Here is a 574,974-nt window from a genome sequence, read left to right as displayed (position 1 = left end):
CTGTGACTCAGTGATCAAATTTCCCTAAAAACACCCTCAAAATATGATACTGTCCCTTACTTTTCATGTGGTCGCTCCTTTTCATAGGAGAAATGATCCACTATTTCATGATTATACATAACATTAAATGGAGATAAGACTTAAGCCCAGTACAAATGCAATATTGGTCTTTGTGGTCAGCATTCATAATTCCATTAGTACTTAACCCATAAAAGGGCTCAGGCTTTTCAGTGTCACTTTAGAGTCAGGTTACAATCTGACACAGGATGTGAAAGAAGCTCTAGTGACAGTCTGGCATATTTAAGCAGAACCAGACTTATCCTTTTTCTTATCCTCTCTCTCCCTTCATCAAAAGATGACACTACACTGCAAGGCTCAGACCGCAAGAGAACAGAGGGTCAGCTCTTCCCATAGCAGTGGTATTTCAACCTAAAAATTTAAATGGATAAATCCTTGCAATAGTCAGAATCAGCAAGTTCTGACAGCTTTTTTAAACATGTATGTTTAACTGGACATCGTGGAACCTGTTTGGCACAAACCTTGGCGAGGGCTCAAATTATATTAACAGCCTCTGTCTGGAGGGTCTTGCTGCACCAAATTAGAGCCTTCCCAGGAGCTACGTTGTCAGTCATTTGCCTTGCTCCACAACTAGATAGATGGAGCAGAGCAGATGAGAACAGGTATAGTGGTATTTCATCTTCCTGCAGCAACATATTTTCCTCAAGGACTCCCATTTCTTTTCCTTTGGCACTCAGTCTCTGTGCTAATTTTTCAGTTTTCCAGGCCAGCCCATCATCCTGGTTTGCCAGGCTTTACCAGAAACAGCAAGCACATATAAACAGTATCTGCCTCCTGGTTCTCTGAGCAGGCTGATATTGAGAATGGGCAGCAGTAAAGGATGTTCAGAGCTTTTTCATAAAGAAGGAGGTAAGAGATCAGTGTATAGAGAACAAAAATTGTTCACAAGGGAACTTTTATCACATGCTAATCATGCCTCTGAGATGCAACAAAGCAGGAAATGTAGCCAAGTCCCTTCAATATCTTCAAAATGTGATTCTGTGGGAAACACCATTACCTGAAAGTGCTTAAAATATTTTCTATTTCCCAAGATACCAGAGAAAGTAATAATAATACATTTGTACTAATAGGAAAAAAAAGTTGTCTGTGAAAATCAGAAAGATGTTCCCAGTCAGCAATGAACTAAACAGTTCTGAAAGCAAATCCTATATTGAATACAGCTGATGTATTGGCCTCACTCAGGGTGAATATTAATTACTGTCAAAGGTAAAGTGATTTTCATTTATGCACAGCAAGACCTTTTTCCCCAAAAGTGGACAGTAGGTGATACCTGACACAAGAATTTGAAAGATTTGCTCAGAATTATGATCTTTGTCTCTGCTAATTAGCTGGCTCTACCCACCAGTGCAGCTTGATAGTTCTGCTCCTAGGACAGGGTTTATGCCTTTTGTGCTGAGGATTTACATGCTCCTCTGCATGAAGTTAGTGTCTGTTTTCTCTGTTCTTCTGTTTCTAATATTCTTGTCGGATTTAGCACCAATGACCAATATAAAAAATATTACTATATTTCTCACTGAAAAAACCCAGTGATGTACAGTAACCACCATGAGCAAAATAAAATTTTAACTGTGAAAGAGAAAAGCAGAACATTGACTGGCCCAGCATTATCCCTCCTTACAATCACTAGCAAGTGACCCAGAATAAAATAATAGAAAATATCTGTTATCTGTTCTGAGGAGCAGATTGCACAAAGATCTTCCTTCAGATAGTCTGCCCTTCCAGTTATGTGAGAGATCAAGTGATGCCAGCCACTTTTGAGCTTTGTGGTTCCTCCACCCAACCTTTAGGACACTTGGTCTCCATGAAGAGAGAACCTGAAGTTCAAGCACAGCTTGAAAAGGAGCTCAGACATTTCCCTCCCACATCCCCAAACTTAATGCTACAGAAACCATGACCCCCAACTCATAAGTGGCAGACTCTAGGCATGGTTCGCATGTGCTCCTGATAACCATTCACCTTCACCTCTCACCAGAATAACACTCTGTGCCAATATCCACCTTTCAAATATATCATCTTCCTTCTGCATCTTTTTCCTCCTCAAAAGAAGCTAGCAGGTAAGCAAAGGCAAAGTTTATCTCACACAAATGAAGCCAGATGCACTCTGAACTCAGAGACAGCTGTAGTACCAGCCATCCAGCAGATGTAAGAAACTAATTTTTCTCCATCTTGTTGCCCAAGTGTTTGGAGCAAAACATAGCAGCAATCTCTTTTGCTAATCTCCTATTAAGGGTTCTCAATTATATTTGTAGGGGAAAAAAAGAGTGCTTTAAAATTGCTTACCCTACTATGATCCCAGCATGAGAAACTCGACTGCTAATAAGAGAAGATATTTCAAAAGACATATGAAAAGCTGTCCCAGTATGGTTCCTGCAGAAGTTTGCTCTTTTCATAAACCTTAAACTAAAAAAAAAAGTCTGATAGCAAACATTATCTTTAAAAGAAACCATTTGGAGACACCTTCTGAATAGAAAATAAACCTGTGAAGAAGGTTCTGAAACACCACACACATACACACTTTTTACCCTTCTTTGCTGTTTGAAGGCAACTTGCACACATTTTTAGACTCTGGGGAACCCCAAAAGAAAGAATAGAAACAGAAGAGCTGAGGCTACAGCCATAAATTGAGCAGTTGCTGAGAAGGTTTTGAGAAGGCTGCTCAGCAAAGTTACACCTCAGGTCTGTTCCAGTCCTGGCAGCACCTCCCCAGCCACCCCCACTGCTAAAGGAGGGTGCAGAGAGGTTTTGCTACAGAACCACAGCAGAAAGCTGTCTCTCAGTCAACAAAGGTACATCACTGCATTTCAGAAGACAAATTCCTACTGAGTCACAGTACACCAGCCTTCCCTGTTGCTGCTGCTAGCACAGCCATAAATTTTGCCAGTGGTGCTGTTAGTCTTGCTGCTACTAGCACAGAAATTAATTTTGCCAGTGGTGCTGTTAGTCTTGCACAACTTGAAGAGGTTTCTGATTTTATTGTTCATGGGGCAGGCAGTGACATTTTGAGGGCAGCAGTTCTTCTCTACTATCTCTTTTCTGGCCACCTAACTTTGAAGATTACTTCTATCAAAGAAGACCCTTCCTTGCCTGCTGCAAATTTCTTGACTGTAACAGCACGAACTAAAATTAAGCTGAGTGCAAGAGGTGCTTTGCATTTGTGGCTAGATGAGAATCTCTCAGAGAGAGGTGTTAAAAATAAAAGTGCTACCAAAATTCCCCCATCTCAATGAGAAAAGGAGTAGCTTTTACAGAGGTAATTAGTGGCAGATAAGGGACAGTTGGACATTTTTTTTCCTGAATGAGAAACACAATTTAGGGAAACTAGAAAATGCCTGACTGTGAGAATTATGGCTCAAGACTTAGGAAAAGTATGGGTGGGCCAAAAGGGCCTCACCTCAAAGTGTCTGAAGATACCATGACAAATGTCCCACATCTAAGATATTGCACACTTAAGGCTGACCATCCTGTCACCAGAGACTACTGAGAAAAAAACAGTCAGTACCAGGAGCAGGCCAGTGTAAGAAGGACCACCCAGTTTCTCTACTGGACAAGCACCATGACAAGAGAACGTCTCTGCTTCTAAATGCAGGGTACAGAGAGAATAGACAGCCCAAAGCTCTGCTCCAAATACCAGAATGAGATTGCCACTAATTTTTTTTCCCATTCTCCAAACAGATACTAGAAAATGAAAAAGCACTTGGCAAAGTAGCCAGAGTACACATCACAAAGAACTCAAACTACTTTCTGAAAATGGGATTTCTTGATAGTAATTTATTTTACTACAAAAACTTCGTTGTTCTCTCCTGCCAGTGGCACACACAAGGCTTGTTCAATAGAACAGGCTTCTAATGTCATACATCCAGCCTGGAAATTCTGGGCAAGATACAGCAACTTTGCCTATGCAAAGCGTGACAGGCAGCCCACCATGACACACGGCCCATTAGGACATGCAGGGTGGAACAGCACACTACAACTGGCAGATTTTACAGACTTTTTACTGCCTGCTATAATAGAAGCTTCTACAATGTGCAAGTAAAACTGTGTGCAATATGCCAGCAGATGGAGAAGGGGAGTTTAAGGGACTCCCTGCCCAAGTTGCTTGGTTATTACTGGCTTCAAAAAGAGAATTTGTTGATGGACTTTTCAAAGCTCATAGCTAGACAGGCACTGGAGGTCTAGCAGGCCCACCACAAAGACATAAACATACACACAAACCTGTGAGCCATGACCAACAAAACCCTTAGCTAAGTGCTTCTGCTGCATTAGCTAACTACAACTGGAGTTATTGAAGCACGCACAAAAAACCTGCAAGGCTTAAGTCGGGCTGATTTTTTTAACAAGTTCACAATTTTTAAAGGGCTTTATGACCGCTTTTGCCTAAGCAGCATAACTGCTTTTATGTGATGGTTACCATTATAAAACTTGCTTCAACCAGACAAAAAACAATTTCAAAAATACACAGCACTCAGCCAATGAGGAATCTGGCTCTCTCTGTGCTAGTTCAACTCCCTCTTTCACCCCTGGGCTTCTTTGCGTAATCACCACAACAGAAGAATTTGGTAAGAAACGCTGGAGAATCCATAAATGCAGCTCAGCAGTGGCTTCAGCTTTACTTCAGCACGATAGGGGACAAAGCTGATCTTTGCCAGCCTATCTGTTCATAAAATCAAAAAATCAGACTGTTGTTAAGAGAGGGCAAATTCGTGTTGATAATTTATCACAGTATTTCAAAAAGGCTGTAATGAGACAGCCAAAGCAGGAGTCCCTGATTTCAAGGAGGCAACATTATGAACTCCATTATGCTCCAGATACCAGCAGAATTTCTGTAGACAACTTACAGCTGCATCTTCAAAATACATCGATTCAGCCACAAACCAAACTCACCAGAAAAGTCTTCCTCATTCTCACTCACCTCTCTCTATCCTTCTCCAAGCTGGCAGCCCTACACAGAAATGGATTTCTCATGGAGAAAATAGTGAGAAGGAACATTGAGCTGATTAATTTTTTTTTTTTTTTTTTTAAACACAAATTATGAGGCCTTCTTACATGGGTTGGCACTTGATTCCAGATAATGGACAAAAGTAATGAAGGGGACTGCTGCACAAATCCACAATGACATAGTATCTTTAAACAGCAAAATCTACAGATCTCTTATCACCAACCACTCAGCAATGCTAAAAAAATTCACCAACCTGACCCTGCAAATAACCCACAGTAAAGTAAAGAGCAACTTAGGAGAGCCAAACCGGGCATTTACACTGAAGAGGAAAATGCACATAAATACTTCTGTTAGCAGCTGAGGAAAAATGTGACATATTCTATTTTTTCATATCTTTGACACATGTGAGAGAACCCTGTCCAAGTGCTGATTACATCAATAGTGTCCAGAATGGGACACTATACAGATGGCACTGAAACTTTTTTTTCTCCGTTACATGTTTGACAAATATTATTTGAAAATATGTTAGCAAGACTGTCATCTACAGTATCAACATGCCATCTTTGAGTCCACACACTCATTGTCATTTATGCTGGCTCAAAACCTGGCATTTGCAATGCTAAGGTTGGAAATTCTGTGCATTTGTAAGATTCCTTGACTTGCCATTACAACAGCTTGTTTTCTCTTTCCTTGTAGGGTTAGCCAATGTACACAATACTGAATATATTTATAACAAGTCTTACCTTTTACCTGGTTTGAATTACACACAAACTTCAGCCAAAACAATTAATCTTCACAGCAAAGAAAACATATGCGAATATTTTTCTGTGACTCTCAGTCAGAGCTTTGAGACCTGTCAATATAGTTTTCTCTACTTTGAGTCTCCCAAAATGATCCAAAGTCAAATTTTTATTAGAATAAAGTTGGGATACTTCACTTAAATAGAGAAAAAACTCAAAAATACTACAAAAAAATGGGATAGAAATGAGATGTATGCTGAATTCTCCTATTCATCACATCAGCACAGTACCATCAACTTCTTAATTTTTTTTCAAAACCTTAGAGATGACAATTGTGGAATTCAGTAGGCATACAGTAGGGCCAGATATTCTTTCTATTATCCTAATAAAAGACAATCCAAGTTGGCCCAACTTAGTTTTGAAGAACTATAAATGGAACACATTCAACAAAAGCCCCAAATTTACGTCTTTAAAATACTGCATAATCTCATTCTCATCAACTGTGCTCCATCTTTTCCTACACATAACCATGATATACACAGCTCAACAGAACTATGACATCTGTGCCAGCACTGAGCCTCATCTGAGAAAGTAGTGAAGTCCATAGTAACTTAGACCCAAGAGAACAGGAAAAGAAAGGCAATTGATTGTGCTTCCAGTGCTTCCAGGCTGAGAGATTGGCAGGGACTCAGACATAGGTATTCAGTTTGCAGAAACTACTCTCAAGCAGTTACAGTGCAGTGCTGCCACTACAATATCAGATGTTACACAGCCTGCATTGAACGCCACAGCTGGCAAAAGACTTTTGACCTTTTCTCTTTAGCTTCAGCTTTCCTAAGTTGCTGTCACTGCTTCATCTCACAGGCTTGTTGTGAAGATAAAGTCATCATTAGTGCTTGTGAAGCTCCCAGACACTGCAGTGGTGACTGCTGTTAAAAAGAGATTTAGATTTCCTTTTCAGAGCAGTTTCAATAGTGTGCCATAAATAAAGCATGGGACCACACACCGAACAATGGAGAAAACATAATACTGAATAGCTGTTCATTTAGTGAGTGCTATTCATCTTGCTCCCTGAATGAGGCAAGAGGAAAAAAAATAGTATATGATCCTGTAATCAAAGACTGTATCATGATGTATACACACAAGGGGTCTGAATCAGGGCTGCACTGACAACTGTAGGTTTAATTGCTTAATTTTGCAACCTTAATGATTTCTCTTTAATGTAGTTTAACATTACATTTGAGTTCTTTCTTTAAAAAACATATTAGGCAGCATTTGTCAAGTAAATGCAAATAACCCAATGCATTATGTATATTTGGTTCCCTCCAGGTCTTTCAGTATCATAAGAATGGATGCCAAATAACATGTTTAACAAGATTTTCCACAAGTTTTTTTCTGCAAGGTTTTCTCCTGTTTAAATTCTTACAGTGGATTTGTTGAAATTACTCCAACACAAAGCTATGAAGCAAAAGAACACCTCTATCATAATTATGCAATGAAATATATCTCAGAAGCCTTTCCTTGCCTCTCTATAGAAACAAGAAATTTTCCCTTCTGTCCTAGTAGGACTAATTTGATGAAATGGCAGTGAGAATTACTGGCAGCCCCTCAAGAGGACAGTGAAGCCACTATTAACAGAGGAAACAGAGAGCAGGTGTTAAGTCCCATCTCTTAAATATGAGTAAGTGAAAATACTTTCATTGGTAATGTGATTTGCTGAAACATTTGCTGTACCAGCATTCTTGTATTATCCTGTGGGCTAAAATTTGAGCAACAATGGCACCTAGTATGGCAGAGCTGTTCCACCTCTCAGTTGTACCATTTCTAAGGGACTTGAATACTGCTGTCAGGCAGATATAGTCATGGGAACGCAAACTCCTACATAATAATATTAAGACTTCAGCTTTGGTTTTGAAATCCTGTTCTATGGCACTTTCTTTTAGGCAGGAGACAGCATAATTTCCTAAAGGTAGAGCCCACACAGAACATCCCAAAGAGAAATGCACATTATGCTCTTCTATAAAGTGTTCCTTCTTCCTCTCTCTTGCCTTCTACCCTGCTCTCCACTCCTCTTTTCACTCCCCCATCCCCAGAATATGAGATTCTGGTATTTACAGCAAAACTATTTCGTCCCAATGAGTGCTCACATAAGGCACTTGGATGAACAAAGTGCACCACCTCTTTTTGTACACACCAACCCCTCAGGTCAGCTGCAAGCTGCCAGTAAGCCCTTCGACACATCCACTGGGTCTGTCCAAAGTTGTGAGAGGCATATGGAAGCTACAGTTCTCTGTCAGAACTGGTAACCACATTTGAAAACAAATTAAAACTCAGAGCATCTCAACACTACACTGAGGGGTGTCTGCATACAGTCTGTTTGTAGAACAGCCACACATAAGCATGACAACTCCTGGACTTTTCTTTTGAGGGCCAGGCACAAATTTCTGGCATCCCACCCCCTTTGCAGAAAGGCCCTCTTACATTTTAGCTGTTGTAGCACATCTCTGAGTTGATTTTTCTCCTGATTAGGTTAGAGCTTTTATCACAGAATTCACAGATACTTAAGAGAAAGGCAGTCATGTCCCTCCCCTTTTTTAAAATTTATTTTTTCTTTATTACAAGATCACAAGGAAAAGCCTTGATCTAGAGGTCTGCGTTCCAATGGAATCAGTAGGACAGCCTTCCAAAATATTTTAGTTGGCTAAGAAAGTGGTTTGCTTTACACCTTTGACCAAAAAAATCACTTCAGACGAAAACCTGGATGAAGGCTAGTCAGTAGGTATTTTATATGGGGCCACCCAGTAAGTGACATAAATAGGTTACTGACAGCACTAATGGAAGCACATATGTACAGACCATCCCCTTAAAAAAATCTATCTGCCCTGCCTTGTGGATTCTCTCAAATATTAATAAATATTTTTGTTTATTATGTAGCATATTGTACAAACAATATGCAAACAGTCACTATCTGATAGTCCCCAAAGACTGGATGATATTTAAGTTCAACTACATCCAGAGAAGGTTTTTCACCACAGATATGAAAAATACTAACACATTCTTGCAGCACAGAGTTGTAGGTGCCTCCTGTAGGTACAAATCTACTGGTGTAAAGCAGAAGCCATTTGAGTTCCAAACACAGACTAAGTCCTTCTCATCCTACATATTGTACAGACTGAGCACAAGGTTCCTAGCCAAGGCAGGTGACAGTCCTTGGGAAACTTGTTCAGTGTTGTTTTAGTTATAAACAAGGAGTAATAGCTTCCTACAGCTGATATGATGAATTAGAGACTTCAGCAAAGCAAGGGGAAGGAGAGTTACTTATAACCAGGCATGGATGCAGAACTTCATCCAAAATGTGAAGACACCACCATTGCAGAGGTGTTGAAGCATCACAACACACAGGTGCACTGGTCAGCGTTAAAGCTGTGAAGAGTTAATCAAATGCACACTGCTATTTAGATAGAAAAAGATGTTAAAGCATCTGGGCATCTTTGAAATATTAGCATCTTACAGGCTATAGAGCAAGAGAGAAGTGAGATCACCTGCCTCTTGTTAATGAGCAATGAGGGGTAAAAAATACTCTCCTCCTAACCCCAGCACATGAACTGCTCCCTCTGTGCAGACTGGCTGTGGGACAAGAGTGCTGTGTAGCAGCAGTGGAGATGGAGCAAGTGCAACATCCAGCTCCAGGGCTATGGCTGCTGCAGGCAGCTGGTTTTTGAGGGAACCTCTGCATGCCAGGGCAGAACAAGCACTTCAATTCCTGCTTTTCTTTATTTGTGGCTTGCATTGTCTGCTGTCATTCCAATCTGAATGGTCAACAATAAAACATTGCTTACAATTACTGCTTCCAGAATGACTGCATTGAATGCTTTCTTGACAAATTGTTAAAGAACTGTACGTTGCTATTATTATTATTATTTTCAAATCAATGCTTAAATGAATAATTTGTATGCATCAGTGAGCTTTGCTTGAAATTTAGTGACATGTCTAAAAATAAATGTTGTGCCAATGGGTAAATTCTGGCAAGTCGCTGAATCAAGAGGAGTGTGACAGAGGTGATTGGAAGATGGAAATAATTAAGCTGGGTTTTTTTTTCCCTTTTCTTTTTATCATGAAAAAGAAAAATTTTGCCTGACACACAATTTGAAGTGCTCTGCAGGAGACATCTTTTGTTTTCCTCAATAATATGTCAGTTCCAACACCCAAACCAACACCCTAAAAAATAAATGTATGACTTCTATGCCTTTTTTTTTTTTCACTTCCATTTTCTTTTCTTTAAATATAGTTTTCAAAGAGCCTGAAATGCAAAGGAGACTCTTGAAGTTCCCTGGGGAAATTTGCACTACAAATGGTAAGATATTGTAGTTTCAGAGGTTTGATTAGAAGAGTCTGTGATGTCTGCTGGGTTGAGCGCAGGCTGGAGAGCCAGGAGCTTTCAAATTGGAATTCCCAGTTTCCCGCTTGCTCCCTGCCTGTAGCAAGTGGTGTGGTATTCTCATTCTGCTTTACTGCAAAATGCAAACAGGGGTGGTTCTCACAGGATTGCTTAGAAGGATTAATCTCTGGTTTCCTTAGAAGATCTTAAATGCTAGCCACACACTGTAGATGAGACACTACTGTTACACCAAATCAAAATCTGCATTGCTCTACAACCCAAAATAGTATTTCTGAAAAAGTGCATTTCTAACACCTTCGCTCTAAGCAAATCATCCAGAAAATAAGTGGTAATCAACTTGAACAAAACATACTGAGACAAATTCAGTGTGAATTCAGTGAATCAGTGTCTCAGTGTGAATTTTTTCATGTGGCACTTATAAAAATGTGCTATTTTAAAGATTAATTTTATAAACTGAATTCTGAACAATATAATAAATAGCAAAAAAAAAAAAAATCAAAAAAAAAAGCAAACAAACCCTGCAAACAAAGCAAAGACATCATCAAAAAGAAGCATATAATGATGGGAAGGACTTTGTTCTATTAAAAGCTCATAAAATATCTTAAAAACATGTCCCCAGTCCTGAAGTCCTGATAGGCACTTGAAATACTTAATACTTAGAGTAAACATTTGATTTTGGAATACCTTCTCTCAATTTTTTTTACTCTTTTAAGTTTAGATGTGTAATCCACACATAACTATTTTTAAGCCAAAAGCTAAATAGCTTAATGAAAAAGAGAAATTCAAGGCTATACCTAAAAAGCTTTTGTACAATTGGTCCAGAAAGACCAGATGTAAAAACATCTTAATTCAGAAAAACTGAGGATTCCTTCAATAACCAAGAGTTAAATTACTTCCATTAAGAGGCACAGCTTCTGGAAATAAACTTTTGCACAGACCCAATTCTGCATACTATAAGAAGTTCTTAAGCTTTTTGCTTATGTATTTAAAACCTACAGAATAATTATCAGTTAAATATAATTCACCCCAACATTGGGATTTCTGTCTGTATTTGATCTCCAGAACCAAGTCTGTATGTTTGACCTCGGAGGTATTTCCTATTGCCCCGTGTCAGTGACACAGCAGAAAGAAGATGTATCACCAAAGGCTTGGATCTCTTCCCTTGGCCAACTCCTCTGCTTGCTCTGCTAATCCAAAGCACAAGCCAGCCTGCTTGACCCACAGGAAGAGCATGAGAGGATAAGCAGAACGTGAATCCTGGCAATTGCTGAGGACAAAGATGAACAACATCTCACTTGTTGGACTGGTCAGTCCATCAACTCATAAATAAGAGTTAAACATTGAGGAAAAGAGCATCAAAATAAGTTGCATAGAGGACATAGCAGTAAAATTCTACAGCCTGAAACCATTAAATACAACTAGTTAAAGCCTAGAAAATGTGTTTACAATAAGAAACCCTCCCCAAAAATCCATACGCTCACCACAAAGCTTCGACATTTGTTACAGGAATGAAGGGGAGAGGAGTACGTAGGAGGGAGAAAAAACACCCCACAAAATAAAAAAGTTCAACCACTTTTCACATAATGAAAGGTTCCTCCCACATCCATTCAGTAGTAGTTGGTTGCAGGTCTGTTATATTCCCTGGCTCATTATCTGCTACATCATTGCTGAGACATCCTACACATTCCTCCAACGCTTTGCAGCAAAGGCAGAGAGAAATAATGATGACCATCCACAATGCTTATCTGTCCATACTGTTCAGGGCTAGTGGTAGAAAGGATATTAGGCATATGAAATATTATTTATATAAGGAAATGGAGAAGTGTAAGGCTCAGATTTGTGTTAGCAAAGAGCATTTATGCATTCCTGCTTTAATAAAAATGAAACTAAAATGTTTGATGCAGAATATAAACAGTGCATTCTTACAGTAAAAAGAAAACAGATGGAACTACATTAATCATCTCAGAGGCTGAAATCTTTCCATTTATACATCCACAGATCATAGAATTCAAAGAACAGAACTTCCAGGTTTAGAGTGGAAAATGGGACTTCACATTTCAAGACTGTATAAACATAAAATCAGTCAAATTCCTGAGTGCTATAGTTGTGGTAATGGGCATGCAGTGCTGTATCCAAACCAACACATGAGGTCATGAAAGCAGTATAAGCAATTGTCAGAGCTGTCAAAAACATGAGTAAGAAACACCAAAACTCTCACATTCCCCCACAGGCTTGAAAACATTTTTGTATATTTAGCCCTGACATCACTGTGAGCCATTACTTGGAATCTAATTATTAAGAAATTAGGGGGACTTGGATGTACTGTAGACACAGACTAAAAGACCTTCAAGCAGCACTTTGTGAACATGGCTGCTTGTTGCCTGCCCTTAAAAACCCAGACATGGTGTGTTTCATTGAAAAATTGCTTGCTGTATTTTGAGTTATTTATGTTTCAAAATCATTTTACATTGGGGAATGAAAACACATGAAGGAACATGAAAAATCAACTTCCAATGCTGTATTTGTCGGATGTCTGAAAAAGTGCAATCTTGCCCTGAACCAGAAACTGAATTTAGATGCTGCTTTGACCTTATTTCTCTTATGTACAATTGCATGTAAACGATGCTATTATTTCCAAGTACCTTATCTTCCATTCTGGATCCATCTGTGTCCACAGAGAGGAGCTGCATTTTGATTTTAAATTTTGGAGCAAAAGGTCAGTCTGCATCTGCATCAACAAGAGAGAGAATTAGAGGAGAACTGAGACTGAATGGGAACCCATTTGTTTGGAAAGCAAATACATAGCTATACAAGAGCTGCCTTTTAATTTTTTTTCTGTAATGCAGTAACATGAAATGCAAATCTGTTTTCCCATAATAAAATAATTTCAGTGATGCATTTTCTCATGATTAGAATAATGCCTTGTACTTCTTTATTCCATCTTTAATATTAATTCAGGGAAATCAGAGGCACCTCTCTCATCAGCTGCCTGCAGTCATGTGTTTAACATTTGTTTCATATTACCCTGCTTAGTTAGGATTTACATCACCTTCATCCAGAAAGAATCATATTGTGCTTGCTTACAATCTTAAGAAGCAAATCAGTTAAATAACTACAGTTACTAAAATAAAAGTTCCTCTAGTGCAGAAAAATTCCTTCCCCTGTGAGTTTCAGGATTCCAGGAGCTATTTCAGGTATTCTCAACTGTGGCGTCACTAAGGCTGTTTCACTAATTTCACAGAAGGTAATTGTAAGCTTAGAAGGAACCAACAGTTTTCTTAACGGAGTTCAGAGGTGAAAAATTGCAAGTGTTCTGGATAAATCTGGGCACCCATTTATACTGCAGAAAAACAAAAGCAAAAAACCTTCATCAGAGCAGCCCTAGATATTGAAATTATTGAAAGGGATGTACTTCTTTAGTATTGTACAGCTACATTCACCGTTTTGGTCACTCAGGACAGTTCATCTATATCAATAATGTGCAATTCCCCTGCCTTTTCTAACAGCCTGTCCTGTTCATGTTTTCTTCAATTATCTGAGTAAAGAATTATATATCAATTAATTCTGTTCACACCCATACTGAATACCAAATGGTTACTTTTTTTTTTGATGATTGGAAAGCATTTTGTCTTTTCCACTGACAGCAATAAAGGCTTACAACTAGTTATCTTCAGCTGTGTCATTACTTTTAAGAGTGCCATTCTTTTTTTCTTTTTTTTTATAGATAGCCCTTCATATATGTTTAGTGATAAAAATATCTCAGTCAGTAAGTTTTCTGTTACAAAGCTAATGAAAAACATAAACCAGATATGCAGTCACTAGTGCAAGGATTTACTTGGGAAAGATAGCTCAGTGCCCTTCATACTCAGAGCTGCTTGGAATTCACTCAAGAAAATCTTTGGGTATTAATTCAGTATGTCTGTTTTGGGGCAAGTAACATGACTGCCCTACTGAGCAACTCCTCAAGAAGATGTTTATTGAATTCCATGATCACTTACTGGGCTAAGCTTTTCTCAGGACTCAAGAATTACTCAGAATCATTAAAATCTTTCTTACGGCAGGCCTCTGTTAGACAGTCCTTTAGGGTAAGTTAATATGGGTTTATCATTTCTCACAGACATTACTTTCACTAACAAAGTGGTTAAACTCTTCTTTCTCATTTACCCACCTCTTATTCTTGTTTGGCTCAAGGCCCTGACTGCAAGGCTTGGAGATGTACACCACAAATACTGGTTATTTTTAACAGTTCCGTCCCTTTCATTTCCAAGGATACACTGCTTCCTATTACTTGACAGACATTTCCTAGTATAATTTATGAGAGCAATTGAGAGGAAAACAGCATGTTTCTTGCCTAAACCAAAATAATAACAGTAATCTAGGCCACTTCTAGACAGTCTGATGTAACAGGAGGGTGGAGCATGTGAGTCTGTGGTACTGGAAATGAAGGATATTAGAGAAGTCTGAAAATGTCATATAAAAGCTAATGCAGATAATCTCAAAGCAAAAAATATCATGAGAGCCCTGGAATTTATGCTGAATTGATGAGAAAGGTCTGCGGGTTTTTCTGTCATACATCTTGAAAACTGGATGTAATATTATACTCTAAGCATTGGTTATTGGTAACCTACAGGACAGTCAGCAACACTTCCCCTGTGTTCTAATTACCAGGAATTAACTCTGGGGCAATTTACTGCATTTTCTCATGCTGCAAAAAAAGCAACAGAAATGTGCATCAAACTGTAGACATTAATTTGCTAATTCACTTTACATCTGCTTCAACTTGATGTCCCCTTGCTGCCTGGATTATCTTCCTAGATGCAACCTCTGTTCCTATACAAAAACATGCTTAAAGAGGTAACTTCACGTGACCTAAAGGTCTGTGCCTCGTACCTCTGGGTCTAGTTTTTTTTACCTAATTGCCCAGCTCCACACACATCTTCTTATATTCTTGAAAGACCTCTTTTGGGGTTTTTTGAAACCTGGATCCTGAAAGATAAAAATTCACTATCATAAACTTCACCACAAGAACATGGCATTGCACCTAGGTTTTGAACCCAGTTCAAAACAGCCTTGATACAGCAGAATTTAATCAGCTTCACTGCCAAGCACAGGTTTCAGAAATCAAACTGATTGAGCCTCTAAGGGATTGACTTAAAAGCAAAATATGCAGCCTTTTTTATTTTAAAATGGCCTCAGGACCATGGGCAGTAATTGTAGCAACATAATATCAGTATCAAAGGTTTCTAGACTCTTACAAACTAAATTTATGGTCACTGAGGAAGGTGTCAAGTTAGATTTAACTTTGAAAGAGACATTGAAGGGAAGATCATAAAAGCAGCTGGACATACTGCAGAACAAGACATTTCCAATGGTCTTACATCTATACAGAAAGAATATGGTAAAGAATATTTTTCTCCACTTGATTTCCTGTTTTATTCAAAAACAGAGAGAGTGAAAGAGAGAGATATGTAGTCCTTCTTTTTATGTCCTATCCCTTAGTTTCCCCTTTCTTAAGAGTCAAGTTCCCACAACTATTACATTAGTGAAACTGAGCTCTGTAAATGAGGGTTTGTTTGTTTGTTTGTTGTTTTTTGTTAGTGGCTGCTGAAATTCAGCTCGCTGATAACTCATTGTGGCTGGTGTCTTTTCCTGCTCTTCTAGAGACAAGGTAAGAGATTAATTCTAGCACAAAAAAAGCAAGACGGGGTGACTTCAGAAAGGCAGCACCAGGGCAACTGCAGTGATCTAATTATGCTGAAGTACTTCCCCCTTCCTAATACAGGCTGGATTTAGATCTTTTAATACTGAATTTTGACTAAAATCCAGGAAGAAGCCGTCTTTAAATGCAAACTCATCAGTTTTGAGTCTATGCAAAATGCCACTTGATACCTCCACTTGGAGCACATAGCACCTCCATATTGACTGTGTGTTAGTTATGTAAAGACACCTTATTTTAACCCACAAGTTTCAGAATTCTTCTTCAAAATAAAATTTACATTCCAAAATAAAAGCACAGAATGCTTCTCATCCAAAACAAAACAAACAACAAATCCCCCAAAACCAAACAAACAAAACAAAACAAACCCAAAAACCAAAATAGCAACACCACAAGCAAGGCATTAAGAAGACTCTACAGGCTCAGAGATGACTGACATTTGTCTTCATAAATATTTTGGCATCTCAAAGGTACAAGCTAAGAACCTTCTTTCCTCTGACAAGCCCTAACATCTAACATCTGAAATCCTACTTAGTTGTTTATTCTCTGCTATGCTTTGAAAACCAACTTATCACCTAAATTCCTAGTTTTAGGAGTTAGATAATTCCTAGGTTGTTTTTAAAATTTGGTCTAATAAGATGTTGTGATTTAAACCCAGTCAGAAACTCAATTCCAGAGAGCCCCTCACTCCCCTGCCCTCAGTGGAATTGGGAGGGGAAACAAAAAATATATACCCAATGGGTTAAGAACACTTCAACAATTGAAATAAAGTAAAATATAATGATAATGAAAAGGATACTGAGAGATAGAAATAAAACCCAAGTACAAGTGAAGCACAATACAGTTGCTCATCACCTGCTGGCTCATGCCCAGCCCAGTCCTGAGCAGGAATTGGTGGCCTCTGAACCACTTCCCCAGTTTATAAACTGGGAAGGCCTTCTGTGTGGCAAATCTTTTTGCCAATTTGGGTCAGCTGTCCTGGCCATGCTCTCTTCTGGCTCCCTGTGCACTTGCTCCCTGCAGAGCGTGAGACACTGAGAAGTCCTTGACTGAGTGAGCCCTACTGAGCAACAGCTAAAGCATCAGTGTGTTATCAACAATATTCTCACACTAAATTCAAAATATATCACAGTACCAGCTACTAAAAGTTAACTCTATCCCAGCTGAAACCAGGACTTAAAGCTAAATCAGAAGATAAAAATCTTCTGTGTGAAAGTAGCTTGTGGTATTAGTCATTAATATTCAGGTGGAGAGAAAGTTACATTTCTAGTATTTCTTAAATTATCACCTCCAACTTTTACACTCTTGTTGAGAATTTTCAAGTTGAGATCAACTCATACAGGCACTTTCCTAATTTCCTTGTCTTTGAGCTGAAGCTTTGATTGAGAATGACAACTCTTGCAAGGACAATTTAAAACTGACCCTTGGGCCAGCAATTGCCAATCACCCCTTCATATTCACTCGTCATGCATTCTGCAGAGCTGTAGGGTTTTGACTTAACCTTATTTCACTTCTGACAATCTTTACAAAGAAATTATTTGCAGTTGATACAATGTGTGATGGGTTTGAACTTAGGTCAGGGAGATTAAATTAAAGCAGAGGGCATCCTCATGATGAAATCATACCAACTTTTCCAAATAAAATTACTTATCCACACACACCAAAGAATTGAATAATGTAAGGTGTCCTTTTGTGATGGGGATTTTCTTCTCATGAGAACAGGTTATGCTCTACTGTCAAAAATATTTAAAGGTCAGGGGCATCACAATCTACAGCAATTCCTTTCAATCTGTGAAAAATGCTTTACATCTCCCCCCCACTAAACTAATTTGGCATCTTGAATTCAGCAGCTAGATTTCCAGCTCAGCTGCTCACCTCTCAGACTCTGTGTTTTGTAGTGCACCCCATGGTGTTGCATTACACAACCCCAGGGTCATTTCCATACTCTTGGGTTGTGAATACAAAGTTTAGGTGGCCACAAAGCCTTCCTTGCTCTTGAAAGGTTTGCATTTAACGTGCTGCTCCACTGCTACCCTGTACACACAGTGATGGATCATTAGCACTAGAGCAACACTGCTTCCTTATGAAGGGAACTGACTGTTGTAAAAAGAAACATCAAAGCAAACTACATCCTATCAGATAAATTAAGCATTACAGAGTTAGAAGAGTTCAATCTCAGTTCAATCTCAGTAGGAATGGGGGTGTCATGGTCCATAACTGGTGAAGGCAACAGACACAGCCCACAATGAGATACTGTCAGCATCCCTGACACCAAAAGTAAGGCACACTGCAAACCTCATCTAAGAGGGTGCATGGCAGCAGACCTATTCCCTGCTTTGAGCTGATGAACATACCTTAAAGAGCAGATCTAAACAGTGGAACTGCTGCATCTGAGATTGCTCCCACTGCCTCTCTGACCTGCCAAGGACTGCCCTGATACATAACCATACCTATGGTTGTGTGGAAGTCACAGGACTTCCCTCCAGAGGCGCTGGATGGGGCTTCTTTTCTGCCTCAGCACAGCCTGTGCTCTCCTTTTTCACTGCCTGTCCTTGACAAAAAGCACTAAACACGGTTCAGAGCCCTGTACAACCCTGCAGATCTGGTGTCACTCACTGCCACCCTGTCACAAATAGAGGCCACAAATGCTTGATCCTACAACACTTTAAACATACCATTTTCCCCCATTACACTTTTCTGTCTCGTAAGGGCAAGTCATAGGTGTTTGACACAGAGATGCCACCCTAACGTGAAGCCAAAGTTACAGAAGTAATCCAAGCTTTTTATTAAAGGCAAACAACTCCTTCAATCCAGCCACAAGTACTACAATTTTATAACAGGCAGTAAGAACAGCAAAATACTGACTTCAGAAACTTCACTTGCAATGTGCAGGGCAGCCTCTAAACAAACTAAACAACCATTATTGGATTTCTTCTTTAAAGCCACTTTATGTGTTGTTTCTTTTAAACTAACACGGATTCCAAGAGCAGCAGAAAAAAACCCAATCCTGGAATCCCAAGTAGAGCAGAAGTGACTCTAAAATGTAACCATGTGCCTTATTGGTACAAGCTGCTTGGTGTTACACCAAAACAAGTCATTCCTTAGCACTGTCACACACAAAGTGGGACAAGGATTCCAGCTGCTTATCCCATACAAAACAGGCTTAGTAAAAACATTTTGCCTTTAATTCCCAGCCTGAAAGAAGAATGTCACTGTCAATGTGACTGAAAAAAAAAAAACCAACAAAACCAAAAAACTCCACATGTGCTGCATTACTCAGATTTGCTCTCTTCATGTGTTCAAAGTTAAACAAACATTTCTGCTCTTCACTCCCGTTATCTCAAAGTCACAGGAGTGAAGTCTGGATTCTTCTCTGGCTCTTCCATGAGCAATAGATGCTCAGCTCTTTATTGCACTCTCCTAATAATGAGGAACTTTACTATTTCAAATAGTGTGCAAACAAGAGGAGCCCAGCACTCAGTTTATCTGCCTGCCAGTCTTTTTATTGTCCAAAATTAGTATATATTTATTTGCAACCAAGTTTTTATAAGACATCTACACAAAGCAAATATAGAAATATGAATTAATACACAGTTTTCACCTCATGCATATTGTGAATAAGTATTCCAAATTGTAAAGATCCCACTTAATCTAATTAAGTATTAAAGGGGATTGTTCCTCTTTAACTTATGGAAATTACTAACTCACATTTTCTGTTTAGTCTGCTTTCTTGTGAATAACAGAAATACCATCTTACACAGACCAGTTCCACCTCAACTTTAAAAGGCACAGTTTCTTCCTGGTATAAAAATAAATCTGACAAAGGAATACAATTTTTTAAATTGTCCTTATGCATGTCACCAAAGGATTTATCATTCTGCCTTTTTTTCCCCCACAGCTGGCATGGATTTCTGTCTCTCAAGGTTCACTTCTAGCATTCTGTGTAATTAAAGTCTGGGGATTGGTCTGTGGGTTGTTTGGATTTTTTAAACACCAAAGCAGTTTATTGCTTTGTGGTAATGTCAGCGTCGAGTGCAGAAATGCATAAAAATCAATAAAACCTCAAAAACTGCATTTTAATGGGAATCAAATTAGACTGGTCTCATCCTATGTGGCACTTGTCAACATTACATACAGAATGCCCACTGGATTTTTGCCCCACTGGCAATTTACCTTTTTTTCCTTCCTCTGCCCACAAGGAAAGGTCTTTCTAAATCCCCTAACAAAGCAGGCAGGCTCTGTCTGCCCAGGAAAAAATTTGTGGACAAGTTTTCAGCTCCTCTCATCGACAGCTGAAACACTGACAAGAGTTTTACCTGTCATTATGTAAAACTGTTAAAACATGTTTCTATGCTACTTATAAATGCAGATCTACATATACAGACTAAATTAACACAGCCTGTAATAACTTTCATTAATCCATCAACTAAGAGCAGACTGACATTTAAAACTGTCAAGGAAACATGATGTCTGAAAGGGATTCATCTGCAGAAGCCAAACCTTTTCGTTGCTCGGGATCAAAATAGAAGGCTATGAAATGGAAACAAAGACTTGGAAAACATTGTCTCAGCTGAAGTCAGTAACAGAACTACAAAACCCTCAGAGGAGCGATGAGTTCATTCCTGGTACTTAGGGCTGTGCCCAGAGCCAGTGTACATGAGACATTCACAATCCTCTGCTCTCTACCCTTCTCTCCTCTTTTGACTTTCCCATTTCACAACAGCCTAAGCCACATGCCTACACTTAGACATACTCACAATCTTACATCTTCCAGGGGCCATCCACCTGTTTAACTACAGCAGGCACATATGTATTTTGCACATTTGAGGGTTGCTGTCCCCTCAAACTCACATCTCACCATACATTCACACAATATCCCACTGAGACCATGAAAACGCTCACAAGGGCCAGTAATAAATGGCACACAAAAAGAACCACTCTGGTTTCCCTTCCCTGTAAAGTTCTTCAGTGCAAAGGACTGCCTTCAAACTGTGTGCATAATACCCTGAGACAGGCCTCTACATGATGCTACAATAGAAATAATTTTAAAATCTGTGCGAAGCTAATTACAGCTAAGTACAGTGCTCTTATTCCCAGCAAGTAGAGCTCATCTTGTGTGATCCAAGAACACCCTGACATCTCATATTTCTTTGCCATGTGGGGTTTCCCCACTGTCCTCCTACCTGCCCTCCCAACCTCTGTCACTTGATTTATTTCTGGAAAGCAGTTCTCTCCCTACATAGATCACATGCTAGAACTTAACTAGAGAAATTTCCTGTTAACCGTACACCACTGTGAGAAGCTTCCTCTATTGTTTTTTGAGTAAAATTAAGGTCTTTGGTACTACTATTCTGCCCATGGCCTTAGATTAATGTCTTTTCTACTTTTTCAATGATAAAGGAGTTGTCAAATAAACGTGCCCTTTAGCTACCTGTCAGGGAAAAATCAAGCCTCCTGTGGCATTCAGAAAAAATAGCACAGAGCAGAAAGCAGGATTTTGTACCCCAAAGTGGATAAATCTGTATAAGCTGAATGCTGACTTCCACTTGAAACAAAAAAAACCAAAAAAAACATTTCCCCACTGAAAACCTCAAATCTTTTGCAAATGCATTGTTATTCACAGAAGGTCCCCCTATCCAGCAGTACAAACCTTCACTTTTCTGCCCTCTCCAGATGCTCTACAATTCCTGTACCCTCTGCAAGACACAGCCCAGCCTCCAACAAAAAGCAGGAGATATTTTCATCCTGAGTACTACCACTGAAGAATGATGGGCTCCACGCTCCCTTCACTACTGAGCACGAAGCAGAGATGGCAGAGTGAGCAGCACCTGGGATGGTTTGGTTCCCCACCAGGTACAAGGAGCCCCAGGTGCACAGCCAAGGATATCCAAGAGGAACAAGCCACCAGTGATGACACCAAACTGAATTGTTCTGAATTTATGTTTCATACCAAAGAGAAGCAGCATAATTCATCTTTTGCTGCTCAATGAAGTTTAGGAGAAGCCACAGTGCAGAGTCTGCAAGCTCTGCAGGAGCTACCTAAGAATGATAACTTTTAGAAAAGAGAGTTAAGAGCCCAGGGGAGCATTTACCCCATGGATACCCTGTTCCTTGAGGCCCGGGCCCCAACCACTACACAGCCATTTCTTTGTAAAATTTCCATATCCTGACCTATCTATAGAACACTGCAATCTTCTCCCTCATTTTCCTTTGAAAGTGAGAGCAGCAGGGCAGCCAGGGAATTTGCTCCTGCAAATGCAGCATGGTCCAGCCACACTAGAGATTCCTAATACTGCAGAAACAGACTGTTCACCCAGCAAAGCAGAAATGCACAAGGAAAGGACAAATGAGTTACAAACCTCTGGGGGCTGCCATCAGAAAGTACACAGTCAGACATTTCACACTGGTTCTCACAATCAATAAAATTAGATGAATTTTTTACAACCGTGTCAATTGAAAACAATTTTGCTATCCAACTTGCCATCTACTACCATCTACTCCTAATTAAAAAACAATCCAGGTAATTGCAAATGAAGGAGCAACACTTTTTGTGGTGTGAATTCCCTAGCGAACATAAAAATTAACAGATGTTTTCACAGTACTTGTTATTTATCTGTAGCACTACTTCATTGCTGGGGGACATTCAGTAGCAATCTGGGCTTTTACCAGATGTCTGCAAAGTAGTAGCTACTCCTTGATCCACTTGACTTCTTCAATGCCCAAGGATACATTCAGCATACATTTGGTAAGAGGCATTTATATTAGTTCTATGGTTTATGCTGATCATCATCATGCTTGTTGTCATAAATAATAGGGTACTCCAAGAGAGATATGATTCTGGGTAACAGGACCAAGTAACTGGAAAAAATTCTCCCTAGAATAGGTTTTCAGATTTAAACAGAGATATTGGTTAGACTGTATGTATTTGCAAACCTGTTTCTTTAGGCAAAGATTAGAAAGGCAAGGAGAATCACAAAGTCAATTATAACTGTGAATATGCACTTAAAAAGCACATGAAATTGTATCTTTGTCTGTGGCTCATGCATTTCTCCTGTGCCCTCTAACAAGCTCAACAAGACTGAAATCTGGATGAATTATTTTAAAACTTAAAAGAAGATTTTAACAATTGGCAGTTTGAAGTTGTTCTCATATGCACTTGCACATTTGAGAGGGAGGGAAGGAGGGAGGGAGAGATGGGCTCAAAGAACTCTGCCTTTAACTTTGCATCTTGAGCTCTGAACAAAAATATATTCTAAACAGATAGCACAAATGTGACACTAAAGACTTCTTCACTGAACTCTGCTCATTTCCAATGCAAAACAAACCTTGAGAGCTTCAGCTGAAAGCATACTATGATAAAACCCGAGGAAAAATAAATGCAAATGGATTGAAATCTCCTAGGTTAACTAAATTGTCTGAGACAGAGACCAGTCAAGGGAGTTTTCTCTAACTGATTTAAAAAAAAAAAAACCACAAAAAGACTCACACACAAAAACCAACCAACCAAACAAACAAATAAGAAGCAACCAAAGAGAGAGATGCAGATTTGAATAGCACTGAAAAGTCTGGCCACTTCTTTTCAGACTCAGAAACTGAAAGCAACATCTGATGACAGCTGTGGAACTCTGCCCTGGCCAGCATCTGGCCTTGGGGCCCGGGCAGTGTGCCCAAGCCAGCAACCCTTGAGTACCAGGAGCTGAGGCATGGGCATCAAAGCAGTGGGGGTTCGAAAGTGATGAAGCATATATGGATTCATCAAGAGCTTCATTTCACTGAACACCCTGGAAGGCACTTGTCAGTTGTTTCTTACCTCTCCTGGAGAAAGGAGAGGGTAAAAGATCATCCCAAAACCCAGAGGAAAGAACCAAAATAGCTGATTGTGTGGGTAACTCATCTATCAGCCTTTATTTTTATTTTCCAGATGGGCAAGGAGGCTGGGGACAGAAGTGAGTATATATTGAAAGGCTGTCCCTTTGTGCAGCTGCATATTCGAATTGATGGGTCAGGCCTCAAAATGACAGATGGATGCCTGCAGCTATTTGATTTATTCACTGAATGAATAATAAATAATAAAAAGGCAATACAGTGGCCTTTAAAGGGCCTCAGACTCTACCATCTCCCAGACAAGCAGATTACCCAACTTCAGATAATGCTCAACAGAAAGTTTTACAATTCTCACAGCCTTGTTTTACTTCTGGGAGTGGACAAAAATTGATGAAGCAGAATTTTAGTTTCTGCTGCTGAGAAAAAGTTATTTACCACAGTTTTATCCTTACCAGAGCTCTCATGGGCTTTATAAGCCTACCAGGAATTGGTGCTGCTCTGGCTGTAATTAACCCTTGGCTTCACCCAAAAGCCTATTCCACTGTAATCAGGGGAAGAATTTGAATTAGATTCTTAATATATACAGGTATTTGTGGGATATGGGGTTATAATTGTTAAAGTTGCTAAGGCTTATGTCCACCAGAAGGCCCTGTGGGAAGGCACAACTGCAGGCTGGAAGATGGTTGGGGAACAAGAGATAGTTACAACTTGTGGACAGCAGAGTGCAGCTGAGGCAACCAATGTGTGCCCTTCTGTTAAGTTTTGGTTATCTCTGGTTGAGATTAAAAGTATAAAAGGGGGCTGATTTCTACAATAAAGTGATCTTCAGATGCATAAGGGGGTCCGTGTCTCTTTGTTCCCCACTGCTACAGGTATTCTTCCACATGGTGTAGAAGGATGAAGCAACAGCCAAAATACAGGTATTAAATTGGCTCCTTTCTATTACTAGAGGGACAAACATATCAGCAAGTTGGATCTATTCAATATACATCATACCAACTGTAATAGAGCCTGGTAAATCCTAGCCAAATACAAGGTCATTGTTCTCCTCCACTTTCCATTCCCTTAATATCAGAGCAAATATCTTCCCAAAGAAGCTGCAGCTGCACCACTCCTGAGGTGATTCAGAAAAACTCATAACAGCCTCCAAATGTAATCACAAATATGGCACTTAGTTTTGCTACTGATTTACTCCGATCCCCTTCCCAAGACATTTGCTGTGATGAGGATTGCTACTGTCTGATAGCAAAGTCACACTTTCAAAACACAAAGTCACAAAACAAAATACAGATGTGACTTGATAATTTAATTTAAAAAAGCCAAACCAACAAACCATATTGATACTTGATTTCTTTTTAAGCTATTCAAATGAAATGTTATTAATGAGGCCTTATTTAATCTACATTATTTTGATCCCTAAATTGCTGCTAGCTAAGCTTGAGGTAACAGCTGTGATACACCACCACATTCATATTGTTTCAGTAAAACAGTTTCAGTTAAATTATACTTTTATCAGAATTGTGTAGTACCTTGTAAACCAAGCTAATGTAGAGCCAGAACATAATCATTTGCAGGCATTGGACACTGCCTGGTCCCTACCTGCTCTTCATTCTGTGACAGAGGACAGGATATAGCAGCTGCTCCTTTAGCTTGTATTACTGTCCATTCCCTATGCTTTGCACATCAGAAGAAAGCTACTCCGAAGTACGTTCCACTGCTCTCTCTGGGGAAGGCCAGCACTGAGCCCTGCCACAAGAAACAGCAAGACTCACAGGTGACAGCTCTCCACACAGCCAGCAGGTATTTGTACCTCAGGGGTGTGGAAGCATCCACGAAGGAATCACAGGATCTCTATCACAGGAAACTGGCAGCCAAAGAGTGATTTACAGAAACCAAATCTGATTTCTCAGAAAAGTCAATTAAACAACTATTTTTGCTTTTCAAGGAAAGAATGGGTACAGCAGTCTACTCTGACTACACTGTCACAGTGAATAGATGGCATATTTTCAGTAAGGGGAAACATGTCATGTTTCCTTTACCAAAGCTGCTCCCAACAGGCATTTCCACCAACAAACAAAAACATATCTCTTCAAGAGTTTAAAGATCCCCTTATTTACTGCCAGAAATAGCTCACTTGCTTACCTGAAAAGTAAAAGGTTATTTAGGCTATAGAGCATTGTAACTCTGACAGGCCTCCTCCCAAACAAAGTAAACACAAGCCCATCCAGTTCGTGGACACTGCACAGGCAGCTGAAGCCAAAAGCAGATCTGTGTGTAGATATCACTCGCTGCACAGAATCACATACCTCAGCCTACCCTGCCCAGCACCACTTTTCATGCCAAAATGTTTGAGACATGAAGTCCATAATGTGCAGTTTGCAGTACACTCTTGTCCCCAGAAACTTCCATCCTGGAAGCCAAGACTTCTATAAGGTGTAAGGTAAGGTGTTACAAACCTTGTCTGAAAGAACCGTCCTCTTCAACCTATAGCCCCACATGACTCAATTTTTCTACAGGGAGAGAGGGGTTTGCCCATGGATTTCTGTCTTTAAGAGATATCATATGCAAATCACTTTGCATTTTGCATAAGTGTATCTGCAAATCCACTTCTTCTTTCTTGAGAAATTCCCAAAAGGTCAGACTAGCACTAGGAACTGGGAAGGCAGTTAGCTGGAAAGGACCTTATTGGGCCTTCTGCCACAAGTTCTTGTGGTCACAAATGGGATCAAGGGCTTCTGCCATTGCTTCCAGAACAAAAACCCTGACGAAACACCATTAAAAATTAAAAAGGAAATCAATCTCCCAACAGAAATTCTTAGGAAATTTCCAGCAATGAAGGAGAAGTCCAGGTGCCTCTCTGTGTCTTCTCTCTTAAGAAAACGCATCACCCTTCAGGTCTTACCAATTCTATATTTAACAGAAATAATTTCAATAACTCTTAAAGTAAATCTTTGGGGGTTTTAGGTTTTTCAGTCCAGGGTAACAGATCAGATGAAAGTGATGAACGTGCAGAAATCCCAAAGACTCAGGCATGCACACTTATCCCAGTTCTGGTGAAGGGCAGGCCAGGCCAGAAGCCTCTGTGGAACAGGGAACTGTGAAGCAGTGAAATGAAGCTAGAAGCCATCCCAGCTCTGACACAGCTCCTGGTGACAGCCCTGACTTGTCTGATCCTGGGACTGAGATCCCTGTTCTGGCCACACCCAGTAGCTGGATTCTGCCAACCGCTCCAAATTCACTGTCACGGGTGACATAAATAATCATATTTGCATACATACAAAATTGTACATATGATGCATGTTTTGCTAATTCAACAATTGTGTTTTACGAGCTTTCTGTGGTTTCTGTGGTTTGCTTCCTTAAGTACAAAATCTGACTCTAAAGAACTAAAGCCTCAAAAATGTACAGCAGCATCTTAGGAAGAACTGCAAAAAACTGATGGAAGTTTTTAAAGGTCACTATTCAATACCAAAAACTCTGCTTGGGTAGAGTGCTATTTGTTTCACTGCTAAATTAACAATCATCTCTTACCTTGTTTCAGGGGTACAACACCAAAAGACCCCCACCAGCTTTTCATTACTGGGAGGATATAATGGAGATCACAGAATGAACTAGGAAAAGAGCTTTAAGATCGTGGATAGCCCAATACACACCGGGATTCGCCCATCCAAGCCCTATATCCAGGACTGATGACAGCAAACCCCTTCTGGGAATATGGACTGGTGACAAAAAATCTCATTAGAGGGCCCTTAAGTCATTTTGCACCATGGTCTGACACATCCCAAAGCTGGTTCACCTCCAGGGCACAGCACAAAGCTCATCCATCTGCTCAGGCTGCTGGAGGAAGGTGAGGGGATGGCTGTATCTGTTTATAGGAGAATGTCAATTTGGCTGTGCTTAAGTTATTCTTTAAAGCACTGAATTAAATGTAGAATATTTTGTATCTAACAGTTGTTTTCAAAATATTAAAAAAGACAGTCATCTTGAATCCTTTAATAAGAACCTGGAGTCTAGAAATTTGAGCCTATAGACAAAAAATTCAATTTTATGTGTAGTATGAAATAAGTAATAAAGTTGTTTTTCCAGTTTATTTCAGTGGTGCACTTATTTCTATGGATCTAAATCCCCAAAAAGTTTCACAGATCCAGTCCTTTCATTCAAGCATTATAGCTGAAGATCTTTGACTCAAATATCAGATATAGAAGCAAAACTTTTATATTAAGTCACAGAAGTTTCCTGAAGTATACCAGTTTTAATTAAAATATTGAAAAAAATTCAAACCTTTTATACTTTTAATTACTCTACAATGTAATTTTTAAAATACAGAATAGAGCCTTCTGACATTTCAGGTGACTCCAGGATTTCAATGGATTGTACTGAATGGCTGCTGCTGTGTTTTCCACAGAGGAGTAATGCTTGTGATATTCAGTTTCCAGATATTTAGCCTTTATCCCCTTAGAGTGCAGTCATAATTGGTTACTGTATTATCCATGCCATAAAGTTTTATTACTTTACAACTAAGATTCTCAGTACTGTTGCCAAAAGTCACCAAACACACTTCACCATTTTCTCCTTCAAAGCAACCAGGATTAACAGTGTTTTCACACTGTGACCTATTGCCCAAACACCCCTTTGGCCACTGGAAAAATCACTCTGTGAGTCACGCAGGCAAGGGGCAGGGCTTCCTCTGCCAGTGAGCAGCGGGCTGATTAAAGGAGGCTTCCAGGGAGCGCAGCGGACAGGAGCGGGCAAACAGGGGCGTGGCCCGGCTCTGAGGGCGTGGCCCGGCTCTGAGGGCGTGGCCCGGCTCTGAGGGCGTGGCCCGGCTCTGAGGGCGTGGCCCGGCTCTGAGGGCGTGGCCCGGCTCTGAGGGCGTGGCCCGGCCCTGAGGGCGTGGCCCGGCCCTGAGGGCGTGGCCCGGCCCTGAGGGCGTGGCACATCAGTTTGTGCAGGCAGGACAAGCAGGCGGGGTTGCAGGTTTTTCCTGCTAGTAAGGTTAGTTTGTTGTTTGCTGTGTTTCTGTTGGTTGGTTTTTAGTGTTTTTGTTACTAATGGTTTCTACATGACCAAAAACTGAAGTTAGTACAAGTGTGTGTAACCAAATAGAACCCTCCAAAAAGGATGTGTCTGTCCAGACCCGTTCCTGTGTGGAGTGTTTGAGCCTATCAGTGGTTCCAGGGGCTGTTGCAGAAGAAGCCTGCCTGTGGTGTGAACAGCTGAATGATCTCCTTTCGCTGGTGCCTGAGCTTAGGGAGGAAGTTGAAAGACTAAGGAGCATTAGGGAGAGTGAAAGGGAAATAGATTGGTGGAGTTCTGCCCTTCCATCCTTGAGGGAGGCCCACCAGGAGCTGGAGGACTCCCATGACTCCCACTGTCAGGCAATAGGAGAACACCTGGTTGATGAAGGGGAGTGGAAATGAGTCCCTGCTCGGGGAGGTAATAAAAAAAAGACCCTGGATCTAGAGGGTCAGCCAGATGATTTAGAAGAAAATGATCTGCCCAGTGGCCTCCCAATTACACTTCATCTGTAGGACAGATCACCAATTCTAACATCAAAAAGAAAAGAAGGGTGGTTGTAGTGGGTGACTCCCTTCTGAGGGGAGCACAGGGCTCCAAATGTCAACCAGCCCCATCCCACAGGGAGGTCTGCTGCCTCCCTGGGGCCCGGGTACGGGATATCACTGAGAGACCCCCTGGGCTGATTCAGCCCTGTGATTATTACCCACTGCTGATGCTCCAGGCTGGCAGTGATGAGATTGAAAAGAGGAGTGTCAGGGCAATTAAAAGGGACTTTAGGGCACTGGATCAGGTGGTTGATCGGACAGAGGCACAGATAGTCTTTTCCTCAGTCCCTCTGGTGGCAGAGAAAAACGGTGAAAGGAATAAGAGAGCCCACATTATCAACAAGTGGCTCAAGGGTTGGTGTCATCGGCAGAATTTTGGGTTCTTTGACCATGGGGTAACTTTTATGACACTGGGCCTGTTGGAATTGGATGGGCTGCATCTCTCTGTTAAGGGCAGAAGAATTTTAGCTCATGAACTGGCAGAACTCATTGAGAGGGCTGTAAACTAGGTTTGAAGGGGGAAGGGGATGCAGCTGGGCTGTCTGGAAGCAGGCCCAAGGGTGGTTAGGCCTGAGTTAGGGATGAAATCAGCAGCCCAGCTGAAGTGTGTGTAAACCAATGCACACAGCATGGGTAACAAACAAGAGGAGCTGGAGGCCGTGGTGCAACAGCAGAGCTACAATGTGGTCACCATCATGGAAACGTGGTGGGACAACTCAAACAGCTGGAGCACTGCACTGGATGGCTACAAGCCCTTCAGAAGAGACAGGAAAGGAAGAAGAGGTAGAGGGGTGGCCCTTTGTATTAGGGAGGCTTTAATGCCATGGGTATTGAAACTAATGATGATGGAGTTAAATGTCTATAGGTAAGAATTAAGGGGAAGGCCAAGAAGGCTGACATCCTCCTGGGAGTCTGTTATTGTCCACCCAGCCAGGAAGAAGAGGTGGACAACTCATTCTATAAGCAGCTGGAGAATGTTTCAGGATCATCAGCCCTTGTTCTTGTAGGCAACTTCAACCTGCCAGACATCTGCTGGGAACTTAACACAGCAGAGAAAAGGCAGTCCAGGAAGTTTTTAGAGTGTGTGGAGGACAACTTTTTGTCACAGCTGGTGAGTGAGCCTACCAGGGGAGGGACTATGTTAGACCTGTTTGCAAATAGAGATGGGCAGGTGGGAGATGTGGTGGTTGGAGGTCGCTTGGGGCACAGTGATCATGAAATTATAGAATTCTTGCTATTTGGTGAAATCAGGAGGAACATCAGTAAGACGTGTACATTGGACTTCCAGAGGGCAGAATTTGGCCTATTTAGGAGACTTATTCAGAGAGTTCCTTAGGAAGCAGCCCTTAAAAACAAAGGAGTCCAAGAAAGGTGGATGTGCTTCAAAACAGAGATCTTGAGGGCACAGGAACAGACTGTCCCTGTGTGCCGAAAGATGAGTCAACAAGGCAAACATCCAGCCTGGATGGCAGTGAGGTTTTGAAGGAACTCAGAAATAAAAAGAGGATGTATCATCTTTGGAAGGGGGTCAGGTCTCTCAGGAAGTATTTAAGGGGGTTGCTAGGGCATGTAGGAAAAAAAAATAGGAAGGACAAAGCTCAATTTGAGCTTAAATTGTCAACTTTTGTGAAGGATAATAAAAAATGTATTTACAAATATATTAATGGCAAAAGGAAGGGTAGGACTAAACTTTGTTCCCTATTGGATGAACTTAGTAACTGCAGATGAGGAGAAGGTGGAAATGCTTAATGCCTTCTTTGCCTCAGTCTTTAGTGGGAAGACAGCTTGTCCTCAGGACAACTGTCCTCCGGGGTTGATAGGTGGTGTCAGGGAGCACAATGGTCCCCCTGTTATCCAGGAGGAAGCAGTCAGAGAACTGCTGAGACACTTGAATATTCATAAATCTGTGGGACCAGATGGGATCCATCCCAGGGTGATGAGGGAGCTGGCAGATGAGCTTGTGAAGCTGTTCTCTGTAATTTACCAACAATCTTGGCTCATTGGTGAGGTTCCAGATGACTGGAAGCTGGCCAGTGTGAATATGGCCCATTCACAAAAAGGGTGGAAGGAGGATCCTGGTAATTATAGGCCAGTCAGCCCGACCTCAGTACCTAGTAAGGTAAAGGAGCAGTTTATACTGAGTGCCATCATGCAGCACTTACAGGATGGCCAGGGTATCAGAACCAGACAGCATGGGTTTAGGAGAGGTAAACCTGATCTCCTTTTATGACCAGCTGACCCACCTGGTGGATGTGGGTAAGGCTGTGGATATTGTCCATTTGTACTTCAGCCTGAACAGGCCTTTGACACTGTATCCCACAGCACACTCCTGGAAAAGCTGGCAGCCCATGGCTTGGACAGGAGCCCTCTGTGCTGGGTTAGGAACCAGCTGGATGGCCAGAGAGTGGTGGTGAATGGTGCTGCATCCAGCTGGTGGCCAGTGACCAGTGGTGTCCCTCAGGGGTCTGTGCTGAATCCAGTTCTGTTCAATGTTTTTATTGATGACGTGTAAAAGTGTTCAGTTCTTTTCCGCAGGGTCGGGATTAATGAGAAGAGAGATGGCTTTCACTTTCACATTTAGGGTGTTTATTTTTCTTATCTATATTACATTTTTACAGACAGTAAGCACTTCTACACACTAATCTAACAAGCTACAAATGGTGACCTCAGGCTCTGTCCACAAGGCCTTTTAAGCATAAACTAACCAATTATCAAATGCCAACTAATTTATTTTTACTTTTAACCCAATAACCAAGCACTCATATTCTGCACTGTGTAGTTTTCTATCCAATCACACAGTATTACTAAAATCCATGAAGAAGAAAGTGAAAGAACAAGGCAGGTTAACACCCTAAAACCTCCGTCTTGTTACATACATATTACCATATTCTAAAACCTTAAAGTTTGAATTTTCTACCAAGTGATATAACACACTTCTACTTAAACTACACACACACAGTTTCAGTTCTACCTATTAATTTTGGAAGCCTTTTCCATGGCCTCAGGTCAAACACAGTGTTTTCTTGTGGGTTTGTGCCTGTCAGCACAGAAAGCATGAAATTCTCTGTATCCAGGGTTCCAACAGACATGGCTGAGGGTATTTAGTCTTTCATTAGTAAATTTGCAGATGACACTAAGCTGGGAGCATGTGCAGATCTATTGGAAGGTAGGAGGGCTCTGCAGAGAGACCTGGAATGGTTGGATGGATGGGGAGAGTCCAATGGAATTAAGTTTAATAGGTCCAAGTGCCGAGTCCTGCATTTTGGCCACAAAAACCCCCTCCAATGTTATAGGCTGGGGACAGAGTGGCTGGACAGTCCCCAGGCAGAAAGGGACCTGGGGGCACTGGTGACATCCATCTGAACATGAGCCAGCCCTGTGCCCTGGTGCCAAGAAGGTCATTGGCCCCTGGCCTGGATCAGGAATAGTGTGGCCAGCATGAGCAGGGAGAACATTCTTCCCCTGTACTTGGCACTGGTGAGGCCACACCTTGAGTGCTGTGTCCAGTTCTGGGTCCCTCAGTTTAGGAAGGATGTTGAGACACTTGAGCACATCCAGAGGAGGCAACAAGGCTGGTGAGGGGCTGGGAACACAAACCCTGTGAGGAGACAGCTGGGGTTGTTTAGTGTGGAGAAAAGGAGACTCAGAGGTGTCCTCATCACTCTCTACAACTCCCTGAAAGGAGGTTGCAGTCAGGTGGGGGTTGGTCTCTTTCACCAGGGCAGCAACTGACAGAACGAGAGGACTCAGTCTCGAGCTGTACCAAGGGAAATTTAGGTTGGATATTAGGAAAAAGTTTTTTACAGAAAGGGTGATAAAGTACTGGAATTGTCTGCCCAGGGAGAAGGTGGAGTCACCATCTCTGGATGTGTTTAAAGAAAAGACTGGATGTGGCACTTGGTGCCATAGTCTAGTTGTGGTGTTAGGGCATGGGTTGGACACAATGATCTTAGAGATCTTTTCCAACTGAGTCATTCTGTTGATAAAAAAAACAAGAGTCAGTCCTACCTCAGTCTGCTAAAGCTTTCAGGGAAGAATTACAGTCTTTCAGCAACACAGTAAATTTAGCATTGCTGGGTTTCAGTTTTGCTGGGTTTAACTCTTGGCTACAGTCAAAGCTTTGCAGGTCACAGTGACCAAAACACTGCATTTCATTTCCTTCTTCTTAAAAGAGCAGCAATAATTGTTTATGTTGCAGACTTTCTACAGTAAGATCATTAGTTTTCTAATTTGCTCTAATTACAATTGTCAAGATTCAGAGGAGGTTTAGGTTGGATATCAGGAAAAGATTCTTCTGCTAGAGGGTGGTCAGGAACTGGAACATGATCCCCGGGGCAGTTGTCCCAGCATCAAGCCTGGCAGAGCTCAAGGAGTGTTTGGACAAAGCTGTCAGGCACATGGTGGTGGGATTCTTGGGGTTGTCCTCTGCAGGGCCAAAAACTGGACTTCTATGATTCTTGTGCATCCCTTCTAATTCAGAATATTCCGTGATTTTATCATTATAAAAGTCCCAACACCAAAATTCAGCACTGAAGTTATTCAACCTCCTATATAAATTGAAAGGTGCAAATTCATTCTGGGACAAAAATGTCATCATAATATAAAAATACCTTATAGTTGTATTTTTGGTTGTGGGGTTTTGGGGTTTTTTTTTGTTTGGGTTTTTGGTTTGGTTTGGGTTTTCTTTGTTTGTATGGTTTTGGTTTTTTTTAATGCGTAGTAATATCATGTGAAAATTAAACATTTATAATTTTCACATCAGAACTGGTTACTCTAGCATAGCTCCACAGAATGCATGATTAAGCAGAGAAAGAGTGAGTTAAGTGAATATCAGTTACAGTCCAATGTACCAAGACTCAGATCCTACTTCAGCTGAAGCTGCTCTTAAGGAAATGTAGTTGGGTGGTTTGTTTTGAAGCCATTCCATAGTAGAATTGAAAAGAGAGCAGTTTCAGATCAAAACCAACTCCAAATTAAAAACTGAATGTCTTATCAGAAAATTTGCAGCATTTTTCACAATTTAAGATTCTGATGGAGGAAAAAATGTTTATTCTTGCAGAAATTATATTTTTAGCAGAGGTGGCATTTTTTTCATCAGAGTATCTTCAAGGAAGGGTCCCAGCCCATTGCTGCCTTCCTGACATCCAGTCAATGATGCTTCTGCAGCTGCAGTAAGTATTAAAACTGTGACTCTCGGGGACTAGCAAAGGTACTGCATCTTCTTGCTGTCATTACAAAATCAAAATAAAGAATAAGGAAAGGCGATTTAAAATTCATAGCCACTTTAAAGGTCACAGAATGTACTATACTATTACAAGATTGGCTAATTATATTATTTATGGAAAGCATTTTTTCTAGGAACACAGATTAGGCATAACTACAATTGGATGTGTCTGTGACAAACCTAGAAATTAAACAAAGCTCCCCTAAAGTCAAAGCCAAGTGAATTTTTTGTACCATAAAACCACTGTGTACATGCTGTCCCGGCAGAAACCCTCCTTTCCATTACTTATTACTCTATGAACTGCTACTGGTAATGCTAATAGTTCTCAGCATTGTGCCTATAGCTGAGCAACTGGTGGATGCTGAGATTTCAGTTGAGTCGATGCCCAGTCTCTGTCAGCAATGGAGAAAGTTTAGCAGCTCTTGAGACTCCACCCCAGAGAGCACTCAGCTCAGCCTGACATTGCCCTGAGCAGAGAAAAGCTGCCAGCTCTCATTCTGCAAGAGGAAGAAGGGCAGAACAGATGCTCCTCCCCTCCACACGCAGCAAGGCTTTAACCAAATTTAGCTCTCACAGTAAAGTTTAAGTTTAAAAATTACCCTGACAAAAGCTGGTCACCTTAAAATATTCCTATGTAACCTGGAAAATACCAGTATTTTCAATGAGTTAATGTCTGTAACCTTTGCTGTGGCCTGCTCCCTCTATGCCACTCTGGTGGTTCATTACCCAAAGGAGAAAATGTTTTCAGCTGGGAGACAGAAAAATGTTGACCTGTGGGTAAAAGATGGTGCTGGGACTAAGCAGGGCTTGCCTGGACTTGAGTGCAGAGCCAGGCACAGTGAATCCAGCATTCTAACACCCATGTTTCTTCCCAAGCTCCATCTCAATACCCATCATTGTATAGCACAAAATCTGGCATTTGGGGCCTGCTTGTAATACACCTTCTTTACATCAAGAGGACCTGCGTCACCTGCCTCCTCCTCCCGTACAATGCACACATTTCCTTTATAGTTTCCATTCTGAGCCAGAACAGTTGAAAGTCTAAGCATGTTGCTTAGCAATACAGGAATAGGATAAGCTATGCTTAAAGTCTTCTTCCTCTGCTAGATGTCCTGTAGTGGCCATTACTAGAGGAAAAATTGACTTTTTCATTATCTTTTTATTGTTTCCAGGGGAGTTTCTCCCCTGTTCCTATTGCATTTGATTTGGATTCCCCCTCCTTCCAATGTTCTCACATTAAATTTTTCTTAGACACAGCAACTACTCTCACCTCTCTCATATATTTGATGCATTTTTCAGCTGTAGGATCTTTGGTGGTAATTTTCCACCTCTTTTTTAGATAACTGAATTCATTACAGATTTAAGAAAACAAATATGGAATGTTACAGGACAATACCTGCAGGAAAAAATAACCTCTGAGTAAGTAAAATACTTAATTTCTCTCTTTTAGCCAATGTTTGCTTGACTTTGTTGTGAAAAAAATGCCAAACAAAAACAAAAATAAAAGGTGTCTGAATACCATTTTTGCAGTTCAGAATGCAAAAGAGCCTTCTTTATGAGCAAAATCCCTGGCACTTAATTTCAAAGATGTACAAAAATGAGTACAAAGAGTACAAAGCTGTATTGTACTCTCTCTCTATTTTGGTCCCTGATATTTAAATGAAGTTCACAACAAAATTAAGAGAGAACATAGCAGTCCCTTTAATCTTTCCCATGCAGCATCAGCTTCCTGAGACTCTCTGAGGAAGGGAGGGGGTGTCAATATTTCAGGTCCATTTCTTGAGGAAAGCTGTGCTATATCTGTTGAGATCTTGTATTGTACTTTCTCAGAGAGGCTACAAGAACTTGTATGATTGGTGTTGAGGTTTGGTACCAAGTGTAGATACAGAAACAAATCCGTACCTTAGCTGCAGGTAAATCACATAATCCTTTTGTGAACTAGTATTCGCTTCAACATCATAAAAGAGACTCAAGGTTTTATTTATGCATTCAGGCTTCAGGCCTTCCCCAACTTTCTGTTGTGGTGTTTATTAGATTTGCAGTGACAATAATCATGTTAGCACAAATGTTTAAGGGACAGTCTCCTCAAGAAAGATCACTGCTCAGGAGGGAATTATCCCTATCTAATTACAGAGCATGCTGCTGCTGGACATTCCACTTGCTCTTGCTGTCTGACTGCTGCCGTCTCATTTTAAAGGGCACTGACTCTGCTTCAGATATGGGATTCATTATTTGGAAATCAAAGCCCCATTGCAAAATGTGACAGCTCATGGTCAGTGAAAGGTGTGCTTCAGACCAACCCTGGAGACAACCAACTGTGAACACACCAAATTCTCTCAGGGAAAGTTGGGAGATGTAAGTGTTACCCAAGGGCTCTGTAATAGCCATCCTGTACCTTCCCTGTTGGAACAGGACTCATCCCAGCAGCACCTTTCCCTGTCCTGGCTCTTGGTCCTGCAATGAGCTGCAACCTGCTGGAAAACACAGCCTGCACAGAGCCTCCTTCCAAACAGGACAGTGCTGCATGGACACCAAGTGTGCAGCAGGGCTGGGCCAGGCATCCTTGCCATCCTGAGTGTACACAGGCACAGTGACCTCTGCACAACCAAGGAGTCCATGAGTGGCTAAAGACAGCTGGTGAGCACAGGGAGCAGCCCTGCAATGCAGCACAGCTACCCCAGTGTCCTGGTTTAGGGCAAATTTGAGAGAAAACCTCTGAATGTGGTCCCTCCAGAAAGCAAATTTAAGTGGCCCCTTCCCCAGCTGGTTCAGGAAAAACATTTCTTTGGAGAAAAGTGGGAAAAAAACGTTTATTTAATAAGCAAAGTATCCGCAAGCATAAAAAAAATGAATAATATTAAACAATAAAACCTCTTGCTGTTTGAAGAGATGGTAAATCTAGAAAGTCCTTGTTGAGGGGTGTAGTTTGGCTCACTCAGTTTCACATTAGTCTTCCTAGCACTGGAAAGTGCCAAGGCCCAGGCCCTGGTGGGCCACAGGTGTGAGTTCCTGGTGTTAGTCTGGGTTTTCAGTCTAGAGTAGATTTGAATAGATCTAAGGAAAAAGAAAAAACCAGGCCAGGGAACTTCTCTGTCTCAGCTAGCTAAAACAGCAGAGGAGGGCTCTGTCCTGCTGTGTGTCCATGCTGCAGACAGCACAGCCCAAAGCAGTGTGCCGGGCAGTGAGCGCTGTTTCAGAACACAAACTGCGCGCTGCTGCTTCCCCACTTCGCTCTCAGAACCAGTCTTAAAGGTGCAGAACTTAATATGTAACAAACAGAACGGACCACTGGGGATACAAGCATCATAAAGTCACCCCAGGACACCCAGCAGCACAGGGGTGAAATCTCACAGGGACCAGTAAAGAAATGCAGCTCCCAGAGGCTTTAGCCCTGTGAAGAACACAGCATGCAAGACCAAAATCCTTCTGTGCAGGCTCCTGCATCAGCTTTAATTGCAATTGCCTTAAATTTCTAAGTCGCCTGGAGACTTGAGGTCCCACTCATTAACATTTTGGCACCATCTCCCAGTCCTGGGCTACTTTCAAAACACTCCCATCTCTGGCACAATCAGGTTCTTCACCTGTCTCTAAACAAGAAAATAATTATATGTGACCTTTTTTAATACTCCAGACATGACACATCTGGACATTTTACTGGTTGCAATATATTTTCATAAATTCATCAATCATTCAAAGATTTTTGTCCAAGGAGTTTTCAGGAAATTAGAATGAGCATTAAAGATAACACTATTCAACAGATATAATTTCAATATTAAAGTATTATAAATCCTTGAATGAGTACTGCTGCCTAAATTGAAATCAAAGCACAGATAAAAAAATGTATTCACTTATTTATTTCAGAATACAATGTAGAGAGCTGCCTCCTTTTGAAACCACTGGTTATCTGAGAACAAACCTGTCTGGGCCTCAAGGTCCTGCATGACACAAAGCTACAGCACCTTGATGTACTCGTGCTCAACACACCTCAGCCATCTACCTAAGGAAACAGAATAGTACAGTGCTCCTCTGTAATCCCACCAGTTACACTGCCTGAGGGGCACTCTTATTTAGGTGAGAGTCTGATCTTTTCTTTTACTTATTTTGAAAACTTATTTTAAAAACATTTTAAAATGTCTTAAAATGCTTTTCTTTTCCCTCTCCCTGCAACTCTTCCTATCACTGCTGTTGCAAATTTTACTTGTGAAATCTTCATTGGTAATTTTCCTCCACCCATTAAATAGCTCCTATATCTCAAATTCAACATTAAAATTGCATGGTCAGTGTTTTTGAGCAGGAAAGATTCATCAACTGGGGACACGGCTTCACTATCCATAATAAATGTTCTGGCACCAATGCCATTTATGCATCTGCTTAATCAAGGAAGACAGCCTTCAACATGGAAGGTGGGGAAGGATAAAATATAACAGAAAGGTATTTTAATTAGGCTACAAAAAGCTTGCTGTCTGATCACTCTCTGAGAGGCCAGTCAGGTGTGGCTGAGGGACAGCAGTATTGGCTCTAATTCCAACTGCAAGCACTGGGAATGTCAGGAGCAGGTAATAGTTGCCCCAGGGAAAGTAATGCTACACTACATTTTGCCTTATTTTCAAAGGAGTCTTTTTTTTACAGCTACACTGGAGCATCACCATGATTCAATTGTAGGGGTAAATAGAGGGTCAGCAAACTCAGACTCCTAAAACCTGGAATTTACCTTAGATATTGGTTTCTCCTTTTTCTCAAAATTGTATTGGGCTTTATTTGCTTGCTTGTCTGTTTTCTTAAGGACAACAGAGGCCATTTGAAGGTGAACAGAAAAGATGATGCAGAATTCTATCTAACTGCAAGAAAAATTGAAGATTTAGATGCCTTCTCTATATGTAAAAAGAAACCACTGCTGAAACATTGCTAATATCGCTAGATCCAGAATAAAATGTTATGTATCCCTATGGTATTTCAGAGGAACGAAGGGATAAAATGAACAGTTTGCAAGCTAATTCTCCGTACGTAACAGAGTATTTGTCCAGATTTAGACTACAATCTTCAGGGAAGGCAGGGTGATGCCTTAAGTTTTAGCTTTAGTATTTTCCAGATTCTGTACTGCATTAGTATATAACTCTGAACTTCATATAAAGTGTTAGCAAGTTCTCTCCACAGTTTATTTAGACAAAATAAGCCTTTTCCAGCCCAAGAACCAAGGACACCATTGAGGCTTCAGGCCCATAAAGTACAAACAACAGCAAACTGAGGAGAGCAGTCTGGGGAGATGGGACTCAGAACATGAAGCTGTAACTGGACAATTAACCCTAATATGTAAATGAACCAGAACTTATAAAAGTGTGAAAACGTGTGATCCATTGTCCATCTTGGGTGTAGCCATGGCTAGGCTCTTGTACTGCCCAAGGTGTATCCTTTGAAAGCCTTTGTAATAAATACCAACTTTATTCCTTTAACACTGTTTAGTCTCTGTTCTAGGCAGCCTCTTAAGGCATTGAAGGGAGGGATGGGTTTCCAAATCCCATTGACAAGCAATAAAAATTCACCTTTTAAAAGGATTCAGATCAATATTTTCCTTCCACATTTCATCCTGTTAGACCCTACCTTCCATAAAATTAGTGAAATTATCTAAAAAGGTGTTTTAATCAAACAGCTAGAATGTCAATGGTGTGCTCAAAATAATTAAGTCGTCACAAGTAGCATCCATGTTAAAGGGAAGTATGAAAATAACCCCACAATCTGGACTTTCTGTGTGTAAAATGAAAGGACACTAAACTAGCTATTAACATGTTACAAATTGTAAAACAATAGTGACAGACACTGGAAATTAAAGGAATTAACTAAGGATGGGCAATAGATTAACTGCAGTACAACAGAATTTGAAAACATAGGAGGAAAAGAGACTTCTAGATGAGGGGAAAAATCCATTACTTGAATTAGATTATTTTTTTCCTCAATCAAAAGGTTGGGCAGATGTTTATTTTGTATTCTATGTATTCAAGTATTTAATTTCATATTTTATTATGTACTTTATGGATAAATTGTGAATGAAAAAATAATAATTTTCCTGTAGACACCAAGAGCCAGCCTAAGCTACAGCTCTTTCCAAATTAATCACCCCAAATACGGAGCAGAGAGCCAAAGACCTCTTTGAACCACTGAGGTTTAACTTCTCGCATGTCTCAAAGAGAAGGAAATTTTCAAAGGGAGGTAGGACCACCAGCTTAGTTTATGTATTTCAAAGGGCAAAGGCAATGCAGAAAAGGTAGCAGTAACTAGGCATCTTGCAGATGAACAGATGGTATAAACCTGATATGCACTGCCAGTTAACTACAGTTAAGTAAAATACATTTTAATATGTCACTTTATCATGTAATAAATTTGAAGACAAGTCATAGTGTTAATTCAAAAACAGAAGTACATGGAAAAGCTTGGGGACCATCACAGGTAATTGCCTCAAAATCATTTCCCAATAGTGTTCAGTGGCAGAAAAGACTAATACTATCCCTGAGTGATTAAAAAGAAGATAACTAAAGAAGAACAGAGTCAGTATCACCTCTAAACCCAGCTTAGGTGAAGCTCTTATTAGGCTGTTGCTCCCAGTCTAATTCAAGGAAGATGTGAAAAAGCAAAGAGTAATTTAAAGTAGAGCCACAGATGTGATTCACCAGCTGGGAAACAAGCCTTACAATGCAGGGGTTAAGGCATTAAATATACTTAGCTTTCAAGAAAAGCTTCAGCTGCAGCTTGATCACTGTACATACAGGTGAAAGACAGAGCTGTGGTGGCAGCTTTTCAACATTGTTGACAAAGAAAAACAAGAGCCAACAGATGGGAGCTGAAGTCATACAAATTCAGACTGGAATAAGAAATAATTTACCATCACAAAGGCTAATTAAACACTGGAACAGTGAAGGTGATCGACTTCTTTCAATGTAAGCTTTTAAAAGTTGATGAAACACTTTTTAAAAGATGTTCTTTAAACCATACATCATTTGAAGTGCTGCACAAGACTCACTGCCAATATCCTGGAGAAATTACATCACCCCTGCACTGACTTCAGTTTCTGCAGCTTTGCACGAGGGTGTCTCACCTATTTGAATATTATAAGGCTAATGCAGACCCTCTGTTAACTATAAGGATTATTTCTCTTCTTCCCCCTAACAGTCCTATAGGGAATCAGTCATATTCTGATTAACTTACTTTTCATTCCAAGTTCTGAAATTTCACACATCATCCAGAGCCAGAGCAAAGACTGTCTGTGAAGTTACTCAGTGCTCTAACATGGTGCACCAGTCTTTCTCTTTCAAGGTCAAAGGACCTTGAAAGTCTTGAAAGACTTCAGCAGTGCTGAAGTCAGAAATTTAGTCTCAGCAGAGACAAATTTTACCTCATTATTTTACCTCAGCACCTGCTTTGGGTTTGCTGGGGGCAGGGGGAGGAGTGGTTTTCCTATTCTGCAACTTTGGCTTCTAGAATAATGTAGACAAATTTTCCCCCAATCAAGTCCTTACCAGTGAACAGTTTGTGTTCTGGTGGCAACTCCCTCTAATTTCTTCTTTGGGTCCACAAGCAGAAAAATAAAATGCTCAAATTAACCAAGGCCCCAAGGTCAATCCAAGCATACTTTGGTGAAGCGTAAGGAAAGCATGACATGCAAAAGAGGAAAAAAAGGGAGGAAGGGGTAAAAAAATACTTTTCTGCTCTGAAACTACAAAATAAGGATGCCCATAGACAGTATTGAAGGATTATACACAGATGTAAAAATCCACCTTTACTAGTAACAGGGGGAAAACCCCAACATCTTTTGACTCAGCAGCACTGTGAGCCTTGCTAGGAATGCCATGAGAATGAGCATTCCATCAGCACCATCACTGAAATGCTCTAATGATGCATTTTCAGCAAATTACTCTGCTTTGACAAAATGTAAGTTGATGGCACCAAGGACATTTCTAGCACTCAAAACAGTTACTAAAATAATCTGTGTAACATAAATCACTAGGAATTACGCTCCATAAACTGAGTTCTCAAACAAGTTTAGGATGATCATTTACCCTCTCCTTTCACCAGATTAAAAAGGAAAGAGAAGGCACAGTGCAGTGGGTCACTGAGATGTGTGAACATTGACAACCTGGACCAAAATCTATTTTAGTTTGCATGGCTAAATGAGAGCAGTAATCCTTACCCCAAATCTCAGATGACTCCCCTGAAGCCACTGCAACCTTAAAGATTAACAACTGAGAATGTGTCTTCCTAAATCAAGCAGAACAAAAGGAGGGAAACGGAGAATGTCAGAGATGGGAACTGCATATGTTTTAAAACTACTCAGGGAATCCTATTAACAAAGCCCACTTCAGCTGCTATTCTCTGTGTTTAAATATTCTATGATGGGAGAAAGCCAATACCTTACCTTATTTATAATAGGTTATTACATTTTAAGTCATCCAACTGCTTTTATGGATTTCCAGGCAAATTGTGCTAAAAACCCATGTAAGCAAAAAATATTTTATTAGTGTTTATTACTAGAATTGATCGTCATGGAAGTAAGCATTTGATTTCTCCATTTTTAACACCCTTATTCCCTACTACCCTTGGTTTCTAGATGGTAGCTTTATTTCCAGATTTTCTTTTTTCCAACACCTTTCTTCCTTAATAATTATCCTAAACTACCTACAGTCACCATTAGAAACTGTGATTTTCCCCAACAAACACTCCTTCCATTGACAGGCAATACAACTCACTACAAATGAAAATCATGAAAAATAATGTGAGAGGAAAAATGGAGCAAGCCCAACCAAGTCAGAGGCATCAAATCGTCAGTTAACATAATAAAGGAAAAACACATGAAAAATTATAGTATCTAAGCTGAAGTGCACTGGAATCAACATAATCTCTTTCAACCTACATTGAGGTCAGATGTTGTCACACCAGTTCTAATCCCACTCTGGGGCTGAACAAAATTCCCAGTTCAAGCACACCTGTATTAGCATAATGGTAGCACAAGGTACCCACCTGTCAACACCACGCACCCATCTCATCTCTGCAGGCTGTGCTTCTGCACAGTTTGCTTACATGATAATAACCAAGGGCTGGAAACCCAAGCATACACCACAGGGCAGGAACCTTAACTCCCTAAATTTTCATAGGAAAGGGAAAGTAAATATACTTTTCTAGTAAGAACATAAATATTCATCCACAGCAAACTATAGGGAAAATCCCAGGACTAATGCTTTGATGGCTCCCAAGTACATCTCCAGGTAACTGTGCTGTAACCCTGTAATGTGTGTTTGAAAAACCCACAGAATTCATTTACAAGTATATAATACAACGAGTTCAGCTGTGTCTGCTGTGGACCTAAAAACTACAGTCTATTCCTGATGGATAGTATGTTTCTTCATGATGTGCTCTATTAGCATCACCTTTCTTTTTGAAATTCAGCGCTCTTCTTTCTCACTGCCAAAATTCCAAATATCTGTGTTTAGTGACCTGCCATACAATTGTTTTACTAAGCTTGAATAGTTGGTAGTTTGTTCAGTGCTATATAAATTCTAGGCAGTAATTTTAAGACTGTTGTGGAAACTGGAATTTGCTGGCTAATACCAAATTTCTGCAAGAGTTGCTACATATGCAAAAGAGCTTCTGCTCTCCAGTCCCAGATCTGTGGTTGTCACAGTGATTAAAACTCCATGTTTCCTAAACAATTAACTAACATAGTCTATTAAATCTCATTTTATTGCTTTGAATGGATTGAGATGGTACAATAATCCAGCTCTGAAGCAAGACAGAATTTGCATATCTCTTTCAGAAAATGGATGAGACATAAAATGAACGACATGGTGGATAAAGCCAAATCCTAGTGTGTTCTCAGTCTGCTTTGCATTTGATTTGCTCTGCTCTACCATAAACTAGTTTTAGCAGTGATAGACTAGAATATATAGAAATCAAAGACAGAGAAAGCTCTCAGAGGCTACAGAAACAATTCACCTAAAACAGAACAAGCACATCACTCAGTATATTTTGACAAATATGAATGTGAAATCAGCCAAAATGTTTGTTTTCTTTGACTAGTACTGCTGGAGACAGCACTGCACATTGTGTATCCCATGCTGCAACTTAAATTCAATTTTGTGATCAGGAAGTTTTTCTTTTAGTGCTTCAAATGGAATATATGACCTGCAATTCATTTATATTTCCTATGTAATTAGTAGCTAGCAAGTAAAACAAATTAGGTTCTTGATAAACACAGACAATTATATTTTCAAAGCAGTTGTATTTATGCTTGAAAGGAAGGACAGTTTTATGAATATGTAATCAAGGCTGTAAAATTGGAAAGAAAACAAAATAGAGTATAGTTAATTTTGTGGTAGTGACAAATTAACACTGAGCCAAGCCCCCTGCACATGCACTACCCTGATAAACTTGTCATTAGCAAAGGTTCACTAAGAGGAGCTTGGTAATCCTTCTGTGTTTGCTCTTCTTTATTAGCCCTTTGAGAAAATATTGTTTATAAAATAAAGATCTGCACTAGCAAAGATTAGAGTCCCTGTTTCCTGACTAACCTGTTTAATGACTAACAAGCTGGGAATATATAGCTCTTTCTCCTATTTCCTCCATATATTTGGCTACAGGTGTGTGCTGCACACCAGTGATTACCAAGCATTTAGGAGCAGCTGTGCCTCCAAATGAAAGATGAAACTGAACTTAAAGTTTGTTTGAAATGGAAGTAAAACCTGGCAGATGGCAGCATCCAGAAATAGCACCACTGAAAGAATTTTTTGTGCAGCTACTGCTCCAGAGCACTAGTGAGAACAGGGGGAGGACATCTCAGCAACAATCTACAAGGGGAAAAGGGGAAAGATAAAATAAAGACAGTTTTAGGGGGAAAGAAAAAAACAGAGGGGATGGGAAGAAAAGAAGAAAATTAGCTTTATGTGTCACCACCTAAAAAAAGACCAGAAACTTAAAGAAGAGTCTATTTAGCAAAATGAAAGAATTTTAAGTATCTATAAGCTGAATTTGATCTTATATATATTTGAGCTGTTCTTTGAGCAAAAGAAAAGCTAGTGGAAATACATGGAAAAAAAGAATAATTTAGAGAAAGAACATGAAAACTGACCAATGGTCAGAATCAAAGAAGAATTTAAATAATCATAAGCCTTTGATATAATGTGGAAAGCCATACTTTCTGCAAAAGATTGTGGAAAGTCATTATCCTGAAACAGATCTAGATCTAAGTGTTCAGGGAAATACGGAGTTAAAGGCATATGCCAAAAGGAATATTCAAGGGAGGGGGTTTTAGGTATTTTGCAAGAGAAAATTGACTTTGATTTTTTTATTAAGCAGACAGTGCAACTGCTCATGGCCAGCAGCTCCACAGTGCTCTCTGTGTTTTGGGGACTGCAGTGCCACTAAGAGAACCCTTCCTCCTTGAAGGCTGACTACAACTTTGTGTAATTATTTGAGCTGAAACTTCTCAAAAATGGCCTAAAACTGAATTTGAGAAGAAATGCAGCCTAAAGTGTTTCAGCCTTTGGCCATTCTCCATTGGACTGACACTACATCCTCCCTCCAGTGATGATGATACCTCTGAACATCAGGGTGGTCTGGTAAGAGAAATTCATCTTTATCAAGGATACAGGCTTTTGACTTTGACATATTTATGCATAACTCCACTCTTTATTTCCCAATAACCAGGTTTGAAAGTCTCTAAATCACTTTTCAAAATGGAATTTTGCCCAGGAAAGTCACAGAAATCTTCAGAAAAAGCCCTACATAACGAGTTCCAGTTTGATTGATTGGCATTAAATTAATCCTATTGCTGCTTTCTAAGTGAGGAGGCGAGAAGAAATGCATTCCTCTCTATTCACTGTGTACACACAGGTGGAATAATACAATGTGACAGAGTAATTAGAAACTGTAAATTAAGATCACTTTTGGATTTAGAAATAACCTAAAACTTGAACATTTCAATTTGAAAACATCTTTTTTATTTAATGTTATTGTTTGGCTGCAAGAAATGTCAGACCATGCAGTAGTCTGAAATCAGCAATATCATAGGCAGATCATCCTGATGACTTTAAGAGATCTCTAATTACACTGCCGCTCTATCTCTCGTTGTTTAGGGAAAGCTGACAACCTCGCCTCCCTGACAAAAACTGTTCCAGATGATTCAGATGAGTTGCTTGTGACAACCAGTTTGCAAAAATCTTCTAATATGAGTCATTTTATGATGATTCATTTACTTTTTCATTATTTTAAAACAAACTTTCCAGTGTGAAAAAAGTTTAAAGACCTCTTTGAAGAAACAATTTGTAATTGCAAAGCTCTATTTTTCACTAGAGACAAGAGTCATTGCTTTACCAAAACAAAGCTCTTCTGAGCAATTTTCATATATTTCTGGTCTTGAAAATCAAGCTCAGTCTGAGTGCAATGTTGAAAACAGTGACATCAGATATTCTGTACCATGGGTATGTTACTAGGCGACGCTGCAAAGTTCTGCAATGTTGTCCATAATCCCAAGCTTTCTCAGATCTACAGTCATTATATTATATTCACTCATCTAATAAATATCTGGAGCAATGACATAAAAAATTTCTTTTTTAATAAAAATATTTTCTTCAAAAGTTAATTTTGCAGGTCTTACAAAGCAACAGTGATTTTCTTTTGCAATGAATATTTGTTTTGCTAAAGAACTGTAGGGTAATCTCTGTACAAAATTGGGAGCTGTTGAGATCTTTTGATAAGGGAATTTTATACTGGATCTGAGGTCAAATCTTTTTTTCTAAACTGCCCCAGAAGACCATAACTATGACCAGTTCTTAACAGAGAGCTATACTGGGAGTGATATACACATAGACTTACAAAAAATATATTAACATATTTAACCAGTTGCAGTGGCTGTGTGGAAAAATTGGCAAACTTATAACCAAGGGAAAACCCTTAAGACTGGAGATGTCACATTCAAACTCCCTGAGAGCCACCATCTATGACTAATCAACCACAAGTTAGCAGAATTTTGCAGTGACCAAAACCAAAGAAAGTTGTCTTTATTGCTGCTCTACTGATGGCCTTTTTAGCCTCTGCTGAATACAGAGTAGATAAACAGACCAGGATTGAAGGGGGAAATTAAATTACAGGCAATTAAAGGAGTATAACAGGAACACAAAAACCAAAGTCAAAAATACGAACATTTGAAAATATGTTCTCATCAAATGCTGCTTTCCCAAAGGACAAATGATTGTAGAAGACTTTATATATCAGGCGGGTTTTGCTCTGCAGTTGTTTAGACTCTGGAGGGAGCTGAGGACACTTTTTAAGGAGACCAGATTTCATACATCACATTTGTAGGTTAGAACCACCATGCTCAGGAAGACGAGGCTGAGACTCTTGAAGACACTGAAAGAAGCTCCAGCTATACAAACATAATTCAGAAAGATAAGTCATTTGATGTTCTTGTTAAAAAAATTAAATAACCCAATGATGTGCAATGTGTGGATCAGTATGAATAGTCATTTCAAATGAATGATCTCATGTACTAAGCAGTGCAAAATCATGGGAGTCAGCCCTGCTGGGAAACAGGGCCAGAAAGACTTCACCCTTGAGGCCCCAGGTGTTAGTTTCAAGCCCTGGGAAACATCTGTTTAGGTTAGAGCCAACTTGAGAGACCAACACACAATCCCTCAGTGTTATTATGCTAAGTTACGTTAATTAGTCCAAGCTCTGCTCCCCTATTGGTTACTTGTCCCCCCAATATTGTTCTGCTTCCAGAACATTCCTCCCCAAGTGTATATTTTGTAACTTTCCCTTGACTTTGGGTCTTTTGGAGGTTGCTCTATACAATATGCAGTTTATGGGCATCATCCCTATTTTTATTTCTCATTGAAGTGTTTCTTTTTCGGGCACTCCATTGTACCCAGTCCTTTTATTTGTGCCTTGGTTGCCCTGACGTCAGAGAACCCTAAAGATTTAAAGGCTTGACGCAGCCACCCTCACTGCAACACAAAATCTCTGTCTTTCTTATATGTAAATTAGTGGTTTGCATTTATCCAGTAAAGCAAGACAAATAATGTATTACAATAATTAATTTGTTGTGAAGATGATCAGCTCCCCTTTTATATTTTTGCCTTTCTAGTAGTTTCACAGTATTTTCAGTGTGTCCTCATCTTCTCGGAATTTTGGATTTTAACTCTTTTGTGACATTTTATTAGGAAAGCACAGTTTTCTCCACATTCCCACAGGGGCTGAACTCTAAACTTAACTAAAATTCTACGTGTCTCTTCCTGCTAAGAACAAGGTTATATTTCCACATTGTACCTATCTACGTAAAACCTGGTGCTATTGAGTTCTGTAAAAAAAGAACATTAGCACATGGTTCTACAGATCTTTCTGGCAAAACTGTTCAGCTATTCCATAAAAGGCATGAAAGGCAAGTACTATTCTTTCTTATTTCAAAAATATTCTCAAGTAGGACTTTCTGCTTCTAGCAGCTTGTTTTCCCTCAAGCCTGTTGATACAGAGGGCTGTCTATGAATATGGTTTTTTTGCACCTGCAATACCCATGCTTACAGCCTGAAGCAAAAGGAAGAAAAGATGATGAAGGTGTTTCAAACATTCTCCACTTCAGATATTCTCCCTGATGGTCACAAAAGCTGAGCAATGGAGGCATTTAGCACTGCCTAATAAACGGGATAGGTAGACACACATGAACAGAAAGAGACACACTGGTGACTTTATCTGGCCCACAGATAGATGCTTCCATGAAATGCTAGAATTAATCAAAAGCAGGATTATATACCTCTTTATTCCTTATTTCACCTGTACCAAAAAGATAGGCATTCTTCTTGTTCATGCAATACCTCTCCAAAACTTTAACAAGCTCAGCCACAGTCAGCTTTCTGTCAAAACCAAAAATTTTTACCTCAAGTTGTTTAGACTTCTTCTTTTTCATATTCAAAACCCATCAGCTTCTGCCTTACAGATGTATCTGGTGCAATGACTGTAAGCTCCTGGGCTGTAGGGTAGCCATAAATTTAGGCATTGTACAAGAGCAGTAATATTCTCTTAACGTTAACAAAATCCTTTGCAAACACTCTTCTTGTCAGGACCAGTAATGACATACCAAAATAAACCCCAACACAGACAAGTCAAACATATTTCAGCTTTCTTATTGCTCAGACATACTTTATTGGCTAGATACTAAACGTTCCAGTCAGAGACTGCAATGGGAATTATCTCAGAGTGCGTTGATCTCTAATCTAAAAATACATGTGTTTTCACTCTGTTTAATAACTCTAAAAGACAATTTCAAAATAATGGATTTTATTACTATGAACCTCCATTCCACAGAATTTTATTCTGTGGGCATCTTCAGTCACATCTGGGTTGTTGAACCACACAATCCACATTTGTTAAGAATTTTGTCAACAGCAGAGGCTCACCCAGTGTAGGGTGCATGCTGAAATCAGCACATACAGATGAAATACACTGCTTGTGCATGACTGCAATCCATCATGCAAGCTGAGGCACCCTTAAACTCCTAAATTCACAAAGTTAACAGAATTTGCATTTTAGTCTGAGTATTAGTAAATCGGTATCTGTTACAGCATCTGCTGCACTGTCCCAATTACACACAGCTACTCCTCACCTGATGGGGCCATTCTTATCTCCTGCCAACACAACATTAATTCTACCTCTAGACAATTAACCCTCTGTCAGAGGCATATTTTCCAGACTGAAATTTCTAGGGATTCAAAATATTTTTTAAAGGCTTCACAGTCTAAATGCTAACAGTGCTAATTCTCTTCCCTGTTGAGTTCCCCCAGGGAGGAATGAAAGAGTCCATTTAGCTGACTAGCCTTTGTTTTCAGAAGCTGACGATATCAAAAAGGGCTGTAAGATAGAGGCCATAATCCTACAATATTAGATTTTTTGATGTTCAGCTCTAAGTGAAGTGGATGCTGAAGTTACTAGTATACATAATAACTGCCCCTTGAAATGAACTATGTAATTAATACAGAAATATGAACACATTAAGTTAAAAGTTAAGTAGCACCAGCATAAAGCTTGATATTAATGTTGCTTTCATTAAACATCAAGAGGAAGAAAAAACATACAGAGAACCTTTGATTCTCTTTACTATTATTCTCTCAGTGTCTCACAGATTATTACTAACATGTATGATCTGGTACACAATGGATTAGCTACCCTTGTGTTATACACTTTAATGTATTTCTATTAATATGATAAGAATCTGATTGGTTTCACAGTTTCTTTGTAAATATCAATATTGTTTGATAGATAAAAAGAAGATGTAGAAGAAATTGTCTCAAACTCTACGAATTAACTTGCAATATACAGACAAAGCCACACCCTATATGCAAATGTCTTGCAAATCCCATCTGAAAACACTCTGAAAATAGAAACTTATGTTTTATTACAAGGCTTTTGTAATGCAATAAGTTCCCTTGCCTAATTCATTAAAAAATGTCTTATCCAACATCTTGAAATTAGCCCCTTAGAGAATCTGTACAATTCACCAAGACCCAAAATTAAAATCTACTTGGACACCAAACTTTGCATATTCAGTGTTGTGAAGAGAAATAGATTCATGGGTGAAAGATCATTTCTCATTAAGAATGCCCTGAAAGAAGAATGAACCCCTTCTGTACGTCATTCATTATTCTCTACATGGGGTTGGCAGCACCAGGAGCCTAACTAGATTTACATCAGAACCTAAATTCATGGCATCTCTGCACAGAAAATAGGGAAAAGCCAATGGGACAGCAATCACAGTTCACTTTTGTGTATTAAATTTCAGGACACGGTACTTAAAAATACAAGAAAATAAAAGACAAGTCTGATGGCAATCTGCCTTACTCCAACCACCTGGTCAGTACAATGCAAAGGAGGCATCCACAAAACACAGTGGACTCATCCAGGCATCTTCAATCTTGGCATTTCCATCCCGAGGATGAAGGATGTCACTGAAGATGAGTCTGGCAGAGGCAGAGACTTTTAATTCCATCAGGATTGCCAAGAGTTTATGAGTTTATTTTTAGCAGAATCCTTGAAAATTCAGATAATAAAGGCAACAAATCTAAAAATCTATCAGATATATAAAATATTGGACTACACCTACACATAAATCTAAATACAATATATTAAATGTAATATGTAAGAAGCCACCCATTACAGCATGGTGGGTGAAAACTCCAGTCAGAGAGCTTTTGGAGGTGGGCAGGAGGACTGGAAGGTAATAAACAGGCAGACAGATTAATTTGGAAGAAGAATAGAGGAGGAAGGTTCTGACTCTAATACACCAATTTGATGAAATCACTACACTGAAGTTATTGTGCTGGCAGGCTCCACTCTGACAGTGGAGTAGCACTGGCTGTAACCCAGTCAGTTATGAGGAAGCCTCACTAACAAGAGTGATTGCATCTTCCATGGCTCTAGAGATGCCTGTCTATTAAGTTTCTTCCCAAATCTTATGCTAAAACAACTTAACAAAATTTAACATAGTAAATTTCAAAAATTGCAACTTTTTATTTATCTAAATGTCAAAAATAATGACTGAGTTTAAATGCACATATGTTTAATTAGACCTACCTTACATCTTTTAAGGCAGCATCTGCTAGTCTCCATTAGCTGACTTTGCTGAAGTCTACTTTAATTTTGTCTACTTCGGAGAATTCAGCAAAACCCATTTTCTTATTTTTACAGTAATAAGAAATATCTTTTCTCTGTATGTGTGAGTGCAAACATTGGGCATGCATATACTTTACCATGCATTCCCTTCTCTTGCAATTAGTCCTTTACTAGTAATTAGCAACTATCTTCCTCATTTATGGAGTATTTGCATACTAAAGGAAACCAGGGCTAGAACTCCATATTATATACTTTTACTGTCCAGAATAATTAAAATGTTAGACATAAAGTTTTGCTTAATTATTTACTAATTTATTTAATAATCTGCTCTATTATTTACTAATACTGTGAATGACAAAGAAAGGAGACAGCTCTTGCTTATTTCCACTGTGTGCAGGGTGTTGTCATCCTGAAGCACTGTAGTTAACACATTGCATAGCACATTGTCTCATGGGATGAAACAGTTTCCCAAAATTAAAAAGGGAGGGGTGATATTTTTTAATTAACCTGCTGCTACTAAAAATCTAGGGATATTAATTCCACATCTCTAAGTAGATGTAAGAAAGATAAAATTTTTCTTGTTAGTAGAAGAATTCCTCTTTAATTCCATTTTTAATATGTATTCTTTGCCCACAGGACAGTTATAATCCTTTAATATAAACAGACAGCTTTTCACAAAAATTCAGTCCCATAAATAAAATCAATGCAGCAAAATAAATAGAAACATTTCAGACTGTTGCTTTCTTTCAATTAAAATAGAACAAAAGCTGTAGTCACTGCAACAGCGAAAAGCAGGGGAAGAGAAAATACATTGTCCATCTTGATATGACCAGGTACCTGAGGGCAGTGGAAGAGTGAAAAATACATGACGCACTATGTTCATGTGCTGACTTCAGAGAATGGGCACAGAGCCAATTTCAAAGTGAAAAATAGCTCTATGAAATTATTTAATCTATTCATCCAGATCTCTAAAATATCAAAAAGTGATTCAGCACATTCTCAGAATGCTTTCTTAAAGAAAACTCCCAACCAATTTCAAACATTTATCATAGCAAAGTCATATCTTGAGAATGGTTAGGAAATTATTTTTAAAATGGTCTAAGATTTCAACTAAGCAGGTTTTTAGAAGTCAAATTCAGAAGGAGCTGGAAGCTTGCAAAGCTCCAGCCAATATCACACAGCTGTAACCAATACTATTAATCTTTCATTTTCAAAAACACCAATTTAAGAGAAAACTGCTTAGTAAAAGGGAATTTAAACAATATGCAACCCAGGATTTAAACAGTATACAACCCACTCACTTTTTAGCTTTCTACAAGACCTTTAACCCACTATTTATAATGGAAGATAACAGACATATGCTCTAACACGAGATAGAATCAATTATTTACAGCTATGTACCATAAGTAACTTCTAATTTTACTCATTCCTTACTTGCAGCTACTAGAGATGAATCCCAGCATGGTTGGGAACCTTGTCAGAACAAGATAGAAAGATTTGACACGTCAGAGCCAAGGGATGGAATCAGCCAATCCAGTGAAAATGTGCAGCTCCAAAGGATGTGTAAAACATGAGGCACTTCTTGCTGAAGGTGAAGGACCATGCAGAAGCAGAGTTGGATATCACATAGCCAGTTCTTGACTTTCTAACCTATTGTTTTTCCTGTCGTTCTTTGCCATCCTTCTTGAAGTGTATTATAATGAAGCATTTTTAACCTGTTTCTTCAAGAAATGAGGCATATGTGGCTGCATTGCCTGGCCATCTGTCAGTTTGCTATTTTCCCTCAAGCACATTTTGAACCTGTTGAACAATTCAGCCAATTTGACAGAAGACTAAAGGTCTCAGACAGAAATTTTGGCATATTTCATCAAAAATTAAAGCTAAAAGAAGAGAAAAAGACAGTGTATTGCTGTGTATGTGGCTGGCAAGGTGGGTGGCATAGCACACAACACTTGGGGGGTGACAGGGAGGCTGCAGAGCCCAGAGGGGAGATGGAGCTGAGCTGCACTCATGCAAATCCACTGGGAGTTCTGCTTCCTCAGCAGAGCTTTACATCAATATCACATTACTACAGTGGTGTCCACAGGTTTCAGCCAAAAATCAGGTAATGTTCCCAGAATAATATTTTGTTCTTTTGTGTTTGTTCACCTTTTTCCTCCAAACAGCTTTCAAGCCAAGGAAAAAAAAAACCCAGAGGAATGGGTACATTAGTGAGAAAAATGGCAAGAAGGCCAGAGGTGGTGTGATCATTCCATATGCATGTACTGGAAATGAACATATGTGACCAGGATGGTCAGAGTGTTGGAAATAATATAACTTTTAAATTTTTTTTTATTATTTCTCTAGTCAGGTTTGCTTTGCCTTTGCCTTAGGGAAAGGAGTTTTAAGGCTTTTTCAGGGGAATGTTGCACCACTCAACAGAGGTGAGTTTAACCTCTCAACAGATTGGGAGTAGCCCAAAAGATCCCAAAAAGATGACAACCATCATCATCGACAGCCATCAGCAAACATCAACAAACATCTACCCCAGATGCTGCTCCTGGCATGGTTAGAGACACTTGGTCCAGAAAAGACTGATAAGGAAATCAAGGGTGATTACCTAATTAACATCAGATCCAATAGGAAATCCAGATCCAATAGGAAATCAAATACTGAGAACTACACAACTTGGGACCAATGAACATTGAACCAACTGATTTCTATGGAGTTTGGATCATATAAAGTTTGGGGAAAATCTAGTAAAACTTACTTGCGTATGAAATATTTCCTGTGGCACATCCTGGCCAGAATAAAGTAGTGCTTGATACTCTATCACTTCAAGTATAGTGTTAGAGAGTTCTTCTTTTCTTCCCAGATTTCAATGACAACAGTCCCAGAATAACCAGACACAGGATTTTCCATCTAGCTTGCACAATCTCTGGGTTTGGTCCACAAACACTGGAGATTCTGAATTATTCAAAGGCACATAAAAATCTTATAACCATCTTTAGTCATTGCATACTAGTGTCTCCAGGCAAGGCCTGAACAAATGTTAGTTTGGTCTTAACTCTCTCCAGCTGTGACCAGGAAGGAAGGAGCATAGAACAAAAGGGGGTGACACTTCCATTGATGTCCATACTCATAGCTCCCAGGTATCAACAAATTATGTTTTCCTGGGGCAAATAGCATCTGTTTCCAAGCAATCACATTTAACTGTCATTGCTGTGTCTATTCTCCTGTTTACAGTTTTGTACTTAAAATCTTCCAGCAATAATGAATTATGCATCCAAGTATACACAAAAATCCCATCTTTTAATTTCTTTAAATCTGCTTAACATCTTAAGAAACTTCCATTTTTTATTTTTTTTTTATAATGGGAAACAACACATATTTGTTATGTATCTGCCAGCTCCACAATATTTGTGATTTTATAGATTTCCATCATATATTCCCTCAGTCATCTCCCTTTCTAGATGGATGAATCCCAGTCCATTTGGTATCTCTTCCCTGAGAAACCTTTTAGTGCTTTTGACCATACTTGACTATCCATCTTACCTTTTTCCATGCATTTCCAATGCTGGGTATATCCTCCCTGAGAGGGCAGAGCCAGAACTGCACATTCAGCATGAGGCCAAACAGGGAATAAGTGATGGTGAAACAAAGTCCATAGCTCTGTTCTCATTTCCTTTACTAATAATGCTTCAGATTCTGTTTTATTGCTAAGAAACAGATTAATTCTTTAGAGATGTCCATGATGACTAAGATCTCCTCCCTGAACAATAATAGAGGATTTAGAGTCCATTTTTTAAATCTGTTTATTTTTCCCTTGTGCATTAATTTTTGAAACACTAAATTTTATATCATTTTTCTTTCACCCTGTCAGTATTAGATTTCTGTTATTATTTCCCTCTTCCTTCCACTCCCCCATTTTTAACATCTCTATCTTACAAATCTTCTCTATATTTCAAATTCCAAAGTATATAACCTTATCTTTATGTCCTTGTGATTTGCATCTTCAAGTTTACCAGCAATATAAAGTAGATCTTAACAGTGAAACTTGTTTGACATTATCAAGGAAAATGTTAAATCAACTCTAATAAGATATGTTTAAATTCAAATTAATTTTGTAGATTTTCCTATTTAAACATTCAATAGCATTGTCAGTGATTTCATCCACATCCCTATACAGCTTCTGGTGAGGGTTTTGTTTTATCTCATAGATATTCATATATTTAGATATAGATGTATAGTGTCTACATCTTTAAATAATGGATATTTTTTAAGGATTTTCTGAAGTCTATGGCTCACTCTCAGCCATTCTCAGTAGAATTTTCAATATTATTTGCAATGTGATTAGGAAGTCCTAAATACTGTCTTGTGCAATGAAGATACACTATGACAATATTTGAGAGGATGCAGTGAGTCACCCAGAGTTTGATTTCATGAAAGCAGGACTGCATAACAAAGTGTGAGGCAGCATCTCATTGGCAGCACAGTCACACACTGCCTCTCATTGAAAATTCAGTCACGTGCCATTATGCTACTTTTTATACAATATGATATCCGCCTATTCTTAGCAAGCATTGCATTGAAGGCAAGTGGAATAAAGTACAGCATGACTGCCCCTTATGCTATTTTAAACAAATACAGAGTGAAAGCCAAAGTGTTTTCACAGACAATGGGCTTAGGCAGAAGGGTATTACATTAGGATTCGTAAGTACTCCACTCAACCCAGGTTGCACGGTTACCTAACAACTGCAATAACCAGAGGTGTTCTGTGATATGCATTTTTACCAACAAAATGGTAAAAAAACAAGATCTATTTTTCAGTTTTTCACTGCAGCATTTTTAGTGTCGGAGTTTTTGCTTCTGTGTTTTGCAAGAGAGCTGAAAATACTACTGTGGTTGAAAGAACTCTGCCAAATTGCAAGACATTATAGTAACTAATTTCATTAAAAGACAGGATATTTTAAAGGACTGGGAATGTACCATCATAACCAATAAGAAAAGTATTTCTTAAAAGCAAATACTGTCTACTATGATGGAGTTATGCCTGACAATATTTTTAGGATTCTGGGGAAAAGACCATTCTTTACTTCAATGCTAACAGTAATAAAAAGTTAGAATAGAACAGAATCTCTCTCTGTGCAGCACTTCAATAGAATACCCACTACCTTTATCTCTGAGGAGCTCCAATCTCCATCTGCAAGAAAAAAATAGATATGGATCTGATACTTTGTGAAGGCCAGAGAAGTTGCATCTGTTTACCCAGTTATCAATTTAAAAGAAATGATAGGGCTAGAAGGGATGCTTGGAGGTCATAAAGTCCATCTCCTTGCCTCAAAGAAGTTCAATCGCCTCTTATCCCTCCTGACAGATGGTTGTTTAGGATGTCCAGAGATGAATATGGCATTAATTCTTTAGTTAGTTCAGGGCTGGCACTAAAAATGGTTCTACAGGAATGTTTCTGAGTCAAAAAAATATCAAAGGAAGCTGGCAGAAATAGAACATACAGTTTAAGATAACAATTCTCCCTGGAGGAAAGTTAGAACAGCTCTGTATCCTCCAACAAAGCATAGGACAAATATCAACAAAATTCAAGTAGAAGCATAAAATAAAAGTTGTAACAAAGTCCTAAATTTGAGCCTAAAAATAAGCAATAAAAACAAATATATATACAGGCTGTTTACTAAAGAAAGTCCAGAATAAAACTTGACAACTAAATAAAATATGTCAATGAGGAACAGAATCACTATAAATTGCAACTCTAATCATTGGTAAGAAAATCAACTTTTATATGAAGTATATATTACTGATTTACCAGAAAGGTGACAATGACTGTTACGAGCATCTTTAAGGATAAAAGTGTTACAATAAGAGAAGACTTCAACAGCACTCACATACCTTGGGTCATACCCAGAGACAAAGTCTTTGCAAAACATAAACATTTGGGTTTTTTGGAAAAACCTGTTAGGTACCAAAAGAAAAATCTCAACCCTTGACTTTGCACCAAAGGTATCTGTGACCTAATTCAGGATATTTGCTTTCAAAGGCAAGTGTTTCTGCACACAACCAAATCATAAAATAGTGAGGAAATGAAAGTTTAGGAACAAACCTGTCATAATAAAAACGAGTGAACACAGCTCTCATACGGGTAAGTCACAGTGCCTGCAACTTGTTAGAATTATCTGTAGGGCAAGGACACGGCAGTTTATAGGCTGTGCTTGAATTTTCTAAAGGCTTTCAGGAAGATTTCTTAACCAAAAATTCATAAAATGCCATACGAATGTCTTCCTACAGATTAATAACAGATTACAAGGATAGGAAAGTGAAGTAGGAATAAATAGTAGGACTTCAAATGAAGTACCTGGCCTGAGGCTTATGCTATTTAGTATTTTTGCAAATGATCTGGCAGGGGTAGCAACATTTGCTACTGGTGACAAATTATTCAGGGTAGTAAAAAGGCAAGCAAACTGCAAAGACTTGCATAGGAATTTCATGATTCAGAAAGATTAGGCAATAAACGTACAGAAAAAACTCAGTATAAATAAATGTAAAGTAACACACGTGGAAAAGTAACTTTAACTGTAGATATTCAGTGACTGAGCCTAAAGTAGATATTATCTTTCAGGAAAGCTATCTCGGAGTTATAACAGATAGCACCATGAAAACATCATCTTGATACTCAGAAGCACTTAAAAAGGCAAATAAAACATTAGGAATTTTTAGAAAGGAAGAGAAAATGAGAGAGAACATTATTATGTCATTTTATATCTCCAAAGCGAGACTGCTGCTGCATGAAATCCAATTTCCCCATCTGGGAAAGCACCAAAGACCAGAGAAGGTACAGAGAACTGCGGCAAGAGTGATCCAAACTCTCCAGCACTCAGAGACAACAACAGAGGAAATTCTGACATTTCCAGATCCCCATAAAGTGGAAATCTTAGGGTAGAGAAGAAACTAATTTTTGAAATGTCAGCATATGTTGATTCTGAAACACAATATGCTTCTGGGGACTCTGACAGCTGTTACTGGAATTACAGCTAAACTGCTGAAATTTCAAGGCTCAAACACACTCAGGGCAGCCCTGTTACTCAGGAGATCTTAGTCCCTGAGAGCAATGATTACTGCAGTCCTTTGTTCATAGCCTGCACAGCAGCCCCAGCCTTGGCTACCCTAGATGGATGTGATTTGTTCTGCTGCAGAAGCCTGAACCTAAAAATCCCCACTGAAGACTTGAACCAAGGTTCAAGGAAGGGCTCTCCAACTTGTGTAGGGCTTCCAGAAATCCCACACTCTGGGACCTGGATAGGAGAAGTTATGGAAAACTCCTTTTAACTCAGACACTCATTTGTCAAACAATTGTCATAAAATAATTAAAATAATTAGATAAATTATATATTTATCTAATATTATAAATATTTATATATCTATCTAATATATAATATAATATAATGAAAATTATTATTTCCAGCAATATGCACAGTCTGAAAGATAAGACTACACAGAAAAACATAAGGTAGAAGTGCTCATGTAAGCATAGCTACATGACAGAAATTAAATTGAAGACCAGCTTCAAATCTTTTCCACCATCTGAGAAACATGTTAAAAGTAGGTAATTTTGCTACCTTTTTAAGGTTTGAAAAAATACCAGCAGTATTGCTGGCCAGTCTTCCTGAGTCAACAAATGTAGTGATAGACAACTTCCCAGCTACACATATTCTATTTCTCAAGTGTCTCTTCAAGGAAATTCAGAAGAAACTCTTAGTCACAAAGACTCAGAAAATTGAAACCATTCTGTTCTACAATAAAGTTTACAGTAATAATGTGACCTCAGTCCAGAAGGTAAAGACAGGATAGGTTCCAAAATCAGACCAGAAGCATTTTTCACAGTGAGATTAGATACACCTGGTAGCAGCTCACCAAGAAATATTTAATATCTTTATATCCCCATTTCCTAGAAGATATGTTCTACTGCAAACAGAAACTAATACTGTAACCTGTGGTACACCAGAGGTCAGGCCAGACAATCCCAGTCCTCTCTTCTGCTTTTATAATCTGTGAAACCACAAATGTCACAGAAAACATTTAATAAACATCAAAGGAGTTCATTAAAAATATATATTTATCTCCCAAATTCCCATGGCTAATACACCATAACTCTAGACACTTAATGTTTGCATAATTGTTTTTGTATTTTTTCAAATACATGAAATTCATGACTGTGATCAGTAACTTAACAAGCATGACCACACAGGTAGAGAAACTTATAACTTTAATTTTTAAAACTCTACAAGTAATATGTTGCACTTATGTATCCTCTCATCTTTCATAAATTTACTTCATTACCAATCGTTCAATAGAAATTAAAGATTAATATGTATTTCCTGCTTTTCTTAGAAGGAATGGAAGACATTCGTTCCTTATTTACTCACCATGCCCTGTTTCTTGCTTTCACATATGCCTGTATCATAGCTTCAATATTTCATGCATTTCCCAAAAAACGTCATTGCTGACCTTCTCACCATTCTTTTTGTTATAAAGAAAGCAAAACAATAATTTAGGAACTGTTATTGACAGCCAAAGTAGCAATAGCATAGGATTTACTGGATGGAAACGTCTCAGCTTGAAAGAATTCAAGAAAAATTTCATTCAGTATCAGTTGACAGCTTCCTTTCTAGCTTTAATCAGTCTTAGATTAGAAAAAGAAATTCAGCTGAAGCCATCAAGATCCTCCCATTTTGACCAAAGTTGTTATGTATCTCATGGCTTCCTGTTGGGAAGGATGAGAATTTAACAGAAAAGTCTTATGGCTATGAACACTTAGCAGAAGGTTCTCTAGAAATGAAAGCAAGTTTAATATATAAAAAGATGCTTTCAGGGCTAGTTGTTGCTGAAACAGCTGAGAGTACAAAGGTTTAATCAAGTTGGAAGGTTTAGAGCAAAGGTTTAGTCAGTTAGAAGGAAGTTTTATGGCTAAAGTCCAATAGGTTAAGTGGTCTTCAAATAAAGCATGTTTGCTACCAAATAAAAAGGCATAGGCAGACAGAAAGATGTTTTTCACCAAAGCAAAAAGAATTTTCCACTGCAAAACAAGTTTCAAAGTTTAACATGTAATTGCTAACTCAAATGATTAGTTAATCACTAATACAGTATGGTAATTCTAGCAGTTTTGATAGGATATATATAAATGTAAAGGAATTGTGTATGATGCTGATTGGTTGTTATGTAATAACATGCACAGCAAAAGAAAGAGATATAATGCATTGTAACCTGAACCAAAGGGGCTTCAGGACACATGGTTTGCCTATAGCCAGCAGTTGTAGGCTTACCTCCTGCTGTAACCTAGTGTATGGAATAAACAGCATTATAAAGAAGAGCCATCTCAAGTCCCCATCTCTCCATCGGCTCTTACAGCTTCTGACCAAAATCTCAAACAACCTTTTTGAGAAAAGCATTCTCAAAATTTATAAATCCATTCCTTTACTTCTACCCTGTTTTACTGAGATGAAATAAATCAGCCTCAAATTTAACAGAACTCATTAAATGCTCACACAGCTTTAGAACAATTAGTGGCAAATTTGAAGCCCAGACTAACACAGCACTTCTTTGGACTAAACCCTAATCATCAATGTGGTGTGGCACCAGTTTGAAAAACTAGTATCTATAGCTGGTAAATTACTTACTGCAGTTGAAACTTCAGCCTCTGAATGCTGGAATGCTGCCATGAGCTCAATTTGGGCTACAGTTGCATCATTTTTGGTGATATTGCACCAAAAGTTTCATATTTTTACAATTAAAAAAACATTTTTTATTATTTATGTGGGTTAAATCTCTGTGTATATGTATTAAAAACAACCTATCACAGTTTTGAAGTAAAAACTCAAAGGAATAACTTTATCGTGGGTACAGTAAATCATCCTTTTATATATAATTTGTAGCCACATTACTCTAAAGTTCAGAGCCCATCAATTAGTAATTATTTCAGTGTGTTACAGTCATTGGAGGAACAGAGAATGCCCAAAAGCAAAACTGTTCTTCCTCTCCCTTAATTTGATTCAGTCAGGGGCTTTCCAATGTATTTGCTGCAGCTGGTTCAGACTCTGTTCACTCAGCTATAGGTATATTTAATGTATTGGACAACAATTCCTACAGGCAAACAGGACATGAATAACCAGCCCCTTACTCACAGAAATGACAGCTCTTCCCTGAAGTGAGCTGGACACATGGAATAGACCTACTCACTGTCCTGATCATCTTTTGATTTACAGAAATAATCTAAAATTTCACAGATTAGTTTTTATAATCAGTCTTTAATATTGTGTTAAATGTAATAACTCAATCATTTTTGTTGCTGTTGATGGGCAAAATTTCAAAGTCCTCAGGTTAACATTTTGTATGGATACAAATTCAGAAAAAAAAATTGTATAGGTACAAAATTCAGACACATTTCTTGAAAGAAAATGTAAAGAGAATTGCAGAAGATTCTAGACGTTTGTCTAGAAATGCAAAGTAAACATGCCATGATTATAGGAGGCATGTGATAACTCAAGATATATCATGTATGTAAAAGCATTAAAACCACAATGAGTAATTTAAAGATGCATCATCAATGCTGATTTCTTGAGCAATCAACAAGGATGGGTGACCATGGGGGCTGACAGATTTCATTGAGCTCTTGACATGTCTCTTGCCTATCTGCAACTGCTGTATTTGAGTGAACTTTCTGCTGTGCCAACAGTAACTCAGGCATATAATTACAACATCTCTGAAAAAGCTCATCTGAGAAACAAATAAGCTTGCTTAAAAAAAAACAAAACAACAAACTTCATATTGCCCTGACTCATAAATCTATGATGCACTTAATTAAATTCAATAGGCAATTTTAGAGAGAGATAAACAAATTAAAGAACCTCTACTAAATAACAGAAAATTTCAAATAAACATAACCCATTTTGCATTTTAATTCCAGAGTTGTTTGTCCTTGTCAGGGCTGATACCTGCCTTATAAATACTTTTTCTTCTTGAAAATAGATCTATATATCTCACATAATGATATTAAAGAAACCTACCAAAAATACTTTTTTTAAAATCAGATAACCCACTCCATCCCCCACGGACAAGGAAAAGGCTGAAAAAAGACAATGGCAATTTTTTTATTATGCCAAGGAGCTCTTCTTTAAAGATTCTTCTCCTCCTAACTCCTCTAGAGAGCAGCAATTAACATGGTGTTAGTCCAGATTCATCAACAATGGTACGTATAAAGCTGCAAATATGCCATGGATGTGTTAGATTTATTATGGTACCCTCCAGCCTGACAGATTTATACATTGTGTTTTTCTGGTAAAAGGAAGAACTGCTGTATGAAATAAAGAATATAATTTGCAAACAGCAGTTGTCAGCTATGTGCAAGAACCCACCTGACTCTATCCAGATTCAAGTGTTACTCCCCAACATCTCGGAATCCCCATTTCCTTCACTAAGCCTCTCTCTCACCACCTCTAGAGACCATCCCTGGCTGTCATGTCTCACCATATGTGTGTGTCAGCTCCAGAATCCTGCTTTATGTACGATCAGGGAACAGAGAACAGTTTGGGCACGAGTTGTGAATTCTGCTCAGGAGAGCTCTTTTCCATCTAGGTGCAATGGAAAGTTTTCTCTGGGCAGACTGAACCATCCCTCAAGTCTCTCAAGCCTGACAATCAGCAGACAGTTCCTACCTCCCCTTCTGCCCACGTTCTTCTTCACAGATTGTTCTCCCAAGAACCAAAAAGCCAAGTTCTGCCACTCCCATCCCTATCCCACTGCTGAGCACAGCAGACAAATGTGTTCTGTGGGCAGGGGGCGATTTCTGTCAGGAACTGCTACCCCAGGCCATGCCCATTCACTGCGGCTGCTGGGGGAGGCCAGGGGTGGGCAGAGAGAGACAGCAACAAATGACAGAGAGCATTTGTTTTCAACAACTGAAAAAGTAAAGGCAAAAAAAAACCCAACATCTAGAGGAGCTGACAGGTGGTAAATCATGAAATGTTTCATATGGAATTTTCAAAAGATATAGGAAAGCACCATGTGGTGCTCCCACACACAGTTTTTAATATATGTGTGTCTATCGATGAAACAGGGAGCAGAGAACGTGTGCTCACTGCAGAAATGTTATATGAATGCTTCTCAGCTCCTTGTCACTGGGCTTCTTTCACTCCACCTACCCAACCTGGAATAGCATCCCAGCTTTTCTAAGTCTGGCATCTTCTCTCTTTTTCTCCTCCCTTTATTCAGCTCATAGTTAACCTCTCTCAATTTCTCAGCTCTTTGTTTTGCTCCTCTTCAGGGGCTCTCTCTCCTCAAGAGACCTGGGGTAGTTTAGGACCCAGTTAAACCCTATACTAAGTAATTTTTTTGCACCCTCTTTCACACTTTCTTTCATTACCTTCCTAGTTTGACTTACTTCTGCACAGATTAAGACTTTCTTGATGCCTGTGACATGAGGTAGCTGAAAAGAGAAAATTTATGGATATTTAGAAATAATAATTTTGTTGAATAAGGACAGGGCCTACAATGTTTAAGAGGAAAGTCCATTTCTTGTTTAAATTCCATATTTTCCAAGGTCTTTAAAACTCTTAAGTGTGGATTTATATTTTTCAGTCAATTAGACAGATCATTTCAAAGTGTCTGAATGTAAAACTGCAGCCTCTTGACATGCATGATGAACAGGAAGTTTTTAAGACTAGGCTGTGTTATTCAGTAGAGAAGATGTTGCACTTCAAACAACTGGAGCTCTCACATTATCATTTGAGCTACTGAAATTGCTCCTTCCCAAGAATATTGTGGTCATTTTTCAGATACTTTATGGTGAACCAGTGTTTCTTACACTTGGATTTCAGCACAGTTGTTTTTTTGTATAATAAGAGCTCAGGCTCTGCTGTTGCAAGGATCTTGGTGACTGTGAGATGCAAAGCTAAATGTCAGACATATAATATTTATCAGAAGAAGCAAAAGAAAAGGTTGCAGTCACCCTGTGTAAAATTCTGAACTGAATGGAAAGCACCATAGCTCCCAGTGGCTGAAGCGTCAACAGTTACATACTGTAAAATTATAAATAAAATCCTTTAAAACACAAGAAAGCCTCCATTTTCTTCAGCAAGAACCAGAGACTATGAAGGAGTTAAACAGATCCAAAGAGAATTAATAACTTCTGGCTGTTATTTGAGGGTCCAGACAAACAATGAAGAGTGAAGTGCAGCAAAACATCTGTATGAGCAGCACTGAGATGCTTCCTGCTTCCCAAACCAGGAATATCAGATCTATATCCTCTTTCATTGCATTCTGCACTAAAGGAAAATATGAAGGAGGGGAATCACAATTGTAAGCAAAAGTTAAGTGGCAATGTGGGGTATATTTAATATTCCTAAACAATCCATGTAACCCTCACAAGAGACCTACTGCAATAACACACCTGGATTATGGCAGTGCAAAATAACCCAACACTACACAGCTGTTACAAGTTCTCTACGAGCATTTTGAAACCTTGAATACACTTGTGAGAAAAGGTATTTTGTTCATTCCTAATGATGGTAAATCACTGTCTGAATTAATTTACAGAATTTTTATTATTTACACATTTTAATTTACAGATTTTTTAATTTAATTAATTTACAGAAATTTTGCAAATATTTTAGCACAAGGTATTCAGACCAGTAAAACTGATCCCTCCTTTTATTGTTTCCATTCAGAATCAAAACTGTTGTGGTGCCTGATTAAGATATTCATAAATCCAAATTTCACCTTGAAATGTCAAAGATGAAATAAATAAAATTTAAATCAAAGATCCTTATTGTTCAATGGAAAGCTATTTTGAATCTCTGCCTTCTGTTCTTTAGAATAACTTATTCTGTACAGTAATTGCTGCATGTGTGAAAAACAAATTTATATCCCAAATTCATGTGTTTCCAATGATCTCAAGAGTGATTCAGATTCAAATATTAAGCAGCAGTAATACTACAGTGATTGGGTAAAAATCCTATAGAATTTTGCTAAATGGAACAATAACTGAATGCAAACAATCTTTCCCATGTAAGGCATGCAGAAAGCTATTAGTAATGGAGAGAAATTTGCAGGGAATTTAGCTTAATTTAGGAAGCTTGCCAAAATAATTAGAAGAAATCCTACAAACTTTTCAACCCAGGTGGAATCCTTTCATTTGATGAGTTAAAGGAATGACAAATATCTTGATGTCTTGATGAATTGAATTTAAAGTATTGTCCAGTCCTTGCTCAAAGCCAGGACCCTCTTCTTGTGTGTGGTATCAAATTCCAAGTATCATACTGCCATCCCCACGGTAACCAATAGACCACCAAAATTTCAGGGAGCAAACAAACTACATACTCCTACTAACCTCATTATGCACTGACCAGGATAACTTTATTCCTACATGTTGGTGTTATTGAGACAAAGCTGATGTGGAACACGGCCATTGCCACGTCCAAATGTTAAATAAATGCAAGACAACCACTGAGATCAATCATCCCTCGTCACAAGCACTGCACTAGTTGGCAGTGGAGGTAGTGTGTCTGGAAACACTGAGCTAGGAGTCAAATACCTTCGAAGAGTATTTTTAGCTTATATATTTGGAGCCTTAAATCAAGAGTCCAGAACAATCAGGAGACAACACATGAAGCTATAGCCCAGGTTACTCACTGGAGCAGGGCCATTTGCCCAGATCCTTTCTTTCACCCTCCATAATTACAGGCAGCATCTTTCTAGAGGCAGAACAACATTCATGTCAGGACTGCAGCTGAGGAGGAAATGTGAGGTGAAATTACCCATATGTGTAATGCAGCAAAAGGTTTTTCCTCTAAAGAATGAACACTTATGCCAAAATTGCATAAAAGATAATGTAATGCTCATGAATGCTCTCAAGGCAGCTGCCACTTGTGGGTCTGTGCTGTCTCTCCATAGGGATGGATCAGAGCTTGAAATGAGTTCAATCCTGAGGACTTAGTAACAGATCAGGGTTCACTATACCAACAAGCATGGGCAGGTTTCTGGCTGACCACAGCTAAAAGGAACTATTCACCAGGTAAGCTACTTTGCCAAGATAGAGCTGTATCCCAGCCTGAAAACCAGCAGTGATGCCTGAGTATAGTAAATAGAGTAAAGCTCTTATCTACAGCTCTAAATCCATTTATATTCTCACTTTATATTCTCATTTATATTCTCACATGAATTATGTTGGTTTCAGTGGGTGGCAATTCTACTTCTCTGACAGCATTTTATAAGAGGAAATCTATCCAAAGTAAAAACGGAAATACATTTGGATTCCAACAGTGCACTCAGGATGGAAGCAGACTTTCAGCTGAAGACATACTTGTAGATGTATTCTATTAGTTTAATAGAGCTTCAACAGTAAAATATGTGGAATTTATCAATTATCTTACATGAGCATAAAACAAATATTCAGCACCTTATGACAGGCTGCAGTGGCTTCCTCACCTGCAGTGCTGTTGGATGCACTCTAGCAGCTCTACACTAGCTCTTTTCAAGCCATTTTCATTTTTGTGACTGTAAATAGTTTTATTTTTGCTTCTTATGCAAAAAGACTTTTAAGTGAGCAAAAGAAAAAACACGTCTGGATGTGTTTGCATTGTATCTCTATTTTTATGGCTTTTCCTTGTAATGCCAAAGTACTACACATTTATTTGCTTTGACCTAATTAAGGAATACATGAAAACCTACTTTGTTAAAGTTCACTAATGCCAGCCAGCCACTGCAGCAAATGACAAACACAAGGACTTACTGGGTTACTGCTGCACACTGAAATGAAATCAAAGGCTGAAATGCAAAAACATACCAAAAAATGCAACTGTCTTCAAAAAAGAATTTACTACTGGTGAGGATTTATTCTATATTCCTCTAAATACAAGCACAACATATTTACTTGAGAAATTGTAAAAGGTAATGAGCTAAGCTACACAAATAGTTATACAATGAGGTTACCATGCTAACATATAAGCCTTGGGAAAGGTATCTTGGAGTATTGACAGTAAAGTAGAAATTGGAAGAAGCAATGAAACTGCAACCAGGACCTAAACACAACACATCAATACCCAAATTCTGGTAGCAGCATCAAGGAATGTCTAAGGGCATCAGAGAGAAAACAGCTGCTTTGTGGCTAGAAATTCATTCTGGAAAAGCCACTTCCTTTCCCTATCCTTTGTCACCATCTCTTGCTAGAAGACTAGCAAATAGAAAACATATTAGTGGCACTTTAACATCTTTTTGTATAATTCACAGGTGCCATAAAGCTCATATCCAATAAATAGATGCACCTGCATTTATAAAACTAAAGCATGCATATGGTGAACTGCTCACTTCCACACAGGTTCTCTAAGCATCTTCTCTAAGTGTCCTGTGCTGTGTCAACCCATGCCAAGCTTCACATTCCTCTTTAGTTCTGTCCCTTTGCTGTATGCTCAAAGAACTGTGGTAGGAGTGACTCCGTCACCAGAGAAAATGCTAAACAGCACTGGAGAAGGAAAAAAAAGTTTTAGCTTGAAATAAACTACAAGACGGCCAATCCTAATAGACCCAAATGGTACTTTAGCCTTAGCTATGCTTGTGCTGAAGACAAGCACAAATATCCCTTATTAATGGAAACAGAAGACTTCCTGCTGTGTGAGCAGGGTGCTGGTGGTGGCAGGAGGGGATGTTGAGCTGCCCCTTGTACTTCATTTCTCTGCTTGGCCAGTATGAAGAATACAATGAAAAGACAAGGAGCATCCCAGAGCATGGAATACCAGAGCCAGCACCCAAGAAGTTGTGGTTTGCCACAAAGAACTGCAAATACCAATTAGTAGCTAGAGCTCTGGATGGGCTTTCACGTTTAAGCACAGTCTCACTGTTAGTCCCCCAGAGTTCCCCAGAGGGATGAGACTGAAACATTGCTCCATTGCAGTAGAAACACAGTATTAAGCAACACAGCCTTAAGTTTGTTGCTCCTTTCATTTCAAACACTTAAAAATAAACAATTTGAGTAAAACTTGGGCTATTATCTTCTGCTTCACTTGAAATTCTTTGTCAGAAGCATAAACCACACAAGATAAAACAACCACCATATCTAGAGGAGTAGCTCTTGGCTTTCCAGCTCCAGCCCAGAAAGTAATGGTAATATTGGCAGAGGCTACAAACTGGCTTTTGGGACTGTGACTACTTAAAGTGGGATTAGTGCCTCTCTGTTCTCATCTCCTTTGTGTACGTGTGGATTCATCACTTCTGAGGCCATTCCCACTATCCAGCTGCTCCTGCTGTCAATGACAGAGTGAAAGTCAGTGAAGAGGAATGTCTCAGAAGTCCTTCCAAATCGGTGGGGTCCTCCCAGGGGATATAACAGCATGATTGCTACAAAGCACCAGGGAAGCGCTCAGTGCTTTGCTTTCCCCAAAGGGCTTAGTCATACAGGATTGCAAGTAAGGAGGGCCCTGAGCCAGCTTCAGCTTGCTGAGTGTTCTGCTTTACTAACTGGGGTCCATGAGGATGAAATAGATGCTCTCTGTTGGTCAGCAGCAATGCTGTGGCCAACACACAGGAGCAGATATTGTGCATACAACCCTACATGTCACCTTTGCCTCCAAAGACCCCTCAGACATTCATGCTGGAAGCTGTTTCTTTCACTGCTCTGGTTTTTGCTGCTTTTCAAAGCAGCTCTAGGGATTGCTGAAATGAGTCACTGCCCTGCACAGCAGCAAGAGTAACTAAAAACCCTAGAAAATGCTCCCAGCAGAGTATCCATGCTGGGGTCCTGAGAAGGGATCCTGTCAAGATGCAGTCAGATTGTGCAGTCCATGCAAATGTGTGGCCGCAGAGGGGAGGCACTCAGGTAAAATGATGCATTGTTGGGCATACAGGAGAAAATTCTGGTTATTTGGATGTTTTTAGGTATTAGTGTCTAGGGAATTTTACTTCTGAGACAAGTGTGGTCGAGCTATGATTTTATAACTTTTCCTTGTAATGTCAAAGTTCCACAAATTTATTTGGCTTGACTTAATTAAGAAATACATGAAAACCTACTGACTGGGGTCACTCTAATTTTGAGCTCCTAAGGAATTAAAAAGAGAGAATCCTGCATTTCTGAAAACATTTAAATCTTATTTTGGATGTTGCCATCATAGCAAAATTAGAGTCTCTGAAAAGCATTATCCATTTTTACTCTATTTCTCTTTATACTGGCATTCACATAGTAAATGCACAATGACATTATACCCTTGTCTTCAGCTGAAAACAAACAATCCACTCCACAGATACACAGCTGTCATTTTGTTCTAAGATGCATGGCATATAGTGAAAAGGCATTACAGACTTTCAGAGTTTTGAGTTTGACATATGTAAATATTTGTAAAGGTTTGCTGACAAGGGAACTTCATTCTGTGGACTATACATCACTAAACTGATATCAGAGAACATGGTATTAACTTTCACTCATTTTGGCAGGCCATCTTCTAGTGATGCATCAAAGAACTTGGGTAAGCAACCAAGCAGCTTCCACTTTAATTTACAACAGGTCCTTTGACACCACACCAAACTGAGCACAACCCAGTTAAAAAGTAGTGCATAGAAGTTCATTTCCCAGTTGCTTTGGTGACTTACAAGAGTACTAAAGAGCCGTTTTCCCAGTTCTGCTCTGGAACACATGTATAGATAAATTTTGATAGAAACAATTTTGGGGAAGAAATTCAAAACCACATATCCATGATCTATTTTTAGATGTGTTAAAAATGTGAATCCTCACTTACTAACCTTTATATGACAGCACATCTTGCTATTCTTCTCTGGCATAATAATCTTGTCAGCTGTGCAAATTTGAGTAACTATCTTCAAGTGGCAGCTATATCAAAATTCACTAATTTCATAATTCAAAGTAAAAGTCAGTAACTTCAGTCAATCTTTGCATTGTTCAAAGTCACAATGACCAATTATATGGCAGGGCTTTGTCCAGCGCTGATTAGAACTTTGTGCCTTCATTATGCAAAGTGGATCACACAATAGTCATCAGTCACTTCCGTCCTGCTTCCCAACCCTCTCCTGAATGGTGTTAGGCAGTGACCCTCCTGTCATGCTTGCATTGTCTGACAGTGAAGCACAAGTTCCAGTAGGTAAAAATTATAAAAACATCATTGCCTGGACCAGATTTACAACTCTTTATAAATCCCCATGAAGAATAAATCACTGTTAGCCAGAAGTGGAGCTGCTGTTTCCAGCTCCCACAGCGCTGCAGGATAAAAGCACATACCCCTCCATGGCCAGGGTGGATCAGTAGGAAGAGACTTCCCCCTCTTCAGCACTATCAGCATCATGGCAATAACTTTAGAGACTGAAATCACAATGAAAACAGCTCAGTTTACACCAAGAGTTACACTCACCAAATCCAAAAGAAGCTTTATTATGTGCTATGTGAACTTTAAAATCACTGTTCGGGAAATCAAGCCCACTGCAAAATACAGTCTGAGCTTGAGAGATCTTTAGCAAAACATCAGTAATTTTGAGGTAGGACATAAGCCCATTAGTGGGCCAGTTTCACACACACACTTACATTTTTAGGCTGTAAATGTCATACAGCTCATGCAGTCATTAGTCACCCCTGTGCACAATACATACATACAGAGGCAGAATGAATGTGGTTGCTGACTTATTGCAAAGAGCTCCTATGAACACCTATCTTGAACATAAATATTGATAAGAGTATCATTAATAATATGGAATAGCACAATAAATTGGCTTCAGTATATAAAAGAACCTCTCAAACTTTTTCCTATAGCTGGAGTAGAACCTCTGCTGACATTTAAATAAATTCAACTCTTGTTGGCTTTTTTTTTTAATATCTTGGCTGTTTCTCTGGCATGTGTACCTAAAGATGCCCTCCAGATAAGCAGGGATTGGATGCTGAAATACTTAGAGAGAAGCAACTAACATAAGGTTTCTAGCCCAGGATGAAGAAGGAAAAGGGCTGAAGAAGCTGAGTAGGACACAGAGGTAATTTCATGCCCAAATGCATGAATGCAGTTCCACTGGGTGGAGTCCAGTCCTGCAACTGCTGATCCAAACTGAATCCAAGTCTATTGCAGAAAAGACCTGACAGTACCTTGTGATTGCTTTTATAAGCTCATAGCTAGAATGAGATAAAAAATCACACCAGAAACCTTCACATTCCAGTTTATCTCCACAGCCAAATCTGCAGTGGTCATTACTACCTCTGTCTGCCATATCATGTCCTCTCCCACAGTTCTTGCATATTTGCTCCACTTTAAATGACTTATCCACTTCTCCATCAGGAGAGAACATCTCCTTTGTATTCTTTTGAGAAGGGCTAATAAACTGCCTGAGTCATCACCATTTTTCACATAGTCTGGTCTCAACATTTCAATATTCCAATTTAGACAATATCCACTTGGAGGAGTTCTTTGCTCAGCAGCAAGAAAGAAAATAACTTGACTCCCTAATGAAAACCTCGAAAACATCCCGACCACTAAAGGGTAATGAGACATGGCCCTGATTGATTGCCTAATAACCTTTATCTAGATACTAATGAATGCAATAAATTGTGGGATTTATGGGCAGCCCCTGCTCAGAGACCATCTTTTAAAGCACCTACTTGAAGAATGCTAAATTCTGAGATGACTTCCAGCTTCAGCTTCACCAGGGAAAAAAAGGCCTGTGTAACGTGTAGATTTGAACTGACAATCAATCAGCTGAGATGCTAAAGTGAAACAGTCTAGGAGAATAAATAAGTATTAAGTAAAATTTGAATTTTACTATTGGAAAAAAACCCTGCAGTTATAAGTTCAGGCATACTTTGGAGGTCACAAGGGCCAACCTGAATAATAACATGATCTTATCATCATGGTTATTTATTACAATATTTAATAATTAATTAACATCTTGAAATCAAGTCTCAATCAGAAAATCTTTATAGCAGGTTAGATTGTAACATTTGCCAAAAAAAAATGCAAAGCAACTTGGGATATTAAATCCCAGCTCCAAAAGTTACAATTTCATATATCCATATTTCAAATACATTTACATATTTACCTCTCATACAAATCAATGTTCTGACTATAAGACCTTGACATCTAAAGGGTTTTCAAAAACACTCAGACTTCCCAGGATTTGGAAAGTAGGCCTCTCAGGCTCACTAATTTTATTTTTTTTTTTTGCCATTTAAACTCTTACACCTTATACTTCTGCTTAAAAGAGCAAAAATTAATAAGAGATGGGGATAAAAGCAGGGTAACACAGACTGGAGATTTCATTTGGATTGCCAGCTCTCATATTTGAGGGCAGAAAATGCCTTGTGATTTTTGGTGTTACTTGGCATCTCCAAGTCTGTTTTGCTCCTCCACATCTTTTGGGCATGAACCTGTTTCAAAGGGGTTTTTGTAGCTAGAGGAGTGCTGCTGGATCCAGGCATTTCTCCAGGGCAGGTAGTACAGGCAAACCTCAGTGTCAAACTGCAGCTGATCATCACACACGTGCCAGAAACGTACAAAGAGTTCCGGCCCTTTCCCCTCCAGCTCAAGGACGCTGGCCATGCCAGAGGAGCACCTGGCAGCTCCCTCAGGCAATGGGCTCTGCTCCAGTCTCATTAAGAAAAGCAGTGGGTAGGATGAATCCAGCAGGATAGAACCGGGTCTAAAATGCTTGGGGGTAGACTGATGGTAGCAGAGCATCTCTCTGTGAGACAGAGCACAGCCCATAGCTCCTGATGTGATGTGCCAAGCACTAGCCTGTGATTGCTGTGAATAGATCCTCTGCATTTGGGGATCAGTTTTAACATTAGCTACGTCCAAAGGAAATTGTATAACACTCAGGATGTTCATTGCAAAATCATTGCAAAATTTTTCCTCGCTTTTTGTAAACCTAAGGGCTCTCAGTAAACTGAAACATCTCATAAGAAGGGAAGAACAGCAACATCAATAAAGACTGTTTACAACAGCACTTATGAATCATCAGTGCTTCATGCTCATTTTGATAGTGAAAATATTAACAAGCTTTTACTTCTCTTTATGCTAGCATTGCTTGCTTCCCAAAATCAGTGTCAGTACAAATAACAGCATGAAAGAAAAAGTTCCAAAACTGTCTCCACTTAAAGATTCCAATGCCAACTTTCAGAAAGATTCAATATAAATTGGTAGCAACTCTGTGGCAATATTGATGCCCATGATTACAAATATTCATAGAAACAGTATGAGAAAGAGCTTTATTTTCTCAAATAAAACTGACTGTCCTGTAGAATTTACTGATCTATACTATAGACCATCTAGTTTTTTTTTCTTTGAGACATTCTTTGAGAACATTTAACTCTTAACAGACAACAGTCTGCATGACTACACATTCCCTGTGTTGGGAAGAGCAGTGTTTCAGATATTTTGTGCGGTGTTAACAAACAACATCTGCTCAAGACTGCAGGGTAAGCTGCAATCGCTTTGTAGCGATGATTTATGAGCAATGTGCAGCCACACAGCCTTGTCACAAAGCAGCTCTCAATGTGCAGCACTTGGACTCTTAGAAACACCTGTGTTTGCACCCTGGTTTTCCTGGTCCCTAAAGAACTTATAAGTACAACTACAGCTACTCCTTGACTCAGGTGCTGCAGATGCAGATGCACCTCCAGGACAGGGCTCACAAGTGAGGCAGAATGTGAGACCCCAAGGCGAGTGGGTGTCAGCAGTGTAACAAAGGAGACCTTGCTGAGGAAGGCAAAGCTCATTTATCACTTCTTTTAGCAAGCTGTCCCCAAAGGTTTAATTTTTTTTCAACTTCCTTTTTCTTTTGAAATCTTGAATAGCAAATAATTTGCAAGCCCTGCAAAGTATGAAAATGTTTCCAAGGAACCTCAATACCAGTCAAAGAAAAAATATTATTATTTTTTAAAATCCCACATTGACAACTATTTGCAGAACAGGAAACCTCAGGGTTTTAACAGGGTTTTTTTTCTGAAGGCATGTATAAAGTACAAATTAAACAAATATAGAACTTAGAAAAAAAACTTTATTTGCAAAAATAGAACTAATTGCTAAGACACAGACACTGCCCTCTCAATACTGTATCATTTCAAACTAAAAAACTGTATTGTAATTTTCTCACTATACAGAAGAGGAAGAAATAAGAAACCCATTTTGCATTTTATGACATCTAAACACATTCTCCTCCTTCTAAACACAAAGCATAAATGTACTACGATTTCACTTATGCACTATGATTTCAATTATATTGCAGTTCTGTCAAACAACACAACTACCAGAATGTGCTCTAAATCACCACATAATCCTATCATAAATACTATCTGCTTCATCTTCACTCACCTTGTTTGTTAAGTTTGGCCACCATACTTAAACCATATTCCACAATGTCATTTTCTAAGCTGAGGGCTTTGCCTTTCATTATTCTTTAAAAATTCACTGAACAGGAAATTAAAATTATAATAGAAAATAATAAAGATGTGTATTATTAACTAATTAGATATTAAATCAACTATTAGTAAGGGCACAGTAAATTTATTTTTATGTTGTTGCTAAATATCAGACAGAGCCAATAAAAATCTCTGCATTGCCATTAATTAGTGCTCTGGGAATGAGGAGAGATATAGGAAGTTATCCTGGTTTGTATGTTAAAGTTTGGTCTTTCTGCCTTCTAATATCTAAAATGATTGATATAACCTTAACAGCAACCACTAAGGATTAGGATTAGTGTTACCACAGCAAGGGAGATACGTGTTGGGTGCCACCAGGTCAGCAACAGTACATGCCTTGTATAAATAATAGGCTTTGAGCTAGATTCTTCAAATGGACTATAAGAAGATGCCTTGAAAGGGAGAGAGGGGAAAATCAATTTGATGAATCATATAAGTGGCAATCTAGATCTTGAGGGAACAGTTCTACGTACTATGAGTGTGTTACATGCAGAGTTTCATTGGGAAATGCTGGAGAAAAGAGCTTTGAGACAATGTCTTGGTGAGTGCAGCACCAGTGTGGTTTCAATTCAGGACTCATGAACACTTCTGAACCATGCTGGGCGGGGCACCACTGGGACTGAGACTTCCACAGTCTCCTCTGCAAGGCACCATCTCAGAGAAGGAAGTAAATAAATACAGGGCTTCAGATGCACTTTATAAGGGTTGTTATTTTGCCCCAAAGCTCCTGTTGATCCCAGGTTAAAATGCAGCAGACAGTCCTTTGTGTAATTTATGGGAACTCGTTGCAGCTTCTTTCCCACTCAAATCCATAGCACAGTTAAGCATTTTCATTTATGGACTAAAACTCACTGAATAATTTAGAGAATCAATGTCACAATATTCGTAAAAAATATGCTACCAGGCCAGTTAATACAGGTGCTGACTGGACACACGTTCACCCCTCTTTTTCCTCTTTCTTTCGAGGGCTCAAGAGGGTGGAAAAGAGCTGCAGTCTACCATCCATCCCATAGAACAATTCTTTCACTACCCAGACTGGCTACCAGAGCCCATCTTGCTCTTTTTCAGCAGGCCCAGGCTTCCTTCAAATACCAATGCAGGTGCACAGCAGGTGAGACTACATCCACTTGCCAGGTCCTACCTGAAATAAGGGAGCTAAAATTCACTCACAGATTCTTCCATTTAGGATTATCCCCACATTGAGAAAGTTATTTGGAAACTCAAGAGCCACTGAGAGACAGATGCAAAACCATCATATCACTGATTACATCATATGATCAGCAAACTACACAGAGCGAATCCCTGCTACAGATTGCAAAGTTGATTATTTATAAACAACTCACAGGATCAGTTGTAATTACATAGGCATTCACTGAATAATTTTAAATTAATGTACATGCTTAAAGCCCTTTCACAGATCATTTACACACAGAAAGGGCTTCAGAAGCCCCACAAGAACTTTTGGGAAATAGGCTTTCAATGTGAATGGTGTTTATAAGTTTAAATTTTCATTGATGATTTGTTAAATTGAGAGAAGGAAAGTTTCTCAGCTAGATTTAGGTTGCACATTATGCTGGATTATCAGAGGGTCTAAATGAAGCTTATGCTGTTGGATTCAATAGAAGAAAACCCTGTTAGATACATTTAGCATCTAGCTTACTAGTGTGAGCCATCCTCTTTAAGACTCTAGGGGGAAAAGGGTTTACAACCACCTCTCTTCACAAACCCCTGCTCAAGCAGCAGCCACTGTTTTAGAAAACTATGTTCCATTTTGCCCTAACACTGCAGCTGAAAAGGAGTTGGGACAAAACCAATTACCAGTGAAGCCTAAATAGCATTTTAGGAACAGCCCTTGGCCTTGCAGCCATCTTACATTATTTTCTGAGGTAGAAAATTAAATTCATTAGACATATCACAACCTTTTTCCACTACTGAGCCTTTTCTTTCTACTACCTGGCTGGAAGGCTCTGCCGTATGTTGTTAGATAAGCACTTAGTCAAAGAAATTTAATAATGTGTAGTTTCTGGAATTGATTATTGCCAAGTGTTACAAGTGTTCTTCTAAACAAGAAAAACTACAGCTGTAGCTGGTGCCAAGACAGGAAATAGAAGCTCTGTCACTTTTATACTTCCTTCTATCCTCCAGCTATCCACAGGAAACAACAATTTGAAGTCTTAAAAGAACCCAAACACTTTCAAAGCCCTCTCAGGTGTTTCCAGAGGCCGCTTCTCTTTCAAACTGTGAAGCAGAGTTAGGCAGGATTAGAAAGAATCTTCTAGGTAATTAATTTTCTGACAGCAAAGGAACAATAGAAGTGCACACACAGTCACAGATCACAAGGCTTCAGCAAGTGTTTTTTTCAAGAATCAGAAGTCAGGAAACAGGATGGCCAACATTTTTAATAACGTCTTCATATCCATCTCAGAAAATTTGCATGCAGTAAATTTTAAGGCTCTACCCAGTATTTAACTGCAGATAATTCACAGCAGCCTGCACAATGCACTGAAAGTTTGACAGATCAGAGATTTTCCATGGGTAAAATATTGGCTGCTGAAACCACAAGTGCAGCAGCGTTAAGTTTAAACCATACATTTTTTTCTCTTTAACCTGAACATCTCCTTTTAGTGCAAAATAAAAGAACGCTGTAATATAGCTGACCTATTTTTTATCAAACTTTAGTGGGATATCTATCCAGTCCACAATGATTTACATTGATTTGAACAATAAAAAAGTTCAATGTGGACTGCCAGGGTGGGGAATACACTGTCTTGCAATACAGCAAAATAGAAGACAAAACTATTTTTCAAAAAACATAGACGACAGTATTTAGGATACACAAGGGATATTTGGTGAATCTACTGCTGAGTAAAACCAACAAAACAAAGCTTAGCAAAATACAAATAAAAAATAAATACTTGTGTCATCATATCTTCAACTTTGTCACTAAAACTGATTAGCCAATACCTCTAAATTAATCACTTTGCCTTCTTAATTTTCAATATACTTTTCACATAATACATTGCCCCAGGTTTCATAGGAATCACAAGCTGATCCACTGCTATCCCAGGTGTCTATAGAGGCTGACACAGAATTCCTGATTCACTTTGGAGTATATTGCTAGATCAGGTCTAAGTTTACATCACAAAGAGATCCAGGAGAACTGTGGTGTGAATTAGTGATAGGAAAAATAAATGGCAAAATATATTAAATCTATCATCACTTTTAAAAATAATAATGAAAAACTGTCTCAGAAGACAGTGAGCATTTTAACTTCCTTTCCTCAGTTTTCCTTTTCAGCTGTGAATCCATCCCAGCCTAGATGATGATATGCAAACCCTACAAAAAACTTAAGAATGGAAGGTGACAGCACTATTCCAACTGGGGTAGAATTTCTTTCTGTGAGAGGCAAAGCAGAAGCAGCAGCACACCTGGCTGACCTGATTATGCAGATGTGGTGGCTGCTTCCTTCTGCCTGCCACATCACACGGAACAGGAACCTACCTAGGAACATTAACAAGGTGACAGAACATCACATCCATGTTTCCTTCAGAAATCTGCTTTGAGGCTCAGCAAAAATGTTTACAAGGAGTCATAGGACTTAACTCTTAGCAGTTTAGCTACATCCACAAATGCAGCCCCTGGCCTGCAGGCTGGAGAGCCAAGTCCCTTTAGAATTCAGTATCTTTGGATCCAAGCACTATGTAACATAGACTGCTGCCCAGCAGTAACCTTTCAATATCACAGAAACAACAGAGAGGAAACATGCAATCATCTTTTCCACTGAAAATTCTTCTACAAGGTGTAATTTTGATGGGGAAAATTACACATTTTTGGAAGATAGGAAGAAAGCAGAAGAAAATCTATTACATAGATCCTATGATAGCTACTCTCCAGTCATTTAGTAAACACAAGAACACTTGTCATTTTCTTCATTTTCATTTTACTGATCTTAGAGTATATAGTAAAAGACACACCTGCAAGAACAAATTCAAGTGTGATTGCAAATTCAGACAAAGTTATGTTTTCCATCCAGCAAAATCACTGATGAAAATTTACAGCAGGAGGTCAGGCAGTGACAGCCGCTGCTGTTGGATGGGCAGAGCCACTATTTCTGTAACACAGCAGAGACAGCTACACCTCTCAGACTAGAGCTGATCACATCCTACAAATTTACCATGTAATTTGCTAAATTTCATCTTCTTGACTTCTTATCCCCTGAAAAGGTGTCTTGAATCCCTCTTCACACATTTCTCTGTTCAAATTTACTGTGTACTCTCCATGCTCTTCAAATCACATCTTGGGGATGATTTGGCGGTGGTAAGAGAATAGCTTTATAACACATCTCATCTTTTGCATACAGATGGGCACATGGGTAGAGTGATCAACTGATGTCTCAGTCCACACCCCTAAGCAAGGCCTTGATATGTCAAGAAAGAAAATTGGGAAAAGAAAACTCAGTATCTTTACCTTCATATGGCACCACTTATCTCAGGAACTGAAAGCACTGAATCATACTAGCAAAATCCTACTCGAGAAATATAGAAACTAATCAAAGAACAAAAGTAATTTTGCTAAGCTCATATCCAGTTCTATCATGTCTCCCTGGATAAAATGGCAGTAACTGTGCGAAGTCTGAATTTAAATCCTAAGCTCTTTTTGTAGTAAGCAATGACAACTGGCAAAACTTGATATGTTTTAACAGGAAGACAAAGACAATAATTGAACAGCATCTAAATGTCCTTTAATCAAATCTGTACATATATATAATGTCTGTTCCTTCATCCTTTAATGTTTTACACCTATAAAGCAAGTCTTTCCAAGTCTCTTTTTGCTTTTCATTAGCTGAATTTAACTGTAAGTGCTGAGAAGTCTTAGTCTCTCATCTCATTACTGAAATGCAGCAAAAGAGTTAAGTAGACAACTGACATTTCATCATTTTTTATTCTTAAGCTTATTTTAATGAGAACGGATCCAGTTTTTTAGAAAATTCATAAATTCATAAATAACTTTCCTAATAATGAATTGACTCTCCATAAATTTTTCAGATGGATTTGAATTTGCCAGATGAAGGATGATTTCCTTCGTAATAACTAATGTATCAAAAGGGATCATTTATAATATCCGTGGTCAATCAGAAATGTTACACATCAGCACACTAAGGTATGACTAACAAGTACATGATGGAATCAAAACTGATAGACAGAAAAGTCATAAATCTTTAGTTGACATCCTGAAATTCACATTTTATCAAAATGTGGTTTGTGGACAAGCTACAAGCTCTAAGTCAATGTCAAATCTGGAACATGCAGCCAAGCCTCTCCTCTCTTCAAAGAGTGGCTGGAGAACTGAGCAGTGGCTCTGAGTATCCTTAGGCACCCATGTGGACAGAAAGACGCCAGGACCTAGTCCATTTCCATCAGCAGATTTTCTAAAATCTTACATGCCTCAAGGGTGCCTCTGCAAATGGAAATGTTGATTATAGAATATAGTAAAGAGATGGGTACTCTATAAATACATATGATTGAATAGCATTCTTCTCCTTATCCTGGACATCAACAGTCTGCATCTCCACTCTAAATATTGACTCCTCTCATCTTAGCTCCTCTGTCTAACCCAATTTGTTCCACCCCAGCAAATTTGTACCCAGTCCAAAACCACTCTCAAAATAAGGCTGCTTGAGCACTGGTCACTTATTCTTATGAAAGAAGTGTCTCTCTCAGTGTCTCCCAATCCTTCTATGAACGGTTATGAACAGATTGTGTTATCCCTTGGAAAAGAAACATTGCAGTGTTTACTCATTTTTTTTTTTACTTTAGTTCAAGGAAGTTTTGTCTAAACCTTTGGTCAGTGCTACAGACGATGTTGGCCTGAAAGACCACATCTGCCTTTATGACTATTCAAGATAAAGCACTGGGAGAAGCATAATAGTCATAAGAGGTGGGGTCACACCTAAGGAGAGGAAAAAAAGGGTGAAAAATATGGTCTCGTGTTGAAATCAAACCAAATAACTTTTTAAGCACCAATTTCTCATGTGAGTTAGGTCTGAGCAAGCTCTATTGCACTGATTTTGTTTCTATCATGACAGAAAAGGATTATATAAATGAATACAAGTATTGTAAAAATATCTCCACTATAATTCTTTACTGAATTTTCCTTCTCCACTATAATTCTTTACTGAATTTTCCTTCTAATATTTCTTTATCCCTGATCCAACCTGCCTACTCGTTCCTGGTTTTTTAGTCTTGGCAGATAAAATCTTATTTTTCACAGTCAATATTACTATTAATAAAAAGTATGACAGTTTGTGTCTTTCTGGCATAAAGGTTTCCTCCAAGAGCACATGGTGCTAGGCCTAACCTACAGCTCTAGAGGCAGGACAGAGATGCTCCAAGTTTTGCACACCATCTGGAATGAGCAGAAAATAACCAGGAAGCACACAAAGGGACTGGGAACAGTGCCAGTATTTAGAGAAAGCATTCCCTCGAGTTTGGGGCATGCAGCAGATGAAGGAGAAAAGCCTTCTGGGTCAAGGCTTACTGTACTATATAGCAAGGGCTCATTTTGGCTCTCCTTGCCTTAGAGGTAAAATCTTGATTATCAGCTGCCACTTTGTGTTTAAAAGGCAACTGTTTGAACTTGATTTCTACACAGGGATAGCTCACCCAACAAGAGGGTTAAAAAAGACCTGGGATACAAGAATTCCACTCTGTCAGTGTCAGGAGACTACCGCTAATACTATAGCAAGGATTTATTCCTAATGAGAGCAACTTGCGTACATGGCAACATGCTGTACTTACGAAGCTCTTTTACAAATATCCTCAATGATTCCAAGCTGGGAACACTCTAACAGAAATGTATTCTACAATCTACATGCTAAATCATTCTTCTGAAGGTCATGTTTTTCCACCTCATTGTGTTTGAGTCAGCGCCTGGTAGACAGCCATATTTCCTGAGATGCAATGCCATAGACAGCAAAATAGGGGGAACATTTAGGCCTTTATGCAGAATATTTTTGCTTTCAGGGATTTAAATGCTGTAATAGCTACTTGGAGTCTTGCATAGGGCAAGAAATAATGAGATTTGTAAGGAGCAGTTAAATAAAGAAAAATAAAACCAGTTATATTCATTGCATTACACTTCAGTAGAAGACTTTTTTTACCTAAAATTTTTGGTAATTTAATGAGTAGTTTGAGAAACACAACATTTTGAAGAGGCATATCTGTTTTTTTTATTTCCTCTTTATGAGCCTGCTGAGACACAAATAAGAAAGAATTTCAAATTCTTGCACTCAATACTCGTTTCAGGACACAATACTTGAATATTGTGTACTTCAACATCAAATGTATGTCATCTTGGGTTTAAGATACCAGATTTTCATTTACAATGTCTGTATTTTTCACTGTAGATCTTTATAATCTATTTACCACTGTCTCCAGAAGTATGTGATACTTTATGTGGGAGACCAAAAAGACACACCAAGTCATTTTGGGTTTGTTTTTATGTTGGGGTTTGTTTGTTTGGGCTTTTTTCCTCTTTTTTTTATTTTATTTTTCATGTCTAAATACAACAATGTTACATTAAAACCAATTCAAAACCTCTGGTAATCAGTAAGTACTCCCTATTTATAATTCAATCAAATATCACTATTCACAAATCACACTGAATTAACTGATCTGTTTCAATCTAAATCCAGACATCTATTTTTTAAAGTAAAAACATTATTTCTAGTAATTTCAAAAAGAAGCATTTCTTTTATTGTGTATCAAAATTAGGTGTTATTTAAGGTCCTTTCCAACCCAAACTATTTTATAATTCTACAAAATTAAGCCTACATTAAATTCTAGTGGTTTTTTCTATTAGCAATTTTTTTCTGTATTTTAATAATTTTGCAAGCCAAACTATGAGTTGCTCAAGCAGCTCAGGGTACATCTTATCCTAAACAAGCCCAAAAGATGTCATATTCTCCATGAGATAATGTCTCCTCCCAGAACCATAAATACACATGCATATGAATGTGTGATCACTAAATCTAACACAATCTGATTTAATCGATTCAGACAGTACCTAATATCACTCACTCTCACTCTGGTGAGCAATTATTCAAATTGTACATTAGAAAACATGTTGTCAAAACCATGGAAATTTTGATTTGGCATGGACCCCTGGAGGTCCACTCATCATGCCAGAAGTATCTGATAGACTGGCTCTCTTTAAATAAGATCTGAAAAATAATCAACTGCCTGTTGAAAAATTCTCAACTCCCACATTACATGTAAACTGGATCCTAAGTAATTGTACTAATGCTAAATTTAGTCAAACACTGCTTCAGCCTACAATGTACCTACTGTTCTATTTGTCAAACACATATCTCTGTGTATTTCTCTACATATTTTTTAAATCTCAGAAATTATTCCAGTCCTTGCAGTGCAACAAATAATTGTCACTGCATTAATTATCATACTACAGCTCCTTAACCCTGCACAAAAGAGGGTTATCTGAGAAATCCATTCACACAAGAGGGGCTAAGTGATCCGTCAGGCCCTCTCTATCTCTAGGTCTCATCCTTAACTTACCAGCAAACTGAGGATCTCCACTGAACAGCAGACTGCTCATTGCAGCAAGGTCAACCACAGAGCCCAGCTGAGCTTGGTCCAAAGCAGAGACAACAGTGAGGACAGTTAAGGAAGGTTGCTACAAAAGGCTGCTAGAGAAACATTGCCTGAGTGCAAACCTCAGGAGAAGCATTTGTGTCACAGCAGAACAATGTTCTTGAAGGCACTTACCTTCAGGACATATCTGTCCATTTTCCAGTTGTGAGTAAGGATGTCACTCAGCATCCAATGGATTTCAGTGCCAGAATCCTGACAGGTTTTGTGTCATTCATATCATGGTGCTCCCTGCTCTGGGGAACCCTCAGGTGTGCCCTTCATGCACCTGGACACACACACACACCTGCCACTGACAGGGTGAGGAAGTACAGCGGGGTTTCATAACCCAGTTCCTACAGATTTGTTAAATCCTCTCCCTCAGTCACAGCCCACAAAAAGCTGTGCAGGACTTCAGCCCTGCCCACCCCTCCAGCTGACCACAAGTGCTGCAAACCTACAGGAACCTACTAGGCCATGTTGTACATGAGACCGGACTAGGTGAACAGCTGACCTTCAAATCCAAAAATCTATTTCTTTACATATGTGATCACTTAATAATAAATTCCATTCCAGGGTTTTTGGTGCAGCTTCAAAGGATATTATCTCTTTTCCATCTATGATTAATTTTTCCACTTAATTCTATAACTTTTTTTTTTTAAATGCAACAAAAAGACCTGCAATCATGCACCACAGGCAAACTATATTTTGAGTAAAGATTACAACCTGTTATTGCTACTAAATGTCCTACCTTTTTAATTTCAAGAATTGTCATAAGCGTTTTAGAGAAATGTGCCTCCTAAAATCCATAAACAAATGATGAAATTTTGCACTTATCTCCAAAGTAATTTTACAGTTCTGTTGCTAAGCTTCTTAATTGTAATTGATTATGTCCAATTTTCCCTGAGAATTTAATTCTACATTCAGCTGTTACATTATTTTGACTGACCTTGATTACATGAGATGCAACACTTATTGTTGAAATTCAACAAAATTGGTTCCCTCTTTCGAATGTTTTGAAAGATTAAGGGTGAAATTATGGATTGAATATCAACCAGTGTAATACCAAGGTCATGCAAGTTAAATCAGTTGCATCTGAGCACTCAGGATGGAATTGCACATTAAAGGCTTTTACCGTGTTTTCCTTGAAGCACAAAGCACTTGACTTTTCTGAAGAAGAGGGAACAGCCCAGGGGTAGCAACACAAGCTGCATGAAGCTGTTAAGGTGACTCAATTACCACAAACCACCAAACACTCGTGCCATAGATTAAAAACTAGTTAAAGAAAGTTGACCCTTATGACCAAACTGCTGGCTCATATTTAAAAAAAAAAAAAAAAAGATCACTTAGTAACAGCCTAGGCAACAGCACCAGCCAAAACCTGCATTCCTGAGGCACACTTTCATATGCAGGTAACAGTTACAGTAGGGCACAGGGAAACGAAGGAATTTAAGGGATTAACACAGAGGAAACCATAACCTTCACTTTAACACAGACATACCCAAGCAGCCTGTAAATTGACTAGTTGTGCCAGAGCAGCAACCTGATCACTGCAGCACAGACCTGAGGGGAGGCTGCTGCTTCACTTTGGCTTTTCAAGCCCTAAAGTCAAAAGGATTCAGGACACGATGAGGATAGACAGTATACAGAGCCCTTACACTACTACACAGCTTTTCCTGGATTTGGTCCTCCTGCATGTCAGGCTTTTTCCTACTACAACTGGCATCATATTGATCTGTTTCTTTTTATGTTGAGTAAATCAAGGTTAAGACCACCTATGAATCCCTAACCAGTGCAGTGCACAGCCTAAATCCTGTCCCTGTTTGTCCAAGTAGCCCATGTCTTTCAAGCCTCACTGACAAAAGCACAGAGGTACAAAATAAAGAATTCTCCAAGGTGCCACCTTTTTCATCCACATTCCCTGAACATTAAATCCTCACTGCCTGCCTCCTTTGCAGGTTTCCTGCAGGCTGCTGGTGTGCTTTATTTTGGGGAACTTCTTGAGCAGGATCCTTGAGCAGTGGGGCCAGGAAGTATCCTGGTTGCCATGACAGCAAGTTTACAAGACACATCCTTAGTCAGGGGAGCAAATGCTGTCTTTGGAAAGAAATCTAACCCAGCTGCACCTTGCCTTTTCATTCCCCACAAAAAGAATTAGTTTCTAGTCCTACAGTGGGGTAAGGCTCCAAGGAAGGCAGGGCCACTGCTCCCATCCAGCCCTTGGTGGGGTGGTGGTGGCTCCGTGTCCCCCAAGCTTTCCCTCTGCCTCCAGTAAGGCTTAGCTGAATCACCCTGTCTCACTCTCCAAACTAATAAATTCAAAAAGCTAATCACTGGGACACTACAACACAGCACAACACAGAGATGTGCTTTGATAGCAAATAAAGCTTCTGCATTATCTGGATCAATAAAATCAATACCAAAACACGTAACTGATCTCTGCATCTCACTACTCTCAAGATTTATATTTTATATATTTTATCCAGTTCAAGAATTGCCTACTAGGTTTGTTCTTGTTTCTGACACTTTCTTCTTTCTCACATCAAAACTGTAATGTAAATCTCTTTGGTTACTAACCCTGATGCCAAAGAACATAAAGCTGGAAAACTCCTTGCTCTGAAATCAATAACATTTGGTACGGAATCATAATCCTTCTTAAAGGCAATACAAATAGAGTGCAGCACTCTGAAATTCTTCAGGTTTCTGCACTTATTTAATCTAAGTCGTCTTACATTTAATTTCCACTACAGAATTTCTTGTACCACACAGCTCTGTCAGTGTACATTCTGTCATTGGCAAACATAATTTCATTTTTGTAAATAGATTCTGTCTCATGTCCTTACAATTCTTCAACTGAAGCAATCCTATTCTGAAAATACAGCATAGGATGTACTCTCAAAACTCAAAGACTACCAATATCTGTAGATGACAAGGCAATACATGCCTGGATTTGCATATCATTCAGCTGATATCTTAATATAAAGGGCTGAAATTCCCAGCTGATGGACACTGTCACTGGCATTTACATGTGGTTTTCCACCAAAGTTCCTGAGTTGATCCCTATTTTTATATATCTGTCCTCACAGTTAGCAACGAACTCTGGATCCTTGGGCCCCTCTTTACATCAGTGCAACCTCACTGACTTAACTGAGCATCAACAGAAGAATTCAGCACAAAGTTTGGCATAACAAAATTCAACTGCACTTTCAGTGCCAGGTAACCCTCTAAAAGTAGAGCCAACAGTACCACTAAGATATATTAAATATATTAAGAGGGGGAAAAAAATCTTGTACATTTACTTTGTAGACCAAAATGAGTTCCTACAAATGACGCGTGCATACAGATGATGTGCAGGAAGCATTTGTTCAAGATATTTGTCTGAAAAACATGCTACTTTCTCTTGACCCTGATAAAATACCATCAGAAAGAGGATTATAAGCAACTCCTCCAAAAAAGGATTGTATATTACAAATAGATAATATCCAGAAAGTGGACCCAGCTTCGTCTTTTTATTAATAAAAAAGTATTAGTATGAAAAATATGGATTTCCAGGTAGATCGATTACTTAAAATACAAATAAAGGGTACTATTAAGAAGTGTTTATTATAGATCATCTATATTGACATTCAAAAAAGCTTTAAAAATTAGTATAAAATTTTGGCAATTTATATTTATTTATATATGCATACATAACAAGTTTTGCTAGTTGGGGTTTTTTGTATTTTTTTTTCATTAAAACTACATACAATATTTTTTAAAAGGAGTATTACTTCATTTTTATAAACTCCCAGTAATACTTTCTTTATTGGCATGTTCCTGTGTTAGGTTTTATGAATTACTAGCAATTTCATTCTTGATCTCTTTAATTTAGCGTGAGAAACATTCAATTTCCACTACAGAATTTCAAAGTAAAGACACTTTGGTTCAAATTTATGTGAAGTAGTTTCTGTTTATTGATTGGTGGTTTTTATTTCATATCATTTTGTACTCTAATTATATTTTTTCCCCTTCTGAATAGGGTTTATGAATTCATCACAAGGACCAAGTTCAGAAAACCACCTTAAGATATGGGTTAATTAATATACACAGGTTAATTACCATTATGGACAGGCGAACAAGTATCAGAAAATGTTCTACTTTCATCATGCTTGCTGAGAATTCAAATCTGACAGGTCACATGCTGGACTCTCCTGCCTAAACACTAGCGTTGAATTCTGGCAAAAATTTAAACCCCAGAAGGAAAAAAGGATTTTTCTTTTCTTGCTGTCTCACAGCAAAGAAACAAGAAACAGCAAAACTCCTGCTACAACTCACTGCCCTGTTTGTTCTACATCACTGAGGTGTTTTAAATAAGTGAACGTCAATTAAACAGTCTTAATATGAGTGTAACAGCTGAAATCAATGGTATTAATGTCTGATTCTTATCAGGTAGCAGCCAGAGGCAAATTAACTTTGTAGCTGAGAAGTGCACGTAAATCTGATTCCAAAACTTTTCACTTGATGGACTACCTTGGGGGGAAGTTTAGGTGGGTAAATGTACAGTGTTTCCATTGCAAATTCCCATTGACTTTAGCAGCACTGCACACAAAACATCTGCATAGAAATTAATCATGAATACTGATGTTGTAAATTAAATTCCCTCAGAGATCTTATTAGACAAACCAATGAATGATTTTCTAAGTATTCTTCAGTAAGGCTCTAATTAGGAGTATATATCCCAAAAGATTTTCAATGAAATGTCAGATAATGCTAAAATAGGAATACTAGTTTTTTGAAAACATGGTAAGTACAATTTCTTTTACAAAAAAAAAATCTTTTGCTAACTCTGAAAACTTTTTACCATCCAATATATTTGCAATCAATCATGTTGGTGTGGATGACTAAAGAGAACTAGAAAGTAAGAAGTCACTAAGATTAGTGAAAACTTCACCCTGTTTTATGGTCATTTGCTGAAAGAAACTACTGCAATTGTCCTTTCCTGGTTCTCATATTTATAGGTGACTATGGTACTTTTTCAGAGGAACCTTCCATAAAAGGAACTTCCTTTTATGACAGAATCAATAAAAAGGCCTTTTCATTCATATCTAGAAAAAAGGGTTTGGAGGATTTGGAATACAGCAATTTTCCCTGACTGCCATTTTGAAATGGAAAGCTCTTAGAAGGGCAGTTGTTGCATCCAAAATTGAAACAGGCACACCACAATGTCTTTTAGTCAAGTGTCTAAAACTGGACTGATGACTGTAATATGGTAGCACATGTTCATATTAATTCCCAAGCATAAGTAAAGGAAAAAGTCAGAAGGAAGACAAAAAAGTAACTGTATAATCTCTATTTCATATGGAGACAAAAATGAAAACTCATCATTTTGCTACCTGCAATTCTAATAAACATTACAGTTCCTTTGAAAGCTGTTTCAATGCTCCTTAGTACATTGCATTTTAATTTTTAACATTCCAGAAAAGAACTAGTTTTGGTTAAAATTATTCAAGTTGGTCTAGAAAATCTTGAAGGAAAATGTTCAGATTTATTCTCAGTTGTAAATAATTGTTACTAAGTTCCTTAAAAAATTAGATTTATCACGTCTTGGTATTGTTAAATCTGCACTGAACTCTTAGCTGAAAGAATTTTTCTTGTAAATAAGAAGCAAATATCAATCTATATTGATAGTTGAGAAAATCAAAAATTTTTACTCAACATTGCCCACATTTTACTTTTAAATTCATAAAAATATTGATTTTTTCTTTTAATTCAACTCAAAATTGTATTTTCATTATTTTGATGAATGTATCATCTCTACATAAGTGACCATCAGGAAAGTGACTTAAAACAGAGATCCAATTTTGCTACTTGTTGTCATTAGCTAAGAACATGAGTATATACTAAAATGCTTGGATGAATAAAATATATTCTTAAATTCTCTGCTAACTCAAAGCTTTAAAAGCAAAATTCTAACTGAGATAACAGAGATAACCTTTTTTCTCTTGTCAGTACTGGACAGCTGGACTACAGACATTGCTTCCTTGATATTTGACATTTTAAACAAGAACACATAGAGAATAATTTTACTATCATCTACCACAGGAAATAGTGGCAACTGGCTTTGCATTTCAACAAAAATATTCCTGTGTGAAAGAAAACATTTCAAGGATGTTTAAATTCTTTTTTTAACTAAGCAGGGGTTGCAGGGGTCACCCTGAGTGGCATAGGCAAACATTGCATTGGCATTCAGGGCATTTGTCACTGATGGTATCAGACCATGACACAAACAGAACCTGCCCACCAGAGTGGGCTGAGCTCATGCTGAACGCTGGAAAAATTGTAATTGGGAGTATAGATTTTCAGCAATACACTCTCTCACTGTGAGAAGCCAACTGCATGCTCCATCACACTGACCTTTAGGAAAGGAAAGGTTTGGAAGGCTTATGGGAATAGTCCTGGGTCTGGTGTTTAACTCCTCTAAACACACTCTTCTTAAGACATAATGTCTTCAGATAAATTCATGGTGAGACTCTCTGGTTTATTGTAGTGCTTATTCATTTCCTTTGCCTTGCTTTTATCTGCTACCATTCAGTGCTCTACTCATCTGATACTGATGTTTGGCTTTTCTGCTGCCTTCTCTGATTCTTTGCACTTTTCAAATGGTTTTCAGTAGCATAACCTTGAAGAGTCTCTTCATGTTAAAGTTAATTAAAAATATTTTTCACACCCAGTAAGCAAGATGTGACTCCATACTATGTGTACTTAATGGAAGAAATATGCTTTACATGCTTCATTAAGTTATTTGCGAAATTGCATTAGTGCCATTCCATTAGTGTACCTCTCTCAGCTATGTCTGTGGTCTGCTTTTGACAGACAAATTACCAGTTTCATAAGTCTATTTTGCGTTAGTAATGATCTTCGAATATGGTGAAAAATATCCATCTTAATAGTAATGGGAGAAGAAAATAATAATGTATTTTTCAATATAGCAGGAACAAAATTATCTGCTGTGGGGCAAAATAATTATCAGATTTCTTAAAACAAGCAATTACAGGTTATTTTGGATATTTCATTAAAATTACAACCTTACACAATACAGAAACATTAACCTTGAAATAAGATGTCATAATGAAGTCAATATTGATTAGAAAGTGTTTACTGCATCAAAATCTTTTAAGACACATACAGAATTTTAAAACAATCAAAATGATGTTACACTGACTATGCACTAAATTGTGAGAATATTTTGACAGGTTTTTAATCTGTGCAGTAAAAATTCTTTTAGGAGAAGTAATACACTACTGACCCTGGGTGTGGGCATCAGTTAGAAGCTGAGATTAAACACAAGAGTGATTATTTTTTACTTTTTATCCACTCTTTCATAATGAGATCCCATTTTAAATCATACAGAGCTAGGTGTCTAAGTCACAAGATGCTATTTTCCAACTTCTAAGATTAATAATAATGTACTGTTTGTTTTCAATTAGCTGTTCACTTAAGATCAAGGTCTCATTATGTTAAACATGATAAACACAAGAAGTTACAGCCCCTGGCCTGGAGAACTTATTTGGACAGCACCCATCTATGCTGTGCTCATCTGCTGTGCTGGTGCAGAAGTAACGATGCATAATACATCCTTCAAAATTGTTACTGAACAGGCCACATGTGGTCACAACCTGCCAGAGTGAATAGGGAAAAGAGGATGAGGACAGCTGGAAAACTCATTTAATATTCCTTTTGATAGCTCTTTATCAACAGATGATTGGGTGATGATGATTCTGATATAGTAACAGATATCTACATTAATCGTTGCTCCGTCTAACATATTGACTGTTCCTGTCTTTCCTCTTGGATGGTTGCTGACCTTCAAAATAAATTTGGGACCTTGTGTCAGGATTTAATTAAATTATATTATGTGTGCTAAAATAGTGAGTAGATAGTAGCTGTCTTACTATGCTAACAAAAAATAACCTGAAGGGGGGGAAAAGCACCTAAATTAATATTTATTAGAGTCATTCATAGCTGTATAATAAATCTGTATGCCAAGACCTGAGTTTAGGAGCAGAGGTATGCTCCTCAGTTTCCTGAGGGTCTTCTGATATTCAAGGAATATATACTGAGTGGAAAACTACAGGGAAAAGTATCAATGACTGAGAAAACATGAACAATTACAGCATCAGTTGAAGGCAGCTGTCTCTAAACATGTTGATTTCAGTCTAAAATGAAAGACTTGGCAGGATTCTGTCAATGACAAAAATAAAACAAGCTGGATTGCTGGTTTAGAGCACTAAATAGCAAAGTAGGGCAATTACGCACACCACAATTTAAATTGAATAGTAAATAGGTCAGGCTTGTTTCACAGCTTCTCTGGACACTTAAGCAGTGCCCTTCAATGTCTATATGTACATGAAGCTGAGAAGTCTTTTAAGTTGATCAACTCACAACTCTGTTCACTTACTAAATCTTCTTGTCCATCATGTCCACACAATATGTCTCACATGGAGGAAGGAATATAAATAGTCTTGTTAAAATGAGCCTCTATATTTAAAATAATCTCATTCATTTTATTTTCCCATATGACAACTATGACATCTGTATTTGGTATCACAGGGTTTCCAGACTCTGAAGCAAATCAGGCTGATCTACAATTTTGCACCCCCACCATAAGGAGTTTCGGCTTTTGAATGTCTTACTTTGAGACATGTGGTACATATACACATAATAAAAGCCAAGTAGTTTTTATGTGTCCCTGTAATACAAGACCTCCATGTGCTCTAAAATTCTTGCCATTATCTGACACCTCCTGTTCTTCAGTTTTTGCAAGAAGTGCTGTACCCCAAGTATTATGAGAGAAGACCCATTATAAAGGCAGGAGCTCAGAATTACTGCCATTCCCTAGCTTTAATCCTCGGACACTTTGTAACCTTTCAATAACTGACATACTCTGGACTTATGGTCACTTACTCATAAAATTAAAGACTGACACCTCAAACGGCATATATAAAATGCCTCACTTATTTAGAGGTGTGAACCACATTCGTGATACATTCATGCAGCTTGAGCAGCTTTAAAGGGCTTCAGGTAAGAGCAGTGCCACTGAGAATTTCCCCATGTAAAGCCATATGTCACGTTCATTAGTATATTTGCTTCTGCCATTTATGAGTACAACTGTAAATTGGACTTTCCTGCCCTCACAGATTTTAGAGAATATTGACACAGGAGAGTGTCTGGCCCAGTAACAGCTCACAAAAGTAAAAGCTACAAGACTCATAGACACCTGGGACAAATGAACCACAGGGAAAGAAAAGTGCCATTCAGGGAAGGCTGGAAATTACTATTAATAGCTACAGACTCATGGCACTAGAAGAGCAGCACACATGGGTAGACAACAGTGCCCTACATTCACGAAAAGGTTACAGAGAGCACCAGCAGGCAATGAATCACACTCACAAATAGAGGAGCTGCTTCACAAATAATCGGGTTTGGGTTTTGGCTTTTTTTTTTTATTTTATTTCTTTGTGATAAAAATGCTGCTACTCTCTTCAATTATTGAACCCAAGAGTACTGAATGTTGCATCAGTAACACAGAAGCATAGAAATGTATAAAACTCAGTATTTAAATAAGATACTGATTTACAGACAGCATATAAACTTTCATTCTCCTCTTGAATCTTACAGACACAACTCCTCCATGAAATATGTTCATTTTTGTAATACAAGGTAGACTTTTATGTTCTAAATGACAAACATGACTCATCACACTTGGGATGTGAACAAAAAGACACATGAAGGTGGGTGAAGAGGTGAGTCTGGGCAAGGCAGTGTGGGGGTGACACCTGAAAATAGATACCCTGCTCAGTGCCTCTGTCTTCTGCAAGTCTGAACTATTCCTGATGTCAACCCCACAAAAAGCCCTCTGAAAAGCCTCCTAAGGACAGTAGGATCTGAAATGTGATTATTTTTTTTGGTAGTACCTAAACCTTGAAGTAGAGTGGTTTTCACTTTTGTGGAAAGTTTCTTCCCTTCAAAGACTGAAGCAGATTTCAGTCAGAGGAGCAGGAATCACACCACTGTAAATGTACAACATATTTTAATGCTCTGGCTCCACTCAGGTACTAGAATAATTATGTGTATTTATAGAAGCACTTTTAAGAACCAGAGATTTGGATTCTGGCATGTGAGCAAAGTAATCCAATAAGAAGTGTTAAGGCCAGAATTTCTTGACCTTTATATTTGTCAAAGTTGTTGGTTCAATAAAGGTCAAGATGTGTGACAAAATCCAAGGCTGTCTAAGCCAATTAATGACAAGTAACCAGACCATTAAAAATCTCATTTATGCTGAGCAGTCAAGTGGGTTATGTGAGGGCAGTCCGTACCTTAGATAGCCTACACATTTGGTTACAGGCTTGCTATAGGATAATAAATGGCAGAAGGCAGCAGAATGAGAGAAGACTTAAAATTTTAAGACGAATAGGATAATCTATCCAGCTTGACCAGCAGAGAGAGAAACACAAATAAATAAATAAAATAGTAATACTTCCTTATTTAATTGCAAATATTGGTACTTCACAAGAAAATTATGAGAAAAAAAAGTTGAACATTAAGAATTTGTGGATGTACTGCATTGATAAATGCAGGGGAATAAAGTCTTCAACACAGCTATATGCAGTTCATAAGCATAAGTGGTATGCACAAAGATACTGAAGAAATAGTCTGAAAGCACGAAACTGCTCAGGGATCTCTTTCAAAGTGCCAGAGAACTGAACAAACAAAGCACAAGTTCTGGTTTTCTCTTGGATACAGATCACTTTCTTCTTAGTAGCTGGTATCATGCTGTGTTTTGGGTTTAGTATGAGAATAATGTTGATAACACACTGATGCTTTAGCTGTTGCTCAGTAGGGCTCACTCAGTCAAGGACTTCTCAGTGTCTCATGCTCTGCAGGGAGCAAGTGCACAGGGAGCCAGAAGAGGGCATGGCCAGGACAGCTGACCCAAACTGCCCAAAGGATATTTAAAACCAAAGGACAGAAGAACAAACACGTTTCTTGTTTTTTAGACACCCTGGATTTTTCCATAGCAGCAGAATGGTTTCACTGGTTTAGATATCAGTTTCTCCTGCTAGTAGCAGCAATTCCATTCGTAAAAACATAATATCTTGGATTACAATGTAAGACATAACTAAAAGTACCTATCCTATTACCATCTACATAAATTGTTAAAATAGGTGGGGCAGTGTTCTTTATCTTCTTCATGACTCAGCCCCTATAACCCCCTCAGGGGAAGCAGCTACCACCCTGAGGGGAGGTACCAAGTATTCCTACCTGTATGTAATCTGGGGTTTGGAACACCATGGGCAGCACTTACCACTGAATTCCCAGAGGACAAAACCTAAATAACCACCACTGAACCTCCAGATAAGGACCAGATCTTTCTACAGGATCACCCCTTTGACAGAAGCACATCCATCACTCCAGTGGGACTGCAGCCACCATTTAACTGGACTGGTACCACCATCCTGACTAACAGGTGTCAGGTTGTATTCTTACTCTGCCAGTTTAAACCAGGTTTCTTGTACCTTTTTTGTGCCTTTATTTTAATTTTCCTATTAAATTGTAGTTCTGACTTGGAATCTCCTGCTGGCTGCTTACAAACTAGTACACATAAGAAATCCTGCTTTACTAGATAAGGTGTGATGCTGGTGAAAGGAATATGTCCAAAAATAAAAGCCAGCTTGTACATATATTCTGTTAAATAGAGGCATATAAACTATGGCTTTTATTTCAACTCGCACATAACTCTGTTAAAACCAGCACTAAACATTGCAAAGTATCAGCTGTCTTTTTAGTAAGATTGTATTCCAAATGGGTACAATAAAAATTCCTTCTACCACCACCTTTGCAGGTAAACTGTGACTCTCTCTGAGAAGGAGAATCTGTGTTGTCACACTCACAATCAGATAAAGCTGCCTTGGCAAGGAGAGACTGACATTATATCCATACTGCCTGCACAGAAATCAAACATGGACTTGAACACAGGCAGGAGAGAGCATCTGCCAGGGGCTGAGCTGCAGATGGGGGAACAGCTAAGACATGCCACAGGGCTGTGGGAGACATTGAGATGGAGGGCAGAGGATGGCTGGAGCCTGAAGAAACTTTAGCACAAGAAGCTGCAGCCCCAGGTCAGCCCCTGCCCAAGCTCCACAATAAAGCAGCAGATAACCTCATGTTGCGATTAAGAATGTACCTGCCCACAGCAACAAAGCCCCCAGCAGCAAGGAAAGGCTCCAGAACAGAAAAGAGGCGTCAGTGTTCTCTCACCCTCAAACACCAAAAAAAGGACACATTAGCAGCATTAAAAAAAAAAAAAAAAAAAAAAAGCACATATTTGAAGCTTTTTTTCCTCAAAGTTGCTTAAATTATCTGACAGTGCCCTTTCTTTTAATGGCTCATCATAACTTCCCTGAAGGCATTTCATTAGCTCAGTAAATTTCAGTTTGCAGTGCATTATTTTTAAAGCAGACTGACAGACACCTTCACAGTAGGGTAAGTCACTTTCAAGTTTTATACAGCAAACAAGTTTTATGTTGGTAAATGAATACTCTGGATCACATCTGCAGCGCTTCTGTGATCACAGTGCCCCAGCCCCATGTAATTCATACATGGATTACAGGGTGTTGCACTGTCTTACGTTTCACATCCATTCATTTGCTACTTCTCAAACACAGAAACTTAAGTGCATATGACTGTGCCTAATAAGTAAACATAATGATATATAATTCAATATATTGATATGATATATCATATCAATAATATATAATATATTATATATATTCAATAATTCATATGAATTCAATTCAAATGTATAATGCTCACTGCACTGTATAAACACCTACTGATGTTGGGGCCTAGGATATGTCATAGCCTCCAGCTCAGCCACTTTCTGGAAAAGACTTGCAAACAAAACTTAAAGTCACCTCCACAGGAAGCAGATACTTACCTTAAACTTTCCTTCTTTCTTCTTGTCTCCACATGTCTCCACATAGGAGTTTTAGCACTGAATCAGTGACTCTTCTCCCTTCCCAGTGTGGTCCCTTCAATGTAAAATTTAGACCTGTTCTGTTATGGTGTGTGCTGCAACAAGATCCCAGAGTGCAACCAGCGTCTCTGAGCCCAGAGCACACCACAGAAAATGCTGGCAATTTAAGAAAAGGGGACGGGTTCTCAGCTGATAATCTGACAACTAGTTTATTGAGCACAGCCTCAAATAGGTCCAGGGACAAGAACAAAGGATCAGGCTAAGGGCACAGGGATAAATAAGGGGGGAAAGGGGTGGATCTGAGGGTCAAGGTGCAATAAGGACAAGGAAAAGTGGTGCAGGGGGGTGGATAAAGACTGGGAGAACCAAGGGGATAACAGGGGTGGAGTAATGTGGCAAAACAGAGCCAATGGGGGTTAAAGGAAGGAAGAACATTTTAGGAAGGTTACATGAATGGTAAATGGGGGCTGAACAAGGGTGACATCAATCCCCACACACTATCAGAACACCAGGACCCAAAAGGCACCAGCATGTGGCTGCAAAAGGCCCATGGGAGGGAGGCCTTTTCTTACTCTTATTCTAAAGGGGCGTCTCTCCCCTTTTGCCTCTGCCCCTCCAGGGCTGACGTATGACCGTTCTGGTGGCTGTGACCTGGGCCTCCACACTGTTCCTTACCCACATCCCCGCAGCCTCTCCTTAGCCCTGGACAGCTCTTTCTGGCCCTCTTCCATCCTGCTGCCTCCTCTTACTCCTCTCCCCTTTCTCCTCAGCTTTCTCTCATTAATAAAATAAGGAAGAATCTTCTTCATGTATTTTCCCCACTTTGCTATAGCTGAATCAGTGGGATTTTAGTCCTTGAAAAAATGGTCTCTCAATATTTATGAGATTTATAAACTAGTGCCACACTTGCTATTTTGTGATGGATACAATAGTATTTTATTCTGCATTCCATCTGTGACAGTAAAGCAATTCCTCACTAAGGAAAATACAGTCACCAAAACGTAGAAATTTGAAGTAAACACATGAAACTGTTCCTTTACAGCTGTTATTTTTTTGAGCGCTGCCAGATATGAGATACACCGAAACATTTCTTTTCATAGCCTTCTGCCACACTTTGACTTTCTTTCAAGACCCAGACAGGAGAGTATGTATAAATACCCCCAAGAATAAGTTGCAACTCTGGAGTTAACTATTTTTCTACTCAGCCTCTATCTAAAAAGCTGCGAGCAAATTATCAGCCTAAACTACTTACAGTGTTTCAGGGGTTTGGGAGGGTGGGAGGAAGGGAATTTGTTTTGCTGATTGGTTGATTGGAGGATGTGGTTTCTTGGTAATAACACATGGCAGCAATTACACTTGGACGATCTGAAAGTTTATTCTACAAAATTTCAAATCCACTTTCTACAAGGTAGGGTTACCCACATTCACGAACTTATTTAGGACAATTAAATACTATTGGAAGAGAACATTTCAGAGTTAAAGAAAAATTAAAGGTTCTGAACATATTCCAAACTCCTCACACAAACCAACAGCCTATTCACAAGATGCGAAATGTATTTCTAGGGATGAAACAGAAATAAACTTATAGTGTAGAAAAGCCCCTGACAATTTCAAGCTCTAGATAGCAGAGTTAAAATTCCATTTGGTTGGGGTCTTTTTCCAATCCAGAGAATCTTAGTGACAATACAGGTATGCAATTTTTATTTTTTTAATCCAGATGACACATAAAGTACTTGACAATCTGCAACATCCAAATCAGAAACTCTGCAGAACACCAGTCTATTCATAAAGACTTTATTTGCACATTCTCAGCACTTAGCTTCCTTTGAATGGTATGACTAAAGAAACAGAAAACTATCTATTAGTATTTCTGTAATGCAATTTAATACATGACTCCTCTCTGCTTTTACAGGGATTAGATAGCACAATCTCTTTTCACACTGCATGGAGCTGAAGCTCCAGCTTTGCAAATAGCTACAAGCCTGAGCATCCCAAAATGGAAGGTAATAATGTATTTGTATTTCTTTCCAAGCTTAATTCCTTTACTCATCTAACTTCAGAATGATTGAGGAACAAACAAGCTGCAGGTAAGCTGGCAGCTTTTCAATTTAGAATTGCATTGCACTTTTTGTATTCTTCCCCTTACCTGGCATTTTATTTTGCTGACAGTTTCCTTTAACAGAATGCTGCTTAATTATACTCAGCATTACCTGATCAGCAGGAGTTTGCTTCTTTAAAACTTTTTTTTGTCCACTAAATGTATGAATTAAATCTGGCCCATAACTACCTTTACAATCTGCAATGCTTATTTTAACAGCCCATATTAAATTATGTTCATACTCAAAAAGAAATGTAATCTCAAAATGATTCATAGATGCTCACAGTTGCCTACATAATGAGCACTCAGAAGACTAACAAAAATTGATCATGCCCTGGGAATCGGTGTACAACACATAAACTATCTGTACAGCCTGAGTCAGTCTGCAAACTCCATATTGATGGCACAGCTCACCCTTTTCCATTCCTTATTCTGAACCACTCTTCAAAAGGGTGACAGGACAAGATCAAAGATCAAAGGAACAGCTTTGGGTGTCTCTGTGTATCAGACACACACCTGGATCATCTCTTATCATAGGTGAATCTGTTTTCTGCTTAAAATTTAAGTTCTATGAGGGATGGCAACTAAAACAAAGACCACCTGGCCAAAGAATTCATGAGAAGGGACAAGAGTAAAAGAGAATGCCACAGGAACAAAGAAATAAAGCACTGCACATCAATCAGTCTCTTGGTACAAAGTTAAGCTGACTTGCAGCAAAATCAGTCAGGCAAGATTCCAGGTGCCTGAAGAAACACTTCACAAAAGAATGTTCCTGACCTTTCAGGGGACTTCGCTCTCAGACCGGATGCTCCTGAAGGGTGAGGAGATCAAGGCAGCTCAATACCCTTTATTGTCTCAAGCATTGCTGCTCTCTGTGTTCCCGAGAGCAGAAAGTAATTTGCTGTAGAATCTCTTTTTGACTAGCACTGCTTCAAAGCAGACAAGGGTTATTCCCAGAGCATGGATTTGACCAGACTGTCAAACAGAGGCTAGCATTCTACTAAAGCCATAGCCTGAGTGTGTAAGCTCTCCCAGAGTGGGAGTACAGGCTCACAAAAAGAGGTAGGAAGGGTCACAGAAGGAGGCAAGGAAATGCAGAGCCTCCCTGTGTCCTCTCCACAGGAGCACAGCACTCAGCTGGGACCTGGTGAATTGGTTTCAGTTCCATCTCCTGATGCCAAGTCAGACATGCCTGCCTGCTTTCCAGAAAACACTTTTAATTGGAAGATGGGACCTAAAGAAGTCCTAAACTGTGTAGTCAACCTTGTCATTTTAACCTTGATTTTATGCTTTGCATAATTTCCCCATCACCTTCATTTTCCAAGCCCACCTTCCCACTGTGTGCCTGTAGCACATGATGGTGACATTTGCTTTCTGTTCTTTCTCTCAAAGCTGCTCTACTTCGTAGAGCAGTTTTCAGAAAGAGAAGAGCATGTGGCACAGCTCTGCAGGCCTAGAGCACTAAGTACAGAGGGTTGTACTTTCCACACCCTACTACAAGGCCACTTAAAAGTATCATACACTAAATTATATTTACACAAAATAACATTTTTTAATACCTTAGGAAAAAGTCTCCATAATTGGCTGTAGAACTTTACCAAGCCCTCCAGGTCCTACCAGAGAATCAATTACAATAGTAATGCCAGTAGTGGCTTCACAACTTCCAGTTCAGCCAAGCAGCATACACTTCCAGCTTCCCAGCACTGTTCTGAGGATTCCACCTCCAGTGTGCATCTATTCAGTTCTAGGCAGGATTGTGGTAGCAATTCCAGACTCTCTCTAATAATTAAATCAAGACATGGTATTTTGCTCTTCTTGAGTATGTCAGACTTACTGGGAGTAGTTGCATCCAGACTGCATTAATGCTCTCAATTTCTTGCTAATCTGCCTCAAAGGACACATACACATATTAACAGTGACTTCAGCGTGCTCAACAGAGTTTAAGCATCTACTTATGTGGGAAGATTCTCTTAAATCAGGGCCATATCTTTTATTATAAACATAGATTGAAGTCATATTTCTGATAATGCTTAAGTGCTGTCCTAAGCATGGTGGATTTAACTGCACATTAGAGCACTGCTGTGCTCAGAGGGAACTTGTGTTCAGACATCATGTCCAGCAGTCCACACTCAGGAAGACAGCCACAGGTATATGAGAAATCAGCCATCCTTTCCACAAGCTGCCTGCCTGTACCATGTGCAGAAACTCAATACCACCACATCTGCCGCACTCTGAGTATAATTGCTACAAATTGAAAATAACAGCATTTCCTTTCTACATTGTTTCAGCCTCAATAGCTGCACAGACACCAGAGATTGAAATCAAGAGTTGTAGATGAGAAATTTAGATATAATTGAGCATGAAGCATCTCATTTCAGACAAATTGTTTTGCTTTAATGCATACAAGTGTACTAGTAAAAGATGCTTTGAATTGCAAAATCCAATCAATGAAAGAGTGAAAGAAATTAGCTACATTTTGCAAAACACATAGGAAAACTGTTTTCTATTGAAGTAAAAAGAACATTTCCTCTCTCATGAAACAGGAGGATTTTTTTAGTAACTACTTTGTGATACATAAATCATGTTCAGGCTAAAAGTACATGTATTACAAGAAAGAATTTCAGTAGCCAGTAGAGCCCAAGAAGTACTTACCTTTTCTGAATAACTAATTAGAGCACTCGTTTATCATTCAAAAAATCTCAGAAAAGGATAAAAAGGGAGGAAAACAAAAGAAATAATATATATGGTGGTGAGACAGCTGAATAAGCTATGTCCTCACTTGAATTTAGTAAGTCTCAAAATTTAATGCCAAGGGAAACAGAGTGAAAAGACCATCGCAGGGAGGTTCTGCAGTGTGGCTCAGGAGGTGCAGGCAGCCTCTTGGGAGCTCATAAGCAGCCACTGTGCAAAAAGGCAGTAATTTCACTGAGTTTTACCTCTGCCATATTGGGACTGGCAGGATTTTGTGATAAGCTGATTAAATTAATGGACTGTTTTACCTAGGGCTCATTTCTTCTTCGACAACTATCCACTTAAATGAAGAGCTCTATGACTGTAACAGTGGGGTTTTATAGAACTTACAGAAAGCTACATTCCTGTCCAATACTTTACTGAAAACTTAGAGAGTTGCTACCCTAAAGTACAACACCCAGCCCAGAAGTGTTTAATGGTTTGAATCATCAGAGCCTTCACCTTCTACTTTTTTTCTGTAAGAAACATTGCCCAGAGTATCTTTTGGGGGTTGTGCAAAATACTCCAGTTTTGATAGATAATAAAAATCAGTTCATAAAAACACATCTTTGAGATGCTCCAATCTCTCTGTAAAAGTCTATGTAGAAGAAAGGGATCAGAAGAAGCAGGAGGGAAGGAGTCAGCATAGGAAACATTGAAAAAATTTCAGAGTTCTGGAGAAAGTAAATAAATAGAAATGAGCTGAAAAGCTGAGAAACTCATGAGCAACTGCCCCATTCCCTCTTCTGATAAACTGTTCTGGTTGTGACACTGTTGGAGAGCACTGATCAAATCTGCAGGATTTGCAGGGCAGCCTGGCAAATTTTTCTCTGTAATGGAATCCATTATAAAAATATGTGTACCTAACCATAAAATTCTGGTTATAACCAGCAATCTTTTATAGAAAAAAGTAGCAATGAGAATTTATTAACTAAAATAAGTAGTATACACACCTGCAAGCTGCTACAGCTACATAATCTATTGCATTGTAACTGAAGACTGTACAAGTGCTTGTTATCTCAAGCCATGTAAGTACTAAAAATTCAAGACCTAAACCAGCCATTTATATGGCATCAACATATTAAACTCAGGGCTGTTTTTGGAAATCCTTATTATAGAAAGACTGATTTATCTAGTGTGTAAGCAACAACTCAAAATAATGGCAAGCATAAAGCTAACAATATATTTTGGAAGACTCACTGTGTATATGATGTGATATAGTTTTTAAACATGCTTACCACATTGTGGCTCTAATGTAAAATTGAGACAATGATAGTCAATTTTGTCAATGCATAAATCTTCTACACCCACCCAGTTTTTCCATTTCTTTTTCCTTTAAAAAGACTAGATAACTTGTTAACCAGTCACATCTCTAGGGAAAAAAGCTCTTGATTCATAAAACCTCTACCAATAATTTGACACCATTTAGCATTTTCTGCTTATTGAAGCTGAAATAATTCACAAAGTACGTGAATTACAACATTTGTTACTTGACCAGCAAACGTGCCCACACAATCATTATTGAGGTCAGTGAAGGGACACTTAGAGTGCCTAAAAGTTTGCACAGGAAAATTTCCACCTCAGTTTCTTTAAGCCTCTGAGTGTAAGTATCTGAAATATATGGAAATAAAAAACAAATGGAAAATAAAATTATCAAGGTACAGAGTCCTTAACTTTTCAAAAGTGAGGGGACAGGTAGTTTTGATTGAAAATATGATTATTTTAGGGTGGTATATGGATGCTGAATGCAAGAAAGCAGGCAGGGAGCACAGAGCCTGTGTGAAACTGTCACACAGGGTTCTCACTCTGGCCCGAGAAATCATAAGAAGGAATCCAAACAGTCCTTGGAGAAAGACAAGAATCTTTGCAGGTGTTGTCTAGATCCTTATTGTTTACTTGCAAGAAACAGTCAAGGGGTGTAGTACTCAATTGACCAATGATGGTAATGTGTTGGTTTAATGACCAATGAGAGTTTTACCTCTTGGACCTTTTCGGACCTGTCTATAAATAAAGATCGGGAATAATAAAACTTGCTCTCTTGGGCAACTCAGCTAAGAGAGTCTGTGTCGTACTTCGCTGTTCGTAATATAGTGCAACATGGTTAGTATTATTCAATATGGAAGTTTTATTACTTTTTAGATGCACAAATACCCATGACTGTCTTGGGTATGGACCAGGTGTTCAAGTGTCTCCCTCTAAACTATGAAGTTCTCTCGTCTCCTTCTATCTCCCCCTTAATAAATTTCCAATTCTGATTCACAATAGCCATGGAAATTTCATATTTTTGATGAAGGATGTTATCTTTCATATAACAATTGGATATGGCAGACAACAATAGCATCCCTTTAGTAAATGGCACTTGAGCGCAAATTCCTCTTTATTCGTGTACACTTCAAATTTTTTCTGTTAAAAACTTAGCACAAGTGGTTTAATACTGATTTTGATTACTTAATTCTTTGTTTAACTGTAAAATAAACTTATTTTGCACTTGTGTATGAGACTAACCTTCCCCACACATTGCAAAACTGCAAATCCTCTGTAGTTTGTTTTCTTATTTGAAGATAACTGTTACATCAATGAAAAATGGCATTGGGAATTGAAAAGACTTCTGTTACTCTATAATTCTGATGTCCATAATATGTTGTCTTTTCAGCTACAGATTAGCACCTATACACATCCATCCACATGCCAGGCTGAAAAGGTAATGAGGGAAGAACAATGGATATTTTGGATATTTGCGAACAATGGATATATTGCCATCTAAGAAAATGCCATGAGCAGAAGGCAGGAAGAGCAGGAAGCTCTCCTCCCAAGTGAGGGTTGAGGCAAGATCAAGCTGCTTATTGAAGTACTGAGGCCTTTCACACAAATGAAAAACAACATCAGCACACATCCCAGGAAAATTCCAGATAAAACCTCCCCACAGCATGGCAATGCTTAACACATACTCAGTTGAAACAACTGCTACATCATGTCCCCAAGGCAATAAGAAGTCAGCAAAGATAAAACAATTCTTTTGTACACTCTATAGTTTTGCCCTGGGCTTGAGGATCCATCTGCCTAGAAGGTGTGTGAAAAATGAAAGCTATTCTCTTATTTTTAATTGTTATGAATGTTTTTGATCAAACAGTTATTGAACAAACACAGCTATTGTCCTACAACACTAACACACTAACTATGCTCTATTTTTTTAAGGAAATTTAAAATAAATATTTAAACCAAATGAGATGCAAAATTTCTGTTTAGTGCAAGCCCCCAATTTCATATTGAAATGCATCAATTTTGGTGCACAAGGCACATACCCTTTTCTTTAATAGACTCAGCAGCAAAAACATGATAAACATGCTCAAGTCTGGAGTGTTATAACTCAACAGCAAGCAATGTGCCTTGGGCTGATACTGTCAGGGGAGGTCATGGACTAGGAAGAATATTTAAAAAAATCAATCCTCTAGGCAAGTTCAAGAGTGTAAGGGGAGTAATGTAAGAGCTTTAAAGTCTGCTAGATCTATAATGTTTGTGTAGTGAAGTGAAAGGGCAGGAAGGTAGATTATTAGACACAGAAGGGGAGTTTTATTTATATTCTTATATAATAAGAATTTCCAAAATACTCCGTTTGAAAACTATTGAGAATCTTAGCCAAGGAGCTAAGAAAAGCAAGGCAGCCATCACTTGATTTTTGAGAGAGTTTCTCAAACAACTCAAAACTGAAGGGCAAGCAAGTCACCAGGTAAAGACAAAGCACAGCCATAACAATAGGCATTAAATAAAGCTTCCAGTTGGATGGGGACTCAAAGGTGCTACAACCAGGCTCTCCCATTTTGGGCCCAACTACAAGGAGGTGTAGCAATACTGAGATTCTCCTGTCTCTTCAAAACCAGTTGTGCTGTCAGGCACCGAGGGCCAAGGGGCTGGTACTCAAACATTCCCTTCCCTCACTGGAGCTAACCTATGCTGCACTTCCTTTTGTTTTGCATCCCTTTGTGCCTGGTTGTTGGCGGATGAGGATTCCCTGGATCTGGAAAGATTCATCCACCATGTTAACACTAATAGAAACATCACTGATTTCAATTGTGTCCTGCACAGAGTATGATGCCTTAAGAGTTTAGCATCTATATTTTTCAAATCCTGTACTGTATTAGTGCATAACCCTAGGCTCCATATAAAGTGTTACTTAACTCTCTTCACATTTTGGTCTGACAAAACAATCCCTCTTGGGCTAAGATCCAAGGACACCCAAGAGCCTCAGGTGTCAAAAAGTATAAACAGAAGTGATTTAACCCCTGATATGCACATGGACCAAATTTATACCTGTCTGAAAAACTCCTGACCACCATCCATCTTGGGTGTAGCCTCTGAAGCTTCTGACTGCCCAAGATGTACCTTTTGAAGGCCTTTAATAAATACATACTTTTACTCTCTTTGTCTACTCAAATGTACTCCCAGTCCTTGTGTTAACATCTCCATTTGGGGTTATTTCTCCCTCTGTTTCAGACAGGTGGTGACAAAAAGGCTGTTTAGAGCTACTGCAAAGGCACAGGTGAGTATGAGGAGGTTAATATACATATAAAATATCAGATCAAAATCTTTGAGATTTGTGATAAAAAATTGTTAGGGAGCTTTTACTGATCTTGATACAATTCTTGCTACATTACTTGTTTTATTTATTTTAAAAAAATAACAACTAGAGGGCAAATGAGACAGTTTCCAGTCTTTAGAGGGGAAGGTTTCCCCCCCATCTTTAATTAATGGGTTTTTTTCAGTATTGACTGTAACTTGAATCAATGTACTCCATCGGGTTACCTGATGATCGTACTCTCTACAACATGCAGGTACAATGGAGTAAGTCAAAACCAAAGGACAGTCTCAATACACTCCCAACATTATTTCTCAGATTTATTTTTTTTACCACCTTCATCCTTTTAACACCAAACAGATGCTTCTAATGTGCACACTAAGTTCAAAAGCATGCAGCTCACCCTGACCACTTAATAAACCTCAGATAAACTCTATTGCTTTAGTGCTAAGAGATCCATAAAGACTGTAAAGCAGATTTTTCTGAGCTTGTTTAATGACAACAAACCCACAGTAATGAGTTGGCCACAACAGCTATTTTGCACTCCACCCTCTTCCTTTAAGTTATGCTTACCCTCAGTTTTGAATTTGGAAATCCCCACCACACTAGGGAAGGGTTGTGGGAAAGCAGAGTTCCACTTAAAATATTACAGGTAAATTGCCTTCAGTGCAGCACACCGCTACCAAGGTTTTAAGACCCAGACGTAGCCTCCTTTTAAGCAAAATGAGACCTTCAGCAAGAGCAGCAGGAGAGTATGATCCTCTTCATCTACATTTTGTGCCAGCCCTAAACATTATAAAACAAAGGTTGCTCGAGTATTTCACTCATTTTTTACCATTATCCTTTTCTCCCCTTTCAGGAAAGGCTTTCAGTGTGTTGATTATGTTTCTGTGCTGAGTTCCTGGAATATTTAATCTAAAATGACAATTTGACTAAATACAGTGGCTGCCATTTTATGTAGCCATAGGAAAGGTGAAAAAGTCAGCCTGCTGCTTCACTTTGTGAAATGGATAATATAACTCAGAGAATAGGCATATAACATTCTCTGTCCATCAGTCTATGCTTTCATTTTATGGCTTTATCTGCTATCTAAAAGCTAGCTGTTTACCAAGTCACCCTTATCTTTTTTCTTTGTGAAGCATCACTACAATAAATAAAATGCCTTGTGTTTGCTGTGCCTTCAGATCATTTTGATTTCAAACACACTCAAGATTTCATTTTGACTGCCCTTTCAAAAATTATATTTAATATTACGTCATAGCATCAAAATATTCCAATAGAGAATACTATTTCTGGGTTGGAGTTTTTTTCCTGTTTGTTTCCCAAACAAAATTAAATATGTCTATCTTACAAAATTTTCAGGGTATTTTCACTGAATTAAAATGAACCAGAATTAATGGAGCTGCAGAGAGTAGTTCCAAAAGTAAATAGAAAGATGAGCATAAACTAAGTTGACTACCAATAACTTTTTATAAGAGAAACTATTGTATTGATTAATCCACTACTGAGACATGTCTTGGAAAGACTATTTTCACTGTTCACATAACCTCATACAATATTTAGATGAGCTCAGAATTTCAGCTGACAAACACACTGATATCAATGAGAGAAGTTTTAGTCTGATACAATGATTCTCGAAATAAAAATTAAGAAGTTCCTCTATCATAGTGTTAGAAATTAGCTCCTTTGCACGAACCTAGGAATATAATTTAGCTTTTCCCATTCACATGCAAATATGCTATTCCTAGTGCACAAAAGATATCCCCGGGAAGAAATTAAAACATTATAGAATCTAATAGCAGGGTTATTACATGTCAACTAAGTTTTGTGCTATGCTTTGTTCCAGGTTCTGTGTGATATGACAGCTGCTTCTATTCAGATGTTATTTTAAAGGAAACATCTTCTGTAATTTCAGCTGACTCATTCAAACTAGCAATACTCAATTTTAAAATACCATTGAGAAAATGCAAAGCATTTCTTCACTGGAGACAGCATTCACTGTTCTAATCTAATGCAAATGTTAGTTAGAATCAACAAGCTTGCACAAATGCCAAATCGCTTGTCCCCCTTTGGATGATTTCACACCTAACACAGCAACAGACAATTTGCCAGAAAACACATTAAAAAGCATTTCAGAATGTATCACTGTGTATTATCTCTATGGCAAATAACACAGTAGGTCCAAAATGGCTGTTCTAAACAAAGAAAAAACACAAAACCAATCCTGAAACATAACAAGGCCTGTGATACAAATTCAGCTGGGACTAATATTGCAAAAACTAATAAAGACAGCACTCTGACATGAATAAAGGCTTCTTTCTAGTAAGTGACAGCCAACAGGTTGTCAAATATGTCTTCCAAAGAAAAAAAATTTATTTTAAGTAGTAAAACTACTTTTTCTAGCTACTCCTGGCTATGTCCCAGCCTATTTCACTACACAGAAGAAACATGTATGAACTGATAAAAAATATTTATGTAAAAATGAGCAATTCACAGATGTCTGAGGGAACAAACACAGTGCCAAGATCACTTTGCCTTGTCAGAAGTTGCTCCAGCCATATCCCTAGACAGGACCCAAACAGCACTGTGTCTGTGAGAAGAGAAAAGCAGAAAAGCTTGTGGGCTCAGCAGTGCCAGAACTGTGGATGAGGCACTGAGGAATGAGCCACATGTTGATAAGAAAGTGACAGCCATTTAGGTGGCCATAGAAGGATCATTTGTTTTGTGGGTAGTGATCAAAGCTAAAATGAAAAAAAGAAAGCAAGAACACTGGGGAAAGCACCTGGTGCTGCCAACTGGAACAGCTGATGCCATAAACCAGGCTGGTGATTATGCAGATAGAATCCTTTATAAATCTGTCCCAGCATATGGTGAACAGGAGAACAAAGCTGGCCAAAATACTAAAACATAGTTTCTATCAGCGCTCCTGGAGATAGCCAAGAGCTGTAAAGGAGGAGGACAAGACATTTCTAAGACTGGTGAATGTTCCTTCAAGGTGAGGATGATGAAGATCAAAACTGTCTATCAGTGGGGTACTGTTTATAAGACAGCAAACAAAAAAGGAAAAAAGAGAGGTGAAAAAAAAAAACTTACCAATACTAAACTAAGGATCTATATCCATGTTCAGAAGTGAGCCTGGGCACTGATGGGATTGTTTTCAGCGCTTCACAACCAGGAAGGCCCCTCTGGATGCACTGGGGTTTGCTACACACCAATTTGACCCAGCTGAGACACATAAGCCAGAACTGCACAACGCAAATACTCATACAACAGTCCTGGCACCCACTTTTACCTAAGCTTCAGTACACCTTTCATCTCAGCACCTCCTGAGCCTTTTATTTTTAACATGGCAACTATTCCTTGCCCTTTCATCCCTCCTGCCTACTCGCAGGAATGTGACCCCAGCTGCTAACCCTCAATCTAGCTTTGTGAACCCCCCACAGGCTCTCCTTCCACAAAACCACCTATACATTATTCATCTTGAGGCTCAGGACAGGTGCTACAGCAAGAATAGCAAACACTGATAGCCCAGTGGCAGGAAAGTGAGCCCCCAATATGCCTGGCATGTCCTGGCCAGTCCCTGTTGGGGTTCAAGCAAGGCTGGTACCCTGGCTGGAGCCAGCACAGGCGGCTATCCTCAGCCACGCGGTCCATATCCCACTGCATCAATGTGATGGATGGCGAAAACGGCGATTTATTGCAGGGAAACTTAGCGTTTTATAGCTTGGGTTCACTGTGTTACTCCCATCTACATACGTCACACCTGGGTGCTATTGGCTAATTACAAAAGGACTTACTATCCTAAAAAGAGGGGTGGGTTACTAGCTTTCCGTTCCATCCCAAATTCTTCCGCAGTGCCAGGCCCTAACTACAACAAGAACCAGTGTCAGCCCTTTCTCCATCTAGCAGCACAGATGATGAGTGTCACATTGTGAAATACTGATCACATTAACTAAACCAGAACTTCCCAGCACATCAGCTGGTTACCAACCAGCACTTAGATGGCACTGAGATGTAGACACTCCCTGGGAAATCTCACCTGAATGAAGTTTTGGCTTTGTTGGTTTCTACTTGTAACGTTTACCTTGTTTTATACTGTGCAGAATTGTGCTTCCTAAAAGCATCAGGTGTCTACTCTAGCCTTTCTAGAATAAACAAAAGCCAGTGTACTCAATGGGAACAAAAAAATTACTGTAAATTTGACTTGTATATGCCTGAACTTTCTGCATGGAGTAGATCATCAGTATGCACAGCAGATAATACTGCAGGACACAAAAACACACTCCCAAGGCTGTGTCAAATCCATCACTGGCTCTGCTAATTGATAAAAGAATGTTTGAGGCTGGAAGCCAGTTCAGGTTCACGTCACATACCCCTCCCAGACGGCACTGAAACATGATATTGGTGCTTGGATAAGCAACAACATGGTTCTCCTCAAAGACCTGTTGCCATCTGTTGCCAAACCACATCAGAAGGGGATGACAAGACTCTTTAGTCCATCACCTTCTCATGTGCTAAGCGGAGAGACAGAAAGCAGCAGAGACATTCACATGCTGTCAAAAATTTCAGGAACGGATTAATTGAAGCTGGCAGAAAGGGATGTGCTGGTACAGACTGACTGGAGCGAAATTACTCAATATTTGGCCAATTCAAGTATTTGCAATTTTCACAGAATGTTTTTGTAAAGACTTTTCATTGAGTTTTAATGATCCCAAAGAGGTGAGATGGGTGAGGAAACATGCAGAGAGGTAAAGCTACACACACAACACCAGTGTTGTGACTTGTGCAGACCCTAAAGCAGAACCCAGAACATGAGTTCTGTGCCCTTTGCCCCAGGCTGGGACACAGAGATTCTTCCTCCAGTGAGCTCAGCACTCTAACACATTTAACAAGGAAACACAAATCCATTAAGGGCTATCCTTGGAGAGGAGAATGTCACTATTATATTCCATACTCTCATTATAGTTGCTTCCACATCAGTTGATTTTTTTGTCATTTTTTGAGATCTTATTAGAGCATAAAAGTTACAACTTTTGCTTCCAGTTTGAATTTTTTACTACTCTCTTATAACTATTTATCAGGCAAAAAATACAAAGAAGTGAGAGTGAAAGGTAGTTTTAATTATAGGATAAATCATTATGTCAAAAAGCTTGCATAAGGAATTGATTAATTACTCCAGATATCTGTCCTTTCTGACAACAGAGTTACTTGACAGTCCTACATTTATAACATTTGTAACAAATTAAAGTGAGAAACACAAAAGCAGCTTCTGCAAGTGTTTCTAACTTCAGATCATGGCTGGCTAAAAGCAGACACATTCAATGGAGTTTCAGTCACATGACACTGAAAACTGATTACCAGAGCCATTACCACACCAAACGGCGCCTGATAGATTGAAAGCAAAAGCCAAAATGTAAAATCTTTATCCTATCTCATTAAATGGCTATTAAATAATAGAAATGCACCAGTATTTCAGAACAACATTCACAAACAATAAACCACAGAAGACAAAGCAGAAGATTTTTATCCCAAGTGTATTACTGTGACACAGAGATGGTTTTTAGGAAGCTGCTAAGGGGCAACAACAGGTCACTCCCAGAATTATGGCTTGCATTATTTTGTACAGCTCTTTCCATGGTTACTCTTCACACATGTTGTCACTCCAGACAAGAGTGACAGAGTGCCCAGACACAGATAACATCACACATTTACAGCCATAAAGCAAAAAGTCACTAACCAAATTGCTTCTGTCATTGCTAAAATGACCCCCACCATCTCTGTCCCAGTGCCCAGAGGCAGACTGGACATGTTGGAGGACACTGGTCTTCCCCAGAAAGCACAAAATCCAGAGCATACTTAAGCAACAAATAAGGAGGGACACTCTGGGTGATCTGTGCTGGGAAGACCATCCAACCACATCTCTGGCATCTTTTCCCACATGAAGCTATTTTGAAGCAGCCCAGTTCACACATCCCATCCAGAGCCAGCTGCCCATCCACCCGCAGGACCTCCCATGGGAGAGAAGAGGTGTACAAGCCACATTAGAAATGAGGGCCAGCTGGGAAACAAAAGAAGGCAGTAGATTGCAGAGGGGGCAAAGAGGCTTCTGCATCAAAACCAGCACAGGAGCAGTAACAATCAAGGCAGGAAAATCAATATCTTCAGCCATTAGTTTTCTTGCCAGCACCTGCGCTCTGGAAGCCACTCAACATTGCATGCCTGAGAAGCATCGAGCATTGTCCCCTATCCATTTATCCCAGGTGAATCAAACTTACTGAACATAGGGCAGATCTCTCAGCTGAGAGTCCGTGGAGCAATGAAACAGAAATGCAGAACACTTGGGCCATGCTGCTGTGGTGTTCCCTGCTGCCATAGATGAACATGCAGCAGTGCATTTCTGGGCTCTGCAGAGTGCCTGCCTGCCTCTGTTATCAGCTTGTAGTGAATGGCTCTTATCAAACGACGAGTTCTTTCCCTTTGTATTTATAGCAGAACTGATACAAAGGAATACAAGAAACAACACAACACCACCTAAGCGAGAGAGGAAGCAGGTATGCCACAAGCTGCCTGCCCACTTATTGTTTTCATTTACATGATGTTTTCAGATACAGTTGAAAGCACGAAGAACTTGAGTGTGTCCTTGCTTCGTAAGCTAAACCAAGGCCCTTCTTCCTTTGTGTAGTTTCTCTGGAATTGCTCCTTCACTTGCCACATCTCTAAAGACTGACTTTGCTGAGCAAGTAGTGTGAGGATTTTACTTGAGCATTCATACAAGATTGAACCACTTCTTGGTCCTTCTTGTCACACACACCATTTGCACTGTTTGACACAAGGACTATCTGCAGAGGCTGACATCTCTCCTTGCGTTCCCTTCCACTCAACTTAATCCAATGCCATAAAGCATTTCAGAATAGTAGGCTCATCACAGTCATCTTTCTGCAATAAGCCTGTTTTGGGGGTTGGGTTTCTTTCTTTTGTACTTATGGATTTTTTTCCCATAAGTTGCTTGGAAACTAACTATTGGGTACTTACGGGTACTTTAAGAAAAACAAAAGAGTGGCCAGAGTCAGGGGAGAAGGGATACCTGGAGATTTGGACAGGCAAAAAGACGGGGTTGGGGAGCTGCTGGGTCGCTCGTGTTGGGTTTCAGAGGAGAACAGGCTGGTTGATACTGCGAGGAGAATTCCCTGTCACCTCTGGAGCCCAGTCCTGTACTGTCTCGCCCCTCTGTGCCCTGTTGGGAGCCGAGCTGCCGCTGTCCGGTCCCCGTTGTTTCTCCGGCGCTGCTCCGAGCTTTCTCTGCGCTGTAGCCCCGCACCGCCTGCCTGCCGAGACGTCCCGCGCTTCCAGCCACAGCCCCGCAACTTCCGATACATCTTGCTACCACCCCGGTATTTTTACTCATTCCTGCCGGCCCAGCTTGCTGTTTCTCTAAGGCCTGCAGGGACCGGCTGCCCCACGGGCCTGTGAAGCAAAGCCTCTCCGCCATCCCTTCCCGTCAGGGCCGAGCCGCCATTCCCGCGTGCCCCCCGAGCCCGCGCCACAGCGCCCCCTGCAGGCGCGGGGGCAGCCCCGCCCCCGCCCCGCCCGCCGGGAGCAGCAGCGCCCCTGCCGGCCGTGCCCGGAACTGCAGCGAGGGGAGAGCGCCTGCGGCCGGAAGGGTCACTGTGTCCTGCTCCTGCTCGCTGCTCGTGCCAGAGGGGTTTGTTTGCCTTATTATACATACCAGTGAAAAACTGCTATTCCTATCCCCGTATCTTCACCTGAGAGCCTCTTAATTTCAAAATTATAATAATTCAGAGGGAGGGGGTTTACATTTTTCCATTCCAAGGGAGGCTCCTGCCTTCCCTAGCAGACCCCTGTCTTTCAAACCAAGACACCCTGGGCTAACCCAGACCTCTTGGGCTCAGACTCCACCTGGCCTCTGAGAAACAGCAGCATCTGACACTTGGCAGACACTAAACAGAAACACATGTACAGTGTCATGAGGTGTTGCTTCTCATTAATTACTTGCCAGATACTTGGCTGATCTGTTTTCTCTACTGCTATGCAACCTAGTTGCTTCATTTTTCTTATCAGCCCTGATTCAATAAGAGGCCAAAGCATGTTAGGACAGACAGGGCTGGAAGTCACATAAAAGCTCATGAAACTGTGCCTGATGGTTTAACCTCATCAACTCTGCCTTCGTTGTTAAGAGTGGTATGACAAGCTGGAAGCAACAGAGAGGGCTGCTGTTTGAACAATTTAGCAATTAAGAAACTAAAAGACACTCTGAAATGTGTTCTGTATATAGATGTTTTCCACAGACTGTTGTTGCTGTCTTGTCTTGGAACAAATGTGTCCCAAAATAAGCATTATTTCCTTTTTCACTGTGGTGTAGCCATGATTTGATATTTGTATCAGCAAGCAATGCAAATACTTCATAAAAGCTTTTAATAGCGTAATTCAGCTAAAAGTGGCAACAGCAATCATGAGCTTGCTTCAGACTCTGAGAAATCTGACAGATTTGATTGCATCTCAATATTTTGCTAAAAGCAGGGGTTGGTGTAAAGGGGTGGATTCAAAGAGCAGCATGATTGAACAGGTGTGTACAGGGGGCAATCACAATCCTATGAAGTATTCATAGTGTGCAAGAGAAAACAAATGGGAAAGAAAGTGAAGAAAAATTAGCATCTTCAAATGTTGTCTATATTAAATTAATATCAATTGTACCCACTTCAATTAATAAGTTCTGCCAGTAAGTAGATTTTATACGTGTATGCTTTGAGATGGTACTGAATAATCATCTCATTAACAAGAATAGCTCAAACATGACAGACTTAAATTCTGGTTTAGGTGCCACTAACTATACTTTACATGTTTAGAAAATCATATAAACACATACAGAAGGAATATTTTAAAAAAATAAAGTTAACAAAGTCAGGAGTAGCATTATTTATTCTTTCATAATTTTAAAGGTGACATGCCAAACTGAGCAGTAAGTTGTTTTTCACTTAGTTATACCTCCTCTGTATTTAGCAAGGCATAACCCTAAAATGTTTTCACAAAGTATCTCCTGTGCTTTCCTAACCTAAAGCTTCACCAGTTCTGTAACACCCCTTAACTGTAATTATACTTCCTCTGGAATTGCACCCTAAATAGAAATTGAACTATTCATGCTGCAAATTGAAACTCTTCAATGCGAAGCCATACAAATAACTTGCATTAGCATTAACCTCCTCCCAAAATTTGATAAGATCACTCCCGTTTCTCAGAAAGATCATACTAATTGCTGTTATTTTTATCAAGTCCAGGCAAACGCATTCAAACCAACAAGTAAATGCTTGAATGACCCAGAAAAACTTCCCTTTAGAGTGAGTGGATGACCTCATGTGAAGACCCAGCAAGCCACAGTCAGAGGTGCTGTCTGTATTTGGGAGCCAACAGAGTGAGAGCAGGCAGCATTTCACACATTACAATCACTTGTTTGCACTTACAGAACAAAACAAAACCACTCTGGGGATTGTACAGCAAACGAGGAAGGAACACACAAGAATAGTGTCCCAGGTTTTCTTTGGCCAAGGTACAAAGCATCCAGAGACCAGTGATGCTGAGTTGCAATCCTGCTGCCTGGCTCCAGCCCTCTCTGAACCCCTGACATGGGCTCACCCCTCACATAGGGCAGCTCACCAGGAAGGGCTCCACCACCACCTGCCCCAGCCTCTCTGACAGATTAGCCTTTATTAAAGTTCACAGTTACTGTTTCATCAACACTGTTTGTCGCTTACCTTCTAGTCTCCTGTACCCTCCCTTCCACTTTCCTGCTGGCCTGTGCCACTGTAACTCATTAAACAACCCCTTGGGTTAGGCTCAGATTTTCCTCATCATCACAGCTACAATAGACACCTGTAGTAGTAATAATAGGTAAAATACTAGATTCCCTTTTTCCCCTAGAAAATATGACTGTTGCGTGTTATTTTTTTTTTTTCCTAAATACTGGTATCAACAGCAGATTTTACTGGTCAGGTGCTCAACTTATCGCCATGGGTGTTCAGGCAGCAGGACATGGTCCTTCTGCATTTCCATGCCCATAAGAATTTCTGTGGGAAAGACATGCTCCCCTATCCCACCACATATCTAAGCCAGAGCGAGGAGAACTCACAATTCTTTGCTTGCCATGATTAACATTATTGCTGATTATCTACTAAGGAAATCATCACTCAATTAAACGAAAACCTCTGATTTAAGCAGTGTCAGATTCTAATGCATTGTGTGCAAAATACATAGAAAAACTCCTTTTCAGTACAAAAAAACGGCCTATATTTTTAGAAGAACCAATCCTGCAAGAGAAAGGAATGAGGTTGCAGGAATAAGCACATAGTTTTCACCTTTAACTTTTACAATTTCATTATGGAAAACCTTGGGATATTTACTTGGTGTAAATGTGTTATTTCTGTGAACCAGCAGGGCAAGAATTAAATTATTTCAACAGAAAAATTGTATTAACATTTGTTCTTGAAATGCACCATTATGATAACACACTTTACATTGGGAACATTTCTACAAACGTTTTTTTAAAAATAACAGTGCCAGTTCTCCTCCTGAACAGGCTGTTAATATCCTCAGGTAATTCATTACTACAAGAGTCCAACTAATTAATTGTTGCAGGCCTAGTTACACACTGTTCTATTTGTTAAAGGGACATGATCATGATAATTCACTAACCAAATTCACAGTATTCATCTATAGAAAGTGGGATATTTACAACAGAACCAGCTTTAGCCCAAAAAAGAAAATTCAAAGAGACAGCAATATGGCCTTACATCAGGGACACAATTTATTTCCCAAGCTAGAAGAGTTGTCATTATGAAATGGCTGGAAATGCCTTTCCTTGGCCAAGAAAGAAGCACAGTAACTCTATAAATCCCTCTGAATATTTCTCAACCCCCGAGTTTGATAATATGGGATTATTTACATGTAATTGTACATGTTCATGGTATACATCTTAACTCCAGCAACTCCTCTGTCACACATCCAGGTGTGGAGACAGGTCTTCCCTACTTTATAAGGGACTCATTTGTAGGGTCAGCAGGGCAAGGTGACTCCTGAAATCAGCCCCAGGCAGGCAAGTGAGGCAGATGCCAACTGTGCTGGCTGAAGAAAGACAATTCATTTTGTCCTTCTTTGTAAGGGTGGTTTTGTTGTTTGAAATAATAAACAGGACCCTGACAAAAAGCTTGAAAGTGATCTAAGCATGTTGTTTAATCCTTCCTGCCTGTTTCCCTAGCAGTCTATGCTAATCGTGCCCAGCCCCACCTGAAATCTCAAACACACAACTACCTGCCTGCCTTACTTATATTTATTAGCTAAAACAGCCATCTGCAAAAAAATAGATCTTACAGTACTGCACATAAGCCTAGGACAAAGAAGTATGCAGTACTCCTATGGACATTTTCAGGTTAGGTTCATGCTCTTTAATTAAGCAAAACACAAAGAAGGACAAGAACAAAAGGCTGTAGCAAGTGCCTGTGGAATCAGCTCACGCTACCTTTCCTATCAGTTGTACAGTTGAATTTTAATAGCTCACCCTGCTATTCTCTCTGCTCCCGTTTCAAAACCACATTACAGGCAAGCACAGTGTAAGGTTAGCATCTTCAAGAGTCCTTTGTAACTTGTTTTTCAGGAAACAGCATCGTGAATGTGATTGTTATCTGAATCCTTGTGTTACTCTACATCAGCTATGAAACTGCTTATGTTAACTGGGAATAACAGAACATTTCCCTGCAGATTTGTGAGCCTCAGCTCCACAGGCTGCCTATAGACACTTCACACCCAGTCTCCTTTGTGAGCTATTTCATATAAAGGCATGAAAGCAGCAAGAGTATCCTAAAAGAAATATGCATAAATTCCTATGCATCAACACTGGGAAACTGTTGAAGTGGACTACTAACACTATTTAGAAAGAGAAAAATATCTGAAGTATCCTTAACTGGGCTGAAGTATTCACATGCACAGAAATGGGAGGAATGAAAAGAATAATTTTTACTTATAATGATGTTACATGACTTAAGATCTGAATGCAAGCCATAGGGAGGTAACATCTCTTATATAAAAGAAACTTAGAGAGAGGGATCCCTTTCACATCTTGAGGTAATCCAATTGAGAAAAACAGAAAATTTCTATCACCATTTAGACCATTTTTTGTCCTTGCTCTGGCAGCAACCCTACATATCTGGGTTCACACATTTAGAAAACACCCAGATAACCACAGTTCTATGACTGGTGCTAAAAAACAGTGTTGGGAGGAAGATGAGAATTTTTGCAGAAACAACCTGGGTTAAAATCACCCCACAGTGAGTAGCAACTGGGATGAAACTTTAATGGGGGACAGATTGTTCCCACCTACTTATTAAGGACAGCTCCTGGTCTAAATGAAGTGGACAAGTGCAGGTTGTCCCAAGAGCAGTCCCAACCTCCTGGCTCCCTCCAGCAACCCAGGGAGCCTAAGCCAGCAACCCAGTTTTTCAGACCTGTCCCCTCCTGCTCCCTGCTCCACTTCTGCTTCCAACCGTCAGGCTAAGGCAGGAAAACATGGCTTTCCCCACTCTGCTGAGAAGCCTTGAACCAATCTGAGAAACCCTACAGAGTTTTTGCACCTTCAATTTCAACTTCTGGGCTACTTACTCAGTTTGCCAGTGTATGAGCAAAATGCCCAAGCAATACACACCCAAGGCTCCAGGACAGGGTAACTCAGTGGTTGGCTGGGCTGGGCATGGCCTGCACCAGCCTTTTGGGTTGCTAAACACACACTTGGGAAAACCAAGTCCTTAGCAAGAAAAACACTACTACTACCCAACTACTACCACAGCACAAAGTAATAAAATACTCAGCACAGAAACAACTGGTTGTGAGACGCAGTGGGTGCCCAGACTCCCCTGCCTGACCTGCATCTGGTCCTCACCTGTCCCCTGAATACATGGGACAGAAATCAGCCACAGAGGCTACAGAACAGACATCACTGGGGACAAATTGAAATCAGAACAGAGATCACTGGGGACTGGCTACCTCAATTCTCATAGCAATTTCTTTCATGAAAAATTGTGTTTCAGTACCAGAACAGCTTTCTGTAATATAATCCAAACACACATTTCAGCCCAAGTAATGATGTCTCAAGAACAAAAAGAACAATTATCATTGATCAGAAAAGTGGTGGTTTATAACTGGGCTTTAGCAGTTACTAGCCTCTTTTAATGGTGTATTATACCATATTTTTTATTATTATTAAAAGAAATAATTTCTTGTTTATAAAAGAATAAACAAGAATGGATTAGTCAACATTTTCAGAGAATCTCTACATTGATAACATAATGTTGTGAAGCAGCAGCTAAAAAAAACTAAAAAGTTGCAACTAGGTGAATTCAGTTGTTTATCTTTTTTTTCTTCCCAGGTGTCAAACAGACAATGTTTTTTTCTTCTCTTGGTGAATAATCATTGCAATCAACCCACTGAATAGGGGGGCAGTATACATTTTACTGAAAGTACCATTAGACTATTTTAATACATATACTCTATGACAAGTTATAATTTAAATTCACTTGAAGGCTTTTTTGTTTTTCACATAAGTTAATTCAGTTGTGACAACAAATATGTGAAAATGTTGCTGAACATTAACTACATGTCTCTGTCATTTTGTATTTTACCAGGCTGTCAAGGAACAGATTTACAACAGAATGCAAAAAATGAACACTTCTCATGTCCAAATATGTTTAGATGGTACTTTACCTGACACAAGTAAGAAATGGTTCATAATTTGCATTTATAAAGCTCAGTTGGAGCAACAGAGACTTTACACGAATTTATATGCATCAAGAGCCTTTTAGTATTTTCTGTGAGAAGCACTGTTTCATTACTGACAATTCCCTGGTTTTAATGGGTTCTATACTATATAAAATGCATGTTCTGAATTTAATGGGAAAATGCACTACAGGATATGAATGTATCAACCAGCATACATCATTGTAAATTATTCCTAAATCAAACAGTACAACATTCTGGCTTTAGTCAGCAGCAGCAAGCAGGACAAAGGACCACCAGCAGCACAGCTCATGGTAGTCAGTCAGTGCCATGGCCCAGTGCCTGGAGGCTGCCTGCTCACTTCAGGTCCCCAGACAAGGCAGATCACTTCTGGCTGTACCACATCTCTGTGTCACTGGGAGAATGCCACAGTGGGTTTAATTTTACACTTTGTTAGATTTGTGTTGTTATACAGCGTTTTCTGTGTCTGAACTCTATGGCTTATCCTCTGTTTCATTCCCATGGATGATTTGCAGTTTTTTTACAATCCCACTCTTTGGAATAATCTATGTTAATTAGGAAATTAACACATTGCCAGTCCTCAAACTCTTATGATGACACATGACAACATAAAGTCAACCAATGACTTCAGCTGAGTTTGTAGAAACTGCAAGTCAGTCAATTAAATCTTAAAGTTCTGACCAAGTCACAGGTAAGAATGTGTTTTTAAAAAGGATTCCACGTTTTTCTATCACAAAATTATGATGATAATGCTAAAAAAAAAAAGAAAATAAACAAAATAAACCCCCAGAGTACTCAGTTTTATATTACTGCCACATAAATTGCTTTTAAGGCAAGAATAAGATATTAGTATTTATTTTCATTAAACGTCTAGAACTGTTAGAAGTATCTAATGAAAGGAAATAAAACAGAAGAAAATCACTTTTTCTTTAGATTATTAAGTGTGAAAACACGTTTACTGGCTTTTGAGGCAAAAATTAATGCATAGAGGGAAACACCAGCAGTTTGTTATTACAGGGATCTACTGAAAGGAACTGAGTTACATGCGGGTTTTGTTCTGAAACTTGAGACATACTATACTAAAACAAGATGCTTACCTTGGGTAACATGAATTTACAATACAGAGCAGAGGGTTGATTTGAAAGTTCTCCTCAGTGGCTTCATAAGCAGATATTCAACTATAACACTGGTCCAATGCTTCCTTTAGCAGGACAATTAAAATTTAAAAAAAAACCTGACTATTGAATGCTGAACATGCAGATGAGGTCCTAGGAACTACACTGAAGAAATACAACAGTCCAACAGTGCTTAGAGACACAATTTATGAACAACCTTTATTGCTTTTCCCCCACTTCATTCTATGCAATAAATCACTACAATACATCCTAACATCTGTGATCAGGGTTCCTCAGAGAGCTCAGACAAGCATGACAAGGACAGATCTATCTGTATCAGTGAGAAAACAGCTACAGGTGCAGGTTGAGGTGCCCAAAAAAAACCTGATATATTACTGAAATATCTCTTCCTACTTTTAAAAAGGTTTAGAGAATTGCATCACTGTGAACTATTTTCTGAGTCAATTATTTCCCAGATATTTTCTCAGTGTAAGGAAATGAGGTGGATAGAAGGAGAACAGTCCAGGGCAATATGACCCATGATGTGTTCTGCAAGAAAAGAAATCAAAGTGTTTCACATAACACATCACAGCAGTCCCTCTGAAGGTCTGATATTCCCATGTACTAAAAAATTGCACATCCCAAAACCTACAAGACGGAAAGCACTAATAATTCTACATGGACCCTTAGCATTTAAGGAGCTACAGGAAGGCAAAAAAAACTCCAGCTCTCCCAAACGCGGCCTTCAAAGAAACAAAGTGGGAAGAGAAGGGCCATTCCTTATGTCAAACCTCAACATAGTAGAGCAATAAATTCAAGCATCTGGTGTGGGATGTGCTAAATGAGTAAGACAAAAACCCAGCACAGGGAGCTCTGACCTGGCAGGTGGGTTGGATGGGACAGAGAGAGCAGGATCTGACCCAGCATGTTCAAGTTTTGCCTTGTCGTGCAGGAAAGCAGGCATGGCTGTTCTCGTTTTAGTTGTGCAGAAAGAGAGGAAGCAGAAAGAGAGAAGCAACTACGTCTGGCATAGAAGAAATTGAAAGGAGAAAGAATAAAGCCATAAATCTCCTTGTGTGCAACTTCAGTGAGAGGTTCCTGCTCATGGTAACAGGTCTCCTTTATCCCACTGAACTGGGTGATTTGAAAAATGCTGCTTTTTATTTCTTTTCCCAATAGAAAATAACTCCATTTGCTCTACACATCACAACAAAACATTAACAAAACCTTAAAAATCACTAGAGAAAAGCATCCTCCAAAAATAGATCTTACCAAAAAACTCTTGTAATGTATGAAGGAAGCCTAGATCTGAAAAAAACAAATCTCTGCTCCCTAAGCATTTCAGGCTACTCCCTTTTTCTTAAGGAACTGAAACATTTTTTCTCTAGGTTTTTCCTGAAAACCCCCATCCCTGCAAATGAATGCCCATGGTAACTGTTTAAGCACAGCTCTGCAGTAAAACCTCACTGCCACCTTTCAGATTTTCGTAACTTTTGTGCTATGCAGCAAAGCTGCAGCATACACAGGTACCTCTCATGGTTATAGGTCCCTCTGGAAATGGCCATGCCAGGAAAATGAAAGGAAAATGGACCAGGATTTATTACACAAACACATTATCTGCTTCCTTCACTGACCTCCCCTTCAGTATATGCTATTTTTGAGCCTCTGTGGCACCCAAAGCCCAAACATTGCAGGCCCAGCCCCTCCTGCAAACAAAGGGAGAGCAGATGGAGCAAGGCTACACAGATATGGTTTCTAGACAGAACTCTAGTGTTCCTGGCTCTGTGATGTATCACCAGAATGACCCCAACTGCCAGGACTGAGGAAGGGCAGTTTGACCCCACCAATGCATGTACCTTGGCATGGGCAGGCACATGCCCATGGGAGGTCGAAAAGGATATTGAGGTAGAGAGGGGATGAGGAAGGTATCATGAAGAAAGCAAAGTGAAATTATTTAAGCCAGAAATTCAACTTGCTAAGTGTTGAATTCAACCTGGTCTCAGTATTGTCTCAAATCATGGTCCATTTAAAAAAAACAAACTTAAACTCAGCTGATGCTTCCTGGTTGCACTTTCAGAAAATATTTTTTCAAAGATTAATCAGTTTTTCCCACCTAGTAACCATCAAGGTACTTAATAACTAAATATTACCTTTGCACTCTCTCTTACCCAACTTTTTAGATCACCAACAAGATATGCTATGTACACAGCACAGCATTTATGCAGCTTGACAGACGGACTGACAGCAGTTCTTACATCTCATTAGTAGAAAAATTGGGACTGTATCAGGCAGCTTTGAATGAAAACTGGAACTCATTTCTTCTTCTAGTCCTTTCTTTATCTCCTCCTGCTGTGAGGCCAAAAGCACATGTTGTGACAGAAAGCCCAGAACAAGGACGGGACATAAAGGAAGATGAAAAGGGACCTGCAGAGCTGGAATGGTGGATTTTCCTCCACCTTTATTCAAGGCCAATCGCACACTTTCCAGGCTTGCTTGTCCTTCTCAATGACAGCCATCTCAAGGTTGGGTGAGATGTCCCAAACTCTTCCTGGTTATTCTAAGCTAACCAATTGTAGAAACCATAAACTGCCACATCATCTTCCCGTGTAAAGTCTGTGTAAATTCTTCACTAATCTTCCTGTTTGGAGATTTTACACCTGGGTTTGATACCAACTCCCACAAACACTGCATAGGTGCCTGGTATCTCTCAAAGCTGGTTCATACTCAAAGACTGAAATTCAGCTTTCAATTATTCTATTGTGTACAAAAGCACACACACACTTTACACTTTTGGGCTTACATCTGCTCCATGGCTCTCCTTGGCTGCAAGCTTAGGGAAAAATAAGATAGAAAGAGCTCCCAGCATTTTGCCCAGTTCTGTGTTCTGTGTGTTTCCTTGCAACATCTGAACTGCTGCACATGTTTTATTGGCAAAGGCAGATGGTCAAACTGGAGACATGAAAAATCTCCCAAATGCAATTACCTGATTGTCCCTGAGCCACTGCGAAAAATTGAAGTGAAATCTCTGATCAAATCAGGGAAACCTCTAAATTCAACCAATTGTAAACCGCTTGCGCAGATTTCTGCAAAAAGCGACCAGTAAAACTTCCCATCATTCAAAGTCACAGTGATACCCTCAGGCCTCTTTCATCCTCCAACTATTCTTTAATATGCTGAGAAGTTTTTCAGATTTTCCATTTTCTTCTTGCCCTCATTGGGCTGCAAGATGAAACTGAATTAGTTTCTCCTCAGGATGTACAGAATTTGTGAGCAGAGGGGGGTGAGGGGGTGGTAAGGTATTCAGAGGGCCAGATGTATTTCACCCCTGACCTCCCTAACAGATGGGCAGCTATTCTTCTACTGAAAAATCTCTGTCTCAAAATGAAAATATCAGCCAAAGCCCTGAGGGAAATGGGCTTGAGGTGTTGAGAGGGTTTTTTCCATATGTTTTTGGTGAACTCAGGTAGAGGGAGAATAAATTTCTGTCTCCATGCATTCAACGACGGCATTGAATAAAAATGTTCTGAAATCATTTCAGAAGTAGATGCTCAAAAAAATCTTTTCTTGCCCTGCACCAGAACAGGATTCCTTCCTGCCTGTTACAGAGATGTGGAACTCTCTGGAATGGGCACCATTCTTTCAGGGGAGCCCACCACAGGCTATGCTGACACCTCCATCCTGCCAGTTACTTACAAGTTAGAGCTTTTATCCACATTTCCTCCCATTTCCTAGTCCTCAATGAGCATTCAGAGAGAAATAAACAGGACTCCCCTTTTTAGGAAAAGACAGATATCACAGGGGAACATTGTTTCCTGGCTGCCATAGTTGGGAAACAAGATAAATAATAAAGTCAAAGTCCTTAGGCTGCAGGAATGGTCCTACCTATAAATTCAGTTCTCCATCTGCCAGACTGGCCACAGGACCAGCTAAATGGGTAAATATGTTGATTTACCATGTTAATCCTTAATCATGCCTGTCTCTTCCACCTCTGTTTTGACTGTATAAAGACAGAAGTCTGGATCCTTACACTGGGAAATTATAAAGAACAGCACTTCAATATATAAAAAAGTCCTTTTCCTTCCAGTGTTACAAATTGCAGCAATGCAGGAACTGTTGTTCACACAGGAGCACAATTCCTACCAGCAGTGCTGCTGTTGAGCTGAAAGGAACAAATACTACTCTTCTTTCAAAAAGATACAGGCCAAGGTCAAAGCTTATGTCATCACAAACGCAAAACATGAGAAACCTACACATTCCTTTCAGCAAGAGTACATTTTGCTGACATGCAGTTTTCTATTCATTTAGGACATTTCCATCTAAAATTAAAAGCCAGAGGGTACAGTCTGTGCTGACCTTCCTCTAACAATTAAATAGAACACAAAATCTTCAGGCTTCAGGGGAAAAATTGATGCCAATTTAGTCTTAGATAACACAGCATCAATGAGCCCAATCAATAGTGCACACAAGACAGTCAGCAATTTAGGCATCTTGTTCCATTTCTTTTTTGGGGGTATGCATACTAGCAAAGGAAAAAATTGCTATAAGGATTAAAGCATAGTAGACAAAAGCTGATAATTGACTACAATTGCAGTTCAGTATTACATTTCTAAAAAGATACTACCAGAGCAATTCACAGCATTCTCTGAGACTCATTTCCTCCACCAAGATCTTGAAAAAGTATTCTTCTCTTTTGGTTAGCTATTAATTGTACTGGGGACTTATTTATACTAAAGAATAGCCAATCCAGCACAAAGGCAGTTTATTGAATATTTTCATTTGAATAAAAAACATGGTTCTGTTTGGGAGCAGAGCTATGCTGGCTGTATTACATTATTCTCAATGTCAAATTCAACACATCAGTTTTCCAAGACTGTAAAAAATATAGGGACAGAAATTGAAAGTACATTTAAGATCCTATAAAGCATGATTTATAAGGCAAATGCACATGATTACTCTGTATTAGAGGCATTTTATTTTATTATGTTTCAATTTCAGTAGATTTAGATTTTATTTTTCCTCTCCAGAGAGGGAAGATCTGATTCATCACAATTTATGTGACTTTTCTTACTGTTACTTTATGGCTGCCTGACCTAGCTGTGTCCAGCTGGAGAGTCAGCTGAGTTCTAGAATTTGGCTCCTTTTCTCTTTTATGCAGTGGACCCCCAGCATCAAGAAAATTCAGTGTAAGACTACAGTGGAAGCATCTGAAACACCTCTCCTCTTACATCTAAGTGACTTTCGGTCAGAAGAGCTCTAGCTGACCAAATTTTCAAACCCTGGTTTGTCTTTTCTAAAAGCTCTGACCTCTACTAAATTTCTTTCAAACAAACTGCAAGTTATCATATCAGGCCTTGAGCTACACTTTATTCTAAAATAAAACTTTCAAGCCAAGGCCTTTCAGTGCCAGGCACATGTAACAAAGCCTTGACAAAAGGACTGCAGTAGCTGTAACAAATAACTCAAAACAACCTGTTCAACAGGGAAGTTGCAGCAACAATCCTAGTTCCCACAGATGGAGATTGCCAGGATGAGATTTAAAGCAGAGCAAGGCAGGTATTCCAGTATTAACCACTTAGCTAGTTCACAGAGCTGAGACTTAAGCCTCTATGCAGGTGCTAACCCTACACAGTCCTGCAAGTTGGGCAACTTCACACACTCTGGATCCAAAGAAGCTTTCCTGGGAACAGGCACCTACTGTTTTTATAAGAGGTGAAGTGTCTCAAAATGTGTCTACCAGTACAGAATATATATTATCAAAGAGAGATAACAACAAATACTTCTAACCCGCCAATGACGTGTATGTTCATGTTCTAGCTCCACACCTCAGGGTGTTCCTGTGGCCTCTGAGATAGGACATCATTTAACTGGGCAGACACAGACCATTATTACCTCAAGTTCCTGTTCCTGACAGCCCAGATAAGACAAGTAGTATTTTGACATCAAAACAGCTAGCCCATTTCCCCAAGAAATGAGAACCTCTGAGTTGCTGCTTTGATGAAGCTACTGCTTTGATGAGTACCAGGAAAGTGCAATCCTCCAGAAACAAGTTATTGGCAAAACATGATGAACACAAATTGGTGTCCATCTTTCCTGGTTGTGCATCTGCAATGTTTAATAAGAATTCTGCTTGCATTATGTACATTATATATGTGCAAGAACAGTTAATTTTTCAAACAGTTATGCTCAAGAAAGCAAATTAGAAAAAGTTACTAAGAGACCTTAATGTTGTCTAGTAGTTCTTTCTTGAAACGCAATAACACAAACAAAAGCAAGCTCTCACTGAAGTACAGTGTAATATTTAGGAGATATTAACATGGAGAAACACAAGTTTATGACTTCCAATAAAAAAAACAAAACCCTTGAGACATATCTCTGATTACCTACTTGAGAAACAATTGAGAACTGGACCAGTAAGATCAGACTCCTTCTTCCACATGTTTCAAGTATACATTGGTTGGAAATGTCAAAGAATAAAAATGTCATTAAAAGGAATTTGTCCTGCATTGATCTGACCCTCTGTCCAGTCAGCAGAAGTGTTGAGTTCTGTTTCTGCAGTGGAGAAATACCATAAATGGATGGTTAAGCAAAAGAGCAAAATATACTAAGGAGGAAGACATGTTTTAAGCCTCAGATAAAGCAACAGATCTATGATTATTTCATTACTGAAAGTTTTATTATCCAAGCAGGTTAGGGGTTGTTTGAGGGCTTTTTAAGTTAGGATGATTTATTAATCCTGTTACATGGTTCCCATCACAAACTGAAGAGCTATTGAGCCTGAGCCTGTTCCCACTCAGACCTGGTATAAAACTGAGGTGAAGATGAAGAGAAACAGGCTTTCAAATTATACCAGTCACATATTTCCTCCAGTGGGAACATTATACATGGTAGCTCACCAACAGGTGAGGAGTTTAGGAGGCTTCAAAGCACAGAGGCAGTCTTTAAACACTTCAGAAATAAAGAGCAGCTCATGCAAATCCACATAGCTCCCAATATCACATCATGCCAATGGGAAATGTCACTTTTTCTAAAAAGAAATGTATGTTGAATAGCCAAAGAAAATTGCAGGCTGCAGTTAAAAGGAAAGTTTCTATTTCCCAAAAGAGATTAATTAAATAATTTGCTGATATGAAAAAGAAGTGAAGCATAGAATTTCTCGACTGTCAGTTTAGGCACAGCCTGGTACTAGATACTGCCACAAGTATTGTGCCCTCCTTTGCCTAAGGAAGCAAATCTTTGTTGTTTTCTCGTGATCTCTGCCACAGGTGTCCCCAGCTCAAGCCTCTCCAAAGAGCCCCATTTTTTTTCTATTGAAAGGAAATTTGCTCCACTGAAATAGTCTCTGTTGTGACTTCCCTACCTGTCTGTAGGTGCTGCCTACTTCCTGCTGCAACATCTCCCCAACCCTTCCTTTTTAGCACACACACTTCTCAACCTAGACCGTCTCTCAAAATCCCACACAGACACATTTCCTCCTACTCATTTCTCATTCATTTCTCATTTCTATTCATTTCACCATCTTTTCTTCCAGGTTATTTTCTCCATCTTGCAAAGCTGTTTTACATCTTTCAGCAGACAGTGCATGCCTGACCTGAAGCTGTTCAGTTATTCTACCAGAAAACCATCCAGATACCACCCCAAGCTCCCTGACTCTCATGAGCTGCAACTGCTGGAGCCAAAATCATCATTCACTTTGTTAGATGTGTCCCATTTTTAAAATACTTCCACTAAAATTTTGTTGCTCTTGTTTCTAATGTGCTTCGCACATCTATTTTGGGAGACCATTGTTATAACCTTACATTTCCTGATTTTGCTCCTCCTCCCATCCTGAATAATTATTTCCTGCTGGATGCTTATACCTTTAAGATACTTGTCTGATTATAGCAAAGACCCATCATTGTCACTTAGCTAACTCATATATCAGATTCTTTTCCTTCCTGGTGTTAACTGTATTCCCAAGTGACTTTATTTCTGAGATGGTCACTGTCTAGGAATGAATGCCACAGAAAGATTTTAATTGTAGGTTATGATAGTGCAATCACTAAAAAACATCTATGGCTACCTCTAGCAGTTAAAAATTATACAAGTCAAAACACTTATTTTTTGTCTTCAGAGCAAACCAGGTGTCTAGTTAACACCATGCAGCCTAAATTCATGACCTACAGAGAGAGAAATATTTCCACACTCTCTACCTGCTGCTCTCTAGAATTTCTGCTCATGTTTGTTGCCAAGCACCGATTGACTGCTGCTCTTTGCTGTTTCATTGTCTGTCAGTGCTTCTTAAGTCAGGAAGCTTACAAAACATTTAAATGCATGTTAGTGTGTCAAAAATTTTACATCAATAAATTAGATAGCACACATAGAACAAGAAGTCAAAACCCACCCCTCATCCTTACGAACAGCTGTGGAATCAACTTTGCAGAAGATGCTAAAATGACACAGCCTGGAGTCCAACCACTCGCTCTATAACTTGACAGATTTGTCACCAATCTTTTATCCAATCACAGACAAACAGACTTGTTGCAAATTAGTTTCTTAGTTATAAACAAAAGATAATAGGACTTCCCTCTTTCCCAAGGGTTTAGAGTGTTGTCTTGGGTTGCAATGCAAGTTGTAACCAAAAGTATATATTCTATTACTATCTGTTGAAACCAGATGGGGCAGTTTTCTTTATCTCTTCCATGACCCATCCCTCATAACTGGGGGATATCTTCTCTTAATGGGCCAGCTGCTAAAACCAGGTGTGACAGTGTTCTTTATCTCTTCCACAACCCATCCTTCTTCCAGTAGGATATCTTTGTTAATGTGCCATTGGGTCTCACTGCATGACTGACAAAATTACATCATCCCATTGTGAGATGCTGCGCCTAGGGGGAAGATCCAAGCATAATAAACCTGTATATCTTTGGAGACTTGTAACACCACAGCAGCTTTTCTCCAGTTGCCCACATCCACAAGAGTCAGGCTAATAAGGAGCACCAAAACAATGAGCAAGCAGATGAAGCTGCAAAAATAGAAGTGTCACAAATAGACTTAAATTGGCAACATAAAGGCAAGTTGTTCCTAGTTCAATGGGCTCATGATGCCTCAGGTCATCAAAACAGAGATGTCACCTATACGTAGACATGAGACCAAGAGGTAGATCTAACAATAGACAGTATTTCTCAAGTTACCCATAACTGTGAGATGTGTCCTGAGATCAAACAGGCCAAGTAGGTGTTTTTTTTTGTTAGTCTTCTTTTTTGTACTACTGCATTTTTATTTTAATTTTCCTAGTAAAAACCTGTTATTACTATTCCCCTATGTTTGCCTGAGAACCCCTTAATTTCAAGATTATAATAATTCGGGGGGGGGGGGGGGGGTGGGCGGTGGTTTACATTTTTTCCATTTCAAGAAAAGTTTCTGCCTTCCTTAGCAAACACTTATCTTTTCAAACCAAAACAAGAGTATAACTACCTTGATGATTACAAGGTGCTCAAAAACTATGGCAGTGGGTGAATATAAAATCTGAAAATAGTGGTATCATAAGGGGTAAGGTGTAACATATTCGTTTTGAAAATGTGACCTTCTGTCATCAATCCTTCTTAAGCTAGAAAGGGCAGATTGGGATTTTTCAATTTACAAGCTTGAAAATTGCAAATTGGAAAGAATTCACTTCTGTCTTCTACTGTGCAATAACCAAGTATGAGTGACAAGACATGTTCCAATTTTATTTTCCTTTGAAAGCCATTTGCAAAAACTCCTGTTCTCTACAATTCTTACAGTGAATCATTCTGAGGTAGAAGACAAGCTCTCAATAGTGATATGAAGATAATAAGTAGACATGCATTTCCATCAAACACATTCTTCAAATATGGCATTTTGTAACAAAGCAATTGTTTAGTGATTTTCCAAGTTAATGAGCCAAAACCAGAATAATTAATGTCAATGGACGATGAACCCTTAGAGGCAGTAGGAATTACTGCCATTAACACATAGTATTGTATCTAATAATTCTGATTTTAAAAAGCTCCTGTAAAAAAACTGCATGACCAAAAGGAATTACTTGCATTCTCTACATAGCAAGAAACAGTTGGAGACAAGACCTTTGTTTCCATGTATTTGAGTTGTGACAGAATTAATGTTGTGGAGTTGATGTTCAGTTCCAGATACTTCTTTGTTTGATTTTCAAACTGACAAGCATTACTTCTTTCCAGTTATGATTGAATACAGCTGTATCTGAGAATGTAGGTTTAAATACTGTGGAAATATCAAATACTCCTTCAACAATATTTTTTCTTTTAACAACTAGTATCCTATAGAACAATGCATATTTGCTCATAAATACTAGGAAATATTGTCTTGCCATGGACTCTACCCTAATTAGTGTGATCTAAACTTAGTCATAAATCACACTTTGTTGCATAAACTGAGCTTTACTCAAAAGACATACTTTAAAACCATCAAAGCTAAAATTAATGTGTGGAACTACAAGGCCCACATGCTCTCCCCACCTTCCCTACTCCATTGTCTATCCCACACTACGTCTTCCAAAACTAGTTCCTTTCTCAGTATTCGTACCAAGTGTTCAAGGTAGAGCATGTTATGTATGCACTCACAGACACATTGCTCTGTAGTGAAATTCTACCTTCCTTTGGTCTGAATGGAGATAAAATGGAAACCTTCTCCATGCTGCTAACTAGGTATGGAAATTCCTGTAGATGTAAATAGTACCTCTTTTCCTGACACAGTAAGTCATTCTTCATTACCAGAGTGCACACAGCACTGTGCAGAGATACCCAAGAGAGCTTTCAAAAGCCACTCTAGGTCCTAGAAGCCACAGCTCAGCCCAACATAGTGTCAAGTCAGGTACCATAAATATGACTATATAACTATGCTCCTTCCTGTACCACTGCTGGCACAATGGGCACATATTCATTCATGGGGATCAAACCTACCAGCCACTGTCAACATAGAAAATTTCACTCAGCAAACAGAGACCCTGTGGTGAAAAATACACAAGGTAATGGTAAAATTCAGATTTGTTCCTGGGGACATCAGAGAAAACCAGCAAAGACAGGACTTCACAACCATTCTATGATTCTGTGACTTTTTTTCCAAAGTAAAGGGATAAGTTTCACACTTGTTCTTGGAGCTTCAGAATCTATGATATGTGTTTACTTAGTTACAGGAATCAGGCAGAGAGTAAAAGTTCACATGCACACTAAGTGGTACATCAGGCTACATTTAATAATTCAAAGTGCTCATGTGTTTACCATGCATGTTTCTGAGAAAGAAATAGTAGCTGTTTGACTGTAATTAGTTAGTAATTAGTAGGACTTTCAATAAATTGAAGATTAAGAAGTGCAAGGGCAGACAGAACACATCTTCTGTAGGTCATTAGCAAGATCAAACACAAAACTGTCAGCATTTATGCACTTGAGGTTTGCAGTGAAAAATAACAGACTTCAGCAAATGGCAGCATTATCATTGCTAAGGTCACTTCTTAAAAAGGACATCCTCACACAAACCCAGGGCATTTCCCAGGTAAGTGCTACCCAGACCAGGTTAGTACAGTTGCATTACGACAGATGTTCACTACTCCTCCACCTCCTCTCCACTCTTCACACCCAGGTTACAGGACAGGATGAGCAGGTCTTCCTTTACTGCAGAAAATTCCTAGGAGATCCCAACTGGTATAAGGCCGCAAATTTCAACTTGCACCTCCAGATGTCCCAGGGCCACATAGACTAGACACAAAGCTCTAGTTTTGCATCTTTCTCTCTGTCAAGCTACATACAGAATATACCAAACAGAAGCTCTCACAAGTCCACAGAGGACACAGAGACTGAATTCACACAGTGACAGGACTTTGATCCTCAGCAAGGGCACAGTCCCAATGTGCTAAGCAAGGGCAGCAGAGCAGGGCTGTGACTGCCACAGGGATCACCAGAGGCAGGTCAGCAGGGCAAGCCAAGAAGTCAGCAAGACAAGGTCAGGACCAGCAAGGTACATAGGCATACCTACAGCACAGCTCAGACCAGAGCCAAAGGCAAGGTGTTTGAGCTGACAAACACCTCCTGATTCCTTTCATCTGATTTTAATTTTGTGGACACATTGATCCCCCCCACCACTGCATCCTGCAAATATGTTGACACACCCACACACAAAGCATTCTAATTTGAGATTCTTAACCTTTCCAAAGAACAAATACCCTCCTGATATATTCATGTTGCATTCAACTCATTAATCTCCCTACTTGCCAAGGGCACTCAGAATTGAGCAATAGCACCAAAAACATCCATCCTTTTGTCACGAGCATCCCCTGGGATGAGCACAAACACCCACTCACAGCAAGAGGCCAAACCAGCATTCACAGAAAACAGACTTGTGCACTCCTAACATACCTACTTCTAACCTTTGTCTCAGACATACAACAGGGAAATTCATGTAAGAGGTGCCCTTTTTATATTTTTATGCATTTTGGGGGAAACTGGCCTGTTTTCCTGTCTCCATTCATCTCCTCCTGCTCTTTTAAGTCAATAGAGGCAGTTAATCTTTCTTCAGTGGGAACTGTAGCAGCATCTTATTTTTAAGCTATTGATCATTCCAATGTCTGTGTGGAACACCTAATGTAACATAATTCAGTCATGGAAAGTATGAAGACTGGCAGTCAGGGAAGTCTCTAAATGTTTTGATAGGAGCCTGCCCCACAAAAGTAAGAAGAAAACAGTAAAAAAGGAGAAACAAGGAGCAAAATTAAGCATTTTCAAGTATTTGTCGCAGCTGCTTCCTAAAGACCTTACGAAAGGCCAGGAGAAGGGAAGTAATAAATTACATGCAGGAGTAACCTTGCTAACAAAGATGGCTCTTTCTGCACTTAATTTCAATAGCAGACATGGTACTAGTCTGGGAATCAAATGGCAGATACCTTTCCATAACTCCCTGATGTTCTCAATCAAGTCTCTTTATCTCTATTCTTCTTCCCATCCTTGCCTACTCCTTCCTTTCAAAATGAAAGCTTCCAAAAAAAGAAAAAAACTTTGAGAGCAAAGACTTGTTCACTCCTCTTCACATAACTGCGTCTTCAACTGAAGTCGAAGCTTCAACATGTTACCAGAACATACTTACTCAAAACATATATACGATATGATATATATATATACATATGATAATGGAGAAAATTAAAACTGAAGCTATTGTGACCACTAGAAGGTCTGTTCAGTTATAACAGGAATTCTAGTATTCCTCATCTCCCACTGTCTCCATGAAGAGCTCAAGAGAAGGGCTGCCTGAAAAGATGCAGGCACCTCTCCCTTGACAAAATCAATTACTCACATCCCATGTGAGCTATCATCTCCATAACATTTGGGGAAGCAATCCTGGGAGGACAATGCTGTGCAAATACTTGAGGAAGCACTCCTGGGAGGAAGATGCTGTGCAGACAGAGCTGCTGCTGAGGCAAAATTGAGAGTACAGTCTACACTACTGTCACAGCTGTGGTGACACCTAAGGCACCTCTGCTTCTAGGTACACATCCAGCCTAGGAAAGCAGCCCCAGTACCATGGAAGATGGCATAGCTTTAGTTATAGACTGGCTTCTATACTTTTGTCGTCAATAAATGAGAAAAAAATGGACTCTAAAAGCAAATAGGAATTTAGGGCTTGTTTGAGGAATTTTTAAAAATTCTTTTCTTCTACGTCCTAGGTTCAAGAATAGCCTAAGAAATTATTAAAGCTGACAAGAAACTTCAGGTAGAAGAAATCATCCTAAACTCAGAAGTTCATCAAAGGCTGTGTACATTGTATTTGAAATCAATAATCCTGCACGATATGCAGCCTACAGTTCCTTCCTTCTCTCTCACAGCAACAAAATCACATTTGGGAGAATGCTACCCAGCACAACCAATAACAGTAGAACCCTGAGCCAACTCCAAATTTGGCAGACGCTTACAAACAGAGAACATACCATAACCACTGACACCAAGCAGTCATCAGTGCTGGTGGGGATGGCTGTCCTACCGAAGGCCAAGTTGACTCCAAGAACAGCTTATGTACCTCTAACCACGCCTACAGTGCCATTCTTCTGCTTTCTTGCTCTCTTGGGAAAAGCTCCCCACCACTTTTGACCAAAAGAGGCATTTGAGAATCTCAAATCCAGCCCTGGATGATACAAGGTGAACCTTGAGGCTTCCGGGTACTGCTCCAGTCAAGGGATACATCTCCAGTTGGATTACTTCTGCTCAGTCAAGATGCAAAACTATTCTTGCTAAGACTTGTCTGTCTCATTGTTCCTTTCTTTGACAAATAAATGCTTTTAGAATGATCTGTTTGTTCAACACATCTAGTGTTTGCATTCAGAAGAACACAAAAAATGGAAAAGGTTCTGCAGATTTCCACAATGCTATCACCTCACAATAAAAGTCTATGGAACATGAAAGTCCATATATTTTCCATTTCTTACTAGAGTAGTAAGTAAAATAAGGTGTTTCAAAATCTAAAATGTTACAAAAGGATCAAAAAAAGTACAAGTACCAAATGTAAAAGAGTTTGTCATGGTTTTACCTCTTATTTGACTAACTTGCTTCTAGCAGTTTCTGACCAAGGCCTTTATCAGTTTTCACAAACGCAAAAATGAAGGTAAAGGACAGGACAGTCCCATCAACTGATATTTGCACTCATATATTAGACATATTTAATTTCTAACTTCAGAAATTAATTGTCATTAATTACTAAATTAATGTACTAAATTCACCTGATCAGGAAAATACAATTAAGCAGAATAAAAAAATAGCATATTCTAAGATATTTTGTAAGTAAAGAATTTTCAAACTGGGATGAATTCAATATCAAAATAGCAACTGAAGTGGCAACCCAGAGCTGGACATTAGATCAAAGGCTGTCTGTCTCCAGACCCATCTGAGATATATTTGCATTGCTACCAACAAGACAACCATTTACTTGTCATTATTGTCACCAGGTCACGTAAGAAATTATTATCTTAACTGTAACACATATTATTTAGTAGGAGCCCTTGTGTGATTCTCTTGCAATAATTCATGCTTAAATTTATGGGAGGCATAAAATTCCTGTGGCAGAGTGCCTGTAAGGGAACTAATGTATCTTGTACGACAGTTACTGACAGCAAAAAGGACTCTTAACTTGCAATACTTCCTTTTTAATTGATGCATTTGGTCTCAAAGAAGACACATTAAATAAATGTTTTTCAGTAATTTCCCTTTCTTTGAAATCTACAATGAAGTTGACAGTGACCTCATTTGGACTTTATTATCGGCTTTCTATAACAGGTTCCTTTAATCCCCACTGGGTAGATTGGAATGGACCTTTAGAAAAGATCACTTACAAAGTACCATCTCTAAGCTTCCAGAGTCATTCAAAAATCAAATTGCAGTAGGTGCTCACTGTGGGTTGAAGGCAGCTTCTTCTCTACATCTACATACAGGAACATGAAGCTAGAGCAGGAATAAACAATCTGACAATAAGAACATTGCCTTAGCAAAGGAACATGTAGGAACAAACAAATACAAAATCACTGCTGTGACTCATTATAGTATCAGGCTGAGGGGACAGGAGAGAGTAATATTTTTCTCTGCTAGATTTGTGCAAGTCTTTTTACTCACAAATGCCAACATTCATAAATGGAGATCCTGAATGATGTGTTACAGAGACTGCAGGAATCTTCTGCCCACATGCATGTACATATTCAGTGGTGCTTTTTAGTAGCAGGGGATGGGTCACAGAAGTGACTTCTGTGAGAAGCTGCTGGAAGTTTCCTCCATGTCTGACAGAGCCACTCTGATGGCTCTGAAGATGGACATGCTGCTGGCCCCGTTAGAGATGTTGGTAACACCTCTGTGATGACATTTAAGAAGAAAATCAAACCAGCACACGGGCAGTTTTTTCCAGGGGTGGCGAAGTGCCGCCGCCAGGGTCATCCCGGCCCAGCCCGCGGCAATGTGCCACCGCAGCCGCCGCCATCTCGGTGCGGCCTGCAGCGAGCCTTGCCTGCCTGGCCGACCCCAGCCGGCCCCGCCGCGGGCACAAGGCCGGGGGCGGCTTCTCCTTCCCGGTGCCCTGCGTGAGGAGAGGCGTTCAATAGCGCCAGCGCCGCGGCCGCCACCGCCCACACAATGGCAGCGGGGCCGCCTGGCCAGCAGCGAAAACGTGGCGAGTGACTCCCGACACTGAACCCAACCCAGATCAATCTCACAGCGCTGCAAGATCCTGTAGGAATCTTTGAATTGCTGGAACTTGGTGGCTACGGCACCTACGGGCAGCAGTTTTTCTTCTAGACAGAGAAGAGGATGAAGTGAGGACATGTAAGAGAAAATAACGTAGTGGCACCAAGGTCAGTGGAGAAAGAGAGACAGGAGGTGCTCCAAGCGTCCGGGCCGAGATTCCTGTGCAGGCCGTGGTGAGGAGCATGGTGAAACAAAGTGCCCCCTGTAACACCTGGAGCCCAGGGGGATGCAGAGATTCACTCGTAGCCTGTGGGAGAAGTGCTCACGCCAGAGCGGGTGGGTGCTGGAGAAAGCTGTGATCCAGTGAGAGACACAAATAGAGAGAGAGGGCCCCGGTTCCAGAGAGAGCAGCCTGTCCTTGGAGGTCTGCACCCTGTGGATGAGTGACCCACACCGCAACAGTTTTGGGAAGACTGTTTGCCCATAGGAGTGTTATAAATCCGTATTGTGACATTGGCTTTCGCAAGTATTAGGATGAATATTATATGTAAAATACTTTTTGGCTATGTATGTACTTTTTCTCTAGCTAACAAGTTTTAAGCTTAAAGGAATTTTGTGGTACAAAGCAAGGAAACCCCAGAGGGCAAAGACAGTGGGGCCCAAGCTGTTATCAGCAGAAGAACAATGGAAACCAAGCTGTTATCAGCAGCCAGGTCCAGGCTGGTGGCAGCAGAAGGACGTGAAGCCCAGCTGTCACTGGTGGCAGGACGAGGGGCCCAGACTGTTATCAGCACTGACCCCTTGCAAAGAAAGGAAATCAAATTCAAATAAAATGATGATCAGCAAAAATAAAAACCATACAAAGCATGCTCTGAAGAGACAGGTTCAGGGCGTAACCATGCAAAATGCTTCTTAGAAAAGTTTGAATATGCATTAAACCCTCACAGCAGGAGAGGATAAAAAGAATGTTCCCAAGATACCAGGTGTGTTCCTGGCAACGCACCAGGGGCACCTGGCCGTTTTAACCCTTTGCTTTATTTCCTTTGTCTCCTAATTGTCTTTTTGTTTATATTAAATTTTTTTATAATTTATTAAGAAAAGTGAATCTCGTTTTTCACAGGAGGGACTCATGTTGCAGTAGTTTTGGCAGGACTGCTGCCCGTGAGATTGGAGCCACGCTGGAAAAGTTCACAGAGAGCTGTCTCCTGTGGGAGGGACCCCACAGCACAGCAGAGGAAAAACTCCTCTCCTTAAACAAACAGAAAAAGACCTCAGGTGACAATCTGACCAAAACCCTCACACCATGTCTCCCTACACTGTCAGTGGGAAGGAGAGAGAAGCTGAGGGGGAAAATGGTGTTTTAAAGGCTTATTTTACCTCTCATTATCATTCTCTGTCTCTGTTAATAATAAATTTGCTTTATACCCGTAAATTTGAACCTGTTTTGCCCTCAGAGTGTTTTCTCGCAGTCCTCATCTGAACTCGTGAGCCCTTCATTAACTTTTTTCCTCTCCCCTCTGCCCCACTGAGAGTGAGAGGGTGAGTGAGTGGCTTTCATGGGTTCCTGGTGTTTGGCCAGTGTCAAACCATGACAAGCACATACAAAAATCTTTGCAGGATCAAGGAAACTGTTTGCTTTGTTTCCATAAGTGCAACTTAATGTTTCTCATATATATAAGATTTCCCTTGACACCTTGAGGAAGAATTAAGAGAGAACATGAAAGTAGGCAGAAACCAAGTGAAGAACATTGGCTGGAAGCTGCAGATGCAACCTGAGTTTAGCATATGCATTTTGATATCTGTAGTCACAACTTCTGTTTCTGCAAAAGTTGAGGAACAGGCTCTTCAGGCATGGGACTCAGGAATACATGAAATATGGAGCAAGATTTGGATAAGACGAATGTGCAACCAGGGAGAAGATGCCCATTTCCCTCTGGGAGAGAATGGCAGGAAAAGCATTTGTCTGGAGAAATGATGTGCAGCAAAGATTGCAGTTTCAGTTTTGGAAAATGCTGAAACCTACACATCCAAGTATATCCACCAGATGATTTTGTTTGGTGTACCAACATTTTATGCAAAAGTCACTTGGTGTTGATTTGAACCAGGACTTCCACACACCTAATGAAGCCTCAAAGGCAGTAATATATGGATGCTAACTATGAAGCAAGGAGCACAGTGTCTGTGGAATAGCAGGCCGCATAACATTCTCAGTCTCACCCAAGAAAGTGGCCTGGGAAACCATAAGGAGGAATTAAAACAATCCTCAGAGATAGAAGACAGCCTTGCAGGTGCTGTTTGTCAGTTTCTTGTTTTCTTGCAAGAGAAGCTCGAGGGGTGGTGTACCTCACTGACCAATGATGGTGATGTGTTAGTTCACTAACCAGTAAGAGTTTTATCTTTCTGCACTTTCACGTTTCGGTCCATAAAATAAGATCTGAGGTAATAAACCTTGGAAGAACTCTCCTGTTCAACTCACAAGAGAGTCTGTGTTGTTCTTCTCGCCATTCCCAATAGAGTGACAGTAATAAACCACAGCACCCTACAGGTGCTGGAAAGCTTAGCACAGAGCTGACAGCAAAGGAAGCCCAGAGTGGCCCCAACCCCTTCTTTGTGAATTCAGTGTTGGGCTGTAAGATCTAAAAAAGAAACATTCCACCCCAGCCAGCATTTTTTTGGCCAATTGCTATAAAGTAGTTATTTGAGAGCCATGAGTTTTCCAAGGAAGAGAACTTTCTTGTGCTGTAATCACTCCTCTGCACAGGTACAGAGATGCCATTGAACGATGTGGTGAGAGCAACAGCCCCAACTGACAAAGTTACAGCAGAAAAAACTGAAGAATAAAAAAACCCAAGCCTTAAAAGTGGATGTGGGCTCTAGACCTTTCTTCACCTACTTTAACACAAAAGAAAAATAGAAGTGTGAAATAGAGACACAACACATCATAGGCTCAAATCCCATTCTGGACAAGGACTTACAGCCTTGTTCCCCCCAGGAAGCTCCTTGAGGACTGGTGTGTTCTTTCCCTTGCTGTGGGGCAAAAGGCTTCCAATACCTCAGAGGGAAGCAGGCAGATGACATCTCACATGGGAAGTTTTAAAACTGGCAACAAAAAAATGAAAAAGATGACCTAATAAAGCTTCACCCTCTGAGCTGGGTCTCGCAGGGACTGAGGCAGATGTTAGAGACCACACAGTGTATCTGAGAAAGAACAAATGTAAAATAAGATAGTCTGGCGTTTCTGCTGAAGATCAGAAAAGTACACTGTTCCAAGCACAGAAAGAGCTCTAACATTTTTAGGAAACATACCTTTAGATCACTATAATATACATTATTATACACTGCCTGCTATGAAAGGGCAAAGAATATTTGATTTGGCATAAAACTGGGACAGTGGAGAGAATAAAACTTGAATTTGCACAAACCCCACCACTCTCAGTTAAACCAGCAAAACGCTTTGAAGCAACAAAGCGCTGTGAGTTGATGCTGTAGCCACTCACCTGTAGCACTTCTCAAACAGCTGCAACTTCAGAGAAGCTGGATTTATTGTACTATATACCATTAAAAGCTTATATAATGCATTGATGCCCAAGGTTTGCAGTTAACCAATCAACTCTTGCAGGCTTTGGATTAACCTTTAACTAAACTGAAAAGAATAATATCCCCAGGCCACCTTCTGCTCATACACTGGTAGCTACACGTTCTTCATACCTGTCCCTTCATGACAGTCACAGCTGAGACACTTTTTCCTATCTGTGCACGATCGACACCATGTATCAGAGCTCTTCCCTTAACTCACAAATGCTCTACAGACAGATGGTGGCTTTCAAGAGCTCCCTCATTACACATGCAACTCTGATAGCCTTTTGTGCAAATCAAAAGGAAAAAAAAACTTTCCAAAAGGACTAAGTCACTTCTAGTGGGAATACCTCAGAAATCTACACAAGTGTCCATGTTGCTTTTGTCTTCTGTGTTTTGTTCTGGTTCTGCTGAACCAGATGTTTCTAAGTGATTAAAATGGTAGGCAACAGCAGCAATTCAAATCATTAGTGTGATAAATGAACTTATAAAAATTCGTAGAGATCTAAATAAATATATTTGTAGCGATAATAATATAAAATATAAAGTACAGTGTGGCCCACAAGTCCTTCCCAGATCTAGTCGTGAATTCCCATTCGAGAGATAACGATCCTAGCCGGCGCCCATCAACGGAAAAGAATGAGCAGGACACGGGCCATCAGGCTGACAAAGGAACGAGCTCGGACGAGATACTCATCGCAGGACCTGAACACCCCGCCTTGCAGGCCACCGTTGGGGAAGCAATCAGGCAGACAAAGGGAAAAAGTCCAGCCGAGATATCCATCAGCTCCAACCCGGATCCAACCATCCCATCCAGATGGCCTGAACCAAAATGAAATCAAGGAACACTCAGAACTTCTTTACATATGAGGAGACTCTGCCCGGACGTCTATTTGACTCTATTCTCCAACGCCAGGAAATCAATTCATCCAACAATCAAGGACCCTTGGTGAATGGTGCCTGCCTGGAATTTGGCCTCAGGACACAAAATCCCTATAAAAACCCCGGACAGTCTACCCTCCTTCGTGGATTTGGGAACACCTATACCTTTGGGTATAGACCCCTGTCCACCCAGCGCTGCGCTGTTTATTTTATTGTGGTTTTTCCTCATTGTTTATTTTTATTATAAAAATTGTTTTATAATAAATTGTTCTTTTATTTAACCCAAATTTGCCTTTGCATTTATAACAATTAGGTTTTACAGGAATATTTGCAAATACTTTATTGCTATATTCACTCAACTCCAATCTGAGCTTCTTTGGCTCTACTTCTTTCTTTCACCAGCTACTTCTTCCTTTGATAGCTTTTTACAGATTTGTTGAAGTTTCATTCCTGCTGCAAGTCTCTGTTCCTCTTAGTATTAATTCTGGTTCTGTGTTAACTGCATATTCAATATTTTCAAATATTCCTTTACACTTTCCTCTTAATGTGTGTCTTAAGCACCCTTTACCTTCAGTAGCTAAGAACTAGAAGTTCTGTCATCCAGTTTTCATTCTCTTTTCCCCTAGTATATATTTTCAAACAAAACTAAGTTCAGAAACGGGGGTTACAACATTGTGAAAAACATCAGCCAAGATGGAACCACAATACTTTCATCTCTGTATGAATCATCCAACAGAAGAAAACAAGGACACTGATTAGGCTTTTTGTGATGAGAAGCAGGGTGAATGTTCTGCAGGTTGCATCTAATGAGGATACAATTTCACAATAGGCCCATTCTTTCCTGAGCACCTGGGTAATGTCAGTCAGGTGCTCAGCCGAGGGGATTGTGTGAACTTTACAACATAATAACTCAATGAAACAACATAGGATAGTGACTATGTAATGCTGCACTGCAGTATAGGCAGTGTCCCCAAATTCACTGGTTTATTTTTGTGTGATAAATGACTCTTGCTTCTGTTCCTGAGGAAAAATGACTCACTGGCTTCTTAGCTTCCTGCAGAGAAGTTTGTGTTCTGATCTTCTCCACACCCTCTGTTACTACTTTGTTTTCTTTAGGCTTTAGCTGTTGTCCAATCTGAGCCCTCAGGAATAACATAAGACAACAGGATTTTTTTTTATCCTTGGGCTTTTTACATCCCAAATCAAGGTGGGGCTTGTTTGTTTCTAGGAGAATCACCACAGCCCAGTATCTTCTCCAAGTAACAGCAGAAGGAAAAGCAAAGCCATAGTAGCACTTGTGCAACTCTAGTGGTTTTTAGGATACCAGACATGATGCAACATTTTGGGGATAAACTTATACAAGAAGGGAGTGACGGAGAAAAGGAAACAATGACTGAAAAAAGGCTGGCAGCCTGGTAATTTATATCAGCATTTTCTACAATAGCAGACTGCAAAGAAGAGTAGAAGAAAGGGAAGACACAGGAAGGAGTGAGGGGGAAAATCTCAGAATGTTTTATTCCTAACACAGATGCCCCAGTCATTGATGGAGTATTTTCAAGCAGAATCCTCCTTGCAGCCTGTGGTTTAATCCCACCTGGCAACTCAGCCCCAAACAGACACTCCCTCCCCTCCCAGCAGGATCAGGGAGAGAAAAAGAACAGTAAACATAAGAAAGCTTGTTGAGATAAGGACAGTTTAAGAAGTAAAAGATGAGCAGACAAGCAAAGCAGAAAAAGGAATTCATTCCCCACTTCCCTAGGGCAGGCAGGTGTTCTGCATCCCCAGGACAGCAGGAATAACAGTGACTTGGGAAGACAACAGCATCACTCCGAATGCCCCCCCTTTCCCTCCTTCTCCCTCAGATATATGGCTGAGCATGAGGCCATATGGTCTGGGATATCCCTCGGGTCACTTGGGGTCAGCTGTCCTGGCTGTGTCCCCTCCCAGCTCCTTGTGCACCCCCAGCCTCTCGCTGCTGGGGTGGGGTGAGGAGCAGAGAAGGCCGTGGCTCAGGATAAACCCTGCTCAGCAGTAACAAAAACATCTCTGGCACTATTTCCAGCATAAATCCAAACCTCAGCCCCACACCAGCTGCTGTGAAGAAAACTCTTTCCAGAATCAGCAAACAGCCTACTTCCAGTAAGAGTGACCACAGGAATAGCTCTTAGATGTTTGCAAGATGCTCTAGCTCAAATGACTTAACATGTCAAGGTCTCTTGAGTATTGTTTACTTTTTAAAGACAATTTTCTAAAGATTTTATTTGCAGCTTAAGGTTAAGAAACACTGAAAACTAATGATTTGCAACCAAAATGAAAAACATGTCTCCTATTGATTTTGTTTTATTTACTTGGAAACAATATTGATTCCCAAGAGATACAGCTAAACACGAAGACTGAGGCCCAAAGAATTTCCATACCATTGATTAATAGATGTTATCTATTACTTTCACTTTTAATGAGACATTTTCTCTTCCATGAGATACTGTATTCTACCAAAAGGTCAAATGTGCATTCTGTACAAGAGAGAAACAGCTCACAAATAGCCACAACTCCAGAACAGCTGATTTCTTTGCTTCTTTAATTAAATCAGGAATAATTGTTTTCCTTCCTATGCCCGAAAGTTTTTTTATTAACATGCTTTGTTCTTTTGATAGTCAGCTCTGTTAACATTTAACCTATGCTTTGGCTGGAATTAGTTTAAAACTAAGACTTCTTTTGCCCTGAGGGTTTTATAGTACACAATAAAAGCCTGATTCATGACCAGGTCAGTGCATTACAAATAATAACAAACCTCATTAAAGAAATCCCCATTACTCTTTGAGGCATCTTTCCTTTGGGCCAAATGCCATTATCTGTGCAAAGCTCTTAAACAAAACCAGCAAAACTAGAAGTGACAGTCGATACATAGACATTCATAAAGGAAGATGATTTGCAACGATATCCACCAGCCCATTGGGAAATACATATCACTAGGAATTCAGTAAGTGATACAAGTGCTTATTATGCATTCAGAGTGGTAAATTATGAGAAAATTTCTTCCAGGCCTCAGAGAGAACAGCTTTTAATAAATCCTTATGGATTACCAATACTTCCAGTAGTACTTGGCAGCATGCAGACAGAATACACAAGTTATAAGAGGAAGGCTGAAAAATAGGGAATTTGCATCCACAAAATTTCAGGGTGACTAGGTAGCAGGGCCCAGACAATATCAGCTGGATGCAGACTCGCAGACAGGAGCAGCAGAGCCTTGTAACTACTGAAAGGAGAACCAGGCTGGAATAGTAAGTCAGGCTGGGGTGGTCTTTAGGATGGTTCTACCCCAAACACCTGCTGCCTCCTGCCCTTCAAGGAGCACCTCCAAGAAGGTCCTGTCTCAAACTTCCCTGAGTCATCCTTTGGGTGGCTGATTTTAGATTATCCCCACCCCTTTGGCCGCCATCATCCCTCAGCAGATGCCATGTGTCCAAAAATGGCCATTCCTGGAGCACCCCCACAAAAAGAAGTGGTATAGTAAACATCAGCTCTGCTGCACAGCAGGGGACTTGGCATCTGCCTAATCATCTGTTTATGCATAAATGCCCCAGTTTATGAGCAGGGCAATTTGATGCTCTGGAGATAAGCAAATCCTAATTGGAAACTGGTGAACTAATGACCAATTCAAGAGATTCTCCCACACCCCAACAATGATTAAGAGAAGCTGGTTTTATTTAAAATATTTCAGTCTAAAATACACATTTTTCTTCATAATTAGCAATTTCAATATATTATGAAAACATTCAACATCTAAAGTTACCAGACTTCTGAAACAAAATGACAAATTAAATTTTATCATGCCATAAATCAGCCCTGAGAGAATAAATATATAGTATTTTTTTTAATTGTATATTAGGTCAATCATCAGGAAAAGAATAAGAAGTGTGATAGTGACATGAACAATTGTATCTTGGCTGGAAAGACAAAGAATACAAGGTGTTTCTTTAATTGTATCTTGGCAGTTCCATTCACACTGATACAATCAGGTTGCAACAGCAACCTGATCATGATCTCCCTTTAGAGGTTTATGATCTGCCTCAAAAAAGGCTTTTTAGCCCAAATACTTGGTATTTTAGGTACATATTACCAGCCTTCCTGTTTGTGCAGTGAGAAGAAACACTAAACATTCAAAATCCCAGGTTCCCCTTGCTATAACATGATTGCAGGTTTGTTTTTTTTCTCCTGTGCAGTTCTTGTACAGCACTACAAATGCAGGGAAGAGCTGGAAAATCATTTACTGGAGCAGCAACAGCCAATCCATCTGCGAGCCCCAGCTCACTCCCACAGGCACGGGGAAGCAGGATGCCAGCACATCAGCTGAGCCCCAGTTTAGAGCCCTGGTCCCAGCTGTTTATGGGTGAGCACTTTACTAACAAGAGCCCAAAAAACCAAATTACTCCCAAACTCTTAGGATGGGAATGATTACATACTTTTATAATGGTTGTTATGGGTTTAGGATAACTCTTAATCTAAATAAGGTACCACAGATCAAAACAAATGGGTTTCCAGGCTGGTGTTGAAAATAAATGCTTTAATGAAATTCCCCTTTAAAACAGTTTATCTTTAAAAGTTCATTCCTAAATGATTCCTAAATTCCTAAAATTCTCCCTTAATTCATCCACCTGTCCACATATCCCATGGTTTCTGCTGCTAACTCCTATAGTCTCAAGGGCCAAATCCACCAAAATACAGGGCCAGTTACAAGGTACTCACAAAAGTTAACTGGACAAATCCCAGCTACTTAACAAAACAAAGGAAAAAGTTATGTACAGACACATCAGACAATTTGTCTTTAAAGAACAAAATGTTAATGACAAAATGCTATTATCAGGCAGATTAAGTGACTGATATCAACCAACTAAAAATCATCATGTGCTATTAGAAAGGTAATTAAGGCTGAACTTCAATCTGTATTGCAGAAACATGCAATGAAGGGAACCACTTGGAACCTGAGAACAATCAGAAGTATTCCAGGCATACTTATCTGGATTAAAAACTGAATAAACAGTATATCTTACAAAGAAATTAGACGTTCTTACACACTCTTTCAAGATAGAAATACTCAAAATGTATCCTTTAAAAGAATATACTCTAGGAACAAAAATTTATAGAAAAGAAAACCTGTTTCAGAGCAGTTTTAGATAAAGGGTGCTTAGCAGTGCTGAAAAAACACCTATGGCATGAACTTTAATTTTCTCACAAATCCAAAAGCTCACACAAAACTTCTAAGCCATTTAAATTGCTGTTGTGTGGAATTGTTTCATTGGATTAATCCAGATTTATACAGGACACAGGCTGGTTATGCAAGCTTAACACATGGACATTTCAGCATTCATATACTGTCAAGTACATAGAGTTTTTAGAAGATTTTCCTTCCTCACTTAAAAAGAGACAAGAGGGGGCTTTGAGATATTTTTCTATTCAGATCATTAGGTTTGTCCCAGTTGGCAGAGCTTTTCCAGAGATCACCAGGCTGCTAAGATACTTGAAGAGAGACATAAATGTACATGTGACCTTAATTGCAGAGTTTTAAGTTAAGTGCTTATATGTTACCAACCTGCATTTCACTTCAGTTTCCATTGGTAACTAGGCAGCTTCTCTAAAAGAATCAGATTAGGTATGCATACATACTGTAGTTCTGCTACCTACCACACAGCTTGTATTTTGGGAAAAATAAGAAATACAGAAAGGACAAGAAATATTAAATATCTACAAAAGTGATTATGAAACAGTCCCTAGCCCTAATGTTACTTGGCACTCAGTCATTAACTGCTGAGGGACAGCCTGCTGTCCTACCAACCTTGTCTTTTTGCAGTGACAGTAAGAAGTTTCAGTTTCAACCATTTAAAACTTCAGCAGAGTGAAGAAAGAACACACAGTTTCCAGTTATCTTCCCTGTAGTATGGGTGTATCACCAAAAGGAAGAAAAAATGAATGCTGAAAAGACAGTTGTAATTTCCCGTTTAAAAGAGTGAGATATTTATATCAGTCTTTATCCTCATGTCTACAAAAACACATCTGCCATCAGATAAAAATCTGCCATCAGGTAAAAATGGCTTTCATTTGCTTAAGGGATATTCCTTGAAGTTAGACCTCCTCTTCCTCTCCCCATATTATTTATTCTGTGTGTGGCTGTGAATCTTAGAGTTTCCAAAGGAAAACCTTATAAGTGCTTGTTTATGCTTTTGCTCTTCTGTGGAAGCTGGTCATTAACATAACACACACAGACATTAAATGCAATGCTTATCTCAAAAGGGTTTGCCAAGTGTCTTATATATGTTTGTATCAGGTTGGTTTGTTGGGTTTTTTAGAGTGTGCATCATAGCAAACTAAACTTTATACATTTTACCAATATTTACACCATATTTCTCTTGTCATTCAATGTGCAAAGTCTAATTGCTCTCTCTTAAATATTTGGGAAGACACACAGAACAGCTACTGAACTGAAGCAAAGAATGTTTCAATGCTTTTAATTTATATTGTGATTCAATCAGGAATTTCTAAAAACCGGGGCAGCAAGGATAGAGAGTACTGGAGATCTGGGTTACACCCAGCCATGGTCACGAAGTGGGGATTAAAGAGATGAAGAAAGGGAGAGGTGGCCAGGGCTATCCCAGTAACCTCGTTTACCAGGGTCATCCTCCTCTGGAGAATGACACAGGAGATGCCAGCTGTTGCAGCCTAGAGACAGCTGTTAAGCACCCTCAGAAAGTGAGATGCAGAGAGTGCAAAGGTAAGGCCTTCCTCTTCTAATAACCTGCCTTGTTATTTTAACACTTTTTTAACCTTTTTTCCACTAGAATTTGGGTTTGCAAGCATTACCTATATTTGTTAGTGTACCAGGCCACCTTGGATCATCAAACCAAGGTACAGGAACCTGTTTACAATAATCAGCTCAGAAATTGTCCTCAGCACCCAAAGATGAGAGAGTGCACTCTGTAAGCTTCACAAATTCATCTGAGAGCTGTAAGGGACTATCTGAGAGGTGGAATTGTATTTAGGGGCTGGCACCAGCAAGGGAAACACCTACACAGGGGAAGATGGATGCTTGGGCCAGAAGGTCCCTGCAAAGCCTTATAAGAGCACCAGGCAGGCTGCTTCATTCACAGAAAAGCCAGAGCAATGAAGTCAGATGCAGCAAAAGCCACTTAACCTTTCTAGCATGAAAGCATTCAGGTCCAGCTTGCTGGGAGTGCAACAAGTGTCTGGAGAGAGAGCATTGCATAATTACCAGCTCTGCCTGCTTCCAGAAAAGGCTCCTCTGTGAGAATGAGTTGTGCTCTGACACTGAACTGGAGTGCAGCTCCCATCTAAAGAAATAGGCCTGTCCAAGGTTATCCATAATGCTGCTTCTCCGCTAATAGAGGAAAAACATTAAAGATGCTTTGAAGAAAGGTGTTTGGATATGAGCTCTGCCTTGAAGTGTTCCGCAGTGCCCATAGCTCTAATGCAAGCCTGAAAAAGTCAGTAGTTTCCCACTGACTTTGATGGTATCTGGGCTTGGTCTTTGATGGGAAGAAAACCACAGCCATCAGGTTTTTAAAAGATCTCCAGTAAATACAGCTATTGATACATTACAGGACAAAAAACCAAAATCATTACAGGTAATTCATCCATCTCCAAGGGAACGTCCCTTTAAGAACTACAGATCTGTGACAGAAAAAGAACATTGTTACCCGTTTTATTCCAGATCTTGGGAGAAGGAAATATGCCAGAAAAAGACAATTTATTTCCACTGGAAGAATGAAAGAATGACTCATCAGATGGCTGCTTGGAATAAAAAGTTCACGCTCACAGTAAAGGGGAAAAATCCTACCCTGGGCTTAGGTGTTACATGGTGAGAAAAGAGATTTACAGACATCCTTAATGAACTGATCAGATACATCAGAGAAATATGAAATCCTAGTCAAAGATTTAAGTAAAAACATATTTGAGAAAGGAATTCCTGTTGTTTAAGGACTTCTGTTTGACTTTTAAATGCTTTCACACTTTTTAATACCCAAAAAATCCACGATTCTTGTCAAGATAAAACCTCCAAAGCTTCCTTTTATAGAAGAGCAATGTCCTTGAAGTGCTCAGCACTGTGAAGCCATTTGAACACTGCACTCGTTTCCACCTGCAGGAAGCAGAGCTCTACACAGACCCTAAACAGCAATGAGGTATGAGAGAGGAGACACGTAAATATTGCTAAAACAACATCTCATAATTTTTATCTTCCTAAACAGCACTCTGACATGATGGATGTGCTGCTGACACCCAGTGTTATACTGGTTGCCACTTTTAAAGATTGTGTTTTAAATCTAAACTGCAGATACAGCTACATTGTAGGCACTAATAAATAAAGGGCTTTTTGACAGCTATGGAAAGGGAGAAGTTAGACACGTACTGCCAAGTTAAATTAAACTCAAAATTCAGGGCTCATAACAAGTTGTAGCAAAAGCTAAGACAATCAGAAAGCTTCCAGGACATTATTTTTTCATTTTAAAGTCAGTGAACAAGCACTTCTCTCAACATGCACGTCCTGGATCTCTAGTCTACCAAGAACATCACTAAAAGTGGTGCTGCAGTAACAAGCCAGTGTTTTATACAGAGCTGGTACTGAGGACAGGCTGGGTGAACTGTGGCATTTACCACAGACAGAATAAACCAGAACTTCAATATTCTCACAGAAGTACCCAACATTCCCATCTCAGCCACTGTGTACAATCATATCACTACCATGGACCAGATCCAAAGGCAAGTATTTGGGTCCAAGTGCCATAGATAAGTCCCAATTCACACTGCTTTTCTGTATTACAGTAATTTACTGTTCATGCTCAAAATTTAACTGGACGGAAATTATAGATTGGGAGAGGAAGAATGTCTGTAGTACTTCCTAGAATTATATATTTATACTAAAAATTGAAAGTCATTGAAAAACCTGCTTTGTTAAACAATATTTTGTGATGGGGCACATCTGACAGGCAGAGCATTCAAATACTTGTCCAGCAGTTGTTGTGCGTTGTTTTGATGGACAAAAAATATAAAGAGCATGAGTCAAGGCCATAAATTTTGATTTATAAGGGGAGGTCACTGTATTAGTAAAAAAAAATTCAGTTAGTATAGAGAAAACTTGGAAGTAAATGTAACTTACAATTAAATAAGAACAGGTTGTGAAATTTTATATACTCTGCCACTGAAAAGTCATCCAACAAAGCAACCATTCTTACAAGTGAACAAATGCATATTGCTAAATACTAGTATCTCTTCTTATTCTTTCCACAGTGAACATGCATTTAATTTTTTTTCCCCCAGAAACAATCACTTTGTAAGTACAAGGAACAGTGCAGAACTTGATGTGCACAGGTCAGGGACAGCAGCAGTCAAGCTCATGAGATGGGCAGAACTGGAAAGCAGAGAGACACAAAGCAAACACTTATCAAGAACAGAAGCTTTGTAAAGCTTTACAATGCAGGAAAGCACCTCGGAGGTGCCTTAGTGCATGAAGTTAAGCTATAATAATTCACACAATTATCTATCACCATTAGAACCTTCCTGATCTCCTTGCAGGATGTGACTTCCCACTACCATGTGATTAACCTACGTCTTTAATCTCCCTTCACTGCAGGAAGTGAGACAGCAAGGTGACAGCAACACTTGCTGCCTCTGCCCTCCCCTTTTGTGTCTCCACCTTCCCTGACACACAGCAAGTGTGGGCAGAGTCACACTCTGCTGGAGCTGCAGCAGCCACCATCAGATTCCCAGGGCCTCACCTGTCCCTGCTGGAATAGTGACATGTTGGGGCTGAAAATGGGAATGAAGGCACGTGTGCTGGAGCCCAAAGGCTCCCTGCACCACGAGTCCTTTCACCACACCAGGACAGGGCAGCATCCCTGGACTGCACTAGGCTTCACGCAGGGCTTTGTGCCTTAAGACTGACTGTGCAGTGAAGACTGAGCATCACCATCATGACAGGAGCCACAGGTGCAGTTGTAAACTGCAATTAGTTACTCTGGGGCCTCATTGCTAACACAGCATTAGCCACACATACCAATATGATTTATGCTCTTGGGGATCTCATCCTATTCCTCCAAGTAAACATATTTCTACTTTACAGACAGCAGTATCACCTTTCAAACACAATCTTAAAAAAAAAAAAAAAAAGAAAGAAAGAAAGAAAAGGTTATACAAATATGTCTGTTACCCTCTTTCAGCATTGGCAATCTTTGACTTTGCAGCACAAGAGGATGTTGAAAATCCAGCAGACATCGAGTTCTGGAGCTGTTTGTAATTTGTGTTAAACAGAAGCTGCAGCAGCACGACATGACAGATGGACCCCAGAGAAACATAGGAGGTGCAGGTTCTGCTCCTGCATCTGCTGCTGGCCCCTTAGGTGACCTTGAGCTAGTCCAGAAACTTCATGTGTACAAAGCTAAGCCAGTGCACCTGATCTCACTCAAGGTGTGCTTTGAGCTCCACCCATGAACAGCTCTGTGCAAGAGCACAGGAGTATCTCATTATTAACTGCATAGATACATTAGCTCATCTCTACAGGGATCAGTTTACAACACAGGCAGAGAAAAACAGCTCAAGCCAGTCCTAGTGAAGGGACACTTTCAGAACAGTTACAGAAGAAATGCAAGGTCTCTGAACCCAGGAGTCCAGAGCACTGGGAAGAGTTTGAAAGGACTCTGAGAGGAGCTTCAGCACAGGCTCTACAGGAATGACAGTGGCAGTGTCATGAGATGAGCAAGATTTGATTTTTCTGGCTTTTGTATACTGTCATTACTATTATTATTACTACTATTTTGGGGTGGTTTTGTTTCATTTTAATTTTTACTCATTACTTTTAATTTAACTCATACTTCTATAAGGACTTTTCATTTCTGGCAAACACACCACAACTCTTTTAAAGAAAGTTGGACAAACACTCATGGATGAAATAAACTTCATTAAAACCAGTGGGTTCTTCAAGACAAGACATATCTAGGATGTAAATCAGTGATTCATTTTAAGACCCTCTGTTCTGCTATCCTGAGCTGAGAAAAGCCAAGACCTATGACCCACAGAATTTATCATCAAAGGTCAGCAGCCACACAGACTCAAGAGATGGCAGTCTACTCTTCCCCCATCCCTTTCCAGGACTAGTAGAAGCTGTTTCAAAGTGGGGCCTTTGCAAGCCTCTGAAGGGTGACCTTACACCAAACCATTAAAAACCATTTTGGGCATCAAACTGAGATCTGAGGAGCAATTAGAAAACTGGAAAGTTTCTCAGAAAGACAACATGAGATTGTCAAAAACAAACAATGTCAAAGGAACAGTAGTATGGCATAAAAATAAACAGAAACAAAGATTTCAGAACAGCCAAAACATTTTTTTCTGTAACTTGTAGCACAAGAAGGATAACAATAAAGTGGATAATTGGATAATAAAGAGAACAGAAATTTTTCCATATTACAGCAAACCATGGTTTTGATGTTCATTTCAGATGAAGAAAATATGAACAAATGATAAATGTTTTAACAGAATAGAAATATCTTCCTCCTTTCTTTTTTCATTTTAAAGTAAACACCCTTATTTTCTTAGGATTAGACACTATCACCAAAAGCACTGCAGCAGGAGGACCAGAATGCTGTCTGGACCAGTCTTCTCTTGTGATCAACCTTTTCAGGTCCAACCAAAGCCTACAGATGTTAAAAAACCTACAAATACACAGGTAAAAATCCAGCAGCAGACAACAGTCTCCTACTTCAGTCCTTTAAAGTGACTTAATACCAGCCATACACAAGAACATCTGTTATTCTCCCATGAGCCAATTCCTGCCTGATTAACTCATACCTGCAACTCCAGTGGCTCTCCTGAGAGCACAGGGCTGAAACACAGCTCAGGGCTGAAATGGAAGTTCCCATTTATAAGAGAGAAACACTCGTTTTCAGCTAATGCCAGCACAGCTCCTGCTTGTGCCAGGGGGATTTCCTCCCTTCCAGGGAGCTCCAGGGTCCTGCACATAACAGCTAAGGGGGCAACAAAGCCTGCTGCTTTTCTGTGGGGTTGTTTTTTCCCCCCACTTTCAGTTTCCATGGGCAGCTCATGCTACCCAATAGCACATTGACAGAGGTGCCAATTCACTGTAAGGGGTGAGGCAAGCCATACCTTTCCAAGGATTTTTATAATGTTCATACACTGCTGGTATCTAGTCAGATTTCTCCAGCTATTTTTACAATCAGTAATAAAAGGGTCACATTGCTGCTGCTTTTCAAGTGCATAATAAGCTTAGTTCCACAAATAATCGAGACAAAATTTTTTCCTAAATTGTGTCCGGTTCAGCATAAGAAAGAGATTACATAAACTCTTATTAAAGGTTTTTCTGTCATTGTACTCATGCACCAAATAATAGTACTTTCAACTTTGAAAAATTCATTCCATTACTCTGAAAATTTCCAGACATCTGATACAATAGTACCTGCTCTTCCTTGCTACATGCCCAAAATCCTTTACTTGGGAGTCCAATTACCAGTCTCTCACCAGCCATATGAATACAAATGGTAGGTGTAGCTCCCAAAATAGAGGTAATTTTGGACCTTGTAAAAACAGCTTGTTTGAGGAGATGTCTTGCTGGTCTGGTCCAGCAGGTCCAGCAAAACCAGCTGATGAATGAATCTAGAAGTCCCTGAAACACTAGTGCACAGAAACCTTGGTAAAGCTTTCTCCCCCCATCACCAGTTAAAGAATTACACTGTAGCTGGTCCTATAGTCTTCCTGTACCCAAGGTGGGGAAGCAAGCCTTGAGGAATGGCATTGGAACCAGCTGCCCAGGGAAGTGGCAGAATCACCATCCCTGTAGATATTTAAAGCATGTCTGGGTGTGGCACTTGGGGATGTGTTTTAGTGGTGAACATGGCACTGCTGTGTTAACAGCTGGACTCAGCCATCTTAGAGATCTTTTCCAAACTTAACAGTTTTATGACCAGTCTGACCAAAATGTTTCTAAGAGAAATCCAAGAGAGCACTTAAGAGGTGCCTATGCCCATGTATGATTTCACAACACCAGCCAAGGCCAGGGTCCTGCCATCTGCCACACATACACAAGCTACACCTGCCCTTGAAAACACAGACAAGGAGCAAAGGACTCTTCTTCCCTTGGAGTTACAAGAAAGGCTTAAAGAAAGCCTAACCAAAACTTTGTATATTTACCTAGTATTAGAAATCATTGAAATCATAATTTAGGAAATTGCATAGGGATAAGAACAGTGTGGTGGGCTGGAGAAGTCACATCCCTGCAAGCGTCTGAGCTCAGTTACAAATCCTACATAACACTGGCTCAGGGAGACCACACACTGCTGCAGGCTGGCAGGGACAGGTGCCTGCTCCGTCCACTGTCAGAGTCTGTTGTAAATATTCACTTGTAAGCACAGGCCAAGGGGGAACATTGCACCAGACAGCACCTTGGTCTCACCAGCATATTTCCTCTTCTGGCTCTACACTCCCTTCAGCCCTAGAAAAGGGGTTCAAAGCAAGGTTTTGCAAAATAGATTAGCAACAACCACAGCACCCTCTTTGAATATGTTAAGAAATGTGCTTGTTTATGGAAAGCTACATCCTTGGTTTCACCTTTGACAGGAATCAGAATGCAGGGTGGGAGATCATTTTTGGAGAGACATGCTCCCACACCACATTCCCTCCCTCTGCAGCTGCTGATGCACTGCACAGGCAGCCTGGAGGGTCGGCCCCCACACAACCCTGACAGTTCAAGAGGGGCTTTGCATAGAAGTGAGCTTGAGGAAAAAGCGCTACTAAAAGCTCCCTGACAAAGAACAACAGCCTGCTTGAAAACAGGAGTCCTGGGTACCTCTTAAGTCCATTTTTGGTTTTTTTATAAAAGATTGGAAAAAAACCAAAAAACTGTGAGAACTTCTTGTATTAAAAAACCTGCTCAGCAGATATCAATTTAATTTGATGTTGTAACAAACTGCTTTTACAAACTTTAGGAAGAAGCAAGTGTGAAAATTACAGTTATTTATATTCAGGCAAACAGCTGACAAGACTGCACAACAGCCCAGTAGCACAATAGCAATGTCTCAGAGTGAAACAAATTAGCCTGGCATTTACAATTCAAAAAAATTTTCTCCTTCCTGGAATGCATCAATTTTCATCTCTTCCTCCATACCACACATTAACACAGTATCTTTAATGGCTTTCATGCAACAAACTATTTATATATTAAATGCAGAAAAATATTTAAATTAGTCATTTTATCTTCAGAGGCTTTTCTTTGACATACATGCTGTAATTGAAATTTTGAATGATGTATGCTACAATAAATTGAAGGGTGGGGAAGCTTTAAGCTGCCTTTGACAGATAAATTTGGGGAGGCTGGTTCTTTTTCATTATTTTTAGAGTCTAGGTAGTCTAACTCACTTAGACCTCACTCTGCATTTCAGATGATGTTATTCCCTTACCAGTTTATTTTGGGGATGCATGATGAAATACTTGCAATGTGATAAAATTCTGCTAACTTGTGACCTCTGTTATTTTTGTTCAAGTTCTGGAGAGATTTTCAAGTTCCAGTTTAAGAATCCTTTCATCTTTGGTGACCTCAGAAAAAGGAGTTAACCGTTAAGCAGTCCAAAACTGGAAAACGATCTTAAAATGTTGAACACTCCCTTAAAACCTAAGCCAAAGTTATAGTTTTCTCAGTGCCTGATGCAGGAGTTCGCAGTATTGTTAGTCTCAAAACATAAGAGAGTGCAGTGACTTTCTGAGCTTATCACAGCAATAACATCATTATAAATACTAGAAAGTCTCATTCTTTGCAAAATTATAGTTGTCTTCTGCAAAAGAATATAGTTGACATATAATTAGTCAATTATTTCTAGTTTAGGGAAATGCTCACTTGCCATTTCTGTCCACTTTTGTTTAAACATACGCCTCAGGGGATTTAATAAATTGAGGCAGCTCCACACAAACTCAACACATTCGGGTTGAGTTGGTGGGGAACAAAATTGTGCAGCAGCATAGCTCTCTGCTGGGAAAGTAAGTAATTTTTCTAGATCAGAATCAACTTCTTGTCCTGAAAAAACATTATGAACATGCTGGTATTTTTATTTCTCATACCCTATACAAAATTCACACAAACTAAGAAAACTGTATTATCTTCCTTCCTCCCCATTTTAGCAGGAATCTGAATTTTTTTGGGTATGAAAATTAAAGCACACATGTTGGGGAAGATAGTACTTACTTGCTCTGAGACTGTACAAACAAAACCATTACTTAAATTGAGCTTAATTACTCCACTTTAATTCACTTTAAAAAACATTTAAAATGTGTCGACCTTTTTCTATCCTAAAAAACAACAGAGATATCTAACCTTCCACATCATCAAAATTAATTAAATATCATGCAAGATATCCCTGAGTACAGACTGGAATGGACTTTCCATGCCTTTCAGTCCAGGACACACCTGAGGGGCTGTATGACACAAGGAGCCTTAGCAAATACGGACAGAAAGCACCTGCACCTTCCAATGCTCATGGACAAGCACACAAAACAGGGTGATGGACAGGGAAGGGAAAATTAAACAAAAAATGAACACACAGAGAAGCTATTTATTCTTGTATTGAGAATGCAAATCTACTGTGTCAGTATTGCACAAACAAGTCCCAGATGCATTTGAACTTCTCCTCAGAAAAATTAGCCAGTCCTTTGATTAAGAAACATTGATCAAGTCTATCCCTCCCACAAGCTGATGGAATGTACAAGGTTGCAACCATCTCTGCTGGCACTGACACAGTAGGTTTGCTACTGGTGACTGACTTTTCTTCTCAGGCAAGTTGTGACTGCCCACTAAAGGCTGCAAAGTTTCTTATTAGCTGAGGAATTAGGCACTGGAAGACTTTCTGGCATATAGCATACTATCAAACCATCTATGAGATATTTTCATGTAGCTGCACCAATTGCCTGATCCACTTAGTCTCCCCATTAATCCCTCTGATTTTGGTATTACACAATAAATTATGAACATTTTTTTCTTAGTGAGGCTTAATGCACAAAACTATCAAGTATGAATGAAATAAACCAGTACAAATAAGCATATAAAACACACATTGAGCTCTAACTCAAACATATCTACACATAATTTAGTGAGCTATGCTCACCCACTGATATAAATGGAGCAACTTTCCTTAAATTAAGCACTTCATCCTAATGAAAGCAGAGGAGAAGGAATATAAAAAGGTCATAATTTTTTATCTCGTTTGATACCATAAACACCAATTATTTTTTATTTCTCTTACTGAGCAGCATTGTTACTTTAATGTTACTTGAATCCCTTAATATTGTATTTCCACACTTTGAAATGTTAAGATTTCCTTTGACAGAAAATCATTTTTTTATACATAGTACTTGTATGGGGGATAACCAATATCCCTCACTGAGAATTTTTTGCTCTTAAATGGCTACAAGCATGTCAGCCTTAACTCCATCTCACCACAGGGGTTTTTATGTAACTGTGAGCAAAAACATTCTGTTCTGATTTTTTTCTAGCAGGATCATTTTGATGAGGGTATCTGTTACTGGATTTTGTAACCATCTACACTGGATATTTTTTTTTTTGCATTGTCAATACTGTGTTTTCTGACTATAAAACATAGAGGGGATTTTTTTATTTTTTGATTTTTAATAGATGACTAGGAAACCAGGCATCAGCTGGAAAGTTAACATATCTTCATGTTCAGAGCACTAATGAGTCCTGCAACACCATTCTGCTTGTTAGTCTTACCATTAAACAGTCTTGCTCAAAAGCCTGAATATTTGCTTCCAATTCCCAACAGCATATGAAAAATATGCTCATTTCCTTTTCATTATCTTCCAAGACACTGTTTCTCCACCAGCATCCCACATGCAAGCTGAAGAATGGGGCAGACCTGAGGCAGAGCCCTGCTCACTGACCAGTCCAGAGCATGACAAAACATCACACATCTGACCCCTTGAAATCTGAAGGTTTGTAGGAAACCTGGTGTTCATCATTTGCAGATGACCTGACTCTGCAACACTTGTCCTGTCAGGAGAGGCTCTGACAGCTGAGCTGATTCAGCCTGGAAAGCAGCTGCTTCAGAGGGCCCAATGTCAGTCCCCCCATCCTCATACCGAGGTTGTTAAAGGCATGGAGCCAGGTTCTTCCAACACTATGTGCCTTTAGCAATACCTATGATTGTATCATTGATTACATCCATAAAAATAATAACTTCGTAAGAGTGTACCAAGCGTTCAGCTGAGAACTGTATTTATAAATACCCCAGATAAGCAGACATGGCACAGGCCATGCCTAAAGTGTACAAGGGACAAAACCAGAGACAACAGTATTTAACTGCAGGCAATTTAGAGGCAGAGAAACAAGATGCCTTCAAGATCACAGCAGTGATTAACCAGGCTTAAGCATCACCAAGTCTGCTGACATCTTCCCTGGTGCACTTCTGTACCCCCTTTCCTCAGCTGAGCACAGCCAGGAGATAATCCTAATAAACAGTATAGACCAGGCCACATTACTGGGCAAATGAGAGCAAAGAGAAAATGTGTGCTGCTCTGTGCCATTTGATCTTAGTGCTAGAGTGACCATCACCAATTTTATTCACCATTACACCTGCTTTGCTTACTACCCTGGATCAAGGTTATCCACTTGCTCATCCAGCCTTTAAGTTCTGAGCACTCTTCCTTCTCTACCCTGTTTTTTATAACAATTTTTCCTGCAGTGATTAGAGGAAGAATTATTAAAAGAGACCTGTAAATTAACTCAGTGAGCACATAAGATAGTAACACAACAATATTTAGTTTCCTCCTTATAATGAAATTGTATTGCCTGCTGCTAATCTTCTGCAAACCTTGCTCACCATCATCCAGTTAAATGCAAATCTTGGGTAACTTTTTCTTATAAAGAATTTGCATTTACAAGAACTTTGCTATCATTCATATAGTGAAGTCTACATAATGATTTGCATGCAAGGCTCATAGGAACACCACAACCTAGCTCTCGATGTCATTTTATCTCTTGAATCCAGCCTTCAACCTAACTCATGTTAGATGAAAACAAATCTTAAAATATTCCATCCAGTGCCAGCTCAGCATCTTTAAGCAGCACCACATTTCTATCACACCTTATTTCTCTTTTCATTTAAGGTAGTACTGTCAGTAATCAGAATTTTCCTTTATTCCATCCTTTTCAAAAACCAAAACCAAGCAACCAACCACCAGCAAATTAAACAGCAGCAGAGTTGCCAGGAAAGAAGCAAAATAGAAAGTTTGCCAAATAAATCATTATGTACTTAATCAAATGAAAACTACTTAGCTAATTCTGAGAACCTCCATTTTACGCATGCTGGGTCACATTATAGCAAATTAAAACCTCTGTATGGCAATATTAATGCAGTTACATCTATGTGAAAGATGAAGAGAGCAATGGCTGAACAAATTAGATATGGGTAAAGTAAAAACTTGTACAGAACTCTCCAAAAGGCATCTGAAGCCACAATAAAGAGAAAAATGTCTTGATGTTCCCAGTGCTTCTTCAATCCAAATAGTCTGGAAGCAGCACCAGCAATTGGTGTCATGCAGAGGTGGGCCCAGATGGCAAGCTTCCAGTTGGAAACTGGATGTACCTGAATTCATAGCTTTGACTTACGTCAATAAGGGAAGGAGGGAAAGGAGGGAAAGGAGGGAAAGGAGGGAAAGGAGGGAAAGGAGGGAAAGGAGGGAAAGGAGGGAAAGGAGGGAAAGGAGGGAAAGGGAAAGAGAGAGAGAAAGAGAGAGAGAAAGAGAGAAAGAGAGAAAGAGAGAAAGAGAGAGAGAAAGAGAGGAAGAGAGAAAGAGAGAAAGAAAGAGAAAGAAAAGAAAGAAAAACTCAAAGAAAGGAAAGAAAGGAAAGAAAGACAAAATCAAACCAATCTCAAAGAATTTTAGGGATTGGTTCAGCTGAGCCCCAAGCAATTTCATGCTGCTATCCTCACACAGACTGTCTTCCCGAAGTGCTTAATGATGTCTTTACTAATTTGAGACAGATCACCATTGAACTGACTCTTAGACCTGAATACTAAGAAGGCTTGCATCTTCATAAGTTGCCAGTTACCTAGAATAAAAACGTAAGCTGGAAATTTATTTTTCTTTTTTACATTTTGCAACAATAAATTAAATGCTTAAAATATTAAAAAGTGTTCCCCGTACAAAATTATATATCAATGTAGAGAGGGGAGGAAAATAAAAAGGAGTTAAAATCCAAACTCAGATGAGGATCGATGGCATCCTTGATTCTAGCAAGGATTAGAAAAGGAAGCAATATTCTGTTAAGAATGGCCTTAAACTGACTTTCTGTTGCAGTCAAGTGACAGCAGAACAAGTAGTCAGGAACAAAGTGTCACAGTTTGATTAATATGCAAACCTTTAGATCTTCTTTATCTTACATTCAAGGTTTCAGTTCACTCTGGGGTGGTTTCTATTAATTTATCTCCATTTGAAGTAAAACCAATAATTTTTCATACACTGACATCTCTTTGCCTTTGAAAATTATACCTGATTCAGCAAGAGGTGCAAACAAACATGAGTCCCATCCACACATTCAGAAAGTGCATTTCTGCTCAATTCACTTCTCTTGCAGAGTTCCAGTGCTCTATCCTGCTAATTATGGACTACTGTCCATTACACTGTCAATTAGTACACAGAAAGAAACAGATGAGCATCACACTGATGAGAAAGATTTTTATGTGGATGGATGAAGATATTTAATCCTTTTTCAGGAAGCCATGTCCATTACTGAAGTCCACCAACGTGTCAAAGCTCTCAATCCTCAACCAAGTTTTTTTCCAGTGTAAATTTGGACAAATGCATGTTTCTCAGTCTCAGAGTCCTCAGCAATATCTGCCTGGTCATTTCCACAGCTCTTCCTCTTCTCAAGAGCATCTGATTTTTGTTCCTTAGACGACTTCCGCATCCATTCTATTGGAATCTCCTTGCTAAGGCCTCTATAACTTGCAGTTTTGTCTCAGGCCCCCTCCCCCACTAATTCTATCCATGATCTGCAATAATCTAGAAAACCATTTTATATGGCAACATATAGAGAAATACATTATAAAGAAATTCATTAAGAAATACATTAAAGTTCCGTTTCATCAACAGTGAGTTTCCAACTTGTTTGTATATTTTATTCTTAATTTTTAATTGGTGTTAAGCATCTAGCACTGGTAGGACCCTTTAAAATCTCAGGATCATTCATCTTTCTCCTCCTCTTCCCTTGCTCTCTTCTAATATCCATTTACCTGCATCTGATGGCATTAACTGTGGTCATCCAGTGTCATGGTAAGGGTTGCCACAAGAACCTTTGGTTCCCTGACTCCAGAGTCCCAGTGATGCAAAATAAATAGAAGTGAGAACAACAGAGATGACTGAAAAAACACTTTTAATAGAAAAGAAAATAGGGGATGATGCCCATAAACCGTACACAGAACTGGGTCAAACTCCAAAGAGCAGGACTAGGGGTAGACACAACAATATATAGGGTAGGTCTGAGGGCAGAGTCTGAGGGCACGGGTCCAGTCACAAGCTGGGATTAGAAATATGCAAAATACTGTGACGAATAACAACCAATCAGGGGAGAGAATAAGGAACATTCTAGAAACATTACCTTATATGGGGTGATGTGATTAACATATTAACTCCCACAAGCCCTTTCTCCTTGCCATAACTTAAACAAATGCTTCCCAAGGCTTCAACTTAATGACTGTTTTTTTCTGGGTGAAGTTTGGCTGGCTTGGATCCCCAGCCAGACCCATTCCCACAATCCAGCACAGGACATCAAGGAAAAAATATTTGACTTATATTCTACATCACTGACTATCTTCAGTCCAAGAGTCAAGCTAAGCCTTTAACAAAAGGCTACAAACACAGCACAAGATAAACAGCCATTTCTTATAAGCCTCTTTTCCCTGCAAGATCCCTATCATCATTCTCCACCAGCAATAAATTTCTATGAGAACTAAACATCTCTCACAGTACCCATTGATCAGTATAACAGGCAGATGCTGCTACGTTCTGCCTCAAGGGAAAGTGCTGTATTTCCAAAGTTCCATTATCACCAGGAACTGGAAAAGCCCTACATTTCCAAGCACGAAGGAACTTTCAGAAGAGCCACTCTGCCTTAGAGCCATGTTATTTTACACTATATTAAAAGCAGCAATAGTTGATCTTCTTTTCTCTCAGTGTCTTTTTCTTCCCTTCCTATTACCTTGTGCACTTCACTATATTAAACATTATCACACAGTTAATAGCCCAAGAAAGGCTTTTACCCCTCAAACACCAGAAAATCCAGACACACTCTCTCAGTCCAGCAACTTCTCACATGTTTTAGTACACTGAATTCAATAACTGACTTATCAGATCAGAGACCTCAGGGGTTTGTTCATCATCATCCTAAAAATCCCATCCCTCGTCTCAAAGGTCAGAGGGAGGTGCCCAGGGTGGGAATTTCTGCCACTCAAATTTCAGTTCACTTTTTGCCATTTTACACCACGAAGAAATCTTGGCAAATCCTTTCTGACAGTGACTGGATTTTCTTTGGGTTTTAATTTAGTTTTGGAGAAGAGTTGTAGTCAGATACCCTCATTTCAAAGACTAGTGCAGATAATTAAAGAAAGGGCTCATTTACTCCTAAGTGCATTGCAGAAAACTTTCTTCTCAATATGTGGCCTTCCTCTCCTTCCCCTCCTTTCTTCCATAATCACTATTTGTAATTTGTAATATGTGCCTAATTAAACGTGGGATGAAACAGATCTTAGGTCTCAAATTTCAGCTTATCTTGGTATTTGTACAAGATGTTCTCATTTTATAAATTAACTGACCTAAAACACAGAGAACATTATAAATCTTCAGCTGGTTAGTACAGCCTAATATAACTATTGTAGTATTCACTGTATTATAAGAGTATTTTCATTTCGTAGCCACACTTCAATCATATGCTGGAGTGGCAAAAAAATAAAAGACATTTTCGCCTCTCAAGCCACCAGATAAGCATAAAGTTAAAAGGTTTAGAGTGCAAAAAATGCTAGCAAAATGAGATGAGAAACAGTATATCCATGGCCAACTGCTTTGCCTGTTAAATATTGTCTGCAAGGTGAAGAAAAGACAAGAAAAATAAAAATAATTTTCCTGTTGTTTGTCTCTTCTGTACAACTTCCCTGTATCAGTTATCAGACACAAAGAGCTTCATATATAAAGAGTTGTTTTTCCAAACTTTTCAACATTTCATTGAAATGAAGAGGGGAGGAGTGGAACAAAAGATATTCAGTAACAGAAAATTATTTAAAGCAAGGCTCTCTTTAGGAACTATAGGCACTGACCTATAAAAGACAAGGAAGGCATTGGGGCTGCTTCCCTCAAGCCTCCACATGTGGCAGCCAAGGAGCAGAGGATCGCCTGTTGAAACACTTGAGGAATTAGGTGATATTTTATAAATTGCTCTGTTAGACTTTGGCACCTATGCTTGGTCCAAAAGGAGAAGACAAACCCAAGTTTGTAATTTCTAGGATCTTGGGCTTTAGTTTCTGAATTGAAAAATGAGGCCTAAGAAGTGGGCTGCGCCTGCAGCACCAGCCTTGAAGTTTCTCCCTCAGCCAGCCTGAAAACAGCATCAGACACCTCCATGAGTTGATCCATCCATCTGGTGTCACCAGAGACCTTGAAGCTTGGAGAGCCTGGAAAAACCAGTCCAGACACAAAAGAGAAATAGACAAGTCTAGAGACATTCCCCCCAAGCTGATGAGCTGACTGGCTTTGGAACAGCAGTGATTATTCACTGGCTGTCCCTGAAGACCCTCAGAGTTCCTGTGGTCTGGTGCCTGATTAGAAAGGGGGAAAACACCCTCCATCCTGCAGCGTAATTGTCAGGGCTACAAACCCCACCCACTTAGTCACACACTATTGTTTTATCAGATGCAAGGGTATTTCATCAGGACAAAAGCATGCTCTGGCTACTGGATAAAGTAACCCAGAGCTTTACTGCACTTGCTGATAAATCCGTAGGAAGTCTGTGCTGGAGAGGGGAAGCAGGCATAAGATCTATGGATCATCACCTATCCAGCAACACCCTGGACTATACAAGGAGTGGGAACACTAACTCATGGAAACACAATGACCCAAATACATTAGCTATTAAGGGCACACAGCAGAGAGGCAAACCAAATTAGAAATAGTTTTTTCCTCAAATTTCAGCCAAAACACTTGAAATCATTTTGAAAGATGATACCCATTCAGATTTGCTTTTGAATTCTACATACTGTGAAATACCTGGAGTTTTGAGCTCTGGATTTAGAAATTACAGACTTCATGGCAATACAATAATGGCAATATAAATAGACAATAATTTGGGAACCAACATACCACATCTACTTTTGAATTATCTGTGAAATATTATTTTTGTACACTTTAAATCAATGCTGAAAGTCTCACAGGTTGCAATAATGGGTCAAAGACTTGCAAGCACAATCCAGTAAAAGCTGTAATTGTTTTATAATTTAATAATATATTACAGCATTGAAGACTACTCAGAAGCTTTAACAAATACACAAAGAAGTTATCTATTAGAGACACAAGAATTATTACAGTTATTCCCTGAAGTTTTCCCTCCCTTACAATTTTCTTCCGAGTGATCTTCAGAGAGATAATGATTGTGCTTAAAATTCTATCTGATTTGGGATAGGTTCCTGGGGGACAAGGATGAATGTAATATGACCATCTATAAAGGAAGAGTATGTTTAGAAATGCTATCAATCCTGCATCATTCTGGCCTTATTTTACTCATTTTACTTATTAACACTGTCCAACTAACCCCACAAGGATGCTGACATTTCATTCACTTTCTCCCCTACTGAAATGCAGCAGCTGAAACGTAATTAAACCATAGGCAAGCCTTGAGTTTTTGTGTAAGAAAAAAAAAAAGGTGGGGGGGAGGAGGGGAGAAAAATACTGCTGTGCATTCTTTTTCTAACCTTGCATTATCTCCTGCATTAGCAGAAAGGAAATCCTGTTTGAACCATGAACTTAGCAGCTTTTAACAGGCAAACACAGGTTATCAGACTATATTAACTATATTAATTTGGAGGTGAGTTTACATAACAGAACTATTCCTGCCAAAACTAGCAGAGGAGCTGGTGAACGCTGTTGATTAAACAGATTTTCAGCAGAATCTTTTCCCTGTTTGTAGCTGCCAAAAATAATTCTGCTCTCTAGTCTGACTTACTTATTTTGAATCCATTTGATGTATAGACTTAAAATGACCATTTTATTCATTATCCTCATGCCCTGACAGCACAAAGTGAGCTGGGACAGCAGCAGTGCTGCACGGAAATCAGGACTCTCTAGGGAAGAAAAAGAAGTGATCAATTTTGGTTTTATGTTCCTATGATAATCTGTGGAGACAGACAAGATATCTTTATGACTGAAATCTAGTTTTCCCCTCTAAAAGTAATGTCACACATTTCATCTAGCAAGAAAACCATATGCCTGGTAACAGATCTTGTAAATCCTGGTTCAAAGGAAGAATCCAAGTAATTTCCCCAACATAGGTGCACTAAGAGGCCAAACTGTCCATCATCAACTACTCAAAGGAAGAAAAAACAGAAGAAAACCCCAAACTTTAGCCTAGATGCTTTGTCATCAAGATTCTGCTTCTGCCTGTATTGTTTCTCTTATTATTCCACCTGCAGTTGTCAGTATAAATCTGCAGTAGCTCTAGCAGAAAGCTACAGCTAATAAAGCAATTCAGTCACAAAGAGTATCAGGAGTCCCCCTAAAAGTTAATCTTTCAGGACTGCTTCAAAAATTAGTTGCTGTGTAGACCATATTCCCATATTGGCTCCCAAACAAGAAAAAGCAGCTTGTTGCTATGGTCTGGCAAGAGGAAGAATAAATACAATTATCCTCTGTCAGTCTAAAGAAATACGATCCAAGGTTCTCTCAGACCATGGTATTTAAACACATCAGATCTTCACAGCTGCCTGTAGGAAACGCAGACCAGCAAGAACAAAGAAGCACCTGAATAGAAGAAATTACACCTGTTCTGCCGTTCCTCCAATGTTTAAATCTAATTAATTTAAGCAGTTTCATATCTTAGTTTAAGACGTTGAAAATCTTAGTGACTAAAAGATGCACTCAATCAACTATTCCCTATCTTCAAAGAGACAGAAACATATTTAGATTCTGCTTTCTTGGATGTACAGTGAATACTGATGACAGGCACCATTCTCTAGACTTGTTACCTGCTCCCAGAATGCCAGTGCCCAGACCCCACAGCAGGAATCCCAAACAGGTTATTACTAATCCCAGGCAAAATGCACAGAGGACAATGGAAACTTCTTGAGAATAGGAACAGAACATGGAAAAACATGGGCAAAAAACCTGAGCATGAAAGGATACACTCTGGCTTTTTACAGTAGGAATACTTGTTTTTTAAAAAAAAGGTGTCAACCAGAAATGGAATTGATGCCAGACAGGCATTGTTTTGCTCCAAAGCACTGATTTTCACAGGCCTTCTGTCAGAGGAGAACAAACCACCTGGGCAGAACTGGGAGGCACAGCTGATGTGGTGCTTCTATTTCCCTTTGTATAATTTAAACCTGTTTGCTTAGGCAAGATCTAGTTCTTTATTTCTGGCCTCAAAAATACAGTAAATTGATGGGAGACAAGAGATTAATATCAAAAATAGAAACCCCAATAATATTCAAAATCAACAGTAGTCTTATTTCTTTATGTATAAATGTAAGAACCGCTGTTAGGTTTCACAATATCCCATCTTCCTTGGTCTTTAGGCATCTTCTTCCTGCTTTATTAACTGGGAAAGAGTCCAGAAGCACATTTTGTTGGGCACATTAAAAACTGAGCTATTTAAAAGTGTTAATTTAAAATTATTTAACTATGAAACCTTGAGGAAATAGTGTAAAACCTGGAAGTGCAAAACACATAGGGGAAAGATGATCATTTGGGTTTGTTTGATTTAAAACCATTACTTACTTCTCCAGAAAAAAAATATCATTCCAGTAATTTAATTTATTAGGACAGCACCTCTACCTGTACAGTTTTTTTCCAAAAAAAACACAGGAAACACTCAGTATAAAAAAAAAAAAAAATTCTATTTCACTGGTAATGGCAACCTATAGCCTGAATCTATAATGACTTTATTAATTATACATTGTTCTCAATGCATAATTATGTAAAGTGTAACAAATTTGGTCTGATTTAGTTTTCCCTTATGTACCAAGAGTACATCCATATTTAATAAGACCACTGTAGCAAAAGTGAAAGTCTAAACACTCTGCACTGTTCACAGTTATGAAGACAGTAAATTAGAGCTCCAGCATGGGTCCTTTGAGAAAATGCAACAATTAAAAACTGTACCCAAAAATTACTTTTTTTAGTGGAGAAATAAAAATTCTAAACACCATACACCAACATTTTTGCTCCAAAGCCAGTGATATTTTCAAATTTACATTAATAGCATTTATTATATATTAGCTTTCAGGTAAAACTCTAAAAACATAATATTGTTTCAGTCTCTCTGCAACAGGCCGTTCACTTTTTAAAGTATTCTACCCAATGCTTCCAAGCATTCTTTGCGACATTTCAGCTCCCATCTTCCTGGCCTTTTAAACCATATCCAGATTTCTCCAGAACCTCTTTAGACCTTCAATTTCTCAGCTGTATAGATTTAGTCACTGTTTTAGACAGAAAATCTAGAAGACTGACCCAGAGATAACAAAGGAACAGATCTGTAGGAAGGAAGCCCAGGAGCACAGCAAGATGTTTGTGCAGGAAACAAGCCAGGAAGTCACATCACAAACAAACCAGAAGGTTGCAAGAAGCTTAGATCTGAGGTGATGGGAAAGGAGAGGACTGCAATATGACCAAAACAGAGAAAGGCCAAAACAATGCGATAAATTTCCAAACTAAGGCTTGTTTCTCCCTGTAATGCTCAAATGTAAAAACCCTCAGACTTCTGTCCCCAAAGACTCCAAACACAGTTTGGGAGAAGAACTCCTTACCCATATTAGCCTTATCAGGCTTTCTTCTGAAGCAGTGTCAATGTGTATTTCATGCATCAAAAATACATCAATGTATTTTGCATCAAAAAAGCAAACCTACTTTTAAAAAATTAAAAAATAAGAAATAAGAAAAACCACACCATAGAAAAAATAAAAAGGTACACATCCTGCTACAGCAGATGCACCACCACAGAGTTTGAAAAACTTTATGTTCTAAGACCATAACTTTGATTGAATTTTCCTAAGGACACTAAAAGGATTGTTTTAGAAGTGCAAAACTTTTGCAATTTTTCCTCCAAAAGGAACTCAAAAATCTGAAATACTCTATTCAGTCTATTACAGCCCTATTCTTCTTAAAGCTTTGCCAAAATCTCAGAAACTAATTTTGAGAAAGTTCACAGCAGTTCTTTTTTTCCATATATCCAGTTTCCACAGATTTCCATTTATTAGTGGGCTCACTGAGCAACAGCTGAGGTGGTCTAAGCTCCCACATGCAATATTCCTGTAAGACTTGGCTTTTTCTGGATCCCTTCCATATTTTCTATATCAAATATCTTCATGAAAGCAAGTCTAGCAATAACAGACTCATGGGAATGTAAATCTGTGCATTCGATTAAAGTCAGCCTGAGTACGTCAAAACAAACCCAGAAATAACTCAGTCGGCTTCTGGTAAATGACGCTTTGAAGCCATATTCCACCCATGCTTTTCTCTGCAACTTCCCAAACTAAAAGTTTATTCCTCTGCTGTATGAAAAGTAAAATCCACTGTAGATTTTCTTCCCTTAAGATATTTCTCATTTTAAGCACTGCTGAGTGCATGAAATTTGGCACATGAAATATCAGAGTGCAAAATAGTCTTCAAGGCCCTCAACATAAAAATCAAATCTAATATTTATAGCTAAAGAAAAAAATTTTTTTAAAAAGCTGGAGATAATGCATAAGGAAAACTCAGAAGAAACCTGAAGGCATCAAAAATATTAAATTAAAACCATTTATCTGAAGCAGAAGATAAGTTATAGGAGTTTACAAAAGGAGGGAAAGCCGACAGTGATGAATAAAGCAATTTGGAAACGGAGAAAGAAAGAAAGAAAGAAAAGCATGAGGAGAAGTTATGGAGGAGGGAAGCAGGGAGGACTAATAAAATGAGAGACTTCAGAGGGAGGAAAGGAAACTCTGGGTAACCCTGTATGCACCAAATTGCTTTCCACAGAAGTAAAACAGAAATGAGCAACCTCATCCTTCCACTGACTTTAGTGACCTCACCTGAGCTAAAATGATAAGCTGCAAAATATTAAGCTGAAGTCTCTGCTCTGAAACACTCTCAAACGATCGCATAAATAGCTCATCTCCCTCACAGAATTTTCAGTTCCATTATCTAAAGGCACTTGACATATTTACAGCTTTGACACTGAGGAAGGCAACAATCTGGCTTCTTTAGGAAAGTCATGGGCTTCCAGGGACTGTAAGGTTGCAGTGGAGTTTGAGACATCTTTCTCCTGTTGTCATGGAGTTACTTTACCTTTAAGAAAGTTTAAGTTGCTGGGAACTGCCTGGAGTCTTTTCTCCTGACCAATTATCGGTCATTGCTGAGAATTGACAGCAGTTTACGCCATTGAAAAGTGGGATCAACTTGTGAACCCTACCTTAAAGTGTAAAACCAGAGCTCTCTTGGCTCTCTTTGTTTCCTGGCTGGGAAGGGCGGCAGAGCTCCAGGCCTCCCGTTCCCTGCCCAGGCCATGCGGCCGGGCGGGGACTGGGCTGGGCCCAGCGTCTCCCGGCCGGGGGATGCGGGCCCTGCGGAAAAAGTTTTCTCCGGGCTCCGGCCGGGCCGGGCCGAGCCGATCTCTGGCTCGGCTGCAGGTTTTTTGCTGTGGCTGGATTCACTGGAGACTGCTGAGTGAAGAAGGAGAGAGGCTCTGGGCCTGCAGCGGGCTGGGCGCGGCGCCTACACTCTTCAGAGCAGCCATGAGGAACTTTCCATCGCAGATGGCTCCAGCTCCTGCACTGGCCGAGGCCACAGAACTACCTACAACAGCCTGGGCAAGATTTTAACTCTTTCATTTCCCAGATGAGACTTGCGGATTAATCTTTTTATCCAGACAGAGAAAAAGAGAGTGATCAACATGAAAAGAGACTTTATAAACTACCAGTGACAGGAAAGAAAAGAAGCTTCAGAAAAGGTAGAGAATTAAGAAGATGCTTTAATTAAGCTGAAATATCTTTCTGTTAAAACTATGGAAATGGACAATAAGGTCTTGAAAACACTCCTTTAATTCATGACAGTAAATAGGGAGGAATAGAGTGTTCAAAGTGTAAATTTTGAGTAAAAAAGTAGAGTAATTATGGTACAGTGAAGTGCTGGAAGATTTGAAGCCTTGAGAGGCAATGAGAAAACTATTTTCTAGTGAAGCTCACAGAAACAGATGAAGAAGACTTTTTGCCTTTGAATAACTTATCCTTAAAAATCCCATCCCTAGACTCATGGCCCATACACACTTGAGAGTGATGTGAAAATGGGAGGAGTGGGCTCTAATAACAGCAGCTCTGGGCAGCTAACATTAGAGCAATGGAAAACTATAACAAAAATAGTTTTTCTTGTGAGAAACTCCATAAATTAACAGGAAGAAACTTCTGTTTCTCTATAAAGACTGGTGAAAAGACTGTAGCAAGAATTGGGACTGTTTTAACCATCAAAGTTCCAAAGTTTTTGTCTCTTTTGTCATGTGAACAAGGGAATAGTGGGTAGACAGGGGATGAAAAGGTTTTTCTGGAAGTTTATTCTGGTGTTCTTATGGTAGTTTGTCAATAAACTTTCTTTTTTTTTCCCTTTTAAGTTTTATGCCTGTTTTGCTCTTGTTCTAATCCATATCTCACAGCAAGAAATAAGTAATTTTCTTAGTTATTGGTTTAAAACCACGACACCTGTTTTCTCCTACTGCAGCATTTGACATACGGCTTGTGAAAATTTTTGGTCTTTGTACTAAATATCCTCATTATTTTAATAGACATGGAAGCCATTTAATGATCAGCTTGCAGTGGCTTAGGAGACATTTAAGAAGAACAGACATTTCTGTGAAATTCTCTGTATTCAACATCTGCTCTATAGCTGCCTGTGACTGCAGTAGAATACATTCAACTATCCATGTGTTCCCTGGCTATCCTGTGGTTTCAGTCATTTCTTTCCTGCTGCAAGGTAGCAAGATGCAAAAAACGTAGACCTAAGAAAGCAAAGAAACAATGCAGAGAGCACGTTGAGGAATTTCTTCATAGCCCAAGGTTCTTTATTATCACAGAAAGTTTCCCTAAATCAGAAATTAATTGCTTAACAATGGCAATCACTGATAGAACAGATGTTAATGTTCATTACCATATTAAAAACCTGTCTAGACAGTTAAACAAGCCTGAAGCCATATGAACATTACCCCAAAAAAGTAATTTTAATTCAACTAAAATGTTTTTGAGTACTTACGTTGCATCTTTGGATTGCTGACAGCTGTGTCCAGCCTCCAGTCCATCTAATCAATACACCTTTTCCTGACTACCTATAAATGAGTTGGCTATTTATCCCAAGATTCCTTAGAAAACGGCAAAAGCAAGGCACTGTTGGAAGCATTTAACTTTGCAAGAGGCTGAAGGACATCGAAGCGTGTTGCAAATTATTCTATTTGAGTTTCTAGAGCTACAAAACTTTGGTGTTTGAATAACCTTCAATAACACATTGAATTTGTTTCTTTGTCCAATAGCTTCTCTGTACTGCTTCTCCTGCACACTTCCCACAAAAACCACACACCCACCTTCTTTCATGCTGCCCCATACACACCATGTCCTCTAGCTGAGCATGAAAATAGAATCTTTTCATGCCACCAAACTGACCAAGGACACCTTCAAAAAAGCAAAGACAAGTGCAATCCAAACAGGCTGCCAATCCAAAGCAGTGACACTCTGGCCCCATGGTTCTCCAGCTGCTGGAGAAATCAGACACAGCCTCAGCTGGAAACACAAGAACCAAGGTGTCCAATTTTAAGAGAATACCACATTTTTCTGTCACTCTATATTAATAAATTAAACTAACTTCTTTCACCTCCCTCTTTAGCTTTTTTGGGGGGGATTTGTCAGGAGAGAGGGTTAGGGTAGTTTTTTTGTTTCTGTATGTTGAGGGTTGGGTGTCCTTCCTTTTGTTCCGTCTCACCTATGGAATTTCTTGCCCATTAGTTGCAGGGAAAACCTGATTGATGGTACTTGGTGAGTGCTTGAGAAACACAGAGGGTTTAGCGGGCCCAAGAAAGAGGGTGGGGGCAGCTGGGAACTGGCTGGTTTCTTGGGCTGGAGAGCAAGACGCTTTCAGAGCTGTTGCAGTTTGGAGAAGGGAATTTGCCATCACCCTGATGGAGCTGCTGCTGCTGCTTCTTCTCCATCATCTGTGGGCTCCCACATCCCCTGTCCTGCCGGGACGTGTGGCAGTGTCAGCCACCGCCGCGGAGCTGCTGATCCACCTCAGCCACGGCCCAGGATCTCAGCTCATCCCTGCTGTTCCAGCTGAGTGTTCCTCAGAGCCCTGCAGGAGCACTGGGACTGACTGCCCGAGGGGGTTTGTGAAACAAAGCCTCTCCTCCATCCCTTCCCGTCTCAGCCGAGAAAGCTGTCACGGGGTCCCTGGTTCTGTTTTCTTGTAATTGCTGTAGTTATTGTTGGTTGTTTGCCTTGTTATACATACAAGTAAAGAACTGTTATTCCTAACCCCAGATCTCTGCCTGAGAGCCCCTTGATTTCAAATTTGTAGTAATTCAGAGGGAGGGGTTCTACATTTTCCTTCCAAAAGAAGCTCCCACCCTTCCTAGCAGACACCTGTCTGTCTTCTAAACCAAGACACTACCACCTATACTGTGCTCTCTTCACTTTGAGGGGTTCAATGCTTATCTTTCCTTCCTCTCTTATACAGTGATTCTTCTCATGCTGTTCAATATTAACAGCAATGACCTGAAAAAACAAGTGGCTAATGATTAATTTCAAGTTACATCATCTCAGTAAAAAAATTTTGTGCCAGACCAGATAACAGGAGTGCTGATTTTCCAGCACCGTGGGATAAGCCACCTCAGTCCTGGTCCCAGCAGACAAAAGGCTCCTTTGCAACTGCCATGAACAAGTCACTATGACGGAAACTTTATACGGTTTTGAGACTTAGCAGTGATTTCAATCCAACTCTTACATTCCTGCATTAAACATAGGAACAATCAGGAGAAATTTTACCCATCTATCTTCTTACAGCCAAGCACAGATTGGAGGCCCTTCTGCACGTAAAGATCAGTATATGAAACTTATGAAAATGTTTTCCTTCCTTTTGTACCAAGGGAATTTATATAATAACTTGGGCTTCAAGCACATTCCGTATTCACCAGACACTTCGACCACATGCTGCTTCCTGCAAGCTCTGCGCTGGGGCAAAACATATTCTTTCCCTTCCAGACAAGTTAATGCTGCATTTTGGATCCTTGGCTGAGCAAAGGGTTGACACAGTGTCAACACAAAGACAACAATTAGCACATTTTACCATGACAGCCACTACATCTTCCACAGAACCTAGGGATGTTTTAACATCTTTTCTGGGAACTGAGTTGTTAGCAAACCCCCAGGGTTCATATTCTTCTCAAGAAAAACTAAATACTCTTCCACACCAGAGATGCAAAAGGGTGGAATCAGAAGTGGGTCACAAAGCTATTTTAAAGCTGAGGTGGAATACAAATTAGAAATGAGCAAAGAGCAAATTAAGTCCTTGTTGGAAATTAACTCATTAATAAAGAAATGACAGTTTGCTGCTGTTATTTTGCTTTTCAGAGAATTTGCAACATTCTTGATGCAACCTACTTGTGACTGACAGACACCTATGCATGACTTGAACCTTTATGAGGAGGAAGAATAGCAAAAATCCAGTAAAAAGCAGAGCAACATGTTACTCTTCCCAACAGACATTACACCAGGGACATTGCAAAGGATGGTCTTAATGTAGACTGTCACCAATCATTTGAGCAACTTGTTTTCTAGTTCACCAAGGTTTATAAACCCCTAGGTCTAGAATGGAAGACAGTATCTCGGGAAAGACAGGTATTGCTTACATCTTCATTATAAAGGTACAGCACGGGGCTGAATGGCTTAGAGAGAAAATAAAATAGAAATTTTCCTGCAGAGTTTTCTTAAAATCATTGGAAACATTCTGGCTTGGGGCCTTCAGCCAAGACAAACTGAAGGGCAAGCACCTTCTGTCTGCTTTTAACCTGAGGCAGCTCTACCAGGAGTTCCTGTGTTCAGCTACAGACATGCAGAACCTCTGTCCAGCTCACAGGGATTCCTGCAGTCTTGTGCTTTCCTTGGAGTAGTGCAAAAATTCATTCTGATGCTTCAAGGAGACAATAAAAGGGAAGTACAAGGATGAGAAGATGTTATCATCTAATCAATCAGCAAACGGACTTTTCCATACTGCCTCCTGTAAACTCATCTTCTATGTTCAGTAGGTTGTTATGAAACATCTCAAGCATCTTACAGTAAGCTGCTAGTAAGAACTAGCAGCTGCTGTTAAGCATCTATTAAATTCTATATGTTTTCCTATAAGGGTTGTACTGTTTTGAGCTGAATGGCTTGAATTTAATTTCATCAGTCAGCCTGAGGCCAGGGGAGTGCAGGAGTGATCTATTATGTGTCCTGAAATCATTATAAGAACCGCTACCAATTTTTGAGGCAGTTTTATTTAATGGCATCCATCACAGCCCTGCAACCCCTCATCGGTCCTGCCTAAGCACAGCCCTCTCTCAGGCAGGATAACCAAGCCTTCAGACTCCAAAGGTCACTGAGAACATGTGCCCTGCAACAGCATCTCAAAGGTAAAGGTTTTGCTGTTTCACTCCATATGAGCAATTTTGGACTAATGGCTGTCCCATCTCTTATTCACTCTGAGTGATAAGTCATACTGTGAAAGCCCTGCAAGGCACAACTAACAATGATTTCATTTTTTACTACTAACACATTCAGGCATTCTTCTTGATCCAGCACAAGAATATTGTGTACATTACAGTTAGAAAGCAGACAGATGCTGCATTTTGATTGGTTTCATGTATTGTATTTCTAGGATTCAGAATTTGCACTCAGCCAAGTGGCTGAATACCCCTGAGACTCGCTACTAAATACAGAGCGATCTAGACAAATGTTACGGTTCTAATCATTTGTACTCCTCAAAGGCATCAGCAGAGCAACAGTTTCAAGGTAGATGTAAACGACTTTTTATGCTTATCAATTTGCATATTGGAAACAGCAATACTCTTCCTTACAGTTAACAAATAAGATGCTCAATTTACTGCCAATGTTTTTACAGGTTGGTATTTGCAATTCACTACATTCAAATCAAAATGTGGAGGATGGCCTTATGACGTTTAGCAGAGAGGTTTCCAGCACTATATATATCAACAGTAATATCTTTCCACCCTAAATAACCACTGTCACTTGCAACAGTAGGCTCAATTCTGACTTCATCCAGATGCGTGGGAGTTTATGCATGAGCTCCTGATTATGCCTAGATTTTTCACTTCAAGCATATAATGTGTGCACCTCCATATCATCAGATAGTGGCAGTCCTTGTAATTATCTTGTCTCCTTCGATTTTTCTTAGGCTTTCCAAAGATTACTCTCCCTCTCAGAAATTATTACACCCAAGAAAATAATATTCATTATATACAATGGGGCAATGCTAATATCAAGGACAAGGAAGGAAAAGGGGTTGAGCTTTTATCCTTTTTATTCAAGAAAGCTGAATGAAATTATTTTTATTGTAATCCTGGAATGGGAAAAGAGCAGTCTTAACTTTTAAATTCTATAAATCTACGAAGCACTATTTTTTCCACAGATTTCTTAAGCTTATCTTTAAGATTTCGAATTTCTTCACTGAATGAAAATTATCCGTGTCTTCCAAAAAACATGATTCCTGGGCTAAACAAGTACCTATGTAATACCCACTCAATGCATTCAAATATCCAGTGAGATAATTTGTACTTCTCCCCTTTGCCATTTGCATTTAAATAGCCTGGCATTTTGCTGGGAAGAAAATTTCATTTAAAAGGCTATAACCTGTATTAGTTATACTTTTGTGAACAGAAAATTAGAATTACTAAAATAATTATACAAAAGCACTTAAGAATCCAAGAGACACCAACAACAAAGACCAAAGCTGAGCTAATGCGAAGTTCTTTGACTCCCTAAGATCTACTCAGTATTATCTGCAACTCTGGAATTGATGTTACTCCTCTGTAAGTCCAGTAGCTGTATTAAACTGATAACACATGTCTATATATCTTAGGGAAAAGCAATAAACCCTGCTGTGAAACACTATTTCCGTAGTATCTTGGAGGAAAGATAACTTTTTCCACAAACTCATTTTTCATTTCTACAGCATTGTCTTCTCTTTCAAACAGGATATAACATGATTCCACAGACAACTTCAAAAATGAGTGTTTATCCAAGCCCACTTTTTACACAAAAGCTGCCCACCTCAAGAAATTAATAAAAACAGAAATGCATTATATTTCCCCAGAAAGTGAAAGACAACACTGAGATCAGCAGAGCTGAACTACTTCAAGTTATTTTCAAGGCAGAAAAATCACCTCCCATGGGTTAAAAAAGAATCTAGCTGAGAAATAGCATTTTTACAAATAGTCACTTTTATTCTCACTTTTCCCTTAGAAAAATAAGTAATTTTAAATGCTAACTGCATCATAAGACCTTAGGAACAGTGATTTCCCACTTTTTCCCATAGCAGTTGTCTTTCCACCACCGCTCAAACACAACTTTCTCTACCTTCTCTAGAAATATTTAGGAAAAGCTTTATATATGGGTTGTAATGGTGCAAAGACAAAGGCAGCAGCTTCCACAATGCAGGGAACTCTTCAGCGCAGATGAGACCCTCCAGCCCTCTTCATGCTATGAACAACACTGACGTCCACAAGGACAACTGCTTACTGTACTTTTACTTTTCATTTAATTTTTCATTGAAGATATTTTTGAAGTATTAACACTACTGTAATGAGATAATATTTCATTATAATCCTGTTGAAACAGAACAACTCAGAAATTATTGTTGTCAGCAGTATATTTGCAGAGGTAATGCTACTCCTCAACTGCTGGGGTGGGAGGGAAGCAGAGCCCCACAGCCCATCCAAAGGGCTCCAGCACAGAGAGGAACACATCAGACTTGGTTTGGGCTCCAACAGAAGCAATAAATAAGGTCTCCTCTAGCCCAGCAATAATCACCTTCTGCTCAGGGTCTGCAGTACTGCCTGCACACAGTGCACATGTCCTTGGATTTGCTGCAGATCTGTCTGGGGAGTCTGGGGGAGGTCTGTGTCCTGCAGACTGAATATCAGGACAATACCACACAGTAAGTGTGGAAAAGGAAGAAGAGGAGGGAGTTCAAAGAAATTTCCAGAACAAAGATATTAAGGTCCCAGGTTAATCACTTAGTTCTAATAAATGGATAGACTAGGGAACTGCATAAAGCCAAGACTTAAACAAGGGATTCCTGAGTGTACGGAGTGTCTGAGTTAAGTCTCTGATGTGACTGGTTCAAGCCAGGGATTTGAATGTAGGCCTGGCACAATCCAGTAAGCACTATAATCCAGTTATCAGTGCCTGACAGGGACAGGACTCCTTTGGAGCTGTGCTACTTTTATAAATAAATGTTTAATGCTGGCAAGATACAAAGATAAATCATGACTTAGAGCCAGTTTATGACAGAGTACAAGGTTCAGTGTCCTTCCCACAAAGTTTTAATTTACTTACATGAAGAAGAGCTGCAGCCACAGAGGTTGAGACCAAACCCTTAGCGAGTCCTAGAGCACAGCCTTCCTTTCTTTTTACCAAGAGTCTTATTCAAAAAAGTATCACAAAAAAAGCCTAATAAAAATGTATCTACAGGAAAAATTGATAGCAAGCTCACAACCTTCACGAAATGCAAAGAGATAGCTACTTTACAGAGGTACAAAATAAAGCAGAGAGTTCCAAAAATCCCCCCAGATTTTTAAGAAGCTGGATATCTTACAATGATTATAATTCTGAAAATTACTGTTAAAAGTTTAAAAAATTTAGATATCTGCTTTCTCTGAAGGTACTGCTGAAATAGAGTCCTGAGATTCATGGCATGACATACCATGAAAATATATACATTTGCAAGCTACTCTATGCTCAAAACCTGGGTCAACCATAAATAGAACCAATACTCATATTTTACAGTACCTGAAACAGTTTTATTACTGTATCCTGAAGTTTTGCTTTAGTTACTCACTTTCAAGGACACCCTGAAACTCAGATGGTTGCTTTCCTCTTTTAAAATTGTAACACTCAGGCCAAACAGGAAGAGCTCTTACACTGGAGATAAAAACTAATGTATGTTTTTCAGCCCATTTTCCAGATCCCCTGTAGGTAAAGTTTAGGTCAGCTTCTTTTACCTAGACCCAAAAGTCTTGGCTGAGTATTGTCCTTAGACAGGTGTCATCAGCTAAGTGCATGTCCAGGCTGGATGCAGTCAGGGGTAAGAGAGTGGTCTGTCCTTCATATACATTGAACAAGCAGGGAAGGACTATCATGGATATAAACATTACAGTCCTGTTGCAACGAGAAGCACCACAACATTCTACATCGACATTAGGGGGAAAAGTGGTCCTTGTTGCACTTGGGGAGATTGAGTCACTTTTCTGCCCTGGAGAAAAAAACCATCCCCTCACATCTCTTGAGCCAGACAGAGATTTATGTTCTGCAGACTTCAGATATACCGTATACATTCATGCATGTAATCTTCATTTCAGGTAATTTACCCTTTTACAAATCCTGCTGCTGGAACAGAAGTCCTCAAATTATAATAAGAAAAATAATACTTTGGAGAAATAGCATTAATGTTGGCATGGAACAGCTTGTGACCAAACCCAGTAAAACTAAGTCTTTACGCGCCAGGAACTGGTTCTAGCAGTCTTAAGAGACAGGGGAACTGGAAATTTTTGTAATACCCCAGTATATCTCTCACTTCTAATAGCTTCACTACCCACATTTTGAGCAGCTCTTGGCTCCTCTTCAACCAGTCTGCACTGTAGGCAGCACTGTGCTATTACCAAGATGAGCTTTCCTGCTGCGTGCCTGAGTCCCCAGGTTTGTATTTTTTTCCCCAAGTAAAATGGAGATGCAGAAAAGTTTGTATCCATCTCTGTTTTAATACAGTCCTTTTGCCAAGACCTTTCTTGCATTCTGGAAAGTGAATGCAATAAAACCACAAGACGGGAAATAATGTGTGTAGATGTGACCTGACACAGGCCTTGTGGCACAGAGCAACTGATTTCTAGTTCTTGCCATATTCAAGTACCAAGACTGCCTTAAAATTACTGATTTTAGTACTACCTGCACTAGCAACCAACTTTTTCAAATGACAGCTTATCAGATATGAATATTTTACCCCCTAGGTTGACTTTGCTTATAAACAAACCAAAAATCACAACCTGTTGTATGAAGATGAACCTTATGCCTAAGGATCACGGAATGGTTTGGATTGGAGGGGACCTTTAAAGATCATCTAGTCTGACCCCTTTAATCAGCAGGTACATTTTAAACTAGATCAGGTTGCTCAGAGTCCCATCCAACCTGACCTTGAATGTTTCCAGGAATGGGGCACCTGCAACATCTGTATGCAACCTGTGGCGGCGTTTCACCACCCCTACCATAAAAATTTCTTCTTTATATCCAGTCTAAATCTAACCTCTTCTAGTAGAAAACAATAAACCATTGTCTTATTGCTACAAGCCCCAGCTTTCTTATAAATCTACTTTAAAGCTGGTACAAGGTCTCCCCCAAGCCGCCTCTTCTCCGGGGTGGACAGCCCCAACTCTGTGTCTTCATAGGAGAGGTGTTCCATCCTTTGATCATTTTCATGGCCTTCCTCTGGAACCACTCCAACAGGATAACACAGTCTATTTAATTTTTAAGCACACCTTTATCTCTATCAACTACAAAAAATTTAAAATATATGCTGTAGAATAAAAAATAAGAATAATCTATCAGAACAAAAAGAGAATTTGACATGACAAAAGAGAAATATGTATAAATGCCAGCCAAGAGGTCATGCTAACACACAGCTTTGAGACAAGTTTGAAGTAGTTATTAAAAAGGTATGAGGGAGGACACAGGTGGTTCCACAGACTTGCATGCAAAGCCATCTCTGTAAAGCTTTGGTGATCCTTCTCTTTGCCAGAAACTAAGGATGCATGCAAAGCCTGCAGATCTAAGACAGCAGTTCACCAATATTCCTGCAATGGAGACTAGCACTAGGAGAACTAGCTCTGAGAAACCATCCATAAAATACTGCTGTACCTGGGTGACTAACCCTTCCCTTCCTTCCAGAGGGGAGAGGAAAACAACCTAATAAACATCCCCTGCAGCAGTGGTTAACCTTAACCCTAACACAAGACAGAAACTTTTCAGAGGGTGAGAGAAAGTGCAATTGTCATGGTTTGACACTGGCCAAATGCCAGACACCCATGAAAGCCATTCACTCACCCTCTCTTGCTCTCAGCTGGGCAGAGGAGAGCAAAGAAAAAGTTAATGAAGGGCTCATGGGTTGACATGAGGACTGCGAGAAAACACTCTAAGGGCAAAACAGATTCAAATTTAAAGGTATAAAGTAAATTTATTATTAACAGAGTCAGAAGAGGATAAGAGAAGTAAAATAAGCCTTTAAACACCTTTTTACCCCCTCCCTCCTTCCCACCAAGAATGCAGGGAGACAGGTGTGGGGGGTTTGGTCAGTTCAGACCCGAGACGATCTTCTGTTCATTCAGGGAGAGGAGCCTTTCCTCTGCTAAGCCATGTGGTCCCTCCCATGGGCAAAGTCTTCCCAAAACTGTTGCGGTGTGGGTCACTCATCCACAGGGTGCAGACCTCCAAGGACAGGCTGCTCTCTCTGGAACCGGGGCCCTCTCTCTCTATTTGTGTCTCTCACTGGATCACAGCTTTCTCCAGCACCCACCCGCTCTGGCGTGAGCACTTCTCCCACAGGCTACGAGTGAATCTCTGCATCCCCCTGGGCTCCAGGTGTTACAGGGGGCACTTTGTTTCACCATGCTCCTCACCACGGCCTGCACAGGAATCTCGGCCCGGACGCCTGGAGCACCTCCTGTCTCTCTTTCTCCACTGACCTTGGTGCCACCACGTTATTTTCTCTTACATGTCCTCACTTCATCCTCTTCTCTGTCTAGAAGAAAAACTGCTGCCCGTAGGTGCCGTAGCCACCAAGTTCCAGCAATTCAAAGATTCCTACAGGATCTTGCAGCGCTGTGAGATTGATCTGGGTTGGGTTCAGTGTCGGGAGTCACTCGCCACGTTTTCGCTGCCGGCCAGGCGGCCCCGCTGCCATTGTGTGGGCGGTGGCGGCCGCGGCGCTGGCGCTATTGAACGCCTCTCCTCACGCAGGGCACCGGGAAGGAGAAGCCGCCCCCGGCCTTGTGCCCGCGGCGGGGCCGGCTGGGGTCGGCCAGGCAGGCAAGGCTCGCTGCAGGCCGCACCGAGATGGCGGCGGCTGCGGTGGCACATTGCCGCGGGCTGGGCCGGGATGACCCTGGCGGCGGCACCTCGCCACCCCTGGAAAAAACTGCCCGTGTGCTGGTTTGATTTTCTTCTTAAATGTCATCACAGAGGTGTTACCAACATCTCTAACGGGGCCAGCAGCATGTCCATCTTCAGAGCCATCAGAGTGGCTCTGTCGGACATGGAGGAAACTTCCAGCAGCTTCTCACAGAAGTTACTTCTGTGACCCATCCCCTGCTACCAAAAACCAGGCCATGCCAAATCAACCCAGTTATCTAGCAAAATGTTCAAAACCAATCATGACCATGGTTGAGTATGCCAAATGGGTAATATATACACCATTTAAAAAACAAAGTGGTGTATGGTAAAATACCCCACTGAAAAAGCTGGTTACTAACTCAACAGCTTCTGCTAGAAATATGTGATGGTCATAACACTCAAAATGGACAGACTTACACTGAAAAGAGAAAAAAAAGTGCACAGTTCATTCAAGTCTGCTTGAAAAATGCACAACACAACAGCCAGCTGTTTAAATTCAGCACCATATCCCTTTTGCTGCCTGATGTAATACCTTACACAAAAACAGCACAGGGATGCAATGAACAGCCCCTTAGGCAGGGCAGGTAGAAGGGATAAAATACTACAAAAATCACATGCCACTTATTCAGGCTACTGGGACTGCAAAGGAGAATAGCCTGTGACAGCAGCCTTGATGCCTGCAACACACCGGAGAGGCAGGATTATTTGAACAAGCACCTTTTCCTCTCAGAGAAAATAACAGTCTGTAAGCTTTGGGAGATGGGGGAGGTTCAAGAGAAAAAGAACAAATCCCTGAGGAAAACAGAGTAAGGCCTTTGTGCCTGTTCCCTTTCTCATTAAAAAAAAAAAAAAAAAATTAATAAAAACACCACCAAACACCACACACCCACTAAAATACACCCCAGTTCTTCTTATTTGACAAACCTAAGCTAAATTTTGCGGTAATGAAGACAGCTTATCTCCATTATAGGCAAAAAGAACCCAGAACTTGCTGAACAAGTGTGGTCCATCATACATGACCTTATTGTCTTCAGGAGTGTTTGGTGTCCAGACACACTGAGACTGGCAGAGGAAGGGGAGCCTAGTTAACCCCAAGAGAGTTGGTGTCCAGGAGAAGCTCCTAACCACACTTCAGGAAAAGCCAAAACCAGGAGACAGCCCCATCCAGACAGTTGCTACTCCTTCCCACCCAAGATATAGTGATAAACAGCAAAGGAGGGTGTGGTGAAGCTGTTCAGGTCAGGTTTAGGAAACGAGGTGGAAGAGAAGCTTCTTGTGAGGGAGTGGTTCAGGGCTGCAGCTGATTATTAGCAGCACAGACCCCAAACAACCAACAAGCTCCCATTTGTTATGAAATCTGTTGGTCCAGCACGCATAGCACCAAGAAGGAACACTGAATGCACAGCTTTGCAAAGCAGATATGGCTTGAAACTTCCAGAGTTACACTTGAAATGAAAAAAACATGAGAATGGCCAAATATGGTCAGATCAAATATTCCACCTTCCTGTGTCCCAAGAGACATTATAAGCAGAGGTCACCGGGAAGCTAAAACGGGATAAAATTGAGTAACACTTCGTGCAGGTCTCTCTTAACCTTTCAGATCTTGGCCCAGGCATTTAGTAATACTCTGCTTTTTTGTGTCTTCACCAGTGAACATGACTGCCTGGTCCAGACCTGAGGGATTCATAAGAATTTGGCCATACCCAATGGCTACCACCAATAGGATCTTTAAGTACTCTTATTAAAGAGCAAATCAGAGTTGAAAAACCTCATGTGCTTTGTCATGGACAGCCAGAAGTAAAAGAATCTTCCCCTCTGTTTTATTTGCTCAGATGCAGGATTGCCTATCTGAGAAGGTACAAGACATCTCTTTCCAGGTCACCCAACTCTTCTAACATGATCCAGACTGGCTCTATGAGACTAAGGAACGGGGAATGCAAAACTCATTTACAGAGCCGTGCAAGCAGCAGTCAATGGTGACAGCCTGAGTCTCTGCACTGTGGTGCAGCTCCACTCTTACAGCCAGGCTCTGAGGAAAGCACACCAGTGATTCAACTCTGTACTGCTGACTGTCACCATAGTTAGAACAGCTGGGCCAAGAAGAGACCTCACTGGATGCTCACGCTTTTCTATTGAGTCATTTCAGTAGTGTACAAGATATAATCCAGGGAAGAAGGCAGTTTAGCTATAATGCTAATTTGGCAGAGAACGCAGGACACTTGCTTTATCCTCACCAAAGGCAGCAAATGCTTGCTTTATTCAGTTTAATTGATAGCAGGTTCTACACACTGCAGGTATAAATTATTTTCACGGACTTGGCTTAGCACCTAGAACAAAGAGACATCTGAAAGTAGAAGGCGATTATTTGTGAAACAAAATTGCATCCTGTATTTATAAACTCTGTGCTATGTCCATACATCAATGAGTTCAGCAATAAGCAGCCTTAACTTTAAGTTTCTGCAACTTTGTTTTATTTACTTCTGTTCACAATGTTCTCATAACAATATAACCCCTAATTTTATCCTAAAAAACTAGGAACAAGGCCTGAAATAATATTTGCCTTTGTTGTCTAACCTATACAATTGTCCTCCCCTGCAACAACTGTCACCAGAGATTGTGATGTCCTGTACCACTGCAAATATAGCAAGAGAAAACTCCCCTCCCGCACAGTTTTCACTTTTCCAATAAACTAAGCATGAAAGGCAATCCATGTACCAAGATTTTTTCACCTGCAGCAGCCTCCCACTGCTTGATCTGGGAAACTTCACATCCTAACCATAAACCTCCCACCTACAGTAAAGTAAGATATAAAGGAAATGAGTCAGGAACATTTCTCAGGCTTAAGAACTTAAAAATGAATTCTCACATAGAGAAGAAATGTAGAAAACTGCAGCCCAGCTTGCAGAAACATCACTAAATTCTGTATGACAAAACATTTTGTTAAGAGCAAAAGAAACTACTAAGGATCAAAATTCATTCTCATAAAATGTGAGACAGACTTCTTACTTTATAATTATTGTGTTGCTACAAAATAGTAGTCCTGTAACACATACGGTACCACCAAATACAAGAAAAAAGATCTATAATGACCAGCTTAGTCATCAACCCATCACAAACTGAAGCAGGGGAAATTCAGATTATAGACTAGAGCAAAAGGCCCACTGAACATTGTGTCAAATTAACAAAAAATAAAACCAAGAGAGAAACTTTGTAAATAGTCAGAGCACAAGGAGAGTACTGCAAGGGCTGATCCAAAAACTGTGTCACTAAGTCCATCATGAGGTAGGGAGAGACCAGATGGACCAACAGAAGATGTTCAATCAGATGGTCCCAAGTAATTATATAATCCACGGTTTCAAACATACCAGAAGTGATAGAGATCATCTTGCTTCTATTCCCATCTGTCCCTGGCTCACTCACGCAAAGCTTCAGAGCCTCTTTCCAAAGGGAAGTGCTGCTGTTCCCAGGCATACAGAATGTACCAGGTAATAAACCTGCATGGCTTGAGCTCACCTCCACAAAATATTTTAAAATATGTCAGAATTCTTGAAATAGAAGCCTTACAGATACTGTCCCAAAAATTTGGGTTCTAACACCATTCCGGCCAAGGCAAACGTAGATTTCAGGCACAACTGAAGGTCAGTGTAACTCTTACTAGCACACTCTGAATGGACAGAGCAAATGAGTGAAAGAAGTGGTTCTTTCCAACCATTTCTTTAAAAAAAAAAATAAAAAAATCATAGCTACACTGGTTCTCCTGTAGTTTTAGTGTTCATTTTGTGCTCTACTCACATCTTCTGTTGCATATCAGAAACAGCCAGTGGTACTCTTACTACTAACACAGATAACCTGGACTACCTACACTACTAACCATCAGAAACACCCAAGGCTCTGACATACACAAGATGGTTTTCTTCCTGCCAGCCACAGACCATATAACCTGCTTCTCAGCTCACCCTCAGCATGCAGCCTCCCTTCCGTAGACTTCAGCTGTTGCCATTCAGCGCAGAACAAAAAAGGTTACAGTCCTCTGCTCTAAGAAGCAAGTTGCTGGAAGGGAGATGAAAAGGAAAGAGACCAGAAAGGAAGCATCAGGATGACTGTACTGCAAAGCTGCCTGCATCAACCAGGCTGGACAGATCAGTCAGCTTGATCCAAAGTATTTGCATGTGGACAGGGTGTGTAAGAGAATGATCACCCACATGGAGACAGTTACCTTTTTTTATCTCTCCAAAGTCCCAGACCAGTAGGAATGCAGCCTGTAACCAGTTCCCACGCAAGTGGGATATTTGAGGAGAGTGTTGATGAAATTCTATTTTGAGGGAGACCATCAGCTTTAAAGATGGTCCTTGTTCATTGTATAGGCCATCCAACAATACATCCAATACAGGTCTCCTTAATTTTTAAGTAACTTGGTTTTTTTATTCCCATCTCCTGCATTCAGAATTACCTTCCCTGCAGCAGTTACTGTGGCCAGGCTATTTGCAATGGTACGTGATCCCTTCCTCCAGCTTTACTGTCCTACTTCCTTGCAGACTGAGCTGCCTGACCTGCGGCTGAGCTTTCCACTATGATCAGCTTCATCAGGGATCCCGCCGCCTCGCTGTCTAATGAGCTTAGAGAAACCCTGAACATCTTGTCATGGTTTCACTTTAACAGATTATTTTTCCTTAACTGAGATGGGCAGGAGGCACTACCTCCCATAGCTGCCCTTCGGATACCAAGGCTGAGCTGCTGAATTCAAAAGGAAGGTTGGGGTGGATCCCCCTCCCTTGCCATTTCTACTGTTCTGTTTGACATTTTGGAGTTCAGAGGGCTCTATATGCCAGCAAAAGAAATAATTTCTCACATGGCCAGCAGAAGGTTCCTAATGAGAACAACAAATTAGCAGTAGTAATGGACTAAAAGAAGTAAACTGGGTTTGTTCATCTGCAGCAGTGCTCTGCCCCCAAGGGACAATTTTTATAAATACAATATTGTTGTTATTTAAGTGTTTCTGCTCAAATCCAGACTCTCACCTCTTTATCAGTAGCAGGTACTACTGTCAGTGTAAATGAGCCATCACAATAATCCAAGAGGGCAAAGAGCAGGCTGGAATAGTAAACAGCTTGCACAGCATCTCCAAAGCAGGCTTTATATAATCTGCAAGTTTCCTACTCATAAAATTCTGATTTTATACAGCAATAGTGCAAAGCTAGTTAAACACAAGAAAGATTTTATAGGTTTCCAGAGAGCTGATGTCATTTGGGATCAGTGTACTCCATTTATGCATTTCTCTGAAACATTTATGCATTGCTGAAAAAAACAGAGATACAAATCACAAAGAAGCACAATGAGTGTTTTACGGGTCCATAAATTTAAGGGTATGGATATGCAGGGACCAAAATTCTAATCTTTAAGCACCATAATTTATGGACACAAAAAGATTCATTTTAACTTTTCAGTATTTAGATTGTGAACAAAACATGCTGCAGCAGAAACAAATATATCATGCACTAAAATAGAACTAACAAAAAATATTTTATTATCGTTGCTCCATTGCACAAGTTCAAAGGCAGTGGCCCAAGCATGTAACAGTGCACAATAATAAAAAATGCTGTGATAACAGACACACAGCACATGTGCAGTCCCTAACATATGCTCTACTTTAGCTGATTATTCCACAAATTTCTCTCTTCCCTTTTGTTCTCCATCAAGAAGGAGCAGGAAGAATGAATGCACAACACGGTACCAATTCCCAGCTGGTGAAATGCAATGTTATGTTCTTCATGACTGTACATTCCTCTGCTGCCTATCAACACAACTGCTGCTCAAATGTGTAACAGTAGAAGTTTAATCAGCACGCATCTGCAGCCAGGAAGCATGCAAGTACACAGAGCAGCAATGATAATGTGCTCCCAAAAACAAATTTTAAAAAACATAAAACCTGGACACAATTTTACTTTTTGTAACCCAAATTTTATCACTGCTCCCCAGCTGCATCTGTCCTGCAGTAAAGCATCTCTATGTGACAGCAGCTGAAAGCTATGTCAGACATGCTTCAGTGGGGCAGAAAAGTACCTTCTGTTTAAAGAAGCAGGACTTGAGTCATCTTAACAGGCAAGATTCAACATTAAATTGCCCACCAACTTCCCAGGTGACACATGCAACACTGTACATGGAAATGTTGTCAGTTAGGGATAAGGCTCAAGTACCAAAAGTATTCAAAGGTACTTGAGATATGGCATATCACAGTATTCCACACACACATACCTGCACACTCAGAGAAAGAAAGCACCACCAGTGGTTTAGAGGAGATTTGCACTATGGCCAGAAAACAGATCCCTAGTTAAACAGAGCAAACACCCCTGACATGAAGGTGTAATGATCACAGAAATTTCTCAGTACATCAAGTAGCTGCTTATGTGCTCTGCTGACTTTGGTTTAAACCCTAACTCAGTTTCAAACCTGAAGGCAATGATAACTCAGAAGACACATTCAAGGCCTCACCACACATCAGGGCAAGGAATCAACCCTGTAAATCCCTCACCTTTGCATTTTCCCCAAGATCATCACAAGTGCTAATACTGTCTCATAAGCTTACTTAGAGAGGTCAAGAAGCAACAATGTGTAATCACAGAACCCATTGATCAGAAGCCATCCTTATTCCGTACTTCACCACTTGAAGTCAGCACCACCTGGGCATAGCTTCAGGTTTTCTGGGTCTGAACTGAACTTCACAAAAATATGCAGAAAACTTTTTCCTATAGATCAACAAGATGAGACACAGGGTGTTCTCACAAGTGGGCCTAATATCTATTTTGTAAACAAGAAAAGTGAGACACAGATGGGTTCATGTTCACCTCTCACCTCAATGGTATCTCAAGTGGCACTTTCAACCGTGACTCCCAGCTGCTTGATGTGGTCTTGCAGTGCAGTAAAGTACAAGTGCAAAGCCAGTTTCAAGTAAAGCAAAACACAGGGCCTTAGCTGGGACCAATTAGCAAAGGCTCACTAGCTCTGTAATGATCAGGGACGTGCCACAACTGGCAATCCTCCATCTAAACACAAGAATGTAGATATGATCTGAATAGTTCCAGCTATCTCACATTGTTACCGATTTTGCTCAGTTTTAAGATGTCATTCACATTTTCCTTATTACCACTTTCACTATAATGCCTAATTAACAGCACTTGGACAATCATAGTAGGTTTTCCAGATGAAAGTTTTCCATCAGGAGATCACCAAGCTTCAAATGGAAGTTTGCATAATCCCCTGTTTAGAAGTGAAAAAACAGATCCAGAAGAATAAAGTGACTCATGGACCATCCAGCAAAATAATAGCAGGACTAGATATAGAAACCTGATATTCCCAGTGCCCCTGTAATGTGCTCTCAGGCTGTTCTCCCAGTAAAGCAGCAGCTTGCTTTCTCTTCTCACAAATTAGACTGTCCCCAGGATGTAATAAGAGTTTTCTCTGAATTCAAGCCTATTCCAGTCACCACCGTTACATGTTTTGGCTCAGGCCTCCATTAAGTTTGAAAAAGAAATTCACATAAGGAGTTTAAGAGCTAGCTTACGACTGAAAACAAAAAAGCAGTAAGGAAAAAATGCTAAAATAAAATACAGTTGCGATCTTAAGAGAAAGAACACACATGGAGAAATAAATGTAAGGTGGAAGAAAACATACCTATATATCAAAAATATCAATGTGTGCAATCATACATACATTTTATTTCAGTATTTGCCCAATGAAGTAAGGCATGAACCATTAAAACAATTGCCCTTATTATTTCAAGGGCAATTTTGCTCTCCAGAGCAACATGTTACAGAAATTTTGTGCAGCACATTCAAAGCAACTGCAGTTAAATTGCATATTTGGATTTAATTATGAGACCCTAATACTCATAGTCCTCATGTGGCATTTCCTTTGGAAAAAAAAGTATTGGAAGCCTCTAGCACCACAAAGAAAATTCAAAGGGAGAGTGAATTCAAGCATTTGAAATAAAATGAGAGGTGCATTAATCAGCAGGCTCAACCTCCCAAGGCAGAAAAAAAATTTATTGCTTGTCTCAGGCATCCTTCAATCTGACCTGCAAAGCAAGCAAATTTAAAGTAACATCCAGTGCATTACTGAGGCTCACAGGCTGTGAGCCAAAGACTCATAGGCTGTGAGTTGCCATTATTTGCATTTCCCACACACATATAGACAAGTGTCTTAACCACATCAAGGTCATTCAATACCGAGACCATTAAATTCAGTTTTCCTCCAAAATGGGGACTCATTACCAAGACTAATTAAAGGATGACAAATCCTTCTGAACAGTTCCAATCCTCAGCAAAGGCTTATTCATGACCAGAGCATTCTTTAGAAACAAAGTTGAGTCAAATTATTAAAAAGCTATTTTAGTGTCTGTGTGCTTCTGACTCTCAACACTAGAACTGTATAAAAATACTCAGATGTATAATTTTTCTATCTACACTTCCACCACATGCTTTTTATTGACCTTCTGGACTCACTAGTTCCCTGGTTTTGGCAATTATCCATCAATGTTTAGAAGTCAGAATATATGGGGAAAAGGCAGGATGCACCATTTCTTCCCCAGGGCCACTGGGATGTTCACAGGGGCAGACTGGACTACAAAACTACTTACAGGAGCATTCATTAGGATTTTATATTTCTGAATCAGATATGGTGTCAAAAACATGTTGAGTGGCTCTCAGTGCTAGAACAGAAACAAGCTAGTTTCTCAGTGGCTTGTACAGGTAAGCATTATTCACTCAGCAACAGATACACGAGCAGTCTTTTGTCAGCTCATCCAAGACTTGAATATCCTGTCCCAAGGACCTGATAGAACACAAAGAATGTAAAAAGACTTGCATTCCTGTCCAGAGTGTCCACTGTTGGTCTCAGACCTTAGGAAGAAGTTTTATATCCTATTTGTAGTCTCTGTGTGAAATAGAAACCATTCCCTTTCCTTTTCTTATCCACAATTCCACTAAAGAAATGTATCCCATGAGCTTCCCCTCCTCTGAACCTCCCACCCATTACTCACAACACAGAGATTTCCATCATGTGTTTGAAATGAGATTGAGTCCTAGACTGTAAAATTGTTTTCAAGATGTAAAAAGCTAAGAAATTGTGATACTTGTGAAAATACTCAGGCTCTTAAAAGTTTCTTCCTTTCCAGAGCAAGAATGAATTATGGGTTTCATTTACAAATAACAAAGAGCCCACAAAGTCCCCTTCACATCAAGACTGTAAACAAGAATTACCAGCTCCCTCCTAGCTGAGGAATCTCATTCAGACTTTGCCACAAGCCCCAGATCACAGAGGGGCTCTCCCTCCACCTCGTGCCAGGGCTATGCTCACCCCTGAGCTTGCTCATCCTGAGCTTTACCCATGAGGCAGAGCTCAGCCCCCTGGCTGCTGCCCATCAGTCATCTTGGTCTAATTGAGTTAGCCTTGCCATATACACATTCCCAGGCCTGAATCAGCAACTTCCCAGCATTTCCATCACCACATGTGGGGTGAAATCACCTCATCCATTCAGGCTGAAGAAGGAAGGGCTATTGCATCCATCTGCTCCAACCAGGCCTTTGAGGAGTGGCTACTATGAAGGCCTTTTGCCTGCAGACAGACAGAATATTGCTCATGGCTTCTTACTTCTCAGCAGGAAACATTGGTGGAACATCCATGTAGCTCACAAGAGCATTTCCACTGTGCCTGGGGAAGCTGAAACCAGCTGAAAATTCTGCAAGACAACCTATGAAAGATTTCATGCTGCATTTCTCAGACCCATGTTGAGGGGATGGATGTGTTCTGTTTTCCATAATCAGATGCTCCTCTTGCCTTGTCAAGAACACAAGAAAAAATCAATTTAATTATCAGAAATTTCAAAATAAATACAGCTTTCAAAAGAAAGTGTATCAATATAATAATAGCAATGGGGTTCTTAAGTAATAAACGTGCCTGTGAGCAGGGAAAATGCTGCAGAAAGGAAGCTAATCCAGAGCAGCAGGCACAGGGATATTAGAGAACAGCATTCCCAGACATTTGTAAAGCACAGCCCAGTAGTAGCAATTTGAAAAAAGGTGCAAAGCTTCTAAGAGGAGTTTTTTTCACTTGTTCTCCTTGAGGGGAGATGGTTCCAAGAATGAAAAGAGACTTCTTAGGGCTCTGAAGAATGCAGAAAAGTCTGACTTCAGACCACCTTCTAGCATGTGAAAATTAAATTGATAAATTTGCCACCCAGGATACTTTTTTATACAATGCACGTCTCTGGAAGAGGCTCCTTTACTTCATATTTTTCTTTTCTTCTGCTCTCCTGGATCTGTTCCAACCTCACATAAACCTTTCTCTCTGCCTGTCCCTAGGCTTTAATTCTTCTGATGAACCTCTCTTTGCCTAACACTGACCTATAACACTGACCTGTCTTTCTACCTTGGAGAAAAATATCCCATAAAGGTAAAAGGCAAAGAAGAAGAAAAGATAGTAATGGGCTGTCACTGTTAAATGTATTTACTCCATTCTCTATGCTTTACATCAAAAATTCACTCAAAATCCAAGTCATTAATCAATTCTCCATTATTGCAAAACATCTTATAATCCACCTGTATGCTTTGCCAATTTTAAGATTAAAATTACACTGATTACACTGCCAAGACATTTTATAGCTTTTAATTTTATTTTTTTAGTATTTTTTTAATACTTTCTCACTAGGGTTGAAAAGCAAATGTCTTTCCCAGTTGATTCTGTCCTTTCTCTTTGGCAAATATTGGCTTATTTTTCTCTTGAGTTACAAATAAATCAAAAATTAACATGTCTGTTATGTTCCATGATAACAGTTTCTCAGTATCAACTCTGCCCACTCCTCTCATATTGCCAAAAACATCATCCATGACTCAGCACTATAAAGGATGACTATGCACCCCTTATAACACTACTTTTGCTACAAAGACTGAATGAACCAACCACCTGAGACAGTTTATAAAAAACATTACCTATTGTTTGCTCTAGCTAAAATTGCAACTGTCTAAATGACACAGAAGTCCTTTGAAAATCTGTGTGAGCTCCCAAGAAGTGGCAATATGACCCAGGAGAGCAGTACACCATCTGGTTTGCCAAGCCTCACTTGAGACTATTCTTAAACATTAAAACCACACTGATCTCAAGAGCCATGTGTGGACACAATGCACTGAACACAAGTGTGCACATATTCATGCACACACCAAGAGTCAGGTCAGGTCTCCACCTCTAGAGTGACAAGCAGCCGCCCAGTGGTGTGTTCATCTGAGTAAGCCTCAGGACATTATAAGGAAAACAATCCCATGATGTGCTCAACAATTTCCTTGCTGTGTTTGCCCACAAGAAACAATAGAAGACTTTGGACAAAAGGGAAAAAGTAAAATTAGATTATTCCCTCTCCTTTCATCCACTAATTTGCCAGCATTAATTTTCTACCTTTGTCAAGCAACTTGCTTTTGGGTTACATAGGGATCCACAGCACTCTGGCATTGTGGGGATATAGCTAGCAAGTGAGGAAGGAGGTGAAATTGGCCAGGTGTTTCTGAAGACTGAAAAGACATCTGTTGCATCATGCAACAATGTGGGCTGAAAGCAACCAGCGCTTCTTCAGCCCAGAGTGCACAACAAAATCCTTAGGCAGACAACAGAGATGAGGGATCTGTGTATGGTGTATTCACAAGGGTCTTTGTACTGTACTCCTTTTTTAAAGGTTTACTTACTGAAGAGGATCCAGGGACAGAGATAAAAGAGGGTGGAGAGCCCAGGGTTATATATGGGGTAAGAGGGGGTGGATCAGAGGGTCAGGGTCCAATGGGAACAGGGGGAAATGGTGCAGAGGCGGGGTTAGGGACAGGAACAACCAATAGAAACACAGGGGCGGAGGACTGCAGCAAACTGGGGCCAATGGGGATTGAGGGAAGGGAGAACATACTAGAGAACTAACAAATAAGGGGAATGGGGGCTGAACAGGGTAACATTGGCAAACCAATAAAATACCAAAATCCAAAAGACGTTTTGCTGTTTCTCTCGTCATGGGAGGAAAGTTTCTCTCACCCAGATCTGGGGCATTTCTCCTTGCCTGCTTTGGCCCCTCCAGGTATTTTGTTAATATGCCGCTGGGTCTCCAGAGACATCAGGAATTGGCTAAAAAAGCAAGATACTGTTTTGTCTTCAACAAAATCTTCAAGCACTCTTCTGTGAGCCTATGGCATCTAGGAAAATAAGACTTGCAGAAAAGTAGTAAGAGAAAGCAGATATTAATGACCAGCAGGAAAGGTTCTCTCCAAAGCATCTCAAGAAGTAAAGGTTGTTCTTTACCACACACAACAGCAACAACTCCCTCTAAAAGAGGCTGAGGGTGCAAGTCTTGAAAAGAGTAATTATATCCAGAACATCTGAAGAGATCTCTGTGGAAGTTAGAGTTGGGGAAGATCAGAGACAACATAGTAGGTGTGAACCCGCCACGAGCAAGTGTCAGCACTGATCCCCTTTGAAAGCATATGGACAGATGGGTGGCAACAGGGAGGGGGAAGCACAGTAGGGTTTAAACAGGTACACAAACAGGCTCAGGGCTATGCCATGGACAAAAAGACAGGAGTTGGACAAGGATTTTTAAGTACTAAATTCTGGACCTGAGTGCATAATGCAGCACTTTGATGACCAAATCTTTTCAGAGTTCTGGGCATTTAGGGAATACCAACTCTATCTACTTTCAGGTTAAACTTCTAGCCTACAAAAATCATAATACCTAAATACAGGTATAAACTTTACCTGTTAAAACCTCAAAAAACAGCCAGAATCCTGTTATATATGTCTCAGAAACAGGCTCATTATCTACAGACTCACTCAAACTGTGGCTTGATACAATATGGGAAACAGCTCACATCCATCTGTAAATGTGTAAGAAGTATAGTCGCAACCTGGCTGAGCACAAAGAAATGGTAATTCAAGAAGGGATTGGGGGTGGGGGGGGGGGGAGAGGGGGAAGTGCTTTCACTGGTCATTGCATGAAACAATTCCTTTATCTTGCATATAGAATATAGTGCCAGACTGTTAAAGCATGTATGCCAGGGAGCCTGGAATTCTTTCAGAAGATACCAAACAGGCCATCCAATATGTTTATACAACACTTCACACCTGAGGTAGGATTCAGAGCCAGTATTAATGTTTTTCATATGATGAACAGAAAAAAAACTTCAAAACACAAATTGCTGGAGGGAATAAAAACAGTAATATAACTGGTCACTGGCTTGCCTGCTGTTAAGGAAGACATCCTCACACGTTTTGTACTGCACTTTACATCTCCCTGGAATTTCAGAGCATTTCTTTCCCTAGGGCAGCTAAGACTTTGAGATGTTTTACACCAGTATTTCCAGATTCTATTTTTTTTTTCTTTCTTACCTGCTCTTTCACCAAAATCAATATGCTTTTTATCACCCATAGCAGCCCAGCTAACAAATTCTTCACACTAGTAACTACTGGTAGGTATCTCTGAGAAGCCAAGGAAGAAAAAGCTATGTGGAAAATAAGCATGAAGTATAAAGTCATAGGCAAATATACCAAGGGCTAGTAGAACGGGAAAGAAAAATACCAAACCACACTGTAGTAGTTTAGATTTGCTAATTTTGTTTCCCAGCTAATGCACTAAATAAATGTTGAGATTTTAAAGAGCAGCTAAAAAATCACTAGAAAACTTACTCATTTCTTGCTGTGAGATGTGGATTAGAAAAAAGCAAAACAGGTTGAAAACTTAAAAGAAACAAAGTTTATTAACGAAAACTACAAGAATAAGAAAACAGAATAAAACTTACAGAAACCCTTTTTCCCCACTGCTTAACCATTCTCTTGTTCACATGATAAGAGACAAAAAAAAACCCTGGTGGTTAAAACAGTCTCAATTTGGCTATAGTTTTTTCATCAGTCTTTGTAGAGAAAAAGAAGTTCTCTTCTGCTAATCTATGGAGTTTTTCACAAGAAAACCATTTTCTTCATGGCTTTCTATTTCTCTGATGCCAGCTGGCCAGAAACTCTGCCATCAGTTCTCTCTTCCTATTTCACACCACTCTGAGGTGGGTTTTTTGGGCCATGAAGTCCAGGGGTGTCATTTTTTAAGGATGAGTTATTCAAAGGTAAAAATTCCCTTCATCTGTCTCTGTGAGCATTTCTGGAAACAGAAGTTTTCTCTTTGCCTCTTAAAGGCCACAAATTTCAACAACTCTTACTTCTGTTTTTGTTCTAGCATCACATAAGATCACAACTACTTCACTATTTGCTTAAATCTACATTTTGAAATACTCTTTTCCCCCTAAAATAGTTTTTCAGAACACTATTGTCCATTTCCATAGCTTTAACAAAAGAACATTTCAGCTTATTAAAGCATCTCCATATTTCTCTCCCTATCTGAAGTTTAATTCCTTTCTTCACTGTCTTTGATAGTTTATGTTGTCTTTTTACATGTTGATCACTCTCTCTCTTCCCCTCTCTCTGGAAAAAAAAGATTAATCTGCAAGTCTCATCTGGCTAGTGAAAGGGTTAAAATCTTGCCCAGGCTTTGTGGCTGGTGCTGTGATCTCTGCCAGGGCAGCAGCTGGAACTGTTTGCCATGGAAGATTTTCAGTAGCTGCTCTGGAGGAGTGTGGCCACTGTCTCAGCACGCTGCAGGTCAAGTTTTTCCTCCCTTTACTCAGCAGTCTCTGGTGAAACTCAGCAGCAGCAGAAACTGCAAACCAAGCCAGGGACTGGCCTGGCCCGGCAGGCCCCGCTTCCCCTCACCCCTGCACCCCACGGCCTTGTCCGGCCTGGTGGGGGTGAGGAGGAGGCTGAACCAGAGCCTGTTACCTCTTCAGAAGCCAGAAACCAAAGAGAGAAAGAAAGTCTCGGGCTTAGGTCTTAAGGTGGTGTTCACAGGTTGATCTCAACTTTTCAATGGTTAAAACTACCGTTAATTCTCAGAAATGGCCAGTTATTGGCCAGGAGAAAAACTCCTATCAGCTTCCAGCAGTTTTAACTGCTTTAGCTCTCAAGGCCAGTCTTAAAGGTGCAGAACTTAATATATAACATAAACCAGGCGTTTGGGGATATTAGTATCATAAAGTCACCCCAGGACACACACACAAAACAACCGAACACCACACACCACTAGATTGTCGCTTTCATTTTAGATGCTGAGGATAAACAGTGTTCAGTTAATGTCCAAATATTTCAGCAGATCAAAGATCTTCCTCATACCATAATAGAGCATGTTTTACACCATCAGGCCACAGAGCAAAGTTCCACTTCTTTTAGGCGTAAGTTCACTGCCTTTCCAGCTACCTCTCAACTTCACAACAAGCACATCCTCAACTCTGAAAGGCCACACAGTATGTGGAAGTGTTGAAATGACAGGACTGTGCAAAGAGTAAGGACACTGAAGCAGAAGTTTGGAAAAAGCAGAGCCATGGGGAAAACCAGCAACAAGGCCTGAGATGAGTTGGGTATCCAGGCAGATTCTCATCTTTCATGCCACAACAATTCATTCCCCAAGAAATGCCTGCTTTGACTGCAAAGACCACAAAACCTTTCTCTAAATGACACCAGCCAGGTTTGGAGCTCTGTGTGAAAGCAGTCTTTGTGCATATATGTCTTTCTGGCACAATCATATACAAATCTATTTTTTGATGGCATTCCACTTGGGCAGAGGCCTTCAAAGTAACTATATCCCTCAACTTTCATGGAAGATAAACAATCTACTAGAGGAAAAAAATTAATTTATAAAAAGTTATGTTATGGTAAAGTTATGGTAAATAAAGAAGGTAAGATATCAGTATGTGCTCAGCCTTTATTAGTTACGAAATCTTTATGGGAAAACCTTGCTTTGAGTGTCCTAATTGCTGAAAAAGCATCTCTCAAAAACTTTGCAGTTATGAGACATGAGCAGTTCTAACTTTTATACATATTTTTACACTATTATGAATCCTCCAAGGCTCACTCCTAGTTATAAACTCACTTCAAGTTCTTCCCATGACAAAAATACTCTCTTCAACTCCTTCTCACTTTTCATTCCCACTTTTTGTGTATTTTCTGATGTCTTATAAATCTCTACCTCACTACTGTAGCTTTAGAATAATTTAATTAAAAAGTCAATCATCCATGAGATAGAAAGCCATAGGAAGTGAGTTTTCATTAGTCCTACTAGTCACAAAAGTACTTGTTTATTATTAGAGAAGCAGCTGGAATATATTTGGTTTCTGTACAATGTCTCTCAAATTTTACTCTCAAAACCAAGAACAGCTGGGACATAAGATTACTGACAGTTGCCTCTAACATTATTAGAAAAAGGATAGCATCATAAGATAAAGCCCCAATCTGTTGAGGAAAAGCACACTAGGGGTAAGGCAAGAAATCTGCAAAAAAGCAGGCTGTAATTTTGCAATCTTTACTAGCACTCTAGAAAAATAATAGACAAGTTAATGAAAGTAGGCAGGTGATGAGTGCCAGGGGCATGCTGTCAATAACAGAAAAATCCAGAGGAATCTCACAGCAGAGCAAGGAAAATGCTTTGAGAAAATGTCCCAAGTTATAACTCGTATCTTAAAAGTGAACTCCCTCTAATGTGGCTCTCCACATCATGGATGTTGGAAGGTTGAGCTTTGCATACAAGACTACCTGCTTACACTGCTATCCATATGTGAAGCAGTCTGTTCTACAGTACAGCATAATAGAATAAGGCAAAAGAGCTTTCCAACCCCCTTCCATCATCCTGATGCATCAGCAAGTTAACCAGGACAGAGAGCAAGCAGTAACAAAAACTTTATTACCAGACAGTCAGAAAATGTCTCTGCGCAAACAAGCAAAGTCAGTATAGAAAATAGCTCCTCGAGGGCCAGAGACAGCCTGCATGACTGAGCAGGCTCTGTAGAAGGGAGGGAGATTAACTGTGAAGGCACCAACCCAGACTTTCTTAATCCCTGCTCCAACCCAGATTTCTGCATAGCAGTGAATAAGTCATCTCATCACACAGACTTGCATTAAACAGACATCTAATTCCCTTTCAAGTCAACTGAAATGAAGGAGTTGAGTACTTCAGAAGTTCTCTCCATAGTCAGATTGTCATCAGTGAAAGGGTCAGGTAATAAGGAGAGACAGCAGAAAGGTCCAGAACATTCAGCAGCAGGTAACTGGGTCTTGATGTACACTTGGGGCTCTGAGGTTTGGTGGAAGGACTTTTCGAGCTTCTCTAGGAAAACAGACACAGGGAACAGTGGGAGAATCTCTACAACACAGAAATTAAGAAAAGCAAAAGGCAGCACTTAATGCTGATATGTATTTCTGTTTCACTATAAAAGATGTCCAAATTGAGAAATTCAGAACTGCCACATTCCCTCTTCAGGGAGACGATGATTCTCACAGTGAACTCTGGCCACAAAGAGACAAGGGATTATTACAGCTAAGACTTTTTTTTCCCCCATGGACTAAAGGTATATAACAACTTTAGGTGTCTACAAAAGGCTAAGAAAAACCAAGTCTAAAGGGAACCACTTAGCAGTGATAAAATCTGTCAGATAGTATCACTGCTCTCAAATACAGAAATAACTACCATGATCTAAATATCCTAAGGATAAACTAGCCAAGTGCTATTCAGCCAAACCTGGACTTCAGCAAAGAAATCCTAGATTTATAGAATATTTCAAGCTGCAATTGACCCATAGGGACTATGAAAGCAAATTTCTGCTCCTCACTAAATTTACGTAAAACCAAACCATATGACTAAAAGTGCCATCCAGATGCTCCTTAAATTCTAACAGGCTTTGGTGCTATGACCTCTTCCCTGGGCAACCTGTTCTAGTGACCATCCTACTTCTCAGAGAAGAGCTTTTTCCTACTACCTAATCTGGACTTCTCCCTGATGCAGCTTCATTCCATTTCCTCTCACCAAAGAGAGGAGATCAGCATCAGATTGCCCTCCTCTGTCCCCCTTGAGAAAGCTGCAGACTGCAATGAAGTTGCTGCTCACCCTCACCCTTCTCCAGGCTGGACAAGAGCTGGACAAATGGCCACTCCTAAGAAGTTTTGTCCCTAAGGCCCTTCACCACCTTGCTTGCCCTTCCCCTGTACACACTAATCGTATGATACCCTCATTATTTTGATGTACTCAAAACTGCCCCCAGCACTCGAGGTGAGGCCACCCCAGTGCAAAGCAGAGTGGGACAATCCCCTCTCTTTCCCAGCTGTGCCTGATGCCCCCAGGACAGGGAGAACCCTCCTGGCTGCCAGGGCGCTGCTGACTCATGTTCAACTGGCCACTGACCAGAATTCCCAGATCTCTTTCCACAAGGTTCCACTCCAACTCCTTGTTGCCCAGTTTGTATGAATAGCCAGGATTACCCCATCCTAGGACAAGATGGAATATTACAGCTGAGCCCATGTGAAGGTGGCAAGAATGTGGACAGAAGCATATCAAAGCTTCTGGAGCTTCATCTTCTCTCCCAAATCACAGAAAACAGGCAGAAACACCACTATGCTTGTTGTTTGATGGTTTGGGGAGGTTGTTTAAGGAGAGTGAAGCCAATACATTATAACTACATCTTGGTAGAATTGTCTGAACTTAAAAAACAGCCCAGGAAAAATGTTTATTCTCATTATAAGTAGGAAGTACAAGCTACAATTCATCCTCATCCAACAGAAACTAATAGGCACAGTTCCTAAGCAGGAGGGCTGTTCCTCATATTGTTTTCTTCTCTGAACAACAAGTCTTATTTTTCTCTGCCAATGCAGTAGATTAATGAATTATTTTTACAGGACTACCCTACCAAAGGAAAAAAATAAAGCAACAAGGAAAAGAAATACCTTGGATGATAACATCTACAGCTCTCCTAAAAACCTGAGCAGCTTTGTGTCAACAGAGTCCCAACATCCCATACAAATGAATTTTCTATTCCTGTATCCCATGAGATAGAGGAAGGTATTGCTTTTGCAAAGAAATGAAGCAGTGACTTATTCCTAGAGGGCTGGCAAGAGCTCATACCTGAAATGCATTTTGCTGGAGGGTAGTCTGGTAGGACTGTGAAGAGCAGGAAAAAAATAAAGTCATCATTTTGAAAAATCCACTGAGCTCACGACAGGGGCATGGAATAACTCAGCAGGCCTGAGGACAGCAGAGAGTATGAGGCAGGCATGAAAAGGGAAGAACAGGAGGAGGAGGGACAGCTGTTGGGACCAGGAGGAACTAAAGCTTACAGACCTAGATTTTTGGACTTTTTGCGGAACAGCAGCACTGGTTTTGCACAGAACTTCAGCATCTTTTGTTCTGTCTTCCACAGTTTAAAGGAAAAGAGATTGCCCAAAGCCATTTCTTCCTCTACTACTTCTCAAGGCCTTGTCTCACCAAGAGTTTAAGCCTAAGAAATTAAGGCTAGAAACAATTAGCTCATCTTAAAACAGGAAAAGGATTCTAGATACTAGTATAAGCATTCCTTTAACTATCAGTAAACCATACACCTCTCAGGCAATAATAAATGCCTCCAGTTACTACCACCCAGCTTTAAGAACCAAAAATGTCAGATCAATGTTACACAGTGGAAAAGTAAGTTACCACATAAAAGAAAAGTCTGTCAAAGTGTATTGTTTCTGGTTTGGTGTTTTTCTGCATTCTTCTTTCCCTGCTTCAGGGAAGAACCAACAAGACTGCAGTTCAATTCTGTGCCTTTCAGACAAAGGGGAAACTTAATTGCAGTCTTCAGGAGACTGAATTTCTATTGAATGAGATAATGAAGCATAACCAATAGCATCTCAGTGCCAAGGCTCAGAAGGCAATTTGCTAAGATGCAGAGGTGTAGAGCAACCTCCTCAGCTGATTCACTGAAGCACCATAACTGGCAGAGACAATCAGTCCGGATAGAAGAGTTTCATGGATGACAGTAAGCTTGACACTTGTAAAAGGCTCCAGCTCAGGTAAACTCAAAAAGATGTATCACCACTGAACAGGTAAGTAATAGAACATTACTGATAAAATTAGCAACATACAGGTATAGTACCTTCCATAACCACTGCATCAGTCATTCAGTCTCTAAGTAGCCCCTGCTGTCAGCAGTACCTGGATTCAACAAAAACAGGACACTGCTCTGGACACGAATGTCCAACTCTAGCCCTGAATAAATGGATTCTTAAGATGTTTACTAACTCACTACACAATACCTAGTATTATATCACCAGAAGCCTCATTTTATACTGCTAGAAAAGACCAGTTGAGCAGCTTTTTTTTCAGTGTATTTTTGAAATGTGCTTCTATGAGCTTAAATTATGGTCTTGAGTCATAAGCTCTGGGATTCATCTATTCTGCCCATGCTCAGCTATCTGGAATGCAAAAGGCTGGAAAAGTGAGATATGAGTTTTTGGTTCTTTACCAATTCAGTATCCTATAGTCCACCATGTACATTCTCCCTCCAAAAGCAACGTAAAGAATAACTTAAGCAATCTATAGAGATACCCCTTCATATTATGTATTGCTGTAGAAATACCTGATATACTGGGAAATCCAAAATGAGCTCTACAAAGATAGTTGATCTCACACAGGAAATCAATTCTTTTATCACTGCTGAAGAAAATACAATTCTTCATTCTCCTTGGAATCAGCTCCAAGTTGTGAGAATTTGGTGGCTCTATCACTCAGGATCACTTGCCCACTTAAATACCACATGAACCAAACATTCACAAACAAAATCAAGGGCAGAACCAACACTGACAAACTTCTATAAGTGTGCAAAGAACCAGTCAGCCTACCACCTAAATGGGATAGCTGTTCCTTCAAGAATATCCACCACATTTAGGTTCATCTGACACCACCTAAAAAAAAAAAAAAAAAAAATTCCTTGGCTGAAACTAGGATGGACTATAGGAAAAAGAATTCACATTCTTCTAGACAACTGTCTAGACAGACTCAGATAGTGTTGGGTCACATACCTCTCTCTTACTAAAGAAGAATGGGAAGAGGAGAAAGGAGAAAGATCTGACACTTTTCTGTCCTTCTCTGTGCTGATTTCTTTCAGACCCTTCCTGGTACAAGACAATTTGACAGAGCAAAGTCTCAAACATATACTCCTCAGACTGACAAGATCTAAGGAAGATTTAAATTAGGGAAGAAATTGTATAGCCTTGGTCTCAACTGTGAGACCTCATACACAACAGCCATCATCCAGTAAAGACATTTATAAACTGGAGTCTCAGCGGATGTCAGAAAGAAAGGGCTTGTGACTTGCAGCAAAAGCCAATTAAACAGCTTCCCTCTCAACTCTCCAAGCATCTGAGATTCCAGCCAGAAGAGGGTGTCTAACCACATCCAACTGTGACAAAAAAACATGAAGCGAAATATTCAATTACTCTGACTTCACTGTGCTAACAGGAAAGGGAACTCAAATCTACACTTCTAGATTCTGGCAACTCTGGACTACAATGTACAGAAGTTCACAGTCCATTCCTAGAAAACAGAACTTGCTGTCACTAACACTTTGCACACATCGCAGATTGTGCAATGCCATGTACTTGAAGTAGTATTTATGGAGGAGGAAATGTGCCAAATTCCAGTGTCATGGGTAGAAAAATGACATTAACAGGGATTGAGGTTTGTGTCTTTGCACCCACATTGCATCCACAAACAAGCAGCACAAATACTTGGCACACTGCTGTCTTGACACAAAAACCTAACCTTGCCCTGCAAGTGGCCACAGGCCAAGGTCAGCATTCAGAGGCACTCCAACACTGGCATAAGCACATTTCCACTGAAATCAATGGGAATTTTCTCACTGAGCTAATGATGGGAGACCATAGCCAACACCAGTCCCATCTGTACTGAGTATAATCCATCATTCTAACAAAGTAGAAAATTCATTCATACACAAAAAAAATGAATACTCATCGCAATGGTACATGACATTGAGTCCAGTGGCATCAGTTCTTTGACAGTCACAAATAGAAAAAACAGCATTCTTGCAGATCCTCACTAAATCTGAGCAGGCAAAAGGTACATTATTTATTACCAGTCTCTGAGCCATGCAGTATCTTAACAGATGTTTTTAAGTATTTTAATTTCTTGAAAATCTCAGCCATTTTTGTATCTGTCATCCTCATCTACTAAAACACTAGTTTGCTTCTTCCAGCTCTGACTGAGAATGTTGCTACTTCTAATATAATTTTCTTAGCCCGTTTTCTAGCTGGAAGATTCACCTCCCAGCATAACCATTTTACAGAGAACTCAAGCATGATTTAATCTGTCAGATTCCTTGAAATATATTAAGGAATTTCTGCATGCCCATAGGGTCAAAAAGTCTTAAATTGTTGCATTGCTGAGATTTGCAGAAAACTGGAGTGTTTTTATTTGTTCCATGTATTCTTTCCATAGACATTCTCTTTTGGCCACAATCAGATTGCTATGCTCAGTGGAAAATAGGATCTGTGTGAAAGTATCTGTGTCCCACAATGAGTCTGAAATGAAGGGCAGCACACGCATATTTGCTTATATTGCTCGTCTTCTGCAGTGACCAGGTGCACAGTCTGTTTTATCCTTCCACTCTGTTCACAGACACTATTCAGTGCCATGTTATTGAGACAGAATTGTCACATATTAATATAAACCTATATGCTAATTTGAGATTGCACAGGGCAAGCACCAGAAAACAGCATTAAACCTGGAAACCTGCCCAAAATAATAATTTGCTTCTCTTTCCAGTGAAACTAATATAACAGTTCATCAACAGCATTCAGGAAGAAAATTCTCAGAAATGGAATAATCATTCTCCAATTTCAAATATTTTTTATGTAAATGGGTGGTAAAAAGCAAAGTCAAATCTGTCCACAGATCTCTAGAAAATCTCTCCTATAAGAGATGTCGTGCTGTCATGCAATACTGGTGAACTCCCACCATTTCACAGCCAATATCTGCTTCAGCAAGAAATTTTCAGCCATACAACATCATCATTTCATCCTGGCTGAGTTTCCTGTGCTGTCCTTATCTCCAGCTGCTGAACCTGCCTCACCTTTTCAGAATCTATTTATATCACATGCCAGAAGGCAGCAGGGATTGTCAGCTCCCACCTGCACGGGACACAGCTCTGTAGAGACAGAGGGCATGATTTTTACAATAGGAAAATTGTTTGCTCCTTCCAGAAGAAAAAGCAACAGAAAACTTTCATGTTGAAGGGTAAACCAAGCAAGGAGTAGTTGCTGGTATAAGGGAGTGATACACACAAGGGAATACTTCTGCTAAGAGCACTGCAGTGAAACTTAGGGCAGTGAGAGTACTGCAGGGAGCCTGCATGCCAGCACTGGCTGTGCCACAGATGGGCACACTGAGAGCCACTGCAGAGCCACACACACACACAGAGCAGGCTTTCCTCCTCTCCCTTCACACACAGGAGCTTGCCAGGGGGAAACATATCCATGCCAGTCCTAGAAAGTGTCCCAGTCACCATGCAAATCAAACAGCAGCAATATAAAGTTGTCTGTACCTCATGTCTTTCCTCTCCCTACCGAAGTACAAAGTGATGAAGACTCATTTGTTATTATGTGCTTTAAGTGGTTTAATACATGCCAAGTAACTGGTTAAATACAGTAAGAAAACACATCTCCTCAGAGCCTCAGTATCAATAATCAGAAAGCAGGAGTGAAAATTAACTACCATAAGGTATCCAGCAGATTATAGTCTCACTGCTTCAACATGACAAATATATATTTTTCAGTGTCACCCAGTCCTTCTAAGCACTACAGAGTTTGCCCCAGCTGCCAGTATGATGGTAACATTTTCTTCTCAACTGTATGATCCATTTGCAAAATTGTTGCTTGAAAATCAGTGTTAAAGAAGTTAAAAAGTATTTATAGTATATATTTAGGCCTGTGGTGTGCAGTGAAGTGGTAAGTCATCTATTATGCCCGGTGATGGCCTTATCTTAGTGATGACATTCAAAATAAATTTTAAAACAATCCAATATAAATACAAAAAAATCCCACTCTGCTTTTCAACAGCTTCACTTGGATAAAACCAAATTTCACAATTATGAAACTGACCCCAAGGCAGAAAGAAAACATAAATGCCTTTGTTTTGTGCCAGTAGCATCCTTACAGGACTGTCCCATCTGATGGCTTATGAATGGCTTATTCCCATAGCAGGAATGCTCTTACGGGAAGAGCAGCAAGTCAAACACAGGGGATGCAACCAAAAATCCCCACAGGAGACTTTTCAGAGTAGACAAAGAGCACAAATACCTAATAGATGCTGTGTTAGCAAGGAAAACACCTTGTGTCAGCAAGAGTATCCTCTCTAAATCATCCATCTGCAAAACATGCTTTGTCCCACTCAAGTCACACATCACAACTTTGAAGCAGATGGTGAAGAACAGACTTTTGGCTGAGCAATGCTCTGGATCAAAACCCTTGGAGGAGACACACCCTGAGCAGCAGGAAATAGCAGGCAGATGCACAGCAGGCAAAACGGGATTTTGCAAGAGCTGCTGATGAACTCTATAACAGCAAAAGAAACTCCTGACAGCTTTCCTACATCTGTGTACACCCTCCCTCACCTCACAGATCCAGCACCACGGGTGGCAGGAGCTCAGCTCTCTTCCAGCACACTGCAGCTCCTTTACCCTGAATTTGATCCAGGTATCCAAGAGTATCTAAAATGATTTTGGATCCAACTCTGATGTGATGCCAGGAAGCTTTATCAGGAATAATTTGGAAGTGTGGTCTGCTCGGTAATTAGGAAATCTCAAATATTTTTAGCTATTTAATTCAAACAGTAGAAGTTTTATCTTGAAATTCAAAACAACAGCTTTACCTCCCCAAGGAAAAGGGTAGGAAAGACCTCTCTAGGGATGCCACTTCTTAGGGAACCATTCTAAACATGTACTAATATTTTTCCCTTTTTGTTCTGTCAAGAAACTTTGCTGCCCAATTTTAGTAGGGGTTACTGTTACATTGATTTTCAATTACTCAGTGTTTGTTTTCCTGAGCTGTAATTTTAATAACAGTAACAAAAATAAACAGATGATCTCCATACTGCACTTGTATTTCACTAGAATCCATCAAAATTTATGAATTTACGAGCTTCAATTGGCTACAAAAATATGGAAAGAAAGCAGTGATATACAGTATTATTTTTTGTTGTCCTAGAACACAGACACTACATTGCAAGTAAGCAAACAATTCTAGGGAAATATCTCCTCCATTAACAAGAAATATTCACTACCATTACTAACAATCCAAAAACATAATTCATTTTCACATTCATTATCTGCCTATTCATTTGTTCTTTAATAACAAGAAGTCATTCAGCTGCTCCTGCTTTTTTCTCTAATTATGAAAAATGTTGTCCTTCTAATTTTGAATTATAATAAAAGGACTGCTCAGGGTTGTTCAAATTCCCCTCTTCCTATATGTGAATTGTCCTTGAACAAATGCAAATCAGCTTGTGAAAAACCTTCCCAAGTAAGATGTGAGGAAACACATCTGCACATGTCCTTGAGGCACACTGGAACACCACTTCTCAATGAGAAATCTGTTTGCAGCCTCAGCTGATGAGGCACAGAATGCATTTTAGTACATATTCTGCCCTAGTCACTTCCCCTTAATATCAGCAGAGAACACTCTCTGCAGATAATTCTACTAACATTTCACACATTCTAGAGCATTTAACTTTTCCATTCATGCTGCAGTGCATTAGGGGAACATCTAAAGCCTACAGTCTTATCACAGCCTGTGGTTGGGAAATTTCTCCTTGTGTAAAATGACTTACAAAGCACAGGCAGCTTCACATCATTGCTGCTTTGCACAGGGCAGAGCTTCACATTTGGAATTATCTATACCACCACAAACCACAACATTGAAACACTAATGAGTTTTACATCCATGACTGATTATGATGGTATTCTCTCCACAAAAACATCAAAGTTTTACACACATTTAATTCAAGAGGGTTTAAGTTTACTCTAAATTTAAGCTAATTGCACTTCACAGCATTTTCATTTGGTGAATTTGGTGAAGGATTCTTAAAAGTCTCAGGCCTGGATACTAAAGTCATGTGCATAAAGAACATCCACTGCCACAAAGGATATTTTGAAGCAGGGAACACACTCTTGAAGAAATCATCTAGATTATCAGTGAAAAGCAGATGTATCAGGGATAAGAAGATGAAAAAGGGACAGAGACATGAATGGCTGTAACTGCCAACACAAAGGACAAAAAGAAAGATGTATGTTGTATTTGTGTTTAATTTCACAGAAAAATCATTACACACAGAAGATAAAGTACCTGTTTTCTTGGTTCTTACTGTGCCAGTTAAATAAAGCACAAGTGGATAAAGCCTCTTGCCACATGGTTGTTTCAATATTCTGGGCTGCCATGCACAATGGTATTGCTGAGTCCAAGGTCTCTAAATTTTTGACAATAAACTTTTATTCACCCACCTGTTAGGATTTGTTAGTGCAGCTACAGCATGGTACCCATCACAGCCATATGATTTTTTGTTGGCACAAAGCCCAGAGGAGCTCCCATCCACAGCAGGTTTCTCCCTCACAGTACATTTATCAGAACAGTTTGCACATCATAAAAAACAATTTCTAAGTTCATGTTGTTTTAACTTCACATTGTATTTCAGTGACCCAGCAGACATGCTCTGCTAAGTTAGAGGGGAGCCTCATCTTCCTCTGTCTTATTCCTTCCAAAAGGATTTTTCTCTCTGCAGCTTGACTGTGAAATTCATCCCTGGCCATCACATAAAGCTGCTCATTTTGTTAAGAGAAAAGTCTCCAGGCAGAGTGGCAGAAGAGTGTGTCTGTCTTAAGGGTCTCATCTAAGGGAAGTCTCATCTTTTGCCAAGTCACAGCCTAGGACAGTGTAGCTTCAGGCACTTGGAGATATCTGGGGTTTTGCTTGTGTTTGATTTTTGCCTCATTTCTGACACAGGTTCATGCTCCCAGAAGCAAGTAATTTCATAAGCCCTTCTACAAGATAGTAAGTAAATACATTATGGTTCTGCATGAAGGAACTGCAATATATACTGAAAATCAATGCCTGCATAATTCTGAGGGCAAGAACCTCAAGATGTAATTTTACTTCAATATCTTATGTATTTACATGCTTTCACTCGGTAAAAATAAAAGCTTAACAGCATTCAGTTTGAATACAGCTCTGCTATGGGTATGTACATTTGACAAAAAGTGTACTATTAAAGCAGCTTTGATCTATTCACTATGTGACCTGTTCTTGTTCTCTACTTAGAGAACAAAGTCAGAATCATAGAAAATTATAGTCAGGAGATTCAAAAATACAAGAAACTGTGGGATAGCAGGCAAGCAGCCTGTGGCTGGTGCAGGAAATTAAGTGCCACTGGATTTGATAGTAAAAGATTTTAAAATCATAGAAAATTCAGGGAGTTAGGAAGAAAGTTAGGCTTGGCAAGCCCTGGGAAAAGTAGGCCCTGGGAAATGTTAGACTTCATGCTTGCTAAGATCAAGTGAAACTGCATCTGTGTAGTCAGTATATGATAAATTATATAATTGTTAGATGTGATTAGATATAATTATTGTTTAAAGAATAATGAGAAACTATGTTAGAGGGTTGAGGGGGATCACGAGAAATCCATGCTTGGGTAAAATCAATAGAAGAATGTAAGTTTAATAATTAATATGTAAGTTATATAACATTGGAGTATAAAAACACGTTCAGCTCAAAACCAAGCTGGGTCAGATTTGGGTATGTGTACCCCTGACACCCAGAGATCTTAATAAAGCACCTTCATATAATCATTCCATGATTATGTGTTCCTGAACACTAACAGATTCTTAGCCATTTTATCTTCACATGGTAGCCAGTCCCCATGATGGTTTTGACCTATTCTGTCACAGCAAGGGCCCTTGAAAGGGGCCCCCAGTTTAAGAGCAATAGGGTTTCCATGCAGCAGAGAGGAAAAAGAGCAAGTGAAGCAACGGCAAAGAGCAGCAGGATCCTGAACAGTGCTCAGGGTCTGAAGCTGGAACACACAGACCTTGCTGCCCAATAGCTCTGCAAGGCAAAACCCAGGGACAGCACTACAGACAGACAAGCAGCAGCCAGCTTGAACAGCCCTCCATGCCCTTACAAACATCCCCCTGGATGTGAGGTGTATTACAACACACCTTGCTATTGCAGTTTTACTGCCTGTGCTCCAAAATGGGTACAAAGCTCCATTTCTCTGACTAGGGTTATATGCAAGCAGCAGAGATGAGTCATTTTTCCCAGGAAGCACTTGCTTGATATAACTTTTACTTCAAACCAGATTCAAAAGTTTTGTCTTCAGCTTCAAAGATACTAGACAAGCAGCATCAAGATTACATACAGGGCTTAGTTTACAAGAAACTATGTACCTGTCAGTCACCTTTCACAGCATATTCTCTCTAATGCATCTAAACTAATATATCTAAGTGAAGGCTGAAAGAATGAAAAGCAATCTCTGCACTCACATGTCACTTGCAAATCAGTGCACCAGTCAGACTTAAAGAGAGATCTCTCCATAATGAAAGGAGGTCCAATTTCAGTAATCACAGACTTCACAATTAAGTCCACTTGATAAAATATCAGCAGGAGAACAATTAAATAAAATAAAGTATTGTGTTGCTTTCTTTGGGTTTTATGAGATTTGGGAGCTTGTTTTATTTTAGTTTTAAGTCTGAAGTAAATAAGGCCTGGAAATTTCTGATGGATTTTACTGTGATGAAGGCAGACATCTTGGGTAGTTTCACTGCAATCTTGTATGGTTTCACTATAAGAACCATAGCACACTACTGGGTTACAGCACAGTTTTGCACAATAACATGTAGTATCTGGAATGTGCTGTGACCTGTCCTAGAGGATATCCCACAGAATTTATCCATAAAACCCTGAAATAAATGTAAAAAAAAATAAAAAAACACTGGGGAAATAAAAGTAAATTTTAACACATCAATATTTTTAGCAGATTTGGTTAAAAATACATAATTTTTCTTAAAATGAAAAACCAGTGATTTTTTACATTCTTCTAATAGAAAAGCAACTGCTGCCTTCTCATAAGCTTTGCACATAAGTCTTTGAAATCTTCCTGTTTGGCATCCTCTGAACACCAGGCAATTTTAAATGTCTCATCAACTAGGAAATGCAGGTGGCAAAAGAGGGTCGATTGAGAACAGAGATTGAACTGTAACTCTGAACAGCTTCTCCTGTGAAGGAGACAGAAGAACAAATTGCAATACAGTTCACATGAGTGAAGCTGTATAATTGCAAAATGCAATCTCTCTCCATGGATGAGAACAAAGTTTCCTTATCAATATTTATAAGCTTGGTATTTCTGAATCTCATTAGAACATGTCTGATAACTCACAGATTGTGTAGAAAATAAAAATAATGACATATTTGCCATGGTTTTTGAGAAATGCCAACTTCTTTTTAAATAAACACCATCCTGCATCCACCACCCTGCGTTCACGTAATGTTCTATCTGATGTTCTGCTTTAGGGAGTGTTTGTTGCTGTGTGTAGCAGAGCATGTCACAGTAAAGTTCATGCTTCAAAAAAGTCAAGCCTGCCTAACATATGTTGTTCTCCAACCTAGTAGAAATAAATATTTTAGTTACTTCCCCTCTTCTGCAGTCAGGCTGATGCTTTTCTTCTGCTTCTAGACACATTTTTTTCCTTTGGGCCTCTTTCATTTACACAATTTGATAAAAGAAACACTCTTCCAAATAACTTCACTTAAATGAAAAGCTTGGTTGGCATTTCCTTCCCCTCTGTGCAAGATCACCAAAGCCACCAAGGAGACTTTAAATGAAAAATTTAAAAAGACATTTGAAACCACCATCCAAAGTTTTTCACAACTCAGGGGGTGGGGGGGAGCAAACAAACAACAAACACACACATTTTTCAGAACTAAGGAAGCCTCAAAGGCAGGTCACAGATTCCTGAAAGGGAAATGTACACAAGTGTACACTTGCCTTTGAACATACAAACCAACTGTGCAGGAACAAAATACCCTCCTTACATTCCTGCATTAATTCAAGTGCAAATACCATAGTCATAATAACATGTGCAAGCAACATTCTTGCACAAGCAAATCATCTCTACCCTCTATTATTCTCTAAAACAAAACTATTTTTAAAGCTCATTTTGAGCCATAAGAGTGACAGAGAGTGTATTAAAGGCACTCAAATAATGAAAATCCTGCATGATTAAAGCAGATATATCAATAGAGGCAATACCCAAAAATATTATCTATGTTATTACTCTTCCTTGAGCAGATCAGAACAAATATGAGCATTGCACATCACTCAGCATGAGGATATGGTGCAGCATGTTCAAACCTGGGCAGGAACAGTAATAAGGGAACTCTTATAATAGAAGACTCTTTACAACAAATTCCATGTTGAACTACTCCACTGTTAAAATAAATCTTGACACAGCTTTACATTTTCAAGTTAATTCTAAAAATCTTGTCCCTGCTCTGCTAAACACCAACAACTCCCACTTGGATCTCCAGGACTGCTTGGTATAAAATACACTCCTCTTCCAACTTTAAAAACACTCAACTACTGCTGAAGAAAAGAGAAATTAAGGATGAAATTCCTCTAAGAACAAATAGCACAAATCACCACTACTGAACACAGAGAACCACTCCAGTTGTTTCTAAGGCACTGCCAGAAATATTTCACATCTCCCTGATAAAAAACAACAGCATACAGTAATAATACATTTTTCTCCTCTGACACAAGTACATACATATAAAAATCCCTAAAAGGCACAACAGAAATCTAAAACAATTCAAGAACAGCAAAATGAAATGTAAATGTGAAAAACTGTCATTTTAGTATGATCTTTCCTAATTAGGAGTAAACAATAAAATGTTATATAAAGAGCACTATATTTTCCTTAATTCCACAGAAACTGAGCTAGAACAGGAATGTTTCAGTGACATGTCAGCTTCTTTCTTTCCTTTATTGAGTTGCTCCAGGCTGTAATTAATGCCACTGTAGGGACTCAGTCATTACCTTTAACCAGTGGAGTCTCAGCAGCCATTCTCCTTTTGAGCCTCAGAATCAATCTCAATAAAGCAAATCAGGGATCTCCAGCAATCAGAGGTCAAAATCCCACCACATTTAGTGAAACTTGACTATATTGTAAGGAATAGCTTGTTTGTCTAAATTCATCTCCAGAGCAAGATTAAAGCAACACTGTAATCACAATCAAAAATCCTACCACTTTTAAAATCACAGCTGCCTCACACCAAACTCCTTCAGAAAAGAGGAAAAAAAATTTATACATGCATATACATTTCCCCACTATTACAATCAGGAGTTTTTAAAGACAATGAGCTTACTTGGTCAGGAAAACAGCATATTAAGCTAGTACAATATTTAGCATTCATTACAGACAAAAACATCCCTCAGCAGATATGTGCAGTTTAGGGACATATGACTACACTAAATGGCATTTAACTTTTTCCTGCCACCCTGAAATCAAATGACTCTCCATTATCATCAAATCAAGAAGAGTCCAGAAACTTCCAACACCATGTTTTCTTCATAAAAATAACACTTTTATGCAAAAAAAACTGTGCATTTGCAACATTACCTATGCTAACACCCAACAGCAGGGTATTCACAAGGGCCTGTAAGCTAAAATGGTCCCATAAAACACTCACAACTGGCCTTCTCCCCCAGCAGGCTAACAAAGAAGTAGCAAAGTCCCAGAGGCTTGTATAAGTGACTAAACAAAGAACTTTTTTAAAAAAGCTTAAAGATAATTTTTTTCTTTCAGAACTTTCCAGACTATTACTGATATCAGCAATGACCAAGAAATAAATAAATGCCTGTGGTATGATAAAAGCCAGGTTTGAAGGCACAGCAAGGTGCAAGAGAAGGTGCCCAATTTGAGCATTAACCCACTGGGAGCCCCCAGTTTATATCCTTATGTCACTGGTGGTGTCACTCAGAGGAGACAAGAGCTCCTCTGTGCAGCAGTGGCCCAGGCCTGGGACAGCAGCAGCTCTGCACCTTGCAGAGCACTAAGCAGATAAATACATTGGACACTGTGAAGGAATTAAATACAATGTCCATGGGGCACAGGAACCCTGTGCAAGGATGGGTGCTGGAACAATTCAGGAGGTGGTGTTTCATGAGGCAGCCTTCCATACTGAAGTCAGAAGTCAAAAGACAGCTGAAGCCACAGTTCACAATATTTACCTTTTTTTAACCTTTTTATTATGCCCACACTGAGCCATTCCCACGTAAGCTTCTTAGCATGCAAGGTTTGCAGCAGAGAGGAGTTTGTCTCAAAAATTTAGGGAGGTATACTGGATGATGAAAATGTAGCTCATTGCCAAGTTGTATTCCTGCTCTAAAATAAGTATTCACAGCCCCCAGGTGCCAGAAGGGAAAGTTTGCACTGGACTTTCAGGTACTTAACAATAGGCATGAACCCTTCCAGCACAGCTCACAGACACAGTTCCGCATGGCTTCTGGGTGCCCTTGTTTCTCAAAGCCCAGTAACAGTTGTCATTTACAAACCAAAATACTGCTAGACACTGTTCATCTGTCTTGAACAGCATCTGTGACATGGAAGTGTTGATTTAAGTGGTTGTATCTGAAGAAGTGACAACATTTTGCCTCATTTTCCTTCCCAAAATTCAGTAACAAAGTCAAGGCACCAGTCACATAAACCCTGCTTTTACCATTTAAAAACATACCAATAACATTGTTCTGTAAAAGAAGACTTTCTCCAAACTGCACATCCAGGAAACAGCATCTTCATTTTTTGCCCAGTGGTAAAACAACTGCCTTGGAGAAGGCCCTGAATACAGATCAAACTGAGGGAGCTGCATGCAGGTCTCACATATGAGCTGTAGCAGGAGGAGAAGGACTGGCTGAACAGACACTCAGTAAACACCACACTGCAAACTCCTTCCACTCCCCAGCACAGGCAGGGTTGAAAAGAAAAAGCTCACCATCAAAAAATACAATCTCGACAAATTAGTTTTTTACTTTAGCACCTGCTAACGACAGAGCATCAACAAAGCTGCTCTCAGTGCTACATGTGACCTTCTGAGGTCTGGGGATGGCTTCCACGGACTAAGCATGGTTATGAATGTTACATGAAAAAATTATTTATTTCTTCTCTGCAGCTTCATGGTGAACTCCTAGATTCAAACCCCACTTACCAGCAAAAATAAATACATCAGAACTTTTAAACTCTCAAAAAAATTCTCAAGCTGAAAACTGAAGGGACAATCCATTAGGATACTTGTTTAGGATTTTCACTCTGGTGTGGAACAAAGCTCTCATATCTCAGGACAGTGTGAAACAATTCTACACTTCTGTTCAGCCTCCAGAACTCCAGAACTCACAGTGCTTGTGCTGGAGACTGGCACTGCAGGCTGCCTCTCTCAAGGCCAAGCCCCCAACAAACCATTCCCCATGCTCTACTGCCAAAAACTGGTTGTTATGGCTGGCAAATAAAGCAGAGAGTTTCTGGAGAGAATTACTGTGCTGGTAACCTGGTGAGTTCATAACTCCTGCTCTCACACAAATGTTGATTAACAGTTCAGTCGTGGCCAAACTGGCCTCGTCTGCATGCCCATCACCCTGATTATATCAGCATTTGTTCTCTTTCATGACAGAAGCCATTGGAATATTAATGTGCTCTGACACATACCATATCTATTGCCAGTACAAATTCAGAGGAAAACAGGTAATATTATCACTCTTTGGAAATAAATGGATGGTGAGACAACACTTGCAATATCTGAGCAAAAAGCTTTCCTGTACAGAACATCTCATTTTATATTATTCCAAATATGACTGTATAACATAAGGTGCAAACCTCAATCTGTTTTAATTAACAGTTACAGGGTTTTATAATGAGCATACCACATTTGGGATGACTATCCTTCAAAAAAAGCACTTTAGTAGGAAAGTGTTATTGAACTAATGGAAAGAATGACTATCCCTAAGGATTACTGCAAGCAAGTCTAATAATATTATATCAAATATACATCCAACACAGCAAGAAAAAAAGCCTGAAGTACCTAGGAGCAAGCCACAAGAAATTGCTGAATTTGTCTGCAGGGTAAAACCAACACATTATTTCTGAAATTAACATTCTTTTAATAAAAATCTGCATCATATCTCCAAAGTTATCCACTAGTTTAACTTTTAAAATTATTGTTCCAGTTTTTTAGAAAGGTGGTGAGATTGTATGTGAGTATTTCAAGAGTACTTGTCCAGGCTTATAGCCAAGACAAAAATGTTATGTAAGGTCAAGTCAGCACTGATTTGCATCATACGGTCCTGCTTACCAGGGAGTTGACCCAGCAACATAAGTCAGGTTACAGCTGTATTTCAAGCCTGTCCCTATCACTTGATAAGGACAAACCATCCTTGGGATTCAGAGAAAATAATTCCAGAAGCAAGTTCTTCCCCCCACTAACAAGATCTTCAGGATGAGGATAACACAAAGAAAGGCACAATTTCTTTATTGCAGATAAACTACCTGAAACAAGCATCTATTGAGCTCCCCAGAGGGCAGAGGTGCCTAGAAGAGAATGGTTTGAATAGACAGCCTGCCTGCCACTCTTACTGTCACCTGCTCAGGATGAAGCCCTTCACTACAGAAGCAGCTAAGCACTGACACAATGTGCCAAAACATTTGAGCGTACTTGTTGTGACAGTACCTGAACACAAAAGGAAAAGAGGACAACAAGTCCAGAGGCTCTTCTGCCTGCCTTTGGGACTGGTCATATCCAGCAGATGATTGCAAAAGTCAAAATGCTTGTAACTAAAAATAACTACCTATGGACACTCCACTAGTGTCAGCCACAGATTTTCATTCAGTGTTCTCCCAATACAAACTGCAAAAGGTTGAAGCCATTCTGAAGACTCATACTGCCTTTTGTCCATGGATTTTCTGTGGAGGAGAACCTGACAACCATTAAGCATCCCAATGTCCCCACAAGGCAAGCCCGTCACTACCACGGAATACAGCAGGAAAGCTATGAAGCCCTGAAAAGCTCTCAAACTAAAAACTCCTTCCTAGGAATTCACACCACACAACTCACTTGTAGACCCATCATCACCTTTTGCTGTGTAACAGAGCCAAATTTAGCCCTGATTTTAAGTGGGTATATAGCTTCCAGAAAGCAAATAAACCTTAAAATGGGATTCCATCTTCCCTTTGCAACAAATAAGCAGAAAAGACCCTGGTTTTCCTTGATTTAATTCTTTAAAAAGCCTTATTCTCCTCTGTGTCCTGTATGCTGGTTATCCTCTTGGTCCTTTTTGACTCTTCTGGATTTCCAGACAGGTGTTCCAGGGGCTGTCTTGAATGTACTGCAAAAGAACTAACTGGATACGAGAGACATAATTACCCTGTCCTGTGAAAGCTTTTATTTTCACTTCCATTTCAGAAGCATCCAGAGGTGCAAACCATGAGCCCTCTCCTGCTACTGGAGCCCACAGAACAGATAATTCTCTCCAGAAAAGCGCTCTCTGCTGACACCGAAAGCAGAAAATACAGGAATAGAAGCAGAAGCAGGGAGCAGAAATTGCCCACGGTCCTGACGATGTTCGTAGTAAAGGAAGGTTGGATCTTACACATTCCACTTGGGGGACACACTGTAAGATGAAGTGTTGCCTTTTGCCAAGTATCCTACTGCTAACTTTCACAATTCCTGAGGATGAGCCGTATTTCTAGGTGTGCTGAATACTTACTTAGAACGCTGAAAAGCCTTTCTGGAGAAACATTGAGGAAGGTCTGCGCAACCAAACCTTCCACAGAGAGACCTCAAAGTTGACATATTTAAAACAATAGATTGTGTACTGATAATATATTCCACAGGATTATCTTCTGGACACTGAAAGAATTCCTACCTAAGAGAGGTTCTTTGCCAGCTGCTCTGAAGGGCTCAGGTAATATGCCTGCTCTGACAAGTAGAAAAGCACAGTGGGAACAGACCTACAGAGTAAATAGACGGTGTTAAAGACCAAATTACTGCATTATACACATTTCCGAGAGATTCCCACTTCAGCTCAAACCTTGTTGGTCCCAGTGACAAAAAGTCTCATTGGTTATCAGAGCATATTAAATGGAACCCTAGATTGGATGAAACTGACCTACAAAATACAAAAGAAAACTAGACTAGAATATGTGCTCCAAGACAGTCCCATGATGCAAACAAAGGTACTCTAACCAAGGACAGATTAAATACAGCATTCAAAAATTCACTCTTAGAGTTAAATGCTAATGTAGAGAGATCATTTGCTCTTCTGCAGCAAACACTTTCAAAATATGCAGCATATCTGCCCTTTGGACACCAATTCTTGTTAGAGGCAAAAAAAGTACAGAGATAATGGATTCCTGAGCCTCCAAGTTCTCCTGGTTTTTACAGGTTTTGACTCTTCTAACAAATTTCTTCTGATTTGCAGCAACCCTAAGAATCCAGCAGATGAGATCCTGTTTCAGCTGAATCACAGCCATGGAGATTGTGCAAATGAAGGCCTAACCAGGGGTGATTGTAGGAGGCACTGAATCACAACCAGCTCTCACAGATGATTCACACATGCAGAACAAATTCTTCAATGCAAACAGGATGCAATTAGTGTTTGGAATAAAGATATCTCTTCCAGCAATACCGTTAACTCAGTGGTGTTTTTGCAAAGGAAAAAGATCATTCCATTAGGTGCTGAAGTACACATGACCCTCAGGCTAAAATTAAATTTCAATTCAACATGGAAAATTGGACACATCCTTCCTACAGGGAACAGGATCTACAGTGGTCCAAAGCTTGGATATAACCCAAAAAGTTTTCCCAGAGAGAGGACTTTTATCTTTTTCTCTTTGTTGTGAAGTATTTTCCCTGGGAGCTGCTCTGTACAGATCTCTAGGTCAGCTTTCAGTTGAAAGGGGCTCCTGGTGACAGAATCTTAGCCCAGGCAGAGTTCAATGTCTGTGCACAGATACACTCACAGGCCAAAGCCACTCCATTTAAATTATTGGCAATTAATGGCATGGAAAGAGAACAGCCTCTGCACTGAGGCTTTCCCATGGTCCATTTCAAAAGACCTGCATCTGCTTTAGAAGTCCTTGAGCTGCCCATGTTTAGACAGCAAGACAGGACCCCTCAAGTGTATCCATTTGTCAAAGACTGAAAGGTCCTTGTGCATCATAACCAGTCTGGTCAGAGGGCTGGTCTGCCCCCCTCCCCTGAAACCTGCTCTAAAGGATTGGAGGCCTCTTCATTTGTCAGTCCTTTGCTGGCTGATCACCACCTTCAGCACTGTGGTTCATGGGCCACCACTGCCCTTGGACAGCCACACCAGGGCTTTTGCTTTCACAGCCAGCAAAACAGGAGTTGTATACCCCTGCAAAGGCTACAGCCCTTAGCAGGGAACTAAGCTTTAGCTGGTCCCCAGCTGGAGCTTTCCCCCTGCCTGATATTTATCTCCTAGATATATTTACAGGCACACATATCCCCCTCTTGGACTCTGCAATACTATGCTAAGCAAACAAGCCAACCTCTTCTAGTCTCCTCTCATAAAGTAAGCTCTCTGTTTTCCTTATCACACTAGCAAGCTTTCTTTGAACCAGTTTATTTTCCTTGGACACGGATCATCAGATCTGTACACAATATTCCAGAAGAAATCAATTCAGGTCCTTGTTAAGTAGCATTTATATTCCCCATTGGAAGCAACTTCCAACCACTCAGTCTCCTACAGACACTCCATTCCCATTTTCTGCACTCCTGTCCCACAAATGCAAAGCCCACAGCCACCATTTCCATACCCACAGCACAAGTCTCCAGAGAGCAAGTGAGGATCTCGGGGAAGGTATGACCAGCTGCCATTCCCCATTCTGCAGTAGTCAGGGATATTAGGACACATGATAAATTCCTGTTCCAGCTGGAATTTTGCAGTGTTTGAGAGCACAGTCCGGACAAATTTGGATACATCTTCCCCAGCTAGGAACCTTGATATAAAAATTGCAACCAGATTAATTTGTTTTTTCTGCATTTCCTCCACACCAGGGATAGAAATACCAAGACAAGGTAAAGGACTGCCCTACCTGTCTCACCTATAGCATTTTCACAGTTTCTTATGGGGAACCAACACATTTCTTTCACAAGAAACTTTCCCTATAATTCTTTTTATTGTAATTCCTCATCTTTTTCAGTTACAACTAACAATATTATTGACCTGTTTAAATTTTAACTAGAATGTTGAAAAAAATCACTGAAGTGAGTATGCAGCAACAAGCAAGGTTTTACTTCAGGTACTGGGCAGTCAGAGCATTTTGCATTCATGTCCTATTTACACCTTATTCTATTAATGGAAAGATTTCACTAGATGGATGCAGTTGCCTGGAAGCCCAGTATAAAATGCAGTGCCTGCTATCTTGATAAAAATCAGACACAGGAGCATCAATTAACTGCATTTCACATTGTAATACACACAGCATACCTATTTTAGAAAGAATTGCTACATATATTTTAACCAGTAGCCTTCACATAACAGAAGAATTCCTCTCCACAACTGATATTCTCAAAAACTTGATGATTTTAATTTACCTTCATTTTCAAAACATATTTTGGGTTTGGCAGAGGAAAATCTAATTAGAATGTTCAGTGGCCTTCAAGTTGGACTTTAAAAAAAATCAGCACTTAATGGTACTATACAATAACGATACATATATTGTTCAAAAATCACCACATTCTACAGTTAGAGCCTTCTGCTGTTAACAGGAGCCTCCTCTGAGCTTCAGTTATCCCACTAAGAAACATTACTTGAACTGAACAAGTCCTTGGTCAAAATACTATTTACAAACTCAGGAAATACTAAAAGCATGCAGAACTGTTCTGTGCTTCTCATGAATACAAGTTAGCAATACAGTATGGCCACAACTCAAAAAGAACCTAAAACCCAGAGTTTCAAATCTATGCAGGTATTTACAATCCTGTAATTGAATTTGGAAGTATTTTGGTATGAAGATACAAGGTCACAGAGGGAATTTTGTTAAGAATGAGGAAAAACTGGATATTAAATCAAGCACTATTTCATTGAACTGTACAAGACGTCTCTTTTCAGACACCAAGTCCCAATTTGGAAAGCACATTTCTCCCCTTGCAGTGAAAAGCCAGAACCAAATGTTGACTGAAACTCGGCACAACATTCAGTAGCGCTGTGCTAGTTAAACACTGACATCTACAGTCGTGTCTTGGGAAAAGAAGTAGGATCTGGAGTAGGATCCAAGAAACCCATCACCCTGTACTCACACTCAGCAAGAAACCCATCACCCTGTACTCACACTCAGCAAGAAACCCATCACCCTGTACTCACACTCAGCAAGAAACCCATCACCCTGTACTCACACTCAGCAGGCACCTCCCACTGAGCAGGGTCACACTGTGACATCAGCCCTGCCACCACAGCTGGTTACGGTAACAGTGGAAGGACAGACATGCACAACACCACACGCAGGAGGCAGGAAAAACACACGGAACTTAAAGCCAGGCCCATGGCGTGGTTTTTGAGTGCTTGAACTTCCATAATTTCAACTGATGGTACAAGAGGAGGAAACACCTTGCAGTTTCTGCTGCTCCAAATTTTGGGGGGGGGGGGGGGGGTGGTGTTAATCATACTTTTGATTAAACCAGTAATTGCAATTAAAAGGAAAAACGCCCAATTTGATAAATTATAGTAACAGAGCCCCATACTGCCAACAGACCTGGATGAGAGGTACAAGTTTAATATTTCATGCTGAAAGAAAGAAAAAACAACATTCACAGCCAGATTGCATCTTTAAATTAGATAACTAACACTAGCTATATTTTGAATTTTCCTTAGGTAAGACCAGATGCCTTTATCCACATAAATCCTTCCCAGATACATGTCTTTTGTTCTAACTGCTACAGAACAAGCTCTCATTTTTTAAAATACCAAGGAAAAATAAAGCTCTAAGAAGTCCAGGGCAACAGTTATTCCCAGGCTCTCTGCATTTATCCCATGCCATATTTTCACTCCACTGTCAGGTCACCATTCCTTGCTTTGTCCAGCACTCCAGCACATCACCGGAAGGATCACAGAAGCATCTCAGAAATTCCATCCCACTAAATTCTGATAGCTGACAAAGTTGTTTTAAATATCTCTAAAAGCCATGAAATAATGCTGGATGAAGGACTGTTCTTGATGTGATCTTAATACATCATGTCAGGGGCTTTGCTATTTAGAGAAAGAAAAATTCCTAAGATGCTCCAGGATGCTCTGCAGGGATCACCACTCACTTGACCATTAGGTCAGGATTTGGGAGTGTGAGTAATTGATTTGGGGGTGGCATCTGTAGCTTGATCAAAGTCCATGACTTTCACCTTCATGTCTTATATCACAGCTAAATCTTCCTTCTCAATTGTTTTCTGGGTCTGTTTATTGTTTCTTAATTTCTTAACACTAACAAGGCTTCCTCCTATCCCCAGGTTTTTTACCTGCCCAGCACTCCACAGACACTTCCCTTATCACTTCAAAAAGTAGTCAAAGGAGCAGAAAGCACAAGTATCCTTTCAGATCATACAAAGAATGTGGGAATTGAATCAGCTGGGATAGATCATAACTTGGACCGGGTTTCTGACACAGAGGGAATAAACCTGAGGCCCTGGGAGGAAGGATACTGAAAGGATGGAAATTAGGATGCTACTGAGACCATTTCATGATTAGACCCCTGCCCTCAGGTACCCCCATACATTGTTAAGTTCACCACACCTCCTGGTCTTTGGATGCAGCTCCTCAGACCATGCAGACCCAATGAACATTAAAATCTATCTTTGGGCACTCCATCATACCTGTCCTGATTTATTCTGCCACGTTCAACCTGGCCAATCTGGACAAGAGGTCTCAGAACTCCACTGCAACAAAAGAAGGCACAAAATTACTGACAAAAATTAATACTAACACCTCCATTTGATTTGAAGATTTGTATTGTCAAGCATCTCAGCATATGCCGAGCTACTTTCTGGGGTACTCCAAAAGCACAGACTGCTGACATGCAGGACAGGACACACTTGGAGGTATTCACCTTGGCTATACACACACAGCAGCTGGCATTATCTGGCCCAGATATTTGCATCTCCTACCATTTGTCAGACGATGATTGCTGTCTGTAGCCTCTGTCTCAGCCTCTCCATACTGCTTCCTTGAGCACCCTCTTGGGGGTTATGTGGTCAGACACAGCACACAGGAAAGCTGTTACCACTGGGAATGCTTTAGGGGAAACATTACATTTAATCCAAAAAACAAGTCCTAAGAAGGGTTACCAAATAGGGTCTTGCTCAAGATACCTGCCTGAGAAACATTCTCTACCCACACCTAACTTTAGAAACATGTAAATCCAGCACAAGGATCTGATCAGCTGTCAGGATCACCCCAGGAGGCAACATCAGCCACAACAGTGCAGCCAAACCTGCAACAGATATGGGAAAAACATTTCCAGCCACCATAGTAACATATCACTATGATCTGCCAGCAAATGGTTAGCACTTCTGTCAAGACACAGCAGGATATTTCACATCATGCTGCTATTTTAAGAGCATTTATTAAATACAGAGCTCAACACCCATGACCAAAAAAAAATACACCTTTGCTACATGCTGTAGGATACTTTTTATTTTATTGTTTTAAACAAAATGTTTGTATTGTTGTTTTACTGAAATTCCTGAAGATAAAAACACTGAGATTACTGGAGCTCAAGTAAAGATGCCCAAGTCCCTCCCCTTCTCCCTGGAAAGTTGCCCAGGGCTGGTTGGTGGAGCTGCCAGCACAGCCCCCCAGTTCTGACCAACAGCCACACCTGCTAGAGGTCACCTCAACAAAAGCAGCCAAAACCTCCAAATTTTTGCTGACGTTGGAATAGTAACTTAGCCTGGTATTAAAAAAAAAAAATTATTTTTAACTGTGCCATAATAAAGCCTATTCTTTAATATATCCTCATCTATAGCTTCTCTATCTCAATTAAACAGTTTCAGTAAACCAGTAGCATAAAGGAAACTCATCTACTGGTTCTTATATTGTATATATATATCTATATATCTATATATCTATATATCTATATATCTATATATATATCTTATACTGTATATTTAAGAGACCAAATCAGGCATATTTGAGAATAATACCCTCTATTACTATTTTCACCATGACTGCTATATATAGCCAAAAGATATCTTTGAGGCTGCATTAATTTTTAGTTTCCATCAACCATGAGAACAAGAAGTTAATCCTGGGACACAGGGATTTGGGGTTTTTTTGCTAAGTTCTACAACTACAGCTCATAACATACAAACGACCTTATTAATACTCAAATTTTAAATAGAATTATAATATTATAAATTATCTTAGAACTGCAAAGGAAATGTTTCCAAAGGAGAACCAATATTGTATGCACCAAGGAAGATCCACAGTACAGCATTATGCCACGGCCTAGAGGATTGTGAGATCACTCACAAAATTAGCGCTGTCAACAGGTTGGATTGAGAAAAGCAGAGAGTGAACTACTCTAAACAAACCAAGTCTCATTCCTCCCCAAATGCAAGCACCCTTCCCAGAAGTGTGACTCTGCAATACTGGCTTTTCCAGGAAGTCCTGGAAGCCTTGCAGCTTCTTGAGATGGGCTATTCTTTTTCCAGCCAGCTTCTACTGCCTCTTTCTTCTCATTTCCTTCCAGTAACAGCAATAGCTCTGGGCTTTTTAAATCATTCATCACAGACTCTCATCCATACACTGAGGTGAGAAATGCAGAAAAATGCAAAAAAGCAAAACACCCTCAAAGTAGTTTTGAGGGGATAAGAAAAACAGTTATCACAAATAATGTAGGATGCAGGGGAGTCAGCTTAGAAGCCATTACTCTCTGAGCAGGTCTCCAGATGTATGAGGAGGCCAGGCACGTTCAGCTCTTGACTGATGGAACTGGTATGCACAGCAAACCCACAAGACAAATTACAGGCAAAGTTCTAATTGCCCTGATTACACAGCTCTACAAGAAGCTTCCAACAAAATAACATGCAGCAGTTTTCCTTTATTTATTTCTGACACTGAAGAACATCATGGGCAATCCATTTTTTAAATCTCTCCTGAAGAAGCTATCAGCAGAAGCAAAGAGTAATAAAAACAGGAGATGAAAAAGCAGTGATCTAGTTGCTACCTTGAAGTATATCCTGTCTGCTTTAATGTTGCTATTTTGCTTTATTTATGAAGGTGTAGGTTTCCTAAAAAAAGCGTAACAGTTTTAATGAAAAACTAGCAATTTGTGATATTTCTTGATGACATAATGTAGCATGAAAATCTTTCTTGCGATATAAAGAAAAGTTTTCTCTCACTAAATAGGCTTACAAAGCAGAGTGTGCAGAACAAATATTACCTCTAACTTGAATTTCTCCCACTCCTTCTGACATAAATGTCAACTTATTGAATAGCTTATACTGAACTGTCAAAGTCTTTTCTACACTTATTTTTCCTTCCTCCACAAACAATTGAAGAGCAAGAAAACATATTAGCTACCTAAGCCAACATAAAGCCAAATATTATAGAGGAGGAGAGGGGGAGAAAAAAGCACCTTCTAGAACTTCCAAAGATGAAATTCTCTCCCAGCTCTCTTCATGCTGTTGTGCAAAGGAGAGATGTGCAGAGTAGCACCACTTTCACCCTGATCCCACATGCATCCAGCAAAAGCAGAACAGTGTTATGCCTTGCACTGGAAGGAAACCCTTCCTCTTCCACAAAGGCCTGTTTCATCTCTGGCTCACAAGGTGTCTGCATGAAGCAATTCATATGTGCACATGGACCAGAACAAGTACATAGAAAGCACTGACATCTTTAAATTTTCAAAACTATTAATTACATATCCCATTAGTGAGGTATCCTACAAATGGGAATGTATTGTCCTAAGAGTCTGTTTTGTCCTGCCACTTCAGAAGCTTATCAGTTCAAGTACTGACCACTCCTCTCACCAATAACAATGGGTGGATTTCTCCTTCTTTCAGGTATTTGTGATCTCCATATTGAATTATGTATCATACTTGCCAACAACATTGATTACATAGGTCAAGTAGTCATCATTAAACACCATCACTTTTACCACTTTAACAGACTGACCAGTGGAACAGCCTGGCACATGCTAATCATTTGGAAGCAAATAAAAGGCTAAAAGAGACCGTGATCGATATGCATTTTATGACCCCAAATCAGCAAGCCAGATCTGGCACAGCCTGGCCTACAAAAGGAGGAAGTCACCAGCTAGAGCACAGAAATCTATGTGGAAATTCCTGCTCCATTCCAGCTTCTGTGTGACTTGGAAAAATACATCTGGCCCATAGATGATTTTCCCAAATGGTACTTTGTACTTATTGCAGCTTTCAGGCAGGTCACTCACTCCCAAAGCCCATGGCAAGGAAACACAAGCTCCTTAGACATTTGTAAATCCACATGGGTATTGATCTACATAACTAAGGATGTGAAAACAGCTAGTCCCTCGCTTCCCTGTCTTGACTGTCTCCCACTGAAATGAGAGAGACTGAATCAGAAGCTCTGCTGGCATAAGTCTGGCACACATTTATTTGGCATAAACTTGGTCCAGCAGATTTGTTGTCTCAAAGTTTAAAATAAACTAAAAACAAAGCTGCAGAGTCAAAGCTTCATATTTCATTCTTGGAAGCCTGAGATAGTTCTGGAGAATAACTGTAAAAACTACAAATGGCAATAATACATTTTTAATAAAATTGCTGATTTAAATCACTTGCTTTTAACATCTATTTTGCAAGTCTCAGAGGAAACCAAAAGCCATTTTGTGGCAGCTTCCTAATTTTTATATATTATGAAAAATCTCCAGCTATAAATATATGTTATGAATGGAGTTTGATACTAAGGACAATAGCTGGAAAATAATGCCTGGGGGAATGAAACATGTACAGAGGCTTTGATATAATGCTGACAGGAAGAGGCCCAATGCATTATTTCAGCATCAAGATAAATTTTCTGTCCTAAGGACAATATTTTACACAGTGATTGCTTGAAAAAAACAGCAATATTTCTTTTATTACACTTGTCAGTATTTTTCCACACACACACACATATTGAAATTACTATAAATCCTATTTGCTCAGGGGAACATTATCCATTTCATTAATTTGAAATGTTATTAATTTGAATATTTCTTCCACTCTTCTGCCCAAGTTTTCCAGAAAAATCTGTGTATTGGGTTGTTTTAGCCAGTTAAGGTACATGGGGGAGAAATAAGATGCTCTCAACACAGTTGTAGTGATCCTGACCCCCAAAGAAATGGACATACATTTCATGCACAGTACATGAAATCAATACTCTCCCCAACCACGAATTCTGCATGCCATATAGGTCCTGTGCAGATTTCCAGCTGCAAACATTGTGCAGCACAGACTCAAGATACAAGCAGGAATTCTTGTCTTTCAAGAGACACTGGGGAAAAAAAAATACATCCATACTCTTTTAGCACACCTCCTCAGCAGTGCTGTGATTCCCCACAACATCAGGACATGATATCACTAAAAGGAACTCACTCTGTGCCCCAGCAGGAAACCTTTCAGACACGAGTTTCAAGGAGTTCCTCCTGCAAGGCTGCACAGCTGAACAGCTGCAAGAGCAACTGCTTTTACACAAATTTCCAAATGCATGAGGCATTAAGGGAAGGCTGGTCAGCACAGGATTTCTGCCAAGGAAGCAAAGATCACACTGGAACACAGTGCCAACAGGATACTAGCTGTACCCTGCACACTCCAGCTGAACGGCAGAAGGCTGCTGGGCTCAACCCCATTCCCCTCTCACCCTTTCTCAGTTCAGGAGCTGCAGATAACCTTGGAAAGTTTTCCTCTTGTGATATTTCCATACATGAAGACTTTTCCTAACTGGCCACTCTTCTAACTATAAATCCATTTTGTCTGATTCCCTTGCACTTATACTGAAGCATGCAGACAGGAACATACAGCAGGTCTAAGGGGCACTTTCAGAACTACAGGTTCCTCTGAAAGGAGGCTGGCAGGCTCTTTGGGAAGATACAAAGCTACACAGACACTGGCAGAGTCAGCTGCTGCTGTACAGAGCTGACTGCAGTAGGTTACTGTGCTGGCCAGGAGCAGGAGCGCTAGAAAATTTATATTTGCCAATGTTTGTTTTAATTCTGACTGTATTCCAGCCAGGAAGTACAAACTCCTTTGACTACATTTTTCAAAGTTGCTGCATCTTGAGTTTTAGTCACTGTCATCTGTGGGTCTTTTCCATTTCTGTCACCTGCAGAGTAATGTCTGTCTGTGGAGGCAGAAATGACAGCAACCCTGATAAATGTCACCAAAACTTTCCTGCTTCAATCCTGGAAGAAGTTCCCATGCTTCTGGGAACTTCTGTTCCTTGCAATGGAACTGTTGCTTGCAATGGCACAGTGGCCAATAAAGAAGATTGAGTACTTTCTGTAATCAAATTACAAAAAACAAAATCAACAGTAGCTGAAGGGAACACAGGAGATACAATATCTTGACTTTCATCAAACATCCACTACAATGTGTCACAAACTGCTTGAATCAAATTGTTTTGGACAGAAGCATTGTCAGATAGCTGGAAAGTTACCTGGAAATCATAAGCAGTGAGTGACACTGGGAAGCAGTGTTGTGAGCAAGAGTGGCATTTATAAGTGTTCTTCCACAAAGATTAACATTAGATTCCATTTTATATAACATTTCTACTGAAGCATCTGGAAAAACAAGCAAGTAGCATATTAAATTTCTCAACAGTAACCACATAGAACAAACAGAGGTCAGTTTGATTTGAAAGTATGACCACACAACTACTTACAATGCAACAAAACTGCAATATTTTAACAAGCATGAAAACATTACAGCAAGAAAAATAGCACAAAAGCAGTAAAAGCAAGAGATGCCTCATCATTTGGCCAGCAGAGTAGCAGAACCATGACTAAGGCCATCTGTTTTCCAAATACACTGCCATTTTCCTGAGCAGAGCAGATCAGATCACAGTAGACTTGACAGCTATTTATGAGATCCATGAGTAACATCATTTGGTAATAATATCTGAAGACTAGACACCTCTTAGTAAAGCTGAAAAATTTTGAAGAAAGGTCTCAATGTTCATTACATGTTGGGAGATTTTTCTTGTTAATTAGCAAGCAATTTTCCCTGAGCAGCAAGGAAGATGGAATGCAATAAAAGCTGACACTTGCCAACACTGGGCAAGAAACAGATGGTCCTGTGCTCAGTCAGAGATACCAAGCTATGGACTTGGTCTCTTGATGTGTAAACACTAGCCCCTTTCTTTTATTTTTATTATTGCATTATATTAATCTGGAACTAAGGTTCCCATAATAGTCTAGACATCATGCTCAAGATGGGTTTGATGCTCTCAAATTCACCTTCTGTCAAGTCTGCAGCTGAAACAAACAAATTTTCCTTTGATTTCTGTCTGCTGTCAACACACCTCAGGTCTTACACATATCAGAGAAATCTTCATTAACAGCCTATGATCTGTTTTGCACAGCCAGTCTCACAGCTGATTTAGATAAAACATACTAAATTTCAAGTCCTGATTCCTTTTATCAACCATAAGAAAACACTTCACACGATAAAATAACAAGTCTTACAGTTAATATTCAGTAGCACCTACAAAGTTTCAGATGTTAGAGAGATTCACACCTCCTGCAGTAATGTAAAACATCAAAATGTTGTGCAACCTCTTCCTGGCAGGGTTTGGCTACTCAGGGCCTGCTCTGACCTGATACAGGGATCCCAGCAGCCAGATCTCAGGGTAAAAGCCACATGGAGAAAAGATAGAGGAGAGGTCTCACTCACCCTTGGTTTGGGAGGTCATTTCTCTACCAGGCTCAGCATCACCCTTGGCTCCTCAGCTCACCTGGCCTTGCAGAGCAGTCTGACCTCACTGTGTCCTGACATCTCACTTGTTTACCCACCACTGGGGTAGAGCACCTGGTATCCAAAGCAATTATCAGGAACTAAGTAACTTCCATTTTCTTGTACTAAACTACATCACTGCTAAAGCAAACCATTCCCAAACCTTGCTGTACAACCAGCCCTGACCCTCAGGCCACTGTCAGTAATTGAACACGGGCAGAAGAGAGTCAAAGCAATGAGGCTGAATAAAGAGAGCTGTGGTGGATATTACTGTTGATATTCTGGGCATGTTACTTTCCTCACGCCTGTCCAACCCTCATCCTGACCCACTGGTGCTCTACACCACAGAGCACCAGCCTAGTGACACTTTGCTCCCAAACCCGTAAAAGCTGGAGTTGCTGAGGATCTGCTGCTCCCCAATTACAAGCCATACAATGCACAGAATGGTCTGTTCTCATAGGGGCTCTGCAAAGGAAGGGGGAAAGAAAATAAAAAAGGAAAAGGGACCCTCAGACCAGTAGTGCTGAAATCCAGAGGCTGCTCACTAGGATGTATTTCCATACCAGTTATGACTGTGCAGCTCACAATGTGACACACTGGTCATATGGTTCACTTGCTTTGTTTTCCAGAGGGGGGGCACAGTGGATGTCAGTCAACAAGAGCAGGAAATACATCCAGGCATGCTACAAACAACAGGGTGAAAAATGTAAATCATCACCTACTGCCCTATTCTATAAACACATCAAATTGGCTTAATTGAAAATCCCCAACATTGTGATCAACAGCACCACATCCAGCTGGTGCCACTGGTAACATTCCTGAGACAGATATTAGAGTCAATGTTATTTAAAGGTTTTTTTAAAAATTAACTAGACAACACTCTCCACAAGTTTGCAAACATCACCAAATTAAGACCAGTGCTTGAAATTCTGTTCAGATATGTGCATGTTTGGTTGTTTCTTTTTTTTTTGTTTTTCACCATGCAGATGATCAAACACCAGAGCAGGGGACAGAGTGGGCAGGGAAGCTTTATCCTCAGAGGTAGATAAAACTCAATTGAATAGGCCCTGTGCTTTTGTATATTCTATAAGCAATATTAGTACAATGGTTAATGGAAGCCTGGACATCCAGAGCAGCATCCTATCTTCAGACTTCCTTCTGGTTGAAGTATCTGGCTTCTGACGCAAAGTAAATTAGATTTTACTCAACACTAAGCTGCAGTGAACAGACTATCTAGTGGGTACAGACACCCTCAAACCACATTGCATCTCCTTGACAGCAATCATTACAATGGCACATTTTGTGTTCAGCAGCCACTTTCAGGGCAAGTTATGCAAACTACACAGATTCTTCTCAGAATGAGATACAAATATTAAGTCAGCTACTTTATAGATTAAAAAGAAAAATAATGCAATCCTAATGGTCAGCGTAAGTAATCACTTATTTAACCAAAAGCACATATTCCCCCCAGCTCCAGGTCCTGAGTGCTCTAGAGATTGCCTGCCCATGGGTTTTGTGAGCAAAGCAATTCTCAGCCTGCCATTCTTTGCCTACACTAGCTCACTCTGCTGTGATAAATTGTTACCTGTAGATACACTGAATCTGCAGAAATTAAAAAAAAAAAAAAAATATATAAAAATATAGAACCTCTACTTACAGTAATACTGCTAGAAAAGAGCAAATCACAAAAACGTTCATTTTAACCATAGTGCAATGAGTAATGACAGAATAAATTACAATCGATTAAGTTATTGATGTCTATCATTTAGGAATCTTCTTGCTCAGCAGTAGATATTTTCCTCTTGTAGCTATTTGTGATGTGTGAGTGGAGCAGACATAGAGGGCAACATATTTGCAGCTGTATTTGCATGACATAGTTCACAACCATTCGGTATTCTACTGAGATTTGAAAGTTGTTGACCTTGCCAGCAAATAGCAATTACAAGTTCAGTAGGGTCTGACTGTCCTAAAGCCTTGCTTTAAGGAAGCCTTCAGCTTATTAACATCATACCAGTTTTCAAAATCAATACAGAGGTATCTCCTTGCTTATTAGTACATAGCAGCACTATACAAACTGCAGCCTGAGACCCACAGAACATTTTTCTGGTTAGTTGGCATTTTTCTTTATAATTGTGGTGCTAATGATTCTATTAAGCAAATAGTGTTGAGAAACGTTCAGGAAATGTATTCTGTGTAATGGACTGTTTCTCCTTAAGGATGAGGTTCTATGGAAATAGAGACCATAAACCTTCCCTTTTAATAGAAAAATACTGTGCTTTGCAGGATGTTAAGGCTTAAGCAGTTATCAGAAAAATAAGGCCCAACTAATTACAATGCTGTGTTCTTTCAGCACAACATTAAAATGCACTGATTCAAAATAAATGAAAGTGGCAGCCACAAAATATCACCACAAAATTTTGTGGTTCCCCTCATTTTGGTGTTGTCGTGCCTTGTGACAGAGCATGTGGCACCTGAAAAACACTCCCAGGGTGCCTACACACCACACAAACCTTGGTGTCCTGCACAAGAGGAACCACAGCAGCCCATTCACTGAGCACAGAGCCCTTGCTGAGGCTTCAGCTGAAGGATAAACCAATTGTTGTAATGCACTCACTACAGAGTCCAGAAGCAAAACAACTAAAAACCACAGCAGGAGGAACCTGGAAGGGAGTAGTGGTGTTATCTGTGATGTTCAGTGGTCTCATTCATTACAAGCCTGACTCCTGTGGTAAGTAATGGGAACTCCCAAGAGCACTACAGATCTCCTGAGGCTAGCAGTGGGAAGGGCTAAGAGTACAGAAACCCCATTTCTCCAAAGTGCTTTCTTTTTCAGGTGCAGACATGGACCTCTCTACATAAGTCAAAAGGTCTCACTAACTTCTTCAATGAAAATAAGCCTTTTTTGAAGCACCACTCCTTCCTTCCTGGTAGTTCTCTGAACACCTTTCCCTCAGCTATTGTTACAATTTTCTACTAACACACAAAAAGCTGTTGACCTGGCCAAAAAAGAGCAATTACAGAGTCACTGGGAACTTTAAGCTCTGCTATAAAGAAGCTCAACCAACCCTGTGATCAAGTACACAGAAAGTCATAGGTTCAGACTCTTCTTTGCCAGAGCAAACTCAAGCACACTCTTTCAAGGATGATGTTTTAGCAACAGGCTGCTTGGGGCAAAGAAGAAAAAGCATTGTTCACTCTCTTACAAACTGAGGCAGATCTAGTCCATGAGTAGTTAGACTGACCAGAGAGGAGCGCAGTACACTAGCAGAGGAAACAAACTTAGACTGCAGTCCTTCTTTCCTTCCTCCATTACTCCCTCAATTTATTTATTTTCTATATATATCTTAAGGTTCCAAATTTCTCCCTGTCCCAGTGCACACAAATCCCAAAGTGAAAACATTGTACCCACCCTGACTTCTCTCAGCAGCTATAGGCTGCAAACCATCTGTTCCCTTTTCCAAAGGGGATGTGGTTCAGCACTCAGAATCTCACCCACAAGCTGGGTCAATCCATTAATATTAATCCTCCCTTAACACTATTTTCCCTTTCTACAGGCCCTAACAAATACCTATTAAATCAGTGGCCCCAGTAAAGCCAACCAGCACAGGTGGGATTGATCTCTCTGAGACTGTCCTAGTTTAGGGCAAATTTGGGAGAGAACCTCCAAATGGGGTTCCCCCAGAAAAGAAAAATTCAAAAGGCCCCTCCCCTTCAACTGGTTCAGGGGAAAAAAAAAAAATTCCTTGGAGAGAAGTGGGAAAAAAACTGTTTATTTAACAGAAATTGAATAACATTAAACAATAAAACCTCTCGCTGTTCGATGGGATGGCAAATCAAGGAAGAAAAGTCCTTTTCACGTGGTGTAACTTGGCTCACTCAGTCCCTTATCAGTCTTTTCGGTGCTGGAAAGTGCCGAGGCCCAGGCCCCGGTGGGTCACAGGCGTGAGCTCCCGGGGTTTGTCTGGGTGTTCAGTCCAGAGCAGGTTTGAACAGTTCCAAGAAAAAAAAGGAAAAAAAGTCCAGGGAACTCCTCTGCCTCAGCTAGCTAAAACTAACTAACCATAAAAGAGAAGCTCTGTCCCGCTGTCTGTCCGTGCTGCAGACACCACAGTCCAGGAGCGGAATGTGTGGGAGCGATGTTTTCCTTTCAACACAAACTGGAGCTTCTTCTCCCCCCAATTTCGCTCTCAGAGCCAGTTTTAAAGGTGCAGAACTTAATATGTAACATAAACCAGGCAATTGGGGATACAAACATCACAAAGTCACCCCAGGACAGAGACAAACAGCAGAATTTTGTGGCACTTCAGTAACAAAACCAAGATGCACCTGAAGACATGAGCTCCTCCAGGGTTAATAGTTATAAGGATTTTAGGTTTGGACTTCCAGGTTGCAAAAGTAGCATCTTGTCCCATAACTGCCTTCCTGAGGATCTAAGTCCAAATAAATTCAGAAAGAAGGGACTAAGCCTTTGCTAGACACCACTTCCTCCCTTTAAGTATTATTCATTTAGGGCTTGGTGTGAATGTGGGTGAAAAGCCAGACCCCCAAGGGATAACCACCATCAGCCCTGTCCTGTACGCAGTGACCTTGACAACTTTACACCACCAGTCACAGGTGATGGATTCATGAAGACTAATTTGAACCAGCTGCACTCCATCAGAGTATTTGCTGTGACCTTCATGCTGGCATAACTTTCCATTTTAACTGATTCTGCCAAGGATGAGGCTGTTAAGGCAACAAAGCACTTAGCCAAAAAAAAAAAAGTGCCAAATTTCACTACTACTCTTAAGATATTTTTCACAATAGTGAGAGGACTGATGTGACATAACCAACTTTCTGTCAAATGCTTGCACGTACACATTATTGAGGCTTCAAAAACTGAACTGAAATTTTAGGGTCAGCAGACTAGGCAACACAAGGAGAGGCTTATGACACAAACAAACTCACATCCACAAAAGATTATTGACAAGTTCCCTAGCTCTTTCTGTGCAACTTAGAGCTTGCTGTCTTTCGAGGAAAAAATTTAGTACTGCCCCAGGCTACATCATGTACCATAATAGTTGCCATAAAAATGCACCTCACTGCTAACTCGTCACAAAAAGCATATTTTGTGGAGGTTTGTATGTCCACAAAACCTAAATTTAAAGCTGGTGTTGGACTCTACTCTCCAGTTCCCAGCATGTGCATGCACACAAGCATGGGCGTGCCTGCTAATACCAGTTTTAGATTAACACAGTCTTATGCAAAAGGTACTGGGTCTAGTGAGGTGGAAGGACAATGGAGTAGTGTGCAGCCAAGACCCAGGAGGGATGAAGCTGGCGTGCCAGCCCCTGGGTCACAGGCTCTGATTACAGCCTGTACTCCCAGCCAGAGGGAAGGAACTGCAGATTCTCCCCAGACAACCCCAGCAGCTGCTGTTCCAGTCTTGGACAGCTCCTTTAACTCTGGCAAAAGTTGCTCACTTTCCCCTTATCTGGGTAAACAGAAATCCTTCCCAATGGAAGATAATCAGAAATTACCTGTTTCAGATTTTAGTTGCAGGGATGCTGCTGTCATATGGGGAACAACAGTTTCAGATGAGAGAGATGATCTCTGGTGTCTCCTTCTCCCACTGATGGCCATCCAGTACTGCCCACATTCCTGTTGCTGCTTGCTGGCATCCTGCTTCTTTTAAGTATGCTTTAATTTCTCACACCAGTCTTAGCACACAACAGACCATTTTGCATTACAATCCAGCCTCTCATTCACCTGATTGCTGCTGTCCACTCCAAAAATACCTGAGATCACAAGTATTGGGATACAGAGTAGACAGGATCGACTGAGACATTGTAAAAGGTGTTTTATTGCAAAATCAGTCTCATGGAAGGGTGTGACAGTAAGGTTGTTACATTGAACACCATCACATCAGAAGCTGTCTTAGTTCTAGTTACAATACCTTTTACAATTTCTTAGCCTCAACAACTTTTACAAAGCTCACTACCATCTTCATAAACCAATCATTAATTGCTTTGTCTTAAACAATTCTACCGCAATGCGTCTTTTCACAACCAATCATATAACACTGCAGAAACTTTCAGTGCTACATCTTTAATTTCTAAGTAACTTTGTAACAAATTAACTATTGCTAAACTTTAAAATTTTCTACTATCTTGCTTAACATATTTATTTGCTTAGATGAGGCATATTTCTGCTTGCTTAAAATATGTTTCTGTTTACACTACAAACTTCTACTCTTACTTCACGTCTGTGTAACTTTATTGTTCTAAAGCTTTGAGCCTTCTCCGAGGTCTCAGGTCAAACATTGTATCCAATTCTATCTCACAGCCTGTATGTTCAAGAACTTGAGAGCTTTCTGTGCTTGCATTTCTCACATTTCCCCCTTTCTGTTCAACCATAAATATTCCCTTAATAGCTTTATCAATCGATTGCCGTGTACATTGAAGCAAGCAAGGCACCATTATTAGCATAACTATTATGACAATCAATATATATAGACCCATTTTTAGAAGTTATTTCAGCCAAGGTGTGAAACTCTATTAAACAGGTCATCTAAACAAGTTCCATCGTCAACTTTTATTTTGGACACACCTTCTTTTAATTGCTGTATGCTTTTATGGATGGGTTCTGAATGATCAGACAAATTCATACAACACATCCCATCAAAATCTTCACATCTGTGTCCATGTGCTGATAAGAGAAAATCAATTGTGGCCCTGTTTTGAAGAGTTGCATGTATTACATCTTTGACATCTGCTAACAAACCACTCAGTGTGAGAGAAGTAGCATTGGTTTGTTTACTTAGCCAACAGCCTAATTGATCTAAGTGCTTTAACACTACTGCAGAGGCAAGCAAGAGTATGGTAAGAGTATATTGAAAGTCTTTTTCCAAAACCCCAAGGTTCAAAATCATCTTTACAATCTGATTCATAATGATGAGGAAACCTCTTCCCTCTCTGTCTATTGTCAGAGATCATTTCAATACTCGGTGTTAGCAAAGTAAGCCTCCCCAAGCTACATGGACCACCTTTGATGTCTGAAATGGCAGGCCAGGCTCAGTCTCCACAAATAAAGAACATCCCTTGCAGCAACTGTGAAAGTGTGTCAATAGACCATCAGGTCTAATGAGACCATTATTGAGGAAGTGTAATTGCACCAAGAAGTCTGGTTCTTATACACTTGGTGACAAGGAGAAACATCTTTGACTAATAATGACTATTTCCCTGTGTAGCTGAATCTAACACAAAAATCTATTTTACTGATCCAAGGAGATCTATCTCCTGAGGCTCTAAGGAAGCTTGAGGAAGTTCTCCTGTCCAATATTCCAAGTATCTACAGGGTTGTGATCCCAATCCCACGTGCTGCCAGTGCTTTTACTTCTTAAAACATGAATGCTTCTTTTATTGTCCATGCATCCACAGGCAGCCCTACTAAAAAGGTGGAAAATGGATTTTCTGAGGTTGTAGTGGCTAAGCATATGGTGTCTAGGCCTGATGTATTAGCTAAAGTCACCCAAACATTTGTTGTGGGTTGATTAACAGGAAAAGTAGCACTATAAAAAGCAAACTCAGTAAAAAGGCATAAACATAACATTTGATTTTACTCCATGTTAATCTTTAGCTATAGTACATCTTTTAACACATTCCTTTTTTGTTTCTTCCCATACTTACTCAGGGACAGACAAAAGATAAGGCACTAAGTTATTTTGTTTTCCTTCAACTTTATAAATTTTAATATTTTCTGATTCTTTCAAAAATTCCCTTCTGCATTCTTATCTAAGAACAGAGAGGTGGGGGCTGTTCTTTTCCTCGTGACCTACCACAACTAAAATTCAATTACTTTAGACCTTGTTAGTGATTCTAAAATCAAACACAATACATACCATGGTTTTGCTAAAAGAGTTCTACGATACCAACAATTCCCACACTTCTTACATTGACATAAAACCCAAGGTTCACAGCTTTTGCAGGTGGGACAAAAGATGTCAGTCATCAGCTGTAGTCCCTGTGCATCTCACGTCTGCGTGCTTGATTCTCTGCTCGTCATTTTTGCACATGATACAGCTTCACGTTCTTCACTGGAATCCATTTAGGTCCCATACCTGTTGAAACACAAGCATACCCTTTGCCCCAGGTTATAAAAGGAAATGGACTTTTAATTTGCCTTGTTTCTGGGTTTCTAATTAAAACTAAAGGATCTTTTTTCAACTTTGCCTGTGTGCAATTAGAAAAATGCATAAAAATTGGTGGGTTAGGTTCTGCAAAGGATCTATTTAAAAAATTAAAAACATATCAAGATTTATTCAGTTGCTGCCTGTGTAATTCCCCCTCTTTTTTTTGTCTAAGATACATTTCAAAGTGTGATGTGTTCTTTCAATAATAGCTTGACTCATGGGAGCGTAGGGGATACCAAAAATATGGCAAACACCCAAATCCATTGAAAATGTGGCCAATTTATGAGCTGTATATGCAGGACCATTGTCTGGTTTTATTTCTTGAGGTACCCCTAATAAAGCAAATTCTTGCAAAAAATGTTGACAAGCATGATCGGTAGTTTCTCCTATGTGTAAGGAGGCAAAAACTGCACCTGAAAAAAGTGTCTATCAACATATGGATGTTTTTAAATTTCCCAAAAGATGGATATTTGGTGATATTTGTCTGCCATAACTGCAGGCTTTGCAACCCTTGTGGGCTGACAGCTCCTGTGGACATGGCAGGTTGCACAAGCTGACAATCAGGACAAGCACTTATAATGGCTTTTGCTTGATCTTTGGAAATATGAAACACTCGCATAAGTGCTTGTGCATTTTGACGAAAAAAAAAGGCATGATTCAATTTTGCTTGTTCAAAAATGCTGGGCAACATACTTGCAACAGTCATTGTTAATTCATCTGCTCTTGCATTTCCTTCTGCTAAAAATCCTGGAAATGAAGAATGTGCCCTAATATGGGAAACAAAATACTTGTTAGTTCTCTGTTGTAAAATTTTATAAAGACATGTGAGATAATGACACAGGGTATCATTACTAACATCTTTTAAAACTGATCCTTCTGTTCTTCTAACCACATTAGCAACATAAGCAGAATCTCTAATTAAATTGAAAGGTTCCTGAAAAAAACAGAATGCTCTAACTACTGCTGCTAATTCAACAATTAGAGGAGAACCTTCTACTGTTTGAATGTTTGATTCCCATGTTTTAGTTGTTTGGTTTTGCCATACTACTACTGATTTGTGTGTTTTCCTTGAACCATCAGTAAATATTGTTACAGCATCTAAAGGCACTTCACTCAACATGGGTTTTTCTCTAAAGTGCAATTTAGCTTGCAACAACTTATGGCTTGGATAGAACAAACACCTGAATAATCTAGCAATGCAATTTCTAAGTCTTCTGGATGTTGTAAAGCCCAATCAAAATATTCCTTTTTCAAAGGAAGGTAAATCACAACAAAATCTTGGCCTGCTATAGTTAGAAATCTTGCTCTGGCTCTGATTATGATCTGAGTAATCATTTCTAATGTTGTAAAAATTGTTTTTGGGGACCTGTAGGGTAAAAACATCCATTCTATTATCAGGAAAGGATCTTTTTCAGATGCATCCCATTGAAATATGAGGCCATACAACTGCATTTTTTCTCCCAATACTGCAAGAAAAAAGGGTTATGATATTGCACAACAGTGTATAACACTGACACTTGCATACAAACAGTTACAAAGTCAGGGGTTCAAATTATTCTAAAAAGTAAGCTACTGTTTACTGTATTTGGGGTTTATCAGTAAACTGTTTTGATATCAAGTAAAATTTCAGTTTAAATGTGGCAAGGAAAAATAATTACACTTAAATCACTAAATAGCTGTACTAAAAAATTCACAATAAAGTTACATTGCTAAAACTGTGAAGTAAAAAGCAAGCAACAGGTAAAGCTGGCAGTGGAGTTTCATGTACTAATAATAGCTAAGTCTCAAATAACTACTGCAGATAAAGTTCAAAGTTTGCTTTGAATGTGAGCAAAAGGATGTTGTAAATTCGACATCCAATTGTAGTCAATTACTCCCAGTGAATCATGCAATCTTGCTGTGTTATCAATATGTAGGAAAACACCCCATCCACACAAACAACTTTGAATCTTTCCAGTAATAATCCTGTAAAAAATCACAAATCACAGGTTATTGAAATTAGAAGGTAAATGTTATCAGAGTGTTACTATGGGGTTAAATTAGTTTCCAAAAATGTTTCTTAAAATCTTGTAGAGTTAGGCCTCAAGAATGCTTGGTATTAGGGATTGTCTAGCAAGCTGAAATGTTTACAGTAAAGGGAGCTGGTACTTGCGGTCTCCATGATACCCACCCAGAGATAAGATTCGTACATGTTCATACAAGGATGAGCTAACTCTCATGAAGCAATATCAATAAAGTTAATGAAGATTTATTAATGAAGCAATATTGATAAGGTTGTTATAGTGATTACTGCTACAGCTGAAATTGTATAAACATGTGCACTTTGGACAAAGACGATGGAGCTAGATTTGGGTTGCTGATACCCCTAGTTCCTGCATGCTTCAATAAAGCACCTGCATATAATCAAACCATGATTATGTGTGTTCCTGAACACTAACAAGAGTTTTGGTGGGTACAGTGTCAGTTGTTGTTTTGGTGGGTTACAGGTTCAGCATGCTGTGCAGGCTGGGGCTGTGCTGGCTGGAACCAGGTGAGGGGGAACCCCCAGCACAGTCACAGACAAGGCTCCTGGCAGGCACCATGCCAGGGGTAAAGGTCTGGCTCTTTTTCAGGGTCAACAGGTCCAGGGTCAAAGGGGAATTCTTCATCCTCCCCATCTCCATTCCCAGGGTAGTGGGCGGCAGCAAAAGCTGCCACAAATCGCAGTGCCCGGTACCTTTCTCTCACCTCCGGTGGGGGAGGAGGAGTGGATGGCTGTACAAAAGAATTTAGAGCCTTTGGTGGGACTGCTGGTCATAGTGTATCATTACCCACAGCTTGAGACTGTTCCTGTTTGTCCATAGTCTAGTAAATCACTCTCCATGAGGGGAGCATCCCAGCCGCTGCCTTATTCCCTTTCGTGGCACAGTCCCGTAATTTCACACCTATATCATCCCAGAAGTCCTTCATAAATGAGATAAAGATGTAGCAGATGGACTGACACTTTTTCCCTCAGCAGAGTTGCAGTAGCAGGGCTGAGGGGACTATTGAAGATGCAGCCAGACTAGACTGCTCACTAAATATGTCAATAAGCACACAACACACTGGGGGCAACTTAGCAGCTGTAAAAATCTCGATGGGCAGTCGTGTTATAGAGCTTAACTCCAACAGCATCCCAAAGAGACATGGTAAAAGCACACACACACAGTGATTGCTGCTGTCCACTCCAAAAATACCTGAGATCACAAGTATCTCTTCATTACTATGTACAGCAACACTCCCAGTAAACTGAGGGTTAAGAGTAATTTCACTGACACAAGTGCCTAAAGAATTAGATCCTGGAAGGATCAGGGAAATCAGCAGTACTTACCATCCACCGAATTAAACTGTTTAAGGCCTCCTTGCATAGGCACTAATTTATGCTATTCTCTGCAGGGTAGCATATAAAGGAGTATCAGCTCTGAAGCTGTCAGGTGCTAAAGCACCTGCAGCACCACTGGCTCTAAGAGAGTGGCTCTGTGTCACTCAGTGTTTGATCTCAGCAGCTTTCCTGAGCTGAACATGAACCTGTCCAAGAGATCCCACTAGATATTCCCATCCCCACATGTCAACAAGTCTGCCTGAACAGATCCACTGACTTTATTTCAGTTTAAATACTGGAGTGCATAATTACATCAAGAAAGAGCTTAGGCCTCTGCAGCCAACTCTTTTCAACTTTCCCAGTTCCTCAGAGAACTTTGAAAATTCTGAAGAACATACAGACAAATATTATTATAATAATACCAAAGAAAAAATACAATGACTACTCAAACTTACTAAGACATAATCAGCAGCATACAACAAGAGAGAATATAGTAAGACTTCTTCTATCAAATGCTACAGTAGAAGAAGCCAGTCTGAAACATGCAATCCTGACAAAGCCAGAGCCCTGAGGGGACACTGAGAGGCTCATGAGAAAAAAATACCATTAAATGATAGCTTCCACCAGGTGATTGAATGATGGGGCACCACAGATCAGCTGCAAGAGACAGCTCTTCCCTCTGTGACCCAGGCAAGGATCAGCATGGAAAGAAAGGGAATTCACATATAACCAATATCCATTTCCTCTGGTGCAGCAGATGTGATAAGTACAGTCTCTTCTACCACATTAATGTGCCCACCCTGTTCTTTTCTTGCTTCATTTGACTGGAGGAGAAACATTTCCCAAGCATCATCCAAGACCTCATGACAATGTTTTGAACCAACCCATCATGGGAGAAATACCTTCAGTCCAATCCTTTCTAGTACTTATGTCAGGAATAAGGCATTTATTACATACAAATAATGATGTAGATATTAACTTCCAAGCCATAAAAAGCAGAGGCATTTAAATTTAAACAAGAACATATATTTTAGGACACAAAATAGTAGCTTACAGAAGAAAGAAAAAAAAACTTTACCCAGCCTGTGCTGGGTCCCAGATTGGTCCTTGAAACTAGTGCTGAAAGCCAGCACCTGAGCAAATGCTGCAATCCCAGCAGCCATATGAATCAAGACAAGTAACTTAATCATGCTGTGCCTCCATCCTCTCATAGGAATAATGCACAGCTGCTTCACTGGGGTAATGCAAAGCTGATTTCATTAGCATTCACAAACTGCTTTCTGCCCAGCAGAGGAAAGTATTAGGGAAATGTTAAGAATCTCTACTGCTGGGCTTCTCTTCTAAACTCACTCTTTTCATAAGTTATGTTTCACCAAGCATACAAAAATTTCTTAGAACCTTCTTAATCAAGAAAGCAAACATACCCTCATTTGCCAAATGCAGCCTTGTAATTATGTGGAAATGAGGCAGAAACAGCCCATACATGCATTAACTTTGACATGATCAAGAGATAGCAACACCATTAATATATCCTTTTGAAAATGACAGTTTTCAGCCAGACAAACAGTTGGAAAATCACAAGTGGGACTCATTAAACATTTTCTTTTTCAAAATTAATTAAACAAAAATGAGAAAATGCTGCAGTAACTCAAGGGAGAAAAGGAGCCATGGTGCTTAAATGCACTAAATACATTCTAAGCTGTCTATGCAAATGGACCCACAGATCTTATGTACCCAGAGCAGACATTTAATGGACTATTGGATAGCTGTAAACAACCAGCTGACCTTGTGCAAGCTCCTTCACCTACTTCAGACAGAAAAACAATTGTAATTAAAGATAAAAACACAGGCACCTGAGTAATCAATGTTTGCACCAAGGAATGGTATGGGTTCAGGAAGAGAAACAGCAGAACTGGGCATAGAAACAGAGCAGTACATAAAACATTCACCATTACAACACAGGTTACCTGAAGGAAAGCACTGGGGAAACACCTGAATCTCTGTTGGAATCCATTTAAAAGTCAGGGTAAAATATAATCCACTCCCAGTCTGTAACATTGAAGATATTCCTATTCTTACCATAGCATAGGCACTCAAACAACTTTATAATGTGCTGCCATATGCTGAATTAATTTATTTTTCTTCTTTGTGTGTTTTTTTGTTAATTAGAATAGGTTTATCTTTCTAATTATCATTTTTCAGCATCACAAATCACCATTCTCTTATTATTTGCAACTCTGTTGGCATTGAGAAACAGAGAAATAGTCCCTCTGTTGTCTCTTTACTTCCAAACTCCATTGTATTGTAACCATAGATGCCCATTTTTTTCCAGAAGTAACATATTTGGTAGATCTTTGTGCAACATGTGAGACAAAGCGCTTTCATTTTAGCAATTGTTAAGATTGCATTAGGTTAAACAAATGCAAAGCTCTTGAATAATTTTCTAAAACAAATTAAAGATCCAATTTACTTTATTAGATCTGGGAAATACAGGATATTTCTCTAGACTAAAAGCTATATTACTTCTGTTGGGTGATATTGGTAGAGCTCAGGTTCTCAGAATTTGTATTAGCACCTTCCAATGTCTTTAAAGTTCCAGCATTTTATGAAGCTTTAATTATCTTCTTGCCATTTTACCATTGTAGATCTGCTACTTGTATCACTGTACTAAGTCACAGAACAGAGATGTGATACGGGCAAATAGTGCTGATGGGGAGTTCTGGCAAAAAAATCTCCTCAGTTACATTAATAAGCTTTCCCTATAAGGCAAACTCAGCTCAAGCTGCTGCAGTCTTGATTTCTAATTTGTTTGGAATCTGTTTTGATTTTCTGTCTCCTGTTAAATATAATTCTCTTCTGGGCCCTGTTTTATGCATTGATTTTTACAATTGCATCCATATTACATCTGGACCCAAATCCACAGTTCTCAAATTCAGATTACACAGAAAAATTTAGACAAATAATGACATTTTTTTTTATTAGACAGATATTTCACCTCTTTAAGCAAGGATGGGACTCAGAGTAGTTACAGCACCATTTGTTTCCACAGTCAAGGATATGCACAAGTGATGGACTGTTGACTTCTTAAGAGTATACTAAAAAAACTTCTCTCTAGGCTGTACTTTGTATGGGAGAAACTTAGTTTGATGAAGTGAAACTATTATTTCAAATCACTGTGCTCCAGAGTAGCCTGAGAATACAGAGAACCTCTCTCTGCTGCACAGGCCTCATCACTAACTCAGCACATGGTGACTTTTTCCATTTAAAAATAATCACAAGTGGGCCTGACATTCTTATTTCAAAAAAGTAATTTTTACTGATTTTTATGGCCACTAGGTAAGTTTCAACATGCGTTCATCTCAAAAATACACACAGAGGAGAGAAACAGCACCACCACAGCCTAAACCTGCTTTCTATTCAGAGCAAGTCATTTACGGCTTTCTGGGAAATGCAGGTGCAGAGGCAAAGTCTCCTGTTCCTGCTCTCAGCTGGGTTACTTGTGTCAGCACAGCACCGTGCCCTACCTACCCCAGTTGAACCCTCTCTTAGCAGAAGCTTCTCCAGCTACCCTTATCTTCAACAGGAATGTAAGAAGGCAGCAGCTACGATGATTACAATTCAAAATTAACTGAGCTTGTGACCCTCCCATTTGTAAGGGGCAAATATTAATAACTACTTTTTGGTGCCCTGCCAGCTGAAGTCACTTGGAGCTTATAGAATTACTTTGTGGGTGTCAAATAGAGAATGATATATAAAAGTTGAGAACCATGAACGTGGGTTTTGATTTTAAATGTTTTGTCTGTTTTGCATAAAAGCAATTAAGAATTCTTGCTAGCAGCTGACAGTTTCTGCTGCTAGAAAATTCTATTTCAAAGGCAATAAAATCTCTGTACCTATACACCCTTTCTTTAGCCCCTTTGCTCAAAAGGTGTGATCCCCTCAGTTCAAATAAATATTTTCAAACTTATTTCATGTAGACAACAAGAATATTGACAAGAGTCTCCTTTCTCCTCTCTGCCTCCAGTTTCTTCCTACATGCCACAAGACAGATACCCATGGCACTATTCCACTAATATTAAGAAATTTGGTTTCCTTTCTCCCAAAAACCAGCTGATTAGAGCTAGAGGCATGACAGACTGTTTGCTTTCAAAATAGTCAAGAAATAGCCTGTTTGGGGGCTTGGTTTTGGTGGGTTTGGGGGGAATGAGGGAGAGCTCCCTTCTCACTCCTCTTCAAGTAGAGCACAATCAATATGGTTCTTTGATACACTGCTCCTTGTCTAAGTTTACTCATCACATTGACCAAAGAGTCTGGAATGCTTTAAGTACCTTTATTGTGTTCTCATTTTCATTTCAGACATTGCCTTCCCCATCATCTCAGATAGAAGAAAGCAGAACAGTCTCTGTGATGTGCTACTCTGACATTGTGCTGGCTACTTGGTACATAAGAACACAGAGTTTTCTATTGCTCCAGCAGAGTGATCATTTTTGTGCTTCATTATTTCAAACCCTTTCCACTTTACTATAAAAACACCATTTGCTAGAGCTAGGGTAAGTAGCACAATAGCCTTTCAAGACAGAATGAATTAATCAATACAGCCTGTACAGATGAAAAGTACAATGTCATTCTCACTGGAAGGTGTAGGTTTCATTTCAAGCTCCTCTCCATCCTTCTAATTAAGTAGTTTATAACTCATCTTCTACAAAAAGCCTCAGATCCCAGGTATAAAAACAAACCTCTCTGTTGAGAAACTGATGTGAACACAGCTAAAGTAGAAACAAAATAACCCATCTGTAGGAAGAACAAAAAGAGAAAAGAAGAAAAAATGAGTCAAACATGTTAGTCCCTACTTAATCTAGAATAGTTAGGCTTGACCCATATTCACCTCCTATTTTACAGCGTTCTCAAGCCTCAGGATCACTTGTTTGATCCAGCAAGAAGAAAGGAAGCAAGGGCCAAGAGAGCTTTCCTACCCATCTTTTTCCCTGCCTAACACCTCATCTCACTGTCAAAGAGCACAGCCAGCTTGCAGTCTGGCTCTCACTAGAACTCAGAACGACAAATTTTATTTCTACGATTGAACCAGGAAGCTGTCAGGGTTTAAGGCTCGTGATGCTATTTCAGCTTCACTGAGTGACCCATGTGGGCTCTACATCCAACATTCAGTCCATTAGCTGTACTCAGAAAAATTTGACTTTTGTTCTTGAAATAGGCTACTGTGCTCCATTGTGTGTTGCGAGTGGAGACAATTTCCACCACTCACCCAGAGCAAACCAGACCAGTGGGAGCCAGCAGAGCCCTGGGTTAATTGCTGTAGGAGCTGCCTACCAAGCTCCTGTAGAGCCCCACCACCAGAGTCATCCTTTGTCATCCACAGCCCCTCTATCCATGCAACTTGCAACTCAGCCTCCAGAGGTAAAAGAAATGTTTACAGCAAGAAAGTCAGCCCTGGTTCTTTCTACTTTCAAGACATTATTTTAAGATGTAGAAGAAGCCAGGCTCAGGGACTGTGGTCAAACACTAGATCTTTCTAATTGCACTACTAGGAAATGGGAGGAGTGTAGCACCAGTCCTTCAGAGCAGGAGGAATTCATCCCTTCCTGCAGTACAACAGGCACAGAGGCACTCACTAGGAGTTAGCACTCACCTGTTTGTGCCTTACCAAGCTGAGGTAGATCCAGCACACACTTTTACCTTCACCAGTCATACAGAAAAAAGCAGAAAAATGGGAAAACATTGATCCTCCTGTTGTTCCCAAATCTTTTATCTATTCTGCAGTCAAGTTCTAAAGCAAGGACTTTAAAGCAATAGCCAGTTTGTTCATTAACTAGAGGTCTCATCCAAGTTGCTTTTGTTCAGCTATGCCATGTACAGATCTGGTTTGAAGTCTTGTAGAAGGCACTGCAGAGCTGACAGAGATAAATGCCTTGAGTAAGGAAATGTTGTGCAATTTTTTTAATTTAATTTGTTTAATTTAATTTTTAATTTGTGGGAGTCCTCCTCACAGACCAAGACTAATACTATGCCAAGAGCCTTATAGATACAACATTGCAGTTAATTCTGTATCATGCTGCTAGTTTTCCATTGTAATTTAATGTATGGGATTTTATCACCAGTCTTTCAACTGCAGATCTCAAGCAGAACAAAATGGGCTACAACATCTCCTACTGGCAAGAGTTTAGATGTCTGCTTGAAAGGCAACTGGATTTAAAATATGATAGGCAGTAGACTAACCTTAACCAAGGAAGAAGCTTTCAGACAGTTCTTTCTCTCCCAAAACACAGTCAGCTCCTTTCCCTCTGTGTTATAAAGGCTTGTAATAGGGTATTAATCCAGCCCTTGGGGGTGGCTCATAACAGAAATGGTGCTGAGTACATGCTTAGGAAAGGGCAGCATCCTTTTGACTGAGATGAAGCTGGCTGGCTGTTATTTCCTTTCTGCTTTATGAAGATATTTGCTTAGAAACAAATGCAATCAAGACAACAGTCCACTGACCCCATGGCAGATGGAAAGCAACCCAGCTTTAGTCACAATGTCTCAGAAAAGTTTAATTTTCTTCAGTTTCTAAGTCTGTCTAAAAGAAGATCCAGTAGAAACTGGCCTCCACACAGTTAATCCTGAAGGAAGGAAGATGTGCTGTTTTCAACTGGGGTAGAGTTCATTCTCTTCACAGTGGCTGGTATGGGGCTGTGTTTTGGATCTGCTGATAATATAGAGATGCTTTTGTTAATGTTGAGGAGGGCTTACACAGAGCCAAGGCTTTTTCTGCCTTCCGTACTGCCACACTGGTGAGGACATCCCCCATTCCTGACTGAGTACTCATCAACCCAGCCTGAGCACAACATTCTGGAGCAATGAAAATTGAGGGAATAGAGCCTAGCATGCAAAGGCTCTTTGCAAGACTGCCCCACCACGCAGCATGGACACAAGTAGCCTGTCTTTGGTTAGCCAAGTCAGTTCCCCATTTTCAGCCTGGGACGTGTCAGAGAGCACCGTGACATCTCCCACTGTGCTGGGCTGACCGTGTGTACACACAGCCCTGACACCTCCTAAGCAAATGTACTTTGTTCTGCAAGTGTAGAACAGCAGTTTCTTCAGGAAAATGTGCTGAGTTTGCTGTAGAGCTGAAGAAGTGCAGACAGGTGCAAATCCTGTGGATGCCTGCCAGCACATAGAATGGTGACTGCAAATGCACAGCACTGTCCTCTCACAGCAGAGATGGCAGGGTGACACTGCAAAGGCAGAGAGCCAGGGGTGGGCTGGTACCAGCACAGCCCACTTGCTCTGAGGAGAGCTCACAGAGGGAGAGTGTAAGCCACAACAGGCCCTCAAGCGGCAGCCTGAGCAGCCCTGCTCTAAAAATGGGCAGCACCTATGTAGCACATTACTCAACAGGCACACACCAGGCAAGTTACCTATCCTGCTAGCAATGCTCTTCCTGATGCTAGACAACATCAGAGCTACTCAGCTGAAATCCAATTTCAATCCTTTTGCAGAGTAAGTTTACATAAGTTCAAAAGGGAGTTCTCTATCATTGTTACAGACCTCATCTCCTGAGACAAGGTGAGGCAAGTTAATCAAAAGATGTATGGTTACTAAAGCACAGGAGAAACTGGTGTACTGGGACTCGGTTTTCTAACTACAGCTTTGATTCACCTATTTTTCTCAAGCCTGTCTCATCTGTCAAGCTTTCTGAAGTGGTACCAATTCAATGCCTAGCTGAGCTACCAACTTTCCACCATTCCTCTTTCACTTCATATAGTACTCAAGCCTCTAGATTAAAACACTGGTGCCACATGGAGAGAATAGAGAGTTAAAGTTTAATGCTCACTATGGCTAAGAGTCATTTATGTTAATAGACATTTTTGTTGCTTGGAATTAATCTTCCTCTGAGTTTTGTTGTTGGGGTTTTTTTTGTGGCATAAATCAGAACAAATCATTTCCCTTACAATTTAGAATACTCTTCTTTCTCAGATAAAGAGCAGAGACAGATTATCAAAAGCAACCAAATTACCATATCCTAATGAACTACTATTTTTCAGCTGAGCCAGGGTTACTATTTCCTTGAATGTAGCAGGAAAACATAAGAAAGGCTTGAGGATAGTGATTAAAGTCAGTATGTTTAATTCTGCATTTGCAGGAGGCACTCTCAACCACTTCCCTTCAAATCTCCATCAATTGCAATCTGTTGTCCTTACTCTGCATTTTTATTTCATCCTTTTCCAACTCTCCCAACACTTGCTGCTCAAGCCAGTTCCTGCTGAATTCCCCACTGGCCTCTGAGTGCTAGACAGAGATCAATTCCTGAGCAATTGAGGTTTCTAGACAACCAGCACTGGAAAGTGAAGAGGCTTGCCTGGTGTCCTAAGGAAGCCAGAGATCAGCTCTGTCCTCAAATCTGCTGGAGACATTTTGGCATTTCTTATGCCTCTTTTTCATCACATCTGGATTGATAATAACTTTGCAAAACATTCTGAGGTCCTTGGTAGGGGAATAAGAGGAGATGCCTAAATGTGACAGATGACTGCAGCATATATATATTTGAAACCTTGGCTAAGAAAAGAAAAAAAAATCACCTTTTCCTATCCAATAAAGGTCTAAAGACTCAAAAGAAACAGCAATCATAGAAATTTTGGGTGCAATATTAGTTTGGATATAGGAGTTGAATCCACACGGCTTATTAATGATTCCCAGCAGGGAAACAATTTCAGGAGCTATTCATTTAAGTAGTAGTTTCATTCTATCTGAATGCTGGAAGCAATAACGGCTCCTACGCACCCAGTAGAATAGATGAGGAAATGGCACAGAATGAAAATCAGAGAATAGAAGACAGATGTCAGAGTTAGAAAGAACAGAAAGTAGCATTTTTATTTTTCCTGTTCCAGCTTTCTGTGCATGAAGGTTTTCAACACATTATCCAAAGACAGGGGCTTGTGTTGCCCCCAGAAGTACACAAGGTGAAAGAGGGGGGTGTTTCCAACACAGGTGGTCAGAGGACTAAACTATTACATGTCTAAAATAGGGAAGGGTTAGTTAATCCCCTTCACCTGAAAAGCAGCTGGATTTGCTTTATAATATGCTACTGTTTTGAAACAAATATAATAGAAAAGTTTGTGGGTGGTTTTGTATCACATTAATTGGAGCTGGATCAAATCCAGGGTGAAGGACAGTATTCTCTACTGACACAAAGGGCAACAGTGACCTGGAGCCCTTTCATCTTATTACCATCAGACCAGCCCACCAATTACATAAGGACAGAACAGGGACTGGTGTTTCATCCTGGCTCCTGTTATCCAGCATTTGAGTAAACTTAAATACTGCAGTATAATTTCCAAAAAAGCCTAGGCTGTCACAGGCAGGAATGATCACTTCTCTCTCTCCAGGAGGATGTACACATATTGCTGGCAAGTCTTAAAGAAAATGCATCCCAGAACAGCAAAAGGAGTGAAATGCCTTACTTTGTTCAGCTCACTGTTGAACCATTTGGCCACATATAGCCTTAAAGGCTACTGCTTTTTAAGGAATTTATTTTTACAATTTTTCTTCAGGAAGAACAGTAAGGAAACTTAAATATCCAAAAGCTCTAAGGCATTCAGGAAGCCTACAGTGCACCTGGCACTGCTCTCTCAATGCATCATTGTCAGTGCTTTTTGTCTACCCTCCACCCTGTCCCATCAGATGTGTTGTGCGTACTCACCTGAGCTGTACTGTCAAACACAGTTACTTCTGGGATCACCTTAGATACTTTTCTTGTTCAAGCAACTCTGCAGCAGCAATACCTTCCTCAACAGTATTTCAGCCTTGCTACCACCTGCTCAGACCAAACAGATTCAGCATTCAGTTTCACCTGAGTCTAGAAAGGGGGTTTATTCTAAGAGAATGCTAGGGCTTCTGATAAACTGGATTTAAACCACTAATCATCTTGCAGAAAATTCTGTCTACATTCAGCTAAGTTCTAAGGTAGGATGTGCACGTATCATACACAAGAGCATAATAATTCACTTACAATATCTTTAATGCTATCATTGAAAAAAAAAAATCAGCAACAGAAGTCTTGGGTTTTAACATTGCCTGAAAACTGGCAAAAAGCCCTCCCACAGCCCTTGAAAAGGCTTTCCTTCATGAGCTGCAAAACTTTTCACTTTTCTTTAAAGTTAAAAGGCCTTTCTGCTGTGCCACTTTCATGTCCTGTTTTCCACCATTCCATCTGAGGGTTCTCCCTGATTCCCTCCTCCAGGTCCCCTTTGAACAGCCTTTCTGTTAAAGCAGTTGGGACAGGCAAAACATACTCCTCTCCTCTTATCTCATCTCTTCCCATTCCCCATCAGCAGTGCTTCCCTGTCTGCCCAGAAAACTGCCAGTGCAGAGGAACCCTGTGTGTTGGGGAAGAGCTGCTCTGGGTGGCATATCCTGGACCTTGGGTAGGTGAGAGAGACAACAGGAAAACCAGGCTCCCTCAGGGTGCTTCCACACCTGCCTCCAGTACAAGGCAGGTCTCCAAGGGCACATGCTGACACCTTGCAAAAAACAGCACAAGCTGGGTGCAGCAAGGAGGGAAGGTCCTGACACCCTGTCAAAAAGGATGAAAAATATCATCACTGTTAGCAAGATGGTGTTGCCTTTGTGCTGATATTTGACATACAGACCTAGCAAACAGACACTCCAAAGCAAACACCACCCATATTGCAAGCTGACTTCTGTAAACTGCAATTTCCTGTCCTTGGCTAGCAGTTACAGGAATGCTGTCAGTATATTCATGCCAAAAAGTCCAACCGCAAAAGCAAAAAATTAAAGAAAAAGGACATTGCCAATAAAAATCTGACCTTTCTGAGACTGATGAGTACTGTAGGTGTTGGATGGCTCTGCTCCTAAATACACCTGAAGTCAACCATTAAATATTGCACAATAAAACTGCCCTACCCTGAAAGTTTTGCCCATGCCTTAGAGGCCACTCATCCCCTAGAGAAGCATTTCCATTCAGCAGAATTACCACAGAATTACCAGAAGGACCACCACAGACAAATAAAACAAATCTGTTAGCAGAGTTAGATGACCTTCAGGACATCACCTTCTAAGAAACTTACACATATAAAACCCAAAATTAGAGGGGTTAAAAGGCCTCTCAGGCTTTTGTGTCCTTGGTTGCTTCCTTTGAGCCAAGTCATGCATGGAGATGAAGCACTGAGCATATTAATTTCCATTAAACTCACTGTCCTGGCTATATTTCTTATTGTTTTGAGTAATTTCTTAGAAGTGTTATTCTTTTAGTGATTATAATCTTGCAGGAACCCTTGGCCATAGGGTAGAAGGGACTTCATGGATGACTGAACCCAGATTCCTTTTCTTGAAATAGTGCCATATAATCCCATTAACAAGATTTGCAAACCCAGGTTTTAAACTAGTAAGGCATCCTGTTCCCTGCTCTTTGGATATGGCTTTCCAACATAGTGCCCTGATGCTTAACTGGTTCTGTTGTGGTTTTAGTAAGTTTTATAGAATACTTACTGTCTTTACAGCTCTACCTGCAAAGCACTTCAAAAGATTCTCTGTTAAGACTTACCACAGTAAACCTGCTGACTCCATAATACCAATTCAAAGTAATTCCAGGTCAAACCTTTAATCAGAGAGACCTCTGTAAGCTGCTTCTCACCCTTATTAAAGAGATTTACTAAACTATGAAAGAGGTTGGAGAGTTACTGATGTGCCATTTAAAAAGGCTCCATTAAGATTTGGGTATTTTTATCTTTTAAGAAAAAGTACTTGCAGATTATAACTCTAATGAGACAATTATAAGAGCATTCTGAGAGTCTTTTCACTTGAACTATATGGGGGAGAAATGGTACAGCAAAGTATGGGAAAGAAAATACATTGCCTAAGCCTTTTTCTTGAATAGGATCCTAACTAGCCATGTCACAGCTGCAGTGAAGTGTCTCATGTTCCTGTGATTTATTACTATAAGGGCCACATCATTTGCCAAAGTGTGCTTGTAAGAAATTAAATGATTTCCAAAGGAAACTTTAGAATAAGACAGATTTTAGATTTACATTTTTACCCTGATTAGTGTCTGTGAAGCTCCTTTGAAAACTTTTGTATCAAACACAAATACAAAATTATTGCCAAATGCAGTTTGAATTTGGGAATGTTTCAGGAAGGAAGCCCAGTTACCCACAGAAAGGATGAAGAGACTGTTTTCAGGACTGAGAAGGCAGAACAGTACTGAAAGAGAAAGGAAGTGGCAAAGTTCCAACATGCTGTGCCTTGGACCCAATTGCTTTCTGTCTAACATGATGAGTTGTTCACAGGCCTGAGTTATTCTGTTACCCTTTTAGCTTGACCTTGGACAATAAGCCTCAAATCAAGTGTAAGTAGCAAATTAAGGGCTTGATCCTACACTCCCAGTTCCCTTTCACTTCAAGCTGAGGAGGGAGAATGGTATTAAGACCTATATTAATGCTGATCATGGTGTCATTCCTGATGGACATCCATCCAATAGAAAAGTTCCACAATTAGCCTAGCTACTGCAGACAATTTCAGACCACAGCAGAAAATGAAGCAGCAATGTTACCATTGATCTCAATAACATCAGAGAACCTCTGACTCAGACTTTCAAGGCTATTTGTTGCAAAGTGATGTTTCTGCCAACTTGTATCAAGTTCTCATTTTCAAAGGGAAATAAACTTAACCTCACTATATTTGTCCATTGCTGTAAAACTGCTCTATTTTCCTGATGTAAGTCAGCAAAACTGAGTACAACTGTAAAGACCTAACACTTCCATCAGAAAGACCTTGGAAACATACAACATGAATCTATAACACCTTTTTTTGTCATTAAAGTATTGAAAGAGCCAAAACAAAATACAAATGCATGGAAAAGGAAAAGTATGTAATAATCTGAACAGATTGGCAAGCTGTAACACTGGGTATTCTCTGTAAAATGCAGAGTTTACTACTTACCAACAGGCCAAACAAACATTGTGGTCAGTCTCGACTTATATAAAATACCAAAACACCAGCAGTGAGGAAGGACTGACATCTTGCTGGCCTAAAGAGGTGACTTGATTTTCAGATGTGTCAGGAAGCTGCTGATGGTGAATTACTGTTGTGTCAAGTAACATGCACTCTGTAGAATAAATGCTTTAAATAAATAACTTTAGTTCTCTAACATCAGAATCAAAAAGCACAGATAGTTGCCATGAGACACTGGGAACAAAGAAGCTTTGGTACTTAACACCAAGGAGGAGATTCTCCCCTGAGTTATAGTCTTCAGAGAGGATGTAAAAAAATTCCAAGGAATAACCAGATGCATGAACAGATGAAAATATGTGTCTAAGAACGGAAACAGAAGGATTTTTTTTTAACTTGGTCTTCCTACCTTTATATGTATTCCTCCTAGAAAGGTTTTGCAGAGCTTCTGCAAGAGGTTATTTCTGATTTTGAATTTGCAACAGCATTTGTCCCCAGAAGCACCTCCCTATAAACTATGAATACACACTCAAGGAACATGAGTTACACCACCACAATATCTCAATCCATTTGCTTTAGCACCAACCTGTAAAAGGATGATGCACAACTGTTCAGTCTTCTACTTGCTTCCTTTTCCTCCTTCCAAGATAAAACAAGCATTTTGCCTAAACTACTGCAAATTTCTTTACAGAGACCGGAGGGAGACAGGATCAGATTACAATGAAGCCCATCAAATTTGTTTTAGAACTATAAAATGCTGGTATCAGGCCAAAAGAACCCCTCCTGACATATGGCATACTTCTGTTCCTATGTACCAAAGCCTTTTCCTTATGCAGAGAAGCCAGGTATAAGACAACCCACGGAGAACATTTCTGACAGCTTCTTTGACAGATGCTCAAGACATGCTGTTGACACTATATTTTTTACCTGGTTGAGATTAATAATTAAAACTGATTCAGCACTGAGAATCTTCTAACTTTGTACTGATCAGGAAAAAATATGTTAAACTATGAGATTACTAGAATCATTAAAATTCTATTTCAGAGAACTGCTGTTAAGTGATAATTTTGCTCTTCAAATTAGAAGAGAGGATTAATAATTGAATCCAAAGACTTAGTTATATATATTTGGTGGGTTTGTTTCATAATAGAAAGAATGACTTGAGCAGAAATCCATTAAAATTTTTAGTATTCCCATGCTAGTCTGATTCTAAGCTTTTCCATTAAGTAGCACAGTCATAATGGCATTAACCTACTTAAGCAGCAAAAACAGCACATAATTATCACTTTTAATTCAATCTTTTAGTGTGTGAATAGGTACTGTACATCACTGACATGTCACACTCCTAAAGAGATTTTTCTATTCTGTCATAGCAGCTTCACCCCTTCTTGTACTGATATTGTAGAAGTAAGGCCCGGCGCTCGGAAGATATTGGAATGTAACGGAAAGATAGTAACCCCCCCTCCTCGTTAGTATGGTAATGACTCCTGCAATTAGCCAATAGCACCTAGCTGTGATGAAAGCAGATGGGAGTAACACAGTGACCCTAGGTTATAAAATGTCAAATTCTCAAGCAATAAACACCATTTTTGCCATCCATCACATTGGTGTCTGTGGGTAATGGACCGAGTGGCATGGGGAGGCCACTGTGCTGTTCCTTGAACCAGGGTGTTTGCCTTGCTTAAAAGACAACATGATATAACTGATACAAGCATGTTCTTCCGCATTTTTTCCTTAAGAAAAATTCCTCAGATTAATGAGATAACCAGGGCTATAGCAATTAGCTACAGCTTTATTTACCTTAAGATAGATGTTTAGATATGAGTAGGAACTAGGGCACAATTACTCATGTACCAGCATATCAGTATCTCAAACCATGAGTGTACTCTCCAAATTATAAATATGTTAGATATTGCACATATTAAAAACAAAAGTCCCACATAGAGAGTATAAAATATATGGTAGCTCTGTAGAAATTAGGAGAGAAGAGAGAAGACTATGCAGCACATGGCATCCCTCCCTTGCCTCTCAGAAAAACTCTCTATCTACTGCCCTAGCACCTCCTTTTCTTGGGAATTAGTAAGTGTGACATATTTGTACCTGCAGCCCCATCCAGCAGTGGCAATGTCTTTCTCCCTGCCCTCACAAAACTGCTGGGAGGTGGTGCTGGTGAGAACAAAGCAAAATTCACTTCCCATCACTGCCGTCCTCGGTGCCTTCCCTGCAGGGAGCCAGGAGTAGTACTGGGTATTGTAGGCTCAGGGATCTCCAGGGGCCTTTCTCCTGGTGCTCCCTCCTATACAACTGTCCCTCTGTCACACTGTAGATACTACCATGCTAAGGAGCAGTGGCACCTTTGCATTTTTATATACTTTTTAAAGGACTCCATAAAGGCCAGTAAAAGGCAGAGCACAGGAGTGCTGTGGTTTAGTTGTCAACACTACAGCTTTTGCAAAGAAGCTGCAGCACAGCAGCTCTGCAAGTGACAAGTCTAAACACAGCCCACTATTTCCGAACCAAACTGAAAGAAACCAGGCAGCAGGCTTGGACTGGCCAGGCTGAGCCCTTGTGAGGCAACACAGCACTGTCAATATCTGTTTTAAAGATAAATAGGCTGAAATCTAACACATTGCTGATCTCAGATGCAGCAAACTCAGACCTTGCTCACTCTTCTCTCTAGTCTATGCCATTCCCTGCTCCCACATGCCTATTGGCTCCCACAGTGCTATTGGCACTGCACACATCTGCTCACATTGCTGCTTCCCCAGAAACCAAACAGCTTCTACACCTGATCACAGCGCCAGAGTGACAGCATCCCCTCCTACACGGAACAAGCTCTCTCTTTCACACGTCCTCAGCTGTCAGGGAAAGATGAAACACTTCTGCCTACACCCCAGGACCAAGCATTTAATATCCATGCTCCATCTCCTCTCCATCACAGATCTACAGGTCCAGTACAAGGCTAGGAGTTCTGCTCTAACCTAATTAGTAATTCCAGTTTGTTGCAAACATATCTAGCAGACATTTCTGCCTCTACACATACAGCTCAGGAGTCTCCTATTTCAACACTGCTATAAGAAAGCAAATATCTGCTTGGAGAATCTGGTATTTCAAAGCCTCGGTTTCTTTAGCAAAATGAAAAGATGTTAACATTTGAAAACATCTTGTGGAAGCTACTGATATTAAGGCCTGTCACATGCTCTATTTCCATCCTTCCTCTTTCTTCTCTTCCCTTAGTGGATTAATGTCAACATAAATTCACAAGTCTTTCCATCTAGTAACAATAGCCACTTGCTCGCCATAAGCCCTTTTACAAAAAATACCATGCCAGAAGCTTTTGTGTGTCTCCAGGCTGCAGGTAGCCAAACCAAGGCTATGTCTAAAACAGATTTTCTCATACACTGGAACAGAATCCATGTTTAACCAAAACACAAGCCTAGTCCTGTGCTCAGGTTCCATGAACTGTCCATAAATTACTTCAAGGGAGCTCCAGAAAAGCAAGGTTCCCATTCCCATAGGCTTCTCAGTCTCCGTCACTGCTGCTCACAATGGAGCTTCTTACCTATGCAATCTGAGCCTGCAAAATCATAATTTGGGACCATCATTTTCTGCAGAGAAATAATAACAATATCTAATACTAATACTAAAACTAATAATAATAATAATAATGCCAGACTGACAAACCAAAGCTTCTTAAAATTCAACAGAATTCAACAGAATGACTAGGTTGGAAGAGACCTCCAACATCATTGAGTTCAACCCATGCCCTACCACAACTAGGCTATGGCATGAAGTGCTACATCCATTCTTTTTTTAAACACATCCAGGGATGATGACTCCACCACCTCCCCGGGCAGACTATTCCAGTATTTTATTATGTTTTCCATTAAAACTTTTTCCTAATATCCATCCTAAATTTCCCTTGGCGCAGCTTGAGACTGTCCTCTCGTTCTGTCACTTGCTGCCTGATGAAAGAGACCAACCCCCACCTGACTGCAACCTCCTTTCAGGGAGTTGTAGAGAGTGATGAGGTCACCTCTGAGTCTCCTTTTCTCCACACTAAACAACCCCAGCTGTCTCCTCACAGGGTTTGTGTTCCCAGCCCCTCACCAGCCTTGTTGCCTCCTCTGGATGTGCTCAAGTGTCTCAACATCCTTCCTAAACTGAGGGACCCAGAACTGGACACAGCACTCAAGGTATGACCTCACCAGTGCCGAGTACAGGGGAAGAATGTTCTCCCTGCTCCTGCTGGCCACACTATTCCTGATCCAGGCCAGGAGCCAATGACCTTCTTGGCACCAGGGCACAGGGCTGGCTCATGTTCAGTTGGCTGTCACCAGTGCCCCCAGGTCCCTTTCTGCCTGGGGACTGTCCAGCCACTCTGTCCCCAGCCTATAACATTGGAGGGGGTTTTTGTGGCCAAAATGCAGGACTCGGCACTTGAACCTATTAAACTTCATTCCATTGGACTCTCCCCATCCATCCAACCATTCCAGGTCTCTCTGCAGAGCCCTTCTCCCTTCCAATAGATCTGCACATGCTCCCAGCTTAGTGTCATCTGCAAATTTACTAATGAAAGACTAAATACCCTCAGCCATGTCATCAATAAAAACACTGAACAGAACTGGGCCCAGCACAGGTCCCTGAGGGACACGACTGGTGACTGGCTGGCAGCTGGATGCAGCACCGTTCACCACCACTCTGTGCCCCAAGTGACCTCCAACCACCACATCTCCCACCTGCCCATCTCTATTTGCAAACAGGTCTAACATAGTCCCTCCCCTGGTAGGCTCACTCACCAGCTGTGACAAAAAAGTTGTCCTCCACACACTCTAAAAACTTCCTGGACTGCCTTTTTTCTGCTGTGTGAAGTTCCCAGCAGATGTCTGGCAGGTTGAAGTTGCCTACAAGAACAAGGGCTGATGATCCTGAAACATTCTCCAGCTGCTTATAGAATGAGTTGTCCACCTCTTCTTCCTGGTTGGGTGGACAATAACAGACTCCCAGGAGGATGTCAGCCTTCTTGGCCTTCCCCTTAATTCTTACCTATAGACATTTAACTCCATCATCATTAGTTTCAATACCCATGGCATTAAAGCCTCCCTAATACAAAGGGCCACCCCTCTACCTCTTCTTCCTTTCCTGTCTCTTCTGAAGGGCTTGTAGCCATCCAGTGCAGTGCTCCAGCTGTTTGAGTTGTCCCACCACGTTTCCATGATGGTGACCACATTGTAGCTCTGCTGTTGCACCACGGCCTCCAGCTCCTCTTGTTTGTTACCCATGCTGTGTGCATTGGTGTACACACACTTCAGCTGAGCTGCTGATTTCATCCCTAACTCAGGCCTAACCACCCTTGGGCCTGCTTCCAGACAGCCCAGCTGCATCCCCTTCCCCCTTCAAACCTAGGTTAAAGCCCTCTCAATGAGTTCTGCCAGTTCATGAGCTAAAATTCTTCTGCCCTTAACAGAGAGATGCAGCCCATCCAGTTCCAACAGGCCCAGTGTCATAAAAGTTACCCCATGGTCAAAGAACCCAAAATTCTGCCGATGACACCAACCCTTGAGCCACTTGTTGATAATGTGGGCTCTCTTATTCCTTTCACCGTTTTTCTCTGCCACCAGAGGGACTGAGGAAAAGACTATCTGTGCCTCTGTCCAATCAACCACCTGACCCAGTGCCCTAAAGTCCCTTTTAATTGCCCTGACACTCCTCTTTTCAATCTCATCACTGCCAGCCTGGAGCATCAGCAGTGGGTAGTAATCACAGGGCTGAATCAGCCCAGGGGGTCTCTCAGTGATATCCCGTACCCGGGCCCCAGGGAGGCAGCAGACCTCCCTGTGGGATGGGGCTGGTTGACATTTGGAGCCCTGTGCTCCCCTCAGAAGGGAGTCACCCACTACAACCACCCTTCTTTTCTTTTTGATGTTATAATTGGTGATCTGTCCTACAGATGAAGTGTAATTGGGAGGCCACTGGGCAGATCATTTTCTTCTAAATCATCTGGCTGACCCTCTAGATCCAGGGTCTTTTTTTTATTACCTCCCCAAGCAGGGACTCATTTCCACTCCCCTTCATCAACCAGGTGTTCTCCTATTGCCTGACAGTGGGAGTCATGGGAGTCCTCCAGCTCCTGGTGGGCCTCCCTCAAGGATGGAAGGGCAGAACTCCACCAATCTATTTCCCTTTCACTCTCCCTAATGCTCCTTAATCTTTCAACTTCCTCCCTAAGCTCAGCCACCAGCGAAAGGAGATCATTCAGCTGTTCACACCACAGGCAGGCTTCTTCTGCAACAGCCCCTGGAACCACTGATAGGCTCAAACACTCCACACAGGAACGGGTCTGGACAGACACATCCTTTTTGGAGGGTTCTATTTGGTTACACACACTTGTACTAACTTCAGTTTTTGGTCATGTAGAAACCATTAGTAACAAAAACACTAAAAACCAACCAACAGAAACACAGCAAACAACAAACTAACCTTACTAGCAGGAAAAACCTGCAACCCCGCCTGCTTGTCCTGCCTGCACAAACTGATGTGCCACGCCCTCAGAGCCGGGCCACGCCCTCAGAGCCGGGCCACGCCCCTGTTTGCCCGCTCCTGTCCGCTGCGCTCCCTGGAAGCCTCCTTTAATCAGCCCGCTGCTCACTGGCAGAGGAAGCCCTGCCCCTTGCCTGCGTGACTCACAGAGTGAGGAATGATGCTGCAAAATCATTTCATCTCTGTTTCATGCATTTTATTTTAAAGGCCTACTAAGAACCCATTCTTTCTAGCAGAATGCTATTTTCATCTCAACTTTTTTTTTCCTTTGAGATCTTGAAAATAAGATTTCTCTATCTTTGCCTGTTTTGGGGTTTTTTTTGTCTGTTTCTATTTGATCAACGATGATTCATTTTTCCTGTACTTCTAAGAGAGTTAACATTAAAATATCTAGTTTCTATTATCTTTCTGTTGTATTTGTGCATTGGAGCCATTTGCAATGATGTCAGCTCAGCTCTAGGCATTGTCTCTGATAGTTCAATTCCAGCTGAATTGCTGGAGCCAGCAGGACATTAGCATTCACTTGACTGATTTAGCATACTCAGGGAATAAGATGGGGTTTGTATTCAGTGACACACATGAAAAACTGAAGAAATTATAAAGCAGTCCAAAGTTCTTTTGAAGTCACATATCTTTTCCTTCTCACATACCTTCCTGTGCTTGAGGGCACCATCTGTATAATGGCCATTTCAATGCCAAGCCCTTCCTTAACAGTGCTCATGGAAGAAAAAGGAAAGAAAAGTGATTTTAAACTATTGTTTAACATAGTTCATCAATTTAACAGATTTCAAGGCTAAAAGATCATATCATGCACTACCTCCTATAAATATAGGAGAATTTCAACTGTAATTTCTGCGCTTTGTCCAACAATTGGAGAGAACACTTTTTCAAAGGTAAGTACTTCAATCTGAGTTCTGAAATAAGTATTAAAAATATAACACTTGATGGCTTTAAAACTTTCTTCCCTTGTCTAGTGCCTACCCTTATGACAAGTTTTTGGTGTTGTATGTGACTCAAGATGCACATGATCTACAAAAAGTTGGTGTTTTTTCAGATTCCAGATTCTTGGATGTAAAACAGAATGAAGAAGAGAATGCAAGGCAAAATTTTCAGAAGAGGTGGCTAAAGTATGGCTCAGGAATCCATCTGCCTCCAAAAGAAATGCTGAGCTGAGCAGGTGCCTGTGAACTGAATGAAGAAATATGGCTTCGTTTTCCTGCAAACTAGAATCTCCACCTCACTATTTCATGACTTCAAAACACAGATTCCCAAACTTTTCAACAGTAGGACTGAAGACCTCAGCAGATATGTTTGTTCAATTATATACTTTATGAGCTGCATGAAATGATTGGAAGGACTGTACCATAACAGAACATAGCTGACCTCTTCTTAAAAGCCCTTTTCCTGCACCGACTCTGTTGGCTGCAATGGGTGTTCAGCTACTCAAGGTGAGTTTGCAGCCTTCAGACCATAACCATACTTGACCCCTGTGACAGGATCTTTCACCCCCTGACAGAGCAAAAGCTTATCTCTACTTACCCCATGGCTAAGCTAGGCCAGAATGGTTTATCTTGGGATGAATTATCTCAGCTGAAAACACCCTTAGCCAGCAATAAATATCCTTCCTTGAATGGTGGGAAAGGATGAGCCAGAAATAAGTGACTGACAAACAAACGCTTTTTACATCTATAAAACACCACTATAATTTTCACAAAATCAGAAATCTCCTATACACTCTCCGAGTGTGTAGAGAGTTCTCCTTGATGTGGAGACATTTACATTGAGATACTTCCCTAGGACTGAGAGAAATTAGGAGACTATTTGCACACCGCCACCATTCGTTAGTGGCATTGGCTTCTAATCAATCCTATTTCTTCATTAGCTGTAACATAGGCATCTTTATTAACGTGCGCTGTATTTTTATCTACTAGTAGTTCTTTTATTTATCCTGTGTTGTAAGTAAGCCTGGTAAAGTCTTATGTCTGTTTTCCTTTTTCAATAAATAATTAATGTTGTAATAGGCCTAACTGGTCATTATTAAGGACTTGTGAGTGAGAGTGGGTTTTGGGGTGATGGCTGCCTCAGTAAAGCTACTGCCTACTGCCAGAGAGCTGAGCAAAGGCAGGGACTTGTCTAACCTCTTCCTTTTCATTCGTAACAGCCCCCCACTTCTGATGCTGTCAAATGGACAGCTAGAATTTGTGCATTTTCCATTAGCTTCAGCATTATAAATATATGGATGATGTGACAACAAGTTCAGCTGTACCAGTTCAACCTCACTTTTGTATTTCTCTTAATTCCAACAGTATCTCCTAATTAGGGGTTCTTTCTATATGACGTGGAGCTCATTTGCTCAGAAACACCTGCAATAGCTCTCCCTTGGCTTCAGTTACCTGTTCTGAGTGCAAGTGCAGGCTCCAGCCCAGCCTCCCTGCTGCACACATACATAACAGGAAGACAGATGGGTCTGGACACTCATTTGTGATCATTAGCAAGCAGTGTCCGTAAAAGATGACAACTCATGACATCATGTGTCAGCTGAAACATTTCACATTAATTGGAACAAAGTTCCTATCAAATATATTTTGATAATAACCAGTCTCTCGAGGATATTTTGCACCACACAACAAGATCTCTTTCCTTGGAGGCAAGAAAGAGAACTGGAAGGCAGCTACAGTCAGTGAAGAAAGACAAACAGAAATTAACAAAGAAACAGTTCTGTCTGTGGAGATAAGCAACAAAACATGGAGCTTATCAGCTGTGTCAGCAGTGTAGATCCTGACACAGGTGTGTGGGTTCCAAAGGCTGCTATTGTTCCAGAGGGTGGTAGAGACACTATGAAGGATCAGTGGGAAGTAAGGGAAGAAGCTGCAGCTAACAAACATCTCCATGGACAGCAAGACAGGACCCAAAGATGAAATCTGGCAATACTCTCTATGAATACAGGAGTGCATGTTTTAATACAAAACTAATGCAAGGCCATTTGCAGTGATCTCAGACAAGTCAGTTCTCCTGGTTCATTCCTACAATGTGACTAAGCATTTCCCTTGACTTTCCTCACTTCCATCTTAGGGCTGGCCCTTTCTCAGTTACAAGATTTGGTTGGTTCCCAGCCAATGGCAGAGTGACTTCAAATACTTATCAACACTGAAGTTCTTAAGAACAGTTTCTTGTAGTAATTTGAGATAGATAGTTAACAGGAGTACATGTGTCTAAATGAACTCCAAAATACTTAACAATCACTGTTGTGAGACTTTATGCACTACAATGCCATTTTAGTCTTTTTAACACCAATCAACAATTTCGGAAGCCAGAGAGTCTCTCTGGGTTTATAGCATGCTTTCCATGCTGCTTAGACTTTCTCTTCACTGATCTACTGCAGGATAAGAGCAATGTTGAAAAGACATTAAAGCAACAGTCAAGGTCTGTAGCTACATTAGTCATTCTATCAGAGACCTGAAAAGGATCTCACTGAAGTTAAGCTGGAAAAAAAATTTGTTGAAGCATCTGCTGAAGCAATGAGTTGCAACTCATTCAGACCTCTCTAAAGTACATGATCAAGTGTGGAAGCCCAGGTCACAGCCACCAGAACGGTCATATGTCAGCCCTGGAGGGGCAGAGGCAAAAGGGGAGAGATGCCCCTCTAGAACAAGAGCAAGAAAAGGCCTCCCTCCCATGGGCCTTTTGCAGCCACATGCTGGTGCCTTTTGGGTCCTGGTGTTCTGATAGTGTGTGGGGATTGATGTCACCCTTGTTCAGCCCCCATTTACCATTCATGTAACCTTCCTAGAATGTTCTTCCTTCCCTTAACCCCCATTGGCTCTGTTTTGCCACATTACTCCACCCCTGTTATCCCCTTGGTTCTCCCAGTCTTTTTCCACCCCCCTGCACCACTTTTCCTTGTCCTTATTGCACCTTGACCCTGGCGGACCAGATCCGCCCCTTTTGCCCCTTATTTAACCCCTGTGCCAAATCCTTTATTCTTGTCCCTGAATTCATTCAAGGCTGTGTTCTTCAATAAACCAGTTGTCAGATTACCAAAGAAGAACCCATCCCTTCATCTTAAATCATCAGCATTTTCTACAGTGTGCTTGGGGCTTAGAGATGCAGGTTGCTCTCTGGGATCTCATTGCAGCACACGCCGTAACAATCAAGCAATTGCTGAAGCCCTGCAAGCCACAATTGATTCTGCAAACAGCAGATACTAAAAAAAAAAGCTTTGAACTCATCTCCAGTCTCTGGTATGTGATAAAAACCTGACTGTCCACACATTTATTCCTTTAAAGCATTCAGGTGGGAAAATACAGGATGAGTGACGTTCCCCTAGTGCAGCAACAGAACTACCCCTAAAAGCTGACAGTACTCTCCTGTCACCGTGTGTAATCAGCATTTAGTTCCACTGAACGGAGCCATTTTGGACATGTAACATTTTTACCTGAACCTCAACCAATTGTTCCCCAGGCTCAGAAGAGCTAAGCAATCAATCATCTTATGGGCCTTTTTGCCAAATATAACATTGCTAAGCCTTGGATTCTACAGTACAGCCAGGAGCCTAAAAAAAAACCTTACCAAATAACTGAGACATCTGAGGCACCCACACACATGTCATAAAATCCAGAACACCTCAGCTGTAAATTGACTAATAAAAAACCTGCTAAATTCATCTAACCAGGATATAGCTTACAACATAAGAAAAATCTATATAAGACTTTACCCTAATCACTGTGTTGGCCAAAGGGTATGGTTTGATAAGCTAACAAAGACACGAAACATGTAAAACCTCTTTCTTTCTCTTTTTTTTTTTTCCAAGAGACAGGTGGGAAAAGGGAGAAAGCTGTTGTTCTGTGATGCTTGTTCAAATCAGGTGTCAGCTCTAAGTTCTTGAGAGTTGATGTGTAGAAAGACATTCTGACAATCTGTAGATCAGAAAAAATATCACTGAAGTAAAGAAAAAGTTATATTCGTTGAAAATAAGGTTTTTGGTTTATTCTAAATATTAACTAACTTTGTGTATGTTGTGCTCTCTGCTGGGGAGGCAGAAGAACAAGTGAAATGTACCATGCTTTAAGCACAGTTTATTGTACTGGTTAGGAAATTTATGACAGGATCTCCAGGATTTAACCCTGGATATACCTGAGATACTGATATACTTGATACATATTTGATCCTAGATATACTTTGATATATTTGATTTGATCCTGGATATAGTTTAAGGCCAGTTCTGCCTTTCCTTTACTATTCTATCCCCATTCATATACATTCTCATTTAAAAGCAGAGTTTGTTCTGAAAAGTTAAACTTTTCTTGTAAGATATGGGTTGAGATGCAGACTGAGCTCTGGGTGGGAACCCGAGGCGAGTTCTGAACTGCCAATCTTTGGGATAACAAAGGGCATAAAGATAGGTGATGCCAGCCAGGTGCATGGAAAGAGAGACATAGCAGGAGCCGGGAACTGCCGGTATTTTGGATAAGAGAGGAGACGAGGACGGGTGCCAGTGAGGTGGATGGACAGAGAAACGGGGGTAGGAGCACAGGACTGAGGAGAGAGAGTGAGATTTATGGGGATAAAAGCTCAGGGGTTGCTTAATTTGGATCCTCCTCGGAGGCACCAGCTCGAGCTGTTTATACCTTGTTGTACTGGGAATAAATCCCTTTATGGGACGAGACATCTGAGACTCAGCTGTGGGAAACCTGGGGTCGAACCGGCGAGGAAACCTGGTCTGACTGTGTGAGTGGAGTGTGTGGGGAGCTAAGCGGGGGACCTGACGTTTCACTGAAGCCGCCGTGAAGAGCCTTCTGTCCCAGCAGCGACTGTCTCTGGCGCTGGGAGCGTGACTGCCAAGGGTCTCGTGAGCGGCCAGACTGGGCAGGTTCTTTAACAACTGCGCTGGCACAGCAGGGCCCGCGGGTGTCCTGCGAGCGGCTCGGGAGCGGCGCGGGGCCACCGGGGACCCCTGAGGGGAGCGCGTGGGGCGTGGGGGCCGTGAGGGAGGCAGAGCCGCGCGCGCACCGCCCGGCGGCGCCCTCGCCCCACCGAGCGCCCCGAGCCCGGGGCGGCCGCGCGGCGCTTCCGGCGGCGCAGGAAGGGGCGGTGCGCGCGGCTCCGGTGAGCGGCGGCGGGAGCGGCTGTACCGCCGGGGCCGCGGCCGGGGAGCTCGGGATAGGCGGAGGGAGCGACGGTACCGCCGGGGCCGCGGCCGGGGGGCTCGGGATAGGCGGAGGGAGCGACGGTACCGCCGGGGCCGCGGCCGGGGAGCTCGGGATAGGCGGAGGGAGCGACGGTACCGCCGGGGCCGCTGCCGGGGAGCTCGGGAGCGGCGGCGGGGCCGCGGGCCGGGGAGCTCGGGAGCAGCGGCAGCTCCGGCACCGAGCGCCGTGGAGCGGGGCAGGCAGGGGCCGGACTCTGGGAGGGCTGCCCGGGAAACGCCGCCGCGCGCGGGCTGCGGTGTGGACGCGTCAGCGCCCGAACCTGTCCCGCGGCCTCTCGGTGCTGCGGGCGAGGAGGCAGAGGGGCTGGGGGACGGGGCTCGTGTCGTACCGTTACCGAGAGCCGCGACAGGGAGCCTGGATATCGCCACCGCTTTCACCAGCTGTGTCCTGATGTGGGAGATAAGGGAACTGCAGCTGGGTTTAGAAATTAAGGACTGAATTAGAACCATATGGAACCTGCGCTAATGCACTACTTTAAGTTCTTACAGTGCACCTCTTTTCTAGGAAAAATGATTTCTGAAAGCAGCTCCTTCATCAAGGGTGTGGTGCTTGGAGGAGTTTTCTGCATGTTGGTTACGCTGCTCGGACACATTAAGGTGGGCCACGGGACCAAAGCACATCACCACGAGCATCATCACATCCAGGCTCCCAACAAGGAAGATGTCTTAAACCTTTCAGAAGGTGAACGTGTGGAGCTTAGTAAAAGCATCCGTGTTTATTGTATCATCCTTGTCAAACCAAAAGATCTGGGGCACTGGGCTGCAGCAAGGGAGACCTGGAGCAAGCACTGCGACAAGGCAGAATTCTACAGCTCAGAAAACGTCAAAGTGTTTGATTCTGTAGCCGTCAACACAAATGATATGTGGGTAATGATGCGGAAAGCTTACAAGATAACATATGAACGCTATAAGGATGAATTCAGCTGGTTCTTCCTTGCATATCCAACAACATTTGCTATAATTGAAAATCTCAAGTATTTCTTACTGAAAAAAGACCCCTCACAGCCTTTTTACATAGGCCACACTGTGAAATCTGGTGACCTTGAGTATGTAGATGGTGAGGGAGGAATCGTCTTAAGCCTTGAGTCACTAAGACGACTTGCCCATGTCCTTGGAGACCCTGACAAGTGTCCAGAGCAGGGAGGTATGATTTGGAAACTCGCAGAGGACAAGCAGCTGGCAATCTGCCTGAAGTACACTGGCGTGTTTGCCGAAAACGCCGAAGATTCAGAAGGGAAAGATGTCTTTAACACTAAATCTGTCGGGGCCCTCATTAAGGAGGCCATGTCCACTCACCCGCAGCAGGTGGTGGACGGCTGCTGCTCCGACATGGCCATCACCTTCAGCGGACTGGCCCCCAATCACATGCACGTGATGATGTACGGGGTGTACAGGCTCAGGCCCTACGGCCACTCATACAGTGATGCCCTGGTCTTCCTGCCCCCACCGGGCTCAGACAATGACTGATGTGTCCTCAGGGAAGGCCTGCAACCGTGGAGTTGGCTCTTCTCACAACACACAGTTGTTGTACTGACACATTCTGGTACTGGTGTACAGGTTTTTTTGCACATTGAGGGTTGGTAAAGCTCTTAATTTTAAAAGTGGAAGGAGATTTTTTTTCTAAATCTTTTATAGAGAAATGCTTCTGGCTTTTGACAGGGCTGGAATGAAATGATAAAAAGCTGTTAATGTTTATTATAAAAGGAGATTAAGTTTATGGGGGGTTTGTATATGTAAGTATTTATTAATGAAAACTCAAATGAACTTTAATCTACTCTTACAAATATATTTTTGCAAGACTTTGGTTATTTCAGCTCTTCCAGGCATTTCTAGAATGTCTTTATATCTTTCTAAGATGTACCAATAAAACTGACTACAGATTCAGTCTCAAAGACTGTAACTTTAAGCTATTTCTTTTACACTAAACTACGCAATAGCTTGAGCTTATACAGCACCTGCCACCTCGTGTACAACCTTCTAACAGGAAGCAAGGTAGCAAGAAATCTTGCAGCAGAGTAGTATCAAGTGCCCTTTGGACTAGTGTTTCTAAGCAGACAAAAGAAAAAGATAAACTGTATTTGAATAGGTATTAACATGGTCAGGGAGTCTGTTAGCACAAGATTAATTGATCATGTAAAATTTCACTCCATCTATAAGCACATTAGAATAAATGTTTAGTATTATTTTTACTCCTGATAGTGGGTGGTAATAGTGCTTACAAGGAAGAAGTTGGTTAATTGTCAGTACAATTTGGTGTTTGGTTTGGAGTTTTTTGTTGCCCTTTTTTTCTTTACAATATAGTGCACTCAGTTTTACACAAGTTCCTGGGACACACTCCTGTCCAGTCACAGCATGTGCAGACAAACAGCACGTCAGTACTTGGTCCATTTAGAATTCAGGGACCTGACACGGGTGTTTCAAGACTTGAGGAAGGTACCCCATCTATCTGTTACATCCAGGACTATCACAGGCTTTGTTGGTACTACAATATTCATAGAACATGGGAGCAGACTGTTATCTCACCTTTAACCAACCAGTTGTAACTCCCTACCGGGAGCTGCAAGTGGTCAGCTGCTTCAGAGCTGATTAGACTATCCACACCTTGACTTTTTTTAAGCATCAGGTTTTTGACAAGAAAGGTAAGACAACTGCTCAGCCCCCATACAAGATCCCACATCTCCGCTGCTTTTTGAAAGGTGAGACAAGATGCACCTTCTCATCCTCTCTGTCAGTCAGAGCTCAGCTGACAGCAACACAAACATACACAATTGCTGCCAAAACCTGGGTAAAACTTGTACCTTTGGTGTTTTGCTAAACTGATATATAAATTAAGCCTGATTATCTTGTATCTTCTTACAGAATAATACAGCTTTAAAAACTCTGACAAAACCAGATAAAGAAACCAAAAATTTCATTTTAGTGTGATTATTAAAAACACAGCAGTCAGGAGAATGAGCGTGAACAATTCCAACAAGAGGAAAATCTCATTTGTCACAGATTTGAGGTGATGTAGGACAACAGGAACAGATAAGATGGAAGGGTAAAAAGCAAACAACAGAAGGCAAGATTACCTCATTTTACACTAAAAAAAAAAAAAAACCAAAAAAAAACCACCAACCAAACAACACTGAAGCATAAACTGATTTCCCATAGTACTAACCAGAAATCAGTACATTTACAATTAAATCTTTAAGATGCACAGAAATGTCCACCAGCATTCTCAAGGTCTGAGGTTTGATCAGAACTTTTTCTGCAATACTGCTTAAATTTTGTCTTCCTACATCGATAAGTAGTTTCAGATTTACCCTGTCATTTTCAGTAGTCTTGTAAATAATTTTACAGAATTTTAAAAGCATGTATTAGGCAATATATTCCTTCTGCCATGTCTCAACCTGGCCTTGGAATCAAGTAGAGAACACCTTGGCTACTATCATCTGTAAAGGTCCCAAGGTTGGGGAAACCAAGCCTGCAGAAAAGCACCAAGGCAAGGCACTGGCACACGAAATCACATTCTGCTGTTTTAAAATGTGTTAGAATAAAGACTTGAAATATTAATAAATGCTTCCAGAGACAGTTATGATTGGGAGACCTTAAAGGTTTCCTTAATTTATTACAGTATTTCATTTTTCCATAGGCATAGCTTTGGGTATGCTGAACAAAAGACTGGGTTATCCAGACAGACACACAGTGCTCCTGAATCCATTCTGTAGCGGGGGATATGTGGCAGTGCGCACAAGCTGAGTTCCACCTGAAAAAGTTTCTCCTGGCTACACTGAAAAACATGTTTTGCTGTCATGCCTTTATTTAACAGTGATTTTGTTTCTGCTCCTAAAATAAGGCAGCACACAGGGAGTAGAGAGCATCAGGCACCAGGGTGGCACACACTTCACTCAGAGCGTGGCCACCATGACTACAAACTCCACTAGAAGGAGAGCAGTATCAAAGTGTTGGCAGGTAGAAATCTGAACATACACAGAGTCTTCAGGTATGAGCCACCATAAAAGAATTTCTAATCCACATATCAGTCTGAGTTCATAAATCCTATACAGATAAATGCATATTAAAAAGAGAAAATCCTTAAGTAAAATGAAATTAATGCTCTTAATAAGTTAAAAAATGTCAAAAAACCTGATTTCTCCACATTCAAGAAACTAGGTAGACTAACAGAATGTCAATCAGAAGAAAAAATCTGAAATGCTTCTGAGGTTTTATAAACTATATTTATATTTCACACACACTTTATATTAGTCTTTTAGAAGAGCACAAAAATGTAAACATTTCTTGGGTTTTTCCTCCTTTCTATTTGAAATAGTCTACTTACAGTCCATGCAGAATCTCATCAAATATCTTCAGTCACTGAAGACTCAGGTTTAAGACAGAACAAAATAACTGTAATAAAAAGAAATCTAGAAAACTATTGTAGCCTAACAGTACTTTTGCATTCAATTGATTTATTTAGCATAGCCACAGAACAAAATAATTTGTACATTCAGTCACATTAAAAACAAGGAATTACAAAGCAGTCCACATTTAATCTAAGTGCATTCCTTTGGAGTAACAGTTCCTGTTGTTTCACTTGTATGTCTTCATGTGCCAAAGGCCATCGTTTAAATAGTGGATATTTTCAATACCAATCCCTTTGTTGACTTTCTCACTGTTGAAGGAAAAACGTACAGAAGTATTAGCTAGGTTAAATAGGAAAGCACTACAAAATATATTATTTCAAGCAGAAACTGCAACATTTGTCACCTGGAAGGGGAAAGCTATCAATCACTAGGTCATTATCTTCCACAGCAGGTGGACAAGAAACAGTATTTATTAAATGTGCCCACACTGCTGACTGATAAGAGAACCATATTTGCCTTCCACATTTTTTCAACAGCTTTCCACAGTATTTTTACTACTTCGTGGGACACGGTTCTTCAGACAACACTTCTGCTACTTTTCTTAATTTACCATCAAAAGTAATCACTCCACATTCAAAATTACTCCATCAAAGTAGCACAGCAGTTGTGAGCCTTCCCCTCCCAGCAAAGGATGTGGTACAAGACGACTGGAATGTGGAATCTAACAAGTTCTGGTTCTAGGTGTGCCATGGACACAATCAAATGCAGGTGAGCTGCCTCACTTCTAGTTGCAGGTCATCTACCCACTTAATAAAGAATTTAAAATGCTAAATTTATGTGCCAAGGACTTGCAGCTTGTTACAGATATGCTATCCTCCGCAGTATTGACTATCTTTTGAGACATGTCATCTTTTAAGAGTTACTGGTCCATGTCTGCATTGAATGTGTTTATTTTTCCAGAAAAAAAAAAAAAAATCTAATTTTGCCACAATAAACATGACAAATCTCTTTCTGAGAGTGACACAAGGAGCATTCCCCTGGAGAATAACTTACTCTATTTACACCAAGTGTTCTATTACTTACACAATCTGTCCAAAAGTAAGCAGGAAGGAAAATGCTGCTAACACAATATTAACACATTATATGTAGTAATCACACCAAGAGATTGAAATCCCACTGCCTAAACCAGAAAATTGTGGAACAATGTCACACAAAAGTGCAGCTAACAGGCTGCAGAGAGGAGTAGCATTTCATTTTCCTCTCCAGTTCATGTTGTTTCTCACAGGAACACAATATTCAGCTAAAAGGTATACAAAGGACCTGTATCACTGCACTTTTAGGGTTAGGACACAAGTAGCTTTTCTTTCCACTTACTCTTGGAGTCTGTCTTTGAAGAACCACAAAGAATCCTGAAAAATAAAATTCCTCAACAGCTGCAGCAGTTCCAAATCCAGGTTTCTGCAATCCCACTCTATCCCTGTCCTCTAAAACATTCCCACCTCTCTGCCTAGTGCTACTATTATGGCTTAACACAGACTTCTGCTGAGAATTAACAACACAAAAAAGAGTGACTTGTTTTCACCAAAAAAGCTTCCTCACTGCAACAGGTGACAGACAGGTCTGGAAACCAGCACAGCCCAAACCTGCTGGGTGCACCTCACATCCTGCAAGGCATTAATAGAACTTCAAATGACTAAGTGATTTAGCTACTTATAATTCAGCACTATCTGAAAGCCAAGAACAACTAACATTCATTTCCATTTTCTTTATTTCTTTTGCTTCTCAAATAGTTTTCAGTTGATCCCCTGAGCAGACCTCTAAATTTCACAAGAGGATCAGCTAAATTAGTCAGCATTTCAAGCAGGAATGTTGCATGTGGGTACACCCTAAGGAAAAAGAGCAGGCCACAGAGAAAAAATAGCCTAGACCGGCAACCAAGCCCCAAGCAGGACTTGAGTCTCTGCTGTCCCTGCAGACAAAAATCTCTTCAATTTTGAATCCTCTCAAATCCAAATCACATCTCTTGTCTAGTCTGAGATAGTAAGTACTTCTATCAAGTATGTTTTTGTTCAATAAGATCTTTGAGACATGATCACAGCACTAGAAATACTAACATTCAGTAGTAGTAGTAATATTTTGTGTCTTAAAATCCATATTCACGTGAAAAGAACTACTTTGATTCCCAATAAGGACAGAAAACATTCCCTGCCTCCTTTTCCTTCCCTGAATACCAGTCAACAAAATGAAATCTTACAAACTCTGTTCTTGAACAACATATGCTGCAACAGAAATGCAGTAACCTTGACAGTGGTGCTTATACTCCAAACTAACATAAGAATAATAACATGGGACAGGTTATATTTCAGCTTTTAAAACACTTACATGTCCTCAGCTGACATCTTCATTACTCCCACACATAATGCATGTTGTTTTCCCTCTGCCATTATTGCCTACAAATTACTACTAAGGAAAACATTTCTTTTTTAAACTATTTCAGGAAAGTAAAAGCAATATGAAGAAATTACTTTCAAAAACATTTTCAAAAGTCAGTGTTGAACTTTTAACCTTTTAGTAATTCTAAAGCTCGGGCCCTTAAAGATAAGCAAAACAATGCACTGAATTTAACAATTGAATCAGTGTGTAGAACAAAGCATGTATTTATGAACTTAGAACAGCAATTACAGAAAAAAAATCTCCCAGTGCTACCTAACACAGAGATGACAGTCTCTGCCTTTCTGGAACAAAACAGCACATGTTTGTGGGGCCATTTTAGATTCCAAGGCCCAGAAGAACTGAGACACCAATTTAAAAACCACAAGTACTGAAATCACATGTCCTTTTCAGAGCTCAGCAACACGATATTAATTGATGATCTTTTCCTATGGCACCTAACTAACAATAAAAGCAGCACAGCTTGGTGTTATAAATGCTGTATTCATTCATGGTTCTTTTCTCAGTAATATAATGAGTGAATTAGCACACTTTCCTCATTTTACATATGCTAACTTCATCAGACACAAAGAGCAAGTCCTGACTGCAGTAGAGCTGATCCTAAACATCTTTCCTAATTCCCTAGGAACAGGAGAGCATTCTTCTGAAGGGAACACAGGATTGACTAAGGAGGCACGGGACAAATTACACTGAACCTCATCAACTTTTACCATTCTGTATAAAATCACAAAGGAGCTCAAATTACCAATGAGATTAATGGAACAGCAACCCACCCAACAGTACAGCAGGAATAGTTGTGTGGTTTGGAACATACAGTAAGTGGAAAAATACAAACAATTTTAACCTTGCCAAGCAATATCTAAACCTCTGCAGCTCCTTTCTGATTACTAGTTATTTCATTAAATCCAATTAAAATCCAAAGTAATACAGATAATGATCATCTGAGAACACAAGAATAGAAATTTAACTCATGTCATAATGAGCGATAATTCATAGTTAAGAAGGATACAACGACAGTGTCAACAGCAGCAGGGTAAAGCTTTGCTCCAGGAGACGTCAGGCCAGGGCACATTATATTAGCTCCACTCAGGACAAATTTAATGGCACCTTTATCAACCTGCTGATGCGGGAGAATAAATGGGTCTAGGAGGGGAAAGATAGAGCATTGCAATTAATACAGCACCATGGCAACACGAATAGCTTCTTATCAAATCAGTTTAAATGGGGCAATTAGATGTAGTGTGTCCTGCAAGGACAAGAAGTTTGAGAAACAAACTGTCCTCCCCAACCACAACTTTTATATGAGAACCTAAGGTAATCCAGCACTTCAGGCTATGGCTCCTGCACACTCACACACCCATAGACTAAGCAACAATTTTCCCCTAGAGAAAACAACCACCCACGTACCCATCCTAAGACATCTTAAAAGCAAAGTGTGTTAAATCCTGCAAACTCCATGTATTCTTACAAATTACTCCAACATGAAAGAAAAACAGTTTAATGTTAACAGAACAAAAAAGACAAACATGGACTAAATTCATGAAAGCTGTCAGCTCTCCAAGCCATCCTTCAAGCGCAGGCAGCCTCTTGAAGTATTTACAACACTGAGATCTGACTGAATAACATTTTTTGGGATCCAAAACAGAGTAACAAAATGAAGCAGAACAGCAAGAAAAAAACTGCAAGAGTAAATTGTGAAAAGTAAAAAGCATGCAGCATAAGTTCCCACAGGAGACAGATATACATTACATCATTAGACTCGTGAAGGCAGAATATTTTTCTAGTAAGAACTTAAAAGCATTTGCATAACAACGAGACTTGAAAGAAAAAAGATAGGGACCAACAATATCAAATTTATATCTCTGTCCTAGGGGAGCCTCTCAAGATTTTTTTACAGAGCTTTGCACAATTTAATTTTTACTTATCAAAGTTCAGATTGCTTAACATATAGCATGGAAACAATTCACATAGACTTGTGAAACAGAAAATTAATAAATTCCAGTTAAGAAAGTATACTGTATCTTTAAGATCTATTCTAGAATATGTATAAGCATGGAAGCTCTTTTTAATTTGCTTCTACAGATGTCATGTGGAATCACACGTGACCACCCTCAGGAAACTTACATTTATGAAGCAACCTTAGCGTTGGGTAAAAAATGCCTTCTCTTTGCCTGAAGAACAGCAATTCCCCATTCACAGTGAGGATTTCTATATGTTCATGACTGCAAGATTAAAAAAAAAAAAAAAATTCAAAGACCTACTTAACCCTTCTGTAGTTTAAATACAGTATTTTATTTTATGGAGTCTGGTTTATCTTAGCACCTGAGAATAAAAACAGTCAATTAGCAACAAAATTTAAAACTAAAAATATTATCTTTTCGTATGACTTGTTCTTCAGCAGTCATCTTTTGTTCACTTCTTCCCCCTCTGCAAAAAAAGAAACCTACTGACAAAATACACTAAACTGCATTTCTTTGGTGTTGCTTTCTGAATGCAGTACCAAGAGCGAATAAGGAAAGGAACTCAGCAAAAATGTACTACCCTCTATTTAGAAAAGGGAAAATAACCAATATATGGAAGCCCAAAAATAGTACAAAATGTTACTAACAGGAATCCAAACCACTTTGAGCTTCCACATTCATAAAGCTGAATGCTTCCCTTCAACAACAGGTTGATCCTTGGAGAGACCCTGAATACTCTGCACATTAAATACTAGGCAGCTTTTTTAAGTTCCTCAAGCATCCTATTAGCATCTGCCTTTAAAGCATAATGAGCACATGCCAACTTTCTAGTTTCGCCATAACAGAGACTACTAGCTAGTAAGAGATGATGGAAGCCTATCAAAAAGTGCTAGGTTTATCTACTGTACAAAGTAAACATACAAAGGAAGCAATCCTAGCACCTTGAAAGCAAAGTTTAAGAGAAAAGATACTTACCATCTTACTATTTTGACTGGATCTTTCTTTGGCATGATTTGGTTTAGCCATGGTTCAATAACAGGAAACTGGTCAATCAGTTGATTCTTTATACCTTTAATAACTGAAGTCTTCAGCTGGATACAGTTTGATACATTCTCCTTTTCATCAAATCTGTCAAGTGAGTGAAAGTATTTTAGAAACGCGCAATTTGCTGCACAAAAGATGCATTTTTCAGCAGCTGTCTTCAGAAATGTTTCTAAATTTACTGTAAAAGTCTAAGAGCAGACTGACTGTCCAACTTTCAAATGCAGGATTTCATGAGGCTTAAATTTGTCCCCTGCGAACACTGGGCTGGGGGAAGGTAGGGGGTCCCCACTCAGTAGCCTGTCTTCATCCCTAAACTTTTGTATGGCCACAGAACACGTGTTCAGTCTCACAGATAAACCTTGGCACACAGTGCTGTTTTATTCAACTCCAAAGAGTACTTTGTTGGTAACCCAAACACCCACAGCCCTGTTCCGCTGCAAATCCTTCACATCCACCATAGAAATACGAACGGCGCTTTCTACCACCCGAAGTTGGGACAAGTTAATGACTCAGCCCCATTTAACGAGCGAGTGCCCAAGGCAAAGCGGAGGGCAAAGCCGAGGGCTGCGGGCGGCGCTGCCCGAGGAGGCCGCGGGGCCGCTCCCGCCAGCGCAGCGCCGAGCCCGGGGCTGAGGGGGAGCCGGGCCCGCCCGGCCCCTTCCATTCCCTTCCCCCGCGCCTCCCGCGCCCCCAGCCCGGCCACACTCACTTCTTGAACATCCTGCGGGCGGGGGGCGCCGGGCGGGCAGGCCGGGGCCGGCGGGCGGGCGGGCACCCACAGCCTCGGCGCTGCTCACACGCGGCTCCGGCCGGGCCGTCCCTCCCTCGGCGGCCGCCGGAAGCGCCGCCCCAGCACCGCGGAACGGGCGGGGCCAGCCGGCAGCACCGCGTGCGCCGAGCCGGCGCCTGTGCCAGCATCGCCGGCTCCTGCCCAGCCACTGCCCCTTGCGCAACAGCGGCGTTGTCAGGCTTCCACAACAGCCGCTGCTTGCTACTCACAGGCACGGCGCTACCTTCCCAGGTAATACATCGCTTTTCGGTAAAATAAGAAGCGCAAAGTCCTAATAGCTACTGACATAATTTAAACACAAAATGCGTTTAATTGGAAAAAACACAGCCATCTTCAAACTAGCAGAGCAGAAGCTATCCTCACGCCACCTTCATAGCAGGATACAAGATCCTGTCAACAGCATTCTGGGGGAACAAATTGAGGTCTTGTCAAACAGCAGATACTGGAGTTGCCCAGGGAATCAGTCCCAGGTGACGGTGCCACATCTTCAAGGTAGGGAGGGAGCAGAAGCCTGGCTTGCAGAGAAGATTTGGGCTGCCACACAGAGAGATGGATTTAGAGAGAGTATTTATTAGAATCAAATTAGGTTATGCTGGGTGATGGCTGCAGCAGCTGTGAATAGAAAACCGTAGGCAGACAGAATTTACCGCACTGCTTTTTCACTCTTTGAGGAGCACACCTGTGTTTGTTCTTTAGGCTGGTGGCTGCTATATATAAACAGACATGCAAGTGATCACCCAGTTCCTTTTTAGAGTCACGGAAATGGCATAAAGGGGAGGGAGCAGAGGACATAAAAGACCAGGTTACCATTATGCTAATAACCAAGTTCTTTCTTCCATACAAAACAATTCAATCACCTTTGATACTATACCAAGCAATTTAAACCTAATACTTAAAAGTTTCATCAGCTAAAGAAAAATCAAGCTTTATACATGGTATCATTCAAATAGTACAGGACAGCATCAGGAACAAATACACTAATAACTTTTTAAAAGTATAGGAATTAACTGTGGCATTACATAAATAGTCAAGCATTTCAGTCATGAATGCTACCTTCACTTACTTTGTAGCATCACTAAAAATACTGAGTTATAATGAAGAATTTAATTTTAACAGAAAACCCGTGACACTGCTCATGCCCAGGATTAGAAAGTGAGAATGGGAGTTTATCACACTGACAAACTCTTCCATATGTTCTGCTGATCCTCAGAAAAACTTTCATCAAATAATACTTCACCATGCAAACAACCACATTTTTTTAAACTGTAATGAAAAATTCATCATATTCTACTTCAAATGATAGAAACACAAGGTAAACTTCTACCCTTCTTGAGAAAAACTGTACATCTCACTGAAGTCACCTGAGCCACTGGTTTCATGCCTGCCTATACAGCAAGATTAGACCCAGATTTTCAAAAATGCCTTTGTCAAGAGAAAGGTCTTACTTCTATACATCTACTACCTTAAAGCAGTTGGACCACTGGTTCCCTTCAAGGCTGAACTAAACTTGAGTCTGGTCTTAACTTCTCCATCTTCTCTTCCAAATACTTTTTGCTGGGGTAGCTGCAGACTTCAGGGCCAGGTAACTTCTCAGCCAATCTAAACATGCCTATACAGAGGATTTTTGAAGAAGGCTCCAAGGACTTAGGCTGGACTTTGTTAATCCAGCTCTCAGTGTTACTGTTCAGCCTCAACACCAAAAAGCTGGAGACATTTTCTCTGGCTGCAGGGCCACTTTTAAGTACCAAAATTTCAAGAACATGGTACCTGGATAAGACTGACAAAGCAAGGGGAACATCCAGCAACTGCCCTGACAGAAACCACTCCTCAGGATCAAATGCTAAACAGAAAGGACTTAGGATTTCATCCCCCTAAAGTTTCAGTAGAAAAAGGGGAAAATCCATCACACCTGGCTTCCTCCTGGATCCCCAGAACTTCACCTTGCCTCACCTGCTCTCTCATATCCAAAAGCTCTATATTCTAATTGATGGGACAAAGTCATTGACTGTTCCACCCCTGAATGACTGCACAGATGGCAACTTCAGGAAAAGGGACTCTTACTCATGTCTTTTTTGTAATCCAATTGTAAACACAATCTTTCCAATGAACCAAGAATGTGTAGAAATTTGGCATCTCTTACATCTCTACACCTCTTATGTAATTTGGCTTAAGTGAACATGACAGTTACTGGGGAACAGAGGAAAACTTTACAGCATACTCACGTAAGTTTTATTTACTTAACAAACCTGTTTAGTTCTGTTACATCTGACTTGGAATGTAATTTAGTAGCCTTAGGAACCATACAACCTGTTCTAAAGCCAGTTAAAACCAGACTGAAGCTTTGTTTTGCTGGGTTGTTTTTTTTTTAAGCTGGAAAAAGTACATTTCTACATATCACAAGCATGACCTTCCAGGCCTCAGGAGTTGTTTGACAGTGACTCAGTCATAAAACATTCTCCAGAAGAGCCTCAGTATCATTACATTCCTATCTCTGTGTACCAGTTTCTGTCAAGACAAGCTAGGCCATCTTTTCCTATCCAACATACAAGTGGCACTAGACTTCCCCTGAGGAGCTCTGCTGTCAGGCAGGCAGGTGTGTGCTCTCAGCTGAAGTCCGTGGAGAATCTCCTGGAACAAAACCTCATCACTTAGTTTGTTACTTTTTCCACAGCCATTTCTCAGCAGTGTTTGAATCCTAACAACGTTCCTGGGGAGTTTACGGTCCCTTTGGTAACAGGTCCACCAACGTCAAAAAAGAGACTCTAATGGCCTACAACTTCTTGCTTCCAAGAGTTACCAAACAAATTTAAAAAAAGCAAACCATAGACTGTAGCTCAGTGCAAGTCCGTACGTTAAATCATACCAAAAAGCTGACGCTAAATGACTGTTTATAAGTAAGTGCAAGAAAAACAATTTCCAAGCCAACAGGCGTCGGCCTAGGCCGCAGGCTCGGGGGGCCGAGCTCCCGCGAACCCCGCCGTGCACCGCACCGACCGCGGCCGGAGCCTGCGGCGAGCCCGAGGCGCGGCCGGGCCAAACAGGGCGAGAGCCCGGTATCCGGGCCCGGCACTCCCGCCCCAGGGGGCGGCCCCAGGCCGGCGCGGGGGGCACCGAGCCCCGATCAGTTCCGGTGGGGCCAGGGGCGGGTCCCGGGGAGGATCCCGGGGCGGTCCCACCGCTTCCCGGCCGCGCTTCCGTGCGCCGCGCCCCGTCATGCACGGCGGGCGGATGCGCCGCCATTTTTGCGCTCCCTCTGCCGTGCAGTGACAATAACAACCCGGCCGGGCCGTCCCCCCTCAGGGAGCGCGGGCGCAAGCGGAGAGGGGGGAGCGGGGCCCGAGCGGAGCGGCCGCGGGGCAGAGCGGGAGGCGTGTGGGGCGAGGGGCTGGAGCCGAGGCGACAGAGAGCCGCGCTCAGCCCTCCCCGCTGCTGCTCGGCGGAGACGAGGCGGCCGGAGCAGGAGGGGAGCGCAAGGAGAAGCCGGGGGAGCGGGCAGCCGTGGGGAATTCTGCTGCTGGAGAGGAGGATTGAAAGGAACTGGTGGGCGGCGAGAGGCAGGAACGGAAACGCTTCACTGGGAAAAGAGTAAAAGCAGAAAGACAGAGACAAACTACGAGGAGAACCAAAGTAATAAAGAAAAGGGCAAGAGGAGATACGTGATTCCTCCGATAAAGAAGAACGCGAAGGAGAAGGAGTACCGAAGGACTCCACTGATGAGAAGGAGGAGTTGAAAGACCATCCCCCCCGAGAGAGAGCAAACAGAGACTGACTCTACAACTCTCCCCCTCTCTTTGTCACACCACAAGGATTTGATGCCCCTCAGCCTGTTCACTTCTGTGTGTTCATGTTTCCCACAGGTTTCTCTTCCCCCAACCCCCCAGCTGCAGCCCAGGAGGTCAGACCTGCCACTGATGGTAACACTAGCAGCAGCTCCTCCTGCAAGAAGAGAAAGTTAAATAATAGCAGCAATAGTAATTCCGAAAAAGAAGAATTTGATTCCATTTCCTCCTGCACCTCTTCTCCTTCCAAAAACACCTCCTCATCATCTTCCTCTGTCATCACCACTTCCTCGTGCTCCTCCTCAGGGGTTGCTTCCTCCAACCATCACCTCCAGAAGAAGCTGCGCTTTGAGGACTCCGTGGATTTTATTGGACTCGATGTGAAGATGGCTGAAGAGTCTTCTTCCTCCTCCTCTCCTGCTGCCTCTTCTCAGCAGCAGCACCAGCAACAGCTTAAAAATAAAAGCCTTTTAATTTCGTCAGTGGCTGTGGGGCACCATGCAAATGGCCTGACCAAAGCTGCCTCCTCTACTGTTTCCAGTTTCGCCAACAGTAAACCTGGCTCTGCTAAGAAATTAGTGATCAAGAACTTTAAAGGTAACAGGCCATAATTTGTCACAACCTATGGGGAGCTGATATTCAAGTTTGTGTTTTGTTTTCAGCCTGAAAACCGGTTCCTTTCAAATAGCTCCAGGTTTTGCAGGAATTGCTTTTCTGTGGTGAACATTTCTATACTTATGTAAAGGGGAATAATGATTTCTGATGTGTGCTTGCCTGGTCATGTACACATCCTGAGCTACACTTTGCTGCTTGGAATTACTTTTCAGACTCCCTTTGCTCTGTCTCTTGACAAGGCCTTAATTTGTATGTTAGGTGTAAGTTCTTACTACCTAAGTGTGTAAATCACCTTTGTTTAAACTTCTAACATTTTATACCTCTTTTCTAGTAATTCTGATTCAGGGCTTAGTCTATATTTTAGCCTGGTTTTGGATAAGTCTTTGCATAGAATGTGTTTTTTTTTAAATTGGCCTTGAATCTGCATGTCTTGCCTCTGTCTGTGTTTTCTGTTTATAGGATAATCTGCCTGTGCTTAGTTTTAAGTGTTGAAACTAAGGTGATTATCGGGCTATTATGGTGGATTTCCTTTCTGGTTTCCCCACTTGCCTTTGAAGTAGGTAGTTCAGATTTTTGCAGAGTTTTTTCCTTGTCATGTCTTCACTGTAATTTTTAATTGTAGTATCTTTTCTCTGTCTTAGCTTACTCTTACTTTACAAGTTTATGTTATTTTATAAATTTTCTCCAGACAAGTGTTTGAGATTTTTGAGTAGTGTTACTGGAGAGCAAGGTGGAGTAGAGAAATTAAACTTTTCTGATGTGATGCTGCTTCTTTTTCTAAGAAACAAAAATACAAATAGGTAGGCAGAAAGCTTAGCTAAAATGCTGCCATTTTTTCCCTACAAAGATGAGGCTATCACGGGGTTTTTTTATTTCCTGCCTCTTGCTGTCTTCCAAAATAGTCCACTACCTTGCTTTCTTGGGTTGTTTCTTTCACCTGGTGTGTTTGGGTTTGTGGAGGGGGTAAAAGATATTACCGAAATTAAAATTTCTAAATACACAATTGACACAAATGTTATGTGGACATATTGCATTAGGTAAGGATTAGGGTTAGTTGTCCCACTGTAATGTTTTGCAGGAATTCATGATCACACTGTAACGCTTTGCTTTAAGGATCCAATTCTCAAAAAATGTTCTCCACCTATCACAGCATCATAATTTAATTTGACTGATCATTTTAAAATACAAACCTATGATGCATTATAGGCTGCTCTTCAGTTGCTTGTGCACTGTTATCTTTAAGGGAAGTTAACATCTCACGTTTAAAATACCTGTTAAATGTCATGGATTACATGGTGCTGTGATCATCACTGCTTATGAATTGGTATTTGAGCCACTTGCTTAAAAAGGATGTCTTGGCATTCTGACAGCCTTGCTTTTTATTTACTCTCAGATACTAAACTGAATAATAATCTTAAGATTTTTGTCTTTATCTTAGCGTGATAGCAGTAACATCCTTTACAACTTAAATAACTTCCTGAAATCCATAACTTTGGTGTTGACTGCTGAGCAGCATACTCAGGAGTTGCTTGCGAAAATAGGCAAGTCCATAGTCAATTGTCTCTAGATACAGATGATGAAGCCAGTTTTGGGTTATTGTCAATATTGTAGGGAAGTGCTTGGAAGAGCAAAATAATTACTTCTCTCTGTTAAGTTACTTCTTAGGAAATCATAACACTTTAAAATTTGTTTTTTACTTTTTGGTGTGTAAAAGTCAATTTTAATAGAGTATAATCTCTGGACCAGTTTCACCTGTTGGTAGCATGAATGTGCAGGTGTCATCTTCCTCCTCAGATTTTCTTCCTCTATCTTCTCCATTTGGGAATGTGCTTATTAGAACAAAAATAGTCATTTTAGATAGTAACAAGAATATAAAATTTCAGAATAGTTCTTATATTCTGAAGATGTGACGTGGAGAATATCTTAGGATGTTGTAAATGCTTTAGTCTTGCTGAAGGTGCTGCAAAGCAGGGGCATCTCTAGAAAAGAGACAGAAAAAAAATGGAGAATGTCAGATCTGGAGCTGTTCAAACATTAATAGAGGCTTAACTCTACAAAATATCCACTGGCCAAACCCAAAAGAGACATAAATGGATGCCTTTAAAATTGACAAGTTTTCCTTGGGGACCATAAGGCCTGTACAATAATTACAATGTTTCCATGAGCATTTTTTGAGGAGTTCTTTTCAACTGTTAATACACAGTAGAATTAATGAGCAGTAAATTAAAAACTAAGATACACACCACCGTGTATATTTTAATGCATCATTTTCACCTTTCATGTTCCTTTCTTTTGTCTATTCTGGGCTGGTGATGAGAGTGTAATGAAGGTATAGATCATTCTTGATGGTTTTAGCCCTTCTTGAGCTGCTCAAGCACAGGATTGTGGTATTTGAAAACCACAGGCACTGTTTGGGCTACAAGTGCTGTGGTGTGTATGTGAAGAGCAATGCTGAATTTCTTCAATATGTTACTCTTTCAAATGTGAATAAAACACTGCTTTTACGCAAATGCTTTCTTTTCAGGCAAGTATAAATTAAAAGTTGGGCCATCAGGCCATACCTCTTTCCCCTCAAAGCTACGTCCTTTTCATTTCTGTAAAAAGTTCTGCCTTATCTAAATACATACTTAAACTTCATATAATTTCTTTTAAAGATAAACCCAAATTGCCTGAAAACTACACAGATGAAACCTGGCAAAAACTGAAAGAAGCTGTAGAAGCTATCCAGAACAGTACTTCAATTAAGTACAATTTAGAAGAGCTCTATCAGGTAAGTGCATTAAGTAAAAGCAATGGGTTAGGGCTTTTTTGTTTTATTCTCAGATTTCTTTGCTTAAAAGATTTCATGTGGTGGCAAGAATGTGGCATTATGCTTGATAGCTGCTTTTTTTCATTGAAAAACTTGTCACCTAATAGTGTCTTCATTTTAAAATCATGAGTAAAAATTTCACAAGACCTAGCATCAAACTCATGTTCGTTTTTTTTTTTAACTTGACACAACAAAACCCAAGGTATGGTTTCCCTTGCAGCAGTTGACAAGAATTAATTAAGGCAAAGAGCTATATTTGCTTTTGGGTTTAGGAAGTTGTGGTGTTTATCTGCTAAAGGAGAAATGTATAAAATATTGGTGTTTCAGAATAAGATAATTTATGTTAAAATATAATTTATTTTCTGAAGAAAGTATCGGTTCATGATCAAGTATCACAAATCACCTAAAAACCAAAATTTTCTATTGACTTCTAGTAGGTAAATAGAACATTTTTCCTTCATTGTGTTATTTTGGTTTGATTGTAATTTTGTGGGTATTGCATTATTCTTTCTATTCTAACAACTAGAATCAAACTTTATTGCCAGTAACAGCTCTGATTGTGTTTTCTTAAATACTTTAGGAAGTGATCAGATTGAACTGCATTTCCTAATGCTTTTTTATAAGCCCCACTTCTGCTTTTTCAGCTGAGTGTGTTTGGGATATTTCCCCCTGCTTACCTTTTCCCTGCTAACGTCACTTGCAGTTTTAGCAGCGTAGCAACGGTGCTGCTTTAGCTGAGTATTAAGAAACTCTGGAACTTCTTACTCTACTCTTAAAGCCTTTGTTACCTGGTTAGTTGTTTAATTTGTTCTTCTGTGTATGTATATAGCCTTCTCACCATCTCTTTTTAGAGTCTCCCCTGCCCTACAGTTTTCAACAAAGGCTGCATTTGTATATGGGGAAAAAATCCTGTTTGTGCAAGGCTTGGGGACAAATTTAAGGATGAATTAATTGCTGTTCCTCAGTCCACAGGATTCTTAAGATCACTATAGTATTTTGTAATGTTCTATTAATTAACTAAAAATACTGCTTTTTTAACAGTTTGTCAGAATAATAGATAGTATTGTTATTTTTGCAAAACTTGGTGGAAGTGATAGCAAATTACAACCAATTGTACTTGGAAGTATTGTAAATTACTCTACACTGAATAACGGTGCAAATAACTATTAGTTAAGTGCTTGAAGGCTATCCAAAATTGTTAAAAAATACAGAGTTCAATAGAAGTATTTGCTTCTGTTTAACAGTGTTGCTTAAATTTCTGCTCAGTCTTACCACAAGCTCAATTTAATGTTGCTTGTGATCAGAAAACAAAAAATACGCTTTTTTATTTTAAATCTCAATGATTCAACATTGTTATTACTTAGATACCTCTCAGTGAAATAGAGTGCAATGAAACATGATTTTTTAAAATAAAAATCTAAAAATAAATATCTTGATTTAAAAATAGTAATAGGAATCACTAGTGTTTTTAGATGCTAACTAAACTAATGCCATTTCTGAACAGCTGCTGGGTAAAAGGATCTGATCCCAAATATGCCTTGGCAGACACCATTATCCAACATAGAGGGGAATTACAAAAGAGTCTGCAGAAGTTCTGCTGCACACCTCAAAAGAAGATAATTATTTTTTTAATGGAGTTAAACTTCTTGTGTTTGGTTTAACTCTTGTCTGTGCTGGAAAAGTCCCACTGGGCAAATATTTTGAAGCTTTATTTCTTTGCAGGACCCAAGCTTCATACTTGCTTTGTTCCTCCTCAGCAAACAAAATTATTCCTATACTTGAGTAGCTGCAGTGCTACAGAATTGATTGCTTCTTTCATAGATTAATTCTCCTTATATTAGTACCTGAAAGAAGAGATCTAGATCTTTGGTACCTGATACATAGCTATTTTTTTAAAATCAATTAGAGTTAAGTACTGCAAGAAAGTTCTGCTTTTCTCTCATCAGAGTTGTGTTCAGTTCTTTTTCCTTACTACACAAACCCAGGTATGGATGCTGCAGTTAAAATGAAAAAAAAACCAAAACAAACAACAAACAGCCACATCCAACTGCATATATGTTACTCAAAGGAAATAGGGCTTTTCTTCATATTTTCTGACCATCATTAGGGCACAGATTCCCCGATCAGAAACCTTTTTTCCACTAATTGAGAACAAGATAATTTTGTGAACTAGAGGCCTAAAGTTTTTACATATATCAATGTTGATATGTTTTAGATACGATCAGCATTGTCTAGCAATAGTAATTAAGCAAAGCATAATATTGCAGTAGGTGGTTAATCTCTTTAAAATTAAATCATTTCTGTGCATGTCATCAACAAAGATGCAGAAGTTTCGTACTTTATATTCAAACACTCCATTCTAGCAGACATGTTTAACACTTTGGAATTTCTGATAGACAAATGTAAAAGCTCAGCTTTATATATGCCATAAAAGTAGGGTATATTAATACCTGTTTATTTCACTAAAAGTTATTTGTATGCATTTGTCCATATACAGTGCAGTACCTGATTCTTTTAAGGATTTAGAGCAGCATGGTTAAAGAGTACTTGTTTGATAGGCAGCAGTTGTAACAGTGTTGGGATGAGGTGACCAGAAGTCCAGGAAAGAGGCTGCTGGTGTCCTGATTTGGTGGGTTGAAGCCAAAGTAATGGTGGTTCTGCAGGTTACAGGAAAGTTCCATCCAAAATATTCACCTTCTCAGCTCTCAGTTGGCTTCTCCAAAGTGGAAGAAATTAAGAATCCTAGGAAGATTGCACTTGCTGAAGTTCTAATCAGGCTCTTCAAGCTCAGTGTTTTCCATCCCTTTGTCCTACTGAATCAAGTATCAGGTTATATCCTGGTTTGCTGCATGAACCTGGTTGTACAATAGAATAGAGTTGAGCAGTGCCCATAACCTGCTCTGAGCAATGAACTATAGAACACATTTTCCTATCCCTTTATTCCATTTATTTGGTGTTTAAGTGTTGAGGCTGAGAGTTAAACCTGTGGCTATTGCCAGATATTAAGATGTGTATACTTGGGTGATAATTTTGGCTTTCCTTAGTCTTTATTCAGACCTGTTTTGGTTAAGTGGCACATTCACTTTCTTGCTATACCTGTTTACTTCTGACACGAAGCTCATGCAGGTTTGGGGGGTTTTGCGGTTACTGTTGTGTGGGATGATTTTGTTACGTGTTTTGGTTTTCATGGAGGTTTGAGTTGTGTTTGGTTGGGGTTTTTTAAGTCCTCTGTGTGCTAGAGCCAGTATTAGATGTAGTGCACTTGCACTCAGAATGATTCCTGTTGACACCATGGGATGAACCAAAGAACTCTTGTTTAACTATTTGGATTTGAGTACTGTACTTTCAGTGGTGACTGTTCACTGTCTGCTTCCATTTGGACTGTTGGGAAATACTCTGGGGGAATTTCAGTGTAATGGCATTGATCTGCTCTAGGCACTTCTGTGTTATGCAGTCCTTCCATGGTTGCCTGCAGGTGCTGTGGAACAAACTTTGCCTTCCAGTCCTTTTTTTTTTTTCTCAAGGAGTTGGTCCTACTAGCAGCTTTTCCGATAAGTAAATAATAGTACAAAGTATTGCATTAATTGAAAATCAAATATGCTTCTCCTCTAGCTTCTACAGGTGTTTTACAGAATAATCACTTACTACGTCATTCACTAGCCTGCAAAGAGTTAAAGTTGTTTAGTTGCTTTCAAATTCTGGACAACGAATATGAATTTTTTAAGTCTTGAGATACACTAATAGACTTAAGAACAATTGTTTCCTTGATCAGTCTCCAAGACATGGCCCCACTAAGCTTCTTTTCACTTCTTACTGTGAGCACAGTGACAATTCTTCTAATACTTGATGAGATCTAGAAATCTGGGATTGTCACTGTAAATGTAGTCATGCTACTAATATTCAGGATTATAATTAAACTTATTCAGGCACAGAGTTGGTGGCTAGATAGATAAGATAGATAACATATGTATATATATGTACCTTTGGGGATGAGGGAAGCTTAATCAAAGAAAGGACTGAAAAAGGATATTAATCTGGCAGTGCTTTTCCACAGATATCAGTGTGACTTGCAGAGCACAGCAGTTAATAAAATTAATACCTTAAGTGACTGCTTTGAGGTATGAGGCCCAGCAAGCTACTGGAAGATATTAAAGTACCATCCTTGTTTTTAGAGATTCCAGTCCTGCAGTTCCACGTGAGACATGGACACTCCAGCTAAATTGATAGTCCGTGAGCTGTTCAGGGCACAGCCTGCCTTTATCTCCCGTGACCATTGCAGTGCCATGTCTGTCTCTGGTGTCTCGCATGCAGCAGTTACCTGTGTTAAAAGCCCTGAGAAGCAGAATCCTTGTCTGGGAGGGGACATCTTCCTTTCTTGGAAAAAAAACATGGAACAATATAGCAAGATTTTTTTGTTTCTCTTTACTTCAGGCTGTTGAAAATCTCTGCTCCTACAAGATCTCTGCAAATTTGTACAAACAATTGAGGCAGATCTGTGAAGACCACATTAAAGCACAAATTCACCAATTCAGAGAATATCCTTTTCTTAGCTGTTGACAAGCCAAAATTGTTTTACCTGCAAGTATATAGTGATGGATTTCTTTGACTAGTTCATGACACTAGTCTATGGTAATCTGAATTTTTAGGTTTTGTGTAATTGGTTTTGCTTTTATTTCTTTGTGGGACCTAGGAAAACACTATTTTATGTCTGTAACCGTTGAAAAGTTTCTGAGAAAGTTTCACTGGTATTTGTGAAACACTTCAACATCTTACAGAAGCTTGTGTTAGATATGCAGCAAGGCTTAAAAAGCCTTTATTGGCTGTATCACATCAGGCTTTTTTATATTGAACTTGCCAGACTTAGATAATGTGAAAATTCTTCCAACGAGTAGCTGTTGGGTTTTTTTGGAAAAGTAATGGTGGTCTGGCAGGATGTCAGATTCTGAGGATCAAAATATTTTATTATCAGAAGTTTGGAGTTGCACCAGGTTGACATCCTGTTAAGTCGATATTAATTAGTACCAGAACTATGCAACTAAGCTGAATAAAAGATAAATTTGAGGGACAGAATTTATTTACTGAGGTTAACTCTTAACATGAGCTGAAATTACAGTGTAGTGGTAAGCTCTTACGTGTATTGGGTATTGTTGGTTTTTGACGTATGGGGATATGTATGTTTGTTCCATTCCCCAGGGATGGGGGATTAAACAAAATATTCAAAACTATTTAGATAATTTTTTAAAATTTGTTCAGATAATTTTGATTTCTCATTATTAACAAAATACCCTCATTAAAAAATAAAAGTAAATGTGTTGCAAAATATTAACTGGTTCTTTCTGATAGTAGGTGAGTTTGTTGTGCTGTTAAGTGTCTTTAAAAAATAATAAAGTTGGTTAATTTCATTGCTTACACCATCTATTAATCATGCTTTTCTTAATGATTTCTTCACGGATTCATTGGATAGTGTCCTTTTTCTAAAGAAAATAGACAAATGTTGGCAAGATCACTGCAGACAAATGGTAAGTTTATCTTGTTAAGGAAAATCAGTTGCTTTGTCAGCCTTTTATGCTTAACTTTGTTCCTTTTCAAACTTCTTAAAAATGTCTTAAATTTATGTAAGATTGCTTTGTGATATACAGCTGTACCTAGTTTGTTAGAAATCGAGCCTTGAAGCTTGCCTATTGTGTGTTTCTTGGCATATGGGTCTGATATTGGACACACACACACCCATAACTCCTCATGGTCAATTTTATGGAAACCTTTCTCCTTTATAGCTATTTTTAAAGGAGCTGTTCTGTTATACAGAAATATGCAAAGTGTGACATTGGTCACCTTGCAGGGATTGACAGAAGATGTTGAATAAATCAGCAGTGTCCAAGAAAGCACTGCCTGAAACTGATTGGTGGGATTTCTTGTTGTTGTTGAGCATAATTTGTGTTGCTCTTTAGTTTTAAGAGTAAAATGATTGTGGCTGTTTTATCCCTTCTTGTGACAGATTATGATTAGAAGTATCTTTCTGTTTTTGGATCGAACTTACGTACTTCAGAATTCAATGCTGCCATCTATTTGGTAAGGGCACAAAGAATTACATATTTTGGGGGTACAGAAATAAAATTATTTGGGGGTGTATTTCAACTATTGCTTATACCTTTCTGATTTTCAGATGGATTTTTTTAATATAAACCTCATAGTGACCTGAAAATTACATGGTGAATGCATGAGTGCTTATTGCAAAGGAAGACTTGAATTTATTTGCCATAAATTATAGGATTGTTCTAGAATAGCTGTGACCTCAAATTTCACTGTAGATATCAGCCTCCAGTTTGCACAGTTGAAGGAAGGGGTCTGGTCAATGACTGAAGTGCAAGGGTTTGGGGTGCCCACTAACTGCCTTAGCAGGCGCAGTATTTCAAGTTCTGTAAGTACTTTGAAGGAAAGACTTACTTAAAATAAAAGCAAGATACACTTTTTTGAACTTTAACTTCTGCTCCTTGTATTATTAATAATTAGTATGTGCCCTACTGTTCTTTGGTACCTGAATTACTTTACAAGAGATTGATGGAGGGCCTGACTTTTCCTAAGAGTGACCATACCCATAGTTTCAAATTCATGTGAGGTTTTAACTGGCATGGTCATTGCAGAGATCCTCGTCTGTCACATCACTGAGTTCTTCTAAGCCATGCCTAAGAATTAGAGGTTAGTAAATGATGGACAAAAAAGGAATATTGTCCAACACCATAACCATGGAATTGGAACCCAGGATGATATTTTTCTTTTCTCGTGAAGGCTGGTGTTCTAACATTCTGTCAAACTGAAAAATAAAGATGTTGCAAAAGTTACTTGGTTATTTAGGAAAAAATATCTGCATTGGTGTTTAAAATATGTAGTTTCATGTTGATGTGGTGTCATGGTTTATTTCAGTGTTCATATATTTGTTCATCTTGAGTGATTTGGAGGCAGAGGAATGAGGAATTGGAAGAATGTTGGTATTGGTCTCTTTATTAGATCTAGATCATGTTTTAATAAGAGATATCTGGGATTTATTCTTAAACAATTTATTGAGCAGTCTTTGCTTTCTTTTTAGGGATATGGGGCTAGAATTGTTCAGAACTCATATAATCAGTGATCAGAAGGTTCAGAACAAAACTATTGATGGCATTCTTCTGCTGATCGAGAGAGAAAGAAATGGTGAGGCTATTGACAGGAGTTTACTGCGAAGCCTTCTGAGCATGCTTTCTGACTTGCAGGTGAGCAAACTTGTTTCACCTTTAAACCACTAAATAGCTCAAATTCTTACTTAAGTGCTCAGTAAGCTTTACCATGGATTGCTGTCGTGTTGTTTCCCCAGATTTATCAGGACTCTTTCGAACATAGATTCTTGGAAGAGACTAATCGCCTGTATGCAGCAGAGGGACAAAGGCTAATGCAGGAACGAGAGGTATTTTGGATGTTTAACAATGTTTGTTGTGCCTAATATCAAAGCACATGTCAGGGAGTAGAAATGCTCTGCTGCCTTAGACAGTGTACAAGGCAGTAATGTGGCCTTTGTTTTATAGTATTCTGAAAAAGGAAATGCACGTGCAGTTGCCTTCAGTCACAGTGCTAATGATTTCTGCTTAAAACTGGAACTGCTACTTCTGTCAGATCAGTACTGTCTCTCTTCCCTTCTTGTTGTTTGTTTTTTTAACATACAAAACTACTCTGGCATTTTCAGGTTCCAGAATATCTTCACCATGTCAACAAGCGCTTGGAAGAAGAAGCAGACAGAATAATCACTTATTTGGATCAGAGCACACAGTAAGTGCAGTCTCTCTTTGCCTGGTGGTATGAGCTGTTTGGCGCCTTTTCTGTTGAGGGCCATTTAAGTAGATGCAATTTATTTCTGTTATTGACTGACCATCAAATGCTTTTCACTTCCCACAGCTTCATGTTTACAATGAAGCACTGTCTTGGCTCACACAGCTAATAGCCTGCTCTTCTAAGTCACTGTTACTTTGGCATAAATGTTGTTAAGTATTTGCTTGAAGAAAAGTAGGCTGCCACTCCAAGCCCAGATGTCTCTTTCCTGCTGAAATGTAATTAATCAACTGTTGTCCTACCTGAAAAAGATAAGACTCGGCATAGAAAATTCTAAGGCTAAAGCCTCTGAATATTTGCAAAAAGTATTTTCATATGGAGTCTAGGAAATTACTGAATAATGTCATTCTTCAATCTTTTCTACTTAGAAGCAGGATTTAGTCCAACACAGACAGGTGGAGGTGTTCTAACATAAAGCTATGGCTGTTGTATCTGAGAGAAAACGTAGGTCACTGATATCAAGACCTTTCTGAGGGAGAGGTGTTTTATTGCTACTGTTACATGTTTTGATTTCCTTCCTCTTTCAGCTGTTAAAAGTATTTAGCTTGTTTAGTGGCTTCCTTCTTCCGGGCCAGTATTAGTAGCCAGTTCCCTGTTTTGTTTTAATACCTCTTGACTTGAGGTTTGTTATTTCTCCTTGGTTTGTCTCCCAAGACATGAATGTCCTCCCACAAGACAGGATTAGGCATATTTGATGAATTCTCCCCAACTTCTTCACTGATGGAATCATTGTCCAGCTTCTACAAGTCATGTACAACAGGGTATATTGTGTGAATTAAAATCAACAGTCAGCAAACAGGAGAAAAAAAAATAAAAATATTGTTTACTGGGGAGAAAAAGGATAAATATGTGTATAATCATTTTAGGTCTTTGGCCACAGATAATTAGAGCACTCCCAATGATAATGTAATTGCATAATCTCAAAAGAAGGATTTAAAACTGACAGTAATGGGAAAAGGAAAAATAATTCTAAACATTTCTTCTGTAGGAAGCCACTAATTGCTACTGTAGAAAAGCAGCTTCTAGGTGAACATTTAACAGCCATTCTTCAGAAAGGTAATCTTTCTTCTTTATAGAAATGTTTCTAATTACTGCTTTGGGGCTTTCAGTTCCTGTGCTGAAAGAAAGCGATGGATTTGGGTGCTGGGGGAGGACAAGCTACGTCATTCTTTAACTCCCTTTGCTACTCAGTTCCCAAAATAGCACTGACCATTCTCCTCATTGGAGATAAGGGGACACTGTGCTGTCTTCTGATACACAGCAAAGCAAAAAGAAAATTAGAACAGGAGACTCAAGTTCAGTGTGTTAAGTGGCACTTTGAAGACTTGGATGTAAAAAAAAGAGTACACTTTGAATTATGGCTGTAACAGACAAGGGAGTTACTGAGTACTTGCTGCTGACAAAAAGCAGCTTGTTTTAAAAATGAAGTATAATTTGAGCTATGGAATACATTGCCTCAGTTCTACAATAGTCTCTGTGGAGTCAAGTGACCCTCTGTTTATCTCTGAGATAATCTGGAAATAGAAAAGCGTGCAGTGAGAGCTGAATAATAAAACAGTCAGGTCCTTAGTAGCCAGATTCTGAATGAAACAGGTACGTGAGCATCTTCCTGTTCATCTGTAACAAGCTCTTCATTGTGTGGATTATAGATCTTTACCCATCTACTTTCTTAGAATCTTGCTCTAGAGCATCAGACCTTCTCCAGAAAGTTAAAAAGTGAATGGTGAAAATGTTTCTTGCAGCTGCTTGCCTTCAAGCATCTGTAAAATTTATTTTATAGCTGGAGTTGAGCTATCTTGCCAAGGAAGTTTTCCTACAGATCAGTACAGTGTAAACTTTTCAAATCTTTAGGGAGTAGTAAAGCAGAAATAAGTAAAGATATTGTGATAAGGTTGTTATGTAAAGTACATGTAGCCTAAATGGAATAAAATCATGTGCGATAATAAGATTTTTAAGGTTTCAGCCAGGTATTTTGTGTTTCACTGTTAAATTAGGTACTTTAAAATAAAATAAAAATAAAAAAACCACCACCACTAATGGCTTGATAAAAAAAATACTAGTTTTGAAGAGGCCTCACTGTAGTAATAGGCTGTGCTTTGTTTGGGTTACTCTGGTTTTAATTGCTATTGAAATTCTCACATTTGCAGGTCTAAATCACCTTCTTGATGAAAACCGAATTCAAGACCTGTCTCTTCTGTATCAGTTATTCAGTCGTGTGAGAGGTGGAGTACAGGTTCTCTTGCAGCACTGGATTGAATACATAAAGGTACTGTTCCTAGAACTCTGGAACAGATACCACTGTTGTACCAGTGGGGTTTTTACACAGATGCTTGAGTCATCTCTGTAAACTATTGCATTTTTCTAAAAATTGAGGATATTCGCTTATAAACATGTACTTAATAGACAACTTCTGAAAAATCCCAGGAAAGGTACAATAACTCTTCTAGCCCTATTGAAGAAAACATTGAACATTCAGTTGAATTATTGAACTCCAAATAAATTTAGAATTTATAATCTCGCTAATAGTTAGTTTGTGGTACAACTATATTTCTACTCGTAATTTTGGTAATGGCAGAATGTTTGTCTTCTTCCCAATAAAATTTCCTGTGGGAATGAGTGGTAGTTAAAGTTACCAACCAGTAAAAGTTCAAAAAGCACTTGAATATCAGTTACGATGACTCATTTTATTTCTCAGTGAAAATGTCACAGAAAATATGGTTGTCGTGGAGGAAGGCTTTGGAATGGCATAGGAGTACTTTTATATAAAACTGAATTTAGTTGGGAGCATTACTTGTGTAAAACCTGAGGATATAGAAGATTAAAAGGGGTGTGTTAATTTTGTCATGCAAAACTTTATTTCTTTAGACAGAAGTTCTGAATCCATTCACTTTTTCATCAGTTGGTTTTGAATCAACATGCAAGGCCTAGGGATGATTATATAGCAAATACTTCATAACACAATAATACATAATAGAGTAATACTTTTGTTATTACTGAAACTCATGTGAGTACCAGAAACAACACATTACTAAAGGTAACTTTAGATTTTAGAAGTCTTGTCATTTAAATTAATTATTCAGGCTAATTAAGAGATATGTTTTATTTTGCAGGCATTTGGTAGCACCATAGTAATTAATCCTGAAAAGGACAAAACCATGGTCCAAGAACTTCTTGATTTTAAAGACAAAGTTGACCATATTATTGATGTTTGCTTTCTCAAGAATGAGAAGTTTGTAAATGCCATGAAAGAAGCCTTTGAAACATTCATTAACAAAAGACCGAATAAGCCAGCTGAACTCATAGGTATTTTTCTTCAATTTCTTTCATGTGAGAATTTGGGTGCTGAGATGCTGATCCACTTAAAGATGGGATATGCTGGAATTGTGTGTTAATACATGCACAGTACAACATCAGACTGAGGATCTGCTATGCCACCTGATGCAAGGGAATTGTTTGGGAGGGTAGCATCAAACATTACAAGCAAACTGGTCATCACTTCTCTAGATAGGCTATAGAAAAGTGCAGAACATCAGATTTTGGGCATTCCAGTAATTGGCTGGTGTCCAGACATGAGAATACTGCTAATAATTAGAATTTTTCAGAAGCTTACATAACTGTGCCACCAGCATGTGTGCACAGAGCTGTTAGGGGTTTAATATGTGAAAGGGAAGAGAGTTGAGGATGCACTGAACCTCTCATGTGTGGGGACAGTGTCTCTGGTTTGCAAAGAACATTATTTACAAATCTGTGCATTACATGCCTGGTACTCTGCACTTTTGAATCATTTCCCCACATGGTGAATAATACCCACATTGCAATTGGTTGTGCTGTTAGGCTTGTGGCGTGATACTTTCTGCCCTGCTTTTTTGCATTAATTCCCTAACTGTAATGGGCTTACCAGCCCATTTGAAATTAAAACAAATAATCTAGTTTAATTGAAACTGGAAATTAAACCAAAAATAGTGATCTGCTAGAGAAATTCAGCAGTATAGTCAACACATTTAAATAACTGATTTACATCTTTTTTTTCTGGTCTTTTTGCATCTCTTACAGCCATGTCAATCTGCAACAGCAGTGACTACTTTGAGATCACAACATAAAGCAAGATTTTTTTTTCATAGGCAAAATGTTTAACATTGTGTACGATTATAAAGTTAAGATGCAGTCACTGCTTATCTGAAAAAACATACTAGGCTATAATGTTTTTATAACTTTATAGCATCTATGAAAATGTATCAAGGTAGCTGTTATGAGGCTGGTAGAAAGTGATTTCAGGATCCTTTACATTTTCAAGATTTCATATTAAATTTAGAGATTTTTGCTTCACTGTGATATTAAACATGTGCTAAACTCTATTCTTCAACATTCTTTTAGCTAAATATGTAGATTCAAAGCTTCGTGCAGGCAACAAAGAAGCTACTGATGAAGAACTTGAAAAAATGCTGGATAAAATTATGATCATATTTAGATTCATATATGGTAGGTATTGGGGTTTTTTTTGTGGGGATACAGTTGTTTAACCACTAACATAAAGGTACTTTGAAATTATTTTTGCAGTCTGTTTACATTTTCACGTGTTTATTTAACTCTGTGGATGTTGTTGGTGTAGTGCTGTTTAACTACTTTTCCCCTTAAATTGCAAATAACAAAATCTGTGGAAATCTTCATCTGAAGGCCCTTTTTGCTTTTCTGAGCTTTGAATTTGGTCTCTTGTAGGCAATGTTTATTTAAAACCATCAGTGCTTTGTGATCACTTTCAAATCTCACCTTTTACAGGAAAAGATGTCTTTGAGGCCTTCTATAAAAAAGATCTAGCAAAGAGACTACTAGTTGGGAAGAGTGCATCAGTAGATGCTGAAAAATCTATGCTTTCCAAACTCAAACATGGTAAATATCTGTCCGTCTGTGTGTCTGTCTATCTGTCTGTCTATCTGTCTGTCTATCTGTCTGTCTGTCTGTCTGTCTGTCTGTCTGTCTGTCTATCTGTCTGTCTATCTGTCTGTCTATCTGTCTGTCTATCTGTCTGTCTATCTGTCTGTCTATCTGTCTGTCTATCTATCATTTATATCCATCAGCTTTCTTTTAAAAGTAGTTGACAACAGAAGCACTGTTGGTATTTCCCCTTTCCATGAGGGCAAAAGCTTCTGTGCAGGTCCTGAATGACTGGTGGGTTTTGAGGAGATTCATTTGCTTTTAGTTTTGTAATTATAATAGGAAAAGCCAAAACACAGGAGTTTAAAGTGCACAGTATATCTTGGCCTGTGGGATAGACTTGAGGTTCCCTGCAGAGTAAATCAGTGATGTGCTCAGTGAACTTAAAGATTACTTCCAATTGTTACTCACTGCCAGCTAGTTGTTCTCTAGTCTGGTCTTCATTGTTTCATTGGATGGAGCCTTTGGGTGGTAAGGGTAAGATTTTTAGAGCTTGATCTTGTTCTGCCATGAGGAGACAGTTTGTAAAGCAGCTGATAGGGATTAGAATTGTCACCTGAGTGACTGGTGGCCATCGTAGTCAAAGGATGAACAGTCAGGTCCATGTGGAAAAGCAACTGGGTTGCAAAATAGCTACCACATTAAAACATTTCTTGTTTGTAACCTTGTTCTGTACCTTTATTAGAATCCAGGTCTTTATGTAAGAAAATCTGCTGGAAAAGGTCATCTTGCTCCAAAGTGCATTCTGGCACTTAGAATAACTACTGTGAGGTGTTGAAAATAAATAGATTAATTTCTAATATTTACATTTTCTCTTTTATAGAATGTGGAGCTGCTTTCACCAGCAAACTTGAAGGAATGTTTAAAGATATGGAGCTTTCAAAAGACATAATGATACAATTCAAACAGGTACTGAGGGAAAGCCTGCTGTCTGTCCTGTCTATGCTTTTGAAAATTTTACTGAATTTATTAAAGGTTTTTCCTGAGCAGCACAGCAAAAAAACTGAGATAAGCTTCTTCGAGCAAACCAACAAAACATCACCTACAGCAATAAGAGAACTGTAAACTTATGAAACATTTTAACACCAGCTCTGAGACAACTTTAACACCATTGTATTTTGATGCCTGGCTTTGATGTTTTTGCACATTAAATTATATATTCTGTACTGTTTTGATTACAAACAAATTTTAACATTCGTTCCTCCATTCACATTTACTTAGATAGTTCTTCACCTCAGCCTGTTAAAACACTTCTGCTGTTTTCTTCCTGTATGGAAGTGCCTTTTGAACTTAGGAAAAGTGCTTGATCTTATCTTAATTTTCTTGTATGTAACTTGAAATTTATACAACAAATACATTGTGTAGTGACTTGTCTTCTCTGCTCTTGCAATGCCTATTCTAACTTTTCAGTTCTACATGAAATACGTATAGTAAACATAACTATATCAATTTATTTTGTTTCTCTTTGCAGTATATGCAAAATCAGAATGTCCCTGGCAACATTGAACTAACAGTGAATATTCTGACTATGGGTTATTGGCCAACCTACGTGCCTATGGAGGTCCACTTGCCCCCAGAGGTAATGAACATCATGAGTTATACAAGTGTTGGCCTGTTAGAAATGCACCTTGGAATCCAGTGACACTTGGTTTCCAACATGCATAGAGGAAGAAATGCAGAGCTATCTTTTAAAAATGAAATTTGTTTTCTTGTGATTCCTTTTATCATTCTAAGCCTTGATTTAAGGCTTAATCAATTGTAGAGGAGGGAAGGATGCTTTTAAAGTAGAAATTGTTTTTTAGTGTTTTGGGATTTTTCTTTCTTTAGATGGTAAAACTGCAGGAGATTTTCAAGACCTTTTATTTAGGAAAACACAGTGGTAGGAAACTTCAGTGGCAGTCGACACTAGGACACTGTGTACTAAAAGCAGAATTTAAAGAGGTGAGTCTATTGTTTCTATTACTTCTGTTGTTTTGTTGATTCCATGTCTGGGTTGTACCTTAGGGATATATGGGGAAGCTTTTTTGTGCTGTGATGGAAAACTTAACACTGTTTTTGCAATTACTTTTAACCTCCTGCTCTTTTCCAGAGTTGGTAGTTTCTGAAAAAGATGTGTTAATGTCTAAGAACATGCACCCCATTTCTGTGTTGGTGGGGAAAAAAAAGCCTGTTGGGGAAAATATCCAGTGGCTTTAGCTCCAGATTAAAAATAGCACTCATTTTTATAGTGGGGAGGAAAAAAGGGGCCATGTTTCTTTGATGACCTTACTTCATCTGATAGCATTAAGAATCTTGACAGTAAGCTTTTCACTACTGAAATAAAGAAAAATTCTGGATTGTACAAGAACACAACTGTTTTAGAAGGGTTTTCATTTATTCCCCTTCAGCATTTCTTTATGGACACAAAATTTTCTCATTAAATAGGAATGCTTACCATTTCCATTTTCAGAAAAAGTTAATGGTAAAACAAGTTTTGAGATTTGACAAGATTGAAAAATCAAACTTGATTATTTCAAAGATTCTATGGTTCTTTATACTGTGTTCCTTAAACTGTTTGTGTTAGATTTTGACTTAAAGATCTTCCAAATTGTAATTTTAAGCACTTAGTAATTTGAGACTTGTCTGGAGTCATCTGATGCATATCTTGGGTGAGTTTTGTCACTGGATAGAAAAGTCCAGCCTTGTGGCCTCAAGCTTGTTCTGCATTTCATAGTAAGCACAAGAGACCAGTAACTTCCATTCTTCCATATTCTCGAGTGAATAAAATAACACTCTGTTAGTGAAATAACAAACGTGCAAGAGTGACTTGTTTCTCATGTTCCCCTCATTCCTTTCCCTCCACTTCCCAGAAAAAACAGCCTGGTTTTTTTCCCTTTCCCTAAAAAACAGTCTGTTTATTTCCCTTGTGACAGGGCAAAAAAGAACTTCAAGTCTCCTTGTTCCAGACACTGGTGCTGCTCATGTTTAATGAAGGAGAGGAGTTCAGTTTAGAGGAGATAAAGCAAGCCACTGGGATAGGTTGGTATTGAAAACAACCGAGTACTTCCAAGTGTTCTTACTAAAAAAACCTAAACAACTTGTTTCTGCTTTAGAGGATGGAGAGCTGAGAAGGACACTTCAATCTCTGGCTTGTGGCAAAGCCAGAGTACTGACTAAAAGCCCCAAAGGCAAAGATGTGGAAGATGGTGATAAATTCACATGTAATGATGATTTCAGACATAAGCTCTTCAGGATAAAAATCAACCAAATTCAGATGAAAGAAACGGTATATTTTTTTCAATCCTCTGGGGTTTAGATCCTTGGGTTAAGAACCTTGTTGCCTGCCCTTTTACAAGCTTTTTTTCCTCCTGGTTGTCATGTACATACTGATATCTCTGTCAGAGTTACATGTGTAATTTGGATGACAGCACATACCTAACAGTGGTGATTTAAATGTGTGCCTCTGTACTAAGACACCAGTGATGCTGGATGTCCCTAAGTAAGGTTAAGAGATGTTCCAGCTATGAAATGCTCTTTTTGTCCTTTATCATTCCATGGAGCTTTACTGACTGTTTGTAAACATGGCAAATTCACTGCGGACTTGCTTCTCTGACAGCCATCCAATGTAAAATCTATGCAAAGGTTTTAATTCTTTGTACAAGTGTGTTTTTCAATTGACAAAAAGTCTTCGTATTTGTAAAGGCTTTATGTCAGATACTTGACAACAGGCATTTCACTGTCTTACACTGAGATTGTCTTGGAGACAGAATTGTTTGGACTGTGCTGGTATTCTCATTAAAATTTTTCCAAATGGATCCTTCAGGTGGAGGAACAGGCAAGCACTACAGAGAGAGTGTTCCAGGACCGGCAGTACCAGATTGATGCCGCCATTGTGCGGATCATGAAGATGCGCAAGACGCTCAGTCATAACCTGCTCGTGTCAGAGGTCTACAACCAGCTGAAATTCCCAGTCAAGGTGCTGTATTGATTTTTCTACTTTTAAAACTTTATCAGTTCTTTTATCTCCCCTGGCCTGCCCTCAGTTGAACGGTGCTTCCCTCTAAAATATACATCTTTTTAGTATTAGAAAAGGGCAAATACTTTCAGGAATTTTTAAAGTGCCAGGTGTTATTAAAATATATTTCCAAAGGGTTTCAGCCCTGGTGTGTGTTAAGGGAGAAGCTGACTCTCCTTGTATGCTGCTGTTCCACTGTTTGCAGTGTTCTGGCAAGGCATTCTTGGGCAAAGGAGAAAATGCTTCAGATCTTAAAACCATCTGCATTACAGCCTTAACTTGGTTGATACTTTTGAAGTACAGTTGTTTTTCTGCATGGATTATACTGGTTAATATATATACACATATATAGGAATAAAAAAAATATTGGTGAAAGTCTCAAAGCTGCAGAAACCCACAGCTGCAATATAAACTGACTTATTGTGTACAAATGGAAATGGGTTTTCAAACAGACAGTGAAGCATTGTTGGAATTCAAATATATGGTGCTTTCTATTAGTGGAAATGTAAAATAAAAGGTCCTTCTATTTCATTCCATTGTATTATCATGTTGAGTGCCTGCAGGTCTGTAAGTATTGCATAAACTGCAGTTAGGCTTTGTAATATTACAGCAGATTATTTAAATAATTTTCCTCACTTGTTATCCTGAGGCATTTTTATTAAGTGCCTCACCCAACAAAATCACAGGACACCCAAATTATTGCAAAACTCATTTGCTTCAAGAGGAACTGAAACTTGTACTATCTTTTACTGGCTAAAAGTCAGAAATAGAAACACTTTGGTACATGATGCACAAATTGCACTTCTTTAGAGTTCAGTTCAAACAGCAGCAAATATCTTCCCTTTCTGTAAAAATCTGTTTAGCTGCAGGTGATGAGCTGACTTCGTAACTTTCTCTTCTATCAGTTATACATTGCAGACTTTGGAAGCTCTGATACTTGAATGGATTTATGTTTGTTTTTTTTTAAATTGGGATTTTCATCAGCCATCTCAAACAATATAGATATTTGGCTCAAGTTGAAAGACTCAAGAAGCATTGACTTCAAAGTAATAATGCTGACATGTGCTTTATTTTACAGCCTGCTGACCTTAAGAAGAGAATAGAATCCTTGATTGACAGGGACTACATGGAAAGAGATAAAGAAAACCCAAATCAGTACAACTATATTGCATAAACATATGTTGGCCTTTGTTTTACTGCACACTTGGTGTCCTACACAGTTGCCAGTGGATAAACTAGCCTGTTGATCCCGTTAATTGACTTTTTATACTACCGATGATTGAATGAAAGCAGTGTAATGGAAAAGTATAGTAGAGTGGACTTCTTTCAGTGGTTAACATGCCCATTTAAAGAGTACTATTTACATTTTAAGAAGAATGCTGTTGAACTCTTTGCATGTTATTTAGTAAGATGTGCAGAAAGCTGAAAGAAAGTACCTGGCCTTTCTGATTCCATTTGTCTCTGGGTCTGAAGAGGAGTCCCTTGATATATGACAGATATCTTTCACATCTTTAAATGGAAACAGAAGGTTCATTAATATAAAAAATAGCCTTTAAAATGCTTAAACTGCATGCAAACTTTTAATTTACTGTACAGAATGCATTTCAGTTATACATACCATTGGTTTGGTTGATGCCCACACTTGGATTTTTTTCTCTTGAGCAGGGAAAATGAGGAATAAGCCAAGCTATCCTTATTGCTGATCTAATGGAAAATATTCTTGGTTGCAATTAAGACGAAATGGTGCCAATATAAAACAATGTATAAAGTTTGCAGTGTGGGCATATATACTGTATATACAAACACCATTCTTAAATAACTGCTACAACAAAACAAGTTCAGATTAGATTTATATGGCTTGCCTGTGAGACTTGGTGTTCACCTTTGGGAATTTTAAGCATAAAACAGCCATAATGGAAGAAGTGACAGTTTTTACTAGTCATGGGTAGGAGGCCTTCACCTCTTGGCAGCAATACTCTAGAATAAAGATAATCTATTAACAGATGAAAAAGCCACACTGTTATTGTGGTAAAGCTGTAGGAAAAAAATTGCAAATGGATTTTAATACTTGTTTTGCTTTGCAACATTCTAAACTTGAACTAACCTCAAGGTTTAGACAGGGCAGCTCTTCTAAGATTGCCCTGCTTTGGATTGCTTTAACTTAAAGCTTTACGAACTCAGCCCTAGAGCCTAGCAGGCCTCCTAGAACCCAGAAGCCTACCTCTCATATAGTAAGTTAAGTATTGCTACAAGGCATCTAAAATATATTTTCTTAGATGACCAGAGAGCATTCTTTGCATCTTTATAAGACATGGGAGAGTAAGTCACTTGAATGTAGAGCTTTGTTTCAATAAAATACATTTTTTATTGCTTATAGCAGCATGTGCCAGGTATATATGGAAAAAAAAGGTGTCAACAGAAAAGGAACTTCTCCATGTACCAGTTCTTCCTTACCCAGCCAGGCTTTAGACCTATGATCAGCTGTGTTGCAGAGCACAATGAAAAACCTCATCCTCTTTCAGGCACTGATAGTCCTGGGGAATACCCGATATCTCTTGAAAGCAAGGTGTTACTTTTGTTTAATGGCAGTGTAACTTAGCTCTCTATGACCTATAACTTCTATCACTGTGATCCCACATTCAGGGGTGCGCATGTGTGAGAGTGTGTGTGTGTGTGTTTTCTATCTGACACATGCCATCCTTAGTGCTTTTTTTTTGTCTACTGTTTAATTCCCTATATTCTCCAGCCATGTTTTCTCTCAGGCTCTTTTGTATGCAGTCCTCAGCTGACAGATGAAACAAATGTGGGTGGTTTTTTCCTACTAAATTATTTGCAGTCACCCATACAGCTCTTTGTGATCTGCAGAAAATCTACCTTGCCCCTTGACACTATTGCAGCATAACCACTGGTAGACATCCAGGGCCACCCCTGCCTCTGAGACAAATACTGACAGTAGAGTTATGTGGTAAGAACCTTGAAGACTCCTCCTGCAAATCTTCAAGTATTACTTCAAATAGAGATCTACTGGGGAGGAAAGAATGCCCCTCACCATTAAAAAAAAAAACAAACTTCTGTGTTTTGTATTCAATGTTCCTTTTCTTTTATGTTTTGTATCTTCAGCCAATAAAAGATTCCTTTTAAAGATATTTGGAGAAGAAGCGTAAGACTTAACTCTTCAGGAGACAGGAGCTGATTTATTGAGCTGGTTCCATTCAGTCTGTTGTAGCACACCTGTAGTGTGAACACCTGTTATGGTAAAATCCTCCCTCATTACACAAGTGTCACGTTCAGTCAAATTATCTGCAAAGGACTGTAGGTTTATTTAGTTTTTATCCTGTCTATTTCAGTAACTTTAATGCAGGAAATATGATACAGAAAATGTCCTCAAATCTCATCAGAATTCACAATCTGAGGCAGACCCTAAGCGCAATCCAGTTAAAGCAACCCAAAGAATGGACTTTGAGAACCCTGGCTAGACCAGGAGAAGGGTGAGCGAGAGGAGGGGAGAAGGCTTCTCCTTCATGGGTTTTCCCCAAGAATTTGTTCATCTCTTCTGCTAAGGTCTCGCTCATTCCTGGTTAATGACAAAGCTGCAGCCAAGATACGTCGTCGTACAACTCCGCAAATTCTTGCTGGGATCATGTGCCTGCTTCTTGAGCCATATATATCTCTGTAAGAAAAAACTGAAATGGGCTTGGACCACAACTCATCTGGCTAGAACACAGCTTGTCTTTTTGGCCGCACATTTTTAATCTCGACTCTTGCATGCAGTTTATAGCACCTTGTTCATAAGAAATTGCAGTTTATTCTTAGAAATATATATTTTAGGTTTTTTAATCTTTATACCCATAAATGGACTATTTTTTTGTCTTGGCTGGTTTCAAAAGTGACCATTTTGTTTAAATGCTGTAATTGCAAATGTGTTGTAAGCGTTGTTTTGTTCTATAGTTTACACAAAGGTGCCAAAGTAAATAGTTAATAAAAAAAAACAAAAACAAATCCTAGCAAATTGTTAAGTTGCTTTAGCTGTTCTTCATATTTTGGTCTCAGCTTTTTTTTTTTTTGTCAGCCTTTCATTTTTTCCTAGACATATCATTTGCCCTAATGCTTTCTTTTAAAACAAAAAAGTGCATCTAAAAAAATGTTCAAATACCACTTTTTTTAGTGCTGTCATATAGTAGGAAGAACATTTTATTTGAAATGTTACACTAAAATTGTAAGAGTACAGCAGCATTCAAAAATGTAATATACTTTTTGTATAACAGTCTTGAGAGTGTGTCTGGAGTGGGGGGGAAAAACTAACCCTGTTACCTTTCAGAAGCCTCTTCCCTCAGCTACCAGAATACAAAATTGTGCTTTTTCACAACATCAAAAACTTATAGTTTATGCAGACTTGCAAACAGGGCATGTATCACCATTGCATCCTTCGATGCAAAAAGCAGCAAAACCTTTTTTATGTTTCATAAGTCTAATATGGGTACAGAGAGTCTTTCTTAAGTTGGTAAATAATGTAAATACATGTCCTTTCAGAGAGTGAGTCTGTTATCTAGGTATTTTGTGTCATTTAATAAATATTAAACAGTTTTGTGTTGATAAACTCTTGTGTGTAAAATGCCTTCTTACTCCAAGTTCTGTATGTTTGGCTTACTAATGTTTATGGCTTCTTTAAATTCTTTAGCTGTGATTTGATAGCAAAATACTTGTTTGCTACTTAAAAACAATAAGTAGTTCCTTATTCATTCAGTCATTAAAATCCCTTAAGTTTTCTAAGTGGCTTCCATTCCTGAATTTTTATTATTTTGGGTTTTTTGCTAAGTCTTCTATAGTTCTTGGAGGGGAAGGAAATAAGAATCCTCATAGACTCTGAATCTGGATTAAAATGTATACAAGTGACAGAAATATGCAAAAAAAACCAGAGGTGGTGGCTTGTTGCTCCTCAGGGAGGCACCTCTCCTGCTGTATGAATATTTCTTGTCTCCCACGTTATCATTATTCTAATGACTCTGGAATGATTACTGAAGTATGAAGGACAGAGCTGTATAGGGAATTTGCTTCTCCTAGTAAGAATGGCTAATTGGCCATTTCTTGATCTTTTTTATTTACCCTGAACATTTGGGTTAAATCTGAGCAGAAGGACTGTGTCCAGCCTGGCCCTTCCCAGTTCAGGAGCCCTGAAGACTTGGTGGAGGGAGGAGGGATAGCTGTAGCAGAGCAGGTGCCAATCCTGTGAGCTGTTCTGTGGAAGGCTGGCATGGGCTTAGTGGGGCTGACCCTGCACTGCTGGAACCACACAACAGTTCTGGGGCAGGTGGGCTTGGACAGGTCTGGGAAGCATCTGCCACCAATCTGCTCAGGTGCTTCCTTCCTGTCTTACAGCTTGGAGGCATCTAAATGCACGGGATGTTTTTTCCACCAACACTTTCTACTTAAAGAGAGTATTTCCCACATTCTTCACAGAAAAAAAGTCCTACAGAAACACATGACTGTTTGGAGACTGATAGATCTGAGAAAAGAAACAGCAGTAAATTCTTTCATTCCTTTTCCTGTGTGAAGTTCAATATACGCCATTGTACTTTCTCCTGATTGAGAAAAACTGATGACAAATCAAATTTACAATGGTAGCTTTGGATTTTCCTTTTTTTGTTCCCCTTTCAAGAGGCCAGGGCCTGTGGACATATTGTGGCATTTAAACAAAGGACACCTCAAAACTTACTGGAGTGGTTGAGAGACATTGTGCAAAGGCTGTCTTGTAATACATGGAGTTAACTGGGAAGAGAAACAATTGCTGTTGGTTAACCTACAAAGAAGCAGGTTCTTGGTTAAGTAATTGTTTCCTGGTACAAGGTCATCTTTGAAATGACTCATAGCTTGTCTTGCTGCTGCTTATAGAAAATTAGCATTAGGATATAAATTAAACAAAAAAAGTAAGTTTGAAAGTGAATTTTTCTAAAATCAGTAGGACATTGCAGGGCTGCAAATAAACCTCTTAAGCTGAGGAAAAGTAGTTCACACCAGCAAATACTATATTTCAATTTCTAGAGATTTATGCAGACCAGCCACAGTAACTGTGTCTGACCCTAGGGCCCCACTAAGAATACCAAGTCCAAGTGAAATGTTTCCAATGAGTCTTCTGTTTGTTCTTTGGTTACAGCTAGAACTGGTGCCTCTGGAGAGGGGCCCCTACCCCAACTCACACCTCTCAGTTATACTCCTGACACTCATCACCCAGTCCAAGTCAAACACATTATTCTGGTTGGTGGACTCTTGATTTCCTGCTGGGTTCCATTGTGGCTGGGCTGGCCACCTTCTCATGTAACTTTTTCTCTTGGCATTGTCCCCTTGATTCTTATCATGTCCCTTCTGCTTGTATCTGCTGAATTCCAAGAGTTCTTTTGCTACCAGCACTATTACATTTGTTAGATCACAAGTTTAGTCAGCTCTTGCAGCCTAAGGAGACTATTCAGACAGGAGAATACAAGTATCCTAATTTTTTCTATAACTGTTGATAGTTAGTTATTTTCGTCCTTAAAACAATCAGTTGTTTGTCTGCTTGCAACACCTGTATTTTAAAGCTGGAGGAAAACAGCAATTGTGTTGTGGTGCATGCCACAATGAATCTCTGAAGAGCAACCTGCGCTTTCGGGGCTGGAATGCACAGCTTAAATAAAGGCTGATGAGTAATAAAGGGAAGGGTCTGGGTCTTTGTGTGGAAATCCAAAAAGGTTTAATCTTTGAAAGGGTCTAGGGACAAAGACAAAGACAGGCTGAGGGTCTAGGATTATATATGGGGCAAGAGGGGGTGGATCTGAAGGTCAGGGTCCCATGGGGATGGGTAAAAGTGGTGCATAGGAGGGGCAACCAACTCGGGGGACCAAGAGTGTAATGGTGGTGGAACAGTGCAGCAAACTGGGGCCAAGGGGGATTGAGGGAAGGGAGAACACTCTAGGGAACTTACAAATAAGGTGAATGGGGGTGAACTGGGGTGACATCAACTTGATAAACCAACAGGGGAACAAACTTAATACATTATCCTAGAGTTGAGAAGACCTGTGGGAGAGAGGCCTTCTCTCACTCCAACCTCTCGGTTACTGCCTCTCCAGGGTCAAGGGAGGAGGATTTTAGTCATAGGCCCTTGGGCCTCCATAGGATGTCACTAGGTACTTCTGTGTTAAAATGCCTGAGTAATAGTAATTTGCTATGAAATTTTGTCTTTTCAAAAAAGTAAGTCTACAGATTCTCTTCCATCTAATGATATCTGCAGTAACAAGGAAGTTGCAGTAATTGCTTTTCAGTAGATCCAGCATTTAGATGTGTTATTCAATTAAGGAATGCAGAGGGTCACTGTCCATGCCTTTGCAGGGCTCAAGGGCTCCCATGCTTCTTTGCAAAGCTTAGTCACTATGATTTTGCAGAGACAGGCTAGAATGCAAATAAATTGCATCTGAAATGATGTGGAATAGATTGCTTGTTACTATTTGGAGCAGTAAATAATTTTAATTCAGTGTGAAATATCAGTGCTGGACCATTAGCAACACGTTCACTTAATATATAGTTTTATGTTCCCTTTCTGGACTGAACTTCCTATGAAATTATCATAGTGCCTGTTCTGTTTTACCCTTGTGTAGTCTCTGAAGCTCAAGGTATAGCTGAAAAAATTCATTATCATGGCCAAAACCAGATACCTTTATCAAAAGCAGGCCCTTATTTATATCCATAAAGTCCTTCAGCTGGTGCTAGTTTGAGGCTCAAGGCAAAGCTGCTCTATTAATTTTCAGTGAAGGCTGGGCAGGGCACTGCACAGGCCAAGGTCTGCCACATGCATTCTGGGGAGAAGGTGCAGCTTTCAAGCACAAGATGGGAACAAAAACTACAAAACACAGCCTCCGCAGAGGTGAGCTGAAACCTTGTCATTGCACAGGTAAAGCTTGTTTATAGGATGTGGCTGGGGAATAGGTCAGAACTGGTTCTACAACCACAGGGCTGTGATTCTGTCACTTGCAGAACTTGCACTGCGTGTGTATCCCTTCAGTTTCTCCATTTTTATTCCTACAGCAGCAGTTGCTGCTTCAAATCCTAGCTCCAAAAGTACAGAGCAAACACACAACCTCAAACTGGAGAGAGATCATTCCCCCAAAGAGCTCTGTTTCAGGACAACCCAGTGAACAGGCATTAGCCTGGTGTGTGCCAGACCTGGTTTCTGATCTGTCAGCTGGAAACTATAAACTAAGTACAAATATCATTATGTTCTCTGTAAAAGGGATGTTATGTTATTCTAGGTTACAAGGGATCCGGTAGCACTGAAGTCCTGCAGTTAAAATATCCAGTCATTTGACTGGATAATAACCAGTTTCCCTCCCAGCCTTATACTTTAGATGTAATTTATTTTTCTGCTGAAATCTCTCAGAAAATGTTACAGCCAACACATCTTTCATAAGAGCTGGAAGTGGGAGGTGTCTCCTGTGCAGAGCCATTTTCATGCAATAATTTCTGCTCTGAAGCTGACAGATGTATCTCCAGCAAGTTAGCACTGTATGACAATCAAACCACAAAAGCAACTTCTACTGTGCTGTAACAAGCCAAAGAACATGTTGTCAGTCAAACAAGTTCTTTTTTTTTCCACATTAAACTGAGCTACATCTACAAGCAGCTTGGTCTGACTCACAAAATGCATTAAGTCTCATCTGCTGCCACATGTTAACCCAGCTGCTGAGTGCTGGAGCACACATCACATTCAGCAGCAGCTGGAAATGCTTCTGAGCAGCGCGGGGCACCCCAAGAGCGCTGGCACCCCGCACCCTGCACCCCGCAGCAGTGGGACAGCAAAGGGGCAGCTCCTGCCCCGTGTCAGGGCCCAGCTCCGGCCTTGCTTTCACCCCCGAGCCTGCAGCACACCATTAACCCGAGCTGTGTTTGTGTAACACGCTGTGACGAAGCGCCTGTGCCTCTGCCCCAGCCTCGCCGGGAATGGGTTTTTCCAGCTGCGTCGCGACACGAGCGCTCCCACAGGAAGTTTCGCAGCTCTCTGATCGCTCCACCGCCCTACCCAGCTTTCTTTTTTTAGCTTTTCACGTGATTTCCCCAGTCTTGACTCAGCAGTTTCTCGCAGCAGCGCTTATTGGTTTGGTTTCCTACCACCACCTCCCCCAGAAACGCAGTTCCCCAACGCTGCCATCTGCCCGCAGCCTGCGCAGGGGTCCCCGGAGTGTTTTTTCGGAGCTATCAGCGCGGAGCTGCCGGGAGCCGTCCCTACCCTGCAGACACACACTGCAGATGTCAGCCTGTGCTGGCACTCCCTGGTCCTCACTGCGGTGTCCGGACCCCAAATCATCAGTTCACCGGCTACAAACTGGAGCTGTGTCAGAAGGAAAACTCGTGAGTAGCTGTAACTCTCAGTTGCTGACACAAGAAGGTCCCTGTAGTTCATCACCCTCTGCCAAGTGAATCCGGGACATCTCTGGCCAGCATTAATACATTCCTCTTTCCACCCCTTCCACATGAAATGGAACCAAATCCTTTCTCTGCCTCCTGGGAAGGAATAATCAGTTCTGCCATAATCTTTTCCCAGGAAAAAATACAGGAATTGTCCTTTTGTTTAGAGATATCTAAAAGAAGAAATAAAAATACATTAGAATAAAGTCATGATTACTGCATGTCCTAGGGACTATCTCTTTCTTCTTTTTATCAGAACCTCTACTCTTTTGCACCAGAAATCAGAAACATTAAGTTACTCTGTGCTTCATTAAACAGTGAACACTTTGCTTCTGACAACACACATCCATCAACTTTAGCAAGTCCCAGGGCTAAGAAAAGTTTGATTACAGACATTGTATCTAAACTGCTGAAACTGCTAAAGGATTCATGAAGTATTAAGCATATGATGCAAATGAAATTAAGCACAAAATTATACTCCTTAATGAACTCAAGCTTTAAAAAGAAATTATAAGGTTTGCATATTTGCTCTCAGTACATGTCAATACCTTCTGAAAACAACAGATGTCAGGCAGTATAACATGCAATAAAACTGTAATGCTGTACAGAAACATTGCCGTCCTCCTCACATCCAGCAATAAACATAAAGAATGTCAATATCTTAGAAAACCAGGATCAGCTTGCCATCCATCAATGGCTCACAAAATCATGCCAACTGTAAAATCATTTCGTTCTACTAAGCAAGAGGGTACAGCATTTTCTCTGCATTATGGTAACAATCATTCACTCTTCTCTTATTAAAGGAAAACAGCTGAGAATGTGAGTTTGAGCTTATGTTACTGAAGTCCAACTATCACGTAAATTTTGTTAAGACTGCCACAATCAATAAAGAAATTACTCATGATAAATAATATGCAGTGAGTATTTGTTAGAGGTTGAATCCTACAAGCAGTGAATATAATAACTTACAGAATTAAAGAGGAATCAGACGACATCTGACCCTAACTACTAAACCTTTTTCTAAGGACAGCTGAAGGATTTGTTAAACATGAGAGGAACAGAGCTTCATTTTGCTCCCTCCAGAGCTACAAAAAGGAGACAGGCCTTGGGAACTGCCAAAAAATTCTCTGTTTAGGAAGACCCGTGCCAAAATCAAGCTTCTGTCAGTTGGCTGGGCAAAAGAATAATATCACTGTGAAAACGCAAGAGTGCATTGCTTTTAACAACCTTTTATCATGTCCAGATGGCTGAAGCCTGTGAGCTTTCTGGATAAACCTCTTCCTGTACATGAACACAAGGTGTTTGTACCAACTCCTTGGAGGTGGAATTTGATCCTTTGGTCTCCCCAAGGATTCCACACATTGGCAGAAACCCTTTGAGCAGCCTTTGTGGCTGTCTCAGATCTTCCTGCACCCGCAGGTGCATCAATCCCTCTGTGACTGTATGATAATGACAATAAACCATCAGCTTAGTCCACCAAGATCATGTAAGATGACATCACACCATCACACACCTGTGGCAGGCTGTTATATGGCAGGGATGGAGTACAGGGAGGGTGAAGTAACCAGATGCAAACAGAGAAATAATCTGTTTTCTGGTATTAATGATGATATTCCTAGTGCAAAGCAAGATATTTTCCATTCTGCTAAATTAAATAAACTATACTGTTCTTTTAATCCCACACCGGTTGCTGTTTTTCTTGTGTTATTAAACAGAAAAGGATTTGCTTGCTATGATTGCTGCCATTAGATTTCATTTCAAGCTTCACTAAATTGGCATAAAAGAAACAAGTTAATCAGCCTTCCCGTTATGTCTGCAGAACATCCACTTGGTTCAGAGCCCATTTCCTATGTGCAAGCAAGAGATCCAAATATTCAGAATCTTCACTCAGAACAAGGGAGTATTGGAACATATCAATGTATATACATAAATCCTGAAGTTAATATTCCAGAGATACAAAAGGTGCCATTCCACTGCATGAACTACCTGAACAGACCAATAATTTTCTCCTCTTCCAATTAATTAAAGCTTAATTCAATGCCTGTCTCCTAATAGTCAAATCCTCCTAATCTGATTGCTCCTAGCTTCTTGTGAGATCACCTTTTAAAAACAGAATTTTGTATTTGAAGGAGTGAAGCCTGAACAAGTACAGAATCCCCAGAGCAGGACTCTCCCTAGCCTCTGAAATGCCCCATTCTTTGTGGTGGAGCTGAGAAAGACTTGCTACTTTCAGAATTTGTGGTTTCATCTCTGCTGCTGTTACTGACATTTCCCCACAGGCTACAGCAAGTCAGTTATTAAATATAAAGTTTATTTCTTCAAATAAGTATTTGGTAATTAAGCCCAAAGGATAAATATAAATTTACTCTAAGCATTTTGAAATCATGCGAATTTGAGAGTCACATGCAACCATGCTTAGACAAATGCACGTGCAGGTATGTAACATGCATGGTGAGTGGGCTTGAGGTGTAGTTATTGAGCACAAAAAGAAATGAAAAGAAACATTGAGGTGGGACCCTTGTTTGTTCGATGCCCTGGTTTCCTTGGTGGCCCTGACATGCCAGCTTTGGTTTTGTGACACTCTACAGGAAAGTACAGGATTTCAAACTCACAACTGAGAGATATTAACTGCCCTTTGATAACAAATTGCATTATTTCCACTTCCTCAAGACTGCAGAACTGCTTTCCTGTCAACAGCATCTACACTCCAACTGTCTCATTATGAGGTGAATGTGTTTTATTGTCTTCTTCAGACTTCATTTTCTTCCCCCATGGCTGGGTATGTCTCTTAGAGCCCATCATTCGAAATCCTCAGCCCTTCCACAGCATCAGAAACAGGAATATGCCGTTCCAGAAGGCCCTTCTTTGCTGAGCACAGAGTTCCCATCTCCTCAGGCCGTCTTTCCTTGCTGTCTCCCAGCCTCAGTATCTTCTTCCATTTCCCCTTTCTCTGCCAAGCCAGCCATTCTGACTTGTTTGGGTGTGGAGGTTTTGGGGTTTTTCCCTGTAATCAATAGTGTCAGTGTGCAATCCAGCATCCATCACATTTTATACCACCTTTCAGACCCAAATCCACCAAGTTTTTTGTCCAGCCGTCTTCTCCGCGCTTCACACCGTAGGCCCTTTTCTCCCTCATTTGCACCAAACTCCTGTCTCCTCCCATCGTTTTCTGCCCCTCTTTCTGCCTTTCAGCACCAGAAGAATCGCATTAAAGCTCCGGGTGCTGGTGTCAGTCCCCCCCCGCCGCAGGGGCCGTGTCTGGAGGGAGTTTCTGCCCAGTCACGGCGGCACCGAGCCCCGGAGCGCCGGGACCGTCCCTCGGGGCAGGACGGGTGACAGCCACGTCAGGAGAGGTGCACTGAGGCACACTGACCCCTTGTATTTATTGCAAACATGAGTAATATATTATTTACTTTTTTCTCAGTGAAAGCATCTATATTAAACTTCTCGGGATGTGCATCTCTTGTAAGCAACCTCTTCCCAGACTAGAGCAGCCCAGTGCAAAACCGCAAACACTGCCGAGGGTCAGAACAAGCCGCCGCTACCCTGCCCCTTGCAGAGGCCACCGCGGCACAGCCCCGTTCCGGCGGCCGCTGCTGTCGCCGCTGCTGTCGCCGCTGCTGTCGCCGCACGGGGACTGGGTTGGGAGCAGACCAGACCCGCCCGCCCGAGGCGCCGCGCGATGAGTGGCCCATCCGCGATCCAGGGAATCGAGCGGCGGCGCTGAGCGGCGATTGGCGGCGCGCGGACGGCCCCGCCCCGCCCCTCACATGACCGCTGGCGAGGTTTTTGTCGCGCCCGCTCGCCCCGGCCGCTCGCCGTGCCCCGGTGTCTCCGCCGCCGGCACCGGCACCGGCACCATGGGCCCGCGCCGCTCCGCCGCCTCCTCCTGCCACCGCCTCCTCCTGCCGCTGCTGCTGCTCGGCGTCTCTGGTGAGCGGGGCAGCGCCTGGGCCCGGGGGAGGGGAGTTGGTGTCGGGTGTCCCCGCGGGCTCGTGCCGCTCCCCGCCCTCGCCCCGTCACGCACATGACGCGGCGCGCGGGCACCGGGGGTCCCGGGGGGTCCCGGGGCCGCCTCGGCCTCGCGGCGCCTTCAGGGGGGCGGCCCCGGGGCGGAGGCGCCACCGCTGCCGCCCTTCCCGCGCTGCCACCCACAGGAGGGGAGGGGGCAGCGGGGGGGCCGGAGCCCCGCACCGCCCGGGCCCGGCGGCTGGAGCGGCACCGTGCCGGGGAGGCCGGGAGCCTCGGGGTGCTTCCGCCGAGGGCCGTGGCCCGGCAGCCGGGACGGCGGGCCCGTCCGCGCGGCCCGGCCAGGCCGTCCTGTCAGCGCTTCTCGGCGTGGGGCCGCGGGCGCGGCAGCGGCTCTGCCGGCATTTACCGCGTCAGGAATACAACAGCTGGGAAAAGTTCTCTTAAAACGCAAAGGGAATTTAATGCCCGTGTCTTTTGAGCTAGAAATCGTGGAAACGCAACGAAGGCATGCTGACCCCATCTCTTAGGGGTCAGCTTGGGTCGTAATCACTGATACAGCACATAAAATAATAGACCCTGGTCTAGAAGCAGCACATTGGTCAAGTGCTGTGTTTGTGCCCTTTGGTTTACACAGTGTGTCACCGGAAAGCTGATGCTTATTTCAGAGTCAGAATTCTAAATTGGAAGGGACTTGAAGGATCAGCCAGTTCGGCCTTTCTTGGCAAAAGCACAGTCTAGACAAGATAGCTCAACACCCTGTCCAGCCAAATCTTAAAAGTGTCCAGTGTTGAGCACTCAGCTCTTTGGGATTATTAGTTTATGTCAGGTAAACAGACTATAAAACATTGTCTGTTTTTGCCAGCTTTGACAATTTTGTGATGTGCTTCCTGTTTTTGATAGTTTTTAGAAATCTAGCTATTCTTTCAATGTCTGGTAAGTTGAATATGATCCTTATATAATTTACTGCTTTGTGATGAGCTGTTCTCTTAAGTGGTTCTAGAAAATGAAGTAAAAACAATGTCTTAACAGCTAATAATCATATCTTACAGGTTTTTTCCAGTCCTATGCAGTTGAAGTAGATATAAAGGATGCTTCTAATGCTACATGCCTGTATGCAGACTGGATGATGAGGTTCTTGATAACATATGAATCAAACAATGGTGATTATGTAAGTATTTGGGAGTAACTCATGCTGAGAACTGGATTTTGACCTGGATAAAAGTTTAAGCTCTTTTATGTAAGGTGTTTGATTTCTTACTTTTTTTTACTAAGTCAGTTGAGAAGAATATTCCTACATAGTCCTTATAAAATAAAGAATAAGTTCTCAGTCATACAAATGAATGAAAGTACCCTGTTGTTCTTACTTAAATGATATACACAAAACTCACCAAGTCTCACCAGTGTAGTTATGTTCTTAGCCCAAGCAGTAAATGTAATTGCAGCTCAACATGATCAAGATTTACAACCAAGTTAGAGTTATACTTTTGTATTTAAATCTGATACGGCTCCTTTCTCAGGCAGGTGTCAGGAAGTCTTTATCATAATTTTCCAGAATAACCTAAAATAATCTCACCTTGCACAAGGTTTCAGCTAACTCCAGGAAGTTTATAGTGTTGTTATGGGGAAGAGCTGCATGTGAATGCATTTGAAATTATCCTTTTATTCTAGAAAACCACAACCCTGAATTTGTCATCAAGTGTGACACACAATGGAAGCATCTGTGGCAATGACACACAAGCTGCCCTTCTGGCAGTGCAGTTTGGAGAAGGCCATTCTTGGAGCATGAACATCACAAAAAACAATGAAACTTACCAGGGAGACTTCATCACACTGACGTACAACACAAATGATACTGCTGTGTTTCCTGATGCTAAAAGAAAAGGTAATATTCGGTGTAGAATCTGACTTGCAAAGCAATCTCAGCCAGAAGTGTCAGACCTCATATACCTGACCTGGCTTGGCTTTTGTGAAGTAAGGAGGAATGCAGGAGTTAGTAATGAATGCAATGAGTTCTGTACCACGTGCTGCCAACTGCTGTTCCTTGTACCTGCCTGCTGGGTAACAATGCAGGCCGAATGGCTTCACTGTGTAATTCCTGTAAGTGGAAGAGAAGGGGAAGGATAAACAGCTTTGATCAGTGAGGTGCTGGTACACAGCAGGTGCATGGAAGATCAATTTTTGTGTGCACTGCTTGACCTGCCTTGCCAAGCAATACAGTGTTAGGCCGTCTGTGTACGAACACCTGCTAATAATAGAATTTTTTTCTCCTTAAAAAGTTAAGTAAAACGGTTCACCTTTCTAATGGCTTGTCTAGTTCCATAAGCTTGGTTACTCCTGCATTACCTAGCACTTCAGGTCAGGACACATAGGGAAAGCATTCAAGAAAGCTCAAGACTGCTAAACTTAATTATCTCTTAGTCTTTGTCTTACAAAATTATATAAAGTGTTACACTATCTCTAAGTTCTTGTAGTGTATACGACATTAAAACATTTGTGTTTATTTGTAGGACCAGTTACTGTTCTTGTGAAGGATCCTTTGCATCCAGTTCAACTGAATACTGTCTTCGTGTGTCATAATTCCTACTTTTTTGAAGCAGAAAATATAACGCAGATTTTCTGGAATGTTACTGTGCAGGCTTTTGTTCAGAATGGCACAGTCAGTAAAAAAGGTAAGCATTTCAGTTTGTGAAAGAGCTTTTTTGTATTGTACCTTAGTGCAGGGAGCAAAGTCCCATAATAAAAAATCTGCCAATTCTAAGATGTGCTGTGTTTAATAATATTCATGTAAATATGCTCTAGTATTTCTTTCCTTGTTCCTGGAAAAATAGATTAGGAGAACAGATTTGGTAGTGTGCTGTAATGTGGATTGTTTTCATGCCAAGGTGGGATTCTTCTCAAGTGTGTATTCCAGTAATTGGGGTATTAAGCATAAGCACTTCAGAACTACTGTTGCTGAGTAAATCATTTGAGTTTGAGGGGTTTTAGCTGACTGCCTTCCACTTCCAGTGCTGGCCTCTGCTGTTGCATTTGAATAGTCCAGAGCCTGTTGTCTCATCTCATAGCTCAGAAGAGAGACGGGCACATCATCCTGCTGCATATAACATAATAGGGTCACTTACTTGGTCTACAGCAAATACCTGTCATACATTTATAACAACTTAACTGTCTTTGTGTGTTTTGCTTCCATGTGTCACAGGCAAGTGGTACTGAGTGTGGTTTTAAAACTGAGTGTTACAGAATTTCTGAGACTAAGTGACAGGTATCTTTGTCTGAGTAATAAGACTTCAATAACATTTCAGCAATGAAATGGTGATTAAAATGTCTTTTCAGAGTCTAGATGTCCTGCTGATAGACCTACTTCTGCACCTACTATTCCACCTACTATTGCCAATGTAACTACTGCATCTACCACTACTTTGTCTCCTGCTCCAACAAGTGCTCCCAAACCTGTGGAGAATCCAGACACAGGAAATTATTCTCTTAAAAGTGGAAATAAAACTTGTTTCCTGGCGACTGTGGGGCTGCAGCTGAATGTTACCCAAAACAAGGTGCTTCTATTTTCTTTTTGAAGAGTAGGAGTTGCTGTAGTTATTTGGTGTAAAATGTGAATGCAGGGAATTTGCTTTGTACGCTGCTGGCTGTCCAGAACTGCTTCTAAGCATTGTATGTAGCATCTCTCTGGCTACAGAATGGTTTTGTTGCGTTACACCTGCCTTCAAAAACCTTACATAGAGTCAACAGAATATGATATTGGGAATACCTTTAACATGATTAAGTCTGGAACTTTCTTAGCTGTTACGGCTGCTGTTTCCTGCAGATACTGTCTTTCTCCTCAGAGGGTAGCCTGTTGTGTTAGGGAGCAAAGTGACGCTTCTCAAGCAATTTGTTTGTTTCAGTGCTGCCAGCATGTAAATTTAACTCAAACAGCCTTGGTTCCATAGCAGCCAAGCTTAGCTTTTCCTGCTGTCATATTTACAACAAGCTCTTCTAACCCAAGACTGTTCCTGACTGAGACAATGTATTCCAAAGGCAGCTGAATATCTTTGATGTGCTTTGTCTGTATTTCAGCCTCTTCTGATCAACATCAATCCAAAGACAACTGTTGCAGATGGTGCCTGTGGTAACACAACAGCCACTCTGAAATTGAATGACGGAAATAGCACGCTGATTGGTTTCACATTTGCTGTTGTAAGTAACTTCTTTTACTTTAAACTAATTTTTTCATTTAAACAGCATGCATGGTGATCACCATTTTAGAATAAAATCCTCCTGTTGCTTGCTGGTGGTAGGCTGTTCCCATATGGGAGGTGGAACTGGCCAGCTGAGTGCCTCAAGACAAATGAAGAACTGGGTTAAAGTTGTAGAAAATGTAAGACTGGTAAATGTGTTGACTTTTGTAAAGCTCATGTTTGTAAGGTTATAAGTGCAGAATTGCACACTGACACTTGGTTCTTGCTTCTTGAACAGAAAAATACAAGTGCAAGTGTACAAAAATTTTATCTGAGGGAGGTGAATGTTACACTGCTCAACCATCTGAATGGTTCTGGTAAGAAACAGTATCTGCCTTAAATGTAATATTTTGTTCAATGTCTACATCAAATACTTATGGGTTTTTTTTGTCAGTGTTGTTCATGCTTACTGTTAGCTCCTACTTTATGTCTAGAAGTTGGTATAAACAAAAATAATAAGCAGAAATGTCTGTAAGAGTTACTTTAAACAGCAGTGTGGGACCAGTCTACTATTCCTGAAACTTCTGCTAATGTAAATTAGATTGTGCACTGTAGATTAAAAGGGCTTCTTTATAACTCTTTTCAGTAACGTAATTTTTTGTGGTATGAAATACAATGGTACCAACTTTGAAGCTTTTTTCCTAAACTAGATGTTGTCTTTTTTGAAGATGCTGCTGTATCTTCCAACCACTCGTACTTAACTCTCACTAAAGAAAAGCCAGTCCTTCAAAAACCAAAGCATACTTTTTTCCCCCAACTATCATATGTTTTTGTGTTTTTTTCCTTTAATTGCTTATCATAGCTACAGCAATTAAAGAGCATTAAAGGTAAAACACTTACAACTCTGCAACACTGAGAGTGGAGGTACAATGAAAACCTGATGTCATATACATATGAGAGGATACTGCAAAGTAGTTCAGTCCCTGATTTCTGGTTAAGCAGATCAATCCCACTTTGCACTACTTTGTTTTTGAGACTAGTCAGTGTTGAAGTGTTGGCCCCTCTAGATTCAGCCACTCAGTCTTATTGTATTAGCAACTGTCTTGCATTTTAAGTGAACATGCGATTCCCTTTCTCTTTTTTTCGTTCTTTGTTTAGTCATTTCAAGTGCAGATAACAGCAATTTCAGCAAGTGGGATGCTTTCCTTGGTAGCTCTTACATGTGCCGAAAAGAGCAAACTCTTCAGATAAATGAAGATGTTCAAGTACATACTTTTAATCTATGGATTCAGCCATTCCTTGTGGAGGCAAATAAGTTTGCTACAGGTAAGAGTTTTGGTGATGCTTGCAAAATTTTTACTTGCTAAAATGCACCGGCATTAGGTACAAGCACTTTATCTCAGAAGCTCGTTCCAATTTTTTTTAATGTTTAGATATACATGGAATGAAGAGAAGTTCTGAGACTGACATTCAAGTTCAAGCAGAGCTTTGTTCTCTCTTAAAAAATGTGTGTTAAGTGTGTGGTTCTCCTTCACAAAACTTCAGTGAACTAGAGCCACTGAAGGGGGACTTAAGCATTGCTGTGCAGAATAGAAGTTACCTGACAACATCTTGACATACAGCTTTTTGTAGCTCAGATATATAAGAAAATCGAACTGAACTTTTGCAGAAGTGAACTTTGGGAATATTGTTAGGTGTTTTGTTTCTTTTTACCTGTCAGTCCGAGGAATAGGAGTATTGGGAAAGAATGAACTGTCAGAGCTTCTTTGAGAGGCAGTATTGAATATTCAGAACTAAAGAGAGATTCTGAGATGTTTGTTTGCTGCATTATCTTGAGTGGAGAAAACAGAAATGTCTTAAATTACCTCTTAATAGTTAGTGTAAACTGGTCTTTGTGCTCAATGCTAATACTTGCAGCACAGTCTTATTGGACTAGACTGAAAAGTTCTGTTTTTAGACAGAAGTAAGATAACTCTCCAGATGTGTGTAGGGTAAACAGTCTTTCTAAAGACTTAAGGACCCATTTCATTCTATCGTTAAAGTTGCAGCTGGTTTTCTTCTAATTACGGTTATTTTATCTGTGTAACATGTCTTTATTCTGCATAGATTCTTGGTACGAAATCTAGGTCACTTTTTATGCTTAATGAGTGAAAGTGCCAACCAGACTTGCCTTAAGTATGAAATAGATAAGCCTGGTTCTTGAATGCAGGAGAAAGGCTGCTCCCTTGCCTAGTGCAGATGTTGTGCACAGAACACTTGTACACCCTTAACTTGCTATAGGTTATCAGTGCTTAAATTAATTATAATGCTTAAATATGCTAAGTGTATCAGTTAGACCTCTGCAGTTCTTTCTCTCTTAGTTTAAATAATACTTGATTTTTTAACACCTTTGTATTAAGGAAAACAGATTTTTATACCACACTTGGCAAGTATTCTGTCTTTATTTATTCCTTATTGCAACCTTTTTCTCACCTACAGCCCAGGAGTGTTCGCTGGATGATGACAGCATTCTAATCCCAATTGTAGTTGGTGCTGCACTTGCTGTCTTGATTGCCATTATAGTGGTTGCTTACATAATTGGCAGAAGAAAAAGCTATGCTGGATATCAAACTTTGTGAATCTCAGTGTGATTCCTGTTATGATTTCATTCTAAATAAAGCAAGTGCAAGTTCTGAAGTCAAAAAGATCCAAAACTTAGGAGTAATTACTAGCCACAGCTAATTGAAGTTGAGAAACAAAGGGAGACTGTTTATCTCAGATGAAGCAGAACTACACTTTATTTTCCTGCCCTAAGAAGACGATGTGGGTTTCATAGCTGTTTTGAAGATGTCAAATACTGGATGAATTGCTAGGCTAAGGATTTTATCTTGCAAAAATCCTAAAGCATTTAGGATTTATTTCTGCTTTTTACAAATACTAGCCTGAAACCAGAACATGTTCTGAACTGATGTGCATTGGGCATCTCCCAGAATAGCATAGAATTTGTACTTGCTTCTCTCCTCTACGTTCCTTAGTTGTTGTCGTAATTGTGGGTTAAGCTGGCAGCATTAGTCACTCTGTTGACTTGTATAATATTTAACAAGGATTGTCTAATGCCCAATAGCTCGTTTTCCATAGGATTGAACTTCAGGCTGGTGATTAAGTGATCTCTTGAAGTGGCAGCAGTAACTTACTTGCCTTTGTTAGGATTTGAGTAATTTACTCTTGCCTTGGTGTAATTTCAGGAATCATTCCTGTACCATGGCTGTACAACAAAATGAGTAATCTGCCAAATGGTGAATATATGGGAAGACTTCAGTGCCACTTCCAGATGCTTTCAAAAAAAAACATGTTAGGCACTGAATTCTTTATTATACATTCATTGGCAGTCATCTAAAATACTCATCTAAGGCAGACTTCTGCTAAATTAATGCAAGCTTTTTTTTGCTGGCATCAGTTTAAAGGGAATAACCTTTCTAAATATTCCAGAACTTTAAAGTGCACTTAACTTCATACCATATTCTGCACAGAACTGGTCTGTCTTGTTGTTTTGAATGACCATTGTTTAAAGATGCTTTCATTTAATGAGCCAGTATCTGTTGTTGCAGCTTGAGCTGTTTTTAAATCTTCATCTTGAGTGGTTCTCTGCCAGTCAAAGTTCACATTATAACTGCCCGCCATTGGCACTCTGAATGTTTAACGTACTTTTTGTTGGATTGTTTGTGGTGTAGCATTTATTAATGTAAAGAATGCAAAAGCCAAACAAGTCTGAGATGGACCCACAACACCTGTTTTTCCTTGCTGTATGGAAAGAATAACTAGGTTAAAAAAGTGCAGTGCAACTGGACTGTTCTTAAACTGCAGCTCTGTAGAGACTAACCCTTGATGCACAACTTTTCTCTGAGCTCCTTGTGCTGTAATACATATTCTTACTGCATGGAAAAAAAAGAAACAAAGAAGTCTTTTAGACTTTTAGATAATTGTGGCTTTTTTGCATATGTCATAACACGAGCTGCCTAAACTAGTTATTTAATGAACATAACATTGTCTCCCCCTTTAGAATGAGTTTAGCCTGCATCAAAGCTGCTCTAGTGTTTTATTAGTGTTCTCTAGGGTTGTAGAGATGTCTGTGGCATGTTTGTGTACAAATCATAAAATACACTTCTTTCAGTAATGGTTTGGGTTTGGTTTTGGTTTTTTTTTTTTGTAAAGACAGTTTACTCTTGACACTAGCCAAGGAAGCATGTATGGGTGGATAATGCTTACTATAGCTTGTAGTCTACAGCTTGAATTTTGCATCAGTTACTGAAATGCATTTTAATGAAAGTGGGGAACTGCTATAAATTTAATCGTGAAACAAGCTTCAAGACTTACCATTTTCATTTTTAAAAATTGGTCTCATGACTTTCATATTAATATATCCTCAAATGCAGAAGTTCATATAGATTTTTTAGCGCTTTTTTTTTTTTTTTTTTGTGAGTGATGTTCAGTGGCACCAGTTAAACATGCATTTCTGTTAAGGAGTAATCATCACACTATTCTTCTGACCTTGCAAATTTTTGAACTGTACACAGTTTCCAAGTTAATATAAAGTTTCCAAGATAATATAGAAGATTCATGCAAACTGCTTCCTAAAATCAACATTAGAAATACCATTACAAAAACCTGTGTAAGTATATTGGCTCAGACTTTTAAGTACTCCTAGACTGATGTGCAGGTAACTGGTTCAAAAAACATCAGTTTCATCTGACTTCCTGTTGTTATAAAACCACTAGTTTTCCTGTATGTATTGCTCCATAGGGAACTGTCAATCTGTTTAACCTGTGCTCTAAAAAATAAAGATTGTTCTATTTCTTAAGGAAACTTGTTCACATTTTTTAACTGATTTGAAAACAGACGTCTTGTATTGTCTTTTTTTAAAGAAAATAAACTCAATGAGTAAGGTGAACTCTAATCAGTCTGTATCTGAGATTCTGTTACACAGCTGGTTTTGTTCTGATCTGTGGAAACAGCATTTAAATTGTGGATGTACTTAACAGCCGTGGATGTGGAATATTAATGTGTAAAACCTATTATAGAGTGTGGTTTGTTTAGTACCTTATACACAGTTTACTAAATATTGTATTCTAAAATGTCAGTATTTCTGATATTTTAGGTTAAAGATGTCATGCTAATAGTCCTCAAAAGTAGCATTTCTAGCCAGTGAATGATGGGATTTGGATTTTGGAAGGGGCATTTTCTTTGTTCATTTGTTCCTTATTTTGGTTTTTTGTTTGGCTGGTTTTTAAATTTTATTTACCACAGTGTTCTCTATTCCTTAGCATACATTGATAAAACACAAACTTCGGGGCTATTGGTTGAATCTTATGACTGGAATTAAAAGGGAAGGCAGCTTTTATACGGGAGCTAAAAAAATTTTGGGCAAAAAATTTCTGGCTTTTTTGAATGGAGACACATTCAGATACGTCAGTCAAAAAAGGTGTTCCTGCTGGCCCTGCCGTGTGTTGGGCTGTAGTTCCCAATTCTGCACTTGAAGACACCCCTCTGAAGCTTCCAAACACTGTACAGTAGCCATACCTGGATAGATGTGTGCCAGCAAGGATGGAATGTTCCTGGTATGAAACCTTTACCCCCTTTTCACCCTGGGAATTCCCTGTAACAGTGCCATAGTGTGATGTGCACTGCAGCCATCTCCTTCCTTTGAAGAAGAGAGGGAATTTCTGTCACTGCCTGCTGGGCTCCTTCATCCTTAGCAAATAATATTTAGTGTTAGTGTTTAGTGACCCATTACCCTGTATATAGCAAATTGTCTCTGTTAGTGGACAAAGATGACTAAACATCAAATGCATGTCTCTCTTTAAGATGTTTAAATATTTTCTCAGTCAGAATATTTTGAAATAGCTGTATAAGGTGCATAGTTTCTTTCCTCTTGTTTTTTGGTTATTTTTCCTTCCAAGTGTTGCTCTACTTGGCAGTAGGTCCCTTCAGATAATCCAAGTTCAGCATTTTCGGCTGTTGAGCCTCCACGTGTTGTTCTCCTTGCTCTTAGTCGATGGCTTTGTGTAGTGTTTCAGGAAGGGGCCATGGCAAGTGTGTGCTGGACTGTAATAAGCTAAAGCAAGACAATACATTTCCCATAATTAATGCTGATTCAATGAAAAACAGCAGTTTGAGGAAGCATTTATGCTGTGTGTGATGCTCTCTCCTAATTAAAAACTCAAAATAGTTTTATGAGGAGTGCTGCTTTATGAAACACATGTAAGTCAGGCACCATTCCATTACTGGAGAACCCAGGCATGGCCTCCTGCTGTACCAAACCTCTCCTGGCACAGGCAGGTGGAGCTCTGCTCTCCTTACAAACAGGTTATGATGCCAAGCCCTGCCCCTGAGTTTGAAAACAGTTCCCAGCGTGGTTTGCTAATCATTGATGAGTGGTTTTACCAGCAAGGAGCTCCTCACATGTTTTACAGCCTGTACATTAAAAACCACTCTAGTGTTATGGATGTCTCTTCTACTTTTCCCTCAGATGTGGATTTCAGTGAGGTCTATGTAGGTCTCAGCTGAAACTATTAACCCTTTATCTTGGAAAATAAAGTTACCCACCTCAATGGAGTCTGTCAGTGTTTTCCATGTGGTGCCTGGAGCCACATTTATCTTGGCTGTCTATTGTAGGTCTTACTAAGTTTTTGCTTTGTTACTTGGATTGTCCCTTACATCTTCATGTCTAGAACCCAGAGGAGTGCTGGTGACTGGAGGGTTGGGAAGACCTCTGGACAAGGCAGTAATACACCACTGTAGGGTTTTTGTTGATTTATTGCTGCTAACTCTGAGGTGTGATCAGCTAATGCATGCTCAGACTGCTGGTTTATCCTCACATTCCTAATCTATCCTCTGCTTGCTAGAGGAAGCTGAAATTAAATGTACAAATCAGAAGAAATACATTACCAATATAAAGGATGTGTGTAGTAAATGTGTTTAAATAAATCAATCTTTCCATCAACTCAATATTAATTTTATTTTACATGTATTATTGTATTTAATACAATGTAATTTCTCAAAAATGCCTGTTTGCTCCTTCCTTTCTTTGGTTTCTAATACTTGATTTCCCTTACTAATTTATTCTCCCTTGCTTTTTTTTGTTTTTCTTCTTTCTACAGCTGAAGAATGCATTGCTGATTCTGACCTGAACTTTCTTATTCCCATCGCAGTGGGCGTGGTGCTTGGATTCCTTATCATTCTTGTCTTTATCTCTTACATCATTGGAAGAAGAAAAAGTCGTACTGGCTATCAGTCTGTATAATCTCTGAATTCCATCTCTGTTCTACCTTCCCTGTTCTTTTCCCTTTCCCAGACTTCCTGACCTGCTCCTTAAAAGAAAAACAAATTAATTCAAGGTTTCTTTATTTAAAGAAGTTAAAAGGGTTGATGACAGAATAACAGTCACCTCCTGACAGAATAACATGCCATGGGTCTGAAGATGAGTTGCAGGAGCTACTGTATGACTTTGGAGAAAATAAGTGTTCTGAGGTCCAGAGAATTTGACCATAGTTGGTGTGTTCCTGTGGGAAGTGTGATTATTTTTAGCAAAGACACCTACAAAACTTTCTGTCATTTAATCTTTTTATACAAGAGAATTTCTAGATGCCTACAGCTTGTCTTGGTTAATGCTACAGCTAAAACTAATTAAAAGTGTGAATGTTATGTCAAGAGGGACTGTACATGCAGTGGGGAAATGAATACCCAGTTCTCAACAGACTTCTGTTGGGAGCTTGGCATATGGCTGTTCTTGTGAATCAGCCTGAATTTCCTATTCCTTCTGAATGTAAAAGTAGTACCTGATCTCAATAATACCCTGACATATGAGAAGAACATCTGATTTTTCTAGTAAATTCTTTTATTTAACATCATATGGAGAAGCTGACTGCTAATGTAAGTTGAATAGATTTGCATTACCATGGTGTCTAATTTGCGAAGATAAGGTTCTGGTCTGGAGAATTTTGGCTACTCAGAAAAGGCCAGTCTGCTGAAGGAAATGTCTCCTGTGCTATTTCGTTGAACTGAATTTTTCCTTTTGTTCTGAGCTCAATTGTGAAATGAGGGTGGGAGGCTGGAATTTCACTGGCTGCAGTTTCTCTCAGCTTTGATTCTGAACATAAAAGAAACTACACAGCATTGGTCCATGTGAGGCTCAAAAGTATTTTGAGAGAACTCAAACTGGCTAAGAACACATTGCTCAGAGATTCCTGCAGTTTCTTTGGACAGCTTTCATAGGTTAATAGGTTTCATAGGGATCACTGAAAAGCTATGATCTCTGAATGCAAGTGGACATATAAAACCTTTCAGGTTTGATAGAATTAATCTGCTTTTAACTTCCTTATTATTGCTGTCTCAGTGTAAGAGCACAAACTTTTTAGCATGAGGAATGCTGTTCATAAAGCAGAAATGAGTATTATGTATAATGAAGAAAGTGACTTCCAAAGGAATAAGAGCATCTTACCTGTTTGAAGATGCTTTCTTTATTATTAGTGCCATACCTTTCCACTTCAATGTTCCATATCTAAACTGTACAAAAATCGAATTTAGTAGTTTGTGGTTGTGTTCTGCTTCAATCCCATCAGGTTCATGTTGATGAAATGAAAGAAACCTCTTGCTCTCGAAAGCTTTTTGGTCCATCTTGGCAAAAGCCATTTGCAGCCAATAAACCTTGAGGGCACACAAAGTTCTGTCCTCTGCAGCAGGTGTTTACTAAAGCTGCTTCAATATTTAATCTCTCTGTGCATTGACCCTGTACCCATGTTGTGGGAAAAGCACCTTCAGTAATTCACATACACAAAGGTGACAGTCAGCACTGATGTTTAAGCAACTCACAATATCTGTGTGTTCAGGGAAGGGAGTTGTCCAAAGAGTTAGTTTTGATGTTTGAGTAATACCAATTATTCTTGTCCTCACAGTGACCAAAGATACACTCTACCTGATTCTGACAAAAGTAATTCTATAGTACAAAATGGGCTCTTGTACCAAGTTGTCTTTTTTTTTATAGGAACGTAGTTAAATGCTGCTGAATTGGACTGTGTGCTTTAGGTTTGGTTGTCTTGGTCTCTTGTACTGTACCTTTGCTCTCGCAATACTTGATTTCCCTGCCAGTGTTAAATGGAATTATTTCAGGTGGCATTTTATGAGTACACCCACTTTTCAGTGTGGTGCTTCTCTGTTGCCAGCAGATGGATCACAGCTATGTTTTCATGCTGAGATTGCAGACTGGAGTATTTAATATCACTTTTGCTAGGCTATCTTAGTGAAATGTGGTCATTTTCTAGATGCAAACACGTACACATATATATTTTGTATATATGTAGAAAGTATTATTTTGAGCTTCAACAGAAGTCAAAAATTGATCCAGCACTTTAAGATTGTTACAGCATGAAGAGTGGTGTCTACAATTTTCCCGATCTTAAAATGACTGTACAACTATGCTGACAGCAGAATATAATAAAGTTAATTTTTGTGTTTATAAAGCTCTGTTTCAGTGTAAATAGACATGAATGCCACTTCTGAGAGCTTTTCCAGAGGGGCTGTCAATGTGCTTGGATCTGGATGTTTGTCGGGAAACAGAAGCTTTTGCTTCTAAGCTATTCACAGATTTACATCCAAATCAGTTGATTTTTGTGTTGGTTTGGTCAAAGCATGGATCTAGCACCTGCTAAAGATGGGACCTCTTCCAGCAGAATCCTTCCAATAGACAGATAGGGAATAGATATTAAATAAAGTTTTATCTTGTTTCTAGTGTGAAGGCTGTTAATTTAATAGCATGAAACACAATGAGTTTGGTTTCCTTTCAAGACCCCACAAATACAAATGCTTTATAAGAGCTAAAGTAATTGACAGAGAAATGCTTGTGGGTTTAACTAATTTCTGATGTCAAAAGAAGAGCCACTTCCCCAGCAGCATCCTCCTTGGCAGCAGCCAGTTTCTGTGGGTCAGAAAATGCCCTTGCAGATAATTTGTGCAGGCATAATGAATATGTTGCCCTGGTTCTATCAGTGCCATCTGGATAATGACAACTGAGCCAAGTTAGTTCCTAACCTAACCTGGTTCAGGTATTTAACAGTTCTTAATAAATAGTTTTTGCCAGATGATTGGTTGTGATGCTTGGTGAAGAGTGAGTCTTATTGTTCTGGGCTCCTGAACTCTTTAGCCTGGGGCAGTTTTATCAAGTGCTCAAGAATTCTGGGATGTTGTTACATGCTGTTTGGAAATTCAGTCCCTAACTGGCAGCACAAACTGCATCTCAACACCAGTGTTTCAAGAATGCCACCACAGAGTTAATTTTACTGTAGTCACTTTATTTTAAATATAAAAAATCACTTCTTAGAGACTGATATAGATCAGGAAATGACAGCAGATAAAGTTCCTTGGCTATGGATGTAGGACAAACATACCATAATGCCCCTGTTCAGTCATTAATTTTAGTAAGCATGCTTTCCAAGTAGTGCATTATCCCAAAGTGTCCTGTCCTGCTGTGTTCTCACAGCTCCCAGCAAACAGAGTCCAACTGGTCTCTGTCACACCCGAGGGAGGCTCAGCCTGCTCAGGGCAGTGCACTCTGTGTTTCATCAGCCTTTGGGGGTGATAAACTGATGCCTACAGTCACCCAAACTCTGACCCCTTAACAGTGAAAGGACTGAGTTATTTCCCTGCATTTTGCTGCAGCACTGTAGCTGTGACCTCTCTGGAATGGGGAAGAACAGGTCTGAAAGCTTCAGGCACTTCTGTGCCCGATCAGGAGGCACTGGCAACTTATGAACCGAGACAGGGGAGAAGAGCTCCTCTCACTCATCCCTGTCCAAGAGACAGCGTGAGGATTCCTGGGACAGAGAGAAGTACTGGAGTGAGGAGGAAGGAGGGAGAAATGCATTAATCTTCCCACTTTAGAAAGGAACAGCTGGAAGGGCTCAAGGGCAAACAATTTTCTGTGGCCCTTGCTCAGCACCTTGGGTGTGCTGAACAAGCTGTGTAAAATGCTGTAGTCAAGATGCTTGTGGGTCTGGAGATCCTAGAAAGCATTTTGGGAGCTGCCATTTTCACTTTTCTACTCTGATATTGCAGGCATGATCCAGAATTTTTGCTGTTTATCATTTTAACAAGAATAGTGCTAATGAACTACCTCCTTTTTAGCTTTTGCCTGAGAAATGTACATAAAACTATGCTAAAAAAATAAAATTTAAAGCCAGGAAAGATGCGTTCCACAGGGATCACTCATAAAAGACCTTATGAAAATAGCATTTGGATACCAGAGGTTTTTTTCAATCAAAAGTAAAATCTTTTTCAGGTTCTCTCCCCAGGGGAAAACATTTAATGTTCACTAATAATGATTTACATCAGAAGATGAAAAATGTGGATCCATGCCCCATTTTATCTCATTGGTTTCCTAACTATGAACAAAAATAAATTAACAATAATGTCCATGTGCCTGTTTTTCCTAGCAGAAAAAAATGCTGGCTTGATGCTTTAAAAAGGAAAAAGCCTCTGATTTAACCTGAGTGCCTGGTGTTGGCAAGGGCTACTTCCCAATGCTGAGTGTGAAGATGATTCGGCCCAGGAAGCGGTCACTGTTCAGGTCGTTGATAATTCCTTTCCCATTCAGACGGCACTGGATGGGGACCAAGTAATTCTTCTGCACATCTGTGAAGTGCATAGCCACCAGTGGAGAGGTGTAGTTGACCTGGAAAGAAAGGAGATTTAAGTGTAGTTTTTGAGGGAGCAGAAAAGCAGACAGGGCTTTTATGTTCAGTAAAATAATTCGTAAATAGTTCATGGTTCCAGGCATCTGAGAGTGTCTGGCTGATGTCCATCAGGTCCCTCAGCATGCTGAGCCTTTCTGTGTCTGTGCCTCAGTGAGATGGGATCACTACATGTTGCCTCTTGGGGTCATTGCCCAGGACAACACCAGACCATGGGGCTCTCAAATGCTTTCTGCTGTCCTAAAATCCACATGCACTCACATACACACACAGAGAGTTACACACACTCTTACACACACAGTTACACATTCACACACTGTTACACACACAGTTACACATTCACACACTCTTACACACAGTTACACATTCACACACTGTTACACACACAGTTACACATTCACACACTGTTACACACACAGTTACACATTCACACACTCTTACACACACAGTTACACATTCACACACTGTTAAACACACAGTTACACATTCACACACTCTTACACACACAGTTACACATTCACACAATGTTACACACACAGTTACACATTCACACACTGTTACACACACAGATACACATTCACACACTGTTACACACACAGATACACATTCACACACTGTTACACACACAGATACACATTCACACACTGTTACACAGTTACACATTCACACACTGTTACACACACAGATACACATTCAGACACTGTTACACACACAGTTACACATTCACACACTCTTACACACACAGTTACACATTCACACACTGTTACACAGTTACACATTCACACACTGTTACACACAGTTACACATTCACACTGTTACACACACAGTTACACATTCACACACTGTTACACACACAGTTACACATTCACACACTGTTACACACAGTTACACATTCACACTGTTACACACACAGTTACACATTCACACACTGTTACACACACAGTTACACATTCACACACTGTTACACACACAGTTACACATTCACACACTCTTACACACACTCACACACGGTTTGTCAGACACAGAAACAGAGCGCTGTAATCGCAGTGCCCGTGGCCTCCGTCCTGCCCATGTCTGCCCAAAATAGCTCCAAAGCACATCTGGACCCTGTGCAGCAGCTCCTGCCCTCCCATTCCCAAGGAAGCATAACAGAGCTGCCAAACCCTTACTCACGTGGGTGAACTTGCCATAGTAGGGATAATACATGAGGTCAAACGTCCCGTTCCCAGGGTAGAAGTCCACTGACCTGAGGTGACTCTCATTGCCTTTCTGTGATCAGAAAAAAAACAGAGGCACATGCACACACATACGTCATGGGACACAAAATACAGCTCCCTTCAGAGCTTGTCTCAGAGCAAATGTCCCTTGCCAGCCCCCGCTAAGCTCAGCTGTGCTGTGTTTGCTGTGAGCCCAGTCACGGCCCTGCTTCCAGCCCAGGAAGAGTGGAGCTATGTGGCCATGGGCAGGGTTACAGTTTGCTGCCTGGTGATTCCCTACTGTGCCTTTGCTCTCTAGGGGTGTGATCCAGCAGCTGCCTGGGCAGTGGTAGCCCTTCCTTCAGCCCATCGCTGTTGGCTTGCAGGGTGCCCCCAGGACTGAGGGTGCTGCAGAGCAGCTGGAGATGGATATGAGCATTTCCTACATCTTGCCACAGCTCCAGGCTCTAGCTGGGACCTGCCACCAGGCTGCCCCAGGGGCTGAGCATGCCAGTGCCCATGAGGCTGCAGGAGCAACAAGGGAGGCAGGAGACTGGTGACCTCTGTCACTCTCAGCAGACTGGCCTCCAACTGTGCTCAGACATGGGCAGCACTGTTTCCTGTGAGTGTTTGGGGCTAAAATGAAGACAAATTGTGCTGAGGTCCATCAAGAGGAGACATTTGACCTTTACCCACCACACTGCTGGGCAGGGAGGAAAGCAGTACCTGTACTTTGCAGTCCACACTCACAGGGACCCCGGCACCAGGGCGGTAGCCTATGATCTGCAAAAACAAAAAACACCCATGCTTGTACGAAACGCAGTGCCAAGCACGAGCTGCCTCCCTTCTCCAGGGCCTAAACCTTTCTGGGTGCCAGATACACTGCTCAAGACAGGAGCTGTGTGCCCCTGCAGCAGGGTCTGCCACTCCACACAGTGCAACCTGCCCACGGCTGACTGCCAGATTGCTGCCTGGGAACAGGGGCAGAGCACACAGAGGGAGTCCAGACCTCCTGGAGTAACACAGCCTCCTCCCCACACAGTTCACATCCCTCCATGCTTATTTTCCCAGCAGTGAGCACTGAACCACCATGCTATTAGACTTCAATTCAATTAAATTCTAAGAAAACTCCCATTGTAAAGCATCTTAGGTCTTGGGGTGTTCCCCTAAAGCTCAGTTCCTCATGAAGAAGGGCCTGGCAGAAGACCCTCCAAGCACTAAGGCCTCAGCAAATCAAATGGAGCAATATTTATATTACTTTTTTAATGTTTTCTAGCAGATATGGCCAGCAGGTTTGGGGATTCTTGTTCCCTTTTTCCCTGGGCCTGAGAAGTGAAGGAGTTTCAGTCCCTATGTGGTCTTCATTACACTGGAATGCCCCAAAGGAAGGAATTAAAACAAGCAGCTTTCTCTGTACCCGGTTCATCTTCAGCAGGATGCAGGGCTGGCCTCTGGAGTAGCCAAATGTTGGGTCCTCGATGCCAGAGCAGTTCTGCAGCAGCGAGCGCTTGAACTGGCAGGCCTTCTTCTCCTCACTGTCGTTTCCCCCTTGGATGAAGTACTGTCCTGGGACACACTCGATATTCTTCTCCTCCTGGAGTTTGTCATCATAAGCTGGTGGGGACCAAGAGACTTGTTAAAACCCCCTGAGACCTCAAACTCTCAGAGGACATCTACATGTCAAAGGCATTAGGAATTCATACCTGGAAAGGCAAAGCTCCCTCCCACAGCAGCTCCCATTGACCTTGTGAGCCTCCCTTTCCAGATGTGGCTCGTGAGAAGACCCCTGCACCACATGCATGTATCCATGGATAAAAACAACCTCACCATGACTCCCAGGGTGACAAAGAGCTCACCTGCTAGGAAGTGGTGCATGCTGTCCACATAGGGCTGCCACGTGTTGGGCTGGGAGACATTGAAGGCAATGGTGAACCCATTCAAGTACGGTCTGATCATCACTCCTGAAGAAGGAGACAGACCCTGATAAAGCAAATGGAGGTGGAGCAGCCATGGGCTTGGGCTGTGTGTTGCAGGGGCTGGTGCATTGCGACTGGGCTTGGGCCGGGCACAGGCATTAGAGAGGCAGCACCAGCTCTAAATCAACTCTCCTCAACCTTCATTTCACCCCTGGAGAACACCATACACATCAAAATATCCCAGGAAACATGGGAGATGTGGAGAGCCTCAGTAGTGCTGTGGGTTAGCAATGGACTTGTGGCTGCACAATGTGGCTGCAGGTCCCCTGTGTTCCCAGCTGCAGGGGCAGTTCCAGACAAGGAGCAGGGCAAGAGGCCCTTCTGTTCCCCACCAACACAAAAACACAGCGAAAATTCTGTGTCTGACATAGGGAAAGGATTTTCTGAACATTCTCTTGCCAGAACTCCCCAAAATAATAATGCATAAAGGCTACTCTTGATTTGTATTTTATTTTGAAGGCATGAGGTATAAAGGCCAGCAGCTGAAATGCATCAGTATGACCTATGAAATACCTAAACTTGGCTTTTGCCTTGAGAATAGTCATAACAATAAACAGTGCAATTAGAATAACAATTAGTATTGTCGCCCTGAAAACTCAGCTTCTGAGCTTGCTAACATAGTTTTCTAAAGACTTTCCCAGGAGAGTAACTGTAAACATAGATATGTGTACATTCCTTCTGTTACACGTCTTCTGATGAGCATTTCTCATGGCCAGTGCAGTGAGAAAGTGTTATCCTGACCATCCAATCCCTGGCCATTGTAAGAAGCCTATAAATCCTGAGAACAAAAATAAACGCTGCTCTTTCTTCACCACACCTCAACCTATGTCCGCGTGATCTATTCATCTTCAGCGGTAACAAGTATCATCAGGGTGAATGCTTCTCATGGGGCTTTTTAAGATGTCTGGTCCTCTGCAGAGAACCTGCAGCTCTGCCAGTGCCCTGAGGTGAGACCACCCTGTCTTAGGGAGGGCTGGGAGACTGTAGGAGTGCACAGCTCCAGCAGGGCTTTACCTGAGGTCCTAGCTATGCCATTTTGGTAGGACACCGATGGGCAGAGGTGCCCAAGGCCAGGCTGGCTGGGGTACGTACCTGGCGGAGACACGCGGTCCCGGAACCTGGGTGTGTAGGGGCTCAGCGTGAGTAGCATCACATACAGGCAAAAGGCAAACATTCCCGCCAGGCACGTGTAGAAAATGAAGTAAAACAGTAAGATCAAGCCTGCAAAAGAGACAGGCGTGTCCCTGTTAAGGCGAGCAGAGCATATCCCGTGGGAAGTGTCCCACAGGGATGCACAGACGTGCTCAGCACGGCGTCCTCTGCAGCTCTGAGTCCATGGTGGAAGTGGGAGCTTGCACCCCCAGCCCTGCACACAGACTCTGGTGTTTCTGGGTGCAGGACTCTCAACTGCTTCGGGGTCAGGGTAGCTGCTGGTGGGTTCTGTATCCCTTTTGCTGCATGGCCCTTCCCAGAGCTGTGTCAGGACCAAGTCTGTGTGTCCACCTACCTCAGCTCTCTCCAACAGATGGATCCAACATTCCCTCTTCCTACCCCCTCCTGGCATGGTAACATGCAAAGGTACCCAGTGGCTTCAGCCAAACTCCTGAAGGGGCTGTGAGGTGATGCTCCTGCCCTGATTCCTGTCCCCTGCATGGGAGAGACCCTGGTGCTGGGACTGAGCAAGCAGCATCGCTCAGGGCTGCAGCACCACTGACTGTTTCATAGCCCAGACATTCAGGGAATGGGTTTGTTTTTCCTCTGGACCAGACTGATGGCTGAGGATGTCTCAAGAGGCCACAGCCTATGAATAAAACCCAGCAGCTCAGAAAGCAAAGTGAAGTCCTAACCCAAACATTTCCCAGGAGAAACGTTCCAGCAGCTTGGAGGGAGCCCTGGGAACACAGATGTGCACTCCTGCCGTGCTTCTGCCAGGGCCATCGTGCTGGGAACCAGTGTGGGGCTGTGTCCTGCTGAGGGCTAAGCCGGGGCAGATGGGACCATCACTGCTGTTGGTGGCACAGAAGGGACAATGTCCAGCCCTGCCAGAGTGATGCTGGATGGTGCCTCTGCCCCAGCCTGGCAGAGCTGGAGCTGTTGCTGGAGCACCAAATTGATGTTTGCTGGGACCTCTTCCCAGTACTGCTTCCATTTTTGTTTCCTACAGCACAGCACAGAGTGTTGTCACCAGCAGAGAGGGGGGTTCAGCCTTTCCCAGGGGCTGGGGCCTCCAGTGATGACCTTGTGGCCAGTTGTCTCCCTTGCAGAGTGCAAGTCCCCTGAGGCCCCCATCCCAGGGGACACCTTTAGAGCCAGCACAGGGGAGCAGCCCAGGCTGGGAAAATTCCCTCCTCCCCACCCATGAGTTGACAGTAGGAAAGTTCAGCTCCACTCACTTCCAAATGCTCTCACTTTGAAATAAATTTTGATTTTTGTAGTAACTTCTCTTGCCCCCATATAGAGACATGTGAGCACGTGTGTGCACCAAAGGCACATATGTTCATGGGCAGGGGGCTCATATAGCAGAGCACAGTGATCCCAGGGGACAGGAGGATGCTGCACCCACTCCAGTGCTGCTAAGCACTGCCAGCAGTACTTGCCAAGGTCACATCCACACCAGACTGAGCAAATCCTCTCACAAGGATCTTCTCAGAACCTAGAAGAGCCTCCAGAAAACCAAACTTACATTACCATGGATTGTCACCCTACTGCTTCCACACTTTACACACTATGCCTTCCCATCCAGCAAAGCAGAAAAACTGGTCTGCCTCTGTGGCCAGCAAAGGGCACAGGAGCGCAAACATAAATGTCAAGGTCTGTACCAGACTCATACTTGAAGGTTTCAGACTCCTCTGGTGCTGGTGGGCAGCTTCCTTTGTTTCTCCCAGCTGTCACCACAGGTTTTGCAGGAGACCCAGAGCTCTTGGGAGGGGCATGGGAGGGCTGTGGGGCTTGTGGTGCACTGTCAGTGCCAGCCAAGGGCTGCAAACACCGAGCCACAGCCCCTGGTAGTTCACAGCCTTACACTGGTGGATGTGCAGGTGGCTCTGGGTCAGGTTGGGATTTTCACTCTGCCAAGGGGGCTGTGTGCTGGCAGAACAGAGCTGCAAAGGTGGGTGGCACCGCATGTGCTTGTGGCACCTTGATTTTGGACCAAGCCTGCAGCAGTGCTCACCCCACAGGCTGCTCTTAACCACCCGGGGCACCTCCAGACTCAGCAATAATTTTTGAAGGCCACATGGATGTGGAAAAAGTAGACAGGGCACTCAGAACCATCAGAGCTGGCACATCCCAGTCCCCTGGCTCTGACAGCACTGTGGGTCCTGCTGTGGGCACCCTGTCACTACCTGGGAAGCAGTGGGGTGACAGTGCTGACCAGCCCTTCCCTTCCCTTTCTAGAGCCAGGGCTCATTCAGGCAGGGAGGGCTGCTCTGCCCCCCACAAAACACCTGCCCCACAGCAAGGGCACTCTTCCCCCACCAACCTGATGACTCCAAAGCCACTGTAGCAGGGGTCCCTGACTTACCCAGGCACGGGCAGAAGTGCTGATGGCAGCAGGGGTGCACAACTGCAGCAGACTGACCTGCAGCTCCCATGCTTGTTCAGGCTCTAAACTTCTTTCTGGGACAGTCTGGGCAGCCCGAAATCTGCTTTCACATTCTCCCTCAACATTAACCTCCAGACCAAGGGTAACTTTTACATGGTTTTCTGCTTGTCCTCCTCACTAGTTATTTATTGCACTAGCTAGAAACATTAACACTAAAGAAATGGGCAGAGGTGGTCAGTCCAAGCTGTCAAAGACATTCACAGGCAAGTGAATCCATTGTGAAGAAGAAAAGGCAATAATCCCCAAAAGTGGGGCTTGAGCAAGGACCTACCCCAGCTCTTGGCTGTTCTCCCCAAGCATGTTCTCTCCTCCGGATTCCACAAGAATATCTTCATCTCCCCAGCCAGGTCTGCCCAGGTTTTGCTCCCCATGTCTGCCTTAGGCTCGTCCTTCTCTCTGTCAGGATCCTGGACCTTCTCCTCATGCTTATTTTCCTGGAAGAGTTGAAGAACACAACCCCCACAGGCAAGCTGAATTTCTCATTGGCCAAAAATAAATGCAAAAGCACTTAATATCTGGAAATGTTTCAAATTTCCATTTTCCCATCATCACTCTTGAGTTAAAGAGAGGCAGTTTTGGCTGTTCCAACTTAAGATCACTTAGAACCCAGCATCCATTTTTCCATGACATGTACGTCACTGCTGTCACACTGGGTACTGTCTCCTTGTGCTGGCATTTACAGAAACTCATCTTTTTCCACCTGCATGAACATGACCAAAGAAAACCTGTGATCTGGGAAGGCTGGAACTGTTCCCACACTTCTGCAACATCTCTGAGTTCAAGTGCACATTCTCTGTGCTGCCACAGATGATAGCAGGCAGCAGTATTTAAGAGATCAAGCAGCTTGTTTTTCTTGGCGTGTGAGCAAGAGTTCAGTCTTTGAAGAAACCCCTGCGTTGTTACTTTTTTTAATTACACTGAGCTTCAGTGAAAAGCATCTCCCCAGGTTGTGAGAGATTGTGTTTTGTCTAAGGGGTGAATACTTGTTTGTCCAGAATTCAGGAACACAAATATCTCTGTACCTGTACCTGGGCAAGAGTCACTTGAGACACGGAAGCCGTCCTTCGTTCCCCTTGAATCCGGGCAGGTCTCCAAAAGCAGGCTGGTGGGAGAAGGTGCTGCCCTTGCTCCAGCTCGGGGCAGGGCTGGGCCAGGCACCGCCGGGGAGCAGGGCGATGCTGTGATCTGGATGGGTTCATCGCTTCCTCGCATTTTAATGCAAACGCTGTCGCAGGGTTCAGAGCCACGCTCCCCGACCCTGCCGGGGCTCCCCGAGGCTGCAGTGCCTGCCCCAGGCTCGGACCCGCAGCAGCTGCGCTGCAGCATCGCCCCGGCCTGTCTGCGCTCAGCGCCGCACAGCCCTGCCGGCCACGGCACCTGCCGGAGCCAGGACACACAGGGAAGATATTTGCAAGCCGTGGGTTGCCTCGGGCAAGCCGGGACGTGGCCGGCACCTTGGCGAAAGCCTTACTTGGAAATTCCTTTGAATTGCGGGTGAGAAATTAAACTCTGCTCAGACACACAAATACTGCAAAACAGTGAGAACGGGAGGAGAATACTGGCTCCAAAGCCCGAACGTGTCCTCCGGGGAGCCTGGGCAGAGAGGGGGGTGTAAACCATCCCCATCGCACTGACTGCCCTGATGGGCTCTAAGGCCCCGGTGGGGCTGTTCTGGGAGCGCTCCTGTGCCAGAGCACTGCTGCCAGCAGATGCCCACGGCTGCCTGGACGGCCAAGGCAGCGCTTGGCACAGGTCCCACAGCCCTTCCCGAGCCAGCTCCTGCACGGCCTGAGGTGCAGGGTACACAGGGTACAGGGCTGATGAAAGCAGCGGATTTTGGAGCCAGGAAGCAGCAGCCCCAGCACGAGTCAGCAGCAGGGACATCGACAGAAGGTGTGGGGGATGTACCCTGCCAGGACACTCTTAAGGGAACAAGTGACCCACGAAGAGGGGGAAGAGGAGGTGTTCTTCTTCCACTCTCCCCATTAAATAAAACAGCTACCAGCAGATGTTTGGGAAACAATTCTGACAGAGTAGGGAGGACTGTCCAGATGAACTCCACACTGATGCTTAGTGCTGCGTTGGGGAAAGCCCTTTGAATTTCAAACTTCTACTGGAGGCAGCAAGAACCCACTCTCAGAAGCTTCTACCAATGCCTACAGCTGTGGGGATATGGGGGGGAATGGGGGGAAATGGGGACAACCTCCCCCACCATAGGACCTCACCCTGGGAACTGAAGGAGGCTTTTGCATGGAGAGAACTTTCCAGCTCTCCTGGCTCTATGCTATGTGACCCTTCACTTGATGAAGGGTCCTGTCCTGGTGGCTGGGAAAGGCCACAAGGGCTCCATGGCAGCCCAGGGAGGTGAAGGAAGCCCCAAGCTCACCCCATGGGTCTCTGCGGGGAAGCTGGGCAGGATGGGATGATCCCAATACCAGGTTCCTGCCACATGTCTCTCAGCTAGGGAGCTAGGTCAGGTCTGGAATGAAGCACAGGTGGTTTATCTTTGCAGCCCAGAACAGAAAGGGTCTTGGAACAGTCCCTTGCACCTGGACAAGGGGCAGAAGGAGCGGCAGGAGCTGGGACAGGAGTGCAGTGGGGCAGGGAGAAGGCAGAGCCACGGCAGGATATGTTGGGACACTGGACAGCCCTGAGTCTCTGCCTGCTGTAACTGCTTGGGAAGCAAATCTGGGGTTCATCTCTGGCAAAATCATTCTGTGCTGACTGCTGTGGGTGTCCTGGGGGAGGCCAGGAGCTTCTCCCCATTCTCACCTCAGACCAGGTCAGTTCTCAGTGTTGGATTTCTCCTGCTGAAATCCAAGTATGCAGAAGCCCAGGTGTTCCTGTCCCTTCTAGTCTCCCTCACCACCCAGCACCATTGGCCAGACCTGCCACTGCCCTTTTCCCCCCACCATACAAAGTGCTTTGCCTAAGAGAAAAAGCAGCATTTCCTAGAGAAAAGTAGTTACAAACTGATCAGCCACAAAGCAGGTCCTTGCAGCAGCTCCCACCTCACCTTGTGAAATGAGGCTAGCAGCCCCCAAAATACTCACCACCTCCTGGCTGGGGCTCCTGAGCTGACCCTCCATGCCACCAGTGCTGGTGTTCCTGTCCATTCTTGGGTGGGAAACACAAAAAAACGTTGAGTGTTAGCACAGCAGCACTGGCCCCCGTGCGGGTGCTGTGTCGTCTTGGCTCTCAGAGATTCACAGACAGACCCCCCTCCCCAGCACTGCTCACCAGCCCTACAGCTCCCCCTAAAACAGCAGCTATGCCGAGACTGTGGGGAACAACGTTGCTTTCCCTCCCTACCCTGCAGAACCTTGCTGTTCAGGAGTGGATCAGAAAAGAACTCGCTTTCCTAAAGGGGATAAGCTCGATGCAGCAGGATCCTTCCTATATTGAGTCCTCTGGCATCTGGTGCCCTTTGCAGCAGCCTCACTGCATCCTGCCTCATATTTGAGTTCCCATCACTGCCAGCCAATGCCCTACATGGGGAAGCCAGGCTCTTCCCCCAGGAGACCGTGTAGCTGTTAATAAACATTAACAAATCGCTGGGGTTTCCGATGGCGAGAAGTGTCGGTCAATGTGTGCTTGTCAGTCACAGCAGGGCCGGGGTTAACGATTGCGAAATCTCTTTTGCGGTGAAGGGGGCAGTGAGAGGGGCAGGCAGGTCTATATTTATCCTCTGGAACAGAGACAGCAGCCAGGGGTTCACAGCATCGGTTTCCTCGCCCCAGGTCCAAGAGCTACCCACAGCCTCTCAGACAAAATCCAGAGGCACACCTTGCCGTGACGCCCTGCAGACCGGGGCTGGGCAATGTCAGATTTTCCTCCATCGGTGAATTACAGGCACGAGATGATGCATGGGGGCACGATGGGGGGCACGATGGGGGGCACGATGGGGGGCAGTCACTCAGCGGTGTGATGGCAGCGTGCGGGGGCTGCCCGTCCCTGGTGGTGTCCACGCATCTCTCGAGGAACAGCGGGACTCGTTCTACACGTCTGTCCCAGCCTGAGTTCGGCACGATCCACCTGCTCATTCTCTTGGCCCGTTTCCAGCGGGACCGGTGATCCTTCCTTTCTCCAGAGAGCCAGGCCCTGTTCAAGGGTGAGGAAAGGCTGCCTTGCCCCAGGCTGGGACTTTGCCCGAAGGCACGGGGACGTCTGTCGCGGGCTCCCGCAGCACGGCACGGTGCCATCCCAGCCGGCAAAGCACCATTTCTCCCTTTCCTCTCCCGGGCATGGCTGACAGCCGCTCACCGGCCGTGCTAATAAATGGGCACAGCGGGAAACAAAGAGGTCTGGCAGCTGCCCCGGGCTGCGCGGAGCTGGCCGGGGCTGCCGCTCGCCAGCTGCTCGGTACCGGTGCCGGTGCCTGCCCGCAGCCAGCCCGCCGGCAGCTGTGCACACAGCTGTGCCCACAGCTGGATCTCCTGGCCAGGCTGGCTCCGTGGAGCAAGAGTTGTCTTCCCGAAGCTCGGGACGTGGAACGGGATGCAGGGATTTAACTCGGCATGGGCAATTGTAGGGCACCAACAGCTCCCCGGGAGCGCACGCAGGAGGGAGATGAGACCTGTCCTCTCCATCACTAGTACAGGGTGAGGACAACTGAGCAGGAGGGGACCAGTGTCAGCCCCTCTGTCCCAGCGAGCGGGCTCAGGGCTCCTCTTCTTCATCCGAGGTAAATAACTGCTCTTTTCTCTGGAGATGGTGTATTCTTTCCCATTAATTGATCTGGGCATTTCTAACTTGCCTCCCGCATCGCTGTCAGTGTACACTTTCCCTTTTCTCCTGGGAGAAGCTGGTCATTAGGCTCTTATCCAGTAAAAGTGTGGGGTTTTTTAAAGCAGATATAGGATTAGCTTCTTTTAACTTGATGAAATATGCTTGAAATAATTACGTGATCTGTACTTATCACTTCTCAGCCCAGGATATTAGAGCGATTTACAAGCAATTATGAAGCCTGCTGGGAAGATGCTTTTATCCCCAGTTTGCAGCTAGGACGTGGAAAACGGGGGTTGAGGGCCTGTTCTTGCTCCTTGTCCATGGCCACGGAGATTGCAGATGATTGCTGTCTCCATGGAATAGGGCCCAGGCAGCAACAGGCATTGCCACTGGAGCGATCTCAGAACGCCGAGAAATGAACTGGGCCGGTGGCCGTGTCGGGATGGCTGCCCGGGACTGTCACCTGCACCTCGGGGAGGAGGGAGATGGGGAGAACCGCGCGACAGAGAACTGCCAGGGAGATTCTGGCGAAGGGCAGAATCTGAGCTGCTGAAGGCAAAGGGATGGAGAGAGGTGGGGAGAGAGGTGGGGAGCCCCTCTGGCCCAGCTGCCGGTGAGCGCGCCGAGATCTCCCAGAGGCGGGACACGAGCTGTGTCCCTCCAGAGATGGGGCAGGACCTCCGTCCTCCCCGGAGACGGAGCGGGAGCTCCGTCCCTCCCAGCCCAAGCCCCCCCGGGGAAAGGCCTGTGCGCTGGTTCCAGGGCGGCCCGGGCGGGGAGCGGCGCTCCGGACGGGGCCGCACACGGCCGCTGCCCCGCGGGGAGCCGGGGCAGCGCGGGCGGAGCGGAGCGAGGCGCAGGCGCGGCGGGGCCGCTGCCGGGGCTGTGCCACCGCCGTGGCCCGGCGGGCTGCGGCGGGAGCGGTGGCAGCATGCGGCAGTCCCTGACCCAGCAGCGCCCGGCCGGCGTGGCCCTGCCCGACTCCGTGGGTGAGTGCCGGACCGGGGGGGATCCCGGGGGGGATCCCGGGGGCCGGGGCGCCGGGCTGGCCGCGGGGCCGTGCGGGGCGCTGGGTGTCCCCGGGGACGCCGCCGGAGCCGCGGCAGCCGGGCCGCCCCCGCCGTTCCCCCCCGCCCCCGGCCGCGCGCCGCCTCGGCCGGGGGTCCCCGCAGCCCCGGGGGCCGCTGCGGCGGCACCCCGCTGCGGGTCATCCCGGACGGAGGCGGCTGCGGCCCCGCAGCAGCGGCAGCATCCTTCGGAGCTTCGGAGAGCCGCTGCCCTCCCGCACCCCCAGTGAGGTCGGGGACCCCTCGTAGCTGATGGCGATTTCCCCTCCCTGGCACAGCCCCGGGCGGGCAGGAGCCGCGCAGCCCCGGCCGGGCGCTGCCGGGCCCGCAGTCGGAGCCGTGGGGTCACAGCTCTCACGGTGACGCGTTTTTAGCAGAAAAATGGGACCAAAGGAGAGGGGCCGGGAAGAGGGATGCTCTGAGCCATCTGCCCCCGGTTCTCCCGGGGTAAAAGTTAGAGCTGGCTTCTTCCTTGAGCTACTCTGTACCTATTCTTCGCTTCTAGCTTTTCCCCCAAAGAACAAGATGGAGAAGTCGGTCGTGATTCTGTGCCATCTTGTCCATTTTCTTCTAATAATCGGGGGGGGTGGGGGGGGTGGGGGAAGAAGTGAATCAAGGGCAGTTCAAAGATCTGCATTATTACAAACTTTTAAAGTAATCTGGAAAAGCATCCTACAGCCTTGTTTTCAGAGTAGCTTATAGGGCAAATATAACAAGATGATGTTTATGATACTTAAAAGAAAAATGATCGTTCTAAAACCAGTGTCAGTTTGGAGTGCCATTTTAGCAAAAGCAATAGCCAGGCTATGGATAGCATTAATTTCCTTACAGCTCCCTAACACAGTTAAACACAGTGTTTTGGATCACCTTGTCTATATACATTGTCGTAAACACTGCAAGTTTTTGGGTATCTCTTTGGGATAAATCACAGAGAAAAGGCTATTGCTGTCTCTTAAAAGCAGAGATGGCAAAGCTGTCGTAGCTCAGCTGCTGTGTGTAGAACTATACCAAGCTCAGGAGCACAGAGGAAAATTATCTGATGGGGAATACTTTCAGCAGAAATTAATATTGAGGGAGAGGATTTTGTCAGAGCAGCCCTTCAGCAGCTATTAAAGAGATACTGAGTATGAGTCCATGTATGCTGAAGCAGCTGCAGGCATCCTTACAAAGTACAAAACCACTTTCTCTCTACATGCATAGCAAGGTGTTTTCAGAGAAGGAAAAAATGTAATTAATATCCCAATACAGAGCTGAAGTGGAGGTATTCATATTATCTCCTCAGTTTCACATCTCTCTTCAGTATCGTTAGAAGATTATGTCTGGTTTTGTCAGAACTTGAAATAAAAGCTTTTTAAATATTTTTTTTAATCTTATGAGAAATACTAGAAAGCTTTGAGAAATTTTCCAGTTGAAACCTTATGTCTTTCTTCCCTACTGAATGTTGGTGTGTGCCAGTGCTAATCTGGGAAAAAACATAGAAATTAAGAGTGAAAAACATGATGGTGCTGAAACAAATACAGCATCTATAAATGGTGTTCCAAGACTCTTCTTTTAGAGTGGTTTTCGTGGTAACATTTTGCAGCATTTGTGATGGCAGTGCAGGAGCACTGGTTTGGGTGTGTGAGTGCTGTGCTCGTGTGCCCACAGCACCCACCCAGCCATGCCCTGCAGACACCTGCACCTGACAGCCTGGCCGTGCACACCAGGAGCTGTGTAAGGAGCACATGGCTGCGCTTGTTCACCCTTTGCTCATCTGCCAGCCAAACTGTAGCACTAATCAGAAGTTTGGTAATTCTATGGAAGCAAGATGGGTTCATCCTTTCTCTCCTTTCAGAACTAATCTATGTAAGAAACGGTAAATTTTCTCCAGTTTTGATCCCACTGATATGGATTTTTTACGACTTTTATGGGACACTTGCATTTAAATGGTTGCATTGAAACTGAAGTGTGGCACAATGATAGTATTTGTGAGGCAACACATACAGAATGGCTTAATCTCTTAATGATTTTTGAATGATTTAGAAGACTAGATTTTATATTATTAACTTATTTGGCAGATTTAGGAGAATAACCCCAAATGCAACCTGCAGCAAACAGTCATGTACCTTTATCTCCAGCCTGTAAAACATAGCTTGAAAGACTAAGCATCATTGATAAAATATCCAGCATGAATCTTGGGGTTCTCTAGCAGTTATTTAATATTTTTTTGTTTGAAATTAGCAGCTATCTAGCTATTTATTCCAAGTAAGAACTAACCAGTTGTCAGGCTCCTTGCTCTTAGGATCAGGGATTCCCAGTGGTGCAGTCAGACCTGTGCTCTGGAACATGAGCAGAAGGTTTATGGGTGGAGAGCTTTCCTTCCAGAGACAGCAGGTCAGTCAGAAAGGATGGTGCTTTTTTTTACAAACCTCTCTTGCCTTTCATGTAGGGCAGGGAGGTTGGACTAGATGACCTCCAGTGGTCTTTTCCAACCTTACCCCTGTGTGATTTTGTGCATTCCTGCTAGGCTTTTAAGCCCCAAGGTTAGCCCTTGTCTGTGATTTCAAGCTCATCCTGTTGCTGTGGGTAAAATGGTCCAGCCCCATGCCCAGCTGTGCCAGCCCAGGCCATGCAGAAGGAGCCCTGCTGCCAGCAGCACAGCTCCTGGGCTGGAGAGGGCATGGAGGAGGAGCTGCTGTGCTCTTCCCTGTGGAGAGCTGTCCATGTGGAAGAAGAGATCGTTTGTGGGTTGGCACGGCTGCATCAGTGTTGGGGTGGAAGGATCTCTTTATCTGCTGGGCATAAATACACAGACCCTGCAGAAGGGCCCATGGGCACCTGGGGCCTGCATCTTTGAGACAAAAAGCTGCCCAGCAGGGCCTGGTGTGCTCCTCTTTCTGGAGAATTTGGACAAGGAGGTTGTGCTTGGCTGAACCGAGTCTTTATCAGGGGCCTTTCTGCAGGTGTTTTATCTCACTGTGCACAGGCTGCCAGGGAGCCCCTGAACAAACGGGAGTTCCCAAGATGGTTTGCTTTAGGGAATACATTCAGCAACAGTCAAAGCTGCTCCTTGCCCTTGGGACGTGTTCCTACCCTTCTCTGAAACATCCAGAGAAGTGCTGGGAGCCTCTGAGGTGGGAATAGCCCTACCTGCTCCCAGGGCCTTTTGGAGAGCCCCCAGCTGTGGGAATGGGATTCAGGGTGGCCCCAGCAGCCCACAGGGAGTGAGGCAGGGGTCCCTACAGTCCATTATCCTACCAGCCATTCTTGCAGGTGCTGGGTTGTATCAGCATAATATATGAAATATGATCCAAAGGATTGTTCCACGAAGTGACACAAAGATGGCAAAGCACATGCAGACCAAACACGCCCCTAAAGATGTTGCTGAGTGTAGTGTCGCAGCCAGCTTTCCTCTTGGCTGGTGGAATCACTCTTTCATGTTTATGCTCATTTAGGAGGTCTATAAATATAGAAAAGAAAAAAAAAACCCTCATCATCAGGCAGCTGTAGATGAGTTTTACTAATCCACAAATTCATTATTCAAGTGTCTAAAAATACCTGGTCCTTGCTGAAAGTAGAGGAGAAGTGGCTGTTGCTGGTGATGTCTCATTTGCATGGAAAACTGTGGATGTCTTATGATTACAGTCAAATTTCCCCTTTTAAAACAAGCCACATGCAGTGGGGTTATTTAGCTTGATGTAAGTAGATAGATCAGAAAGTATATAAATGTCTAATGTGAATATTTCTCATTAGCTTTATTTCCCCAGGCAGGGGGGCTGGGAGACTCCAGTGTATCTAAATGAGCTTTGCAGAGTTGCAGTTGTTAAGGCTCTCTTCATCTACGTCAGAGCAATGTTAGTGAAGGTGAAAAGTGACAGCCAAACCCAAAAATATTCTCAAGTCAGAAGAAGAGAAATTCACAGTGGTGTGGTTGGCAGTGGGAGGAGAAATTTGTGGTGTTGTGACTCTCCCCAGATGGAATCAGCAAATTCTGTTGTGTGTGTGTGTTTTTAGGGTCGTTCAATAGAAGAAAAAGAAATTCCCTCTACGTAACTGTGACTCTCCTCATTGTGTCAGTATTAATTCTAACGGTGGGCCTAGCTGCTACAACAAGAACCCAAAATGTGACTGTTGGAGGTTATTACCCAGGGGTTATTGTAAGTATAGAACTCCTAGGTAGGTCTAGAAAACTTATTGCCTACAAAGTCCCTTGTAATGCTGAAAATGTTATAAAGGGTGATCTTGTCCTGAATATTTTGTTCAGCTACTTCATTACCATTTGATTTATTTGTTTTATTATTATTTTGCACCTGCTGCACATTCCCATGCAAAAATCCCATCCAAGTGGCAGCTTCCTCTGAGCTTAGGTAATAACCTGCTTTTGAGCTAGTGATGAGCCAGACAAATAGATTTTATGTCAGTCAAAGCAACTTTAGAACTTCTTTGTTTACATAGATCACACTAAGCCCAGGCAGAAGTAAGGCAAAGGAGGATCTTACTGCCAAAAGCAGTTGAGAGACCAGGTCTTGAAATACTGGTAACATAAACTTGTGGTCGTACAGTTTACTTGCAGAAGTGTTTAACAAATCAGAGTCCCTGGATGAGGAGCTGTGGCAGTTTGCCAGGGGAACATGTACATCAAATTCACGAGCACATCCATTTCTTCTTTTTTGTTATCAGCAGCTGAAAAAGGGAAAGAACAATCTTGTAGCTTCAAATGGCTTAATTTAGAGATGACCACTGGTGTCCAGCCTTCCTGCCATTAGATGTGTACTCTCTTACAGAAGCACGAGGGGCGAGTACATCATGACCCTCCCGGCATGAGCAGAGGTCTAACACGAGCTGGAAAGCAAGACCTGCTCTGTTCCTGTGCATGTCTAAGACATGCTGAAAAAGAAGCACTGAACTGCAATCAAATTAGGTGTCTCAGTAGATTAAATGCAGCCAGTGGCCCCAGCTAGAGACTCCTGGTGTGACAGCTGTAGGATGCTGCATATTTGATTTGGAGCCTTGAATTTGGAGACTTGAAACCATTCCAGATAATCAGATGGAGACTTGTCTTATTGCTGTTTGATTTATTTGCCATGCATTGCTAATCTCAGAGAGCTTTATACTTTTCTGTGCCCAAGTTCTTCTGCAACTGAAGAAAGCCCCTTTACAGCCATTACAGTGTGGAGCATTGTTGCAGATTATGTTGGGCCTCTTTGGTTTAGATTTTCTGGCTTCTCCCAGTATCTTCCACATTTAGGCCTGAACATTTTTAAAGAGAAGTATAGAAGGAAGGTGTTGAGAAAGATGACAGACTGGCTGCAGACTCTCCACGCTTACTCTGCGCTGTGCCAGCCTGAGTTGAACCTCGTGCTTCAGAGCAGGTCCTGCAGAGTGATGCAAATGGGCAGAGTCTGCTGTTCACGTCCCCTTGACATCTCCTGAGCTATTTATGGTCTGGGAATGTCAGCATCACTTACACTTTTTTAAGGCTTAGTCTACTCAAGGAATTAATGAATTCCTGGACTTGGGAAGGGCGTTGAGTTACTTATTCAGAGACACCCTGGCAATTTGTGTTTGTCACCAAATTCTCCATCTAAATTCATTAATCTGCTCTGTAGAAATATGTGATGACCTCACCTGTCTTGCTGCACAGGAAAACATTTCAGTGTGGTGCTGGATGCTTCAAAAGATGCTTAAAATAGCTGATGTTTCATAACATGCTGGGATTTCTCCCTTTACTGGGGAAAAAGGGCTGGCTGCGGTGAATGAGTATTCAGTGAGCTGTCCTCAGGCAGATAGAGCCAGAAGTCTCTTTGTATGCTGGGTGATTTCTCTGTGTGTGGACCAGTTCCATGGCTAAAATCATCATATGGAACACAGAATCATAAAGTCATGGGGTATTCTGAGTTGGAAGACACCCATCAGAGTCATCAAGTCCAACTCCAGGACAACACCAGGAATCACATCATGTGCTTGAGGGCATTGTCCAAATTCTTCTTGAACACAGACATCAGATGTCTGCCATGCCTAAACCGCCCTTCTTTCCTCCTTCAACTTGTGTTTCCTGGGCCTCTTGTGTTTCTTGCACCTCTTGTGCAAGGAGGAAGCATGCAAAGATGTTTGCTTCAATGCAGGGGTTTATCTTCCCAGGCCTCTGCTTCCAAGGATGGACAGAACTGGGCATGGAGACCTTCCACACATCAGTAGGATTTCATTTGGTTGGGTTTTTTGAGGGTTCGAAGTTGTTTTTTTCCCTGGCAGCTCAGTTCCTCATTGATAGAACTGGAGAAGCTGAAGCAGAGGGTTCAGTGATATCCTGTGAAGCCAGGGTGCCTTCACCCTCCTCCATGACCACCCACACCTTCACAACTACATCAGTTGTGAAGACACACCTTAGCTGTGTCTCTGTGGGAAATGCCCTCTCCTGTGGCTGGATGACTGACCTGGGACAGGGAACCCCAGAGTACAACAGTGAAGTTCAGCAGACAAGAGTAATGCTCAGGTGCAGAAGACAAGGAGCCCCATGGAAGTCAGACTGTGAGATATTTGTGTTGTCTCCAAGTTATAACAGCTGCCAGAATCTGTGTAAATGACTGACCTTTCTTAGGCTTTCACTGGCAAACCTCTTCTGTAATGGTTCCTTGCCAAGGATGTTGGCTTGGGGCTTTACCCTGGAAAAGCACATTCACTTTGTGTCCTGTCCTCCTTTCAGACAGACATCCCAGGGGATCACATCCAACAGCAAATAAATGATGTAACTGAGGAACATTACTACTCTTTGTCCCATCCATAGAAGAATGAGTAGTTTTTCCATTAGTGCAATGAGAATTCCTGTTAATGAGAATTCACCAATTTTTTGGTCTTCACCTGCTGGATGCACAGACTTGCTCTAATTTCTTATTTTTGAATTATCTTAAATTACCTAAAGCACTTTACCTTTTGGTTTGAGGCTGCTTTGAAACACCATGTGGAGATTTCTCTTAAAGCTCAAAGGACACAAAAGGTTTTTCTTGAACATTTGCCTTAGGTGTGTATTGCCCCACAAGTTCCTTCTGCTAAATATCACCAGACTGCAAATTACACCTGGATCCACATCACTGTTAATGCCTGGATCTCCCAAATTTTTTGCTTGGACTTGAACTATAAATCTGTTACTTTAGAAAGGTGGGGGTGTTGTTTGCCTAAGCTAAAAAATCAGCCCAGGAGCACTGGCAGGTCAGTGTGGGGCAGTTCAGCAGTGCCTGTTTGCCACCCCAGTGGTAAGCAGTCCCTGGCTTCATTGCTGTGCTTCCCACCAGGGCAGTTTGTGCCTGATGTGGGGACAGTGGTCTGCACGAGCTCGGAGTGCAAGCCAGGCAGTGGGGAAGCAGCAGCCTGATCAGCTGCTCCACTTTAATCCCTGCTGTTTGAGCCAGCTGCCCTCCCCGCCTGCAGCACTGCACCAAAGGCTGCTGGGCTTCAGCAGGACAAGGGAAGATTGAAGCCCAAGTTTACATCACATTTGTGTCTGCTAATCTCTGCACATGCCTCTGCCTGTTAGTATTGGATTCATTAAACCTTTGTTTTCTATTCCTGGATCTCAAAGTATCAATTCCAGGTTAGATGACTCATTTTTGAATCACTACATCTTGTCTCATGCCTTGTTTTTCTTCTTGGGGAGTTGGCAAATTATTGGGCATTCTCACATGGATCTTCACTGGGCCCTGATCTGTTGTCTGGATTTGCATCTCCTTAATATGACAGATCCAGCTGTAGGAGTTTTCCAGCGTTTCTCATTTTGCCAACCCATGAAGTGGGGTTGGATATGCTCTACACCAACCAAAGACCTTTCTCATTGTGATGTAATACTATTTTTGCATCTCCCCTCTTAGTCCATGGTTCCTGCTTGAAGTCCCTGTTTCTGTCCTGGCTGAGGTGTGCTCTGTCCTAGAAACTTCTTCTTAGTGTAGCTTAAGGCTATGGAGAAAGGAGGGGGGAAATTGCTCTCCTGGCTTACTTCAGTGAGCTGAAATAAGTGTCAGTACAGCAGCAAGAGTTTTTGCTGCAGTAGCTTATTCTATTGGGCCAGTGTGAGCTCTTCTGGTAGAACACCCTGGTTGATGCATCCTCACCCCTGGCAATGAGGGAGGAGTAAGAGAAGACAGAAAACTGCTAAATCTTCCAAAGTATAAATCTCCCTTATTTCATACTTCACATTGAGGAACTCTCTGAGTTGAAAACTGAGGTGGCTGCTCACATGCTCAGTGGTGTCACAGAAACCTGGTCCTGGAGGTTTTAGTGCATTGGTCCTGCCAGGTATGCAGACTCTGGAGGCTCCTGAGTGTTTGTAGGGTTGTTCCAAGACAGCAATGCATATCCTCATCCACCAGTCATTTCTCAGCATCACTGGGGGGGATGGAATTCAGAACTCATCCTTTTGGTTTCTACACACGCTTTTAGTGTCATATGTGGGATACATCTGATAGATCCTGCTAGCAAGAGACCACTGATTTCTTGCTGGAGAAAGAGTGCTCACACATCAGCAGAATGTTCTTTTGCTGCTTCTGGATTTAATTGTGTTCCATCTGTTTATAAAATATGTTTGGTATCATCCTGATATAAATGCTAACAATACATTGTTTTTCAGCTTGGTTTTGGGTCGTTCCTTGGAATAATTGGATCAAACTTGATAGAAAACAAAAGACAAATGGTAAGTTCTTTATAAAAACTCTTTATAAAAAAGGACAGTAATTCGAATATTGTGTGTAAAGAGTAGTATTTTCGGTTTTCCTAACTCTTCCAGGGTACTGTTGCATACTTCTTGAGAACTGGAGATGGTTTCTGGCAGCCTAGTAGCAGCACCCTGTCGTCATTCTGCCTCTTGCCTCCGCTTGTCTCCTCAGGAGAGCGGCTGCAATCCCCCTCCCCGGTGGTTGTCCCAAGCTCTGGCAGGGAGATCCCCCCAGCCTTGCTCATGTGAGGCTGCAGAGGGCTGAGGGAGGTCCTGCTGTCCCTGCAGCCTGTCCTGCTGCCTGCTGCCTGCTTTGGCAGGGGTGAAGGGGCCTCAGGGAGCAGGTTACCAGTGTGTGCTGCTGACCAAGGCTAAGGCAGGTTCTGCAAAGGCAGATGGGAGAAATTCCTGCCTGTCCAAATCCAGAGTCTGCCTCTGTGCTGCCTTTGCTTTGCAAATAGCATGCTCCCTGCAGAGCAGGAGGAGAGGTTGAGCAGACCCTGCAGGAGATGACATTTGCATTTCCCACAGTCACACAGGGTGCAGGGGAAGTGAGTTTCCCAGTGGATATTTTTTGTTGTTTTCACCCTGGCTCTGCAAGAGCAGCATATCCCTGTTCTTTCTGTCCTAGCAGGGTTGCTCATCATGTGTTAGCGGCATGTCATTGTCTGGTTGAGCAATGACCATATTGTGCCAGTCCTGGACTTTTCAAAGAAGTGCCCACAAGTGACAGTGTGGCTCTGACTTGTTTGATTATTCTGAAGAGCCCTGGGTAGCTTGTGCTTATTCTTTTCATCTCTCTATCATTTTGTGTCCTAAAAAACGTTCATGACCCAGCTTTGCAGGAGTTGCATCGCTGCTGCCTGGGCTGGCAGCGAGCGTGTCTCCACTCTGATCACAGAGAGGACACGCAGTAGCTGTCACTTATTGTCCCTGTGCTTTAGTCACGTGTCCTCCTTGCCCAGAAGCACTTCACAGGGGCAGCTTTGTCCAAGGCACGGTTCCATGATACCACTGCACATGGAGGATTTATTTTGTTCAACTTCTCTGAGCTTCCCCTGTGTCCTAGTTTACTAAAAGGCAGCCTTGGTCTGGCTTGTTGTGCACCTGGAGGCAGAAAAAGCCAGAAGCAATTTGTGCAGCTGTGTTCTTGTGCGTGTTTCTGTCTGTGACTGTGGAGAGAGCCAGTGTGGCTGATGAGGAGAGCTAACCTGAAGGAGCACTTCTCACTTCCCCCAGACTGCTGACAGGAACAGACCTCTCTGGTTTTCTGCACCCAAGTTACTGACTTCCACGCCTATCTCTAGAAGGGAAGGGAGAGCTTTTGTGTCCTCAGGGAGGGCCAGCTGTGCTGCACCACAGGCAGCCCTGACACACACCCCGCTGCCCACCCAGCAGCTTCCAAGTGAGGAGTCAGCAGGTTCCACGCCTTTATGGCAGTCGTCTGTGCCATGAAAAAGTAAGAACCAGCACCTCTACAGCCCATGTGCGGCTGTACCATCACCTTAAAGGAACCTCAGCCTAGCACACTCCCACACTATCCAAATCCAGTTTGTCTTCTGTTGTCCGAATGTTTCTTGGTGTGGCTGACTTCATCTGGAGTTACATGAGTGAAGATCAATCAGTAATATCGCACAGCTCGAGAGAGAGATTTCTGCTTGCTACAGTAACACTATTTTCAACCTCAAATCAAAAATCTTGTTGACAAGTTGAAAACTGGGATTTTTAAGATTAATTTTGTCAAGAAAATTAATCCACAAACACCAGAGGTTTATGTCCAAAAAGGAGACAGGGGAGTCCTGTAACTTTATTTGAATAAAGGAGGAGACCATGGGGCATTTCCCATGGGGTCTCTCAAAATTTTTAGGGGACACAGCCTCCTTTTTATCCTAATTTCCCGGCCACATTTCCCTCTCCCCATTGGCTGAGGTATTTGAGAGTTATAAACTTCCCAAAATGCCTAAATACCCCCTTCTAATGTATACCCCCCACTCCGTTTTCCTTTTTCCTTGTGTGTCTTTTCTTTTTCCTTAAATCCAGAGATTTAGCAGAGTTTCGAGTGAGTAACAGTCTGTGTCAATTAGTGGAATTCCTATGGAATTTATGGTTCCCCCCATTGCTTCTTTCACCTCTCCATATCTGGCCTTATCTACCAGCAGACCCACAATTTGTTTGTAAAGACACCTCCTTTCCATTCCTTTCAATTTGTATGTTTCTATTTGCTGTTTGATTTTTTTCTCTATCATAAGTTCTCAGTGTTTGGTTTTCAGGCTTTTCTTTCCACATCTAGGAGGGAGGAAACTGTATGTAAATAAAGTGAGCATCAGATACTTATCTCTTGGTAGGGCTGTTATGAAACTGTCATTAACTTTGTATTTATTTTAAACTACCATATTAGCAGCTCCTATCTGCGACCAGAGATGACCGACAAAATCCTTAATTGTATGTACTTGGTGTTTGGCTCTCTTCCCATCTCTAAGGCTCATGCTATTTAGGGCAAATATTCTCTTTCATGTGTTTATGAAACAAAAGACAGTACTGAGAAAATCTAAACGTGCTACAAAATAAGCTAAGCCATAAACCCCATGTCTTCCACCAAGACTGGGCTTTCTCCCCTTGTGTGGTTCCACTGGTTTGGTAGTGAGACAGTGTGACTTTACAATGGATAGTGTGAGCTGGGATCCAGACATGCCAAGGGTGGGGCTGCGTGGGGAAGAAATGCAGGAGTTTATAGCTGACAGAAACAGGGTCAGAATAGGATCTGGTCCTGGAAAACTTGTCACCTGCTGCCATCTGCAAGTACTTTGTGGCACAGCATCTAATATTCCAGTAACAGCCTGTTGTGATCGTGATGTTCACGTGGTCACTGGGATTGTTTCACAGCCTGCTTTCTCTGCTGCTGCAGGTCTAATGTCTATGCCTTGAATACTTGCCTCATCTAAAAAAAACATTTTATTTTCTCTCATTTTTAATAAGCAATTGTACAGGGGGCATTTCCACTGTCCCAGGTGAGCCCTCTGGCATCTCCAGTCATTGTTCAAGCTAATCTGGTGTGTACATGGAGGTTACTGGAACAAGATCTGTTTTCACTTAGGGAGACATAGATAACACAGTGTGATTAACCTAAAAATCTTGAGGTACTTTAAAAGCACACATAGGATCCTTCTGGATTGTATTTGTCCAGGGGGTTGGCTTGTCTTTCTGAGAACTGGACCCTTATGCAGTGACAGGAGCCAAGGTTTTCAAGCAGATTTAGTACCTGGATCTTTAAAACAAACATCCCAGGTCAGGAGACGTGATATCTGTCAGTGCTGGCTGGGCTGTTAGCTTTGTATTTGGGCTGTTGAGATTTTTACTATCGCTTACAGCTCTCCCATGACCAGAGTCACCTTTGTACTTGTGGATAAATTGTTTTTAACAGCTGCCAGCAGCTAACACTTCAAGGCTGTGGTCACCAGAGTGGGAAAACCACCAGGGAGCTTCTCATTCTTTACACTGAAATCCTGTAAATGTATTGAAATTATGTATTTCAATATATATGAAGTAACATTAAAAGGTGTTCCCCAAGCTGCATTTTGTGAACCTGTCTGTGTGAATGCTGTGCTTGGCCTCCCTCTGCAGCCCTGCAGATATCCCCAGTGTGCTTTGGCAGAGGGGATTGGGATCAGTGTTGGGAGCTGTGTGTGAGCAGCTGGTCAGGAGCCCACTGGCAGCAGCTGAGCTGAGTTCAGGTGTGAGAGGGGCTGTGTCAGCACTGGTGCATGGCTGAGCACTGCCTCTTGAGCAGAGGTGGTGTTTGAAGTGGCAGTGGGAACACTGTTTCTCATACCTGGATTGGAGATTATTTCTGGTTTAACTGCTGAATGCTTTCACCCTAACTTTAAGAACAGGCAGGATGGGGCCAGTGGAAAAGGATCATGCCTGTCTGACTGCTGTGAGAAACGAAGCCCACTCCTCCAAATGTTAAAAGTTATAGTAATAATAATAAAAAAGTAATAATAAAGTAATAATAATAATAAGGGACAGATCAATAAAGCAAAAGTAACAGTGCTGGGTGCGTGGCAGCAGCCAGAGGCACAACAATTCTTTAGCAAACAGTCCTTTATACTGTTGCAGTTGCAACATTTGTTCCTCAAATGACTTTGCACATTTCTTGGAGCCCCAACCACAACTCCACCTCAGGTTGCCACAGCATTGCATAAATCCACAGCTACAATCTCCAAGGGTCCATCAGGGAGGCACTCCAGGGTGGTTTTCTGATGCCACTTTAGTCTTGGTATTCTGCTTTTACAGTATTTTTTTCTTTGCCTGTGTTATCTTGGTTGTATGTTTTGCGAGAGGAGTCATATCTTGTGATACATCTTTTGCAAGCACACTTACATCTTGTGATAGCCTTGCTTCCTACACATAACTTTTAGTTGTATTGTCCACAAAAACAATTACAGTTTGCTCTATATCTACAGAAGTGGTTACACTTTGTAATAGTTTTCAAAAGCAAATACATAATAGTGAAAGCCAGCTGTTGTTGGCAGATTGTAACACTGCCTTCTCAAGCTGCAGGTGGAGGGGAGTCTCTCTCCTTGCAGCTCTCCAGTGGGAGGCTGGATGGACTGTGCTTGCCACAGCCTGGCACAGAGGAGCCCTGCCAGGCTGCTGTGGGGCTGTGCAGCACCCATGGCATGGGCTGGTCACCTGCCTTCTGCTGTCATGGCTTTGTGCTTGTGCCTGCATCCAAGTGTTTTCCCTGAAGCAGAGAGGTTCATGCTCTGCTGTCCCCTGCATCCTCACAGCTCAGGAAGTGTCGACAGGAGCAGCTCCCCACAGCACTCAGGGGGGAGAGGAAATTCTCTCCTATCTCTCCAGGGGAGAGTTAAGGACAGCAGCAGACAGAAGAGGAGGTGTATTCTCAGTTTAACATGTTGGAGTCATGGGAAAACCTGCATTACTCTATCAAGTCCCCAGAGCACCAGTCTGGCACAATGCTCCTACTCCTGCCACTCTGCCAGAGCAGAGCATATCCCACTGCCCTCAGCCAGACCAGTCTGTGAGCCCAGGCAAAGCCTGGCTCACCGATTGCTTGAGGGCTTATTGACTGTGGTTTACATATCCTTGTGGAGAGGGCACTGATCACTTGGTTGTGGAGAGGCAGATGATACTTTGCTTTGTTTTCCTTTCTCAGCTGGTTGCATCGATCGTCTTCATCAGCTTTGGTGTCATCGCTGCGTTCTGCTGTGCCATAGTAGACGGTGTCTTTGCTGCCAGACACATAGTAAGTGCTTCCAGGAAAACACAAGTCCTGCAATGCTTTTACTCTAAGAAAACAAGTGATGGTGTCTGCAATCCTGCACCAGGCCGCATCAAACTCTGTAAATATATATCATGTGCTGAATGGTGCTTTAAATCAAAAGCTTTAGAAAAAGGTTATCATTTTTAAAAAGTATTTTAAAATCAGCGGAAAGCACTAAGATTGTAAAGCTTTGCTTTGGGTTTTTTTTCGGCTTTATGTGTTTACCGAGTATCAGAACACTTAAGATGTAATGTGAATTACAACTATCATCAAGGGACAAAATATGAGCAGTAACATCTACTTTGTTTTAAACGTAGGCAGAGCTAGTTCTTAATGCAGAGTGAATCACTGGATGCTGTAGAATGAAGAAATTTGATATGAAGCTCACCGAAGCATTACAGTATAAACAGGAAACATTTGCAGTAGGTTCTCAGTTTCCATTTGGTCACTTAAAAAAATTATGAGCTACTGCTGTCATGATCAATCACTAGTACAGTGGGATGTGCAGAAGCTTTAGTTATTAGTATAGAAATAAAAATACATAATTCCATTTTAGCTTTTTTATTGAAATTTGTAACTGCAAATCGTTTTTTTCCCCTGCAACTCTGGTTTGATGATTTTTTAGAAAAAATTTGGCAAAAAGGGATTAAAAAGACAGATTTGGAGTTTCTTTGTATCAGAATGGAAAGGGATTTCAGATCGGAATTACCCATGAAATGGAAACTCCCTGTATCAGCTGGCTAGTTATGCTCGTTGTGAAGCTGGCTCTTCTTTCCTGTCCCTGAGTATTCCAGTGGTGGAAAGGTGGCTGGATGGCAGGATTTGCTGACTGAGCAAAAGGCAGCTCCACTCAGTCGCATGATGGCTGTCTGTCTGTCTGTCTGTCTGGATGAAACCAGAGAGTCTGGGCCATCTTTGACCTCCTTTGCAAGGGTGTGACCTCATGGGTTGGGTTTTGGCATGTGCTGGCAACTCCTCCCAGCTGGCTCTGGGGATGTCTGTGTATCTGAGGCAACCAGAGCTGAGCAGTTGTGAGGAGAAAGGCTTTGGTTTCTGCCTCTTGATGAACAGATGGGCTTTTGGCCTCACTTTACCACCTGAAAGTCCAAAAATGTTCCCACCTTGCTGGAGACATGCTCCTGCCACACCAGCACAAACCATTCTTCCAGTTGCCAGCTGCTGCCACTGCCCTGCCACCTGAGCTTTGGGTCAGACACCTGGAGAGCCAGTCTGGCTGCTCCTGGGAAGGGCTCACTGATGTGGATACACGTCTGGCAGGGCTCTCCCTGAGGCTTTGCCTTGGAGATCAAGCTGCCCCAAAGGGAGGCATTAACACATATTTGCAGGCTGGAATGTTGATGATCCTCCAGAGCTTTCCCACTGAAGACACTGAAGAGCACAGGAAGGACAAATTTGCCAACAATTAATGAAAAATTGCTATGATTTAGCAGGAATACCCCCCCAGAAATAGGTCAGGCAGACCTGGGATGTGTCTTCCAGGATGAAGAATAAATCCTTCAGTTCAGGATGGCCACTATCATCCAGAGAGCCCAGCTGAAGAGACTGCATTTCCCATGCTGGCTGTAACAATTTCCTGCCTCCAAGGACTAGGGTTAAACATCACCCAGGGCTCAGGGGGCTGGGCTGGGGGCTACAGAGCCGTTGCTGTATTGAGGTGCAGGTGTGAGATCAGGGTCTCTCTAAGGCCTGGTCCCTTTTCCCAGACCCTTTGGGTAATTTTGGTTTTGCTGCAGGGCTAAGTCTGGTGCTTTTCTCTGGCAGGATCTGAGGCCACTGTATGCAGGGCGATGTCAGTACTACTCCAAGAGTACAACCCCACCAGAGGTGAGAGCAAGTTCTGCTGTGTCAAGGGACCAGCTTCTTGGTGCAGGTGGAGGAACCTGCTGCCAGGAGGCTCCTCCAGTGTCCCAGAGGTCTGCAAAGTGAGGAGGGGGTGGGAGGCTGGGCCTGGGGTGGGAGCAGGGCGCTGGGAGCACTTGGGAGGTGGGTTCCTCCATGTACTACCTCAATAGTGAAGGAGCAGATGGAAAGAAGGGGATGTAGGACAGGAAAGTTCACCAGTTTCTCTAGATCTTCAGCTGTGCATTCATAGGAGCTGGGTGGTGGGTTAAGATTTCAGACAGCACTAATTTCTGTGTATATGAGCAACAAGTACCAGCCTCTGCACCTCTCTTATTGTCTCCAAGGAGAAACTGTTGGAGATGGATGATCCTGCCACATACTGATAGTGTGTATGAATGTCTTTGTCTGACTTTGCTGAGCACTAATTGTCTCTCAGAGCTTTCCTCATAAGTCTACAGGTAGTTTTGAATAACCACTATATACCAAATTAGAAGGCCTGCTTGAGGGTACAAAGTTATGTTCTATCCAGCAGCGTGGGTTCAGTCCACTCTCTTTTCAGGCTGAAGACTGTCCATGTGAACTCGGGTGTTACCATCCACAGGCACAGACAAATCACCACTTTGGTCAGTTCTGCACCTCTGTGGGAATCTTGCTCTCAATTTGGGTCATGCTATTGACAAATCTCTGCTCTGCCTTGCCGTGGGGCGAGGTGCCTTAGTTCAGCAACGCCCTGGCTGCTTGTAAGAGTTGCAAAACCTCCTTCCTCTGCGGGCACCTGCCTGTCTGTGAGCTCCCCACGGCGAAAGGAAACGCTGCTTTATTCTAGTCTGGTGCATCTCTGTTCCACTAACGGAGGACTTTGTGGGAGCAAGATAAAGAAAGAAAAATCTGCCTGGGGCTAATGTGGCGGTCACTGAGAAATCTACATGTAGAGCAGGCCAAACAGCAGCAGAAACTGGGGATTGTGTCATTCTGTGCTTTCTGTGTTTTTTTCTGTATTCACGCAGGCGGTCTGTCACCCACAGCGCCGTGCCCCCTGCACACCGAAAATAAAAACCAATACCTGCTTCTGCTGTGACCTGTACAACTGTGGGAGGTAAGCCAAAAATGCCACTCCTGGCCATGGGAAGGGCGAGCAGCGTTCCTTTGCAATAGCTTGCAGCAGGTCATTATCAGTTAATGACAGCTGTTGGGACCTTAAGCTGTGTTTGTTAGCAAGGAGGATACTAGACAAAAGCTAACTGAGAAAAGGTGGGTGTGAAATACACCAAGGCCATCCCAGCTCTGGGCCAGCCCAGCTGGAAAAATGAAGAGCACAGGAGTTTCCATTACTTTCATACTTGGTGTCCTCAGGTTTTCCACCTATTGAGTGTCGCTTGTCTTAACACCTTCCTGCTCTGTTGGCACTGGGTTGGTTTTTTCCTTTGAGAATATTGAAGATGCAAAAAGACTGGGACACTGTTCTTCTTCACCTTGCCACCATCCTGCTAACAGGGGGGAAGGTTAACAGGCTGGTGCCATCTGTGTGTTCACAAACCAGTGTCCTCTCTGCCCAAAGAATGTTTTTCGTGGCCACACGGGGTTGGAAGGTGAACCAGCACTGTGCCATGAGTCAGGAGGTGGTTACCAATCGAGAACCACTGCAGAGTGATCGCACCACTGAGATCTGGCTACTGTGCCTAAGCCAGATAAATTTACAGTATGTGCTGCTTATACCTTGTGGAGTGTCCATTGTGTGTCAGCAAATAATTAATTAATTGATTTCTTTACTGCTGGCTCTTGCCTAGGGCCATTTCAGGCTTAGCATCTCTCACAGTACTTAGTTGGGCTGGCCTCCACTAAAATCATCCTCCAGTGGTGGAGGAAGATCAAAAGCTGCTGTTGGGGGAGGGTGGGTCGTTTCCTGTGCTGGGAAGTGTGATCCCTGGTCTCTGTAGGACTTTGTGTGTGTGAAAGAGGGGTGAAGCTCATGCTTTCCTTGAGCAGTTTACAGAACACAATCCCTTTTTACAAGCTGGAGAGAGTGATACACAGAGAACTGATTGGAATAGAAAAGCTTGAAACTTTTCTGTATTGTATGTTGGGGTTTTTTTTCCCCCCTGTCCTGGTTCTGGGACCTGCCTCTGACCCATTTTCCTCTGATAAAAGATATCAATTGTTGCTATTTTAATCTTGGTTAGTACCACACAAACATCCTGCGCTGAGGAGGTGCTGGATGTGTCTCAGTAAGAGAGGCATGAACGCTCAAGACTGACTGGTGCACACGTAAAGGATAGAAAATGTGACAGCAATCTTGCATTCTTCCTGATGCTGGAAACTCTGCTGTTGGCAGCATGGGGCAAGCCCCTTCCTGTTGATAAGACATGCTGGAAAACGCGGGGTGTTCTCACAGAGGTCTGTGCTCTCACACATCTCCATAGGAACGAGTGCTTGCAAACAGCACATGCAGGTTTTATTGTCAGAGGGTCACGGTGAGAGCTCGGGTTCCACAGAGGTCGTTCCAGCCAGCACACAGGATTTTGTAACCTGTGGCTAAGCTCTGCCTCAGTTCTGCTTTAAATCCCCATCTCTCCTTGAGATGTCTCCCACAGGCGCCTGCTAAAATGAAATGTGGGAATAGAAAGGGTAAAGAAGTAGAAGTTGAGTAATCAGCAAAGGAGGGTGACTTTTGTGAAAGGGGGCAGTTTCCTGCAGGCCTTGTGGAGTCTGCTGAGGAGATGAACCTGGATCTCCGGCTTCTTGACCTTAAATATGTGCCGGTTCTTCCCCCTTTCCACAAAGCTCTCATGTGCTTTGAGCCTAACCCTGTGTGTGAGCTGGGAGATAAGTAATTCATAAGCTCTTGGTACTGTTTGTCCCTGATAAATGTTTTCCAAAGGGATATTTGCTGTAGGCCATTACATCTGATAGGCTGTGCTGAAGGCCAGCCTGTTCCCGACCTGGCAGTCAGAGAGAACTCATTCCTGAAGAGTTCCGCTGCAAGACATCTGCCCACATGTTACAGGAGTTGCTTTTCCTTTCCCAAAATAATGACCTAGCCAGATTTGACCGAGTTTCCTCTCTCTTTTCTGGATGTAGAAAAGGTTCAGAGTGTGGGCAGAAGGACAAGGTGCCAGGGCTGCAGCCAGCCCAGGCCGCTGTAGAGCTGTGAGCGTGGCGTGGAGCTGGAGCTGCCTTGTGGCCGAGCCCTGCGGAGCCAGGCAGGAGCTGTGCTGGCCCCTGCCCTCCCACCCGGCTGCTCTGGGGCTGTGGGGAGCAGCCTGCACTGCTCCTCGGGGCACACACTGATTTCCCAGGGTAATTCCAAGACCGGTTTGTCCTTGGTAAGCCTCCAGGACCTCGGTGGAGATTTCAGATGAAAGAAATAACCGGCAGGTTCAGACACAAAGTCGTTTGTTTCAGAGCAGAGCAAGCACTTTGTGCAGGGATGTCTTGAATGCTGCAAGCATGGGATCTGGGAGGCTTTAGCCCCTCTCCCTTGGTAGTAAGGTCCAAGTTATCTCTGAGCTGCAGAATGCATTTTACTGTCCAGCAGTACTGCTTCATTTTTATCATATGTGGTGCATTTTTTTATCATTACTGTTGTTTTTTCCCTAATCTAGCAGAGTAGAGATTTCTGGAGGGTACTATGAATACATTGATGTCAGCAGCTGCCAGGATATCATCCACCTTTACCACTTGCTCTGGTCAGCAACAATTCTGAACATAGTCGGGCTGTTCCTAGGGATCATTACAGCAGCAATACTTGGAGGCTTTAAAGACATGGTAAGAGGATATCAATTTCTCTGTGCGTTAAAGAAAACAAATCAGGCAAATTGCCTTGAAAAATAATCATGGAAACTACTGGTATTTTAATACAAATGATCTGTGCATTACTTCAATCAGGGTGGAAAGAAGGATAAGTGGAAGTGATTCACTTTTCTGATCTTGTCACCACCTGAGCACAGTTAGAAAATATTAACAGAACTCGGAGACTGCCTTTTCAAAAGGAACTATCAGAGAGGCATTGGCAATACCAGGATGATTTAAAAAAATTATTATTAATAATGATTTAAAATAAAAATTATTAAAATTATTAAAAATAAGCTCTTTCTTAAAAATTTATTTTCCTTTCATAGTGTTCACACTCTACAAGGAAAAGTGTGGTGGTTGCTCATTAATTGTTGATTTTATAGTAGCAGTCTGAGCTTTACAGACTGTTTAAGCAGCTGTGCTAGGCTGAAACTCTCAGTCTAATTTCTTCATGGTGCAGAACCTGATAGGGTGAGCTGGGGATCAAAACTAAACTTCAGATAATGAAAAAAATTCTGTTCTAACAATGTGAGCTACAAAATACCCTCACTTAACCAGGCTGCCTGTTAGCTTCCATACAGTTTTGTTCTGAACAGCACAAATGAATGGGTAGAACTGAATATTCAACAGATACATTTGGGGCTCTTTCAGTCACTTGTGACTCATTTGGAATAATACAGAAACAGTCACACAGAAAAGAGATCTGTTATCCTGGCTATATGTTTTTCTTACAAAGAAATCTTGGGCCCTGCACTAAGGCTACCTTATTTCCAAACCCTGAACTCTTTTCAGGCTCACCAATATCTTCCCAAATAAAACAGGAGACACATTCCCAGCTGTGCATCATAGCCCTTAGAGATTTGATCCACACCAGAGAGCCTGTAAACCTCCACAAACAAAGATGTGTAGAAATTAACAGCAATTCACAAAATTCACCAAATAACAGAGAAATTTGGAAGTAATGAATAATTTCTCTTATTTGTGAAGATGTAAATCTGTTTTCTGTGAGTACTGGTGTGCACTGGGCTACTGCCAGCTTGTTCTATAAAATCTGAAACAATAAATGTCTGTGGAATGAAATTACTTTGGAACTTAGCTGCTGCCTGGGAGGGAACTGGATTGCCAGTTGCTAATTCAACAGAGTTGAGATCTAAAGACACATAGTGCTCCTTTAAATCATTTCTGCTTTCATTCAGCTGTCAGCCTTCTGTGACTGGGTTTGCTGCCTCATACTCTCTTCTTTTTGTTTTGATAGACTCCTTCCCTCCCTACACTGAACTGCACTGTTGAAAATGCACACCCTTCAGTGACCTACTACTCCAGGCCACAAGTAACATCTTACAACTCCTACTATCACAGCACTCCTCACCTGCCTCCCTACTCTGCTTACGACTTTCAGGTGGGCAGCATTACAAGATGTTTCCTTGTTTAGCAGCAAGGTTAAATCCAGCCAGGCTGGAGGACTCTAGGGGCCTGTCTTCCTATCATTCACACAGTTTAATTTTCTTGTTCCTGCAGAAAATACCAAATTTTTCCTATTAGGCATTGGTTCTTGGCAGTGTTTTCCTGAAAGCTGTCCTTGAAGTGAAGACAAGAGGGAGGGCCTGCTACCTACCTGCCTGCCTCCCCATCACTTAGTAGTAGAGATCACATTAAAAATAGGCACTGCCTCTGGTACTGCAAATTTTCTGAGGAGAGAGGCAAAGCCAGGTGTTCAGGTGCTAGATTTTATTAGGCCAATTACTGTGTCTGAGAGAAACAGATGAGCTTTTGGAAACAAGCTATTTGAGCTCCTGAAGACACATGATGCCTGAAAAGCTGTTTTGTCTTGGTTACTTTCCACATGCCTCAGCTGGCCTAAGAGGGGTCCCTGCAAACATCACCTCTGCTATAATGCATCCCTTCCTCTTTGAGCCACGGAGCTGTGCTGTTGGAAATGAGGATTTCAGGTGAACCTTGCTGTCAACATCAGCTTTCATTTGTTGAAGCAGATGAGGACATTTCCTCCTCAGCTCTTCTGTCAGGTGGATGTTACCACAGGGATGATGTTAATTAACACATCACACAACCACCAGGACTGGAGACCTTTTTTTAACAAGAATTTAAGATCTTGGTCATGAACAAAGAGGTGAGCTCTGTGATAGACACCACGTGCTTCATCTGAGCCATGTGTTAGAGGTAACATGAATCTAAACCTTCCTGGGTCTACTGCTAGTGCCACTGGACAATGCTGTTGCCAGGACTCCTGAATATAATTGAACTTCTAGGATGTATTTGTGACTCATTTTTGAGATTAATGGAAGCTGGGACAGTCACTGGTGCTGCATAACTTCCCGCAGTTACAAAAATGCCAACCTCAGTGCATGCCAAACCAAGCTCTGCTACAAAGTCCTTTTCTCAGTTTCTCAGCAGTTCTAAGCACTGTCTGACCCAGAGTTTGCCAGTGTGGCAGCCCCAGCACCTGCAGAGAGCTCAGCATGGGTGATTTCCCTGCTTTGTAACTGGAAGTACTGCTGGGCTCTCCTAACACAGCTCAGCCAGACAGATCAAAGTGTCTGGGTCTCACTGCTGTGAGCACAGGTGTTGGCTTAGGAGGTGGCACAAAAGCTGGGCATAAATTCAAGTCATCTAAGTTTAGTATAGCCAAGTTCCTCCTTAAAGTGAAATTCCAAGTCTGAGCCTTGCATATCTTCTAGGGAACTTGTGGCCTGCATGGGAGCCCCAAGCTGAGCCTCTGGCTGTGAAGGCTCCCTTGCCTTGAGCCCTGCCCTACTCCAAGGAGTGACTGTCCCACCCTGACCCCTCTCCCCTGGCATCCTACAGCACACGGAGCAAGCCCAGCCTTGCCTCTCAAATCCCTTCCAAAGGATGCACTCCCTCTGGTGCAAGAATGCTTCCCACTCATTCCACACATTTTTCACAGGAGAACAACACACCAGAATTCCTAAGGAATTTTGCCCTTGCGAAGACCTGGCTTTCACACACAACTCTAAAATGGCAGACCTAGTTCTCTGTTTTTTGGAGCAGCCTGTTCATTGTTGTTACTGGCTGGTGTGTGACACCCAAGATTTGATAGGAACTCATCAGTTTTCAGTTGTCCAGCCTTGTGAAATGCAGCAGGCACACAGAAGTGATGAGAATTCTTTTTAAGTGTCTTCAATTTTGGATCTAAGGAGCCTCATTTTTCAAAATCATTACTTACAGGCTGTACTTACCTTGAATGCAACAAGTTATCTGAAGTGTTATTTGTATGTACATGATTTGCTGAGGTGAACCTTGAAATGTTAATCTTGAACTGTTTGGTAATGAAACATTGCTTTGATAAAGTAGTTTCTATTAAGAAATGGTTACATTCCAGCCTTTGCTGTCTCCCTGCAGCATTCCAGCGTGTTTCCAGCCTCCACTCCTTCTGGCCTCTCTGATGACCCCCAGTCCCTCTCACCATCACCCAGCTATATGTGGGCCTCTAATGCACCACCTCGTTACTCACCGCCCTATTTCCCACCTTTTGAAAAGCCACCACCTTACACACCATAAAGAATGTGGGAAAGAAGAAAAAAAAAAATTGCCATCAAAATAAGTGTGAACATTTTGTATTTATATTTTACTGTGGGAGGGAGCCGGAGAATACAGAAGATAATTGCAAATAAAAATATTAGATTGGACTGTCCTTTTTTGTGAGACTTATTTCAGAAGTTTAATGATGGCCTGTGACAAAGGGGACAGACTTCTGATGTTTTAATGTGTCAGTGAGTAGCAGGTGACCTAAAATTCAGCCTCTTTGGTTCATGTAGTCCTTGATTTTTAATCAAGTGATCCAACACAGGCAACAGATTCTGGTTTGCCTTACTCCATCTTGTGCTGAGCTGAAGTAAGGGTAGCCAAGATCAATAGTTGCTAGAGATTATCAATCTTTGAGGTGAGGGTGCTTGCAGACAGCACAATTTGATGCTGGTTTTGTTTGGTCTTTGGGCTCCAGTTGCTGGGATTTTGGGTGGGGGAACACAGGACCTAGCTCACATCACTTGTTGGCCCAACACACTGGAAAAATTTGGGAGGGAACTATGACAGTGCCTCAAAATGTAACTTTATTGAAAAGGATAACATCATAGGATAGCCTCATGTAATTGTAGCAAAATAATCAGAATATTGCTTTTTTAAGGGGGGCAAGCTGTTTTTATTTCAGCTTGCTTCTTAAGATAAAAGATGAAATAGAATTGTCTCTCTCTGAATGCTGTGTAATGCTGAAGTCAAATGGTTTGGATGGTTGCACTGCCTAAATTGTCCTTGTATTCCTACAAAAAACATCAGGAACCATCGACAAGTCACTGAAACAGTGCAGCGAAAATGTTATTTATTTATTTGTTTGTTTACCTTTTCTGTGGTTGGGAATTTCTTTTTAAGCTTATACTTTTAACTTTTTTAATGGACTGAATTAGCACCCTGAATAAGCACTGGTTTAGTAGCTGTATTATGGGTTGCACATAAGGAATATCCACTACTAGTTCTCCAAGATGTAAGTCTCACACAGATGAAATTCAACACCCTGTAATATAGGACGAAACTGAGGAATTTGCAATTACTGTTGTGACTTTCATTTAATCTTCAGCTGATGACTGTGCTGATTGATCTAGATTCCAGCAGATTTTGCATGCATCCTGCATAACAAAAGGTCAGCTTTGATATGTGACACACTGACCTCTAAAGTGTGGTTCTACTCCAGGAAGTGATTTCAGATGACAGTGTTTAGATCTGAGCTGCTCAACCTGAGCGTTCTCAACTGCTTACTTCAGGGATAAAAAACAACATTAACATTTTACTCCTTTTTCCTAAAGATATAATTTCCTTGGCATTGGTTTGTTGACCCTAATCCTCAGTTGCCTTCCTTTACTTGCAACTGATGCAGACAAAAAAGTACCTAAAAGTTAAATCTGGCTTTCAGAATCAAAATGGAATTCATGCTGTTGGGTTGGGAGGAAATCCAGTTGGATTTTAAACTGTGGAAACTACTTTTAATCTATTAAAAAAAAAAAAATTCAATGCTATCAGCATGGAAAACAAACACTGAAGTCTCTGATCTCACTTTTCAAAGTACACCCACACTTTATAATGCTGTTTTTAATCCTATGCATTTGCAAAGCCTTTAGGCTAGACTGTGTATTAACTTTATCATTTCCACTGTCAAATACTAATCAGTATATTAGTTTATTAAAGGATGACACTTTATCCAGAAGCAAGCATGACTTTTCTCCAGTAAGAAGGGAAAATAAACAGCTGGAGAAAGGAATGCAGCTCACAGGATTTAAAGCAGTAGTGTATGTAGAACATACTCTGGTGGCATTTCGTTTTACTATAGAATGTTGAAGTGCAGCTCCTATAAATTTGCATACTGGAAACAAATTTATATACTGGGGCATCCTCCATTTTATATTACATTTTACTGAATTAAATCTTGATAAAGAGATCATAGGCAATTTCAAAACAGACAGTACTTCTCTTGATAAAACTCCCAACAAAACTAGAATCAGAAGGGCACATTAATTTAGTATCAGAAACCATTTTATTGCTTTATCTTTGAAATAAAAGCTAACAGTCCTGTCCCGCTTCTGACAAACACTGTACCATTTGTGCCTGTCAACTAAATAGGGCTAGAAGGACCAGGGGACACCACAGGACAGGACTGAACATCCTGAAGAGAACATAATTTAGTGGCAGAGAAACAATTAGGAGACTGTGTCATTGGTTTTGAGTTGAAAAATACTAACTTTAGGAAATTATCCAAATCCTCATTTTTTCCTAAGAAATATTTTAGCAAAAATTACATTGCTGCTTTAAATTCACTATAAAAGAACAAGTACATTTTCACATTTAAAAACTTACTGGTGGTATTTTCTGTTGAATTACCTGTTTCATTCCGCTTGAGTAAAACAAAGCATTTAATGTAACTGCAACATTCTGCATTGTATTTGTCATTTCTTATGAGAATGTCAAGTTTGTGACTCATATGTACCCTTTTATTACTTTGCCAAAGTTAAATAAAACTGTGTGACTTTTGTAAACATTTACCAATTCTATTTTACATTTTAGCAATTCCTGTTTTACAAGCATCCTTAAGGTTATTTCAAAAAAGTGAGTAAAATTTGCATTTAAAAAAATCAAAGCAAAAAAACCCTCAACAAACAAAAAAACCCCATCTCTATTCACTATATTGGAAACATATTTCTAGCAGGATTAGCGAAAAACTCCTTAAGTTCTGTTTTTGAAGGTGCTCATGCCCCCACACTTGATAATTTTCAAGTTTTACCCACATAACATGGTGCCCCGACCTCAAGCCCTATAAAGTTATTACTGCTGATTTTTTACTTAACACAGATCCAAATAATTCTGTCCTGATGATGTCAGCTCCCCCTTGTCAGCAGAGTGAGGTAGAAACCCTATGCCATGGAGATAAAGGCATCTAGAACATAATTGGATATGTTACTTATTAAATTGCATTCCTTATGTGTAACAAGAAGTCTGCACAAAGTAAGTGATTATTTCCTGTTGGCCCCGGGTCACCAACAATGGAACTCTTATAAATCATAACCAGTCAGTGGCTGGTAAGAGCCCAAACCATGAGTGAGCTGGAAGCACTGCACTGGTCACTATGTACGTTTTACTGGTCACCAGGTGAGTTTTTTCTGACTTTGAGCTCATTTGCAATGCCAGTAGTTGGTCAGACTGTTCCACAGGAGCTCTGCCTGTCCTGAGAGTTCCCATCTACCCCATCTATCGCAGCATTCAGCTCACAACACACTGGACTTGTGCTAATTTGCTTTAGTGGAAAGTGTTCAACAAAACCAATTAAACAGCATCAAAACAAACAAAATTAAGGCCCAAATAAAAACACCTCTCCCTGTTCCCCCCTAACAGTGGGTTCCCTGCTACACCCAAAGACCTGGAAAAGAAAGCTACAAACATGTTAAACTATAGAAACTGAGTTACCATCAAAAAGAAACATACTACACCAATCTTGAGAATTAAACATTTTTATTTTTGCCATAGAAAGCTCTAAGAACTAATATCACAAATAATGAAAAGTAGGACACAACTTAAAAAAGTATGTTAAGGAAAGACTGTACAACTATATACATCACAGACCAGGAAAAACCAAGGAATGTTTCACACAGAACATTTCCTAGGCAACAGCTGTAGAACTCAGAATTCAATGTATATAGTTGTCAGCTTCTGCATCTTTATATAAGCTGCATGCCTTAACAGAACAAAATAAATAAGCAGTAGATGTTATTCAATATTTATTTAGTTCACATAGTGGAATATTATGGTATGAATCCCCAAAGAAACCGGAGAGTGAGGATGCAGCTACCATCACCATATTCTGCAGCAGACCTGTTAATGGTTTTATATGCATAATAAATGAAATTTTAAAATTTTTAATTTCTGTATAAATGCTTGTCAGATTCAACCTTTTTCTTCCATTATCCCAAAGCCAATTTCTTAATATTTACATAAATTTTTTCGTTAAGTTAAACTGGAAGTTCAGTGCTTACAAAAACAAACAAAAACACAAATATAAGTGCAATAGCCAGAAATCTAAATATAAAAGCTTACTCATGGCCCCATAAAAAGTTTTCAAAGAATGGATTTAACATGTTTCCAAACCAATAAATACCAGAAGTGAAATTAAGAAAAAAACGCTTCAAATACCTCTGGACTTTGGATATCAAAAATCACTTCCAAGGAAAACTGAAGACCCTGAGACACATGCAAGCATGAGTCTTCCAGCAAAAATAGTTAAAAGCCCTAATTTTCCAGTTTTCCTCCAAAAAGAGACCTTTACTAGGCACAGTTTAATTTAAGGTTTTAAATATATCGGCAGCAAATAGTGATAGCCATTATGTTTAATTCTGCACTTTGTAATGTATGCTTAATTCCAGATCCCCACACATTTACTTAAGCCTTGGGCTCAATGATCCTTGTGGGTCCCTTCCAGCTCAAGACTATTCTGGGATTAAACGTGTGTCATATCAATAACAAAAATAACATTGCATTTGTGTAGTCACAAAGTTCAGGAAGTCCCACCATAGCACCAGCCGCTGCAGCCGAGACGCCTGTGCCGACACAGGCGATCCACACTCATGTCACGTGAGGATAATGCTTGACTGCAGAAATGACACCTCAGTTACACCCCACATTTAAAGCAAGATCCATTGTATTCAAAGGGCTCTGCAATATGATCTGGAAATAATCAGGTATATCATGTTCTTGGCTGACAAGTGCTGAGCGTTACATGCACCATGTAAACAAATCCTCTTCCCATCATTGCTCACATGGATTTCTGGTATCTTTTTTGTAACTCAACTTATATTTGAGACATTGACCATTTAAGTGCCTTTCTGTGAAGAGTACTGTATGTCTAAAACCTTTAACTTTGGAAGTCATAAAATCAGATGCTAACTTAAAACATGAAAAAGAGAAACCTGTAACAGCAATTGAAGCAATGAAAGGTTGCCATAACTAGTACTATACACAACAGTCTTTCCCAGTCACCTCTAGAATTTGAGTTTTCCTACTACCACTTACAAAAATTCAACGAGTCACTAACTCTGAAATGCTAAACTATGACTCCAGTAAACAGCTGTTTTTCTCTACCATTGCATGATCAAGTTGGACATCTAATTCATCTTTTAACTGCTTAAACAGGCACCAGTTGTAAGGAGAATGGCAAATAATAAACCCAACATAATAAACCCAAATTTGGAAACAGATGACAGCTTGACAACTGCAGAGAAATTATATTTTGGGTCATGGTGAATAAAGGGTATTTTCTGGTTGTAGGTTTAGTCTTCATCTTCCAAAATGTATAAATGTGGGCAAGTGTGGGGGGAAATCCAAATCCCTGTTTCACCTGATCTACCCAAACAGGCATAAAAGATCTTCAGCAGTCTCAGTGCTACACCAAAACAGCTCTTACATGAACTCATAGTTTTGAGAAGCCTTCAGATAAAAGCAAATAATATTATTAATTATAATTAATTAATTACAAAAAAATTTTAAATTCCAGCCTTTGAAGCCCTTCTTCTTGAAGTGGGAAAAAAAAAAAAGGGAACAGTACTTTATATAAAACTAACTACTGGCATTTTTTTCCAGCAGTAAGAAAATGCAACAATGTTTCTCAAGCTTTAAGAAGTAAAATTATCTCCTACCTAAGTGTTCTAAGCTTCTTTGAGCTTTGTGGAGTTTGTTTTTTTCCCACTGCAAAAGGAGTAAAATATCATGGACACTGAATACTTTGCTCACCATACTGCCAAGCGTAAGTAAAGTTTGTTCAAGTTAGCCCTAATAGAGTATTGCTTGTTGACAAGACTTTTTGCAAGAAGACAGATTCATAATATTTATAAAAGCAGAGTTAAGATGCTAGCTCAAAAACAGACTATTCCAGTGTAATAGGGGATCATGTATTTTAGCCCCTTGTTTCAAAATGTGAATTGTGGGATTATTTTTTTTTAAATGGTTCCATGACCTAGGGACTGTGATGAAAAAGTCTTACTGTTTTCTTGGTTAACATCTAAACAGAATTCAGCATTAAAGTGCTAACATGAAAGAAAGGGTTTACATGGTAAGTATGGGTACAGGAAACACCTCAATTATTTCAGAAATATTTCTAGCTCTTTAGAAGAAATTGTAGATTTTTAAGCCACAAATCCTCATGTTTTGATCAAATTTAACATACCAGAAAACACTGCTAGCACCTTAGTAATGTCTTACTCTCTGTTCAAGTAAATATTCTGATTAATTGCTTCCACAAATCACTGCAGTTAACATGGTCCAACTTAGTGCTACCATTTCGTAACTTGGTAAAACAAATTAACTTATTTTGAGTTTAACCTTCGATTTTACAGCAACTTCAACAGTTCAGTTAAAACACCTGCAATGTTCCTGCACTGAATCCTTTTTCCAGCATTTCAAACATTTCAGTAAGATTCTGGTATCACAAACTCAAATTCAGTACTTCCCTCTGACGGGTTTTGTTTAAAAATTGTTTCACTTCCCTGTGGAACGAAAATGTCATCCCAGGTGATTTGTTTGGCTGGAGGGTTGGATGTTGTTCCTTCAGTGCCATCCTTCCCTGAGCCAACACGATAGACAATTCCACCCTGGTTTATCACCGGGACACTGCTGGGGCGGTCACTAATGTAGGCGTACTGTCTGATCTGCAGGGACCTGCAGGGGTGCAGCCGGTACAGCTTGGTGTCTCCAGAAGGGTCTTGGCTGTGAACTGATCTTATGTGGGAGGCCGTAATTTGGTAGTTGATGAAAGATTTGCCACACGTCAAGCACTGGTACCTTCGCTCCCCAGTGTGGTGAAGTTCATGCTTGGTACGATACTCTGCAAGAGCAAAAACTTTGTCACAGTAGCGACACGGGTACTTCTTCTCCCAGGAGTGGACATTGAAATGTCTCCGCAAGCTCGTCAGACACGCGTACGACCTCTTGCACACAATACAAATATAGTAGATTCTGCCATCCACTATGAGCTCGTAGTGGTCATCGTGCTTTACTTTCATGCGTTTCCCCTTTGGAGATTCATCACCAGACCTTTTGGGTGTGTCATCAGGCTTGGCTTCCCCTTCTTCAGAATCACCCTTTACAGGTATGACTATATCATAGGTATCCTCACCGATATTTGCATAAACCTTACAGCCTGTAGATAAGCCTCCTATTTCAGTTGCTGTATCTAATGTTATGATTTTCTGTCCATCTGCCACATTCTTTGATGTGAGACCTGAACTTAATTCCTTGTTGTTTCCAGAAAGGACATCTGAGATTTTTATTTTAAATTCTCCAGGTTTAGCAGACGACTCTTGTGAAAATGTAACAACCTGTTTTTTCTGTACACCGGATCCTTCAGTGCTCACTGCCTTAGGAACAGAAGATTGCTGAACCAATGAGCTGCTGCTGACCGAACCAGGACTAGAGGAGCTAATGATATCAACATCATCTTCAACAACCTCTTCTTCATCAACAGCAGTTGCTTCCACTTCAGTTATGGAGCCATTATTGGATGGCTGCTGGTTCTCCTCAAGTAAATTAATTGTAGGAGTCACATGTGTTTGATGCAAGGAGCTGGCACCAAGTGAGGAGTTAAGCAGAGGCTTGTTTAGCACAATGATATTAGGAGTAAAATGCTGTGGTGTTGCCGAGACAAGTGATTCAGCACCTGATTGTGTTTGGTTTGGGCTTAGCTGACTGGCTGACAAAGTGAGGTTCTGAGCTGCTGTGGTGTTTGTCAAATGGGGAGAGCCACCACTGCCACAGGATTTTTGGTCAGAAGTTCCAGCTGGACTTGAGCAAGGCTGGTTCTGGCTTGCAGCATTTTTGTCTTTAGTACATTCTTTTGGAGGAACAATCTCAGAACAAAAAATTACATCATCTTCTTCATCATCCGAATCGCTCACTGTAATTTTTGTAGTCTCATATTCTATACCGTGTAAGGAGAATGACTGTGTTATAACTGGCATCCCATCTGTTGCTTCTTGACCCTCTGGCCTGATGACAGTTACCTGTGTTTCAGCATCTCTCTGATTTGGACTAGAAGCTGAAGTTTCTGAAGCACTGTCTTTGACCTCGCCTGGCACATTTTTCCCTTCAGCTGGAGGTATACCCAGATCAGCTATGAATTTAACACCCAGCTCCTGCCCTGATTTAATCAGTTCATCAAGTAAATCAGATCGAACACTGTTTATTTTGGAGCTATAAATATAATTTAGAATCTCTGCAAAAATTTCTGCTCTTACAAAGCTCAGCTCAACCACTTGACCAGCCACCGAGAAAAGCTGGTGAAAATATGTGCTTGAGGCTGAAAGGATGTTTCTGTGAGCTCGAAATTTCCGGTCCTCCACAATGACTGTAACATCACAAAAAAGTCCATGGCCACGTTGCTCATTCAAAGACTGAAGAAGCACGCTAGAATATTGTGTGTCTGTTGCAGAAATAAGTTTTTTCCCCTCCATTCCTACAAAGGGAAAGCAAAAGATATCAAATTAGTAAAAATGCAGATTTACAGTTTCAACTGCATGACAATGTTCACATATTTACTGTCTATTCCTTCTTTAGGAAAGAAGAAAAAAAGATATTGTTCAGAAGATTATGTGCTACTGCACGCCGCAAATTTGTTTCTTATTATTTGTCCTTTCCCTTTCTACATAAGTGGAATTCTTAATATATCCACTGTTCTTACAAGGTGAGAAGCAGAGAAACAACACCTCATCTTAAGCAACAGCAAATAAGGTTAACTATAAGACCAAGAGGATGGAAGTTTTGGGTCCTTCAAGCAGCCTTACACATTATTAGTAATTTCTCTTTAATTGTGAAATATTCCATAAATTGTTATGAGAAAGCCCAATAACATGAAGTTATTTATGACCAGACACCAGAATCTGTGTGTCTGTTTATTACCAGTCAACTGAGTTAATGAAAACGCTATGGGTAATGCACTTCCTTCTCTAGAAAAAAAAAGCAACTTTTTTTTTACCCATGTTATATATTTGCAAGGCTTTGTATTTCAAACCTAGACACTGAAGCAGCCCCGTAACAAAACAGATCTCCTAAGTCAAAGTAACCCATCTGTCAGCACTGCCCATTCAAAGTCCCCCAATAAGTTGGAAAAAACACCAAAATATAGAACAGCGAGTCACGGATTCTAATTTTACCCCTAAAACTTTATTTCCGCAGGCCGGGCCGGGTGAGACGCCGAAGCCGGAGCCCCGCGGCCGCCGCACGCCAGTCCGAGGAGCGCGTCCCGCCCGGCTCCCCCACGCGACCCCGGGGGGCTTAACCGTGAGAACGCGCGCTCCGAGCGGGGCCCCCGCCCCGGCAGCAGCGGCCCGTCCGCGGCCGGAGGCCGAGGGGGAGCGGCGGCGCTGACAGCGGCGGGCCCGGGGAGTGGCCTGGCAGCCCCGCGCCCGGGTCGACGGGCGGCCCCTCTGCCGCTCTCCGCTGGCTGAGCCCCCAGCGGGGCGAGAGGAGCAGCCGAGCCCCCCGAGCCCGCGTTCCCCGCGTTACCTGCGCCGCGCTCCGGCCGCGGGCCCGCCGCCCCCCGCACCGCCGGCCCCGCCGCCTCCCCCACCGCCGGGGGGCCCTGGCGGCGCTGCCCTCGGCTCTGACCCGAGCGGCCTCGGGAACCTTCGGCCCGGGGCGGGGCCGGGCCGCGCTCCCGCCGCTGCCGCCCCGGGCCGGGCCCGCCTCGCTCTCTCCCGCCGCCGGCAGCCTGGAGGCCGCGGGGCTCGGCGCTTCAGGAGCTCCGGACGCTGCCTAGGACGCACCGCCCGCGTCACCGCCCCCCGCCTGCAGGAGGCCGCCTACAGACCCCGAGGTGCCGAGTGTGTGGCCCCGACCCTGCTTCAGCGCAGGCCTTGGGACGCCTCGGGTCCCGCGCACGGGCCTTGCTGCGGCCTTGGCAACTGGCGCCCGGCTCCCCGCGCTCCGTGACCCGGGCGGAGGCGGCAGTAAACCCGACACCTGCCTTACGGCTCACCGTGCGGATAAGGCCGTGGAGGCTGTTTCCCGCTGAGTCTCATTTCCTTCCCGGGGGCATTGGCGCTGCTCTGCCAACGCTGACGCAGCCGGCACCTCCGCCCAGCACCGAGGGGCGCTGGAACCACACCTGAGCACCCTTGCTCGTGCTGCGGCGGGAGCATTTATTTGGAATTTTTTGCACCACAGTGACACGTGTTAGACTGCCAGCAGCTGTACAGACATGTACGGCTTTGACGCAAAGTACATTTGACAAAATGCGACTCTCAGCATATTGAACATGTGGCCGCCAAAGTGACACATGCACAGTGCGGCCTCTTGGAAACTCGCTGTTCAGGAATGCTCGAAGAACACTAAGATCATAAAAGATATTTTTCATCTTCGGTTACTGATCTGTTACTTTTTTTTTTTTTTTCCCCTATGCATTCAGTGAACTTGTACCACAGGGGTTCCTGATTTTTCTTAAGATTCAAGAACTTTGACAAAAACAAATGTCCTGTCAAGTCAGATGAAAAACGGGAACAGGCTGCAGTCAATGGCAGAAATGACTGCAATCCTTCACTCACTACATAAATCAGCAACGAAATGGTCCTGCCCAGGTTTATGAGCTCTTCTAGCAAGAAAACACTTGCCAGGCTCCCTGTATTTGTATAGTTAGTAGCAGAAGTGCCTTTTTGACGTGAGCCTTCATTTTAAATGTTACAAAACCAGTCTCTGTTTATTTATAGGTTTTACCAGAGAGTCAATTGAAGGAAAATAAATAAGAGTAAACGCTCATCAAGGAAAGCATAGGCTCTTCTTCCTTATATGACCCTTCAATTCTTTTCTCCTTTGATACAAATTCTTAATAATTTTTACACAGGAGGCTATATTAAATGAAAATAATACTATAATTGTTTTAATACTTAATCCAGTGCTTTTTTTTCTCCTCCAAAAATGTATGATGGCCCAAATTAAACAATTTCTTAGCCTTTCATCCTTCAGCTTAAAGGACTTCTCTCTGCCTCTTCCAATACTAAATAACCAATAGGAAAAATTTACAGCTACAGGTGAGCACTGACTTGGAAGGATTCCTGCTCCTGAGGTATCACCAGATCTCAAAAATCAGGTTTGAACCACTTATTCTTAGGCACAGAAATGCTGCCAGATTTAAAAGCTGCTGGGAGACCTGCACCATCTCCTTGACTTTAACGTTTCTCACAGCAGCTTTTCTCTATGGCAACTCCTTCTGTCAGATATAAAATCTGAACCCCACGGTCACATTGCTGCAGTCAGGACAGAGTTAATGCTCTCCCCAGCACTGCAAATTTCACTGAAACTGTCACCATCTTGCTGCATCTGAAAGCTGAATTTCAATGTGTTTTTGGTTTTTTTTTTTGCCATGATGCATCTAGTTTAGGGGTTATTTTGTCCACTTTTATTTTTAGATAAGCCTAGAAAGTATTTGGTGGTTCAAGTCACATAAAACCTTGCAATATAAAAAACAACATAAAAGAACCATTTTATCTAAGATGTTGACAAGAAACACCTAGGGTACAGAACTACAAGTGGTATAATTGGAACTGAAAAAATACGTAGGAGACCCAGTAGCAACTCTTATCTTAATGTATAGAAGTGATCAAAAAAACTCAGGGATAGAGGCTTGAAAGTATAAAGCACAAACATGAAGAAATTTATGTGCAGGCTTTTGCAAGAAGACAAAAAAGTATGCAATTCAGTAATGAGTTTTCAATTAAACAATTTGAGGAGCTCTTTTTAAAAATCTAGTTTGTGAGAATATAAAATTCTTTTAAAGAGCTGACAGATTTGAGAGACAAAGTAACATTCTCCATTATGAAAACATGTATTTTACATTCAAGTAAATTAAATTTTATAAGTAGAACAGTTAAGGATTTTCAATAAAATTTAAATTCAATAGTTATCCTACCTAAGACTACCTTTAAGGCCAGAAATATTCTTCCACTGTGGGAATTTAAAATAAAACATCACTGCTTCTGAAAGACTCTAAAATACAAATTTCCACTGTTTGTGCTTTGAAAAAAATCTCAGAGCATTTCTCCTGCCAATCCCATTATATAAAGCCTCATATAACTGAATTAAGAGTCCAGTGATCCTTTTTATTGACATTAGTAGTTGATGTAGATGCTGCTATGTACTGCATGAGCATTATAACTTGTGTACAAAAGCACTTTAAGTCACCTTATAATATTAGATAACACAGGTGCAGCATACTCCTGAGGTAGATGTTTTAGTCATCATTTAGTTATTTTTGCCAAAATAATCAAAAGAAGGGAGAAGCCAAGCTGTCCTCACACAGACACAGGGGACAGTAACACCACACATATTTGTAATCTCTGATAAATCTTTTCCCTCCCTGTTCTGCACATGGTTACTTGCAGCCAAAAAAAATTTAAATAGGCTTCCTCCATTTTACAGATTTTTTTTATGCCGCTTATGGTAGGTTTGGGAGGTAGAATACTGTTTCATTTGTGAAAAAGAGACTGACATACGCTGACATAATTTCTAGACAGCATAAACCAGCATGGGCTTCCCAGGGTGGAGCAGCTGTCCAAAATGCCCTGTTCACACAGAGCTGGCCAGACCCAGCGATATTACATTGCACTTCCCTGAGCTGAGCAGAAACTCGGGGTTTTTAAAGAAAGCTCCGTGGCAACGTAGTCAAACCTGAGGGGGAAGGGTGCTCACGGAAGAGTGGGTGTCTTATCTGAATACAATTTGTATCATCTTCATAGATAAAGGTTAAGCTTGGAAAAGACTTAAGATCGTCAACTCCAACCGCGAACCCAGCACCAGCACCATATTCACCATTGAACCACGTCCTTACATGCCATCCCCACACGTTGTTTTTTAACATTTCCAGGGACGGTGACTCCACCACTTCTCTGGTCAGCCTATTCCTGTGCTTGACAACCTTTCCCATGAAAAAAAAAAAATCATATACCAAACATAAACCTCCCCTGACGCAACTTGGGGCCATTTCCTCTCGTCCTGGCAGTTTGGTTCTGAGCCGCCGCACCGGAGCGGCGCCCAGCGCCGTGTCAGGCCGCGCTGGGAGGTGCGGGCGGTTGAACATTGGAAAGCGGGCCTTGCCCGCTCCGGGCCGTGTCAGGCGGTGCAGGGCCCGGCCAAGAAGGGGGAACCCCGCCGGGACACGGTGAGCTGTCCGCGGGCAGTGCTGCTCCCGGGCCGGCCTGGACAGCTCCCGGGGTCGCGGCCCCGCGCGGGTGCCCGCGGAGGGGGGCGGCGCGGGGCCCGCGCCGCCCCCGCCCCCCGCCCGCGGCTCGCCCCCCGTCGCTGCCTCACCTTCCGCCGCCGCCGGGCGCGCGTCCATCGCTGCCAGGCGGCAGCCGCGGGGCACAAAGGGGGGAGCCGCCGCCGCCGCCGCCGCCGCCCCCGCCGCGACCACTGCCGCGGTGCCGGCCCGGCGGGTGGGGTGGTGACCCCGCGGGCGGGGCCGCGCCGCTCCCGCCCCGCTCCCGCCCGGCCGGGGGGGCGCCGGAAGCCGCCGGAAGCGGCTCCGCCGCCGCCATGGCGCCCGCGTCCCGCTCCCGCTCCCCGCCCTCCGCCAGCTCCGAGCGCCGCGGCCGCCGCCCGCGGCCCCGCCCCCGGTCCCGACCCCGCGAGCGCAATGGCCCGAGGCGCCTGAGCCACCGGCGGAGCCGCAGCCGGTCCCGGAGCCCCGGCGCGCCGCGCTCCTCCGCGCACCACGGGCACCACCACCACGGCAAATGGCCCGAGTACTACGAGAAGGAGAAGGAGGAGATCCTGCGGCAGAGGTGAGCGCCGGTGCGAGGTCAGGCCTACCCTGCTGGGGCCCGCTCCACGCGGAAGGGACGGTGCTCTCGGGAGGGCCTGCGGGCGCTGGGCAGGCGGCCGGGCCTTATTCTGTAGGGTCCCGTCACGGACTCCCAGCCGGGGTTCCCCGCGGGCAGGGGACGGAGCTCGGCTGGAAGGGAGTTGACATCGGCTACCGCCGATCCTCCGCAGTTTGCGGAGCTCTGCTGCCGGACTGCCGGCCTGCGAGCTTGCTCCTTGCTCCGAGTTCTTTCTTACCCTTTTTGTAGCTGTTTTAGGGGATTAGAAACACTAATATGTAGGACTTAAAATGTTTCTGTGGTAGGCGTCGGTGACAGTTGTTATAAATGAAATCAGCGAAATTTTATCAATAAGGATTTTATTGAGAAATTTATAAAATCGAATTTTGGAACAGCCACAGTCGAGGTCAGCGTCGACCAGGTTGCAACCGGCGGCGAGGTAAATCATCTTCTTGGCAGCAAGGGTGTTCTTCAGTGGTTCCCTGATTAGACCGAGCTACATATCGCTTTTTAAAAGTACTTCATTTGGATAACTTTTTAATGTTTGTGTTACAGGGTACATTATTCCCCCTTTGGCACTTCTTATAGATGCATATTATATTGTTGGCTTTTTTCAAATATTGGAATGAATGCTATATGTATAATGTTAGAAAACTTCGTTGTATTAGTGTGGTTCCTTCTATTTCTGTGGTTGATGAAGCTTAGAAATGGTAGTATAATATACATATGTGTTGAGCTATGGCATGATATTGGAGCAGGGACTACTTTTGTTTGTATAACCCAGGGACTAGAGGAGATGGTTGGAGACCCCCTCCATTCTTAGATTGTCTTATCCAGATGAAGACAGCAGTGACCAGAGCTCTGGGGGAGGAATTTATTGCATTTCTGTTATCAGGGAATGTAAAACTCGGTGGAACCAAGAAGATTGATTTATTGAGAAGGGGCCGAGTCAAAAACTAAACAAAGAAACATCCAAAACTTAAGGAGAATGTTTGAATCATGTACGAAAATTTATGAATATGTAATAGGATTCTGTTTTTAAGGGACAATCCTTTGTTAGTAAGGTGTGCTCTCTTGGCTGAATGCAGAGACACCCGGCCATATCTGTATACTTTATTTTTATCTCGGAATTGTCTTTTTTATTAAACTTTTAAATTCTATAAAAAATATGTGAACCTCGTTTTTCACAGCACTCGATTGCCAAGACTTGTGCTCGTGAGTTTGATTTTCCTTTTTATCTTTTTTTTTTTTTTTAATTTAAAAGGTAGACTCTGGAGAATCTAGCTCCAGTAAGCTTAGGTTTGTAGCGAGCACTAAGATAGGGCTAGTCAGGCTTTTTTTTTTTTCCTTCTTTTTTTCTTTTTTGTTTTTGACACTTTGTACATAAGCTTTTGTACTTGTACCCCCTCTTACAATGCACAACTTAAATCTCGTGACAATAACTACATTTAAAATGTATACACGGATAGCACGGACATCTTGGTTTTTAAACAACTTCTTGTGTTTTTTTTCTTTCAGTCTTTTTAGTGTTTGTAAATACTTGCATATGATTCACAAACCTGTACTGACCACTTAGCACTTAACGGGTCTTGATCTTAAAATATTCTATAAGTTTAATTTGTCTGTGGGAGTGGTAACACAATAGTTTACAATTTTTCTTTTTGGTACTTTGAATTTAAACAATATATTTTTCATTTTGTTTAAAAAAGCAGAACAAGACCAAATACTCAAAATTTTTGAATAAACACATGAAAGACTTTACTAAAAATCTCTCTTAATACAAAGTTATACAACTAGTACTTTAAAATAGCACTGATTTACTCACTTGGAAAAGCAAATTTATACATTTACTTACAAAATTCTCAAAAAGCTGGTTTTTTCTCACTGGGGAACTTTCTCATTATTACAAACGCTTTAAACATTTAATTTTTCTCTATTAAATATTAGAATCAAAGCTCCCCTCCCTGGCATCCCACAACCACTTTCAACATTCAAAACAAATTCCTGTAAAACTACATTCAACAGCCTCTCCCCTCCTTTCAAACTCTTTCTAAAGTTACACACTATAAGAAACACTTCAACATCACTTTCCTTGCAAGACTCTCCCTACAAACTACTAACACCTCTTCTACACTTCTTCAAGAAGCTCCACTCTGCACAACCCCCACTAACACCTCCAAATCTCTCTTCAACTCTGCTAATCACCAAAACTACTATAATCTAAATCACCAAGCTCCTTTTCAAAACAAATTCTTTCCTCTTCTTCTTGATGCAACTGCTTTGGGAGTATACGGTTTCTTTTTTCTACTTCTGTAATTCAAATCAAGGTAGTTGTGTGATGAATGAATTGCAGCCAAATTTATCAATAACAACTTTATTGAAAAATTTGCAAAATCTAATTTTGGAAGCAACCGCAATCACTGTCAGCGTCGAGCCTGGGGTCGGCGCTGGGTGAACTCTGAATCAGCCTCTGTTGCACTGATTCCCCCAAGTTCACAGACTGTCTTTTGGAGAGCTGAGTTTATACAGTTTTTTCAGCTCAAGGCTATGCAGTTACTGCTGATGAGTTTTCTGAGAAGGAGATGAAGTTTTGAGTGGTTTTTTTTCGGGAAGCAGGCTTTGAGATTTAGAATGTGGTTAGTTTTTTCTCAGAAGGAGAGGGAGTCTGAGTAATTTTTTTGGGAAACCGACATTGAGATGCATGGTCTTGGAGAATCAGATCAGGTCAGTATTAGGCATTAATCACCGGGTCATTAGAGTGCTTATCATGCTTGGGTGGACCCACCTCTTCTCGATGTTGTCTTAATTGCTGGGTTATCCTCTTGCAAATTCCTGGTTTTCCAGCAGCTGCTTTTGCAGTCTCAAGTTGCTTGTGTTTTTTACATAAAACATATTTTTATACTTGATCTTATATACAATAAAATGCGAATTATACCAACATATATCACATAGTGTTTCCCTTTACAGGAGACTCAATGAGAGAGAGAGAATTGGAGAACTGGGGGCACCTGAAGTCTGGGGGCTGTCACCAAAAGTTCCAGACCCAGAGTAAGGCATATTCTTTCTTCATGTTTTTTATAATATTAATTACATATCAGTTCAGTTTATAAAAATGCCTTATCCTTCCTCTAGATATGGTGCCACAATACATATTGTATCGGTTCCTTTCTGAAGCAACATAATGAGATTACTACTTTTTTTTTTTTTTCCCACCAGGTAATTCCAACATACTAATTATGCAATATGTGATTTATTGTAGATCAGGTGACTATTGTGTTTTTCTGATAGCCAGTTCCCAGGTTAAATTAGCTCTTTAATATTTTACTGCCTTGCAAGGATTGACTCAAAATTACTTTGGTCAGATGTGTACCTTTGATCTTGACAACAAAACAGATCTACAACAAAACAGATTTTAAGTAGCAAACTGTTATTTCATTTAGTTCTGATGAGCACACACCGGTAGAAGATGAAGAGGCCAAATCCAAGAGTAGTTCTTCGGATTCCAGCTCAGAAGGTATTTTGTTTGGCTTGCACAGCTTTTTTGAAAAGCTGTGGCTTCGAATCTGCTGCTGCTTGCAGGAGGTTCCCTGGCTTAGATGGGTGGAAGTGAGTGGGGTGGGCTTCAGCTCAAAGGAGAGCATTGCTTTGGGAAATCAGGGAATACACATGGAACAAAATGTTCTTTGTTCTCTAATGTTATCTTTAAAAACATTCTAGAGGAAAAGAAGAAAAAGAAGAAGAAAAGACAAAAGAAAAAACGTAAAGCATCCAAAAGAAAGCGCAGGAAACATTCTGAGGACAGTGACAGTGACTCAGAGTCTGAGCAGAACTCCAGTGGTAAGACAAGAGGGTTTCAGCTTGCAGTCTGTCCTCAGGAAATGGGATTTCCGAATTTATCTTCCACTCGGTATCTCATGCCAGAGATCTGTTTGATATGTTCTCATACTGACCAGTACTGCAGGGAGCTTTCTACTGACACTGTCCCAGTATAAATAAGTCCCATCAGTGTGTACTAGAACATTCTGGTGGAGGCAGTTAGTGATGGGAATAGGCTCAGGGTTAGGGTAGTGGTTAGAGTAGTAGTTAGGTTAATTGGTATGGGTAGTGGTTAGAGTAATTCTTAGCAGTAGGGTTAGGGGAGTGGTTAGGCTTAGGATTAGGGTTGAGAGAGTAAAAGGGCCTACAGCTCCAGGAACACTGGGGCTGGAAAAGGCATGCCAAGGCAATCCAAGCAAGGTGCCACTATTGCTATTCCCACATCGTTGTGACCTAGAAAACCCATAGTATTGAGTTTCAGTTAGGGCTAGGGCTAGGATTAGGGTTTGGGTTGAGGGAGTCACCAAGCCTACAGCTCCAGGATCATTTGGGCTGGAAAAGGTATGCCAGAGTGATCCTGGCAAGGCCCCAACTGTGCTGCTCCTACATCATTCTGATCTTAACCACCACCCCTGGTTAGACATAGGGGTAGGTTTGAGACAGTCAAAGAGCCCACCGTTCCATGAACACTGGGGCTGTAAAAGGCATGCCACGTTATTCACAGGGCAGTAAACTACTTATATGTTATAACTAATAATTTCTTTTTGGTAATAGATACACTTTATTTTTTTTAGATGAAGATAAAAAGAAAAGCAAGAAGAGGAAAAAGAAGAACAAAAAGTAAGTGTCATGGTTGTTGTGTGTCATTCAGACTGCTGTTGGCTGGAGGGCAGCCCAGTTTTCTTTTCAGGCCCTGAGGGAGTCTGAGGACCTTGGGTAATTTGCAAGAACTAGCAAATAATATTAATTTGATGGATTTTATTTAAATCTACACAACTGTGCACAACAACTCCCAAGGGCCACTTTCTAAACACTATGAAAGTCAAAACAGAACATATATATTGTCTTGGCTTTGCTGTAAAGTGTTCTGTATGAAACGACAGACAGCCAGTCTTCCTATATGTGGAACTTGCCTTGAGGAACTCATCATTTGAGTATGATTCCAAGCACCTTCTTTCATCTTAAATTTTGATAAATAGCATGTCTGTCTGACTTTATCACAGGAAGAAGTATAAGAAAAAGAAAGCTAAGAAGAGCAGGAAGGAATCCAGTGATTCAAGTAGCGAAGATTCCGATGATGAACTGCTTCATGGGGATGATCTCTGGATTGAGAGGTCAAGTAGGTTCACCTGACTTAAAACTTGGGTGGAAACTTCTTGATGTCCTTTTTGTGAATTCTTTGTTAAGTGTTACTGACTTGTGTAACACTTCTGGTAACAAAGAACAATGGGCACAAGATTAATCTTCTTCTTTATTTGATTGTTGCAGAAAATACTGAAGCTGACAGTTTGATTGGACCAGAGGCTCCCAAAACTCACGCATCTCAGGATGATAGGCCTTTGAAGTGAGTAGACAGCTCTAATGGTACTTCGATAAATCAAGTGTGAAAGCTACTGTTCAAAAGGGCTGTTGCAACAATAGGCATGCAGAGGGAAAAATGCTGTGTGAGGAACTCACAGACAGAAGTTCTAGTGGTGCTAGGCTTTCCCCTGGCCTGAATTTGGGTAGAAAAGTCTGGTTTATGCTTTTTAGCCTTGATTCCTAGAAAAAGTAATTTTAACTGCTTTTATTCTAAAGCTCTGCAGTATTGTGACTTCAATAATGTCATCAAAATTAACTCAGCTGATAATTTAAGATGTTGTTGCTAGTGTTGCCATAAGGAAGAAACAGGCTACTATATGGTACAAAATAAGAAAGTGTTCTAAAATGCAGCTGTATATAGTAGTGAACAGGGAAGCTGGATGTTTACCTCAGGCTCTCTCTATCTGAAACTATTGAAATCACCACTTTTGTTTTTTTAGCTATGGACATGCCCTCCTGCCCGGTGAAGGTGCAGCCATGGCAGAGTACGTAAAAGCAGGAAAACGCATTCCCCGCAGAGGTGAAATCGGCTTGACAAGTGAAGAGATTGCATCGTTTGAGAGCTCTGGTTATGTCATGAGTGGCAGCAGGTATGGCTTTCATGATGGCAATGGTTCAATGGAATTTTCAAGAGCTGCTTTCACTGCTGGCTGAATAGCAGACTGCTTCCAAGCTCTACTTAGAAGCATAGAGGAGAAGGTGCTCTGCTTGCAATAATCTACACTAAACTCCCCATTGCTAGAGATGGATAGTGAGTTTTTCAAGGACACTTTCTCCTCAGGAGCAAAAGTTCTTCACAGGCAGTACTCTTCTAATTATTTCAAATGAGGAGATGCTTGTGTCAGATGGCTCAAAGGTCTGTTTGGACAGACCTGGGGGTGTGCTGGCCCTTCAGCAGGAAACAAATAAATGTGTGAGAGGTTGGCTGCACTTTTTTCTCTATGACCAACAGGAATCTCACTTAAATTTTGGTGAGCCAGCAGCTGACACTGGGGGTATGGGAGGCTTCTGCCTGACTGCCTGAAAACAGACACCCCCAGAAATCAGTTCCTTGCTCTGCCGCACTTCTTCCTGGGAAGGTTAGTGTGCAGTTTGGATTATCTAATTTAGGTATCTGTTTTACCAGTTGGTAGAGTCAGCACAAAAGACGCAGATACCAACTTTAAGCAGTAAGTATAATTTCCTAGAGTGCAAAACTGCAAAGCATTACAAAGAATAAGCTAAGTAATGCACCTAATCATTACTGCAGAAGATTGCCTTGAGTGATTAAGAAAGATAAATGACGAGGTACCCTAATACTTTACCATCGTCCAGATCGGCACATCAGCTGGGAAGCCCCAGTCACAACAAAGACTTGGAGAACCATTCCTGGGAATTCCTACATGGTGTGTCCACCTGTAGGCAAGGCCTCCATTTTCACTGTGAGAAGGCCCAGCTTTTTAGACTGTCAAATAAACAAGCGTACACAGCTTCTAGTGCAGGACCATGTGGTTTCATCCTCCTCCTGGCTTCCACCCAAAGCCTGGCCAGGGCTTGAGGAGGAACCAAGAGAGCTGGCTTTGATCATATACCTTCAGACAAGGCCAGATGTCTGATTTTATGCCTTTGTCTGGCTTCTAAATGCAGAAAGATAAATATATTCTTATCACGCTACATATTTCACTAATGCATATTACCTTATTGAGTACAGGATACAAATACGTTTTGTTGGTAGGTCCACCTGGAGGTCAACTTTGGCTCAGGGCCTATTGTTCAGACCTTGGTACTTCATTATCTTTATTTAAAGCCCCTGAACACATCCAAGCCAGTTGATGGCTGGAAGCTGTGACAGGACACTCACACCCTCTGCCCATGTTGACATACCCCGTCTTCTCCCCCACAGACATCGCCGCATGGAAGCTGTGCGTCTGCGTAAAGAGAACCAGATCTACAGCGCAGATGAGAAGAGAGCTCTGGCATCCTTCAACCAGGAGGAGAGGAGGAAACGAGAGAATAAGATCCTTGCAAGCTTTCGAGAGATGGTCTACAGAAAGACTAAAGGCAAAGAGGAAAAATAGTGCTTCGTTTGAACTGTACACCATAGCTTGCACCACGTGGCAGCTAACCCAGTCCAGTTGTGATTTGAAAAAAGCTGCAGGTGCTGCAGCACCTTTCACCCAACAGGGCCAAGGCTCAGGAGTGGATTACTTGTGTCTAGAAAGCAGAGCTTTTTTCATCAGTTTTTCTTGGATGGTTTGTTTACCATCTAGAGGAATTCCTGTAAAGAGAAAGGCTACAAGGCGGGGAAGATTAGAGGTGTCAATGTTCTGTGCTTGCTTTGAATCAGACAAGCCAAAGGATCCCATGGGAAGACTTTGTTACCTAATGCCAATAAGTGAGATTTTTTTATTCCATTTATTTGTATTAATCATCAGATCATTTAGCTTGAGAAAGACCTTTAACAAGCTACTAGCACCAGTAGCAAAAATGAAGGAACTCCTAAGTTCCTGTTTTAAGATCCAGGACTGTCTACTTCACTATTTTTTCACAAATCTTTTAGATTTAGGTTTTTACTCAAAGCAGTTGAGTTTGGTTTGTGATCCAAACCAGATTGTAAATATTTTGTAAATGAGTTTGTAATTTAATACAGATGGGCTTCAGTTACTTTAGAGCAAGCAGATCGCAACTGAGGTGTAAAGTAACAGTAATAGGAGGGTCTGATCTTTAATCCACTGAAACACATGGTGAAGAACTAAGCTGCTTGCTTCTTTTTCTCCTATGTTATACATAGGCGTCAGTGCAGTGGGGTGCAGTGACTGGAACCCCTGGATGTACACAGGTGGTAACAAGGATGTATCTTTCAATTTATTTGAAATGTTTTTGTTTGTGGAAGTGTTGTAGATTAAACCCTTGTTTTAACTCCTGTAGTATTTTACTTTGGTCTGTTTCAGCAGTATTACATGGCTTGCTTTTTTAAACTCTGTGCTTGGAGCTTTGCTCAGGCAGTCCTTATGTGGTGGTTATCTTTGATTCAACTGCATATTTCCAAACGTATCTCCTGGAGCTTCTTTTTCTCAAATGTTTTTGAAAACAAAATGGTTTTGAGAGGTAGGTGTTTTCTTTTTTGTTCTCCTAATTTTTTTTTTTTTCTTTGGTCATCTAAGTCTAGCAGCAGAGATATCTTGTATATTTGTATCAAGAAAATAAAAGTCCTAAAGTCCTTTAATGTTTTCCCTGGAGTTCCACAGACCTGGCATTCACAAACAACAAATCCTACCCAGCTGTCCTCTTCCCATTTACACTTGGAACCTGGTTCCATCCTGCCGCCCTGCCAGGTACTGTCATACACAGCCAGCTGCCATGTCAGGGCCTAGCTGATTTTGCACAGGTTCAATGCTTTTCATCTATCCACAAAGTAGAAATGCTGCTAAGGAAGAGCTTTTCTTTCTTCAACATGTTTATTTGGTTCTCCACAACAGAGTATTGGTAATGGTGAATTGGCGCTGTTCATCGGGAAGCAAGTCTTTCTGCACACGCTATTTTATTTTCAATTATGTCCTGAAGCCACTTTTCTCTAAACTGGCACTGTTCTGGCCTGGAGAACAAAATATAAAGAAGGTAGCTTTTAAGCATAATACTGAATCCAAGTTTGGTCAGCTGAGAACTGGCCTTTATTCACCACATAGCAATAAAGACCCCCACCTAGACCCATGTAAAGCAGGACAAGTTTCTGGAGAATGCAGATGCCCCCAGGGTGGCTATTCATGCCTCTGGGGGTGAAGCTAGTGATAAGCAGGGTCATTTCATGTAGCAACATTTTGACAACTTCCACTCCTCTGCTATTATTGCAAACTTATTTACATCGAGCTCCCTGTTTGGTTTTGGAGTGGGAAAGTGCTGCAGTGCATGCCACAACAGGATCCCAGAGAGTGACCCACATTCTCAGGCCCAGAGAGCACCACTAAAGAATGCTGATGATAAAGATGGGCACTCATTTGGTAATCTGACAACTGGTTTATTGAAGCATCAAGTTAATTCAGGGATGAGAACTGAGATCAGACTAAGGGCACAGGGTTAAATACAGGGTAAAAGGGGCAGATCTGAGGGGCAAGGTCCAACAGGGACCAAGGGAAAGTGGTGCAGGGGAGTGACTAAAGACCAAGAGAACCAAGGGGATAACGGGTGGAACAATGCAGAAAAACAGAGCCAATGGGTGTTAAGGGAAGGAAGAACATTCTAGGAAGGGTACATGAACAGTAAATGGGGACTGAACAAGAATGACATCAATTCCCACAAACCACTAGAACACCAGAACCCAAAAGGCACTAACATGTGGCTGCAAAAACCCATGGGAGCAAGGTTTTCCCCACCCTAATCTAGAGAGGCATTTCCCCTCTCCTGTGCCACCCCCTCCAGAGACAAGGCACCGCGGCAACAGGCCCCTGGGCCTCCACAGAAGAGCTTGTTAAAACAGTAGTAACATTTACCTTCGAATTAGCCTGCTGGACTCCAGTCTGTAGAAGACCTCCACAGGTTCAGTCTGCAAGAGATCAGAGACAGGGCAGAGGCCATGTGCAGCCCATCAAAAAGGAGACATTGTAATTAAGTGAGAGCTACTGTTTACTTTAAAAATTATCTAGATACTTGGTTGGGGCAGAAGAGAAGATGCTGCTCAGGGACTGGCTGGGCATTGGTTAGCATGTAGTGAGTAATTGTTTTCATTGTATCACTTGTCATTCATAGGGTTTTTCTTCAGTTTGTTATTTTTCCCCCCAATCTGTTACTATTCTATTTATTTTTTAATATTATTACACTTCTTTTTACACTTTCAATCCTCTCCCCCATCCCATGGCTGTGGGGAAGAAGTGAGCAAGCAGTTCTGTGATGCTTAGTTGAAGTTAAACCACAGACTATTATTTGGGGATCCATAGAATGTTAAGTAGAAACACTGAGGTTCAGTATGACTTAAGCCTGGAGTTAAGAAGTCTATTCAGTGCAATTTATTTCATTTTTTTCTCTTGAGTTGCAAGAGTTCATTGTACAGGTACAAACTTCAGGCTGATCAGGGAAGGGATTCTAGAACAGCTTGAAGAGTAAAGTGTCACTCCCTCTCTACTGACCCCTCATTCCTTAGCTCACCTCTACTCAGCCCTTCTTACAGCTGCCCAGAACAATTGTTGCTTGAAAAGGGAAGATGGTAAGAGCAGGAAGGCAGATGTAGGATCCTGCCAGATTCTGTTTGTCAAGTTCTGTCACTCAGTGATTTGGGAACTAACCCAGCCTCCTGTTCTATGCCTTGCTCCCCTTGCCAACCAATAGCAGGTTTCTATTAGGCCATGTCTAAATCTTCTGCCATTGATCTGCCAATGTCCAGGCCTTCTCAGCATCTTCATGAGAGCTGCTGGCTCCTCACCAGTCCCTCCACTGTCCTGGCATTTCCCTACCTCAGGAATGCCACTGTGCTCTTGTCCCTTAAAGGACTAGTCCATCCACACCATTTCTGAGTACTTACGTCAGGTTTGGATTTGGAGATCACTATAACAAAGTAGACACTTGCTGTTGCTCGTGGGATTGGTTTTCTGCATGTTGGAAGGCCCCAGCAAACTCTGTAATGGTACCTCTTGCTGTCCTTCAGTTCTTCTTCCTCAAGAAATTCTGAGTGATGAAGCCAGCTTTCATGAATGTCCCACGTCTGTTGAATAAACACATTACACTAAGACTCCCTCTGTCTAGTAGAGCTGACTTGAGGCTGGTGCTAAAAAGGAACAGAGATGCTCTCCTTTTTAATTTTTCATATTTCTTAAGTGAGAAGGTGGGCCTTCCTGAGTGGATGGAATTGTGACTCACAGAAATTAGTTCTTCAATTTGCTGCCATCCTCTCTGCACTGTGAAGTTTTTAGCCGTGGTCCACGGGATATTTTTGATGACATGCTGGGTTTCTACAACAGATAAAATGCTGACAAATCCTCCTGAAAAGACCCAAACACGTTCTAGTAGAGCATACACAATACCTTTCTCTTTCTCCTTGGCCTCTGAAAGACATTCCTCTGTACTGCTTCTCTCATCTTCTGGGGGCATGTGATCTTTTTCCCCACTGGCAACTTTTTCCTCTTCCTTGTCCATTGGCTTCACTTTTAGAGAGATAAACGCACAAACACTGAGAGAACAACGCTCTGAGAGCTGCAGGCCCCGTCTGAGCCTCATACGGGGAGCGGCGGGCAAGTCCCTCACCGCCCCTTCTTTGTACCCCGGCCCTGCTCACCCCGCTTGGCTCTTCTTCCCCGCTGCCCCGGCCAGGCCGGGGATCCCCAGGCGCGGCGGGGCCGTGCGGGGCACTCCGGTCCCAAGGGAGGTGTCTGAGCCCGGGGAGCTGTGCCCGGGCCCGGCGCTGTCCCCGCGCCTGGGCGTCACCATGGCGAGCCCGCTCCGCTCCCGGCAGCGCCTCGGCTTTCCCTGCCGCGGAAACGCCTCCCGGCTGTCTCCCGGCAAGGGAGCACGCTGTGATCTTCTGGATCTCCCTGGAGACAGGCAGATTCTCCGCTTGTCATATTTTGGCCATTCTGGACAATTCGGGAGATAAAGCGGCCTCCAGTCTATGCTCTGCCAGGCAGAAACTGTCCAGCCCGGTGCTCTGAACAGCAGCACTTGCAACACACAGACATTCAGAGGGAAAGGATCACGGGTACTACACGAGAGAAGCCAGAAAGGTTTTAGCAGATCACGGGCTACTGAGTTCCCAGCAGCTGCTCTTCCAGGATGACAAGAGGCCTTGCTGCAGGGGGTACGAGGTGCTCCACGTGCTGCAGCAGATTCCTCTGCAGCCCGTGTTGCAAGACCACGGTGAGGCAGCTGTGGCCCTGCAGGTCCATGATAGAGCAGAGATCCACCTGCACCCCAGGAGCGACCCCATGCTGGAGCAAGCTCTGGCAGAACCTTTGTGCCCATGGAGAGAGGAGAACATACTGGAGCAGATATGCTGGCGGGAATTGTGACCCTGCTGGAGCAGCTGGTTCCTGAAGGAGTGCACCTTATGTGTGGGACCTGTGCTGGAGCAGTTCATGAAGAACTGCAGTCAATGGGAAGCACTCACACTGGAGAAGTTAGTGAAGGAGTTTCCCATGGGAGGGACCCCATGCTGGAGCAGGGAAAGAGTGTGAGGATTCCTCCCCTGAGGAGGAAGGAACGGAGACATGGGATGACATTTCCCACAACCCCCATTCCCCACCACCCTGTGCAGCTCAACAGAGGTAGAAAGTATCGTGAGTGAAGCTGAACCCAGGAAGAAGGGAGGAGTGGGGGGGAAGGTGTTTTATGATTTGTTTTAACTTCTCATTACTTTCCTCTTATCTGTCAATACATTAAATTGATTTCTCTGAGTCAAGTCTCATTTGCCTGTGACAGTAACTGATGAATGGTCTCTCCCTCTCCTTAACTCACAAGCCTTTCAATGTGTTTTCTCTCCCCTGTCCAGCTGAGGATGGGAGTAACAAAGTGGCTTTGGTGGGCACCTGGTGTCCAGCAAGGGTCACCCCACCACAGCAACACAAATACAAGGGCTGAACACATGTATAGATTTATTTATTTATTTATTATGAATTTTTCAAAGTGTTGACACCTTAGTCAATGTTCTCCAGACCCTGAAAAAGAAAAAGTAACAGCTATATTTGTGTCATTCTTGCCACTAATGTGCAACAGGGCATATATGAAAATGCAGATTTTCAAGCTATAGTTTTTTAATTACCCAGGTCTTAAGTAGAATAAAATCAAAATTCACATCCCCAAAGGCAGACCAGCTGCAGGCACCGAGTGAGATCTGACAACCCCAAGAGCGACCAGTGCCCACCTAAGCAGCTGTCCCAGAGCTCGGGGATGCGGGAGCAGCACCTGGGTCCCGCTTCCCCCCGGCGGTACCTGCCCAGCGCTCCCAAAACCTGCCTTGGACACATAGTGCTTGCTGACACCCGATAGCCGCCGGTCCCTTTCCATCAGGGTCCACTCGTAGGGATAGCGGGCGATCCTCTTCTCCTGCAGGCACAGAACTGCCCGTTAAGGTCGCGGGCAGGGGCTCCAGAGGGAAGGCGGAGCGCGGGGTAAGGACAGCCCCGGGAGGGAAGGGATCCCAGAGGGATGCAGGGGACTGGGGGAAAAGGGCGGCTCCGGGGAGGAAGCGGAGCCTCAGGGTCCCGGATCCCGGGACCCGCCGCCCCGCCCCGCGCTGACCTTGCCGCCGTGGCACAAGCGGTGCATGAAGACGGTGGCGATGCCGGGGATGCTGAGGCAGACGCCCATGATGGCCATGCCGGGCAGGATCTCGTACCACATCCCGCCGGTGCCGGTGCTGCTATCGGTACCGCCGCCCGTGCGCTGAGTGCCGGGGCACTCCCAGCCTGCCCCGCGCCCTTCCCGACCTGCCCCGCGCCCCGTCACAGCCGAGCGGGCCCGAGCGGGCAGCGGGAGCGACAGCGGTGCTGGAGAACAGTCCCTTGGGAAGAAATGAGGCCGTGCCCGCGTCCCAGTTCGCCGAATACCGCTCTCGGTGCCGGTCCCGGTCGCTGACCCCCCGGGGTCAGCCGTGGAGGGCGCGGTGCACGCTGGGAGTGGTAGTCCAGCGGAGGAAGCAGCACCTTTAGGCACAGTCTCGCGAGAGGCCGCGGTCACTGGGTGCGCGCGGCGCTGCCCGGGACTGGAGTCCGGATTGGGTTCAGGATGAAGGAGGACAAGGAGAACGCCAGGCCCAAGGAGCGGCGCGGGGCCTCCGCCGGACCGGGGGTTCTGCTGGCCGCGGGGCCAGGCACGGGTCCCGCCGCCGGCACGGACGGCAGAGCCGGCGCCGCCGAGCTCGATCGCCTGGAGCGGCCCAAGGACAAGAAGGAGACGCTCAGCAAGGTGGGGCCTGCGCGCCGCCGGGAACGGCGCCCTCCCTGGCTCGGAACGGGGCTCACCCTCTGTAATGGGCCCCTCCTCCCTCCGGTAACAGGGCTCCCCCTCTGTAACGGGACCTTCCCCGCTAACGGGCCGCTTGCGGGGGCCTCCTGGGACGGGACGTGTCGGGGGAGGCGCGGTAATGACTCGTCCCCGGCGCTGCCGCCGCCCTGAGCGCCGGTCCTGCCGTGCCGCAGGTGGTGATCCGCCGGCTGCCGCCCAGCCTGACGAAGGAGCAGCTGGAGGAGCACCTGCAGCCTCTGCCCGAGCACGACTACTTCGAGTTCTTCGCGAACGACTCCAGGTACGGGCGCCTGCCCAGTCCGGGCGCTCCCGGGAGCCGCCGCTATCGCCAGCCGGGCCCCAGTGGCGGCGCCGCCTCGTCAGCCCAGCGTTTTCGGTTTGTGTCTCTGCAGCTTGTACCCACACATGTTCTCGAGAGCATACATCAACTTCAAGAACCAGGAAGACATAGTCCTCTTCAGGGATCGCTTCGACGGCTACGTTTTTGTTGATCACAAAGGCAAGTGAATGGCACTCGATGGATGTTGCTGCTTCCCTGCTGTCTGTGCCGTGTGCTGGTTGAGTTTTGGAGGAGGGGGTGTAAGCAGCCACGTCTGACTTGTTTCGGTTTGGTGCCTCCAACAGCAGTTGCAGTACATCTAAAAATACATACATATATTGTTCTAATAACATCCTTTAAATGAGTTGGTTTGCAGTGTAACAGCACGCTGTGTTTGCCATACCCAGCTGGATTTGTGCAGCCATAAATGTAGTGCTCTTGTCGGAAGATAAAGCTTTAAAGCATGCTTGTAATGTGTTGCACTCTACTATATTGTGTCAAAAATTGAGTTTTTGCAATGCCTCAGTTGCATTAATTTAAAATATTCTTTCTTGCACAATGAACGCAGAGTCTGTAGGATGAGGCCGTTAGGTGGTGTGGTGCCGCTGAGGTGGCCGAACTGACAGTCATGGGCAGTCTTGAATCTAGTATGTCCTTCTTGTCAGTCTGAATTTGCTGGTTTGTTAGTATAGTGAGAGTGTTAAGGTCATGAATTCTGCTGTCTGTAAAGTAGGTTTTTTTTATTAAAAGGGTTTCCAAATACAGTAATCTTATTGTGCTGTGTAAGTAGTCTCTTCTAGTATTGCATATTTCTTGTGAGATTTAACTTCCTGCTTTAGATGTGGGCAATATAATCTATTTTATATCTGTTTCATCTTTTTTTTAATGTGTTTTTTTTTTCTCTCAACAGGTCAGGAATATGCTGCCATAGTTGAGTTTGCACCTTTCCAGAAAGCTGCAAAAAAGAAGAGTAAGAAAAAGGATGCCAAAACTGGAACTATTGAAGATGGTATAACAGCGAGCCAGTTTGTTTTGCATGTGTAGACTTGAAAGTCTTAGCAGTAATTTGAATGTAATGTTTTTACTGTGATGCTATAGTTCCACCAATAGGATGTTTGCTTAATTATATGCGAAGTTTATGAGCACTGCTTTGTCAGCTAGAAATCTGTTAAATATTATTGTTCCAGACAAACATAATACAGCAGCTCATTTGAGAGCTGCTAACTTATAAAAAGGTGGCATATAAACAACCCAACTTAAGTGAATGTAACCAAGGAGTGCATGATGCAAATACTTTTCATGCTACAGTATCTCTTCTTTTTTCCCCCCTTTTTTTTTCCTTTCTCTTCTGTGTAGATCCAGAATACAAGAAGTTTTTGGAAAGTTACAGTGCAGATGATGAAAAATTAACCTCCACTCCTGAAACTTTATTGGAGGAAATAGAGGCAAGAAACAAAGAGCTAATAGGTATGGAAATTTGTGTACTATAGTTACATTTTCCTAGATCACAAAGAAACAAATATGCTTTGTAATTTAAAGCTCAGCCTGGAGGAGATTGAATCCTTTTGTGTGCCTACTTAGTATTTGTTAAACATTTAGGCTAATATTCAGTGTTTTGTTTTGTTCCCATGCTCTAAATTCTTCTGTAGGTATAAGTTTTAGATGACAAAGTTCCTTCCTGTTGCAGATGTTTGCTAGCCAGACCAGGCTGTGGAGTGCTGCATTTCTGTGAGATGCAGTGGTGGTTAATGCACAGTGTTGTGATTGTGATGTTCCGTGCAGGCACAAGTTAAGAGATAGTTTGGTTGGGTAAAATACCATCAAAAATTACCAGGTTGCTCTTTTTAAGTATCTTACAGGGATCTTATTAAAAATGAGAGTGTCTGGGAGAAGCCTAATGCAGACTGAATGTAGAGATAGGTGTAATGGATATCCTGTTAGTATCCTAAAGAAGTTTATGGAATCCTAATAGTTGCCACTGTTTGGAGACAGGTTTGGAATACTTGTTTCACTGCTGTATTGCTGTCTGTGAGAGGAGACAGGCAGGGGAATGTGTAAGGCTGCTTCACTTCATATAGAGCTTTGTTTTAGGTGTTGCTGTATTGGATAAGCCAAAATATTTACATTTGTTTTATCTATTCTCCAGCTAAAAAGACTACTCCTTTATTGAACTTCTTGAAAAATAAACAGGTAAGACTTACCTCCAGAATTTTCTTTTTGTTTGCAAGTACAATTTGCTCATTATATGTTGATGCATTTCTGCCCTTCCTTTTGAAGAAGGAGCTTTTGACCCAACTTGTCAGCTTTTGGTTCATATATTTTAAAGAACTAGAGAGTTGGAATGGTGGTGCTTTGTGTACATTCTGGTCACAGCAAAATGTCTCTTGTTGCACTGAAAAAACAGATTCCATTTTAGTCCTTCCATTTTTAGTGCAGTATGGCTGAGGGCTGAGGTCCTTGTAGATGATCTTTCTCGTAGCACGTAAGGTTATTTTAACTTCTAGCAATGGAGAAAATCAGAGATTGGGCAGATTTAATTAAAATTTGAATGATAAAGGCTGAGGCCAGTGTAGTATTTGAGTTTTTAAAGACAGTACAAATTAAGACTTATGAGTAAAAAAAACACTGCAACATGTTCAGGTTCACAATGACAACATAGACGTGACAGGACTTTTTTTTTATTTTATAGTGGGAGCTTTGAGGTGAGTTGTTTGATGGCTTAAAGATGTGTTTCTTGTTGTGGAGAGACACTATTTCTCTTTGCTTTTACATACACAGAGACTGAGAGAAGAAAAAAGAGAGGAGAGAAGGAGGAGAGAATTAGAAAGAAAAAGACAAAGAGAAGAAGAAAGAAGAAAATGGAAAGAAGAGGAGAGGAGGAAGAGAAAAGAAGCAGAAAAATTGAAGAAGGTAGACAGATGCCCAGAAAAAGAAAGAGACAGATCAAAAGAAGAACCAAAGATTAAGGTCTAGAACAGTTCTTTATTATAAACTGTTACACTCCCTTTCCCCTATTATTTGTATATCAGTCTCAAAATGTATTTTGGGTATTGTGTGAAGAATCACATGAGTTTGGTGTTAGTAAATGAGCAATTTTTTGTAATATTCAGTAGTAGGCATTGTAAAGGTTTACATGCTGTAATGTTTCATAGTGATATTTAAAGTTTTTTGTCATGTGACTGTTGTACATGCTGCGGTAAACAGGATTGTGAATTTGCTATGGAATGGAGACTATTTTTAAGCTTTCTAAAACAGCCTGGTTTAGGAGAAAAATCCTAGTCTGCTGTGTGAATAATGCTTACTCATACACTCCAGCTTTTAGGAATACTGTGATTTGCAGTAATATTTTTTAATGTTTACTTCTGACTGCACTGTGGTTCCTTTGATGCAATTTCAGTGTTGTGCCAGACAATATGTATTAGAGTGAGCTTTTTAGTTGAGACTTCTGTTTTCTTTGTAGCTACTTAAGAAGCCTGAAAAAGATGAAAAAGACTTGGAGAGAAAAGAAAAATCCAAGAAACTGGAAAAAGAGACTCTGAGGGAGGAAAAAAATGCGAGTAGTGCATCTGCCAAACGATCTGATGGGGAGACAAAAGAAGAGAAGGCAAAAAAGTATTCTAGTACTTGCTATAAATATATATGTATCTATAACTTGTTTCCTGATTGTACTGAGGCTTAGGCTGCCCTGCCATGACCATGTTTTGAAATTCCTTTCAAATGCTTTTTCTCATATAAGGCATGGGCTGTGTTTTCTGTGGCAGTGCACATTCCCATGATTACAGAAAGATCTGTGAATTACCTGGAAATTCTTCATTAGAGGACAGATTTTAATATTTTTATAACTCATTATAGGAACTCCACTAAGGAAGCCCATACGTAGGTGACTGCAGCAGGCTATGAGCACTGCCTTGCAATGAGATAATTATTATAACCATGGCATGAGGAGAGGTGTTCTCAATTACCAGCCCCTCTGTAAAAAGGTGCAGTGGAAAATGTAATTCTCAACAGCTCTGTGATCTGTTTGAGGTTCAGTTCTGCCATGTGAGAAATACAGATAAGATAGACAAATTCAGATGTGTTTTCAAAGCCAGAAGAGACTCGGCCAACTATGCAAGTAGGAGGCTGGGAAACTCTAGTGGACAGTGTCCTCTGGCTGTCATGCATGACTGACTTGGGCTATCACAGCCTCCCAAGAGCTCCCTAGTGTGTCATCCTCCTATTGCACATTTACACCACTATCACATTGATATCCCAGCTCTGTTTTATGAATCTTTTGAGCTTAATTTTCAGTTTTGTTTTCATACAGATCAGAAGATGAGTGTGTAAAGGACTACAGGGACCGAGATAGAGATTTTGACAGAGACAGAGAATATGAGAGAGCACAGAGAGAAAAACTGAGACGCCAAGAAGAGGAGCGTCGGAGGCAGAAAGAGCGCTATGAGAAAGAGAAGGTTTTTAGAAGAAAAGAGGAAGAGGTGAAAAAGGAGAGAGACTTACTCAGAGAAAAGGGAAAGAAAAGTGATCTTACAGACTTTACCAGCAGCATGGACAAATCTGAGAAAGTAACCAAAGACGATAAAAAAGAGGATACAATTAAGAGGGATCGTATCAGAAACAAGGTGCTGGATTTCTGTAAATTCATGTGTTGATTCGTATGGATCTGTGGTTTTTAGGATAAAAGACCTTCAAGGAAAGAACCATGTGGTTTCTCTGTTGAAACTTCTCCCTGTTCTGCCACAAACTCTGCCATTGCTAGAAATGTCCATTAAAATTTGCTTAACAGTGGTATTTCTTGTCACTGTGTAAGAACTAATCCAAGAAAACGTGGGTTGAATTGTAGGACATTGATCCATTTTTATTTGCTGACTTGTGCCATAGGCTGTCTCTTTAAGATGTTGGTAGAGTATCAGTAATCTGTCTGTATCTGCTGATATTATAGGTGCCTGAAAATACATCTCATCATAGGAGTGTGATTAAACAGGTTCCTTAAAATAAGAAACTGCAACTTGCAGAATGACATATCCTCTAGGCTCAAGAAATAATGTCTTGAGTGTAGTTTTATGTACTCTACAAAATCTGTTTTTGCAGCATCACTATGCTTGTTTTCTGTATCACTTAAGACATGGTCAGGTACAAATGAAACTCAGGGTTTTGGAACTTTGAAGTTGGCCTCTCTTCTGAAAGAGCGTGAGCTGAACTCAACAGGAAACTCATTACAAATAACCTCAAGTATGAGCAGTGTTATTTGTGTCTTGAACAGGGATGTTGCTTTACAACAGAGACAACCTTTATTTGGGACAATTGAAGTTGAAGTTTGCCACCACTGTGGAATAATTAAGCTTAGCCTGAAAAGTTTCAATTTGAGCCATTTCTAATACCACAGAAATGATGCCATAATAACCCTGAGAACAGGGAACTATGAAAGAGTCTAAATAGTTTTGATTTATTTCAGGATCGCCCAGCAATGCAGCTGTACCAGCCTGGAGCCCGAAGCCGGAGCAGATTGTGTCAGTATGAAGACAGTGCTGCAAAGCCCCCAGATCAGGGAGTGGATAAGAAACAAGAGGGTGAGACCAGTCACACGAAGGAAGAGGAGTGACTGATGTGCCAGCCTTATGTGTTCTGACTGTGCAGCCAAAGAGCATGTGCTACACAATCCAGAAGTGCCTTCGGAGCGAAAAAGGAACAAAGGAAGAAAGGGGGGCATTGTGCTGTTGGATGTTTCTGGTTAAAGAACCTCAGTTGTAGATTTGGAATTTGAAATGTGTTCTCATTTGTAATATTTTGAGTTATTTGAACTTATTTTCCCAGCATCTAACTATAACAGAGAAGAGAATCTTTGCAAAATAGAAAGACTTTATGGCCTTAAGTTTGATAATAAATGAGTTGTAGTCAGGAGGGAATGAGACCTGGATCAAAAGCCAGAGCTCTACTCTAAGGCAGTAAGAGCCAGTGTTGGATGCACTTAAGCAGAGCAAGCTTGGAGTTGCCTGGACTTAACACACAGGTGTTGCTGTGTTGTGTGGTGCTCCTGCGTGAGGCAGTGAAAGCTAAAGTGTGTCAGTCTAGCACTGAGACACATACATAGGCTGGGGTTGTTGAGGTACCAGTGGATAGAAGCCTTTTGGCACATAAGGAGCAGAACATCTGGGAGTGCAGTAACCATGTTAGGGAGGGGGAGACCATCCTCTTCAGTGGTTCTCTGGATAAAGTAACTGAAGTTGGAGTGTATGAATAAGCTGGCTTAATAGTTGAATATGTCTTGATAAATTCTCATGTAAAGTCTCCCTACATTGAAATGCTTATTTTTAACCAAATGTAGCTGGTTTGGGCATCCTGTTTTCCAGCATCTTCCTTTCTCTCAAGTCTGAAATGCTTCTGAGCTCCTGCCCTCTTGGAACTGCTTCCTCTTCCCTTATAACCTGAAGTATTGTTTTACAGCCCAGAACGAGACTTCGCCAGTAGCAGCTCCTCCTAAGCTAGCGAATTTTAGCCATAACTGTTTTTTGTACTAAACCAAAATAAACTCGCACAAACTCGCTCGGCCGCCGCCGCCCCTCACTGCGTGCGGGACCGCCGGGCCGGCAGGGGGCGCTGTGCCCGCTCCGCAGTCGCCGCCGCCCCTCCCTTTCCGCCTCCTCGGACGCCGCCATCGCCGGGACGCTGCGCAGCTCCGCGCCATGGTGAGACATCCGCGGCCATCCGCGCCCTCCCGCCAAGCCCCGAGCCCTCTCCCCGAGGCCGCCGCGCTCGGGGGTCCCGGCGGGCGGGCCGCGGGGCCGGCGGGGTGGAGCGGCCGGGAGGGAGCCGGGTGCGGCATTCCCGGCTCGCCGAGGCCTGGCGGGGCCGGGGCTGTGTGAGGGACTGACCTCTGCGCTCTCTTGCAGTCGTCGCACAAGACGTTCAAGATCAAACGCTTCCTCGCCAAGAAGCAGAAGCAGAACCGGCCCATCCCGCAGTGGATTCGTATGAAAACCGGCAATAAGATCAGGTAACGAGCTCGGCTGATGCTTCCTGAGGAGCTGCGGCCGCGCAGGCTCAGTCAGGCGGCCTGGGCGGCACGGGCCGAAGGCGGGAGCTGATGGTGTTTATGCCAGCAAAGCGCAGTTTTGTGGCCGTGAGGGCCATGCAGGGATGGTAGGGCAGGTGAAGCCTCTTGAGACAGTCTGGGGCTTCCGTGCCATTTCCTTCTGTAGTGGCTTTGCACCAGCGCTCTGTAAGTGTCCACAGACGTTCAGTGATAGTACGTGTAAAGTGAAAACCTGAACTGTACGTGTGGATGATTTATTCCAGATTTTGTTCCCTGGTAGCTTCTCAGTTCCTCTTCTCTCATAGCTGTCCCTATAGGCTCCTGCATTTTCAAGGAACAGTTCCTGAGCATGCGTGCTCCCGACGTTCAGGGGATGGTGTGTAAGGGAGCAAAGGACTAAGAGATATATGGGAAATCAGACTGATAGTATGAGATGCTTGGTACCTGACTGTAGAATTAATTTGCCATAGTTTCTTGCTTTCCTGTTGTGTTTGTTTTTGAGCATTGTGCTTAGGGGAATGTTGAGTACTGTGACACACTGGGTACACATGGGGCATGCACAGAGTGGTGCCTGTCCAAGCTCTCTGGTTGAAAACTGCAGTATAGTTTTTTTATCTCATACACTCCTTCATCTGGGCTTTTTAAGGCAACAGTGTTGTCTTCTCTTTCTCTCTTTGATCTAAGCGGTGAGGAGAGCAGCAGCAACACTGGCTGGCTCAGGCAGTGACCCAGCACAACATTGCTAGGTTCTCCTCCTGTAGCTGCTCCCAGCTTGTTTCTAGACAGGGTCAGTGGTGTGTGCACTCAGATCCTTGTCTTCCCCATGCCAGCTTACAACTGGGTTCTGTTTTAGCTAAATTGCAGTACTGTGAAATACTTGACCATAGGGCAAAATCACATTTTTTTGTCTCCTGGCACTTGAGTAGCTGGGCCATCGGTTCTGTCCAAGCTTTGTGTTAAAGCAGGCTGCAATTGCAGTGCTTCCTGCTGTGGGAGTGCTGCCATTTTCCTGCTGAGAGCAATTCTGTTAACACTGTCTGTGGTTTCACCCACACCGTGGTGAAAGCATTCGTTCTTAACATGGACAATTACGTGCTCACAAATTAATGTGCTTTCATGGAAAAGACTGTTTCCATGTGCTGTTCTGCTTTTGTGTTTAACAAATGTGTGTGTGTGCTTTGCTAATTCACTCTGCTTTTGTCTTAGGTACAACTCCAAAAGGAGACACTGGAGGAGGACCAAACTGGGCTTGTAAGAGAGACTGTCCCGGGAGCTCTAATGAACACTGGTCTTTGTGTGTCAGATCGATAACACCCTCAAGTCATTCCTTCTCTTGTGCTGGACTGCAGTCCCCAGTGTGGGGTTTTATAAGCTGATCTGGGATGTTGATGTTAACTGGGAAAAACTTGTATCTGAAACATGGAGACTGTGTTCTATTTGTGTTCTTTCAGGCATCACCATGAGCATTGACAGTGCACAGGTTTACTAATAAATATGGACCTGAATGACTTCGGTTTTCTAAATTATTTCATATATATGTGGTGGGATTGTAATAATAAAAATTATGGTAATGTTAATTACATTCTCACTTAATGTGAGGAACCTTGGCAGCTCCTTTCAGGTAGAGTAAGCTGTGTCTTCATTTTCACTGACTGTAAACCTTCAGGAGCAAAGTTACCAATTAAAAAAAAAAAAAGTCAAAATCAGACCTTAAGAAAATCTCTTACAAAATGCAATACTGTAGAGTGTAGCACATAATGTCTGTGTACTCCCTAGAATATTAAATAATATGAGTTTTGTTCGAGTTGGTTTGATAAGTCAGCACCAAGTACAGGTGCAGCTTGGTATAAAACATTCTCAGCAGACAGGTAGAAATTTAAGATGTGGCTGAAAGGGAGAGTTTGCAGCTATTTAAAAGGGAGAGGAGAAAGGTGGGGATTAAAAGTCTCTGTGTAGTTGTCACTCCAGCTCTCTTGTGCTGGGATTCTCTGCTGGGGCCTGTGAAAACAATTCACTACAAGGAAGTGGAAGAGGAGTCTGTGGCTCTGCAGCCAGTCCTTCCCATTGGCAGTGCTGAGCTGGGGTAGCTGCTCTGGTCAGCAGGAAATCCTTGTTGTGAGCCTGTTCTCGACTGCAGCAAAGCAGATCCTGACACTGGGCTGGTTCATTCCTGGGTTCAGCCTCAGGTCGTGGATCTGTTCCTGAGAGGCAGCTTCCTGAGGAAGCTTCAGGCTGCCATACCTTCTGTGCTGCTGCTTTTCACATTGAAGTTAATTAGATTTATCTTTGTCATATTGCAACTCAGAGCAATAGCGCTGAGCACGGCATGTGTCAAACACAAATGCCAAGAACTACACATCTCAGAGGTCATGAGGTCTCTCCCTCCTAAGGTGTACTGCAGGGTTGTCAGCTGGGGCAAGCAAGGCTGGGATTTTTACCAACTTCAGGATACTTCAAAGGTATCTTCAAGCTTCTTATCCTGTCTGGTACGAGTCTGGACTAGTTCATCATCAGGGGAAGCAGTAAGGCACTGCGACAGGAAAGCAGCAAACAGCATTGCCAGAGATGTTTCAACAGAGGCTTGTGTGCTGCAGCCACTTTGACCCCAATGATTTTTAAACCTCACACTTTTTTTGAAGTGAGTGTTCAGGAAATAAGAGCACTGCTCAGGACTGGAGTTCGCTGGAGCCCAACGAACCCCCTCCAGCCTCTCCACATCACTGCTGGCAGGCAAAGCTGCTTATAGAGTTTCTCTGTAATTGGATCTATGGGGATCTGGCTGAGGAGGAAACAGTAATTTTACAGACTCGAGAATGGAAAGAGACAGTTTTGTCCATGCCATTTGTGGGAAATCCTGAGCAATAGATTGAACAATTGATTACTATTTATTAGAAAGTGTCCCTATTACTATAATGACTAATATTTTTACTTTAGGAAGTAGCTTCTAAGAACGAAGGAACTGTTTTGGAAAATAAACCCTTGTGTTACTGTCCCTGTTTGACTGAATCTGCTCTTCAAACTGGGCATTAAGGGATAACAAAGTAAATTTAGTACAAATTAAACTTAGGTTAAACTCAATCTTCTGCAGAACTCCTCCCCATGAGAGGAGATCAGGAATCAGCAGAACTGGGATAACACATGACAACTGAGACATCAACAGAAGCTTTAAAGAAAAAAAAATATTTGGATATTCTAGTCCATTGATTTTGGTGAATATGTTTTCTGAGTGAAAAGCAGAGTTAGAGATGATCATATACTTGAGGAATATTTTTAAACATGTCTCTATATCCAAATCAGCTTCCTTTTTGTAGGTATGAAATTAACTGAGTGAGACAAAGGGGTAGGTCACTGGAAGAAAATTTATTTTTATTGCTCAGTGGAAAGGAACCCAGCCAAGGCAGGGGATGGCATGGTGAGGATGTTGTAACGCATCTAGAGAAGCAGAGTTCTGGTCCTGCTCTTTCTGAAGTCCCTGCCTAATTTATCACAGCATAGAATACAGGGTCAAACCTATGACCAAAAGATGGGGGGAAAAGCTGTCTTTAGAGGGTTTTGGTTATCTCTCAAGGGGAGGGAATTACTGAAAATCATTTTACTGTATTTAGGTGCAGCATTTGTGAGTGAAATTTTACTTTCAAATGGAACATTTAAGTCGATGTTTCTGGGTGGAGCATGACTAAGCCACAGGTACTCTTGCCAAGGAAATGGCTCCTTCAAGGAAATTCTCATTAATTCCACTGTTTACTCTGTGCCTTACTCAGTGGAGGATGTAAGAGCCATCCTTCCCTGAAGTGCCCCTTCCCTGACCGCTGCAAAGGGTGACAAGACTAATAGGTCAAAAAATATTTTGTCAGGTCTGTCTTACCAACAGCACTTTGGTTACCAGAACTTGACGCTGGTGCTGTTAATGGAGTTCGTGCTGGCATGAGCAGACTTGTGCGAAGCCAGCCTGCTCTCCTGTGGCATGGACATGGCCACAGCAAGTCCAGAAGGAGATATATTGCCAACATCTTCAATCCATTAGAGCTAAAGCATTACAAAACTGTTGTAGATCAGGCATTAAATCTAGTTCTAGTGTGTTTTATATGTATCTGCTGCTGACCTCTGGAATTAAAAAGATGTCCAGATACATCTATATGTCCACCCAGGCACCTGGACTGGGCATTACCCAGTCACTGGATCCCTGTTAACTCATGTGGAGGCTGCTCTTCCACATGTCATTACTGCACACTGGGTTATTTTGGTGTCCAAGCAGCATTTCAAAACATAGTCTGAATATAACTGGAGTTTGCTCAGGATCTGTGAAACCCCTCAGCTCTAGTTCCCCAGAGAAAGTTACCTGTGTGTGTGTTTGTGTATCTTTCTGCATCAAGATGCAAATACACCTGTGTAGCCAGGCCAGATCACCTTGAATCCCTTGGTCACCCCTGCAGACTCCCTGAAAGGCAGCTGGAAAGAAACCACAACTGCCCTCCTAAAGGAGTTGTCCCTGCAAGGGCTGCTCTGGGGAACAGAAACTCCCCAGTTCCTGTCTGAGAAGCGCTTCTCAAATGGGACTGCTATTTAAGGGTGTAGGAATAGTCTTATGGTGATGAGAAAGAGGAAGGGGCTGTTGTTTTTCTGAAGATATTTTGAAGCAGTCTTGGCCTTTGAGAACGTAAAAAGCAAGTTGAAATCATCAGGGCAGAGCTCCACTTGGTGAACAAAACACAGTCAGGTGAGCAGAGGCTTTGCCCTTTTAATGTAGTGACAGAGACATACATGCACTGTAATGTTGCTGCAGCAATGTTCATGAGTTTCATTTTTGAGCATACCCTCAGTTGCAATAAAGATAATCTGTCTCGCAGCCTTCACATACCTTTTCCACAATTTCTGAGAATGAATCATCTTTCCAGAGCTGTTCCTGAACTCTGCTCCCCACAGGAGCCACCACATGCTGCCCCCCTTGTGTCCTTCCTGCCTCCTTTGCTCTGGCCCCCATTCCTAAAGAGGCTGAGCATTTCAGGTTTCCTGCAGGAATTCAGGAATTCCTGAAATCCCATTTCAGGGATGGGGATTTCAAGGGAAGGGTGCCCTTGTGAGTGAAAGGCTTCTCTTGGCCTGGACTCTTCATCACAAACAGGTCCCTTAGCTCTTACTCTGCTGAGAATCAGCTTTATCATCAGCTGTCATAAACAAACATCAACCCAGAGAAGGTGCATGTGGCAGAGATCAGGGGATCTCACAGGGAGCTGGAAAGCGTTTGCAGATCCACACATGGTGGGTCTCCTGTGAGCACATGAGGTGTTGGAGCAGTTCCCCAGAGCAGAGCTGATACGTGAGCCCCGACCACGGGGATCTGCTGGGATGCAGCAAGGAGTCACCACCCACGGGGGCATGGGGCATAACCCCCTCTGCAGTTTTTGGAAGGGCTCTCCCAAGCTACTGCTCCCAGTGGCCATGGTGTTACACACACACACCAGAACAGCTCTCAAAGACCACAAGACCTAGGGTGGCCATGGTGCCATGGCTTAACCCTCACTTGGCCAGGATTTTGGGCACCCAAGTTCCCAGCTCCCTGCAGGCTTTTCCAGCTGCCATCCAGCATGGGTTTACTGGTGAATGGAGCCAGGAGAGCTTCAGTGCTCATGGAAGAAAGCAAATGCCTGTCTAACAAAGCCTCGGAGGGTCGACAGGCTCCAGGAGTGCTCGGCTTTTCCCTTGGCCCCAGAGTCCACAGAGTCCTGCCCTGCCCCAGCCTCTCTGGATGACTTACAGTTGTTGTTGGTGTTGTGAGAGTGCAGCTGGACCAAGTCCTCCTCCAAGGCCCCTGCCAGCTCCTTCAGGTCTCTGGAGGTGTTTGCCGGCAGGTATTGCCAAGCCTTGCGCCCATTGTGGTCCCTGCAGGTGGTGTCTGCCCCATAAGCTCCCACCAGCAACTTGATGAGCACCTCGTGTCCTTGCAAGGCAGCCAGGTGCAAAGGGGTGAGCCCACCGCTGGCTGTGGGGATGTTCATGTTGACAGGATAGCCTTTCTTCTGGGCATGGGAGATGACCTGGATGAAGCTCTCATGGTGGCCATGCTTGGCAAGCCAGTGGAGAGCGGTGAATCCTGTCACAAAGTCTCTCCTGGTCAGCAGGCTGGGATCCAGGTCCAGCAGCTTGATGATGCTGTCTGCATCACCCTCGGCCACCGTCAGCAGCCATGCGTGCTCCAGAGGATCAAGGACAAGGGGCAGCAGATCAGGGCTCTGCTCAGGCTTCTCTTCTTGATGCAGCCCTGAAGGAAGACCACTCCTTCTAGATGTCTGCTGAACAGTGGCAAACCGCATAGTGCTGCCAGGGCTGTTGCTCTGCAGGAGGATTTCTTTCAGCTCCTTCCTCCGGGTACTGCTGGGGCTAACGGAGAACCTGCCTGAAGTCCTGCCCCAGCTCCCCAGGCTGTGCCTGCCCCAGTTGATGCTTTTGTTGGTGTCCATCTTCTGCAGCGTATGGAAACGCTCCCTGCTCCCCAGGGTGGCTGACCAGAGATGGGAGCTGCGGGCCAGGCCGCCCGCTCGGGGCTGGGCGGCATCCAGGAAGGAGAACCTCCGGGAGATGCCAGCTACCTTCTGCTCCACCACGCTCTTCTCCCGCTCCTGCCGGGCCATGGCGGTGCCTCTCGCAGAGCTGCCCCCGCAGGGCTGTCCCCAGCAGGGCACTGCTCACACTCCCCGGCACTCACCCCGCGCTTCCTCTCCCGGCGAAGGAGGAACCAGTTCCGCACGGCGGGAGGGCATGGCGGCGGCGCTGCCGGGGCGGCGCAGGTGACCTTTGGTCACGCTGTGGCCGTGGCTGCCGCCGGTGCCGGGCACGGCCTCGAGCCCGGGCTGGCTCTGCCCCCCCGGCCGCGCTCGCCTGCGGTGTCACAGAGGGAGCGCGGCCGGGAATACAGGAGGGTGCGGGAATTCAGGGAACGAGTGGGAATACAGGGAAAGTGTGGGAATACAGGGAGCGTACAGAACTGTGGAACCGGACAGAGGCACAGGGGTCCTGGGCAGCTCAGTGCTGACGCTACAGCAGAAATTGATGAACTATATTCTCCTGCCTGAATAGTCTCCTTTAGCACTGCTGGCTCAGCTTTAGCACCTGAAGTAGCCAAAGCCTTAGGCCGTAAGAGCTGACCAAACAGAGATTTTTGATAAAATGATGCTGCTAAGAAAGCACTCCTGGAATTCAGCAGATATGAGCAGAATGGAGATGATAAGGACTAAGGAGACAATCCCAGGAGAATAAAGCAACATCAGAAGGCAGCCAGCCCAGCTCCAGTGAAAGAATTCTCAATTGATTTCTTTCCAGCAAGAAATCAAGACACTGCCAACCAGAATTTAGTTATTGACTTGGATTGGGTGATGAGTGTCAGGGGTATAAGTGAGAGGTGTAAATTGGGGTAGGGGTTCCTCTCTGGAAGCACCAGCTTCAGCTGTAACCAAAGAACTAACAAAAAATTCATTGGAAACATTCACTTGAACCCAGCATTCTTAGCAGGGTCCCAGGGTCAGGCCTTGTTACATTGTCTGGTGTGTGTAAATCCATGACAGTGGTCCCAGGACACTTCCTCTGACCCCAGCAGCACCCCAAGCACCTACTGAAGCAATTGCCTTATAGCCTCCCATGACTGCAATGCTTCTCTGTGATGCTGTGCTCAGGAAGGCCTAGGTTGCTGCCTCAAGAGGCCATGCTCCCAGTGGCTGGTGGGTCTCTGATGTAAGGGAGACCCAGCCTGGACACTGTTTGGGTCCTTGTCATCCAGTGTTTCATCCCATGGGGAATTTGGCCTTCCTCTCTTGCCATGATTCCCTTTGTAGCACAGTCCATGCGCAGCTGATAGCTGCAGCCACCAGTAGTCTGTATCCTAATTTTGTTAGAAATCAGGACTAATTATTCTGCCCCAAAAGCTCCCAGGCTTCTTTCTCTCCAGAAATTTCTTATCCATGACTGCTCTGACACCCATGGCTGAACCATGAAACCAGGTGGTTTTGTGGCTGGCCAGGCAGCTAAAAGCCACACCAGCTCCTTGAACCCCTTTTTCTTTGCCTTCCCTGAGCTATAGCCCTGCTCTGAGTTGCCCTGAGCTGGTCGTCAGCCCTTGAAGGCCTCTGCTTTTCCAACCACTTGGACCAGTTTTTCTGGAATGTGTGGGGAGTTGGTATAATCTCAACCCCCAAACAACTGGTGGTGAAACCATAATTGTCCCCTTGCTGCCTTTCTGGAGCTGCCTGGTTTTGTCACTAGGTTTTGGTGGCTTCTGTGGGCTCAGGGAGGCAGAGAACCACTCAGCCATGAGATCCTCCTGAACAGTTGAAAACACTTGGTTGGCATCTGGGGAAAACAAGGAGGGAAATAAGGAGCTGCTCTTGGGGGATGAAGGCACTAACGGTGCAAAGCAAACATCCCATTGATGGCCACCACAGTTATGCCTGCATTAGGGACTGGACACACTGGTGAGCTCTGACCATGATAAAACCAGGGGGACAACCTTGGGGACTTGGGAGTCCAGGGGCTGGGAAAGTTACTTTGGGGAAGGACTGAGCTTCCTCTCACTGAGCCTTGTTTGGTGGTTTTGCTGCCATCAAAAGAAGGGAAACCCAAGTGGCACCAGCTACACGCTCGGAGCTGCAGTTGTGCTCATGATAGGCCGGGAGGTGAGGCTGCACCGCCGGGGCCGGGAAGGAGCTGTGGTGCCACAACGAGGGAATTCGACACAGCCGCGCTCAGCCGGGTGCCCAGGCGGGCCTGAACCGTCCAGCACAGCTGGGACAGGCCGCTTGAAAGAGCAACTCATGTGCTGAGGCTGGGGGACCTGAACGGACCCAAGCCGCGAACCCCAGCCCAGCCTCGGCATCGCACGGCTCCTCTCCGGCCCGGCCCGTGTTACCGCAGGGGCCGCAGGCATCGGGAGGGGTCCCCCTGCGTCTTCCCGGGGAATCGGGAGCGGGCAGGGGCCGGGGGACCGCGGAGGCAGCTGGGCAGCCCGCGAGTCTCGGGACCGGTGGCCGGGGCTGCGGCCCCACCGGGCCGGGGCTCGGGACCCCCCGGCCGGAGCTCCGCGCTCGCCTGGCCCCTCAAGCCACCGCCGCGAACCTCCGCCCGCCCCGCCTGCAGCCTGGCCTGCACCATCGCGGGCTGCCGCGGGGAGGGACCGGCGGCCCCGCACCTCACAGAACGCGGCGGCGGCGACGGCGACGGCGACGGGACTGGCAGGACCGGTGGGGCCGAGCAGGGCGGGGGAGGCGGGGCGGGGCGGGGGGCGCGGACAGGCCGGGCTCGGGGGCGCGGCGGGCCCCCCCCGCGCGGTGGCGCGGTGGGCACGCCCGGAGCCGCCCGCAGGCCGGGGGGGAACGTGCGGCGGGCGGGCAGCGATGGCGGCGGCCGAGGTGGCGCGGCAGGTGCGGGCGTGGGGCCGCCGCATCGCGGGAGCGGGGCAGCGCCGGAGCGGGGGGCCGGGACCGGGCAGCGCCGGGGCGGCGGGCGGGAGAGCCGGGTATGGCCAGGGCGGCGGGGCCGGATAAGGGGGCGCCGGGCGAGATGCGGGCTGGGAGGACACCGGCCTGGGGCCTCCCGCGGGTTCCGAGACTCGGTTCGGAGCGGCGGCGACTCCCGGAGGGTCAGGCCTTGGGGACCGACCCGACGGGAGCTGATGTTACTTGGGGTAGAGGATGTTGGGGTCGCCCCCGCTGCAACCCGGCCCGGCGACCTTGGGCTGCCCGCACCGCGGCGGGCCGGGGGTCCTGCCCCGCCGGGCCCGGCCACGGCCGGACCTGCCGCGCTGCCCGGGGCTGGCCGGGCTGCAGCGCTGGGGAGGCCTGGCCATGCATCCCTTACCCAGGTCTGGAGGCCCCTCGCGGGACCAGGGCACGGCAGTGGCATCCCTGTCTCTCCGGGGATGCTGCTCTCGCCCCAAAAGAAACCATCAGCCCGTGTTCGGTAGTGTGTGATCCGGGAAAGGAAGGTCTCCGACCTGGCACCGTGTGCCGCGGAGGAGCTTATGGGAGCCAAACACCAGCACTGTGTTCTCGCTGCGCTTTGTCCCCCAGGGTCCCCGGTAGTGTCCCCGGGTGCCCACCGGCCGCTGGCGCGGCACAAGATCCCCGCGTGTCTGGGGAGAATTATCCAGAAGAGGAGCAGAGGGAGCTGAGCTGCCACTGCGTTTGTCAGAGAAATGCTAAGGAGGCATGTGTAACACGTTTGCATGTAGAAAGGTTTTGTCTGTGGTTTGATGGGCTTCCAACTTTCATGTCCATGTGTTAATACAGAAGTAATACTTGAGGTGAATGCTTTCCAATTTCATCTTCAAAGAAGTACGTTTTAGCATGGACCCAGTCTTGCTGAACGGGTAGATGTAGCCATTCTTTGCCAGTTTGTGATGTTATTTCCTCTTGGACATACCCATTGCCTTGTATGTGACTGCCAAAATATGTGAAGTGACTCAGTTGCTCCCCTGTCTTTTAAAGGAATTGAGCGTTATGCTTTCCTAAGATAATGTACAGGAGTTTTAGACAACTGCTTGTGGCCTGGAATGAATTTATGATACTGCTTTGGAGGCAAAAGGGAAAGCTGGCTGTGAGACAGACTTGAAACTATTGTACTGCAAATTAAAAATGTCCTTTTATGAACATATAACTTGTCAGCCAAGATCTTGGACACCTGGTCATGTCTGGTTCGTGGAGCTGTAATGTTGTGGTGGTGCTGAGGGCTCTGTGTGCCAGCAGGGTTAAAGGTGTGAGAGCTGAGGCTGGGTTTGTGGGGGAGCTGGGGTTACCATCCTGCCATTGTCCCAGAGAACCTTTGATCAAGCCCACATTTATTGCAGGGATGGTCAGCGAAACCCCCTTCTCCCCAGGTGGGCAGGGTGGCCTTGTCACCACCAAGCTGAGTCCCTTCTCTTGTCCTCTGCCAGCGGGGAGGATGGGTGCAGAGGACCGACTTGCCAGGCACTGTCCAACTCTCAGTCTCTAGTAGAGGTCAGAAAAGTTATTGAGACTGCTGATAGTGATATGTATCTTTTAACTGCTGGAGGAGATTTCTGGGAATGTATCCAAACTGCATGGCATTTCTGCAGCCTTTTGTCAGCGGCATAAAGAAGTGTAATCTTAAGAGCTGACAGAATTTGAGATTTCGGAAGCATTTGACTGTGAATGTTGAATGGCCGAGTGATGCAGTGCGTCTGGAGAGGGTGGCTGATGGTCAGGACCTTTGGTAAGACACTTCTTGCTTTCCACGGGGCCTGATTCAAAACTATTTCCTTCCCACATTTCTGGTGTTTTTCTTTTATATTCTTGACTTTTATCAGCTGAGCAAGGAAAAAGAATACAAAGTCTTTATCTAGACTTTACATTCCTGATTTACATTTATCTTGTGCAGGATGTTTATACTGTCTGCTGGATAATTCTTTCATTACATAGGAGAATTACATACTTGTACAAGTGAGAAATAATTGGTACAAATGTTGCTTTAATTTGCTGTTTAATCAGAACCAAATGCAGTCTGGGGAAGTGAATGCCATAGTGCCAAGGTCATGAGAAGGGATTGGATGTTGTTGTGGCTTAAAGAAGATGTGAAAAACTGTAATGTGGAAACCTGAGTTCAGGTTCTGCCTTGCTTTGCCATTTGAGATTTAACTTCTTGTGTAAGAGTTGTCTCAGGTTTGGGGATTAGGCCCCCAAGGGTCAGCATTAAGAGCAGCAGAGGGGCAGGAGGCAGCTGCTGGGAGCACCGGCAGTGGTGATGGAGCTCTGTGAGCGTTGCTTGATTTGGTTTTTTTGCAGGATAGTGCTGCTGTGTTTGTCGTGGCTGTTTGAAAATCTTTCTAAGGGAGTCTCCAAGGCCTCAGGGTTTGAAGTGATTCTCATTTGGGAAGAGGTGAGAAATTGTGTCAGAAGTACAAAGTGTCAGCTGTCAGTGCCCTGAACAGAAACAGTCAACTAGATGAAGTATTGTACTGCAGCCTCTGAGAGCAGTTTTGTGCTGTGTGGGCCTCATTTGGAAACTGGGTCCCTTGGGTTCAGAGCTGTAACATTCTTTATTTTCTTTGCTGCGCACTGCCTGAATATCACCAAGTGGAGGCTTTGCCTTTGCCATGGTATCTTTTCTCAACATTCCTTTAGACCTGGCCTCAGGCATAGTCCGAATATGCAGTGTTGATATTTGCAATGAGCAGCACCATTGCGTATGTTCTGCTTCATCTCCACAAAGAAGCAATGGCCTCTCAGGGCTCCAAGGATGTCAGGGGTGACAGTGCTGTACCTGCTTGTCCTGCTAAGTAGATCAGGACACAGATGTGCATTCAGCAAGATTTTTCTCTAATCGTTTTTTCATCCAAGGACCCCTGAGTGATTCAAACACCTAAAGACTAAATCTTGCCCCTTTTTTTGTAAACTAATAGTTAATGTATGGTGCTTTCAGGCTTGGGGTCATTCATTATAATATCTTTGTATTTTCCATATGATTCAGGTAGTTTTCTGTAAGAATTAAGAGTAGGTAGTGGTGGCTTCTGTGGCATGGAGCAGCCCTTACAAAAGGCTGTATAAATCCTTCTAAGAAAGGAAGGAGTAAAAAAGCTTCTCCAAGTGGCTCTTCTTTACTTTCACTCTGCCCTGCCTAATAATACAGCAAGAGAGTGTGTTGCTCTTTTTGTTCTTTTAATCTTGTTTGTGACAAACACGCTTCACTTCCTCCCAAGCAACAACAGCCCATTCTGCCTAGACAGGGGGTCGCTCTGTGTATATGGGGGGAAAAAAAAGGCATCTGGTGTCTTGGTGTGGTGCCAGTGTTCATACTGGCTTTCCAGAGATTCCATCTTTGTCTTTGTTCCAAGAAGATGTAACCTTAAAATAGAGAGTACAAAGGACTCTGAGCCATCCAGCGCTTACTGATGCTGCTGGAAAAAGCCTTCATGCATATAGTAGTTAATCTTTACCATGTTGGTACCTCTTCATATGTTTTAAATTTGATCTGATTTGGAAGATGAATAATGGAAGACAGTCTTGAACACCTTATCAGCAAAAAGCTTATAAGCTTAACATATTCTCCTTCAATGTTGAACAAGGGGATCAAAACCTACATTTAATATACACCCAGGATGACTAATCAGTGTGTTCATATGTTGTTTATGATGGTGCTGTTTATATATAGCAGTGCTCTGGTACAGAGATACCACTTGGTGCTTGAAGACTGGTGACTTGCACTGTTTTTTGGTGGATCAGACAGAAAGTGTTTATTTTCTCTCCACAGGTTTGGTAATTGCTGTCAACTTTCTGATGTGTGTCAAAACCAGGCTGATCTTAAAACATTATTTATTTTTATTTTTCCACTTCATCCAATCTCTTGATGCCTTGGCTAAGTAGGCTGTAGATTTTTAGGCAGAGTAGCACAATATACCTTATGGCTGTGTACTTAACATGGAGGCTTAGCTACTGTGACTGGAAATCACATTTTGCAGTAGTTATTTCCTGGTCTGTACCAGATGTGAAGTGTGGTTTAACTGCACTGTAAAACCACAGGTGACTAGAAAAAGAACCTACAGGAATTGACTTGCAGGCTGAATTCTGTGTGATGCTAAATGCCTCCTCTTAGCTGAGAGTGGCTTAACTTCTACCATTTATTTTGTTCCATCTGGATCACACTTATATTTAGGGATGAGGGGATGATTTGTTCTTAATGAGAGCCCACACTCCTGCCCACGCTTCCTGGGGAGAGTAGTGTTCAAGCCATCTTCCAGCGGTGTAGTTTTAAGGCTGGGTATTAAAAATACACTTGATATTTCTCCTTCTCCAGGAGCCGTCTGCTGGTGGTTCTCTTGTGCGTTCTTGGGCTCTGTCCCCGCCCTCTGTTCTTCACCAGGACTGTGGGGCTGTCGCTGCAGGTCCAATACTGCCATGAGATTCCCCAGTGCTGGGGTTTTGTTTTGGTGAATGCAGTTTAGGAGAGTTTGAGTCTGTTGTCACAAAATCTGTGTGTCTGACGGTCTCACTTTCTTCTGCTTTAGCTGATTCTGCATTACTGGACCTCACAGCTGCATTGTCTGTAGGCAAAAGCAGAATCTGCTGGGGAGCCTGAGTGCCTTCCTCATGAACATGTCATTAGGAGGGAAGGTGCTCAGGAATTAATGAAGCGCCACATTTGGTGAACATCTTGTCAGGAAGAGTCAGACTAATACACAAAATGTGGCTAAGGGGAAACATATTTACACATCACAGACTGGTAGATATGGTTAATGATTGAAGTGTATTTGGAGCCTCATATCTGAAAAAAAACAGCAAACCCAAACCCGCAACAGCAAAACAGTAACAAGACAAGAAATCATACTGACAGGCTACTGTAGTAGTAAATGTATTCCTTGGGGATGTTTTCCCAGCCTAAAATACCAGTGCCATTAGCACAAGAGGGAAAACCAGTATGCCTGTCCCTTTAAACAGACTTTCAAGATATGTGAAAGCATGATTGTGAAAGAATAAATTTGAAATCACACCCTATAAACTACTGCCTTTAGGCTGTAGTATTTTTTGCAAACTTATGGAAGGCTAGAGGGGAATTTTCTGATTTTCACACTAAGATACATTTTTAAAAAAAGCCTTTGCTTCAGAGAGGGAAATACCTTTTGGGGGCTGCAGGAGGACAGCTTTCCAGTACACACCAACACAGGGCTGCAGCACTGACTCTTCATTTTCTCTGGTGCCATTTCTGAGGCTGAGCCTCTGCATGTCGTATTCTACTGTTGGCTGGGTAGGGTTGGGACCCAGGGTGCCTTGGCATAGACTGGCCAGGTGAAAATTTCTGACTCCCCTCCCAAAGCTTGCGGCTTTTCTGGGCATGGAGCACCACATGTTCTGCTTGGCTGGGGAGACCAGATTAATGGTGTGGAGCACAGGAGACAGCAGGGTGCAGGAGCAGCTTCTCAGGAAGTCCTTTGGGTGGCTGGGCAGGAGCAGCCCTTGCTCCCCAGCAGGAGGTTTAGGTACCTCCACTCCCAAACCCTGGTGGCAGGCTCCTTCAGGCCTGTGGGGTTATGAGCAGCTCAGTTCCGGACACTTTCTCCTTTTTGTTTTCCTATAGGTACAATTTTCCTTACTGTTTCTGGCTAATTTCTATAAATGTGGCTGTGAATGGGAATTACATGTGAGTTCCATTTCACATAAAATGAATGGTAATAGGCTTGTAGGAGGAGGAGGTGTCATTAATACATTGCTTTGCACCGAGGATTCTTTTTGTTTTCACTCTAAAGTGTGACTTGAGTTCCTGCATATTTTTTGAAGAAACAAGCGTTTTTCACCTTTTCATTTCAGCAGTTGTGTTTGTGCACATGATTTGCACATTTTAGTGTTATTCTGTCAGGGCTACCTTCAAATGTTTGGCAAATGAAATGTTCTATTTATGTCTTCTGGAATTGTTTTAGAGAAGAGTAAAGCATGCTGACATGACTGACAGATCTTTGAAAATCTCTGCTTGGACTGTGCAATTGATTCCACTTGGGAGATCTTAAGGGTTTATACAGAGAAGCGTATTTTACTTGAAAATGACACAGTTATTTCATTGTGTTTCAGGGTGAAGGCTGTCGTACTGTCCCGCTTTCTGGACACGTAGGATTTGATAGTTTGCCTGACCAGCTGGTTAATAAGTCAGTTAATCATGGGTTTTGTTTCAACATCCTGTGTGTGGGTGAGTATTTCCATTCTGGGAAGTTCTCTTGCTGAAAAGTTTTCTGCAGCTGGATGTAGCTTGTAGCTTACAGCACTAACAAGGTAGCTTTGATTTGAATTTCCCCAACTGTTCTATTTTCAGTAACAAGATTTACTGGTGCTCTGAGAAATCCCCACTGGGGTTTTGCAGTATGGCTTTTTACCAAGCAGTGAAATAAAATGCCTAAAATCACAGGCTGTTATTATGGTCTTTCTTTTCCTCATATGTTTGAATTCCACATTTTTAAAAGAAAATAGGTCGGAGTACTTTGTTATGAGGTCTTGTTTGGTTACGTATTGCATTATTATTATTATTATTATAATTGTTATAATTATAATAATTATTATTATTATTTTAACAAAATACTAGTCATGCTCCTCTTAAATCACTAAAAGCCATTTTTTTCTCTCCTCCCTTCTGTGCATACTTGAATTAAGATAGTGTCTGGCCAAGCCTTAACTCTTCTGACAATTATCCAAGGTGTCATGTGGTGTGGATCACAGCTGGGGCCTGGCGTTGTAGCAGGACTTGAAGTCTGTCCCTGCAGCCCATCTCACAGGTCTTCCCCAGGGTTAGGATCCCAAATAATCCCTTCTCTTAGGTAACAGAAGTAAAACTCTGTAGGCTTTGGTACCATAGTTTGGGAAGATGAATTCAGAAATCAAAACCAGAGAATTAATAATTGTCTGATGGGTTTGCTGCTGCTGGTGCCCTGCCTCTGGGAGTAGGAGGTCATTGTGTGGCATGGCTGCTCGGAGTAAGCTCTGTCTGCAGATGATCCCAACAGTGCATGATGTGGCAGGGGGAGAGCAGCAGCTGTGAATACCTCCTGGGAACTCAGCTAGTGGCCAGCTTGTCTCCTCCCATGAGAGATGCAGCTTGTGGTATGGAGCTGGTATTTGCCCAGAGCACGTTAAGTCTGAAACGAGAGTAGTAGAGCAAGGAGAGGAGAGCTGAACCCTGCTAAATGGATCTGAGAAGACAATTTTCCTTACAGCCACATTCCTGTGAGATGATAAACTTTGCTGACAAGTGGAGGTCACTGTCAGGCTGAGTCTCTAGGTGATTTCCACAGTCATGAATGTGATATGACCTAAGGAAACTCCTGTCCCCATGACTGAAGTTTAAAAGGGTTTCCTTTTCCACTTACTGGGCTGCACTATTTTTTTTTTACAAGTTCTAGGTGTAGCAGTGGATGCCTTCTGTAGTTATATCTTCACTTTGATGTGTGGAGAGGAGCTGAATGTCGGTGCTTGCCTCTTTCTTTGCAGGGCAGAAATTGAAAGCATGTATCACTTGTTGAGGTGAATAACAAGGACTCACCAAGATGAATGTACATTATTACTAATGTCAGTTTTTTATGAATAGTAATAACACAATCTTGAAATAAAGACACTTTATAGAAAAGTATAATAAACCCCATTAGAAAAAGATTTGCAGATCTTTGCCCCCACACTTAAACATCCTGGAGAAAGAAAACAAAAATTCCCAGTGTTCATGTGTCATTTATTTGGTTGAATTTCACTTGTACAGCAGAGTTTGGGATGAAAAATTGGAAGAACAAAGAAGCAGATGAAGATTGGATGAGGATCCCATAGACAGTCCACTAAGCATGACAGAAAGGCACTACATTGCCTCCCATTTTTCAGCTGTGTGTGGCATCTGTTGGAGGAAAAATCCAGTGATATTTCTGCTCTGTGTCATACTGGATCTGAGCCAGTGATTCCTCCAGCTCTTGCTGGAGAAGCCAAGGAAAGCTTCAGAAAAGACTCTCAGCAGCATGTCCAGAGTAGAGCAGTTTTTAGCTCTTCTCATGCTGAAAGCTGTCTCCCACATGAGACTAGAGCCAAGGTTAGAATAAATGAGAAAACCTCTCATTAGATGTTAGGGGTTGCAGATGGTTTCTCTGATCTTTTATTTCTCAGCACAACCATTTTCCTCCTAAACCTTACATGATAAATTTTGAGTTGCCTCTTAGTTCAGTGCAAAAACTGGAGAAGTGTTTAATGGCTGAGACTTTCTGTGCTGGCTGTATTTTTCAGTGAGACAGGGGAAAAAAGTGGACAAACAGGCTGCTGGTTTTTGATGTAAATTTCTTAGATTTTGCCAAGATAGATTGTAGTTGCATTAAACTAGTACCCCAGTTTAAACTAGTTTCCAGTTTAAGCAGGATTTTGCCCCTTTTGCTCTCCCGGGATTTGCAGGGAATTTGTTCTAACTGTCCTATTCAGTGCAAAGAGAAAGGCTGTTTTGTGGCAGAAATACCTCCCTTTCCTCCAGGACTGTACCAAGACTGAGGTCTCTCACTCCATAGGAGTGAGCCTGTGATGTGCAGGAGGTCTCACCTTGGGGGAGGGAGGGATGTGCACAGGATTCCTGGTGCTCTCCAACAGGCAACTCTCTGGGGTGATGAGCTTACAGCCTGGAAGTTGCCCAGTGGTTGTTTCTGTGGTCACCATTGCAACCAGCTGAGGAGAGATTCTCTGAGTTTCTCTAATCAAAAAGCCATCTGTCCCCTTAGCCCTCTCCTGCCCTGCTGGTATCCTAGGGTAGATGCTGGGAGCTGGGTGTTAGTGTTTCAGTGTATTTTGTGAGCCCTTGTTGCCCTTCTTTTCCCTGCAGCTCAGCCTTTGCCTGTCTGTGGGGAATTGTGTGGTGTCTCTGCACGTCTGTCAGAAGAAACAAACTATTTTTCCCTTTCTCCTTGAGAGATGGCCTTATCAGTCTGAATTGCCTCAGGGCTTGTCTCAGCAAACCTGCTACATTGGATTAGCTCCCATTTCTGCATATGAAGAGGCTGTGCATGCATATACATTTTCTTTAAAATTGAATTATTTGATATCTGGAGCCACAGTTGTTAATCTTGTGAAGGACAGGTGCTGCTCTATCATGAAAGGAACCTCTTGTGAAAGCTGCTCCCTGCCTTTGAACAGGGAAATACTCCAAGGACTCCTCTGTCCTCCCGCAGAGTCAATTGGTGATGATATACTGGGGCCTCTTAAATCCTGAGTGTTGTGGGAAAGGGGGGCAGTGAGCAGTTGCTTGTTTCACTTAGCCCATGCTTGGAAAAATCAAATTAAATTTCCAGGCACAAAAAGAGGAGGTACAGCTTTTGTGGTGTATAATTCAGCTCACTACTTCAGGTGCTTAGGGTGCTAAAAGTTCTGTGAAAAGAAGCCATGAAAGCTCATTCAGCACAAAGATGTCTGTCTCTGTTTGGGAAGTTAGGAGCTTGTCCCAGCTGTAGTTTTGCAAGTGGTGCCACCACAGTTCCATCAGTGCACGATTTGATGAAGTGCTTCCATAGAGCAGTGAGGATACCATGTGCATGTGAAGTTGGGGCAGGAACATGTCTCAGGAGAACGAGATGATGTGTGGGGAGCCCAGCACAGCTGGGCTGTGGGGCATTAAGAATGGATGGTGCTTTCTGAGCACTGGTGTAGGGCTGCTGCATGTCCAGAACCTTTGGCCTTTTTTTTTTTAATGTCCTTGAAAATTGTCAGACTTAAGAGCAAAACTTCATCCCATGATGAAAGGTACAAGACTCAAGCTTTTCCATTGCTGTCACATCTTCTTGGTGCAGAACTCTACCAGTAAAGGTCACTCTCTCTGCTGTGTCCTCCCCACAGAGCTTTGTCAGCCCTGTTTCGGGACACCAGACCACTGTCAAGTTGCATAATCCTTAAGTACAGTTTTGGAGATCAGATCACATGTGTCCATAAGCCTGACATTGGGAAATAATCTCTCTGCCAGGGATGCCTCTTACTCGGCTTGTGTACACTGCTGCTTTTTTCAAAGTAATTCTGCCTCTTCTGATCCCTGTTCATCCTTTCTATGTTGTGAGGAAGATTCCAGTGCCATCGGCTGGAACAAGCACAGACCACTTGTCCTTCTTATCAGACCTTTTTATCTGGACTCCTATCCTTGCAAGAAGCAGTTGGCACCATTCACATCTTCTAGCCAGCAAAAAGTTTGCTCTTTGTGAGGCAGAAACTCCCAGAAGATTCAGAAATTTTTCTTTCTGTCATTTTGGCCTTCAAAATAGCACTGCTCCCTATCTCTGCTCATACTTAACACAGCAGAACACTATTAGTATCTTTAGTCTTTTACCATTTCATGTCATGCTGTCAGTGTTAACATTCTTTCAGCTGAGACAGTCTTTACTCTCTTCTTCCTCTTCCCTGGCAGGCTTTAATTCTGTGTCAAGTCAGTGGGGTTACACAGTGCAGGGACAGGGGTATCTGCTGGCTTGATGTAAATTTGGGAGTGCAGACTTCATAAGAGATGTCATGTTAGTGCCTGGGTATTTTAATCACAAAGGTGTTTGGATGGGCAGCTCCCACCTGTGGAAAAATGCCACGGTTCTGATCTCCCCCTTCCAAAAGGAAAAACTTAGTGTTTGAGTTCAAAGTTGCATTTGCTGGCCCTGTGTAGCTGCATGAGGTGGATGTTCTGCATCTCTTAACACTTTTCCTAGCCCCTCTGAGACTTAAAGTCACTCTTGCTGGAAAAAAACACTTTAGATGGGTTTAAGGTAGGCAATGGTTAAGGTAGGCAACAGGTTCAGGATGTGCTTAAACAAGAGTCTTGGCTTCATATGAACATCTTTCAGCCAAAAGAAGAAGGGAGGCAGAAACGAGAGGTGACTTACAGGGTGCTGTCTGCCCAGAAGCCAGTGTGGTTTACTGATAACCTTGTGTATCCACTGCACAGAGCAGCTCCCTGCCCTGGGCACCACTGCTGCTCCCTGTCACCCTGTCCTGTAGCCTTGGAGCTGCTCCAGGGCCTGCCAGGCTGTGGGGCAGTGACACAGGAGGAGGCTTTGCAGGACTGTGTGTGGGTGATGCTCCTATGCTGCAGGGCTGAGGGACTCTCCTATCCTGAGATGTCCCATCAGGGCTCCTGGCATTCACAGGCAAGCAGACAGCTCACTGCTCTGTCCCACCCATCCCTTGGCAGGGGCTTTGGAAATGCTGCAGCCTTCTCATACTGTTTAGATTTTTGTCTTTTTTTACACTGCTCTTTCCTGGAATCCCTGAGAACAGCCTGGGAGGTCATACAGGCTGTTGGCTGTTAACTCTTAAAATCCCTGTCCAAACCATGGAAATGCTCTAGTCTGATTTGTGCACCTGCTCATTTTTGGGGGCAAGTGGTCCCTGACAAGTCCAGACAATGAGATTCCAAGTCAATGAAGGGCTTGTTGGACCAGCTTATTCTTCCAGTGACAGAGGTAACCTTGTGCTTTGCTAGGTCCCCCTCCTTTGCTCTGGCCAGTGCTGCTGTAGGTACAGCTGATGCACTGAGGTAGCACAAGGGACTGCGGCCATGCCAGCTCCTTCTTCTTCCGTTGGGACTGAAAACCAGATTGATGCAAAGAGCAACTGCACTGGTAGCTGTTCTGGCTGTAGTTGGTGTTGGTGATGGAGCACTGCTGGCTCCCAGGCAGCTCTGCAGCTTAAGCTGTATCTTGATTTTGAAATGTTAATGGATCTTGCTGCCTCTGGAAAGATACTGGATATGACATCCTGGCAATCAGGGCCTGCTTAGTTCTCAGAGCAGGGGATTTGGGGCTTGGAATGAGACAATATTCCTTCCAACCCAAACCATTCCATGATTTTATGATTCTGTGTTTGCCTTGCTCTGCCATGTACTTCAGCCCCAAGTGAGGAAAATCCCTTCTGAGGCCAGAAGAGGAATTTGCCTGCTTGCAGGGGTGAGGCTTGGAGATTTGGACATGTGGACAGGGGAGGATGGGGAGGAGTTTCCCTTCTTGAATTGGGCATTTCATGCAAGTTTGGATCTGCTACAGAGCTCTAAACCTACAAAAATAAGAAGCTCTTTTATTCTGAGCAAAGTGGGAAAATGGTGAAGTTGTTTTGGTTGGGAGCTGAGGGCTGGGGGAACGAGGGGAATGCTCATGCAGCCAGACACACTGGTCTCCCTGTGGTCCCACAGCAGGCTGGAGGAGCAGTGTTCACAGAGGGTGGGGTTCGGCTGCTCCTGAAGTTTCTCCAAAGCCATCTGGGCTGCTCAGAAATTGCTGTTTCCCCAAAACACAGCAGCCCTCACAAGGCAACAGACCAGACTGCGTAGGAAGTCAGATCCTGTGAGCTCGGAGAGCTGGCTCTGTTGTCAGAGCCTGGTAAGGGAGGCTGCCCTGTGGAATGTGTGCACAGAGGGGTTTGTTTTATTCTTCCTGGGATGTATCTAAAACAAATTCAAGACTGCTTTCTGGGATTTGTCTCTTCCTTCAGACAAGGAAATAGTTGCCTGTTGATAAATGAAATCCAGATTGCAGTTCAGTACTGATAGAATACTGGCAGAATACTGACAATACTAGCAGAACTTTTGGAAGCAGATTTTGCGATATTGTACAGCTTGTGTAGCCCCAAAGGTATGAAACCAGGTATTACAGAAAATGCCCCCTTCCAGTGTAGAAGGCTGATTCTCCAATCTGTTATGAGAAACCAACTGCACAGCTTGCTGTGGGACTCGAATCAGCTTTCAGGGTTCTGCACGGAAGGAAGCTATTTCTGTGGCTGCTTATTACAGACATTGATCCTGGAGCAGCTTTTTTTGGAAATGGCAGTGAGCCCCATTTCCTCTTCCACTTTTTAATGAAAACAGCATCTTCTGTAGTGTAGTTGTGGGTTTAAGCAGTATCTGAACGATGCTTTCCCCTTTGCTTTTCTACCTCTTTCCTTTCATCTCTATTTTGTAATGACATTAATGGCCATTAGACTGTGAAATGTAATTTTCCCAGAATACAGACCTCCCATTGTTCATGGCTTTCTGTTTACCAGACGCTCCCTTGGGAGCATGAGATCTGCTTTCATCTGCTACAATTTCACCCCTGTTAATATTTGGAAGCTGAAAGGCCAACCCGTATTAATATTCAACAGAACATTTCAACTCTCTTTTTCTCCAATAGGGGAAACTGGCCTTGGTAAGTCCACCCTCATGGACACCCTTTTCAACACCAAGTTTGAAGGTGATGCAGCATCTCACTCACAGCCTGGAGTCCAGCTGAAATCCAGTACTTATGACCTGCAGGAGAGCAATGTCAACCTCAAGCTGACAATTGTGAGCACAGTGGGCTTTGGGGATCAGATCAACAAAGAAGACAGGTGAGTGTGAGGGAGAGAGGCTATATTGTGACCTGGCTTTTCGTTCTCCCTGTGCCCTAGCTGGGCCTGACTGCACTGCAGTTTTCCTGCTTGCTTCTTAGGAGCTGTCCTTGTCACCTCTTTCAGGATGGGACAGGTAGGAGAGAGGACAGAGGCTCTGGAAGGTCAGCACTGCTTCAGCTATAAAGCAGCTTTTCTCATGCTGTCAGAGCAATTTCTGCCCTGCTGGCAACCTTCTGCCCAAATTCATCTGGTGGGGAAACTGAAATGCTTCAAGGCATCTGGGCTTGTTTTGGTTTGTGCTTCCCTCAAGCTGCTGACCAAACCCCTAATGTGGCTTAGTATCTTCTTGGCTTATTATCCTCTTTTGGCAGGGCTCTTCCATGGGGAGAGCCAAAGGAAGAAAATGTGCAGTGAGATACCCTGGGGGAGTGAGATACTCCTGGGGGAGTGTGTCTGGCAGCTCACATCCCAGAGTGGCTGGAGTGTGTTGGTTAAGGGATATGCAGTTACACCAGACAGTCTCCAAGGTGCATCTCTGCAGAGACATTGCTGATGGGATTTGCTTTTATGTGGATCTGTTAGATATTTTTTTTTAAGTTTGTTTTAAATGCACTGATGTCCTTTTGAGTCTGGCAGCTCTGTATTTCAGAAGGCCTTGCAAGAGGGTTACAGGAATTTCCTGCCTCAGAGCACTGGGCACAGGTAGTACTGAATGAAGCTGTGTATTCCACCAGCAGCACTCGGGGCTGTGAGAGCAGCAAGCCATTCACTCCCTGAGTGCAAGCAAGGGTTACACACTTCTGCAAATGAGTCTACATTAGCCTTGCTTTAGATAGTCTCTCCTCCTTGCATTTCAAAATATGAGAGTCTGCTTTCCCTGGAGAGGATGTGTGTCTGCTATCCTCTGCTGAATCCTAGTACTGTGTTTTGACAAACAGGTTGCTAGAGTCTGATGTAGGACCATGTCTCCTTGTCAGCAGTGTAACTTTAAAATTTCTTACAGGTGGAGAGCAAGGGAGGGAGAGAGAGTTGGTCTCAGAAAGTGGAAAATGGAAAGTGAAATCTATCAACGGCTTTTTTCTTAAAAGCAAGCCAAGGGGCATTGTCCTATTTGTTTAACTCTCTGACTGTGAGATGTATAGCTTTTTTTTTCCTTTCACCAAAGCTATAAACCCATCGTTGAGTTCATTGATGCTCAGTTTGAAGCCTACTTGCAAGAAGAACTGAAGATAAAAAGGGTCTTGCACAACTACCATGACACCCGGATCCACGCTTGCTTGTACTTCATTGCTCCGACAGGCCATTCCCTGAAATCCTTGGACTTGGTAACGATGAAGAAGCTCGACAGCAAGGTTGGCACAAGTAACTCTTATTGGGCAGATTTACTGTTTGCATAATGGAAAGGCTGCTGCTTTTCCAGAGGATCTCCCCATCTTGAATAGCCCTTCTGGTGGAAATGACTGAATTGGCAGATAATTCTATAGATTTATTGAGCACTTAGAAGTTTTGAAGGTTGTATTGCAGACTTAGAGAAACTCCCAGGAGAAAAGTATGATTACTTCATACCTCTGTTTTTTTCTAGGTGAACATTATTCCCATCATTGCCAAATCTGATGCCATTTCCAAGAGTGAGCTGACCAAGTTTAAAATTAAAATCACAAGTGAACTGGTCAGTAATGGGGTGCAGATCTACCAGTTCCCAACAGATGATGAATCAGTGGCGGAGATAAATGGGACAATGAATGTAAGTAACTCGGTTCTTCTTCTCTCTCAGAACAGCAGTCAGTGTAGGGGTTGGTGGCCCATACTGGAATGTTTCTTAAATCTACTTTCCCTTTTATTTTGTGTCTTAAAACCAGAGAATTTCACAAGAATTTCATCCTTGTAGTGTCATCTTAGGCTAGGAGGGCTTTGTGGTAGGCTACTGCCTCTCTGGTAGGCTTTTCTAATCAGAAAACAGACTTTTAATACCCTCCCTGTCCTCGTGCTTATCTGTTGAGGGATGTGTAAGAAATCAGTGTTTAAACCCTTTTCAGCTCAAGGGTTCGTCATTATTCCTGTCCTATGCATCACCTGATGGCCTCCCACCAGTAAACTTCCAGGATCCTGTGGCAAGGAACTACACAGCTTAACCATCAAGGTGTGAAAAACAGTACACAACCTGGGCCAGACATGCCTTGAGGTGCCTGCAGGTGCCCATTCTGGCTCTGGCTTTCCCAGCATCATGGGTGCCTGTCTGTGGCTCCTTGAGGATGAAGCAAGCTGTCCCTTGGTCCTTCTGGCAGCACATCCTGATCATGGTCCCATTTTCCAGAAGGCTCTTCACAGGAAATCAAGTAGGGGAAGTTGATTGCTTTACTGCTGTGGATGCAGCAGAGGTCTAGCTGATGTGCATTTGTGCCACCTCTTGATTTTGTATAGTTGTAGAGTGTTCTGGAGAGGCCTGAAAGAAACTTGAAGTTTGTCCTGACGTAGGAGCTGTCAGTGGTAGCTTCCTGGTCAGAGCATTTCAGTGTTAACCCTTCTGAGGGTGGAAGAGAACCTCTGCTTGTCTTTCCTTTCAGCCATTTACTTGTCTCCTGGGAGGGAATCACTGTCTTGGGTTGCAGATGTTCTGGGTTGTGTCTGTCGCTGCACAGACAAATCAGCTCTTTAATCTTCTATTACAGTCAGAATTACCAGGTTTGTGGCGACTAAGCAGGCCAGAATTTGACCAAGGCAATTTTGCAGGTCTGGAAAGCTTGTATCTGAATACTGATACTATAAGAAACATAAGACAAATATTACTCTTATTCTGTGTGTGTCCCATGTGAGAGTAGGGGGCTGAGGAATAGAGGGGGAAGAGCCCATCTCTGTGAGTGCTTGCTGGCAGTTTTTTTTGTTTGCAGTGAGCCACACTCTGAAAGCATAAACATCATCTCTGAAATCTTTTGCTTGTACCACCTGTCATGAACTTGTCCAAGTTTTTGGATAACCTGTGGAATTCACTACCTGCTCTTGAGAGCAATCCAGGGTCACGGGTCTTCCTTGTAGTTGGCTTCCTGAGGCCCTTTAAATTGTCCAGAATTTGGTGCACTTTAAATGCTTTGCCTTATAAATGTCACTTCACAAAACTCAGCAGAAAGGATTGGTGCAAAGAACTGGGAACTCAAAGTGCTGAAACTTTGCACTGTATGACTTTGACTTCCTTGTGGCTTGGCAGAATGCAGTATAGTTCCCAGGAGCAAGGGAGGTGGGGAGAAATCTCACTTACAGAAAAATGCAGCAAAGTACGATTGCAATGTCTAGGGGATTTGCTTGGTTGCCTGAGTTTTGGAAATGAGAAGACTGTAAGGTGAGATCTTCAGAACCTAGATAGGTATTTGGGAGGGTTTCAGTTCCAAGTTTGCTGAGCTTACACTGGGCAAGTCTCTTTTTGTCTTCTGAAGAGAGATCACTAAGCAGTGACTGTTTCTGATTTCTGAGTTTCTGAAAAGCAAATCCTTCTTGTTCTTAGTCAGTCTTTGTGTAATGTGGAGTGCATATCAGCTTGAAGAGTGTGACATTGGGCACACTGGACACAGTGGCTGGGGACATGTTCAGCCCTTCCTCACCAGGGCAGAAGCAAGCAGGGAGGACAGACCTGTTACTCTGGGGGTGGAGGATAGACTTCCATCTCATGATCTGATGGAGCAAGGTGTTTTGTGCTCCAGCATGAGCTAAATGAGTGGTGGGGGGATAAAACCAAGAAGGGTCCAAGACCTCTTACTGCTTCTGTGCTTGTGCAGATGTTCTCCTCAGGCATGGCAAACCCTGGGACAGCACCGCAGTCCGAGCCGCAGCACTCTGTTCCAGCTGTCACTCTGATGCCAGTCTTGCACTGGCTCATCTCACCTGAGACTCTGTGGCTGGGAGGATCAGCCAGGTAGAGGATATAGAGTGGTAGCACTGACAAGGTTTCCAAAAAAGGACCCACCCTGCTACCCCTTGTCTTGGACTAGTGGCCAGTGACTAGACTCCCTGAGATTAGCGTGTGCATAATGACTGTCTTGCTCAGTGGCTGTGCTCATCTCTGTGTGCTGGTGGGTCAGCCAGGTCTGAGAGGGACTAACACGGATATCATTAAATGTGTTCCAGGCCCACTTGCCATTTGCAGTGATTGGGAGTACGGAGGAGCTGAAAATAGGAAACAAAATGATGAAAGCTCGTCAGTACCCTTGGGGCACAGTGCAGGGTGAGTTGAGCTCTGCGATTTTCAAGGCATGAATGGTGACACTTGTGCAAGGAGGTAATGTGCTTTCATAAAAGGAGCTGGACTTGATTATCCATGGGGAATTATCCTTTGTTAAATCCTTGTGTCAGGCCTATAGTGCCAGTTTTCCCTGCTGTTAAACCTGTTGGAGGAGTAGACAATTGGGGAATGTGTAAAGAAATCTTAGTTTCAGTCCCCATTTTCTTCCTTACCTTATGTCTTTTTACAGTGGAGAATGAAGCTCACTGCGACTTTGTGAAGCTGCGGGAGATGCTGATCCGCGTGAACATGGAAGACCTGCGTGAGCAGACCCACACACGCCACTATGAGCTCTACAGGCGATGTAAACTGGAAGAGATGGGTTTCAAGGACACTGATCCAGACAGCAAACCCTTCAGGTGAGATCCCTGGAGGAGACAGGAGAGCTTGAGAGAAGCATTGCATGCATTGTTGGATGTGCTGGGTGCTTATGTGCGTGTGTGTCCTTGGGAGAGCATGGAAAAAACCAATGCAGCAAGAAAAACTGCCAGGTCAGATAAATCCAGCAAAGGTCTGCCTGGGAGAAAGTGAAAATACAGGGAGGATGTGCAGGACTGACTACGAATGTGCAAGTATGGGAGTAGAAATGTCTGTGCTGAAGAGAGACAGTGATGCCTATTTTGCGCTTACTGAGAAATAGAGGCCAGACAAAGTTAAAAGGATAAAAGTAGAAAAGCCTTCGGGTACATTAAGGGCAGATGAAGCCTCTCCAGGGGGCTACACCAAAAATGGATGATGATCACAAGTTTTTCAGACAGATATAAGTTTGGTCTATTTACATATCAGGCATTAATCCTCCAGTTACAGCTTCAGGTAATGAAGTCATTACCTGAAGTTTGCTTCTCCCCAATTCACTTTTGTTTATACTTTTCGGGGCCTGAGGATCTAGGGTGTCCTTGGATCTCAGGCCCAGAGGGATTGTTTTGTCTGACCAAAATGTGAAGACAGTTAACTAACACTTTATATGAAATTTAGAATTATGCACTAATGCAGTACAGGATTTGAAAAACATAAAAGCTGAAATCTTAAGGCATCAACACCAGTGTTTCTCTGAACTAGTGTTTGTTGTCAGCTGGTCTCTTTGAATTGCCCAACATTCAACATATAAAGAAGTGCCAAAAATCCTGGGATGAGGAAGACTTCGGGCACATGTGGGTGATTGAGTAGCAAATGTGTTGTGTGCAAAGCAATAGTCATGGTGAGGGCTTGATTTCAGAGGTTCAGGGAAAGAAGTTGGTCCCAAGTCTGGACTTTCCTTCCTTTTCAGCTTACAAGAAACTTATGAAGCCAAAAGAAATGAGTTTCTGGGAGAACTGCAGAAAAAGGAAGAGGCAATGAGACAGATGTTTGTCCAGAGGGTCAAGGAAAAAGAAGCAGAGTTGAAGGAGGCTGAAAAAGAGGTAATGACTGCAGTACTTGTGTCTTCATGGCTGTGAGTGATAGATTCACTCCCAAGTAAGTAGTTGTTGCCAAAGCACTTTCTGCAGAGTGTGGTCTAGGACTTTCTTATCAAGAAGTCTAAGGTTTAACTTGGATGGGGATGTTAAGGTGTTCAGTATGTAGGACAAAACTGAATCACAGTGCTTGTTCTGTACAAATTACTGCACCAGGAAAGGGCTAGTCTTGATTCTGATGGAGAGGTGTAGTGTGTTAAAAGTCAAGGAGAGAAGAAGCCCTTGAGATGAACTTGTTTTACAAAAAATACATCCATACAACTTCCTTGGCTTTATGAAAAATTCATTAATTTACTGACCTTTAAAGAGGAATAGGACAGAGACCCCTGTAGATGGATTAAAGGGGTTTTTTTTCCACTTATGCTCTCCCAGTCCTCTTTTCTTAGTCTGCATAATGATGCATTACTAGAACACTGTAAGTTGTGGAAGGAGGCTGTTCCCTGCCCTATGTCTGGTTTCTGGCAGTCTAGGAACTAGAAATGCTGTGGAGAGCAGTGGAGACTCACAGGTTCAGATCTCAAGGGACCCTTCCATCTTCCTCTTTCCCTGTGAACAGAATATCTGGTAGTGCCGCGTCCTGCTCACCTCTCTCCTTTCCCTTCAGCTGCATGAGAAGTTTGATCGCCTGAAGAAATTGCATCAGGATGAAAAGAAGAAGCTAGAGGATAAGAAGAAGTCTCTGGATGATGAAGTAAATGCATTTAAACAAAGGAAGACAGCAGCTGAATTGCTTCAGTCACAGGCTCAGCAGGCTGGAGGATCGCAAACTCTTAAAAGGGATAAGGAAAGGAAAAAGTAAGTTGCTAACCCAGAGGTATTTGCTTTTTGTTAATGGTTCTCCTTTACTATTTTTCTGGGTGTTCATATCTCCCTCCAACATAGCCAGTCCTTATCAGGGGCAGGTTTACAGCCAGATTTAATCCCTAGTAAGGCTGAGCAGTATCTGGAAGCATGTAACATTTGCTGTCATCCTGAAGAGCAGGGAGCAGTACTAACCTCCCGCTTTGCCTTCTGATAGCATGGGAGAGGATGAACTTGTTTTTATCCCCCAAGATTCCCTGCTACTCCCTTGGTCTCTCAGTGCTTGTAAAGAAGTGGAACCATATTAGCTGCCAAGGCTAGGGTGTGGGTAGCAGGGATGTCCCATTATCCTACAAGAGGAGCATGTTCTCACTCAGGTTCTTACTTGCTTAGATTGAGAAGATCGTGGAAATTATTTAGGGAAACTAACAGTCTTGAATTCCAGAATCTGCAGAATGTAAGACTGCAAAATGAGGGGACAGGTCATAGCACCTTGTTAGCACTAATACTCTTCTCCTGTCTTAAATCAGCCTTTTGCCCTCCACAGAAACAGTGGGTGATACTGCGTGGCTGTAGCAGGGATTTCTCATGCCAGGGACAGGTGTGACAGGATCCAGCCCCTCATCAGGGTCTGGGATCTGGGCTGTCTGCAGTGCCTGTGCCAGGCTCCTGAAGCTCTGCAGTTGCTCAAGAGTAACTGCTACACAGGAAACAGATCTCCCAGTTCTCCCAGCACTGAACAGTTCCCTTCCTTCTCACTGTGGTACAGTTCCCAAAAGGAGTGCAGTGCCACCTGTGCAGGTGTGCAGAGAGTGGTATGCAGCCAAATGGGTCTGGTTTTGTATCACTGCCATGATCCCCTCTCTGCACAGCCCTGGGGCAAGCCTTGCCTGCGCTATGCAGTCTTAAGTACAAGAAGAAATGCTATTAAATTGGACAGTATAAGGCATGTCCAAAGTACTGACAGCACTGTTTGGCGGGGAAAAGCCCGTGACTGTTAAACTTGGGATCAAATGAGACAGAGGAGGAAAGACCCAATTACAAGAATTAGATCCTGGTTTAGCCTTTTAGTTTAGAGCTGAAGCTGCTTCAACATGAACATTCTTTTTCAATGAGCAGTTTGTGCTGCCCTTTTCTCACTTGCCTATTCCTTTTTCCACTGCCTATTTTGATTTGTTCATTTGAATCACCTTCAGGGGGTTTTTAATATCTTTTCATACTGAGAAGTCTGAGACTGACTGGGGACAGACTTCTCTCTTCAGCTTGGGCTGTGTGAGGAATACCCAGCTGAGTTCTTTCATGCTTAGAGCCCTTAGACATCTGCTCACTCAGGACTGCAGACTTCAGCCTTGAAATCAGTCAGTGTCAGGAATGCAGAAAAGGGAGGCAACAGCTCTACAGTATCAGCAATTAGTTTCTGTGGCCTAAGTCAAACTCTTGGTCCTTGAGGTGGTTCTCATCTCAGAACATCTCCTTGACACCAAGCACGTTGATATGAAAAATCTTTGGTACTGTTCTTGTCAGTTAAGAGCAGAGAAAACTTCATGACAGAGATAGGTCATTGCTTCAGTAAGGCTTGGGAAGATAATAGGAAGCCTCTTTCACCTCTGGGAAAATTGCTTTGCTAGAAATGGTGCAGCTTTCTTTGCTCTGTAACTTCTCCAGTTGTCCTTAGTAATGGATTTCATTGATTTTTTTAGACCATAATTTTTCTTAAGAGTGAAAAATTAATCTTGCAAGCTGGAGCTTAATTGTAGCTTGTTTACTACTGGTTGGGAGTACAATAGCCTTTTTCTTTTACAGGTGACTTGTTTAAACCCAAGCTCTGTAATTTGCACTAATCATGACTCAGTTGTTTTTTGTTGTTGTTGTTGTTACATCATTACCATCATTATTAGGTCTTACATGTATGCTGTTTTACAGTTAGCTGCTGTTTGGCTGCATGGTGCATGAGGCACATTGTCCTGGTAAGCGTCATTAACTAATAGAGCCTCACAGTGGGATCAGTTACCTTTCCTAAAAAAGCAGACCGTGTGCAGGTCCTGAAGCTTCTAAGTATTATCTCTGTCTTACTCTGCTTTCACCCCCACTATATGTGCTCTACCACTCACTCTACATATGCAGTTGTAGAAAAAGTATGTAATTATCTTTAAAGATTTGGCAAAGTTAGATTCAGAGACTCAGGATATGTAACATAGAAAAATAAGGATTACGGTCTCTTCTTTTTAAATCTTTCTTGCACTTCATTGGCTCTGTTCTCTTTATTCCATCTCTCTAAAAAATAAATTATATTCTTTAATCACACAGACCACATTGATACTATGGCAACAGTTGCTATGGAGATGTGGTGCTGATGATACAGCCCAGCTAGCCATGAAAATGTCTCTCTCTTTCCTTTCTCCTCCTTCCCTCCCACTCCTCCAAGCTGTAATGTTAATTTGTGGTTACAGTGAAGGTAGATGCAGGACTAGTTTCTATCATTAGGGTTATTAGTTAAAGTGCTAATGACAGTGGTCTACTTACAGCTAGGCTGAGTGAGTTTAACTGAGCGTTTTTAATTTGCTGATGATTCTCTGGTGGGAGGAAGAGGAAACCTCCCACAGAAATGTCTTGCTTCTTGACAGAGCAGCAACACTCATTATCCAAGGCAAGCATGACAGTGCCCCAGGCTGAGGTGCTCAGGCCTCTCAGAGAAAGGACCCTGTTGGAAATAAACTATAAAAACCTAAAATAACTAAAAACTATAAATCTTGAAACTTTATAACTAGAAGCCCTAAAAACTCATCTTTGAGTCCATTCTTCTCTGCAGACAAAGCTAATCTTACATTCTCTCCTGGATAGTCCATACTAAATTATGGTCTACCCCTTAGACTGGTAGAAGCTGATTCCAAGATTCCTTCCCTCTTAACACCAGGGGAAATGGAAAAGCAACTAAACATTATGCTGTCAGTGAGAGGCATTTCAGTGTAATTTAAATGGGACCTTCCACTTTACAGAAGAGCTTCAGAAGGGTCTTGTACTGACTTGAGCTGGCGCTTGCAGTTGTCTTGAGCTGTCCAGTTGAATGAATATCTCTGCTGTACAACAATGAAAATAACAATTCTCTGCTTATCAGGCTCTGAATGTGGAAAAATAAGCTCAAAGAATAACAGTGTTCATTCTGGTGCTGAGTACAAAGGCACAGCTAAAGTGCAGTTAGAGTGAACATTACTGATTTTTGTTGGTTTTGGATTGCTTCTGGCAGTCCTCATAACTGTACACTGTTGTGTGCTGGGCTTTGAATCAAATGAAGTTCTTTGTTCCTGCTACACAAATGCAGACAGTGCCTTTTTCAATGGGCATTTGTCATTGCTAAATTAAATATGTATATGTGGTACTTTCCAGGATTTAGAAAAACACTCTCCATATTGATCCATAAAGTGTTGCAGGGCTTCACTGTTTTGCAAGGATACAAACAAGTCACAGTCGATGAGTCCTGTAGCTTGCAAAACTGTGAAAGGATTATTTTATAAAATAAATTTGGTTCATCCCACTGCTGAGTGTGTGTGTGTCTGCATAAAGCATGTTTTGTAGTCAGATTAAACCTTATTAATGCTTAGCAACACTTTCTTTTTTGTGTGTGCGTGCACATTAGAAAAATTTGTATTTTTATTTTGTTTTTTGTCATTAATCCATAAAACCATTAACCTGCCTTTTTCTTTCATTTTCAGTTCGGGTTTCCTGTAGAACCTTTCCCCTGGCCCCAGAGGCGAATGCCCCACCCTCGGCTGTGCCATTGTGCCTGTTTGCTCACCTTTCCCATTGCTCCCGCCCGCGCTCACCACTCGGGGTTAAACCAGAGCTCTTGGCTGTTGGGGTTGTTCTTGTGAGGGACTCTGCTGGCCAGAGAGGCTGTGCCAGGTTCCTCCTGCCCCTTGGGCAGCAGCAGGACGCCCACTGCTCCTGGGCAAGTGTCCCCTCTCCCATTGCTGAGCTTTTCTCCCGCTCTATGCTGTCAGAGCTGCTTGGGGGGTGCATTTAGCTCCTGCTGTGGGTGCAGCCCAGTGGGGAGGGTTGTGCTGTCTCCAGAGACTGGCTGCCCTCTCTTCATATTAATTTGCTGTTCCTAAGCCCTCATTACCCCCTGTGCTGCCATGTGTGACTCAAATAACTTTCAAGGACTTTTTGCAAAACTTGACATCCTCACAGGCATGGGCCTGAGTCCAAACCTCTAGTTTCCAGGCTTGATGAAACCTCAAATTTGGATCCATGGTTTGCAACTAAGTGTTCTCTGAATGCTGCAGGGGTCATGAAGGATCTCTTGCCTGGTCTACCTCTCAGTGTGCTGACCTGGATGCACATCCTGGATCCAATCTCAGGGAAAGCTGGTCACCTTGCTGTACATATCAGTGTTTCTGAAGAAAGACGATGCTGTTTCATTGACTTTCTTCTCAATGATTCCAACAATTTCTGGTTTTAATGCAAAAAATACTACTTTTTTTTTTTTTTTATCTGACATCTCTTTAGAACTGTACAGATGTTGACAGGTTTCTTCTCATATTTTCTATTCAGCAAAAGCCTTGTTTTTACTGCAAAATTTGCACTAAAAAGGAGGGTGTTTTGCTCACTGGGCTAGGAGTTCACTCTGGCCAAGTGCAGCTTTGGTTTGCCTGCAACTGTCTTCTCTGTGTATTTTTTGTTTTTAAATAAAGAGTTCATCAGACAGTGAATTCTGGTTAACATTTACTTCTTTTTTTTTTTTTTTTTTTTTTGTTTTCTTTGCCCTTCTTTTACAGTAACCCATGGCTCTGTACTGAGTAATTACCCCTGAATACAATGGCCTGGAATGGACCTTCATTTACTTGTTAAATCGGAGGGTCTAATAAAACATGACAGCATTTCAGCTGTGACCTTTCCAGGGTGTTCTCCTATGTCCTCATTGTGATTCTGTCTTTACTATGTAATGGTGGTCATTGCTTTTATTAAACAATGTAAGATTAGTCATAACAAGATTCTGGATGCTACAACTTTAAATCCTGCAATATTTTTTTTCCTCTACAATTAATGGATTCCCCTTTTTCCTGGCCTCATTCCACCCAGCTGAACAAGGGATATGGAAATAAGTTCTGTGAGTTATTTTTGCTGGCAAAATAACAATGCAGTTTAAATATATTTATTGATGACATTAAAATGACAGCATCAGTTTAATTATCACGTAGTTCAGAGATAAAACACTTTTTTCTCATTATATTTGGTGTCATTTTCATGATATCATCTGTCTTTTTTCATTTGCTTTTATTTTTTTCTTTTGCTAATTCATGCTATCTGAAGACTGGCATGTAAATCCTCGTTTCCATTTCAAACTTGCTTGTTATGAGCCCGATCCTTCAGTCGCACTGTGGGCGGGCTCAGTGCTCTGTGTGTGGTGAATCCACACGTCCTGCCCCTGCTGAAAGATCAGACACGTGCTGCCTCCACAAACCCCTTCCAGATGCTGTGGTTTTAGAAGATAAGCACATGTCAGGCCTAGCCCTGATAGGTGATGTTGTTTAGTGCTGAGGTTTTACCTGAGCAGTGCTCTGGGTGATGCCACAGGCTCAGGAGCAGTTTCAGCACAGGCTCAGCCTGGCTCCTGCTCACAGCAGCAGCCCCAGGTCATGGCCTCTGTTCCCAGCAGTGAGGGCAGTCCAAACTCTGGATTGCAATGTATTTTCTCAGGTATTCTCTTTCACCATAAATACATTTTCATTTCCCATAGAGCTCTTTAATTGCTTTGTGGTTTATTTGGGATTTTTTTGGAAGTTAAAATAATTTGAATATTTTCTTCTTCCTCTACTGTTGAATGTTGCCCTGCTCCCAAAACCAGCCAGCATCAATCTGTCAATGACTTCTAGATTATCTGTTAAAAGGACAATTGAATGTGAGTTTTTTATCATACTGCAGGTTACTGTCTGTTCTTCCTGACCATTTGCCTTATTAGGATGTTATTTAAAGTTACATGAAACTCTTAAAAGACTTTAAAAAAAAAAAGGTTTTTTACTTGTGTGATTTCCCTGAAGTACTTGAGGTAACACAAGGAGGTTCCATCTCTCCTCTGTCAGCTCTTTCCATGTTGCATCTCTTTTTCTTGCTTTTTGAATGTCTTTCTCTTTTTTGCTAATCTTCCGTTTTTTCTCTTTTTTCCCCTTTTCTCTCTCTGTAGCTTTTTTTAATCTGTCTTCGCCAGCTGCACTGTGTCTGAGGGAGAAGACTGCCACTTCTAGAAGAGTTTAAGGGTCTTCTGTCTGGGGAGGGGGGAACAAATCTTCAGTGTTAGTGTCTTGGAAAGAAGCTCTTTTACTGACTTGCATGATACTTAAAATTGAAGTGTCTTGTAATTTGTGTGACAAGACAGGGTGATGTGGGGGGAATTGATGACCTGGAATTTTGAAGAGCAACAGAAATGTGATGTTGGGACTAATGATGTAGCGAATACATTTTCAAACGTTGTTATGGGCATATGTTTTTTCTAATGTTGTCTTTAATAATATAAATGTCATGGGCTTCCCTGAGGTGTGAAGCCTGAGGAATATTTTCAATATGATATTGTTTGATTTGTTTTGGAAACCGTGCATTCAGAGTCAAAGGAAATACAAACATGGTGCAACTTGCTCTGTTGGCAGCCACGAAATATTTAATTTTGTCAAAGAAATAAAGTAAGAACTGTGTGTTCTCACTAGTGTCCTCCTGTGTCTCACCATCCTGTTAAAAGAGCCCCATTGGCTGGTGGACGTGAGTGAAGTGGTACTTTCTCTTTCCTAACTCCACCTCCTCTTGTTCTTTAAAGTTAGGAGAAGCTGGCAGTGCCCGGGAGAGGCGATGCCGGGCTGGTGTAAGGATGAATTCCATGCCGGCCGAGAGCGGGGTGCGGTGTTCCGGCGGGGCTGGAGCCGCCCGGGCACCGCTGCCCCCCGAGCCCCGCACGCTCCCGAGCCGGCCTCGTTTCCTTTGTACAAATGGAAGCGCGTGAAAGCGGCACCGCGTTCTGTATTTACACGGCAAACACTGAGGAACCAGCACTGTTCCACCTGTTACCTTTCTAACTTTCATGTAAATTTTAAATAAAAAACACGAAAGCCAGCGCGGCTGCTGTGGTGTGTACGTGTGCTGCTCTCGGGCCCGGCGGCGCCGGGCCTGGCGCTCCGGACAGCTCCGGACGGTCACGGGGAAGCCGAAGCCCGGTGAGGATGGCGGTTCCCGGCCCCGGGAAGGGCATCCCCGCGGGCAGAGCCGCCCTTGGGGCAACCGCGGCTGTTCGGCAAGGCCTGGGGCAGGGTCGGGCCCCGGTGAGGGCGGTCGGGGAGCGGGACCGGGGGTGCCTCAGGAACCGCTCTGGCCACGCCCCATTCCGGCCACGCCCCCTCAGTCCCCGCCCCTCTCCCGCGCTCTGCAGCCGCCGGCAGGGGACGCTGAGGCCCGCGGCTCCGGCCCCGCCATGGCGGCTGCTTCTCGCAGCGGCTCGCGCGATCGTGCCGCGCGGCCACGTGACGCGGCGCCGGCCGGGCCGCGCCGTTCGGCCCCGCGCGGGTGACGGGAGTGGAACCGGGAGCGGAACCGGCACCGCGACGGCGCCTGCGGGGCGGGGCCTCCAGGGAACGGGGGCGGGGAGGGGCAGGTGACGGGGAAGCTGGGGCTGGGCCGGGTCGGTGCTTCCCGGTGGCCTGCAGCAAGCCGCGGCCTGCTCCACACGTGGGGCCTGGTCCCGCCGTACGCGCCCGGGCCCGGTGGGTCCGCGCCCCCGGCGGTGTTCGGCCCCGCGGCCTTTGCCCACCATGCCGCCGCCGGCAGAGCCGCAGCCGGCGGCGGTGGCCGAGCCGGTGCTGGATCAGTGGCGGCAGTACAACGAGACCGACCGGCAATGGGCGCTGCGCCGCCGCTTCATCCTCCGCCACCTCCCCGCGTACCCCGGCGCCGCCATCGACCAGCTGCTGGCGCTCTCCGTGCTCTGGACCAACCACGTCTTCATGGGCTGCAGGTGAGGCCCGGGTGGCTCGCCGGGCCCGGCGCTCGCTGTCAGCCGGGGGTACGGCGGGGGTCGGGGGGACGCAGTAGGACGAGCCGTGCTGTGGGCAGGAGCCAGGGTGGAAGTTTGAGGCCGGGACGGAAGCCCCCTCGGGGAGAAGGGGGGCAGGCTCCAGTCGTGACCGAATCTTGGCCCCAGATGTTTTAGAAAGTAGCCGCAGAAGAGCTGGGATGAACGGGGCTGATGCAAGAGAACTCTTCTTGGCCAATTTTGTGTGCTCGAATATACCGGTGTTCGTATGTGGAGGGGAGCAAGCCACTGAAAAAGTTTATGTGTGTTTTGCAAGTAGTTTTTGATGTCCCGCCCCAGGACTCATTAAGTTTTTGGTGCTGTGCTGTGTCATTTAAGTGAGGAGAGTTTCCCTCTGAGCACAAAGCAGCCTGTTCAGTACCCTGAATGCTCAGCTTTCCTGGGAGAAATAGGCGTGGAGAATGGAGGGACTATCTTTTCATCCAACCGTACTGTCCATGGCCGTGTTGTGGAGATCTGCAGAAACGTTATCCACGTTCCACTGCCACCTTTGATGATGTGATTGTTTTTAACTGGACGGAAGGACGGAAGCAGTTACTTACCGACCAACTTCTGCAAACTGCCGTGACAGGAGCTTGTGAGCATTGATGGCACTTCTAATAATGTTCCATCCCGCAGCCTTGTGGGGCAATACTCTGTGTCATCTCTACAGAGCAAAATCAATATATTTAAATACACTTTCCTTTTTTTTTTTTTTTTTTTTCCCTGGGTCAAGTACTAAACTGTTCTGCTCTGCAGGCACCAAAATTTAACATAGATTTTAAATAGTTTCAAATTCCAGAGCTTGAGTAATATGTTAAAATTGAGAATGCCTTCTTCATATCCACTCTCTGTGGTCCATCTTAATGTGTTTGTGTGCTGTCTTAATGGGGGACCTTCTCTGTGCCAGGGCTTTTGGGAATGGTGCAATAAACAGATTGAAGATGGTGGTAATAGAAGTGAACAACTGTGTGGGAAGGTTCCAAATCCCAAAAGCTCATGCAGTTTAAGTCTGTCAGGGCACATACTTTCTGTGATGGACTCCTTCACCTCCAGCTCTCGGGGGAGATGAGATTTGGGCAGGATGCAGTCTGGAGCCATTATCAGTGAAGATGTTTCCCCAGAGCTGTTAAAACAATTCTAGCTTAACTTATTGCCTGGGGAAGGAAGAGACCCACAGCATTCCCTGGAGCTGTTTTTGCAGTTTGGGAAGAGCTGTTGTTGATTTATCAAGTAAATAACTTCAAAGTTTGAGAGATTTTTTTTTTTTGTTATTTTCTCTTAAGTTTGTTGGCTGGTGTTTGGTTTGGAGTTTTTTGTTTTCCTGATGCTGATTTCTTCTTGCCAGCTGAAGACAACCTGTTTGTGAGAGTAGCTCAGCTGGTTAGAGCAAGGTGCTGATAATGACAGTGTTGTGGGTTCAATCCCCGTACGGCCGTTCACTGAGGACTTGGACTCGATAATCCTTGTGGGTCCCTTCCAGTTCGGACTGTTCTGTGGTTCTGTGAAGAGCAGATCAGAGTTTTTGCTATGAAATCTGAATGAGTGTTCTGCTGGGAGATGATGTGGAGAGTGTCCAGAAGGCATAGAAAACATGGTCTGTGAGGAAGGGATTAAGTAAAAGACCTCATTTAGTTTAGGTGTGGATGAGAGAAGGTGCTCCTATTCCCAGATATGTTAAAGGTGGCTGAGAATGGGGGCAGTGGTGCAGGAGAGCAGTATGCTCCAGAGCTACAGGGATCAGGGTAAGGGATAACCTATTAAAGTCATGGCATGGAGACTTCAGTTAGGTACTGGAGGCACTGGGTTCCTCTGGCCAGATTAGGTAAACACGTGTTGGGACTGGTAGATCTTCTCTCTGCCCCAGCAGAAATATGAGCCCCGAAGGTCTCCATCCTTTGTAAAGAATGACAGGTGTCAAATCTGACACTGTTCCTGCACCCTGCTGGAAAGGGACATTGGCCCTGACGTGGAATTCCCATGACAGGGAATGTCATCTTGTCCCTGTAAGCCAGACATAAGCAGATTCCCACTCCTCTCTGCTTTGGCTGTGAGAGGATGAGGGTATGTCTTGGTTTGAAGGACAGGCGTCTGCCAAGGAAGGTGGGAACCTGCCTTGGAATGGAAACTATGACCCCTTTCTCTCTGAATTATTAAAACTTTGAAATTACGGGGCTTTCAGGCACAGTTACTGGACAGGAGCAGCAGTTCTTTCCCAGTGTGTATATGTAAAGCAAGGCAAGGCAGCAGCGGGCGCGGCAGCCCCGAGGAGCAGAAGCCAAAGCCAGCCCCAGCCGCTCTGGGCTGCGGCACCTTCCCCTTGGCTGCAGTTCCGCTCCCGGCCGGCAGGGGCGCTGCTGGCTCCCGGCCGGGCAGGCGCTGCCAGGATTCCCCCGGGGTGGCAAACACAACGTGCCAGGAACTGTGCAGCCCTTGCGGGAGCTTCAGGGGTTGGGTGGACGGGGAGTGCAAGGTTAAAGTGCAAGTTAGCGAAAGCCGAAGGCAGCGGCAGAAAACACCGGGGCTGGGCAGCGGCAGCCGGGTTTCTGTAAGCAGCTGCTGCACACAGCCCGGGAGGGGGTTGGGGTCCCGGATTTGCCCTGAGGCACCCGAGTAGATGGTGAGGTAGGTGATGGTAGTGATACCCACTTTCCAGTGAGGTAGGGTGTTCATAAGGTCCCAGTTCAGTGGTTGCTGTTATGGACAATGGCTCATCCACGGTAGGAGAAGCAGTACAGGGCTGGCCTCTGGTGGTGGCAGCAAATTCTTCCCACAGTAAGAAACAGCTTGACCGTCCTCCTCTGTTGCCAACAGCAAGAGAGGGAGAGGATCTGAGCCCAACCCCTCACCCCCCCAGCCAAAATCTCATGGTATCTTTGCCCTTCCAAAGAGAAACCCCCCCAGGTAAGAGAGTAGCAAGCTACGTATTTCCTCCACCACGGCCATTTCTTTAGTCTCTCTTAAGTACTGGTCTGTTGTCTTTCAGCAGTAGATGGGACAAAATTCCACGGGAGAAAGAAACAAAAGAGAAAATCCTAATCCTCAACAGGGTATCACTGCTATCTCAGCTCCCTTTGAACCCTTCTGGAATTTTCTTCCCATTCCTGGTTCCACTGCCTCCAGTGAGGGCTGAACTGTGCTGGTAAAGCAGGGACTGCATTAGTCTCTGCTCAGAGTTCTCACCCAGGAATTTATATGGATCTGATTTCTGCCTGGCCCTCCAAATCAGGAGCAGAAAAAACCTTTCTTGATTGGAGCTTGAGTAGATTTTCAGAGCCCTTGGAACAGCAGTATTTAGAAGCTGGTGCAAGTCATTGCAGCCCTGGCTGTTAGGACAGTTGTGAGCCCCTGTCTGTGGGCGGTGCCCTGATGCTTTCTGACTTTGGAAGGTTAGCATACAATGGAACAGGTGCAGCATTGCTCTTCCTCCTTTCTGAACCATGGTGTGAAGCTGTCAGAGGCTGGTGCCAGGCCGTGTTTGTAGTCTCTCCTTGGATAGAAAGGTTTGGGTTTTTTTTCTGTTCAGCCTCAGCATGCAAATGGCTCAAAAAACATGTGACAGATCCCCAGAGCAGTGGAAGACTGAGCTGGTGGGGGATCTAAGGCCTAGAGGGATGGGCCTGTGTGGAACTGTGGTACTGCAGCATGGCCAGGGTTTGCTCAGAGCTTGTCACAGCCACCTCACCTCTCTCATAGTTCAGGAACCAAAACATTTTGGTTACAGCACCCAGGTAGAATTTTTTTTGGCTTTTTAAAGAGTGGTCAATGAAGGCTGAGGAGTGCCTTTGTCACCTGACATGGCAGTTGCAGTGTTGGTGACGTGCAGGCTCTGGCTGCTGCCCCACAGGGGACTCCAGTGCCAGTCTGAGCTCCTGTGTTTGATTCATTGAAGTTGCTGCTCCCCCTTCACACCCCAGTCTTCATTAGTGCTCCTGGCAGCTCTGCCAAATACTGTATTTTATCAGATAATGTATTTAAATTTCAGTTTAGAACACTGTCAGTGTGGTGGCTGCATGGTTTAATCAGAAGTGGGTTCTTGCAGAGCCAGGTCGGCTGGTGTGTGGCTGTGTGCCTGTGGCCAGACCAGCTGTGGCAGGGGGATGGTGGTCAGTGTTGTGCTCTGCTCCAGCAGGATCAGAGGAGTATCTCCCTTGCATCTGCTGCTGTGTCTCAGGCAGCTTTAGTTCTTGTTTCACATAGTAAAAGCTTTTGTGTGCATGTGTGCTGCCCCATGGGGCTGGCTCTGAGGTGTTCTGCTGTTGAACCCACACAGATACGGTGTGCAGGTCATGGAGAAGGTTCTCAAGATGGCTGAAGGCATCGACATTGGGGAAACGAGGTCATACGAGTTGGTGCCCAACAGGAAGCTAAAGAGATATCGCTCTCCATCAGACAGTGAGTACATCTGCCTGTGTCACTGACCCCTTCCCTGTCCCTGTTTGATGGCCATCACTGGGAGCGTGGGGACACCAGTGTGCCATGGGGCCGCCTCCAGGACAGCTGGCACAGCAAACTGGAGGGAAATGCCTGTGGTGTGCTCTGCTGGACTACAGAGCAGTTCCCTCTCCTCTGCCATGTGCCTGATTCACACAGAGTTCTGTCATTGCTTAAAAAAATACCATTTTTCATTTCACTTATCAGGTAATTGGTTTCCCCTAGGGATGGTGTCTGGAATAGAATACCTGTCTGGCTTTGTCTGGTGAGGGGTGATCTTCTGACCCAAGGAAGGATTGTACATTTACACAGAGATGAGGAGTTCAACTCATGGATTTTAAGTTACAGTCTGCTTGGAGCTTTGAGGGAATGGGCAGTAGTCATGATGTGTAGTTTGGGTTTTTTTTTTCCCTCCCTGCTGGGCCTGGAAGAGTGTATGTCAGCCCTTTCCCATGGTCTTAAGGATCAGCGTTCCAGCCGTAGCTTTTCAGGTGGAGGAAATGCAGCAGGCAGAGAGGGCTGGCAGTTCGATGGCTCCGTCTGCTGGCTTCTCCATGGCACGTTCAGGGCTGCCTGTCCTCCCTCTGGATAGGGGTGGGAATTGTGCCTGGTTGCAGGCAGGCCCCTGTGTCAGCAGGTTGTGGTTGTGTGAGGCACAGATGGTCAGACAGCACAGAACTCCTCTTGCTTTTGACATAATTTCTAGCTCTGCCAAAGTAGTTTCCCTTACTTTGACAGCCAGCAATCTTTCTATGCTTCCATGGGCCAGCTGCAAAAGTGAGGAGATAACTGCTCTTCTCCCGTGTTTTGTCTGTCATAGGCAGCAGCCCTGAGGGTTCTCCAGGGCTTGTTGCACAGACAGCATAATCAACTGTTCTGCAGGCAAGAGCCTTCAGGTGCTGCTGCAGTGCAGCCATCAACAACAGATGGAGGAAGAAATGCAGACCTTGCCATAATTTATCAAAGCTGATGGGCAAAGGATTTAATGCGTAAGAGCTTTGCCACCTGATTTCAGTACGAAGGAAGAGCCGTTTATGCCGTGTGCAGGTGTTGTTTTCACCTGCAGCAAGCTGGGTGGTGATCCTGTGCTGTGGTGGTTGATGTCTAGACAGCCTGACTACAGCAGGGCCGCACACACTGGCACTGGATTAGGCAGCACTTCCCTGCACCGAGCCAGCCTTTTGCTCCTCTGATGAATTTACACACGTGTACCACGTCAGCATGTGGGTGCTGAATCTTCCACCGGAGAAGTCTTGTGTAACCATCTCTTAGAAATAATGTATTTGCTTGTCAGCTATTTGATTCTCCCTTTCTGCAGTAGCTGTGCATGCCAGGATAGTCTGTGTCTCGTTTGTATTTCTTCTGGTGAAGAAACAAGAGGTCTGTCAGTAATGGGGCCCTTGGTTGCTGCAGCTGTCCCTTGAGGCTTGGGCAGATTTCTTTGTGTTTGCTGCCCTTTAGCCCAAAGCAAATACACTGAGAGAAAATGTGCTTCTATTAAGTCAGTAACCACCCTGTGTGTTTTGGAAAGGAGGGTTTGGTACCACTGTGTTCCACCTCAGATGAGAAGACCTGATGATAAAGTAGTTTATCTGACATTATCCTGCAACCCTGTAGCAGAGTCAGAGCTGAGGCTCCAGTCCTGCTCTGGTGTTCTGTCTTGTTGACCACAGTTTCACTTATTTTAGTAGATTTGAAGGGATTAACTTCAGAAATGACCAGATGAGTCAGTGGGCAATGCTGGAAGGCAGCATCATGTGACTAAATATGTAGAGATTTTTGTGTGGTAGCTGTGAAGGTGGAAATACCACTGTTGTGATCTGCACAAGAATGACTGGTTGTCTTTGATGAATTGTGAATGTCTTTTGGAAGGCAACTTTTTTGGGTTTTGGCTATGGAATGCAAATCCTGTGTTCAGAGCCTGCAGGCTCCTCTTGAAGATCACTTTCTGAAAACACTGTCTCCTTGTCATAGCACATATTGGTAACTGTGTAATTTTCTTCCATCTCATAGGTCCAGAGCCAGAAGAGGTTCCTGAGCCACCCAAAAAGGTGGTCCCCAAGTTCCGAGTGCGACCACGCTTTGAGCCCATACATTTTGTCACCAGCGCTGAGAAGGATGGCAAGAAGGACAATTCTCTGGATAACCAAATGCGGGGGGTGAACCAGGAGGCAAATACAAACAACATGGCACAGCCAGCTGAAAACTGTACAAATTCCATTGTGAATGCACGAGAGGTGGATCCCCAGCTCTCCAGCTCAGCTGGGCTTGGCTTTGCAGGCCCAGCAGCAGCAGCCAAGAAGGCTGTGAATAATGTGGACTCTACCACAAGCAGCGCCTTGCAGGTTTCTGTTCCCCCTTCAACTGCCCCATCTGCATCAGAGACTTTTCCTCCGTCAGCAATAATGCTGAAACAGAGCTTTATGGAGAAACTATCCGCAGCAGTCTGGAAAAATCTTACTAATCCAGATGCCAACACTGGGACAGATAAAATTAACTTCACGTATCTTTTGACACGTTCAATTCAGGCATGCAAGACAAACCCTGAATATATTTATGTTCCTCTGAAAGAGATTGCCCCTGCTGACCTCCCCAAGAGCAAGAAGCTCTTGACAGATGGCTTTGCTTGTGAGGTGCGATGTCAGAATGTCTACCTGGCCACCGGCTACGCCGGCAGCAAGAACGGATCCCGGGATCGAGCCGCGGAGCAGGCAGTGAAGCTGCTGAAGAAATCCGTGGAAGTTCGAGTTGTTCAGCGGAAGTTCAAGCACACCTACCACGAGGACCTGGTGGTGTGTGAGGCAGGTGTGTGTCGCCCAGATTTCCCTCCCGCTCTCAAACCTCATGAGGAGTTCGTAGTTGCCAACAGGGACTGTGTCCCAATGCAGCCTGGTACTGAATCCATGAAAGGTTCCACGAATACCAGCAAAGACTGGACTAGTTTTGTCCTCACAGAGAATGCCAGCGATGCAATAGGAATACTTAACAATTCTGCCTCATACAACAAAATGTCCGTTGAATATAAGTATGAATTAATGCCTAACCGCTCGTGGCGTTGTCAGGTGTATCTCCAAGATCACTGCCTGGCTGAGGGATTTGGCACAAAAAAGACCAGCAAGCACGCAGCAGCTGAGGAGGCACTGAAGATCCTGCAGAAGATGCAGTCAAATATAGCATCCCTCAAAGTGACCCAGGTGCAGAAAGTGGGCTGCTCATCACGGGGCTCCGGGAGGAAGAAGGACCTGAAAGACCTGGTGATCTATGAGAACTCCAGTAACCCGGTGTGTACCCTGAATGACACCGCCCAGTTCAACAAGATGACGGTGGAATACGTCTTTGAGAGGATGACAGGCATGCGGTGGAAATGCAAGGTGATGCTTGAAGATGAATTCATCGCAGAAGCAGTTGGAGTGAAGAAATCTGTCAAGCATGAGGCAGCAGAGGAAGCTGTGAAAATCCTCAAAAAGACTCAGCCAACTGTTGTTAATAACCTGAAGAAAGGCACTGTCGAAGACGTCATCTCCAGAAATGAGATTCGGGGTCGATCAGCAGCAGAGGCTTTCAAACAGAAGATCAAAGAAGACAACATTGGGAACCAAATTTTAAGAAAGATGGGCTGGACAGGTGGTGGCCTAGGGAAAGATGGTGAAGGAATTAGGGAGCCTATTTCAGTAAAGGAGCAGTTCAAAAGAGAAGGACTTGGGCTTGATGTAGAAAGGGTGAACAGAATCGCTAAGAGAGATATTGAAGAGATTATTCGAAACTATGCACGCTCAGACAGTCACATTGACTTGACTTTCTCTAGAGAACTGACCATGGATGAGCGGAAGCAGATACATCAAATTGCCCAAAAATATGGTCTTAAAAGTAAATCCCACGGGCAGGGACACAACAGATACTTGGTGGTGAGCAGGAAGCGGCGCAAGGAAGATCTGTTAGACCAGCTGAAGCAGGAAGGCCAGGTTGGACATTACGAGCTTATCATGCCCCAAGCAAACTGAGGTGAGGTGTCCCCTTTGACCAGAGACTGAGTTTCTTGGACACTCGACTAAAGAAAGAGATGCTGCATTTTTCTTGTGGGTAATAATGACATTAATGTCTTTTACTTTGGCAATATAATTTCTAAAATGTTGTTAGGTGTTTAGGACCGACCGAATTCTGTTCAAGCGCATTAGCACAAGCCAAAAGCAGTAGTGCTGTTACTGTATGTGTCTTTGATATTACTGTTCCTTCACATTTTAATAGTTTTGTAATAGCTAACACACATGTCCAATGAGAAGGAATTTGACATCATTTAAAATTATAGGTCCCTTACTCTTCTTGAGCAAGGAAGGAAAAAAAAAACCTTTTTAAAAAAAGTTAAAAAAGCAAAGGAAATGCAGTCTGGGGGCATAAACTTGTATGTAAAATTGGTATTAATGACAACAAAAATAAAGTTTTATTTCTGGAAAAAAAAAAGGTTTTGTCACACTTTGTATTAAAAAAAGTGTGAAAACTTGATTATTCTTGAGAAATACATATATCAAGGTCTTGTCTCTGCTGTGTGTATATGTACAGTATGCAAACCGTAACCAGTGTAGTGGTAGTTTTATTCGTAGAATTCTACCTTGAGTCTCCCATTCTGAAAAGTCACTGAAGGCGCCTTCATTGCCAGCGAATGGGACAGAGAACCCCAGCGTGTGTCTACCTTGGAGAACGGTTGACATGTGCAGATACCATGGTGAAGTGTGAAATATAAAAACTGGAGGTAAATGCGGAGCCCACGCTTAAAGATGCTCATGTAGCTTGTGGGGACTGTTACATAACTTATTTTTTTACTTGTAATATCAGCTCTTTAATCCTGAACAAAACTGAATCTGTGCCTGGTTATTTCTCTGCTCCATCCCTGTACTGGTGCTTGTGCCTGTTGAGCGTGATTCCCTAGGAAACTTCTGGCCTTGCTCTGACCATGTGTGTGTGTGGAAGCTCTCCAGGGCTGGCTTATGCCACTTGGAGGCCAGAGTGCTTTCCTCCTTTGCAGGGAAGCAGCCTCTGACCTCCATCTGCACTGCTCTGCTGGCAGGGTTACAGGACACAGTGCTCTGTGAGTCTTGGAGAATGCTCACTTCGTGCTTGGGAAGCTTGAAGGATAGCAATTGACCTTGGAAGAGCCAGGAGTGAGGCAGGCCTAGAGATGCTGGTTGTTGTGTCAGCAGTGGGGCCTGCAGATACTTCTGTACTGCTAAGCCAGAATGCAATGTTTTTGTCTGGTCTCCTGTTACCCTGTCTCAGCCATCACCTTCAGTTTTCCGTTGCTTTTATTTGCCTCCCCAAATCATTACACCCTCCTCTACCTTTTCTCTCACCTCCCGTTCTGCTTTGTTTTTAAATGCTCTCAGAGCTGAGGTGAGGATGCCTAACCTCAGAATGTCCTGGTGCTGAGCAGTTAGAGGGATTTTCATCCCTGCAGGGTGATGAGGAAGAGACTGCCCTGGCAGGTGAGACTCAGGCAGTAGAGAGTCCTCTCCTCTGTGCCTGGCTGCAGCACAGCTGCTTGCTTGGCCTGCTGAGTAACAACTTGCTGCTGCTGTGAAAATACGACAGTTAATTCTGAAAGTGTTTTCCTTTTTTTTTGGGGATTGCTTTTTGTGCATTATTTCTTCTCCCTGTGTATGAATTCTGCTCTCAAGAACACTGGGCTTTAGCAGATGGTTCTGTAGGAGTGGAAGAAGCCTGGTACTTTCTAGGGAAAGAAGTGAAAGCTCCTCCTCCCTAACCTGGGTATGCAGCAGGTTGTTAGAGCTTGGTGATGCCAATGAAGGCAGTAAGACCAGCACTGGTATTCAGGATGAAAAATGCCTCTTTTGGGAGAGGTGTGGCCTAGCTGTAGTCCCTGTAGCTCAGCAGGGGCAGCTGGTCAGTGCAGGACGTTGCCTTTCCTGTCCTGGGTCAGGGCTGTGACCCCTGTGCCACGCACGGTGTCTGGGCAGGACCCAGAGGGGGGCTCTGGGTTTGGCTGCCAGGGCCTTATGCGGGAGCAGAGAACGGCAGCGCCGCTGACCCCAGGGGGCTGCAGAGCCTCAGCCTTCGGGAGAGGCACCATGGGGGATATGCTGCAGTCTGTCGATAAAAGCCTTGCCTGAGCAAGGTTGAAGGTGGGATTGATTTTCCTTGGTACCCCTGTGCTGATCAGTTCTGCCTGCCTTAAGAGTTCACTCTGTTGTTTTGGGGTTTTTTTAACTGATGAAACAAACACAAGAATGGTGGGACTGCTACAAGGGCCGCTGTGGCCTTAGAGGGACTTGGCCCCTTCAGAAAGGGTTGTGCCTGCAGCAGGCAGTACAACTGCTCCACGTAAAGCACGAGGCTGTTTGGGGTACAAGCTGTTGTCATTGCAGGTACAAATCTGCAGTAAACGTTTTGAAAGAGCCCAGCCACTTATAACGTAATATAAAATAACCAGCTTCTGTTATCTGCCACTCATCATCAATGCTGTTCTGCACCTGCTAAGACAGGAGGAACATAAATGCAATTCCTGTAGCAACCAAGCCCAAGAAGCTGCTGTGGCTGACTCGGGTCCCCAGCCTTGTCTCTCCTCCACTGCCCCGCCCCTGCACTACCCCGGGCACGCCTCTCCCTCCGGGGCTGCCCACAGCAGGAAGTACTGCACAGTGCTGGAGCTTCACCCCACACCCAACTGCTGCCAGCCCAGTTAAATAAGCACAGTTATACGCTTCTTGCCTATTTATACAATAAGCACTAAGGTTACACTTTATTTACAACTTTTGAAAAATGTACAGTTTCTTACATGGGTTACTTGTGCAAAGTTATACTTTTCAACTAACAGACCAATGTGCACACAAAAGACACTGGAACAGTGGACAACACAATTGCAGGTTCCATCCCACACTGCTGCTTAAGGTTCTGTATCCAAAGGTACAAACTTGCCTTACAAAAAAAGTGACTGGACTTACAAATGTTTTTTTTCAGAATTGAAAAAATACTTTCATAAAACTGAAGGGAACGAACTCAAGCATGCAGCAGTAGCTCACACAAACCACACGGTCATCTACTAAGAGCAGAAACTGCAGAGACCCGAGTGCCTACCATGGACTTAATTCAAACTTTCCACAAGACAAAGTTAGATCCCAAACAACTTATCTTTCTCAGCTAAAGATAAGGGGCAGGAGAGACACTGAAGGAGAGTAATTCCATCGCTGGAACAGGTCAGGTTTTACCTCTTCCTTAATGTGGAAGGCCTTTTGCTGAGTACCACAGCTCTACCTGGTTTTGTCCAGTAATGCCTTGGTGACAAGACTATAGAAACCTACTGACAGTTTCTGTAGGCATGTCCTTTAAAATAGTAATTAAAAAAAAAAAAAAAAGGGCTTGTTTCTCACCCTCAGCAAAGATCCAAGTACCACAGCCATAGTGATTTATGTAGATCTGTACATAAATCTTGCATGTGAAGTGCAGAAGTAACAAGCATTCCAGGGTCTTACTACATTTTTGAATTGGAATCGATTGAAGAGTTGATTTTTTTTTTTAACATGAGTAAAGGAGTTGATAAACCAACACAAAAGGGAAACAAAAGATGATTTCTTCACCCAGTAATTACAAATGCAGTGGGGTCTAAACCGATTGTAGAGGTAAGTGACCAGCCTGGACACATCAGCACTTTAGTTAATATCAGTTAAAAAATGTGTATGTATATAAACATCCCTTTTATCAAGCTACACATAAGCATCACTGTGTATAACACAATTACAATTAAAAGCTTAGTGTACACTACAGAAATGCACAATACTGCCCTAAGACTGGAGAGGGACCACAGAAAATGAATTCAGCATCAGTAACTCTTTTGCAAGTAACCCAAGTACAGAACGTTTGACTTCAAAGTGGGTGCGTTCTGATGTCCAAGGAGAAGTAGCTTCAGCAAGGGAGGGTGGCAACAGCACAACAGCTATTTTGCTTGCAAAGTAAATGCTAGGAGGAAAAGGATGACTCGGACACTTTGTTTATTTTCCTCATCAACAGTGTTCATTTGCATCATCCTGGGTCAACAGTCACGCCAGCTCTGTTCTACTATTGCAGAAACCCGTTTTTCATATTCCCGCTTATTCTCTTGGTATAGCTGAGCTGCCTGGCTGTTTGCTGGACTGTTCGGATTTGGCTCATCCAATAAGGACTGTGCAAAGAGAAAAAGATCCTTAGGCACTGCCAAGTACAGCTTTCCAACACATTTTCTAAATGATCCATACTAGTCAGAGCAGAGGTGTTAGTGCAGGTGCAGCACACTGCATCCCTGCAGCTGGAATGCTTTAGAGGCTTTGGCCACCAGCATCACCCCTGCACAGTGCAGGTGACTTGCTGTGACAGCCAAGCACTGCATCGCTGGTGGGGCCCTGCAGTGACCACCTGTGTCACTGCCTGGCCAGTTTACACCTGGGAAGGATTCACACTTTGCCAATATCAAGGTATAGCTGCTATACTGGCTCTTAGGAGAGGGGACAAAAAGTTTCCCGAGCTATTTTTGTCAAAGCATCCTAATGCCATTCTGTCTCTTTGTGCAGTTCTTTTACCTGTATGGATGTTAAGATGGAGGAGACATCATAAGTGGGGCTCCAGCGATTCTGAAGGATATCCAGACATATACTACCATCTGCATAGACTGGAAAGGAAAAAAATAAGCTTAAACCACAACTTGTACAGCTACTGGCTTTTCTCCCCAGTATTGCCTGATCCTGAAAACCTGTGTACAGACACTGCAACAGTCCATAGTGTCTGACAGGCTGAAATCCTGCAAACAGGCCTGTAGGCAGGAAGCAGTAATCTCCTCACCAACAGAAGCCTGAAGTATTTAAACTCAACCCCTGCTTATTCTCTCACAAACTTCTGTGTCATTGCAACTACTGCCGTGGAAAATTAACAGATTTTAAGGCAAAAAAGAAAAAAATTAGCTACCCAGAAGTGAACCAGAGAACACCCATAAAGAGTTGTTCACACTCAAGGTTTCCCCATGAAACAGAGTCCAGTCACCTTACTTGCACAGCAGCTACAGGAGAACCTTCCCTCCCTGCACTGTACCCACACTTGCCATGTTGGAAAGTTTCTGGTATTTCTGCACAAAGCTACTATATATTTGGAGGCAAGGAATACCTCTCCAGCCTTTAGTTACCAAGGAAGGGGATTAATGAAACAAGCTTATTGTCACTGGCTATAGCTGGACCCTAACACTGTATTTCACGGTATATCATTCTTACAGGCATTTTGGTGAAGAAAAGTGATAGAAGACAGCTGCATTCACCGGTGTCACTATGCTATGTCTACAATACATACAGACAGAAGTCCAAAGCACTGCTATTTAAGTACAAAACATTCTTCTGTAAGGCTCAACAGGCAGTTGAGTGTCTCATCAGTACTGTGCTGTAACACCTGAAAGGTAAGAGGCTCCTTTTATTGCCCCTTTCTTTTCAAGCCTGAGCACTACTCACATATCCATCCTTACCAAAACTACACAATCACACTGCAATTTTCTGCCTTATTAGATAGTGGAAACTTTTATAATAAGTAGATCTTTTATACAGCAAGCTATAACAAAAACAAACCCAGCTCTTACTTCCCCCCCCCACCAAACCTCCAACAAAACAGCAAAAGTAAACCCAAGCACCATGTAAGTACTTACCATTTGGATGAAACATTTTAGAGACAAATCTGACAGTAGGTGGCTTATTTGGGTATTCTTCTGTGAATTCTATTGTAAGTTTGAAAGTTCCTGGAGTTGAAAAAGAGATAAGCTACCTTTATTCATCATGAATTTACACAAGAGATGCTTAAGTAGCAGCCCCCACAATACACACTGACACTATTGTGCTCACACAGGCTTGTTGGATATGGAACACAGACTCTGCAATCCCACAGCAATTCCTTTACTCTCACAGAGTTAATCATTAATGCTGAAGTCACAGACAGTACTGGTGCAAGACTAATTCCTGTGACTTACTTTTATTGCCAAAACCAGTCAGAAGGTTTATGTAGGGAAATAAATCTACCCTTGTGGTTTTCTTCCAGAGAGCCTAATCCCACTACACTGTACACACAACAGCAGTGGGTGTAGAACCATCTGTGTAACACAACGTCACTTGGTGAGTCCTATCTATGGAATATGCTGTCATGGCAAGGACCTTGTCATTTATTTCCTCTAAATTAAAAAAAAAAAAAGAAAAAAAAAAGTCATGTTTCTCAACTGCAGGTAATCAGGACTTGCAGAAAAGTAGTATCGAATGCAGCATCCAAATCTGACACTTTAAAACACTAACCTAACCATTTACTTCACACTAATGGGACATCCTTAAAGAAAGACTGATTAAGCAGAAACAGAAAACCGTAGTTGAGTCTCAATCCAACCATTTTAACAGCCTGCACCAACGTAAGTTATTTTAGCCCTCCTCCTCAGGCTATGACAATCTGAGAATAAGAAGTCTGTCAACTAAGCTGCACATACGGGTTCAGGGGATTAAGGATTACTCCTGATTCAGCTTGGTAACTAAGGAACTCTGCCTACTCCACTGCAGACCATGCGAGCTCCTCCCAACCACACTACCACCAAGAGCAACCAGCCCCGTAGGCAGCTTAGGATGTTCCTGGGTAGGCCCAGAGAGAAATATCTGAAGCACCTTCATATAAATGTACAGCTCTCCTGCAGAGGGACTGCACCTGACAGTAACAACAGCAGCTGGAACAAGCTGCTGATGGGGCATATTGCCTTTTTTGAAAGGGCATCTTTATGTATCAGTGATGAGTCAGGTTCCCCCCGTCCCCTCCATGCTCAGTGCCCTTGCTTCCAACTGTAAGGAGTTTTCCAGTACTAATATAATGAAGTTATTCCTTTGTTTGGCTTGCAAACATGTGCCAACAACTGGTAAGCCTGAGAACAGATTTTTGATTTTCCTTTTTCTTTGAAATCAATGAGGACCTACAACATTTCCCAGGGACTCCTTTCTTTATAAGGAGATAAACTATAACACTGAGTTGCAAGAAATGAAGGTCATTGCTTTGACGTTCCAGTTAGCAAATGAAGACACAGCACAGATGCTTTAGCACTTTCTCTGCAGCAGTGGGAAGTCTCAACACCCTAAAAATAAGTTGATGCATGTTTTGTTTTTTTATGAGCAGCCTAACAATGTAACAGCAGAGAGCCAACACTATACTATCTCACTGTGAAACAAATGAGCCAGAACAGTAGAGTTAGGATTGTTCAAATTACTGGAAGTCTGCAGTGGGGTTGGGTTTTCAAGTTTACTCCAGCTTAGTCCAGAGGCACACAGCCAGGTCTGAGATCAGCTTGAAACCCAGGACTGCAAAGTTATTAACAACTTCTACCAGCTGCAAAAATCAGCCCCTTAGAACCAAATGCTTAGAGATTTGACTCTAGATATTCTCAGCTCTCTTTGCCCCAGTTTGGGTTCTCAGTAGCCTCCTCCTGAGGAAGGAGTGACTAAGCAAGCAGTGGACTGAAAACCAAACACAAACCATCACACAGGTTTGACAGTAACAGGTGCAGTTCGGTCTTAGAATCTATTTAAAACTACTGAAAGAAAGGGAAACTATTGTCCCACCAGAGACAGGGCAGCGCTTCTTTTAACAAAAATCTGAGCAAGGGGCTCATCTGGAGCAATATCCAGCTGGAGTATCTACCTACTCAGATTTCCATGTCAGGGACCAGAGCAGCAATGGCTCTTTGGAAATGCTCCACAGTACGCAAACCCTCACTATTGAGCTTTATTAAAGGGCCTCCAGAGATTTGACGCACCGAAGTCCAAGGGTTACTCACACAAAGCCCACAACAGGTATCACAACACACTGCTGGGGATGAGGCCTTCAGTGTCCAGTCCCTTCTGTCACCAATTTTAATGCTTTCAACTGGTATTTCTCACAACTTACCCTAGGCAGACATTTTTAAAACATAAATTATCATATTTACTATCATTATTGATATTGGGATCACCGCTAATCTTAGGAGAACATTCTCCTTTTTGCCCTGTACTTACCTTGTTGATCACTTCCACCTCAGAATTTGAGACCCTGACACAGCCAAGAGGCTTCTGCATGGCCTGTACACCCGCCCCAGCAACTCCAGAGAGCAGAGCCCATCTCCCTGCAGGGCCCCTTCACTGCAGCCCCCAAGAGCAAACCCTCCATTCCACTGCCCAAAAAACAGGGACGAGCTCTTTCACTCCTGCACAAGGATACAGGATCCATATTCCATAAGCAAGGCATAAACCACACAGAAGACAAATGCCTTGTGTTCTCTGTTCAAGCCTCCTGCACAATCACAGCAAGGCAGGATCCTATAAAAGCTGAATTCCTGAGTCAGGAATCCTACACTAACCACAGTATCATCACCCAGTTTTAGAGAAACAGGTCTAAAGAACTGGGACAGCCTGGATTTCCATGGCTGTGCCAGCATTACCACTTTAGATACCACACACATAAAGATTCTTAGAAAAATGGTGATGAGCAGGATATATATCCTCAGGGTCCTACTGCAGACACCTGCAATCGAATCCTCTTAAACCAGAAGATGGAAGTTGTGCTGCTGATCTAAATTAGTGGTTGCTCCTAAGCTGAGCCAGCCCGTGCACAAAGTTGTGAGAACACCCTCCAAAGTCTGGGGGTGGAGAAGGAGGGATATCAGCTGCAGAATGCTGTACAGCAAGTAAACAAATGTGTTTCCACTTCAGGTTTGCAGCCCAGACAAACTACAACATCTCAGAAACTTCAAGCAGAGAAGGGCCTCATCAGAACAAGGATAAAGAACAGTAACTCTCATGATGCCGGCATTATTATATCTCTAGAATAACACCCCCCCCCCCGAAACCCCCCCCCAAATTTCACAGGATACTTTTACAAGAACTAAGCTATCTGAAATTTTACAGTACCACCATGGAGTGAAAGAGCCTAAAAATGAAAAAGAACACTAACCTGCAAAGGCTTCATGAGAAAGATTATAGAGTTTCAGTGTACCTTTAAGTCTCAAGGCCCCATGCAGTTGTAAAACAAGTCCAAACTAACATGCTGTTAAATTAAAATTTCCTTACTCTTGCCAACATGAAGCTGAACTGCATCTGGACTGCACTACCATTATCTGAACTGTGCTACTCCACTCCCAGAATGGGAAAGCACAGCTGAGGCACCAACAAGCCCTATCTTCAGGCACCACTTAGTGCTTTGTTATCTAGTCAGGTAAGATACATCCAGAGGAGAGGAGATAAGCAGATATTCTGCAACACAAGACACATCTGTTTTCCTGAGCACAAAGTGTGAAAACACAGACTTTGCTAAGAAAACAGCAATCCAGCACCCCCTGAGATTACATTATGACATCAACCAAAGAAGGAAGACAGCAGCAGAAGCCTCAAACATCTGCCTGAATCTCAAACTGCTGTGAGTGCAACATGTCTTCAGTACCCAAAATAAAGACTCAATTCTGCCTCAGAAAGCACAGAGGAAATCAATATGTCAGGGCCCTCAAAAGCAGTCCTCAACCTTCTGCAACTAAATGGAAATATATGGAAAAAAAAACCTTATAGCATCTGTTAACCACATGCTGAGCTGGAAGAGCCTGAGCATGGCAAGAACCTGCATTTTAGCACACTGCAAATAGACAGCTTTCTGCTCCAAACAGTGAATCACTCTATTAGCAGCAGTGCTCCAAGAGCCTAAGCAGCTCTAGCAACCCCCACAGAAGTTTAAGTGGGCCCTTCTTTAAGGGTTACCAGATGAGACAGCAAAATACATTTGGTCTAGCTGTTCTATTATGCATTGTTTCAAGTCCAAGTTCTAAACATTAGACTGCTGAAGCAGTTACTCCAGCAAATTTCTTAACTAATGAAAGACATTAAAAAAAAAGTTAGTCTTCAGAGTTTTCTTAGGCCTGAAATATTTAGTCTTCAAAACCTTCACAGAGAAATACAATCTGCAATTTAGAGGCACATCCACAGGTAGATACCTCCAAGGATAAACAAAGACAAGGGAGTTAGCCAAGAACAACATAAGAGTTAAGGAATTTTTCCTGTGCTTTTGTCATGAGTCATGGAGATCTAAGATTAATTATAGCCTGCACTGAAAATATCTTAAAAAAAATGCATCACTGATTTCAGTTAGACAGTATTTCATGTCTAACAGGTTTTCACAAGATGCTTAAGTACTTATACAATATCAGTAAACATATCGAAGTCAGTAAGACCAGATGGAAACAACATGTATGTCACCAAGACCTATTTAGTCAGCTTTTAAACTCAAAAAGTCTTTTCAATCTTAAGCCCTGAGTGATACCAATTGTAGCAGAACAAAATAAATGACAAGAAAAAGGCACTCTTCTGAACTTCCTCAAACATTCAGCACATTTCCTACTTCAGCTGACTCATGTTGGAACTTGCTCACAAAACATTTCCAGCATCAGAAAAAAAAAGAACTCAAACAAAAGACAACAGTTCTATACCAAGTTATTGATGGCTACCCAAACATGAATGTCCCAAAAAACATGACCCAGAGCTCAAGAGAAAAGTTTGTAGAGATCCTTAAAGTTACTTATAACAGACACAGCAATTACAAGGAAGACTGTACAAGCTAATTTCTATGCTTCTGTAAGTCAACACAGCAATCTAAATCTACAACACTTTCTGAGAATAGGATTAGAAAAATAATATTTATCTAAGTCAGGCACACACGTGTGTGGTCAGGTGAACATGCACCCACGCCCCCCCCCGCCCCCATCCTCAACCCCACACCTGTTACAGTCTACGGCAGTGACACCAAGGCCGTGTCAAACCGCAGCAGTTTAACCCGAGAAAACCAAACACCAGCCCCGCACGCCGCACTCACCGTCCTCGAAAGGGGTCCCCTCGGGCCTGGAGAAGGGAAAGTAAAGCACAGCGTTACCCCGCTGGCGGCCCGGCTGCAGCCCCCCGGCGGCTGAGCGGCCCCCGCGGCCCGCCGCCCCCTTCCCCGCCGACTCACCCGAAGATGACGGCGTTCCACACCATGATGTTGTTCTCAGAGGGGGCCCCGCTCACCCCGGCCGGGGGATCCTCCTGCAGCCTGCGGGGCACAGGGACGGTGAGCGCGGCCCGCGCCTCCCGCGCTGCGCAAACGGCGTAACTCGGGACACTGCTGCGCAAACGGCGTAACCCGGCCCGCCAGCGGCCGCGCCACGCAAACAGCGTAACCCGGACCGCCAGCGGCCACCTGCGCAAATGGCGTAACCCGCGACAGGCAGCGCCGCCCGCGCTACGCAATCAGCGGAGCGCGCCTTGCCCCGCCGCCATGTTGTGCTACCCCCTCCTCCCCCGGTAGCGCTCGGCCCTTCGTCCTCCTCCCGCCCGCCCGCCCCTTTACCCTCGGCCTGCGGCCTCGGTACCTCTTGAAGTCCCGCATGAGGCGCCTACGGGCCGGAGTGGACATGGCAGGCTGAAGGTTATAGCTCAGGCATACACTGCCGAAGGGAGCGCCGGGCGCGGCTGAGGTTCGTGCTCCGACTGAGGCGGCGGCGGCGCTGACGGACAGGAGCGATCGCGGCCTCTACCACTACGGCAGGCGCGGGGGAGGGGGGGGAGCCTGGGCTGCACCGACTCCTGCGCCGGCAGCCGGACGGTCCCGGGATGTACCAACGGCGCGGGGAGAGGGGGGCGGAGCCGGATGTGGCTAAGCCCCCGGCCCAGCCTCTACCACCACGGCGGGGGGCGGTGCCTGGAGGGCAGTACCAACGGCGGCGGAGGGCGGGGGTGCGACGTGAGCAGTGGCGTCACGGAGGGGGTGGCGCGGCGGCGGCGCTGCGGGTTGGGATCAAAACAGTTCAGCAGGGAGAGCAAAGGGCAGGTGCACGAACGAACCGAAACAAGGAGCTCATTCCCCACTTCCCCAGGGTAGGCAGGGTTCCACCACCTTGGGAAGACAACAGCATCACTCTGAATGCCCCCCTTTCCCTCCTTCTCCCTCAGATATATGGCTGAGCATGAGGCCATATGGTCTGGGATATCCCTCGGGTCACTTGGGGTCAGCTGTCCTGGCTGTGTCCCCTCCCAGCTCCTTGTGCACCCCCAGCCTCTCGCTGCTGGGGTGGGGTGAGGAGCAGAGAAGGCCGTGGCTCAGGATAAACCCTGCTCAGCAGTAACAAAAACATCTCTGGCACTATTTCCAGCATAAATCCAAACCTCAGCCCCACACCAGCTGCTGTGAAGAAAATTAAGTCCATCGCTGCCCAAACCAGCACAACGTGCTACACTGCATTTTCTGCTTCTCCAGAGAGTGTTCTCCAAGGGAAAAATAAGCTATTTTCTACGTTTCTTTAACAGCTTTTGGAAACTAAGAATCTCTCTGCTGTCGTGTAAAGCAGGTTGGCTGGGCTCTATTTCTCGAGCTTATCCTCACTTGTAATTCCATATAATCCAGCTGTGTGGGAAGGCGGCTGAAGAAAGACACGGAAGAAAACCCAGTGAAAGAAAGTTAACACTGCTATCACAGCCTCAGAGCGAACGCCCGGACTGCAAACCTGCCGTTCCGGACCTTTCCCGCTGTACGAGCCTGTGCAGTAAGAACCGTGTGAGCTCTGGGTGCTTGTCAAGAAGAGCCTTTTCCAGTGAAGGCCTTTAGAGAGAGGCCCAGGAGCTCCGGGAGCCGCCTGGCCGCGTTCCCCCCGAGTGCCGTGGAGCCGCCCCGGCGGGCGGGGCCGGGCTCGCGGGGGCCGGGCCAGGCGGCTCCGAGCCCGCCGCCGCCGCCATGCCCAAAGTGGTGTCGCGATCCGTCGTGTGCTCCGACACCCGCGACCGCGAGGAGTACGACGATGGGGAAAAGCCGCTGCACGTCTACTACTGCTTGTGCGGGCAGATGGTGCTGGTGCTCGGTGAGCCGGGGGCCGGGGGCAGGCCGCGGCCCGGCGACGCAGAGGGCCCGGGAAGGCAGGGCGGGGTGTGGGTGCGGGTCCAGGATGCGGGATATGGGTTTGGGTTTGGGGTGCAGAGCGAGGGTGCGGGTTTCGGGCTCCCGGCGCGGGTGCTCGTCCGGCCCCGCCGCCAGCCCTGCTCTCGGCAGATTGCCAGCTGGAGAAGCTGCCGATGCGGCCGCGGGGCCGCGCCCGTGTGATGGATGCGGCCAAGCACGCCCACAAGTTCTGCAACGCCGAGGAGGAGGAAAGCGTCTTCCTGCGCAGGTGGGCCTGGCCTCTGCATCCCCCGTCCCCAGGCCCGGGGAAGGGGCTGCCCTCCCCGCCCACCTGGGAGCCGCCAGCCAGGCACGGAGACCCTCTGTCCGTGTGCTCTGCTCAAGCGCTGCCTCTCTCCCGCAGACCCGAAGGCATAGAGCGGCAGTTCAGGAAGAAGTGTGGCAAGTGAGTGACTTTTTTTAGTATTTTGAATGACTTTTAAAATCTTTCTATGAGGAAAGCATAGGAATCCAGAATCTGGGTTTCCTCTCAGCTATGTGTATTTCTATTTCCAGGTGTGGACTGCTGCTGTTTTATCAACACCAACAGAAAAATGCTCCTGTGACGTTCATTGTTGACGGTGCTGTGGTCAAATTTGGCCAAGGTTTTGGGAAAACAAACATATATACTCAGAAACAAGAACCTCCTAAAAAGGTGATGGGGAAGAAAGTTATCTTTGCTTTTCTAAAGGTGTTATGTATAAAATAACTTAATGGAGAGGGAAGAGGGGAGAGAAAAAAAAGGACCTCTGAACAATAACTCAATTTGGTATCTTATCCATGTCTCCCTTAAGTTTTCTGTGACAGAGGTCACTGCACCCTGGCAGAGGTCCTAGCACTAAAGGAGAACAAAATGAACTCTAAAATCTAGACTATGCCTGATGTTGAGGCTCAGTTAATAGAAAGTTTCCCATTATAAGTAGGTCAGGTTGGTAGTCTGCACAGTGATTCTTAAAGTCTGGCTCATCTATTGTATTTTAGTGAGCTTGTTTATGATAATGACCTCTAAGTCCAGAAATCACTGAGCATAATTCCCCTTTGCCACCCACAGAGTTCAGGGGATCTTGATGGCTTGTATAAGAAGCCTTAAAAGAAGGAGGAAGCAATGCCCACTGGTGCAAATGTTGCCAAGGTTTAACAAAATATTCTTGTTTTTTACCCAGGTGATGATGACCAAACGGACCAAAGACATGGGCAAGTTCAGTTCTGTCACAGTCTCCACAATTGATGAAGAGGAGGAGGAGATTGAAGCGGTGAGTTTTGGATGCCCTTAGTGGCAGCCACATCTGAGCTGGCAGAGCCAGCAATAGTCTCAGTGTTTGGATGAGATGCTACTCTGGGGTTTGCTGTTGCAAAGTGACATCTGTATATTTCAGAGAGAGATTGCAGACTCGTATGCACAGAATGCAAAAGTGATTGAGAAACAGCTGGAACGCAAAGGCATGAGCAAGAAAAGGCTACAAGAGTTGGTGAGTTTTTCTTTGGTGCTGAACACAAAGCCCTGAGCTGTGTTGGCTTTGTACACAAAACCTATGTTGCAGATCAGACTGTAAGTGTAGAGAGGCCCTGGTATAGTCACAGGCAACTTGCAACTTTGTGAGGATGAGATTTCCTTTACAAGTTTTATAGAGATGTTCTTCTAGTTCCCCGAACTTAAGATTGTATGCCATTGCCTGGAGAGCTAACTGAAGAGCAGCCAGCAGAGTGCTTGCAGGGAGGCTTTCTGTGACCTGCTGGACAAAGAACAAGGACAGGAGAAATCAGGCCATGGCTTTGCCAGCCTGTGCTCTCATGCCTGCTTGGCAGAGCAGGTCATTGCCATGAGGCATCAGGGCAAAGCAAAACTCTTGTGGAGGATCTGCAGCTTGGTTGCTACTGCAAGGGGCACACGAAGAATAAATGCCAAGAACATCACAACTGATCTTACTTCCTGTGACAGGAGGGTAGTAGATGGAAAGGGGGAGGAAATGTGCAGCTTCCATCTGAGGATAGAAAGTATGAAATTGTCTTTTGGGCAGCTGGTCTTGGGTTTTTTACAATCTTAAAGATGGTCCTAGTTTTGTATGTCACTTCAGATACTCTTGCTCCTGGTTTTGGAACTGAAAAGTTTGCATTGGTCAGACAAGAAGAACAAACTTAATTGGAGCACTGAAGGGAAAATTACACAGACATTATTTAATTCTGCCTTAATTTTCCTATTCAGGCTGAGTTGGAAGCCAAGAAAGCCAAGATGAAGGGAACCCTGATTGATAACCAGTTCAAATGAAATGCTGTGTATCTGCTGGGTATTCGGAGACAGGAGAAAACTACCAAGAGCTATCACAATTCTGTCAACAAAGCAGAAGTAACAGACTTTGTTCAAGAGTTGCACTGTGCTGCAGAGAGCTTGGAGGATGAGAACCTCTCTGTATAAGTGATACTCTGGGTACCAGTCTTAACTCCAGTGGCACTGGAGACTTTGCTCAAACTGCAGTTCCCTACAGACCCAGTGTTATGAGCAGGCTGTTGCAGTATAATATTTACTTTCAAGAATATCTTTGCTGGGTGCCTTGCCAGGTTCACCTTTAGATACCTGTCTTTTTATTTTGTAATTTTCAAATGTATTTCCTTGAATGCATTAGAACAATGGGTAACTGTACAACAAAGAAATCCTTACAAAAGTAAGCTCTATGCCTGTTGTTCATTTTGTTATTTTAAATGTGTCCAAAAGGTGCAGCAGCCTGAGCTCTAATTAATACAGTCTAGAACGACTGGGATGCAAGGCTTGGGCATGGTGCTGCTGCTCACCCTGTCCTGCCAGAGGCAGCCAGCACAGACTGGGCTGCAGCACAGCAGTCTCTGCTCCTGCTGAACATCACAAGGCTGCAGTTGTACAGAATTACACTGTCAGAACAGACACAAGAATATAAAATACAAGCCTGTAAATAAAAACTGGTACTAATGAGTTCAAATACATGGTTGGAAGTTACTGATACAGCCAGTGGTCATTAAAGAATACAACTGCACATCTGAACTAGCCAATTGGGCAAAACAGTATCGGTATTTGGAGTTGTGAAATGTGAAGGAAAAATTATTTTGAGTGTACTGACCACTGAGGACTTGAATAGACAACATTACACACCAGTTTTTAAAATACCTTGTTTGGGTACTTTGTGCCTCTTGTGTGATGTAATAACAGTGCTCTCTAACCCATGTCTTTGTTGCTCTATGTTGGATTAAATACCATGTTACAGATCTAAACTAAGATACCTCTCCTTACTCTACCAAGTAAATGCATCATAAAATGTGAGCAATGAACAAGATGCTTCTATCTCCCACAATTATTATGGAAAACTTCCTATAATCAATAAAGATTTTCCATCTGGCTTTATAATCCTGACAGGGACAACAGATCTGCTTACCTAAGGATCTATCCTTTCTAGGGAAAACGAGCAAAAGGGAGTGAACTCAGTCCAGAGATGGGTCTGTAGATCCTGTGATAATCTAATGCCAGCCTGGTAAGCAGGTGTTTACATTAACTCATGCAGTGCTGATCTTGTTCCCTGCTCATCACCTGCTAATCTGAAGCCTGTTTCCAGAAGCCTGTGGCCAGGTGGTGTGAAGGGCAGGAGATGTGCGTGGGTACACAAACCCCTTTCCCACTGTGGTAGCACAGTCCAGCCAGGTGAGGGCCTCAGGATTCCTCTGGGAGTGATCCAAGCCTGGGGTAACAGCAGGTTGTTCTCTATAAAAATTCAGATTTTTTCCCAAGCAAGAGTAAAAGACTTCGACATCTGAAAATAGGTTTTGAACCACGTGAGAGGTGCTGGGATGCAGATGCTGAGTCTCCAGTTGTCCAAGGATGAAGTGTAGTTTTGGTTTAAGTGACACCAGAACAAGCTAACTTGGGGATGGTGCAATTTACTGTCAGGGTTAAGACTGGGAGTGATGAAAGGCTTCAGTTGAGTATGGGCTGTGAAGGGGCTGCCAGGTAGGGATAGGACCATCTTTGCAGTTTCGTGAGGCACGAAGAAAATCTAGTAAGTGTCCCAGTTCAGCACAACTAGTCCAAAGCAGCTGTTACCAGCTACCATCAACTTCTTCAGCTGCCACCTGGAGCCTTGAGACAGCACAGCACAGGCTTCTAGAAGGCCAGTCCATGTTCAATCAGTGTTTGTCGTTCTTGCCATTGGAAATCTGCCTAGTTTGGCTCAAGACTTGTGCATGGACCCAGTCAGAAAGGGGAGTACCTAATTTCTTCTGAGGTGCTTTTGATACACTCTAGTTATGCAGTCCATAGCTGAAAACTCCAACACAGAGAATCTGATACAATACATTATTACATATTTCTTACTTCAATTGGAGCTAGTTCACAAGAGTGTAAATCAAGTTGGGTTTTTAATTTCTATATCTAAATGAATTAAAATATTTTAGCTGACTGTAGAAAGGGAAGGAAGCAAGGTCACCAAGTTCAAACAATTGATGAAATGTCCTGCTGTAATAGATAAAACCAGCTGTCCTGCAGGGTTTCCCATACCCTGGTAGTAAATGGGCAATCTCTAGCAGAGTTCAGACCAAAGGAAAGTCAGATTTTGTGTTACTGTAAAAGTCAAAATTTGTTTTCACAAATCTGTAGATAAAGGTAAGTGACAGATTTGTTTAAGTGAGCACCATATTGTATGTAAGAACTTGTCCAGATGCAGAGGTATCACAAAACGTAAAATAAAAGGAGGGAGTCTGTTCCAAAAGTAAATGGCCAGACTTACCTTACTGTATTTCATGACTTAGTCCAGTTTCCAAGCACCTTCACAAAACCCTAGCCTGATTTACCAGGTTAGAACAGCTCTGGATGTAACAATGCTGCCTGCTTTCCCATAACCTGTACAAAACCTCCACACAATTTGTAAACACTCAAGAGAAGTGGTAACAGTGAATCCAACCTCCTCTGTGTTAATTACAGCTGTGCCTGGGGAGCAGCATGGAATTGTCCTTTCCTGCCCCCTTGAGGGAAGGTTTCTGGTCAAGCCGTACAGCTCTTCTTGTGCTCCATGTTTGTGCTATTTTATTTACTGATTGATGGCAGATGGCTCGCTCTGACTCTCTAGACTGTTGCACTGATAAATGCAAATTGATAAATACACATGACAATGTGTATGACAAAGTGATCAGCTTGGGAGCTGTAGTAGTCTCAGCTTTTGCTAGTGCTATCCTAAAAAGCCCATGGGGCTTTGCCACATTCAGCCATTTAAAAAATATAAAATTATGGGCTTGTTTAAAAAGCTCCAGGGCTGGGCTCCAAGGATGGAATGGAAACCTTGTAACTCCCTGCTGAGGAATCCTTATGAACCTAGCTAGCCACAGAATACTGGGGTTTTTGATAGATTTCAAGGCACAAGCAGCCAATTTCTCTTTGGTTGTCAGCCAGAAAAACTTCATCCCCATACCTGCAGCCAGGGCTCTAACTCCTGTCAATCCCAGCAGGATCAGAAAGCAACAACCAGCAAATCACTGGTCGGATGACACCTCCCAGAACCTCCCTGATGCTGCCAGTCTTGGTGGGGTCTTGAGAACTCATTGTTTCCAAAACCACTATCCCCCAGCAGCCTGGTATAGCTCCAGGGTGAACAGAACTGGGGCTGTGTCCCTCCAGGCATGTGAGCTTAGCTGTGTCCCCACAGCCCAACCCACCATGCATGTGCTTCGGGCAGCTGATGGGGCCACCTTGCATGGCTGGGCAGTGGCAGGAACAATCCCCACTGGGAACAGCTGATTTTACCCTGCATGACAAAGCACTGCCTCTTCCCCTGCCTCTCTGCACCAGACACTGCCAGTCATGCAGGCAGCACATGCAAGATGCTGGGGCAATGCCTGACAAGGACAAGGACACAGAGGTAGGGGCACTCCTGGCTCCATCCAAAGCCCAGAGACACAGCCTGGAGTGACCCAACAATTGCTGAAGGGGACAGAGGAGTGGATGAACTGCCACTCTGCTGATGTTTTACAAGTCAAGTCCTTGGGGTGGGATGCTCTCTACTGCAAGACTCAGCAGACAGCCAGGTACAGCCCAGTTGGGGCAGGCTGGTGCACACTGAGCCATTCCAACCATCCCGCACCAATTGCCACCTGCCCCAGCCACTGACAAGCACGTCACACGATCCCCTGTGCAGCTGTGCTGCGTCAACACCTCCTAAGCTTGGGATTTATGGCTGCTGGGCAAGGGCTGAGACAAAAGCAGCATTACAGGCATTCACCCATCCCTTCCCACCAAAAAAGGAGCTGATACACCACTCTGGACTCTGCTCCTGTAGAGGAAATCATGACGTGTGATGTTCAGCCCTTCCCACAGGAGAATCACACTTAAAAGGAAAATCCACCCAATCCATGCCATTCTTGGGGCAGTACAACCCAGTGGACAAAATGCTGAGTTGAAGGGACTGAACTCAGTTTGCTGCCTTGTCACTGGCTGGCTCCAGTCCCTTTCTCACCTCAGTTTCTCCATAAGAACAAAACCCTTAATTCCTGTACAGTGTGCTCCTGTGGCAGGCAATAGCAGCAGCTGAATCCCCCAGCCTGGTCCCCAGATAAAGCTGCTCCCAGGGAGCTGCCAGGAGGGGGGAGGTTAAAACCCCAGAAGGCCTACCAACCTGTGCTGCCCAACCGTGGAGTGCAGGAAAAAAAAACCCTGTGGGCTCTGCCACCTGCCAGAGCTAAAAAGAGCTGTGAAACACATTCTTGTTTCCTGAATTCCCAAAGCAGTCAATAGGGCAGGTAGCTAAAACACATTTTACTTAGTGCCATCCCTGCACCCAAAGTCCAGTGCACAATCTCTAGTTCTTAAGGACTTAGGGATCCCCCAGCTCAGCTCCTTTACAGCCTGGCACAACATCCCAGCTCAGTGCCTCAGTCACCCACCACTGTGTGCAGGGAGAAATGATGCACTTACCTTATTGTCCCAATGGCATGGGTGTGCATCCCCTGTGAAGAAAAGGACAGAAAAGGATGCCTCATGCTCAGCAGCATTTCAGAACAGCCCTTGAAATCCAGGTGAGCTTAGCAGCAGGAGGCTGAGAGCCCTTAATTAATAAGCTGGCACTTGTACAACAGGAGAGGGCTCCCTGGTAAAGCTGCCCCATGGCCAGTCCCCTGCCAAGCTGCTGCCTGTATCCCCAGCACTGCCCACCAATTGTGGGATTGCTTCACATCTCACCTTTACAGCCTGTTTCATTTCCACAGCAGGCAGTGAGGGATCTCACACCGCAGCAGTCCAGGGGCAGTTGAAAATCATCAGCAAGGACAGCTGGCTCAACTGTGAGGCACAAGACTGCCTCTCATCAGGAAGGCATGTGCCCACTCACAGGGACCCTGGCAAGTCAACACCACCTGCAGCAGGAAGGTGCTGTGCTCTCATGCCTGGCTGCCCTGCTTAGATTCCAGCAATAAACACAACTCTCGCCCTTTGCAACACAAGGTCTTGTTTAGCTGCCTTGGGCAGTGGTTGAAATTGGTTTCAGTGACTGAAATCAACTGTTTTGAGGAGGCCTGGGCAGCCAGAAAGAACCAAAGGCATGGGGGAAGTGAGGAGATTCACTCATCTGAAGGGCAGAGGTCCAGGAGAGTATCCACTAACAACTCCAGATCCCCAGGCAGAAACCAGGCAGCTTCACTGGGGTGACTCACAGACCTACAGAGATATCTGGGTAAAGGCCACACCACACACGTTGCTCCATCTTGCAGTTTTCCCCAAATTGTCCCAGCAGCATAAAGGAATTTTCCCCTTCCCATGGAATTTTGAACCTGAAGTTCCAGGGGTAAGGAATGAGCTTGGAAATACACCTCCCTGCCTAGCAAGCACAGCTGGTACAGAAGCTGTCTCTGCTCAGCTGTTGCATCCCCACAGCACAGCACCCTCTGTGAAAGCAAGGCTAGCCAGGGAAGCTAAAGAACAGTAGCAATTAACTGCACTTGTGTCCTCTGGCTACCTACATGCCCAAGTAGGTAGCTCAGCTTCTAAGGCAGAGAACATGATGCCAAGCTCTGCTCCTCCAGAGAGCAGCAAACACTCCCTTAGAAATTCTTCCAGTCTTCCAGGCATTCAGTGCCATAAGGTGTGCTGTGTTTTACAGACAGTTTAGGCACTTGGCACCTTCAAAATCAGGTTTCATGAGCTCCAAGTAGCAGACAGGCCAGAGGCAGGACTGTGGCACACGCTCAGTCCATCATCTCTGGTTAGTGGAGTCTCAGGGAGGTCAGCTGGGTGAGACCTTCAGAGCTGCCAGTCCCCATTCCAGCCAACACCACTGGAAGAAACACTAAGCTTCCTTGGCAGCCTGCACTGTGTTTACCTGCCAGTACTTAGCAGGTACTAAGGCTTGCAGGATGGAGATCGTTCATCTTCTTCCTTCTCTACAGCTGCTGAGACTCCCAACCCCCTCATACTTCAACTGCTGTAAGAACAAACATGAGATGAGGAAACTGGGTTTCAGATTTTTATTTCTCTGTACTCTTTAAGCAGGAGTGACTGAAGTAGAAACCATCATGAGTCCCATCAGGGGGAATAGTTTGATAAAGACAGGGCAGGCAGTCACCCCTGCCCCATGCCAACCTGTATAAACATCAGCCGCCACTGTTTAGTAACTAGATGGTTTTCAAACAAGTCCATGAACAGTCATAGACTACATAGAACAACATGCCAGTTCACAACAGGAAACTTATGTATACTTCTTGATTTCATCATACAGGACTAAGACAAAAGCACCTCCCATTCCTCGGAGTACATTTGACCATGCACCTTTGAAAAAGGCCTTGGAGCCCTCATCCCGGGCAATCTTCCGCCAGCAGTCAAGAGTGCCGGAGTACATTATGTCAGCTGCAGGAGACAGACAGCTTTAGGAACTGGTTGTCCATGATCCCCAACATCCAGCTCAGAAACAGCCTCATGTATCTACTAGCTTTACAGCCTCAAATGCATCCCATTTCATGGCTGACTTTCTCCAATACTAGCACATCAGAGGACGAGACAGCCCAGGACTGATGGTGCTGCTGCTGCTGCATTGTCCCTGGAAGACACTGGTAGGACCAGTTCAAGCAGAAGGCAGCAACTCCTTGCTTTGACACCAACATTTCCAAACCCAAAAGCTATTGCGCAGCTGGCCAGGCTATGCCTGCTACGGAGACTGTCTTTTCTTGTCCCAGAGACAGGGGATTGCAACATCCTTGGGCAAGTTTGCTATTCCTACCTACTGACATACACCTGACTTGTGCATGCCACCTTATAGGCGTGCTGCACAGGCCGACCCATTCGTGCCCCTTCCTGTCATATGCTTCTGCAGCCCCTCCTACACCCCTGCTTACAAGAGATGAGGATATCTACACAGTCTGATGAAAGTCAAGCCACTCTGCCTTCAATTCAGCTCCACCACAAGCTACTGATTCAGGGATGCCCAATAACTCTTACACAGTGATGTAGAAACTTACCTCCTTTACGACCAGACTGCATCATCATGCGACGACGAACTGTATCAAAAGGGTAGGATACCAAACCAGCAACAGCAGTGACTGACTGAGCAATCATCCAGCTGACAACAATATGGGTGTTCTTTGGGTCTGGAAGCATGCCTGCAGGAGAGAGGCTTTGATAAGAATGGCAGGTAAGCCGCCAGCAGTATTGAAATGCACTACAGGCCTGCCACATCCCAGCGTCTCCCTTTTAGTGCCGTTTTGGTCAACCTACCCTTTGCGGTGTCGTAGATGCCGAAGTAGGCGGCTCTGTAGATAATGATGCCCTGGACAGAGACACTGAAGCCCTGGTACAGGCCCCTAAGGCCATCTGAGCGGAAGATTTTGACCAGGCAGTCACCGAGCCCACTGAATTCCCGGTCGGTCCCGGCTTTACCCACATCCGCTGCCAGGCGGGTTCGGGCAAAGTCAAGGGGGTAGACGAAACAGAGGGAGGTCGCGCCGGCGGCACCCCCGGATGCCAGGTTACCGGCGAAGTACCGCCAGAACTGGGTTCGCTTGTCCACGCCGCCCAGGAAGATCTGCTTGTATTTATCCTTGAAGGCGAAGTTGAGGGCCTGGGTGGGGAAGTACCGGATCACATTGGCCAGGTTGCCGCGCCAGAAGGAGAGGATGCCCTGCTCCCGCGGGATGCGCACCACGCAGTCGATGATGCCCTTGTACTGCTTGTCGGCGGAAATCTGCTTGCTGGCGTGCTGCACCTGCAGGGGCCGAGATGCCGCTGTCAGCGCCGCTCCCCCGCGAGCCCCCGGCCCACTGCCGCCGCCCCCCCTCTCCTTGCGGCGACCTTGGGACGGCCCCGGCCGCCGGCGCTCACCTGCAGCAGTAGCTTGACCCTCTCGATGGGGGCGACGGCGGTCTTGGAGATGGCGGCCGCCACCCCGCCGGCAAGGAAATCCTTGGCGAAGGACACGGCCGCATCGGTCATGGCGGGAGCGGCGCGAGCGGGAAGCGATGCCGGGCGAAGGAGGCGGGAGGCGGCGCTGAGGGGGCCGCAATGGCCGTTAATATAGGGGCTGGGGCGCGAGCGTGGGCGGGGCGCGAGTTCCGCTCGCCCATTGGCTGCGGCAGGGGGCGTGGCCGCCGCAGGGGGACGGGGCCGCCGTTGGAACGGGCGGGGGGCACATGGCCGCGGTGACGGGAAGGGGTAGCGCGGCACAGGGAGCCCGGGACGGAGCCCCTAGGGACAGGGCATCCCGGGATAGAGCACACCGCGACGGGTACCGCGGAATGGAGGATCCCACCAGCACCGCGGGCGGGACATACATGCGGCCCCGTCCCGGTCACACCACGTGGCGGTGACGGGGCCATCCGTGACCACGACCCCCCGGCTCCTCTGCGCCATCCCAATGCCATGGCGAGAGCAGCCGGACACAGCAGAGCCGCGGCGCAGGCTGGAACGGGGCGGGCTGTGAGGCTGCCTCATCTACAGCCGTGTAGAGGCCCCCATCTCTCTGAGCCGTGCCGAGACCCGCGCACAGACCCCTCGGGATACTGTCACAGGGCTCCAGGAGTGACCGAGCTCCAGGCCGTGTATAGAGTCTTTTGCAGTCAGAGTGCTGAGCTCAGCCGAGATGCTCAGACAAGCACATCCCAGCAGGTACTACCCGCCCCCCTATCACACAGCAGCATCCAAACCTCACGCGAGTAGAAGAACTTCACCTAGCCAAGAGTTTAGCCTTGCTATTGACTGGTTCTTCATGGTCATACACCATTTCACATGTTAGTGATCCACTGATGAAGGGTTTTCTTTCAGTGACATCTTAAATATTTTAGTGCTGCCTTTTGGGGAATTTATCGTGTATTTGTGATTACAAATGACAGGCTTGGTTGATAAAAGGTTAGTTAGTGCTTGGTAGGTTGTAGGAGTGCACAACAATACAAAGGTGATAGTAGCACACCAGAAAAAAGTTAGAGATAACTTTTTGGCTCATTTGATTCTTACAAGGTTTGAAGAGGTCATCAGACATTCATATGTACCCATTCAATCTTTAAAATCTATTTAGAAATACAGTGTTAGTAAAAAACATACAGGTATGTTTGGACAAGGCAAGAAATCCATTCCTCCCCAACATGCTTACAATTCACATTTCCGTGTCCATACATGTCCAGCAAGTCTCAGTATTATTATTTGCAAGTATTATTATTTGCACTGTGCCCATGGGAAAACTGAGGCACAAAGAAACATGATCACTAGGCAGGTTGATTAGAACCAAAAGCACTTACAGCCTCGGTGGGATGCATGAGCCACCATATCTGCTCTCTACCATCTTAATTTTTTGCTATCTATGCATGCATTTCTTCACTGAGAAAAACATCAGTATGAAGCACCACTGCAGCAGAACAGAGCAAGTCATTAAGAGAGATACTGCAAGACTTCAGCTGTAAGATACATCAACAGTGAGTTCAAGGTTCAAGGTAGGCCTTACAGTTATCCCAAATCTTTCTGCAAGTTTCTCTCCACAGTTACAGACAGTTCCTGCATGGATTTGCCAATGCCTCATCCTGCTGTGACATGTTCTAACCAAGCAGTTTCTGAGATTTACTTATTTTCACCCATCAGGGGTTATAAACAGTGCAAAAACACAGATGAGGAGCTGTGTAAAGCAGCAAAAGCTGTGCTGAGCCCAGATTGCAGCTCAGGCTGGAGCCAGTGTGCACACACCTTTGTGAGATGCTGTGATTCCCATGCTGCCAGGGGCACAGCCAGCTTTGCACATGGACATGGGTTTGGGTTTTCTATCAGAAGGCACTGGGATGAGCTGTTCCATTGTTGAACTTCTACAAAGGAACTGGGGCAACACCATGGTTCCTCAGGTATAACATGAAATTATCTTTTGTTGTCCAAAAGCTCCTAAGAGACCCATTTGCTGGCAGTGGCACTGGCAGTAACCTGGTGCTCTCCGCAGAGGTTTCTACCTGCAGGACCTCTGCAGCCCCTGGAGGACACAGTTCAAGTGGATCAATCACAGGTGGTGTGCATGGTGCTACTCTGCGTGCAAGTTCAGAACAGCATACTAGGCTTAGGTTTGTGCACTGGACTAAAAAGTGGTCTAATAAAAAAATAGAGCTTTAAAAGTACCTAAACAACATGACAGAGTTTGTGGCTCTGAAATATCTAACACGTTTAAGAACTGCATTTTCCAGGAAATATTTCAGTTTGAGAACTTCAGGAAAATCCTTTTTCAAAGTGTGAAGTAATTCACATACATGCAGTAACAATGCACAAGAAAGGGAGGAATATTTTTGAGTATGCACTTAAGTTTGCAAGATTGTCATTTTACTGTATTATAGTCCATTTTGCACATTACAGTTCTGTCTTAGCAAAAGCACAGTTGCAGCAGCATACATTCATCTTTATGCTGGAGATTCAGACCAAATCAAGTACATCTCAAAAACTGAGGAGTGGATTTGGGAGTGTGACTGAACTAAGACTAATTCTGACTGTAGAATGCCATGTCCACACAGTATCATTAAAAAACTTGGAGAATAATTCTTGCATTTTGCATGTATTTTATTCTATTTTATTCTTTTTGGCTGACTTGGTATCTCAGATTGCTTTAAAAAAAGTCCATTTTTTTAATGTTTTCAAAGACAATTTATACTTTCACCTCTGTTCTCTTGCCTTTCTGAAACTGGTTTAATCTCAAATGGCTATTCAGTATTAAAAAGCACCTAAAATAATGTAATTTCAAGTTCCAGTAGTATAGAGTTTTCAAGCTAGTTGCATCTTTCCTTTTCAATATGTGCTTACCACTCATATTCTTTATATCTGTTCAGCAAATGCAATACAGATTTATTCTTTCCAGAAAAACCATGCAGTCCACTGAAATGTCAGTACCTGTAGCTCAGCATATCTTTCTTGCAAAGTTCCTTAAGAAAGGTGTTTGTATATCTGCAGTGGACACTGATGTCAGTTTTCTAGTGCTGATTTCCTTGGCTCAAAATTTTCCCTTCGGAGGAGTTTTAATTCTCTCAGCTCTCGTGGGTGTAAGCTCTGGTCAACGCCAGGTGTTAGCTTGTAATTTAAAGGAGATTCAATATAACCATTTCTGTAGAGACAAACCCGCTTGCAGAATTCAAAGGTGCTAAACATAACACCGAAGTATGGCACAATCTGATAAAAAAGTAATATAAGAACAAAAAAAAAAAATTAAGACTTACTAGTAGCATCTATAGCTTAGATGTTTTAAAACAAAGGGAACTTCTAGGACTTCAGATCTCATCTGCTAATAGACCTTGTCCTCATTTATATAAAATAAGAGTCTCATCTCAAACTATGCTGTCAGCGGCAGTGTGCTAAAAGTAGGAGTTCATTGTTGTTACATAACTAATTATAGCAATATTGTGAGGAAGAAGGTCTATGCTAGCCTATAAATTAACCAGAACTTGCCAAATACCCAAGTACATCCTAAGCAATCTCAGCAAATCCTGGCAGGAAATGTGGGATTTATTCTACAAACACTGGAGTGACTCCACAATTTTCTTCTTTTGCCCCTGCAGAACCAGCAGCTCCAGGGCCACTGGCTTTGTATCAGCCAAAGTAAGGCAGTCACAGGCAGGCCATCACAATCAATCCCACTGTCACTCCATTAGCACTAATTATCTGGCCTGTAGTATTCTATGTAGGTAATCCTCATCACAGCACTACAACACGTATTTATGTAAATGAAATTACGTTCTGTTTAAGCTACCATGCTTTATTTCACGCTTTCAACTCAGCAAGGGCTGCAGTAACTGATACACATGCATTAAATAGCTGGCTGAAAGCTCAGCTTTGGAGTTCTGGGCAAGTGGCTTATACAAGCACACTTTTCTTTGCAGCTTACTACAGCATGTCAAATTACTGAAGCTCAGGTCAGGAGAATTTGTTTAGCTGTCCTAAGTGGATTGCTTGCAATCTTCCATCCATTCCACACCTTGTGTGTTAGGAACACCCGCTTCTTCAAAGCTGTTGAAATGAACTTTCAAGTGGTGACATCTAGAAGCCAAGTTTGCATTTGGGGAAATACAACCAAACCAAATTCCAAGACTGGTTTATAACCTGTTTCGTCACTGATTCTGTCATCTATAAGATACTAAGTACAAAGGTATGTCATAAGCTTTCTATCCCCAACTGTCCAAAACCATCTTGATTTCTTCAGGATAGTATTTGACTGGGATGAAAGCAAAACCTCACCTTGAGCAGACTGGGTGTGAGTCCACTCCAAAGTCCCAGCACACCTTTGTTCTTCACAGTTTGCCGGAAGCAGTCAGCCATGCCAGTAAAATGGACATCAACTCCTCCATAGTGGGGAAGCCAAGGACTCTGGGCCTGTCAAGAGACACCCAGGGGCATTTAGAACAAGCAGAGTAAACAAAAGTAATTAATTATTTTCTCCATTCTGGTATATAAGGAAAAGTCAATACCAGGTTTCAATTGACTGATCTGGATTCTTCCCAAAAGTATCCAGTTCAAAATATAAATTCAAAAGGGAAAGAACTCATTTATTGATAGGTCTGAAAGTGAACAGTAATTTCACACAGCACCTCCTTTTGTGCCATGTCACTACTAGCAATAAATCCCACCCTTGTGAGGACAAACCATCCAAACAAGAGCCACATATCCCCATCAGCCCCATGCCAGCTGCTCAGGTCCAGGTATTTCACATTCCTGGCAGTGGAACACTATGAGAGGGAAGGTTGGAGCCACACAGCCTTCCTGTAACTCTGATCAAACCAGCTGACTTGCCTCTGGCTGCTGAAGCTGTGTTTGCACTGCTGTGAGAAACAAGAACCGTACTACAGGCTTAGGAGCAGCAGCATGGCAGAAATGGAAGGAAGAAAAGGAAGAATGGAACCTTGGTAGGCCTTTCAGGCCTACCAAGGGCTGCAGGTGAGCAGCTGGTGCCCATGCTCCCATATCAATGTGTTCAGCTGATAGGGACTAGTTAAAGTTAGCTGGAGAGAATCCTGTTGGCTGGCAGCTGAACTTCCAACTGCAGTACAGTGTCTGTTCACATGGAAGAAGTGTAGCTGGTCATTTTTAACAGCTAAATCCTTTCTTCATTAATCTCCTACTGCGTTAACACAGACAGGATAAGTTGAATAATCCCATCCTCTTCCATCTGTGCACATGCAGCCATGGATTTATTTCACATTGACAAATCAGGGTTTCACTCAAACACATGGCAAGTGGACACTTTGATGTCAGGGGCCCCAGGACACAGGTTGATGACTTGCAAACTGATCATCCTAAGGTAGAAGTTGGATAAAAATGGGGCTTGTACAGTTGATTGATGAATATGGGTATCATGATCCCCACATTGATCTGAAACACCATATAGAGTAGTGATTTTTCACTCCTTGTCCAGACTAACCTGTAGCTGCTCAAGAGCTGCTAAGCCTGTGACAAGCCTCATCAATTGACAAGTGGTGATGACATTTTCTAGATGCCTTAGCTATAGCATTTCAAATACTTGGCAACTGAGATGATTGAAAGGCAAACAGATCAAAACTCATCAAAGCTCTACGTATATAAGAGAAATTGCTAATTAAATAGTTACTGGCAAACCTACTGTTAAAATTCAAAGGCTGAAAAAAAGACCCTCATTACCCCTCACACTAAGGATATAGTCTTCTTTGTCTAAAAAAAAAATAATCACAGATGATGATTTTTTTCTCTTTTTTTTTCTGCCTGATTGAAATGCATGTGAAATACCTCTTATGGCAGGTAACAGGTAAAAACCTTCTGCACAAAGACTTTCATGTCTGTACTGCAGAAGATGTTGAATGCTCCAACTGAGACTTCAGAAACCAGTTCTATAAGAATGGTGATATTAGCATTAGCAATGCTTTGAAGAAAACTAAAATAATTAAAGTATCCATAAAAATGCAACAGCAGTCATAGGAGAACTAGATTCAAAACCCTGTTCTGCTTTCTGGACTGACAGTCAGGTTCCACAAGGGATTTTTTTTGTAAATGAAGTTATAAGTAGCCAAGCAGTAAAGAAAGACAGGTTTCTGAAATGTTTCAATACACAACAATGCTATTAACATGTGAGTTCCTTTCTTTTTCAGTCCATTTGTGATAGGCAGGGCATGGCCTGCCAGAATTTAACTTTGTGAGCTTGACTTAATCCCCTTCATTACTGTACACACTGCAAAGGCACAGATCAAAGGTTTTGGTTACAGTACTCTTGCCTGCAACACCAAAAGAAATGACAATCACAGTGCAGGTTTCAGTAACACAGTAAACACCTCCAGAAGGCAGTTAAAAAGGAACAGGTAAGTCAAACCTCTAGATTTCCAATCTGCCCATAGATACTGACCTCTTAAAAGATTTTACTGAAATAATTTATAGTACCATTCCCCACAGACAGAGCTGTTTCTAAGATTTCAGTTGGTGAAGTGAAGTATGTGTTGCCAGCTTTTCTGCTTTACAGGAGCTGTATGCTTCTGGGACCTTGTACACAGTATTTAAATAACAACTGTCCACAGAATCTCAGAATCACCTACTGCAAGAGGAAGACTAAAAACTGTATCAGTGTGTAGTTAAAACTGCAGTATTTTGGAACATAGCTAAATGAAGTTAAAATGTATTAATAAAATAATACTGCAAATGTATTTCATTTGGCACTATTGTTCATGAAAAAAAATAGCTGTGGGTTTTGGTGGCTCTTCATTTAAGCATGTCCACCACACTGCAACCCTCACAATCACCCTATGGCACCAGAGCCAGAAAATGGAAGCAACAAAACAGATCAAACTGGTTTTTCTACCTCCTTTGCAGAAACCTAGCATGACATACAAATCAAACAGCTAATCTCATTCCAAAAAGGTCAGATTTATGACAGAGAATTTCATGCACCTCAAAGCAGCTGGAATTCCTTGCTTTTGACACCCCTTGATGCTATGGGCTGCTGCATGGAAACTTATTTATTAGGAGCTCTTTTAAAGACTTCCTTCCTCCCAGCTGCAGCTGTCTCAAATTGCAGGAGCCTGGGGATACAGCTCCCTGTGCTGATAACATAGAGCCAAGGTGTTACTCATAATAGTAGCAGGGATAAGTTGCTTATCTTTTTACCTCTGATGGACAGTTCTCTAAATTATTAAAGCACATGTAATGCAGAATTGCCTCCATCTGCTCTCTCACAAACACAGTATTTTTATTTCCAAAGCCCACCAAGTTGACTGTGTCACTGCAACACATCCACTGTTCTACTGCAACACTCTAAACCCAAGAGAGACATGCCCATACCTGCATTCATATTCCTTCAAAATAAACAAAATATTTAAATAAAGGTGCAGTGTCATGACTGCAGATTAGTTGTTATAGTTAATTGTTACCTGAAGACTCTTCAGATACCATCTCTCCCACTGTCTGCATTACGAGGTGACTGCCAGAACAACATAATCCCATTTTGGGAACTGATCTCACAGACCTTTTCAATGACCTCCCTCAGCCCCCTCTCCTGTGCAGATGAAAACTTTTCATTTGCTTTTTGGGACATTTTGGTTTGCAATTATTTGTATTCACATGTGCCAGAGACTATGAATTCACATATTTAAATCATGTACTTCCCCCCTTTTCCCTGTTCATAAAGTTTGTTGGTACAGATATTTACTATTTATTTTTTGAGTACACCATACTCTTGGCATGGAATATGTGAGATAACTAACAGTGAATAGCTGTCATCAGTGGTATACTACCCTGATGGTGGATACAGTAAAACTGCTTGTTATTTACATATTTTCAGCAGATTCAGGTGTCCCCACTTCTGATTACTTACAAAAAAAGTACAGGAAGACAATTTAGACACAGCTCAAGAGTTCACACTCTTAATCTGGAAGCTAAAAAAGAAGTCTTTGCAGTCTGGGTTAATAAGGGCACATGCTACAGGCAAGTGCAGCTGTAGTTCAAAGGAAACTGAAGGTCAAGGATTGCAGTTTTCATTCAAGCTAATACCACTCCAGTCAACAGAAATTTCACTCAAGTGAAGACTGGATGCTTGAAAGAGTGTTTCATTCCACTACAATAAAAAAAAAAGTAAATATGTGTTAATATTTTCAGGAAAAAGACATCCTCTTGGGCTTAATCAATTCTTTCTCCTAAAGGTCAGCCTTACTCAGCAGTCATTCCGTTAGTGGTTTGGTAATGCTGACTTACCCCTGGTTAAAGTCCACCCAAAAGTATTCAGGCACAGAGGAAAGTAAACCATGGCAAGCTATCAGGATACAGTCAGTTCAGAGCAGCACAGCACAGATGACCTGCAGTGTCTTGTGCTCCAGGAACACCTTGTCCTGTCCTCTGTAACCTGAACTGGGGCCAAATCATGGAGCAAAACAGCTTCAAGCTTGGTCAAAAGCTTGACTCTTTGCTTTAAATATATATCACCAGGCCAGTTGTACCCTGAAGCTTCACAGTTTGTTGCAGAATCCCTCCTTTGCTGCTGAGCCTTCCTCTGCTTTAACACTGCTATGTGAAGAAGTTTTTAATACAGAATATAAAAGTCTTTCTCCTCAAGGCAGTGCAAACCCCTTGCATGGGCAACTTTTGGTGGCTTCCAAATACCTCATGATGGCTCAGCTCAAGCCCTACAAATGGATGCATCATTTTCATGCATATTAGCACTAATTTATTTAATGGTGCAAACCCTTAGCCAGACTAGCTTGGTCGAACACTTCACACAGTGGATGGCAATGCTAATTCCTGCATCTCCTGCTGCCTATCTAGAACTGAGGAGAAAACTAATTTTAACTGGGGCTTTTCACAGGTCATACTTTCATTTACCTTACGTGGATGAGTTAAGGATTTACACTAAACCAAAATAAATCACCTATGAAAGACTCATGGAATGAAATAGTTTGGAAGAGATATTTTGAGATCAAATCCAACCTTGCAGAAGAAGGGATTACAGGCGACCTCGCCCCTGATAAGTAACAGCTGTGTTAATTAGCCAATACAGCCTCGCCCCTGATGAGTCACAGCTATATCCTATAAAGATAAGTGTGATAGAAGGGGTGGGTTGGCTAGTCGGGGAGGAGCTTAAGGAAGAAGAACAATCAGAAGGAATGGGAAGCATGGGAGAGAATCACTGCTGTAAGGTCAGACTGGGTCTGCAGTTAGAACCTGTTGTTAGAACCTGCAGTCATAGTCTAGGTGGGTAAAAGCCTGCATTTGTAGTCTGCAAACTAATACATGTAGTCATAGTCTAGCAGGAAATAAGCAGCAGTCAGAGGCTGCAAGGGAAACCTACAGTAGGAGCTTGCTGCAGCCAGAGTTGGTGAATAGTTGGAGTCAGGATAATTGAATTGTAAGGGGAATAAACCAGGACCAGAGTCTTGGTTCATTTCTACCTCTAACAAGAGGGCTGCTGCAACACAATCTATGACCTAACACCTCCTCATCAACTATACCATGGCACTGAGAGCCATATCCAGTCTTTTTTTAAACGTTTCTAGGGATGGTGACCGCACCACCTCCCCAGGCACGTGATTCCATTGCCCAATCACTCTTTCGGTCTTTTTCTGACATGTAACCTAAATTTTCCCTGGTGTAGGGGAAATTTAACTCAGTCTTAAGACTATGTCCTCTTGTTCTGTCAGTTGTTGCCTTCAAGAAAAGACCAACCCCCACCTGGCTACAACTACCTTTCAGGAAATTATAAAGAACAATAAGGTCACCTCTGAGTCTTCTTTTCTCCAGGCTAAACAGCCCCAGCTCCCTCAGCTGTTCCTCACAGGGCTTGTGTCCCAAGCCCCTCACCAGCCTCGTTGCCTCCTCTGGACGCACTCAAGCCTCTCAATGTCCTTCCTAAACTGAGGGACACAGAACTCAAGATGTGGTTTCATCAGTTCTGAGTACAGGGGAAGAATGTTCTCCCTGCTCCTGCTGGCCACACTATTCCTGATCCAGGCCAGGGGCCAATGACCTTCTTGGCTACCTGGGCATGCTGCTGGCTCATGTTCAGTTGGCTGTCACCAGTGCCCCCAGGTCCCTTTCTGCCTGGGCACTGTCCAGCTGTACTGTCCCCACACTGTAGCGCTGCAGGGGGTTGTTGTGGCCATCAAGAGAGTGTTGATCAAGTTTTAGCTCCTGTTTATGGAATATTTTCCATAATTATTCACCTTGCATGTCATAGGCACATCACTCTAAACACAGACAAATGGATACAAGGCTGTCTGTATAACTGATGCAAAAGTACTCACGCTGGGCTAACAGTAATAGCTGTACCTCCAGAGACATTACTGTCTCTTGGCTGAAAGTTATGCCTGTAGTATCTGTGTATGAACAGCAGTGAACCCAGCCTGTGGTAGGTCCTGTCTGCTGGGTGAGCTTATGGAGTTTAAAAAGGTGGGCTGAGTTAACCCATCTGATCTGTCCCAAAGCAGATTAAAGAGCTCTTCCTCACACTACACTGATGACAGAGCTAAAGCAGCCGTAAGAGGCTGGCAGACATGATCAGCTGGCACTACCAAATCTCAGTTTGGGGGCATGGTGGCCACTTTAGTGTCTGGGAAGATCAGTTGGAGAGAATTGCATTTTGCCATCCCTCAGACTTCCCACATGTGAAACAGGTACAAGGTGTTTTCCTGCTTTTCTTCAGCAGGCCACTGTGTTGCAGTGCAAAGCTACCTCAAGGTGAGTATTACATGATTATCCCACCACAGCTTCTTGGATGAACAGGTTTAGAGTCAAGGCAGACTTCACAGGTAAAGCAACCCAGTCCTGCTTCCACTCCTTGATCTACAATTTCTTCCTCTTATCCAGTTTTCCTACTAACACTGTTCAGTGTTCCGACTTGACAGACACAGTCCTCATGCTTTTCTCCTGTGGAAGTCTGGGAATCTAAGAAAAATGCTTCTGAGATTTGTTCAAATTGATAAAAGCTCATCAAGAAGGCAAAGCCTATGTTATGCTCCACAGCTTTTTTCAGGCATTGTCTTGACTATTTACCAGACCAAATACTGCCCTAAGCAGCAGAGCATTCTGCTGTATTCTGCAACAGCTTCAGAAAGTGGTACAAAATATCTTTGTAACAACATCAATGAAACAATAAAAATTGCAGGTAGCTCAAAGCATTCAGATATAGTGAAAAAGAGAAGGAAAGAAGGGTTTTTACCACAGCCAGAATCTGCCATCTATTACCTATTTGCTGATAATCAGAGAAGCCAGGTTGGTCTCAAATTCAAGTACCACCCAGGGCATGGGAACCTGGCTGATGCCTGAACTCCAGCAGCAAGAAGAAGGTGAGCGTGAGATCATACAGAGAAGTAAGGAAAGAACTCGCACTACAGCTTCCTCCTTAGAATGAGGCTCTAAATATTTCACCTATCTGTGCACTTGTTTTCACAACACTTAATGGAAGTTCATATCTCTTGCAATCTTTTGTCAAGTTTACTTGAAGCTGGACAGCAGAATCAAAAGTTATTGAGGGCAAGGACAAGCTAGCAATCATACAAGCCTCACTGAGGAAATAATATTATAAAAAGTAATATTGCTTCTTATTTGCTTCCACACTATGGAATTAATGTAGTCAAATGGCTCAATTTCTGAAAACTTTTGTTTCGTGCTGTTCACTATTAAAGGGCCTTCCTGCCCAAAGGCTCAGAGCACGTACGCTTTTGAGATGTTGTGTGAACCACATGATCCAAAAATGATTTCTTAGTTTTAAACCAGGTCATGACTCCAATAACTTTCCTATTCCCAGCTGACAAGAACACAGATCTTATGAACAGCAGTGACACTACAGCTTGTGAGCTTCCAGAGGCTACATGCCAGCCCAGTGACTATCCCAATGAAAGAACTCAGCAAGTCACTCATGCTTAAGCAAAGCAGAAGCACTGCTTGTCATCTCAGCAGAGAAGGAACATTTATCATTCTTTTTTTCAAAACTCTTTATAACCCAGCCACTGCGTTCTTGCTAGACTGACTTTTACCATGTAAGTGGGGGACTATTTTCAAATAAATACTTAAATAACAGTATTCCTTTTAAAAGAGAGGCTTTTACTTTAAACAGGGTACCTCACAAAGGAAATGTCTGCTTAGTTTTCTTCACCTTAACACATGGCATTTACGTAACTTACAACAGATTTCACATTTGCACAGCAAATTGTGTTTCAAAGAACAAAAAAAAAAAAAAAAAAAATCCAACAAAAATCCCAGAACACATTACAGATTTATAGGCAGCCTAGACCAAACTAATTGAAAAGGCCACTTCTTGGGTGATGCATGGTAACATTCTACACTAAAATCAGTAAGCCTGTTTGTTTGCAGGAGTGAAGCAAAGTCAAAGCCTGCATTTTGAAACAGAAAGATCAGCACTGAACAATGCTTTCCCCACAGAGATGTCCTCACAGCTTGAGAATGCAGTGCAGTCAACACCAAAAATGTGCTGAATCTTGCACTTTACTAACAGTATGATTTATTGTCTGTTACAAGGGTTTGATGGCAAAGCTATATCTGAGTAGCATTTACTGGTGAAGGAGAGTTTAAGCAAGGTTACAGTCAAAGATACTGAAATATGGAGACAGGGCTGAGTTCTGAAAAACAGGCAAAATTTGTCCATGCAAGCAGGTGAGGAGTAACTGTGGAGTATCTATGAAGCTTTAAGGACATCTTTGTGCATTTTGCTTAAAAAACTACCAAGGTCACAGGTCAGTCTGGGACAGAGGCTAATAAATGCCACTCAGGGGTGTCTGAGCCCACATCTGCATGTCCTGAGCACTGAAAGGGAAGTGCCAAACTTAAATACTGGGTTTGCACTGACCATTTGTGTGTTAGTATGTTTTCAGTTCCGTGCATAGCCTGGGATGGATGCCATTCTAATAATAACCTTCTGTACAGCCTGTAACAGCTTTAAATTCATCTTCCCTTACTGAAATGTCACAGCTCAGTCCAGTAGGCACTTATGAAGGTTATCATTGACCAAAAAAAGATGTAGGGAAGTAGAAACATTACCAGTGCTTCCTTAAACCCAGACTCATTCAAAGGAAAGTCTACCTGCTAAAGGCATAAAAAAAATTGAAAAAGAAAAAAGTGGTTTTGTATGCAAGTCTGCAAGGTAAAAAGGGCAGTTATTGAATATAGCTTAGAAACTGGATTTAACAAAGAACACTATATTGTGAGGTAAGGAAGGAAAGACAAGAGTAACAGTCAGAAGAATATAAAGGTCAGAAAGTTTTTGTTCAGAAACTGAAACATCATAAAAGTAAGTCAAGAAAACTATATAGAACATAACTCTCACTAATCCCCTTCTACAGATGCAAAACAAAAGCTGTATTTCCATGCTGAAACATGCATACAGTACCTCTGAATTCTCTAACAAGCCAATCAGGAGCAAAGTGAAAAAAGGAAGACAAAGGAATAAAATTAGGGTAAGCACAACACAGAGGACTCAAATATTCAGTAAGACTCACTCATATTAATTAACATTTATTTTAAGAAAAACATTCAAGTATATATAGCAAACACAGCATCTTTAAAGAAAAAACAACAAATCTTGATAAAGCTAATTCTAACAAAAGACAGAAGCAGCCATGGTTACAGAGCGAATCTGACTTCATAAAGCATCACCAAAACACAATTCTTCTTCAAGAATTGCTCACTGACAGTCAGCTCCTACTCCCACAGCTGTCAGTGACAGAAGCAGCCAGCATCAGAAGTGTAGGATTCAGATATGTGAAGTGAGAAAGGATGAAGCAAGATTATTACAATGCGGATCAAAAATAGCACCTTATCCTTCCTCCCATAGCAGAATTAATTTCCTAGTCCATACAAACAATTCAAGTATTGTCCAGATGAGGAGATGAATGGAGTTAACTCTTCTAAGACTGCCTAGCATATCAGGTAAAGATCTGAACTGGGTGTCCTGGTCTCATGTTTGTACTCGACCCTAGAATCAATGGAGACAGCCTTCTATCCTGGTTTTTCAGTTTTTGCAGCTCCTGAGATTGTCTTCAAGTCCCTGGCTCCCCATCACCAGAGCTTCACTGGAAAAATCTTCTTTAGCAACATACTCACTTCATCTGTCAGACTGGTGGAACAAAAGGAAGGGAAAAGGAATCTGATACTGACTTCCACAGTGTGCTGGGTTCCTCTTCATACAGCATAAACCCAGCATCCACTGCTTCAAAAAAGCCCAGCACTTCTCCATGTGCACTCTAAAGCACACACAAGGCCCAGAGGTAGCTGAAGGCTTTGGCAGCCCCCTCTTTCTATCAGCCAGAAAGCTGAGTCACTAAATAGAGGCTGTTCAGATGTATCTGCTCTCTCATTTTCTACAGAACTCTGAAATATTTTCCTTTTCTTTATTCTTCCCCTTTCTAGGTTCATGCCTTTGTATGACACTTTTCCTGGTACTGTACTAGGCATTTCTCTCTTCTGACCAGCACCCAACAAACTGCACAGACCGACAGCTGAGCTGGTCTCTGCAAAGCTGGGTCATACCCTGGTGCTAACTGGCAAACCTAAACTTCTTGGATAACCTTGCAGGAGTTCCAGTGTGCTCTTGGTATCAATATGAGTTGCCATTTTCAACAGGTCTCTCTTCTGGACAACTCTACATGAATTAAGTAATTTCCAGTACCCAACATATTACAGGATTTCACACCTAGGCAGCTCATTCTTCTTGAAATATCTTTGCTTTCTCCCATGCCTTCAGAATAAATCACTAAACAGGAGGTGTTTCTCTAAGCTCAGAAAATCACTGTTCAGTGTTGCAATGCACTTATGAGGAAAAAACCCTCTCTGCTGATAAGCCTTTTGTTTTCATGCAAGGTATTTTTAGCCCCTCCACGTCCTACATATTTAGGCAATAAATCCAGTTCCCGTATTGCTGGAAGTGCTGATCAGATGATTAAACCTCCCTTCGGTGGAAGAGCACGGCCTAGTGGCAGGAAAATGAAACGCGGGCCTGTCCCACGCCTGTCACCACACAGCCTGACAGGAAACATTGCGCCAGTCACAGCCAAAACCTACTTCTGAACTGATTACAAAAGTTGGATGTTCAAGTAACTGTTGCATCGACAGAAAATATTAGAAGCACAGTAAATGCCTTTATTTTCTTTTATTCCTCAGAGCAACAGTATTGTTGTGAACATAAGGATATAAAGTTAAAAAAGGCTTGTAAGGAGCATTTGCTTTTCTTAGACACACTGGTACAGCTGGATAAAATGATGAAGTTTTCGTGCTCAGAATCCCTTTCTTGTCTGAAATATTTTATAATATTCCTGATGAAACCCTGACTTCTGGACACATCAGCTACATGGGCTGGTCTGATAAAAGACCTACTCCCCCTGCTGAGGTTCTCTGCTACAAGATGGAGAGAGGACAGTGAAGGCTTCTGTGACACAGCACCTGAGCCCTGAAAAGGGGAACTCAGGAAGCAGGAGAAGGAAATTCACAGTTTCATTGACTTTTTGCTACCTTTTGACTTGCCAACCAGGCTACCACTTGATGAAGGGGGCAAGGACCTATATAAAGCTGCCACAATAAGTGACTTTTTCTAGTAAGATCACAAAAGCTTCCCATAAATCTGCAACCCCAGGTACTAGGCTGAAAACCCAAACTAATATGCCCCTGACAGAGAATGACCATATGATGAAAGCTATTCACTGTCTCTCTACTGATGAAGTTCTAATGAAAAGTCAACATCAGCAAGTGAATTATGCCAGTGAGATGGAAGCTATGGGTTTGTGGTTGTTTTGTGGGATTTGGGTCTTTTTAAGATCATTATTGTTAAAGTTCTGGAGAAAGGATCAGGAAGATACAGTAACTCTCATTTTGCTTATGCTCCAGGGAAACGGCAGCGCCTGCAGCTCTTAAGTAATAAATTATTAATCAGAGGAGTCAGAAGTAAGAACAAGAATAGTTATGATCCTTCAACTTAATACTGAACAAGTTTGTTTTGTGGTGAGGCATAAATGGCAGACACACAGGCTCTGAAAATGACATGGATCTCATTCATCCTGCCTACCACCAAGGGGACGGAATTTCTTCAGCTGGCAAACTTTCAACCTGTATTTCACTGAAGGTTTGCCAATTCTGAATTTTGAGAATTCGATGGAACTGCTATGAAAAAGGAAAGAAATAAAACTACAGAGATGGAGTCTGAGAGCATACACATCCCATGATAGTACTTAAACTCATATTAAAGGTATTAACAACCCATTTGTAGCAATGATTTCCAGACTTTAAAAACAAAACAACAAACAAACAAAAACCCACAAACAAGCAAAAAACCCAACGCAACCAAAACCAAAGTCTTTGTAGCCTACTGGTAAGGGAAATAAAATGGCACCCATGATCACCTGGCTATTCTTGTCCCAAGCTCTTGCATCAAGCACCTACAACAAAGTACTGGTAACATGAATGTTCTGTACCTGCATCTTCCTCTTGACAGTCTCAAAGGGGAAAGAAAGTGTCTGTGCCACAGCAGCTGCTACACAGCCATTCATGAAGTTTTGAAGAGGAGTGAAATGAATGATGGGTTCTTGCCAGATTTTGTCCAGACTGATGTAAACAAAGAATGAACCTGCAGAAAATGGGACAGCACCTAGAAAGCAACCAGACAGAACTGTATCAACACACTGTACACTTAGAGAAGAGAGCTGCTCATCACGTAACTAGAAAGATGGGAGGAGCCGCTCCCAATTTACACCTCATATTCCCCAAACCCAATCCAGATGTTGAAGAACTTTATGCCCTGGTTTACCACCAAACGCCCATATTGTACCACCTAGATCTGCTGATAGGGGCATACATTTATCTATTGGAATGTGCATGTTAGAATTTTTAACTGCTGTAGCCTCATGACAGGAATTACAAGCACTGTGTATGTTGTATATAAATGTTTTTTAAGAGTTTAATGGTGAAAATTGTGCATCCAACCACAATTAGATCATCTATAAAAGAAGAAAAAGAGTATTTTGCTGAACACTTAACCATATATAAAATGCTACACACTTCGTCCTAATTTGAAGTAATAAAGCTGCAGCAAAAGTTATCAGTATTGCAGTGTCTTGCAAATCTCCGTATCTTCTACAAGAAAACATTCCTATTTGCTTTTGAAATCAAGAGAGCAAGTGAACACACTACACAGCTGCAACAAAGAACAGGCAGTGAGGTGATTTTCACCCCAGTATGGTTTTACCTAATATTGCTGGTGAAACACCACGGTAGAGTGCACGGAGTCCTTCTTGATGATAAATCTTGTAAAAAGCATGAAGAATTCCTTCATAAGATGGTTCCAGCCGGTTCTGCACGATGAGCCGTGTTTTAATCACATCAGTGGGGTATATCACAATGGTGGCAACCATGCCAGCCAGACTTCCTGCCATGATGGCTCTCCAGTGGGAGATATGGCCCAGCTCATCCATGAAAAGGGTAACAAGTCTAAAGCAAACATATAAAATAAGTACTATTAATGACACTATGAAGAAAACACATGAAAAATTAAGGCAGATGATTCTTGATGCAAATATTCTTCTGTCCATAAGCCACTGCAGCAGCAGGAATTGAAATTTTAATGTGGTTCATCCAAGATCTTACTATACCTAACACCACACAAGCATCCATCTACAGCATGAAATTATTTCTTTTATATTTCCATATACAGGATGAAAATTACCATGATTTAAAATACATCTGCAAGAAATTATCTGATCATCAGTTAAACTGGTCCAGCCTGCCAGTTAAGGCTATCATGTAAGAGGAAATATGTAGGTAATGACATCACAGGCCTTCTGAGAGCAACTGGAACCTTCTTCTGTTACTTATGTTGGGACAGGAAGGTTCACAGGGACACGCCTCAGAGAAGACTTATGTCTAGGCACTATTATGCTCAGGAGTTAAAGACTCAATTTGAAAATTTGAAATTGAAGCACAGTTTTAAAAGCTACACACAAATCACGCCTTTGTGGTGCACTGAAGGACTTTTCTATGACAGAAAACTCCTGCATCAGAAAATAATGTCCTGGAGGCAGCAAGAAGCAAGTAAAAACAGAGAGTTTTAGCTGGAGGTAAAGAACTGTATTATTCTATTTTGGAAGCATTAACTGAAACATCTAAACAGCACATCTACATTTAACATGCATTGTGTAACCATGTACAGAACAAAATAATTTGCATATATCTACAAGTCACTGCTCGCTCAATTGATGTTTTTTCACATGGATGTGCGTTTTCTACTGCATGACAAATCCTTTTATCTACTTGTCTCGGGCCCTGGGAGTGTCCAAGGCAGAAAGTGCAGCCAAGCAGAAGCAAAAGGGCATAAACCCTTTTTTCCAGTGCGTCTTATGCAGTCCCTAAACCCACACAGCCTAATTTTCCTGTGTGTGCACAAATGCATGGGGAAGGTGGTGGGGTGTCTCTAGGCACTACCTGATAACATTTAAAACTACCATGGAAAGACAAGAGTCCGTGCAGAGTAATTGTTGAGGCATCATGGAGTCCCTGTTCCCAAGTGCTAACTGTACTCAGTCCTGCTCCTCCTGGGACTGTTTACTTAAGCTGCCCCATAACATTTCTCCTTTCGTGTTTCTTGCCTTTATGCACACCATTCTCCCAGTAGAAAAGACTTTCAAAAACCCCCAAGTAGTGTATCAAGGGTTAAGCATAGGCACCTTGTATTTAATTTCCTGGTGGCCTACTTGCACCCTTAATTCAGAACACTCTGTGCAAACTAGACACAAACTTTAGCCTTGCTAAAGGAATACACTGTTTCAAGCTGAACAAACAATGAAGTTATTATGCTCAAAATCAACTGCTTTATGTTGGTGCAACACACTGCCTTTCCTGTGAATTTTAAATTACATTTAAATTACTGTTGTGCCTTCCCACTCACATTATCTTGCTCTTTGACCACTGTGTCTATTATGGCACAAAAAAGCTGCCCAGTTTTAGGGTCACTTCATTTGTGGTCTCCTGAAGGGTGCAGGCAGTGATGAACAGGTGACTTGCAGGGGCAGATGAGTGACAAACCCAGCGGGTTGGCAGTGCCAGCAGGGCTGTGCTGCTGCCCAGAGCAGAACAACTCATTGCCCAGCTGGGAGGAAATGTCATGTGTTTCCATGAACAGCTGACTGCAACAAAAAAAAACCCTGAAGCCCAGCCCCCAGAGCAGCAAAACATTCTAGTGTGTGCAAACAGTCAGGCACTCCCTGCAAAGGCTGAGAGATACTGGCAGCAGAAGGGAATCCTAGGAAATAGCACGGTTGGCAGAGCTCCATCAGCACTGCTCCATGTTCATCCTGCTGCAGTCCTTCCAGCACTTACCTTAGTTTAATATCTGTGTATTATCAAAAACAAGGTCTTAAAACAAATAACGTTATATATCAATGTCAAAACCGGTCAAATTTGCGTAACAGATCCTGCAGGATAGGGTAAAATATCTGACTTATGATTTTGTTATTTTCTTTGATACAGGCAACATAAATACATGAGAGTGTATAAATTAATTAAACAAACTGGTTGCAAAGAACAGATGTGACAGTCACACCCGCAGGTTGCACTATAACTTCATTTCTAAATGAACCCAAGCAAAAGAATTTTAACAGACTATCGACCCTATTAATGTGAAGAATACCTATGATTTTACATGCAATGCTGGCATATCACCTCACAATCGCTAAGCGCGGGATAAATTAGGTAAATAAAATTTTAAGCAATGGTCCGCGTCCTTGGGGAGAAGGGGCTCACACCCAGCTGACCACCCGGCAGAGACATCTGACTAAACTCGGCACTCTCCATCCGCTCCCCTCCGCTGTAAAGAAGGCCGCCGGGAGTGCAGGTCCCCGGAGCCCCCGGAGCCCCCCGGAGCCCCGCGCGGGCCGGTCGCTTACCGGCGGGAGGCGGCGAGCTGCAGGGCGCTGTAGGGGCAGAGGCGCAGGCAGGCCGTGAGGTTCCCCTTCCAGAGGGCCCGCACGCCCTCGGTGCGGCACAGGCTGCGCCCGGCGCCGCGCAGCCCCCGCCGGCAGTGCCAGGTGCCCACCTGCGCCAGCACCGTCAGCAGCTCCAGGGGCGCCGTCAGACTGAGGCTGAGCGCGCCCGCCAGCCCGGCGCAGCCCAGGCGCTGCAGGGCGGTGACCCGGCCGTCCCGGCGCAGGGTGGCCATGGCCCCGCCGGCTCCGCCGGAGCGGAGCGGAGCGCACGGGGCGGCCCGGCCCGGCCCGGCCCGGCCCGGCGCGGCGGGGCGCGGCCACACAGGGGCGGGGCCGCCCGCCTCGGCCGCCGGGGGGCGCTGTGGCGCGGGGCTCCGCGCGCCCCAGGCGCGCGCTGTGGAGGCGGAAGGAAAACCCGGAGCGGAGCGGCCCGGAGCGGAGCGGCTCTGCCCGCCGGTGAGCACCGGCTGTGCCCCCTACTCCTGTTTGCACCTGAATTCATGGATTAGTACAGTATTTCTATTTCTGTAGCCGGAAAAAAAGCGCCTTCGCAACAGTGACCCAGCTGCACCCAGGACACACCCCTTTCTCCTTACAATTAAACTATTTCCACAGGCAGCGAATGCAGCAACAGCACGAGTACAGAAAAACACCGCGTTCTGCTCCCGAGGCACTCTGTGTTGATGCTGGAACTGAGTGACCGAGTGAACATCAGTAATATGATTTACGAGGTTGATTAGTTCAGGTTTTCTTGACCTGCTGCCAGAGAAAAGAAAAAAAAGGCACAGGGAGGGGAGAGGCGAAAGTGGAAAGGAGATACAAGTTGAGACCAGAATCTGTGGAGTGAGGAGGTAGCAGCCAGTACGGAGGCAGTAGCAGAGACTTGCTCCAGAACAGGATGTTCTGTTTCTTGTAATAAAAAAGCCCCAAACAAAAAACCAGCAATCCCCCCCACCCAAAAAAAAACCCCAAACAAACCCAAAGTAAAAAAACAACCAACCAAAAAACTCCACTCAAACTGAACGCTATATTCAGTATCTTACACCGCATCCAACAGAACAGTGTCAGACGACTCTTAGTCTGCCTTTGGCAAGAATGCTCTGCTGCTGATCCAATGGACTATTCCCAGTTCAATAAAAGAGCTAAAAGACTTCTCTCTAGAATTGCATCTCTCTCCAGGAACTCAGCTACTTATGGTGTATTTTCTTGGCAAGAAAAAAGCATTTAACCATCAAGGAGGAGAAAAACAACAACAAATGGGTATAACTTGCTATACATTAATAGTGCTTGGAAACAAGATTTCAAGCCTTATTTCAAAACTTCAAAGAAAAGGGTGATATTTCTTCCAGGGTTTTGGGGTTTTTTTCTGTTGCTCATCTGCAGAAGACAAACCTCAACTTAAGATTCTTACTGAGCTCTGGTATTTTCCATACAGTCTTTCCCATTTCCATTACTCATTTTGGGGCAAGTTTTTACATACTTGTTCTGGCTTTTTACATACTTGTTCAGATGACCTCAGCCTCCCGCAGCAATCTCTGGAGAAGAAGGTGGTTGGTGTGAGTATCTGTTTATTTTTTCTCCTTTTTAAAGGGACCTGCCAAAATAAAACCATACATTAAAGTCATACATTAAAAAATTGGATATGTTCAAGGTTGGATAGAGCTTCAAGCAACCTGATATAGTGGAAAGTGTCCATGCCCATGGCAGGAGGGCTGGAACTAGATGATCTTTAAGGCAGTTTCTTTCCTTCCATCCTCCCTTCCTCCCTTCCTTCTCCTCCCTTCTTTCCGCCTAAGCAAAACCACCCACTTACATACAAAGTATTTCTGAAGTAACCTTCTTGTAGATCAAACCTATCACCATACAGAATGATTAGAAAGTCTGGACAGGGAAGTTAGACATATTGAAAGAAGAAAACACCACCAGATACTTTATAGTATTACCTTAAAGACATGCAAGTTTAACAAGCTTTTTCTGTACAGCCAGCTAGGGGATGGCAGCATTCAACCCATTATTCACTTGTTCCTTGCTAGAAAGCGGTTGTGTAGGTGGGCTGCCTCTCACTCAGTAACTGATCACATTAGTACCTAAGCAAAGGGTATTTCAGCACTGACTGCTGAACATTACAGCATGACTTAGTTTCCTGAGTCAAACCTGCAATGACAGCAAACTACAATAAGCAAGGTTGTATCACTGTTATTTATGAAACAAAACTATGTGAGTTTTCTTACTGTCCCTAGGAAGAGGTTTCAGTTTTCTATTTCAAAATTAAATACAACTCTGAGGTTTGGGGTTTCCTGTACCCATCTATACCTATACCATCTATACCTATATTCTCAATCAGGAAAGTTATTTTAGCTTTTAAATAAGTTAAGCAGTATGTAACATCCAGATGTAGTTCCTGGAATAACATTACCAAGCCAGAAGCCATTACCATGAAGAAACATAGCCAAAAGTATTCCTTTTATGTATTTAAACAAGTTTTTTGTTCACAGTTTCTTCCAACCATCTTCCTCCCAGCCTAATCCTGACGCTTCCAGAGAAGTTTGTCTGTGTGCCCTGGTTGTCAGGCTTCAAAGCAAACTCATTTGGTTGTGATGTGTATTCCCTAACTCCTTTCCTGTAGGAAGCTTCCATGCTGCTCCTGCTCTGTGCTCGATCCCAGCAGGCAGGCTATTCCACAATGGCAAAGAGCCATGGTTTACAGTGGCTTGCTCCCTGAAATGCAGAATATAAAATAGATTGTATTGACACATAATTTTTTTAATTTCAGGCAAGGAACTAGTTTTCTGCATCCAGGGGGCACACTCGCAGATCTTGAAAGATGTAACTTTGTATGACAACATTAAACTTTTTATTCAAGAGCTAAAACATTAAAGTTTCTCAACTTGTTGCAGGTTTGGAAAAGTATTAGGGGAATAGAATGACCCTGCTGGTGCAAACTGATCTCAAATGCCTGTTTGGGTTTGGAAAAATTATGTATAAGGGAAAAAAATCACATAACTCAGAATATATTGGAAATTTGTATAATCAAAACACAATTTTATCTTTTAAGATAAAAACCCTCAAACAAATGTCAGCATATAATAACTCCTTGGAAGCCTTCCTAACACAAGAAGTAACATCTGTGGAGAAGGCAACGAGACCAGAAAAACATTTGTAGGTCATCACAGTGTCTTATTAGCTTGTATAGTGAGAAAGCACAGACATGCTTTTAGGCACACAAAATTGTAACAGAAATAGGCTCCCACAGTAAATATATGTGTAACCATTGGTCTGGGGTTGTAATTGCGTATATAGCAACTAGACCATTGCAGAGTAGAAATGGTTGGCACACTCCCTCTGCCTGCAGCCCCTAGCCCTGTGTGTACCCCACAATCATCACCCATCCTAGTCACAACTGTATTCAGGAGAAGAGGTAAGATGTCTGTTTTTAACGAAGTACATAAAAGGTGCAAATATATATATATATATATAAAGTTGTACAATTGCATTTAGAATACCGCAAGAGACAAAAAAGCCCAAACTGAAATCTGAGGGAGTATTTGAAAAAGTGACTACGCGACCTTGAATCCCCCCGGGGATGCTAAATTCAGAGCAACCAGGGAAGTGGGGACGGTGCCATCGGCAGCACATGGGCGAGCGCTGCACCATGGGGAGCCGGCAGCTGTACCGTGCAGACACAGACAGCGCTTTCCCATCGGGAAAACACCTACAAGCCAGTAATGAACTAGGGAAAGGCTGTCATAAACCCTCACACACCTCTCACTCATGAGCAGTGGTGGCTGAACTACCTTTGCTACAGGACAAAGTAAAACGCGGTATTGCATCACAACCAAGCCTTTGCTCTGCCTGAGCGAGGCAGCTGCCGAGGAGTAACTTTTTCTCTTTGGCTTATTTTGAATACAATGGGCACACACGATGCCCACAGGTCGAAGATGCCGGCAGCAGGCGGCTACAGCCGAGGCAAACCGTGCAGGACATGGGCGAAGGGCCGGGCAGGATGAGCAGCCAGTGGCACCTCCTCGCTTGGTGAATTGTTCCTCAGGAACCCCGGTCAAATCCCCCCGGAGCGGACGGCGGTGCGGGCCGGCGGCCGGAGGAGGGGAGGCGGGCTGAGCGGAGGAGCCGCGCCCCGGGGGCGGGTCCATGGGTCCATGGGCGCTGCCGCGCTCCGCCCCGGGGTGGCGGCCGAAGGGCAGGCGGTAGCGCGGCGGCCGGAGGTAAGAGCGGCCGGCCCTGGGGAGAGGGCGCGGGGTGCTGCCGGCGGAGGGCGCTCCGGGCCGGGCTAGGGTGGGGTGAGCTGGGCCGAGCCGGGCCGCGCCGCGGTGCTCGCTCCGCCAGGGAAAGTTGCCGCGGCTGCTGGGGCGGTTCCCGGCGGCTCCGCTGGGGCTGCCCGGAGCCCGCAGGCCTGCCGGGACGGGGCGGCCGACCCTCCCTGTGCTCCGGCCCCTGCGGCGGCGGGCCGGGCCGGCGGGGCCCGGCCCGTGTGGAGGGCGCGGCGGGCCTGGGCGCGGGGGCTGCCCTGCCCGGCTGCTGCGGCGCTCGGGCGGCCCGAGCTGGGTCCACACCTGCCCGAGGCTCGCAGCCGGGGCGGGGGAGCGGGGCCCCTCGGGTTGCGGTTCCGCGGCCCCCGCTGAAGCCGCCGAGGGCTGGGCCTTGCCCTCCGGGCTGCCCTCGGCACCCGCTTGCGGCGCTGCCGGATCTCGGGGACCGCGGCCTTCAGTGGCTCCGTCCATTGGGCTGGGGCTGGCGGTTTGTTTTATCCTCACCTCAGACAGCATTGAGCACAGCGGTGCTGGGAGTGCTCGCTTTAAAACGGTCCTTTATTGCAATATTCGTGAGAGCAGCAGCACTTCTGACCCTTGCTCTTTTTCAGTTAATTTTGCATAGAGCAGGTTGGATAAACTCATTTGTTAAAAATCAGTCTAAAACTATTCTTTAAATTTCTCCAAATGACTTTCTGGTAAGTGCTTGTCATAGAATCACTAGGGTTGGAAAAGCCCTCTAAGATCACAGAGTCTAACCAGTAACATTTACTGTGTTTACCGCTATACGATGTCTCCAAGTGCCATATCCACAAACCATTTGAAGGCTTCCAGGGATGATGTTTACAGCCTCTTCCAATATCTGATCACGATTTCAGTGGAGAAGTTTTTCCTAATATCCAGTCTAATCTTTTGATGTAATTTGAGGCCATTTCTTAACACATTACTTGAGAGAGGTGACCAACCCCCACCTGGTGATTGTTGAGAGCCGTAAGGTCCCCCCAGCCTCATTTTCTCCAGACTAAACAACTCCAGCTTTTTTTCCTCTGCATGATAAACTCTTCTGGTGTGGATCAATACATACAGTTATCACATTGCATTTGCTTGTAGTGCTCCTGCATACCCACCTCTGCAGAATTAAAATATTTCTTCTTGAGCTTATCTTCACCTCTGCTGGTGGCACTGCTCAGGAGCTATGCTGTCCATGACAGCAGGGAAACCAAATGTCTGGAAAGTAACCTAGCAAAATATGATTTTTTTTTCTCTTCAAGATAACCCTCTTTCCTGACCTGGTTGATGGTATGGTCTCTGTAACTGTTGTGATGGCCCAGGGCTTGACATGAGTGACCAGCTGGGAAACTGGGGATGGTAAGAGCTGTTTGAGCTAGCAGTACAGTGAGCAAATGTGAGGGGTGCCTTTGGAACAATTATTCCCACTACTTGCATGTTGCTCATATGAACTGTGAGTGTTTCAGGTTAGATATTGCCAGGTTGTTAATTTTTCCCTAAAGTGTAAGTTTGTATTAAAGTATGAACTTGGGTGACACAATTTAGGGTGTTGTAAGATAAGGAGTGTTCAGCCTGCAGTTATTGTAGTAAATCCTAGTGCAAGGGCAGATGAGTTCCAAATGTTTTTACTGTGGCAGATGGCCAAAAGGAAATAAAAAGTTGATAAAGGGGTTGAATTCAGATTCCTTGTGATTTGTCTGTTGCAACAGTTAAAGTTAAGGCAGTGGCTTATTGATATGTCAGGGTTGATTCCAAAAGGCCATGTTGCTCAGCAGCAATTCAGTGGATCTGCCAGTAACTAATTCTGTGCTTTGTACACAGTTATGTAGTGAGAAATAAATTTCTGATGCTTGAAGAACTCTTGGCTATGAACACAAGTGGGGAAGAGCAAGACTAATGGTGTGCACTAGCAAACCACTCTAGCTTACTCAGCTCTATGAAGAGTGTTTAGGGCTTTTAGGTGATTTATTGCAGTAGTAGGAAGATGGTTGCAGCCGTGATGGTGTAAGGATATAAGTGAAAGAAGATTTACAAAGGCAGGATAATATACCATTTGGTTTAATAGAAGATGTACTTGCAAAACAGAGCAAAATGTTGTATACACCAGGTGGTCTGCAGGCTTGACATTCATATCTCTACAGACTGTAACAACAGTGTCCTGGATGTTTTAACCTGCTGCATCACAAATCTTAGTGGGGTGGTAGAAGTTTAGTTGGCACTAACTTGGTGGAAAGCTTTAAGAAGGTCTTTATCTTAATGCACAGTGAGCAGAAAGGACTCTAGAGATTACTCACTGCTTCAGTTTTGTAGAAAGTACTTCGTGTATCTCTTTTGCTTATATGAGACACTGAAGGTGTGTGTCTGTATACATACACAGCTGTGTGCAGAGATTAATCCTGAGAGATTCAGCCTTGCCTGACAAAGTTGCAGTTAATTCTGAGTGCATTTGGCAGCAGTTCCCTGAGAAGAGCTATTCAGTGCTGCAGTCTGTGCTGTAGCTGCTGCTTCCAAAGATTGCTGGTTATTTTATGTTAGTGTTAATTGCACTAACTTTTTCTCCAGTATATATGTAGGTTTTTTTCTTTGTCATTCTCTATAAAGTATAGTCACCCTATTTTATCAAACAGTTTCTGTGCTTGTCTTCCCTTGGACATTCCCATGTTGAAAACAAACAGGCATTTTTCATTACAGTATAGTTTATAACCTATGAAAACCATCTTACAAACTTTTTTTTCATGTTTCTTCAGTGGAAGCTTTTATGTGGCACTCTTGCAGTTCTCTTTATATATGTATCTTTTTATCTATTTGATTTATTCTGTATTTATGTTAAAACGGTGTCTATAAAATAAAGAAAAATATAGCATATGGACAGCATTAAAATACACCAAGCTTTACTTGTAACTAGGTGCTGCGACTTTGTGGAACAAACTGGCACAGATGGTGGCTTACCAACTTCTGTTTCTTTTTTCTTGAATTTAGGCCTGAAAAGTCCTTGATAACCAATGGAAGCCTCTCTGTAAACTTTTTGGAAAATTGAGCATGTGAGGGGCAAAAACCCCCTGGGCAAATATCCTATTTGTACTAGATGTAGGTATACTGATATATGGAGTTCAGGTGTCTGAACTTAACTCTAATAAAAAACCAGCATTATACTATTTTGATTTCCTGAAAAATTTCTCTGGGTGAGGTAAATGTAGTCAATATTTTCAGTGTAGTTGGCACTGAAACTGGGAGATGATCTCAGGAACTGATGAGACTCTGAAAGATACTTAGTTTCTTGTTGTTAAATATGAACTTGGTGTAGCAGCTGCTTGGTGATTCTTGGCTAGAAAATGGTACCTATTCTCTTCTTTGTACCTTTTTGTTTAAGTATGTTGAGAGATTAATCCACTGAAGAGTTATGCCTACCGTTGCATTATAAGAGAAAATGTGCAACCTGTAAGCTTTGTTTCAGCAGTTTACCTCCATAAGCACTTATTAGGGTGTACCCTGTTTCATTTTTTTCTCCCAGCTGACATATCCTGACATATCCCTCTATGTTGGAAATAATACTTCCTATTACTTATTTTTTCAGTGTAGATAGACTTTGATGCAATTTTCTCTAGTGTTTTCTTTTAATGTGCTCACATCTGGGCTTTTGAAGCTGATGAAATAGCTGATGAAATACAGCACACATCAACAGAATCCATCAATTTTTAAGCAAGCAAACAAGCATTGGATCCAAAAGATGTTGCTCTAAGAGTCAATGAACTCTAGTTTGGGCAGAACTGCATGACTCCTGCAATTAGGAATGCTGTGCTGCACATGCTGAACTTTGAGTCCCCAGAAGAGCCTACCAGGAATGGGTTTGGTCAAAGGTATGATGTCAGATTGTGAGCCCCTGATGTCACAGCAGGAGGAGACCCCAGGGAGAGGGGTGTTTGAGTTTGATTGACAACCCAGTATGAACTTCAGAAGTTCTGGTATGTCAGGGCAGAGAGAGGAATTCTCACGAGTGTAGTGAAATTTTGGTAGTCAGCTGGGGTCTCTTATTTGCTCAGCAGGTTGTCTGTGTTTGTATAAATACACAGCAAACTGGGCTGTTAAGTCTGATTCTGCTTCTTCTGTGACACGTGGCTTTTGACACAACCAGACATTTTTAGTGAAGGAACCATAAGACAGAGAAGCCTGGAAAGACTAAAGCTGCAAGAACAGGAGCACATTCAAAATAGGGGGGGGAAAAAAAGAGAGGGGGTTGAAAGGTGAGAGTATATTTTTAGAGAATGTCCGATTTTTTTGAGATTTGTTACACTTCCTCATACCAAGTAAAACACAGGAAGAGTGGCTGTGTAAAAATCCAGGCTTTGAGGAAACAGGAGTTGGAGAAATTGAAACAATACTATGTAGTTGTTAATTTATATATTTGAAAGAAAACCATAATGATAATTCTGCATGTTAGGCATCAGATGCAGGGGTCTGAATTATGAGAAAGGTTGGACCAGGGATATGCCAAGGTGCCTTTCAGATTGGATTATTCTCTGATTATGTGGGCCTACAGTGAAATCAGAGAGCTGTTGCTCTCAAATTCTTCTGAGGATTGATTCCTTAAGGTTCTGCATGTGGGCTTTTTGTATTGCTCTGTGCTGCAACAAATTAATGCCCTTCCTTAAGCCCTGAAATAAAATTAATGTGATGTACATTTCTCAGTGCCTCCCAATTGACTGGAAAGTCCAAAGCTATGAAATGAATACTTTTCTGTCTTTACCTATTTTTGTGCGTTTTTTTTTTATTGTTGAAATCTTTAGTGCAGTGTTCTTAAATTTGCGTATGAGTAATAGTAGTAGTGTATTGAAGTTTTAAATTCTTTAGATAATGTGTTTGGGTGGCATCCTAAACTGTCACTAGTAATCAATCATGTTTATGCACCTTCTTGAGAAAAAACAGACACTTAGGATGCAGAGCACAGTGAATCCAATGCTAGGTCTCTAAAAGCACTGCTATGCTTCCGTTGCTAATTCTTCCTTATTCAAATAGTTCTTAAAAAACTATTTTTAAATACTCATTTGTGTGAACACTGTTCCTTGAATTTTCTGGAGGTTTTTGTGATGCGTCATGTTGATTATTTGGTAGAGCTACTTCCTACAGGGCAAACTTGTAACTAGGTAAAGTTACTTCCAAAAAGTGGTGATAGTCTGTTGTGGTTTAACCTCAGCTGGTTATTAAGTCCTACAACAGCTGCTCCCTCCCTCCCTGCCCCTTTCTCCAGTGGGATGAGAGGATAATCACAAAGGTAAAAGTAAGAAAACATGAGGATTGAGATCAAGACAGTTTCATAGGTAAAGCAAAGGCCACATACACAAGGAAAGCAAAACTAGGAATTCATTCCCCACTTCCCCAGGGCAAGCAGGTGTTTTGCATCCCCAGAACAGCAAGGCTCCAACCCATATAACAGTGACTTGGGAAGACAAACACCATCATTCCAAATGTCCTTCCTTCCTCCTTCTCCTCTAGCCTTATTGCTGAGCATGAGGCCATAGGTTCTGGGATATTCTTTGGGTCAGTTGGGATCAGCTGTCCTGGCTGTGTCTCCTCCCATTTCCTTGTTCACCCCCAGCCTCCTCACTGGTGGGCTGCATGAGGAGCAGAAAAGGCCTTGCCTCTGGGTAAGCCTTGCTCAGTGATAACCCCTGAATTACTCTTGTAATACTTCTTAAATGAGACCCTCATGCTAATCTGTAGGGGAGATTTGTTAATGTAAGAATTAGATACAAATGATTAGTCTCCAGTTGTGTCCTTGGGGACAAAAAATCATGTGATGCTGTTGTCTTGGCAGTGCTTATAAAAAAACCCCAAAAATACAAACTGTTTGGAGAGACAGCTTTCTAACTGTGGGGATCAGTCGGGTGTGTGTAATTTATGTTTTTTTAAACATGTTATTTAAGCAAACGAAATTCCTTGTTAGCCACATGTGATTCTTGATGACTGTTTGCTTATTATTAGCACTTCAAAGACTTACATCCAATTCCCCAGGATGCAAAATGTAAAACAAGTGTCATCTAAATTGTCCCATATTGATAATTACCTAGAAAAAGACGTGGTGATGAAAAGAAGTTCAAGAGAGAAAAAGGAAAGCTAAGCGCGAGAGGAGAGAAGAGAGGCAGATAGATGGAGATGAGGAACATCCCCCAAAGCAGCAGAAGGTACCGGCTGAAGAACAGCAGTGGCCAGAGAATATGCCTGAATGGGAAGAAAGGAAATCCCTGCTAGCTCAGAGAAGAGTGGAGTCTGTCAGACTGCTTACAGTGCTGTTAAATCGTGTGAAAGTAAGACTATTTTAAAACATATTTTAAATTTTTAAGGATATTTATTAGAGCTTGAATAATTCACTTGACATTTGATATCTTGATGCTATTCAGAAGACTGCTTTGGGCTGACTGAACACTGAGAAGGCCTGAGGCCCATGTCTCATGACAATCTGCTCTCAGTCTTGCCCTGAGAACAAACGTAGTGCATTTTCACCCAGAAACTTTGCCTTTGGTGCTTTTTCAAGACCTTGTCTTTACTGAGTAAAAAATAGGGCTGGAAAGGCTGTATTAGCTCTATTAGACTTGATCCAGTGTTGCAAGCAAGGAATTTTGGGGTGGGGACATAAATGATGCTTGTTTTGGTCTCAGGTCTACAAGTGACTGAATTAAATTGGCACAGATTGTATCAGCTGCATTTCTAATAGCCTCTTCTTTTTTTCTTGGCCAGCACTCATTACCAGGCTTATTTCAGTTTGATTCAGATAATGTCTTGAGAAAGTCAGCAGAGAAGTGCTAAAAATTTAACTGTTTTGCACACGGATTAATGTTTGCAGGTTCAATTTAGTGCTTTGGGCAAAAAAGATTTCAAATGAAAACAGGGGTTTTAAATTCTATTATGGCTTTGTCTCCACTATTTGCAGAGAAAAATTTGCTTGCAGCTTTTAACAAGTGCGTATTTTTCCCAATCCTTAATGTAAAAGATTTTTAAAGGACTGTAATTTACTATGAGTTGAAGTTAGAGGATACCCTTGCCATTCTGCATGAATTTTAGGGCCCCATTACATCTGACATTAGCCTTCTTAATTATGAATGTGGTGTCTTAAATAAATTTCTATTTTCTTGGTTTCGCAGTTGGCAAGTCAAAAAGTGGATCCTTCACTGGGTATAAAGGACGAATCATTTTCTGAAACAGTATTTAAAGACATACAGCAGGAGCTGATTAACTCCCTTTATCGTACGCACAAAGAGCTGACACGTAAGGAGTTTAAGTGCCCGTTAACCCAAAAAGGTAGTGGTTTATTTTGTGAGGAAGGAGATGTGAGTAACTTCTATGCGCCTACTTGTCACATAGTCAGGACAATTTTAAATGATCCCTCTCCAGCCCCGAGCTCTGATGGACTGCCTGGCAGAGATGTGTGCACCTCCTCCACCAAAGGCTGTGGGCCTTTGCTGATCACGGTTACCCAGGACGGCAGGGTCATCAAACCTCTCCATGGAAGGCACCACCCAGCACTGGATGTAGCTCACACACAGACATTGTCTGAGGAAGATGATTGCAAAAAGCAAAAGGTTTATGAGACTGATGAATTCATCCATTATTTACTAAATTACTATCAGACACCACACTACGCACGTGTTTGCTTAGAGCCAAAAACCACTGCGAACAATTCCCGGTGGAAGCGAGTGGTGTGTGATGATGGTAGTGGGTTTGACATCAGCTTGAGTAACAAACATGGTCAGCACTTCAGAGAAGTGAGTCCTGTACAAAACCTCCAAAAGAGAAATTGTAGTAGTGATAGTAATTATAGGCTGGTGATATCTCTTGGGGAACGTGAGTCAACAGACAAAGTGTTAGAAAGCAAGGTCCATGGGGGCAAGCTTGCAAAAAAGCTGCAAGTGCAGAGGAATAACTCACTCACTGTTGATAACTTACCACATGTTGGACTGAATCATTCTTTGGAGTGCACTACTGTTACTCACAATAAGGAATTCAAACAAGAAGATGGTAGAGATGAAGGCACTGTACCATATGGAAGTAGATCTGCTTGCAGATTAAAGGATTTGTTGGAAGAGATCAGTGATTCTGAGTACTTTAGAGAGGCATGTGGCGGCTCAGTGAAGAGAGCAGAAAGAAGGTATGAAGAAATTTACAGCAGTTGTAATAAAGGGTGCTTGTCTGCAAGAGACGGGGAAAGAAAATTACTGGTTTACCATAAAAATGTAGCTCTGGAAGGTCAAGAGAAGGAAATCAGCCAGTGTAACTCCTGTTCTAATTCTGTCCATGAGGGCTTGGCAAGGCAGTGTGAACGTAAACTTAAAAAGTCGTGCAAGAGGTCTAGTAGTAAATTAAGATATGAAGGAAAGAAAAGTGAGAGACAATCCAGGGAAAAAGAGAAAAATGCTCATAAAATGAAGAAAAAGCGAAAAAAGCTTTCTTCTAATCTTTTAACTGATGAATGTGGCTTTTCAGAGACGGACAGTTGCATGCAGCTGGAGTCACTCAGAAAGATACAGAGAAAATGTAAGAAAATGTTACACAAGAAAGTGAAATTCAAGACACATCACACCTCTATGGCAGCACCAGATGGTACTCCTCATGATGGCTCGCCCCTTCAGGAGACCTTCCAGAGGAGAGGTGAGAGAGAGGGACAGCACAGCTAAGGGGACTGAATTTGACAGGTCTGTGGCAGGTGAGGTTGTCACAGTTGTTACAGTGATGAATGGTTTTTGGTTTTAAAAGGTAAAAACATGGCATGAAAAAAACCAGTACAGGTTCTCTGCAACTAAGGGTTTGTTCAGTTTAGCTCTGAACCACAATGCAGCTCAAGAGTAGTATTTGTTGACTTAACTGGGTAGCACAGTATCTGTCCTGGGCATTTGGAGATGGGTGGTTACTCTGTTGACAACATGCATAGTAACAACATGACAACAAAAACATTGATGCACAATTCAATGTGTGGCACAGCTGTGTGGGAAGTACTGTCTCAGGTGAATGTGGATATGACTTTCTGAGCCCGAGAGAGTTTTCAGCCTGTCAGTGGCTGATCTGTTCCCAAAGGAAAGTTTCCTGACAACATGTTTCTCTCAAGGACTGTTTTTGTAAATAGGTTTTTGGTTCTCAAAACAATGTTGTACAGATGTCCTGAGTGTTTTCTCTTGTTCCACCGATGGGACCAGAGAGGTGTTGTTCCCTTTACCAATCACGTTAACCTGTATCAGAACACCTTATAAAAGGGGCTTAAAGACCCGAAATAAAGGCTTCTGCCTTCTTGAGACGAAAAACCTCTGGCTGCTGTGATTAAATCTACATTCCTATTTCGTGTCCACTAGTGACAGGTGAGTAAATTTTACAAAGCTAAAATACATCTGATGTTCATACAGGATTGCTACTGGCTGTCCTTACAGCCTTTTTTACATTTTACTGTGTTTCCAGTTGGTTGGTGGATACCCTTACAGCCACCTCCTTTTCCCTCCCTGTCTGCCTGACAAACTCATTTCAGGAAACTTTTTCTTATCTACAGGAGATGAGAGGAAATTAATGTTGAGAAGAGAGATGGATGCAGATGTCAGAGGATGTCCTCTATTTCCTCTTGAGATAATTCAGACAAACCCCTTCTCAGATACTTTCTGTGGAGGAGAGCCCAGAAGAGGATGCTGAACAGCTACTGTATGATAGCTCTGAAGTTTTTATGAAGTGGGAGAAGAAAGCCCTTTGATCATTAAAAGGTATATGAACTACTGGGTTGGTTTTTGATTTTTTATTTTTGCTTAGGTAATTCCTTTGGTTAGGATATCTAACTGGTGTAGTGAGCCACAAAAGCAGAATCTGTGTTTGCCTTTTGGATAAAAGGACCAAAACTTTTCCCAGAGCCAGAAGAAAGTTTCATGGACTAGTGGCTAAAGAACTTGACACAGACTGAGATTTTGGAGTGTTATACTTTGATTGAATGCAGGGAATCATGTAAATCACAGTATTTACTAATAATGAGTAATTGGAAAAAAAACTAATTGTCAATCCTAGAGCAAGCATATGAAGTGCCTCCTCTATCAGATTGTTATAATGATGGGATTGGAAGGTATAGGGGGACATTTATACTCAGTTTTGAAAAGTAATATATTTCCAAATGTGAAAAAAGTCCCATCTTCTGTAAAACCCACACTAGAAGAATCCTTGTTTTCTATTGACAATTCTAGAGGTGTTTCTGAAAACTTGCTGGCCTTTGGGAGGAAGGATTTCACTGAACTTATGCCCAATGTAGTGCTTCCAGGAATCTGAATGGTTGTTTAAACAAAGCTCTGAGTGTTAGATAATGAAAGGGCAGTGCATGTCAGCCTGCTGACAGTCCCCATGTAAATGCAGGGTGACAGTTCACAAGATTTTGAAGGCACATATAGTGAGGTAGCTGTTTAGTATGTGTTTGCTTACAAATGCTTTCCAGAGGAATTGTGAAATGTTGTCAGAGTTGTGCTTCATGTAGATAAAAATGTGAAAACGGAGTCTAGGAGCTCGAGTTATACCTATATTTATTCATCTGGCTATATCTAGAAGACAGCCACAATTGATTTTGGACGAAGTCCCTTAGCAAGATAGAGTTTGAAGTTCAAGACACTGATTATTGCAGCTTTCCTTTTATTATGCTTTACTTATTACATGCCAGTAGACGAAGTTAATGTGAAAATGTTGCCTTCATTACATAAGATCTTACCCATGTTTGTAACTTCTGCTCTAATAAATAGTAATAAAAAAGAGTAATTGTAGTTGTTCGTGGTAGATAGGTTTTTTCCCACCCCCGTCTTCAATACTGGTAATTCCTACAGGCTTCTAAGCCAGGTTTTATCAGTCTTTCTGTTCATATGTTGAGATGTTGAGTGCCTTTTCAGGGTCATGAATGACAAATGGTTGCTACTCAAAGTACTGTTAATCTTACTTTTATCTAAAAAGATGTTATTTTCTTGACAGAAATATTTTCTGACTATTTTGGAGAACATTTATGCCCTTCTTAAGTCTCCCATTTAATATTTTATACAGATATAATGAAGAGGAACTGTTGTATTCGACTGTGTAAAATGTTTTCAGTTGCACTGATGTGACATACCAAGGGTGTTTTTTCTCTATGCAAAATTTGCAGATTAAAGATAACAAAACTTCCACCTCTGTCACAGTTTTGTGTCCATGAGTACCCATTTCCCGTGAGACAGGCCTTTTGGTGACAGGTGAGGAAGTATTTCTTTTTGTTAATCTGGGGGAGAAGGAACTCAAGATTTCCTTCAGTGTAAATTTCCAGTGTTTTATCAACATGCTGTCACAATAACCAATAACAAATAAATTTTTGTAATTGCTTCATGCATTCACCTGTATTGACTGAAATTGGTAGAGGATTTGCTTTATCTCCCAAGTCCTCATTCCATGTAAAACACTGTTAGCTAATAAAATATGCATGCACTTTAAAATGTGAGACATCATTGTAATCTTCACACTGAAAGAGAACCTCTGTGTTTTCTATTTGATATTACTTAGAACCTGATTTCAGGTGTTTTTTGACTTTTCACAAAATCATAGAATGGTTTGGATCAGGACCTTAAAAATCATCTTGTTCCAATCTCCATGACAAGGGCATGGGCACCTTCCACCTGCACCAAGCAGTGTCCAACATGGTCTTGAACACTTCCAAGGATGGGGTGTCCAGTTTCTTCTGGCAACCTCTGCCACAGCCTCACCATGCTCACAGGGAAGATTTTCTTTTTCTTGTCAGCACATTTAATATGAGCCCCACCTTTTCATACAATGGACTGCTTTATAAAATTTTAATATCCTGAAGGCTAATCTTTAAAGAGACATGTAACAGCTTGCTTTAAAACTTCTAAAATGCATGGCTTTGTAAATCGGATGTTAGTTGTTATAAATGTCACATTCCCACAGGAAAGTTACTGAATGTTTTGGCAATTAAAACATTTATTAGATTAAAAGATACATTAGAAGCAGTACTTATATAGTTCAGCAATGGAAATGTAGAATATTTCTGGCATAGTTTCACACCTTTCAGTTTGAACCCGATGTGTTCTATTGTGCCCAGCTGCTGTTTCAAGAGGCTGGATGCTTTTTATGGAAACACTGTTTACTCTGACATGTATGAAGTTGGGACCTGAGACTGCAGATCTTGCCATCAAATTCAATTTTCTGTACAGAACTGGTGAAAATGCCTCCTCCTAGAGCTGGTATGAAGAGAAGTTGGCTGAACAATGTTTTGTCACTGAAAATATGTGACCTGTGGGTTGTACCTTGTGCTGAATACTGAAGTCAAAATCCTACAGGGTGGTTTTAAAGCAGAAATACATAAGGCCCATTATTAAATCAGTCGATCTGCTTGAAATAAAATACAGCAATTATAATATAAAGCCCCGTCTTAAACTAGGGATTCCAGGAAATGCATAGAAATGCCTTTCATAAAACCCCTTACCTAACTTTCAACAGAAGCATTCAATACTGAACTTTTTTTTGTTTAATTGAAACAGCAGAAAGTAAGAGCGAATAAAGGTGATTAAGGGCAGGTGAAAAATATCTGAATTTTACAAAGCAGGTAAAAGTATGAGTTTTCCTAGCTGGAAATAAGATATGACTCAATTGTTTTGTCCTAGAGTAGACCTTTGTGACAGGTGTTGGACACCTCAGATGAGGGAGATTAGTGACATTCTCTGCATTTAATTGGTCATCATGTTCTACCTGGTTAATATACAGACTGATAAGCTGCCTGGCATTGTTCTTTTTGCATAGTCATTGGTGCCAGTCACTGTTGAAGGAAGGGTTCAAGCTGTAATGAATAGACTAAAAAATAAGCTAAAACCCCTCCATTTTCTTCTGTACTTTGGAAAGAAGTAAAACCCATGCCTGGTGCTTTATGAGCAGCTTTTGTGACACACTTCTCCTCTTTTCACAATAAATTCTCTGTTTTCCCTGAAAAAGTAAGTCTTACCGAAGTGTCATTCCTCCTCCCCAAGAAGTATTAACAATGAGCATTGTCTTGTGTTACTGCCTGTTTTCTGCATAATTTTTGTTACTATTTTTCTTTGTGATGCATAATGTTCTGATGTACCGATTAATACTTAAAATAGTGTTCAGTTCCTCGGGAGATGATACAGAGTAACTTAAGAGTCCACTGAAGGGTAGGTTACAGCCTTCCAAAGCTCCAACTCTTGCTCAGTATTAACAATTACTTGGTTTTTTTTTCTGCCTAACACTGTTTTTGCAATGAGCATGTTCTCTATTTAATATTCTGTTAAAGTTTTACTAGTGAACTGCATTTACAATCATTCCATTAGAATGTATGTTGCTGAATCTATGTATTGGATAATGTGACACATTGGAAAAAGACAATATAAAACTTGAAACATTAGGGGAGTATTAAATATAACATTTGGTTGCAGTAAATGAAAACACCGCCATTATGCAAGAGTATTTTATTTTCTGCCTTAAACAAATAAAAGTACATTTCCAATTTGAGGTAAACCATTAGTAGTAGTTTGCCAAGAGTATAAATGTCTCTAAAAATAAAATAGCAACACAAAGATCATGACAAGGTCTACATGTGGCTCTAGACCTTCGTTAGGTAGTCCATAGAGTACCACTTTACACAAACTCTCTGGCTCAAACAACATTGCTCTTCATCGGAATGCCCAGTGCAACCAGAAGAAAATCTCAGGACAGTGTTGGGACTGAGGGAGAGTTGGTTATTCTCACCACAGTTGGTGTCAGGCACTTATGAAAACTGCTGTAGTGCAACACTCCCGAACACTTTTACCTAGTTTACACCTTCCCACAGAGGACTCAGTTCATCATTTTGATCATGTTGCCAAATTGAAATAACCACACAGCTGAGCCAGAGAAATTAAATAGAGGGAACTACACCAGACAGGCACCCTGAATATTCTGCACTAGCAGAATCACCTGGACAAGAAACAAGTTCACAAGTGATCAGCAAATCATTAGTTATCTTGGAATTTATAAGAAAGTTTTACGGAAGTATTTCGGAAGATGAACAATTATGTTTTTCCTTGGTCATATCCATTTACCCAGCCCTCTCTGGAAGGAGGCAGGCCACTTAGAAAAAACGTAGTAATTAAGCATACAGTTAAAGCCAAGAGAGCAAATAGATAAAAAACAACTCAAAGGTCAGGTCCACAGGTGTAGCACTGCTGGTTATGCATGAGATTGTGCCATTTTGTTTAATGGCAACATTCCAAATCAACAAAGGCCTCAATGCAGAAACAGCTTACACTGTTTTATTTTGCACATAACTTACGTAAGTTACATTGACCAGTAATGTTTTTCTGCTAGGTAAAGGTGCATGTACAAGAGCACTTACTAATCATGCCATACCAGCAGCTTCTGGTTTTTTCGGCCTAGGAATCAAGAGCAGCTGATCTTCCATGTTTAATATAATTCCATTAACATTCACAGGAGCGCTTTTTATTAAGAAGAAAATTGAATGAACAATAGTCAAGTCACACTCCATGGTGTACCTTTAGGGACGCCTAGTTCCACTCAATATCTAAACTTTTGTAACACTATAGATGTGCTTTAAAAGTGAACAGAGAATATTAGTCTTTGCAGAATTATACATGTTGAATACATCAAGCATTCATCGGTCCTTATTAAATATTTAAAAGTGATTTAACCTCTCAAAAATTCTTGATCTTTTTTAAAAGCAGTTAGTGTTTCATCTGTAAGTGGCTAATGCAACGCCTTGAAAACCAAATTATCTTATATAATAATGAATTATACTACACAACAAAGTATGATGCTTTGTGGACAAACAAAATATAGTCCCTTTTTTCTAAAGGAATTACAGGCCAGGGACCAGGTCCTGCAGAAGCTAACACAAAAGATTTAGTGGTGTTTGTGTTGCATATATGAAGTTATTCAAGTGCTTGTGTCCACAATGCTAGGTTGGTAATGAAAAACTTGATTTTGATCTACTTTGCACTAAATGGTGATAGCAGAAAAATAGTCCTTTATTGTCAAAATTGCAGCTTACTTTTGCACAGACATTTGTCATGCATACTTCTTTTTATGTGGGTTTAAAGGAAGACAGATCATAGATCTTCAGAACCTTCCCACTGAATTTGAAAAGGAAATCTTTGAAAAGAAACCATTCACTGTACCTCTGAACCATTGTAAGCCTTGCTGCTGCTGCACCTTTTGAAGCGGAAGTGGAATGTTACAAATGATCCTTTATGGTTCAAAAGGAGATTGTTCCTCACTGCAATATCTACTCTTTCTTTGCATCCTTGCCATCCTTTTCGTCTTCATCAGAGTACACAGTGGGTTCCTCCCCCTCCTTCAGCAGCTTACCAACATGATGATACTTAACTGGGAAAAAAAAAAATCCAAGTAATTTTTTGGCCCTGAAGAGACACCTTTTTAAACTCCTCTAACTGTTTTCTGAATGAACAGGATGGCTATATTTTAATAAAACATCTCTGAACAACTTGTTCCAAACACTGAAGGAAAGGAGAAAAGCTAAAATCAACTACTATCTGAACTATTACTGTAATAAGAATCATGTGATTTGAATATAACTCTCATTTTATTACCTAAACCAAAAGATGAATAAACACAAACTGAGCCACACAGCCAAAGAAACAATCCTGGATTAGATTATTTCTTTTGCCAGTGTCAAATCTGGTTTTTCAACCAAAGGTATTGTCAGACTATTAACATCTATTAAACACATTCATATGTGCACAAATACACACAACTTGGAAGGGGTTTTATTTTTTGTAATGTGTATAAAAATGTTCAACAGGACAGAAGGGAGATCCTTTCTCCCAAAGACAAAGATGGATCTGTTATCCGATTATGTGATTAAGCTTCTGATTTATTTTATATCTCCTTTTGAGCATGTAAAAATGCCAAGATCATACACATGTAAGCACTGAGAGCTATACTATGTCACCTATCTGTCAACTTCAACAAAGCAAAAAAGCCCCTGATTACAGGTATTTCAGACTAGTGATGCTGTTATAACAACTTAAAGCAACTATTCACTATATTTCATAGGAACACAGTAATAAAAAGAGTGGACATCACTGTCAGTCCTGATGCTCAACACTTGTAGAGGTACATTTTAACACTAGTTCAAGCCAGATATTTGATAGCATAGTTCTCGTTTCTGCAACAAGCTTGTTAGCATAATAAAACAGCCATTCAGTGTGGCATGATTAACAGTCTTAATTAAAACAGGAAGAGGGCCAAAATAGTAGGGACACATCAGGTCAGGACTGAGATTTCTTATGACCTCATGCAGAGAAAGCTCCATTGTAGCTGGTTATAGTAAATCTTTCAACACTAGATTTTATTATCATATAACACTAGATAATTATTTTCACTATAGTAGTTATCAGCGTATGCAATTTCCATCATTTATATATATGATGCTTCCAGCTGGTTAAAGCCTTTTCACTATTGCTTCCCCTATTACCAGGTAACTACTTCTTTGTAAATAGGATTAAAATTGCTTACAAGTGAATTGTGACTCCCAGTCCCTCAAGGTCTCTTGCTGTGTAGCGTTGAGATCAGAGAGGTCATCATACTTATCCCTCAGTGCCTCCTTATCCAGGCAGAAAGTGGCAAGACCCCGGGATGCATCTCTTCCAGCAAAAATCCCATACGGGCCCTCTTTAAAATAGAAACATAAGCAACATTATTGCAGAGGTAATGGATGCTACTTTGTCTTCGTGGATCAGAGTCCCCAGACTAAAACAGATGACGAGTTCCTACACTGAGCCATTAATGTATCAGGTGCCTCAAGCTTCTGTAAAGTTTTATTCTAATTGGTAACAAGAGAAAAAAGCGGAAGAGGACAAGAAACAAAATAATGGAGAAAGATACTGAGGTTTGCTGAAACATCAGGACAATGAACCACGCAATGTTGCATGGCACATATAAACAGGGTAAGGAGAAGCATACAGATTGGGATGCACATCCTTAGAATAAGGAACAGAGGAAGGATTTCTATGTCTGGGGTGAAATGAAAGTTTTCTAAAAGATACTCCTGACTTGAGATGAAAGGATGGCTTGACAGAAAATATAGTGCTACTAGATATTATCAAGTTGGAGGAAACTTCTATTAAAACAAAATGCAAGATGAACTCAAATGATCAAAACATGCAACTCGCAGATCAGAGACATCAACATAAACTCTTGCTAAACTTCATTAATGATTAATTTGCTTGCATGACAAGCCAAAAATTGAGATACTGCAGGTTCAACTAGACATTCAATGTTCTTCTAAAAGGAGCTTAAAGAAGTAAGATGTGAAATCTGGTTATTGTAGAGCACATGACAACTTCCAGAGTGTGCTTTTTCCTAAATTAACCAAAAGAATCTTACTTTTCCATGAAAATGAAAATCAAACTAGCCAGACATTGTGGTGAGCCATTCAGCAATTACCAAATCAGATGCAACAGGCAGCTTTTGTCATCAAGGAACACTGAGCATCTAAAGCTTGGACCTTACATCGAGTGGGTTTTAGTTTGCACAAATACAAAGCTGCACATCTGACTCAACGGTACTTATTATCCTGACTGCTGCAGAATGCAAAGTTACAGCCTGTCATCATTCAGAGACAGTCTCGTCTATGTTTGGCCCAGAAGTAATAACTGATAACATTTCCAAAACTGTGGTGTCTTCTGCATTTTTCTCCCTGTCTCTAAGTAGCACTGGCAACTCTCCACTGCAGCTACCAGGCTGTCTGGACAGCTCAAGAGTGGTTATGCCAGGCAGATCCTGGAACAAATCAGCAAGCCTCTGTGAGCCGTTTTAATAGGCAGCCTCTGATAAAAATAAAACCCCATGCCCTCGTGGAGATGATAAAACTCTTTCACCTTGGTGCACATAGTCCCACCCACCTCATCACTGGCTGCTCTTCGAGCATACGTTATTAAATCTTTGTACGTTTGAACTATGCTCCTGGTGGAAAGCTGGTTTAATCTAAATTGCTAAGTATTTAGTAAAAATATTATGGAATAGAGTGACACCCACTAAAAGCTGGGAATGGAATGTCAACACTGAGAGAACACTTCGCTTCTGCTGCCTGCTATCAGGCAAAGGCAGCCCAGGCTGACAAAGCCGCCCAACCTCGTATGGTACGCATAGCCTGCCACGGGAAAATACTGAGAATAATGAAACAACGTAAACCGGCAAAGCCGGAGTTTCTGCAACACGGGAGCCCGACTCTGGATCCCGGGCGGCAGCAGTCACCCTGCCCGCCGGCACACCGGCACGCAGCCCTCCCGGCTGCAAGCGAGCCGAGCCCTGTCCAACCCTCCGCACTGGGACCAGGGCCGGGACGAGGTCAGACAGGAGCGCCGATCCCCGCCGAGGGAAGGCGCTCCCGGCCAGCACCGGCCCTGACGCGTCCCGCGCTCCCCCCGGGCGGTGGCCCCGGGCACAAGTCGCGGAGTGCCCGGGCTGGGCCCGTCTGGCAGCCCCCGCCCGCCCCCGCCCTCACCGGGCCCGTAGAACTTCCTAGCGCGGGTCACGTCGAAGACTTTGCCGTTGACGGCCATGAGGATGCGCGGGTCGCTCACGCCGTCGAAGGGCCGCAGCTGCTCCAGCGTGAAGTCGCGGCGCTTCATCTTGGGCAGCGGCGGCGGGTCCGCCTCGCCCGCGGGTGCCGCGGGCCTCTCGCCCCGCAGGATCTGGTAGAGCAGGAAGAGGCAGAGGCCCAGCAGGCTCAGGTTGAGCGGGGAGCCTACGATCTCCAGCAGGAGCCCACCGCCCTCGCCCGCCGCAGCCTCCTCGCCGGCCACCGCCGCCTCTTCGCGGGCCATAGCGCTGGACTGTGCGGCGGCTCAGCGGGCTCGGAGCGCGCAGCGGCGGCACGGAGCACACCCGGCCCGGCGGGGCGGACCGAGGGGCGGTGGCGGCAACAGGAAGGGAGGGGCGGTGGGCGCGGCGGGGCCGAGGCGCGGGCGCGGGGCCGCCCCCAGGCCGGGAGGGCCCGGGCTCTCTTCGCCCGTCGCCGGCGCTAGGTGGTGGTGCGGGCCCGGCCATGGCCACGGCTCCCCACGGCCCAAGCCAGGAGGCCGCAGGTCGGGTCGGGCCAGGCCGCTGCGGCGGCTCCCTGGCACACGGTTCCATAGAAATTCCGGAAAAAATAACCTCGGGGTGGCGTTAGACCCGTGTCGGGCCTGCCGCGATGGGCTGTGCGAACCAGCCGGGCCCTGCTGGATGGAAGATGGAGCCAGCCTCAGCTTCGTGGTGCCAAACACTGAGACAAGAGGCAATGGGCAGAAACTGATGCACAGGAAGTTTCACCTGAACATGAAAATCTTTACCGTGCAGTGACTACACAATGGAACTGTTTGTTCTGAGGTTTTGCAGAGTGTCCCTCACTGGAAAGATTCCAGAACCATCCAGAGGGGCTGACTCTGCCTATGCAGGGAGGTTGGACTGGGTGACCCGCTGTGGTCCCAATCTGACCCATTCCGTGATTCCCTACACTCGCTCCAGGCATGCTAGTGCACATATCCACTTTCTTGGCAGGGCAGTGACTTTTCTGAATACTCTAGAAATGTTGTCAAACTTAACATAGAAGGAAAGGGAAGAAATTACCATACTTCTGGGTTTTTCTTATTTGGATATTACCTCCAGGCCCCACAAAACTACAGAATGAACAACCACAATGTACTAATAGAACACGATAAAGAAAATTGCCCAGTCACAGAGTATTTGTGTTTCTTCTGAGTGGAGGTTTTGGTGAATTAAAACTTAAGCTGAAGGAAATACTAACTTGGCTGTATCTACTTGGTATGGTGTTCATATGATGGAGCAAATGGAGCCCCAAATACAGGTAGAATATGACTGGTGACATCTGCTCCTTGGTATCAAGTGTGAGAAAGCAGAAGTGATGTTTTGGGTCTAAGTAGTTGCCTCTGCAAATTGTGTCCTTCTATAAGAACACAAAGCAGTGCCCTGCCAGAGCATTGCCATTCCCTCTACACAAGTCAGTACCTCAGGGTACACCTAGAGAAGAAATGCGGTGTACCTGCTTTGATCACAGAATCATTAAGGTTAGAAAAGACCTCTGAGATCACTGAGTCCAACTGTTAGCCTGATCTCACGTTATAGCTTGACCATCTGTCAGTCATATCAGTTCATATCACTGCTTCAGGGCAGCTTTTACCGAACCTAGCACTGGGACATGTAGTTATAGAAAACTGAAGGAAGTGCATTTCATTTACTTTCTAATTCTCAGTGTTAGGAAAATTTTTAACTCTGTGGGACGCTGCGGATATGGGTAAAATTTTGCCTTTTGGGCTACATGCAAAGACTTTGAGTATTAAGATGTTTAGACACATTGGCTCTTGCAAGAGAGGGTGTTTGGGCCCACCTGCTGAATCCTTTGGGAAGCTCCTTGTTTTACTAATTAGCACTTGGACTTAGATCTCTCCTGTATGGTATGCACTGCCTTTTGCTTCCACCTGCTGTGTAACTTGAAAAACTCCTTGTTTCGTTGATCTGATAACTGAGATTTGTACTTGTTAATGAAGTAGCTCTGCATTTTGATCCATTTCACATACTAGAGAAATTATTCAAACTGGGAGCTGTATTACCTAGTTAATTCTGCTCATGTAGACAGGACACTGTTACACTTCATTGTACTGATATTAAATTATAGAGGAATAGATGTAGAAAAAAATAAATTTGGAGGGATCTTTTACATTTTTTTTTCAATAGCGAGGAAAAAAATCCCAAGACTCCAAAACAACTCCAACCCTGAATTTGACCTTGAACCAGACACTAAGATAGGGAAAAGAACCTTTGTTTATGCCTAGTATCCAAGAGAAACCGTTCAAGAACAGTTCATTCTTAGATTAAGAAGGGCCAGGAAATATTGCCAAGATTGATAGAATCTCAAGTTATTTGTCACGTGAGCACTGGTAGTGGAAGTTACAGTGACCCAACTTTTCAGCTCTTTATAAAAAAAATATTCATATGCCTTAGAATGCATCTTAAGCAAAAGATAACAGATATTTAGAGATGAAAGGGTATAAATAAAATTATAATACATTGTTTAGAAATACCTAAATTCATGAACCTTTTGGTATACATTTCCCTCTAGAAAGCCTGCTTGGCAGTTCCTTTAAACAAAACTGAGGTTGTAGTCAGAGAAGAGTTGGCCCCAGCTCTGGTTAAACACCATTGGCATTAGCTATGCTCCCACATCGGTTTCCCTCTCCAATCTATAGGCAATGGCTTTCTCCGTGAAACTATTCTGTTTACATCTATGAGATGGGTTAGTAGCCTTCAGCATAGTGTTCTAGAATAATGCTCACTTATTATTACTTGAAGAAAACACTGGAACTCAGACAACTTTTATATCCTTGCAGGTCAGGATAGTTCAAACAGTTTTGAAATACTCCTACTTATTTTTTAATAAGCAGCATAGATCTGTTGGAGATGAAGCAAAATCAGTTCTGCTGCACCTCATCATTCTTCTTACTGTGCTATTTCCACTTTGTATCTTGTCTGGTAGATTTAATGCATCTTTTAGAGCAAATTTAATGATGATAAACAAAGTGTGCTTTGCCTGGGTTCCCCATGATAGTGTTGTTGCCAAGCTGGGTATGGGCCTCATGTTCTCTCACTGCTCCTTTGGAAGCCCTTCACAGGAATTCCTTTCTCTGACTTACCTGATTGACAATTTTAATTTAAACTAAGGCTGCGAATTTGCATAGGAGCTAATGCCTCATTTGTATTACTTGTGATTCTCAGAACAGCTGGTCACCTGGAACTATTGCTGGTTATATTTGACCTGCAGGAACCCAGGGTTTCAAAAGTAGAGAGGAGGTATCTTAGTCTTTTAAGTTACTGAGAACTGGTGATGAATAAAACCTCTGGAAAATTAGATCTTTGCTGCCCAGACTGCAGATGAAAATCCAGGTGTGAATTTTCAGTACTGGTTCCTTTTTTTGGAAGACAACAGATGTCAAAACCAATCTGCACAAACTGCAGATACTTCTGGAAGAGGTGAGGAAAGAAGAAAAAATAAATCCACCTGTGATTCTTGCAATGTAAGAGTCTTAGTATCCTTAGGAAGCACACATTGACACCGAAAGAGTAAATGAAATCCCTGACTTCCTGAAAATAACAACTTGGATTTCCTTCCAGGTCTAATAAGCCAGAAGTTTTTTATATACCATAAGTAACTGGATGATGTGAAGGAAAACTGATGCATTCCCAGATCAGGTCAAACCAGTAGCACTGTTAGAGGGATTAGGAAATGTTATCTCTGCTCCATTCGTGTTGGATATGGAAATGCTATTCATGGCATGTACACGTTGTTCACAAGGACCTATTTTTACTTGTACTGGAGACATTCACTTTGCATTTTGGAGCACATGAGCTGTCTTCACTTGTGTCACTGCATCCAGGAAGGAGGACCTGTTACTTCTCTGCCAATGTGATGCAGTGCCAGTTCTGCAACAGAGCACATCAGTCTGTTTCAGTGGGAATTGGTAACCAACTCAACATTAATAGATTCAAAGGTTAGAAGACGGGAGTTATCAATAAACTATGCATTTTCCCAGATGTTACCTTGCAACATTTTAGTTGCAGAAATGCAACAAGGTGGATGGATTCTCATCTGAGTTTATTTAGCTGAGGTTTGTTTAGTCACTGAACTTGATTTGATAAAAACTAAGGCACTACATAGTGATCCAGTAGAATCCAGTTTTCAACAGGCTAAGGAAGCACTCCATTGATTTTCCAGCCTGATGCATTTCCATCTGTTCTAGTTATACAATGCCCTCAATGGGAAAATCTTTCAGACCTTCAAAGTTGTCCCACAGCCTGAACGATGTTACCTGAATCATGTTGCTGAGATGTCTTGCACTGTGCCTTGAGCCCTCCAGGTAATGTGCTGAGTGCTGACTTAGGTCAAGCTGAATGTTTTCCTAAGATATTGTGTCTCAGGAGCTGAGCCTCAAAAACTCTCACTACCATCTCAAGAAACTGAGTCAGAGAAGGTTTAGGTTGGATACCAGGGGAAGGTTTTTCATCCAGAGCGTGGTTGGGCCCTGGAACAGGCTCTCCAACAAAGTGGTTACAGCACCAAGAGTGTCTTGGCTCAAGGAGTGTTTGGACAATGCTCTCAGGCACTTGATGTGATTCTTGGGGTGTCTTGCAGGGCCAGGAGTTGGACTCTGTGAGGCTGATGGGTTCCTTCCAACTCGGTGTATTCTGTGATTCTATGGTCACGCCATCGTTGTACCTTCACAGCCTGAATTGTTACAGGTTTCTCAGGCTGGACTCTCTACGATTCCACGGACAACAAACCAGCAGGAAGCCTTGGAGGTAGCGGGGACTTCCCATGCCACAAAGGCTCGAGAAAGAGCCAAAATTCCTTCAGTGTCAAACGCCTCCGTTTTGTGTAAGGTGCTCTTCCTGTGCAGGCTTCGGGCGGAGGCAGCGCGTCCCGGCGGCGGTGCCCATCGGGCTGAGCCGCTGTCCGGGGTGTCTGTGCTCCGCCGTGCTCGGGAGGTGGGGCCGGTGCCCGGTGCCCGGTGCCCGCTGGGCGGCGGCGGGCGGGGCCGGTGCCCGGGGCGGCGGGCGCGGAGCGGCGCGGGGCGCGGGCGGCGGCCGGTGAGTGGCGGCGGGGCCGGGACCGGGCAGGGCGGGCGCTCATCGGGACGGGCACGGCCCCGGCTCCCGGCACGGGAAAGGCTCCGGCCCGGCCGGCCCCTCGGCAGCCGCCGTGCCGGGCACTCAGCGGCGGGCGCTGCGCACGCCAAGCCCCGGGCGGCGGCAGGGCTGGGGTAACGCCGGCGGCCGAGCTCTCCGTGAGGCACTCTTTGTTCCAGCGCTGTGTTCTCGGCTCCGTGCGGCTGCGAACGCAGAGCCTGCCGGGCTGCGTCGGCATCCTCATCCCCAGTTTACAGGCTTGCAGTCTTCCAGTGTCGGACCTCGACGTTTTATGCTCCAAATCAGGTTTTTAACCTATATTAAGTAGCTGGAGTTAGGTAGCTGGTTATTAGTGTAAACTGGACTTTATTTTATCTCTTGCGTCGTTAGTAGAATTGCTGGAATTGGTGGCTGTCTCCCAGGTGTGAGGTTTTAACACTGGTGCGGGGGACTGGGAGAATCCATGTGATCTCAGAGCTTCTGTGAGAGAAGTGGTAGGGTCTTGTGAAGGATCTTGTTATTTCTTTCATGATTATTTTTCTGGTACACTAAATTGCTTGTTCTTAACAAAAGTCTATATGCAGGAACAAAGCCTTAATCGCATATCAGCTTTGATGAATTTTCTATGATAGCTATGCTTCTACAAGTCAGAGTAGTTTGTGTAAGGGCAAGTGCCTTCATCCAGGTGACAAGCTGCAGACAGGGTGCGAGCACAAAATATCCAAGAACCCCAGCAAACCGCCTCCAGTCTTTTCCATTTTCTAGTTCAACTCTTTTGAACATGCCATTCAAAGTGACCCTTTTCCCTTCCAGCCTTGTGCTGTGTCCTCACACCACATCCTATGGAGAGCTGTCTGAGTGGACCTCTCTGCCTAGATCTATATTCTGAGCAGGGCTTGTCTGATGCATATTTTAGATGGAGTCTTACTCATCTCAGACCTAGTGCAGCAGACTGGAAAAATTAAGAGTCAGCCAAGTACACACATTCTGATCTACTTGGGATTACAGTCTCTGTGGATCTTTCACACTTCATGCTGTCTTTCTGGTATTTGACAGAAACTAAAAGCAGTTACAGGTAACTTGAAGTGTACTGTTTGAAACCTTTAAAACAGAAAGGCAAGATTGGTGTCCTTATCTTTTTTTAACAGCCTAATGAATGTGAGTTTTCTGTTTCTTTTTCACTCACACAATATAATAGATGGTAATTAGGACTCCAATACCTTTGCAGATCCATTGTAAGATAGGAAATGCAAATATATATTTGTCTTGCTGTTTTACAACAAATATAATGAAAGCTTAATCCAGTGATTTCATAGGCGTGAAATAATTTTTTGCACTGTTTGCTGAATTGGTTGTTTATAGTTTGGACCTCTAGCTCTATAATATATGAACCAGTATATTGCTAGTGCTTCAGGCCAGTTCCTGAGGAGTATTGTACCAGAAAATTTACATTGACTTAGTGAAATTGCTCATCTGTTTCCAAAGGATGTTGGTAGATAACTTACCATAGGTAGATGACTTCTCAAGATGAACATGGCTATACTTCTCCAGACTGAACTCCTACACAGTCATAAGGAAATGCAGCCCTATCACACAGGCAGTGTGAGGTTTGCAAAGATTACAGAACTGTCCAGTCCAATGTAGAATTTTGGTCTGTATCTGCAAAATTAAAAGTTGACTCAGTTCTCACTGTAGTATAAGAAGGTGCTAAGCACTTCTTACCTTGGACTTGACTTGACTCAAGTTTAGAATATATTTAGATATTTAGGGCATTTATTTATGTATATAAATACTTTTTCTAATACGCAAACCCAAATTACTTGAATGGCATATGAACAAAAAGTAAATCCCTCAATTTTTTCACATCCCTGTGAGTTTGAAGGCTTTTCCATATAAGCTGTTTGCTTATGATTCTGTCAAAGATTTGATGGAAGTTTTCAGAAAATGAAATATCACAGATTCCTGTGACCACAGAGATGGAGACATGCCTAATGCAGATTTGATGATTCAAAATTCCTTGTCCTTTGGAACCCACAGTGCAGGATTTTTGGGTGTATTCAGACATTTGGGAAATAGATCCCCTTTTAGACTTATTTTTAGTATTTCTGGGAACAATTAAGTGCAGACAACCATCAAAAGTTAAATATTATCACCTAAGAAGTTTTACTGGCACTGGTTTCAAAGTTAATATTTTTTTCCAGTTGTAATGGTTCTTGATTTGCCAGTCAGGGAATTTACTTCAGACAAATGCACAGCTATGTTTTCTTTTGCCAGAAGAAGATGTATAGCAGTCAGAGAAGAAACAAGAAGTTGTACTTGGTCCAAAGACTTCCTCAGTATAGGCCCTTTTATTTAAATCCTAAATACATTTATTAAGAGATCAGTGGGTATTTAGAGTATTTCACAAGAAAGCAGTAGCTGCAAGTGCAAGTATTGGAATTTTGCATAAGCATTAAGAAAGGGGCTGAGATGTTACACAATTTTGAACAGCTGTGCAAATGGGTACTCGTGGAGCAATACTTTGTGTGTGTGTGAGTCTGATACATGTAATACAAACAAACACATCTTTAGTTGTTCCTGCTTAATATCTGCTAAAATCCACTACAACTTTGACTGGAATGCTTCCTGTATCTGATACCATTGAAGCGTGTTAGACATTTATTCATAGGTATTTACTGATTAATATGAAGTCTCTTTATATATAAATGAAAAGAAAGTACACATGGTATATTAAACTGGGGAGCTGATTTTTTTTTTTCTGCTGAGGATTTTCAGTAATCCTTATGTTTGTACTGTGGACAGTGTGCGTGGTGTGGTTGGGTCTCAGTATCTTTAGTTATGTAACATAAACATCAAGCTGTGCTGTAAGTCAAACAGGACAAAACAGTGTGACTGCAGTCTCTGTGGTACATCAGACTGCAAGCTGACTGCTATGATCTGAAGAATTGAATTTAGTGGGAAGGCTGTCATTGGTTTTAATGAGCTCTGGATATGGGCCAAACTCAAGAATCAGTGGCTTGGTTTTATTGGAGTGCCACCAGCATCATGTTGAGTCATGTGTGCACAGATGCATATACATCCTCTTAAAATTTAAAAGGAGTGCCAATGCCACAGGCATAGATGCCATTTGTATTTCATCATTTTCTTCTGAATGGATTCAAACACACTGCATGAGATTTTGGTACTTGACACTGAGTTCTCATCATTCCCTCAGATGAGTTTCTATGCCAGTTCTTCTGTCTAAGTTCAATTTATTGTGTAGCTTAAACATAAATATATTTCTCTCCATTTGGAGAGGTTTATCTCCATATCTTCAGTTGACAGCTTGTATGTGTAATGGGAAGGAGCGCTGCAGGTTAGAACTTGAAACCACCTCTTTGGTGAGCAGCAGACACTCACTGATGTTATTAACAAGGATTGTTTCAACTACTATTCATCTCTGACTCCTGCTGACTATTGCAGTTCTCCCCCAAAATCTCCTAAGATCTCATCACATCATAGCTCAGATAGCCAAATGTTCATACAAGAATGTTCATCTCTGAACATTATTCTGAGTAACCAAAACTGCAGCAAAACTGCCAAAATACTCAGTCAAAAGCTTGAAAGCAGGATCTTTAATGATTCAGAAATAAAATGAAGAGAGCACCAAATTATTTCCAATGTGCCCACTTGTTTGAGCTGTCTCATAGTTTAGCTGACTCAGGAATGCTGAATTTGGGGTGGCTGCACTATTATAATCTCTTAAAACTGTAGGAAGTAATGAGGATATTACTTTTTCTTGAAATTGCTGCTTAAAAGCCTGTGGGGGGAAACAGAGGTTAGTGTGCATACTTATTTTGCTTACAACTTTGACACCCTCTTTAAGGCTAACCTCAGCAAAATGTCATGTCAAGGAATCACACAGCCCATCCTGTCATTTCACTGCCATTCTTTTCATCTGCTGCTCCATTCATTTTTCTTTCTGCTGAACATGCATTTCTTAGTTTAACTGATATTTGCCCATAAAAAAGACTGCCATCATTCATAGGAGTCTGTTAAATATTGTTGCTACAATTTGCAGCAAATCACATTATAGTACCTTCTGGTCAAATGTGTCCTTTCTTTGCTCCCAGTGAATGCTTCACAAGATCATTTTTGTATAACGCTAGGTAAAGTGCGAAGGGTACTTGCCAGCACACAGAGGGTTAATCCTGCTGTATTTGTCTGGTTCTTTGCAAGTCCTTGCTCTTTTGAGTGACAAGACTTTTTTTGTGCCTTTTTTTTTTTTTCTTTTTAAGAAGATGTCTAGGTTAGTAGAGTTGAGCTGCAGTCCTTACCATGCAATATGGGGGCATTTGTCTCTCTCTAAATCCCGGTGTCTGGCAAACTGACTTTTTCCTTTTTTCCAAGTTCTGTCACTCCCTGCTCATGGCTGCAGCCAGGTAACAGAGATCTAAGGCTCTTCCTCTCTATGTCAGGATAAATTTTATCCCATTGTTCAAGAAGCTAGTTGTATATTCCTAAGCACTGATAATGACAGGAGGGGGAAGTCTGGGAGAAGATGCATTCTCTGATCCTGTTGTCTCGCCAAGAGTGTCAGGATTTCTGAGCTCTCCTAAATTTACCCTGGTTTTTTATATGATAATGATTTCATTATCTCAGTAGGAGGAAGTGAAAGGACAAGTGAATGAAAACAGGAGAGATAAGCTGTGTGGTTTGCTTGACATTTGAAAATGATCCAAGAGTTTCTCTATAAATTTAAACTACAGACCCACAGTACAACTTCCCAGAAACATGCTAAAAGCAGGGAGTGTTTATGAATGGTGCTTGCTTGATTTTCTTGCTTTTTCAATCTATATGTTATGTTTGAGTATTTCCTTCAAATTATTTCACATGTCATAGGGACCTTCTGTATTTATTTAATTGACTCTTTAAATCTGAATTTAAAAGACAGAGATGTCAACATAATGTTATGGAGAATGAGGCATAGAAAACCTCCTGTGCATTAGCAGACTAAACTTGGCTGGAGAGGCCATTTCAGAATTGCCTTGTGTACAATAGTATTGAAAGTTTTTCCAAAATCTTTTGTTCTTTGTTTGTAGATATATTAAAAAAGACCTTACTTACAGATGTATAAAGCTTTAGTTTTTTAAAGTTTTTGTCCTTTGAAAGAGACATATTATGCAGCACATCAAAGTTTATTTCAAAACCACAATGCAACCTGTTCATGGGCTCATAAAGGTTCAAGAGCAGTACAATGAATAGAAGAACATGAGAATGTTTATACACCTGTTGTTAACTACCACAATGTACTTTGAAATTTTTTTAGTGCTTATTTTCTTTTTTGAATCTATCATCTGTACATTAACACTGTGTTGCTACTGAAGACTATGTGCTGACTGAGGAGTGAATTTAATGAGTTGAACTCTGAAAGCTGTGGGTTCTGCAGTAATTAAAATTGATATCTTATTGTATAAGAAAATACATTAAAATGTTAAGGTTCTTGCAATAAATCAGCTTAAAGCAAGAAATCTGAGCCAAAGACTATAATTTATCTCAGTTCTTGCCATAGTTGATTTGTCAAGCTTCTAGGCTATGCAGAAGATTTTATATTATCTTTTAAATTTATATCAATGTAAAATCGTGTTAAGTAAAGAAATGAGCAAATCAGCCATAATTATTGTGATGAGTCTGAAGAAACTATGTTATATCAATATTATCACAACTTTTGTGGATTGGACAGAGGAAAAAAAGAAATACAATAAATATAGTCGCTCTGATTCTGATGATCACATTTCTTCTGCTTGACTGGTCCTCAGACTATGGCCATTGCATCTCCTCTTCATTCTGTAGTCGTAAGAGGGTTAAAAATGGTTGTAGGGTGTGACTTAGATTTTATTCTACCCTACATTACTCAGCATCAGCATAATCACATGTCCTCATTCCTGCAAAGGAAATATATTTCAGATTTTGAACAGGTTTTCATTTTGATGGAATGTGTGTTACATTTGTATGGTGTCTGGGACTCTTCAGAGATAAAGTATTTACTGGTTTTGTAATGGATTCTGATAGAAATAAAAGCTTAACCATCACTAATACCATGTTAACTGGTGACTAGTAGTAATTCTGCAACAGTCAGTGGCATTTCCTTCAGATGGTTTTTACTAATATCCCATTGTATTTAGCAACTACATGGTGAGGAAACTTTGCACAAGCTAAAAAAAATATCTGAAAGTCTTATTATTGTACATTTGTACATTTTTGCATTTGCCATTGTGAAAAATTAAATCTCTCTCATCTGTGGTGAGAGAATATTACAATATCAATTTTGTGTAATCAGGAAAGCTCTGCAAATCCATCTTGTTAACTTAGCTCATCAATCTTCTGTGGCTTTTAACTCCTATCTAGTCTTATGTACATGAAATATAATCAGTCCCCAATAGGAGGGCTTTCTTAGTATTCCCATGACCAAAGGGAGCTCTCAGAGTGCAGAACAAGGAGAGTTAATCTTTAGCCTTCACTGTAGCTTATCTTCAGGCAATGTATAGAGTCCCCTGAGGACTCAATTAGTACCATGCCAGGCAGTGTCAATTATATTTGCCTCTGTGTTATATCCAAAGCAGCTGTTTCATGAGAGAAGCTGAGTTTGTGTTCTTGAGTAGGTGTTGATAAAATCTGTAGAAGGTGTAGGTGACTTTTCATCTCCATGGTGCAGGGTGACAACTGCTCCACTTTCAGATTGGACCTGCAATGTTGGCTGGCATGTCACTGTATGAATACCTGGGTGGAAGGATCCACTTAGTAGCAAGGATGATTTAACCTGGTGCCAATACCAGAGATCTCAAATATGTTCTGTGCAAAGGTTAGCTATAGGGGCTGGAGTGGTGAGGCTGAGAGTGGTATTTATCCTAGGAAAGCTGTAGGTATCCCCTAAACTCCATGGTAAAGCAGAAAGATATTAAAACAATGAACTTAAGTTTGTCATGGCTCTTAACTGCAGCTTTTTTGGCTACCACTGATCCCAGGATGATAGATACACACTCAGCAAATAGATTAAAGTGTGTGCCAGGCTCTGTGGTTGGGAAAAACCAAGCAGAAATTCAGTTTAAACATGTGATTATATGACTTAGTGACACAGAACTGTGGTTTATTCAACAGTTCTGGGTAAAATTCTTCTGCAATTAGCTTATTTCCTTTCTCTGGGTATGTATTAGATATTTTTCCCTTCCCACTACTGTGGGAACAGTGCCAGCATATTTAAGAGACAATTGAGAGCACACTGAGAGATTTAAAGATTGCCAGAACTTGTCTGAGTAATGTGTTAGGCTGCTGTGTAAGGACTCTGATGAGCTATGCATCTACTCTGGTGAAATTGGCTCAGTATGAGGTATTTATTATGTGATGATTTTAAAACTCTTGACATGCGGGGCCAAATCATGTTGTGCAGTCACTGATTTCTAATTTAACTCAGCATTTTGATGCCAGTATTCCTGTAAGAGTTCCCATGGCTGAAGGCTGACTAGTGAACTTAAAGTTATCTTGGATATTTATAGGGTGCCTATTCTTGTAGGGTCTTTCTGGCTGTCCTTATTGAGCAAGGAAGCATGGGGAAAGACTCTAAAATACAGTTTCAGTCACCAGGAACTTCTGAGTTCAGTTGCAGTTTATGGATTCTGGAACAGTCACTGAATTACTTGTCCTCAGTTCTCCCCACTGTATCTGCAGTATAGAATAATATATTCTGTACAGAGGGGCACAGGTCTGATATCTGACAGATATCAAGTGGTAGGAATAAATTTATTATTACTCAATATTTTCACTTATTTTGCTGATTGGGAATGAACTAGGTACTGTATTCATGCCTTTATACAGAGGAAAGGTAACAGGGAAAACGCTATGTTACCATTGTGTACTCATTTGAGTTAAATGTCAAGAGTATGCAGTTCTGAGTTTTATTTTTCTGTTTATTTCCCCTTGGAGCAGTAAAGCCTGCAGGCAGGACATTCTGGGACTTCCCTGCCTTTCTCTGAAGGTTAATGGTCACCTTATCTTTAGCCTTGTGTTTGCAGACATTGGAGTCAGCCAGCTTTTCCCCAGAGCTGTGCTTCCGTGATTTCCTGTATTATTGCTTCGGTCAACAGTCACTGAGATGGTATCAGAGATGACCTTCATTTTTGAAGTTTTATTTTGGTTGCAGCTGGAATTCAGGATGCTGATGGTTTTAGGAATATTATTCCAGATGTGTGAGTCCCTGGTTCTTCTCTTGTTTATACCTGGACAAACAAATCAGAAATAACTCTGTTGAAGAGATGGGCCTACATTAGTGTTAAACTAATATACATGGGAAGTCATTAAACTGGATTGATGTTCACAGCACAGCATTAGTGGCAGTGTTGTTCTGATCTGTCTCCAAGGGAGCTTGGCTAGAGTGTTTGAAGGACATTAACTGGATCTATCCCTAGAGGGGAATTCGGGAAGAATGGCGCGTAGAAAACTCAATTCATTATTCACATCATCGCAGGATATTTGTTTAGACTCAGTAACTGTTACCTCTGATGTTCGACATTTAGACCAGGCACTGGTCCATGTGCCTGTAGCTACATACTGTGTTCTCACATTTCTTTCCAGATGGTCTTGTGTATTGGTGCCTGCCTGGACACCGAGAAGGAAAAGTTGTGTTGTTGGAAATTAATATTCTTTAACATGGTATTTTCTTAAGTCAGAATGTGCAGAAATAGAGCTCCTTTGTTCAACTTCTACCCTAACCCCACCAGGACAAAAGAACCACAGTTTCCCAGTGTATAAAATATTGACTATACTAGTATTTTCATAGGAAATAGCAGCTCTTCCACTGTGTCAAAAATGATCTGTTTTTCATTTAGATTCCTTAAAATCTTAGATTTTAGATTTATGGTCCTGGATGAAAAAAGAGATGTGAGAGGCAGCACATACTAATCTTTGTATACAGGGATGCTGTTACTTATCTAAAAATAAATTACATATATATATATATATGCAAATAAATCCTTGTAGACTGCAAAATGTCAAACAAGCAATTCTATCTCTGGATCTGTATTATTTGTTAGGCAATTGATATTTTTTGTCACTGAAGTCTGAGGTTACATCTGTGATCCTGTTGCAAATCTAGGGGAAATTACCTTTTGAATGACACGACCTGACCTTCATCTCCAGTTAATCCAGGAAGAGTTCACATTTGGCTGTGAGACACAAAGGATAGATTTAGAGTGCCAGTATTCTTCTGGCCATATTTTAGAATTCAGTATTGCACTGGATACCCCATACTGAATTTCTTCTTTGCTTCTTCCTCAGAGGAGAAGACTGTGTGTTTGTGATAAACTGAAAGAAATAATGAAGACTCAGAATTAGCAAACACTGGAATCAAAGAGATTATATTATTGCTGCAGTCTTTGGAATATTCTTATTATTGAAGGAGATTGCAGGGAGTCCCTCTGACAGGGAATGACAACAACAGAAATCCCCCAAATCCCACACATTGTACACAAAGTGTGAAAACACACATAATTAGAGCAGCATAGAGTAATTAGACTCCAGAGCAAGTATCATGGCAAATTCTTCTGTTGTGAAGAATTTATTAATGCATCTATAAATAAATGCATGAACAAAAAGCTGAAATAGTGCATAGTTGGATGCCTCCAACTACACTCTCTACTTTCAGTTTCAGAGATAGGCTTTGACCGTCATTTTCCTCATAATATTAATCACAGATGGATGTATAAACTCTGCAAGGCAGAAATCCTCTTATCTCCACTTCTTTGTTGTCTGCAGACTACTGTGTTTGTTTCTAACCCTGTTTGCTTAAAGCTCTGATAGCGCAGCTTTTAACAGTGATGCCTGTTCAGTTGTTTCTTTAGAAATGAAGAGTTTTTACAGAAATTTCTAAGCCTGACAAATTTGCCAGCCTGGGAATTTCACTTGTAGAAGCTGAATCCCTTCTTTGTAAAATGTTTCTTCAGAGCCACATTTATGTCGGCACACAGTTGCAAAGTGTTGTTAGGGGTACAAATGCAACATGCTTGTAAAGAACACACAGAATCTTCATGACATAAAATCCAAGTTGCTCAAGGATCAGTGTATGGTGGCTCACCCTATCACAATGTGACATTTACCTTGATAAGAAGTCAGTTCAGAGACATCAAAATAAACCAGAAATCTGAAATGCTACTGTCTGTCAGTTACTTCTACCTCTAAACTTGTTTAGTGAAATGCTCAAATGAAATTTTTGTCCCTTTCTGAAAATGAATTTTAAAAAATGTAAACCAAACACCCCTGTTTAAGCAGTTTGTGAAACGTGTGATTTCCTAACTATGTGACATCTGGTCCCTTCCTGCTGCTGTGCACTGTGTCCTGATACCATGCAAGCCAGATTTGGATGAGCATTTTGTGAAATGTGAAGTGTTTGCAGGTGTGGGGGGCAAGGATGTGGTCAGCCCTTAGAGATCCAGTGGCAAGAGGCTGCAAGAAGCACAGTAGCTCTGTTGGACATGAAACAAATTCAGGATTGCTGGTTGTGTGTGTAGCTCCTAACACCTCTGCTCTCAGGCTGTTGGCATGTACCCTGGTATTTGTAATATATGTGTATTTGAGTTTCCTCCATTGGATTAGTAGTTGCTGTTGCTTACTTAAGTTGAACAGGTCTTTTTCGCAATGGCTCAAGTGGCAGCACACGTGAAACAAACAGCTTGATGATTTTAGGAGCTGTATTTTGGTGCAAGGATTTCTCAATGGTTGGGTGGCTGGACCTTGCTCAGTCTTGCCTCCCTCGTTCCCTCTGGAGAAATTAAGAAACTTGTTGGGAAGTTTACCAGGTACTGGGAGCTTGCTGCTGGTACCACTGTGGGAGGGCAGGTTGCCCTTGGGATTGCTCGCCCTCCCTGCAGGAGAAGCGAGGCAGATTTGGATGTGCAGTGATTTGGATGTGCAGGGGGCTGCTGCAGTGTTGGGCTGTTGAGAGAAAGCCATGACAGTGAGTTTGAAGAAAGCCATGATTTTCAAATGGAAGTATGCTTAGACTGGGCTATTTCAATCAAACCAAGCCACAAACTTTAGAGGAAATCCAGATTTGATTGAAATTCCAAGTGTTTAAACTTGTTGTCTTCCCTATCTTTGAAGGACCATCTTTACTTTGCCGAAGTCTGTGGTTATTTGGTGTTCATCTACCTCCCAGCTTCAATTAATTAACTGGCAGTAGAGCAGCCCATTCACTTTAGCACTTGACAAGTGAGGAGCAAATGTCAGAGCTGCTATGTCTGGCTGTCAGGGCAGCTACAGCACATACCTGCTTGCTTGCACTGATTTGCCTGTGGACATAGAGCTGTGATGTTTATCAACATCTAAGATTTCAGGGCTGTACCCAAAATGTGCAGTGTGTAGCCATTTAAAGCTGTGCTAGTGATAAAGAGGCAGAGCAGTGAATAATAAATCTAGCATGAAGTGCCTTGGAGGTTGATATGAAGATAGAGAATCAAAAAGTATTAAATTCTGAGGTGGGATAATTATTTTTAATGACTGTTTACTCCTCTGTGCTTCTTGGAAAGCAAGGGGGTTTTGAGATGGTGCAATGTGTGTTGCTAAACTGCTAGTTGCTGAGAGCAGGACTACGTTTGACCTAAATGGAAGCCAACAGATGAAGTTTTGCATGTTCAGGTAAGTAACTTCAAGACAAAAATATGTGAAAGAAAAAAACAATATTGAAAGGAAGCATACTCTGAAGGCAAGCCATCTGAGGAGGTTTGGAGACAGGAAATCTGCTTTATGTTAGCAAAAACACTGATTTTTTAAAGCTTCCAGGCTGTGTTCTACACCAGTTAAAGTGGTGAAATTCTTCCAATGTCATCAGGATTACACCCTCCCACTAGCTTTAGGGATTGTGCCTTCCCACTGGAAGGCCACTTGATCTTTCTTGATTTTAAATATAAATGTGAATTTCTTGTGAGGTCTCCTTAATTTCTTACTGTAGAATAAATGTTTCTGTTGGCAGCATTTTTCTGAACAAAATGCCAGGCAGATTTCAGATGCAGTGCTGCATCTAAGGTTTTGTGCATTAAGCCAGTCAGAAGGTTTCTCCAGTAATCTCCAGGAATTCCTTCCTGGTGGTGGTTGCCCAATAGCTGAAGCCTTGATTTTGCATTTTTTTTTCCTATGGGCTTTGTCTGATGGATGGAGATTAATGATCTCTAGTGATCCTTTTTCTGCTGGGATTAAGAGTTCAGCATGAAGTCATTGTGACAAGTGCAGTAATTCCCAACAGTGAAACTCATTTGGGTAAAACTTCAACTAGTGCTACTGTGTTTTCACTGCTTTGTCTTTTCCCAAGAGACAGAGAATGTATTATATCTGCTTGAGGTGAGCTTTGATCTGCAAATGCAAGTGCACTCTGTGGATGGCATTGAAGTTGGCTGCTTGTAGAGGCTTTTGCTTTCCAGCTAAGTGTGACTAGAGTATGACTAGACGTGTGATTTGTTTCCTGTTTGTGGTGGCCCTTGCACTTGTTGTCATCTGTTATTTGTGTGACAGCTTTCCTTTGTGGAGGGCCTTTACAGAAAATTAGGAAACTGAGTTGTCCATTCCCAGATGTCAAAATTCTGCACAGTTAGAAAACTGCTGTATGGGACTCTTCACCAGAGGTCCATTTCTCTAACTACATGTGTCTCTTATGAGAAAGGTATTAAAATAAAGTATTTTTTCCAAGTATTCAAAAAGGAATTCTCTGCTGTAGATCTGGTATTTCTACTAAATGTCTTTAAGAAACTCATATAAAAATACTTAATAATACTCCCTCCTACTGGCTTGCCAGACCCAAGTATTCAAACACTATGTACCAGCTGAGAAATACAAATAAATGTGGTTTTCTTCTGATCTTCTAGGAATGACTGTAAATCTTTGCTTTGCTATTATGAGAGTTATGAACCTCCTACTTTTAAATATCCATGCAGTTTTTATTCAGGAGCTGATATTCTTAGCAAGGCATGCGACTCCAGGAGCAGGCTCACCGTGTGACACAGGCTCCCTCCTTCTGTGCAGGCAACACAAGCAATGTCTTGCCTCCTTTCTGCTTTTACCTCAACAGAGGCCATTGATAACCACGATGCAAATTCATTTCCATATGAATTTAATGCAATGTAATGCCAGAAATGTGGACAGCTATGTTGTCCCCAGGGCTTGGGTCACCCCTGCGAATGAGACTCCTTGAGGTTTATGTTCCCCAGCATTTACCAGTTTCCACACCCAGTGAGTGCCTCCTTAGTTGTGATAGTGAGTAACAATTGTTAGTGTATTGTCAGAGGCCATCACCAGACACTAATTCTGTCATATGGGTGTGCTGGTTAATTTCAACTCTAGAGCTTTTTGCCTGACCTTGCAATATTGCAGGGATTTGCAGTTGTTTGGTGGTTTTTTCCCTGTTAATGTGCAGAAGAGCTTGTTAGAATAGATTGTGATTTACAGTGAATTGGGATAATCCCTGTTTTAAAAGATCCTGTGCACCTCTTCTGTGCTGGAGAATGACTACATTTTTTAGTTGTAATTTCAAAGATGTGGCAAGTATTTTCTGTAGCTTTCTTTTGTCTAAAAAATAACAATAACAATTAATCTCCTCAGGGCTTCTTCACATCCTAATTACAACCAAGCCTCTCATTAGTCCCACAGGGAGACAGAATCAAATGCCATATGGTATTTTACACTTCGGATGCTGTGCCTACCAATAGCTGGAAGGAGACAGGAAAAGGGGGAGTTAACAATTCATAACCATTTATGGAGCAGGCACAGCCCTCCTTGGACCCAGTTCAGCAGAGTCTGAGTGCCTCAGATCAGGAACTTTATCTGGCCAGGGGCTGCCGCAGCAGGCTGGTGTTCTGGTGCGCGCATGTGGGCCAGTGGGGACACACACAGGGATGAATTAAATGCACACAAGCCTCCAGGGAAGCACCATGGCTGGGTTCTACGGGTGCCTGAAAAGTAAAAAGTAAGTGCCATGCTGAGCCTTCCACCTTTCCAAAGAGAGCTGAGTCTAGTGGTACTTTGAAATTCTGTCTTTGTTGTACTGCAGCTGCAGCATCCAACAAAGTGGTTATGCCTTAGGTCTGAAGTACCAGCCTGAGCACAAAAGTGCAAAAAATAAGTCCTGACTATAGTATTTGTTTGGTGAAAATTTGTCATGTTTTTTTTTCCTCCTTCAGAAGTATAAACATGAAATATTGAAAAAAGAATGAAGAATCTTTTCCTGTTTAATTATAGCAAGAGGGAAAATGTCCTCTTCCCTAGTGATTAGCTATATTGTTTATATATTAACACATAAAAAGGAGAAATACAGAAATTCACATTGGATTTTAAAAAATGTTCAGCTAGAAGTCTAGCTAGTAAATGCTCTTTATCTAGTAAATGCTCTTTAAGGACTTGATGAGCTCAGTTTTTCTATAAGCAATCTGAGGTTTTTTTCTGTAATTGCTCCCTGTTGAGAAATTTGGTTGTATTTAAAATAATTATTTTTTTATTGCTTTTCTGGCATGTTCTGTTGGAGTAGACTATCAAGGGAAAAGAGAATGAGAGATTGCATGTTAGTATTTGTGTTTTAAACCACCATGAAGATGCATTCTGTTTTTCCTTTGACATTATCCCTGCTGAGGAATGAAACAAAATTTCCTGCTGCCAAACCTGAGCGGTTTGATCGTGTTTTGCATCAGCAGACTGCAGAGGGCTCTATTCTTGCACCCGGTGAGAGATTACAGACAGGGAACATGCACAGTGGAAGGCAAGTGAAATTGTGTATTGAGGCTTAAGATGTGAATACTGGTAGTTAAATATAAGTCCTGGATATCAGAGGGAGGAAAATAGTCCAAAAGTGGAGCTGGCAACTGACTCTTTTTCCTTCTCCCAAAGGGTCCCTCACACCACTAGTTTGTCTCACACTACTCTGGTGGAAATGTGCATTTTCAAAGGCACACAACTCCTACTGGATTTCAGTCAGCATTTCCATACCATTTTGACTCCTTTCCTCCTTTGAAATTTTTAACAGGGAATTAATATTTGGGGGAGAAATTTGCTTTAGATAAAGGGAGGTTGTGCATGAGAACTAGTGAAGGGGCTATGAGTGAGTCCTGATCAATGGATTGGCGCTTGAATTGACAAAAAGTAGTAAATTTACATTGTTTGATTTTTCCCCCCAGATCCTTCAGAATCTAATGCACTTAAAACTAACTTGAAACTCAGAGAGAGGCTATACAGGCTGGGCAGATGAAGCTTTTTTTACGTGTGGTAAACTATCTCTTCTTTCCTGGTCAATCTCTACCTGACTTATGAGGAACAGGTTTTTTTTTTTTCAACAGATTAATCTTTCTTGATATTCTTTAGTTAGGTCTCTACACTTGATATATATCTGCATGGGTCATATTTCTCAACCTGTTACTTCAGCCCTGTGATGTGTTCCCAGGTGAATTAATGTAACTACTAACCCTTTGCAGTCTTCACAAATTTTATATACTGATTTGGCTATGGTTATTGGCAGTTAAAATGAATTCAAGACACCGGTTGCAGTAATAGTGATGTTTTTAGCCTGAGATTAATTGTCAATGAAATTTGTTTGGAGTTTAACATGAAGTATTTGTCTTTCTGGACAAATGTGTCATTGGAACAACTTCCCCAAATTCTCACGTGTTCATTTGACCTGTAGGAGTTAGTTTGCTTTCTCAATGAAAGCTCTTTTGGAATGAAATTACTTTTATGCTTTAAGCAATTGGCTTGGGTACCAGTAGGAATTTGGCCAAAGTGACTTAGAGCTCAGTACCTGCCAAGAAACCTGCCATGGACTTTGGGGAAGGGTTCCCTCCAGGGCTTTGAGCTGCTGAGTCCAGCTAAAGCACCTGGAATGTTTTAAAAGCTGCTTTAGGTAGTGCCCTCCTGTGTTGCTGTCACATTTACCCCACTCCCCCACATTTTACAAGAGGAAGGAAAGGCTCTGCCTTGGCACACTGTAATAATGTGTGGCAGAATCTTATCTTTGTCACATAGTCTTGTCCCTGTGCTTTGTTAATGTCCTTTTATGAAATGAAAAAAAAGAACCCAAAGCCAAATCCAGGTAATTCTTCACCACAGTCCCAATCTTGGCTGCTACTTCACAAGATTGCTTTCATATTTCTGTTTAACCAGCATATACAGCCTGAGTAATCTTGAATTGTTCTGCTAAGTTTATACCTCATCACACTTGTTGCAGAGTTCTGTTTTTTCCTTGCTCCAAGCATGGTGCCAGAAAAAAAATATTATGCCTGAACAGAGATGATAACATTTCCTAAAGCCTGTGGAGGAATTGTTTCATATGCCCCTCAGTTTTTGGGCCTAGCCAAGTATGTTGTTATGAGCTGAAAATGTGGTTGCTTGAATAGTAAGGTTCACTGATGGTCAATGCAAACTGCCAATTTCCAAAGACAAATAGAGTGTGTTAGAAGCTATATAAAATATTTGGCTGAAGGCTTTATGTGACAGCTCAGACTGGTTTCTATAGCAGACTATAAGAAAATGTATTTAGCTCTTTTTAATGTCGTCACTCAGGATTTCATGCTGCCTTTCACAAACAATCCCAGAGTTACGGACATTTCAACTTGAATGTCTTCTGCTTTGCCAAGCTTTGCACTTCCAGTGCTAAGTATTGTGTTCTTTTCCTATATTCCATAATTGTCAAAAAATGCTGATGTGCACTTTTATCCTGCAAAGAAGTTTAGCATTTGGGTAAAGTTGATCAAGGAAGGCATCAGTAGAATTTTCAACGTATTTCTAGATTGTTTGATATGAAAGCAATTGCCAATCTAAAATGATGTTCTGACCATGAAATTGAGTAAAATATGTTTTCTGCGTTAGGTGCTGTTGCTGTATTTTGTTGGCTGTTCAGATAAGTGTCAGGAAGAGATTGTGGTGGTTGTTGGGCACATTCCAAAGATGGTACAGAGCTGTCCACCTGATGGGTAAGCTGTCTGCTCACTGCCCCTGCATCTTCACCCCAGCCTTCTTGTTGAAGAGGCTTGTAGGGGGTGGTGGAAATCCCAAAAATCCCTTTGTCCTGGAGGCCAGTTACACTTTTTACAACTTTTACATGTTTGTGTGGTCCTTCGAGCCTTTGGCTCCTCATGCACAGCAAGCAGCTGTTGTTTTTGCTTGGACAGTGACAAGTGGATTGGAAGTGGTTTAAAGCTCCACCAACTGCTACTGGAGTAGCAACTTGACACGTGGGGGCCGGGGCAGTTTGAGCCTGTTGGCTCTTCTCTGTCAGCAGCTCATTCACCTCGTGTGGCCTCTCTCCCTTTCCAGAGGGGTGTGACAGCCATGGGGGCTGAGGAGCTGCCTCCTGACTGACTGCAGGGAATGATGCTTTGCTCTTTGGCGCAGTTTTAGACCGTGCATCTCTCCAGGACTCCAGCACTGTTTAAAGCGAGACACTGAGTTCCCTGGCCATCCCTGCCTGTGGCAATCCCCAGCACCATCTTGGCTCAGCCATGGTCCATGGGCTCAGTTGGCAGCTGTCAGAAGGCTGTGCAGCTTTGGAGGCAATGCAGGCTTCCTAGGAGCTGTGGCAGAGTCACTGCTCCTGCGGTGATCTGGCATCTGTTTGTATGGCTGATGAATTCAAGAGAAGTGAAATGCTTCACATAAACACTTTGGTATTCTGAGGTATGTCTGTTTACGTGTCTTTTTATTGTACATCACTTTAGCATATTATTTCACAACAAGAGCAAGAATCACTCATTAAAGGTTTGTCAGTGTTGGGGGATTTTGAAATGAAAATATATGAGTATTATAGGTGGTTTCTGCCCAGCAAAGTAAGTTCACCTGTGCAGAGACAATTCTTGGATGAGTTTCAAGAAACAGCTTTTATGGAAAGTGGAGAGTCTTCCCTGCTAATCCCAAATCAGGGAGTGTGAGCTGAGGTGAAAAGACTCCTCAGGTGTTGTGAGTCTCTTGGAGGAATCTTTCAGTGCACAACCTATGAGCATGTTCCGGTATTTGGCAATTATACAGTGTTTGGAATTTGTGAGCATTTTGTCTTCGGTCCACAGGAGTAATTCAGTGCTCTGCCTGATATTAAATGTATAGAGGCTTAAGTCTTTTTTTCTTATTCAAAAATAGCAGAGAGGGTGAACAAAAGCAGTTAGGAGGTGTCAGAGCCATGGCACTGCAGGGAGTTGGGCACCATTAGTACAATGGTGCTATATTATTAACCAAAAAATCAACTGTTTCTCTTTGTGACTCATTCTGTTTGACTCATCTTTGTGCAAGAAGTTCAGTTCTGGCTTAATACCCCAGTGAGTCACCCATCTCCTCATTCTGTTCGTGCTTCTCTCTGGATGGTGTTTGTTTTAGCAGCCACAGTGGTGCAGTGTGTTTGCTGGCTGTAGGCAGAGGAATTCCAAGCAGGCCTGTTTATTTGGTTTCATTAGAACAGCCCTTTTGCTATCACCAAGGTTCTGAGTATTTGGCAGGTATGCTGTCAAATTGACCTCTAATGCTGCCTGTCCTACACCACTTGCAGTGGAGCCGAAGCTTGGGTTGGGTCAATCTCCTGAATGTGATTCTCACTCTTCTGCATCATTTGACCATTTTTTGACTATGTTATTTTGCCAGACTGAGCCATGAAAACATTTTGTCATCATTTTCCCTTGTGTTCTCTTCTTAGACAGAAACTTCTGCTACTCCAAGTGTCTAGCTTTGTACCCCTAGAGCAAACTGGAGAGATTAATTTTCATTTCCTCCTTGTGCAGAGATCTATGAAGATTTAGGCTTTCACATCTGCTGTGATATGAAGGCCTAGAATTGGATGTAAAAGCTGAAATCTGATGATACATGGGACAAAAACGCAGTGGGTTCAAGTTGTACTTCCAGGAGATAACCTACCTGAGCTGGTAGAGCAGCTAGAGCTGATTACCAGCCAGCTTTGAGAAAATCTGAGATAAGTCTATCCATGGGGAAACAGGGAAAAAACCCAAGGTAATTCCCTTCCACCCCCCAGATTTCTCCTGCTATAAGAAAACAGTTGAGCACAAGATGTTCTACACTAATGTGATTCAAGTTTATAGTTCGGCATTACATCTGTTATAGTCTCAAGGTTGGTAAAGCTATTATGGATTAAGTAGTTTTAAATATTATTTTGAATACAGCAAATACTAACTGCAAATTCTCTTATTTTGTATTGTTTATCTTGTTATTTTATTCATAATTATTTTTTCAAGTTATCAGGTGGCCTCCCACTCCATTGCAGGAGTCGCTATATAAACAAAGAAAAAAAACCCCAGTCAGTTGATATCCTGTCTGAATTTGCTTGCAGATGCTGAGCTGTCACTGCTCATCACTGTGCCAGTAGTCAGGGTTGTGCCAACAGCCCAAGGTTTCTAACACAGTGTGTGTGAAAAAGGCGTGACCTGAGCCACACACATCATTATTCATTTCTTTAACTGCATTGTTATGCCCGTGTGTGCTGCTGCATTTGGGTAAGTGTACAGCTGCCAAGGCATTCTGTGCTCTGCTGAATCCTATCTCCATGCTGTACCATGTTGGCATCTCTGTGACTGTTGTGCTTTAACCCCAGCAATTAAGCCCTACAACAGCCACTCCCTCCCTCACTGTCCCGTGGTGGGATTGGAGAGAGAATCCCAGGTAAACACGAGAAAACCCATGGGTTGAGATCAAGACAATTTAATAGGTAAAGCAAAGGTCATGCACACAAGCAAAGCAAAACAAGGAATTTATTCCCTACTTCCCCAGTGTGGATGCTAACTCTGAAACAGAGAGCTTGTGAAACTGCAGGCCATGTAGCTTCTCAGTCTTGCCTGAGAAGCTGGCCTGGGAAATTCATGGGAGGATTCAAAACAATCCTCAAAGACAGAAAACAGCCCTTGCAGGTGATGCCTGTCTGTCTCTTGTTTTCTTTGCAGGAGAAGGTCGGGGTGTGTGTGCCCCACTGACCAATGATGGTGATGTAGTAGTTTGCTAACCAACAGGAGTTTCCTTTCTGTACTTTCCACGTATCAGTCTATAAAATAGACCTGAAGTAATAAACTACGAGACATTCTCCTAACAGACTCCCTAGAGAGTCTGTGTCGCGCTCCTCGCCGTTCCTAATAGAGCGACATCCCCAGGGCAGGCAGGTGTTCAGCATCCCCAGAACAGCACGGCTCCCTCACATGTAAGGGTGTCAGGAAGACAAACACCATCCATCCAAATGTCCTCCCTCCTCCTTCTCCTCCAGATTTACATACTGAGCATGAGGTCATATGGTCTGGGATATCCCTTGGGTCAGTGGGATCAGCTGTGTCCACTCCCAGCTCCTCATTCACCCCGAGCCTCCTCTCTAGTGGGGTGGGGTGAGGAGCAGAAAAGGCTCTGGGTAATACTGCTTAGTGATAAAAGAAGCATATCTGAGTTATCAGCACTCTTTCAAGCACAAATCCAAACCATAGTTCTATACCAGCTGCTGTGATGAAAATTAACTCTACCTCAGTCCAGACCAGGGTGCTTTAGAGAAAATTATAGCATTCTCAGTCAGAGCAGGGAAACTTGGCTGTGCAGACAAAGCTGCCCAATCTTGCTTTCTAATCATCCATCCAGAGCCACGGTGGCATTCCAGCTTCAAAATTTTGTGGTGGTTGTTCCTTTTGGCCTCTGAGATTCAAGGATCTGGTGTTAATTAGTGAACTAAATGTTTGACTTGTATTTGTGATTAATTAATTTATGCTTATACATTCTCAGAAATATGTAACTGTGCACTTCTGCTGGGGTTTCCAGATATCACTCCTCTAATAAGGCACTTGTGATCCACACAGTAGTTCTGATGCAAATTAGATGTATTTGAGAGGTCTAGCTCAGAATTAGGATGGAGACATTGTGGTAACCATCAAGCTATCTATGTACATGGGAAAATACAGACCTGACCTCACCACAGAGGTGTGGAGGAATTATTTGCTGGTTCACTCTAGCCATCAAACTATTTTCCATCATTTCAGTTTAGTGAAAAGAATGTTTCAAAAGTTTTAATTAAAAAGAGGCAAATTGTCTTATTGCTTCCTTTCTTGCAGCCTTGGCCTGTGAAGATCTTACAGAATGTCTGTCCCCTCTGATTCTCTCCTGCAGGAGCTCAGGACCTCTGGACAATGAACCAATACGATTTTGCAGAAGCCCTTTATTGTTTACATTATACACTTATTTATACATTCTAAAACTACTGTTCACACAATCACACATTTTTTCATTGGTGCCCCTGTACTGTCCACGCACTCTGCACGCACCCCTCGAGGCACAGGACTGGTTACAGTCCAGGTGTTCAACCACCCTCTGTCACCTGGCTATTGTGGTTCTGATTTCTTGTTTTTCAGCCTCTTCTTTCTTATTTTTAGAATACCTTATGTCTCAGCAACTTGAGAAATTCCAGAGGGTCTGATAATAAACTCTAAATATGGTTTGGCTGGAGCACATCATGGCCTAAGGTGTTCAGATGCATTGCTACACCCTCCCCCATGTGCCTGCTTGTCACTACCCCATCTTGCAATTCTTGCTGTCTTTGGTGTCACACTCCTGGGTTTTTCTGCTGTCATGTGCCGTCTCTACTCCCTGATGCTGCTGTACCACTGCCTTAAAATACAGTTGAATTCAGCTTGATACTCCATTGGTGCAAAACAGCATTAGCTCAGATAATCTTATTTTAGATGATCCTGTTTTAGAGAGGTATTTGTGTCTGGAATCCCAGAGAAGTAGAATCCCTTTCTAGTAGTTGCTCATACTAGAGTGAAGGGTCAGTAGTTGCCCTTGGGACAGAAATGGCTCGGGAACTGCTTTGAGCACATGCATGATCTCCCTTGGCTCCAACTGTTCTCCATATGCTTCAAGACCAATTGTACTTCTGGAGCTGCCTAACTCGAGGCTCCAGAGAGAGCAGCCAGGAGAGCAGAGCAGGGACAGCAGGAGGTTTTCTTTAGAATAGAAGAAAGGAGGGAAACCATCAAACTTCACACACAGCTGCAGAGGAGCCCTCTGCAAGCATGGGGGCTGCCTCTGCCCTTCCTTGATCAGGAGTCAAAGTGGGCTCTGAATTGCAGAAGTGCCCACGGGCAGTGGGAGCTTGGGGTTAGCCAGCCAGACACGATGTGTTTCAACACAGGATGGAGCTGGCCTTGTTTTTATTTGTTGTGTGTGTTACAGGCAGTAGATACTGGCAAATAGGTTTTGTGACTTCACATGAAGAGAGATTTCATGAGCTTCCTGCCAAAGGCAGCTTCTGAGACCGCAAAGCCTGTGTTTTATTTGCTTCTTTATAGCCAAAAGATGGCTGACTCGTTTTATGGCATTTTGATCTTCAGAGTGAAAATTTGTAACAGTTTGTCCCAGAATTTTCTGTTTGCCTCCCCATTTTTTTTGTCAGTGCACTTTGAATTCTTGGCTGTTAAATATCTTTATTATCTCTTGTCCTGAGCAGATCCATCTTACCTGAAGATTTTTTTATTTTTTCCCATCTTTAAGCTGCTCTTTAACCAAAAATTGATGGATAAATGACTGCTTTGGAAAAACCTTAAAAAATAGAGAAAGCTTTAGATATAGCCTAAAGTTCCATGTTTCAGTTGTGGTGTTCAGTTCTCTGTTGTTTCAGCCTCATTTTTCCTGCAATAGTCAGACAGTTTAGTTTGGTAAAAATGCCTCCAGACTCTTCTTTCAGGCCCAGGATGTAATGATTCTTCCCAGTTTCTGAGAATAACATTGGAAATCACTGTGACTAAATATGGGGGCATGGCAGATATGCAGATTACTCCTGTGAAATTTTATGGGTTTTTTTGTTATTTACCTTCTACATGGTTTTAGCACTTGTGTCAGTCCACATGGTTCCAGCATGCTGGTTTCCTACAGCAGAGGTGATACTTAACTCTTCCATAGGGCTCATTAAGCTTTTCAGGAGTTCAGTATGACCATTGTGATTTCACAGGTAAAGAAGCTCATGGCTGAGTGATAGATAACTTGGCTCTTGTTAGAAATCCAGTAATTTGCCCTTCTATTCAATGACATAGCCAGGAAAACCAGTGAATTTACCCAAGTCCCAGCCCAATAGTCTCCATCTACCAGAATACATTTAAAAGACAAGCTCTGTCTCATAGATTTTGCTGTCTAAACTTATACTTGTCATCTTCAGAGTCTGCAGATATTTCCATGAAGTTTTCTCAGGCCCGCAGTCTTTCAAGCCCCTGTAGAGCATGTTGAAGCCAGCTGATGGCAAACCTCTTTCCTTTGCCACCTTTTGCTGATCCCTACAAAGCAGCCCAGACTCCCTGGGCTCTGCACACCACAGGTCAGATCCCAATTATCTAACTATGCTTGAAGGCTCCAAGTGAAACAAAATTAATTAGGAATTTGAAGAGGGGGTAAAAAGCACATACACAAGCTGGAAAACAGTGTCTAAATATGCCCACCAACAGATCTGGGATGGTAGATTACACTTGTTGAATTTGCCACATGGAGAGGCAGAGACAGTAAGCTTGACTTTTATTCCCATACTTGACTCTGACATCTCAACTCTGCTGGCATGAGGCATGTCTGCTGTTCAGTGATAGTAGCTTGACATTTCCTGTTGCTTTGCCTTGAAACCATTTCCAAAGGCGGTAATACACGCTGGGAGCAGCTCCTAACTGGCAAAGGCAGCCTTTGGTTACATCCCTGTTGATTTTTAAATGTCTCCTCCTCCACAACTACTTCAAATGTATCCATGTCAAGTGGATCTGAGAGTTTCTCCTATTGCTGGCAACTGGTTCCTTTAGTGTGGCTGCTGGAAGACTTTGCTATTATTTTTCTTCTTTTTAGGAAGAGTGGGAGAAGAGCTTCATTCCAGCTGTTTCCTGAATTTTCCCCAGTGTGTTAGCATGAAGAAAAGGAATTAGTACTTGGGAAAAGCTTACTCCTATGCTAATGCCAAATAGTGGAATTTAACTGGGTCATTTAATGTCTATTCCTTTAAAATGGAGACAGTCTGGGGCCAAAACCCTGCTGTGGCTTAGATCATGGTTATGTTAGAGCCAGTCTTGATTTGGGCAAATTTCTGTCACATTTCTCCTGATTGGTACCGACCTGCAAATGCACTGTAAAATCTCTGATAAATTATTATTATCAAGAACCATTTTCCTTGGCTTTTGGCTAACAGGCAGATAATTGGTCTATTGTCTGAGATGATACAAACTGGCAGCAGGGATCTTGAATAGACAGCAGCTACCCAAGATCGTGCTAATAAGCACAGCAGAGTAATTAGGTGCATGAGGACAGCCTGAAGTGGCACCAAACCGAGTGAATCTGCCCTGTGCTTAACAAGTGTTGCAGAGTTTTGGTAGCTGGGACTTCAGTTTGGCCTCCCAAGCCGAGTGCAAACCAGCAGCTGCCCTGCTGCTGATACCTGCCTCAGGTTTAAGGTACCAGGTTTGTGCTACAGTCCAGTCCCCAGGTGCAGGGACACAGTTCTCTAGTGCTAAATCAACAAATGGCAGGGAGGGAGGGAGTCTGGGGAGATGGGGCAGCAGTGCAGGGGACAGAGGCCTTGACTCTCTCAGTTCCTGGACTGGTGGACAGAGTGCTTATGCATTTTTCCCATTTACCCTTCCCCCTTCTTATCCTCTTGGCTTCTCACACAATTACAGAATGAGTCTGTGTGACTGTATGAAAGGCATTTCCTCCTCTTACTTTTTTTTTTTTAAAGTCGGCTTCAGCCCACCAGCTGCTTTCCATTAGTGTTACACACACACTCACTAGGAGGGCAGGACATAATGCTTCAGGCACTGTTGAGCAGCAGAAATCCTTCAGAATCGCTGTCAGGCAGAGGCTCCTCAGAGTAGATTGTAGCTAACAAGAGTTCAGCTCATTGGGACCTGTCTTCTGGCGAGTCTTCACGGAGGAGCCAAGGTGTGGGGACAGAGGGGGTCGGGGGCATTGTCTGAATGCAAAGTGTGAGAGCTGTGAAAAGATCTCTCCATGTGGATGGTTGCTTGCTCTGGATATCTTGTCAAGGTTAGAAGCTGAATGCTTTCTGTTGCTATGGGGAATTATGGCCCCCTGCTTGATTCTGGGAGAATATTTTATTGATATTAAGTATTATCTAGATGCTTATCCAGACTTCCTGGTGGGTACTACTGCTGTATTTATTATTTGTGATCCTTGGAAAAGGATCTTAAACTTTCTTGTACTATCCCTCCTTCAGTGAAAATTACAAGATCAATATTCATTAACTTCATAAAATACTCTTCCCCTCATCATACTAGTGGAGAGTCCTGGTGTAAACTGCTGTCTGTGCTATTCATCTATACTTACATAAAGCAGTCATAGGAGGGACCCCATGGGAGATACTATCTAGGGGCTGGCAAAAAACCCTGGGAATTTCATCCTAGAAACACTACGTTGTAGAAGAGCACAATGGGATCAGCTGTACAAGGTCAGGTCCTGGTTCCCCCTGGTGTGTTGGATTGTACCCTGTTTCAACAAAGCTGTTTGTAGAATCCCACGCTGCTCAGCAAATTCTGTGACTGTGGACCTTGAAGTGCAGGTCACTCATCTCATGGAGAGGAAAGGGAGCTTTGGTTGCTGAGCTGCTGATACGCTCAAGGGATGTGAAAATTGAATAGAAATCTTGCTGGCTTTGCTACTGCTGTATGATTGACTCTGAAGTCCTGTTCCATGGAGTTGCAGAGGGTAAACATCACTTAGCTGCCATTGGATTAATGAGTTCATTGATAGCTTGGTGGGTTCCCAGAGAGGAAAGCCATCAACCACATTTTGTCAGAGCAGAGTCCTCTAATGTGCTTTAATAAGAGAGAAGAAAATTTAACCTCTCAGTCACCTTTTGCTGCAGAATGTAATCTGGATATTAAACTGTCCTGCATTCTGTGTTTTTTTTGAACCTTGGTTTTCAGGAGAAATAGAGGGGCTTTCTCTGATGTCCTGCAGTAGCTTGTGTATTCTGTGGGAGGCTGGCTGCAGGGTGGTGACCTGGAGGTTCACAGGATCCATTTTCCTGTGCTGATGAATCTTGCTGTGAAAAGTGTGCGTCCTGAAATCTGGAGCATAAGCTTGATTTCAAATATTTTTTGTAGCATGGGGGAAATTTGTCTTTAAAAGCTCCAGGCAAAAATTTCACCTCTTTCTCTTGGCTGCTTGCCACTGTCTGTCTTCTATAAGCTATGATGCTGCTAACTGAATGCAGAGCCTCTCATTCTTGAGGCTTTCTTTCCTCAAGCCTTTATTTGATGAGAAAGAGGCTGTTCAGGGTTCAGCATCTCCTTTGATCTCTCTGTCATAAGAGACTCCTTCTGGAATGCTTATGCAGAAACATGGAGCTGAAGCTGAAGAAACACTAAAGGTGAGGTAGGAGCTTGCTTGCTGTGCAGTCTTCTGCTCCACTGGAGAGAGAGCAAGGAGGCTGTGTCCCTTTTCTGAGGCTGAGCAGAAAGCATTTGTCTTGGACCTTTGTTAAATGCTGGAAACTTGAGTCCTGTACAATGCTAACTTCCAAAGAGTCATTAAATACACAAACCAAGCAGTGAAAGGGAATTGTCTTTTATTCATTTAGCATTCTCCCACCCCTCTACCCCCCATGTACATAATAAGTCGTGCTCAGCTCAGCAAAGCAAATGGTTAGGACACCATCCTGGAACTTTATTTCTTTTGCTCTATCACTGCCCTCCCATAGAGTACTCCAAATATTTGTCCAGTTGGTTCAGTTTGTGAAGGGGAGACAACGACATTTCCCCTGTTCCTGGGGATTTCTTTTTACTTTCCAGACTCATTAGTTCCTGTAATGAGCTGAAGAGCTTCAAGAGAATGCAACACAGTAGGGTTATCAATGGAAATTTTGTATGGAATAGCAGAGAGCCTGAATCTAAAACACCAAACCAAGTGAGGGTAGTGGTGACTGCTAAATTCCACTGTCTGTTTTGAAGGTACAGCAAACCCTGCAACTTTGTATGAATTTAATTGCTTTTAAGTACACCCTAGCAATGCAAATGGGGTCTAATAATGTCAGTATTATTTTTGTGATTGCATCTGCATAGGAAGCCAGTCTTTGCAAGTAATTAACTAATTCACAGTTGTGGTAATCCAGCCCATCACCCTGTGCAGGGAGAGGCAAACACTGTGTTTTTGGTAAACTTTCAGTCTTTTCCATGGCCCCACATAGGAATTGATGCAGTGGGCTAACTGGCCATAGCTGAGTCTGGTTTTTGAGGGGTGTGGGAGAGATTCAACATCTTGTGTCCCCTGTACCTCTGCAGCAGGAGGTACATCCTGTGCATATTGCAGGGATAGCAAATACTGTTTGAGAGGGGATTAAGAACGTATTAGAAATCTGTAGACTGGGGAAACGTGCCCATTGTTCCACTTCTAGTGAGAAGCAAACAGTAACTGTGACTTGGCAGCTCTGCTGCCTTGCCTGTTCACGTCTGTCCCTGCTCCCACACTGAGGAGAAGTCTCCTGCATCCCTCTGTGAGCATCTTCTCCCAGCTGTTGTGTAGCATCTCAGGAGTATCAGAAATACTGCTCTAAAAGGCCATTTATTTAACCTGATATTTTTATCACTGAAAATAAATACACAGACAGTATTTGCTTTAAAACTTTGTCTCTAATGGTGTAATGCTGTGGGAGAGCTCACAGCATGTTAGTACAGCTGATTGAACTGGATGCACATGGTATTGATACATCCTGACACTGTGTCTGTCTGCTGTTATTAAGGCCTGGAAGTGGTGAATGTCTGGATGTTCGATTGGTTAATGCCTGTGCACTCACATGTATTTGTATTGAAGGGGTTTTGTCCTCTTTTTCTCCATTACACTGACCTCCAGGCTAGGGTTTGTTGCTCAGAGCATTTACTAAGTGTTCTCTGTAAGGTACAACTCACTGCCACCAGAATTTTAAGTCTAAATGCCATCTAATTGCCAACTTTCCTCCAGGTATGTCATCAGGTCATCAAACCTCCACTTTGCTCGTGGAATATATACATCATCTATTATATGGGGTTTTTTTCCTGTAATTCAGCTACTTCATCTAACTCAAAGCTTGAAAAAATCTGTGATGTTCAGTTCATTGGAAAAAGATGATGAGGTATATGAAGGCACCAAACCCTTAGGTCCTAAATGGAGCACCCTTGTAATTGACACTTGAGCTCCATGTGCCCCAGAGAACTCAGCTATGAAATTGAATTAATGCTGGAGCTGATTTGACTGTGAAGAAGCTGCCACTGGTTGTTCAGAGCTGAATAGCTCTGCAGTTGTAGCTCTACTTGTGTAAAAGATATACCAATTGGAGATTCACACTTGCAGTTTCAATAAGCACTACAAATATCTTCAAAGGCTGGAAGGATTCTGACTGAGCAGCTGAGATGATTGAGTTAAATAAATTTTGAACTGATGCAAACAAAGCTGGATCTGAAAGCATTGATTTTTTCTTGCTTTGGTTTAATTGAAGGTGGGTAAAACAGAAATTAGAGGTCTAGAGGAGCCAAATGCCAGATCCACTCACCTTCTGTGAAAGTAATTTCAAGTCTGGAGACTTGTCAGTTTGTCCTTGTAAATTAGTTGAATGCTTTCTTGATATTTTATTTCAAATACATTTCCCTTTACCTCAGAAAAATCTAACAGTATGCATGGTGCATAAAGTTGAAATTAAAAATTGGAACTAAATTTCTTTTTAATATAAACAAAGAGTCTATAAGAAAGTCTACTGATGAGTGCTTTAAAGAAAGTATTCAGGAAATGCAAACATTTTCATAGATAATTTATGAGAAAAGGGGGAAAAAAGGATAAAAGTTGAATGGTTGTGATAATCCAGGAGGAAATTTAGAAATCTTTTTACTGCATGTCAATATTGTCTGACAATTGTTTCAAGAACAACCTCAGTGTGTCTCAATAAGGAAAGGTGAAATCAGTCCTGGTTGTTGCAATGACTTTTTCATTGGTTTTTGACAAGTTGAAGTGTGATTATTTGGAACCACATTGTGTTAATGCTCTTCTGTGTCCAGTGCTCACAGGGGATCTGTTTGACTGCACTTTGCTTCTCTTTTATTCCTCCCCAGAGTTCAGCAGCTTGACAATTTACATGTCTGTGTGGCCAGTGCAGGGAATGCTCAACTCCATGGCCTCTTTTTTCACAGGATCCCTGCCTGTTTTACCTCCATGAGCTGCTCCTTTCTTTTCTCTGACAGACACCTCTGCATCTGAGTTTGTGCACCTTACCTTTTAAGGCTGTCTGAGGATGTGGGCTTATAGAAAAGTTCCAGTGCTTTTGGGCATGACAGATTTTAGAGTATGTGGTGATACAGAAGAATGGAAGAGTTTAGTGATTGGCTAAATTAGTACAGAATTATAGTCTTGTTTTTTGTTGAGATACTTGAATTGTATTTTTACACCACTTAAATGTGGAAAATCTTAGATGTGATCTATGCAGAAAAGAGAGCAGGATTTGGTTGTAAAGATTTCTTGCTCTTTGAGTACTGACAGCATATGGGAACCTCTAATTGTATAAAAGTATCACTGAGGTATCTTCCGTAACAAAGGACAGTATTTATGAGCTTCCCTTCTAAACCATCACATTTCCATTGTTGCTTGACATTTATACTGTAACTCTTGTGGTCTGCTGCTTCATTCCTTTGTCTGTGACAGACACCCATTTGGAAAATACAAAGTGGAGCCAGTTAACACTGAGTGATCTTAAAACTAGGCTGAACTTCTATTTTCATCAGGGAGGAAGATGATGCCATCAGCTAATTTGGTCGATCAATAGCCCTGTTGGTGATAAGGTTTCAGAGCTTGTGGTTAAAAGCTGATTGCACTGGATCCAAAATAAATTTGATCTATTGGTTTCCACAAATGTAGCATAGCCTGGAATGATGTTTCAGTGCTGATGCTTAACTGGTTTAAATAATGATGACAGACTAGACTGGTGCCTGCTGTGAGGACACTGTAATGCATGAACCCTGGGCAGCTGAGCACTTACGTATGTTTTTTACAGTAGTGTGGAGCTGTCACTCTCTAGCAAAGGTTCATTATTCTAAGACTGGGGAGCACAGTGTTTGCTGAGCAAGTGTAGTGACATATTTCCTGAAAGCAAGGTTTGATTCTGGTCTCCTAACAAGAGAGAGGTGCCGGCAATGATTAGTCAGGATTGTTAGTTGTGGCTGGAGAAATAAGTGTCCCTGAAAAATGAAAAGTTCTGTGGCCAAAGTGCAAAAAAGTGTGCAAAGCATGTTTGTGATAACCATTTGGGCATGTAGTTTTGGAAAGGATTCAGCTGTGTTCTTTCTTCATTCTGGGTGGGACCATATTCTGCTGGGAGATGAACTAAAATTAACTGATGCTTTCATCTCTGTTTCAGTGACTATATAATGGCTACAAGACCCACAGAGGTCACACAGTCACCTGAAACTGGCGACACAGTCCAAGAGTGCACAGGTAAGCAGTTGTTCTCTGAATGTATAGCTGATTTGGAAGATTTATTTTCATCAATTAGTCCAGTCTGTAGTGACCTGTTTTGCAGTGTTGTCTTGTGGGGGCTTCTTTTGTAGTATAAAGAAAATTCTGTGTGTCTTTGTCAGGTGTCAGTATTACAGAAAAGAGGTTTTAATGTGCAAAACTGGAGCAACATATCCCATTGGAGGATATTCCTTTTGATTCTGACTTGGATTTTGAAAGCAGGGTGTTAGAGTTTGAGGGGCTGACTGTTGTGCCCACGTTGCTAGATCCTGCAGAGCTGGGAGCTGAGCCTGCTAACGAGACTCTGTCTGTGGGAGCTGTGTCAGTACCCCCAGCAGCCTCTTTCTTTCTCTGCTTCTGGCCACGGGCATTTGTTACTTATTCTTTAATCTGGTGGAATGGTCTGATGCAAACAGTGTGAGGGGATGGAATAATAGGCAAGAAAGGAAAATATCTTACTTATGCCAGAGACTTGTCTACATTAAAGGGTTTTTTGCCAGTCTGAGACAAGTATGAGTATCAGGAATAGCATCATGTCTGAAGCATCTCTGGAGAAGTGGCTGTCACGCCATTTGATTTTTCTTTGGCTAGTGTTTTGTAATCAACTTAAATGTTTGTGTTTTAAAGGTCAACTTGCTTTATCCTTTAGAAATATATTTGCCACAATGAAAATACTGTTAGAAAAGGTAAGCAAATGGCAAAGAGACTCTTAGTTGAACTCTGATTGGCAGAGGGATAGAGGTAAAAAAAGTGTAATAATGGAAGTGCAGCACTCTCTGGATTCTTATATTTATAATCTAGTTTGTCATGCAGTCTAGTGCTATTCCAGCAAATTGGTAAGCTAGTGTGAAGCCCAGGCATGAAAATTTTGTACTCAGAAGATTCAGAAAAGAGATCAAATTCTGACCTGGGTGATAGGAAAAGCAGGAGATCTCATGATCTGAAATGTTGGCTCTAAACCCACCAGGAATATCTCTGACCCTAAATAAACAAAATTTTAAATAGTTAAAGTTAAAGGCTGCTGTGCTGCTGCCAAGGAGTTCAGGAGACACTTGGCTGGACCTGGATAAAGCCATTTTAGAATCTTCTGTTTACTTCCAGTGTAATGGAGGATTCCCTTACCTCTCCCTCTTCATAATTAGCTCATGATACAAAGGCTCTAGGAGGCTCAAATCTCCACCCTTCACAGTCCAGTCAGTCAGACTGATTTCTTGACGTTTGCCTTATTGTCTGTAGTACAAGGCTTTCAATGCATGCTGCTCCTTCTTTGTGGCAGGAACCAAGTTGCTGTCCAAAAACTGTCAGCATCCAATGTTATTAGTACTGAATTTCATTATTTTATTGCCTGCTTGCCAATATCTGGTATTTTTTATGAAGCTAGAATCATGACATTTTCTGAGAATCTTGTCTATGGGTTGGGATTTTTTTTTTCAGGTGTTTTTAATGTTGAAATTATCTAGTCCTTGGGTTTGAGAGAAAAAAAAAAAATAATACATCCTGACTGCACCCTAGGAAGTCAGAGACCATAGAAGATTCCCAAATGAATGGTTTAATTGAAATATGATCATTGGCTTTCCAAATCAGATGTGCCCTATGCTTTCTGCAGTTTCAGTTTTTGCTCTGGAAGAAGCATCCTTTTCTTTTCTATCTTGTTATAGGGAAGAACTATTCAAAGAGCAAAAAGTCCTGAGTTAATTGTCTCTGTACACAGGAGACACAATGAAATAGGCAGAACACATGCAGTAAAAAATACAGAATACACAAACTTTACAAAGAGATATATAAATAAATACAAAGAGAAAGGAAAATACTTATTCCTGCTTATTTTCTGTTACAGTTGGCTAAAACATAGCATAAGCAACGAATTTTTGGGAAGGATTTTCCTTTTTAGGGCAGTAACCTAGAAATTTAGTATTTTGTTTTTAATGCCATAAAACTGAAGATTGGCAACTATAGGATTTCAAAATTCACCAGTGGATGAAGGGGAAATAGGCATAGTTGTTTGAGCTTGGATTTTAGTTATGCAATGATTTTTTATTTTCCATTTTAAGTATTAAGTTTCTCTTGTATTTTATTAGTTCAAATATCATTGAACATTCTACCAATTTAGTGTTATGTTGGGCTGCATCACAGTGCACTGAGATGTAGGCACCTTTGACTTAAAGGTGGCATCCTTTTAGTGGTGTGCAAAAGCAGGGCACAGCTGTTCACAGCAGGAAACAAACAAGAACATTGTCTTTCTGAACCATGTCTTTTTTGTGCTCTCACATAGAACAATCCCACAGTTTTCCTCTTCATCCAGCACTGTCTAGTAGTGATTTTATCTATTTTTACATAATAATATGGCAAGTGCCTGTCTCTGGAACTGCAGGGAAACTTACTGTCTTCTCATTCATCTGAGACAACTGAGTGTTTGCAGCTGAGCAAAGCATGGTTGAAGAGGACTTACTGCTGGAGGGGATGTACCCTGCACATCAGTAATAAATTAGAGTCTAGAGGAGGCACTGAAGTAACTGATGTGTCTGCATCAGATACCCTCTGTTGCACAATGGTACAAGTGTTGTCCCATGCCAGGTGGGGGTTGTTCATTGGCAGTGTTTGGAAATCCTTTCTGTAGCCTCCATTCTAAAGTTAGCACCACTTTTGATCTAGACAAGTATTTGGAGTAACACCTTGGCAATGTTTGCTTTGGTAGGAAGACTTACATCTGTTTGTCTTGAACATCCTTAGGATCACTTGTTATTGTGTGATGGGTTTTTTGGTGTGGAGGTTTTGGGTTTTTTTAACACTCTCCTGGTTCTCTGGAAATACCAGCATCAAATTTAGCTCATCAGTAATGCTTGCACTAAAATGCAGCTCGCTTTCTGTCTATACAACTGGCAGTTCACCAGTGCACGTGACCAATGAACATTGTTTCTCATTTAGATGGCTTTTGAGTTGCAGAGCTCCTTGCCTGTCTCAAGGTTTGCCATTTTGTTCTTTCAGTCATTGACTGTGTTAGCAGACATTGCAGAATTGATAATTTTGGGGAACTGCTTTTGTTAAACTTGTTAAACTTTTGTTTTGCCTATCTAAAATAAATCAACTTTGACAAGTTTCCTGGAAGAATACCATACACATTGTCTAATTGCTGATATGAAGGACAGGAACGCTCAGGATGTGTTTCTAAAGACTCTGAGGCACTCTCATCATGCTTGTTTTACTTGAGAGGCTCTGTGTGCTTGCTGTGTGACCTGTCTTCTCTTGCCAGTTCTTGCTATGGGTGCAGCATGAAACTCACTGAGCTCTGTGGGAGTCTTAACAAATCCCAAACCCTTGGGATTAGCTCTGTTGTCTGGGCCACAGCAATACAACCTGAATGTTTTCTGTGACTGTCTCATTCACTTATTTCCTGATTTGCAGCGGTGGAAGATAAAAAGGCCTTCCACTGATAAACCCGCCCTAAGAGCAGCCATATCCCATTGTCATTGTGGGACTCCAGTGAGAATTCACTTTCCATGGTTTGAAAGCTGCTTTGATCTCAGAAACAGCCCAGGTCACTTGGAAAGCAACGTGCAGGTCTTTGGTGGCCCTGCACAGGGTAGCTGTGTCACAGGCCGTGCCGGCCACCGTGGCAGCGTCCTTGTGTGTCTTGGCACGTGGTGCTGGCACTGGGCTGGGGAGCAGGGAGGAGACAGGGGGAGTAGATCTCAGCATCATTGTTTATTTCTCAAAGTGGCCACTGTCTGATGCAGCTGTGTGGTGGCACAGTTTCAGCCCAGATAAGGCCTGTTGGCAGAGATCCCTACATGTACAGGGCACACGTTGAGACACAGCATCACCAACTAAATCATTGCTGGGAGAAGACAATTATTGTGTTGAAATAATGCCTTGCTTATGAAAGAATCCTCCAGCTGTGGGCATGTATTATGCCAACTGCTGTAAAGTATTAATTGAACAATGAAGCTGGCTCAGATATGCAATGATGTTATTGCTCTGAGTATGTATTTAAGTCAATCACAGGGGTCTTAGTACAATAGTTTGGCCCAAACCACTTAAAGTGACCCCTCAGTGTAAGGGTCAGGGACAAAATGCAATACTTGTGCTGAAAGAAAATATGTATAAGGATGTTGAAATATCTTAGATCTTATTAAAAAGATAAGTGATGTTTCATGGTGGAGGTTTTTTTGTTCTTTTTGTATTTTCATTTGGACTATGGAAAATCTGAAAACAAATTAATAGTTTTCTAATTGTGTTCTTAGGGCTACTATGTTTGGGGTTTTCATGTCCTGCAAGACAGTGTCTTAATTTAAGTTTGCTTCTTTGTCCCTGGAGGAGTTGATGGTTTTATTTTGGGACAGTTGTTTAATGTGGAAACAGATATTTTGGTTTTAGAGTTTATAAATTATTTTTCCAGTTTTAATCATTTTGCCAATGTTGAATGTCCTTCAGGTGTTGTCTCCTTAGAGCACTGAGTAAAGAGTAAGCAGAATTAAACTAGGTAAAGAACGTTAGTATCTAAAGACATTGACAGCAATTTTTATTGAAAATATACCAAGTATGATCATTGTTCAGTTGTAGACAGATACAGTCTCTATAGAAAGTATATTTTTGCAGAGACTGGAACCTAGGTAGGCACCGCTATTGTCAGCTTAATGCCAGCGTTGCTTTATAAGAACCAGATGTAAGGATTGAAGCTTCACCTTTCACTGGACTCCAGCACTGAATTATTTACAAAGAAGCTGACTGAAACTGAATTGGCTGCTTTAGCTTTGAAGCTTCCTCCAGAATTTAAGAGATAACATTATCCAAGCTAATCAATACCACCAACTTTCAAAATTTTTCATTTTTTTCATGTTGCAGGAAAGAAAAAATCCAAATTTCAGACTTTCAAGAACTTCTTTGCCAAGAAGAAAAGGAAAGAACCTCCACCTCCCAGGGGAGAGAGTAATTTAAAACCTTGCCAGTCCAGCAGCGATGTCAGCGTTGCTGTGCTCCACACTACTGCACTTCATTCACCGAGGGAGGCTGGGTAAGCTGGCGGGGAAGGAAAATAAATAAAAGTGGACCTCTCACAGCAGTGGGATGAAAGCATGAGTTGGCCCCTTAGGAGCAACTTCTGTCCAAGTTTGTGCAAAACAAGCCCAAATGCTGATGAAGGAATTCCAGGAATTTCCTCTTTCTTTGCTAGTGCTTGAAGAGTCAGCCTGGAAAGGAGGGGGAGGGCAGCCTGGGGCAGGGGTGATCCGACCTCTTAGTCTAAGGCTGCAGATTGCTTTGATTGTTTTTGGTATTTGAAATCTGTCTAGGAAGGTCTGATCAGCAGCAACTTTACAAGAAGAGGATGATAACTGAGTACTGCTAGTACAGAGAAGTGTGAAGCTGTGTGGTTGGTTTTCAGCATCGGCGATGCCCTCTGTCATGGCTGCAGTAAAGAGAAAAGTATTTCTGGTATATTATCAGAAATTATCAGTGTGTGATTGCTTCTTTAATTTTCTTACCTAGCCCTTTAGGCATAGATAACAACTGAAGGCCCTTGGTTTTGTGTCAGCCACCCTTAGAGGGCTGTGCTACATAAGTGAGGTTTGCAAGCCCTTAAGAACCTTTCTCAGCTTACTGAAGGGTGTTAGTCCAAATCCATGTCGTTTTCTCAGTCAGTGTAATACAAGCTATCAGCTTGCTCTGCAAACACTGCTTCACTAACAATCTTTAGACCATCAAACTACACAACACCTCTGTTGCAAATCTCTAACTGACTCTGGCCTGGAACAGCCCTCTGAGCATGGTTTCCAGGGGTGTCACGGAATGGTATCAGGTAACCTGTAATTTGGCTGTTCTCCAGCTCCCCACCCTCCTCATCCTCCCCTGTTAGCCCCTCAGCCAGGTCTCTCTCTCTGGGTTGCTCTAGGCCGTGGGTTGTGGAGCCAACACACACAAAGTGTGACAAAACACTGGCCATGTCCAAAGGTTTGCAGAGTTTTGCTGGAGGAGATACTGGATGGAGGTGACACTAGCAGAGGGCATGAATAGGTGGCTGGAGTGGGACATGCTGAAATCAGCACTGCTGCCAGTGGCACCATCAAACAAGGCATTTGGTGGAGCTGGACACTGCATTTCCTTGGTGGAAAACTTGTAGATATTACTTTCTCATGGGTGCTTGTTCCTCCTTGCCCCGCCTTTCTCCACTTGCTCTGTGTGTCATGGAAATGATTTGGGAATGAAACAACAATCTATGTATTTTGTTTGTTAGCACAACAGCAACAGATTAAGTGATCGCACAACCAGTCTCCTCGGGCAAGGGAAATTTGAGTCAGCCCAGTCCAAAAAGTTTAGGAACATCTGAGCTTGCCCCATCAGATCATAGGAGGTATCTGGCTTAAAATCAGCTGTCTGCTCCAGAGGTACTGTGGGTGAGAACTCTTTCTCTTGCCCTTAACCAAGTATTTCAAGTCCAACTGCTGTTTACCTCAGTTCTATCCTCCAGTGATTATGAACTGTTTTGCAAGATCAGAGATCAGAAAGTGAGTAAAACCCCTTTTTTTTTTTTTTCCTCCTTAGAGATAGGATAAGAGGAACTATCCAAAAAGCTTAGGGGTATGTTTGTACTATTTGAAAACCCTGACATATAGAGACTCTACATAAACACTCATTATAAGTACCTGAAGAGACTGAACTACATAATCCTTTATAAAACCTGATGCTGAAGGCCACTGGAAGTACAACTTTTGAAGGGTTTATAGCAGGACCCTGAGCTTTGCAATTTCTGGCATGCAGAATACAAAACTCAATTCTGGAACAATGCTGCTGTTTGCTGCTTCTTTAGGCAGAACCACTGGTTTCCTTTTTTCTTCTTTCTTAAAACATGTGTGGTAGGCTGGCCCTGCTGGACACCAGGTGCCCACCAAAGCTTCTCTGTCACTCCCATCTTCAGCTGGACATGGGAGAGAAAAGTTCATTAAAAGATTTGTGGATCAAGAGAAGGACAGGGAGAGATCACCAATTACCATCACTATTTGTCCCCCTGCTTCAAACACTAATAAAAGGAGTGGGGTTGCAGCAACAAGAAATGGAAGATGGAACAAGCCATGATGGGTTTATGAACCTTGTGGCTGCCTGTAGAGTCCATCATTTCCTCTGATTTGATGGGAAGCGTGGATGTTGATACACATGAGTAAGTTGAGCATTTGTATAGGGAAGTCAATGTGGACATACAATGGCTGAAACATCTGGGCTTTAGTTAGTGTATCTTTAGCCTCAGCAGAAATATAAATATAAATATAAATATAAATATAAATATAAATATAAATATAAATATAAATATAAATATAAATATAAATATAAATATAAATATAAATATAAATACTGCCTGGAATTACAGAGGAGTTTGCACGTAAGACTGATCTGTACTAAAGCTGCAGTTAATTCTATATTTAATCCTATGCTTTTTTGGTGACTGCCAGAAGAAAATACAGTAATTCTCTTGCAAACACATATGATACATATGCAGAGAAAGGAAGAAAGAGAGAGATTTTGTACTGGCAGTCTCAAGAACAAGAAGACCTCAGCCCTTACGGGTAAAGAATTCCCCAATTAGAAAGGTAAATATATCCTAATGCACATTTATTCTTTGCAATTTTAAATAAATAAATTATTCTTGGCAATAAAATATGCCAACTAATAGTGAATATACATTACAGTAAATAAAAGCTGCATGACTGTTTTTCTTAATGCAGTAAAATTATGTCTTGCCCATATGGAGTACCTCTCATGCTGAAAAGGACTATAAAATCAAAGGACCAAAGGATCAAAATCACAAAAGGATGGGATGGCTTCATTAATGATGAAGTAAGGCAAATGCCTTGCTTATCTGTAGAACTGCTGTCCTGTAGACAAACACAGACATTAACCATGACACGTAATGGGAGGAAGCACAAACTCTGACCTGGACGGTGACAGAAACATCTCTGATTCCCTTTGACACAACATAAACTTAGAGCAAATTTATTTTGCCCTAATGTGAGGCTGTGTATAACTGTAGACTGACTGACTACAACCTTGGGGGAATAAAAGGCTTAGTTAGCAGCTAGAGGAGGTGTCTCTGGAGATGTAAAGAAGATGCAGGAGGAAAAAGAGTAATTTGTGGTTTTTTTTTACGTAGTATATTTACTTAATGAATGTTCACAGTCTTTCACGGCTTTCTTCTAAATAGAGAGAGAATCTATGGTTAGGCAAATAGCAGAGACCCCTTCTATTTGATTTCCTTGCAGATCTTTGACATACTGAGTTTTACTTGTCAGAGTTGTGCTCCTAATCATCCTCTGTTCCCCAGAGTCAAACTTTCAGGGGTAAAGCATTGCTGGCACAGCATCTGAGCCAAGGAATCCTTGTAATCTGTATTTGCTAATAGTGTCATGGCCATCAATGAGAGAATATTCTGTGATGTTTTCCAGTTCAAGACTAGGATGAGATCCTGGTAGAGGCTATCCCTGTTGTCTTTTGGACAAAGTAATGTACAAATAGTATGTGCCTATGCTGGTGGAACTTGGTTAATAAATGATTTGGAGCCTTCCTTGTTGTGCCACTCAAGTGCAAAATTTGCTCTGCATCAATTAATACCCAAGCCCAATCAATCTCAGTTAATTGCAACTCAGCTGTTGTGGGAACTCATCATTGCTTCACTGGGTGAACACACTTTGAGCGCAGAAACAGTTCAGGAATATCTTGCCTAGGTACTTTAACCTGGCCATTGGTAGCCATGGACATTGTCCCATCTACATTTTTTAATATGCTTGGGATCTGATCATAGTTAGGATACAGGTGAATGCAACTGATTTTATTGCTGGACATGAGAGGATTTGAATCAAGTTTGTTAATATATCAAAGTTAATTTTTCTGCCCACATTTGCAAGAAGGGAAAAAAACAAACCATCATTTTTGGCAGGTGTGACACACACGGGGCTGCAGAAGTTGTATCCTGAATGTCTCATGCTAGGCACACTGCCACCGAAGGAGGACAGGGGGCTCATGTTGTCTCTTTCTGCACTGGAGACCTTTCTTAGGGTGGTTTGCATCCACCTAACTCCTAACATCGGACTTAATCACGCTGGACTCCCTCTCTAGTCTGCAGACTGACCTGTGTGTTCCATGCAGATGCTGAGTGCATTGTAAAGGGAATTCTGTGTTTGATCACATGTGTTTCTCCTCCCTTGTGAGTGCAAAAGAAGCAAACAGTGACTATCTTAAACATGCACGAATCTGAAGTTAAGCATGATGCATCCCACTCTGGCCCCTTTATCATCCTTCTGCCCTGGTGAAGTGGTCTGGGGAATGCACTGATCACTCGTCCTTCCTTCCTTTCCAGGCCCAAGGGTAGCATGGGAAACAAAGCCTTGTCCCATGACAGCGTCTTCATTTTTGAGTCTGCACCAGGAAATGTGACAGGTGACATCTTGTCTCAGGAAAACATACCTGGAAGAGTGAAAACTTTGCAGGTGAGAACATCATCCCTTCATCAGTAGTGCTGCTTTTTGTCAGCTGTCTCCCAGGAAAGTCTGTCACTTGATTCCTTTGCAGTGTGCCTTAGGATTTTGCTGAATGAAGTGTCCAAAGATAAATTTGCTACTTTTGGATCTATTCTGCCTCTGAACTCTTGGAAACTTTCCTTGTTAAGTGTGTCTTCTTCTAATGGGATTTATATCCTTTACTTCATAGCTACTGCTTTTGGTTTAAGGCCATTCTTGTACACTGCAGTGTGTCCCTTACACTGTTACTTTTTAAATATTATTTGTGTCACTCTTTCTGGCAGTTCTGGCTCAGATGTTTTCACTATACATGGTAGTACCATTGCCTGTGTGTGTGGGATGATGGATATGTCAGGATACTCTGACAGCTTTATTTATATAATTATTCTTTTGATCTCTGCCAGCAAAAGATACTGCATTCTGCTGGGTCATTTCCTTCTTCCAAGGCAATACTGAACCCTCCTTGACAACTCCCTTGTGGACTGTTGATTATATTAATTGCGTTTCACTCACTTCCCAGCTTGGAACACTCAGATAAAAGTTTAAGGTTTTTCCAGAGACTGAATACAAATGGTTGATAAAGGAGCCAAAGGTCATTGAAATTCTTCCTTTGCTCAGTGTCAGCTTCATGTTGCAAAAGACAATTGAGTCACATGTTAAGTAATAGAAGATGCACAGAGGGACTTGTTCCTCTCTAAGACTGCAAAACAGGCGAAGCTGTTTTTTGTACAGCAAAAGGAGTAACAGAAGAAATCACATTCATATATTACTGAACATTGTGGAGGGGGAAAAGCTCTTTTCATGCTGTTTGCAGTCCACTGTGCCCTCTCCTCATCCATCATCCTGCATAGTAATGTAATACTGCCAGCATTATTTTTGTAGCTATAACAGACAGGCTTTTTCTGTGAGCTTGACTCTCGTCAGAATAAAAGCCAAGCACTAATAAAAGCAGTTACTTTCTTAGCAATGTAAATTAACTTCTACCAGTAGATGACAGAATGCAAATTCACTTTCCTCAATACCACTTTTCTGTCTAATATGCCATGTCTTTGCATGTAATAAATTTAATAAATGTAAGACAGGCAGTTGTGAAGAGACCAAAGCAAAATAGACTTTCTGTCTTTTCCTTCCCATTAAGTGCTTATATTGTATGTTTGCACTTACATTGCCCATGTATTACAGTATTGCAATATATTGCCCATAAGTTGCAAAAGAAAGATGTTTGAACTGGGGGACTGGTGTTCTAGACATTGTGCTACCCTGTGTGGCAGCTAGATCTGTAGGAATTTTATTGCAAATTAATATTTCTGAATAAGAATTGCAACTATTTAGGTTTATTTTACAGAGGTGTAAATGAATGTGTAGATTGCAGGAGAACACAAAAATAGGCTTAAAATTACCCAATATGGTTTAATAAGTAAAGAAACAGAAAAAATAAATCTGCATGTTTATCTTGGGAATATTCTGTTGAGATGTTTTCAGTTGAAGGACAAAGTTTTTGTTCAGACCTTGTTTCTGTTCCAGCTTTGCCACAGCTGACAGACTTAAGCCAAGAATTTTAGTAATGGTGTTTCCTGAGATCTGAACATTTTAGTTTGAGGGAACATCTGGCTGATTATGAATTTGCAGACTTTGTTGTATTTTTCAGGGTCAGGGCCAGAGCATTATTTTGTGCAGTCCTGGAAAGGAATCCCCATTCTCCTTTACAAAGTTGTTCCTGGCTGCTGTTACCGTTCTTACTGTAGACACAACCCAGATGTGATGATGGGGAAAATTACCAAGCAATTCATTAGGGTGGACCAGAAATGAAATTAATTTGGTATTGTATAAAACTCGTGACTCAGGTACTTGTGTGGGAGAGGATTGTAACAAGCTTTTAAATTTGGAAGGGCTTTGTGAGGGAAAGGTGACTATGGGATTGGGAATACTGGCTGGCAATAAATACTTTGTGTGACTAAATATTTAAATTTATGTGACTAAAGAATTAAATCTAGAATTTTGGAAGTTTTAATTTAAATGGAGTTAAACTGTAGTAAGTTTTCTGGAATGCTGAAATTTCTGACTTATTTTGGTAAATTACTGAATAAAACTGATTTTGATTTTAAGTTTATACCAACACCAGTTTTAATGATGGGTCCTTGATGAATGTAGCTGGATAAAATTTTATTAATGGCTGTTTTATATGAATAGTCTTCTACTTCAAGTTTTTCTGTTAACTAAAGGATTCTGCATATCTAATAGGAGCATCTGGGTTACAATGTCCAGAACAACTCCTTTAAATTGTACCATTGAAAGTTTATATTCTATATTTCAACCACAGCTTCAGCTGCAGCAGAACATCAGGCTTGGATCACATCCTCTTGTTATAACTGGGAAAAAGCTGGAAGATGCAGGTGCTGTTTCTGAAGATGATGGTTTACCTAGAAGTCCTCCTGAAATTTCAACCCTTCATGAAGTTCTGACAGATTCGCCAAACAAGGTATAATTGTCATGTCACCTTGGTGAACATCTGTACAGAAAAGATGAAATCTGCCTAGAGAAGGGGAAGACCTTTTTGTTTGCTTGTGATAAAACATGATGGTCCAGATCAGTTAGAACCAGAAGAAATTACCTAGATGGATTGTGGACTTTTCACTCTGAGGTATACCTAGAAATTGACCCTACAAATACCCTTTCTGGGTACAATTTTCCATGCTTTTATGTAGGCCAGGACTCTCACCTCTATCATTAGCAAATGCATGATTTTAGACATCAGTGAACTTCTGAGAATTTGTAAATCTGATGATTTTAAAACAATAACCAAAAAGAACCTTATAAAATATACTGCCTCCTGTGGTCAGCCTTCCTGGTGAATCTCAATGCAGAAGAAATCTCCCCTACTTTATGTTTGATGCCAATGAAGAAGTTAAACCTACAGTGTAAGGCAGGGACCCAGTGACCCTTCCTTTATTTTTCCTCTTGTGTGTTCTCATAATTAGCACTGGACACCCAGCTCAAGATAATTCAGTGTGATACTTCCCTTGACTTACCCTCTTCCTCATTTTGTCCCACAGTCCTCCAACCCTGTTCAGCGTCATAGCTCTTTGAGTTTAGGCGGGACAGACAGTGAAGATGAACAGGTAAATAGCTCCTTTTCCTGCTAATATAATTCTCTGAGATGGCATATGTGGAGTCTATATGGAGCCAGTACAGTAATTTTGTTTTTTAAAATTTGTTCTGGGTACAGTGTATCCTAGGAAACAATTCTTTTGAGAGTCCAGAGTGAGCCAAATGATACTGAAAATGTACTTTTCTGGGTTTTGAATAAGAAATAAAGACAGGCAGAAATCTACTGGTAAGTGGGTTGTATGAACAGCACAGAGGCAGCTCTGTGACACAATATGAATCTCTAAAGTTACACAAAAAATTGGACCAGGCAATGTGCTTCAATTCTGCTTCCCATGTCCCAGGGCCCCCATACCAAATAATCACACCTTCCCACCAGCAGTGGCTTGTGAGCAATGCCCTCCATCTCTCTTATCATGGGAAATGATTGCAGGACCACCCTTTCCTGATGCCAGGTATTCCACAGGAAAGGGTGTGTTTTAATTTGAAATTTTCTTTGGATGATAAACGATCTTGAGAAGCAGCAGGTTCTGCTCTCAGAACAACACTGTCCTTGACCAGATTGGAAAAATTTGAAGAGATCATATTTTTTGATGTACCTTGACAGTTTTTGTAGATGGGAAGATGTTTTCATGATCTTTAAAATTTCATCAGCATACCTGTTTGAAATGCTGTGTTACAGCCTAAGTTTAAATAAAACTAAATTGTGAATGCAGGCACAGTGCAATGGCTGTGTCACCCAGCTTTATGAATGAAGCTTCTTTGGCACATCAGGGACATTTTGCAAGTGTTCCAGAAAGTTTGGTCTGCGTTTCAAAACAGTAGCAAAACTACTCAAATTCACATTTAGGCGTTTTTCTACAAACATTTCTGTAAACCCTTTATTTTGATAGCACAGTCTAAGGTTACTGCTGCTCAGTTCCCCAGAGCAGCTTTGCTATGAGGATGAGATCCACATCACTCTCTGGAAGGTGCTTCTGATGTAGTGGGAAGTGTTTGATTTTCCTGAAAATATTGAAAGAGAAAAGTGGCTTTGGCAGCTTTCTTAGACATAATGAGGAGCAAGCATCCGTGCTACTTCTGTGGCTTTTTAATAATGTATTTCTGCAGTGGGTCACGTTACGGGATGAAAAGGCAGCTTTATAAACAGCAGCAGTGTCTCCTGCCGGTGTGTGCACATATTGCAAACGGGTTTGCAGGTAACAGCTGGGGTGGGGACAAGCTGAGGCTCTCACTGCAGCACAGACAGGTATTTCTCCTTCTGTGTTATGTACAGATGGACACACAGAACGGAGTAATTGCTCTGCAGAGATGACTTTAGACATGCATTTTAAAATGAGGATTTATGTCCAAAACTATAGCCATTTCAAGCTTCTGAAATGGAATGAACTAACAAAGGAAATATTCCAGAGATGTGGAGAAGTAAAGCAAAATATTTACAACATTGTATTTCTGTTTTACAGATACCTTCTGAAGCTTCCTCCAGGCCCATCAGTCCTTCATCCTCCACCACTCAGGGGACCCCCATCTCACGAGGCAGCAGTTTCCTTCCTGTTGATTTTACCATCCCTGCCAGTCCCCTTGGCTGCCTGGACACCTCAGCAGCCAGGCACAGGATTGCCATCAACCCTCGGAAACAGAAAGGTTTCACCAACAAGCATCAGCTACCTCTCCAGGTAGGTGTTTTCTGGAAAAGAATCACTGAGCAGAAGGAAATGAGTGTGAGTTTTTAATTATTATTTTAAATATTTACATTTCTTTTTTCTTTCCAATCCATGCTCCTTTACTTTTTCCATTGGGAGAAGGGAAAACACCTCTTTTGCACCAACCAACCAAAAAAGCCTCTGAAAACTTCAATACCATGGGAGCTAAAGAAAAGTGCAATTTTTGGTTTTTATTATTTAGCCAAAATTTGTGGGTTATGCTTCATCTGTAAAAACACTTCAGGTGTTTAAAAAGCTAAATGTCAGTTTTAAAGAGGCCTAAGTCTATTTTTACAAATTAGTTCTTAACTGGAGTAGTACATTACCCACAGTGCTGGTTAATTACAGGACAGAGGTTTTGTGTCTATGATTTGAGTATTGATAGAAATGCATGTGTATAAAATACATTTTTGTGAATGATTCTTTAATTAAGGCATCTTCACTTCTTTATGTGGAACAGCTGGAAAATGAAGCATGTCTTCCTGCAACTCCAGAAAGGAAGGGAAATTCAACAGAATTACTTGAGAGTGACAAAGATGAAAGCGATTGGGAAGGTAATGAAGACATAGGTATTGTTACTTTGGGTGCTTGAACTCTTCTGCATAACACTGACAGGACCTGTTTGAATTGTAAGTCCTTTCAAACTAGGCATCTTTTGCTTCTATAACATAAAACCAATCCTGGCTGCTAAATTGTTGTGATGGAAAAAGTTGAGTACACTCAGCAAAGTGATGCTGAAGTGATGAACTTTGAGAGCAGCATTAAAAAACACATGAGGTGAAAGCACCATGTTCAGAAGCACCTGCCCTACACAGCTGGCTGGACCTCAATGAATGTGAAACTGAATTCCTCAGAAAAACCTAAACCTCGGCATTATATGTTGTGTGTGTTGGGTGACTTTGATTGGCTTCTGTTTACTGGATCCTCCTTTGCCACTCACCCAGAGAAAATTTTCCCTATCATTGTAGATGGCTTTTATAGGCACACGCATGCAGAATTGTCTAGGAAAATCTGGCTAGTAGTCTTACAACTATGGGTATGCACAGGAAACAGCTAAACAGCAGCTAAAGTGGTACACTGAAACAGACAGCAACTTTCAGTCATTTTCTGTATTAGGTATGTTCAAACTAAAACCTAATGAGTCTCTCGCTTAGCCCATTTCGAAATAGGCTCTGAACAGGCTTATTTATCAGTTAGCAGTAGCCAGACATGGGACATTCTTATTAAAAGACTGCACAATCTGGAATGCATACAGATGGTGCCTGAATTGTAACCTTTAAGTACACACTCTTTTCCTCTGTTTAATATAGGATTATCAGCCCAGGTGGGACACTGTGCAAAGGGAGGTGGTTTTAAGCAGATGCCAGGTGTAAGAACTCCCACTGATGCTGTTCCTGACTCTTGTGATGCCATACCTGGGGTAGAAGACCCCTGTGCTTTGCTGCAAGAGGATGGGTGCCTTCCTAGTGTGGACTATCGCTATAAAGGAGCCACACCCCTTCTCAGGCCTGAGACTTCTCTGGTAAACCTGGAAGAACCCCACAGTGCAAAAGTGTTGTGTTCTGCAAATGAGTCTGCAAATGAATCAAAAGTACAGCTGCAAAGTACCAGTCCTGAGGTACCTGCACTTCCAGAACTGCAACAACTTGAAGGAGGAGCTGTTGTGGCTCCGGACACATCAGCAGCTGACTTGTTTAGCAGTGGTGTGGAAACAGTGGGCATGGACATACTGCCAGATGTTTCACAAAGTTCCTCAGTGAATTCTGTGGATCCAAACATTAAAGCCCAGGAAGAGGGGGATCCACTGTTTACTGGCAAAGAAGAGCTCTGCTTTGGTACTACTGGGAATCATTCCAACCATGCTGTCTCAGATACTGCACTGAGCACTCCACAAGTTGCAGTAGCTGATTCAGAGTCTTGCTCTGACTTCAAGACAGTGGCTGTTTTGAGGTCTGAAAAGAGTTCAGTAGCAAAAAATGACAAAGAAACATGTGAAATTATGGAATTTCGGTTATCCAAGGACAGTGTAGGAAAAAAAATAGACACTGCTGCACCTGTCTCAGAAGCAGTTTGTGTGGTACCTTGCAGTAAATTGGAAGTATGTTTTAAAGAAGATATTGTTCCTGTTTCAAAGGGTAACCAAGGCAATCAACAGGCCAGTGCATCATACATTTCTGAAAAGCTTTCTATTGGCTGTCTTGCCTCTTCAAGTTTAGCTGGTGTGAAGAGTAATATATCTTCTGGTGCTGACAGTAAGGAGTACCAGATAAGCAGTACAGTTTCTCACAGAAAAACAGGAGAAGCCAATCAATCATCAGATGAAAATGTAAAAAGTCCCCTGAAGACTGCTTCTGCTAAACCAGTCAGATTTACCATTGCAACAGCATGGCAAAGGTCTCTCTCAGGAGGTTCAAATTCAAAGGAAGATTCCTATTCCAGAAGTTCTCCAACATCCCCTATAAGACCCGAGTTCTTTGAAGGAATGACAAAAGAGCATACATGTTTTGATGCGGTTACTCAGGAATCAGCAAAAAACAACACAGACAGATTTGATCGAGATTGTAAGGACAGAGATCTGCATTTGAATTCTTTTATGGAGTGGGCTGACCATAAAACACAAAACTTTGAGAATCCATTTGGGGTCAGACTAAGAAGAACATCATCTTTACTAAAATACCAGAATGAAGGCCGTGTAGAACCTCCAAAGCTGATCCCCTCAGCTGTTCCAATCACTTCTTCTGCTTCAGTCAGAGAGGATCAGAAATTGATGGGCACTGGGAAGCCACCTCCAAGCCTTCCTGGCAACACAAAATCTGTTGTTAAAAAGCCAGATCTCCTAGAAGACAAAAATCCTGCCAAGGCAAGATCAGAAGAAGTGGCAAAGAAGCAAAATGGTTATAAACCTTCAGGTATTTATGCTGTATTTGTATCCAAACATTGTAGAAAACAGTGGTCATGAAAACGGCCTTGGCAGAGTGGCACAAAGAAAAGAAAATCCTCTTGGCTAAGAACCAAATTCAGCTTTGAGTTTATCACCACTATAATTTAATTGGTTTGATGGTTTGGCCAGTCAAGAGAATTCTTGTCTTATCTTAATGAAGGGTGTGTTCTAGCAAGAATAACAACAGAATAATAGTTTACATGCCTCTGAAACATTTCTGGTACAAGGTATTTGTACATACAGTTGGAGTTTTAACACAGCTTTTTAAAAGGTGCTGCAGTTTTGTAGTTAAAAATTCAGACTGTAGCTGCTCAGATCTTAACTAGGAGTTGCATTAGGTGTGATTATTTTTTTCCTAACAATGATTTAATTTAAAGTATTTTAAAAGTGACAAGGGAGTCTGTATTTTACTGCCTACATGAAAAAAAACATTATTGTAGTACTCATTTAATCTGCAATGGAAAAATGTTGTTTCAAAGGCAAAATCCAGTTCACAATGATCTCAGTGGGACATCTGCCATTGACTTAGACAGAAGTACAGTTGGGTCAAAAACTCCAGAATAAACAGAAAGAACAGTTAATGCCAAGGACAAAATCATCAGGGAAGGTAATTTTATCTCCACCATGTTCAAAGAGAATTATAGATGCTGAAGGATTTAAAATGTGAAGCACTAGCTTTAGGCTGACTTGACCTAAATCCCTTCTTTACTTCAGCAATGCTTCTTTTCGTAGAAAAAGTCTCTCCATATTTGGAAACTGCTTCCTCTGAACCAGCTTGGGTCTCCATGGCAAAGCTAAAACAAAAGGGTTTCCAGGACCATCCTCTTGCCAAAGAACATAAAGATGAAGACAAAGCTCTGGCCAAAGTGGATCAAGGGGAGGTAGAGTACCAAGTAATGTTGCATGGGTGTGAATCCTGCCCCAGGTCACCTGGGTACTTTTGCAAACTGTTTAATATTGTCTTCATGGGAGGTGTGTTGTGAGCACTACTCAAAGAGAGCTTTGCTGGCCTGGCCTCTAAAACACTGAGACTTATGCAAGTGAGCAAATGCCTGTGACTACACTGTCACAGGGATTTGTTTCAGAGCTAGATCATCCTATATGTTCCTTTGCACTGCTCAAACCTGACCATTTTCAGAGCTTTCTTATTGCCCAGAGCAAATTTATGTAGCTGCTTTGAGCTGCATTAACTTCCTCACTGCATTCTCCCTCCCTCCTACAGGATGCTCCCAACCATCCTTGCCTGGCTTTTGCTGCATTTCCACAGCCAGGTTTGAGAGGTTTCCAGGGTGAGCTTTATGAGTGCCCATGGCTGGCAGTCAGTTGCATTTTTTTCTTCTCTTCTCATTTGCAGCAAGAGATCTGTGCTAGTGAGAGCACACTGAAGAAGAATATGCCTTCCAGCTCTCAGGACAAGAAAACACAAATGAAGACCAGTGTGTCTGCAGCAGCAGGTATTCTTTTTCTTTACATACTGGCTACAGTTTGCACCAGTAAGTGGTGTGGGTGGCAGGTGATGGGGGAAGAGAGACACCATTTTTATAATCAGCACACTTTATATAAGGCCTATTCAGACTGTGGTTTTTGTATAAGTCAACATAATGGCTTGTTCGCTCAGCAGAGAAAGCAAGTGAGGAACTCTTATCTCCACTGCCAGTTCATGAAATGGCATATAAACAGTCTGGTGATTTATTACTGGCCAAGATCAGTACTAAAGAATAGCAGTTGAAGTTGGAGAGTGTCCAGAAAAGAGCAGCAAAAAAGGTCAGGTCTTCTAGATCTCCAGTCAGCCAGGAAATAGATAGGAGTGGAGTTGTTTAGTCTAGGAAAGAGAGCTAAATTTTCTGCAGACAACAAGACTAGTCTTTATGGCCAGCATGAACTTAAAATGCACCAGGGGATGTTTAGCTTAGATGTTAGGAAATACTTTCTAACAATAAGAGCAGTGAGGTGCAGAAGAGTGTGGCTTGCATATGGAGAGTGTGCAGTTTCCATGGCCAGATGTGTTGAACAGATAAACATGTATCAAGAATAATTTAGGTAGAGTCAGTTCATCCTCAGGTGAACACAGAAGCTGGATGGCCCCTCTCCTGAGCACTTAGCTGTGTTTCTCTATATTAAAGATGCAGGGGAAGAGTGTGACTCACTTGGTGACACACATTACCTCTTCCAAGGCTTCTGCTGGGCTGCAGTTTCTCCCTCCCTGCTTACTCAGTGTGGTGCCAAACCTCAGAGCCACGCTCCAGCTAGATACAGATAAGCCAGTCCTTCAGCTATAAAAGCATCTTCTAGCTGAAAGCTATTGATTGCAGATACTGCCTAAGTAGATAAGAAATGCACCACTGTGTCAGACCTGTGGCTTTTCCATTGCAGATTCTATAGCTGGCACAGTAAGAGATGCTGTCTAGAGAGGCCTGGCCCCTTTCTTCCCCTGTGTAATCCAGCAGCACCCAGAGCTGTTGTATTAGAGATACTTGAGAGCACCTCTGTGCTGCTCCCTGTAGTAGTTATTTCTAGAGCTGTTAACCATTTCTGAATCTACAGCTTCTACAAAATTAGCTTTCTCCCTTACTACAGTAAGTGACTGGCTCAGGATGTTTGCACCAACACAGAGGCTCTGATGTCAGTTGCAGCTAATTTTGTGTGTGTATGTGTGATTAAAATACCATAACTTTTAAAGAGGATTCTGTTACAGGCCAGCCTTGTCTTATGGTTTTAGGTGCAAAATGAGAGATGAAATATAAACAGGCCAAGATTTTTGCTCAGATGAGATCTTCCTTTGAAAGGCTGGTTTTCTGGACTTCTGGATTTCTATTCATTGCATTATCCTAGCCTTGGAAGCCCAGCAGCCTTTGGTCAAAATTCAGAACTTCACAAGTTGCTCTGCTACTCATTTACTAGAATTTGCAGTCTTTGTGGTGCTTACAGCAGAATTACAAGTTTTTGTGTGCTACCTCTTCCCCAGAACTGGCCTAGTTTCCTGACATCCAGTGACTGTTTCCTCTCCTCCAGAGGTAGCATTTATAGGCATATTCTGGTGTTCCATGACTTGAACATCACAAAAAGCTCTGACTAGTGCTGATATTTAAGGAAAGCTTTCTGCTGCTCAGAAAGCCAGGTCCTACTGTTTAGGAAATGGTCAGCACTGTCAACACATGAGTAGGAAATTTGGAATCCCAAATGTAAACTCTTCTCTTCTCTGATTTGGTTCCCATTAGCCCAACCAGGACTTTGCTGCTGGTGGAAAGGATGTACAATTAGTATCCAGAGGAGTTATTTATTTGGATTGTTGTGCTTATGAAGAAGCAAAATGTGGAAATAAATTTTCAAAATCAAAATTTTAGTAACAGTTGAATTCCTACCTTACCTTAGATACTTCTGAAAATTTCTTGTGTATGTAGAGCTTCATGCTGTTTAAGGGACAGAATACTTCCTCCAGTATTCTTAAGTACAGTTTGCCTCCTGCAAGAACTACCAACCAGCCAGAACTTTTAAAAGATCAGAGACCTCCTGAGTGAAAAAAAGGATCTACTTTAGCTCTGCTCATGGAGTGTGACTAATGGAGCTGATGATGTATTTTCCATTGATTTCAGCGCAAGCAAAATCAAGTTTCTTGTACTTAATGTGACTTAGACATTAATTTTGAAAGGTTTCAAATAAAGTGAATGGAGCAGGCCTTTTCTAAATAGGAACTCAAAGCCATCAGAGAAGCATTATCTGTATTCCTGCATCCTCTGTGAGTATGACAGGTGTCTGTTAGGCTGCATCAAGAGGAACACCTAGTACCATCAGAATCCCACCAGCATAACTTACAGGTGAAAGTACATAAAGCAGTGGTTTGATTCCTACCTAATATTTAATAATATTGCTGGAGCAATAGTTGTGTTGGCAGTGAAGACTAAAAAAAAAATCTTTAAGTCTTCTCAGTATTGGAAAACAAACTTTTAACTCCACTGCAAGCCTGGGGTAATCCTTTTCCTGCAGCTATTTTGTTTCTGTTTTCCTGCTTGCTCAGGAGTCTTATTCCTAGATTTTCTTGCTCTCACAGAGCCGGAATTAGTCTGTGGAACTCCTTGCTGTGCACTTTAATAGAAACCAAGAGTTTGAAAAATTAAGATATTAATTAACCAAGAATATGAATTAGACAAATAACTGGGGCTATAGTCTTCACATGCTTCACATGAAGCATTTTGAAAGATTTCCTTCATTTATCTGGGCTTAGACACTTGCTGTTTGCACTGAGGAGAAGATTTTTTTATGGTCACATTACTCACTGTTTTGTATCAATTTTCCTGTTGCAATATCTAGTCCTCACCATTGCTGTAGCTGGACCAGAGAGTGCCAGCAATATCCAATTAACAATTCCTTTGACTTACTGGTGAATCACAAGCACTTTGGGCTGTAAAACAGTTTCTTTTGAGAGAAGAAAATACTGTTGACATTAATTGGGTTTTTAACTCTCTAGACTTCTGGTGATGTATATCTTCTCATGGGCAGGTAAAGTTGGACCAATTTCTCAGGAAGAGTCTGTGGTTCCTGCTGTTGAAAAGGAAGCAAGGCACTCCTCTAAACTGCCAGTGACACCCTGCAGTCCTGCTGAACCGCCCTGGCTGTCCCTGGCCAAGAAGAAAGCCAAAGCGTGGAGTGAAATGCCCCAGATCGTACAATAGCAAATGACATGAGCATCCTTCTTTGCATTGCCAATAGCTGTATTAACTCCATTTAGTCCCTTCTTTACTGTGACCATTTCTGTTCTTCTGAGAAATAAGAGCCTTAAAACTTTTGATCAGACTGTTGTATGTAAAAGACATAATGAAAAAATGCCATTGTGGGCTTAATCTGATGTATTAGGAAGCTGAGCATTTCCTACTACCAAACACTAGGAAAATTTGATTAATTTTTATATGCTTACACATCTGATGGTGATGTTCTAAGGAGACAGGCTTTTGAAACATTTCTCTAGCAAAATACGTTTTTAAAGTTTCTTTTAAAGAAACTTGTTCTTTTAAAAAGACCATACAGTATTTTTGTACAGTTTGGCTTTGAGCTAAGAAATAACTTATGCTTTAAAATAGATACAATGCTGGGCAGCAATGCACCATGAGTCATGGACATTGATGTCATCACACTTCTTTCTCTAGTGCTCTGTGATGGGCAGCCTGACTCTACTTCAGATTGTTAATGGATCTGTTTTGTGATCTCTGTAAGATCTAAACTCATTGTGAGTGGAGTGATTCTGGCTTTTGTGTGATTTGAAGCCTCAGGGCTGTTCATCTTGTGCTTTGCTCACAGATACCCACTGGAATGGCCCAGAGCTGCACACACATTCTCTCCCATGCACTGGAAAACCACCACACTAGCATATAGTCTGCTTTCTGTTACACCTTTAGAAATCTGTGTAAACTAAACATTCTACTAAAAAATCCTTCCTTTCTTTAATTATGGCAAATAGTGATTTTTTTGGTGAGATTCCTCAGCCAATTGTCTCTCTTAAAGAGTGTGTTGGGGGGAGAACTTGCTCCTTAGAAAGGGGCATCTTGTTTTCAAGAAATGTCACTCTCCATGTTCATAAGGATGTATATTTAGTCAATTGTATCCAATGCTAATCATAAAAGGGGCATCCGCTTTCTTTCTTGTCTTATCAGTCTTTAACCATTAACTCAACATCAGTCTGACAATGTGCAGCTGGAGCAAAATTATTCTCTCAGGGCCTGGCCTTGCAGTCACTTAAACTCACAAAAGTTTTGCTATTGAACTTGAAGGATGCAGTAATTTGAAAAATAAGCTTTGTGAAATGATGTTGGTGGCTTAAAAGACAGTGGCACTTACTGGTCCTTCCAGTTCTTGCAGCATTGCACGTTTATATAGTTTTTGTTTACAGTCAGTGCAAAATTTGAAGGCTGGTGGACTGTTTTTAGCTGGGACGTTGGTCAGAATTTTTAAAGGAAAATATTATCTATTGATAGAATTAACTGCAATGAAAAAAAAATGGTTTCAGATCAGCTCAAGCAAGACTTTAATCTTCCAGTCTTGGCCTGAGTTTAATATGTAGCTTTTGCAATTTGAAAACAGTATTAACTAGGAGCTAGACTGTGATTACTAACTTTTTTTTATATAGGTGAAAGCTTACTTGCCCAGGAAGGCTCAGAATCTATAGATACTATTTATTCTGGACTAACACCAGAAAGAGTAGGAGTTTCACATTGGCTTGGTAATTGATGCTTATTTTGTAACTTGTTTTTTCTCTGCTTTAGGAAGCATATCATTCCGTACAGAGAACTGAAAATTTTGTATTTCTCTGAAACTTTTGAGTGTAATGTAAAAGAATATACTCAACTTTGATTCCTGAAGTTTTGTACAGTTGTCATCCCACCACAAACTTACTGACCCTGTGTAAAATACAGGCCTGTCTATATTTAGCAAACTCTCTTCTCATTCTGTTAATGTGGATTGTGACTTTTCACCCAAAATCCTGCAATGGACACTATAATCTCTCTTTCCCTGTTTTTCCTTTTGTTCTTAATATTGTTCCTGTCTTTTATGTTTGGTATGTATATATGTTTTTGTAATCCTTGTCTTGAAGGAACCCTTTTTGTATTCCATTCCCATATTTGGTTTACTATTAAATGTTGCCAGTGATGATGATATCATTTCTGGGAAAAGAAGAGGTATGGATGGTCCTCATTCATTAAGGAAGAAATAAAAATAGGTCTTTGGTCAATATTGACTCTATATATAGATAAACTGCCTAGATTTTGTTTTGAGGTGATTTTGTGTGACTTAAGACTGATTGATACAGCTGGTCAGACTAAGGAGATTTTCTAAATCTAAGTTTAAAACATCACGAGAGAGCTGATGGCTCTCCTGTTGTTCTGGAGTTATTGCTCCTTCAGTGCAGGGCTGGTTTGCAAGCAGGCACTTGTGGTCATGGGAAGCCTTGAAAATACTTGTTTACATGTGTTGAAAGAAA

General features: G+C 42.0%; 22 protein-coding genes and 1 non-coding gene across 50 annotated transcripts; 13 read left to right on the top strand and 10 right to left on the bottom strand.

Moving 5' to 3' along the window:
* Positions 1 to 267,926: 267,926 nt before the first annotated feature.
* C1GALT1C1 (C1GALT1 specific chaperone 1) lies at positions 267,927 to 269,947 on the top strand. Of its 4 annotated transcripts, none has more exons than XM_014255254.2 (2): positions 267,927 to 267,952; positions 268,561 to 269,947. In XM_014255254.2, exon 2 carries the CDS (start codon positions 268,566 to 268,568, stop codon positions 269,520 to 269,522), a length of 957 nt encoding a protein of 318 aa, XP_014110729.1. In that variant the 5' UTR covers positions 267,927 to 267,952; positions 268,561 to 268,565; the 3' UTR covers positions 269,523 to 269,947. The 4 variants fall into 4 exon arrangements, with proteins under 4 accessions (XP_014110729.1, XP_005526277.2, XP_087918796.1 ...); XM_005526220.3 differs by having other exon boundaries at positions 267,946 to 268,025; XM_088062670.1 differs by lacking the exon at positions 267,927 to 267,952 and adding an exon at positions 267,959 to 268,076.
* Positions 269,948 to 272,486: 2,539 nt separating this feature from the next.
* Positions 272,487 to 278,592, bottom strand: MCTS1 (MCTS1 re-initiation and release factor). The gene is made up of 6 exons (XM_005526219.2): positions 278,567 to 278,592; positions 277,789 to 277,941; positions 276,977 to 277,074; positions 275,862 to 275,995; positions 274,784 to 274,851; positions 272,487 to 272,709 (listed from the first exon to the last, which is right to left on the bottom strand). Exons 1-6 carry the CDS (start codon positions 278,575 to 278,577, stop codon positions 272,628 to 272,630), a joined length of 546 nt encoding a protein of 181 aa, XP_005526276.1. The 5' UTR covers positions 278,578 to 278,592; the 3' UTR covers positions 272,487 to 272,627.
* Positions 278,593 to 281,860: 3,268 nt separating this feature from the next.
* CUL4B (cullin 4B) lies at positions 281,861 to 307,230 on the top strand. 2 transcript variants are annotated; one of them, XM_005526218.3, is made up of 20 exons: positions 281,861 to 283,023; positions 285,696 to 285,811; positions 290,282 to 290,385; positions 291,300 to 291,369; positions 291,846 to 291,919; positions 292,935 to 293,097; positions 293,199 to 293,288; positions 293,565 to 293,647; positions 294,696 to 294,763; positions 295,855 to 295,973; positions 296,818 to 297,010; positions 298,082 to 298,186; positions 298,484 to 298,594; positions 299,463 to 299,548; positions 300,111 to 300,218; positions 300,467 to 300,580; positions 301,552 to 301,657; positions 301,732 to 301,904; positions 302,442 to 302,594; positions 303,712 to 307,230. In XM_005526218.3, exons 1-20 carry the CDS (start codon positions 282,492 to 282,494, stop codon positions 303,805 to 303,807), a joined length of 2,664 nt encoding a protein of 887 aa, XP_005526275.1. In that variant the 5' UTR covers positions 281,861 to 282,491; the 3' UTR covers positions 303,808 to 307,230. The 2 variants fall into 2 exon arrangements, with proteins under 2 accessions (XP_005526275.1, XP_087918633.1); XM_088062507.1 differs by lacking the exons at positions 281,861 to 283,023; positions 285,696 to 285,811; positions 290,282 to 290,385 and adding an exon at positions 290,410 to 290,479 and having other exon boundaries at positions 291,315 to 291,369.
* An 8,599-nt stretch (positions 307,231 to 315,829) lies between these two features.
* LAMP2 (lysosome associated membrane protein 2) lies at positions 315,830 to 329,968 on the top strand. Of its 2 annotated transcripts, none has more exons than XM_014255308.2 (9): positions 315,830 to 315,995; positions 317,084 to 317,202; positions 317,703 to 317,916; positions 318,542 to 318,703; positions 319,365 to 319,582; positions 320,103 to 320,222; positions 320,502 to 320,580; positions 321,362 to 321,529; positions 327,340 to 329,968. In XM_014255308.2, the coding sequence occupies exons 1-9, from the start codon at positions 315,833 to 315,835 to the stop codon at positions 327,480 to 327,482; spliced, it is 1,386 nt and encodes a 461-aa protein (XP_014110783.2). In that variant the 5' UTR covers positions 315,830 to 315,832; the 3' UTR covers positions 327,483 to 329,968. The 2 variants fall into 2 exon arrangements, with proteins under 2 accessions (XP_014110783.2, XP_005526274.3); XM_005526217.3 differs by lacking the exon at positions 327,340 to 329,968 and adding an exon at positions 322,682 to 325,045 and having other exon boundaries at positions 315,832 to 315,995.
* Positions 329,969 to 330,473: 505 nt separating this feature from the next.
* On the bottom strand, positions 330,474 to 342,157 carry ATP1B4 (ATPase Na+/K+ transporting family member beta 4). Of its 7 annotated transcripts, none has more exons than XM_088062643.1 (10): positions 342,012 to 342,157; positions 341,753 to 341,816; positions 339,728 to 339,844; positions 338,971 to 339,133; positions 336,188 to 336,316; positions 334,976 to 335,080; positions 334,537 to 334,733; positions 333,846 to 333,902; positions 333,097 to 333,192; positions 330,476 to 331,904 (listed from the first exon to the last, which is right to left on the bottom strand). In XM_088062643.1, exons 2-10 carry the CDS (start codon positions 341,813 to 341,815, stop codon positions 331,743 to 331,745), a joined length of 1,089 nt encoding a protein of 362 aa, XP_087918769.1. In that variant the 5' UTR covers position 341,816; positions 342,012 to 342,157; the 3' UTR covers positions 330,476 to 331,742. The 7 variants fall into 7 exon arrangements, with proteins under 7 accessions (XP_087918772.1, XP_087918769.1, XP_087918770.1 ...); XM_088062644.1 differs by having other exon boundaries at positions 342,022 to 342,157; XM_088062645.1 differs by lacking the exon at positions 342,012 to 342,157 and adding an exon at positions 341,940 to 341,991.
* A 2,149-nt stretch (positions 342,158 to 344,306) lies between these two features.
* On the top strand, positions 344,307 to 370,175 carry TMEM255A (transmembrane protein 255A). Of its 2 annotated transcripts, none has more exons than XM_014255342.2 (9): positions 344,307 to 344,416; positions 348,488 to 348,630; positions 353,091 to 353,153; positions 358,354 to 358,443; positions 360,244 to 360,306; positions 361,332 to 361,420; positions 363,930 to 364,089; positions 365,372 to 365,515; positions 367,495 to 370,175. In XM_014255342.2, exons 1-9 carry the CDS (start codon positions 344,359 to 344,361, stop codon positions 367,651 to 367,653), a joined length of 969 nt encoding a protein of 322 aa, XP_014110817.1. In that variant the 5' UTR covers positions 344,307 to 344,358; the 3' UTR covers positions 367,654 to 370,175. The 2 variants fall into 2 exon arrangements, with proteins under 2 accessions (XP_014110817.1, XP_005526272.1); XM_005526215.3 differs by having other exon boundaries at positions 363,927 to 364,089.
* A 953-nt stretch (positions 370,176 to 371,128) lies between these two features.
* On the bottom strand, positions 371,129 to 381,048 carry ZBTB33 (zinc finger and BTB domain containing 33). Of its 3 annotated transcripts, none has more exons than XM_014255369.2 (2): positions 380,977 to 381,048; positions 371,129 to 376,132 (listed from the first exon to the last, which is right to left on the bottom strand). In XM_014255369.2, exons 1-2 carry the CDS (start codon positions 381,002 to 381,004, stop codon positions 374,091 to 374,093), a joined length of 2,070 nt encoding a protein of 689 aa, XP_014110844.1. In that variant the 5' UTR covers positions 381,005 to 381,048; the 3' UTR covers positions 371,129 to 374,090. The 3 variants fall into 3 exon arrangements, with proteins under 3 accessions (XP_014110844.1, XP_014110843.1, XP_014110845.1); XM_014255368.2 differs by lacking the exon at positions 380,977 to 381,048 and adding an exon at positions 377,654 to 378,347; XM_014255370.2 differs by lacking the exon at positions 380,977 to 381,048 and adding an exon at positions 377,182 to 377,227.
* A 153-nt stretch (positions 381,049 to 381,201) lies between these two features.
* Positions 381,202 to 390,084, top strand: NKAP (NFKB activating protein). Its single transcript, XM_005526213.3, has 9 exons — positions 381,202 to 381,449; positions 384,456 to 384,536; positions 384,929 to 385,002; positions 385,206 to 385,325; positions 386,099 to 386,144; positions 386,528 to 386,643; positions 386,793 to 386,868; positions 387,326 to 387,475; positions 388,768 to 390,084. The coding sequence occupies exons 1-9, from the start codon at positions 381,202 to 381,204 to the stop codon at positions 388,940 to 388,942; spliced, it is 1,086 nt and encodes a 361-aa protein (XP_005526270.2). The 3' UTR covers positions 388,943 to 390,084.
* Positions 390,085 to 390,371: 287 nt separating this feature from the next.
* AKAP14 (A-kinase anchoring protein 14) lies at positions 390,372 to 393,206 on the bottom strand. The gene is made up of 6 exons (XM_088062779.1): positions 393,127 to 393,206; positions 392,876 to 392,995; positions 392,712 to 392,803; positions 392,377 to 392,556; positions 391,352 to 391,404; positions 390,372 to 390,459 (listed from the first exon to the last, which is right to left on the bottom strand). Exons 2-6 carry the CDS (start codon positions 392,985 to 392,987, stop codon positions 390,372 to 390,374), a joined length of 525 nt encoding a protein of 174 aa, XP_087918905.1. The 5' UTR covers positions 392,988 to 392,995; positions 393,127 to 393,206.
* Positions 393,207 to 394,433: 1,227 nt separating this feature from the next.
* NDUFA1 (NADH:ubiquinone oxidoreductase subunit A1) lies at positions 394,434 to 395,436 on the bottom strand. The gene is made up of 3 exons (XM_005526212.3): positions 395,085 to 395,436; positions 394,800 to 394,889; positions 394,434 to 394,501 (listed from the first exon to the last, which is right to left on the bottom strand). The coding sequence occupies exons 1-3, from the start codon at positions 395,184 to 395,186 to the stop codon at positions 394,481 to 394,483; spliced, it is 213 nt and encodes a 70-aa protein (XP_005526269.1). The 5' UTR covers positions 395,187 to 395,436; the 3' UTR covers positions 394,434 to 394,480.
* Positions 395,437 to 395,440: 4 nt separating this feature from the next.
* On the top strand, positions 395,441 to 402,412 carry UPF3B (UPF3B regulator of nonsense mediated mRNA decay). The gene is made up of 10 exons (XM_005526211.2): positions 395,441 to 395,750; positions 395,984 to 396,090; positions 396,203 to 396,309; positions 397,040 to 397,138; positions 397,486 to 397,596; positions 398,276 to 398,319; positions 398,908 to 399,096; positions 399,590 to 399,741; positions 400,436 to 400,748; positions 401,582 to 402,412. The coding sequence occupies exons 1-10, from the start codon at positions 395,571 to 395,573 to the stop codon at positions 401,726 to 401,728; spliced, it is 1,449 nt and encodes a 482-aa protein (XP_005526268.1). The 5' UTR covers positions 395,441 to 395,570; the 3' UTR covers positions 401,729 to 402,412.
* Positions 402,413 to 402,650: 238 nt separating this feature from the next.
* On the top strand, positions 402,651 to 404,667 carry RPL39 (ribosomal protein L39; the record flags this gene model as incomplete). The annotated part of the gene is made up of 3 exons (XM_088062752.1): positions 402,651 to 402,812; positions 403,017 to 403,120; positions 404,366 to 404,667. Coding segments are annotated over 3 exons (315 nt in total), but the record flags the coding sequence as incomplete, so codon positions are not given.
* On the top strand, positions 404,118 to 404,249 carry LOC148183064 (small nucleolar RNA SNORA69). The gene has a single exon (XR_015773914.1). It is a non-coding gene; the product is annotated as a small nucleolar RNA SNORA69 (small nucleolar RNA).
* Positions 404,668 to 406,562: 1,895 nt separating the features above from the next.
* SOWAHD (sosondowah ankyrin repeat domain family member D) lies at positions 406,563 to 409,910 on the bottom strand. Its single transcript, XM_014255267.2, has one exon. It carries the CDS (start codon positions 409,786 to 409,788, stop codon positions 408,778 to 408,780), a length of 1,011 nt encoding a protein of 336 aa, XP_014110742.1. The 5' UTR covers positions 409,789 to 409,910; the 3' UTR covers positions 406,563 to 408,777.
* A 2,562-nt stretch (positions 409,911 to 412,472) lies between these two features.
* Positions 412,473 to 439,204, top strand: SEPTIN6 (septin 6). 6 transcript variants are annotated; one of them, XM_014255266.2, is made up of 11 exons: positions 412,473 to 412,566; positions 418,720 to 418,834; positions 425,787 to 425,982; positions 427,151 to 427,337; positions 427,568 to 427,729; positions 430,102 to 430,198; positions 430,446 to 430,614; positions 431,523 to 431,655; positions 432,314 to 432,504; positions 434,434 to 434,477; positions 438,692 to 439,204. In XM_014255266.2, exons 1-10 carry the CDS (start codon positions 412,540 to 412,542, stop codon positions 434,435 to 434,437), a joined length of 1,281 nt encoding a protein of 426 aa, XP_014110741.1. In that variant the 5' UTR covers positions 412,473 to 412,539; the 3' UTR covers positions 434,438 to 434,477; positions 438,692 to 439,204. The 6 variants fall into 6 exon arrangements, with proteins under 6 accessions (XP_014110741.1, XP_005526265.1, XP_005526264.1 ...); XM_005526208.3 differs by lacking the exon at positions 438,692 to 439,204 and adding an exon at positions 436,221 to 436,793; XM_005526207.2 differs by lacking the exon at positions 434,434 to 434,477.
* Positions 439,205 to 440,163: 959 nt separating this feature from the next.
* On the top strand, positions 440,164 to 449,452 carry NKRF (NFKB repressing factor). Its single transcript, XM_014255260.2, has 3 exons — positions 440,164 to 440,503; positions 444,834 to 444,955; positions 447,008 to 449,452. Exons 1-3 carry the CDS (start codon positions 440,301 to 440,303, stop codon positions 448,993 to 448,995), a joined length of 2,313 nt encoding a protein of 770 aa, XP_014110735.2. The 5' UTR covers positions 440,164 to 440,300; the 3' UTR covers positions 448,996 to 449,452.
* Positions 449,453 to 451,707: 2,255 nt separating this feature from the next.
* Positions 451,708 to 460,676, bottom strand: UBE2A (ubiquitin conjugating enzyme E2 A). Its single transcript, XM_005526202.3, has 6 exons — positions 460,395 to 460,676; positions 459,995 to 460,075; positions 459,860 to 459,885; positions 454,659 to 454,748; positions 453,556 to 453,644; positions 451,708 to 453,161 (listed from the first exon to the last, which is right to left on the bottom strand). The coding sequence occupies exons 1-6, from the start codon at positions 460,436 to 460,438 to the stop codon at positions 453,033 to 453,035; spliced, it is 459 nt and encodes a 152-aa protein (XP_005526259.1). The 5' UTR covers positions 460,439 to 460,676; the 3' UTR covers positions 451,708 to 453,032.
* A 1,037-nt stretch (positions 460,677 to 461,713) lies between these two features.
* Positions 461,714 to 465,326, top strand: STEEP1 (STING1 ER exit protein 1). Its single transcript, XM_005526201.3, has 7 exons — positions 461,714 to 461,876; positions 462,065 to 462,182; positions 462,318 to 462,359; positions 462,470 to 462,608; positions 463,117 to 463,206; positions 463,330 to 463,422; positions 464,157 to 465,326. Exons 1-7 carry the CDS (start codon positions 461,753 to 461,755, stop codon positions 464,217 to 464,219), a joined length of 669 nt encoding a protein of 222 aa, XP_005526258.3. The 5' UTR covers positions 461,714 to 461,752; the 3' UTR covers positions 464,220 to 465,326.
* Positions 465,327 to 470,405: 5,079 nt separating this feature from the next.
* SLC25A5 (solute carrier family 25 member 5) lies at positions 470,406 to 472,463 on the bottom strand. Its single transcript, XM_005526200.3, has 4 exons — positions 472,266 to 472,463; positions 471,663 to 472,149; positions 471,407 to 471,547; positions 470,406 to 470,798 (listed from the first exon to the last, which is right to left on the bottom strand). Exons 1-4 carry the CDS (start codon positions 472,374 to 472,376, stop codon positions 470,641 to 470,643), a joined length of 897 nt encoding a protein of 298 aa, XP_005526257.1. The 5' UTR covers positions 472,377 to 472,463; the 3' UTR covers positions 470,406 to 470,640.
* Positions 472,464 to 473,193: 730 nt separating this feature from the next.
* SLC25A43 (solute carrier family 25 member 43) lies at positions 473,194 to 492,585 on the bottom strand. Its single transcript, XM_005526199.3, has 5 exons — positions 492,275 to 492,585; positions 489,583 to 489,824; positions 488,813 to 488,985; positions 476,628 to 476,762; positions 473,194 to 475,565 (listed from the first exon to the last, which is right to left on the bottom strand). The coding sequence occupies exons 1-5, from the start codon at positions 492,544 to 492,546 to the stop codon at positions 475,362 to 475,364; spliced, it is 1,026 nt and encodes a 341-aa protein (XP_005526256.2). The 5' UTR covers positions 492,547 to 492,585; the 3' UTR covers positions 473,194 to 475,361.
* Positions 492,586 to 496,474: 3,889 nt separating this feature from the next.
* Positions 496,475 to 507,943, top strand: LOC102105933 (A-kinase anchor protein 17B-like). 5 transcript variants are annotated; one of them, XR_015773841.1, is made up of 5 exons: positions 496,475 to 496,536; positions 502,656 to 502,892; positions 503,727 to 504,730; positions 505,066 to 505,230; positions 506,117 to 506,253. XR_015773841.1 is itself a non-coding variant. In XM_005526258.3 (5 exons), exons 2-5 carry the CDS (start codon positions 502,803 to 502,805, stop codon positions 506,251 to 506,253), a joined length of 1,638 nt encoding a protein of 545 aa, XP_005526315.2. In that variant the 5' UTR covers positions 496,475 to 496,536; positions 502,656 to 502,802; the 3' UTR covers positions 506,254 to 507,943. The 5 variants fall into 5 exon arrangements, 4 of the variants coding, with proteins under 4 accessions (XP_005526315.2, XP_014110784.1, XP_014110787.1 ...); XM_005526258.3 differs by having other exon boundaries at positions 503,727 to 503,883; positions 503,977 to 505,230; positions 506,117 to 507,943; XM_014255309.2 differs by having other exon boundaries at positions 503,727 to 505,230; positions 506,117 to 507,943.
* A 2,092-nt stretch (positions 507,944 to 510,035) lies between these two features.
* PGRMC1 (progesterone receptor membrane component 1) lies at positions 510,036 to 515,512 on the bottom strand. The gene is made up of 3 exons (XM_005526198.3): positions 515,105 to 515,512; positions 513,115 to 513,270; positions 510,036 to 511,962 (listed from the first exon to the last, which is right to left on the bottom strand). Exons 1-3 carry the CDS (start codon positions 515,424 to 515,426, stop codon positions 511,862 to 511,864), a joined length of 579 nt encoding a protein of 192 aa, XP_005526255.1. The 5' UTR covers positions 515,427 to 515,512; the 3' UTR covers positions 510,036 to 511,861.
* An 18,645-nt stretch (positions 515,513 to 534,157) lies between these two features.
* Positions 534,158 to 574,725, top strand: KIAA1210 (KIAA1210 ortholog). 5 transcript variants are annotated; one of them, XM_088062840.1, is made up of 12 exons: positions 534,158 to 534,262; positions 550,658 to 550,734; positions 555,598 to 555,766; positions 560,096 to 560,225; positions 562,576 to 562,734; positions 563,309 to 563,374; positions 564,824 to 565,036; positions 565,524 to 565,617; positions 566,374 to 567,972; positions 568,719 to 568,885; positions 569,359 to 569,458; positions 572,502 to 574,725. In XM_088062840.1, the coding sequence occupies exons 1-12, from the start codon at positions 534,201 to 534,203 to the stop codon at positions 572,672 to 572,674; spliced, it is 3,009 nt and encodes a 1,002-aa protein (XP_087918966.1). In that variant the 5' UTR covers positions 534,158 to 534,200; the 3' UTR covers positions 572,675 to 574,725. The 5 variants fall into 5 exon arrangements, with proteins under 5 accessions (XP_087918966.1, XP_087918965.1, XP_087918964.1 ...); XM_088062839.1 differs by having other exon boundaries at positions 565,497 to 565,617; positions 568,737 to 568,885; XM_088062838.1 differs by having other exon boundaries at positions 565,497 to 565,617.
* Positions 574,726 to 574,974: the final 249 nt, after the last annotated feature.

Source organism: Pseudopodoces humilis, chromosome 15 (genome assembly GCF_049639895.1).
Source record: "Pseudopodoces humilis isolate 2021_Gansu_Grassland_sample_001 chromosome 15, ASM4963989v1, whole genome shotgun sequence".
Lineage (NCBI taxonomy): Eukaryota > Metazoa > Chordata > Aves > Passeriformes > Paridae > Pseudopodoces > Pseudopodoces humilis.
The sequence above is the reverse complement of the archived record's forward strand: the minus strand, read 5'-3'. Positions and strand labels throughout refer to the sequence as shown.

Excerpts from the sequence above, each read along its gene's own strand:
- C1GALT1C1 (XM_014255254.2), top strand. The coding sequence starts at position 268,566 with ATGATTTCTGAAAGCAGCTCCTTCATCAAGGGTGTGGTGCTTGGAGGA.
- MCTS1 (XM_005526219.2), bottom strand. Across the intron at positions 275,996-276,976 it reads GCTAAGGTTGCTTCATAAAT|ACCCATTTATTCTCCCGCAT; the intron begins GTAAGTTTCCTG and ends TTCCCCTCCTAG. Across the intron at positions 274,852-275,861 it reads CTGCTGTTGACACTGTCGTT|GCAATAATGGCAGAGGGAAA; the intron begins GTATCCTTCTTA and ends AGTAATTTGTAG.
- CUL4B (XM_005526218.3), top strand. The coding sequence starts at position 282,492 with ATGTTTCCCACAGGTTTCTCTTCCCCCAACCCCCCAGCTGCAGCCCAG. Across the intron at positions 293,098-293,198 it reads GCATGCTTTCTGACTTGCAG|ATTTATCAGGACTCTTTCGA; the intron begins GTGAGCAAACTT and ends TTGTTTCCCCAG. Across the intron at positions 293,648-294,695 it reads TATTTGGATCAGAGCACACA|GAAGCCACTAATTGCTACTG; the intron begins GTAAGTGCAGTC and ends TTTCTTCTGTAG.
- LAMP2 (XM_014255308.2), top strand. The coding sequence starts at position 315,833 with ATGACCGCTGGCGAGGTTTTTGTCGCGCCCGCTCGCCCCGGCCGCTCG. Across the intron at positions 317,917-318,541 it reads TCCTGATGCTAAAAGAAAAG|GACCAGTTACTGTTCTTGTG; the intron begins GTAATATTCGGT and ends GTTTATTTGTAG. Across the intron at positions 320,581-321,361 it reads CAACCATCTGAATGGTTCTG|TCATTTCAAGTGCAGATAAC; the intron begins GTAAGAAACAGT and ends TTCTTTGTTTAG.
- ATP1B4 (XM_088062643.1), bottom strand. The coding sequence starts at position 341,815 with ATGGACAGGAACACCAGCACTGGTGGCATGGAGGGTCAGCTCAGGAGC. Across the intron at positions 339,845-341,752 it reads GGAGCCCCAGCCAGGAGGTG|CCCTGCCCCGAGCTGGAGCA; the intron begins GTGAGTATTTTG and ends TGCCTGGCCCAG. Across the intron at positions 336,317-338,970 it reads GAGAACAGCCAAGAGCTGGG|GCTTGATCTTACTGTTTTAC; the intron begins GTAGGTCCTTGC and ends TCTCTTTTGCAG.
- TMEM255A (XM_005526215.3), top strand. The coding sequence starts at position 344,359 with ATGCGGCAGTCCCTGACCCAGCAGCGCCCGGCCGGCGTGGCCCTGCCC. Across the intron at positions 358,444-360,243 it reads TCTTTGCTGCCAGACACATA|GATCTGAGGCCACTGTATGC; the intron begins GTAAGTGCTTCC and ends TTTCTCTGGCAG. Across the intron at positions 360,307-361,331 it reads AGAGTACAACCCCACCAGAG|GCGGTCTGTCACCCACAGCG; the intron begins GTGAGAGCAAGT and ends GTATTCACGCAG.
- ZBTB33 (XM_014255368.2), bottom strand. The coding sequence starts at position 377,816 with ATGCTCCCGCCGCAGCACGAGCAAGGGTGCTCAGGTGTGGTTCCAGCG. Across the intron at positions 376,133-377,653 it reads TCCACGGCCTTATCCGCACG|GAATGGAGGGGAAAAAACTT; the intron begins GTGAGCCGTAAG and ends TTCCCTTTGTAG.
- NKAP (XM_005526213.3), top strand. The coding sequence starts at position 381,202 with ATGGCGCCCGCGTCCCGCTCCCGCTCCCCGCCCTCCGCCAGCTCCGAG. Across the intron at positions 381,450-384,455 it reads GAGGAGATCCTGCGGCAGAG|GAGACTCAATGAGAGAGAGA; the intron begins GTGAGCGCCGGT and ends TTCCCTTTACAG. Across the intron at positions 386,644-386,792 it reads TCTCTGGATTGAGAGGTCAA|AAAATACTGAAGCTGACAGT; the intron begins GTAGGTTCACCT and ends TGATTGTTGCAG.
- AKAP14 (XM_088062779.1), bottom strand. The coding sequence starts at position 392,987 with ATGGACAAGGAAGAGGAAAAAGTTGCCAGTGGGGAAAAAGATCACATG. Across the intron at positions 392,804-392,875 it reads GGCCAAGGAGAAAGAGAAAG|AAACCCAGCATGTCATCAAA; the intron begins GTATTGTGTATG and ends TATCTGTTGTAG. Across the intron at positions 391,405-392,376 it reads TCTCCAAATCCAAACCTGAC|ACTGAACCTGTGGAGGTCTT; the intron begins GTAAGTACTCAG and ends GATCTCTTGCAG.
- NDUFA1 (XM_005526212.3), bottom strand. The coding sequence starts at position 395,186 with ATGTGGTACGAGATCCTGCCCGGCATGGCCATCATGGGCGTCTGCCTC. Across the intron at positions 394,890-395,084 it reads GCTTGTGCCACGGCGGCAAG|GAGAAGAGGATCGCCCGCTA; the intron begins GTCAGCGCGGGG and ends CTGTGCCTGCAG. Across the intron at positions 394,502-394,799 it reads GCAAGCACTATGTGTCCAAG|GGTCTGGAGAACATTGACTA; the intron begins GCAGGTTTTGGG and ends TTTCTTTTTCAG.
- UPF3B (XM_005526211.2), top strand. The coding sequence starts at position 395,571 with ATGAAGGAGGACAAGGAGAACGCCAGGCCCAAGGAGCGGCGCGGGGCC. Across the intron at positions 395,751-395,983 it reads AGAAGGAGACGCTCAGCAAG|GTGGTGATCCGCCGGCTGCC; the intron begins GTGGGGCCTGCG and ends GCCGTGCCGCAG. Across the intron at positions 398,320-398,907 it reads ACTTCTTGAAAAATAAACAG|AGACTGAGAGAAGAAAAAAG; the intron begins GTAAGACTTACC and ends TTACATACACAG.
- SOWAHD (XM_014255267.2), bottom strand. The coding sequence starts at position 409,788 with ATGGCCCGGCAGGAGCGGGAGAAGAGCGTGGTGGAGCAGAAGGTAGCT.
- SEPTIN6 (XM_088062701.1), top strand. The coding sequence starts at position 412,540 with ATGGCGGCGGCCGAGGTGGCGCGGCAG. Across the intron at positions 418,835-425,786 it reads TTTCAACATCCTGTGTGTGG|GGGAAACTGGCCTTGGTAAG; the intron begins GTGAGTATTTCC and ends TTTCTCCAATAG. Across the intron at positions 427,338-427,567 it reads TGAAGAAGCTCGACAGCAAG|GTGAACATTATTCCCATCAT; the intron begins GTTGGCACAAGT and ends GTTTTTTTCTAG.
- NKRF (XM_014255260.2), top strand. The coding sequence starts at position 440,301 with ATGCCGCCGCCGGCAGAGCCGCAGCCGGCGGCGGTGGCCGAGCCGGTG. Across the intron at positions 440,504-444,833 it reads CACGTCTTCATGGGCTGCAG|ATACGGTGTGCAGGTCATGG; the intron begins GTGAGGCCCGGG and ends GAACCCACACAG. Across the intron at positions 444,956-447,007 it reads ATATCGCTCTCCATCAGACA|GTCCAGAGCCAGAAGAGGTT; the intron begins GTGAGTACATCT and ends TCCATCTCATAG.
- UBE2A (XM_005526202.3), bottom strand. The coding sequence starts at position 460,438 with ATGTCCACTCCGGCCCGTAGGCGCCTCATGCGGGACTTCAAGAG. Across the intron at positions 459,886-459,994 it reads TGGAACGCCGTCATCTTCGG|GCCCGAGGGGACCCCTTTCG; the intron begins GTGAGTCGGCGG and ends TCCCTTCTCCAG. Across the intron at positions 453,645-454,658 it reads TAAAATGTTTCATCCAAATG|TCTATGCAGATGGTAGTATA; the intron begins GTAAGTACTTAC and ends TTTCCTTTCCAG.
- STEEP1 (XM_005526201.3), top strand. The coding sequence starts at position 461,753 with ATGCCCAAAGTGGTGTCGCGATCCGTCGTGTGCTCCGACACCCGCGAC. Across the intron at positions 463,207-463,329 it reads AGGAGGAGGAGATTGAAGCG|AGAGAGATTGCAGACTCGTA; the intron begins GTGAGTTTTGGA and ends TGTATATTTCAG. Across the intron at positions 463,423-464,156 it reads AGAAAAGGCTACAAGAGTTG|GCTGAGTTGGAAGCCAAGAA; the intron begins GTGAGTTTTTCT and ends TTTCCTATTCAG.
- SLC25A5 (XM_005526200.3), bottom strand. The coding sequence starts at position 472,376 with ATGACCGATGCGGCCGTGTCCTTCGCCAAGGATTTCCTTGCCGGCGGG. Across the intron at positions 472,150-472,265 it reads GGGTCAAGCTACTGCTGCAG|GTGCAGCACGCCAGCAAGCA; the intron begins GTGAGCGCCGGC and ends CGGCCCCTGCAG. Across the intron at positions 471,548-471,662 it reads CATCTACGACACCGCAAAGG|GCATGCTTCCAGACCCAAAG; the intron begins GTAGGTTGACCA and ends TCTCTCCTGCAG.
- SLC25A43 (XM_005526199.3), bottom strand. The coding sequence starts at position 492,546 with ATGGCCACCCTGCGCCGGGACGGCCGGGTCACCGCCCTGCAGCGCCTG. Across the intron at positions 476,763-488,812 it reads CTGTCAAGAGGAAGATGCAG|GCCCAGAGTCCTTGGCTTCC; the intron begins GTACAGAACATT and ends GTCTCTTGACAG. Across the intron at positions 475,566-476,627 it reads TCACACCCAGTCTGCTCAAG|ATTGTGCCATACTTCGGTGT; the intron begins GTGAGGTTTTGC and ends CTTTTTTATCAG.
- LOC102105933 (XM_014255309.2), top strand. The coding sequence starts at position 502,803 with ATGCCTGAATGGGAAGAAAGGAAATCCCTGCTAGCTCAGAGAAGAGTG. Across the intron at positions 502,893-503,726 it reads TGCTGTTAAATCGTGTGAAA|TTGGCAAGTCAAAAAGTGGA; the intron begins GTAAGACTATTT and ends TTGGTTTCGCAG. Across the intron at positions 505,231-506,116 it reads GGAGACCTTCCAGAGGAGAG|GAGATGAGAGGAAATTAATG; the intron begins GTGAGAGAGAGG and ends TCTTATCTACAG.
- PGRMC1 (XM_005526198.3), bottom strand. The coding sequence starts at position 515,426 with ATGGCCCGCGAAGAGGCGGCGGTGGCCGGCGAGGAGGCTGCGGCGGGC. Across the intron at positions 513,271-515,104 it reads TAGGAAGTTCTACGGGCCCG|AGGGCCCGTATGGGATTTTT; the intron begins GTGAGGGCGGGG and ends TCTATTTTAAAG. Across the intron at positions 511,963-513,114 it reads CTGGGAGTCACAATTCACTT|TTAAGTATCATCATGTTGGT; the intron begins GTAAGCAATTTT and ends TTTTTTTCCCAG.
- KIAA1210 (XM_088062838.1), top strand. The coding sequence starts at position 534,201 with ATGCACACAAGCCTCCAGGGAAGCACCATGGCTGGGTTCTACGGGTGC. Across the intron at positions 534,263-550,657 it reads GGGTGCCTGAAAAGTAAAAA|TGACTATATAATGGCTACAA; the intron begins GTAAGTGCCATG and ends TCTCTGTTTCAG. Across the intron at positions 550,735-555,597 it reads CACAGTCCAAGAGTGCACAG|GAAAGAAAAAATCCAAATTT; the intron begins GTAAGCAGTTGT and ends TTCATGTTGCAG.